Genomic DNA, 570621 nt, shown 5'->3' on the forward strand with positions numbered 1-570621 from the left:
TGGGTAGCCAAATTAGGCTTTGATCCTCTGTATAAACACAAACAGACCCTTTGCCCACACTTTGATCTGCCCTTTATACCACTGTGTAGAACTCATTGGAGGTCACCACACAGGAACTGCTTTTTTTTTTTTTTTGAGAGAAAGGAATATTATCAGAAAAGTGTACCTCCATAGCTGATTATCTGACACCCTTGAAGTGATCAAAGTTAAGGATATTTAAAGCATGCATTAATCGTTGATTTACAGTTAGTTTTATCCTATCATGGAGTGATCCCCCTTTTCTTTCTTCTTTTTTTTTTTTGTTACCTTTAATCTACACTTACATGAAGAATATTATGTTTACTAGGCTCTCCCCTATACCAGGTCTCCCCTATAAAACCCTTTACAGTCACTGTCCATCAGCATAGCTAAATGTTGTAGAATCACTACTTGTCTTCTCTGTGTTGTACAGCCCTCCCCTTTCTCCCACCCCCGCTATGCATGCTGATCTTAATACCCCCCTTCTTCCTCCCCCCACTTATCCCTCCCTACCCACCCATCCTCCCCAGTCCCTTTCCCTTTGGTACCTGTTAGTCCATTCTTGGGTTCTGTGATTCCGCTGCTGTTTTGTTCCTTCAGTTTTTCCTTTGTTCTTATACTCCACAGATGAGTGAAATCATTTGGTATTTCTCTTTCTCCACTTGGCTTGTTTCACTGAGCATAATACCCTCCAGCTCCATCCATGTTGCTGCAAATGGTAGGATTTGCCCTCTTCTTATGGCTGAGTAGTATTCCATTGTGTATATGTACCATATCTTCTTTATCCATTCATCTACCGATGGACATTTAGGTTGCTTCCAATTCTTGGCTATTGTAAATAGTGCTGCGATAAACATAGGGGTGCATTGGTCTTTCTCAAACTTGATTGCTGCGTTCTTAGGGTAAATTCCTAGGAGTGGAATTCCTGGGTCAAATGGTAAGTCTGTTTTGAGCATTTTGATGTACCTCCATACTGCTTTCCACAATGGTTGAACTAGTTTACATTCCCACCAGCAGTGTAGGAGGGTTCCCCTTTCTCCACAGCCTCACCAACATTTGTTGTTGTTTGTCTTTTGGATGGCAGCTATCCTTACTGGTGTGAGGTGATACCTCATTGTATTTTTAATTAGCATTTCTCTGATAATTAGTGATGTGGAGCGTCTTTTCATGTGTCTGTTGGCCATCTGCATTTCTTTTTTGGAGAACTGTCTGTTCAGTTCCTCTGCCCATTTTTTAATTGGATTATTTGATTTTTGTTTGTTGAGGTGTGTGAGCTCTTTGTATATTTTGGATGTCAAGCCTTTATCGGATCTGTCATTTACAAATATATTCTCCCTACTGTAGGGTTCCTTTTTGTTCCATTGATGGTGCCTTTTGCTGTACAGAAGCTTTTCAGCTTAATATAGTCCCACTTGTTCATTTTTGCTATTGTTTTCCTTGCCCGGGGAGATATGTTCAAGAAGAGGTCGCTCATGTTTATGTCTAGGAGGTTTTTGCCTATGTTTTCTGCCACGAGTTTAATGGTTTCATGGCTTACATTCAGGTCTTTGATCCATTTTGAATTTACTTTTGTATATGGGGTTAGACAATGGTCCAGTTTCATTCTCCTACATGTAGCTGTCCAGTTTTGCCAGCACCATCTGTTGAAGAGACTGTCATTTTGCCATTGTATGTCCATGGCTCCTTTATCAAATACTAATTGACCATATATGTTTGGGTTAATATCTGGAGTCTCTAGTCTGTTCCACTGGTCTGTGGCTCTGTTCTTGTGCCAGTACCAAATTGTCTTGATTACTATGGCTTTATAGTAGAGCTTGAAATTGGGGAGTGAGATCCCCCCTACTTTATTCTTCTTTCTCAGGATTGCTTTGGCTATTTGGGGTCTTTGGTGTGTCCATATGAATTTTTGAATTATTTGTTCCAGTTCATTGAAGAATGTTGCTGGTAATTTGATAGGGATTGCATCAAATCTGTATATTGCTTTGGGCAGGATGGCCATTTTGACGATATTAATTCTTCCTGGCCACAAGCATGGGATGAGTTTCCATTTGTTAGTGTCCCCTTTAATTTCTCTTAAGAGTGACTTGTAGTTTTCAGAGTATAGGTCATTCACTTCTTTGGTTAGACTTATTCATAGGTATTTTATTCTTTTTGATGCAATTGTGAATGGAATTGTTTTCCTGATTTCTCTTTCTATTGGTTCATTGTTAGTGTATAGGAAAGCTACAGATTTCTGTTTGTTAGTTTTGTATCCTGCAACTTTGCTGTATTCCAATATCAGTTCTAGTAGTTTTGGAGTGGAGTCTTTAGGGTTTTTTATGTACAATATCATGTCATCTGCAAATAGTGACAGTTTAACTTCTTCTTTACCAATCTGGATTCCTTGTATTTCTTTGTTTTGTCTGATTGCCGTGGCTAGGACCTCCAGTACTATGTTAAATAACAGTGGGGAGAGTGGGCATCCCTGTCTAGTTCCCGATCTCAGAGGAAAAGCTTTCAGCTTCTCGCTGTTTAGTATAATGTTGGCTGTGGGTTTATGATATATGGCCTTTATTATGTTGAGGTACTTGCCCTCTATTCCCATTTTGCTGAGAGTTTTATCATGAATGGATGTTGAATTTTGTCAAATGGTTTTTCAGCATCTATGGAGATGATCATGTAGTTTTTGTCTTTCTTTTTGTTGATGTGGTGGATGATGTTGATCGATTTTCGAATGTTGTACCATCCTTGCATCCCTGGGATGAATCCCACTTGGTCATGGTGTATGATCCTTTTGATATACTTTTGTATTTGGTTTGCTAATATTTTATTAAGTATTTTTGCATCTACATTCATCAGGGATATTGGTCTGTAATTTTCTTTTCTGGTGGGGTCTTTGCCTGGTTTTGGTATTAGGGTGATGTTGGCTTCATAGAATGAGTTTGGGAGTATTCCCTCCTCTTCTATTTTTTGGAAAACTTTAAGGAGAATGGGTATTATGTCTTCTCTGTGTGTCTGATAAAATTCTGAGGTAAATCCGTCCGGCCCGGGTGTTTTGTTCTTGGGTAGTTTTTTGATTACCGTTTCAATTTCTTTGCTCGTAATTGGTTTGTTTAACTTTAGTGTTTCTTCCTTGGTCAGTCTTGGAAGGTTGTATTTTTCTAGGAAGTTGTCCATTTCTTCTAGGTTTTCCAGCTTGTTGGCATATAGGTTTTCATAGTAGTCTTTAATAATTCTTTGTATTTCTGTGGAGTCTGTCGTGATTTTTCCATTCTCATTTGTGATTCTGTTGATTTGTGTTGATTCTCCTTTTCTCTTAATAAGTTTGGCTAGAGGCTTATCTATTTTGTTTATTTTCTCAAAGAACCAGCTCTTGGTTTCATTGATTTTTGCTATTGTTTTATTCTTCTCAATTTTGTTTATTTCTTCTCTAATCTTTATTATGTCCCTCCTTCTGCTGACTTTAGGCCTCATTTGTTCTTCTTTTTCCAATTTCAATAATTGTGATGTTAGACTATTCATTTGGGATTGTTCTTGCTTCTTCAAGTGTGCCTGGATTGCTATATACTTTCCTCTTAAGACTGCTTTCGCTGCGTCCCACAGAAGTTGGGGCTCTGTGTTATTGTTGTCATTTGTTTCTATATATTCCTTGATCTCTATTTTAATTTGTTCATTGATCCATTGATTATTTAGGAGCATGTTGTTAAGCCTCCATGTGTTTGTGAGCCTCTTTGCTTTCTTTGTAGAATTTATTTCTAGTTTTATAACTTTGTGGTCTGAAAAGTTGGTTGGAAGAATTTCAATATTTTGGACTTTGCTGAGGCTCTTTTTGTGGGCTAGTATGTGGTCTATTCTGGAGAATGTTCCATGTGCACTTGAGAAGAATGTATATCCTGTTGCTTTTGGATGTAGAGTTCTATAGATGTCTATTAGGTTCATCTGCTCTACTGTGTTGTTCAGTGCTTCTGTGTCCTTACTTATTTTCTGCCCAGTGGATCTATCCTTTGGGGTGAGTGGTGTGTTTAAGTCTCCTAGAATGAATGCATTGCAGTCTATTTCCCCCTTTAGTTCTGTTAGTATTTATTTCACATATGCTGGTGCTCCTGTGTTGGGTGCATATATATTTAGAATGGTTATATCCTCTTGTTGGACTGAGCCCTTTATCATTATGTAGTGTCCTTCTTTAGCTCTTGTTACTTTCTTTGTTTTGAAGTCTATTTTGTCTGATATTAGTACTGCAACCCCTGCTTTCTTCTCGCTGTTGTTTGCCTGAAATATGTTTTTCCATCCCTTGACTTTTAGTCTGTACATGTCTTTGGGTTTGAGGTGAGTTTCTTGTAAGCATCATATAGATGGGTCTTGCTTTTTTATCCATTCTATTACTCTGTGTCTTTTGATTGGTGCATTCAGTCCATTAACATTTAGGGTGCTCCCTGCAGCCCAGGGGATTAGAGTGCCCAGAGATCCCCGGATTCCCTACCTCTGGATTAAGTGCCCCGCCCTGCCCCTTTAAGACTTCCAAAAAGCACCTGCCAAAACAAAACAACGACCACAAAAAAAAAATTTTTTAATAAATAAATAAATAAATAATGGCCGCTCTTTTTTCTTTATTCTCCAGCGCCAGCCTCAGGCATCTGCTCACCGGTCTTGCTGCCCTGTTTCCCTAGTATTGGTGTCCCTATCCCTTTAAGACTTACAAAAAGCGCTCGCCAAAACAAAACAACAACAAAAAATAGCCTCTCGCTTTTCTTATGTCCTCCGGTGCCAGGCCTCTAGTACCCGCTCACCGGTCTTGCTGCCCTGTTTCCCTAGTATTGGGTTCCCTGTCCCTTTAAGACTTCCAAAAAGCACTCACCTCAACAAAACAACAACAACAACAACAACAACAAAATGGCCGCTCGCTTTTCTTACGTCCTCCCTCCTGCGCCAGGCCTCCGGTACCCACTCACCGCTCTTGCTGCCCTGTTTTCCCAGTATTGAGGGCCCTGCACTCTGGCCCGGATGGCTGGGGCTGGGTCTTCGGCAGCCCTGGGCTCCGTCTCCCTCCCGCTCTGCCTGCTCTTCTCCCGCCGGGAGCTGGGGGGAGGGGCGCTCGGGTCCCGCAGGGCCGCGGCTTGTATCTTACCCCCTTCGCGAGGCGCTGGGTTCTCTCAGGTGCGGATGTGGTCTGGATATTGCCCTGTGTCCTCTGGTCTTTATTCTAGGAAGAGTTGTCTTTGTTATATGTTCATAGATACATGTGGTTTTGGGAGGAGATTTCCGCTGCTCTACTCACGCCGCCATCTTGGCTCCGCCTCTATAGTTCATTTATTTTGACTGCAGTATGTCTTGCCAATGGGTTTCAGCCCCAGGCAAGTTCACTATGGATTCAATGTGACCAAAGAGATGACAGCAAAACATTCTTGGGGCAAAAGGGTTATACCCAACTTTATTTACGGTGGCAGGTCAGTCATGAAAATCCCGTTCACTCAGAGCGAGTCTGCAGGCAGCAAGCTGGTCTCTGCCTCTGGGCCTCTTGGCCCACACAGCCGTCCTCTGAGCCTCTGTCCTCATCACTGCCACCACTCCAGCCTCTGCTCTGCTCTCCTGCAGCCTTGCAGCCATGCCAGTGTCACCCAGAGTACTGGGTGGAGCTCTTTATACAGAGTCAATAGCAACGCATTGCCCACATGTGTGTAGTGAGCTAGCCAACCAGGGCCACGTGAGAATTCTGGCCACAGGAACTTTCATTTTATCCACAGTGCTTCTGTCAGTTATGTGCCAAGGAGTGGAATTGTTCGCCATAGGTTAGGCATATGTTCAACATTAGTAGATGCCACCAAATAGCTTTCCAAAGTGATTGTACGAATTGACACTCCTACCAGCATCCGATGCCAGCTGCTCCACATCCTCCCCAGTTTGGTATTATCTTCCTTTCTTATTTTATCCATTCTAGTGGGTGTGTGCTGGTATCACATTATAGTTTTAATTTATTTTCATTTCCCTGAGGCTTAGTGTAGCTGAGTATTCTGAGCATCATTTTATATGTTTACTGGACATTTGGGTATCTACTTTGATGGAGGGCCTGTTCAAGTCTTTTGCCTATTTTTCTATGGGGTTATTTATCTTTCTGTTACTGATTTTTAGATGTTCTTTATATTAATTCAGAATCTGTGTCCTTTGTCAGGCATTTATATTATAGATATCTTCTCTCATTCTGAGGACATGCTTTTTCATTCCTTTATGGGCTCATTTGAGGGCCTAATACTCCCTTTTGAAGGTGAACTAGTGTGAACTCTAATCGAGCAGATGCGATTCAGCCAAGCCAGCAGATGACCAAGAATTAGATGCACTGTGTGGCCCTGGGAATCACTAGACCTCCCTGGAAACTCCGGGGCCAGTTTCCACAGCTGTAAATGAGGTTCACTTTGATTCTTTCTTTGGCTTTTCAGTTCTTAATCTCCTTTATCTGTGGCCTGGGGATGACAACCTGAGATGGTGCATTCCTGCAGGTGAGAAGCAGAGGTGCGTGGGAGGGTGAGAGCATGCCGTGAAGGGTCAAAACAACAAGATGGAAGAGTGAATTAAGAGGGCAAGCTTTGGGGCAAGAAGATCGAGTGACCTTGAGCAAACCACCTGGCCTCTCTGAGCCCATCTCCTTGTGAGAGCCCATCTCCCTCTTAGTTTTGCAGTTCATTCAATTCATTCACAAATATTTATTGTGCACCTACTATGCCAGGCACTGCCACAGTAACCACAGGTGAGGGCCCCTGGCCTAAGAAGATCCGTAATAAATAATAAGTGGTATTTATTTAATAGTATTATCATTGTTTTGTAGCATAAGATAGTAGGTGAATCCATTTAGGAATATTTGGAAGAAAATGTTTTTGGAATGAAGGTACAATAGAATGACAATTTCCAAAGCAGGTGTATTACTTTGCTAGGGCTGCTGAAACAAATTACCATTGTGTGCGGCTGAAACAACAGAAATTAATTTTCTGACAATGATACCTAGAAATTCAACATCAAGGTGTTGGCACATTGTTTTTTTCCTGCTTGGCCTGTAGATGGCTGTCTTGTCTCTGTGTCTTCACATGCTCTCTCTCTGCTGTGTCCTAATCTCTTTTTATGAGGACACTATTCGGATTAGATTAGGAGCCACCCTAATGAAGGCATTTTAACTTAATTACCTACTTAAAGACACCATGTCCTAATATACCCTAATTCCAAACAGAATGTCACATTCTGAGGTAATGAGGGTGAGGACTTCAGCAGATGAATTTGGGGAGGGACACAATTCAGCCCATAACAGTAGGATATACTAAGAAAATATTAGGACTTCTACTAATAGTCATTCCTTAAAAAGCTAAAACTTCAACTTCATTAATGTGTAATAAATGGATTCATAGTTTAATATGTCATAGTTGAAATGAACATACTTTTGGGATATATGCTCAGAATTGTTCCTGCTAGAGGGACATAATTAAAGAAGTTTGGAGACCACTAACCTAAGGCCTCAGGCTACAGCAGACAGCAGGGAATAGTTAGCAAAGACAGAATGCACCTGAGTGTTGACATTGAGCAGGTATCATCAGATCCCATCTGAAACTAAAGTGAGGTGGCACAGGGCTGGTGTGGAGATTAGAGCGAAGCAGCAGTGGAAGGGGAGAGTGGCTGAGTGGATGAAATGAATGGGCAACGGTCAGAGAGCGTGGACATGATAACTCCCCTGGGGAAACCTTCAGAATGCTGGAAGGGGAGGTTGCAACATTCTTCTCCCTGAATTATCGCTGCTCTGTAAACCCAGGCCAACCAAGAGACTTGCTGTGACAACGTGTGCGCAGCGGGGATGCCTGCCACTAGGAGCAGCACCTCCCCAGGCAGCCCTCAGGCCACCATGCCCTTTCTGTCCCCTCTCTGTTCATGAGGAGTCAGGCTGCTCCATGAGCCGGGTCCCAGCGTGGGGAAGATACGGGGCACAGCCACGTAGTGCGAGTGGCAAATACATCTTTGCTATTGTCAACCACCAAGACCCTAGAGTAGAGTCATTTGTTTCTGCAACTAACCCATGCTGTCTGATATTGTGTTATTATTTTCATATAAACAGAACTGATAAATTATTTAATAATTACTATACAGCATGGAAATCCATCAGCCAGTAAGAAGAAATGCCAGCTGGAGGCCCCTGCTGTGCCGTGAGTTGCCTCTCAGTGGTTGGATCTTAGGGCTGGGGTTCCAGGGAAGGGGCCGGGGTAGCCAGGACCGGGAGGAAGAGGGGCTCAGAGCAACATCATTACCAGATGGTATTTCAGCCCCACTGTGCCCATGCTTCCCAGCTGACAGCAGACCTAAGTACAGACAGCTCTCAGCTAATTTTGTTAGCTTGTATCTCAGCATAGGACTCTCACTTTATGTATGTGTCGGCCACAAGTTTCTCTTCTTTCCCATTACAACATTACACTCCTCAGGCTTGAGTGTTTCGGCTTGTCATCTGTCATCACCGTCATCACACTGTCATTACTAAGATTGACTTACCATGACTCCACAGTGGATCTCAGTAACACACTCCAAGGCACAGGCAAAGGAAGAAAAACTCCCACACCCACAGGATTGGACTGAGATGGAAGAGGGCTTCAGACCATCAACAACACTGTGAGACCAGACTGTGGTTGTCGGAGTTATGTATTGAGGTGACATGATTATGATTATAGATGCACACTTGCTAAATAAAGGCAGCAGCAGCACCTATCACTATTTCTACAGTCTGTATTTAAGAGAATTGACTCAAAGAAGAAAGCATACAACATCTGCCAACCTATGGCTAACCCCCACAATGGAAAAAAACCCAATATTCACTCCACTGACTTACTGCACAGAAACAACATTATTCTAAAATATGGCTGTTAGATTTATGAGCAGCTATGAGTCAGTGTGTTCATAGGCCAGTACTTCTGATGGACATTCATTCTTGGCAGATCAGGGGTGCTGGAAATGGCAGCTAGTGAACTGTCAAATGCCATAGTGACTTTAAATTCCTTAGCCTTACAGAGTGTACACCAATTGGGCAGAATACCATACCCTATTATTGAGGTCTGCCAAGCACTTCAATATCACTGATCACAGAGAATTCAAATCTTCCTATTTATTGATAATTCGTTTTTAAAAACTCTCCGTGGAGACCATAGCTTAGTCAACTTTGTAGCTTCAGCTCTAGCTCATGGGCTGATGCAAGAGTGCTCGATGCATTGTGTTGAATAGGTGAACAAACATCTGAAAATAGACCAATTTATCCATTTCTAGGGCAGACTCCACATGCCATATGCCACGATCATTTAGCGAATGTTCTTTGATAGTTGAAATTGGACTGTGGTACCCAAATGCATATAAGTTAAAGTCATATACAATTTTTTAAAATTCACATTTACATGTTTTCTGTTGATTTATACACATGCCAGTGATTTTCAGTTATAATGTAACTTAAAGTCTCTGCCTTCCCGACGCACTATCCCAGAAGCCATTCAGGACACTCATTTGAATTAGAAAGTTCCTAAAAAGCTGTGGAGCAATTTATAAAAGATGTTCCAAACCCCGCAGTCTTCCATTGCACATGTTCACTCAGAACCTGTTCACTCTTGCTTTGCACATAATCCTAACACACTTAGCTAGTGGTCAACTCTTCCCGGGGGATGGAAAGTGGGTTTTAGCAACCGGGCTTTGGAGAGGTAAGAAGTGACAACTTGACTTCCAGGGCGTGGTAAAACCAGAAAAAGCAACCCCCAAAGTCAGAGGTCTTAGCCTCAGAGTACATGCAAACAGGTGCACATACCCCAGTCTACCTTGGAAATCACTGTCCCCAAGGCTTGTGCAATTACGAATTTTCATAAAGACCCCTGTATACAAATCACATCACTCAGGTTAAGACAGCCAGGAATTGTGCAGCATTTTACAAAATAGTTCATCCAGAATGTTTTTTTTAATGTTGCTTAAAGAAAAAAAAATCTCATTTATATGGAAAACGTAACCCCAAAGAAGGGTCTCTGTCGGAGCTAAAATTCCCTAATTCTGGATCCCCAGGGGGAGTGTAATCAATATCCCCCACCTCCCATCCTGTTCAGAAATCACTGTATGATTTGTTACGAGGAATCCGAGACCATTTTAACGTTCCAATTAATCCAAGCAGTACAAACTTGAGGGAGGGACCAGGACGACTCTCCCCCTCCGGGACCGGGTTTTGCGGCTTGTTTTAGCTACTGCAGCCCCGGGAGCTGCAGGGCTCCTCCGGCGGGTTCCCACGGAGACCATCTCCCTGACCCCGGAGGAGGAACTAAGCCCGAGTGCCACCCGCCGCCGCGCAGGTCCCGAAGCCGAGGCCCACGCCGAGCCGGGCGGGGGCGGGGCCCTGGAGAGGGCGGGGCCGGAGCGGAGGCGGGGCCTGAGTGCGCTTGCGCAGTGCGCTCTACTCCTGGCGGCCCAGGCAACGCGCCGGAGGGAAGATGGAAGACTTTCAGGCTGCAGAGGAGGTAACCGCCGGGTCGGCGACGGGAGGGCTGCACCGCGAGAGCCCCCGGAGCGGGTGCGCGGCCGCAGCCCAGGGTGTGTGTAGGCGGTCGGGCTGCGTCCGAGCGAGGGCGGGGGCCGTAACCGGCGCAGGCTGGCGGCGCCCCCCGGCCCGGCCTCCTTGGGGCGTTGTCACCCTACCCGGGGGGCGGGGCGTGAAAGGGCCCCCCGCGCGGCGACGCGCGCCCATCTTTCCTCCGGGCGGGGCCTCGCAGCCCGGGACGTCTCCCCACTGCGGCCAGGCCGGGGGCACCACGCCGCGCCTCCCGGTGCCCGCTCAATGCCGGCCTGACCCCTGGCCCCAGATCCCGCCGCCCCGCACCCTGGAGAAGGTGCTCCACGTCTAGGAGTGGCGAAGACTGCCTCGTCTGCTGATATTTTAACTCTAGTCTCCAGAGTGACAGGCGTTTCACGCACTTATGGTGACATCTCAAGTCTCTTCAGGCTGCCTGCAAAATGCAGAAGTGCACAATAGGAGGACCTGCCTTTGTCTTCCGTCCCACACCTTGATCTGCAGGGCGGTGCTCACGCGCACAGTGGCCACCGTCACTTAAATTTCATTTCAGTTTGAGATGTCAGTAAATAGCTCATATTTGTTGGAAAAAGTTAATCTCATTGCTTCAGTGAAGCAGTAGGTAAAGCACACAATTCTTTGCCAAGCAGAAGACATTTATTGTGATAGTGTGCTGTTAAGATGGCTTGCCTTCAAGCTAGCAAGCATTCAGGGAATATAGGTGATGGATGCTGCTATTACAGAAGAATAGTTCCAATTTATTTCTTGCTAAATACTTTTTGTTGAAATTCAAGTAAATTGAATCCTAAGTATTATTCAGCCACGGAAACCACCTCCCGGTGGTTATAAATAAAATTTATGAATTTTGCAAGGATATTTCAACAGTTTTGAAATTTAGTTTAAGCAAGAGTTTTTTGAGGGAAAAAAAATCTAAGGCTTAACGACTGATCCTAGAGTTTCAGTTTTCATCTAATTTCCTAACTAGCCTAAGTTTTCTGTGACAGTGTCACCCTCAGTGTTTAAAGGCTGGTAGCAATCAAGTGAATAATATAGAGAAGATGTGGTTTAGGAGCAGCTAGCACCTGAAAAGCTTTTCCCTGTTAACTTTTTACTAATATAATATTGGAAAAGCTTATATTATAGGAATATTGAGTAAAACTTTAAAAAAGGAAATGGCAATGTAAGAGAAAGCTCTTAATACTGCCATTCTGATTCTGGTTCTAACCAGTGAGGTGGCTGAGTGACTTCATTATTCCAGATTGCAACTGCATGTCTGTGAAATGAAGGGTCTGAACTTAATGGTCTGTTTTACACCAGGGAAAGCCAGGGAGGGTGAGATCATGACTATCTTCCTTCTACTAGGCAGGCCTTAGGTATTTACTAATCCATGCCAGTGCTGACAGCCTCTGAACGAAGCCATTTCTGCATAGCCTCTAATCATGTAGCTAGCTGGACCTTTATAACTCTCAACTTATTTTCATCTTTTCTGTAGAAGTTGAAACTGCCCAGTGGGTTCTGTACAACTGCTCTACTTTCCACTAAGTCCACTGAAATGCCCCACAATTTCTTACACATTTTAACCACCTGGAAAGTCATACAGGGATTTTCCTGTATGGTTTAGGATAATTGGAAGTCCCTAGGTAGGATCCTTTAAACTCCAAGAAATAATTTAATCTCTAAGATACTAAAAATTTTTCATTAACTTGGTGAGCTGGCTTTGTCTCCAAGTATGACTTCTGAGTACAGCAAGTGAGAGGGTTTCAGGCAGGCAGCTTTTGGTCCTCCAGGAAAGCAGGAGTACTGCTGGGAAAGGGCCACAGGGCCCAGCACCCTGGCACATAGGAAAACACTGCCAAAGCGGGGCTCTCAGCCTTTATTCCAGCAGGGTGCACACCGAGGGCCCAGGGCTGCCCTCTGGAAGCTATGTCGAGTGCTAAGTACTGTTCCCAGACCTCAGAATCTTGTACCCATTCCAGTGTACCGTATGTAAAAAGAAAGAGAAAATAAAGCCATTTGGGAACACTGGCACTAAATGATGCTGGCAGACCACCCCCAGCTCATCCTGACACTGGTGAAGACCAGGTGTGCTGGCCACTGGTTGTGTGGCCTTGAAGTAGGTCAGCATTGAGAAAGAAAAATAATTATCAGGAAATAGCTGAATCATTGTAAATTTTACCACTAATGGTGGTACTAAAAAAAGAGAAAAAACCCAGAACACATTAAGTTTCAAGCTGCCTGATCAGTTTACTTCAGGGAAAGTATCAGTTAATTCACACAAAAGGCAGGGAACTCACATTTGTTAATGGTCCTCGTGGCCAGTAGAAATGGAGAGCTGAAGTCTAAAGTGAAGACAGTCTTTTGGATCATAGCTGTTTAAAACAAAAACAAACCACAAAACCTTTAAATTATGTATATGTATTCTAGTTTCCTGCCTGCCATTCACCAGCTCTGTGATCCTCAGAGAGCCACTTAATGTTTCTGAGTGTCTGATATTTTCCTGGGAGAAATGAGCAGTCTGGTTAGAGTATTTCTAAGGTCTTCATTCTAAATAATTTGTGCATTACCTAAATTTGCACTGATCAGTGCAGCAGAAATGTACGTTTTCAATCAAATGTAACTAATTTTCTTCTCAACTAATTTTCTTCTTATAGACTGCTTTTGTTGTTGATGAAGTGAGCAACATTGTGAAAGAGGTAAGAGGAGAAATGCTTACTTTATAAATGTTTAATGCTTATGAGTGAAAATAGTGTTTTAAATACTGTCTTGGAATTGTTTCAGCTGAGCTGTGTTAGCATTTCAAATAACAGTTTTTACTTAAGAGAAAAGAATTATTCCCATATTATGTAATCAGATAGGAAATTTTGCATACTAGATTATTGTTACTAAGGCTTGATTCTATAACCTTTTAGCATAAATGACTTATAGTATACAAATGTTTCCGGTGTTTAATGAAGAAAGAATGAATATATAAAATACTGAACAACTTCTAGTTACCCAAGACCTGGTAATCTATTTGAGGCTTATTTGTTTCTTTATTTCTCTTACATTCCTAAGTTACCCACTTTATCATTATTGACCCATGATACCTCCCTTGGATGATGAGAATGGGAGACAAAGGTATTTGTCCTCCATTTGTTCATTTGTTCAGAAAGTACATATCGATCGGGCATACAGGGGACTGATGCTCCAGGAGTTTACAGCACAGGGGAAGGCAGACATTTCTCAGATAACCACACTGGAAAATGTAAACTTGGATTCCTTGTGTGATAACTGCTGAGAAGTGGTGGTGTGAGAGACTGACCTGCCTAGTGAGTTCTGAGCTAGAATCTGGAGAATGAGGAGTAGCATTAACTCAGTAAAAACGGGAGCAGACCTGCCAGGCTGTGGACAATATGTGCAATGGCCCTGTGGTAGGAGCGTGACGGTGTGTTTGAGGGGGCAGACAAGGCTGGAGTAGTGCAGGGAGGTGGGAGAGCCTGGAGAGGAATGAGGCAGAAAGGTTTTCCTAGTCAGCTTCCCCTCCTATGGGAACAGAGCACAGTCATGCCTTTGGCCAAAAGAAAGTCAACAGATGATCTAAATTTAATAGGACCATTTGAGGTTATATAGGTAATTTGGAGTTGATTCTAATGCAAATTACCGAGTAATGCCAGAGTGATAAAAGAACAATACCTATTTTTGTGACCAAAAAGCAAAATGATTTTGTTCTACCATACACATCATTCAACATCAGGCATGATTTTCTAGTTGCTTTGCAGGATCTGTAACAGTTTGCTTTCATTGCTTTTCTAAATTTAGTGTTTTTATGGAACATGGAGTGGGGATGTGCAGGAAGGTGGCTGAATTACACTAGCACTGTGAGCAGTGGAGCTGTTTGGTTGAAGTCTTTTTTGGCCTCACTTGTTTTCTGTATTGTCTTTGACCGGTTACCAGGCAGCGAGTTGAATGGAGACCGTCCCAGACTCCATGGAAGCATGAAGTATTGTGGTGTTAACTTTCACATGATCACTGACCTCTAACAGCCTTTTTGTCTCTGGCAGTAGGTTAATTCTGCCCTTGAGTTATTTTAACTATTGGGTAGTAGTAAGTTTGGATGGGCCCAGAACTGTGTGAGAGGGTTTGTTCTTCCTAAAAAATAGAGAATTCCGAAGTGTGTATGGAGGGTATGTGTTCCCAGACTTAGAGGTTTAGCTTGTTTGAGTGAAGCCCCCACTTCTTTGACCAGTGGTCTCTTTAAACCAGGAGCTCCTTATCCCTCCAGCCCCATTTTATGACCTGAGCTTGGCAGGGAGGGCAGGATGCCAGATAATGTGTGTTTAGCACGACTGCCTGCTGAGAGTCAGGATAAATAGTAATCCTATATGTATAAGTCATGGTGTGACTGTAGGTAGCTCTTTGTTCCTCAAAAGGAAGGTAACCAGGCTCACACCCAGGTAGTAGACCCCATTGTCTCCCGTGTGCACACCTCGGTCCCGGGACTGTTTTTCCCTGCAAGTCTGAGGACAGAATTTGGTCATCGTTGAATGTTTTTATTTTAGGTCCAAAATGGCATAAAAATTCAGTTTTCTGATTTCTAGCAGAGCAGGTTAGAGAGGGGGTAGAGAATAAAGCTGTGCAAAGCAAGAACATTGGCATTAGCATAAAGGCCCCCAGAATCATAAAGTAGGAATATCCTAACTATAAACTGGAGCAAGAATAGGGGCAGGAAGCCATGCGCATTCCCCTGTGTGCATCCTTACCAGAGTCCAGCACAGACGGCAAGGAGTTCCATAATACAGAATGAAGTTCATCATAAATGTAAAGTAAGTTTTGGAATGTATGGGGCTAGCCTTTCATTATCAAAAAAATGTACCTATGTGGTAACATTGCCAGAAAATGCTGGATGAAGGAAATTACTTTGGAATACACAATTATTTGGATAGGTTTGAATATTGTCAGCTGTAAAACCAGTAAACATTCCTACCACTATACTTAAGGAATAGGCAAAAAGACATATTTTCTAGTCTCAGGAGGAAAGAAATGTGGGTTATGTCCAGTAGTAACTGTAGGAGTGAACACTAGATTCAATCAAAATGTAAAAATCTGACAGACCATAGCTAATATGGAAATATAAAACTTAAATGAAATACAACACTTAAGCAAAAGGTACACTTAAAAAGGAGTTTTCATGGTTACAAAGAGCTTACGTTATATGCGTATTTTATTTCAGCATTTCTTCTGGTGATAAACTTCAGTGCTCGCTGCAGAGTTTTTGGGTGTCGTAACAGTGACCTCTGTGCTTTGTCTTCTAGGCGATAGAAAGTGCAATTGGGGGCAACGCCTACCAGCATAGCAAAGTGAATCAGTGGACCACAAATGTAGTGGAACAAACTTTAAGCCAACTCACGAAACTTGGAAAACCATTTAAATACATTGGTAATGGCTTTTTGCTTCTCACATAATACGGGTGGTGGTTCTGATCAGAGAGGGCATATCTGGTGTCAGAAGAGAGTAAGGGTGGCAGTGTGGCACCCCCCTGCAAAGAGAGTTGCTGGTAGATAGGCCTAGGTCACTTGTGAGGTACACATGACCACCCACTTCGCCTGTCTGGCTGCTGGAACAGTCGCAGGACCCCGCGGCATGATCAGCAGCCTCTGGAGTCAGTGCGGTGGAGAAAAGGGAGGCGTGTCAGTGTCGCAGGGCCAGGCAGTCTGCCCAGGTAACTTTCATCACGAACATCAACCGCAGTCTGCACACACAGGCCTGAAGTGAAAGGAAAGCTGTGTTGCCAAGGAGATTTCTCTGATAAAAGTTTGTTTTAATTCAAGTGACCTGTGTAATCATGCAGAAGAATGGCGCGGGCTTACACACAGCCAGTTCTTGCTTCTGGGACAGCTCGACTGACGGTATGGTTCTCGTGCACTATGCGAGGGCTCTGGGCGCCCCGGCTTGACAGTGCCCGGGCCGGGCTGGGACCTTGGTCACTCACAGCACTGCTGTGGATGTTTCGTGTCTCTGAATGCATGTTTATTAGAGTCACTTTCTGAAACATCTTACAGAAAGAGATTTGCCTTTTTATTTGTGGACCATTAAGAGGTCAGAACTTGAGTGTTTTGGTCTAACTGTAAGAAATCAGAATTTCAGGTGCCCATTTCCCCGAACTGCCTCCCTGCCCACAGGGAGCTGCACCGTGCGGTGGGAGAACAAGACCATGTACTGCATCGTCAACACCTTCGGACTGTCCATCTGACGTCCATCTGCCCAGGACCGTCGTCCTCCTGCCGAACTGCTCATCCATCTTCTAACCACCAGCTGTGTATTCAGGGAACACCTTTCTCTTCAGTGTGTTTTTTGCGGCAGGCTACAAGTAGGAAAAAACGAGACGGCTGCACTGTTGTATGAACTGCGCCCCCTAAGTCAGAGGCGCACACCTCCACTTGTCTTAACTCGGAATAGCTCTTTTCAGAGGTGCTCAAAACTGAAATTCACGAGTGTGAAACTTTCTCTACTCTCTGAAATGATTGAAATACACTGATTTTCCATACTTTAACTTTGTACTTTGATTAGAGTAATAAATTATTCCGACCTAAAGTTTGTGTTTTTCTCCACAGTCTCATATCACAAATGAATTCTTCATATTTGGTTAGTAGATTCTCAGAATCTGTAAAACTGAAAACCAGCTAACAGAAAGAAAGGCTGCAGGCCCGCTGCGGTCCTCTCCGGTACAGGGCCTTGCCAAGTCTGCCCCCGCAACCAGGATCCTGACAGCTGTGCTCTCTTCTGGGTCGATCCTCACCCCGGCATTACAGTCTTCATTCTCAAGTTCCCCCTGTACGGGGTGGCAAGCAGGCAAGCTGACGTCTGGTCTTTTAACCAGAGCACTGTAACACACTTGGCCCAAATCTGCAGCACTACCACTTCCACACTCATGTTTTTTTTCAGTAGTTATCACCAAAAATAAGTTTGGTATGTAGGGCTTACAACATGCCTTCACATTCATTCATTTTGGGTCCACAACAATTAGACCATTATTTAAAAACCAGAAAACATGTCTGGAGATCATCTGAAGGAAAGCCACATCCAGGGAAGTGGGGAGGTGGGCCTCAAACCCCAATCTGTGACCTCATCTTCAGTTGCTCATCCACAGGCCACATTAACATCATAATGAAGATGCACTGCTGTGTCAGCTTGCTGAAACGAAAAAAGGCCCTGCTCTTGTCCCTAAAGCACTCATGTCTGAACGGTCAGTTTAACACATGCAAAGAGCAAACAACATACACAAGGACTGAATATTAAATATTTATTAACGTTTACCAGCACAGTAGTCTGAAAATAAAGCCATTCCCAAAGTGTAAGCTTCGCGTAAATAATCACTTTTATTGGTTCCAAAGCTCATTCTGTGACCAGGTGTGACTGCTTACTGACACAGTTCCAAGATCTAATACATAGTTCTCTTTCCTTTGGAGCTTAAAGTTTAGTTATTTTATTTTACAAACATTTATAGTCTTTTTGTAAAAAGGCAGTTTCCAGTAGCAGAAAATCCTGCATTTAGTGTATGTATTATAGTTACCAGAATACCTAAAACACTTCAAGTCAAGATAACCAGGGTAACAAGATGTCACAGACTAAAGCAACTTCTCTTGGGCCTGGGGAAAGATCTGTATCTTTTTTTTCAAAAGTCTATAATTTCTAAGGCAACTGGTTTCTAAAACCCTCAAAATATATAAGTATACTTCAGTGCTTTAAGTCTAGTTTTGATGTCCCTTTTAATTATCTTTTCTATAAGCTGCTCTTTTTCCCTGTGAAAAGGACTCCAGGATACAAGTTACCACATTATGACCCATTTAACATAACTACTTTCAGTAAATAGTTCACAAAATCCTTAGTTTGGTGACACCCTTCTTGCAACCTGCCCAGTTAATAGGCTGCATTTACACACAGTATCTAAGCTCTTAACTGCCACCTGATTATGTACAGGAACAATCTTACAAACCTTCAATATATTTTATATGTCCCCTTCTCTAGCCTTTCAAATGGAGCTTGAGAGAAAACTGCATCACTTCACTGCTGTAATGACTTAACGATAAATCAAGCAGACCTCCTACCCACAAGGATAATGAAGCTCTCCCTGGGGAGGCTGAAATGGTTTCCTATGGTCATCTTCCAGGTCCCCTAGATGGGACCAGTATAAAAAATTATCCCAAAGATGACTTTATTCAAGCTGTTACCATGGAAGAAATAAAGTCAGCTCTTTGAATTTAAGTTTGCAAAACTGATACCAAGAAAAAAAATATTTCTTACTACTTTCTAAAGTTTCTGGCGGACTTTAGTGTTTCAACCTAATACCTATGAACACATAGGAAATAACATGCTAACTGCTATACACCATAAGCAAATTTTTACATAGATTATGTAGTATGTTCATATATATGATACACCAGAGAAGAGAAATGGGGAAAACGGTTGTCATGCCTTTTCAGTAAGTACTTCCTTTTGTAATTTGTTTCAAACTTAAGTTACAAAAAGTAAATAGTCCTATGTTTTTCATTTCACTGACATCATCAAGGATCAAGATATGAAGATGTCATCAGTTTATAATTTACACTATAGGACAATGACAAGTTTTAAAAAGTTCTAACATGTGAGGCTAAATGCCTCAAATATTTTATATTTACTGATAAATAACATTCCAAATTATGGACAATTATTTTATAATGATTAAAACTTATAAACTATCACATACTAGAATACCTTAACACAAGTAGGTTTGTCAATTTACATAAAATTATAGTTAGTCTTAATAGAATTAAATTTGGTAACAAAAATTTTTTCAATACCTCTGAGTACACAATCAAAAAAAGTAATCACACCATTGAAAATGTATAAAAACCATGTAAATTAGAGTCATCTTTGCAATACAGTTGTTTTAAACATATTTACAAGGTTTTAAAAACAAATATAAATGGAATCCATATTAAAGGTACATTATCATTAGTTTAAATTAAAAAGATATGAAATCATAATGAACAGTATCTCATGAATCGCTATAAAATCCCAGTACTACCTAACATGGAATGTAATATTTAGCTATGAATGGTAATTTGAGAGTTAATGCATAGATGAAGAAAACATAAGTACTGTCTGCAGAGCCCAACAATCACATGCTCTCCCTCTGCCAGGAAGTGCAATCATCACTATGATAACAGCCAAGAGTCACTACCGTGCATATGCCAAGAAAAACCAGGGAGGTATCCACTGGCCTTCTGTACTTAGTCTCAGACAAAAAGAACCTGGGAGCTCTCCAGGGTCGTCTAGGATGCCACAGACTCAGCAGCTGCAGACTTTTCCTTTCCTCCTTAGACACTGAGGGCAGGTAATGATCCCCAAAGGTTACCTTCTACCTGAGAGGTTCTTCCATAAACCATCTAAAATGTTTTACTCTCTCATCTAGTTTCCAAGTGTGAAACTGAAAAGCTTTCTGGCAATAAAGAATCTCTAGTGTTGTATCAATAAACTGTTTAGCTTTTATTTAAAAAAAAAAAAGAAGCTCTGTGAGGTGTCATCTTTAACAGAAGCCACTGCTTACTGCAACTGGCATGGATACCCTCTTCCCCACCCCAACCACAGGGACATCTGTTCACACTCTTGTCTGTAGCGCCGTGTGTACACACAGGCCCTTGGAAAACAACGGCAGCAACCCCTTCCCACTGGCACTTCTCAGTTACGTCACCCTCTCCTCGTGTGCCGCCTCAGCCTCCCTCCGAACTCCACGGCTAGCGCTGCTGTAGGGGTAGTGAGGGGCCAGCTCCTGCCCACCCACCGCTTCCCTAATGGGCATTTCACAACAACCAGGAGGGGTTACTTAGAGAATTGGCTATCTAGAGCTAGGCTACTCAGTGGGCAAGACTGCCACAAAATCAGGCTTCCCTTGGAGCTAAAAGGCCCACACCGCGGTGGGCAGGGAGGAAGAAGAAAGCAGAGGAAGGCCCGCATGCTGTGGGCCTTGCTCAGAGGGCTTTCCGTGAATTTGGAATTAGTAAACTGCTTTTTAAAATTCACAATTCTACTAAAAACCGGAGTAATTTCCTCCTCACCATGAAAACAAGCTACTTCTCATCTGGAATCTTGAAAAGGGATTTTGTGTTTGAACTTTTTATCACCATCTCTCTTCCCAAATAACTGTAACCACTCTAACAATAAATTTGGCCCATTGTTTAAATTTGTCCTCAGTTTTGGTTTTCCTTTCAAAAATATGTAAACAAATAAGGACGAGGAATTCTCTGCTTATAAGACAAGTCCGAACATCAAGGCCAGGGAGGACCAGGCAGTGGCCGCTGCAGAACGCCAGGCTCCCGGGTCCTGCTGGCCCGCCAGAGCTCAGTCACTCTCAGGGCCCTCCTTGTACTGGGCTCGAATGGCCTGGCCGTTCTGCAGGGGCATTTCTTCATAGTCACTCCTGTTATAAAAGAGACCTTTGATACCATTCAGCTTCTGACAACCCTTCATTTCTCCTTCTCTTCCATGCTGACACACCATTTTAATAGGAATGCACTTCATAGCTTCACGCTCCCAATTTCTATCGCCACCTGATACCGCTCACTCCATCCCCACCCACCACAGGGCCCATCACCAGAAAGAACTGTCCTTCTGGGGGCCACCACTCACTATTGGTGCTCAACAAAAAGGAACACCTTTTAGTTAGATCTGAGTAACATGCAAACAGAAAACCACAGAATCACATAACACCTCCAGGTAAAATAATACCTTGAAAATAATTTAGGATGATTAACAACCTGTTCAGAAACTGCAGAACCAGGCTGAATGCTCAGCATGGACAGCCTTGAAAAGGGACAGTCTCTTACCCGTAGATCACATCATCGTCAGAGTCATTCAGCATGGAGAATGCAGGGTTGTCTTTCAGCTGGGACTCTGTAAACCAACAGGAGCACATTATGCTAGCAGCCTGGAGGCAGGATGCTGTCCTAGTAGGACAGCAGGCAGAAAGAGCTGGGTTCAAACCCCAGCTTCCACCATTTATTATCTATGTGCCCTGAACAAATCATTGTCTCTGGGAGTGTGTTTTCCCATCTACAAGCCAGGGGCAGCATTGGGTCTTGGCAGGCTGCTGGGAAGATTGAGGGGCAGCAGCAAGAGGACAGAGCAGGCCCTGGGAGGAGCCCTCAGGAGAGAGTTGCCTTCCAAACAGGGAGCAAGGTGCAAACACCGGAGACCAAGGCCCGCCTGCCCTGCTCCCTCCTGCTGCTGGGCCTGCAGCAAGAGGGCCACTTAAGTTTCTTCCTCTGTGAATGTGAGTAACTGTACTTTCATTATAAAGGTGCTGTGAAGCTCAAATGAGACACTTTTCACGAGGCTGCTTTGAGGATTCACACAGTCTAAGTCCAGCGGGGGTCCTGAAATGCTACATGCAGGCCCAGGTTCCCAGTTCTCACCCTCTTCACTCCCTGCTGGAGAGGGCTGTTTGGGAGCTGTGTTTGGTGGTGGGAGGAAGGTGCATTTTGACTTTCTTCTGAATGGTCATGGCACTATATTTATGAACAGATTTAATTTCATAAGGGTGATGGGCATAATGCTTGTGCTAGGGCCTACTGACAATAAAATCTTCCATCTTGTGCTATAAGGACACACATGCTGTTTTCTAATGAAAACTCAAAGCTCACTATTTAAACTTACCTTGTCTTCCTCTGCTAAAGAGAAGGCGCTGTGAATTATGGCACCCAGCACTACTGGGAAGCCCAGAAAGTGGGTCCTGGACTTCAGTTGAAGCTATCAGGCCAGCAACCCGGGCCCCAGGGTGGCTTACCATACAGGGCGTTCTTCGATGGAGAATACACGAAGGCCAGAGTGTAGAGGTAAAAGTTCAACAAGCCATAGAAAGATAAGAATTCAGCAGGTGATACTGGTCAAGGGAATAAGCAGTTCCAGCACACTACGTACTTGGCTGTGTCAGTCAGCATCTTCACCCCTTCCCACCACTAGTCCTTTCTACCACTGACCACCAACTAGTACCTCGGGCTCCGTGACCCAGCTGTTAAGGCACTGGAGGTGAGCCCTCAGCCGGAAGCTACAGCCACGTTCCAAGGACGCCTGTAGGAGGTGCACCCGCTCTCCTATCCACAGAGACCTCTGGGGGCGGGAGGACCTGATGTGACCGAGTCACACGAGAGGGCCACAGGCACCTGAGCGAATCAAGCACGACATGAAGAACTGGAAATGGCTATCAAACCGGTCATTCTTAACTGGTTTACAGACCCCCTTTGAGAATCTTTTTTCCTGGTTTACAGACCCCTTTGAGAGTATGATGAAAGCTTAGTGTGAAATTCAGTCACACAATTTTGAAAAACTGTGCCCTAATTATAAGGATGTAAGAGGCACCAAGGAAAGAACCCAAAATGTAAAGGATTAACCCCAAAGCATCCCGACAGATGCCGCCACTGATAGGGGAGTGGAAAACACACACTGACCCTCTCATGCACTGAGAGGAACTTGCTGCCCCGCCGGGCCTGGTCCACGGCCTCGGACATGGGGCACTAGGAGGAGGTCCACTGTCCTTCGAGCCCTTCCCAGAGACAGGCTTCAACTGCCCCAGTTAGCACAACCCTGTGGACAATGCTGAACACAAGTAACCAGCTAATCAGGACACGTCGGGCGATGGTGAGAGCGCCACCTGGAGAGAGGGCCCTCTAATCAGGCTGCGGCACCCTCCTCAGCACCGAAATGGGCAGCCCCAGACTGACACCAGGCTGGGGCTCGGGACGGAAACTGGATTCCTTTAGTGCCCACCCCGCGGGGCACGGGCAGAGTGGGGAGCAGTGGCTGCAGACGCTTGAATCCCTTGGCACCTGGCCTCAGGACGCTGCTTCATCCACCGATGGGAACACTCACACTGGGTGCAGGCAGGCCAGGCTGCCAGGTGCCGTGGTGCCGTGGTGCCGGGACCTGCCCCTTCTTCACACTCACAGACCTGAACGCTAACCCCTCCACATGAAGCATCCCTGAAGCCTGCGGCTCCCATTAAAAGGATATAATTCTGGTAGTGAGTTGACAGTTCAGCCACGAAATTGTCTTGTAACACCTGTGCTCCAAACCTCAAATAAAGGATGACGATGCTGGGAGAAAGGGGAAAAAGTGTAAAAGTACTTGAAGAAAAGGCACATGCTCCGTAACTGGTTACAGCCACCCTGCTAATACCTGCAGTCTATTTTCCATGATTTCTGCATGGAGACCATACATGTATGCACACACAACCCTGCCACGGGGCTTTTTGTCTCAGATCCCAGAGGGCCAGCTACTGGGACAGAATCAGCTGCCTGACATGGACCAGGTGGGCCTCGAATCAGGAGCTCTGACACAGCCCCTCGGCGTGTCCTCCTTCCCTTCTCCCACGGCCTAAGATTATGTTTTCAGGACCAACTCCCACACTAGATCACCAACCACCCTGAGGGAAGCCCACTTCTAGTCCTACTGCCCCTCCTGAGGCACGGGGACTTACGGTGAGGGGCAATATGCCTCTGTTCAAACACCTGCCTGTGACACCCGTGGTAAGAGAGGGTCTGCTAACACGGAGCCCTCGGCCCCCAGCTGGCCCTCACTGCCAGCTCCTCTCCCCAGGGTCCATCTCCACATGCAGCCAGTGATTGCCCATAAAAATATAATCAGACCCCTTCCCCTCACGGCTCAAATCCCTCCGAAGGGCTCCCATCATAAAACAAAGCCCAGACTCCTCCACAGTGACCTGCAGGCCAGCCTGACCTCTCCGGAAGCCACCCTCCCTCACATCCTCACCTCCAATGACAATGCTGTCCCTCCTACTCCCCAAGCCACATGCCCTCCCCGCTGTTTGCCTGACCAGCCCTGTATATTTTTAGGGCTCCTTCTTCAGCCCAAGGCCAAATGGCACCTCCTCAGAGAGATGGTCCCTGCCCACCCCAAATAAGGCAGCCATGTCCGGCCTCCCATTGTCATATGTCTGTTTTAGTTTCACTGAAGGGCTGATGTCATTTATTTACTTATTTATCACCATCTTCCTCCACTGGAATATAAATGCCATGACACAGAGGGAGCCCTCTCCCTGTTTACCAGGTGGGCCGGCAGTGACTATCTGTTAGGTAAGGACCGAACCCCACTGAAACACATGCAGAAAGATGACAGAAGCCTACAGCCCCTAAGGCAGGCCACACAGAGGTGCTACAAGGGGACAGTAGCTCCCGACTGCAGACTGGGGAGCAGGGACGGGGGGAACGCGGGAGGGCCCTGAGGAGGTGTGCGTGAGAAGTGGGGCGTGCGCACCAGCGCTGGAGGGAGGGGCTCAGCAACACACCATTTTCAGGTGCATTAGAAACATTTCAAAGTCCCTGCTGAGTCCACAGACGATGAGCAGTGCCGGGCACTCCTGCAGAGGTGGAGAACGAAGCTGGACGCCGGCCTGGAAAACCAGCCTCTCAGAGTCCCTGTATGACTCACACCAAGGAAAAGGGCTGACAGCCATTTATTTGCCATCCAAACAACCAAGAAAAAAATGCAAACAACTCAAGTTCTTTTCTCTGTGGGTTTTGATTTCAGGTGAAAGAGACAAACTATGAACAACCAAACAACGATCTGGAATTCATTCAGAGAAACAACTTCCTGGGCATGCTCAGCAACACCCCCACCAGGCACCTTGGCAGCCCCGGGGCCCTAGCCTGCTCCCGCAGACGCCTTCAGGCCCAGCCTCCCTCGCTGCGCAGCCCTCCTGCCCCATGGGGCACAAGCATGTGTGGGTCAGCAACATGTGTTGTCTGAATTTCCACAAAAGCACCTCCTGCTGAGAGTCCTGCCCTTGGAGCATCAAAAGGATCCCAGGTGCCAAGGGCACTGTGAGGCACTCCAGTCGTGTTTGACTGTGGCTGCCACACCTTCATAGCAAATGTCAGAGCAGGTAATGAGCCAGCACTGGGATGTGTGCTTTTAGTTCATGCTTTTCGTTCCCCTGGCTATTTACACCAAAACATGTGCCCTCGGCCACCGTGCGCACTGGGAAGAGGCACTCTAACCCAATGAACGGATTTGGCTAAAAGTACCCCCATATTAACTCTGCAAGAGGGGAAAAAAGATGTTCATGATAGTAAAATAAAAATTCACAGCATTGCTTCTTTCAAGAAATAAAGTCTTCTTACCTAATCACGAGCACTACAAAAGTCAATGCAGTCAAAAATTTTAACCTGAGATCTGAAAAGGAAATAAATATTCCCATTAAACCACCTTGAAAGTAAATTCCACTCTCATTTCAGAGATCTTAAAAATAAAGTAAAAAATTAAGCAAAACTTCCTGAATCAAACCCCTCTTCCCTCTGGACTTGACACATGTTCATACCTGAAGCTGCTTCTCCTCCACAGAGCCCAGGCGGGTTCCCAGCAAGGCCATGGCCATTACCACTTGGTAGTGACAGACTGGGTTAACTTTGGACCCCATAAGATCAGGTGACGTGTCCTGACACAAACTAGAAAACCCCCTTGGCTGGCTCCTCTGCAGGGGGTGATTCTGAAAGGATCCAGGCAGGTCCCATGGCACAGGGGCACCCAGGGCCCCAGCCGGTTTCCCCGCGAGGCCTCCCTCCAGTGCTGGCCCAAGGCACTGTCCAAATGGCCCGGAGCAACCCACTCAGCCCTGCGTGGCTCCTCCAGGCCGAAGGTGCTGGTCCCCAGCCTGAGGGAATGGGGCGAGCCCCTGGTCTTCCCTGCCCAGGCCAGGCCACTTGCTTGGTGGGCTCCAGCCACTCCTCCCGCCATGTGAAGTCCACTCCTGGCCCACCCTGCCCCGGGTGTCTGTGAAGGGGAGCTCACCTATGTAAGGCATGTGGCGGAGCTCGGAGCAGGCCCGCACTATCAGGAACAGGAGGTACAAGATGTATACAGCTGCCACCACCATGAAGAAAACCTTTATCCCCTAGAATGGAACAGGGTGGGAGGCTAAGGACGAGCAGGCCTCAGAGCTGTGTCTCCTTCCAGCACCAGCCTCAGCAGGAACAGCAGCCTTCCGAACAGGACACAGAACCCCAAAGGCCGCTCCCCTGCCCAGAACAAGAGCTCTCCCAGTGCTCCCTCTCTGCCTCCCCGGGCCCAACCTCCTGCGCTCTCCACGGCACACCCGGGAGACCCACCCCAGCCCCTGCCTATCAGATAAGCAGGAACACAGACTCCTCTGGTGACAGTAAGGCTCCGAGCCCAGGCCAGGACAGGGCAGGAGGCCAGGAATGGCGGGGCTGTCCTGTGTCCTCCCCCCACAGCTGGGGCCCGGCCTGCCCTGCTCAAGAACGGTGGCATGTGTCAAAGAGGACGCTGGACTGGACCCACAGAAAGCCTCAGGGAGGTCTCGGCCTTTCTGGACCTCGGTGTCCTTATCTGGGAACTGAGGGGACTGACCTAGACCCTCTAGAAGGCACTGCATGATTCCCAAGTTTGATCACAGGAAAAACAAGCGGACTTTCCTCCGAGGTGAGAAGCCAGGACACAGAAGGCAGGTGACAGCCAGGCTCCACAGGGGGAGAGGAGTGCCTGCCCCACCCCTCCCAGCCCTTCTCTCTCCTGCAGAGCCAGGATGCCCTGTGACCGAAGGACGGAGTGCTGACCGCTGGCCACGGAGCTGGGAGCCAGCTCTTGCCTCGTCAGGACCTGTGCTTTCCTCAGGGTAGAATAAAGGGTTTTCACTACCTCCGCCAGGGGCCCTAGCCTGCCTCAGCTTCCTGCAAGTCTCTCATTTCAGTGTTGCCTTTAGGAACAGACGGAAGCTGTGGGGGCTGAGAGGCTTCCCGTCCCACATGGCTGGCTTCCCACCACCTGACTGAGAAGGGACAGGCGGCCACAGCCAGGGTGACGGCTGCCTGGCCGAGTCCCCAGAGCTGGCCCTGCCCAAGTGCTGCCGGCTCCTTGTCTCAAGCCTGTTCTCCACAGAGGGACCCATCATTACCCCCATTTTGCAGATGAAAAAGAAAGGATGGGGGCGGGAGCAGACCCGCACTAGCTCAGGCCTGCAGAGACTGGGGCACTAGCCTGTGCCTCTGAACTCCTGGGGCAAGACCCCCCCACCCGCAGCCCCTCAGTTTCCTCGAGTGAAAAATGAGGGGATGGTACCGGACAAAAGCTCCCATAACAGTAGAGTGGATGAATTTCTATTATTTTATCCAAACCGGGTAATTACACTCCACCGACAGCCTCCCATGTGATCTGTCACCAGCTCTTCCCTGAGAAGGTGAGAGCAGTTCCTCCCCCTCCCTCCCTTCAGGGCCCAACCCCAGAAGCCTCCTGAGGAGGCCCTGTGGCGTCCAGACGTCCTCTGGAGCTCAGCACCGCCCGCTCCTCCTGATGGGGCTCTCTTGCTCCGCACCTCTTGGCAAGGGGGTCTCCGCCCCAACCTGGAACGCCCCTCGCCCTTCTCCACAGTGTAAGGTGCAACACCGCGCCCCCAGAAATAATTAGGGCATCAGAAGACTAGTGGGAAAGGACAAAACACAAACAGATGCCACCTTCCCCTGCTTAGGCCCAGAGCCCACAGGACACGCTGGTGCTGCCCTTGGGACACTGGTCTTGGCCCTCTGGGCTCCCCACCCTAACCCCCCCCCCCCCCCCCCCCCGGGCCCCCGCGAGGTCACATGGTCCTTGAGGGCCAAGGCCAGGGCGTGCTGCTCACAGGGCACACATCCACAACTCCTCACAGAAGCAATGGGAAGCTGCGGCACTCCCCTGCCGGCAGGATTTCCGCTAAGAACCAGGCACTGACACTGTCTCCTGGGGCACACACAGTCTCAACGCAAGCGAAACATCTTCCCAACAAATCATCACTCACCAGAGTTCCCTCTTTCTCAGAGGCCATTCCCACAAAGAACCAGATTTTACTACTTCACCAGAAACTCTGCAAAGTGACACACAGAAATGCCGGATGTCATCCAAGGACAGGACTCAACTTTGTGCCTTCGGGACTGCCCAGCACTGAGAACATGGCCCCAGCGGGCCCCTCTGCTCCTGGGCACGCAGCCCACCCATGCAGAGCCCAGGAGCGAGCTGCGCAGGGAGGGACCTGATAAACCTGGTGAGTCAGGAGAAAGCCACGCTCAGGGCCCACTGCCATGTGTGGGCCTCTGTGCAAAATGCAAATGCTGTACCCTTGTCAAAAAGTGCATAATGTTAGGATGGCGATAGCAGAGCATCACCCAGGCACCAGACCCTGTGCTAAGGGCTGACAGGCCCCTGAAGCCAGCCCTGTCCCTATCACTCATTCACTGGACACTTAACTGCTATAGAGAATCAAACAAACAAAAATGTTTTCATTGTTGTTCTATGATGTTCCTAAAATTTGATACACCCTCTGTGCCCTGGCACTTCACCCATAAACTAAGGACTGGCAGCAGCAACATAGCTTTGAAAAGTTTATTTTTCACACTACTCAAATACATTTTCCTAAATTTTCCTCCCATAAACTTTCTACTAGTCTTTCCCAAATAGCCAGTTACTATAAGCTTATCAACAGCACAATTTAGGTTACACAATTCAGTATATTTTTTAAAACAGCATTAAAAAAAACAACTTCAGGCATCATTAATAACACTTACCTGAAAATTTCCTGTGTCAACTCGATATTGGTACGTTGGATCGTGTAATTCATTAACCCTAAAAATGGGATGTTAGTAAAAAATTAGAGATTAATAACTAGTTTCCTTTTTATTTTATACTTTCATTTGGATTTTTTTCAAGTTATTGACATAAACTACTTGCTAAACAACAATAAAAGATTTTTAATAAGTAATCCTAAATTTAAGAGAAATCCTAAATCTCACATAGAAAACCCACACAATACCACTAACTTAACTGTCCTGGTCATCAGTATTGTGAAGTTGCTGTATCTTCATTATGAAAATCCCTTTCCTATTTTTCTTGTAATTTTAAGAGCTCTTTCCAGGCACCTTTTCAATGGCACACATGGGCACTGGAAATAGATGAATTCACAAAGAAAGCTATAAAAGTAAACTGCAAACTTCCACAAAACTCACTCTAAATGAAACTAGGTGGCTGAGAGATGGGCAGGCAGGGAGAGGGAAGTGGAGGAGATGTAACCTAAGTCCTATCATTGCTGTGCCAGGAAACCAGGCGTGCAGGTGCCAGAATCACATCCCTGAAATGGAACTCAGTTCTGCAGAGAATCTTAGTTGAGTGAATCAGGCTGCTACTACATCAGGCTTCTGCAGCGGCACCATTTTATAGAAGGACAAAAACACTAATAAAGAAGAGCCTAGGGAGCAGGTGTAAGGATGGGAAATTTATAGATAGAAGCCAAAGGAGAAACTCAAAACAGCCGGTGGGCAGCAGTGAGCTAGGAGCCGGCCTGAGCATCATTCCTACAAAGGCAGCCTTCACCTCTCTGAAGAAAAAATCTACGTGACACAGTCTTTTTCATTTTCCATCTTAGACTAGAAGAATTGTGTATGTATATCTATACATGCCATTGAAAAAAAAAAAAGAATCCTCAGTATAATTTACACTACCAAGTCCTAAAACACTGGGTGACAGATTCCTTTCTGGATGGTTCACGAAACTACAGTTAAGACTGGAACTGTTGACCTTTGTCAAAAACTTTCCATCAGAAAAAGTTTCACACACAATAAAATTACTCACGTCTGCCATATTCCTAGTGTAACAGAAGCCAACCACAGCAGTCCAACAATTAAGAATTTAGGCAAATAGAAAGTCAAACACTTCCTTTCTCCCTAAAACACAAAAAGTAAGAAACAGAGAAATTAGGAATTCCAGCAAATCATTAACCCCTAATAGACCACACAGATACTTAAATCACTTCTACACAGCATATACTCTCCTGCTGACCATGACGCTGAAGCAGTTCTCAAGGACACATTCACCTTAAGGATTGTCAGACCCGTTTGAAACTGCAGGATCATGCAGGACCGAGTCTGATCCCCACGGTGGTGCGGAGGGCTCACCTGAACCCGTATCCCGTGGTACACACACAGCCAGAAGAGCAGCAAGGCGCACAGGAACACAGACTGAAAGAGGTCGTCCAGCATGCCTGGGAACCAGCTGTTCACCAGAAAGGAGAGGGGGAAGAACGGGTCTGGAAAGACAAGGCAGAAGGGCCTGATGGGAGGCAGCCCGTCCCCTCGGCGGGGAAGAGAGCTCATGATCGCTGTCTCCCTGCTCAGAGCCAAAGGCAGGGCAGTGAACTAAAGGCTATTTTGTTTTTCAGAAAGCCTAAAAGCCCGTGAACAGATTGCTCCAGTGATCGTTACAGAGTGCCGTCTGCTCCCACCGCCCGCTCCTCTCGGCAGGCCTGGGAATCCCAATGCCGCGGCTCTGGAAGCAAATGCTTTCTGGAGTGGTGGAGAGAAACAGACGGCAGTGTTTGCCACCTGCAGCCAAGTTCCAAGTCGGCTGAGTGGGCAACCCTTCCAGGTTTTAGCTACCAAAGCATCACTTACTCACTTACATGTGAGAGCTGCCAGCCATCTGCCGCATCCCCATGCAGCCCACTCATGCTGCGTGGGGCACGCCCACCTGTTCCTTCAGGGTCCCCAGCCTCTTCTGGAAACTGGGGCGAGGTCCCCTCCAGGGTGTCTTCCAGGTCTGAGTCTTAAAGGGGAAAGCTCCAGAGTAAAAATGGCACCTACCGTTGTAAAGTAGCAGCAGAGGCAACAGGATGGACATCCATTTCTGCTCAATCCCCCAGTCCCGCATGGAAAACTTCCGGAGGGAATGTGCGAACAGGCACTGCAAACCACACCAGGGCCTCAGTTACTGTCTCTGCTGGCACCCTGCTTGGTATTATGTTAAGTCTTCCCAAGTCGATAGTCTAGGTGCCACCACTGCCTCTGAGTTAACCCCTCATTGAGCTGACTGAGACCACCAGTGCCAACTGAGATGAGATGGTGAATTAGAGCAAAGGGTCAGATGGTCACAAGCTGCACTGACAGGGGCAGGAGGGGGCCAGGAATGTAAGGGCTAAAATCCCTGTACAAAAGGGAAAAGCACCCTCCTTCCCACCCCTCCTGGGCAGGCTGCCTGTCAGGCTGGCTCCCACAGAGCAGCCCAGAGCACAACCACCCTCCCTGGGGCACAGGCCATACACTCTCAGCAGTGCAACATTTACAGGCGGCACTGCTTCCAAGGAGGGCACCAGAGCTCCCAGAGGAAAAGCCGAAGGAATGAGGCTTATAACCAACCATGGTCAGAGGATGTGTTTATTTTCAAACACCCCCTGAAGTTTCTTTTAACTGCTTTCAAACCTTACACAATTTGTGGTTTTTAGGCCTAGAGTTTTTGTCTTTTGTTTTTCTGTAACTGAATATAAGCCAGTAAGTTTCTGGGCAATTTGGACTTCCTGGACTAATGGTCCATTTCTCTCAGCCTGATAGGTTTAGGCCCATTTCTCTTGTTTAAGAACATAGGGCCCTGAATGCCAGCTCTTTGGGTCTCAGAGTGCAGCACTCCAGGCACCTGTAACAGCAAGGGTTTCTGGCTGACCAAATATAAAAGGCAGTTCTCCCCTTGGCTTCAGCAAGTTACCCGGAGGAAGCCCTGACATGGCCTGAGACCTCCATCCCCAGCTCTCTGCATATGCTAGAGGCTGTGTCCCCACCCTCTGTCCACACCCAGGTCCCAGGTCACCGCCATCGGCCCTTCTCCCACGTCTCCCACAAACTCTCATCCTTCTGCATATGGTTAATCTGTGAAGCGCCAAGTGCCCTTGGGTGCAGGCAGAGTGGCCACTGCTGCAAATGTTTAGATGTTTCTCTTACATGTCACACCCTCTGCATCAGCGTGGGGTAAGCTAATGGACAGGACATCACCCTTCAGATAGTGTGAGTCACTAAGTCAGGCACACCTCCTCTTCCACCAATCTATAAATTCCCATCTTCACTGGTCCTCTTGGGGACTGTGCTTTAAGAGTGAGCATTTCCCCCAAAGTCACAGTGTGCTTGTGGGCACTGTGCCTGCATCCTGAATAAGCCAATGCCTGCACTTCCAAACGCACTCACCTGTGGCCTTCTTCCTGAAAAAGATCAAAGACTGATACAATTTTCCAAATGTAAAAACCCCAGAAAGTGCTGTAGGAACACTCAAAGAAAGTATCCCAACAAGGCAGAATTCCTTCCACACAGGCTACATGGAATTTGACAGTGATGGGAATTTACTTAAAAGTCAGTGATTTGTAATTTCTCTTAGACCATACAGGAGTCCTGACTAGAAGATAGCACATCATTCTTTGTGCACAGAAACATCCTAGCAGACAGGTGGAATAGGAAGTAAGATCAGGTCGGCCCACTGGATGGAGTGTCTCTGAGTTCAGATAAATCTCCCATGCAGCTCACACTTTGATAGTCATAATTCATAAACTAACCTTGTCCTTGTTAGGATTCTGACACAGTCTGGCAGGGGAATGGTACTCACGGTGACAATGAAGGTAAGCACCACAAAGACAAATCGGAACCAAATTTCCAACTGGGAAAATGCAGGGTCATAAGTCTTCCACTAAAATGGAAAGCAGGAAAACAATTTGAAAAAAAAATTCACCTAAACGAAAGTACAACCAATTATTAATAATAGTTATCTCTAACATTGAGACTACAGGTAATTTAAAATGTTTCTTACACTTTCTTACATGTTCTACAATTTTAACATTTAGTGTATTTCATTTTTATATTTAAGAACACACACTTTGAACATCTTAATTACCAAGAGTTGAAAATAGTTTTAAATGGTGTTCACTAATAATGAACCTGGAAGATATTCTATAATTGCAATAAGAACATTTGACTTTTAAATCTAATTATCAAAACTCAACACTGTCAATCTCTTTACTAGAAAAAGCCATATTTTCCATTAAAAGTAACAGATTTTTTTAAAGATGCAAAAATGCGAGTAGGTAGACTGTGTTAAAAAAAGATTAAGTGAATCATAGAAATATGGATCTGAGAGTAAAAATGTACAATGAATTAGAGTTGCCAGTTCTCATGCTGAGTAGGTTCACTTATATCAAGTCTACAACTGACAGAGTCAAGGACATGGGCACCCTGTGCTGATGGCAGGCAGAAGGCAGCGTGTCCAACCTCAGTCCCAAGCCGGATTCATCACCAGAGCCCGGAAAACTGTGCTACACTAGCCACGTGCCTCATCAGCTGAGCGCGCTGAGTTAAAATCATCTGAGCAATTTTAAAAATCCGCTTCAGAACAGATAGTTACAGACACTAGATTCACCTTACCTGCCTGAAACACTGAAGACAGACACACACACACAGTAAGACACTGGGCCATGAAGTATAATAACCTCTGGCTGATGGAAAGGAGATGCACTGCCCGGTTGCCCCCACCCATGGGGAAGCCCAGGAGGAGCGTCTTGGTCACCTGCATCGTGACACACGGCTGGGAGTCCCAGAAGACAATCCAGCCACATCACAGGGCAGCGTACCAGAAGAGCTGAACAGAGAGCACACTCCAACACCTGCCAAAGGTGGTCCCTCCTGTCTTCACCTGAACACTGATCAGAGAGTGAGTGTGACTAAACCGCCCCAGGCCAGGAAAAGAGGGCTGGCCACAATGCCCATTCCCACAGGCAGAAAAATACATGACCCCAGAGGCATTGGGTAGCATTCTCCATTTTTCCCTCAGGAGGGGGGAAAAAATAGCTTTAGACTTCATGCTGCTTGGGTCCCATCTAGCAAAGTTTTAAAAGCAAGGCCTAAAAAGATCAAACTGTTTCCAAGCAACTTTACAACATCCAAGAACAAAGTTCAAAAACACTTATAGGAATTCAAAATCTAACAATCAGTAATGTTTGGCATTGAATAAAAAATAACAGACATACAAAAAAGCAAGAAAATATGGACTACCCCATATGAAAGCCATACCCCACAGGGTTCATTTGAATTGGAGCTGGAGGTGAAAAGAACAGTAACAAAATGTCAGGCTTGTTTTTTCAGAGCCAATAGGAGTCAGGGAGCTGTGGGAAGCTGCAACTTCACCTGGAATCAGCCTAAACAAGACTGGAGACCTGCACAGAGATAGCCCCCAAGAGCCTCAAGTCACCTTTCCTTCATCACTTTATGAAGTCTCTGCCCTGGGCACGCTTAGCCACCGTTTTTTGAACATTCAGTGTATGCAGTAACATGTTAACATGCTACACAGGGGCCAGGCTCACAGGAGAAAGTCCTGTCTCAACTTTGTTAATTTCACGAACCCAGGCTAAATATGCATAAACCTTGTGTATATGCATTCTGTACTCCACCCGAGTTCTGAGAGACAGATTTGAGCTAGCCTCCCATCTCCTTGCTCAGCCACCTTGCAGTGAAAGCCTTTTTCTTTTGCAGAAGCCAGTGTCCTGTGTTTGGCTTACGGTACACATCAGGCAGTGGACCCTTATCCAGTAAAACCTTAAGGAGGAAAAAACTAATCAATCAAAACTGACCCAGAAACCACAGTTGACAGAAGTAGCACATAAGGATATCAAGAAGCTAGAGGAAAGCCTGATTATGTGAAGTAGAGATTCGGAAAGTACCAGCAGCACAGCACACATTAGTGGACATAAAGACACAGCAACAGAAACACTCTAAAGTGGCACAGAGAAAAAAAAATAAACAGAGCATCAGCAAGCTGTGAGGTAACTCCTAGTAGCCTAACAGATGTACATTTGGAGTTCTTGGATTTCTTGCGGGGGGCAGGGTGGGGACAGAGGAGGAGGAGAGGGAAAATATTTGAAGAAATAATGGCTAATATTTTTCCAAATTTGATGAAAACTATAAACTTATAAATCCAAGAGGCTCAATGAACCTTAAGTTCAAGAAATATGGAGAGAAGTACACCAAGGAACACCATAATCAAAGTGTTTAAATAAGAGAAAAATCTTAAAAAGTGGGGGTAGAGGAGGCAAGAAGGGAGGAGTAGCATTATAAATGACAAAGGATAGATTTGTTAGAAAAATGCAAGCCACAAGACATTTTCAAAGTATTGTAAATTAAAACCACAGTGCAATACCCCTACACACCTGTTAAAATGGCCAAAATTAAAAACACTGACCATACCAAGTGCTGACAAGGATGTGAAGCGACTAGAAGTCGCTGAGCAACTGACTTAACTTCATTAAACCTCAGATTTCTCATTGATAAAATGGGGATACTGTTACTTACTTTTAAACTATCATACTATTTATTTAAATAAGATGACACTTATAAAAAGCTTAGCACAGTGCCTGGCAAACCGCTAAAGTTCAGCAAATAAAGCTGCTATTATAAATCCAAAACATAATACAATTATTATGATTATTGCTATAGTATTTAAATTTTATGACTGTATCATTTGCTATTACAAATGAAGAGTAATTGGTGAGAGCCTCAATGGGAGAGTGTTGATTTGAACACAGTATTCAAATAGACAAAACCAGAATACATATCTTAGTTGAAAAAAAGATTCTAAGGCCTAATCAAGAAAAGAAAAAAAGTCATTAGAAAAAAATTCACAAAATATGTTTAAAGTAACAGTGAATTAAGTATATATTTTTTTACCCTCAAGGGACTATAACTCTTAAGAAAATAACCATGGACTCCCATGGGGGAGAGGGATTCTGGTTAAGATTCTGTCATAGCAGTGTGAAACAACACACTCACTTAAAAATTACCACTAGGAAACAATGTTTTATTCAATAAACTAGAGCTAAACCTAAAACTTGTCTTTTATTTCTACAATGTGAGTTAATGGGAGGGAGGAGGAGAAAGATAATGCTGAGTTATGGCTTTCAGAATTGGGCCGCAAGTGCTGAGCTGACAACTGATGCACACAGGCACTCAAGACCTCATCCCGTGCAGCCCAGGCTTCCCCGCCTCCTCTTGCACCTGCCTGCCTGTCCTGATCCAGGGGAGCCGTCTGCACACATGACTTCTCTCTGTGACACTGCCTTTGTTAGAGTAGCTAAGAATCACCGTTGTGTTCCTGAGGCTCAGTCTGGCATTCACTTCTGTCAAGGGCTTGAAAACTGTCTTTTCCCTTGAGTAAGCCCGAGAAGGATGTGCAAAGCTTGGAGAACAGGGCCTCAGCCCCTCCATGATAGACAGCAGCCTTCGGGCACCATGGCTCCAGTGATGCTAGCGCTGGAGGAGCAAGGGCCACAGGGATGCTGTCAAACAGCTGGCTGGTGCCTGGGCCAGCACCAGCACCATAATTAGCACAGAGGCCACTGTATGCACCAACATCTATGGGAAAGGAGTTCTTATTTATGCATTTATTTTTAAGTGCCAGAAAGCAAACTTGAAATTAAAAAGTAGAAGTAAATAGCTTTTGTTGCTGAAATTAAAATGTAAAAGGAAACAGATTAAAATTCCAGTAAACATTCAGGCTTTAAACGTTTATTGTGAACTTTTAAGAGCTACCAACCCATTCACTAGCTCTTACATCAAGGTCCTTTGGCTTTCACAAAGCCGCCTCTGTCCTTTCAGAGACAGGCCCCTGCCATACCAGGAATTGACATTTGGGACACCCTGGGCCATTTCTTTCTGGTTAAAATCAACAGGGTTTGATGCAGTTCTTCATTCATTCACTCAACATTTGTTAGGCACCTACTCTGGCTATCTGCAAGCAAACATGACGTCAAATCCTGTGCAAGCATGAACTGAACTGAAAATAAAATCAGAAAAAATGTCTCCAGGAGTGGACTAATTTTTTGGTGGAGAACAAATGTTCTATGACATCCTCAGAGTCCTCTAAATAAGAAAGCCATGGGAACACACAGGGTGGGGTGTCAGTGTGCAGGCTGCTCAGTCAGCACTGCTCGCGGCACCCCGGGCAGGAACAAGCAACCCCAGGGAACTGGGTCCCCAGCTAGGTTCCCAAGACTGGAAAACCAACGTGAAAGCTACTGTACAGAAATATCTGCGGGGGGAAGAGCCTGACCTGTGTGCCTGCATTTGCTCTATGAGAAAAATCGATCAGGGATGATCTGAGAAGCTGCTCGGCACTTCACCGCCTGCCAGCCTTCTCCATTCGCTGGGGGGCCAGAGGACGCCCCCAGGTGGAAAACAGAAGGATGAGGGACATGGGCTGTTGTTTAATCTCAGCCCCCAGGGAAAGGTTGTGGCTGAGGGAGAAATAGGAAGAAATGAAATGTGAATAGCCTGGCTACAGAGTGTCACTCAAGAATCGACCTGAGGAGCCCTTACAAAGAAAAATGCCCAGGTCAGCCCTGAGCACACACAGGGAGCTGATGAGATGTGTACAGAAAAGGTGCTCGCAATGCTCAGGAGAAAATGACAGTAAAAAGGAACCTGCAGTGTCTAAAGTCTACACTGCACTGCATATGCACATCAGAGACAGCAACGGAGCAAGTGACTGAGTGCGTGTCCTGGGTGTACACAGCTCAGTGAACCGCCACCAACCCAGCGCACTGGTAAACAGCATTATGATCAAGAAACTACAGGGGGGAGGGGCGGAAGATGGCGGCGTGAGTAGAGCAGCGGAAATCTCCTCCCAAAACAACATATATCTATGAAAATATAACAAAGACAACCCTTCCTAGAATAAAGACCAGAGGACACAGGACAATATCCGGACCACATCCGCACCTGAGAGAACCCAGCAACTCGCGAAGGGGGTAAGATACAAGCCCCGGCCGGGCGGGAGCTGAGCGCCCATCCCCCCAACTCCGGTCGGAGAAGAATAGGCAGAGCGGGAGGGAGACGGAGCCCAGGACTGCTAAACACCCAGCCCCAGCCATCCGGGCCAGAGTGCAGGGCCCTCGATACTAGGAAAACAGGGCAGCAAGAACAGTGAGCAGGCACTGGAGGCTGGGCAACAGAGGGCATAAGAAAAGCGCGTGACCATTTTCTTTTTTTTTTTGCTTTTTTGCTCTTTTGTTTTGGGAGCACTTTTTGGAAGTCTTAAAGGGATAGGGACCCCAATACTAGGGAAACAGGGCAGCAAGACCGGTGAGCAGAGGCCCGAGGCTGGCACCGGAGAATAAAGAAAAACGAGCGACCACCTTTTTTTTTTTAATTAAAAAAAAATTTTTTATTTTTATTTTTTTGGTGGTCGTTGTTTTGTTTTGGCGGGTGCTTTTTGGAAGTCTTAAAGGGGCAGGGCGGGACACTTAATCCAGAGGTAGGGAATCCGGGGATCTCTGGGCACCCTAACCCCTGGGCTGCAGGGAGCAGGGAGGCCCCTTACGGAGATAAATAGCCTCCCAGCCGCTCCTGCTCCAACGCGACTCCACCACTTTGGAGTAGCTGCCCGAGCCAGGCCACGCCCACAGCAACAGCGGAGATTAACTCCATAGCAGCCGGGCAGGAAGCAGAAACCCTGTCTGCGCGCAATTACCCAGCACAAGCCACTATAGGTCGCTGTTCTCCCAGGAGAGGAGGGCCACAAACCAACAAGAAAGGAAGTCCTTCCAGCCGTCACTCGTCCCAGCTCTGCAAACTATTCCTATCACCATGAAAAGGCAAAGCTACAGGTAGACAAAGAGCACAGAGACAACACCAGAGAAGGAGACAGACCTAACCAGTCTTCCTGAAAAAGAATTCAAAATAAGAATCATAAACATACTGACAGAGATGCAGAGAAATACGCAAGAGAAATGGGATGAAGTCCAGAGGGAGATCACAGATGCCAGAAAGGAGATCGCAGAAATGAAACAAACTCTGGAAGGGTTTATAAGCAGAATGGATAGAATGCAAGAGGCCATTGATGGAACTGAAATCAGAGAACAGGAACGCATAGAAGCTGACATAGAGAGAGACAAAAGGATCTCCAGGAATGAAACAATATTAAGAGAACTGTGTGACCAATCCAAAAGGAACAATATCCGTATTATAGGGGTCCCAGAAGAAGAAGAGAGAGGAAAAGAGATAGAAAGTACCTTAGAAGAAATAATTCCTGAAAACTTCCCCAAACTGGGGGAGGAAATAATCGAACAGACCACGGAAATACACAGAACCCCCAACAGAAAGGATCCAAGAAGGACAACACCAAGACACATAATAATTAAAATGGCAAAGATCAAGGACAAGGAAAGAATGTTAAAGGCAGCTAGAGAGAAAAAGGTCACCTATAAAGGGAAACCCATCAGGCTAACATCAGATTTCTCAACAGAAACCCTACAGACCAGAAGAGAATGGCATGATATATTTAATACAATGAAACAGAAGGGCCTTGAACCAAGGATACTGTATCCAGCACGACTATCATTCAAATATGACGGTGGGATTAAACAATTCCCAGACAAACAAAAACTGAGGGAATTTGCTTTCCACAAACCACCTCTACAGAACATCTTACAGGGACTGCTCTAGATGGGAGCACTCCTAGAAAGAGCACAGCACAAAACACCCAACATACGAAGAATCGAGGAGGAGGAACAAGAAGGGAGAGAAGAAAAGAATCTCCAGACAGTGTATATAACAGCTCAATAAGCGAGCTAAGTTAGGCAGTAAGATACTAAAGAGGCTAAACTTGAACCTTTGGTAACCACGAATTTAAAGCCTGCAATAGCAATAAGTACATACCTTTCAATAGTCACCCTAAATGTTAATGGGTTGAATGCACCAATCAAAAGACACAGAGTAACAGAATGGATAAAAAAGCAAGACCCATCTATATGCTGCTTACAAGAAACTCGCCTCAAACCCAAAGACATGTACAGACTAAAAGTCAAGGGATGGAAAAACATATTTCAGGCAAACAACAGCGAGAAGAAAGCAGGGGTTGCAGTACTAATATCAGACAAAATAGACTTCAAAACAAAGAAAGTAACAAGAGCTAAAGAAGGACACTAAATAATGATAAAGGGCTCAGTCCAACAAGAGGATATAACCATTCTAAATATATATGCACCCAACACAGGAGCACAAGCATATGTGAAACAAATACTAACAGAACTAAAGGGGGAAATAGACTGCAATGCATTCATTCTAGGAGACTTCAACACACCACTCACCCCAAAGGATAGATCCACCGGGCAGAAAATAAGTAAGGACACAGAAGCACTGAACAACACAGTAGAGCAGATGAACCTAATAGACATCTATAGAACTCTACATCCAAAAGCAACAGGATATACATTCTTCTCAAGTGCACATGGAACATTCTCCAGAATAGACCACATACTAGCCCACAAAAAGAGCCTCAGCAAAGTCCAAAAGATTGAAATCCTACCAACCAACTTTTCAGACCACAAAGGCATAAGAATTGAAACAAACTGTACAAAGAAAGCAAAGAGGCTCACAAACACATGGATGCTTAACAACACGCTCCTAAATAATGAATGGATCAATCACCAAATCAAAATGGAGATCCAGCAATATATGGAAACAAATGACAACAACAACACTAAGCCCCAACTTCTGTGGGACGCAGCAAAAGCAGTCTTAAGAGGAAAGTATAGAGCAATCCAAGCATATTTAAAAAAGGAAGAGAAATCCCAAATGAATGGTCTAACGTCACAATTATCGAAATTGGAAAAAGAAGAACAGATGAGGCCTAAGGTCAGCAGAAGGAGGGACATAATAAAGATCAGAGAAGAAATAAATAAAATTGAGAAGAAAAAACCAATAGCAAAAATCAATGAAACCAAGAGCTGGTTCTTCGAGAAAATAAACAAAATAGACAAGCCTCTAGCCAGACTTATTAAGAAGAAAAGAGAGTCAACACAAATCAACAGTATCAGAAACGAGAAAGGAAAAATTACGACGGACCCCACAGAAATACAAAGAATTATTAGAGAATACTATGAAAACCTATATGCTAACAAGCTGGGAAACCTAGGAGAAATGGACAACTTCCTAGAAAAATACAACCTTCCAAGATTGACCCAGGAAGAAACAGAAAATCTAAACAGACCAATCACCAGCAACGAAATTGAAGCGGTAATCAAAAAACTACCAAAGAACAAAACCCCCGGGCCAGATGGATTTACCTCGGAATTTTATCAGACATACAGGGAAGACATAATACCCATTCTCCTTAAAGTTTTCCAAAAAATAGAGGAGGAGGGGATACTCCCAAACTCATTCTATGAAGCTAACATCACCCTAATACCAAAACCAGGCAAAGAGCCCACCAAAAAAGAAAACTACAGACCAATATCCCTGATGAACATAGATGCAAAAATACTCAACAAAATATTAGCAAACCGAATTCAAAAATACATCAAAAGGATCATACACCATGACCAAGTGGGATTCATTCCAGGGATGCAAGGATGGTACAACATTCGAAAGTCCATCAACATCATCCACCACATCAACAAAAAGAAAGACAAAAACCACATGATCATCTCCATAGATGCTGAAAAAGCATTTGACAAAGTTCAACGTCCATTCATGATAAAAACTCTCAGCAAAATGGGAATAGAGGGCAAGTACCTCAACATAATAAAGGCCATCTATGATAAACCCACAGCCAACATCATATTGAACAGCGAGAAGCTGAAAGCATTTCCTCTGAGATCGGGAACTAGACAGGGATGCCCACTCTCTCCACTGTTATTTAACATAGTACTGGAGGTCCTAGCCACGGCAATCAGACAAAACAAAGAAATACAAGGAATCCAGATTGGTAAAGAAGAAGTTAAACTGTCACTACTTGGAGATGACATGATACTGTACATAAAAAACCCTAAAGACTCCACCCCAAAACTACTAGAACTGATATCGGAATACAGCAAAGTTGCAGGATACAAAATCAACACACAGAAATCTGTGGCTTTCCTATATACTAACAATGAACCAACAGAAAGAGAAATCAGGAAAACAACTCCATTCACAATTGCATCAAAAAAAATAAAATACCTAGGAATAAACCTAACCAAAGAAGTGAAAGACTTATACTCTGAAAACTACAAGTCACTCTTAAGATAAATTAAAGGGGACACTAACAGATGGAAACTCATCCCATGCTCGTGGCTAGGAAGAATTAATTATCGTCAAAATGGCCATCCTGCCCAAAGCAATATACAGATTTGATGCAATCCCTATGAAACTACCAGCAACATTCTTCAATGAACTGGAACAAATAATTCAAAAATTCATATGGAACCACCAAAGACCCCGAATAGCCAAAGCAATCCTGAGAAAGAAGAATAAAGTAGGGGGCATCTCACTCCCCAACTTCAACCTCTACTATAAAGCCATAGTAATCAAGACAATTTGGTACTGGCACAAGAGCAGAGCCACAGACCAATGGAACAGACTAGAGAATCCAGACATTAACCCAGACATATATGGTCAATTAATATTTGATAAAGGAGCCATGGACATACAATGGCAAAATGACAGTCTCTTCAACAGATGGTGCTGGCAAAACTGGACAGCTACATGTAGGAGAATGAAACTGGACCATTGTCTAACCCCATATACAAAAGTAAACTCAAAATGGATCAAAGACCTGAATGTAAGTCATGAAACCATTAAACTCTTGGAAGAAAACATAGGCAAGAACCTCTTAGACATAAACATGAGTGACCTCTTCTTGAACATATCTCCCCGGGCAAGGAAAACAACAGCAAAAATGAGTACGTGGGACTACATTAAGCTGAAAAGCTTCTGTACAGCAAAAGACACCATCAATAGAACTAAAAGTATCCCTACAGTATGGGAGAATATATTTGAAAATGACACATCCGATAAAGGCTTGACGTCCAGAATATATAAAGAGCTCACACGCCTCAACAAACAAAAAACAAATAACCCAATTAAAAAATGGGCAGAGGAACTGAACAGACAGTTCTCCAAAAAAGAAATACAGATGGCCAACAGACACATGAAAAGATGCTCCACATCGCTAATTATCAGAGAAATGCAAATTAAAACTACAATGAGGTATCACCTCACACCAGTAAGGATGGCTGCCATCCAAAAGACAAACAACAACAAATGTTAGCGAGTCTGTGGAGAAAGGGGACCCCTCCTACGCTGCTGGTGGGAATGTAAGTTAGTTCAACCATTGTGGAAAGCAGTATGGAGGTACATCAAAATGCTCAAAACAGACTTACCATTTGACCCAGGAATTGCACTCCTAGGAATTTACCCTAAGAATGCAGCAATCAAGTATGAGAAAGATCAGTGCACCCCTATGTTTATCACAGCACTATTTATAATCGCCAAGAATTGGAAGCAACCTAAATATCCATCGATAGATGAATGGATAAAGAAGATGTGGTACATATACACAATGGAATACTACTCAGCCATAAGAAAAGGGCAAATCCAACCATTTGCAGCAACATGGATGGAGCTGGAGGGTATTATGCTCAGTGAAACAAGCCAAGCGGAGAAAGAGAAATACCAAATGATTTCACTTATCTGTGGAATATAAGAACAAAGGAAAAACTGAAGGAACAAAACAGCACCAGAATCACAGAACTCAACAATGGACTAACAGGTACCAAAGGGAAAGGGACTGGGGAGGATGGGTGGGTAGGGAGGGATAAGGGGGGGAGAAGTAGGGGGGTATTAAGATTAGCATGCATGGGGAGGTAGAGAAAAGGGAGGGCTGTACAACACAGAGAAGGCAAGTAGTCATTCTACAACATTTTGCTATGCTGATGGACAGTGACTGTAAAGGGGTTTATAGGGGAGACCTGATATAGGGGAGAGCCTAGTAAACATAATATTCTTCATGTAAGTGTAGATTAGTGATACCAAAAACAAAACAAAACAAAGCAAAACAAACAAACAAACAAAAAGGACAGTTCCTGTGTGGTAACCTCCAATGAGTTCTACACAAGGGTATAAAGGGCATATACAAGTGTAGGCAAACGGTCTGTTTGCGTTTATACAGAAGATCAAAGCCTAATTGGGCTACCCCGAAAATGAACTAAGATACGATATGAAAGAGAACTTCCAACATCTGCACTCTCTGGAAGTCTCATGCCAGAAGATGATCATCAAGAAACCCCAACAAAGATCCATGCACTGCTACAGCTGTAGATGCACTCATCCCACCAGTTCCTGGACTTGCCATGGGAATGAAGGAGATATCTAAGCTGGCCTGTGCATACAGTAAAACAACAAATTTGACTGGATCTATACTGTTGGAACTCAACCAAGAATTAGGAGAAGTACAAGTTCTAGCGCTCCAAAATCTTACAACTACAGACTATTCACTGTTAAAAGAACATAAGGGATGTGAACATTCCCCAGGAATGGGTTGTTTTAATTTGTCTGATTTCTCTCAGACTGTTCAAGTTCAGTTGGACAATATCCACCATATCATAGATAAGTTTTCAGAAATGCCTAAGGTGCCTAACTGGTTTTCTTGGTTTCACTGGAGATGGCTGGTAATTACAGATATGCTTTGGTTATGTAACTATACTCCTATTATGTTAATGTGTGTGCGCAATTTAAGTAGTAGCTTAAAACCTATACATGCTGAAGTTACTCTACAAGAAGATATGTCAAAGAAATAATCAATCTTCCCATGTTTTCTTCCGCCTGCTACTTCTATAGCTTTTCTTCTTCCTTCCTAATTACAACCCTTAAATAGAATTCGTGCCTCATATCAAATTTACCGAGTATCATAATTCTTCCAAGTGGTAAAGATACCTCAAGACAAATGCTGGGCATAGAAGCTACAGGGCATAAATATGCAAAGAAATAAAAAGCTAACCATTTCAAACAATAAGGCTTCTCTCTCACTTACCAACTTTACATTTCCCTGTATGGCCCCGGAAGATGACTGGTTAGCCAGAGACGGGTAAGATTCCTCAAGGGAGGAACAACCTAAGACAGGCACAGTCGCAGCGGGGCCATCAGGTGAGAAAATGGGGATCAACAGAGGTGAGGCTTAGAACCTCACCCCCCCGTTCTGAGAGAAATCTTCTGCATACGTGGATGTTTTATTGCCCTTGTCTAGCTTGGATTAACACATAGTCTACAGGCACACACCTGATCATCTACATTTGCTCTCTTACAACACTAAACTATGTTTTCTACCTTTATCTTGTATCTACCTACCACTTCAGCATTTTATTACAAATAAGAATAATAGAGAAATGTATCCACATATAAATCAAGTATAAAAACCAAATGAGTATTCATATTTGAACTGACTGTTTAGAGTTCATAATGCATGAGCAAAACCGAAAGTTTCTGTGATGACTGCCCTTGTACTGTTCACTATGTAACTTATTCATTATGTAAGAATTTGTTCTCCATGTAAGAACTTGTTTGTTATGCCTCAGAAGATTGGAGACTGATGAAAATTAGGCTTGGGGTGGATTAATGATTGTGCATTGAGCATTGACCCCCCTATACAGAATTTTATTGTCGTTAACAACCATTTGATCAATAAATATGAGAGATGCCCTCAAAAAAAAAAAAAAAAAAAAAAAAAAGGACAGACTTCCAATGGTAAAATAAATAAGTAACTGGGATGTAATGTATAGCATAAGGAATATAGTCAAGATATTGTAACAGCTTGGTAGGGTGATAGCTGGAACCTAGAATTATGTATATAAATGTTTTATCACTGTGTTGTACACTTGAAACTAATGTAATGTAATACTGTGCGTCAACTACCCTTCAATAAAAAATAATTATCTTAAAAAAAAAAAAACTACAGGACAGCACCCCAGAAGCCCCTCCATGCCCCCTTCAAGTCCCTAACCTGCCCAAGAGTTAACAACTAATCCTGACTTGACAGCACAAACCCATTTTGCCCATTTTTGTAATGTAAATGGAATCATACACTATGTTCTATTTTTTATTTGGCTTATTTCATTTGATATTATGCTTCTGAGGCCACCCTTAATGTTGCACGCACATAGCTGTAATTGGTCATTCTCAGTGCACATAATATGCCACTGAAGGAATACGATCCAATTTGTGCATTCACTCTACTGCTGATGGGTAGTCCACAGTTTGTAGCTTATTAAGAATTGTGCTGCTATGATATGAACATTTGAATGCATGTCTTTTAGTCAATACATGTGTATGTCTATTGCACCAATTTACACGTTCACTAATAGGGTGCAAGAACTCTGGTTGCCCGACATCCTTGCCAACTTTGCCTTTTAAAATTTTTTCATATAGTCATTCTGGCAGTTGTGTAGCAGTATTACCAAAATATTTCTTAAATATATTTTATTCATTATACTTTGTTTGCTTCTAAAAAGAAATGAAGGCAGCCTATAATAAGTGAGATTAGTTAGAAAGATTTTAAAGGTTTTTAAAAATGAGAATTGTAAAGAGGGTAATTACAGCAGAATTCTTTACCGGAATGTTAGTAGTACCAGAATGTTAGTAATTACTACAATTCAGCATAAAACTTATTTCTGAAATTTCCAGCAGCTCATACCAAGAGACATGTGTTAAGTTATATAGCTTTGATTGTCTAATAAAAGGAGTTATAATGATGGTCAAAAGGAACTTTGTTTGGAGGTTTAGATCAGAGTTCACAACATAATAGATACTGCCTTCAATGGCAATTTTATAAAAGACACAGAAACGCTTTGCGTAAGGTTCTAATTTCTTAAGGCATCTCTACACAAGCTGTAGATATATGCTATATTATGATTCACTGAGGTAGCTCTTCAATAAATGAAATTCTCAGAGAAAATGGCTTCTTGGACTTCCCTTTAAAAATATGTTGTCTTGGAAAAAATAATTTTCTGATTATAAAGGTAATAAATGTTGATTATGAAAAGTATAAATTAAAAAGAAATTGAACATTAAGCCCACCACTCAGAGATAGCCTTTTAGACAGGTTTCCTGATATTACATTTTAGTTATATACTTTCTCCTTCTTTTTTAAATCAATATGTGGTTTGTGCTACCTATCCTATTTTGTGAATAGTTTATTTTAAGAGCTAAAGAACTAATTTATTTATTTAATCAGAACTCTACTAATGAAATAGATTGCTCCTAACTTCCTGCTATGGAGACCACGTTTGAACATAAATATTTGTGTACATTTCTAATTATTTCATTATAATAAATACCTAGAAATAAAATTATTAGGTCAAAAATAATATGCCCATGGGGGATTTGGTATACTGCCAAACTGTCCCCACAGTCTAACTCGATTTACACCCTCGTTAACCTGCATGAAAGGACTTGTGCTATTGAATTTCACCAACCTCAGATGTTGTCTCAGATTTTTACCATTTGCCAGTTTGATAGGTTTAAAAAAAGATATTCCTTCTTGCATTCTCTAATTCTTTGGTTTATAATTGAGATAAACATCATTTCCTAAGTCTGTTGGCTACCTGAATTTCTGAATTTGTGAAGTGCTATGGTGTTCTTCAGTTCAACTAGTAAGTATTTATCACAAACCTAATAGCCAGGACTGTGCTGGGTACTGCAACATAGGAATGTACGAAAAACATAGGAAAATCATCGGTGATATTCCCTCAAAAGTTGCCAGGGCCTTATGCATTAGCTCTCTGGATGCTGGAGAACGCTACTGAAAATGCAGCTCCGGCTATTGGCAGAATTCGAGGGGAGCTGTTCATATGGTGGCTTCCTCGTTGAGTCCTACAGTGAGGTCACATCACCTGCCTTCTACTAGCAATGGTGGAATGACATGTACCAAGTTTGTCTGAAGTATGTATCCAATTATTTAGGAGTAAGTTTAAGAGGAAATGTAAACAGAGACAAGAAATGGAAGGAGAGAACCATAACTAAAACCAAATCAAACAGGGGCCCAAACCCAGGTCACAGGGTCAGGGTGAGCCAAAGCCTGTGGGGAAACTAATGGGAACTTTGATTCAAGGCTTTTAGGGGATGATGTTCCAATAAAGATGACAGAAAGAGAGGTCCTTTGTTCGAGAAACATGGTGCTCTTTCCTTTCTGCATTCTTGATTCTGAACGATTCTGCAATAGCAAGTCTAAAGCACAGATGGCTAGCACAGGGCAGGACACTGTGCCTAAGCTTAAGGCATCTGTCCCAGGCCCTACCAGCATTCAACCTCTGCATCATGAACGTGAGGACACTGGCAGGACGCTGATCAGAGTTTCTGAGGACAAATCTTTAGGAAATCACTCACAAAAGAACAGAATCCAGATTCAGACTCAAAAGATCAGGACAGGATGGAGCAAGAAGCCAAAACCACTTTGAAGAAATTCAAGAGCAAAGTGTAATATCTGAGCATTGTTTACAAATTGTTAGAAACCAACCACAGAAGCAGAGAATGAAAAGAACCCAGACTTAACAGCAGTCATGGAGGAAAAAGTCCAAGTGGTCTTTACCAGTTGGCAGAACACAGCCGAGAGGTGACAAGGCTGCCAGAGGACCGGCTGTCTGGCTCCACTAACACCTGGAGGGCCGCTAGCTAGCTCCTTCCACACGGGAGCCCCCGCCCCACTGGATAGGCTGCCTTGGGGGGGCCAGGAAGCAAGCCTGGAGCTCGAGGGGTACGCAAGTCACAGCCAGGGCTATGTGAAGGAAAGGATAAACCTTGAAGGGGATGAGACAGCCATCTTCAACTCTCTGTAGGGCTGTCAGGTAGATAAAGAATGAAATTCATTTTGGGTAGTCTAGAGACAAAACATGGGGGAAAATGTGGTCCTAATGTAACAAAAGGTGCCACGTGTTGAGGGAGAAAGGGTGCCTACATGCCAAAGCTCTCCGCAAACTGTACTGGTAAGTCCAGATAAAACCTGTACGTGAATGTTCATAGCATCATTACTTAGAGAAACTAAAAAAATGGAAACAACCCAAATGCCCATTAACTAATGAACTGATACACAAAATGTAGGATACCCATCAGTGAAACTGAATTTTTAGCAAAAGAATGAAGTACCGAGGCCCCCAACAGCAAAGGTTTGAAAACACTATGCTTAGTCAAAGAAGTCATCTGCCCAAGACCACATATTTGTGTCATTCCATTCATATGAAATGTCTCTATTAGACAAATCCACAGACAGAAAGATCAACCTCCTTGTTGATTTCAGATGGACACGCCAGGGGCGTCTAACACTTAGAGTCACACAACTCTGCAGGCTGTCCAAGAGCAGCACCAGCACCTCCCCAGGGGTTCTGGCAAGGTCTAGACATCACTCATAGGGGTTGGAGAAGGGGGTTCTGCCCACCTAGGAGGGTACACTGGGTAACCTCTTAATTTTCTCCAGCTGGAGGGCTATTCTGCTCTCTGCTGCAAATCTCAGAACACCATGGAGATGTTCGAACTACATGCTGTTCCTTTAAGCTGTTCTTGGTTCCATGTACTTAAAAAATGGTGGTTTTCCTCTAATTGTCTTCCACTGTCCAAAATAACAATATTTCAATTCTGTTATTTATTTCAATCATTCAACAGAAGAATGGGAGCTAAATAAAAGAGCCATAGAAATAATCTGAGGTCAACTGGTATACTTACTGTGAAGTTCATTTCCTTAATGGGCCGTTCCAGGCGTTCAAATCCCACGATCACCGTGTACTGAGTGTAATTCAAGTAGCCAAGGTGGGCCACAATAATTTCTGCACACTTCTGCAAATACACATAGTATATGTCTTTAAAACAAGATTCACTGTCCCACCAATGGACCCATGAAGCAACACATTTCAACAACAGATGATCAGAACTGACCATCTCCAGAGAACATACCAGAAGCCCAGAAAATTCAGACGCCAACCAGAAAAAGTTCTTGGAAAAAAAGAGCCAGACGGGTATTTTTGGAAATAAGTAATAAATGATTTACAGTCATCATAACCTTTCTACTTTGGATGATTCAAAATAACTATCTTATGCAGTTGATATGTTAATAATGCAACACAATCCGGCCATTTCCACAAATACATATGTGCACAGGGACATGTAAGCTAAAGCACAACAAATCAGACCCCTCAGCCTAACTTTCCTCCCCCGCCCTCTTCTGCTATTGCTCTAAGTGATACCACGAGGGGAAGATGTTTTCCTTTCCCTGTCAGCCTTGCATCCCTACACAGAGGCCCTGCAGTCTCTGATAGGAGGCAGGTCCACAGTCAAACAGCCAGTGTGATCAGAGATGTGCACACTCATTTGTCTGCCAAAAGCCCTTTTATCTGTCCCTCAGAATTAAGGGTTGGGTCCCTCAGGTCTCCTCTAGTTCAAGGTGGCCAGGGGCCTGAAGGCCTCACCACTGCAGATGTGGACGTGGCCTTGGTGGCCAGGCAGGCTGCTTAGGGTAGACAAGTTGTCTTCTTTACATCAAAAGAAAGGTAGCATCAACGGGTGGCCAATGTCTCATAAAATTCTGTCTTTTTTAGTCAGGGAAAAAAGCTCCTTGCAGGGTTTGGGTGAGCCTTGAGCAGAGCGCAAACAACAGAAAAGAGGTGACACAATTAAACTTTGGTAGGGGAACCAGTGGGAGAGGGGAGACACCACGGCACACATGGAGAGCCCCCCGGTCAAGAGGCACAGGATGGCGGGTGCTCTGAGGAGCAACAGTGAAGACATGTGGCCTTACCAGCTGCCTGGGTGTATTCAAAGGACAGGGTCCAGGCAGGGCGACCAACTTATCCCAGTTGGCCTGAGATTTCCACGGTTTAAAACAGAAAGTCTCGCATCCTGGAAAACCCCTGTGTCTGGCCAAACCAGGAAAATGAGTCACGCCAGCCTTAGGATAAGGTCATTGACCACCTGTCCACCACCTGCTCAGTCTGAGAAACAGCAATACCAGGTACTGACCCTCCAGCCAAGGCTGGCTTCCAGGCCCAGTCTGCCTGGGAATGGGGAGAAGGCTACTGCTTGTACAGTGGTCCTTCCAGACCCCCACACCTATCGCCCCTCCTGATCATTCAGCAGGCACGGTGGGGTCACCCATCTGCCTCCTGTGCACTGACAGCACCAGCTCTCACCCCCATTATTCAGCCTGCTCCCCACAGCCAGGGCAGGCATAACCCCCTGCACAGATGGGGAAACGCATGTTAGGAACAGCTCTGCTCACAGAGGTGCTACATGGAGGCAGCAGAACGGAGCCCAGTCCCTCGGGGCACCCGCCCGAGGGCACAGTGGGGGGCAGATACAGCTCTGCTGGGAGGCAGACATGCTGTTGGCACTCCTCGGCAATAACCCGTCCCTGTCAGGCTGCAGTTCTGCCCCTTTCCAGTAGCTTCTAGTGGTTGTCAGAAGAGAATGACTGAGGACGGTGGCCAGCCATTGAACAGGAACGCATTCCAATCTGAATTCTTCCTTGCCGGGATAAACAGGCCTGCATTTCACTGTCCCTAACTAGACTGTGTGTGGGGGTCCCAAGGGCACAGCATTGGAATAAAAGAGCCTCGGCAAAAATCCTGGATCTTCATTCTCCACCTGTGTCACCTTGGGGAAGTGCTCTGGACTCTCTCAGCCTCGGTTTCTTCTTGGTAAAAAGATTATAATGAAGCTCCTGCTCCGTGGGCCTGACTGGATGAGATGATGTATGCAAAGTCCTGACATGCAGTCCATCAGGGAAACTAGTTCCTCTAGGCAAATGCATGCTCTTGTAGATGGCTCCCCTGGTAGCCCATTTAGTCATGATGGGGCCTCCTCCCTATGGCAGAGACCTCTTCCAATTCTCTAGATCCTGCCGGAATAACAGTGCCAACAAAGCTGAGAACGAACGGGCTCCTTCCTCTCTCGAAGCCACCAGGCCCCCATCCACGGCCACACACTGCATCTGGAAGCAGAAGCTCAAAAAAGCAGACCACTCTTTCTAAACCCTGGGTCTCAGCTTCCTGACACAGATCGGGGTGTTTATCACATGCTGGCAATAACCCAAAGCCCTGGCAATTCAGAATGACCATGGAACAGCGGCCAAGCTTGTGTGTGACAGGCAACCCATAAACAGTCATAGGCACACACTGGGCAAACAAACAGGAAAAACAGGTATCAGGCATGCTGAGGGTGTGTGCATATGTGTGTTAGAGCATGTGCACATATGTGCATGCATGTGTGTGCATGTACGTGTGTAAATCTGTTTAGAATTTATAAAGGTAGCAGTGTATAAAGGTAAACAAATTTTCCATGCTATAATTGGTATGACTTAATTTTTTTACTTAAGAAAGCAGATATGCAATCGTGTAACATGAATAATCACAGATCATTCAAAGGCACTCACCCCTGCACACGTGAGGGTCCTTGTCCGATTGTGGACTTTGTTATGAATGAACGTGGTGGTTCCATCTTGAGCCACACCATCGACCTTAACAGTCATGAGAAACTTTATCTGAATAGACATTTCTGTGAAAGAAAGAAATTCAGTGTCAGAGATCACATCAGGCCTGTCACACCTGCCCAGGTGCCTGCCTGGGTCTGTGATGGCCCAGGGGGGTCCTCTGACCATGTCAGCCTCAACGTATTTGACAAGCTTACAGTTGACAGCAAAGTAAAGCCTACCCATTAGGTTCTACTTCCAACCTGCTATCTGGGGGCCTGTGTAAAACCTACATTTCAGATCTGATTATACACTGCTTGTTAAAAAAATTAGGGAACAAAAGATATAAAGATCACATTAATAAAAATAAAAACACAAAAATTCTTTTAAAAAGACGGCATTAAATACTTAAAATCCTACTACGTAGAAAGAACCATAATTAACATGTTTGTGTCCATCTTTCCAGACCATTTTCTAGACATACAACTACATCGTGATATCAAATTTATGCTTCCTAAGAAGTTACAAAAAAGGAGTTAATATTTTTGTAGTAAGCATTTTTTTCACTTAATTTACTGTGGTCATGAGGTTATCTTTTCAAGTTCTTTCTCAACCAAAGCACTTCGTCTGAATCAGAGCACAGAAGATTATGTGGGTGGCCATCTTCTCAGTTCTCCCAGGGGTGCACTTAACTAGGGCCACTCTTGGCGAACGGCACTAGTTCACGGTAACTGGGTGCTGGGGCAGCACTAGTAGTTTGAGGCCAGACCATTCTTTCAGGGGGCTTTCCTGTGCACTGCAGGATGTCTAGTGGCCCTGGCCTCCACCCCCACCTCCCTATGTGACACACAAAATGTCACCATGTCTCTAGAAATCACCAAGTGTCCCTGGGGGACAGAACCACTGCCTTATGGCATCTGGACTTAACTGTCTCCCGGTGCCCCCGCTGTGCAGCCACTGAGCCCGCTGACCTGCCCTAGTGCTACACTGCCCCCTCTGAGGTCACTGAAGGACATCTACCAGCCTTTCAAGTTGTCAGTAAATGATTATGGTGATCCCTGTAATCCATCTTTAAGCATTTGTTCAAAGACTTTAAAACTGTTTCAGCAAAATGGTGAATGTACAAACTATGGTGTATTGTACAAAAAAAACTCTAAAATGTCAGGCTTCGTACCTTTTGATTGCTCAAACTCAACAACACATGTCAGCCATAGTTGCTGATTATACGTAGACAGTGGATTTGAAAGTATTTGAATTGGCTTTAGCTGAAGAAAAAGAAAAAAAAAGTTAAGTAATCCATGTGACCTTTTCATGGAGTTTACCAATAACCCACCTTAACATACAAAATTTACATTTAGCAGAAAAGGTTTCAGTGTTAGCTCTGAAACAGAAAATGTGTCATTTTTTTTTTGATAATCTAAGTGAAATTCTGCCTTCCAGGAAAAGAAAGGACTAACTTTCTGCTGCAGTGCACTTCTGTCTCCCACGAATACCTCTAAGCAGGCAGTTTCCACACCTGCAGCCTTCAGGCAATGTATGTACTTAAATACCAAGAGAAGACCATCTTGGCAAAAAAAATTAAAAGCACACATACTGAGACATAACAAGATAATAAAGAACACCAAAGTCTTTTCATATTCATGAGGGTCATTCCTTTAGTACCAATATACCAGAGGTCATTTGCAGTTTCAGAAAAGCCTTCAGGTCCCTGGAGAGAAAAATCAGAGGGGCCATGTTGCCAATGATATGTCTACTGCGTCTGATGAAAAACACGGTGAGACACAGAGGAAGCTGTTTAGGGGCCCCATTCATGGCCCCACAGAAAAGCATTATGTGAATGCAGAGTCTGGACATGTTGTGTGGTTTTCTGATTTAATACTCAATGAAAAGTCCCCGTGGCTAGACTTGCCCAAAAGCCATCGAGGGCAGGAAACCTATCAGAAGATGATCTATAATCTCTCAGAAGTTGAGGAGGATCCTTTGGGAGCAAGGAAAGTTCTGTGCAGGCTGCTATTTTCAGTGTCAAGAAAAGGCTTCCATCCTGAGAGACAGAAATTTTAAAAGAACAAACTATGACCAAGGAACCCCATGGCGCTACCTCTTCAAATCTGATCCTCTGTCCAAATTAAAGAAAATGAATTCAAACAAATGTGACAATGGACTAAACAGAGGGCTCTTACAAGCTAGCAGTACAAAAAGGGGAATTAAAAAGCTAAGTTTTAGGACATTTTTCTCCTTTTGCCCTTTTGAAATTTCTAAGGGTAGAAACCTACCAGGGAGCTGGGAGAACAGAGACAAGGGGGTACCGGGTCAAATGACCATATTTAAACATTCTACTGTGCCATGAGAATGCAGGAAAACTACATTCAGTTTATAGATAAAAATATTATGTCTGATACCCAGAAAAGTAAAAGGCTGTAGTTGTTGGGGCTCTCCCAAGTTAGCATTCAGTAAGGAATGCCAAAATGCTCTAATTGAAAGGACCTTTGTTTCTCTCTAAAGATGGTGAAGTATCAAGTCTGATTAAAAAAAGAAAATGGATTTTTTATGTAAACTGAGTTCATGCAAGGCATACCAAACAATCATTAGAACGGACTGTCACTGTTACAAACCTGACATAGAGACCACGTCTTAACTTGGGCAAACATAGTAAGAAAGGTTCAGATACCTAAGTGAGCACTGTTAGAACTTATAATCTAATAAGACTTGTAGACATAAGGAATCAGGATGAGTTAACCAACCTTTGGAAATGAATTGCTGTTCTCTAAGAGGTAACGCTATACCATCCCTTCTCAGTACTAAGGTACTTATTACAGCAGAAAAGGTCATTTTAGCAGACAAGAGCCCAAAGACAAGCAGCTGACAGTAAGCTAAGAAATGTGTGTTGCCTGAGAAACAAGCTGCAGGGTAAGGGTGGCCTTCCTTAAAGACTATACGCAGGACCACTTCTTAGTAACCCAGAAGTTTATAGGATCCCCACCAGCTACCACTTAGATGCAGGCTTACCTTTTTGCTACTATTTAGTGAAAAATTAGCTGCAGAAGTCTGGATCACTTTGGGTCCTAAAGTATAACAGAAAAGGGACAAAAAAAGCAGGTTACATCTATACTGATAATTAATTAATTATTTTTTTCAAATGCCAAGAATCAGACTTAGACATTATACAGAGATAGTCTTAACTTTGTGGTCTGTCTTTAGAGGTTATAGATATACATAAAACATATAACCATACAGACACACAATACCGATCCTGCTGCACTTCCTGACTTGCCAATGCAGGTGAATGAAATGGATGAGATTTCTCAACTGGGCCATGGGGTGCCCAGGTGCTTGGCTAAACGTTATTCCGGGTGTGTCTACAGAGTGTTTCTGGATAAGATTAACATTTGAATCAGTAGACTGAGTAAAGCAGATTGCCCTCCCTGCTGTGGGCGGACCTCATCCAAATCGTTGTAGCCTGAGTGGAACAAAAGGCTGAGCTGAGAATTTGCGCTCACTGCCTAGGCACGCTCTCTGTCTTCAGGCAGGCCCATCTGTTTTCAGTCACCTTCGGACGCAAACTGGAACTTATTCTATCAGCTCTCCTGGGTCTCCAACTGGCCAACTGCAGATCTGGAACTTCTCAGCCTCCATGACCATGTGAGCCAATTCCTTATAATAAATCTCTCTCTCTCCCCCCTCCTCCCCACCCCTCACCCTGTTCTCTTTCTATATACATATATATATCTCCTATTGATTCAGCTTCTCTGGAGAACCCAGACTAATGCAGAATTTGGTACTGAGAGTGGTTCTAGAGGAAAAGAATGTTAAGGGTGAGTCTTCCATAACAGCTCTGAGGTGTCTAGAATTGGTTCTCTAATCTGATTGGATTTTAAAATGCTAATGACTGCATGTCCAGTACAAAAGAGAGCATGGACAGTCCATGAAAATATGCAAAATACCTCCATTGGATATTCCTAATAACCACTTACAAGAAGCCAGCTAGTGCGTTTATGACACATTAGAACATCTCTGAAAAACTAACAAATATAATGAGGTTACCTAGTTGGCCCCCCAGAGACTGCTGCATGCAAGGGAACGCTGATTTTCCTCAGGACCCAACCCCACCCCTCTCTGCTTCTAGAACTATAACCAGACTCAAGTCCAGACAGGCCCCTAGAGGTGAGAGACCAAGTGGGCCCCGAGAGGGGATGCACTACACTCCAGAAGAGCTGACTTCTCTGACTCAGCAGGCCAGAACTCCGGGGACACGTGGGATTGGATCCTAAGGATGTGGGTCACAGTGGCGGCAACATGCAGTGGACCAGGCTGACTTTACAGACATGGGCTTCCTGGGCAGAAGCTCTGCACTGAATGTCATTGCTCAGGGAGTCAGGAAGGTCTCCAACGGTTTGGTTAGTTGGCAAGACATGGACCAAAAGGTGAGCCCCAGTAATCAAACGAGAAACGTGGCACTGGCTTAGTTTCCTGTAGAGGAAGGGAGTCAGAGGTTTAGGGAGACTGGAACAGAGGGGGGATTTGTCATTTAAGACCTACTGGGAGATCCCCGAAGACATCCCTTTCACCACTACTGTGAAAAACACATTTGTGAGGGGCGCCGAGCATCCCTGAGGAGCTCTATGTATGTCCTTCTCTTAAAGTGAGAACTGATAACTGAATTGGGAAAACAAAATGCAGTGGGAGTAATTGGATCCCAGGGAGGCAGGAGCCAGTTACGGCACTCAACAGCCACAGGCGAGGGTGTGGGTATCTTCATGGACGGTAGAGGCAAAGCAGCACCCAGACAGTCTGGTTCACACAGGCCAGCTGATCATGGTGTTCCTACAAATACATAGGAAGCCTACTAAATTCTTTCCTGATCTGTGTAAGCAGAAAAGCTCTAAGGCAAGAGAAGAAAAGTCCAACATGAACCATAAAAACAGAGTCACAGCCCGTCAATAGCTTCCAGATTTGAACCAGTTTACAAACCCAATGCCCTCTGAATGAAGGGGAGGGAGGTGGGCCCCCTTAAGCAAGTACCCCAGCACACCGCCAGAAATGTATACTGTTACTGTTCTCCAAAGGAACCTATGGCCTTTTACCAGGATAACTGTACACCAAGTAAAAGGAAATAATCTGACATTTCAGGCTGGACACTGGCTCTGAACCAACACTAATTCCAAGAGACCCAAAAATGTCACTTTGGCTTCAGAGTAGGGACTTCTGGCAGCCTATCATTGCAGTTTTAGCTCAGGTACCTGAGCTAATGGGCCCAGTGGGTTCCCAGTGCCGCCTTTGGTTAATTCCCCAGTTCCAGAACACATACTTGAAAAAGACATATTCAATAGTTGGCAGAATCCCCACAATGGTTCCCTAACTTGTGGAGTGAAGGCTATTATGGCGGGAAGGGCTAAAGAGAAACCACTAGAATTGCCTCTACCTAGAACATAGTAAACCAAAAACAGTATCGGATTCTTGAGGGGACTGCTGACATGAATGCTATCATCAAGGACTTGAAAAACTTGTGGGCTCAGCCTGTGCAGAAGGCAGATGGATCTAGGAGAGTGACAGTAGATTGTCGTAGTCTGGCCAGGTGGGGATTCCAGCTGCAGCTGCTGGACCAGATAGGGATTTGCTGCTTGAGCAAATTCACACGTCCTCTACTATGTGTTACGCAGCTACAGAACTGGCAAATAATTTTTTCTCCATCCCTGACAAAAGGCTCAACAGAAGCCATCTGCTTTCAGCTGGCAAGACCAGCAATACACCTGCACTGCCTCGAAGGTATAGCAACTCAGCAGCCCCTCCAGAAACCGTGATCACCCTTCCTTCCACAAGCAGTCACACAGTCCATTACATTAAAGACATTATGCTGACTGGACTCAGTGAGGAAGAAGTAGCTAGCAACTACTCACAACTTACTAGTAAGACATTTGCATGTCAGAGAATGGGAAATAAATCCAATAAAAACTCAAAGGCCTTCCACCTCAGTGCAGTTTCCAGGGGTTCAGTGGTGTGCTGGTAGAGCTATCCCTTCCAAGATGAAAGAGAAGTTGCTGCATGTGGACCCTCCGACAACCAGAGCAGAGGCACAACACGAGTGGACTGCTGTGGACTTTGGAAGCAACATGTTCCCCATGCAGCTGTGATACTCTAGCCTATTTACCTAGTGACCTGAAAAGCTATTAGTTTTGATTGGAGCCCAGAACAAGAGAAGGCTCTGCAGCAGATCAAGGCTGCTGTGCATGCAGCCGGCTTCTGGGCCAGGTGATCCGGCAGATCCAGCAGCCCTTGAGGTGTTGGGGGCAGATAGGGATGCCGTGCAGAGCCTTCAGCAGGGCCCTAGACGTAAATACCAGGGCAGGCCCTTAGGACTTTGGAGCGAAGCCCTCCCCTCCACTGAAAACTACTCTCCTTTTGAGCAACAGCTCGTGGCCTGCCGCTGGGCCTTAGTAGACTGACAGCTTACCCAGGGGTCCCCAAGTGACCACGTGACCTGGGCTGCCCATCACGGACTGGGTGTTACCTGATCCACCACTCCAAGAAGCTGGGTGTGCATGGCAGCAGCCATCGTCAGGTGGGAGTGGTGCAGAGGGCCCCGGCCCGGGCAGGCCTAAAGGCCCAAGTAATTCATGAGGCAGTGGCACAGGTGCCCAGGGTCCCCACTCCTGCTTCAGCACCTCCTGCAGCCGGAGCCTCACAGGGCATTCCCACCATCAGCCGACAGGAGAGGAGATGCAGCCCGGTTTACAGATGGTCCTGAGGAGGCACAGGTACCTCCCGAGGGACAGCTCACACACAGCCCCTCCCTGGGGCGCCCCTGAAGGACGCGGCCAAGGGAACCCCTCCCAGCGGGCAGAACTTCAGGCAGGGCATCTGGATGTTCACTTTGCCTGGACTGAGAAACCGCCTGACCGCCGAGGGACACTGACTGCTGTCCAACCTGGAGGCTGGGAGGAGAACATCTAAGGAGGTCACTTAGGGCATCTCGGTATCACCACCCTGGGATTATAGTCAGTGGAAAACCACACAAGCAATCCCGGCAGGCCTACCAATGACCTGATGCTTCAGTAACGAAGGTCTGGGTCATCCCAGAGCAGGGCACGAACCACAACCGACTGAGCTGCTTGCTGAGGGTAAAGGGAACGTGGACTGGGCAGTGGAATAAAGTAGTTAGAAATATGTTATAACCACAGGACAACTTACAGAAATGAGGACTTTAACTGTGACAAGTACTTCCTCCTGATTTTGTCATAAATATACTTGTGTGTATGTGTGTATAAACATATATAACAAGCAAGTATCTTTTTATTCCCTCTTATTCCCTTATCAAATAACATCAGATGTATTACTGATTTGATATTATAGTATTTAATATTGCTAAATTATGCCACATTAAGTCACAGGATATGAAAGAGAAGTGTAAACATCACTCAAGGACTTTACCTCCTCTTCTGGGAAGGGATAGTGAGTTTTTGGTTGTGCACAGGTTAGTGATACCATGTCAAGTGAAATTATGACCCTTTATTGTCTGTTTGTGGAGATTTAGTATGGTTTAAGGAGATGCCAAGTTGACCAGGAGTGGACTGGTGATGATTAATTTTATGTATCAACTGGACTGGGCCACAGGGTGCAAGATATTTGGCTAAACATTATTCTAAGTGTGTCGGAGGGTGTTTCTGGATGAGCTGAACATTTGAATGGGCAGATGAGTAAAGCAGATCACCATCCCCAATATGCATGGGCCTCATCCAATGCACTGAAGGAAAAGGCTGAGTAAGAGGGAATTTGCTCCCTTTGCCTGACTGTGTTCAAGCTGGAACCCTCATCTTCACCTGCCTTCAGACTTGGACTCAGACTAGAACTTACACTACTGGCAATCCTGCCTCCCAGGCCCTGGGACTCAGACTGGAACTATATCACCCCATTGCTTCCTAGTCTCCAGCTTGCTGAGTGCAGATCTGGGGACCCCTTCGCCTCCATAATCATCTGAGCCAATTCCTTACAATAAATCTTCATGTCTGCATCTACATATCCTATTAATTCCATTTCATACATATACTATTTCTCTAGAGAACTCTAGAGAAATAGTATATGTATTTCTCTAGAGAAGTCTACTACTACTAGTATTCTATGGGAAGAATGAAAGAGATATAGAAATCCTGACACCATTTTTCTTACATCTGCCTTGGTGTATCACTTTTCATTTCTGCCACAGTAGAGAAGGTTGAATATAATCATGGATGTTTGTGATAGTGGCTTATGGAAACAAGAGTTGGCTGAGGCTCCATGAGACGAGAGAGATCATGAGAATATTAATGCCTCCTCTACCAATCCTAAAAGACAGCTGTGAAAATCAAGCGGGATAAACGCTATGTCTTCTGCTGTGTTAATGGAGTTGATGTTCCTTGGTGACTTCATGGCAAGGAAATGAGGAGGCTGCTGTGGTGCTATGGTCACCATCATCCTCTTTAGCAGCAGCAGGCAGGTGTCATCTAAATAACCACCCACTCCCCCAGCTTCGTTCACCAACCCAGGTTTCCCTTTAGGCTCAGAAACTAGCCTTTTGAGGCACAACTGCCTCTGGACCAGAGTAAGCCTAACTGTCATTCACACTTTAATGTTAAGTACTTTAATTAAATTAATGCCTACCAGAAACCACCCTCAGTGGAAAATATATTTAAGGGGAGAAGAAGAAACAGCCTGTTGCGGGTCCCTTCCCCTTGGACTGAAAAGACCGGGCCCTGGAGCCTTATGAAAACCAGCCAGATCAGAAATGAGAAAGGAAAAATCACTATGGACACCACAGAAATACAAAGAATTATGAGAGAATACTATGAAAAATTATATACTAACAAACTGGATCACCTAGAAGAAACGGACAACTTTCTAGAAAAATACAACCTTCCAAGGCTGACCCAGAAAGAAACAGAAAATCTGAACAGACCAATTACCAGCAATGAAACTGAATTGGTAATCAAAAAGCTACCTAAGAATAAAATGCCTGGACCAGATGACTTCACCACTGAATTTTATCAAACATTTAGTGAAGACCTAATACCCGTCCTCCTTAAAGTTTTGCAAAATGTAGAAGAGGAGGCAATAGTCCCAAACTCATTCTATGAGGCCAGCATCACTCTAATACCAAAACCAGGCAAAAACACCACAAAAAAAGGAAATTACAGACCAATATCCCTGACGAACATAGATGCAAAAATACTCAACAAAATATTAGCAAACCAAATTCAAAAATAAATCAAAGAGATCATCCGTCATGATCAAGTAGGATTTATTCCAGGGATGCAAGGATGGTACAATATTAGAAAATCCATCAACATCATCCACCACATCAACAAAAAGAAGGACAAAAACCACATGATCATCTCCATAGATGATGAAAAAGCATTTGACAAAATTCAACATCCATTTATGATAAAAACTCTCCACAAAATGCGTATAGAGGGCAAATACCTCAACAAAATAAAGGCCATATATGACAAACCCATAGCCAACATCATACTTAACAGCGAGAATCCAAAAGCTTCTCCTTTAAGATTGGGAACAAGACAAGGATGCCCACTCTCCCCACTTTTATTCAACATACTTCTGGAGGTCCTAGCCACGGCAATCAGACAACACAAAGAAATAAAAGGCATCCAGATTGGTAAAGAAGAAGTTAAACTGTCACTGTTTGCAGATGACATGATATTGTACATAAAAAACCCTAAAGAATCCACTCCAAAACTACTAGATATAATATCTGAATTCAGCAAAGTTGCAGGATACAAAATGTACAGAAATCTGTTGCATTCCTATACAGTAACGAATAAAGCTGCTTTGCTATACATTAACGAATAAGAATAAAGCTGGGGGGATTATGCTCCCCAACACCAAGCTCTACTACAAAGCCACAGTAATCAAGACAATTTGGTACTGGCACAAGAAAAGACCCATAGACCAATGGAACAGACTAGAGAGCCCAGATATAAAACCAAGCACATATGGTCAATTAATATATGATAAAGGAGCCATGGATACACAATGGGGAAATGACAGCCTCTTCAACAACTGGTGTTGGCAAAACTGGACAGCTACATGTAGGAGAATGAAACTGGATTATTGTCTAACCCCATATACAAAAGTAAATTCAAAATGGATCAAAGACCTGAATGTAAGTCATGAAACCATAAAACTCTCAGAAGAAAACATAGCCAAAAATCTCCTGAATATAAACATGAGCAACTTTTTCCTGAATGCATCTCCTCAGGCAAAGGAAACAAAAGCAAAAATGAACACATGAGACCACATCAAACTAAAAAAGCTTCTGTATAGCAAAGGACACCATCAGTAGAATAAAAAGGCATCCTACAGTATAGGAGAATATATTTGTAAACGACCTATCTGACAAGGAGTTAACATCCAAAATATATAAAGAACTCACATGCCTCAACACCCAAAAGCAAATAAATAACATGATCAAAAAATGGGTGGTGTATATGAACAGACAATTCTCCAAAGAAAAAATTCAGATAGCCAACAGGCACATGAAAAGATGCTCCACATCACTAATTATCAGGGAAATGCAAATTAAAATGACAATGAGGTATCTCCTCACAACAGTAAGGAAGGCCAGCATTGAAAAGACTAGGAACAACAAATGCTGGCGAGGATGTGGAGAAAGGAGAACCCTCCTACACCACTGGTGGGAATGTAAACTAGTTCAGCCATTGTGGAAAGCATTATGGAGGTTCCCCAAAAAACTAAAAACAGAACTACCATTTGGCCCAGGAATCCACTCCTAGGAATTTACCCAAAGAATACAACTTCTCAGATTCAGAAAAACATGTGTACCCCTATGTTTATTGCATCACTAATTGCAATAGCCAAGATATGGAAGCCACCTAAGTGTCCATCAGTAGATGAATGGATAAAGAAGATGTGGTACATATACACAATGGAATACTATTTAGCCATAAGAAACAAACAAATCCTACCATTTGCAACAACATGGATGGAGCTAGAGGTTATTATGCTCAGTGAAATAAGTCAGGCAGAGAAAGACAAGTACCAAATGATTTCCCTCATTTGTGGAGTATAACAACAAAGCGAAAGTGAAGGAACAAAATAGCAGTAGACTCACAGACTCCAAGAAGGGACTAGTGGTTACCAAAGGGGTGTGTGTGGGAGGGCGGGTGGGGAGGGAGAGGGTGATTGAGGGGTACTATGGTTAGTACACATGGTGTGGGGGGGACCACAGGGAAGACAGTGTAGCACAGAAAAGACAAGTAATGACTCTGTGGCATCTTACTACACTGATGGACAGTGACTGTAATGGGGTGTGGGGGGGACTCAATAATATGGATAAATGTAGTAACCACAGTTTTTCATGTGAAACCTTCATAGGAGCGTGTATGAATAATACCTTAATTTAAAAAAATTGTATCAAAAAAAAAAAAAAAAAGAAGAGAAAACCAACCAACTTCTCTGCTTCTGCTGCCCATCTGAAAGGGAGTTAGGATAGATGATTTCAAAGGCATTTTCGAAATTAAAATCCGTATGGCAAGCTGAGTGCTGTGGAACCACAGGGCACCTGGGGCCCCAAAGACAAGGCGAAGGCAGATCTGCAGGCTCCCTCCTGCCAAGCACTCAGGACTCCCCCCTCCCGGCTCCCCTGCAGCCATCCCTGCCCGAGCACACACCCATCTCACACTCTCCCCAGAATCTGCTGCACTGGAGCTATCCACACAGCCTGTCTTCCCCACCAGCCCACGTGCTCTGCATCCCCGGAGCCAGGTGAGACCCTGAGGCACAAAAGGCTTTCCAGAAATGACCATCCAATGTACCTGGTCAAGGCCACCTAGTGCCACCAAGCTGAACTCGGGCCTTGGCGGCAGGACCCAGAGGGTTCAGAGAGGCAGTGCTGAGCCAAGTTAACTGTAAAGGACGCACAAGAAAAACCACCTTACCTCGGATCCCAACGAAGACGGTCAGGCCAAAACAGACGAAGAAGACGACGAACACGAGGACAAAGTGGCGCTTGGAGAGAGTGTACAGCCGCATGGGCGCCAGCCTGCAGAACAGAAGCCAGTGAGGGGCAGGCATGTGGCTGCATCCACAGGGGTCCCACCCCAACCTGGCAACACCCACAGGCTGTGTGGGACCACTCACTCTGCACCTGCAAGCCGTCACCTCAGAATGGTCTGCTCTGAAGCCAGGGGACCCCGCCTGAAAAAATTACCATGGTGACCACTGCAGGGGGCAAGTGACATCCCAGTATGTTCTGGGTCAAGGCTCTGTGGAGAGGGTCCCTGCCATCCTGGTCTGCATTGGGTCAGCCAAACTGCCCCTTGGCAGAATGTACTGGGGCACGCTGCACACACCACATCAGTGGTGGGTGAGCCCCCTGCTCTCCCCATCAGCCGCCAGAGCAGAGCTTAACTGCAGGGCGGACCCGAGCTCACCCACACAGGCAACGTTAACTCTCAGCCGCCCCAGTGTGGCCACGCTGGGCAGTGCAAGTGCTGCCAGCACCACGTTGTCCCATCAGGTCCTGGCTAGCCCAACTTTCCCTGTCCACAGTCCCCCACAACCTAAGACCCCTTGTTTATGTCACCCCATCATGGTGATGCTCAGCCTGACTGCTGTGTGCTCTGGTCTTGATACAGCTAAGCAAGTTGCCACAGTTTCCTGAGATGTACAACAATATGGAAAGCAGACCAGAGGGTCCACCCTAATGCTCTCCCTACTGGGCTCCCCCATTCACCCCTCCTTCATCCTTTGGTCAGGAGAAAATGGCAGTGGGGCAGGCATCATTTTTCTTTCAGAACTCCGTATACCAGTTCTTTCAGAACTCCCTATCCCTGTTTGTGTGTATACCAGCAAACAAAAGAAGGACCAGCAACAAGTATGTGCGGCCTGGCAGGCCATGCAGTCTCATCTCCAGTCCTCGGTGAGGCCTCCCTGGGCAGCCCCAGGCATGATGTAGGCACAGGTGCGTGGCTAGGCTCCAGCTCACCCCTGCTACACAGAGGTGGCAGGCCAGGCTGGGCCCCCAGGAGGCAGCTCCGACCCTATAACCTAAAGAGGGGATCCATAAACCCAAGGAGCAGGGAGGAAGCAGGGTTTTTGTTGTGTCTGGTTTTTACATTATTTTTATTCCCCTAGCATTTCCTGGCCTGGGGAGGTGAGACAGCCAGAGGCATTTCGCACACCTCTCCATGGACAGGCAGCAATACACACATCCCGTCAAGGAGGAGAAATAGGCTTGGAACCAGAAACAGAGGGAAAGGTTATCTGCTTCCGTGGTCTGAAGCTCCCAAGGCTATGTGCACACACACCCTTTCCCCTACAGAGATGAAGAGTCCAGTTCGTGATCAGGAAATCAGCAGATGGTATCTCAGGGCAAAGGGGCAGCCAGGCCAGTAAGCTAACCTGACATGGCTTTGCTGAGACTGAGTCAGCTCCTGCCAACAGGACCCACCACGCCTCCTGGCCAGCGAACTTCCGATCAGTGTCACTGTGTTTCCCTGAATGACGGGACTAGTGAAGAAATAAAGCGGTGGGAGTCTCTGTTTTTAACTCTGGGACTCAGATTCAAAGGCTGAGCCACAACGACACTGCTGTGAGTGACAAGAGAGAGCCAGCGAAGCAAGTGGCCTGATCCCAACTCAGGATTGAACCCAAAGACTAAGAGGCCTGAGAGCCTTAAAATATGAGAGCTAGAAATTACCTCAGCAAGAAGTTCAATGTCTTCGATTTGCACGTGGGGAAACTGGGGTCTAGAGACAGCCGGACATTGACCAAGATGTCACAGCTCTGTCCCTTGGCAGTAGCTGCCGCATGCGCCCCAGGAAGGAGGCTCTGGGAGGCAGGAGGAGCGGGGGACCCACCTCCATGAATGGCCTTCTGGGGAAAGCCTGGGGCATGGGGGGCTGGTGTAAGAACAAGGTCGCCTTTGTCACTTCTCTGCTATTCCTGGGCGTCAAGGATATTAAGCAATGTTTAATTCATTTCTAACACTCGACAGAAGGGAGATTTCTATGCAGCTCCACAGGGCATTTTCATGAAAAAAAAGTCACACACAGCGAAAAGGTCTAGATGCCAGGGAAACGCCTGTGAGGTCTGTAGTCATCACACCACCCCAAGGCTGACCAGTCAATTTTGATACACGTGCCATGGTTCTGAGACACTGACACGAGGGGAAGCTGGGTGAAGGGTATGCAGAAACACTGTTATCTCTGCTACCCTTTTGAAAATCTATGAACTCTATATAATCTATAAAAAGTCACAACCCCATTCTGCTGCTCTCCGAGCAACCTGGCCCCGGGTGACAACGGCTCTGGGGAGCATGCAGGGCTCCCCAGCAGGGAAAAAGGCACAGAAGAGATTACTTGGAAGCAGAGGAAAACAGAATTATATTTAAATTTCTGATATTTAAAGCACATAATCAATAAAACACAGTTATCACTAACTTACTATAAAAGCAGTTATTTAAAAGGTGAGTGACAGCAAAAGATCTGTAAGATCAAATTTCTGCAGCTTACAACCCACCCAGGATATTTTTCCATTTTCTCATTGAAGGCTCAATAAAATTGTATACTTTCTTTTTCCTTCAAACTTCAGTTTTTTAGTAATTTTCCTGGTTCAGCAATCAAGCCTCGTCCAGCTGGATGGAAAACAGACACAGAAAGCAAACAACCCGTCTGTGTTCAAGCAAATGTCATGGCCCGACTGCCCCCCGACAGAGGCCTGCTGGGGACAGGGTGGGCAACAAGCCTGATCCCCGCTCTGTCCTCAGCTTCCCGACAGGCAGTAAACCTTGCCAGGCACCCTCACTCCGGGAAGTGTGCGGTCTGGAGACCCCCTCCAGCCACATGGTGTCAGGGCTGGGGAGTCAGGGGGCAGCACAAACAGCAGGCTTGGGGCACATGACAATGCCTCCCTGTCCACGGATCTTCCTGCACTCAGCTTCTCCTTTAAAAGCCTTGAAACAGTCACCAAAAAACTACAGGCTTCTGAAACCTCAGGAATGCCGCCCTATTGCAGGGAATCACAGTTCTATCCTGCTGTCCAGCCATTAACACCAAAACACTGAGGTACCAAGGTAAAGAGGGCAGCTGCAGGGAGGAGCGAGGGCCACAGCTGAGAGACCCACCTAGGACGCACACTCCCCAGCCTGTCTCCCAGCCGCCTCCCAGTCCGCTTCCCGCTTGACCCAGGCACCCAGCGATTTCTCTGCCCACTTCCCATTTCACCTTCCAGTCAAAATGCCGCTGTGTCTCTGGTAATCAAGTAGAGAGCTCTGTGGTCAGGCCACCAACAGGAGGAAAATCTCTGTAAACACTCAAAAGGCAAGACTGTGATGCAGAAAATACACATGGCCTGCCACGGAGAGGCCTCTGGGCCAGAGGTCAGCAAGTTTAAAATGGAATGTATTAAAAAACAAAATAACATAAATTAAAACCTGCTTCCACTACCCATTTCCTGTGTCTACCCTTTCTCCATACTGAAGCCTTGCAGTCACCTCTAACGCCCGTCTCTCATTCAACCCCGCACATCCAGCCAGCCAGGAAGAGGTGACACCTTCCTAACTTCTCATTCCCAGCACACCAGTCTCGCAGTCCAGGCCCTTGACACCGCTCACCACGATTACTGCAATGGCCTCCCAGACACATCTTCCTCTGATGAAGAACTGCCACCCCGCCCCCCGCTCCTGTCATCACAACTACCACCCGAGGTAGGTGCTATTGGTTTCCCCATGTCAGAAATGAGCGTGCTCAGGCTTACAGAGGGACGTGACTTGCCTTAGCTCACAGAGCTAGTAAGTGGCAGAAGCAGCATTCAAACGCAAGCATCAGACTCCAGGGCTTATATTCTCTAACACCTCCTGACATGGGCAGCCCATTCATACACTACTCTCCTGATGTGAAATGCTCTCTCTTCTCCCCACCAAACATCTAAATCTGACCCAGCATGGCTCTCCTGTATATCCCACCCTCTCCATGAAGCTTTCTATATTTCATATCTCATGGCTGCCCATGTTTGTAAACCATTACAATAGATGTGGGCTGCACTACATAGCTCAGTGCCTTAGGACAAAGTTATCAGTCTATCTGCATAGACACAAGATACATTGTAGGCATTCAGAAATCATCTCAACTCAGCTTTCATTCAGTTATCTCAAAGATGTTCATGTAGTTCCCTCAAATTGGTGGTAAGATGCCAGGGCACCAGGAAAGGGCTCTCCATTTCCCCATACACCTAGCCAAGCTGAAGAAATCTTCTAGATTTCTACCTAGATAGCCAGGGCAGGAAGACTTCCTACAAACCCTGCCAGCTCATGAAGGGTGTCTCTCCTCTTCCTTTTCTTAATGGACACAGATGTCAGTCTTCATCCCAGGTCCGTTGTCTTTTCACACTCAGGCATCTAATATACAAACTCTATGAACAATTCTGGCCTCATTGCAGCCCCCAATCCCTTGGAGAAGCCTTCAGACACAGTGGAACAGAGTATCCCCTTAGCACCAGCGTGGACTCTTTAGGTCCCTTCTAAATTTATTTTGGTTTCATGGGTGATTCAAAATATCACAGACATATTTCCTAGAGAAACTAAAAAGAAACTAGAAGCCAGTCCCTAAAATCGCAGCCATAATCCCGATCGCTGTAGCCCTCCCTTTTCTTCATTATGCACATTCACAACCACCTTCCAAGGGGCCGCCCCCAAGTAAGGCGAAGACTGTGCAGACGTCAATCCCCACAAGAACACAGCTGGAAAGGCGCTCTGCTCGCAGGGCTCTCTCAGCCGACTCTCACTATCTTCCCGGGACACATTTGCATAATGCTGCTCTTAGCCGCCTTCCCTTCTTACTTCTCACTCCCTTGGATCTCATAGGTCAGACTCGGAAGACAATGCGCCGGCAAACCATTCCACGTTCCTATCTCAGCCCAGCTGAGCTCCAGATTTCCAAGAAACGCCTGCTTGAGTCTTCACTTGGATATCTAATAGGCATCTGGACTAAAACCAGAGCGCAGATGTGCCACAGACCTGTCCTGCTGTGCCCCCACCTCAGGAACTGGCAACTACAGCCTTCTAGGTGCTAAGGCCAAAAACTACAGAGTCACCTCCGACACCCGTCTTTTCCTCACTCCCCACACCTGACGCATCAACAAAGCCTCCAAAATGTACTGAGCCTCGGCCCTTCTCGCCTGGGAGGCGCCTCTGCCATCTGTCACTGGATTGCAGTGGCCTCCCCTGGCATTAGCACTCCCTACCCTGTTCTCTACCCAGCCACTCCAATGAAAGCCAGATGTGTGTGTCCTCAGTTCAAAACCCTCTGGTGGCTTCCCTATCCTCATAGTGACAGCCAACCATAATGGTATGCCAGCTACATGGTTCTGGTGTTTGGACACAACTCTGCCACCATCACCCCACTTCACTCTAAAGCAGGAACGGGTGCCCCAGGACACGAAGGGCCTCTCTTCAGGACATGGTAGACACCCCACCTGCTCTCCATCCAGGGCCATTTTCTGCTGCCCTCCCACCCTTAGCCCCAGCCAGCAAGACCAGCCTCCTGGAACAGACGCTGAAAATGGCAGACCCTTGCCTCCCAGCCTCCTCCCACTAGGGCGCAGAACCTGAGGGGAACTCAGCCAGGGGCCATTAGAAGGGTTTCCCTGCCTGATGAAGAGACAGCTGAGAGGAAAAACCTCCTGTCTTCATATGTAAGCGCTGCCAAGTGGACAATGCCAACAGGCCCAGGACATAGAGCCGGGAGATGGCAGCCACCCAGGTCACCAGAGACATGAAGATGGTACGCTCAGCTCAACTTCTGCACAGCCTTGTTGTTTCAGCCACTTTTCATGAGCTGTGCTATTAGAACCAAAGTGTCCCATCAATCGTATATGCAGAAAATAAACCAAATTAAAAATTAAACTCAAGATACTAAGTCACACGGGCATGGACACCTCCTAGTTCAAGGCCTCTGGAAGGTCCTTCAGAAGGCGAGACCGTCCCCATCATCCCTGTTACCCAGGCTCTGCCCTTCCTACTTCCACTGATGATCAGTCCCTGGGTCCTTCCCTCCCTCCAACCCCCACACACCCATCCTTCCAGGCGGCTGAGGTCTGCCTCTTGGGAGGCCGCCCCACCACTCTGAGAAAGCAACTGTCCCAGAGCCTGCAGGACAGGAGGCACACGCCTATTTGGATTTCATCCTGGGTGACAAGTTATTCATACATTTCCACACCTCCCCCACCTGGAGCCCCCCTCCGGCCTCTCTGTGCCCAATGCTGTGCCTTACAAATGGCAGGCATTCAGTATCTACTGATTCCTTCCAGTTCTACACACTCTTCCCTGGTTTTACTCTGGTCACCTCCATGTTCTAGTATTTTCCCTGCTATGACAAGTTATCGATCCCTGGATTACAAAACTTATATAACTTTTTTCTCCCAATTTTGTCTTTTGATGTTTTTGTGGCTTTGGGCTCCAAGGCCCTCTATGTCTGTGATCTAGCCAGGGCGGCTCCAAGCAAGTGCCTTCCTGTGCCAAGCAGTCCTCCAGGCCACGTGTCCTCAGCCAGATGCCCCCTCCTCCCTGCCCAGCCAGCCAGAAAGTCAGTTTCCCCAGTGGGGCTGCTGATGGCTCCAGAACCGCTGCCCACATTACATGCCCACTAAACACTTCTCCCTCCCACACAAACTTGTAAGAGTTAATAAAACAGCCCTAGAAAGAGAAATCATGGGGATGGCAGGTACTCAGTGAGCCTTCTCTGGGCCTGAAGCACAATGACTACAAAATGGACAGAACCTGGGTGAGCACACAAGAAGGTGCTGTCCTCGGGCACTGTGGATGGAGACGGGAGGAAACTCGAGCACCAGCAAGCCCTGCCTTTACAGAATCCAGTGCCAACCAGCACCTAGGAGGCTGGAGGGGTTTTGAGAAGACATACACTATATACAGTACATAGATAAGGCTGGAACTATTTCAGTATAAAAAATGTTGCTACTTGTTCAACTCATACCCAAATTTTACACTTAGAACTAAAAACTGAGAACCTGGGAGTGGAAAGAGACTTTTGATCTCTCAGTCCATTCTCACATTCTAGTTAAGATTTTATTTTTCCCAAAATCTGTACCAACAAAGTCTCTTCTGCCCTCCATACCTGGGCAGAAGACCGTGAGCAAGCTACAAAACTCTCAGGGCTCAGTGTCCGTGTCTGCAGCCGGAGACATGCAGAATCCTAAAGGGTTGTTGAAGGCACAAACGAAGTAATGAAGTGCTTAGCAAAGGGGAGAAAGCATACAGGAAGAACCCAATCATGTTAGCTACAGTCGTAATAGTTGTGCTTTTCCCCTCCCCCTGCTTTTTCTTTTAATAAAAATCTCAGTTTTCATCCTACCAATATCGCTGAAGACCCACTGTATAAAATCTCCCCTCATCCACATCAGAACCCAACTGAAGGAAGGAAAGGGCCAGAAAAGCTGGCATTCTGGTACCAAGCCAGGACCCTCTGAGGTCCCAGTCAGCCTGAGGTGGAGGTGGCATTTGAACCCACAAGGTCAGGGGCAGAAAAGAGGGCCACCACTCCCTCACTCTTTGGCCCCCACACCAAAATCTTTCCTTTTCAAATCTTCCATCTAGTGGGTTTTGAGAAGAAATTCCGAGGGTGAGAACAGGAACTCTGAAATTTCAATCAATCAACTGGAATATATTAGAAAAAATTTACCTGTAGCTATGCAGAGAAGCCATTATGCAAACATTCAAGGCCCAAAACCTCAAAATGTGTTTTAATGAACACTGGTCTCAGCTACTCAAGGAGCCGTGACTTCGTGTGTATCCTTGCCAGGCTGCGAGGCCAGCGACTCACACACAGGAGCGTGCACGTCAGGCCATCATATACCCTTCCCAGGGCCAACAGGGCAGTGAAGCAGGCCACACGCGGGTCAGCACAGGCAGTGTGCTGGTGAGGGGCGGTACCGCCTGGCAGTGGTTAAGAACTAGGAATCTGGAGGCCAACTGCGTGGGTTGGAAGGCCCCTCCCCTACCAGCCACAGGGACCACTCACCTCTAGGGACCTCTGGCTCCTGAACCATAAATTTCACCCCCTAGGGTTGCTGTGCCAATTAAATGAGTTATTACCTGCACGCCATTGCTGAGCGCTCTGTCATTGCCAGCTGTTACTGACAGACAGTAGAACATATGTCAAAAGTGTGGCTCTGTAGCCAACCACCCAGGTTTCAGTTTCTGTTCTGTGACTTAACTAGCTGCAACCTTGAGGAACTCCCTCAACTTCTCTGCACCTCAGTCTCCTCATTTTGTGAAATGGGGATGACAAGAAACTTCATGGGAGGGCAGCTGTGAGGATTACATGAAATGATGTATATAAAGTGTTCTGGTACAGAGCAAACACTGTTATCTTTTATTAGCTCTTGAGATAGTTTCAGAAAAAAAAATTATTCTGAGAGATGCAATCCTAAATAACCCTAGAGTTGCAGGAACGGGATACTGACCTAGGCCTGGTGTCCCTTCCAGCAGTGGGTCACTCAGAAGAGCTGGGACACAAACCACTGCAGGGCTCCACTGTGCTAATGTGTGCCACCCCTTCACTGCTGGCAGAAGAGGAGTCTAACTAATACAATTCTACACTTAAATGCAGCCAGGATGAAAAAGGCATTGTAAAGTGCACTCTTTAAGGTTGAAAATACCAAGCAAGACACACACACACCACCACCCTTATTTAAATTTGCAGAGAATGCTACAGTAAGAGCACAGCAACAAATGAACGCGAGAAACTTCAACTCTTGTGTAGCCCTGCAGCTCAAACAGGAAGTCACGTTAACAAGTGTTAGAGACATGCCCTACTGTCCCTCCTCCTGAACTCCAGGAATCTCTCACTTTGTTGTCCTTATCAGAAAAGGAACGGAATTCGCAGGAAACCTGAGTAACGCTTTAGGAACTTGGAGCTCTGTACTCCAACTGGTTTTGATGGCAATTTCTCCTGCCCTTTGAAAAAGAGTAGGCTGGGCAGCAGGTGAGCAGGGAGGCCACAGTGCCAGGATCTGCAGGGCAACAGATCTCGTGCTGGGCTCCTCCGGCCTGCTCTGCTCTCTTCCATTCTTCCAAGCTCTTCTTTCCCCAACTTTTCTCCTTGTTCCTGTCACTTCTCACCTTTCTGACAATGGGGCTCTGTCACATCTGCCAACAAGAACACTTTGACCCTACTTGGCACCTAAGTCCTATACATGCTTCAAATCTTCAGGCTTGTTTTCTTCTAGAATTTTTATGTGCTGCTGAAGACTTTTTCCGACTCCCAGGTCCATGCCATTCTGAATGCTGGACGACAGTGGGTGGCTGGCTGACATCCAGATAACTACATCCCACTGCCCAGGGCTTGTTCCACAGAGCCTGCAGCACCGCTTCCTGGAGGGCATCTGTGCTGCCCACAACTCCTGGAGAAATGCAAATACACCACTAAAATCCTTCGTTCAAACTGTGGTTTTAAAACTCCTCCTCTACCTATGAGCTCGGCTTGGTCCAGTTCCCTGTCCTGGAACAGACAGCACAGGATTCCTGCCGGAGACCCAGACTGCAGTCCTGGCTAACGCTCACACTTCCTCTCTAAGTTCCTGGTAACAGGGAAAACACCAGCACACACCACCTGGGGCTGCTGTGCTGTGCGGACCCCCGCTGACTCTGTATGTGAGGGAACCTCCTAGAACATGCTCGTTGTCACTGCTACAGGGTCACCACTTTGCACAACTCCAGAAGGTACCTCCATGCGGAAATCCAAGGGTGCTGTTCACATATACAGCAAATGAATGATGCCCCCAGAGTTGTACAGAGGCAGTACTGCTAACCCCCTCGGCATGGGGATTAATTAAAAGAAAGACCCTTAACATCCACCTTGGACTCACAATTTATGCTAGTCTGGTTTCTTATGCTGTGCTAAAGTGATCAACCAAAATCAGAAACTTCTGAAGAAGCAGGAGGAAAAACTTCCCTTCCGTCATATGTTTGCATTCAGACACCACCACCCGGAACTTACGTCTCTATGTCCACAGCCAGGGAATTCAGCAGAGGTCTAATGTAAATCCCTTCCACCTCTAAAACCCCAAAAACACAGAGAAGCTCACACAGCCCTGTCTCAAGGCTGCCTGCAATTGTGGAAGTCTGCTCTCCAAGCTCCTGCCCCAGACTTCAGGCGTTTCTTTTCCCTGACTTTGCAACTCAAGGGCTAAACTTGATTCTTTCTTCTTTTGCAGATGCCCGCTGGGGGAACACCCAGGTGACTCTACTGCGTCAAAAGCAAGCTTTAGGGATGGCGTCCATGGGGTGGTGGACACGCTTTTCCTCATTAAAACCCTTCACTTCACAGAGTAATAAGGCCCAAAGTCAGCAGATTGTAAAACTCATAAAACGCAGTATCCCAGAGATCTAAAGAGGCTGTGGCAGGCTTCCAACGTGCCAACATAATCAAAACGCAGGGCTAGATCCCCAAAAGCTGAGTGGGGCGCTCTGGGTTTTAATAGAGGTGATGAAGAGGGTCACCGCCTTCCCAGCGAGGAGGCCGGGCCGGGGCTGCCCCAGGGAGGGCGGCGAGAGGGGTCCGGGAGGGGCAGACCCCTGAGCCAAGCCGCCAGAGCTGCCCTGGGGAGGGACGGGGATGCCCCGGTTCTCCCGTTGAGCAGGGCCAGAGCTGACCTCCTGGGTGCGCTCCGGAAACGGCCGGTCCGGGAAGCCCGACCCGCCTCCACTGCTCACTCCCGCCCGCGGGCAGGCCGGTGGGGCCCCTGCGCCGAGCCAGCGCACCGAGCCTCCGGGTCCCCCGAGCCCCGAGGGGGCGGAGGGCCCACCTCCAGGACCCGAGCCCCGGGGACCCCCGCCGCCCCCGCCGCCCGGCACTCACGGTTCCATCGCGGCGCCCGGCGCGTGCCCCGAGCCTGCCCGGCGTCCACAGCACCGCTGCAGCCACAGCCGCAGCCGCAAGCCGAGCGACAGCGGAGCTGCCGGGCCCGCGAACTCGTCAGAGCGCAACGCGCCGCCGCCGCCGTCACGTGCGCGGAAGCGGCCTGCGCGGCGGGGGAGGGGCGGCGGGCCGGGGGCTGGGGGCGCGCGGGACGGGAGCGGCGTGCTGGCCCGGAGACTGGGGGCGCGCGGGGAGCGGCGAGGGGCGCGGCCCCGCCGGGCCCGGATTCCTGCCGGGTGGGGGCGACCCCGCGGCGCTCCAACGCTCCTGCGCCCCTGGAGCACAGAGGCCGGCCCTCAGGGGGCTGGAGGGGTTCAGCCAAGGAGTCATAATAGAACGAATGAATGAACCCTTACTCCTTGTCCCTAGCCAAGGCGACGGCGCATTCATTCATTCACCTCCTGGCTCCAGGGCGTCTTAATCCTGCCACAAAACGGGCCCTGGGAGTCTATAAACACCCTGCACTTGTCTGAAAGACACTGGGTGTTTGCATTTTTCTGGATCTGTATTCCCAAAAAGGCTTCTGACAGGTGAGCTTCCCCAGCTCTTTCTGGTAGCTTCTCCTGCAAACCTTTTCTAGAGTCACCAAAGCAGGTAGGTCTTGCATCCCTAGTACAAGCTCCGTCTGTCCAGAAAGATGCAGGTGAGGACCCCACATCCCACATCCCATAGAGGTGAAAGTGTAACTGATGGCAGGTCCTGGTTCTGCTAAGGTGCTGCGACAGGAGTGTCGGGCTAGTTGTTTCTACACAGTGGAGAGCAGCTGACCAACTGCATTTTCTTGATTTAGGATCCTGGCTGACAGTTCTACATTTTTGTACTCAAGAGCAGATGAGAGCTGCAGTTAAGATATTTCCAAGATTCTCTCTGGAGCATATGTCAATTGTCAATATGTCCCCTGTCCCCATGTTGTTGTGAGCTTAAAGTCAATGTGAATGAGGAAAATGAAAGACTCAAGTTCCCTTCCTAATGTATCCTTATGCATGCCCTTAGCTGTCAACAAGCGCGCGGCATTGGCCATAAGATACCAACATGAATACAGTAAGGTTCCTGCCCTCTCAAAATTAAGTTACCAAAAGGAAGTGTGACAAGCACAGATTGCTCCAGCGGCCGTGAGGAAGGGCAGCTAACTCACCTGGGAGGGGGTTCGGGGTAGGGAGAGAGAAGTAGGATGTTTGGGCTGATCTGGAGAGCGAGGGGACTTAGGAAGTTGGAGGGAGGGGAAATACGGAGTAATTATGACAAGAAATTCCATCAGCACTCAATCCTAAACCGCTACTCTTACAGGAATGATAATAAACGATTATCGAATTCTTTGCATAGACGCTTGGAGGGAAAGGGCTCTTCATGGCACAAGACCAGACACCATAACCACCAGGGATGCAGGGAGGTACAGGGAACTGGAGAGGGGGCACGCGCTCAGAGGGTTAGCACTCTAAAAGAGTCAGACTTCAAATAGGACTTTCATGTGATACCTCCCGATTCTAAAATGTTGGAAACTAACTCAAAACAACACTTTCAGCTCTGAGAGGAACTAAACACGTTTCCAGAGGCAGCCAGTTCTCCCCTCTGATCTGTAGTAGCTCGTCTGGTGCAGAAATGCCTGCTGCCAGGCCTCTGCTAAGACACCTTCCAGGCCCCTGGCTGTTTTCATGTGACTCTGGGTTTTAACAAGAGTTGACATCTCTCAGGCCCACGCTGCCTCCTGGTAACTTCTCCCCAAGGCCCTCCCTTGATCTATTGTCCAGCATCTTAAGATCTGCCTTTTTCTCATTTGTCTGTTTTACCAACATGCTGAGCACCCCTCTCAGCTCTGGAGACACAATGTAAAAACACAGACAAGTCCCCATCCTCTGGGGACTCACCTTCTACTGACGAGCATAGCCCCCAAATAGTAACCAAATAATGACATAGTTAAAACTGCGATGGAAAAGGACATGGAAGGGCTCTCCTAGCCCTAATTATCAATATATCACTAGCAGTGACAGTGTATATGACAAAGGGCTCTGAGAAAGCTTGTCTAAATCAGTCAGCAATTCCTCATGTGAGACTCCAGGTCCCCTCCAGGCTCCTACCTCTGAGCATGCTTGTGTTTGGCAAGTTTCCTCTTTAAGCTCAGGATGGAATGCATTTCAGAGGAGGTCTGTATCAGCCTGAGAATAAGTTCTTATTTTGTTAGCTTCAGCCCATTTGGCCTATTATGCCATTGTCTTGACACCTCCTGGGCTCCCTGCTCAGAGTCACGCTATCCAGTGAGCATTAACCAGCAGTTACTGAGCCCCTGTAAAGCCTAAGGCCTTAACCCTGGATTTCTCTTAACAATGGGATGCATTATCAGTGGCCTTTATCCTTACCTTATAGACAGGAAACTGAGGCCTTAGAGTGGTTAAGTGACTGTCTCAGGGTAAGACTACTGATAAGAACCCAGGACCACCGACCCCAAGCCCGTGCTCTTCTAAAGTTCGTGTCCCAAGCTTTGAAGAATATGATGGGGTCGTGACCAGCAGAGGCTGAGTAAAACAGGCCACCAGTTGCAGTCTTTCTAATCTCAAAGGCACATTTATCAATTATGTGTTTATTTTAAAACCTTCCAAAATCCATATATACCAGTAATGCCATTTAATTGGCAATTCTGACCCATGGGTGACTGTGTAAGTGTTTGAAACCCCACCTTGTTTCAAAAAGAATCAAGATGTCAGAAATTAGATTGATCTCATACCACCTATTCTTAAAAAAACCCTACTCATACCTAATGTTCATTTTCTAAGGGCCAACAAATCATCCTTTTATATAATTTCCTTCTGGAATAGGAACAAAGTCAAGTCCACAGGCTGTAGTTTGCTGACTCCCACTCACCACTATTTTTCAAAGTTGACAGAAACATTTGCCGAGGCCCGTCTGCAAACGCTCGTGGTAGCCTAGGAAATCAGATGTCATTGCGAAGGGCTCAGGACCACTTCCCAGTGGAACAGCTAACGCTTGCCTGGCATGTTGTGGATACACTTGTGTGATCTCCTCACCTATCTTATCAATAATCAATAACGGCTAACACTGATTACAAATGCTCTATTGGGCACTGAGTTACAAGAAATGAAACAGAACGGTTTATTCCAATTTCGCTACTGCATTGTGTCAGCTTGGACTGCCATAACACAATACCATAGACCGAGTGGCTTACACACAAAAAATCTATTTTCTCACAGTTCTAGAGGCCAGAAGTCCAAAATGAAGATGCTGTTCAATTCAGTTTCCGGCGAGAGCTCTCTCCCCGGCTCACAGCGGCCTCTCTCTGTGAGCTCACATGGACCTTCTGTGGCACAGGGATGAAAGAAAAGAGCTTGAGCTCCTGGTGTCTCATCTCACAAGGCATTCATCGTAGCAGATGAGGAACCCATCCTTATGACCTCATTAAACCTTAATTATTTCCTTACTCCAAATACAGCCCCCTGAGTGTTAGGGCTTCAACATATGGATGGAGAGTGGGGAAACACAAACATTCAGTCCATAACACCCCTAAGTGGAAGATTTCTTAAAAAAGAAAACTGACATACATATTCAGGGCAGAGAATATAAAAGAATTCAGTACCAGTAAGGCTAATTGGCTATTCTCTGTTCCAAGGCAGGAAAATCCCACAGTCCTGACTCCCCCTTAAGCAGGATGATAGTTGGTGACAGTCGATGTTAGCAACACGTCTTGGCTTGGGTTTTGACAGCTCTTGGATATACCCATCTTCAGCTGACTCATCCCCTCCCCAGTAAGCAGAGCATGAACTGAGCTACTTCCATCAGGGACTCAGTTCTCTCACCATGCTGCCCTCCCCCAAGCCCCCTCCTATCATTCGAATGAAGACTTGGGACTTTTCTGGCCACCTTGTTGCATCAAATATGGAAATTTACTTTGCATTGTCTTCTTGTTAGCTGATCATTAGAAGCCAGGGTCCAAATGCTTTATCTTGCTTATCAAGTTTAGTAATGCTAGGAACACAGACATTCCATTCAGCAGTTGCTGACAGTATAAGGCTGTTGTTTTCATTTTCTTACCATTGTACCTGCTCCCATTATTTATTGTTGCATAACAAGCTACCCCCACATGCAGTAGCTGTATTAGTTATCTGCTGTACATAACAAATTCATCCAGAACCTGTTGGTTTGAAACAACATTTACGATCTTGCAGTTTCTGAGGGTCAGGCATCTGGACACAGCTGCCTGGGTCCCTTGGCTCAGGCTCTCTCACAGGCTCCAGGCCGGGTGTCAGCCCCGGCTGAAGTTACCTAGAGGGGAATGGTCTGCCTCCGAGCTCATGCACATGGTTGTTGGCAGAATCTGGTGCCTTGTGGCTTGTTGAGGGGAGACCACTCTCAGTTCCTTGCCTTGGGCTCTCCATAGGGCAGCTTCTGACATGGAGCTTTGCTTCATCCAAATGAGTACGTGAGAAGAACCAGAGAAAATGACAGCAAGATAGAAACCACTTTCCATCACTTCCAAAAGCAGTAGCCTATCTTTTTCTGTGTTATTTCTTTAGAAGCAAATTGCAGGTCCACCCAACACTCGAGAGGTTGGGATCATGCAAGGGCATGAATACCAGGAGATGGGGGTCGCTGGGAGCCATCTTGGGCACTTACCATGGTGGCTTGAAAGAACAGTTTACTGTCTCTCATGGTTCTGTGTGTTGACTGAGCCCAGCTGGGTGGTTCTTGCTGGGGACTCCCTGTGAATGCAGGGACATGACCTGTGGGGCTGCAGCCATCTGCAGGCTCGACCTTGCTTGACATCCGAAACAGCATCCTCACTCACATCTGCTACCTGAGTGGCAATGGCTGGGAGGCTGGGGGCTGGCTGGGCATCTTTCTCTGTGTGGCTTCTCCACCCAGCTAGCTTGGGGTTCCTCACAGGTCTCAGGAAGATGGACCTCAAACATGCTCTAAGACACCTGAGCAGAAGCTGCAGGGCTTCTTAAAACCTAATTCACGTGTCACTCAGCATCGTACTCCTCATACTGTCAGTAAGAACACGGAGCCAGCCCAGCTCCAAGGGCAAGGGACAACACAAGAGTATGGCCCTGGGAGGGGTGGTTATTTGAAGGCTGGCTACACGTTTGCTTCCTCTGTGCTGTCTGAAAGCAAAATAACTACACACACAGCTCCCAGACTCACTTTAAAGTTTACGGCCGTGCTAAGGAGTTTACATAAATGATCTCGTTCTATGCTCTCAGCACCATTAAAAGGCCCTCTTTTTTTGTTGTGCCTGTTGGTTTCTGGTACTTGCAGTAGTGAAGCCCAGTGAGTAGACGCTGGTGCACCTGCCCCGGCTCTCCCACCCCTGTGCCCACCCCCAGCCCTCCCACGCTCTCCCATGGCACAGCCCTTACTCACAGGCCCCTATGCTTCTCCACTATTAGGAACTAATGCCCAGCACACCGTGCCCTTCACCTCTTTGCCTTTGGTAGTTTAGGGGTTTTTAAGTATCTGTCCCAATGTATTTGACTGAAACATGCCTTTTATTTTATTCTTGGCATGTGAACAGGGCACTGCCACCACCATCCCCTATGCCCTTGCCACACTGGCCTTCATTTGTCTTCATCTTTCCAGGGCCTGGGACCTGGCCTGGTACAGAAAGACACCTGAAGCGTCTGTAGCGAATGAATGACAGTGGGATTGGTTAGGTGACTGGTAATATACTGTGTTTTCTAAGAGTTTAGAGACTGGGGAATACCTCCCCATGGAAGAGAAGGGAATGGGGCTGAGGGGCAGCCAGTGTCTCATCCAGAGGCAGGTAGCTGAGCGTGCGCCTGCCTTCTGGCTAGAGAGGTATAGTCCGGGCTCTCCTGAGGCTTTTCTGGTTTCAACCCAGGAAGTCCCACATCCTGGGACCCCGAGTCCCAGGCAAACCAGGACAGTTGGTCGCCCTATATCTGGCCTGTATATTTCCTATGAATTACTGGGCAAAATTGTCTTGATGTGTGTGTAACATCTTAGCTTGGCTCCCTGGAAAACCGAACCTGAGACCAAAGTTTCCTTGTTCCCTTGATGGGGAACAGGGATGGTCTCTGGGAAACAAGAGACTAAAGAGGATGAAGTGCGGCTGGGACTCAGGAGAGGAAGTTCCAGGGAGCACAAGCTGCCCACATCTTCCCGACCAACAACCCACAGAGCTGGGCGCTAGGGTCTTGCAGGACAGCTCCAGAGATGGACAGAAACAACCATGTCTGCAAACAGGCTGGGGGCTCTGTCCTGCCATCTGCCTCTCACGGCTCAGAGTCTGACCTGCACATGCGGGTTGTGTCCTGGCCCCTGCCAGCAGCCTGGGGAACTATGGGTACCAGTCCAGCAGGGGTGGGATGAACAAGCCTCCCTGTCAGCCAGTAGCAGGGCCTCCTGGGTCTCTGGGGCAGAGGCGGCAGAGCCCGGGAACTATGAGAACCTTCATGAGGCTAACACAGGTGACGAAACAAGGCAGAGGCACATGGGGGTGGGATGGGTGGATGCGGGCAGGGCACAGAGGGTATAGGGGCCTGTCAACTGGACCCAGTACAGAGAAATGGAGAAGTTTTAAAATTATTGCGAATCTGGGAAATGAATGGCCCAGGAAGACCTAGCAGGATTTCCGGGCTTCGTTGAGGCCCCAGAACTGAGGTCCATCATCTCACATTAAGGACGACTTCCACTGGTACCTGCCTGGTGGCGACTTCCTCCTGCACCCAAGCAGCATAGAGCACAGAGGAGAGTGCTGGTATTGATCAAAGACTGGGGGCACCCGGGCAGCGGAGACAAAGAACTGAGGAACAAATCAGTTTAGGACAATAGGTCTCATGTTTGTTGAATTTAGAATCATTTGGAGAGCTATCCTAAGCCCCAGTGTCCAAGCTGAACCCCAAACCAATTAAATCAGTAGGGCTTTGGGATCCGTCATTTTCAAAGCTCTCTAAAGGATTCCAGTGTGCAACCAATGTGATAACCAGTGCTTTGGGGCATGGTAAGAGAGCTTAACAAGATGGACCTGTGGAATCTGTGCTGAGCCCATTCCAGCTCCTTTCTGAGGCCCAGTGGCATTTTTGCCCTTCACTTCTGTCAATGACCCCTGTATCTTTATAATAAATTCCTTCTTTTTGGTTGAAATTAACACTTGCAACCAATGTTCTTAAATGCTGTCACACCATATCTCTACAGTGACAATCAATGCCCTAACATTGCTTTCAACAAAAACCACAGCAAAGTCACCATTCCTACTGCAACCCGAAGGAACGGTGTTTAATTTTGCATTCCATCCTACAGGAAGCTGAGATGGACAGCCGTCAGAAGAGGCCAGGGGTGGAGTTCCTGGGCCATTCACCACTGGGCAGCGGGCGTGCTTGCCCTTTCCAAATTGACTTTCAAATAATCTTTGTTGGCCTGAATCCAAAAGTGAGGTCTCTCTTCACTCAAAAGCAGGGGGTTATGCATCGGAAGTGCCAGACAGATAAACTGAGGTAAGTGGTAATCATCTTCCCATAGAAACAGAACCCCTTCTTCAGGGCCTCACAGGGCGTGGTGGTTGGACATCAACGTGACTTTGTTAGAGCACTGCCCCGTGAGCAAATACAGCAAAAGGAACTTAAAGTGTGTTAAAAGGAACTGAAGGAGCACAGCTGTCCTCAGGTCATGGCGTTCTTCCTGAGTTAGTTTGGCTTCCTCATTCGCTAGGAGACAGAGCAGGCAGGCCGGTGCCCCCGCCCGCCTGTGGTCCCCCAATCCATAGGCAGCACATGCTGGGGTCTGGTCGGCTCACCCAGGGCCGGCCTCTCAGCTTCAGAGCTCGCCTCCAGCGGGGGTTCAGCCCTCCACCCAAGCCACTTTCTATACAGCAAACCAAGCTGCACAAATATGATCCACATTTTTCCATAAATGGCCAAGAGCTCAGTCAGGGCTGCAGCTGAACGATGACCGGCCCCGGAGAGCAGAGGGTTGAGTGCTTTTACCTGCTCTTCTTGCCAGGAAATGAATCTCTTTATATTTCCCTCTCCATTCAGAGCAAGAAGTAGCTTTAGAGAGAAAAGAATTAAACAACTGCTGCACGGCCCATAGCTCTGCCTACACTGAGGTACACATAAAACTCATCATGATTGGGTGAACCACCACGAAGAGCCCCAATAAGTGCAGAGCCCCTCTGTTGTTTGAAATCCAAGTGCAATACAGATACTACGGGCCAGTTCAAAGCATTGTGGATATCCCTTAAGCACAGAGTTGTGCAACCTGGAAACACCAAATGACAAATGAAACAAAGCACCATGAAATGGGTCTGGTGGGCGCTGCGGGTCCCGGAAGGCTACCACTCCCCTGGGGAGGTATGGTTCAAGTCTGAGCCTAAGTGTACTTTCATCAAGCCTCAGTGATGGGGACCGAGTAGACAGCTGCTCAGCAGAGAAGCCCCAGCTAAGAAAGTAGCAAGTAACAGCCATGGTGCACATACGCATACAGAAGCAGGAGAAAGCCTCACTCCACCCTGCAGGCTACCCTCTCTCAGGCCTCCTGGGCTTGAACTCAAAGCACCTGATGGACACATGCATTCTGAAAAAAAGCAGCAGTTATCTGGTATTTTTAAAGTGGGGGCTTAGCTCTGCAGCTAAGAAGGTGACCATATGTGTTTAGAATCCTTCACCAAGGAGCAGAGCATTAGAGCAGTGACATGGCACAGGGGGACATCTCCCATGGTGGGCCAAGGAGGCGCCGGAGTTGGTGCTGCTGCGTGAGCAATTGGAATCAACCAAGGTGACTGCTGACAGTGGCCACTGAGCTTGTGTGGTGGACAGGGAGTCTTGACTAGACTTCCAATACCCCTGTCCCTACGACAAGTCCACCCCACTGAGAGGGTGCACTGGGCTCTCAGCCTGGTACTTGCTGACATCCCACTCACCCCTCAGGGTTCTGCATCCTGGCGGAGGTCCAATACAGGTCAATTAAATCAGAATCCTTGAGGGTGGGACATGGGCATCTGCATTTTTAAAAGCTCCCCACAAGTGATTCTGATGTATGCACAGCACTGAGAAACCCTGACCTAACTAATCCTCCTAGCTCTGATGTCATTCATGCCCCTATCTGTCTTCTCATGGATCTACACCAGACAATTCAATAAACTGGCATTCTGCTTCTGTACATCAGTCCAGTGTCTGATTAATCTGAAGCCTGCACTGAACACAGGTTCTTCTCTTGCTGTGCTGGCTAAATTAGACCAGCAAGACTGAGGGCCAGTCCCCAGGCCCTGAAAAATTCACCAAGGTGATTAAACATTGCTTCCAAAAGCCTCTTGAGTGAGGGCACCCCTAAGCATCACTCCACTGGCCAAGAAAACTCAAGCCCTCATTTTACTGAAGTAAAGCAACACAGGAAACAAAGTATAGATCAACAAAATAGCCAGCCTCAAAGTCTCTGAGAGTTGAGCTCTAAAGGAGCATGTGTCTACATTTCATTAGCCCTTCGCCATTTATGTCATGGACACAGTTGATTGCCTACCCAGTATCTATTCCCCACATCGTTTTCCTAACAGCACCCCACTCTGGTTCGGCTATCTACCCCTCCTCCCTAGAAGACGTAGGCCTCCTGGGAAACTGACTCCACCCTCTGCTCCTGGGGCGCTCTGATTTGCCTAAGTGTAATTCCATCCCCCTGGGGGTAAGTGCTTAAGAAAGACCAAATGCCCTGATACCATCAATGAGACACAGGAGTTCTTTTACTTTTAATTTTTTAATTGTTGTGTAGTTGACACATGATATTATATATATGTATACACACACACACACACACACACACACACACACACACACACACATACATTACGAAGCTATCACCACAATAAATCTAGCTTCCACCTGTCACCATACAAATTGTTACAATATTATTAACTATATTCCCTATGCCGTACTTTGCATCTCCACGTCTTATCTATTTTATTACTGAAAGTTTATATCCTTTACGCCCCTTCACCTCTTTTGCCCATCCCTTCACCCTCTCCCGTCTGGCAACCACCAGGCGTTCTCTGTGTTTATGAATCTGTTTCTGTTTTTTTGGTTCATTTGTTTTGTTTTTTAGGTTCCACATATAAGTGAAATCATACATTATTCATTTAGCATAATGGCCCCTAAGCCCATCCATGTCTTCACAAAAAGATTTCATTCTTTTTGAACTGAGTAATACTCGTGTGTGTGTGTGTGTGTGTGTGTATGTGTGTGTGTGTGTGTGTCTCACACTTTCTTTATCCATTCATGTATGAATGGACCCTTAGGTTGCTTCCACATCTTGGCTATTGTACAGTGAACATAGGGATGCATATATCATTTTGAATTAGGGTTTTCATTTTCTTAGGGTAATACCCAGAAACAGAATTGCTGGATCATATGGTAGTCTGGGTTTTAATTTTTTAGGACCCTCCATACATTTTCCATAGTGGCTACACCATTTTGCCTTCTCTTTTAAGCTTTTTAATGAAGCATCATACATATGCAGAAAAGTTACACACATCACGTGTATAGCTTGCTAAACATTCACAAACTGAAAATACCTGTGTAACCAACATACAAATCAGGAAGGAAAATTTTACCAGCAGCCAGAAAAATCTCTCCTGCCCCCTTCTATTCGCTGTCCCCTTAAGAGTAAACACTATCCTGACTTCCAACAGTGTAGAGTCATTTTGCCTGTTTCAATTTTCTGTATAAGTGAAATCAAACAGTATGTACTCTTTGTGTCTGGCTTCTTTTGATCAGATTATATATGTATGAGACTTATCTTTATTGTTCTGTGTACTTATATGTTGTTTATTTTTATTGCTGAATATTATTCTGTTGTGCAATAAGCCAAATTTATACGTTCCCTTGTTGATGAGTATCTGGTTAATTTCCAGTTTAAGAATATTAAAAATTGTGCTACTATGAATATTTTAGTCCCTGTCTGCTCATGGACATATATATGCATTTCTGTAGGGTATATACCTAAGAGGAATTGATGGGACAAAGGGAATATGTATGTTCAATTTTAGGAGATAACTGCCAAAAAGTTTTCCACAGTGATTGTACCAGTTTACTTTCTGATCTGCAGTGTATGAAAGTTCCATGTCCTTAAGAACACATGTCTGTCTTCTTCATTATCACCATTTTAGTGGGGTATAGGGGGGATTCAAGCAGTTCTCCTATGGGCCTCAAGTTATTCCTTCTCTTTTAGAGAGTATAGAAAGCCAGCCAGTTCTGATGAATGTAAATGGGAAACAAGAGTCCACATGATTATTAGTGGCCAATTGCTACCAAGTAAAAAGAAAGGACATGATGACATCATTAAGCTGCTGGATCAACAGCTTGACATTATCTTATTGTTCTGGCAGGTTTCTTTGCTTTTTCTGTTATCTCTATCAGAAAGCATCTCCAGTGTTACCTTCATAAAACACTTGAGCCTCACAACATGCTTGCTTCATTTTTTTGCTATTGAAACTGATCCTCAGTGAAATACAATGATTTGCCCAAGGCCCAGGAGTGAGCAAAGGGTAGAGTGGAGACTAGGACCCAGAATTTCACAAGCCAAGCCCACCACTTTTCCACCACCGCATGCCAACACCCCCTTTCCTAGCAGGCAGTACAACTGTCATGTCTCAGTTTGTGAAAATGACTGTGAGTCCTTTGATCACATAACTGCCACTTTTTTTTCAGTGATGCTAAATTCTGTAGCTAATATGCAAATAGCTGTGCCAACGAAGGGAGGGGCCAGCTCTCTTTTGTAAACAGAGCATCAGCAGCTGCTTCCGCCTGTGCCTCACTAATAGGGAACTGTCAGCCACATGAGGCGGTCCCGTCCTCCAAGGAAAAAAGATTCGCGCCTTTTAGTCATACATCACTAATGAGGAAATGAAGATGGTGAGAACACAGGAATGAAAGTTATAGTAGCAAGTTCATCTTCTAGCTAAACAAATGCAGGAGCTGTAACTATCAGCTTCCCAACTTGGAAACCCAAGAGCATTTCACCTAGTTTTGCAAAAGTACTACCCATTGGTACAAAAATTCAATGGAGCAGAAGACAGTTCAAGTGACCTAAAACATCTCCCTATAAAACAGTCTTTATGATTCATCCTAAATGCTCTGCCGACACACAGTAACGCATTCTGCAGACTACTTGTTCCCACGGTGGTGGCAGAACTCATCACTATCCCCTTCTAACCATGATGAATTCATGGTCTTCAAGATCCAACCCATTAATGAAGTTGCTTCTAGAGCAAAAATTCAAATGCTTGCTGCTGGACAGGCAGTCAAACTGCTCATGTCCTTTCTCCCACTTAAAACTCTCCAATGGCTTCACACTGGAATTCTAATGAAATCCATATACCTTAGTCTAGCCTTCAAGGCTCCATATGACCATTATGCTCCAGACTTGCTGGTGTTCTGTCTGCTCCTTGAACATACAGTAGTCTCCCCTTATTGGCAGTTTCATTTTTCAGGGTTTCAGTTACCTGTGGTCAACTGTAATCCAGAAGCAGATGATCCTCCCTCTGACATATGGTCAGAAGGTCAGAAGTAGCCAAACACTACCTCACGGTGCCCCATTACTCACTGCCTACGTCATTCCCTCACTTCATCTCATCACATGGGCATTTTATCATCCTACATCATCACAAGAAGGGTGAGTACCTTCCTGAGTGACAAAATATGATATTCTGAGAGAAAACACATTCACATAACATTTATTATACTGTTATAATTCTATTTTTAGTTATTGTTATTAATCTCTTTATGCCTAGTTTATAAATCAAACCTTAGCACAGGTATATATGAATAGGAAAAAACATAGTATATATAGGGTTCAGTACTACCTATGGTGAGGTATCCTCTGGGGACCTTGGAACACATCCCCTGCAGATACTGGAGACTACTGCACCACGTTTTTATGGCCTCAGGGACTTTGCACTTGTCCTTTCTCTTCTGAAACTTTTCTCCCCATATCTTTGTCTAGTGAACAACTCATTTGTCAGTTCTCAGTCAAATGTCAGCTTCTCAAAGAGCCTTCCCTGGCCACTTTTTCTGAAGTAGCACCCCTATCGCTCTTTGTCATGTCACCTGGTTTGTTACCTTCCCCGCATTCACTGCAATATGAAATCACTTGTTTATTACCTATAAACCCCATGACATCAGGAACCCTGTGCCCCCTAGAATGATAGCAGGAACATAGGAGGTGCTCAATAACTACTGATTGAATAAAGGGGGGTACAGTTGTGGATTAATCAGTGACGTGGCTTTGTTCTCTTCTCTGCTGCTTGAATTAAGACCATTGAGCTATTCACTAGTTCCTTTGCCAAATAAATAGTCCCAAGAAAAATAATATATGGAAAAAAACAGCTGGGGGAAAAATAATGGGAAAGGAGATTGGAATATATGATTTTAATAAGGTTTGAAACTATCTGTGGTTTGTTGTTTTGTTCGACCATACTGCCAGGTCTTCCAGGAGGATGCACTAGACAGATTGTGGGACTCCTTCAAAAGCTATGCCTAGAATCTTGGGACTCGATTGCTTTTTAAATGGCTCTTTCACTCAGTAATTTTGTGAGCAATATATTAGTCAGCAATATATTGTTGATTAGTCCGTGGGAAGCCATGGGGCTTTTGCAAAGAACTGATCAGTGTGATACATGTTCTTCTAAACACATACGATTATGAGCACAGAGTGGGTTGTACAAAAATGACTACCACCATTTCAATGACAACTGTGTCACCACACACCTGCATCCCTAACACAGAGTGAGTAAACCAGTGCTCGCCATCAGAAACCTCACCTTCCACAGACCTTTTCACTCAAGCTTCCCTTTTTACACATGAGGAAGCTTGAAGCGCAGGGTTAGCAGGTAACCTTCTAAGGGTCACCAAGCTTATCAGTGACAAAATTAATCTCGGCTCCCTCCTGACTCCTGGTGGGATCCTTTCATTACTCCACATCAGGTGACTCCAGCCATTGGCAATCGACACACTTCCCATCACAGCAGCCAAGCCCAGGGAGGAGGGGACGGGTGCCCTGAGGCAGGGTCTCCAGGTCCCCATAGCTCTCACTTCGGCCACAGGAGAGGGACAGAGATGAACACAGAAAAGCCCAGACCAAGAGCTCCTTGGGGTACTGACGCATGGCTTCCCGTAACATCTCCACCAAGGGGCCCCCCAGCCCTGAGGGCCATTTGCCTCCAACTCTCAGCAGCAACCCAGCTTCAGAGATTTCCACAGAAGCCCAGGGGCCGGAGCACCTCAGAGGAGAGGCCAGCACCCCGCCCGCCTGACGCTCGAGGAGTGATCGTCTCCCCAACCAGGGCTCGGCAAGGCCCGAGAGGGCCCGCGGGGCGGCAGGCAGGCGTGAGCGGGGGACTGGCAGCAAAAGAGGGGGAAACGGAGGGGCAAAGCAGCGACGACGCAGGCCCGTGGGTCCCTTTCCGGGATTGGAGGATCTCAGCTCAGGTTTCTGGGGAATGGAAAATAGCTCTTCAACCCAGCTCCCTGTATTTGCCCTCGACCCTCGGAAGGCTAACCGGCAGCTAACACCCAAGAAACATCCCCTCCACCCCTGCCGCCCCGAGCCCGGGCTCGACACCCGCTGGTACGAGCGGGCGACCCCGCGGCGAGACCCCGCCAAGCCCGGGGGCGCAGCCGGGTCCCGGGCGGCGGCGGCGGCGGGGTGCGGCCCAAGCCCGGGATCTGCGCCTCTCCCAGCGGCCCGCGCCTCCCCTACCTGTAGTAGCGGTCATCTTTGAAAGGCGTGAGGTCCTCCTTCAGCTCTCGGTACGCCTCCTGCAGCCGCCGGCACAGGTGCTTGAGCTCGCTGCAGAGCGGAGGCTCCAACGCAGGGTACTCAGCGTCCATGCCCGCGCCGCGCCCGCCCGCCCGCGCCGAGCACGGCGCCCCCTCCTCCCGCCGCTCCGCCCTTTGTGTTGCTTGGCGCGCCCCCCCCTTCTCCTCCAGCCGCGGGGATCAGGGGCCGCCGGCGCGCCGGGCGGGGCCGAGGAGGGGGGCGGGGCAGGTGGCGGGCGAGGAGGAGGAAGGGGGTCGGGGGCGCTCTGGGCGCCGAGGAGAGACACGGGCCGCGGCCCGGGGATGGGGTGGAGTCCCGGCCCCTCCGCGCCCTGGGGACCATCAGCCTCCGCCCTGGGGAGGGAAAAGCAGCGGGGGAGTCCAACCCAAGGTCATCCGCAGCCTAGGACAGAGATAAAACGAGCCACCATCACTACTACTCGTACTAGGAAAGGGGAAGAAACTGGGAGTGACAGAAGGAAAACGGGGTCTGGGACAGACTGAGAGCCCTTTCTTGCCGGGAAGGTCAAAGGCTGGAGCAGCTCCCGAGTTCAGCACCACGGAAAGCTCCAGGGCCGATTTCCACAACCCACCCCCACCCCCTCCCACCCACTTGCTTCCAATAGCCTAATGCAAAAACATCTAAAACCAAGTCCATTACGTCTGTGTCATAATAATTATTTTTTAGCAATAGAGGAACCAGCGTCTTAATGATACCTCCTTCCATAGATTCTATAACCACGCGGGGTGGGGGAGCGGGTGGACATGTAGTCAGCGCAAGGGAGTTTCTCATCCTGTACCGGCTCTGCCGAGTAGTGAGTAAAATAAAAACTTACAAATCAGCATGTTTCCATGGGACTACTTACCGAAGATGGTGATGGTGTCATCTCCTCCTGTGAATTTTTCCAGTAATTTGGACAGACAATTGTTTCTGATGATTGCAGTGTGGTTTCACCTGAATCCAGGACAGGTTCCATGCAAGGTTCATCTTGTATGCATTAGAGGAAACTTTGTTACAAATATATTTTGGGGGGGCTCAGGTTACACTATTGAATCTAAATTATAGAATAAGAGTACCAGGAATCTGTATTTGTCAAAGCTCCCCAGGTGAATCTAATAATCACGTTTAGATATTCTCAGAATTCCCATGTTTTATCTATGCTCTAATATCACCCAGCCTATCTTGCTCTTTATGGTTATATTCATGTTTATTTCCTCCCTCCCCTTACATTTTGGAACAACATTTTTTTTCTGCTAGCCAAGCTGTCCTGTGAAGTCTTGCAAATATTCCCATAACTTCTGATCACCCTGTACTCTGCACAGTTATATTTTAGCCTTAAACATTCATTAATGTGAGCACTTATATTCGATCACCTCAAGAGGACAAAGAATGGAGCTCAAACTGGCTATACCCAAAATATAGCGCAGAGAAAGGAAGAAGTCTTTCAGAAAACACATATGCCAACTTGCTTTCTGAAAGGAGAGAGACTGTGAGACCAACATCAGCTATATTTCAAATATTTTATGATTGGCTACAGAGAGCTTATCAGGTACATGTACATTATCTTTAGGGGAAATATTAATCAGTCAATCTCAAAGATATACAGAACACTTAATCCTCTGGGAGGCCTTCCTTCCTTCTCCAGCCTAAGCTTTTTTTTCCCATTGACCTACAACAGCCCCAAGTAGATAATGCAAGTCTTCTGGCTCCAGCATGCAGGTTACTAAATCTATTTTGTTACCTCTTTAACCACAAAGAGCTAAAAATGCTAGATAAAATATCACATGTACATCTGCACATACATATATGACTGCAAATATTTTGCACAGCTGAGCCATATAGTATAATTATTTTTCCTTTTCTGTACATTTCCTCTAGAATTAATGTCATTTTTATTGCTTAGTTTCTATGTATTGGTCATTAATTCAACCTCAGATTTCCCATCAATTGCCTAATTCCTCTCTTAAGAAATTCATACACATGATGCATTCTACCATTTTCTTGTTTGTAGAATCTCTTCATGGCCTTCTGACCACCTGTGGAATGGATGCCCTATGCCTGGTGCATGGCTGTCATCTAACAATCTCTCCACCATCGCCCTGGGGTTTCTCTCCTGTTCTGTGTGGATCCCATGTCTTTCTCTTTATTGGTGGAACATCTTACTGGAGGCTTCTGAGAAAAGGGTGCATGTAATACAAATTTTTTGAGGTCTTAAATGTAGGAAAATGCCATTATTTTACCCTTACTTTATTGCTAGTATGGCAAGGAATAGAACCCTGGGCTGCAGATAATTTTACCTCTAAATTTTGAAGACATATCTCCATTGTCTCAGTTTCTAGTGTTGCTGTTGTGAAATCCAAAGCCATTATCAATTCTGATCCTTTTTATACAGATCAATTTTTTTTTCTCTCTGAAGCATGCAGGTGTTTCATTTTTTCCGCCAAGTGATGACATTTCAAAATCATACAGAACTGTTCTCATCCATTGAACTTGAATTTTGGAGTAGGGTTTTTTTTTTTCCTGGCAATCAAACTACTTCAATATGGGGGATTTTTCTTTATTTTTTTCCTTGATAATGTCTTTCCTTCTGTTATTTCTTCCTGGAACTCTTATTAATTGGAAGTTGCTCATCCTGAACTGGTCCTCTAATTTCTTTACTAGTTTTCATTTCTTTGTCTATTTACTTTACTTTTATTCATTATCTTCTAGTCTTTCTGTTAAGATTTTTCTTTCTACTATTGTGTTTTTAGTTTCCCAGAGCTTTGATTAGTTCACAGAATGTTCCTTCTTACAGAAATCCTGTTCTTGTTTCATAGATGCAACTATTCTGATTCTGTAGAGAAGGACCAACTGCCAAACACACAAGTAAGGCCATCCTGAATGTTCCAGCTCCTGCCCTGCTCTCCCCTGGAGGCAGCCACATAAGTAACACTAGTAACCCTGTACATAGCAGAAGAAATGCCCACCTAACCTCAGCATACTGACAGAATCATGATATTGTTGATGTTTTAAGCTATCCGATTTTGAGACAATACGTTTTGCCACAACAGAAAACTAACACAACTACTCTGATTCTGTAGAGGACTTTTCATTTCTTACTAGAAGGTAAAGGACTGCTTGCCAGCATTCTGGAAACAGAATGGTGGAAGAAGGATGGAAAGGTCCTTATATGTACTTCATATTCACCTCATCCCCCTTGTTTTGGCTATCTATTGCGGTGTTGCAAAACATATTTTAAAATCACAATCATATATTTACTCATTCACAGTTTGAACTAGGCTTAGCAAACCCAGCTTGTTTATTCCATATGATATAAGCTGGGGTGGCTCAGCTAGAGCTGAAGGATCCAGTTCTGTGATGGCTCGCTCACATGGCTGACAATTTGATGCTGGGAGCTCAGCTGGGCTGTTGGGTCTTTCTTCTGAGACTGCTCTTTCCAAACAGCCTCTCTTCAGTGTAGGCCTCTCCATGCAGCTGTGTGGGCTTCCTCACAGAATGGCAGTTCATTCTCAGGAAACAATGGAAGCTGACAGCTCTTCCTAATGCTAATGCCAGTGCTTAGAAGTCCCAGGACATCACTTTCTCTGTATCCTATAAGTCAAAGCAGTATAGGTCCAGCCCAGATTCAATGGAGTTAATATTACTCCATTGGGAGTAGCATCATAACCATATAGGGAAGAGCAGAATTGTTTGGGGCTATCTTCGAAAGTTATCTTCTATACTAATTTCAGCACGATTTTCCAGCCCATGATCATGGCCAGTATGTCCCAGACCAGATACCCTCTACTTTAAAATCTCTAGGGAGTCACCCTCCAGTTTCCTGCCAGTGTTAGGGAAGGGAAATTGCCTAGTTGTACAGAGTAGAAAAAGATTTGGAAATGTAATGACGTCTTAGACTTTCAATCTACCCTCCTGCTTTTTAAAAAGGGATCATTATCTTACAGCAATGCTCTTACATAACTGTGAGAAAGCAAGCAAGCAAGCACATGTGCTGGGTTGTGGCTAAGAGGACAGGTTCTAACCAGAAAGATGAGGGACGCTGCCACTTCTTTAGCACCGTGAGCTAAGCCGAATACTCAATTATCTCTAAATTTTGGTTCCTTTCATATGTAAAGTGGGAATGGTAATACTGGCTGCACCATGGGTTTGTGGGGAAGATTGTGTAGAGCACTTACTACACTGCCTGGTCCATAGTGAGTGCTCATTAACGATTAACTTCCACAGGGGCATTTACATATTTCTTCCCCCATGGTTACTGATACCCATTCTTTCTCATTAGAGAAACTTACATAACACAGAGAAGCTTAGGCAAGAGAATGAAAATCATTCATACATCCACCACTGAGAGAGAATCACTGTTAACATTATGAAGTATTTTTCTTATAATATGTGTAATCCATTATATTATAGTCTGAGTCCCTTTAGTGATTGGTTGAGATCTCTCCATATCTTATAGACTAATTGGAAAGGTACAAACTCAAGCCATCTTAACAGGTTTACTAGAGAAACCCTCCCTGCCAACATTAATAACCAGCACCTCACTGCAATGTGATAGCAGAAACAAACTTCTCTACAGCCTGGACACAGGTAGGTTTAGAATTGGTGATTTCCGTTCAAAGAATTCATTAGTCCTGCAATCTCCTTATAATTTATGCAGATGTCAGCAACCTGGTCAACTCTCACTTGCCACTCTGTTTATTCAACTTCTTGTTTAAGAATAAGACAGAACAAAAGTTCACCTTGGAGCTGGGGCAGAGTGTGTGGAAGTGGCCTCCTCATTCTGTGCCCAGTCCTTGTGCACCTTTCCTTAGAAGCCACACCCAGAGCTTTCTGTTGTTTCCTAAACTCTGTTTCCCTCAGTCTTTAATGTTTTATACACTTGGAAAAATATTCATATAAACTACTTGGAATCCAGCTTATTCACTCATGAATGGAAGTGAAACATCATTATACAAAGCCTTCTTAAGTATCATTTTTAATGTTGCATAGTGTTCTAGCTCAGGAGTATACTGCAATGCACTAAATCATTTCCCCTATTATTGGCCATTTTGTTCTTTTGGTTCTTTCCCTATTTATTATAAATAATGCTACAATGAATATCTTCATGCACAAATATTTGAGTTTCAGATTATATCCTTAGGATCAAAAGTGAAATTACTGGGTCAAAAGAGTGTAAACATTAAGGAAAAAACATTTTTAACATGAAAAACTTCAAACATATAAAGAGAAGAGTTAATGAATCCTCTGTGACTATCAACTAGCTCCAAGTTGCAATTTGCATTTTAAAGAGGATGCTTGTTAAATCAAAATAATGAATCTCTAATGGTGGAACAGCTACTGATTTAATATTTTTTTGTAGCAGAGGGACCTTCCTATTAATGTCTATCAAATCATACAAAGCAGATAGCCAGTTGCTCTACCCAAAAGGCTGCCTCTTCGTTCTTGAAAATAGTGTCAGCCACAAAGCAGGTGTTCAACAAATACTGCTGACTGACTGAATAACTTAACATTCCTTGAACTTTACCTAGAAACAGACATACAGCCAGGGATAAGGGAGATGAAAGGAATTAAGCAAATAGTAATGAAAATTAGTCTGTGGGCTACAAAATCAAATAGGTAAGTGCTCACCCATTATATTATTCATATCTAACGTGTAATGTGATTACAGTGAACCCAAGTCCACTTCAGGTAGTGAAGTGAGCATAGAGGCATGTAAGTTGTACAAGGTCATATGTTTTCTTTCCACCCGGATAGCACTCAAGCATTATGTTGGAGACAGGCAATCAAGCAATAGGTCTGAGCCACTACAGCAGACTAACAAATTTGCATAATCCTATCAGTCAAATGCTGTCTTGAGGATTCTTGGGAAGTTCTGGGTTCCTTTCCTGATTTAGTTCAATCTGGTGAAAATATCCTATTATACTTGCAGGGCAGACTTCTAGACTTAATCAAACCCTTGGGGTCTGTATACACATGTATTTCCTGCTAGTCTGTGAACTCCTGCAAGGCAGGAACTGATTTTTACTCCATTTAAAAATTTCTGTGCTTAATATTGTCTGGGACATAATGGGAAGTTAATGTGTATTAAGTTTAAAATAACATGAAAGTGCCCACTTCTGCCCCAATGTTCAATTAAAAATTAAGATCATGTTTTGAAAAATATTTAAGACCAGCAACTTTTATACATTGTCTAAGTGAGACACATTGTCCATTCAAATGAAAATTAACTGAATATATAGTTTGTAAATCTTTTATCATTTTATGCATCTTTAAATGTGTTGGTAGCAAAGAAGACACGCTACTGACAATTAATCCTTTGCTTCCCTGTCTTTTTGAAATATGAAATCCTCAGAGACCTCAGAGAGATATTCATTTACATTCCAGAGACCTTCCCTAAGGTTACTGGCTGGTTTATTTGTTGATTAGATTTTAAAGGGCATTTTTCCTTCTGAGAACATAAGGGACTTTGCAAGGAATCACCAAATCAAAAATACTCTTCAGATTATTTTCATCCTCCAAGAGGGATAAAATAAAGGAAAGTCATAAGAAAATCTAATTAGAAGATAAGGGCAATGAATATGGCTGGTATAACGTATTGTGGCTGAATTACAGCCACACACACAATCCTTCCTCATCCCTTCCCAGAAGCCATGCAATGTGTTCCTTCTTCTTCTGGCTTTGGACTCCCTGGATATACACTATTAATGGTAATTTTACTATCAACAATTATACTTGATCCATTTTATTGAGCACCTACTGTGTGCTAGACACTGTGATAAGCACTTGCATTATACTTAGTACTCTCAACAGTTTTATAAGGTGGTATATTAGTCAGGCTCTCCAGAGAAACAGAAATAATAGGAACCAATAGAAGATAGATAAATATATAGATATTTTTATAGGGAACAGGCTCACTTGATTACAGCAGCTGAGAAGTCCCACTGTCTGCCTTCTGCACACTGGAGACCCAGGATAGCCAGTGGTATTGTTTAGTCCAAGTCTGAAGGCCTAAGAACCAAAAAAACTGATGTAAGTCCCAGTCTTTGAGCCAGAGAAGAAAAGGTTTTCCAGCTCAAACAGTGCGGCAGGAAAAAAGGGGCAAATAACCACTTCCTCTGGCTTTTGTTCTATTCAGGCCCTCCACAGACTGGATGATGCCCACCCACACTGGGGAGGGCAGTCTACTTTACTGAGACCACCAATTCAAATGCCGATGTCACCCAGAGACAACCTCACAGACACACCTAGAAATAATGTTTAATTTCCCCATGGCCAGTTTGACATATAAAGTAACCACCACAGATGGCTACTACTGTTATCACCATTTTGAAATAATTGAAGCTTAGAGGGCTTGACTATCTGCTTATAATTCCATTTGATTCCAATGCTACTGTGTCTGAGTTCAGAGAATTGACTTTTACTCAATATCCAGTACAGCCTCTATGAGGCACCCCGTTAAAAACCAATTGTGTACGGACACTGAGGTATTCCATTAAGAAACAGTTCTGTTTTCCTGATTTCATGTAGCATCACAAGACCCATTGAAGACTTTCCCTGTGTTTAAGGACAAGTGAGGTTAAGATTTCTAGAGTCCTATTACAGTTGTAATAGTAATATTTATGCAAATGTATTCAAGAATGGTAGTATTCATGTCTTCCAGCTTGCCAATCTCATGGCACTGCCTCCTATTGACCAAAACTGGCAGGAAGGAAGCCAGGGATCCAGGGAGCCATGGTGGTATAGTCCATAGGTGTCAGCCTGTTGGGACACAGAACTAGATGGAGGAGGAGGAACAGGGATCTGGGGAAGGAGGCAACAAGAGAATAACCAGCACACCCCGCTCATGGCATCTTCCTCTGGTGTCAGCAAGTCTATGAGATTTGCTGCTTGATGGTAGAGAGTAGACACGACTTAAGAGAAAAAAATCCAGCCCCAGGCATAGCTTTGGGTCCAAGGGAAGGTGTTATCTGAGCCAGGGCAGCACTGAAGGCCAAGGTGAGCTATTGCCCAATTTCACAGATTTGTGCTAGAGAGTTTGAAGAAAAGTCTCAGAAGCTATCAAATGCAAGGCTAGAAGATCAGCTCTGTGAAGGACAAGGAGGCTGAGGCCCACCACGGCAAGGCGGCTGAATAAGACAGTGCAGCGGGCAGCACAGACCCAGTCCTCCTGACTCTTGATGCAGGGTCATTGCTCATCTTCTTCTAAAAAGGACTCGACACAGATCTGGTCCCATAAGCCTTCACATTCTTCTTCACCATCAACAACCACTTCTGGAAATTTCACAGAAAGCCACATGTTTTCCTAAAGTTTCCCTCACATTTAATTTTAACACATTTCAGCCACAAGCAACATAAAAATGACACTCTGTGTCTTATAATGAATTAACAGTGATGCTTTGTGATAAATTAACCAGGTTAGGGAAATTTTGCCTAACCATGTTTTATAGAAGGACTAACTCTTTGGTTCATAGACGGAATCACCGAGACACCGGCAGGCAAGGAGGTGATAAGGGAATCACCATCGCACACTCAGCTCTCCAGGGGAGCTCTGTGGCTGCCTTGCGGCAGGAAAGGGCCGGCTTCTGATATAAGTGCGTAGTGCTGAGATGATGTGTCACTGAAAGCAGACAAAGATGAAGAAAATAGCCTTTGTATAGCTATGCTTTAATTGATCATTTGTAAGTAACAATTTTGAAATAGAGCGATAAAGATGTTCTTCCACCCATTTAATTTAAATGCCATTGAGCTAATTTGTCCTTACACAGCTGAGACTCAGAGATTGATTCATGCCACCATCAGCTAAGACGTCACTCAGCAAGACCAGACGCTCTGATTTCACCATATTCGTTAAGTGAGATTCTGGGCTCAGAGATGAATCACATAAAACAGATGAAGCGCCCTGGCTTCATGGTTTACTGATCATTTCTCATCAGCCATTGCCAACTGTCTACTGCTCTCTCTCCCATGTTGAAACACCCTAGCCACTCATCAGAATCCACAGGCGGCTGCACCAATGACATTGGGACTTTGTTGCTTGATCTTCATTGGGGCAGAACCAGGCGCTTTAATTTCATCTTAATATTAATAAACATTAAATACCCATTTGTCCAAGACAATATGAGAAGCAAGATATTTGAAATAGAGTAGGAGTCACTCCCTGACCACTAGGATTCATAGTCTGGTGGCTATGAATCTGATTCATGTAAACAGATCCAAGCCAGGTGATTAAGTCTGTAGGACATTAAGTCCAGCATACAAAGGAGTAGATGCGGGTGTTGAGAAATGAAGAATGGTGAGTTCACTAAATAGATAAGGGGAGGAGAAATTCGAAGGGAAGGGGAGCAGTATGTGTAACAAAGCTCATGTGAGGGTGCTGTGTTTAGGAACTAGTAATAACCCACCACAGGAGGCTGCCAGGTTTGCTTGGGAGTGGCAACTGATGACTGATCAAGTAGGCAGAGGACAGAGCACGGGGCACTTCTGGGTTCCTATAAGGAGTTTGGACCTTACCCCAAATGCAGTAGGAGCCATGTAAGGGCTTTGGGCAGGAGAGTGACTGATTAAATGAGTTTAGAAAGAAGCTTCAGGGAGCAGGAGAATAGAGGTAAGGAGCCGAGTTACGAGGCTGTTAGAAGCGATGACAGCTAGAGCCAGTGCACAGTGGCAGAGGGAGGGAGGGAATGCAGGAAGACAATTAGAAGGTGGAATTTACAAGCTTGGAATCTGGGCCGGAACGGAGCAGAAAAGTCTTGGGTGATTCAATTCCATGGCTTGGGTGGCTGACAGCGCAGGGCTAGGTGTTGGGGCAGGGCTAGGTGTTGGGGATGATGGTGACTTGAGCTTTGGACACCACAGGCTAGCACATGGGTACCAAACGAGACAAGGACCAAATCAAAAAGGAAATTACAAGCCACCTCACTTAAGAAATGCCAGGCACATTTTCATTTAATTTACCTTTCTCCTTCCCTCTAGGAAATTGCTATTTCAAGAGACTTTACTCATACATTAATGCCCTAAGCCATTTCTTTGCTTAATTGGTTAATCATTTTGAAATATTGGGGGAAAATTTCCCTTATTTTTTGTGCTGTTCTTGATGCAATGGCAATAGGTATGACATACTTTTTAATTTAAACTGCATTATTAACATCGTCTCCATCACTTCCTTAAATCTAGAGCCTAGACTTGAAACGATCAACAAAGCTAAATCAACCCAGGATTTATGGCTTTTGTTGATTTCCATGGTGTAAATATTCCCACCAGAGCCAATTTCAAGCAACCAACATAATGAATATTCTATAAGTATAGATAGATCACTGCTTCACCTACAGTGCCAGGCCATGCTGCCTGAGAGCGGATCTCAGTAAGAAATTAGTAACACAGTTCCACCACCATGATTCAGCCCATGAGGCTGCCCACCTCTGGTGTGGCTGATGTTTGTATAAAACAGGAGGGATAAGTTACTTAAAAGTTGATGGCACTCATCAGTAAAACCATTTGGCTTGGTATTTTCTTCATAGGAATATTTTCTAATAATGATTATATTTCTAAGTTTTCACATCTAATGGCATACAATTGTTGATAGCGTTCTTACTCTTAGCTTTAAAAAAAATCTCTAAATGAAGTTATGTCCCATTTTCATTCCTAATATCATCTATTTGTGCTTTCTCTTTTTTCTTCATATATCATTCCCAGATATGTCAAATTCATGAATCTTTCCCAAAAATGAACTTCTGATTATCATGGGCTCTCCTGAGTGTATTTTTGGCTTTTATGTTGATTAAATTCTTTTTATATTTGTTTCCTTCTCCTTTTAAAAAAATTATTCTGCTGCTACTTTTCCAATGCCTGAAGATGTATAGTTCACTTATTTTCAGTTTTTGCTTTTATGTGAAAACAAGCATTTATGGCTATATATTTATCACCAAGTGCTATTTTCATGGCATTTCACAAGTTTTGATTATCCTATTATACATTTCTTCTTTGACCTATGGGTTATTAGACTGCCTTTCAAACTTTCAATAATTTAGATATTTCTACTTGTCCTGTTATTATTTATACCTTAATTGCAATGTGTTCCACGAACAGTCTATATGGTACAGATTCTTTGAACTTTGTTGATACTCTATGGCTTCATATATGATCAATTTTTATAAATGTTTCATGTGTGTTTCAAAAGATTTTGTATTCTCTAGTTGTTGGGTGCCAAGTTTTATTTATGTCTATGAAATTAGTTTTGATTGTTAGATCTATCTATAATTGAAAGAAGTATGTTCTAAGATCCCACCAGTATGTGAATTTGTCAATAAATTCCTATAGCTCTATCAATTTTGATTTATATATTTTGAGGCTATTTAAAAACTTTTGTTATGGAAATGTTCATATATACTCAGAAACAGCTTCTCATAAGATGAATTCCCTCACCCATGTATCCATCATCTCTCACCCAGCTTCAATTATTAACCTGTTGTCATTCTTGTTTCACCTATTCCTCCTACCATTTTGTTATTGGGAGATTTTAAAGGAAATCCCAGATATAATACTTTACTCCAATACTTTAGTATGTGTCCCTAATAGGTAAGGACTTAAAACATATATAAAGAAAATATGTTGAGGAGGACTTAAAACATATATAAAGAAAATATGTTGAGGTCACTACGTGAAGTGCCTGCAAGTGAGGAATTGCTCAGTCTAATGAGTTGAACATCCATGGTTTTGTAGACTTTTGGGAAGTTGACCCCTACCTGGATCAGCCTTTTCTGGCAGAACAGAGTCAAGGTGTGTGAAGCAGCTGCTAGGATCCCCTGTATCCAGTGGGTGCTCAGGAAGCGTTTGTGATAACAACTACCTAAGCCCTGGAATCTTTAGGCATGGCCTTGGGAAGTCAAGCTTGCTCAACAGCTAGCAGCCTTGTAGGGTAAATACCCTGACCGGGCCCAGTCTTGATACTGTCCTTGTTCTTTTCCTGCCATGCTGAGCACTTGGCAGAGACTAAGCACAGCCCTGTGGCCATGTTGGGAAGTGGGAGTAACAAGGGAAGAGTTGATGCCAAATACTACCTTTGGTCAAATCCACGCATATAGCCAAACTTTCTAATTCATACCAGAATTTGCTGAATGAGACATTGCTTGTGACAAGTGGTATCTCAGATGGGTGTTAGATAAACCTTATTTGTTATAGAGATTTTCTACATACTGAGGCCTTTTCATGGAGTCCACAGTGTAGACAGGACATGAACTGTATGTATTCATCCTAATTAATGCCTGAGCACAATGGGGAATGTGCTCTGACCAAATGTAATGAAAGACTGGATCTAGATTGGGGCAAGGGAAGGCTTTCCTGTAGACATGGTCTTGAAGGGGCTCTGAAGGATGAGTTGAGTTCAAAGGTGAAGCAGGCTGAGAAATGAGATGAGCTTGGGCAAGGACCAGTGAGGTGAGGCCCTTGCCAAGAGGGGCTGCGTTCTGGAACATGGGGCAGGTGGGTGAGCGTTGACAGCCAAGGCTGGGACAGCAGGCAGGAGCAGATAATGGCCTCCACCCAGGTGATGATTAGTATGAAAACACACCATTCTGAGCACTCACGTAGGCAGCTCACTCAGTCCTCAGAAGTGCCCGATTTAATGGGCACTTGGTGCCCTCCCTCTGCAGAGGGCAGACAGACACAGAGCTGCCGCAAGTCACCTGCTAGTGAGCAACACGCCCGCACAGGCAGGATCTGGGGTGTTGCCTCTTATCACTATGCTTGATTGCCATTAAAGAGTTTTAAGTTGAGGAATGATATGCAAACATGTTTGCTGGTTTTCTTAATTAAAAAAGAAAATCACCCTTGTTGCTGGGTAGAGTGAACTTGGGGAAGAGGGAGCAGGAAGACCCACTGGGGGGCTCCTGAAGAAGTCTAGGTGAGAGATGATGAGGGCTGGTACCAGGGTCCAGGCAGCAGGGGTGGAGAGTGGGAGGGCTTGAGAGCTCTGGCAGGAGAAGTGGATGGCTTGGTGGTGAGCAGCTGTGGAAAAGGCAGGGGAGGGAGTGCCAAGGCGGCTCCTCATTGTCTGGCACAGCTCTGAGCATTTCCCCTGGGTTCCAGAACATTCTGCGGTGAGTGGAGGGGTACGCTGACCTGGGGGAGAAGGGATTCAGCAGTCTACAGACAGAGCACTAGCTGGGAGCACACAGTCCTCGAGGCAGGGCTGTGTCTCCTATTCACCATGGGATTACCAGTGATTGGCATGCAGTAGGCACTCCATACACATTTGCAGAATTAAAGGAAGAGCAATAAAATCTCTGTGTCCTGAACCATCAGCTGAGTAACTTCGGGTGAAGCACCCAGCCCACCTAGATTAAACAGTCCCCCCACTGCTGTCCAGTCTAAGCCTGGACTAGCTCTGTGTTCCGAGAAAGACACAGCCAGTGTTATGCTGGAGGCGGTTCATGCTGCTCATGACAACCTGTGCTTAAATTTTCAGGAACCTTGAGAGCTGATTGTTAGTCACTATTACACATTAAAATGCTACTTACTGCCATCTCTTTCCAGCTCCCCATGCAGTGACATTATGAAAGTTGCTTGAAATTGGCTCTGGTGGTAATATCTACACCATGGAAATCAGCAAAAGCCATAAATCCAGGGTTGATTAAGCTTTGTTTATTGTTCCAAGTCTAGGCTCTAGACTTAAGGAAGTGATGCAGACAATGTTAATAATACCATATAAATTAAAAAGTGTGTCATGCCCATCCACAGCCATTATATGGAGAACAGCACAAAAAAATCAGGGAAAATTTTTCCCAGTATTTGAAAACAATCAACCAATTTAGCAAAGAAATGCTCATGGCATTAACGTATGAGGAAAGCTCTGATGCATCTTTGTTGTCTGGCTTTTGTCTTCTTCAAAACATTGGCTGTAAGAAGTCAGAATAAAGAGTATTGTATATTTTATTATTCATAACTGTGCTACATATCCTTTATGTCATTACAATTTATAATGCTCATGTATGTATACTTATACACTCAGGGTTTTGTCTGCCTGGAGAGCTGGCTGTTAAGCCAGCACACCACTGCATGTAACCCTTACCTGAAAGAATGGTTCTTGTGAGAGTAGCATGAGGGAGACCGTGCCCAAGCAGAGATCTCTGCTTACGCAGACGTGGAGAGATCAATCATGTTTCTCCAGCAGCATGGAAGTGGGCAGGCTGAATTACTTAAATGAAGTCAGAGTTCTGATACAGTCTTGCCCCGCCCCTACTTCCTTCTGAGAGGCTTGAGGTTCAGTGACTGGAGCAAAAGAGAATTAAATGCCCCATGAATTTCTGAGAACATGTTGGTTTTGCTATTGCTGCGCTGCTAAGGTCTCTCAAAGTAGTTAGGCCACCACTCCCCATTCCCACAGTGGGATTCAGAATTCATTTTCCTCCGCAGGATGGTTTTACTATTTAGAAGTGGGAGAATTATTTACACATTTCAAAAGCAAGCAACCTGGTAACTGAGGGCATAGCCCTGGTACAGGGTAAGCATGATTTCCCTGAATTCATCTCTATCAGTGAAGAGAACCACTGTTCCAGCTCTACTACAGGAGATCTGAAGCTTTCAAGAATTCACCACGAGCCCTGCAGGAGCTGTTCTGTGCTCCCTGGGGACAAGCTTAAGCTACAGACTGAAAATTAGGTTTGTGATAAAATATTACGGTAACTAGAGCATGATCTACAGAGTATTTCCTAATTATCCTTCTCCCATCCCTTCTAGTGCCTCCTAAAATGCTTTTTTCCCTTGGGATGGTTTGCAAATATGCATACAGTTCAGCATGCCCTTTCCATTTTTGCAAGGTCAAATTAGAAACTGGGGTAAAATGCATGTTTTCTGGACAGCATTTGTTACTTCTTGTGTATTTATAATTTACAGTTGTAAGATATCCCTACTAATGTCAATTTATGGTACATTAGGGATAGGTTGGTTTCATTATGATAAAACCCAGGAAAATTAGAAATTTGCTTATTTAAACTGAGAGACCAAATATACAAATGTACAATGGCTAGAACCACACAATCCTTGACCTACAATGTGTAGTGACTATATGAGAAGCCAGCCTGTGCTAAGTCAGACTTGCAAGAAGTCAGACTGCAATCTAGCAACAATCCAGGAAAGAAAAAATAACCTATGTAACAATTAGCCCCAAAGGGCCAGGACTTAATTGAAAACTGACAGCTTCCCCAATTTAGTCCCCACTTCCAACTTACTACTAACCAGAGAGGGCTGAATATGCACCTCTAAGCCATCACATGAATGCCCCCTTCTAGTTGGCCACCTCCAGCTTCCCCGTGCCTACAGCCCCCATGGGGCAACCTGACACCGTTCCTTTCCTTACTACAAAGCTCCCCCACCCCCCTGCCTGCCTTTGGGTCTCCGCCAAGTGATGGGGGCTGACTCCCTTGCTACAGGAGCTCTGAAGAGAGAGCCTTTGCTGTCGTAATTTGGTTGCTCTTTGTTTATTGCCATTAAAGTGAAGCAAAAAAGAACCTCCAGATCATCTTGAGGCAACCCTGACCCCCAGGGCTGACTCTCTGGAGCCAAAAGGCACAGGTCAGAATCTCTCCAGCAGCACCTTTAGGACCCTCAGCCCCAGGCCTTTCCCAGGGAGTCCTCACCAGAGCCTTGGGAACCTCCCAGGAAAACACGGTGGAGCCTAGACCCCTTCAGTTAGGCAGTCCTCAGGTGCCTACCAGCTTTTAGGGACTCCCAAAGGACATTATTTGCAATCTGACTTTCTGGTCATATGAATACTCTCAGCATTTGAGTATTTTTGGCAACTGAAATGACAAGAAATCTTTTGCCAGAGCTCAGAAGAGACACTTACTTTTATGAGTGACCTCCCCAGCCAGTTGGAGGTCTATTTATGGCCACATTTCTGGCTATGAACTCCCAAGCCCTGGAGGGCACAAACCTCAGCATTGCACCCAGTGTCACCTACAGGCTTCAACCCAGGCAAATGCTTGGTTAACCCTAAGTGGTTCCTTCTCTAAACTAAGTGAAAGGTGATGTCTAGGGCCCCCAATTAAAAGGGAAGCAGAAATCTCAAAGTGTTAATTAGGAACAGAAGATGAGTGCAGTCAGAGTCTGGCATCCTCAGCCTCAGTTGTCTTGGAAAGACAGCTGAGTTGCAATTGCAAACTGAACAAGCTAAATACTTGTCCCTTGGTTGGTTCTAATGGACCAGAACTCACTTCTGTTTCAGTCAGCTTGGCTTTGTGAGAAAGCGTTCTGTAAAAACAAAACAACACAGCTTTACAGCTCAGCAAACATACTTCAGAGTTGAGCAAGGGTCACTTGCCTACAGAGGAGCTGAAGCAAAGTAGATCTTTTATTGCAGCAGGAGGGGGAAGAAACCTGCCCGAGGCTTTCCATAAAATTCACAGAAGGACAGAATTCAGAAGTTGGGAAGAATTTGGAGAGCCGAAGTTTTATTTCCCAAAGCTACTGATTCCTTTAGTCATTGGTCCTACAAGACCCTTAAAATAGGATTCTGAGGGCACAGCATTTGGGTCACACTGCACTGCGTTTTTTCCCGGTCACCAGGTTCAGCGTATTAGCCTGTTGAAGTAAAGGAAGCCTGCTTTAATGAGTCTGCATGACTACTGGGGAAGTCTGGAATATGTCCTGGGAAATATTTAGTCCAATCTCACTGTGGTTGTGCAACATGAAGCCCAGAGTTGAGTGGCCTCCCAAGGTTGCACAGTTTTTGGTGACAGATCTAGGACATGCTCCCTGATCTCTAGCTTTCAGCATACGCTGGGCTGCCTTTCCATGATCCGTGGCCAGTGACTAACCAAGCAGCTCCCGCTGATCCAGAGTCCTTCTACATGGTTAATGCAGTGTTGTCACACTTGCTGAAAGAGGGCCTTTGACCAGCCTTCCCATTCAAGTCTAGTGTCAGTTATAATTCTACCTCCAATGGCACACACTAGGCAGATCGTGCAGATAGCATCAGGTTTGTTAAGGAGATACATAAATACTTCATACATTTTTAATGAAATCTTAACTGTTTCCAAGAAAAGTGCCTGGGTGCTAATGCCTACATCCTTATTTTGCCCTGTGCCTACCTGTAACCTTGAAGTTCCAAAGATGAACAGCACGGAGTGTCTCCCAGTGGAGACAGGCAGGCTTACCCTAGCACCAGGTCTGAGCCAGGCTGAGCCTTTAGGATCCCGGACCCCAGCAGAGGCTTTCCCCCTTCTGGGAGACGGAGAAGTCTGGAATACTCCATGCATAAAGCGGCCTGAAGGGGGCCTCAGTGCAGGAAGGGCTCCAAGCCCCTTGGCTCTGTCCCTTGCAGCTCTTTGCCCCACCCATGTGGAAGTTTTGGGAATCGACTCTTTCCTTCCCTTCGGAGGGTGGCTAGTGTGGGACGCCCTGGGGACACTGCCCTCCTACCTGTGCTCTTCCCGGCTGCTGTATGCGATCTCCCTTTCCCCCGCGGCCAGGCAGGTCCCTCTTGAGGCAGCTCAGGCTCTCTCCTCTCTGACTCACTGAGGTTCTGTTCACCGCTGAGCCAGCCATGTCAGGAGTCTGGAAAGGACCCTGTCTTTGGAACATCAAATCCCTCGGGGGAAGCCTGCTGTGAAGGAGAGGAAGCTGAAGGCAGCCGTCTGGATGCTCACAGCCTCACCCTGGGCGCTGGGCTGGGGCCCGCTTCCTTGACAGCAGGTTCCCAGGGGCAGGGGTGGGGCTGGGGTCCGCTCACGGGGAGGCGGAGCTTGTCCTCTCTCATTTCTGATGCTTCACAGAAGCCCCTTTCCAAAGAGCAGCTGTGGTGGCCGATCTCAGATTTGCTCCTGGGTCTCTCACCTCCGTCTGGCATCCAGCAGTCTCAGGATTTTCTGCCTCAGATTTCCCCATCTCTAAACTGGGACCGAACATCCCCAAGGAGGGCTGGTGAAGAGGGATTTATAACATCACAAGAGCCTATCTTTTTCACAGTGGTTTGAGGAATTTGCTGTTATTATGGGGTTGGGCTGTTGGTCTCACTCTGACCTTTGCTTTATTTCTGGATTTTACACACAGAGCCATACACGCTGTGTTGTGACATTTACAAAGGAGAAGACCTGAGTAATTACTTTTTCACTGTGTCTGTAGTGTGTGTAGGGGTGGGCAAGAGGGAGGTGCAAAAAGTACCAGGCTCATATAAGTCTCTTGGTACAGATGCACTGTACCGAAGTACACCTGGCTGGTGTTAAAAAAGATTAATGTTTTCAAGTACAAGTTTACTAGTTCTTTATTCCAGAAAAATAAATCACACTTCACAAGAACAATCTCAAGTGAGAGGTGGGTCATAGAAGATCCTGAAGGCGACCTCTGGGGAGGCAGGAAACAGAGTTAATGCACAGTAAAGGAGAAACCACAGACCACCCAAGTGAGCTGGAGGCCAAACCTAAAGGAGGCATGGTAGGCCTGGGATCCCTGCACACAATGGGGAATGGTGTCGGGACTGGCCATTTCCTTTCTATCCTAGAGGAGAGTGGAAAGAGTAGCATGAGGTTCTCTCCACATCCCAGTGGTAGAAGGAAGTGGCAAATGGCTGGCATGACTATGAGAAGGCCACCTGATCAGTAGCTTGAAACCCTGCTATGCGGCCAGCCTGTCACCCAAGCTCCCCGCGTCTTTTTCAGGCTTAAGGAGCTGCATTTCTGCCTGCAGTGCAAATGCTGCATAACCACTGAGCTCAGAAGTGCCTGGACTAGAGCAAGAACTGACGACAACAGACCATCTGACTTTCTGACTACATCGGTTTGGGGAAAGGCACAGGCCTTTATATGGCAAAGAGAAAAATGCATCGTAAGGTGTTTGGAGAACGTCCTGAGAAATTTATAATAAATTTATCAGACTCATGTCTCCTTAAGATAGTAATTTCTCTCCTAACTTTTATAATTTCCTGAAGAACTCTTGCCTCAACAGCTTTCAAGGACTGAGTCTTGAAACTGCATTGAAGGCTCCCATCCCCTTTCGAGAGAAGTATCTGGAGAGGTGGCTATTCCCTCGCCTGATCATCTAAAGCCCTGAGAACCCGCTCCCTGTAGAGGAAGTGATGGGAAGAACAGAAAACCAACCCAGAACAAGGAAAGCAACAGGCATGCAGTAGAACTATTTTTCACATCTGATACCCAGTTTCCTGCTGGGGTACTGCTTCTAGGCTGGTGCACCTTCTATGATTGAAGCTATCATTCTGACAGGATCTTTAAGCAAATTTAAGAAATAAGCCTATTCTTCTGTGCAATGAGCAACTGTTCTAAGATACTCAGATAAGCAAATCCACACAGACCTGTTCCTTTGTGACAGCCGGTAATAGAGCCTGTGAGACATACGTGCAATCTTCTGACAACTCAAGAATGAGCCCTCACTCAGTGGTGCAGAGGGTGGCCCCTCCGATTGCCTCTTTTCCTGGGAGATGACTAAGTAGCTCATAGCTCATTATAGGCAAATCATTACAGAACACCAGTGAGAAGCTGGGCGTAAACTAGGTCTGTTCATTAATGTGACCCAGAAATCTAAGATTCAATTTTCAGGATTGTTTTTTGCTTATGGAATCCAGACATCATTTCAAACACAAAATGCTTCGATTTTCTTCTGAAAGGAAAGGAAGGCAGAAGGTTATCTATGTTACATAGGAGTTTGGAGATTTAGCTCTGCATTCTTGGAACACTGCAATACAATCTCCATGTGGCAGTCATTTCTCTTCTACTGTGAGTTTTTGGGGCTAGGGTATTAGAGCTAAGTTGATTCTTTTTTTTAAAGCTGCAGGAAAAGGACATTGAACACTACAATAACAATAGGTTGCATCCTTTCCAAAATAATTTTGCAGAAGGAAAGGGATTTACTATGTTTTCTTACCAGGCTTCACAAATTAATCACTTATGGAGACACTGAAGCACACTGAATGGCCCCCAAGCTGACTGTGGGGCTGGTGGGTAAAGCAGTGCTACACATGGGTCCTCAGCACAGACCCAGACACAGCCTTGCCCTTACGGTTTTGGTCCCTTGTTTTTTTTTGGTGGGGAGAGAAATGTTTGTTTTCAACCAGGTCTCTTTGCTACTTGCTTTTAAGTGATGAAGATACAATGAATATTAACTTGAAGTTCACAAACTTTCATAATAAAATGAGATATATTTTGATTCTTACACAAAATTCAGGTCAGTTAGCCTTGGATGACTACTACTATATAAAGCACAGATTTTAAAAATATCATTAATATACAGTTACATGAGTGACATTGTGGTTACTGGATTCCCCCCATTATCAAGTCCCCACAATATACCCCATTATAGTCACTGTCCATCAGCGTAGTAAGATGCTATAGAATCACTACTTGTCTTCTCTGTGTTGTACTGCCTTCCCCATGCCCCCCAACTATATTATGTGTAAAGCACAGATTTATAGTCCTGATTGTCTTAAAACTTAATGCACGATTAGAATTTGTTAGCGTTCACAGTGGTTTTTGGTTGTCTCCTAAAACCTAAGTGATCACATGTCTATTTTTACCTCTGAAAAAACCAAAAGGGGGTTCTGTAAATGTGCATGTGAACCCCAGTATCTACAGATGAGCCTCCTGTGATGCCCAAATCTCTGCCTCCCTCCCATGGTCACAGAGACTCCAGGGCAGAGCACAGAACAGCACCAAGACTCATTAGTCATAACAGCCATTGACAGTTATATCAGCACTTACAATGGAATTGCTCAAAATCTTTATTATGTCTCCTTCGAAGTAACAAAGGTGTCATGTATTTAGCACCTCTAATCTTGTAGGTGCTATGACAGATGATACATCGTGAATGGGGTCCTCTTTAAAAAAACAAGAAAAAGCAGAAACAAACATGAACTCAAACCAGCTCATCAAGAAGACAGCATAACCTCTTTTGCAAGTAGCAAAGAGACCTGGTTGAAAACAAACATTTCTTCCCCTTCCAAAAAAAGAACAATGGCGATAAGGATCTCAGGGTGTCCAGTAACTACTGGAAGTACCCCAGTGATCAGAGAAGCAGCTGGAGAACATTGGGTCATTTGACAGCGAGGAGTGCTTTCTTCTCAAAGGACTCATTCCGACACCTGAATTCTGTACACAAACCGGTTTTTGATCTGCAAAATTTTATTAAGCAATAGCTGGACAACTCTTACAACTTGAAATCATCAAGAAAAAAATAAGGAGCTTAATCCTTCTCAATAATAAAGACAGAAAATAATTTAGACAAACCACATCATTTTGAATGCAAACCATTAATGCCTTCTAGAATACCTCCTGCACAATCTAATACACAAAATACAGAAGAAGAGAGGCAAATAAGGGTGAGCTCGTTAGAATGCAACTGGGAATCTGAACAGATCTTGCTTGGAAAGTAACACATAGTTGGATGCTGAGTTGAAAAACAAACAAACCAACATTAGAGAGACTGAGGCGTGCAGAGTGGCGCGCGCCATTCCCAAGGTTTGGACAAGAACATGCTGGTGGTCTGGTTTGGTCTGGGACCTGTGCACCTGCATTGTGCACTTCCAATTAAAAAAGAAAAAGAAAAAAAGAAAATGCCAGTAGTAATAAACTCAGAAATTATGTCCAAATTTACAGTACCAAAATAATGCATTTATAAACAAATGCAAAAACAATACCCCTTTGGTAAATAATACAGTGCCTTTTTCAGTCAAACGCATAACCCATGCTTTTCTACAACATGAAAAAAAATTATCTACAATAAACAACAAGATCTTAGAACCCTCCCCTCCCCTTTAAAAGAACTTGTAAACAGAAAATATAGGTACAAGTAAAGTTACAATAAAATTGCACGAAGCCAAAGAAACAAAAACAAAATAAGCCACAACCCTTCAGAATTTTATCAGCCGTGGATAATACAAATGGTGAAGAGTTTTGAGTTGTGTGCTGTTACCAAATCCCAGGAACTCAACGTTTTTGACACATTTTGTCTCAACTTTGTTCATAACCACTGACTTGGCCAAGAGATAGATTGCCCCCGCAGGGACACAAAGGGGTTCCTTTTCAAGAAATCTTTTGAACTTGAAGGTGTGACACTGCAGAGCACACCCCAAAATTCAAGCCAATCTAGGCAGATATTCCTTTGTTCTTTTTTCAACCCACTCTACAGTCTTTGGGGTAAGTGGTGACTTATTTTAGGGCTGTTCTCAAGGGTGTCCACCGAGCAGGGCACGCGCCTGGGGAAGCCCTTCTGTCTTACCTGGAAATGGTGCTTTTGTGTAATTTAATAAAAACAAAGATGATTCCAAATGCATTTGCTTCTAAAGGTGAACCTGCTAAAGATACGATTTTAAATGCACTGGTTTACATTCAGTAGATGATAGCTCATTACCATAGGAAAATACTTCTTTACAAAAAGGTAGTATCTTGAAACATACCTTCCAAGTTTGTAATATGGAATGAAGAAGCTGTCACATTTTGAGCCCTCAGGCTGCTAGAGTGGGACAGGAGTTTAGATGATTAACCAGGCCACCTCTTTCATTTTATAGATGGGTAAGAATAGGCCCAAGGACCTCCTCCAACTCTTTGGAAGAGCAGGCTTGAACCTGGGTCCCCCTGACTTTCTGCTATGACATCATGGACGTATGTGTTTGGATAAAGTACTAATCTGCAAAATCTTGACTTCTACTGTCATTAAGAGCTTTGACATTTTCTTGCTTCCTTGGTACCAATTTTTCTTTGGACATACATTCAATGGGTATACTGTACACCAATCTATGCCTTTGGTTTGATGAGGTTAGAGTTAAAACAAATTTAAAATTGGGTTTATGCCTCATTAATATACCACTTCCCTCAAAAAAGCATGGATTCTTTAATTAGTTGACTAGTGGACTAATGTTTTTAAGTTTAGAGATACAATAAGGTATCTTAATACTCATAAATTGCTATTAATAAACATGAAGTACCTAGAATTCTGCTGTTTAAAGAATTCTGCTGACTTTATTAGCGTTTAATAGATTGGGACTGACTGAATGAAAACAATTTTTAGAATAAGTAAAACCATCACCATTAACTTAAAAGACCTCATTACAACTCCCGCCGACTTCTGCAGAAGAGCCCTGGGCCGAGGGGCCCCGCCCCCAGCCCTCCTGTGGGCGGGATGAGTGGAGGCGGGCAGGGCAGCTCCCTCAGAGGCCACGCCCCAGAATGTAAAACAGCCGAGACTGCAGCGTTTGTCTCCCTCCACAGGAGAAAAGGCCTTTGGGGGAGTGAGCTAAATTTAGCTAGTTGATGATTTGTTTCAAATACTCACTTTTTCTTCACACATTTATTTGTAGTTTTTATTCCAACTATTTCCACCTATATTTATTCTTACTCTAAAAAATTCTAAAATGTACCCTTTTACGGTCTTTATATCTCAAAAACCAATCAGAACTGTAACAACTGAAGCTGATTACTAGTAATCCCTTGCTTGGCTCCTCTCCTAATAAGCCTGCCCTCTTCATTTCATATCACCTTTTATTTTTGATTAAAAATAAAATTTTCAAAAGGGGTAATATTATTTTAGGATATGCTATCTCAAATCTTCTTCTTTGTATATAATCAATACCACAAAATGCAAAAAAAGAATTATTTTTAAAGGATTACTAGGAATTTTTTTCCCAATCAGAAAAAGTTACAAATTGTCCAGCAAAAAAACCTCCTGTCATATTCTCTTTATTTCTTGCGGCAAAACATACTGCTACCAAATAAGTCGTTACAAACATACTATTTTTCTAAATAAATAATAAAATGGGCATAACTCACCAGCACATAGTAACAAAATAATTCCTAAGAATAGTATTAAAGCAAGATAAATAATTACCTCTTGGACAATAAAACAAAGGAATTGCATTTAAATTATTTTAGAAATAGGCCATAACCATTATTGCACAACTAAAAGTAAGCATGGAAACATCACATCAAGCTACAGAAACTCATATAAAAGACTTACATAAATCTGAATGCATTGCTAAATTCTTTCTGGAAGAATTTACCCACCAAAGAATCAGGTTCAATATTTTAAAATATAAAATGGGAAACTCTGGTTTGGGAGATGTCTTTCATCATATTTAAAAACACTGTGTTTCTTTGGGGTCTAGAAAGAATGGTGAGTGACATCGTCTTGCTCTGGCAAAGGAAGGGGCCAGATTCTTTTCTAATTTTTAAACCCAAACAGGAAATTTTAAAAATACATATTTTGAAAATACTTTTCTGCAATTATCTTCCACTTGTCTGTTCTCAAACAAAATCCGAATTTTGGACCCTAAGCCAGTAGCCAGTTATTGTGCTCCTGCCCTAAGCAACATCAGAGATATAAAGAAAGAAAGAAAGAAAGAAAGAAAGAAACGAGCTGGGTCTGGTCACCAGGACTGCATACTGCCCGACAAGGTGGCACCGCACGAGGGGAGGTGGGAAAAGATCCTCTTAGTGGCTTTTTTTTTTCCTGCAATTTATATAGAGTAGTCAACCAACTACCGTAAGTACTACAATTTAAATAATGTTTTCCCAGTGGCTTATCTCCTCAGTAAACAGTCTATACAATTAATAAACAACTTTTTTTCCTAGAGAAGACTGTGGGGCTTTTGTCAAAGAATTATGTAGGATGATAACTCTCTTTGAATACCCTGGCAAATGTTTAAAAATTTTGGGTTACATTTCTAATCTATTGGAAAACATCTCTAATCAACTGAATTTTGATGTAGCCGAGAAGAGGAAAGGAGTGTTTTCAAATTGGTATCATCAGCATTGGGAAGAGAAAGTGTAGAACACTGGCATCTAACGGGAAAGATAATGTCCACTATCAACATTTCCCAGATTAAACAATAGAAGGGGGGAGGGAATAAAGGCTGCTTCTCAGCAAGTGGGTGGGTATCCAGTGACTTACCACTGCACTGGGTGAGAAACGCGCCACCCACCACACTCTGGGGTCGTCCCACTCTTGGCTTGTACCTTCTCCTGAAGGCAGTCACACTGAACCTATGGAATTTGGACATGTTACAAAACTAGTGGATTCTTCAATGTAAACATCCCCCTGCAGAGGAGCATAGCCCTTGGACTATTTCAAGTCATACTGCACGACCCCCGCAAGCACATGTGCAGGAGGGCCTCCTCCCCAGCAGCCCTCCCCGACTTCAACGGGAGCAGGGCGTCTTCACACATGGTAATAGCACCCCCATCAAAAGCCTACTTTTATTAGTCAAACACAGTGCATTTGCCAAAATACCCTTCATTAATCAAGTCACCTTTGGGAGAGTAACATAGTATGTATGAATTAAACATTTTCCTCCCCAAGAGAACCTGTACCTTCAGGATTTTTGGTTGTCTTTTAAAGAAGTTTTTTACACTAGTGGTGATATTGGAGGAGTAATAAAAGTTGGATGTTGTGTAGAATGAAAATAACACCTACTCCCTGGTATGAAAGAACTGCGGGCCATGAGGCAGTCGGTCCATCTTCCTTCTGAAGGGCCCCTTGACCCAGTAGCAGACACTGCAAGCCCAGACGGACGTTATCGATCACACTTCCTAGAACACCAGGTGCCTTGCACCCTTACCTCCCAAATACCACTCTCCTGCATTTTGTTTTTGTTTACAAAGAAAGAAGAAAGAAAGACAATAAAGGATAATAAAAGTCCAAATGAATGACAAGGATTACAGATCAATGCCCTCTCCTGGGCCGGACAGACTTTCCCAGTTTGGCTCTTGTCTTCTGATCTCCAGGCACCGGAGCCCGTGAGGGCTCCCCTGGTATCTCCAATCAGACCTCTTGGAAAGGGCTCCTTTGCCTCTCTTTCTCCTCCCCATCTGGCCTCTTCATTTCAGGCGCTGAGTCACATTGGCCAGGGCGACTGCGAAGGCCTGCACAGCTGAGAAGGGGTACTGGAAGTCCAGAATGTACGCATTGCCATCGATCCTTCCAAACTGCATCACCTGGGGGGAGGAGGGGGTGGTGAAGCAAAGACATTACAGGAAGACAAGGTGGAAACAGGGCAACCAGGTCTGAGCAGCTCTGGAGGGAAGCAGACCACACTGTCTTGGAGAGAGATTTGCCGACAAAAGGACTATGATCAAGCTATGCTCTTGATCCAACTATGAGTCTGTTGGGAACAAAGGAACAAAGGAACAGAGGGACGAGTTAAATAGTGTAGTGAGGAGACAAGGAGCGACATTCACAGCATGAAAAGCTCCAGAGGGCAAATGAAGACGCTTCCTCACCAAGGACACAGAAAGGAGAAAGAAAAGGAGAAAGATGCTCTACAGGCTAAAAGATGCTTAAGGGAAACTTCAACTATAATTGTCAAATATCTCTGCTCAGAGAGGGAGAAACACAGGACACCTCTTTTCCATCAAGCTCCACCTCCCCAGCCTGCTCCCCTCTATCATTTCAGTACTGTGACCACATCGTATTGTATGTATTTGTTAATGGTCTTTCTTTCATTTTTGTGAACTCCATGAGGACAGGAACTTTCTCTGTTTCCCTCACTGATATTATTTTAGCGCTTGGAGCAGCAGTTGGCAAAATCTCTGTAAAGGGCTGATAATGAGTATTTAAGGCTTGTAGTCACTTGTCCTTTAACATAGCTACTTAATTCTGCTGCTGCAGGGCAAAAGCAGCCACAGATAATACTTAAGTATATGGGTGTGGCTGTGTTCCAATAAAACTTTATTTATAAAAAGCAGCAGCAGGCCAGACTGGTCCTCAGGCCACTGTTTGCCAACTCTCAGCTCAGGCATAAGGAAGATGCTCCATAAATATTTTTTGAGAGTGAATTAATGAAAATGAGATTTAAACAGGAAAGGAAATTCCCGGGATGGTAGATAAAGGTAGTCCCAGAATAGCCATGCAGCAGGGCCAAGAGCAGCCATACCCCACAGGGGCAGGAAGAACTGACAGATTACCCAGTGTGTTGAACTGTACCAAGAGGAGACTTAAACTTTGCCAGCAAACCCAGGAGTGACTTAATAGCAAATCCACAGAGAAATAAGCAGATAAACAAACAAAAACTGGGTGATTATTGTCTAGGGAAAAAACTATAGGCTAAAAAAAGTAAATGTAATGAAGCCCTAATACATGGCTCAGCTGCGAAATGGTATTAATTGGCATAACGAGGTAACCAGTGAGTACTGATTTAACTGAGAAGAGGGGAAGGGGAAGCTCATGTGTGCACTGATGGGGGTGGGGGAGAAGAAAATCAACCCTCATGTAACTTGGGAAGAAGTCAGCACATGATGCCCCTAACTGAAAACCAGTGAGTAGAAGTAGGACCATGTGTTCCTTACAAATACGGTGTCAAATACCAAAAAAGCAAACAGTCGGGAGAATATGCCTCTGCGAAAGCAGGTTTTGGGAGTGGACAGGGGCTGGGAAGGGGCCTGCTGGTTTTCCTCATGGGCCTCCTGTAATCATTTGACTTAAAAAAATCAGTACATGTGTTACTTTGATGGGAAAAAATGAAAGCCAGCCATAGGCATACTACAGACTACAACCCCGACCAGCCCCCCAGAGGAGGTATCACTGATTTCCACATTTTCCCATTTGGCCTTTCGAAGAATGTTCCCAGACACCACGGCACTGATACACTTCACTGGGTTTTTAAAAACCCACAGGGACCTGTCAAGATGAGAAAGTAGTGATCCTGGCCATGCCCAGGGGCATGCTCTCACCTGCCGCCCCTCCAGCTCGATCTGGAAGTTCTTTGCCGACTCCTGGGTCACCCGCCCCCCAAAGTCCAGCTGGTACACCTGCGTGGCCTCATTCCACAGCGGCTGCTTGTTGGCCATGACATACACGAAGCCTTGGCTGCCCAGCCGTCCGTCCTCCTTCTCGCTGGCTTTCCGGCACTTGAACTCCTCCAGCTCACTGGCGGTGCGCAGGTTCCTCTTGCTCTTCCAGCCCTTCTTGCTGCCCTGGCTCTGATTCATCAGCTCGTCCCCGCTGATGAACAGTTCTGGCTCGCTCTCCGAGCTGTCCTGGAACTCACTCGTCTTACTCAGCTTCTTGGACTTGAGCTGGTCTTTCTGACTCTTCACTTTCTTCTTCTCTCTCCCCAGGCGGGGGCTGGAGATCAGGGAATTGAAGTCACTCAGAGTCCGAGCCTCTTTCTTCACTTTGCCCTCAGTGATGGCCTGAACATTCCCTTCCTCCGCTCTGCTGTCCAGGCGCTTCCGGTTCTTCTTCCCGAATTTCTCTGTCCGCTGGGGGACTGGGCTTTCCGTCAGGGAGAGGACTTCCTGGAAGTTGTCTGCAGTCTCTACCATCACCTCTGTACCCAGGTGGCTTTGCAGGTCGGTGGGCGGCGGGGACACGAGGGGCTTCTCCACCACCAAGTGTGCCTTGGCAGGGAGAGTGCTCTGGGGGTTCTGCACGGGCGGGCACGCGCTGTAGGAATTCCAGGGGTGCAAGGCGATAGGTGGCAGCTGTAAACTCGAGCAGGTGCTGCTTCCTGGGTACATGGGGGGCAAGGTACAGTAGGAGAGGCTGGGCGGGTAGGCCGGCTGAAGAACCACGGCGGACTCCTGTTGTGCAAACTGTGTTGGGGACAGGGCGTCCTTTGGGGTGCAGGGAGCCTGCACTCCCGGCAAAGGGGGGGTGTTATAGCTGGATCCAGGGTAGGGCACTCCCATCCCATAGCCTGTTTGGAAAGTGGCAGTAGGGCTGGAGGGAGGTTTGGGGGAGACGAAGGGCACTCGGGACACATCCAGGTGCTGCTGGCTCTGCCCGACCATCAGAGTGGGCAGTTTCAGGGGGTTGGGCACTGCAGGCTGTGCTGTCCTTTCCTGAGGAACCCAGACGTCCTCCCCGAGCACAGGGTCCCACTGGTACGGGGGTAGCCGTTTCGCAGGCACAGCAGCTTCGCCAAGCGCAGGGTGCCTCAGGGGCTTCTCCACCTGGCAGTGCTGGGCCAGCGCCTCGTCCTCGGTGAAGGCCGAGTTGACGTAGTCGGCGCGCTCGCGAGCGCCGTCGGGCGGGCTCAGGAGGCTGTAGGACGACTGGGAGGCCAGCGGGGAGGCGCTGGCTTGCGCGCCCCCCGCACCCGGCTCCTGCCGGCCCGCTGCGCCGCCGCTACACTGGCTGCAGGTGTACAGCGCGGTCGGGGGCCGCGCGGGGAACGGTGCCGCGCCCTTCGGCTTGGCCGGGTGCTGCGGCAGGGTGCGCGGGGACTCGGCCAGCTGCGCTGCCTTGAGTGCCACCTCGCGGTTGTTCCTGCGCAGCGTGGCGTGGATGAGGCTGTCGGGCCTCTGCGCTGTGCCCCGGCAGGAGGCCAGAGGGCCTGCGATGTCGGGGTATGGGGGAGGGTCCCCCGTGGGGATGGAGTAGCGCGGGATGGTCAGGCGGTTCAGGGTCGCACTGGTGCAGGGCTGGGGGACCTTCTTCTCAGTGGCAGTGAGCCTCAGGGTGGCTGAGCTGCCGGGGCCGGGGAGGGTGTAGGTGTTCTGGGCGCAGAGCATCCGGGTCCGGGGCCGGCACACCTCCTCCACGTTGCCGCTGCTGTCGAAGGTGGTGATCCTCTCGTAGCCCAGGGGTGTCTGGAAGTGCGCCGCCGTGGGGTACAGTGAGAAGTCGCCCTTCTTCAGGCACACATCCACTGGGGGTTGTGGGGGAGGCAGCGGGGGTGGGGGTGCCGCGGTGGTGGGGGCGGCAGGGATGGTTCCTGGGTAGGGCGGTGGGGGGTTCATCTTTGCCACCTGGACCTCCTGAGGGGCACTGAACACCACGGCGTCCCCCTCGGCAGCCAGCTGCGGCACTGGCCGCAGGGCCTTGGCTGATTTCTGCAGATGGTCGTGGTCCCGGTCTCCATGGTCCACCACCGACAGCTGGATGGCCCCCTGTGAGGGCGGTGGCAGGGACAACTGCGGGGGTGTCGGGATGATGCGGCCCATCTCCACACCCCCGAAGATCACCTGTCCAGGGCTGGAGTAGCGGTTGGAGATTGGGTACTGGGTGGCATTGTCACTTGCGTGCTCAGCTGTCCCCACTGCCGTCGTCTGATTAGTCAGGACATCCAGCTGCACGTTCTGATTGGCCAGCAGAGACTGCACCAGTCCTATGCTCTGCGTGGGGGACATAGCTTGAGCAGAGCTGTGGATGGGTGCGATGGGGATGTTCACGGTACAAGGGGGGTTGTTCTCAGGTACACCAGAGGCTCCCGTCACTGTCAGGAAATAAGAGAAACCAACTGCTTACAAAACAGTGTCATGAAACCGGGTCAAAATAAATACATCTCAACTCACCCACTTCTTTTGCCTACAGAATGCATCTGCTGTAGATGGAGATGTGCTTACTGGTGAAAAGCTGAACCATTCACACAAGTTATATGAAATTTCTCTAATTTTCTAGGACACAGGCAATTGGGTTCTGCAGTGTGTGGTCCCACTAGCTAAGGGAACTGTCAAAACTTTTCAACACACTTACCAACCTTCTGAATTTGGTTCCGTGTACCAAATACTTAATTTGATTCTTAAAAATGCTGTTTACTCATGATATTAATAAAAAAGCTCACTCTTTCATGCAAGAGGGCAATGGTACAGCATGAAATTCCACTACAGACTCATAATGCCAAGGCTTCCATGAATGTTTATCCACAGTTATGTTTTGGTTAATGTGAGAAGTATCATGCAGCAGATGTGTATTTGAATTTTGCACATAAATTAATAGAACTATAAATAGAACCATGTAAAATGTACCAGATAAACCTATGAATAGAATCATCCAGCAAATTTGCTACTTTTAGCATTTCAAACAATATGTATGGTAGAGCCACAATACACAAAACCCTGTAAATATATCCTGTTTGTACACAGCAGGAATTGAACGGAGCACACATTTCAGCAATGATCTACAGATCCCATGCAGATGCTCAGAGCCACTGCTCTGTATTGCACTGTCTAAAGTGCCCATAGAGCACTGGCAAATTTGCTTATCTGGGCCTATTTAAGTGCCGTGCAGCAGCTGGTACGAAAGCAGGAAATAGGACTTAACAGGCTAACTGTAAAGGCTGGGTAAGCTTTCACCAGAACTACCCAATGAAGCCAGCTAGTTTGTCCAAGGCTAAGGTACCCTTCGTGCCTGTAACACTACCCTTCTCTACGGTTCTCTAGTGAAAGGTAACTATCTCCTGGCTGTAGGAATCTGGGTCCTGTTTCAAGTTTTCTGTTATTCCTGTTTAGAGAGAGGTCTTACCTATTTGGAATACTGCAGGCAGGGGTCTTCCCCGCCAAAGAAGAGTCTCTGCTGCGTCACCAGCATTAAGTGTGAGCCCTGAGACAAAATATTCTCTCCCCTCCCAGGGAACCACAAACAATAAGGACACAAAAGCAACAGCTGAGCATTAGTGAGAGCTCTATTAGTCACCTGCTGGGAGAATGGGGGGTGTGAAAGGGAACTAACTGCAAAAGACACTGCTAAACCCAAGGACGCTGAAATAGCAGGGGATGCACTATATAAAGCTCAGCTGTGAGGCTCCATCAAATCCCAGGTTTATGTGGTTGCAAAACCTCACCCACAGTGCCAAGTTAGTCCAGAACATCTGCTTCACCCATGGAAGAGATGTACATCAGAGAACCAAAGACTGCTACAGCCAGAAGTCCAGTACAAATAACTCTACAGGTAAAATTGGGCCAAGAGGAGGTAAACAACATTCCTCAAGTGCAGAACAGGGACCAGGCTGCACATCCTTCCCTGCTCCGTGGCAAGGACCAGAGGGAGCCTCTCTGTGCCACAACGGCCAAATTCAGCAGTGAAGTGGCCCTCTCCTCTGGTTCAGAGACCAGGGCCTTTCAGACTTGCTGGGCTGTAAGAAGAAGAGTCTTCGTATTTATAAAATTGCAGGCGGACTTTCTTGAGAATAGTTACATACAAATAATTGGCAGATTAATTTGAAGTCTTTCTAAAATCTATTAATCAAAAGAGGATACCCCACTAGAGAAACACTTAAATTAAGATGCTGCAGATATTTGAAAATTTATAAACTGGGATTTTAAAAACTTGTACCCGATTTTACCTTTGACTCAGACCAGGCATTTATGCACTGGATCACACATTGCATGTTGGGAGAGAGATGTTCAAAAGTCAAGGCACTCTGTCCTGGAGACGAGGCAGGTTGGTGGAGACGGGCTGCGGGTGCCACAGGGGCATCTGAGCGATGCCATCTCCTAAGCAGGGACTGAAAGGACAATGGCTAGCCTAGGGTCAGAGTGACTGGGTTTCAGTTCTGGTTTTATTGCGTCCCCATTAGTACTTATAAGTTCTCTTTATCCAGGCACATGGCTAAGAAGATTACTGCTAGGATAAAACAAGACGACAGAAGCACTCTTGTGAACACCAGGTGTCATGACCACCTTAACTGTCCTTGCTCTGGAGCTTTCCTTCTCTGCAGACCAGTGACCATATGCGACCCTTCTCCTGTGACATGCCACCACACCTACCAACCTTACTGAGGGAGTTGTACCTTTCCCAAAGAGAGGCAGCAGGCATGTGACATGCTATAATCCTCAACTACTTACCTCCCTGTCCCCCTGCAGAACTCTCTGAGAGGCCTCATGACAAACCAAATGATATGTGGGAACACACCTGGTAAATCATCTTCATCTTCACTGAAAACATTTGGGTTGAAGACAGGTAAATTCACATAGTCCATGGAAATCTTCCGAACCTCTGGGAGATAGATGGTCATCTGCCGCGGCTGGAGATGCAGGAGGCTGGTTTTATAGATTACTGGTGGGGAGGGGGAAAGCGCAGTTAACAGAGACACCCCTGAGAAGAGCAGAGGTGCCAAGAAAGTCACAGGAAGAAAAATGAGGCTACAGTGTCCCTGCTGTCAGAAGATCTGCACAGGCAGGGCTGAGGGTCTGAGAGTAACCTCTTCCCCTCTCCCTGGCACACGATGGACCACCCCAGACACAGTTTGGATTCAATTTTCAGTTTAGCTCAGCCACTTTGTCAATGTTTTATCTACAGAACCACACATTTCAAATGTTAAAAACCTATCTTAGTCTTAAAATAAGTCTAAAAAACTCATCTGCAATCAGAAGGATAATTTAGTGAAAACAGTTGTGATAACCAGAGTGCTAGGCTCAGGGCAATCTGGGCAATCAAGGTGCTATCTGAAGGCAACTATGAGATAAAGAGTGATGTGGATCAAGTAGGAATAAAATGCTGCCTTTATTCAGGACTGGATTCTTATCTGCTGGCTTGCAATTTTAATTTCATAATCAGGATAGAGATTTATAGGGAACATCCACATGGTTTCTTTAAATGCTAAGATTTAATCTGATTAAACGTGGCATTTAAGAGAAAGCCTAGAGGGCAACTGAAATATTTAGAGAGAAAATAAGTTAAAAATAATGAATCTGAATTTAGGTTTCACAGGAAGTTAAAACCAGGGTGAAACTGCTCTATTGGCTTTCTTTTAAGTTTAATACTCCTTCCTGTGAGGCATATAGAGGTCCTTGTGTCATTTTTATTTTTTGTTAAGATAAGCCAGAGTCTGTCTCCACAGCTGCCCCCTCGAAGACCCGGCAGCTGATGGGCCAGCTTTCGCACAGCACAGGAAGCCTTCTTTCCTGAGGCACCTCCGTCAGGCTGCTGCTTGGGTCGGCATGTGCCAACATGCCTTTCCAACCCAGCAGTCATTACGCGTCTTATTCATGTGTTTGTCGCTCCTGCCCACAAAAGAGAATATGAATTTTGGCCTGAAAGTTCTGGATGGTGCTATATAGCTTAAGAATCAACATGTTAAAGTGCTATTCTTTGTTGTTCAGAATGACAGAAATAAAATTTCTAAATCTCAGGAGGGATTAAAAAATGACATTAGTTTTCTCCAGGGAAAGAAAAGGCTATGTGGCTAAGGGGAGAGGATAAGAGTGATTTTTACTGTGTATGGCCTTAAATTTTTTGGATTTTGAATTTATTCCATACCTTAAAAATTAAGAAACAAAAAATTTTTTTAAACTTCATGGGCCAGATCATTCTAATGGAAGGAAACAAATTATCCAATATAATTATCCAATTACCCAATATAAACAATCCAACAGCACTCACTTTTTGTATCCACTAGAGAGAGTGTCAAAGACTATTTAATAGGGTGCCATATGTCACAAACCTTCCAAAATACAAGAATTAATTTCTTGTAAAAAAATCAAGTGGGAAATTCACTTAGCTTGACAATGAACAGAAATAGCTAAACCACTCTTTTTAACTAGATCATCACCAGGACAATAATGCACCGCCAACATTCAGAAAGCTTTTGTCTTGCCCACTCGGACTCCTCACGCTGGAGCAGCACGAGCCTCAAGGGCACTCAGTGCCTACATCCTTAGGTCCTATCCTAGTTGACTTATTGTGGATCTACTCAACGTCCAAGAAATAAAGGCAGAATGAAAAGAGCCATTAGGTAAATTCCGATTCCCCTCTTCTTTTCGATGTTTACTATAGGCAGTTGGCTAAGTTCTCAGCTTCCTGATGTGGAGACAGTTGTGACACCCACACAGTGGTTATTAGAACCACCTACACATTGGTAGGGTGCTGCTCAATTACTGAGGAACAGGCTTTTGTGGTCAGCAGAGGGTTTCCGGGTGGTTGAAAATGCTGTAAGAGATCTCTTTGCATCATGTACACAGTCTATAGTTATTTCCTAAGTCAGTTTTATGTTTAACTTTATTCTTCTTTTTCTTTGAGCTGAGAAAACTCAAAATGAAAAATCCAGATGCAGCACAGTTAAGGTGCACGTCTGAAGACGCACATATAGCAATAGGTCTTTTCACCTTCTGCTTTGCAAGAATCATTTATTTTAAAGGATCTGTGTCTGAGACAACTCTAATAGGCAGATTCAGAAATTTTTAAAAATCACTTTTGTAGGTTACACAGCACATTCAAGATGGGGTCCCAAGCACAGGTGAAGCCTCCCCCAACCAAGCTGGCCTTCCAGAGATCTGTGCATGTTAAGTAAGTAGGCGGCCTTGCAAGGTGGGGGTCAACACAACTTCTTAGCCTACACAGGGATGTGCCCATCAGGATGAAGCTGCTTTGAAATGGCCCTTCAGTCATTTACTCCATCACTGTCCCTGAGTAAACATGATAGAGTAGCACCACTCAGTACAGAAGAGAATGAAAATTCTGGGTTTTGGCCCAGCTCTGAACTCCTGGGTTCCAGTCTCCTCAGTGTCTCAAACTTCTCATCAGGAACTTGTCTGGTACTTAGGAATGAGATCTATGCAGATTTACCACTAAGAACTGTACTAACAGTCAGCCAAAGAAGTAGCCAAACTATCATCTTTAATGTTTTCTCCTCAATTTTCTTCAGTTTCTTTTGACTCGAGAACCTGAAGACACCAGCACGAGTATCTGCCCCTCAGGGAAAAGCCAGAAATCAAATCAACCAGAAACCAATGAGCAAGCACGCTGACAAAGAGCTTGGCTATCTCTGTCATTTTCAGAAGTCAGGGCTTAGATAAAAAAATTAAGGCATCACTGGCAAAAATCCAATTTGAGTGATGATTCTAATTTCTGTGAAATCACAGTGGCTATAACAGTCTTTTGGGAGGTAAAATACATGCTATTCTTTTGGTGTCATATGAATTCATTTTCTGCTTGGCCACCGAAGTTGAAATTATCTTTTCAGTCTGAGTTCCAACTGGGATAGAGGGCAAAGAACAGGACATGATTTTTACCTGCACCAAGGTTGGTTGGCAGGAAAGCAGCCAAGCCCACAATCTTAAATTTGGTTCCCCAGATATTAGACGTGACCTGAGCAAGATAGTTGTGCTGTGGGAAAAAAAAGGAAGAAAAATCACAATCTATTTCCATATTTTCTACTGATCACTTAAGAAGCAAGTACATTAACACTGTCCTTAAAAAGCCATAGATGGGTACTGCCAGAAATATTCATTCTGAATATGATTATACCACTGTTAAGACCAGAAGCTAATAAGAACATTGTCAGAACCTGATTTCAGCAGCGGCTCACAGAGCTGTGAGTCTCGGGGTGAGAGTGAGTGGCAGATGTGTCCCAGTTTGTCCACATGTGTGTATGTTAAAAAGGCCACAAAAGTGATTTGGGTACATTTTTTTTACCTCTCCTTTCCCCCAGTCACTGAACTAAAAGTAGGTGCCTGGCTGTCATTTTTTATCTTTGATATTTCTCCTGGAAACATGAGCTCCATTGATACCTGTATGTCCTGAAACTACCCAGTTATCTATTTTCTTATTCAATTAAATTTTTTAAAAACCTTAGTTATCACTGTGTGTGTGTGTGTGTGTGTGTGCACGTGCACATGCAAGGACAAAAATAAAGATGAATAAAATACGGCTCCTCAAAGAGCTTATAACCTAACGGAGGAGACAAAGCTTGTAGATTTGCATACAAAGAGTCACTGAGAAATGTCTAGGGAATTATCAGTAAGACGCTTGGGATTACTGTGGCTGAGCCAGAGAAGGAAGCCTTCCCAGTACAGGTAAAGCTGTGTCTGGAAGCATGAAGGCAGAAACAAGGGAGAGGACATGGAGCAGGTGAGCCCACTGCCCTCAGTGACCCAGGCAGAGCAAAGGCACAAAGGCGGGGAGAGGCTGGTCAGCAGGGAGGCTGTGGCCTCTGGGGGTAGTGGGAGCATCACGGGCACCAGGAGGGAAGACAGACAGGGTCAGACTGTGGGGCTTCAACCAGAGATGGGCTCCCGTGGATACTGGAGTCACCGAAGGATCAGGGTGGCTGGAGGGTGGTGGACGTGGGGAGTGTGGATAGTCCCAAGCAGAGGTACCTATGCGCAGGTTCACCTGGCAATGGGTTACACTTGCGGAGGGGCGGGGAGGAGGCGAACGGGGCTCTGGCTAGGAACTCTGTGTCTGGCACACCGGGGGTTCAGCCAGCATCAAGCACACACCCAGGAGGGGAGAGAAGTGCAGCGGAGCCCCCCTAGGCGGCAGGCCTGGCCCTACCTGAGTGATGTCTTCAAAGGGAAACTCTCTTCGCGTCAGGCTGGGCGAGCCAATGGAGGGCTTGCGCATCGGCAACCGAGGAGACCTGGATATCTCCTGCGCGGCCCGGGACAGCTTGGGAGACTTCCGAGCCTCAATGTTGATTCTGTGGAGACATGGCCAGGAGGGTCAGACGCCTGTGGGGAGGCCCAAGCTGCCCCTGTCCCAGGGTGCCCACAGCCCGGTACCCCGCACTTTCTGGTGGTCTGCGGATGCTGTATTCTCCGGGGCCAGGCCCCTTAATTTACCCAAGTCCTTCCTGCCTGTTTTTGCCTTATGAACATGAGGAAAGAAGGACAGAATTGTTTACTGAATAACATATATTAAAAAATATAGTGAGATTAGATCAAGAGACTATTTGTAAGGAACTTAGAGACTTTACTTTTCCACTTTCCTCTGACTAACAGTAAGTTTAGAAATGTCCACATGCTTTCTGCCAAGGGCTGGCAAAATTAGTCCTGGGGAAAATGGCAGGTGGGGAGAGTCAGTTCTTTGGTACAAGGCGACATACATGTTTCATGCCAGTCCACCCCAAACTGTACCCAATATTCATCATAAAAATAAATATGGCAAGGTCGATGGCATTCTAAGAAAGAAAAGCATTAAACCTCACATACACTGTTTGAGGGCTTGATGAGATACGTAGGGCTCCCAAGGTCTGGGAGGACAGGGGACTCAGCTGGCTAAAGCTCTGCACGAGGACAGTTACTTGGCTGCTGCGTGAAAGGGGATTCAATGCAGGGCAGGGCGGAAGGAAGGAGGATCAGCTCCGGAGACCGCGAGGTCCAGGAAGTTCAAGAGGACTTCATGGTGAAGGACTGGATGTTATGTGTTGAACATCCTCTCTGCTTAAGTAATGGGAAAAGCTGAAATACTGCAGAAGTGTAGGAAAACTCATAATTCCATGCGTAATTTTAATAAGCTTAGAAAATAAATGAAATAAATCAGATGACTAGAACAACTGGATATCTATGAGACAATGAATGTTTATCCCTAACTTATACCATACACAAAAGTTAATCTGAGGTGTAAAAATCTGAGATCTAAGTGTGAAAGCTGAAACTATAAAGCTTCTGGAAGAGAATAGAAGACTGTCTTTTTGACCTTAATGGAGACAAAGATTTCCTAAATAGGATAATAAAAGCACTAATCACAAAAGAAGAAATTCATAAGTATTAGACATATATGGCAATTTACATATCTGCCAATGAACTCATAGCTAGAATACATAAAGAAACTTATAACTCAGTAAGACAAGAACAAGTCAGTAAAAAATGGGCAAAAGACCTGAACAGACACATCACAAAGGAAGATATCCAAAGGGCCAATAAACATATAAAAAACTACTTAGCTTCATGAATCATTTGAAACATTAGGATTAAAAACACTGAGATACCACTACACACTCCCCAGAACGGATAAAATTATTTTTAAAAAGTTACAACAGCAGGTGAGAATGTAAACAACTAGAACTTTCATGCACTGTTGGTGGGAATCCACATGGTACAGGGACCTTGGACGACAGTGTGGCACTTTCCAATAACATTAAACATTTATGTGTACCCAGGGCCCTGCCAATAAAGTTAAACAGATGTGTACATAGAAGCCCTTGCACTCCTGTCTCCTACGTACATACCTGAGATAAACGAGTGCGTATGCCCCAAAAAAAGTCTTGTACAGAATGTCTACAATGGTTTTTATTCATACATTCAAACTGGAAGTTTTCAAATATAAATTAATTAGTAAATGGGATAAACAAATTGTAGTACATGCATTACAGTGGAATTCCATAGAGTTAAAAAGAAAAACAAACTACCGATACATACAACAACATGAATGAATCTCAAAGTCATTATGTTGAGCAGAACAGCCAAATAAAAAGGAGGACATGTTGTCTGACACCATGAATGAGCAAAACAACACCCTAGGGACAGCAGCTGGCCGAGTGATCACTCTAGGGAGTGGGGGGTCGGATACAAAGGGGCTCAAGGGAACCTTCTGGGTGATGGAAATGTTCTGTATCTTCAACTGAGTGGTGAAGACACTGGTTTATCAGCTGCACAATGAATTACATGTTGAGGATACGGGCAGGGAGCATCTGTACACAAATTACACCTTGGTTTGGCACAGCACCACGGAACGTTAGGGCTTAGCAGGGTCTTAGAGATCTCATTTACCCTTTAACTTCCACAGATAAGGAGGAGGCTCTTTAGGAGAAACCTTTAGGATCTATTTTTTTTTTTCTTGGTTTACTATGTTTTCCCAGTTGCAGTATTTCAGGCATTTAATTTGACATTCTCTTCAACATATTACAGATACTGTAAAACATTTTTCTTACTTTTCTCAACCTGGAAGGAAAAATAACTCAGCCAGGAAGCTATGGCTGCCCAATGCTACCCACTAACAGTGCTGACCCCTAGAATTTCTGAGGGGTTAGCCAGCTTCCTACTGGGTATCCTTTTCTATTCTGAAGGCAGGAATGAAGGAAAGTTGTAATTACTGCCAGCAGATCTTCCAGATGAAAGGCAGGGATGTCCCCTGCTGTGCTCTCCTGGTGTTGGTTTCAATGGGATGCTGCTGTGGGCAGAGAACCGACACACCTCCAGAGGCACCGAGAAGGAAACACCTCTAAAGACTGAGATTACCTTGGGAGTTTGGGTGATTTGCTAGCTCGGGAGATTTTGGGAGATTTCTTGGCAGCCCAGTCGTCACTCAGTTCGATGTCACTGGAATCTGAGCAGTTGCAGCTGTCAATCATGGTAGAAATCAAGCTGTTTCCATAGATTTCATCTGGTAAGACACCAACCAGCAAATTTTAGGGAAGTGACATCAATTAGACCCTAACAACAATCATTTTAGAAACTATAGGACAGACTGACGCTATAGGCCATTGTTCTAAGTCTAGAGGTTGAAACAGAAAGGAGCAGAGCATAGTTTTCCTTTTACATTTTTATGCTATTACATGTTCTAAGCAAAAGGAGGCAATCACTTCTACTGTAACCAAAGTGGGCATGAAATCTTAATGTGTCTGGAATGAACAGTCTGGCACTGCTTCCTGTGTCCAAAGCTGGAACCAAAACAAAACGGCTGCACTCTTGTGCCTCACAACACAGGTCCTGGGTTCACACAGGCTTGCGGGCACCCTGGGAACCCTGAGCAAGGTGCTCGCTAACTCCCCAACTCCTGAAACAACCTGCTCTGACTCAGGACCTGTGAAGGCCCTTGTCAGTTTCAGGCCTGCTCTGGACCAGAGGCCTGACAGTTGGGTCATTTCAGGCGCCCCCAGAAGTCTGTGACAGGCCTGCCCGAACAGCCTCCCGGCCCAGCCACAGGCTGCCTGTGGAGGCTGGGCTATTCCCCGACTCCCCACCCCTGGAGCCTTGCCTGCTTTGAGCCCCAGCTGGGGGGATGGCCAGCGCAGTAGGCCTTCCGGTGGTAGCTTCGGGTTCTGCTGGAAGCATCTATATACAAGCCACTCTGATAACTTTGCCAACTGGCCACTAGGTAGAAGGCAGGAGTCCGAGGACAATGTGCACAGCAGCAGAGCCATCACAAAACTGCAGAGCAGCTTAAGGTCATGTCTGATATCCTCCTCGAATCCCCTTCTCCTTGGGCCCTTCCTCATGCCCCTCACACCCCTTCACTACCCACAGCCCTGCTCTGCAGCCTGGTGGGCCTGCCCTGGGAGTACCACATTCTTCCAATTCACTTTGGCTGGCTGACTAAAGGCCCACTCTCTCAAGGCTCCAAGAGCCTCTCCAGGTAATAGGAAAGCTGAATCATTCAATCATATGGAATTTAAATTCCTAATATAGTTTATGAGTGACTTTATCATTCAAAAGAGCTGTTCACATTTGAAAGGACTGATTTGTTAATGCGAACTAATCTCTAAGTTTCTGAACAGATGGAGTAGACATCTGAGGGCCTACTCAGAAGGAGGCTGGCTGAAGCCCAATCTGTGTCACTATGTCACCCCCTTCTTAAACTACTCCCAAAATCAGAAGGCTTGACTCGTGGATCCAACAACTGGACTGTGGTGCACCAAGTCTGCTCAAATAAAAAGGCTTACTTCACATGTCCTGACCAATGCTTTGTATTATTTAATTTAGGAGTCCCTGGATCAAAAGAAGTTTGGCCATGATTCAAACACACATGTAAACACACAGAATGCTTCCATGTGTTCGTGAGGAAATTCAGTAATGCATGTCCACTTGACTCCTGACCCACTTATCAGTACCAGGATTTCCCAATTGCTGCATGTCATGCCATTTGCTTTTTTCCTTTAGCCATGTCTTAGTCTGTTCAGGCTACGTAACAAAATACCATGGCCTGGGTGGCTTATAAACATCAGGGATTCACGTGTGGCAGTTCTGGAGGCTGGAAGCCAACCCAGGGCGCCTTCCCTGTCGTGGCCCTCTTTATGGCTACAGACTGCTCACTTCCGGCTGCTGGGTCCTCAAATGGCAGAAGGCGGCAGTGATACTGCGGAGCCTCTTTCATGTGGCACTCATCTCACGATTATAAAGGCCCCACCTTCTAATTCCATCCCATTGAGTATTAGGATTTCAACATGTGAATGGGGGCGCATAAACATTTGTAACTATTTTTTATTAGTTAAATTAATAAAGTTAAATTTTATTAACTAGTACGTTAACTCCAGGAGCGAACGAGAGTCACCAGTCTCAGCTCCTGCTGTAAACCTAGAGCCCAGCACAATCTGGGACTTGATAAATACTTCCTGAACAAAAAATGAGGTCTTTTCCTGCAACCTGGCTACATGCCAGGCCAACTGCAACAGAAACCTGGGAAATGGGGCAGAGGCACTGATGATTTTTAAAGCCCCAGGGTGATCCCCCTGGTGAAGCCAGGGATGAAAACCACTCACCTAGGAGAAGGAGGACCTCCCCACAGAATGGATCTAAAAAGGGTGGGGTTGGGGTGACAAAAAGAAAGCTGCTTTCTGAGTACACACCTCGACTCCTGCTTGTTCAGTGTTATGATTACAAGTGTGTAAGCTCTGCCAATCGTCTGCCTGTCCTCAGCACAACTAGAGATTCAGTGTACTGATCATATCAGACCAACACTTGGGGTGCTAGAGATTCTGTCATCAATTTATCATGGAAATTCTGGAACAAACATTCAAGTTGTAGAAAGTTGTATAAATGGGGATTGCTCTTTGAGAACCAAAGGCTTCACTATAATGTCTGGGGTTTCACATCCTAATTCTGTCTGTTTTCAAGATATGCTTATCTCATCTGTGTTGAAGGCTCTTCAAAATATGCAGCCTGAATCAGGTACCTTTTTAGAATTAAAAAAAAATCTTCTTTAAGTGCAGTTTTAATAGCTTTTAAATGTAAGTTCTATCTTAGTCTTCTCAGGCTGTCATAACAAAATACAATGGACTGGGAGGCTTCAACAGCAGAAATGAATTTTCCCATGTTCAGGGGGCTAGCGGTCCGAGGTCAGGGAGCGAGCACAGTCGGACCCTAGGAAGGGCTCTCTTCCTGGCTGGCAGATGGCCGCCCTCTCACTGTCCTCACATGGCCTTTCCTCAGTGCACATGTGGAGAGAGAGAGATTTCTGCATTTCTTACAAGGCCACCAACCCTATTGGATTAGGACCCTGCCATTATAGCTTCATTTGACCTTCCCGGTCATGGCCCTGAAAGCCACACTCCCTAAAAGCCCCATCTCCAAATATAGTCTTACTGAGGGTTATAGCTTCAACATCTGGATTTGGGGGGATACAACCCAGTCCACGAGATTCCACCCTGGCTCCCCCTCAAATCATGTCCTCCTTCCATGCAAAATACACTCATCCCAGCAGCCTCAAAAGTCTTAGCTCATCATTCCAGCATCAATACTAGCACCTCAAGTCCCAAACTCTCACTTAACTCAGAGATGGACAAGACTCAAGGTACAATTCACACAGAGGCAAAAATTCCTTTCCAGCTATGAACTTTTGAAATCAAACAAGTTATGTGCTTCCACAATACAGCAGTGGGGCAGGTATCAGACAGACAGACATCCTATTTCAAAAGGGAAAAACAGAAAAGAAGAAAAAAGTTCCAAACCTAAAAGGCAAATTCCACTGGATCTCAAGGCTCGAGAATAATCCTCTTCGGTCTAATACTCTGCCTTCCAGGCCCTCTGGGGCTGCAGATGTCAGCCCCACAGCTTGAGGCAGGGGTCCCCAGGGATCTGCTGGGCTGGGGTCTTGTCCTGTCTGTCCTCTTGAAATTGGGCAATGGCCCTGAGGAGCTCTGAGCTTTGGGTTGTTTTTACTCTTGAAGAATAGTGCATGTTCCTAGCTGGTCAAATCCCACCCTATCAAGTCCAAGAAGTTCCACAACCTTCTTCTATCTCATCTTGTGCAGACAGGCTGAGATTTTTCCAAATCTTCAAGTTCTGGTTCCTTTTGGCTTAACAATTGCTCCTCCAATTAGTCTCCCTCCTTCCTCACTTTACTACAGGCAGTCAGGTAGAAGGCAGCCCCTCCTGCACGCATCGCCTCAGTTACACATCTGATCTCACTGGCCTGCCGGCTTTATCTTCCACAGAACACTCGGGCGCAGCTCAGCCAAGTTGTCACTTTATAGCAGATCACTTCCCTCCAGTTTCCAATGAACGCTCCCCATTTCTAACCGAGTCCTCACCAGAAACTGCCCTGCCACCCCTATTTCTAACATACTTTAACACTCTCCCAGCCTCTACCCAGGACCCGACTCCAAAGCTGCTTCCACACAGTTAGATATTTGTTACATCACCCCACCTCTCAGTATTGAAATCTGTGTCAGTCAGAGTTCTCCAGAGAAACGGCCAAGAGGAGACAGACACACACTCTCTCTCTCACTCTCTCTCACTCTCTGCTGGGTTCCTGGCTCTCAGATGCACACCTCCCCGCTATGTGCTCACACCCTTTCCTTGGTGTATGCATGTGGTGGGGGGTAGAGGAGTGGGGGGTGGCGGTTGAGAGATCTTCCTTTTCCTCTTCTTAGAAGGCCATCAATCCTATTGGATTAGGAGCCCACCTTATGACCTCATTTAACCTCAACTACCTGCTAAATGTCCTACCTCCAAATACAGTCACACTGGGGGGTAAGGGCCTTCACACATGTGAATTCAGGCGGGGACATGATTCAGTCCACAGCAAGCTCTGACCACATTCCTTCTGAAAACTGGTCGAGTTCTGCTTAAAAAAAATTACTGGGACTCATGCTCTCTATTATAAAAACACATACTGATAATTCTGAAGAACATATTTGTTAAGCTGTGTGGAGTACACTGCAATAGGGGATCACAAACTAAATGCAGAGTGCAGCCACCACCTGGGGCACCCGTTATGTTGCTGATTTCTGGGCTTCACCCCAAACCTGCTAAGTCAGTCTAACAGGCAGACTTAGGAACCTGAATTTACATAAACATCCCTGGGGATTTGCAGGAAGGTGGCCCATGGACCACATTTTGAGAAACAAGGATGTGAAGGCCTGAATGATCATCAGCAGCTTCTCACAATGACAAATTCCTGGCTTCTCAAAGTCAGGAATCTTTCCTCCTCTGAACCAGTTCACACATGCTCTTCACTTGGCAATTAGTCATATTCTGCTTTGTGACACATCTCCTATTTTTGTCTTGATGTATTTAAATCTTGACTTTTTCTACTGAACTTTTCAAGTGTTAAATTTTCTTATCACCCAAAAGGGATTTTACACTCCTGGAAAGCAGAGACTCCTGGCATGCTTCGCACCACAGGGGCCCCGGGGACTGAGGCCAAAGGGGACACTGAATACATCCTGTTGATTTGCTTTGTTTCCTGACTTAATTCTTCAGTTACGAAAATCAAGCACCTCGTTCCCCACAGAACTATTAGTGGTTGAGTCGGTCTGATACATGTGAACCTGAAGGAGGGGCGGGCACTGGGAGGACAGGTCAGGGTCTGGGCGATCACGACCTGCAGGAGGCTGCAGCCATGCACCCTGTGGCATGCTCCCACCTGCCCGCTGTTCCCATGTCCTCTACAGACGGAAATTCATGCACCTGTGGCGACATAAGCAAGCTTGTCACATAAGTTCCCTTCAGCATTTCACCGAGTGTAAACTTAGTAACACTGTGCGCATGGTGGGCCTTGGGGACAGTGGCATCAGTGAGAAGACATGGTGTGCTCTGGGTCGGGACCTCTCACACATCCCCCCTTCAGTCATCTCCAATCATCAGAGGCTCATCTTCCTTCCCCTGAACCTGTGTTTTCCTCCACGCTGACATCCACAGCCCTCCCATGCTCTGCGCTTCGCCTCTTCCCTCCTGCACCTCCCCCTCTCCAATTCTTCCACTCACTCCTCCTGCTTTTGGCACTAGTTCATCACATGAGTCAAAAGACAAAGAAACTGACTAATATCCAACTGTTTAAAGTACAGTTTTACTGCTTTCAATTATATACAGTAACACTGACAGCAAAATGCTGCCACAGATGCCGAGCAAACAAAGGCAGGCAGACCCGTGTCAAACACTGGAGCGGGCAAGCAGGCCACGTGGGAAAGACCACTGCACGGTGACACTAGTCATGCCACACGTCACCGCAGCTTCAGGGAACATGAAGGGCAGGGGCCAGTCTGACGGGCAGGAGAGTGAATGGGATGTGGGAAGTGGACAGAACAAGTAGGAATGAAAAGAAAGCTAGCTCAACTCCTACTGTTTTAAGGTCAGGTGATTGCCAGGATTCGGGGGGCAGACAGAGCCCCAGAACCTCAACTACTGTGTGCTCCAGGAGATCCGAGCAGCCTGACAGGCGACCGGCACAGGGTTGTGCCGCTCACTGTGCTGTGGTGACGGGGGTGGTAACACCTGTGAGCTGCAGGGCTGCGGACAGGTGGGCGGGCCTCAAGTCACTCACCAAGGACACAGGGCAAGCACATGCGGTACAAACAAAGACTAAGTCCCTTCCTGCTGGAGGCTCACGGTCCAGGAACGTGGCAGAGAGAGGTATGCAGTGAGCGCCCCGAGGGGGCAACGGAGTCATGAAGATCAGTAAAGGAGAGAGTTTTTAGAAGCCCAAATCTTTCTGGATGAGAAGGAATTCCCCTTGGTAATCAGCTAAAAAGCAGTTGCTGGTGGACTAGTGAGGAACAGGAGCAAGATTCCACAGGAAGCTGAGGAGGAGGCTGAAGATGTTTAATTCTATCATTCACTCTGGGGTTGGCAGGGAGACAGCCCCTCACTGCTACTGTCAGGCTGTCTCAGTAGTGCGTGAAGGCCCTCAGTGAGCACCTGACAGGTGACTGAGCAGAATCTGTCACTCCTGGAACCAGAGCCAGCCTCTCCTCAACTGGCAGCCATCGTTCTTCTCTCTGTCCCCAGCCCCAACCACAGGAAGCCTTACAGAAGGCTGTTAAAAACCCATCAGAAAGTTCATTTAGAGAATCGCTAACTTTGATAGGAATTTGGGAAGTGGAGTACCTCCACGGATGTCCCATGCCAGCCAGAATCCAGGCTCACATTTCACAGACAGGCATTATCTTGGCACGCGTTGTCAGGAATGCCACTCGGCAGCCACACCTGCGAACAAGGTCTCCCGTCCCTCTGGGGAGGGGGCCCACCTGATTTGCTATCTGTCCGGGGATCCATGATGACAAACTCGGGCCGCAGCTTGCTGATGCGCCGCCCCTTGAGGATGGGCACGAGCCCGCCCAGGTACTCCAGGTAGAGTGTGTAGCAAGGGCCGCCCACCTCCGGGTCGTCCTCTGTGCGCTTCATGGTGCAGTGCAGACGCTCGTTGCCCGCTGACGGGTAGCTGACAAAATCTCGCATGTTGTTGGGGTCTGGAATTGGGGGCTAGAGGCAGGACACGGGGAGAAATGAGTGTGGATGTCACGGATCACTCTGAAAGAGCCTGGTAGGGTTACCTGCATGGTGTAGCACAGTGATTCACAACTCTCGGTGCAGTCACAATCTCCTGGGAGCTTTTAAAAGATACCTAAGTAGGATCTCACCTCAGACCATGAAACTGGAATCTCTGGGGCAGCGGGTGAGCCAGGGCAGTTTCTAATGACTCTCCAGGTGATTTTACTGTGCAGCCAGGGTTGAAAATCACTAGTGCAGAACCAAGATTATAAAGCAACTTGACAAAAATCACAACAGATTCTAAAACTCTGATATTTTAAGGAAAAGTAACCTTGAGCAAGTCAACCTGATACTTAGAAGCAGAGACAGAACACAGAAGAGCCTCAGGTGCGGAGGGCTGGAGGGCACAAAGGAGCCCACGCTTGAGCGTATCCCACACACTACCAACGAAAACACTAGTTTTCGAGTTGCAATTAGAATAAAGGATAGCTGACAGTGAGTGAAGGGCGGGGGTCAGGAAAGCAGGCCCTAGGGTTGGACAGGGTTCAACCGTGACCCCTCCTGTAACTAGCTTTAGAGCAAGTTACTCAACACCTATGAACAGGTTTCTTGCTTTCCTCAAGTACGAATAATGGCAGAATCTGCCAGGAAGTCAGGATTGAACAAGACAGACTGATCATGAGGATGACACAGCAGCGAGCCTGGAATACTGCTTCTACCATGAGAAAGCTAATGCCCACAGCACAAGGTGCCTCCCTCGTGGACACAAACACTGCCGGGGCAGATGCCCGTGTGGGAGGCTGAGATGGAACCTCCAGCACCCAGACAGTCATGCTGCCTTCCGGGCTTCTGCTCTGGGGGTCCTGTCTGTATTCTCTGTCTCTGCCCTCCCCACAGTGAGCCATTCGGGAGCAGGCAGCCCGCACGGGTGAGGCAGGAGGAGAGGGAAGGGCGGAAGGGCTTTACCTTGATGGTGGGGATGAAGGCAGTGGAGAGGTAGGAGCAAAGGCGTGGGGGCAGCGTCAGCTTGCTGACGTCCTTGTCTTCTCGCAGGGCGCTGGCAATGGCCTGCTGGCAGAGCAGCTGCAGGCTGGACACCCGGTGCTCCACGCGGACCACGTACAGGGCGGGTCCTGAGGCCATCAGCAGCCGCGAGTCCCGGTGTCCCCAGCAGATGGAGATGATAGGGCGCTGCCGGGAAGTGAAGCGAGACTTTGCTTTTGAGCTAAGCAAGGGGAGACCGCGTGCGTGTGCACCACGTAAATTAACTGACCTACGGTTTCTGAGAATATGGTTTTAAAAAGCACAAAAGAGGATGTCAAATACTGCATATAGAAATTTTGTATTTTCACTGGAAAGTAGTTAAGAGAGCCCCAGGTCAGAACACAGCACCAGAACAATTTCACAAAGTTCCTTACATGTATTACCTCATTTTATTTGGGGCCATAAAGCCTAACTTAGCTTGGAACAATGACATTTCTACCAGGAGATGCAATCAGCTTGGGGTATAGTAACCTGTATTCAGTACTGAAGCTTCAGGCTACCTGGATCCCCTAGGAACTGGGTAGTTCCATGGCTTGGGGAGGCGGTGAGGGGGGTAGACCAGATGGCCCTTCCCTCCAGTCTTTCCAAGGAGCATTTTAGAGTCAAATCCACACTAGATTTGGGGTCATAACTGGTTAGACTATTATCTAACCCCTGGACATCTCCTACTTTCTCATGAGTAAAATGGGAGCTGTGATGATTAAAGGAGATGAAAAATGCCTAAGTGCTCTGGGACCTATCACAGGTTGTAACCTGTAGATACTGTCACTAGTATTTTCATCCATCCTTGAGCTGATGGAGCAGAGAAAGGAAATAGAAAGCCATCTGGAAAAGGAGAGAGGAGGGGACACAGTTCCTAGGGGGCCACTCTGGGGGTCTGTGGCCAACACATGCTTTGAAAAGGTAGGCTGGAATCCAAATAGGCAAGTTAGGAACTAGCTGTCCAGAAAAAAATCCAAAGCCCAGGGGCGCCATTTACATAAGATCAGCGGAAGAAAAAGCAAGAGGCGGGGGTTTTGATGGGGATGCAGCAGGAAAATTTGCTCCTTCCAATGCAAACAGACGGAATTCTAATTTAATGAGGTTTTGAGGGGTTTCAAAGATCAGAAATGGGGACACCACATCTTTTATATAAATGGCAGACGGGAACAGAATTTTCCCAACACTTTCATGAAAAGCATCAAGATAAAAAGAACACATGAAGACACTTGCTTAAAATAGTCTCCAGGGTCAGTTAATCCTGGTTTCAACTTCAAAACAAAATGCTAAGGCTGAAGACAACTCATTTTTCATTTCCATCACAGTGAGGCTGGGTGGGCTCACAGCCTCCACCCTCAGGAGGAAGACCATGGAGCCTGGGACTCAAGCTTGGGGTTTCTAGAGAGCTTCCATAATGGGCCTCGTTATAAGTGGATCCCACGCAGAGCAGACCCCATAGCAGGCCTATTAATTTAAAGCAAGGCACTGTCCCTGCTGAGGATGGGACAAGCAACAAATAAAAACTCGACAACAAAATTTTGGTATCACCAACCCCCCCGTAAGTGTAGGTTAAGAACGAAGTTTGTTAATACCAAAATCATGCTTAATCTTAAAATATATGGCCTACCCACCACCCCTGAGCCTCGTAGGATAACACTTGCAACCTAGAGCTCACATAACTAACAGTTTTCCATTAGCACAATCTGACTGGTTGGAATTGGGTGCAGAAATACCAGACTTATTTTGTCCAATGTCCCACTGCTTTTGAGTCGACCTGTCTGGCCTGCCAGATACAGGGCAAGATGTACCGGCTGTCCCCTCTCCTTCTAGTTCTGCTTTTCACAGTAACCGTCTCTGTGTAACAGTTGATTACACACTTTGGGAGGGTCTCATACACAATTATCATTATGATAAGTATGTATCTCTGATATCTTTGTACAAAGGAACTTAAACCACTTACACAAACTTGCAAACTGGAAAAAAACCCACTTATAACCATAATCACTGCCTGTCATAACAAAAATAACAAGTCTTAAAAACTTCCTACCCACCAATAGCACATTAGGTTACCTTAATAAGCACACATATTATCTCATTTAATCCTCTGACCTCTACCACAAGTATCATTATTCCCACTTAAATCCAAGAGACTAAGTAACTGGGTCACAGTTTGTGCACAGGACAGCTACAACTGTCACCAATCACTTCCCCATAACCCCAAAGCCTGTGCTGATCTCACCACAAGGTGCTGCCTCTCTTAAGTGGCAATATATTGATACAACCACCTAAAGAATGTGCAATGTTCCACTAAAAAAATTTAATTATCTATCAATCACATTTAAGGTAACGAACCTAAATTCTCCCATTTTCTCCTTAAGCCATTTGGTCAAGGCTAACATACTCAGAAACAAAGTGAATACCACGTCTGTAGGAAAGGTAACAGATAACAGGGGAAACACACTGCATAAACAGCTAACCGGCAATGACTGGAACAATTCGTTACGGCAGAAAGGAATCCACAGTGGGTAAGTGAGCCATGCAGCACTGCTAGGTGAGAAGGACGCAGCAGCAGGAGGGCATGGCGGCAGGGAAGGACCCCGCTGCTCCGCGGTGTGCACTGCATCAGTGAGGAGAACTTGCAATTCTCAACAAGGGGCAGGGAGTCTTGAAAGGACTGAGAAGTAGGACCCAGGAAAAAAGGGCTGAAATTATTCTGCCTGGAGAAGTGACCTCAGGGTCTCAAAGAAGTTAAGTGTTACCTGGAGCAAGGTTTCCAGGAAATCCCCTCTAAGAGCAGGACAAGCACACCAACAGGAATTCACGGTCTAGTGGCCTGGAGTGCAGCATTCATGCGCTGGCCCAAGTCAGTGACAGTTTATTTCCACAGAGTGGGGGAGACCTGCTCATGTAATTTATTTTTATAGCATATAATCCATGTAAGATGATAAAGCAGCAAAATAAATACTGGTACTTTTGCCCTAATAACTTTTAAGGCAGTATTAGAAAAATAAGGAAGAATTTACAAACAGTGAGAGCTGACCTTCTTGTCTGAAGACTCTGAGTTATCACTGATGTCGGGAACTTGACATTGTAACTACCACTGAGACAGAGGTGGTAGGGCCACAACCTTTAAGGACCTTTTAAGTTCTGGGTATCCTACAAACTCCTTTTATGTGGGATTTAACACATAGTATGGTGGCTATACATAGCAATACTGTGCTATATACACGGAAGTTGCTAAGAAAGTAAATCCTAAGTATCTCACCGCAAAAAGAAATGGTAATTATGTGGTGTGGTGGCGGTAGAAGTCCTGCAGTATAGAAGTGTATCATATCCACACATCGTACACTCTAAACATGCACAGTGTTCATGTCAACTGTATCTCAATAAAGCTGGATGTAAATAAATAAATAATAAATGAATACAGAATATTTTTGTACCTTTTTTATACTTTTCTGAAATGGCATCTTACTTATTACAGGTCTCACTTCCTGTGCTGCTGGCGAGAGCTCTGGCCTACAAGGCCCTCGCTACCCGTGTACTGTTGCTTCAGAAAGGACAAGAGTCAAAGTGGGGGCAGGTGCACATGCCTGCAGACAGGGGGTACGTCTCGGTTTAGCTGTAGCCATTTCCACTACTCCACCACTCCATCCCCTAGGACCTGTGGTGCTGGAGTCGCCCCCAAAGGCCACCCCAAGTGCTGTTTCCCCGGCAACTTCCTGCCCACCAGGGTTAGTCTGGCACAAGAGACACTGCCAAATATTTAGTGCTAACAAACCTGGGCACAGACAGGAGCACAGGCAAACACGACTCGCACAGATTAATGTTTGTTTGAACAGCTGCCAACTGGTAGGGAAAAATTCAGTTGTAAATCTGTGGACTTAGTATCTTTTTCACATCACGCAAAATGACTATATTTAGAACTGATGGCTAGAACTGTGAAGATGGTAACAATCAAATCTTATTTTGTGTGGGGAAGTTCACATAATTTGCATGCCAAAGGGCAAGCAAATGAGCTACATGTCTGGGAGCATCCGTGGTGGATACCCAGTGCTTGGGCAAGTTCCTCCAGCAGTGAGAGGTGTTCTCAGCAGGAGAGGTGGCCCCTCCCTCAGAGGGCAGAGGACTGGTTAAGCACAGTCCAGCCGTCCTCTCAACTGCCGCCCTCTCTTATGTGTGATGCTGAGCCGCCGAACAGGAATGCAGGGCCATTCACTCACTTTACTTCCCCTGCTCCAGCATTATGGAACGTGCTAGTTAACAGCCAGTTTCAACCCCTATTGGCCTCTGAAGACACACAAAATACGTCATAACCTGCCACCACATGGCGCACGCCAGGCTTCTGCCCAGCCATGTCCTCACCAACTGAGCTGTCAACCACCACTCAGTAAATACTGTGACATGTATACAAGAGGCCGGACACATTCTAGGTGCATGGGGTGGCCCCTGAATAACACATCCTCTGCCTTGATGGAACAGACATTCAGGGGGGGACTAGCTGACAATATCTGGCACTGAAAGGCCATGAACAAAAAACAGGGAGGGAAAGGGCTGCTGGAGGTGCTGGAGAGGGAGCGAGGGGGCCGCTGCAGGCCAAGGGGGCCAAGAAGGCTTCTCCAAGGAGGTCATTGCAGCAGAGGCCCGACTAAGATAAGGGAGTTCCCTTTATTCTTTTCATCAGAATTGAAAGTGTCCTCACTATACCACTACTTAGCACACAGCCGTGGCATAGAGTCCTCTAAAAATTTAAGAGGACTAAAAAGGGTGTTCTTTCCCTATATTAAAGATAAGTTGTTCAAGCAGGAGTAAAGTTAACAGGCAACAAAATGGCCAAAACCAGTCACCCTGGTGCAAGAAAGGGAAAATGAGGCCATCCAAGCCCACGGTTTGTGGCTCTGGGGCTCTGGGTGAGGCCTGGCCACATGGCCCTGGAGGCGTCAATCCCTGCGGAAGCTTCCCACAACCACTGCAGCCCTTTCTCTCTGGGCTGCACCGCCCCCCCACCCCAAAGAAGGTGGGGATCTGTCTTAGAGGAAATCTCTGTCTCAGAGGGAAATCTCCGTCTTAGAGGAGAGACACTTTGAATATTCCACAGTCCCTGGTAGAAGGGGATGTTTAATGGTTGTACAAACATGTCCGAAGAAGGAGAGCCTTCTAGAGCAGTTCACTTTTAAATAGACCAAGTTGGTGATTGGTCATCATCAAATAGTGCTGGCCGGAAGCACAGTTTTGGATATTAAGTTACAATGACCAGGCCATCAACTCAGTTTCAGTAATAAGAGAGGGCTCAGGATTCAGTCACCCAAATCTCAGTTTTAAAATACACTCTTCTTGTATTTCGAAAGCAGACAACCCCAAGGACTTTCTCAGCTATTTACAGCAAACAACAGGAAAAGCATACCTTCAGCAGCTTTGTGAGAGCACAGAGTTCATTCTCAGTGAAAGGGGGTAAATGTATTTTTGCTAAAGGAGTCCCCTTCAGGAGCACAGAAGTCTGTGGCCCTAAGTGCAATCTCTGATTTGATTTTTCACTTTCCACACTTCCTTTCTTCTTCCTTCTCTTTTCATTTTTTACCCAAATATTTTATATCAATAAGTGACCCTTATGGAATATAAGATGACTTCTCCAACTTACCTGTAATGCAAAAAAAAAAAAAAAGTTCATAAAGCTAAAGCAAAACAAAACAAAAATCTAGCCCCCATTACTAAAGCCTGTAAACTTCAGTCAGTGACACTACTCTAAAAATCTGTTGTCAGATTATCAAATATGCAATTATAGATAGATGGTCACAGATAAATGCTAATGAGATAAATTACAACTGCTAATAATTTTAAATTATAATGGGTAGGAAGGAAAGGAAAATAAATTATAGTATACTTCCTTACAAAAGCTTCAGCCCCTGGCATTGCTGTTATTTGAGTAAATCAGGAGAATCAATTTTAAGCTGAGGGTGCTGCCAGTCTGTGCCGGGCAGCAGCTCTGAACACAATAACCTACATTCTCATTAACGTGGAGATAAATTATCCAATCTAAACTGCATTTAGTTATTTTTATAAACAATCCAATAAATTGCCTAACTTCCTTCCTGCTATAAAAATGTCCGTCTTTAGACAACTTAAATAGCACAGCACAGATTAGATGAGTCAGAATCATTTCAGACAGGAGTTAAGCTGGTACTACATGTAAATAATATTGTACTTGATTTTTAATAGCATCGTCATTACTTAACTTTACATTTGAGGCAATTTTTCTAAATGACTGGAACAGAATCTCAAATAAAAAAGAATCACTCAACAATTTATTAAAATGCTGAGACACTGTACAGATATGTTTCTGCAAAGGAAAATCAGCCAAGCTCCTTTCTTATCCCTGAGCCCCAAATAGTAAATTCAGGACCTATGATAGTTTCATGTGATAGTTGATGAGAATGTTTGCAATGATTAAGGCTGTTGAGAAGAGGTGTTGCAATCACTGGGCAGATTTACAAAAGATGTGATTGTGTTGGCATTAAGAGGACAGATTTCCCTGAGCAGAGATGGCAGGGAAGGACATTCCCTGTAGAGGGAACAGAATGGCAGCAAGAAAGAGGCCCTGAATCAGACAGAAAAGTGCACAAAGCTGAGTGAGTTCAGCACTTCAGGTCACAAATATCCTAATGACTATAAAAGCCTTATTAACTCATAAAAGAGCTGAAAATCTCCATGTTCTGCTTGTCTTCAAGGTAGGCTAGGAATAGAAAGCTAGCCTGAGATTTGATTAAGAACATATCCTACTAGTTCAAACAATACCGAAAGAACTGAAGAAAGCATATGCTGACACCTGGTCCATCCACCAATTCACTGAAAAAATATTTACTGAGCACCTACTGTGTTCTAGGCAATACACTGGCAGTGGGGTCACAATAGTAAAAAAGGTCCTCTCTCCTTCAACCCCAAATCCACAGGGACTCCAATATCCAAGTTTATTTTTTGACACACCTTGGCCACATACTGATGGCCTCAAATATATTCCACTTCAGCTTCCCCTGGGTTCACCTCATCACTTAGAACTATTTCACTTCCAGTACAGGAATCTTAATTTCCTATCCTACCACAACTTCCCATCCGCATTTCTTGTTTCTTGAACATGCTTCATTATAATGACTTTACACTTCCCAGTCCCAGGCCGCAAAGCACCTACCACCAGAATCCATGGATGCCCATTTCTGCAACATCCTTAATAGTTCCTTAAATTCCTTCTATTTTTAGCTTTTCAGTCACATTAATTAGCAAATCTGTACCACTCTGCCCCAGGGATTGTAGAAAAGGCCTGGAAAGCATTTACTCTCTCTTTAAAATCATACTACCCAGCTTTGGCTGGGACTTACTGTCAGTCTATTCTCTTGAATGGCTCCTGAATCATATGCCTCCTACTAGTGCTGAGTTAGAAGCTCAGTGCCAGCCACAAAGTAGCCCCTCAAAATGTTTGCTGGATGCTTGAACAAATATGCTTATTTGACCACAGAAGATGTAACACTTGACAATAAAAAAACAAATAACCCAGTTAAAAAATGGGCAAGGGTCTTCAATAGACATTTCTCCAAAGAAGACAAACAAATCCAGTAAACACATGAAAATATGCTCAATATAACTAATCATCAGGGAAGTACAAATGCAAACCATCATGAGATACCACCTTACACCCATTAGGATGGTTACTATCAAAAAACCAGAAAAATGACAGGTGTTGGCAAGGATGTAGGGAAGCTGAAATTTTGTGCACTGTTAGTAGGAATGTAAAATGGTGTAGGAACTGTGGAAAATAGTACGGCAGTTCCTCAAAAAAATTAGAAATAGAATTACCATATGATCTAGCAATTCTACTTCTAGGTAATTATCAAAAGAATTGAAAACAGCATCTCAAAGAGATATTTGCATGCCCCTCTTCACAGCAGCATTATTACACATAATAGCCAAAAAGTAGAAGGAACCCAATGTCCACTGACAGATGAATGGATAAGCAAAATGTGGTATATGCATACAATGGCATATTACTCAGCCTTAAAAAGGAAGTAAATTCTGACACATCCTAAGATGTGGATAAACCTTGAGGACATTATGCTAAGTGAAATTAGCCTGTCACAGAAAGACAAACACTGATTCCACTTACATGAAGTATGTAGAGGAGTCAAATTCACAGAGACAGAAAGGTACAGAGTTTCAATTTTGCAAGATGAAAATGTTCTGGAGATTGGTTACACAATAAAGTAATACATTTAACATTACTGAACTATACACTTAAAAATGGTTATGAGTAAATCTTATGTACATTTTATCACAATTAAAAGAAAAGATACATTTACATAATTAATACTTGCATCTAATTACAAATTCCCCCACATCTGGTATACCTGCCTTTCTGATGTGCTGGGTCAGGTTAGGACCTACATTCCTAGTTTATTATCACCCCCATCAATCATCAGCTCACACCCAGACCTGTTCCCACCACACTCCACTAAGAATTTTGTCCTCCACCATTACTGATCCAGGTCAGAAGTGAGCTAGATTTCTAGGAAAGAAAAACAAATAGAAACGGGCCCACCTGTGCATAGTTTCTTCAACACCCTTAAACTTTTTATTTATTGTACAGCAATAATTTAGTTGAAATGTGAAAGTACATTACTGGCATAGCACACACAAAGTCACAGTGAATAAATGAAGATTCTGTGTTTCTTTTGCAGGTCTCTGATTTCTACTGCACAGCGATGACAAATGCCAGCTCATTCTGCTTACTCTCTGTTCACTGATTTGGGGAATGGAGTAAACTATTCCAGTTAAAAGGCAAAACTTCTTCTTCTCTTGTTTCTTCTGGTTTATACCCCATAATTTAATAAAGATCAATTTGAGATTAAAATCTGTCAAAGATAATACAGTGAGTATAAAGAATTAATGAGTGTTTAATGGAGATTGGGGCATACTAACAGTGGCACCACAGCAAGGGTCTGACACCTGCCCTTACTTGCACAAGTGTGTCCAGTGTGAAGATGTGCTCCCCTCGAACATTGTAGAACTTGACCATGGCACTCTTCAGAAGAGGGCCGTTGGGAAGGTCACTGAGCTGGGTCTGCCGTTCCATACCAGCAACTGCCAGGAGGTCTCCCTGTGTGCACCACTGAGCCACCACCTCTGAAATCACAAAGAAAATGGTCAGCATGAGGACAGGAGCATTCCTGAACTTTCACTCAGGTAGTTTACAAAACAGAACCACTGAGCGAATCCAGCGGCAGCTCTTCCCCTTTCTCCTATGAAGACAGTAGGTTCCCCATTTCTCTTAAGACAGTAGAGACTCTACTTCAGAACAGGTGTTTGTTATATGGATGGGGACTGCAGCTCCTGAAACAACTAAATCAGGCAAAAGCCACATATGAAAGGCTGGCGTGTGAAATATCTAACACCAGCACCAGTGTCTCCATAAAGGGCCCCATGGGACTCTGACAGAGCAATAAGGTAAGAAAACTGTGACTGTACATCCCAAGTGCTTTCCCACTCTGCCCCCCACGCCCACAGATGATGCAAAGCATTTACAAACACTAAAAGGAAAAAGTAAATCAAGGGCAAAGCCTAAATTTATATTCACTTGATTTTTATGCATCACTGGGCAGATGAAGTTCAGATAAAGGACAGGGCTGCATATGAAGGCCTTGATATCTATTCAACATTGGGATGCTGTGGGGCTTAGAAAAGAAGATAAATACTTTTGTGGGTTGGTAGTGTTGTCAGAGAAATTTTCACACAAGAGATGTGATGCCTACCTAGAAACCACTTAGTACCTATAAGAAATGGCTGCTAAATGGTTTGTCTAATCCCAATATGAGCAACTTATTCTTGCTGGTAAAATAAGCTATTAGTACTAAGATTTATGGCATAGTTTTCCTCCCTCAAGACCCTAACATCGTATCTGGCTTATACAGAGTTCCCTGGACTCCACAACTCAGTGGCCTGTTTTGTAGAGACGCCAGGTGGATCTAAAAAGGGCTCTGCTAGGACAGGGGCATGGTTCAGACCCAGGTCTAGAATTCAGCAGCTCCTGAGCTCTGTCAGGTCCTGTGTAATCACAGCATCCCTCTCTTACTCATGTGCACTAGAGATTCTGACATTAATACCACCACAATCTGAGGTCACAAGTATTCCTTAACTTGCCTTGAAGACTGGACAGAGATCCCTGGGAGAACATGGCTCTCCTGACCTCCGAACTGAGAGCTTGCTTATCAAGTTAGCCACAGACAGAAATGAAGAGACAGAGGTAGCAGAGGGCTACATGAAGTAGTTATAGACAAACACAAAATGAAAAAAAACTCTAAATCTGAGATAGTGAAAGCACCAATAAAAGTAGTTTTTTCCCTTTTTCTTACAAAAAGATGTGAATAAGAAACAGGACTAACAAGAAAGGAGATGAAAAATCACTTAAAAGAATCAAATAAGTATCCTGGAGGATGAGAGTTCAAATGGCTGAGGATTTTGTGCATATACTCAAAAGCACTTAGGACGTCCACACAGCTCTGTCATGCTGGAGAAATGCCTGGTCTTGACGATGAGACTGAAATGACCTTCTCTGGATGGAGCTTTGGAAACACAAGTCAAAAAGAGGGGCAACTAACACTACATGTGAAGGTAACAAGAAGACGGAGCCCACCCACACTGTTAGGATGGCAACATCGCTGTGATACTGCAGAAACACAGATAACAGCACTGAGTTCCCAAGGCCCCTCTCCTGCTCGACTGTGGTCAGGCAGGTGAGTGAATACTTGCACCATTCCTTTTGTTATTTATTTTAATAAGGTTCTTTGAATTTTATCAACCTTTAGTTTTCCCCAACAGAAAGGTGGGGTATTGCCCCAGCAGGGCTGACCTACAGATACTGTCCATTCAGAGTCTGCTCAAAGACCAACACGGCGAGCCCTGAGCACTCACGGGGGCTGTGTACCAGAAGGGTGCTATCTGCCGGAGGTAAGAATGAGCCCAAATACATCAGGGATTTCTTCAGTGCAGTAGTAAGGTTATACAGAGATGGCTGTCACCCACAAAGGTACGTCATTCTTTAAAAAAGAGTAAGTTCCATATGAATAATGTCATTTCTTGTTCTGACGATTATACAACTAATAGCCTTGAAGGACACAGCAACATGTGTGGGCCCTTTGATATGTAGCATGAAACAGGCCTGATCCATGGGACGGGCACACCAGACATCAGGGAAACAGGTTCCCTCATAAAACCCTGACACAGTAAATTCAGGAGTGAGACTAATGAAGAAAAGCCTTGGACTATTCAGTGTCAACCAGGGGTCTGTGAGTGCCCTCCAGAATTAAACCCCTAGGATTGGAGTTTAAAATCCTCATAAATTACTATAGAATGAAAGAAAAATAAAATATTTATTCAATTTCTAGATGTCACTACAATGAAGCAAGGATATGGAAGCCTAGACGGGGTCAGGATAGAACCAGTTCCATCTCCGAGTTTTTTTGTAAGCTATGCCCATCTTACTTTAGGAAATAATCTCCAGTATCTTTGCCCAATGTTCTACTAATAATTTCATTTATTTGAATCTCTAAAAAAATTGTTTTAAAATATAGTCTAGAAAAAGAACTAATGCTTTACTCAGTAAGCCTCTTTCCACTTTTCCTGCAGCTCTCAGGACAGTCCCTAGTGGCGTGGGGAGCTCTAACACCTAGAATGGGCCCTTTCACCTGAAGCACTAATTTTTCTTGATGATTTTGAGGTGGGTGTGGATTTTGGTCTCTTACACTGTTTTACACAAAGAAAATCAGAATCACATTATTCTATTTTAGTCAATCTTCTGCATACTTTTTGGTAAAAGCCTGGAGGGTCAAAATTTTACATGTAGTCAAGGTGAGAAAATTTGGTTCTTTTGGTTAACAACTGTCCCCTGTGTGGCATTAGAGCTGGGTCACAAAGAGGCAGCCAAGCATTAGTGGAGAAAGAACAGTGCTCTTACCTGTTGGGAGTCTGAGGTTCACAGAGGCCTTGTCCCCTAGATGTACATGCTAATTACTGGTTTTACTAGTCATTAGATACATGTGTGTATGTGTGTCCAGACAGAGAGAACACAGGATGAAGACACAAATTAAGTAGCAAAGTATGTGATGGTAAAGTTAACAGGTACATTTTTTTCCTTTAATAATAGTACTTCTGGTGAACACAGTAAGGACTAAGAAAAAAATCAGCATGTATTCAGTGAGGACAACGGGTACAATCCTTGCAGGTCCAAAAGGGTACAAATCTCAGCCCAGGCTGCAGGAACAGCTTTGTGGACCAAAACTACTCTGCCTCCAAACCCCCTCCTGATTCTCTCAGTGTGCTCAATGAAATGATAAAAAGAGGAAATTTTGCAAGACAAAGAAACAAGCCTAAGGATTTGAATTCTTTTAAGATGAAATGTGAGGTGAGATGAGAAGCGCCTTTGGAAGCCTGCTTTACTGCAAGAGGCACACTGGCTTGATCAGTGGATTTATGAACTCAGGACTGAATTATTTTTCCTTGAAGGGTAGCAGAACATGCCACACCAAAATATGCCATGTTGGTATAAGGATTCTTTTGAGTGGAAGGCAACTGAGAAGCAGCAGACACAAGAAAAGTTCTCTCCTTTTCCCCTTTTGCCTAAAAGCAGGACATAAATTTTTGAAAATGTCTCCCCAGACCCCACCAGAAAGTACAGAAATTAATCCCTGGAACCAACTCTACACCCCATCAACCCTCAGATGGCATCAGAAGAATCTACATCACAAACCTCACCAATTAGCCCTTTAGTTCCCCATATGTTTACCTTCCCACAATTTGCTGCACTAGAAACTTAAAGTCCCTTTCCTCTGTCTTGCCATTCCTCTAAAAATGTATCGTTCTTTTGTTAGGATGCTATGTGAGCCCAAGTTCTACCCCGCCTTGAGCTGCTCCTCTGAGTGCTTCCACAAGTAAATGCGATGCACGTAAATAAACCATTTTTGTTTTCACTTGGCATCTGTTTTTTTGTCAGTCTAATTTCCACGGCCCCAGTTTGAGAATCTAAAATGGGCAGAGAGAAAGCAGTCTTCCTCCCCCACATACTCAAGGAAGGTAAAGGTACCACAAAGGGTAAAAACCCCAAAAAGGTGGGCCAACTTATGGTTCACTGTGTGACAAACAGAAGTCCCCAAAGTTAGGATTCTCAGATTTTTTTCTTCAAGGCAGAACTTCCTCAGCAAACATCTGCAAAGCAAAATCACTCCCTCCCGCCACAATATGCATGTGCAATGAAAATACATCAGAAAAGAGAGGTGATCAAGGGACTATGGGTTATTTGGCATTCTAAGTTCTTTTTTAAGTGACATGAATTATGGTGTTGGTGATAAGCTAGACAATATCATGAATCACCTTTCTTCACTGGAAAAGTTCTCTGATGACATTTCTTTGAGACAGGAACAGAGAAAGACTAGACCCTTCAGTCTACCTGATGAGACCAGTACTGATCATGATGGGACAGATTATCCGTCGATGGTAAAAGTGGCTGTGTGCCTCCTTTGACAGTAAGCTGGTTATCTCTTTCCAGTATCTACCAATGCAACCCATAAAGTAGTGGACAAAAAGTAAATTTTTCAAAAAACTCTTGCTATTTGTACCATGCATAAGACTGACTCTTTAGAGTATTCTGATCACAAGACATCAAAGGCAAATTGCCTACATGCAGCACCTACTGGGTGACACCAGTTCACTAAATCTCATTCAACTTCCTGAAATTAGGGAGAGTCAGTGCAGAAGCATCTCCTCCTATGAAAGTGCAAATGACTGAAAACACTTTTAGATCAGACTTAGGTTTCTAGTCAAGTAATGAAAAGAATGCTAAATCTGCCTGTATTTTGAAGATAAAACTCAGAAGTTTTCACACTTAGGGGGGCTACTTTGGGTCACCTCCCCCAGTCACTTCATCCATGTTCCTAATTCTCTACCGCACATTTGGGGGGAGTGTATGAGAAGTGCTGCTGCAATGCCATCTAGGATGACAGAAAACAAGACAATACATCCAAGGAGTAAGAAAATAAAGTTGCCATGGGTACGCATGATGATGAAAAATTAGAAAAATTCACCCTTTAGAGATACAAGGGGACCAAATGGTAATGATGTTATTTTCAGTTCTGATCACATACTTGGCAGAAAACAAAGTTCAGGCCTCCAGAACTAGAGTTGGGTTGTGATGGAATAAATAAAACTTCACTGAAAAGTTTAAAAATAGGATTCTTAAAGAAAAGGAATAGAGCTTGGATTACTAAATATATATGAGAATTTATGATGGCCATTCCCTACAGTTTAGCTCCATAAAAGACAGAACATTCAGAAAAGAACTTACAGAAAAGCCCAAGGAATTTTTTTTTTAATTAAGATAACATTGATATACAATCTTAATGGAGGTTTCACATGAGCAACAGTGTAGAAAAGCCCAAGGAATTTAAGTTCATCATCACCACAAAAAAATACTTAACTCCTAAGAGGGCCCATTTGTGGTATAAAGCAGGATTTCTACATAGTTCATGTCCCTTAGGAGTTTATAGGATAAATAACTCCTTACAATTATAGTTCTGAAACAGTAAAATGGGACATCCAAAAAAGGGAGTGTAACTTGCTCCTAAAAATATTCTAATAGTTTTAAAATAGAGTTATTGAGTGCTTCAGGATTTGCAGGCAGGTATGATGCATGCCAGCCAATAAATAGTTAAGTAGTGGACTTGATTCTCTATATCCCAGTGACTCCTGAATAATTCAGACAAGAAGCACGTGGCCATAACTCTCTGGTCTGATGGCCAATTTTGACTGACAGAAGCAAGATGAACTGAAGGTTCTGGTCTGCCCCCGACCTCCCAGGCAGAGGACCCGAGGCAGGTCAGGAAGTTCTACATTGCACCCATCAACCTTACAGAGACAGAACTGTGTTTCTAAAGAACCCATCAAGGTCACAACGTCAGCAGTATTCTCGAACTGCGAAATTCAGAACACTCCGAATGCCTACAGCCACTGCTTTTCTCTTGAGATGATAGCATTCAAAAGGCATCAGCCTTTCAGGAAGGCATCGGTGTGTGACTGCTGGCCTTCATGTCAATGCTCAGACTGGCAATTGTGGACCCTCCACAAGTCTGTCAAGGTAACTTTGTTGCATAAGGGCCAGTTCTTTATAAGCCTTAAAATGATAGGGGCTTGTGTGTAAACAGTCTGTGTACTGTCTGCTGCCTCAGGAATGGCAGGGGCTGCCACCCGATACTGCGCAGACACAGTGGCAGTCGGCCTGCGGCCGTCAGACTGTGCACCCCAGGGAGGGGCGCTCTTGTTGTGGTGGGGAAAGAGCAGGTGAAGAGGAAGACTGACTGTCAGGAATTCCTCCTCAAGGTAAGACAAGGTATGGGCTCGTCAGATAAGCAGAGGAGCGAAAGGAAATGACTTTTATTAACAGACTCCAATAAGCCCAGAAGAGGTCACTACAGTGAACAGGAATCAGTAAGTTTTGGGTGCACAACACACAGCATAGAAGGCAAACATGCACAGGGCTATCTGTGGGCCTGGCTCACACGCAGCCTTCCGTACCTTTCAGCCCTGAGCGGATGACGGTAGGAGACAAGTCATCATAGTTGTTCATTAAGCTGATGTCCCCCGAGGTGAAGCTGACGGTCAGTAGCGGCTTGATGTTCTGCACCGGGATGGGATATGCTGCTGGACCATCTGCAGGGACATTAGAACTGCGTGAAAAAGAGGCAATGGACTCATGGCCCAGGCCCAGGTGCACAGTGCTACCATCTTGTGGAGGGCCTGGAAAACTGCCTGATGGTACAGATCAGACTCCGGACTGGGATGTTACCAAAGAAGCCAGCATTCTATACCACTCAAGGACCACACAAGGCCACCAGGAGGGTGCTTACAGAGAACCATGCATCGGAAGCAGGTTGGGCCCAGACAGCCTGGAGGCACTGAGAGGGGCTCCTCGGGCTCTGTTACATGGGGGTGAGAATGTGTGTGAAAAATTTGACCTGTATATGATGTGTTTAGTGACTTCTGTATAATGTTTCTAATACCATGTAAATGTGAATTATTTTAGTGTCATATAATGGGTAAGGATGGTGGGAAGAGGGATAAAAACATTTTCTTAATCCTGGTCCCCTGCAGAGAAGAAAGTTGCTTTTGACACTAGATGCTCTTTCATCAAGTATCACAGGAAATGAGCAGCCACATCAGCTACTATCAGTTCTTCAAGCTTTTACCATAAGCGTCCCCAAACCTGGAGAGAAGGCCAAGGTAGGGTGTGGCTCATAAAGAATTTTGCTCCATCTTCTGTGCATAGCCAGCATAAAGAAAATCCTGCTTTGTAAGTTCAAGGAATATTTGGGGATGTTAAGGGAAGGGCCACGAAGGCTCATGTTCTGGATTCTTCCATGTGTCGTTTCAAAAAGGTAAAGCTCATCTCTGGCAGCCATTCACAGTGGGCCAGCCTGACATCTGCTTGCGCACCTGACTCAGCCCCGCCTGTGGAGGACCCCCGGTCATTAGTCTCCTTTGCTTCACTTTAAGATGCTGCAGGTACCTACCTACCTTTGTGCTCCAACTCCCTAGGCCACCAGAAAAACCCTGCACTATCTGAAAGGCAGACCCCAGCCATCCTCCAAATTGTGCCAACCCTACTGAGAACAGTAACTTGTTAGAGCAGCAGCCAGGACTAAACTCTATTCTTAGACTTGCTCTGGACTTGCTTTATAAACTTGGTCTCTGGATCTTATTTCTTACAATAATAAATGGGGATAAATAAATCTGCATTCAATTTAATGAAGTTCTGATGTAAAAATATGCTGGTCCAATGTTTTCCCTGACTTTATTACTATGAGGCTGGAAAAATGACCAACACTCAAGGCTGGGGTCCTCCTAGGAAAGGGTATGGTTACCTCCCAAATGGATGTATGGGAGCTAGAACACTCTTGTCTCCCAAGACCCATGGATCCTGAGACACTACACTGATCTAACTTTTTTTTTTCTGTGTGAATATCATCTTCTACTTAAATAACAAATGAATATGTATATGTCTCTGGAAACATAACATATTGTCATGTCTGGGACAGAGTAGCAGACAAAACAAGAACACTCAAGTACCAATGGGAGCAGATGCTGATGGGGGAGAAAATTAAAAATCCTTTCCCTGGACCAGGGACCCACGCGCCCACAGCCACAGGACAGGGTGCTGAGCACGCGTAGGAACACAGGTGAGGAAAGCAGTCCGGCCAGCTTGTGGCACATCTGGGGGGAGTCTTTCCCTTTCACTGTTTAACTGCTTATTTGCCTTTTAAATCAAGAGGCTGGTGCAGGGGGTGGGAAGAGCCCAGGCCAGGGGGCCCGCGCCAAATGCTGCTATTGGAGACAGCTGCCTCAGCTCACATCAAAGGCATCTTTGCAGGGTGGGGTCTCTTTCACATTGGAGGGAAAAACACACTGCAAGGGGTGAAGGGGACTGGAAGCTGAAATCATCCCCACCGAGGCTGACACAATTTTCCATTACTGGTCCAAATGTTAAAAAGCTCTGATGTCAGCTCATCTAAGCCAGCATCACTGAGAGACTGAGGGGGGAGGTGGGTTCTTCTGAACTGGGAAAGGGAAGGGCTTCTGCCTGAGATAGGAAGGCGGGGACGGGGATGGGATATCAGCCCAAGGACTGGCCTTCATCACCAGCAGAACTGATTTTCTCACACAGCGGAAGCTACGGGCTGCTGAGGTGCGGTAACAATGCAGCTAAGCCCCCCAACACCCCAGGGACATGGAAAGGGTCATAGGTCCCATTTTATATGAGGAAACCCTAAGCCAATGGAGCTTTGCCAACCTGACCTGTACGCTGAGAAAAGGGATAGCGGAGAGAAGACAGTCAATCCAAGGGTAGAGATCAGGCAGGTCCTGCCCTGCGTCTCTGCTGAGTCGGGGCACCGCACAGTGCAGGCCCTCTGCTGGGCACAGGCTCATCCCCTCAGGCTGCAGGGCCTTGCGGGGTGGGCTACCTTGGGGTGGGGAGTAGTCATCCGAGTCGGTGTCGCTCTCGCTGCTGTCCTCCACCAGGAAGGCAGGGTAGTTCCAGGACATGCTGAGGATGCCGTCGGACTCGTGCAGGAGAACATGGGCCAGCATCCGGCCGTGGCAGTCCATGACGATCACCTGCCCATCAGCCGTGCCAAACAGCACCTGCAACCAAGGGCGGGACTCCTGATGGCAGGGAAGAGAGGGCAGCCATTTCCCCACCCTCTCCATAGGTATGTACTAAGGGGACACACACAGTATGAAGTCGTAGAAACTGAGCTGGTTATTACTGAGAGAATTTGAGTCCTTGAACACTGAAGCGGGACTGACAGCATAATAAATATATTCCTTATGGTGCATGGGCATTTTCAAATGATATCTGGCAAAATCACTTTCACCTGGTGTGGGCTGTTTTGTTTGCTAGCTTTGATCTTTTGGTTGGAGAAGGAGGATTAAGAAGAGGATAATATTCATTAATTTTTCTTCAAAAAAAGAAACAGTAGAGGTTTGTTGTTAAGAATTTCTCAAATTAAAACTTCAGGTGTATGTTTGACCAAAGGGCGAATACATTTGGTTATGTAAGCATGTTATTTAACCACATTTGGAAAAGAAGATGCTCCTGAAATAGTTTGTCCAACATTTCACTTCACTGAGAACAGTAATGGTACGCATGTAATAATTAAAGAGTTGATGTTATAACGTGTGAATGGCTCTGGTACACTCGCTGGGTGCTTACTTTGTGCTGAGCAAGATACCAACAGCACCTAACAGAGCTTTGGGTAGAGTGGACACTGAGTAAGCATTACTAATTAATTAATAATTAGTAAGTATTAATTGTTACATGAATGAATTAAAGTCAGTGACAAAAGCTTTTTAGGACACAAATCCTGATGATTAAGATAGATTAATTTCAAGGAAAGATGTATTTCATTTAAGTACTAATAAGCTCACAGAATTTACAGAGTTGTTTTAGAATAAATCCATTGTCCATCAAATATTCTTTTAAACATGACCTACATTTTAATGACTGAAAACTAAATACAAGGCTCAAATAGCTTTCCCTCGGCATAGTGAGGAATTTATTATTGCCTGCCACTTAAAGGAAAAGCAGACAAAACTACTAGAAACACAGAGAAAATCCTTTTAGAAAAAGTTGACATTTTGGCTGCCAACAGAGAAAATAAGCTTTCATGGGCATGTCCACAAAGACCTCCTGTGACGTGGGCTCAGGGGCTGAGACAGTGGAGCAGGGATGCCCTGGAAGGCACAGACGCTCAGCATGCTGGGCGCACAGCGTTCAGGGATGTGACTGTGGGACATGACTTCTGGTAACCTTATGTACAATTTACACACATTTTGAAACAATTTGTGTGGGAACCCTGCCATCAGGCCACTGTTGTGGGTGGTGTCCCCAGGAGGCGGGCTTTTGTCCTCCTCTCCACAATCCCACACATTTCTTCAAGCTGTTTTGAAGAGCATCTATGTACCTTGGTTCCAAGTGAAGAGGTTATTTTATGCCTTTATGGCTTTCGCTTCTAATACATATAGATCATTAGCATGCGGCAGACTGCTCTTCCTCCCACGGCCCCAGGATCAGTACGTATCGGGCCCCTATCAGGCCCTCTGCCGCTGTGGGTCCTCACACCACCTGCTGTCTCCTGCCGGTGCGCCAGCGCTATTCTCCCCCGTCACTGTGTGATGATTGGATTTCTGTGACTCCCATGCCAGACTGCAGCTTTTGAGGACATGGGCCAAGTCTGTTCTGCTCACTACTGTCTCCCCAGGGCTGTCACAGAGAGTGACACATGGCAGTATTTGTGAAGGGAAGGAGGAAATGCCTCTGCATTGAGGCATCTTTTGAGTAACACACATTTATCCATTTTAGAGAAGAACAGAGAGAAGACAATATAATCGACATCTAATTCCTAAATAAAGAGGCTGGTGATTTAAGGAGCAATCAGTGTTCAAAATCACACTAAAGCAAAATAGGACAAAATAAAACAGCCCCCAAACTCCCTACCATTAATCAGTTCCAGCGGCTGCTCTGTTGGGAAGGTAATGCACTATTAAGATCAGAGGGAAGGAGAAAAGCAGCCTAACAGTCTAGCTGTCAAGCAAGGATGGAGGAGGGTATGTTACCCTGCTTGGGAACAAGTAAGCCACAGATAACTGAAGAACACTGATACGCTGAAATCAGGTTTTTAAAAATCTCTATTTCAAGTTCTTTTCATTCCTAATCACTTCCAATGAAAAAAGTTTATGTGAGCTAAGGACTTCAAGAGAACAAGGCAGAAAAGTCTCATGATAATGAATACACATAGAGGAAATGAGTCGATCTCTGCCACTTCTATTCCCTGATTCTGATGCTCTAGATAGACTGATGCTGGCTCCTCTAGCCCAGGCACTGTCTTTTCTTCTAGGCTTGGCTCTAGGCTCTCTTCTCTCTCTAGATCACAATCATGTCTGTGGCCTTGAAGACCCCATCTGGGGCTGGTTCCCTGCCTAGGCCTCTTCCTTAAGCTGCAGACTCAACCATCTAGTGGCCTACCTGCCACCAAACCCTCAGTGTGTCAGAGGCCCTTAGGGAACACGTCCGAGATGAGATGCATGATCTTGTCCTTTCCCCGACCAATACACACACAGCCATGTTCTTTTCAAGCAAAGACTGTAGCTTGTGTCTCATCTCCAATGTCCACTACAGAGTCTGGCACATAACAAATGCTCAGACATCATGTGTGAAAGCTCTTGGAACCCACTGCACAAAACTCATCTCTAACCATGGCGCCTACAGCTTTCTGAGCTTTGCTATTTTTGCATGTCTGTCTTTTCCATTAAACCATGAGCCTCTTGAGGGCAGGCCTACACCCCCAGGTTCTCACATGCTGCCTGTCATAAGTAGATGCTCAGTGACTATTAGTAAGTGAATTTCTGCCCAGAGCTTTGGCCTTTGCCCAACTTTTCCTACAAATAAGCAACAACTTCTTTTCTTCTTTAAACTTATAAGCCAATGCACAAATCCTCACATAAAATGGGCCTCTAAAACATTTTCAACTATGGGTGATGTAAATTTATCTCTCTTTTCCCTGCTTTTTCTGCTTTTCCATGCAAGGGCAGGGGCAGGGACAATGCTTCCTCTGTAATGTGAACACCAAAAACCAAACAAACTGGGAGAAACCTGCTGGTCCTTAGGCCTTACCAGTTCAATGGCTATCGCTCACTGCAGGGCCATGTTTAATATCAATGCAATTGTAAAATATTTATGGTGTCCATATGATTATAATCTCTTCATTTCAATGTACTGCACTCTAAACTACTTTTAGATGGAATTATTTAAAAATATAACACAATTATTACCAGTAGTTTAAAATGAACCAAGTCACAAAACAAAGGGAGTAGGAAGAAGATGTGAAATCATTCAAAAGATTTATGTTCTGGAAACCATGATACCTCATCAGCACCTTTATCTTTAGTGAATGGCAGTTATCTAAATTCTTGAATAAAGACCCTACAGGAAATTTCAGCTACAAAAATAGATCTGCTATAAATGTTCACTTCTTTCAAACTAGAGTTTAGTAGCACTGAGCTAGTTGCCAGAGTTGACTTTTTTCCCATTTATTTGCTTTTGTGATTTAAAGCTACAGAAAACAAAGTGACTATAAATTCCTACTAGTAACTTCAGCCCCATCCACAGCAAACATCTAAACGTGCCACGACGGAGAGAGGAATGAAGGGACAAGCCGTAATTCCCCGTGCTCTTTAGAAGGAAACTTCTGTTCCAGATGCGACTGAGTAAACTTTCTTTTGCAGGACTTCTCTGTTGGGTTTCAGAACACTAGCTTTCAAATGTGCTTCAAGGACAGATTTAAACATATTACAACTAAAGAAACAGTCACTCAAATCAGACAGTTGTAACTGACAGAATTGTTCAATTAACAGAATATTTCCTGCTGAAAAAAAAAAAAGCTCAAATGTAATTTCACGGTCGACTGTAACAATCATTTCTAAAACATTTTAAGCTTAATTTCTGGTAAACATGGGAAAGAAATCTCACCCAAAATATCTATAACAAAAAAATCCATATCTTTGGGCTAAATGATTTTTTGAAGTCATTCTCTCTCTTCACTGCAGAATAACCACTTATAAACTGCCCCATAATGATGAGACGCTATCTTATGTTTCAAGATTTCCAGATAAAGTGATATTCTATCTGCTTGAGGCATCAAATTTAATGCTAAGTAATCCCCATAGCTAGAACATTCTTCTCCAAATCTTTCAGGCTCCACTGTTAAGTTTATTCACCTCGATGTCTGAGCATAGAAGGGAATGGTCTGACTACAGGACTAATCAAAAAGCTCATTTAACTAGGGTATCTCTAGAAGGACACACAAGTAACTGGAAATACCAATTTTCTCTGGGAAACAGAACTGAGTGGCTTTTGGATAGTGGCAGAAACGGGCCCTTCCATCATTTACCCTGTTGAACATTTAACATTTCACATTATACTATTAAAAATATTTTAAAGAATGTACTGAATGAGGTAGAAAATGTTTCAAGAATACAGCTCTATACTAGGTCTTTAGGCAGGATGAAAACACCCAGGGTAGCACTCACTACACGGTCCTTGGGGATAAATGCACTCCTCTAATTTGGGAAAAGGCTCAGTGACACTGGAATCTGGTTAGCCTGTTTGGTGTAGACATTCCAAATCTTTTGGGGAAACATCCTTTCCTCTGCAAAGGACTTGGGTCTAGGAGTTGGCTAGCCTGGGATCTGGTTCCACTTTGACGCCTAACTACGTACGTGACTTTGAATTGGTCACTTACCCCCCTGCATGTTTGGTCTCCTCTGTCAGTTAAAAAAGTTATATTCGATGAACTCTCAGAATCCTTTCCTGGTCCAAAATGCTCCAAATCTTTAAAATATATGTAAATATATTTCTCAATATATGAAAACAGTAATTTCTTCCTGTGGCTACTAATACACTTCTTCAACAAAACAAAAGGCCTAAGAAGAAATGATTTCCTGGTTGGAGTAAAAGTATTCTGAGTCTCTAGGAGCTGCCAGAGTATACATACAGTGATGGGAACAGGTCCAACAGCACTGTAACTGGTGTCAGAGATAAATAATGCTGGGTCATAGATATGGAGGTAAGGACAGATTTTAACCAGTAATAACTACTGCAATAGGGAAGAGAGTCCAGTGTGGACCGAATGCAACTCCCACTTGTGCAGAGGGAGTAGGGCAGGGAGAGGGAGGGGCTAGGGAAGTGGAAATTTACAAAAGTGGGAGTGGTGTTTGTCGATGTGATTAGGCCATGTGGGTTTGCTAAGTGGTGCTTGGGGAAATTAGAGCCCCACCCACCCAGAGACTATTGTCAGGTGTTGTCTGGAACAACTAGTAAATTATTTGCACAGCTTTGAGCTTTCTGAGGCAAGAATTTAAGGGGGCTGGAGTTCCATTTATGGTGACACACACTTGAGTCGATAGAAACTAGCTAGTGTTTGTCCCACCCAGTCCCTTAGACTGCTTTGTCCCACCCAGTCCCTTAGATTGCATGTGGGTATATGAAATCATTTGTGATGAGAATCTATCTAGTTTTATAGGCCAAGGTTGAGGTGTAGTTAAGAAGAGGATTCAGTGGGGTATGCCAAAATTATTCAGGAGAGTGTCTGTCACTGATAGTGGCACAGAGATCACTTCCCTCCAACATGACACAGGATGCCAATGGTTGGGTTGTCAGGGCAGCAATGTGTTTGTGGTTTAGGAATGTCACAGGAAACCGTGGGAAGTTCAATTTTGTAGTTTGGCTATCTGAACAAACACTGGGGTTCATACGAGGGCTCTGCATCAAAAACAAGGCCATTATCATGCTGTGGTATTAATAAAAGCACATGAAGAAAATATAACACTAAATTAACAAGAAACTAACTTCGATCCCTCCATACATTATTTCTTTTTACTGTGTGTGGTAAGAACACTTAATATTAGATCTGCACTCAAATCATTAAGTGTACTGTATTGTTAACAATAGGCACAAAGCTGCACAGCAGATCTCTAGAACTTAATCATCTTGAATAATTGAAACTTATTCCCACTGAACAATAACTCCGTTTTCCCTGCCGCCCAGCCCTGGGCAACCACCATTCTACTCCCTGCTTCTATGAATGTATTTTAGATACCTCATATAAGTGAGATCATATAATATTTAGCCTTTAGTAACTAGATTACTTCATTTTGCACAGTATCCTCAAGGTTTATCCATGTATTACTCAGCCTTCCTTATTAAGGCAGAATAATAATCCATTGTATGTATGTACATTTTCTTTCTTCATTTGTAATGATGTGAGTAATGAACGGTTATGTAAATATCTTTCCAAGACCCTGCTTTCAATTCTTTTGGATAAATACCCACAAGTGGGATTGCTGGGTCATACAGTAGTCCTATTTTTAATTTTTGAGCAACTTCATATTGTTTTCTGTAATTGCAAAACTTTACATTCTCACCAATAGTATACAAGGGTTCCAATTTCTCCATATCCTTGCCAACACTTATTTTATTTTAAAACAAAAAACAACCTTTTTATTTTATCATAGCCATCCTAAAGTGTGAGATGATATTTGATTGTGATTTTGATTTGCATTTCCCTGATGATTAGTGATGCTGAGCATCTTTCGTATACTTATTGGTCACTGGTGTGTCTTCTTTGCAGAAATGTTTATTCAAGTCCTTTGCCTTTTTTAAAAATCAGGTTCTTTTTTTGTGTTTATTTTTAAATATTTTAAAATCTTTTGTTACTAACTTGAAGGAGCTTTTTATATCTTTTGAATATTAACTGCTTATCACATACATGGTCTACAAATATTTTCATCTGTTCCAGAGGTTGCCTTCACTCTGTAAATTGTTTTCTATATGGTATAAAAACTTTTGTTTGATATAGTCCTATTTGTCTAATTTTGCTTTGTTGCCTTTGCTTTTGATGTCATACCCAAAAAATCATGCAAGACCAATGTTTCCTGTTTTCTTCTAGGCATTCTATAGTTTCAGTTCTCACATTTAATCTTTAATCCATTTTGTGTTGATTCTTGTGTATGGTGTAAATCAAGGATCCAATTCCATTCTTTCGCATGTGAATATCCAGTTTTCCTAGAACCTTTTGTTGAAAAGACTATCCTTTCACCACTGTATTTTTTTGGCATCCTTGTTGAAAATAAACTGACCATCTATGTGTGGGTTAATCTGTGGCCTCTCTATTCTGTTTCATACTGTTTTACTTAATGTAACTTTGTAGCATATTTTGAAATTAGGAAATGTGATTCCTTCAGCTTTGTTCTTCTTTCCTTGATTGTTTTGAATATTCCAGGTCTTTTGTGGTTTCATTTGAATTTTAGGATTGTAAAAAATGCCATTGGGGTTTTGATATATATTGCACTGAATCTGTAGATCACTTTGAGTAAGCAGTACAGTCGGTTTAACAATATAAAGTCTTTCAGTCCATAAGCATGGGATGTCTTTCCATTTACTTGTATCTTCTTTAATTTCTTTCATCAATGTTTTGTAGATTTCAGCATACAAGTATTTCACCTCCTTGATTAAGTTTCTTCCTAAATATTTTTATTCTTTTTGATGCTATTGTAAATGGGATTGTTCTCTTAATTTCCTTTTGATAGTTCATTGCTATTGTACAGAAATGTAACTGATTTTCGCATATTGATTTTGTACCCTGCAACTTTATTGCATTCACTTATTCTAAGATTGTGTGTGTATGTAATTAGAGTTTTCTACATATAAAGTTATATCATTTATAAACAGAGAGTTTTGCTTCTTCCTTTTCCTATTTAGATGATTTTTAACTCTTTTTCTTGTGGCATTGCTCTAAGACTTCCAGTACTATGCTGAATAGAAGTGGAGAGAGTGCGCATCCTCATCTTCTTCCTGATCATAGAGTAAAAACTTTCAGTTTTTCACTGCTGAGTATACTACTAGCTGTGGAACTTTCATATATGGCCTTATTAGAAATAACAGAAATAATTTCCTTCTATTTGAGGTACCTTTTTTTTAAATCATGGAAGGGTATGGAATTATGTCAAATACTTTTTCTGCATTTTTTGAAATGGTCATGTGGTTCTTATCCTGTATTTTGTTAATGTGGTGCATCATATTGATTGATTTTCATATGTTGAGCATCCTTGCATCCCAGGGATAAATCCCACTTGATTATTGTACATGATCCTTTTAATATGCTTTCTGAAGCTAGTATTTCAGTTTACTAGTATTCTGTTAAGGATTTTTGCATATATGTTCATCAAGGATATTGGTCTGTCATTTTTAAAATTTTATCTTTGTCTAACTTTGGTATCAGGGTAACACTAGCCTCATAAAATGAGTTTGAAAGTGTTTCCTCCTCTTCAAGTTTCTGGAAGAGATTGGGAAGGAATGGTGTTAATCCTTCTTTAAATACTAGGCCAAGTGCACTACTGAAGTCATCTGATCCAGGCATTTTCTGTTGTGATATTTGATTACTGATTCAATCTCCTTATTAGTTACAGATCTGTTCAGATCTTCTATTTCTTCATGATTTAGTCTTGTAAGATTGTATATTCCAGGAGTTTATCCATTTCTTCTAAGTTATCCAATTTATTGGCATATAATTGCTCATAGTAATCTCTAATAATTCATTTTGTTTCTGTGATTTGTTGTAATGTGTTCTCTTTCACTTTTTTTTTTAGTTAGTCTTTTTTTTTAGTTAGTCTAACTAAATCACCTTTTATTTTAGTTAGTCTAACTAAAGGTTTGTCAATTTTGCTGATATTTTAAAAAATCCAATTCTTAGTTTTCTATTGTTTTTCTATTTTCCACTTCATTTTATTTCTGCTCTAATCTTTATTCCTTCCTTTTGTAACTTTGGGTTTAGTTTGTTCTTCTTTTTCCAGTTCCTTGAGGTATAAAATTGAGATCTTTCTTCTTTTAACTGTAGGTATTTATTGCAATAAACTTCTCCCTCAGTTCTTCGCTGTCTCTCATAATTTTTGGTATGTTGTGTTCTCATTTTTATTTGTTTCAAGGTATTTTCTAAATACCTTTTGATTTTTTCCTTGACACACTAATCATGGGTGTGCTCTTTAATTTCCATGTATTTGAGAATTTTCCAGAATTGTTATTCATTTCTAGTTTCACCCATGGTGATCAAAGAAGATACTTGATATAATTTCAATCTTCTTAAATTTGTTGACACTTGTTTTGTGATTCAACATGTGATCTATCCTGGACAATGTTTCTTCTGTGCTTGAGAAAAATGTATGTTCTGTTTCTACTGCACAGAATGTTCTGTATGTATCTGTTAGGTTCACTAACAGGTCTAGTGTGTTGTTAAAGTCCACTGTTTTTTTATGGATTTTATGTCTGGATATTCTATGCAGTCTTGAAAATGGAGTAGCAAGTCTCCTACAATTACTGTACTGCTGTCTATTTTCCTTTTAGTTAGGCCAACGTTTTTGTATTTTTTTGCTTTATCTATTTAGTGTTTTATATGTTTAGGTATTCTGATATTGCATGCATAGGTGTTTATAACTGCTATATCTTCCTGGTGAATTGAGCCTTTCACCATTATATGATGTCTTTGTCTCTTGTGGCAGTTTTTAACTTAAAGTTCACTTTGTCTAATATATAGTCACCTTTGCTCTGTTATCTTTTGCAAGGAATCTCTTCCCGTCCCTCCACTTTCAGCCTATATATGATCTTAAATCTAAAGTGACTCTCCAATAGGCAGCATACTGAAGCTTGTTTTTAATCCACTCAGTCACTCAGTTGTCCTTTTATTGAGGAATTTAATCCATTTACATTTAAAGTAATTGTTGATAGGGAGGGAATTAACTACTGCTATTTTGTGTTTTGTCAGTCTTACAGTTCTTTGGTCCCTCTTTTCCTCTCTTGCTGTCTTCCCATGTGTTTCATTGATTTTTTTTTTGTATTCATATACTTTGAATCTTTTCTATTTTTCTTTCCTGTATCCCTATAGGCATTTTCTTTGTGGTTACATGGATCTTACATAACAACTTATAGTTATGCCAGGCTGTTTTAAATTCATCACAACTTCAGTTACATTCAAAAACTCTATTTTACTTCTCTCTCTCTCTCACTTTGTTGCTGATGTCACAATTTATATTTTTTTATATTGTGCATTTATTGGCATATTTTTATAACTATAGTTATTTCTAATAGTCTCATCTTTTAACTTTTATATTAGAATTAAAGTGATTTACCCATTACAGTAACAAGTGATCACTGTCACCGTAATAAAGCATTCTGCTTTGGCTATGTATTTACCTTTATCAGAAAGTTCTGCACTTTCATATGCTTTCATATTGTTGTTTAGCATCCTTTCATTTCAACTTAAAGAACTCCTTTTAGCATTTCTTGTAAGGCAGATATAGTAGTGATGAACTACTTCAACTTCTGTGTGTCTAGGAAAATCTCCTTCATTTTTGAATGACAGTTATTCTGGGTATAGCATTCTTGGTTGGCAGTTTTTGTTTTCCATTCAACATTTTGAATATATAGTTATACCCCCTTCTGAGCTGCAAGGTGTCTGTTGAAAAATATGCTTATAGTGTTATGGGGGTTCCCTTGTATGAGATAAGTTGATTTCCTTCTGATTTCAAATTTCTCTACCTTTGCCTTTTGACAATTTGATTATAAGGTATCTCAGTGTGGATCTGAGTTCATCTTATTTTGTGGATCTGTTGGGATTCCTGGATCTGAAGGTCCATTTTCTTCTCCCAGTTTGGTCAAGTTTTCAGCTATTTCTTTGAATAAGCTTTCTGCCCCCTTTTTCTCTCCTCCTCTGGGACTCTCATGAATATATTGTCCACTTCATAGTGTCCTACAAGTCCCTTAAGCTTTCCTCACTCTACCTCATTTTTTCCTTCTTGCTCCTCTAAGCAACTGGATAATTTTAAGCCACTGGATAATTTCCAGTCTTCCAGTTTGCTGATTCTTTCTTCTACATTATCTAATCTGCTGAAATACCCTCGTGAATTTTCATTTCAGTTAAATTATTCTTTAGCTCTGTAGTTTCTGAGTTTTAAAAAATATTTTCTCTTTGTTTAGTGTTACTTTGTTCATGCATTTTTCTCCTGACCTCACTGAGCATCTTTATGACTGCTATTTGGAATTCTCTGTCAGGTAATTATATACCTCTATTTCACAGGGGTCAGTTTCTGGTGATTTATCTTGTACTTTTGTTTGAGACATATTAACCTGTTTCTTCATTTCCATCGACTCTCTCTGTTGGTGCCTGTACATTAGACAGAACAGACACCTCTCCGAGTCTTCATGGACTAGCCTTGTATAAAAGATGACCCTCACCAATTAGCCTGTTAAGATTCTGGAGGCCTCCCAAACCATCATACTAGTCCAAACCACCATCTTTTTTCTTAGTGGTCCCAAGGTGTCTAGAGTATGCTGGTCCTATTGGTGCTCCAAGACAGAATCCAGTCTCTCAGATAGCCCTCTGAAAATATGGAACATTAGATTCATAATCCAACTCTTTCCCTTTCTAGGTAGAAGCTGGGTTCTGTTTTTTTTTCTTTCTTTTTTTAATAAGTTCATTCTGTTTTGGTCCAGGGAAGGGACTGTGGTCACTGCTACCACAAACTGTCATTTTTGTTCTCAGTGGCCCCCAGACATGCTACCAGCACTTTGAGACAGGTGAGCCAGAATGGCCTTAGGCCATACACAGAAAAAAATCAGAACATTGGACATCAGTTCTCTCCTCTTCTTCCCAGAAAGCAGGTGGGAGCTGGGAGTTTTCTCCCCATCACATTGTACTTTTTTTCATAAGGGTAGTAATTATGGAAAGGGGGTATCTCAAATTTTCCTATTGGCATCCATGTGACTGGTTTTATGCTCATCAGAGGTGCAGGAGACTCTCAAATAGTTTCTGGGTTTCTCAAAAAGGCAATTGGTCTGTGTTTTGTTGATCTGGTGTGTCTGTTGGAGAAAGGAGGGTCCAGGGCTGGTATTCTGCCATCTTGATGATGTCACTCCTCCTCAACCTATTTAGAAGGCATGTACTAACAGCCAGTGTATATGAATAACAGCCTCCCATCTTTCATTCTTAACCTAAATCATTAATGTAAATTTCAAGATTTTATTTAGCATATTTTATAATTTATCTATATTGAGTATTCTGTTAGGAATTCATCAATGATTTGAGTCCAGAGATAACAAAAAGCAATTTAATTTTTAAATGTCTTCATTATCACTGATAGTAAACTAGAATAGCATCAACAAAAGAAATTGAAAGAAAATGCAAACACAATAGATGTACCTGTTTTTGCTAAAGAAATCTATTTTTGGCCAGGCAGAGCCAACATGGTGGCGTGAGTAGGACAGTAGGAATCTCCTCCCAAAAACATATATATTTTTGAAAATACAACAAATACAACTAATCCTAAAAGAGAGACCAGAAGACACAGGACAACAGCCAGACTACATCCACACGTGCGAGAGCCCAGCGCCTGGTGACAGGGGTAAGATACAACCCCCGGCCCGGCGGGACATGAGCACACCTCCCCCCAGCTCCTGGCGGGAGGGAGAGGGAGCCCAGGACTGCTAAACACCCAGCCCCAGCTACCCGCACCAGAGCACAGACACAGTGCATGCGTGGAGGGCTAGAAACTAGGGAAATAGGGCAGCAAGACCTCTGAGCGGGTTCCGAAGCTGATGCCCCTGTGACAAAGAAAAGCGAGTGCTTTCTGAAAGTCTTAAAGAGACAGGGACTTAACAGCTTGACGGAAATAACACAGGCCACAGCCCAGTGGCTGGAAACTACAGGGAAAACCGGGCGCACTAACCCCCTGGGCAACAGCTCTGAGACCCCTCACGGAGGTAAACAACCAAACAGCACCCCCCGTCCATTACCCCTTCAGGCACTGCGAAAGCAGAGAAACTGCCTAAGGCAAACCACGCCCACAGAAAGGGAGATACCTGCACTCCGGCAGGGCAAGACACAAAGACCCAGTCTACACGCAATTACCCAACACAAGCCACTAGGGGTCGCAGTTGTCCCAGTAAAGAAAGGCCAGTAGCAAGTGAAAAGGTTGGCCCTCCCAGCTGACAGTCAATAGCACCTGTCAACATGAAAAGGCAAAAAAATATGATCCAGACAAGACTAACCCAGACAGCTTCGGCATCTGCTACATCTTCCCCAGAGAAGGAACCTGGGGAGATAGATTTAATCAGTCTTCCTGAAAAAGAATTCAAAACAAAAGTCATAACCATGCTGATGGACTTGCAGAGAAATATGCAAGAACTAAGGAAGAAGAATACAGAAATAAAACAAGCTCTGGAAGGACTTCAAAACAGAATGGACAAGATGCAAGAGACCATTAATGGACTAGAAAACAGAGAACAGGAACGCAGAGAAGCTGATGCAGAGAGAGATAAAAGGATCTCCAGGAACGAAACAATTTTAAGTGAGCTGAGTGACCAATCGAAACGGAACAATATTCGCATTATAGGGGTACCAGAAGAAGAAGAAGAGAGAAAAAGGGATAGAAAGTGTCTTTGAAGAAATAATTGCCGAAAACTTCCCCAAACTAGGGGAAGAAATGGCCTCTCAGACCACAGAGGAACACAGAACTCCCATGACAAGGAATCCAAGGAGGGCAACACCAAGACACCTAATAATTAAAATGGCAAAGATCAAAGAGAAGGACAAAGTATTAAAGGCAGCCAGAGAGAAAAAAAAGGTTACCTACAAAGGAAAACCCATCAGGCTATCATCAGACTTCTCAACAGAAACCCTACAGGCCAGAAGAGAATGGCATGATATACTTAATGCAATGAAAGAGGAGGGCCTCAAACCAAGACTACTGTATCCAGCACGAATATCATTTAAATACGAAGGAGGGATTAAACAATTAACAGACAAGCAAAAGTTGAGGGAATTTGCCTCCCACAAAACACCTCTACAGGGCATCCTACAGGGACTGCTGTAGATGGGAGAACTCCTAAAAAGAGCACAGAACAAAACACCCAACATATGAAGAAGGGAGGAGGAGGAATAAGAAGGGAGAGAAATAAAGAATCATCAGACCGTGTTTATAAAAGCTCAACAAGCGAGTTAAGTTAGACAGTAAGACAGTAAAGAAGCTAACCCTGAACTTTTGGTAACCACAAACTTAAAGCCTGCAATGGCAATAACTTCATACCTTTCAATAATCACCCTAAATGTAAATGGACTGAATGCATCAATCAAAAGACACAGAGTAAAAGAATGGATAAAAAAGGAAGATCCATCCATATGCTGCTTACAAGAGAATCACCTCAAACCCAAAGACATCCACAGACTTAAAGTCAAGGGATGGAAAAAGATATTTCATGCAAACAACAGAGAGAAGAAAGCAGGTGTTGCAATTCTGGTATCAGACAAAAAAAGACTTCAAAATAAAGAAAGTAACAAAAGACAAAGAAGGACATTACATAATGATAAAGGGCTCAGTCCAACAAGAGGATATAACCATTATAAATATATGTGCACCCAATACAAGAGCACCAACATTCCTGAAACAAATACTAACAGAACTAAAGGAGGAAATAGAATGCAATGCATTCATTCAAGGAGACTTCAACACACCACTCACTCCAAAGAACAGATCCACCAGACAGAAAATAAGTAAGGACACAGAGGCACGAACAACACACTAGAACAGATGGACCTAACAGACATCTACAGAACTCTACATCCAAAAGCAACAGGACACACATTCTTCTCAAGTGCACATGGAACATTCTCCAGAATAGACCACATACTAGGCCACAAAAAGAGCCTCAGTAAATTCCAAAAGATTGAAATCCTACCAACCAACTTTTCAGACCACAAAGGCATAAAACTAGAAATAAACTGTACAAAGAAAGCAAAAAGGCTCACAAACACATGGAGGCTTAACAACACGCTCCTAAATAATCAATGGATCAATGACCAAATCAAAATGGAGATCCAGCAATATATGGAAACAAACGACAACAACGACACTAAGCCCCAACTTCTGTGGGACACAGCAAAAGCAGTCTTAGAGAAAAGTATATAGCAATCCAAGCATATTTAAAAAAGGAAGAACAATCTCAAATGAACGGTCTAATGTCACAATTATCGAAATTGGAAAAAGAAGAACAAATGAGGCCTGAGGTCAGCAGAAGGAGGGACATAATAAAGATCAGAGAAAAAATGAAAAAATTGAGAAGAATAAAACAATAGCAAAAATCAATGAAACCAAGAGCTGGTTCTTCGAGAAAATAAACAAAATAGATAAGCCTCTAGCCAGACTTATTAAGAGGAAAAGAGAGTCAACACAAATCAACAGTATCAGAGACGAGAAAGGAAAAATCATGACGGACCCCACGGAAATACAAAGAATTATTAGAGAATACTATGAAAACCTATATGCTAATAAGCTGGGAAACCTAGGAGAAATGGACAACTTCCTAGAAAAATACAACCTTCCAAGACTGACCCAGAAAGAAACAGAAAATCTAAACAGACCAATCACCAGCAACGAAATTGAAGCGGTAATCAAAAAACTACCAAAGAACAAAACCCCCGGGCCAGATGGATTTACCTCGGAATTTTATCAGACATACAGGGAAGACATAATACCCATTCTCCTTAAAGTTTTCCAAAAAATAGAGGAGGAGGGGATACTCCCAAACTCATTCTATGAAGCCAACATCACCCTAATACCAAAACCAGGCAAAGACCCCACCAAAAAAGAAAACTACAGACCAATATCCCTGATGAACGTAGATGCAAAAATACTCAACAAAATATTAGCAAACCGAATTCAAAAATACATCAAAAGGATCATACTCCATGACCATGTGGGATTCATCCCAGGGATGCAAGGATGGTACAACATTCGTAAGTCCATCAACATCATCCACCACATCAACAAAAAGAAAGACAAAAACCACATGATCATCTCCATAGATGCTGAAAAAGCATTTGACAAAGTTCAACACCCATTCATGATAAAAACTCTCAGCAAAATGGGAATAGAGGGCAAGTACCTCAACATAATAAAGGCCATCTATGATAAACCCACAGCCAACATTATACTGAACAGCGAGAAGCTGAAAGCTTTTCCTCTGAGATTGGGAACTAGACAGGGATGCCCACTCTCCCCACTGTTATTTAACATAGTACTGGAGGTCCTAGCCACAGCAATCAGACAAAACAAAAAAAATACAAGGAATCCAGATTGGTAAAGAAGAAGTTAAACTGTCACTACTTGCAGATGACATGATACTGTACATAAAAAACCCTAAAGACTCCACCCCAAAACTACTAGAACTGATATCAGAATACAGCAAAGTTGCAGGATACAAAATCAGCACACAGAAATCGGTGGCTTTCCTATACACTAATAATGAACCAACAGAAGGAGAAATCAGGAAAACAACTCCATTCACAATTGCATCAAAAAAAATAAAATACCTAGGAATAAACCTAACCAAAGAAGTGAAAGACTTATACTCTGAAAACTACAAGTCACTCTTAAGAGAAATTAAAGGGGACACCAACAGATTGAAACTCATCCCATGCTCGTGGCTTGGAAGAATTAATATCGTCAAAATGGCCATCCTGCCCAAAGCAATATACAGATTTGATGCAATCCCTATGAAACTACCAGCAACATTCTTCAATGAACAGGAACAAATAATTCAAAAATTCATATGGAAAAACCAAAAACCCCAAATAGCCAAAGCAATCCTGAGAAAGAAGAATAAAGTAGGGGGGATCTCACTCCCCAACTTCAAGCTCTACTATAAAGCCATAGTAATCAAGACAATTTGGTACTGGCACAAGAACAGAGCCACAGACCAATGGAACAGACTAGACAATCCAGACATTAACCCAGACATATATGGTCAATTAGTATTTGACAAAGGAGCCATGGACATACAATGGCAAAATGACAGTCTCTTCAACAGATGGTGCTGGCAAAACTGGACAGCTACATGTAGGAGAATGAAACTGGACCATCGTCTAGCCCCATATACAAAAGAAAACTCAAAATGGATCAAAGACCTGAATATAAGTCAAGAAACCATTAAACTCTTGGAAAAAAACATAGGCAAAAACCTCTTAGACATAAACATGAGTGACCTCTTCTTGAACATATCTCCCCGGGCAAGGAAAACAACAGCAAAAATGAACAAGTGGGACTATATTAAGCTGAAAAGCTTCTGTACAGCAAAAGACACCATCAATAGAACAAAAAGGAACCCTACAGTATGGGAGAATATATTTGAAAATGACAGATCCGATAAAGGCTTGACGTCCAGAATATATAAAGAGCTCACATGCCTCAGCAAACAAAAAACAAATAACCCAATTAAAAAATGGGCAGAGGAACTGAACAGACAGTTCTCCAAAAAAGAAATACAGATGGCCAACAGACACATGAAAAGATGCTCCACATCGCTAATTATCAGAGAAATGCAAATTAAAACTACAATGAGGTATCACCTCACACCAGTAAGGATGGCTGCCATCCAAAAGACAAACAACAACAAATGTTGGCGAGGCTGTGGAGAAAGGGGAACCCTCCTACGCTGCTGGTGGGAATGTAAGTTAGTTCAACCATTGTGGAAAGCAGTATGGAGGTACATCAAAATGCTCAAAACAGACTTAGCATTTGACCCAGGAATTCCACTCCTAGGAATTTACCCTAAGAATGCAGCAATCAAGTTTGAGAAAGACCAATGCACCCCTATGTTTATCGCAGCACTATTTACAATAGCCAAGAATTGGAAGCAACCTAAATGTCCATCGATAGATGAATGGATAAAGAAGATGTGGTACATATACATAATGGAATACTACTCAGCCATAAGAAAAGGGCAAACCCTACCATTTGTAGCAACATGGATGGAGCTGGAGGGTATTATGCTCAGTGAAACAAGCCAAGTGGAGAAAGAGAAATACCAAATGATTTCACTCATCTGTGGAGTATAAGAACAAAGGAAAAACTGAAGGAACAAAACAGCAGCAGAATCACAGAACTCAAGAATGGACTAACAGGTACCAAAGGGAAAGGGACTGGGGAGGATGGGTGGGTAGGGAGGGATAAAGGGGGGAAAAAGAAGGGGGGTATTAAGATTAGCATGCATGGCGGGATGGGAGAAAGGGGAGGGCTATACAACACAGAGAAGACAAGTAGTGATTCTACAACATTTTGCTATGCTGATGGACAGTGAGAGTAAAGGGGTTTATAGGGGGGACCGGGTATAAGGGAGAGCCTAGTAAACATAATATTCATCATGTAAGTATAGATAAATGATAACAAAAAAAAAAAAAAAGCAGTTCCTTTGTGGTGACCTCCAATGAGTTCTACACAATGGTATAAAGGGCATATAAAAGTGTAGGCAAAGGGTCTGTTTGTGTTTATACAGAGGATCAAAGCCTAATTTGGCTACCCCAAAAATGAACTAAGATACGATATGAAAAAGAACTTCCAACATCAGCACTCTCTGGAAGACTCATGCCAGAAGATGATCATCAAAAAACCCCAACAAAGATCTGCGCACTGCTACAGCTGTAGATGCACTCATCCCACCAGCTCCTGGACTTGCCATGGGAATGAAGGAGATAGCTAAGCTGGCCTGTGCATACAGTAAAACAACAAATTTGACTGGATCTATACTGTTGGAACTCAACCAAGAATTAGGAGAAGTGCAAATTGTAGCGCTCCAAAATCCTACAACTACAGACTATTTACTGTTAAAAGAACATATGGGATGTGAACAGTCCCCAGGAATGGGTTGTTTTAATTTGTCTGATTTCTCTCAGACTGTTCAAGTTCAGTGGGACAATATCCACCATATCATAGATAAGTTTTCACAAATGCCTAAGTTGTCTAACTGGTTTTCTTGGTTTCACTGGAGATGGCTGGTAATTACAGGTATGCTTTGGTTACGTAACTGTACTCCTATTATGTTAATGTGTGTGCGCAATTTAATTAGTAGTTTAAAACGTATACATGCTGAAGCTACTCTACAAGAAGATATGTCAAAGAAACAATCAATCTTCCCATGTTTTCTTCCGCCTGCTACTTCTATAGCTTTTCTTCTTCCTTCCTAATTACAACCCTTAAATAGAATTCATGCCTCATATTAAATTTACCGAGTATCATAATTCTTCCAAGTGGTAAAGATTCCTCAAGACAAATGCTGGGCATAGAAGCCTCAGGGCATTAATATGCAAACAAGTAAAAAGCTAACCTTTTCAAACAATAAGGCTTCTCTCTCACTTACGAACTTTACATTTCCCTGTATAGCCCCAGAAGATGACTGGTTAGCCAGAGACGGGTAAGATTCCTCAAGGGAGGAACAACCTAAGACAGGCACAGTCGCAGGGGGGCCATCAGGTGAGAAATTGGGGATCAACAGAGATGAGGCTTAGAACCTCACCCGCCCTGTTCTGAGAGAAATCTTCTGCATACGTGGATGTTTTATTGCCCCTTTCTAGCTTGGATTAACACATAGTCTACAGGCACACACCTGATCATATATGTTTGCTCTATTACAACACTAAACTATGTTTTCTACCTTTATCTTGTATCTACCTACAACTTCAGCATTTTATTAAGAACAATAATAACAAAGAGAGAAATGTGGTATCCACATATAAATCAAGTATAAAAATCAAATGAGTATTCATATTTGAACTGTTTGTAGTTCATAATGCATGAGCAAAACTGAAAGTTTCTGTGATGACTGCCCTTGTACTGTTCACCATGTAACTTATTCACTATGTAAGAATTTGTTCTCCATGTTAGAACTTGTTCGTTATGTCTTACAAGATGGGAGACTGACGAAAATTAGGCTTGGGGTGGATTAATGATTGTGCATTGAGCACTGACTCCCCTATACAGAATTTTATTGTTGTTAACAACCATTTGATCAATAAATATGAGAGATGCCCTCACAAAAAAAAAAAAAAAATTACACATTTCCAATTGTAAAATAAATATGTAACCGGGATGTAATGTATAGCGTAAGGAATATAGTCAAAATATTGTAACAACTTGGTATGGTGGTAGCTGATAGAATTATCATGTATATAAATGTTGAATCACTGTGTTGTACACCTGAAACTAATGTAATACTGTGTGTCAACTATCCTTCAATAAAAAATAATTATCTACAAAAAAAAAAGAAAAAAAAAATCTATTTTTGCCCATGAAGGGCTCAAAAGAATTCCCAGAATACACACAGAAAAGAAAAATCGTAAAAAACTAAGCAGTATCAATAGTTGTATAAGGGTGGCCATGAAGGGTGGGACGCCATCTCCTAACTTCCTTTACTGAGAGTTAAGTTTCCTTTATTTTCCTCAATTGTCACTCATGTCTTCCTTGCCTATTTTGGAAAAAGCCATTCTTAATATAGGTTTAGTTCAGGTCTTGAAATAAAGATGGTCTTACCTTCAATAATACATGCACTACTAAAAAGTCATGGGAAAATTTAATGGGGAGAGAAAGAGAATCATGCTTTCCATTGCTCTCGAGTAAATCTAATTTCAAAGCTGTGTCCCACAAGCCACTAGGCAGCAGCTCTGCTTCATAGGTCCATTAACCTACTTAGAGTTCATGCACCATTGGGAGTCTGGTCTTTAGCATAAGAATAGATCCACTGAGGTGTTACTCTAGTGAGTTTGTGGATTAACTAATAATAATAAGTAATTTGAATATAACAGCTTGTGTGAGAGATTTCCATGTTGTTTTCTTGTGTTGAGCACAATGGCTTTTAACCAGGGATGCTGAAACCCACACAGTACCTACAGTTACTACCGGAAAGCAGGCTCCCTGAAAGAGGTGAGAGCAGCACTGTGGGGGGCAGCCAGCTGAGTCCCTCCAAAAATCAGAACCTAAGGGCCAGCAGTGGGAAATATTTTCTTACAGTGAATAAAAACTCTTCTTCACAAATAACAAATCATGACTTTTTAAAATTTGGTTTTGTTAAGTTTGATTTTCTCTTTACCAGAGTGGGTCTCATCTACAATGTAGTCAAATATCAGCAAATTACTTTTCATTTATAAACTGTGGTGGCAACACCACATTGTTGACTGAGAAAGCAAAGATCTACATTACTTTCTTAAGTTTCCCTGATAAATCATTTCCAACCTTATAGTGTAAGACAAAGAAAAACTTCAGAGCGAATACCCATGTCCTCTGATGCAACAGTGTTCTCCTTTAGATCCACAGGGTAATCCAAGTCCCAGACAAATTGTTTAATCTGACCAGAACCTTCTTCAAAGTAAAAAGGAGGCAGTGTGATAAAGGCACTGTGGTGATGTATGGAAACACCACATTTTGAAGAGATTTATATAATGAAAATGAAGTACAGGTGAAAAGACATGCTATCTGGGATTTGCTTTAAATATAGCAAAGAGCAAAAGAATAGTGGTAAAAATGCAAATGTGGCAAAAACACGGGGTTTTTTTCATGCCACAACCTCAAGATGCACTCTACCAAAATGAGGGGACAAACTACAGAAATAAAGATGCATGATCTGGGAAACAGGCTCCTGCCCCAGGGGACAGCTGCACTGCAGGGCCAACAGGCCAGCAGGTTCAGGATGCAACAGGGGGTCGAGGGCTCTGGGAGGGACAGAGCCAGGAAACAAAGGAATCTGATACATCACCTGGAGATGCAGAACACATTCAGAGGAGATTTTCAATTTCTTGGAGGGTATAGGGATTAATTTGTGATTGGTACACAGACAGTTAAGCAAATATGAGGAAGGCAATGTAATCGTGGTTCTGTGTGCAAGCTGTCTGTGAATCGTGCTGAAAGTATGCAAGATTGATCACCAAATATGGAGACAGGAGCACAAGGGGTGGGAGGTGGGAGAGAAGGCGGGCATGTGGGGCGGGCATTCTGAGAGTGCTGAGTCCTCATCTTCCAGGAGGAGTCAGTCGAGAATCCCCAAGTCTGAAAAACCGAGCTCTGGCAGAACTCAGTTGACAAATACAAGGAAAACTCGGAGTTAAAAGTGGTTGCTGCAGGGAGCAGGAATCTGGCAGCTGGAGGGACTGAACAGGGAGCTGAAAGGTGCCTCTGCGCTTTTTTTAACTTTCATTATAGGCCTAGTAGTACTATTTGACTTTTAAAAGCTACAGCTCTGCAATTTAATACAAATTAGTAAAAATACCTAGGAAATTGAGAAGGACTAAGCTGTGTAGGGAAGGACCAGACTCATATACTGAGAGTTTACCTTGTAGGTTTTCCCTCAAAACAAAAGCCAAGTCACAATCCCAGTATCACATCTGGAACAGACAGAAGTGGAGCCCCCGGGAGCTTGTCTGCTGCTCTGGGCCCTCCCCGAGCACCCTCCTCCTGAAGCAGCCTCCTGCTCTAGGATGGCAGCTCCATGGAATTAATCCTGGGAGGAACACGGCTTACAAGCCACTGCTAGAGGCAAAAGGAAGTCTTTGCAAAACTGCAAAGATTTGAAGTGCCTCTCACTCCCTCACTGGACATGAACCAAGAAACCAGCAGCCCAGTGTGGCAGAAGCAGCACTGGACATGACAGAAGAACCCTGGGAATGACACTGGGAAGAACTTGCAGGTCACCAAAGCCAGCAGCCGGACTGCAGAATCCCAGGTGTGTGAGACCTTACATACTTGCCTTCAAGCTAGTCTGAGCATAATCACTTTTAACTCTTAAATATAAATAAATAATCCCTGATAATAAAACAGTTAGGAAGTAGAAGAGTAGGATGTGGTGACTAAGTGGAAGGTGAAGATAAGAAGAGGGAAAGTCAAGTATAATTCCCTATATTTGGTGTAAATCATCAGCAAGAGAGGAGTGTAGGGATGGGGCCCTGCTGTGAATGAGTGACTCCAGGCTGCTGGCCACTAGGCAGCCAGCCCTCAAGTTGGAGGGGGAGAGGGGAGCACAGCAGAGTGCTGGGAGTGTGTGATACACAGGTGGAGGCGGATCAGCCGAGGCAGTGGAAGAAATCACTCCAAGGAGAGAAGAGGGAGCAAAGGCCAGGGCTGGAACCCTAGGACAGTGGACCAGCCAGTAAGTAGGAACAAGGGGAGGAGCCTGAGGTGGAAGTGCAGCAAAGGTGGCTGCTGGGCCAGGCACAGGTGAGGGCGGCAAAGGGAAGGCCCCAGACGGCCACAGGCAGGGGCTGAGGTCGGTGAAAAGCGATGCTGCTGGCGGGAGGAAGCTGCAGACCAAACGTGCCAGGCCTCACCCAGGCCTGCCAATTCCACGAATGTGCACAGCTTCGATGCCTTGAGAGCCCCTTCAGATGAATCCAAAACGGTTCAGGCACCCACGCTATGTGCCGCACTGCAGGGACTATGGCAGAGAAGGGGTATCAAGGAAGAGCAAAGACATGGGCACCAGCCTGGGAAGCAGTTCCTTTAACTCATCCCCATGGCCGAGGAATGTTCTGGGTCCTTTCTTCTTGACACTTTCCCAGGAAGGGCGACAACTAAGGAGTTTTCCTTCCGTACTGATTTAGGCATGCTCTTTCACTTGGGAACAGAAACCACAAAATTCTTCCTCATTCAACCTGACTTCCACAGACGGGAGTGGAAGCTTTTCCTTCTGTCCTGCCCTCCAGGTACCCAGCTCCACCAGCTCTCACGGACCTCCTGGGAGAGCCACGCTCATTCCTGGAACACACTGGATCACGTGCCAGCATCTTTACCTTTCCTGGTGGAAATCCATCTCTAATTCTCAGCAGCCCTCTCCACTTGAAAGGTTCTCAAAGTGAACTGATATTCAGCTAAAAGTCAAAGCATGCTGGATGGCTGCTTGTAAATGTAGGTGTCTCAAAGTGCTCTCCTATGTCAAGAGGCACGGTATTCTCCCAGACCCCTGAAGAACGCAGAGGAACCGTGTATTCTCCTCCCACACACTGTGTGATGCTGGGTGACTCCTGGTAATCACTGTTGCATTGCTCTCGATCAACTTGGACCCATAGATTTTTTTTTCCCCAGTCATATTCATCTTTACTTATTTGACATTTTCTATTTACATCATTTGGTTTTTCTTCCAAACACTATAAATACCATTCTATTTATAAATACATGCCAAGTTTATCAAGCTGAGTTTATGTAACTGTCTCTTCTGTGAATTTTCTATTCTTCTAAATATTTTTATGAATCTCTTATACACTGTTTCCCCTCAAAATTCATATGTTGACACCTTACGCCTAATGCAACAGTATTTGGAGATAGGTCCCATGAAGAGGTAATTAAGGTTGAATGTGGTCATGAGGGTGGGGCCCTAATCCAATAGGACTGGTGACCTCATGTGAAAAGGAAGACATGCCAGGAATGGGTGCAAAGAGGACAGGCCACGTGAGGACAGAGAGAGAAGGCAGCTGCCTGCAAGCCAAGGAGGGAGACCTCAAAAAAAACCCCATACCTGAGCATTTATAATGTAGGTAACTGTTGAATCACTACGTTGTACACTTGAAACCAATATTCTATATCAACTATACTTCAACAAAAAATATAAGAAGAAAAAAAGAAATCAAACCTGCTAACACCTGACCTTGAGCTTCCAGCACCCAGAACAATGAGAAATAATGTCTATTGTTTAAGCTTCCCAGCCTGTGGAATTCTGTCATGGAAGCCCATGCAGACTAAGACAGAGTCCACACCTACTATATAAACCTACTATATAAATGGAATAGGTAGGATTACATTCCTTTCCTGTCATTTAACAGAAGAAAAATTTAAGCCTGAAATGAAACACATCACTTGAAAAAATTACCTGTATATCTGAAATTAAGAATATGATATGAAAAATAATTTTATTTCTACAAAAGTTCCATCAAACTCAGCAACCCTCACAGTGGGATAACATGATATTATACACCTTTTATGTGGCTCAGTATGAATAATAGGATGTCACATATATTATTACCAAATTGTTTAATCCAACTCTAATCTAAATTCCAGTAGGAAATACAGGGACGAGTAGAAGTTAAATGAAACTATAAGTAAACACTCAGACAAATCCAGGTATGGAATATTCTACAATGAATACTACTAAATATTGAACCACGTTGGAAAGGCCATGTCATTAAAATTTAGGGGAAAAAAAAGCTTTTCTAGACTAAAGACATAACAACCAATTATTGTACATGAACTAAACTGTATCCTGATTCCAAATATCCAAAAAAGAAAAAGTCCATAGAACACATTCTTGTAGCAGTTAGGGAAATATGAAGATAGCCTGGATCCTAGACAGTGTCACTGCTACTTTCATAGGTGGGATAACGTAGGAGAATGACCTGATGCTCAGAACAAGCATGTTGAAATATGTAGGAGTGATGTGTCATAATGTCTACAACTTACTTTCAAAAATAGTACTACAAAAAGTGTGTGTACATGTGAAGAGAGAGGGAAGGAGGAAAGCCAGCAGGGGAAGGAGAGAAGACACAAATATGGTCAAGTATTCGCGGTTGAGTTTAAGGAGTATTCATTGATGAATTTAATATACTCTTTCATTTTTTTAATGATTGAACATGTGCATGACCGAAAGTTGGGGATGATTACCTCTAAACTATCTAGATCAATATCTTAGGAGGAGAATCCATGGTTGGAATCCCATGAGCTCTCAGAATTCTATGCAAAGTGATACATGTAATCTTGCATGTATTTATGTACATTTTTCCAGGGAAACGGTTCCTGATTTCCACCTGATATTCAAAGTAGTCTACAATCCCCAAAAGGATATAGAAATCACCACCCTAAAATGAAGAAAACATGACAAATAGGAAAAATAGTTGGTCTCCAAACTTACTGCTTGTAAAACAGTACTGCTTGTATTTTTTTAAAGTAACAGGAAGCAGCCTGAAGTCCTATTATGACCAGAACTGTCTCAAGATAGGAAGAGGTGGTTTCATCCTGGAGGCCAGTTCCCTCTGCATTAAGGGCCTGAGGCTCTCTGTGAGGAGGGGACACGCAGCTGGCCTCTCAAAGGCCACATGCTGAGACAGAGGAGGCACTGCTTTAAACATCTCAGGGCATACACTACAAACATTAGGCTGTCTTCACATTCTCTTTTCTTTAAGTTTTCAAACCAAACAAAAGATAGGAAAGAATGACAGAAACAGAGAAAAGAAGGAATATTGTATTTTCACATCTCTCAACATGACCAACAAGTCTCCACCCATTTCTTCTCTCTGTGAAGATCTTCCAAGATCCTCATGGCTTCAGTGTCTACAATCATTTTGTAAAGGCAGTGAAGCACTGTCCTTGAACAAAATCCTACCCTGTAGCCCTAAATTCAGATGTAGTAAAAGCACTCCTCGGGATAGAGGCTGGGGGCTGGAAGCCCAACCACCTGCCAGTGCTGCTCTCGGTCCTGCCAATGGGTCCACAGAGCCAAGTCCAAGCATCTCACCCCCGCTTTGAAGCCACAGCCCATCTCCACTGTGGCATGCCTTCGACACATGCTGGCTGCCATGGCAGCAACTGGACTGCGATGCAGCACAGGGTGCTTGCAGGGCTGCCTCCGCCCAGCCCCCAGCCCGTCAAAGGCAAGCACTGAGCTTTACTCCCTGTGTCCCCAGCAATTCTGTGTCCTATGCCTGTCATACTCTAGCTGTGCAGTCTGTTGGGGAACCAGCTGGTGGACTGATATGTGCCTCACCGGTCCCATCACTGTAGGCGAAGGAAGAATAGGAAGCCAAGACTGCTGCTTGCGTATGTGTAAGTGCCTTCCCATCTGTGCCTTCACGTGGTCATTACAAAAGCCACGGGCACTAGGCAGGAACGGATTCACACCCCTTGTCACAGAGCAGGAGCCTGATGCGGGGAGCCTAGAGCCTGTATGAGGTCACTCAGTGGCTGCAGCAGGCCACCTTACACAGGATGTAGGGACAGAAAAACTACAAAAACAAGCTGTAATCATGAACAAGTCTAAATGCTTCAGAACAATACACGCAGCTGCAGGTGGATCATCAGAAGCCTTAGCGGGAGGGCGAGGGCAGAAGCCTGCAGTTGACACGTTCTAAGTCTCATAACACTAATTTGAAGAAGAGAGAGAAAAAATATTGGCTACTTTTACTTGAAAAAAATGGTAACATGGAACATATACCGCCTAGAGGGAAGCAATTCAGTGAAAAAAAAAAAAAAGATAAGATAAAGATCCCAAAGTAGGAGTTGGGGTGCCAAATTAAGATGCTTGCTTTTACAACAGTGAACTGAAATCTCTGGTGGGAAAATGTCCTGGTATTTTATGGGTTCTGCTATACTGGAAAACACAAGCTCTGTATTTTACAAAAGTTCTAACTAGTCAACCCTTATATTTAAAAAATGAATTATTAATACATAATTTTATCATGTTATTATGCATTATTTTGTCATGAAAGTAAAACAGGAACACTAAAGAAAATTTTGAAATTAAGTTTTGGAAAATGACCCAGAGAGACTCATCACCACAAAATAACAACCTATCACGGCATTTTGGTTCATTTACACCCACTTATGTGGGTGAGTTTCTTTTGGTTGTTTTATGATGTGGTAATCATATCACACATACCATTTTGTATCCTGATTTTTTCCCTTGACATTGTATCATAAGAGCTCTTCCAGATTATTACATCTTCACAAGCACAACTGGTAACTATAGTCCAATAGTGGTTATACCACAGTTTACTTAACCATTCTAGTTTCAGACAAATAGGCTGTTGTCATATTTTTACTATTACAAATAATGCTTTAATGAGTATAACTTTTATTTTCTTCCCTTTTGTTTATTTTAGATAGATTCCAAAAGTACATTACCAGGTCAAAGTGGATGATAATTATTAGGACTTTGCCAAACTGCTTCCCCAAAGGTCTAACATACATTATTACCAGCAAAGAATGAGAAAGGTTATTTGATTGAACTCTCAAAGTTAATCAGTAAATTATTTGTATAATTTTATTGCTATTTTTTTGCTAATAAGTAAAACTTCATCTCACTATGCTATTTTTCATTTCTCTCTGAGAATGCATACTTTTCCATCACATGATTACTAAGTGAACTTCTTTTTGTGAATTATTATTTATGTCCAAAATCCACTTATCAATCAGCTATTTATGTAGGCTTAAAAAAAGCAAATTTGTGTGAATATTTTCGTAACTCAAATGTTATCTCAATGTTCACCACTTTGGTGAGAAGTATTTCTCCAGTTTATGGTTCATTTAAAATATTTAAAACATTTTACCTGGACAAGTTCATTGCTCTTTACCTCAGTGATTCTTTTTTTTTTTTTTACCAGCAAAAACAGGTTTATTCTGAACTGCAATCCAGGACATGCAAGCTACAGCAGAACCAAAGGCATGTCCCACCTTTGAGGTTTCTGAACCACCACCCTCCCTCCCTCACCACTTCATTCCCACGGGATAGGACTTAACTCATATCCTCCTTAGCTTACAAGGTTTTGATATTACACACCTATATTCAAGAGGCTTTACCTGTTGGTCATCGGGAGTCCATATGCCACATGTGATCTGACTTTCCAAGTTGATCTCAGATGACCAATGTCTCTGCCCACTGACAGAGCCAACCAGGACAAACCCATCTCGATATGAAATAAGCGCTTGTGTTCCATCGTGGCTCCATGTGAAATCACTCACCTTTGAGACACACACAGAGAAAAGGAGCCAATCATTAGTCGGACAGGAAAAGTAACTTATCCTTGGTCACACAGAGCTGGGAGTGACAGAGCCAAGGATGATCCAGGGTTGTATGGCTCTAGCATTCTTGCTTTTAGCCGCAGTTCTATGGCATCCCGCTTCCAGTGAGTAATGGATTCTCCATCAGTGACTCTGGGTCACTTATCAAAGTAATAAAGCTCTCAGCTTCTGATGATATATCTTTCTCAGTCCTGCTAACAATATTCCCTCAGACAAAGTGAAAAAAAAATTAACTGGAAAACATTACTTATACGCAGGTGTTGATTTTTATCAAATGCATTTACTGCATTTATTCAAATGACCACATACTCTTTCTCTTTTAATTATTGCAGTGAATTACTTCTATGGATTTCCCATTATTATACAATACTTGCACACCTAGAAGAGACCCAACTTGGAAGTGAAGTACTACTTTTTATACACACAGTTAAAATCAATTTGCTAATATATTTAGAATTTCTACATCTGTACTCTTGAATGAAACAAACTTATTGATTTCCTTTTGTATAATGTCTTTGTCTTTACCAGGGTTAATGTTGCTCTCTTGGGATGAGCTGGAGAGCAGTCCTTCTTTTTCTACTGCCTGGAAGAATGTGCATAAACTGAGATGACCTGTTACTTGGAAGTTTGGTATAACATATCTGTAAAACCATATGGATCTGAATTTTGTGGTAAGATTTTTAGCCATTGTTTCAATTTACTTAATAGTTTTAGTACCAGTCAAGCTTTCAAGCTTTTTATTTCTTTTTCAGTCAGTTCTATTAAATTATTTTTTTAGGAATTTGTCCAGTTCATGTAAGTTTTCAAAATTGTTGATAATTAGTTATTCATAGCATTTATTATACTTTGAAAAATCAACTTCATTGGGGTATAATTTACATACAACAAAATAAAGTCAATCCCATACCTTTACCCTTGGTCTGAGGCAAACAGCAATCTAATTTCAATCACTAGTTTCTTATTCTAGAATTCCACAGGAAGAGACCATATAGTGTGTTCACTTCTGTTATGGCTGTTTTTACTTAGTATAATGGTTTTGAAAGTACTCTACATTCTTATGTATATCAGTAGTTCGTTCCTTTTCATAGGTGAGTAAGATTCCATTGCATAAATATACCACAATTTTTTTATCTACCCAAATTGCTGGGCATTTGGGTTGTTTGAATATTTGGCTATTCTGAAATTACTATGAACATTCACATGCAGGACTTTCTGTAGACACATGGTTTCATTTCTCGTGAGTAAATACCTATGAATGGAATTAATTACTGTGTCATATGGTAAGCTTATTTTCTTTACAGCATTGGGTACTTAGTTCCCAATTGCATAAGAAATTACCAAACTGTTTTCCAAAGTAGTAACTCCCATCAGCAGGGTATGAGAGAACTAGTAGGTCCATACCTCACCAATGCTGGTCTTGTCAGTCTCTTTTATTTTAGCTATTCTAATAGGTATGTACTGGTATGACATTGTACTTTTAGTGTGTATTTCCCTAATGACTAATATGTTGAGCATCATTTCATGTATATCTGTACATTTTAGGATATGTCTGTTCATATCCCTTGCCATTTGTATCTTTTCATATATCCATTCACATTCATTTATTCATATACATACATATAGATATATATATATATGCATACACATATATTATGAGTTTTTTACCTTCTTATTGTGATGCAAAAATTCTAATTTTCATCAGATTCTAATCCTTTATCAGATATGTAACCTGCAAATGATTTCTTCCATTCTGTGGCTTGCCTTTTCATTTTCTTAATGTTATCATTCAAAGAGTAGAAGTTTTAAATTTTGAGAAGGCCAATATCAATTTCCTTTCTTTCATGGCTCATGTTTTTTGTCTAATCGAAGGATCTTTACCTAACCCAAAGCTTCTAGAAGAAATTTAGTTTATACATCTATGTCCCTGATTCATTTAGAATTACTTTTTGTGGAGGGCATGAATTAATCAAGGTTCTTTTTTCTTTTATATATACACACACACACACACACAGATATTTAGTTATTTCAGCACCACTAAAAAACTATTCCTCAGAAATTAACTAGATTTGCTATGGTGATCATTTCACAATATATGCAATATTGAATCATTATATTGTATACGTGAATGTAATGTTATATGTCACTATACCCCAATTAAAGAAAACTATTCTTCCTCACCCCCACCAGTGAATCACCAAGGCATCTTTTAATTACCTTTGATTACCTTGTAATTTCTACTTCATTAATAGTTATGCCTAATTTTTCATTCATAAAATTGCTTTAGTTGCTTATATTTGGAAATGTTCAAACTTTAAAATTTGACATTACTGAATATATACCAGATTTCAGATAGTATAATATAATAAAATAAGCAAATACCAAAAAGATAGGAACTTTTTTCTTTTTTCCCAGCAGAGGTTATGGGTTTATGCTGAGTGATCACATGTCCCCATCATGACAATAGCACAGATTTGTGAGAGAGCTGTTGAACAGCTGGTCTGAGGTTACTGAAAATAATTGTTTGCTTAGGTAAACTCAGCCCCTCAGTTTACTGACCGCATGCTTCAACCATTTATAATATCCAGTTTTACTCAGGAACTTAAACCATTTTTTAGAGACAACACATTAATTCTGCAACAAAATTTATAAGTCCTTTCATTTTGCAAAGAGAATGCTACTGATTTACATGCATTCTAACTCATTTATCTTGGAAAAGATTTGTACCAAAAGGAAAAACATCTTACTAGAGGGCTAAAGCATATAGCCAGCGCCAAGAAGCTTCTCAGCAACACCACCAATCATACAGTCACAAAAATGTAATATGGGATGTCTGCAAGAAGCAACAGAACTTACTAGATTAGGTCAGGATGGAGTGGTAAGAACATGTTTTCACAGTTGGAAAAACAAAAACAGGGGAACTAAGTACCCAATGCTGTAAAGAAAACAAGCAACAAGGCCCCTTGGTCTCACTGCCTTTCAGTTGCAGAGGGCTGCTGTGCTCCTGTGTCACTGAGAGTGTTCCCAGATGTGGATTAACAAGCTGAGTGGCAGCCCGAATGGCCCCCTGACCACAGCACCTTATCTTCACACTGTCCCGTGCCTGTGTCTGGCACAGCCGTCCTTGGTAACCATACTATAAAATAATGCATGCACTGTTCCAGACTCACTTTTGAAATAGAGGACTCATAATCATTTCCTGAAAAAGAAACTGTTAAAGCATCACTTAGCTACTGCCGAATGTTTTGATTACTTTGTGACAATGAAAGGTAGGCTATATAACAAGGATCACCCATCATTTCTTCTAAATGGTATTATTTTTCTCTGAGATTTCCAGGATGTTCCTCCTCTAAGCCACACAACTCTCCCTCCTCCCACCAGACACCGTTTCAGGTGCACAAAGCCACCCCTCCTTCAACGAGGGAGACACTATCACCAGGGCACATGCTTTCCTTACTCACACGGTATCTGTGTCTGACACAATTAAGAGCAACCAAACCAACAAAACAGCAGCAGACTCACAAAGTCCAAGAAGGGACTGGTGGTTACCAAAGGGGAGGGGTAGAGGGGATGGGGGGGTGGGAGAGAAAGGAATTGCGGGGTACCATGATTGGTGCACATGGTGTGCGTGGGGTCACGGGGAAGACAGTGTAGCTCAGAGAAGACAAATAGGGACTCTGTGGCATCTTACTACACTGATGGGCAGTGGCTGCAGTGGGGTATGCGGGGGGGGGGTACTCGATAATAAGGGTGAATGTTAATAACCACATTGTTTTTCTTGTGAAACCTTCATGAGAGTGTATATCAATGATACCGTAATAAAATAGATAAATATTTCCCCCAAAAAAGTGTTTAATAATGACAGCTGCTCAGTGGGTTCCAAGGTTTGCAGAATCAGAGTTCCAAACTGCAAAATTATAAAAAATTCTGCATCAGGTAACAAGAAAGAGCTACCACTTTGGTAAACCTGACAGGCACAGGCATGTGGGAGATTCTAGGTGCTTCCAGGCACTCTCTGGTCCATGTAAGTGAGCTCCTTCACCTCTGTGTCTTAAGTTCTCTTCCTTTTTTGTTTCTAACATGCTTTTTTGTGCCAAACTCTCAAAGAAAAGAAAAGCTGAGGGCCACAGTGGTGGCGGACACCACACAGCTGCTCTGCGGAGGAGACAGAAGCTCACTCCCAGGAGGGGCTGCACTCTGGAGCAAGCAGGGTGGAGACAGGGCGGCGCTCTCTAGCAGCAGCGAAGGCTGAGCTCTGTGGACATGCCAGGAATACACGCGTTTCTGTTCTAAGAGAAAAGTTTGTTGACTGGGAACAAGATGGTGTGACAAATTTAGCATTCTGGACTCAAACCTGGGTCAAATTCTGGTTTTACCATTCACAAACTTCCTTCTGCAACTACTTCCTGATGTGGGTTTTTTCCTTCCATTAACTGAGAATAAAAACACCTTCTGAATAGGGATCCCACGGAGACTGAGAGCTAACACGTGAAAAAGCCAGGCACTTGATAGGCTTCTGTCCTAACTCATCTTTGCTGTCTTCTCTGAGTAATGATTCAAAGACCTCCTGTCACCCGAAGTCTGAAGACATGTCTCACCTGATCACTGGGCCCTTCTAGGGAAAAACGTTCACACTTGGGGGTCGGGAGAATTATGGCATTTTAGGAACACTTGGGAGAATTCAGGTAAGTGTCTACAGAAAGCTGTGACAAGCTGCTGCCTCAAGGCCAGAGCTGGTCTTCGGTGATGACATTATGGCTACGGTTTAAGGGCGGGCACTCCCGTACCTGTGGCAGGGGCCCCAAGGCAATACCCCAAGGCAGTACCATACGATATTAACGATACTCTTAACAATATGTGCTGAAAGCTATCCCGGGCACACTGTGTTATAAGCACTTCCCATGTCTAATCTTACTTAATCGCCCCTCGTGATCCTCTGGGGCAGGTACCATTACAATCCCTATGTTACAGATGCAGAAGGTGGGGTGCCCAGCAGCTAGGTGTCTCTTGCTAAGAAGTCTCAGAAGGTGACTGTTGGCCATGTAGTCTGACTCCAGCACTCAGACTTAGGCCACAGTGGCTGCCCTCCAGACGACATGAACTTACATGGTCATGGAGATTCCCACAACTCTGGCTCTATTTCAAGAAGGCTAGTTAGTATCGGGGGGCCCACTGTGCCTCTTCCTTCCTCCCTCATGTATACAGGAAACTGACAAGGCCTTTTCCAAGTCAGTCAGAATGATTCCATTTACCCTAAAACAAACCAGTTCACAAAAAGAGAATGTTCTGTTTTTACCCAGAGGTAAGTTTGTCTTCTGTGATAACATCTTGCAAAGATCCTCAGCCTAAGAGTAGCTGCTAATAATATCTTCATTCCTTGCACTTTTATGCCTCTTCACTGGTCTATATCTTTCAAACTTGGGGAGCTTGTAGCTTATTTAAGCAACAGATGGGAGAAAAGAGGTTGAGAATCCATTTCCTTAGAAATGTATAGAAAGGCAGTCACAGGAAACCATCTGTGGAGAGTTTAAACAGCCTAAGAAAACCCTCATCGATAAAGGTTCCCTGAGGACTTGGTTCTGAGGCCATAGTTCTGTCAAATGCCTAGGATGGGACGTGTGTCCTTAGGTGCCAGAGAAGAGCAGCTCCACACAGCCTACCCTCCCATGGGAGGGAGAGCTAGGGAGAGCTAGGGCTGTGCAGAACCAGAAGAATCTACGGAGCGGTTTTAAAATAGCACAGCTCAGCAGGGAGTCCCTGAAGCAATGGTTTCCCTCAGAACAGAGACAAATTTGTGTTAGAAAGGAAGAGCTGGCGGATGACAACAGGTGGCCACGCTAATTGAAACCTGATAGAAGAGAGTGTTAAAGACTCAGCTTGGTGAGCAGGCTGTGAGCACAGTCGTGTGGGGCTCCCTGGAGAGAACTATGGAGGCTCCAACACAGGGAAATACCTTTTCAAAGGGAGCAAGAAGCATGTGCTGTAAGCACTTCAGAAAATCCAAATTTAACATGAAATCACACACTGAATAGTAAAAAATAATATCACAGATTTAATTAAAACTTAAAACTCGGCGAGTTCTCACAACAGCAGCACAGTTGAAGAGAAGGAATTATGATCTTTCTCTTCTCATCAAGTGAGACAGTCAAGAGCAAAAAAAAGCAGGAGTACAGCTTTGTCGTTCTCCTGCACGCATTTCTGGAGAGCCTTCAGGGGCTGGGAATCATGGGCTGCAGGCTCGCTCTCCAGCGATCTTTCTGGAAGGGGTTCCCACCCACTTACCTGAGCCCCACGGTCGTTGACCAGTTCCACAGACCACCTCCCTTCATACTGAATCCATACAAATATCCCTCCGTCTGCGTCGCATGTGGCCAGCTTCTGGTATGGCTCATTCCACCTCACCAGCACAACCTATGAAACAACCAAGAGGATATTCACCACAGGGAGTGAACCAGTGGGCCAGGATTACGTCTGTGAAGAGATGGGACTTCAGAACTAAATAGAAGGCATGGTCCAAGGGAATGACTGGGGCAGATACGGGTTAGCACAAGGGATAGGGCACAGCCCACGCATGGCAGCGTCACAGGAACCAGACCCCCAAGACACAGCTTCCTGACAAACAGCGGACACCCAAGCAAACAATAAACTATGGCATGAAAATGTTCATGACTATAAAAACAGGGAGGGCCCAGAGCCCACCTGGACCAAGCCCTGCCTCTCACAAGTGCCGTGATCTCCCATCTGACAGTCCAACGTTGTGGGGAAATGATTTTCACAAACTAATTGTGCATTTATATCAGAGTATTATATATTAACTACAGAAATAGGAAAGGGTAGGGCCTATTTAATTTAATTTACTTCCAAAGTGAAATTTTCTATCTTTTCTGCACTATTTTAGTTTTGAATAGTTCAGGATCTAAACATGACCAATTTGAGAAAAAAATACACAGTTGAAATATCTAAATTGTTTAGGATTTATCCCAGAGGAAATATGGATCAATCAAACAAGGACTGCACCAACACAGAAACCCCATCACCTCTCAAAGCTGTACCATGGGCACAACTGATTTTAGGTCTGTAAGTCTGTTTTCAGGACTCCAGAGAGCCAAGAGAAAACCCCAGCCTTGGTCTGCCATATGGTGGTATGGGAATCAGTACTTGTTGCAAGATGCATAATAAAATCCTCACATTTTCTAAGAGGAAATTATTACCCACTTAAAATATAAGCATACTGTAGCTTTTTAAAAAAAAACCTGCAAAAATCAAAGAGAGCTATGAGGTTGCCATCTTTTGCAACCTGGCAATCACTAGACCAATCTCACCTAGTTGCCAGCCCCCCCGCCAAAGCCCACCTCCAGGGATGTGAATGTCAACAATGCAGCCGAGCACAGCTCTGCACAAGTGGCACGTACGCCACCCACTGTAACTACTGGTTCATGTGCTCTGGTCCCCAGTGAGCTGTACCACTTGGGGAAAGGGACAGAGGCACGCTCATCTTTGAACACTGACAATGTAACCTTAACTGTATTATACCAAACATGAAGAACTTATGATCCTTATTCAATTATACCTTGAACTATAATAAAACAATGTCCAAATACATTTTAACAACAGTCAATACTGCCTGCCTGCCTGACGTAAACTCTTGGTACTGAGGGTAGAGATTATGGCAGCTTTGTCCCTGGGTTCAGTTCACTCACTGAGCAGCGTAACTCAGTGCCCCATGTACAGTCACAGAGTGGTGGACACACACAGGAGGTGCCTCAACAGACGTGGACAAGGGGGAACAACTTCAGATTTATTTTTTTTTAATCTCTTATTTAAATGACTGATCTAATACAAAATAGCAAAATTAACACAAGTCTTTAAATGACATGGGATATGTCATAAAATTTAAAATTTCTAAGTGGCCCATAAAAGCCAACTTCATAAGCTTCTTTCAGATCCAGTAGTGACTTGACCTGGACACTGCAATCCACGAATGTGCACACTGCTACAACTTGGCCTCCGGAGACACACAATCAGTAATGTACAGAGTGGATGCCATAGAACGGGATACAACCAGACCATGATTTTCATGATGATCAGATTTTGAAGTATTTCCTTAAGTTAACACGGTGGCCATTCATCTACTATGGCCTTCCTTATAAAATATTTGATGACAAGCTGTCATGTTTCAGAGAATAGAGGTCAGTTACATTTTCTATACTTTTGCCTTTAACATCCACTGCCATGTATGGCTGCATATTTGGTTAACAACAATAACAAAGCCCCTTTGCTTCATGAAAACAGCCTGAATAGTCAAGGCATGACACACACACACAAGAGCAAAAATTAACGTTATTTCTAATGTTAAGGATTTCTTGGACGTATGGTAACACAGTAGTAATGGTTGGGTAAACAAAATTCGCAGACTCAATTTCACCTTTTTGAAATTCTTGATCGTAGAGATACAGCAGCACATGGAAACGTAGTCCCCATTCAGACAGTTTTGCTGTCAGTTCTAACCCACATAACTGAATAAGGGGGTAGCTCCCTTAAATTAGAGAAAGAACTCTTTCCAATGATTCCTGGTTTATAGTTAAACTGCTAGCGCTGTTTCCCTAGATTAGTATTCTCATTTCCTCTCTCATCTATATTCATAGCTGCCCACCTTATCTCTCCCAGCAGCTTATTTCAGGCTCACCAAATCCTTCAGGTTTCTTCAGCAATGCTAGGACATACCAGGTTGTTGAGGAATTACCAAAGGGGGTAGTGGGGGTGCCCAGCTGGGTTCTCAGACCCAGATCATGTGGCAGGATGCTAAGCGTCTGCCCAGGCATTCTAAGACAGAGCTTCCCTCCCCCTTTAAAGTAAAATGGGGCTCCTGTTTACTCTGGACACAAAAGAACGCCAGCACTTAGGGTGTTGGCTGTAGGATATTCTCTTCCACTAAAAAGACAGAGGATGAACTAACTTCTGACTAATGTCTTTGATTATTTTTAAAAAATCAGCCTGATACCTTCTCCAATGTAAGATATTATCATTTTTAGTAATTGTCAATAAATATTTATTGAGGACTATTAAAGGCAGTGAAATTTACACTAAAAAATACAGGACAGATAGCTTGAGAGAGATTAAAGATGGCGGCATGAGAGGTGAGACAGAGAATTCCTCCCAAAACCACATGTAATACAAAAATATAGTTAAAACAGCTAATCCTAAAAGAGCAACAGGAAAGAAGTCTGCACCAGACTGCATACACCTGGAGAACAGAGCAGACCTCACAAAACAGGGTAACGTACCAAAGCCTTGATCCAGCTGAACACCCAGTCCTGGAGATCTGCTGTGGGAGCATGAACCTACATTGCATGGTGCTCTGCAGATTAGTGGGGTTGGAAAGCTGTGACAAGCAGAACATTTGGAGAGACTGAGATTACAGCCATTTGTGAAGGAAAGGGAACCACACCCAGCTGCCCTGGGACAAAGAAAAGGTGGGGAGTCTGAGAGGCTTCCTAGCACCGAGAGGGCTGCTGAAGGGGCAGGGATTGAACAAAGATTGCTACTCGGGAGAAGGGGTAGGTGGACAAGGTTGTCTGGGCGCACTCTGCCCATCAGGTTGGGAACTTTCACAAGCTTCAGGGGCGCTTCATCCCCCTGGTTGGCAACTCAGCCAAGAGGCCCCCCACTGTGATACACAGCCTGCTGCGCCTTGGAACTGGCTCGCAAATCAGCAGTCCCTGCCCTGGTGTCAGGCCAGCCAGAGGGAGGCCCCACCTATGGCAGCTACAGATGCAAACCACAGAGGCTTACACCTGTTGCTCAGCCCACTGGTTCTGACAGTGGAGACAGGCACTGCACCGGGAAGCAGAAAACAGCTCTTTCCTCCCCCCAGGCAACAGCGCTGCTCCCCCTGAGATCCGTGACATCACTCCAGGGGCTGAACAGCTCCAAAGACTGGAGCTTCTGGGCACTAGAGGGCGCCAAATACAAATATGAAACATCAAAGGAATCTGGTTCAAACTAGAATCTCACAAACACCAGAAAAAGGCCTAAGTGAAACTGAACTCACCAGTCTTCCTGAAAGAGATTTCAAAATAAAAATCATAAACATGCTCATGGAGATACAGAAAAATATTAAAGAACTCAGGGATGAATTTAGGACAGGGATTCAATCATTAAGAAATTCCATATCTGAAATGAAACATACAATGGAGGGACTTAAAAGCAGATTAGATGTAGTAGAAGACATGGTAAATGGAATAGAAATTAGAGAAGAGGAATACAAGGAAGCTGAGGCACAGAGAGAAAAAAGGCTCTTAAGGAATTAAAGAATATTGAGAGAACTGTGTGACCAATACAAACAGAACAATATTCACATAATAGCGGAACCAGAAGAAGAACAAGAAAAAAAAAGGGATAGAAAGTGTCTTTGAGGAGGTAATTGCTGAAAACTTCCCCAATCTGGGGAATGAGATAGTCTCTCAGGCCATGGAGGTGCACAGATCTCCCAACACACAGGAACCAAGGAAGACAACACCAAGACATAATAATTAAAAAGGCAAAGATCAAGGATAAGGACAGACTGTTAAAAGCAGCTAGAGAGAGAAAAAAGATCACATACAAAGGAAAACCCATCAGGCTATCATCAGACTTCTCAACAGAAACCTTATAGGCCAGAAGGGAGTGGCATGATATATTTAATGCAGTGAAACAGAAGGGCCTTGAACCAAGAATACTCTACATGGCAAGGTTTATCATTTAAATCTGAAGGACGGATTAAACAATTTTCAGATAAGCAAAAGCTGAGAAAATTTACCTCCCACAAACCACCTCTACAGTCCATATAGGGTCTCCTATAGATGGAAGTATTCCTAAGGCTGAATAGCTGTCACCAGGGGAAATAAAACCACAGACAAAGTAAAACAATTAATTACTAAGCAGATGCATCAAATCAACTACTGCCAAAGTCAATCAAGGGATAGACAAACAGTACAGAATATGATACCTAATATATAAAGAATGGAGGGGGAAGAAAAAGGAGGAAAAAGAAAAAAGAACATTTAGGTTGTGTTTGTAATAGCACACTAAGTGAGTTAAATTAGACTGTTAGATAGCAAGGGAATTACCCTTGAACCTTTGGTAACAACAAATCTAAAGCCTGCAATGGCAGTAAGTACATACGTATCAATAATCACCCTAAATGTAGATGGTCTGAATATACCTTTCAAAAGACACAAAATCACTGAATGGATAAAAAAACAAGACCCATCTATATGCTGCCTACAAGAGACTCACTTCAAACCCAAAGATATACACAAACTGAAAGTGAAGAGATGGAAAAAAATCTCATGCAACTAATAGGGAGAAAAAAGCAGGAGTTGCAGTACTTGTTTCGGACAAAATAGACTTCAAAACAAAGAAAGTAACAAGAGATAAAGAAGGACATTACATAATGATACAGGGGTCAGTCCAACAAAAGGATATAACCATTATAAATATCTATGCCCCCACAAATACTAACAGAATTAAAGGGGGAAATAGAATGCAATACATTCATTTTAGGAGACTTCAACACACCACTCACTCCAAAGGACAGATCAACCAGACAGAAAATGAGTAAAGAGACAGAGGCACTGAACAATGTATTACAACAGATGGACCTAATGGACATCCACAAAACATTCCATCCAAAAGCAACAGGATACACAATCTTCTCAAGTGCACATGGAACATTTTCAAGAATAGATTATACACTAGGCCACAAAAAGGGCTTCAGTAAATTCAAAAAGATTGAAATTGTACCAACCAGCTTCCCACATAACAAAGGTATGAAATTAGAAATAAATAAATTACACAAAGAAAATAAAAAATCCCACAAACACAAGGAGGCTTACTAACATGCTCCTAAACAATCAACAGATCAATGATGAAATAAAAACAGAGATCAAAAAAGATGGCAGGGTGAGAGGAGAGACAGAGGCTTCCTCCTAAAACTGGATACAATTAGAAAATTTAATTGGTGCAACTGATCCTGAGAGAGCAACAGGAAAGAGGATGGGTCAGACTGCACACACCTGGAGAAAAGAGCAGACCTCAGAGAACCGGACAATGTACCAGAGCTGTGGCTCTGCGGGACTTGAGCCCCTCCCCCACCCCAGCTCACCGGCGGTAGGAAGAGAAACGGAGCAGGGAGGGAGTAGAAGGCTTGGGACTGCTGAATACCTAGCTCCGGAGAACTGCACTGGGAGCACAAACCTACATTTCATGGTGCTTTCATGAGACTCGCGTGACTACTGGGTTGGAAAGTTAATACAGGCAGAGTTCCTGGGGAGACTGGGATTCCGGCTGCTTGTGGAAAGCAGGGATCCATATCTGGCTGCTCTGGGACAAAAACTTATACCTCTGTGACCGGCCCACTGGCTCAGGCAGTGGAGACAGGCACAGCAGCCAGGAGGCGGGGAACAGCTCTTTCCTACCCCCAGGCATCAGTAGCGCTCGCCTGCAACCCCCGACATTGCTTCAGGGGCTCAGCAGCTCCGGAATAGAGCTTCTGGACACTAGAGAGCACCATATACAAACATGAAACACCAAAGGAACCTTGTCCAGAGTAAAATTGTTAATACAACTCCCGAGAAAGATTTAAATGATATGGACCTCGTGACTCTTCCTGAAAGGGAGTTCAAAATAAAAATAATCAACATCCTAATAGAGGTACAGAAAGACATCCAAGAACTCAGGAATGAATTCAGGTCAGAGATCCAATCGTTAAAGAACACGATGGAGGGTATTAAAAGCAGGTTGGATACAGTGGAGGAGACAATAAATGAAATAGAAACTAGAGAAGAGGAATACAAAGAAGCTGAGGCACAGAGAGAAAAAAGGATCTCTAAAAATGAAAGAATATTTAGAGAACTGTGTGACCAATCCAAGCGGAACAATATTCGCATTATAGGGATACCAGAAGAAGAAGAGAGAGAGAAAGGGATAGAAAGTGTCTTTGAGGAGGTAGTTGCTGAAAAGTTCCCCAATCTGGGGAAGGAGATAGTCTCTCAGGCCATGGAGATCCACAGATCCCCCTCCACAAGGGACCCAAGGAAGACAACAGCAAGACACATAGTAATTAAAATGGAAAGATCAAGGATAAGGACAGGCTGTTAAAAGCAGCCAGAGGCACAAATAAGATAACATACAAAGGAAAGCCCATCAGACTAACATCAGACTTCTCAGCAGAAACCTTGCAGGCCAGAAGGGAGTGGCATGATTTATTAAATGCCATGAAGCAGAAGGGCCTGGAACCAAGATTACTTTAGCTGGCAAGATTATCATTTAAACTTGAAGGAGGGATTAAACAATTTCCAGATAAGCAAAAGCTGAGAGAGTTTACCTCCCACAAACCATCTCTGCAGTCTATTTTGGAGGGACTGCTATAGATGGAAGTGTTCCTCGGGTTGGATAGCTGTCACCAAAGGTAGTAAAATCACAGTAGGGAGGGTGGAGCACCTGATTGCAAGGCAAATGCAAAATTAAATTGACTATCCCCAAAGTCAATCAAGATATAGACAAAAAGTACAGAATTTGATACCTAATACATAAAGAATGAAGGAGGAAGAAAAAGGAGGAGAAATAGAAAAGAACCTTTAGATTGTGTTTGTAACAGCATACTAAGTGAGTTAAGTTAGACTCTTAGATAGTAAGGAAAGTAATCTGGAACCTTTGGTAACCATGAATCTAAAGCCTGAAATGGCAGTAAGTACATACTTATCGATAATCACCCTAAATGTAAATGGACTGAATGCACCAATCAAAAGACATAGAGTATAGAATGGATAAAAAAACAAGACCCATCTATGTGCTGCTTACAAGAGACTCACCTCAAACCCAAAGACATGCACAGACTAAAAGTCAAGGGATGGAAAAAGATATTTCATGCAAACAATAGGGAGAAAAAAGCAGGTGTTGCAGTATCAGACAAAATAGACCTCAAAACAAAGAAAGTAACAAGAGATAAAGAAGGACATTACATAATGATAAAGGGCTCAGTCCAACAAGAGGATATAACTGTTATAAATATATATGCACCCAACACAGGAGCACCAGCATATGTGAAACAAATACTAACAGAACTAAAGGAGGAAATATACTGCAATGCATTCATTTTAGGAGACTTCAACACACCATTCACTCCAAAGGACAGATCCACCAGACAGAAAATAAGTAAGGACACAGAGGCACTGAACAACACACTAGAACAGATGGACCTAATAGACATCTATAGAACTCTACAACCAAAAGCAACAGGATACACATTCTTCTCAAGTGCACATGGAACATTCTCCAGAATAGACCACACACTAGGCCACAAAAAGAGCCTCAGTAAATTCAAAAAGATAGAAATTCTACCAACTAACTTTTCAGATGACAAAGGTGTAAAACTAGAAATAAATTGTACAAAGAAAGCAAAAAGGCTCACAAACACATGAAGGCTTAACAACATGCTTCTAAATAGTCAATGGATCAATGACCAAATTAAAATGGAGATCCAGCAATATATGGAAATAAATGACAACAACAACACAAAGACCCAACTTCTGTGGGACGCAGCGAAAGCAGTCTTAAGAGGAAACTATATAGCAATCCAAGCATATTTAAACAAGGAAGAACAAACCCAAATGAACAGTCTAACGTAACAGTTATCAAAATTGTAAAAAGAAGAACAAATGAGGCCTAAAGGCAGCAGAAAGAGGGACATAATAAAGATCAGAGAAGAGATAAACAAAATTGAGGAGAATAAAACAATAGAAAAAAAATCAATGAAACCAAGAGCTGGTTCTTGGAGAAAATAAACAAAATAGATAAGCCTCTAGCCAGACTTATTAAGAGAAAAAGAGAACCAACACACATCAACAGAATCAGAAATGAGAAAGGAAACATCACGACGGACCCAACAGAAATACAAAGAATTATTAGAGTCTACTATGAAAACCTATATGCTAAGAAGCTGGAAAACCTAGAAGAAATGGACAACTTCCTAGAAAAATACAACCTTCCAAGACTGACCAAGGAAGAAACACAAAATCTAAACAAACCAATTACCAGCAAAGAAATTGAAGCGGTATTCAAAAAACTACCCAAGAAAAAAACACCCGGGACAGATGGATTTACCTCAGAATTTTATTAGACATACAGAGAAGATATAATACCCATTCTCCTTAAAGTTTTCCAAAAAACAGAAGAGGAGGGAATACTCCCAAACTCATTCTATGAAGCCAACATCACCCTAATACCAAACCAGGCAAGACCCCACCAAAAAAGAAAATTACAGACCAATATCCCTGATGAATGTAGATGCAAAAATACTCAATAAAATATTAGCAAACCAAATTCAAAAATATATCAAAAGGATATACACCACAACCAAGTAGGATTCATCCCAGGGATGCAAGGATGGTACAACATTCGAAAATCCATCAACATCATCCACCACATCAACAAAAAGAAAGACAAAAACCACATGATCATCTCCATAGATGCTGAAAAAGCATTCAACAAAATTCCACATCCATTCATGATAAAACCTCTCAGCAAAATGGGTATAGAGGGCAAGTACCTCAACATAATAAAGGCGGTATATGATAAACCCACAGCCAACATCATACTGAACAGCCAGAGGCTGAAAGCTTTTCCTCTGAGATCGGGAACTAGACAGGGATGCCCACTCTCCCCACTGTTATTTAACATAGTACTGGAGGTCCTAGCCATGACAATTAGACAAAACAAAGAAATACAAGGAATCCAGATTGGTAAAGAAGAAGTTAAACTGTCACTATTTCCAGATGACATGATATTGTACATAAAAAACCCTAAAGACTCCACTCCAAAACTACTAGAACTGATATCGGAATACAGTAAAGTTGTAGGATACAAAATTAACACACAGAAATCTGTGGCTTTCCTCTACACTAACAATGAGCCAATAGAAAGAGAAATCAGGAAAACAATTCCATTCACAATTGCATAAAAAAGAATAAAATACCTAGGAATAAACCTAACCAAAGAAGTGAAAGACCTATACCTGAAAACTATAAGACACTCTTAAGAGAAATAAAAGAGGACACTAACAAATAGAAACTCATCCCATGCTCTTGGCTAGGAAGAATTAATATTGTCAAAATGGCCATCCTGCCTAAAGCAATCTATACAAATTCAGTGCAATCCCTATCAAAATACCAACAACATTCTTCAATGAACTGGAACAAATAGTTCAAAAATTCATTTGGGAACCACCAAAGACCCGAATAGCCAAAGCAATCCTGAGAAGGAAGAATAAAGTGGGGGGATCTCGCTCCCCAACTTCAAGCTCTACTACAAAGCCATAGTAATCAAGACAATTTGGTACTGGCACAAGAACAGAGCCACAGACCAGTGGAACAGATTAGAGACTCCAGACATTAACCCAAACATACATGGTCAATTAATATTGGATAAAGGAGCCATGGACATACAATGGGGAAATGACAGTCTCTTCAACAGATGGTGCTGGCAAAACTGGACAGCTACATGTAAGAGAATGAAACTGGATCACTGTCTAACCCCGTACAGAAAAGTAAATTAGAAATGGATCAAAAACCTGAATGTAAGTCATGAAACCATAAAACTCTTAGAAAAAAAACATAGGCAAAAATCTGTTGGACATAAACATGAGCAACCTCTTCATGAACTTATCTCCCCAGGCAAGGGAAACAAAAGCAAAAATGAACAAGTGGGACTATATCAAGCTGAAAAGCTTCTGTACAGCAAAGGACACCATCAATAGAACAAAAAGGTACCCTACAGTATGGGAGAATATATTCGTAAATGACAGATCCAATAAAGGCTTGACATCCACAATATATAAAGAGCTCACACACCTCAACAAACAAAAAGCAAATAATCCGATTAAAAAATGGGCAGAGGAGCTGAACAGACAGTTCTCCAAAGAAGAAATTCAGATGGCCAACAGACACATGAAAAGATGCTCCACAGTGCTAGTCATCAGAGAAATGCAAATTAAAACCACAATGAGATATCACCTCACACCAGTAAGGATGGCCACCATCCAAAAGACAAACAACAACAAATGTTGGTGAGGTTGTGGAGAAAGGGGAACCTCCTACACTGCTGGTGGGAATGTAAATTAGTTCAACCATTGTGGAAAGCAGTATGGAGATTCCTCAAAATGCTCAAAATAGACTTACCATTTGACCCAGGAATTCCACTTCTAGGCATTTACCCTAAGGATGCAGCAGCCCAGTTTGAAAAAGACAGATGCACCCCTATGTTTATCGCTGCACAATTTACAATAGCCAAGAAATGGAAGCAACCTAAGTGTCCATCAGTAGATGAATGGATAAAGAAGATGTGGTACATATACACAATGGAATAGTATTCAGCCATAAGAAGAAAACAAATCCTACCATTTGCAACAACATGGATGAAGTTAGAGGGTATTATGCTCAGTGAAATAAGCTATGCAGAGAAAGACAAATACCAAATGATTTCACTCATCTGTGGAGTATAAGAACAAAAGAAAAACTGAAGGAACAAAACAGCAGCAGAATCACAGAACCCAAGACTGGACTAACAGTTACCAAAGGGAAAGAGACTGGGGAGAATGGGTGGGTAGAGAGGGATGGGGGGGGGGAAAAAAGGGGGTAGTATGATTAGCATGTATAATGTGGGGGGTGGGGGAAAGGGGAGGGCTTTGCAACAAAGAGAAGACAAGTAGTGATTCTACAACATCTTACTATGCTGATGGACAGTGACTGTAATGGGGTTTGTGGGGGGGACTTGGTATAGGTGAGAGCCTAGTAAACATAATGTTCTTCATGTAATTGTAGATTAATGATAACAAAATAAAATTTTTTAAAAATTGCATATAAAATAAAAATTTAAAAAAACAGAGATCAAACAATATATGGAGACAAATGACAATAATAATTCAACACCAGAAAATCTGTGGTATGCAGCAAAGGCCGTGCTAAGAGGGAAACATATTGAAATACAAGTGTACCTCAGCAAAGAAGAACAATCCCACATGAACAGTCTAAACACAATTAATGGAATAGAAAAAGAAGAAGAAATGAGGCCCAAAGTCAGTAGAAGGAGGGACATAATAAAGATTAGAGCATAAATACATAAAACCAAGAGGAATAACACAATACAAAGAATCAATGAAAGCAGGAGCTGGTTCTTCGAGAAAATAAACAAAATAGATAACGCCCTAGCCAGACTTATTAAGAAAAAAAAAAGAGCATACACACATAAAGAGAATCAGAAATGAGAAAGGACACCACAGAAATACAAAGAATTATGAGAGAATTTTATGAAAAATTCTATGCCAACAAACTGGATAACCTAGAAGAAATGGACAACTTTCTAGAAAAATACAACCTTACAAGGCTGACCCAGGAAAGAAACAGAAAATCTGAATAGACCAATTACCAGCAACAAGACTTAATTGGTAATAAAAAAACTACCTAAGAACAAAATCCCTGGACCAGATGGCTTCACCGCTGAGAAACATTTCGTGAAGACCTAATACCCGTCCTCCTTGAAGTTTTCCAAAAAGTAGAAGAGGAAGAAATACTCCCAAACTCATTCTATGAGGCCAGCATCACTCTAATACCAAACCCAGGCAAAGACACCACAAAAAAAGAAAATTACAGACCAACATTCCTGATAAACAAAAATGCAAAAATACTCAACAAAATATTAGCAAACCAAATTCAAAAATCAATCAAAAAGATCATCCATCATGATCAAGTAGGATTCATCTCAGGGATGCAAGGATGGTACAACATTCAAAAATCCATCAACATCATCCACCACATCAACAAAAAGAAGGACAAAAACCACTTGATCATCTCCAGAGATGTTGAAAAAGCATTCGACAAAATTCAACATCCATTCATGATAAAAACTCTCAACAAAATGGGTATAGAGGGCAAGTACCTCAACATAATAAAGGCCATATACGACAAACACACAGCCAACATCATATTTAACAGCAAGAAGCTGAAAACTTTTCCTTTAAGATTGGGAACAAGACAAGGATGCCCACTCTCCCCACTTCTATTCAACATACTTCTGGAGGTCCTAGCCATGGCAATCAGACAACACAAAGAAATAAAAGGCATCCAGATTGGTAAAGAAGAAGTTAAATTATCACTGTTTACAGATGACATGATATTGTACATAAAAAACCCTAAAGAATCCACTCCAAAACTACTAGATCTAATATCTGAATTCAGCAACGTTGCAGGATACAAAATTAATACACAGAAATCTGTTACTTTCCTATACACTAATGATGAACTAGCAGAAACAGAAGTCAGGAAAACAATTCCATTCATAGTTGCATCAAAAAGAATAAAATACCTAGGAGTAAACCTAACCAAGGAAGTGAAAGACCTATACTCTAAAAACTACAAGACACTTATGAGAGAAATTAAAGAAGATTCCAGTAGATGTAAACACATCCCGTGCTCATGGATAGGAAGAATTAATATTGTCAAAATGGCAATCCTGTCTAAAGCAATCTACAGATTCAATGCAATCCCTATCAAAATACCAACAGCATTCTTCAATGAACTGAGCAAATAGTTCTAAAATTCATATGGAACCACAAAAGACCCCAAATAGCCAAAGCAATCCTGAGAAGGAAGAATAAAGCAGGGGGGGAGAGGATTATGCTCCCTGACTTCAAGCTCTACTACAAAGCCACAGTAATCAAGACAATTTGGTACTGCCACAAGAACAGACCCATAGACCAATGGAACAGACTAGAGAGCCCAGATATAAACCCAAGCATATATGGTCAATTAATATATGATAAAGGAGCCGTGGATATACAATGGGGAAATGACAGCCTTGGCAAAACTGGACAGCTACATGGAAGAGAATGAAACTGGATTATTGTCTAACCACATACATAAAAGTAAACTCAAAATGGATCAAAGACCTGAATGTAAGTCATGAAATCATAAAACTCTCAGAAGAAAATATAGGCAAAAATCTCTTGACTATAAACATGAGCAACTTTTTCCTGAACGCATCTCCTCTGGCAAGAGAAACAAAATAAAAAGTGAACAAATGGGACTACATCATGCTAAAAAGCTTCTGTATAGCAAAGGACACCATCAGCAGAACAAAAAAGGCATCCTACATTATGGGAGAATATATTTGTAAATGACATGTCCAACAAGGGGTTAACATCCAAAATATATAAAGAACTCACATGCCTCAACACCCAAAAAGCAAATAACCCTATTAAAAAATGGGTGGAGGATATGAACAGACACTTGTCCAAAGAAGAAATTCAGATGGCCAACAGACACATGAAAAGATGCTTCACATCGCTAATCATCAGGGAAATGCAAATTAAAACCACAATGAGATATCACCTCACACCAGTTAGGATGGCCAACATAGAAAAGACTAGGAACAACAAATGTTGGTGAGGATATGGAGAAAGGGGAATCCTCCTATACTGCTGGTGGCCATGTAAGCTAGTTCAACCATTGTGGAAAGCAATATGGAGGTTCCTCAAAAATCTACAAATAGCAATACCATTTGACCCAGTAATTCCACTTCTAGGAATTTACTCAAAGAAAACAACTTCTCAGATTCAAAAAGATATATGCAGCCCTATGTTTACTGAAACACTTTTTACAATAGCCAAGATACGGAAGCAACCTAAGTGTCCATCAGTAGATGAATGGATAAAGAAGACGTGGTACATATACACAATGGAATATTCTTCAGCCATAAGAAAGAAACAAATCCTACCATTTGCAACAACATGGATGGAGCTGGAGAATATTATGCTCAGTGAAGTAAGTCAGGCAGAGAAAGACAAGTACCAAATGATTTTCCTCATTTGTGGAGTAAAACAATGAAGCAAAATTGAAGGAACAAAATAGCAGCAGACTCACAGACTCCAAGAAGGGACTAGTGGTTACCAAAGGGGAGGGGTGGGCAGGGGTGGGCAAGGGCAAGTGGGAGGGAGGGAGATGCACATGGTGTGGGGGGTGTCATGGGGAAGACAGTATAGCTTAGAGGAGACAAATAGGGACTCTGTGACATCTTACTACACTGATGGATAGTGACTGCAATGGGGTATAGAGGGGGGATTCGATAAGGGTGAATTAATAACCACATTGTTTTTCTTGTGAAACCTTCATGAGAGTGTATATCAATGATACCTTGATAAAAAAAAAAAAAAACACAGGGCATGTCTGCTAAAAGCGTATTTGGGCTGTAATCTAATGCCCTAAATAAACTGCTGCACTTCCTATACCTAGGACTACTTTTGAGGAGAACAAAATCAGTTAACCCATCTCAAGGATGTTTGTCTTTTCAAGTCGGAACCCTTCAAATGGTTTTGAGAGGTATAAGTATAATTATATTTTATAGGAATATATAGCAAACTATCTCAGTGAACAACCACTATCACCAATGTTTGGAAATATTTCCCTCAACTTATAAAGAATGCAATTTGAACACTAAATACCAGTAGCTCAAGTAATAAACCCCTGTAAGTGATTAATATCACTCAGTTCTTCTTATTCCATTATTTTCTTAAATGAAACAGCAATAACTTCAATTGTACAAGAATAAAATGAGTGCCAGTTTAATTTTAGTACTTCGTCATTCTAATGAACCAAAAGCAGCCTGAAATAGAGGCTGGAAGAATTCACCTTGAACAATGGTTTTCCAGACTGATGCCCACCAGCACGAAGTCCCATGAGGGGCGGTGCTGGGAGTGCAGGCGCGGGATCACCGAGGCAGCCTGCTGGCCGCTCAGTGGCCCTTTCCTGAGTATGCCAGTGGGGGTGATGACAGCACATCCTCGTGGAGCTGCGAGGAGTAGGTGGAGGAAGGACTGACAGTGTCGCCAGGTATATAGCGAACATTTAGTCAAGGAGGGCTCTCTGCTATGAAACTGTGAGCTAAACTTTCACAACATTAAGCCTGGTGCAGCGTAGTATTTACATGTATCATTTTCTCTTCTGTGATAAAAGATAAAGTTTGAAAGTTAGTCCGTCTTTCCAGGCCCACCTCCTGCCACTTGCACCCCCCAAGTAATTCTGTACCTTAAATCCACACCACCACATGCTTCCTGGCTCCTTCAGCCTGGAATACTGCTCTGCCCTTGACACTGGTGGTGACACCTTCCATGACACGCCATCACAAAGGCACCTTCTCTGCAGTTCTGGTGTGTGCGTTCGTACCCTGCACTGCCTCCCTCAACGTCTCGTCCCTCACCAGCCTGGAACTTCTTTGCTTTTGTGTCCCTGGAGCCCAGCACTGCAGCAAGCATATAGTATGTATTCCACAAATATTTCTAAGCTGAACTATTTCCAAAGGACAATTAACCATATTTCTGTCGAATTTAATTACTATTCTCTCTCAGCAGTAAGATATTAGAACATCTTCACCAAACCTCCAATACTCTCCTCAGGCCTAAGCAATCACTAATCTTCTTTCTGTCCTTGTGAATTTGTCTGTCTGGACATTTAATATAAATGAAGTCACACTACATGTGGCCTTTTTTGCCTGGCTTTTTCCACCCAGCATAATGTTTTCAAGGTTTACCTATGTTATTAGCTATATCTGTACTTCCTTTACACAGCCAAATAATATTCCATTGTATGGATATACCATTTTTGTTTATCCATTCAGTTGACTATTTGCCTCTTTTGGTTACTATAAATAATACTGCTGTGAACATTTATGTATAAGTTTTCGTAAGTACATATGTTTTCATTTTCTTGTGTATAGGCCTAGGAGTGGACTTGCTGGGTCAAATTCTGTTTAACTTTTTGAGGAACTGCCAGACTGTTTCCCAAAGTGGGTGTGCCAATTTACATCCCCAGCAGCAATGTATGAAGGTTTTGATTTCTCCACAGTGTTTCCAATACTGGCTATTATCTTTTTGATTGCAGCCATCCTAGTGGGCGTGAAGTGGTTTTGATTTTGTGTTTTCTTGACAGCTAATGATGTTGAGCATCTTTTCAAGTGCTTGTTGGACATTTATATACCTTTTATGAGGAAATATCTTTTCAGATCCTTAGCCCCTCTTTCATTGGTTTACCTTTCTTTATCATTGAATTGGAGGAGTTTCTCTTTAGTCCTCTGCAACAATGACTACATCTGAGGAAGATTTTAGTATTTCCATGTAATCCATTTTGTTTCTCATTTAAATATTCACAAACCCAATCTTCATTCATTCATTCAGTTCAATTTGTTGGCAAGCAACTCCAATAAGGAAACAGAGACAATAAAGGAATTCAGAAAACACAGGTCTATAGCCAGAGACCTGGGATCAGGGACCATGGTGCCTCTAAATGGTTTTGAACATATAGGGAATGACTTTCTCAGTCCCAGCTTCTCTAGGAGACTTCCTAGGAAGCTCATAACTCACACATTCCTTCCTGATGTTTTCCAAACCTTTTTATTGGAAAATAATACATCTTCCTCTTGGATGGAGTTTATTAGGTAGGGCTGAGTTTGGAAAAAAGAACTCTACTAAATCTCCTGATATGAATGCAGAATTACCATTCCTAGCCTTATCTACTGTTAGCAAAATCTTCCACTAAAATAATATATAAAATGCTTGGAATAGCTACATTAAAAATACAGTCTAGAACAAAGCTGGAGATATCATGTGCCCTGATTTCAAACTATACTACAGAGCTACACTTAAAGGGCCTTTCCTTGCTCCTCAATAACCCTATTTGGTGACTTCAGGTGGATTCCCTAGAAGCAGAGCCTGAGACTGGGATTCTTGTGCCCTTGAGTGGTTTATTGTAGTTTCTCCTGAGTGCTCTCAGCAGAAAGGCAGTAAGGGAAGCAGGACAGGCCTGGGGAAAGCAGGAAGGCAGGGTGTGTGTCGGCTGAAGACCAGCTTACTCAGGCTGAGCCCACAGAGGGCTCTAGCATGTGAACTGTACCAGAGCTGGTCCCACTTCGGGCAACAAGTTGTTGCTCCCCTGTGTCAGTCATTGGCTGCTGGCTACTTGGCAAGAATGGGGTTGGGGGTCGGAAAGGGGACCAGGTGGCAGCTGTGAGCCTTAGCAGTCATCACAGCATTCCCTCCAGGTGGCCTCCAATACTTCTCAGGCTTCCCTTTGCAAGGAACACTAAGTGCTGGACACCTCTTACTCAGTTGTGACCCTTCTCTTCATTCTACCTCATTTCCTAGTGATTTGATCTAGTCTCATCTTTAAATCCAAGGTTTAACCACCTAAACACTGAGGACTTCCAATTTCTCATCTTCAATCCCTCACTTCATATCCTATCTCCTCCTTCTGCTTGGATGCCTGACACTGCACACTAGGCACACCTCTAACAGTTGTCTGGACCTGCCTACCTGGAGGCTGCTCCTCCCAGTGCTCTCCACCCATGATAAAGACACCAACTGCTGCACGAGTCCTGTAGAGAGCAAAGCAGACTTCTCTCCCTGCCTCTAGGCCATCAGCTGGGGGTGGGGGTGGGGGGAGCTGTCTGTCAGGGACATGGTGCTGCTCCCAGGCTAAGGCAAAGCTGGTCATGTGCCCTTTGTGGTGGTTAAGGAATAAACATGAAAAACTCAGCCAGTGCAAGATTCCTTGCTTTTTACCACCCCAATTTCTCTGTGTTAACAGTAGTACTAGTTCCTGTATGGTTTCTTAGATGTAAGTTTAATGTTCAAAAAAAGTAATTTTCTCGCCTAACTAGAAACTAGAAGAGAAACTCAAAAAGAGGAACTATAAATGTGAAGATACTGATGCACTATATAAATATTAGCTCTTGGAATTACTGCCAAAGGGTAAACAACTTCCTAGATTTCTAATAAACCTTAAATTTTAGAACAGTTCTAGATTTACAGGAAGATCACAGATAGCACAGAGGTCCCATATGCCTGACACCTAGTTCCCTGTTTTAGCACCTTAGCATCTATTTGTCACAATTAATAAACCAATATGCATCTATTATTATTGACGAAAGTCCATGATTCATTGCAGCTCAGCTCCCTCTGCTGTCACCTAGGGCCCTTTATCCGGCCCGGGGTCCCACCGAGGGCCCCACACTTGGTTGTCGTGTCTCCTTAGACTCCTCGTGGGGACAGTCTCTCCTGTTTCTGGTGCCCTGGACAGTTTTGAGGACTCATGAGATGATCTGTTGAGCCTCTCAGGCGGGTCTGCCTGATGTTCTCCTCATCATAGGCTGGACTCAAGGGTTTTGTGAGGACATCGAAGGAGGTAAAGTGCCTGTCACCTCACGCCACATCAGCAAGGCTTAGCGCCGATTTTTTACTTTCACTCACCTAACTGAGAGTGTCTGCCAGGCTCCTCACTATAAAGCTACTCTCTCTTCCCCATTTGCACACTGGGCTCTAAGGAAGGAAGTGGCTAGGGGGAGCCCCACACCTCAGAAGTGGGGAACTATGCTCCACCTCCCGGAGGGAGGCATGTCTATGTCAGTTACTCATAACTCTTCTGCTGGGGAGATTTGCCTATTCTCCTCCATTTACTTACTTATTTTATCAGTATGGACACATAGATATTTACTTTAAGTTTGGGTTATAACCCAATACTACTTCATTTATCTTGCTGCTCAACTTGTTACAGCTCTGGCCACTGGGAGCTCTTCCAGCTGGCTCCTGTCTCCCTCTGACATACCCTCAATATTGTGTGTGTTTATTTTGGTTTTGAGCATCACCTAACTTTCTGACATTACAAGGTCCTCCAGACTCATCAGGACTAATTCTTGCTCCAGTCCTTGAATTAGACATTTCTCCAAGGAGCCCTGGTTCTTTGTATTGGAAAACGGTATGAGAACCCAGTTCTGTGTGTGCTCATTGCTACCAGGGCAAGCAAATGCTATAATATAAAAATTAACATGTTAATGACATCTTGTTATTCCAGAAGGCAAGACAAATATCAAAAGGCCTTGGGAATCAACTTGAAGGGGTTTTTGCTGACCAAGGATGGGACAATTTGAGCATCAGAAAGAATCAGTGTAAGGCATCAAGACAAATATGCTAAAATCCAGGTATGCTCAAAGTCATGAGTTCATGGTGATCCTAAAATAAAGTCCTCTAGAATGGTAGAGAACATACTACTCTGAAGAATGGTAAACAAAGGGGAAAAAAATGAAGCCTATGCTTATCCTGCCATTACTTACAAACAGTACTCCATAACAATCAATAGTTGATGAGGTAAAGTTTTTCTTGGTATAAGTATTCCAGCTGATAAATAAGGAATGACAAAATTAGGATATCACCACTTTGCAACTACTAGTGAAAACAACAGCCCTAGGCAATGACTGTCAATGGCTGCTAAATCATCAGGCTGAAGGCTGAGGTGACTGTAGTATGAAAACATCAGACTGACATGCCGTAATTACCCCATCAATTTTAACACCACAAAAAGGGCAGACAAGCATACATTACATACCTTCCCATGGAGTGCATGATATGATACTGCTCATTATGTATTACCAAAACAATACCCCCCCAAAATAATCAAACTTGAAATCTCTAGACCTAAACAACTTTTACAAAAGATACAGAAAAGAGAAAAACATATTAAACAACATCCTGGGGGTATAACTAGGAAAATCCATTTATTGCCCAGAATTTCTCATGTACTGGATTTTCCTAATGCAAGGAAAACAATAAAGAGATAAGGAATCTACAGATAAAGATTTAAAACACATGTCAACCTAATGCAATGTATATAATGGACCTTATTTGGATCTACTACAACTCAAAAATAAGAACAATCCAATCTGTTCTAAGAGGTAGAAGATTTTAACAGAACTTTCACCAAAGAAGATGTAACTATGGCAAATGAGCACATGTAAATATGCTCCATGTCACTAGTCATTAGGAAATGCTAACTAAAAAAGAGTACAGGAAGACAACTATATACCTCTTAGATAAGCTAACACTGACTTTTGAGAATATTTAGCACTTCTGTATTCAGGTCTCAGCTTTTCTTAGTTGATCTTTGTATTCCTCTCATACAAACAAAGGAAATATAATGCCTATTCTATTGCTGTAAATTTCATTAAGTGTAAGTCAGGTCCAACATTGTCTGCCAACAGAAAGGGTAAACGTCTGGGATCTTATCCTGTTGGTAAATGGAAAGCCACTTAAGGCTGTTTTTCTTTTTAAAAATATGTATCTATTATATAGATAGCAGATAATTGTGACATATTATATACAGAGTATTAAGAGCATTCTTTTTGAGGTTTGAGGTTATTTTTAGATAGCGCCCATTCAATCATAAAATAATTACCAGACAGTGCATCTCGAAGAGGGACAGAAGACCATATCATAATCATAAGATTTAGAGGCAGAGGGAAGGATGAAGGGATTATAAACATCTTATATTAAGTGTAATTGCTTTGATTTGCTTTTTTAAAAACTTGTTACCGAGCATAATACATACACTTTCATTGATCCTTAGTCATTTCCTTTTAAATTTCAAATAATAATAAAGGAGGATGTAAGCATTTTATCAAAAAAAGACATGGGTTTAAAGAAACACTGACTGCCATATAGAACACTAAATGTACCTTGTGAAACATGATTCATATATATACAAAAAAAACTCAAAGCAGGGAGACAGCTCAAGATGGAGGTGTGAGTAGGGTGGCAGAAATCTCCTCCAAAAACCATATATATTTTTGAAAATACGACAAACACAACTATTCCTAAAAGAGAGACCAGAAGATACAGTACAACAGCCAGGCTACATCTACATCTGTGAGAACTCAGCATCTCACGAAAAGGGTAAGATACAAAGCCGTGACCTGGTGAGACCCGAGCACTCCCCCAACGCCAGCTCACTGTGGGGAGGGAAAGAATCAGAGTGGGGAGGGAGTAGAAGCACAGGACTGCTAAATAACCAGCCCTAGTAATCAGCACCAGGTACACAGACACACATTGCATGGTGTGCTGGATATCAGAGGAATGGAAAAGTAAAATCAGAGATCAAGACTGCAACTGAGTCCCCACAGCCAGCTCCCCTGGGACAAAAGAAAAGCAGGCGCTTTTTAAAAGTTTTAAAGGGCCACAGTAATCAAGACAATTTGGTACTGGCAAAAGAACAGAACTACAGAACAGTGGAATAGTATAGAGAGTCCAGATATTAACCCAAACATATATGGTCAATTAATATATGATAAAGGAGCCATAGACATACAATAGGGAAATGACAGCCTCTTGAACAGCTGGTGTTGGCAAAACTGGACAGCTACATGTAAGAGAATGAAACTGGATCACTATCTAACCCTGTACAGAAAAGTAAATTCAAAATGGATCAAAAACTTGAATGTAAGTCATGAAACCATAAAACCCTTAGAAAAAAACATAGGCAAAAATCTCTTGGACATAAACACGAGCGACTTCTTCATGAACATATTTTCCCAGGCAAGGGAAACAAAAGCAAAAATGAACAAGTGGGACTATATCAAGCTGAAAAGCTTCTGTACAGCAAAGGACACCACCAATAGAACAAAAAGGCATCCTACAGTATGGGAGAATATATTCATAAATGACAGATCCAATAAAGGGTTGACATTCAAAATATATAAAGGGATCATGCACCTCAACAAACAAAAAGCAAATAATTCAATTAAAAAATGGGCAGAGGAGCTGAACAGACAGTTCTCCAAAGAAGAAATTCAGATGGCCAACAGACACATGAAAAGATGCTCCACATCGCTAGTTATCAGAGAAATGCAAATTAAAACCACAATGAGATATCACCTCACACCAGTAAGGATGGCCACCATTCAAAAGACAAACAACAACAAATGTTGGCGAGGTTGTGGAGAAAGGGGAACCCTCCTACACTGCTGGTGGGAATGTAAATTAGTTCAACCATTGTGGAAAGCAGTATGGAAGTTCCTCAAAAAGTTCAAAATAGAAATACCATTTGACCCAGGAATTCCACTCCTAGGAATTTACCCTAAGAATGCAGCAGCCCAGTTTGAAAAAGACAGATGCACCCCTATGTTTATCGCTGCACAATTTACAATAGCCAAGAAATGGAAGCAACCTAAGTGTCCATCAGTAGATGAATGGATAAAGAAGATGTGGTACATATACACAATGGAATAGTATTCAGCCATAAGAAGAAAACAAATCCTACCATTTGCAACAACATGGATGAAGTTAGAGGGTATTATGCTCAGTGAAATAAGCCAGGCGGAGAAAGACAAGTATCAAATGATTTCACTCATGTGGAGTATAAGAACAAAGAAAAAACTGAAGGAACAAAACAGCAGCAGAATCACAGAACCCAAGAATGGACTAACAGTTACCAAAGGGAAAGGGACTGGGGAGGATGGGTGGGTAGGGAGGGATAAGGGGGAAAAAGGGGCATTACGATTAGCAGAGATAATGTACAGCGGGGCATGGAGAGGGCAGTATAACACAAAGAAGACAAGTAGTGATTCTCTAGCATCTTACTACACTGATGGACAGTGACTGTAATGGGGTATGTGGTGGGGACTTGATGATGGGGGGAGTCTAGTAACCATAATGTTGCTCATGTAACTGTAGATTAATGATACCAAAAAAAAAAGGTCAGAGCCATGTCACATGTACCAATTTCAATTAAAACACGTATTACTATTTCCTTTTACTCATATTTACTTCTCTCCAAAAAAACCCACAATTGTGAGACAATCCAACTGCATACCTTGGAATTAATTTCTCAATAAGTAATACATTTCCAGTTGGCAAGATGGATGAAGAGATGCTTTTTTTCCCTTTGTATTAGGGTTGATTCTAATTTGTAGCAGGAACTCAACTCCAGATCTTCACATAGATCTACACCACAGCTATGTAGTGTTAATTTAAGCCAACAAACATGTTAGATTCTACAATATACCTTATATATCTGAATGATTGATTCTTGAATTTCCTAAACTCTCTTACCAATCTCTGTAATACAGAAAAGCATAAATTCAATTGTCAACCCGCTATGTTCATGAGGTTTCAAGACATCACCTGCTTTTTATCATTATACCTTAGGATCTAAGCTCCTGCTAAATCAAATCTATGATTCAAAATGTCACATTCTAAAACAAGGGAGTCAACCTCCTAAACTTGTAAGGAAATGGATAAACTATGAAAGGATCTGATGCTCAAAAAGCACAGTAGCCGGAACACGTATTATCATCTTCAATTTACAGAAAAGGAAACTGGGGTTCAGCCAGGGCCAGGAACCAGGTACTTCCATTCCTGGTCCAGTGTATTTTTCTACTTACAAAATAAAGTAGGGCAAAATCATTTGATCTATTGTTTGGTAAGACCTAGTCATCCTGGGAAAACTATTGTTTTTTGTGAGGAATGCTCACATTCTTTAAATTAGAAAAATGTAATAATTTAGTCTGGAACTTCTGATCATCCAAAATGAGCTACAAAAAATGTTCAGAAAAAATCTTGGGGCAGAACTGGGAGACATAAGCACAAACTATAAGAAGCTTGATGTTTACTATGAAAGAGAACTTTCTAACAAGGAGTGTTGTCTATCAGTGTGGGGCTCACCTCCATAGGAACCTGGACACTGGAAGGGAGCTGAGTATAGTCCTAACGGCCAACTACTAGAGGTGCCTGGAAGCGACTCTTCTAACTGGGGGTCTGCTGGCTCAGAACTGGAGGACCTCCACACTCCCACCCAGCTCCAAGACTATCCATCAAAATTCAATGTGCTCTTGACATCAGTGATGTTATGGCCTCAAGAAAAAAAAAGACTTATCTTAAGCAACTGCCTACTGCTACATCTCCTCTAAATCTGCTAAAGAGAAATGCCAATTATTAAAGTTAACTTGGCTATTTCAATTAAAATTTTATATTTTGAACTTTCTAATAATAATCTTGTCAACCAAGTGCATACTTCAGTCATCATCTACATATCATCTGCTATACTGATTTTCAAGATGTTCCTCTTCAGTCCTCAGAGCAGTAAAGACAGCAGGAATTTCACCAAGCTGCTATTCAAAATCCCCCCCTCCTAGCCCGGCACATTAGAATTTGGTCAGGAAACGGTACCAAACACACAGCCGCCACCTCTGATCTGGACCCAAATTTGTGTGGCGACCAACTGAAGACAGAACCTTCCTTCATCCTCCGACAACCCAGCTCCCACCCTGGCCCAGAACACACCCTCGGCTCTGAGGGAACAGGGCAAAGCCAGGACGGGGAAACTGGCCCCAGCTGACAACAGCAGACCTGAGTTGGAGCCCAGGCTTTAGCGCTCGGCTTCTTTGTTTTGTCTGAAAAATTAAGTTGGCCTCAATAATTTCTAAGGATCCTTCTAGCTTTTGTGCTCTTTTGTGCCTTCTAGCTCTTTGATGCACTGGGTTCTATTTGGCAAGCACTGAGCAAATTCAACACACCCATTCCTAAGATAATACCACAAAATCATTCACCCAAGAAAAAAATCAAGCACATGGATCATGACATACCACCTGGCAGGAGGGTAAGGAGATGATGGCAGAGGGGAGAGATCAGTGAATATTAAAATAATATTTCAATTCCAAGTTAGGAGCTGAATATAAAAGTTTCCTCCTTAACATTAATAATCTTAAAAAGATCAGAGATCTTAGTTTTTAAATAGTTGGTTCAAGAGTTACATATATTGAGTTTCTACACATACCACAATGACTGAGATAGTTAATTTTATGTGTCAAATTGACTTGGTTCCATTGATTTTGGAGGAAACATGTTCCTCATGTGGATGTGATACTCTGGCCTATTTACCTAGTGACCCAAAAAGCTCCTAGTTTTGAATGGGGCCCAGAATAAGATAAGGCTCTGCAACAGGTCCAGGCTGCCGGGCAAGCTGCTCTATTGCTGGGGCCAGATGATCCAGCAGATTTAATGGTGCCTGAAATGTTAGCGGCAGATAGGGATGCCGTGCGGAGCCCTTGGCAGGGCCCTAGACATAAATACCAGGGCAGGCCCTTAGGACTTTGGAGCGAAGCCCTCCATCCTCCACTGAAAACTACTCTCCTCTTGAGCAACAGCTCGTGGCCTGCCGCTGGGCCTTAGTAGACTGACTGCTTACCCAGGGGCCCCCAAGGAACCACGTGACCTGGGCTGCCCATCACGGACTGGGTGTTACCTTATCCACCATGTCATGAAGCTGGGTGTGCGCGACAGCAGCCATCATCAGGTGGGAGTGGTGCATGGGCCCCGCCCGGGCAGGCCTGAAGGCCCGAGTAATTCATGAAGCAGTGGCCCAGGTGCCCAGGGTCCCCACTCCTGCTTCAGCACCTCCTGCAGCCGGAGCCTCACGGGGCTGAATTCCCACCATCAGCCAACAGGAGAGGAGATGCAGCCCAGTTTACAGATGGTCCTGAGGAGGCACAGGTACCTCCCAAGGGACAGCTGCACACACAGCCCCTCCCTGGGGCGCCCCTGAAGGACGCGACCAAGGGAACTCCTCCCAGTGGGCAGAACTTTGGGCAGGACACCTAGTGGCCTGATGTGTGGCCATACACCAGTTCTTGGGCTGTGGCCAGTGGTTGCTGGATAGTCAGATACTTGGAAGAACGTGACTGGAAACTGGTGACAAAGAAATCTAGGGATGATGTATGTGGATAGACCTCTATGCGTGAGCAAAAACTCAAAGGTATTTGTTTCCCACTTGAATGCTCAACACAGTAGAAGAGGATCTTAATAATCAGTGGACAGAATCAGCCTCTTTCTCCAGCCACCGGGGTGGGGAGGTGATGTACGGGCTCAGCAACGTGGATGCCCACTCACCAAGGCTGACCTGGCGTGGCCACTGCCAAGTGCCCAACCTGCCGCAGCAGAGGCCAACACTGAGCGCCCCACATGGCGCCATTCTCCAGGACGATCAACTAGCACCTGGTGGCAGGCTGATGACAATGGACCACTTCGACCTTGGAAGGGCAGCGTTTTGTCCCTACTGTGGTAGACACCTACTCTGGTACAGACTTGCCTTCTGTGTACCCAGTGCTTCTGTCACAACTACAGCTCATGGACTCACCGAATGCCTTACCTATAGTTGTGGCATTTCACATGGCACCGCTTCTGACCAAGGAACTCACTTCACAGCGCAGTGTGGCAGCGGGCCCCTGACCATGGGGGTTGCTGATCTCGCCACGTTCCCACCATCCTGAGGCAGCTGGCTGGATGCAACAGGGCAGTGGCCCTTTGAAGACTCAGTTACAGACTCAGCCAGCTGGCAATACCTTGCAGAGCTGGGGCAGGGTTCTCCAGGACACTGTCTGGGCTCTCAGTCAGCATCCAGTCAATGGTGTTGATTTTCCCACAGCCAATGTACATGGGGGTCCAGGGGTCAAGGGGTGGAAATGGAAGTGATACCCCTCACTGTTACCCCGTGTGACCCACTAGCAAAGTACTGCTTCCTGTTCCTGAGGTCTCGTGTTCTGCTGTCCTAGGCGTCATATTTCCATAGGGAGGAATGTTTCCACCAGGAATCACAACAATGACTGCACTGAATGAAAGTTAACGCTGCCACCCAGCCACTCTGGGCTCCTCATGTCTGGAATCAACAGGCGCAGCAGAGAGCTCCCGAGCTGGCTAGGGCCACTCATCCCAACCGCGAGGGACACTGGCTGCTACCCACCCTGGAGGCAGAAGAGTACGTCCTACTGGTTTTGTTTCTCTGGAGAACCAATACATTGCCTAACATAGGATTACAAAGATACTTTGTTGTAAATTTCTGACCACTCCCCATTTGGCTCAACATTTAAGCTTGAAGTTCAAATATCTTAAAATTTTTGTCAAATATTCCTTTAATTTTCCCCCTGTAATCTCTTTTCTCTAATAATGAAAGTAGTAAATATACTCTAAGTAAAATTCAAACATCACCAAAATACATAAATAGAAAACGAACCTTCCTTGATCCCAAAACAACTGCCTTAACTATTCGACACATTCCTCCAGATTCACATTTTCCGTTCCCATTTGAACAGGCAATAATGACACCTTAATACAAAAGAAAGTGTATTCCCCCTCTTCTAAGTTCCCCTCCCAATGACTGCATTTCTTGTGATCATCTTTGCACAAACTAATATCTTGCTTTCAAATCAATTCATATTTCTTCATATTCTATTTAAACACAAACTCATAGGCAGAGGAAACACCCTTCTCCCTCCTCTCCCCACATCACAAGCCCACAATGCCTGGGAAGAGCAGCTCCTTAATAAAGCTCTCACAAACCAAGGAGATTTTCTTAAAGAGACTGACAGGAGCCCTCCCCTGATGACACCACTGAGTGACCTTTAGTAGAGGCCTTGGGCAGTTTTCCTCCACCAGAGAGCTCCTCCAGGCTCCTAGAACCCGCACAGCTTTCTGTTAGATGAGGGACCAAGAGAGAGCCTCCTGACTTCTCAACTAGCAGCAGTGTGCACAGCAAGTTGCTGCTGGCTGCTGGCACAGAGGTAACAGAGCACATGCAGAGGTAAGTGAGCAAGGTTGGTGCCCTCCCAACAGAAAGGTTTCCTGCCCCATGCCCTAGTTCTTCGCCCCTGCTTTCTCAGTTACCCCTCTAGCCTCGCTGAGCTCCCAGGGCAGCAGATACCACCATGTGCCATGACCTTTGGTATCTGCAGCACTTGGCCCAGTCCCTGCAGCTAGGGCAGTGCCCAGGCATCTGAAATGAACAGGGTGGGAAAGAGTGAGCACACGACGCAGTCATGGATTCGTCCTTTCCTTATTCACTGGCAGTTAGTGTTGACCATGGCTATTGTTTCAAAATTATTTGTAACACAAAAATTGAGAGAAGTAAAGAGTGGATGCCTGTGAGAAAACAGAAATGAAGACAGTATAGTTCTGTAAAGAAAAATTAGTCATATTAAAATTAACTGAACTATCTTTCACTTCCCAGTTAAAGGGGTAGAAACTTTGGCATTTAAAAAATTATTGTTTGGAGGATCCTTGACATACTTTAAAAGCACTATGCACTTGGTTGCATTTCAGTTTTAAAGATGTGGTTATTAGAAAGATAGCACCATATGGAAAGTATGAACCATCTACGGGAGGTTAGCTGAGAACGAGGGTTTATGCGATGTTTATGCTTCTGTAGCTTAAAGCAGCTCAAAAGGATTTTACCTAATTTGTCCTTATAATATCCATGGGAACCTCCATAACTTTCTCATGAGTCAGGGATCATTCTGCATATAAGACAAAGTTCTGCATATAACACACCAAAGTTCTATCTAAGACCTTCCCATGACTTCATCTGTAGAGCTAGCACTAAGATTCAGGCTCCTAAAAATCAGTCCAGAATATTAAGCTGCTTTTGAGTGATTAACTTACAACACACTGAGATACAGATTGAGACACTTTTACAAAAACCAGATGGTCACGTGTAATTATAGAGAAGGCCTATATATCTAAAAAAAGAAATGAACAAAAAGAACAGAGTGTGGAAGTGAAGTCTCTACCGGCCAGGGTAACTCCAACTTAGTGAAACTAGAAGGCAAGCACTTGAAATGAAACCAATCTGGCCTGGCGCAGGTGAGCTACAGACTAGAGTTTTGAGTCTCAGTCATCGAGAGCTGACCAGCTGCCCAGCGCTGGGAAGGCCTTCCCCACACCTGCACCCTAGCTGCACAGCTTCACTCCACATAGGTCCCCTGGAGTACCTCCAAAGAAGGAGGCCCCGCACAGCTCTGCCTCAATCACTCAGCACTGTCTAGTATTTATTTTTTATTTCCTGAGACACTTTACACTTACGACCCAGGGCATGTTCAACAGACGAAAGTACAAAGTGTGGGCACACACATTATGTTTTATGCAGTACTTATTAGTTTCCAGGGAAAGACCGGTAACTTAGACCCACCTGCAGGTTTTCCCTTCTCAATTAAGACGACTGAGACCTTATTTTCTGCTTACTACAATACACAGCCTAGAACCCCATATTGTCCCATTAATAGTTCTGTGTTAGGAACTGCAACATCACCATTCTTTTCTTAACTTACACAATACACAGAAATACACAAAATAAATACAAACTATGAGGCAAAACACCCCAGATGCGTTTCTTATCAAATTCAATAACGATTCTTTCATACTTTGAAAGGCTAGGAATGAAATTCTGCATTATCAAAACTATTACAATGGTGACGTAAGTCATTTCTACCAATGCAGTTATTTATATAAAGCACTGGGTCAGCCCAACTATAGAACTAATAAGTCAAATGACACTGGGCTACACCCCAATTAAAATGTATACAAGATACTGGAGGAGCCTAAGGTACTTCTTACATTTATTGGGCATTCATCCCATGCCAGCCACCATGCTGGAGCGAGAGGGACAGCTCATATGGCACTTGGCTCACACACCCAAGCAGTGCTCAGGACAGGGAGACAGGCAAGTAAGTAATTAATACAGCTGTGAGCTCAGCTTGATGCTAAGGAATACACGAGAGTGCTCTGGAGGCAGTGCAGACAGAAAGTGTGGGGAGGCTTCCTCAGCCACATGTCGCTGCAAGGAAGGCACTTTCAGATGTCCCCAAACACCCAGAGCCAGGGAACTTGAGTGCTTCCTGCTGAAACACTAATTATCTAGAATTCTTTAAATAGGCAAGAGATTTATTTTCTGCCCAGCACTCCCTTTTAGAGTGAAAACTGGGATGGGCTTATTAACAGCTGCAAACAAAATTATAATTACATATTCCCTAACATATTTAACACTTAGGATTTCCCCCCTCAAAATATTTCTTAATGTTTAATTTTCTGTGTATATGTGCTTCTGCAGTATAACAACATTGGTTCTCAGTTAATAACTAGAATTACCTGAAACATATTTGGAATTCTTTTTTAACCTGAATTCCATTTTAGTAACTTTGTATTTGCATTTAGTTACATGTTACCACTTATTAAAGCTCACCTTTTTTCCCACTTTGCCAAAGGATTCATTACTCTACACATATCTGCATCCTGCTGACAGATACAAACATAACATTCTTTTTGAAGGGAATTATTAAAGGTGGCTTGGATGGTCCAAGAATTCAGCCACCTCTAAACTGTAAAAACAAGAGTCAATTCTATGCTATCATGAGTACTGTTAATCAAAAATGGGACCCACAACTTGCTGGCTGTGTGACTCCAGGTTAGTTACACACCTCTCTGGGTCTCAGTTTCCTCATCTGTAAATCAGGGGGACCAGCATCTGACTGCTAAAGAGACTGAATAACTGCCATTCATTCTGAACTTACCATTACTATGTTCCTTACACATATCATCTCATGTAATCCTCATCTCAAAAAATTCACTAGGGTGCAATCAGGACTATCCCCATTGTAAAAATGAGGGAACTGCAGTTCAGAAGTGTCATCAATTTAGCCTAAATTTCTCAGCAAGTAGAGACAGAGCCAGGGATGACTTTGGTCTGTCAGAGCCCAAAGCCTGTCTTTCACGATACACAAAAATTAACTTAAATGGATTAAAGACTTGAATGTAGGACCTGAAACCATAAAACTCCTAGAAGAAAACACAGGCAGTAAGCTCCTTCACATCAGTTTTCGTGTTGATTTTTTGGACCTGACTCCAAAAGCAAAACTAAACAAGTGGGACCAGATCAAACTAAAAAGCTCCTGCACAGCAAAGGACAGCACCAACAAATGAAAAGGCAACCTCTGAATGGGAGAACATATTTACAAATCATATATTTAATAAAGAGCTAATATCCAAAATATATAAAGAACTTATACAACTCAACAGAAAAAAAAATCCAGTTTAAAAATGTGCAGAGGATCTGAAGACACATTTTTCCAAAGAGAACATAACAGATGGCCAACAGGCTCCGGAAATGATGCTCAGCATCACTAATCATCAGGGAAATGCAACTCAAAACCACACTAAGGTATTACCACACACCAGTTACAATGGCTAGTATCAGAAAGACAAGAAACATCAAGTACTGGCAAGGATGTGAAGACAAGGGAACCCTCGTGCACTGTCAGTGGGAATGTAAATTGGTGCAGTCACCATGGAAAACAGTATGGACATTCCTCAAAAAATTAAAACTGGAACTACCATATGATCAAGCAATTCCACTTGAGGGGGTTTATCCCAATAAAAAGAAAACACTTATTGGAAAAGATATACGCACTCCTATGTTCAATGCAGCATTATCTACAATAATGAAGATACGGGAACAACTTAAGTGTCCAACAGATGAATGGATAAACAAGGTCTGATGAATATATACAGTGGAATACTATTCAGCCATTAAAAAAAAGAATGAAATCCTTCCATTTGTGACAACATGGATGCACCCAAGGACATTATGCTAAGTGAAATAACTTACAGAAGGACAAATACCATATGATTTCACTTATATATGGAATTAAAAACAACAAGAACCAAGCTCTATAGATGCACAGAACAGACTGGTAGCTGTTAGAGGCAAGGAGTAAAGGGGAGGGCAAAATGGATGACGGGGGTCAAAAGGCACAAACTTCCAGTTACAAAATACATAAGTCCTGGGATATTATATAAAGCATGTTTACTATAATTAATAAGACTGTACTGCATATTTGAAAGTTGCTAAGAGAGTAGATCTTAGAAGTCCTCATCACAAGAAAAAAAATTTTTTTAACTATGTGTGGTGGCAGATGTTAACTAGAATTATTGTAGTGATCATTTCACAGTATATACAAATAGCCAATTATGTCACACACCTGAAACTAATATAATGCTATATATCAATTATCCCTCAATAAAAGAAATACCTTATATTAATTCATTTCAGTAAATTTTTAAAGTTTCATAAAATTCTTTAATAAACTTTATCAAAATGGTAATTCTCAGTAAATTGGTAACATAGCTCAATTTAATGCTTATTAGTAAACACTATCTTATTAAATGTCATTTGTATTATAGAATGCTGAGGTTACCATACTGTTGGGCAACAGCTACAAAGTGCTTGAGGACTGGAATCTGGAAAGCCTGGCTAGAATTACCCCTAGTGTCATGGCTGACTGCCAGCCAGACACAGAGAGGATGAAGACTCTGCCCACTGTGGACTGTCCTTTCATCAAATCCACATGCATGCTAAAGAGCTGAGGACAGTTAAGGACTCCAGGCTCAGCCTCTGAAGTCAAACACATAAGAATGCTGGCTGCAGAATATATGAACTTGAAGTCCCATTGAAACATAGAGAGCTTTTGAGGAATACATTTTTAAAAACAACATAAAATAGAAAAGAAGGACCTGGCACACACAGAAAGATCTGAATCAACACTGTGTTTGATTATCTCTTATCTACAGGAATGCTCCTGAAGCAGCAGCCAGCCTCCCAGAGCAGGATGTGACGCACGCTCTCAAGCAAGCTGCTTTCAGGCCAGCATTTGACTCAACTCCAGTACTCGGCAGTACATCTCACCGATTCCAGTCGAGCAAGTGTGGTCCTTTTCCAGCACCAGGGGCATCCCGAGAGCTTGTAAAATGCAGAATATCATCTTACAGTGAATGATCATCTGCAAGTCCACAGGTATTTCTTACATGTGTTTATGTCCAGAAGCTGTGTACTACAGTGAACTCAAAGTCCACACCACTGGCTGTCATGTCACACAAAATGCTGGAACAGCTCTGCTGAGGACAGAAGGCAGCGCATCCTTCCATGGGTGGTGTATTACCTACTCAGCATCTGTAAAATCACGCAGATGAAAGCTGCATGGGAAGCAGAGTTATGCCCACAAGTGCATTCCCTGCAAAGCATCAGTCCTTCTTGTCTTTTACCTTTCCTCCTGTTACTTTGTAAGGCGTTGAACAAACTGCTGACATTTCAGATTTCCAACCAACTAGGCTTACCCTGTAGAGCTACAAAACAGAGGCAGAAGAAAACATTTATTTCAAAACAAACAACAATGCTTTGAGAGGAAGATGCTGGCAATGTACACACCTGCACGCACACCTGCACGAGCATCCCTAGGGTGCATGCCTGACAACGAGAAGGTGGAAAGTGCTTGAGCCTCAGACTGATACACTGGCTTGCCTCTTACCAGTTCACTGAGAGGTCACATGGGCTCTGTAATGTCGTTAAGGCATTTAAAAATAAGAAAACTTAGTATCAGAATGTCCTAATGGAAAATGGTTTTATTGAGTCTATTCATGTGGTTTCCTAGCAAAACTGTTGCTTGTTTTGAGGAGGCAGCAACATTGGATGACTGACCACGAGTTGATCACGACTGCCCTCAGGCAAGGTACCATCCACGTAAGAAGGGGGAGCAGCATTTGAAGATAAGCTCGCCTGTGTTATGGGAACACCCTCTAGCCTCATTGTAAAGGGGTAGCCTTCAAATCCTCAGTGGACAGCACCAGGCCGATGACCCGCCAGTACTGGTAAGGCCTGGCGCTCTGCCCCAGTGGTCATGCGTGGCTGAGGGGCAGGAGATGTCTGGTAAGCCGGCCAATAGGGAGCCTGCCCATGAAGAGCGTGACCTAGAGAAATGGGGAAACCTTGCCTGGCACACAGCACTTACCAGGGATGATTTGTTGACTTTGCAGAGACTGACTGAAGACTGCAAGATCCGGAAGTACCAGCTCTAGTATCCAGTGAAGGAGGCAGGAGGCCTCTCCCGAGTGGGTCAGGGACACTGGGTACCTGTGAACTCATCACCCAAGGGGGTTCAGGGCACACTACCCCACAATATGACACACACTGGCATACTGAATATTTTAAACGGAAGGAATTTGAGAAATGACAGGTGCAGCAGGACTCTGACTTCCTCCCCATCCCTCTCCCTGAATCAGATCATAAGACCCTTATGGGAGGGGCACCCTTCCTGCACCCAGAGGAAAGGGGCACCCTTACCTCTGAAGCTGGAGGGACACAGAGGAATCTGAGTAGACAGGCCTTGTAAGTACACTTAGCCCTGGTCCTGTCCCATTTCCACAGTGCCCACGCCCCATCACACCTGGCACCAACAGTCAGGCTTGGCCCTGAAGAGGTCTCATTTCCTTATGAAGGCTCCCGTGTCATGTAACACTTAACATTAATAGAGCTTACATTCCTTTCTCTTGTGAATCTGACTGTTGTTAAGAGACCCAGCTGAGAACTTAAGCCAGATGAGGAAAAACACTTTTTCTCCCCTACAAGCTGCTCCCCACAGGGCCTGAGGAAGCAAGGCCCAGCACACACCTAAGGCTGGACAGTTTTCAGGGACTGGATATGCCTTCACTGCCCTGCAGAACATCTATAACTATCTTTTTGACTTTTAGAATCCTGACTTTCACATTTTCATGATATATGAAAAAAATAGGAGGCCATCAGTACTGAATGCAGTAACAAAAAATGTACCAAGTCTCAGAGGCTTACAATAGCACAGCTGACTTCCTGACTGTGCTTCATACCCTGTGGGTGAGCCTGGGGCTCCGTTCCCTATTATACTCCCTCGGGGACACGGCCTGATGGAGCCTCTATCTGTACCACCTTCACCTGCAGTGCAGGGAGCAGGGTATAGAAAATCAGGCAGAGCTTTTCAAGGTTTTGCACATATTTCATTGGACAAAGTGAGTTAACTGAACACTAACTAATGGGACTCACTGTGCTCCTGGATGGAGATCTGGAACAGCTGGTGTACCAGCGCAGTGACCACACCGCCGCTCTTGCCTGGGTTCCAGCAGGCCCCTCCGGCCCTGGCCTGGGCTCACCCGCACCCCTCAGGGCGACTCGCAGATGCAAATGCACACATTCCAGGCAATTCCCGTAAAGGATGTCAAATGAACAGCACCCTTCCCCTGGGCTGCTTCCCACACTGCTTGCCCTGAGTCCCTCTAGTTGCTCTTCACGTGGGTGTCAGTTCCCACCTAAAATTCATCTTATTGTTGAAGGTCTCTCTCCTGCTGAGCAAACACACTCTCACTTTTCATAATCACATCAGCTATTGAATCCCATCAGGATCCACTTTCCTCAGGCCCTAGGTTAACATAGTGTAAAAACAATGCGGCCTGAAGCCTCACCACTTCCCCGGTGCTCCCATCAGACTGCGGACAGAAAGCAGGCTCCGACAATTTATGCAGGGTTCTGAATGCCTGTGCTTAAGAATGACGCATGTCCATCTCTTGTTGGGAAGTCAGAACAAATACATTTTTTGGAAGCTTTTCCTACTTGTGACTAAATGAAACATCTTAAGTACTTAACATCACAGTGTATGTGTATGTGTGTAGAGGTGAGCAGTCTGCAAGGGGACCCCCAATGTAAACAACAGTTAGCTCTAGGAGATGGCATTACAAATGATTTTTATATTCTTCCTGATGTACATTTTTACAAAATAAATACATTATATAATTTCAGATATACAAGATTATGTAAAAATTAGAAAAGCTATGTGAAATTTGATCCCTTTAGTACATATTCTGAGGATCAATACCACAAAACTGAATTCCTTTTGTATGTGTTACTTCTTTCATTCTACCTTTTCCTTTTTTTTGGTATCATTAATCTACAATTACATGAGGAACACTGTATTTACTAGACTCCCCCTGTCACCAAGTCCCCCCAACAAACCCCATTACAGTCACTGTCCATCAGCATAGTAAGATGCTGTAGAATCACTACTTGTCTTCTCTGTGCTGCACAGCCCTCCCTGTACCCCACCCTACATTATACATGCTAATCATAATGCCCCCTTTCTTTCCCCCACCCCCTTATCCCTTCCTTCCCACCCATCCTCCCCAGTCCCTTTCCCTTTGGTAACTGTTAGTCCATTCTTGGGTTCTGTGAGTCTGCTGCTGTTTTGTTCCTTCAGTTTTTTGCTTTGTTCTTATACTCCACATGAGTGAAATCATTTGGTATTTGTCTTTTTCTGCCTGCCTTATTTCACTGAGCATAATACCCTCTAGCTCCATCCCCTGTTGTTGCAAATGGTAGGATTTGTTTTCTTCTTATGGCTGAATAATATTCCATTGTGTATATGTACCACATCTTCTTTATCCATTCATCTACTGATGGACACTTAGGTTGCTTCCATTTCTTGGCTATTGTAAATTGTGCTGCGATAAACATAGGGGTGCATCTGTCTTTTTCAAACTGGAATGCTGCAACCTTAGGGTAAATTCCTAGAAGTGGAATTTCTGGGTCAAATGATATTTCTATTTTGAGTTTTTTGAGGAACCTCCATACTGCTTTCCACAATAGTTGAACTAGTTTACATTCCCACCAGCACTGTAGGAGGGTTCCCCTTTCTCCACAACCTCGCCAAGATTTGTTGTCTTTTGGATGGTGGCCATCCTTACTGGTGTGAGGTGATATCTCATTGTGGTTTTAATTTGCATTTCTCCCATGATTAGCGATGTGGAGCATCTTTTCATGTGTCTGTTGGCCATCTGAATTTCTTCTTTGGGGAACTGTCTGTTCAGCTCCTCTGCCCATTTTTTAATTGGATTATTTGCTTTTTGTTTGTTGAGGTGTGTGAGCTCTTTATATATTTTGGATGTCAAGCCTTTATTGGATCTGTCATTTACGAATATATTCTCCCATACTGTAGGGTACCTTTTTGTTCTATTGATGGTGTCCTTTGCTGTACAGAAGCTTTTCAGCTTGATATAGTCCCACTTGTTCATTTTTGCTTTTGTTTCCCTTGCCTGGGGAGATAAGTTCATGAAGAGGTTGCTCATGTTTATGTCCAACAGATTTTTGCCTATGTTTTTTTTCTAAGAGTTTTATGGTTTCATGACTTACATTCAGGTTTTTGATCCATTTCTAATTTACTTTTCTGTACGGGGTTAGACAGTGATCCAGTTTCATTCTCTTACATGTAGCTGTCCAGTTTTGCCAGCACCATCTGTTGAAGAGACTTTCATTTCCCCATTGTATGTCCATGGCTCCTTTATCCAATATTAATTGACCATGTATGTTTGGGTTAATGTCTGGAGTCTCTAATCTGTTCCACTGGTCTGTGGCTCTGTTCTTGTGCCAGTACCAAATTGTTTTGATTACTATGGCTTTGTAATAGAGCTTGAAGTTGGGGAGCGAGATCTCCCCCACTTTATTCTTCCTTCTCAGGATTGCTTTGGCTATTCGGGGTCTTTGGTGGCTCCCAAATGAATTTTTGAACTATTTGTTCCAGTTCATTGAAGAATGTTGTTGGTATTTTGATAGGGATTGCACTGAATTTGTAGACTGCTTTAGGCAGGATGGCCATTTTGACAATATTAATTCTTCCTAGCCAAGAGCATGCGATGAGTTTCCGTTTGTTAGTGTCTTCTTTAATTTTTCTTAAGAGTGTCTTGTAGTTTTCAAGGTATAGGTCTTTCACTTCCTTGGTTAGGTTTATTCCTAGGTATTTTATTCTTTTTGATGCAATTGTGAATGGAATTGTTTTCCTTATTTCTCTTTCTGCTAGTTCATTGTTAGTGTATAGGAAAGCAACAGATTTCTGTGTATTAATTTTGTATCCTGCAACTTTGCTGAATTCAGATATTAGTTCTAGTAGTTTTGTAGTGGAGTCTTTAGGGTTTTTTATGTACAATATCATGTCATCTGCAAATAGTGACAGTTTGACTTCTTCTTTACCAATCCGGATGCTTTGTATTTCTTTGTTTTGTCTGATTGCCATGGCTAGGACCTCCAGTACTATGTTGAATAACAGTGGGGAGAGTGGGTATCCCTGTCTTGATCCCAATTTTAGAGGAAAAGCTTTCAGTTTCTCACTGTTAAGTATGATGTTGGCTGTGTGTTTGTCATATATGGCCTTTATTATGTTGAGGTACTTGCCCTCTATACCCATTTTGTGGGCGCGGTCACTCTCAGGCTGCTCCCCTGCTGTGGTGTGGCCACGCCAGAGAGGGAATAGACGGGAGGCTGTTTATCGCCATGAGGGGCTTCAGAACTGCGTTGCCTCCCAGGGGGCTGGGGTGCCTAAAATTTCCCGGGATTCCCAGCTGCTGGGCTGAGTGTGCCGGGACGGTTCCATCCAGCTGTGGAGTCCCTGTCCCTTTAAGACTTTCAAAAAGCACTCACTTTTCTTTTGTCCCAGGGGCATCAGCTGTGGGGGTCCGCTTGCAGATTTTACTGTTCTGCTTCTCTAGTATCCAGCACCCCATGCACTGTGTGTCTGTGCCCCGGTGTGGATGGCTAGGGCTGGGTATTTAGCAGTCCTGGGCTGCCTCTCCCTCCCCGCTCCGACTCCTTTCCTCCCGCCGGAGAGCTGGGGTGGGGGGTGCCTGGGTCTCGCCGGGCAGCAGCTTGTATTTTACCCCCTTTGTGAGGTGCTGAGTTCTCGCAGGTGTAGATGTAGCCTGACCGTTTTACTGTATCTTCTGGTCTCTCTTTCAGGAATAGTTGTATCTGTTGTATTTTCAAAAATATATATGGTTTTGGGAAGAGATTTCCACTGCTCTACTCACGCCGCCATCTTGGCTCCTCCCCACTGATTCTACCTTTTTATCCCAATTGATGTAAAGAAAGCAGAAGTTGATTATCACGGTACTTTCCTAATCTGTAAAATCAGACCTCTGCATGCAGAGTTAAGATTTCTGTAAATGTTCTTTAATCATGTGACTGAAATGACTAAAAGCAAGGATGATTCCTGACAAGAATATGACAGAGGTAAGTCAGCGTTAGAGCAAAGACAAAAGGGCAGAGAGAGCCAGGGCTCCGCTCCTTGCACGCAGACATGCTGGGGTGGGTGCAGGGTGAGGGAAGCCAGGAGCAACGATAGCAGCAGCAGCAGCAGCTGATGTGCACAGGGGCCGACACCCTGCTAACAGCACCACAGGCATTTTCTATGAGGATTACCCTGCTGGCGAGAACTAGTGTTACCCCTGCTTCAGTGATGAGAAGACAGTGGCCCAGGAAGATCTCCTAACCGGCCAAGGTCTCAGAGCTGCTGCGGGTTGGGGGCATGCTGCGAAGCAGGCGTCAAGACTCATGGCTCATGAGTCTGAGTCAAGAGCCAGCCCAGAATACCTCACTCACCTCACATTTCAGATCAACTCCAGGAAGACTTAGCAAAGTATAGAACAGCAAACCACAGCACATCCAGTTATAACAGAACTGCACAGGTGCAGCATCTCTGAAAACTGGCAACTTTCTGCGCTTTAAGACAACAGCAGAAAAACAACAGATTCAACTACAGAAGCACATGCAGGCCCCTGCGCAGGTCTGTAGTGGATACCCCTGTTCTCTGTGACCAGCACTCTGCTTTCCACAAGGCAGGGAGTGACTCCTCGTCTCTGCCATGTGCTGGAGCCAGCACAGCCCATCAATGTCTCCCACAGGGGCCATGACCCAGGCTGGCCAGCCAGGCCTTCCACGGATGCTGACAGTGACTGCTCCTGGCAGGATCTGACATGTCAGCCCTGGGGGACAGGGGGTCTACTTTTTCCCTGCCACTCTGAGCTGTTGGGGTCAAAGCAGCCTGGGGTGATCAAAAACCACCTCTTATGAAGACACTGACAAGAAAAGACATCAACACATGAAGCAGAGCTGAGTGTGTGGACCAAAACGTGCCCAAAGCCAGACTTACACAGGGTGTTTCAGGTACAAGAGGCAGTAAATTCCCTATTGTTGGTTAAGTTAGTCAGATTTATGTAACTTGAAACCAGAAGAGATATAGCTAATGCAAACTGCAATTGCTAAATTTGTAAATTTAAAATGTCAAAACAAACTAGAAAAAATGTGTCTATCAAATATGACAAAGGATTAAGAAGAGAAAATGCTAAATAAGGGGGAAAGCTTGGTTTCCCTAGTGAGCACAGAAATACAAATTTAAACAAACAGGTTCAATGGCCGTGTAGGATGGTGGGTGGCACACACATCATCCAGCCCCAACAATGTTCCCTCCTCATCCGCCTCTGCTGGTTTCCAAGCCCCCCTCTCCACCACCACACTCCCACACACACGCCCGCGCACATAGTCATGACTGACCGTGTGACATTATTCTGTCCCATAAGATGTGAACAGAATCCACCCAACCACCCCATGCTCTTGCCTTAAACTCTAATGTACTGGGGAGAGCTACAGCAACTACCTTGCAGCCTGTGGGTAAAATTGCGACATTTTCAGAGCATCTGCACCTGGCTTTAGTACATCTGCATATCAACAGGCGCTCAAGGGCGGAGAGAAGTATGGTTTTAGTGCATTTGCATCACTCCTCAGGGGTGGAGAGAAGTTCATCTCCATATCAATGGGTAATTACCTGGGCCAGGAGGGCTCATAAGTACCCAAGAGGAGAGAGGAGGGCCAGTTCTGCTACTGCGGGAGCAGGAGAGAGAGTCGGTCCAGTTTTGCTCCGGGATTTCCTCTCCCCAGACTTACACAGCCAATTAAGAAAAGGCCAAGAGAATTGCCGAAACGCTGGCCTCAGGCTTCTGAAACATGGGAGCAGCCACTTGGGTCTGGGCTTCCTATTATGTGTTTCAGATTTCTGTTTGCATGAGCCACAGTTAGACAGATACTGTTCTTTCATTCAACAGGCATTTACTGCCACATTCCAGGCAACTATTCGGAACTCTTGGAATACAGAGTGAGCAAACAGAAGAGGCCTGCTCTGGGCGCTCCTTAGACACAAAGGAAAGGACCCCAGCCACTGCAGAAAACATTTAGTATCGATTCATAAGCAGAACTCACAATAACTACTACAAAGTAGTAGTTTGTAAAATATACCATCCACTGTAAAATATACCATCCAGTACTGGCAAAGACATGATAAAACTGCTCTTCTCAAACACAGCAGTGTACACTGGAAATCAAGCAGGCCACATGTATCAAAAGAGCCCATTCTCACTCTCAATTCATTGTCTTTTATCCAGGAATTCTGCATCTTTTACACCAGGTATGGAAACACATTTGGAGACCCATCAGTCAGTATTTCTCATTTATTTTAAATTCTTAACTAAGGAACAACATGTTGCTAAGAGGAAAATACTTCTAAAAATACTGAAATTTTCCTTTCATGTTTCAATCTCCTGAGAATCTCATAAAGTATAGCTGATTCTAAACCACTGCTAATGATTATGTGGCTTAAGCCACAGCTCCTTGTAATCCTCTCCCGTGGACATGTACTTCATACATGCAATTACTAAAAGGAAACGGAATAATAGCTAACAACCTTGATGTAAGCAAGGGCTGCACTTGCTCTTCAATTTTTCAAGATAACTCTATTTCATAATAAAATACTTTCTTATGATTTTTATTTTAAATTTTACAAAAGGAAATAGTAACACTCTCATCTCCTACCTGCCATCAAACATAAACACACACACAAACACTACATTAAGAAATCCTTACAACATTAAGCTGTGTCCATGCTTTTATTTCAATATTTCTAATTTATTCCTGTTTTCAAACATAGTACCCATGAAAAATAAAATAAAATAAATGTGCTAATTGAATGACATTCTTCACTCTAGAGTTTTCAGTTCCATAAATAGTATGCTCATTTCCTACTATCTGACTTTTCAATTACTTGATACACAGGCTGTGATCTTAGCATTCTGTCTGCTCCTTTTCCTGCTGTGATTTGATTCTTCCCATCTACTGGGCATAGTAATGAATTTTCCTTATCTAGGAAACTGTCACATAAACCCCACCCTATAGATGGTCTCTGGAACACTTCCAGTTACAAACATATTTGATGAAATAAAGTATGAAGATTGATAGTTAGGCCCATCTTATGGGGGCCAACCCTCTGTTCAAATGAAGCATGAACACGTTGCTGCACAGAGTTGGCTTGAAAAGGTCACAGTGCAGCAACACAGCTATCTGAAGACACCACTCCCCAGCTAAGCGCACCTTGCCATACTGCAGTACCTGACAAAACAAGTGAGAATTCAGGTCATTATTTTTTTTAAGTTGAAGATGCTAACAAGTCAGGAGAGACAAAATAAAACATCTACCAATACCCAGCTGAATAATAATTTGTTTGAATAACACCCATTCATTTGAGTAAGAATCTTTTTATCTTTTTTTCTTTTTCTTTTTGTAAGTGTGATAACAAAGGTATTATATACAGAGAAAAAAGCAAGCACTGATCAGGTATACCATGACTCAATTTTTATAAGCAGCTGTGCTCATTTCTATGCATGTTATGTGTCTTTCTGCCTGTTCTAGTGTACACAAAAAGGTCATAAGCAATGCAGACTGTCATCAATGGCTGCTTCTCCAGGTACTGGAGAGTGTATTTCACTTCACATACTTCTTTACTTCTCACTGTGCACATGAACAACATGTAATTAAACAAGGTTTAACACTATTAAAACCAAATAAAATTACCTAGCCTAACTGCTGGTCCACATGCACATCAATTTTGGTTCAAGAGATCTGAACGAGGCTATATTCTCCAACAGATACTCTAACCTTAAACCAAAGAGGTATCACTGGGCTCTGGCCATCTCTGGCCAAGTCAGTACTGATAAGCAGCAATCTTGTCAAACGCATTGTTAGCCAACTCCAAGGAATGAGGCACACCACACGATTCATATAGCCTTTTATAGCATTTTACAATTAATTACATTAATTAAAACCTAAGAAATAATTTGTATAAAATCCCCCAAACCTACTTCTATTGATCACCACATCAATACATGCATTTTTGCATATAAGATAAGAAATACAAGGAAAAAATATGCTCCTTCTCTTTTAACTCAGAGAAAAGTTGCCTTTCATTGATTTTAGTGGCCAGATTTGGTGAGAAATCCATAGCCTACTAAGTAAGGTAATTTCAGCAAAAACATATCATAGCTGACAAAATTATGGAATTGTTTATGTCACTCTCATGTATCTTTTGAAACTACAGATCAGCAAACCACATCTTGAGTTTGGACATTCCTTTTCAAATATCAGATAAGGGATCAGAGATACAATTGGACAGAGTGACAACAGGCCTATGTTCCTGGTAGTAAGTACTGGTGTCCTGCACTGACACTGCTCTGTGGCAGGAAGTGTCACTTCGTTGTCCCCCAGAGCTCTCAGATGAACTGTGTTCCAGTCTCATCTAGTCTGTGCTATATAGTTCCTTAATAAGATTTCAATTTTGATGCAAAGTAACCATAATTTGCTGAGTTAATTTATGTTGAGGACTTCTGAAAGCTATTTTTGTAAGCAGGAAATTTTACTTTTCAGGAGGCTGTTTTGTTTAACAATAATATAACTATACCTGTGCAGAAAACCTGTATCTGTGATCAGGGCTTTGTTTGATTCATTATAAAATTAGTATATTATTTTTCTCTAAGCATCTTCTATGATAGGTAAGTCCAATTATTACCAGTCTTCTATCTAAACAAAACATCAAGGCTAATTATTTGCTAGTTAAGCATAGAAATTACTAAATTCTATAATGTATGAGTAGGACAGAATTTGGCAATTTGCTATGTAACAGATAGAAAACAGAAAAGATGTGATTATCCATATTTATATCTAAACCATTTTAGATACTCTGTAATCTCTTAAAGCAAGATTTCTCTCCAAGTAACTATGTTAACATGTAGTAAATAAGACAGCAGAACTGACTATAGAATTCATTTGTGGAGGAATGATTTTGAGTTGTTTAAATGCACATTCAGGAATGTGAATTTAACAATGAAAATTAAGTTAAATTTGCAAAGACTCAATAAAGGCAGGTCATTAAACAATTTCAGTTGAGACTCCTAAGATGGTGGTGTAAGAGGTGAGAGAGACAAATCCTCCCAAAACCACATATATTATGAAAATACAATTAATACAACTAATCCTGAAAGAGCAACAGGAAAGAAGGCTGCACCAGACAGCATACACCTGGAGAACAGAGCAGACCTCACGAAATGGGGTACCATACCAGAGCCTTGATCTGGCGGAACCCAAGCCCATCCCCCAACTCAGCTCATCAGCAGGAGGAAAAGAAACAGAGCAGGGAGGGGGTGGAAGCCTAGGACTGCTGAACACCCAGCCCTGGAGATATGCTATGGGAGCACAAACCTATGCTGCATGGTGCTCTGGAGATTACTGGAGTTGGAAAGCTAAGACAGGTGGAATACTTGGGGAGACTGAGATTCCAGCTGTTTGTAGAGGACAGGGATCCACGTCCGGACACTCTGGGACAAAGGAAAGGCGGGCAGGCTTCCTAGCACCGAGAGGGCTGCTGAAGGGGCGGGTTTTGCATGGAGCTTGCTGCGGGGGAGAAGGGGTAGGTGGACAAGGTTGTCTAGGTGCGCTTTGCCCAGCAGGTTGGGAACTTCCAGCAGCTTCAGGTGCTTCATCCCCCTGGCTGGCTACTCAGCTCAGAGGCCCCTCACTGTGATACACAGCCTGATGCACCTTCCTCCTGGCCTGTCAGTACCTGCTCGCAAAACCAGCAGTCTCTGCTCTGGCATCAGGCCATCTAGAGGGAAGCCCTGCCTGTAACACCTACAGAAGCACAGAGCCTTACACCTGTGTGCTCAGCCCACTGCTTCTGACAGTGGAGACAGGCGCTGCAGCCAGGAAGCAGGAAAAGTTCTTTCCTCCCCCCAGGCACCAGTGTTGCTCCCGAGACCCCCGACATCACTCCAGGGGCTGGGCACCTCCAGAGACTAGAGCTTCTGGGCACTAGAGGGCGCCATATACAAATGTGAAGTGTCAAAGGAACCTGGTTCAGATCAAAATCTCATAAACACCAGAAATAGGCCCAAATGAAACTGAACTCACTAATCTTAGTGAAGATGAGTTCAAAATAAAAATCATAAACATGCTCATACAGAAAAACATTCAAGATATCAGGGACAAATTTAGGATGGAGATTCAATCAATAAGAAATTCCATACCTGAAATAAAACATACAATGGAGGGATCTAAAAGCAGATTAGATGTAGACGAGATGGTAAATGGAATAGAAATTAGAGAAGAGGAATACAAAGAAGCTGAGGCATTCTTTGTATTCACATTATAGGAGTACCAGAAGAAGAAGAGAGAGAAAAAGGGATAGAAAGTGCCTTTGAGGAGGTAATTGCTGAAAACGTACCCAATCTGGGGAAGGAGGTAGTCTCTCAGGCCATGGAGGTGCACAGATCTCCCAATACACAGGAACCATGGAAGACACCACCAAGACATATAATAATTAAAATGGCAAAGATCAAGGATGAGAACAGACTTTTAAAACCAGCTAGAGAGAGAAAAAAAGATCACATACAAAGGAAAACCCATAGGGCTATCATCAGACTTCTCAACAGAAATCTTACAGGCCAGAGGGGAGTGGCATGATATATTTAATGCAATGAAACAGAAGGGCCTCAAACCAAGAATACTCGACCTGGCAAGGTTATCATTTAAATTTGAAGGATGGATTAAACAATTTTCAGATAAGCAAAAGCTGAGAAAATTTAGCTCCTACAAATGACCTCTACAGTGCATTTTGGAGGGACTGCTATAAATGGAAGTATTCCTAAGGCTAAATAGCTGTCACCAGGGGAAATAAAACCACAGCAAAGTAAAACAATTAATTACTAAGCAGATGCAAAATCAAATCAACTACCCCCAAAGTCAATCAAGGGACAGACAAACAATACAGAATATGATACCTAATATGTAAAGAATGGAGGAGGAAGAAAAAAGAAGGAAAAAAAAAAGAATGTTTAGGTTGTGCTTGTAATAGCATACTAAGTGAGTTAAGTTAGACTGCTAGATAGTAAGGAAGTTACCTTTGAACCTTTGGTAACCACGAATCTAAAGTTTGCAATGGCAGTAAGTATATACCTATCGATAATCACCCTAAATTTAAATGGTCTGAATGCATCAATCAAGACATAGAGTCACTGAATGGATTAAAAAACAAGACCCGTCTATATGCTGCCTATAACAGACCCATGTTCAAACCCAAAGACATACACAGACTGAAAGTAAAGGGATGGAAAAAGATATTTCATGCAATTAATAAGGAGAAAAAAGCAGGAGTTACAGATTTCAGTTGAATTTTATGAGGGTGATCCAACTGTCAAAAATTAGAATAATCTAGAGAGAGTGTACACTATTAGCCTGCCTTTCCAAGTGACTTGAGAGTCCTGTGTGTAATAAATGGCTATAACCATTCAATTGTACATGAAAACATCATGGTATCCATCTAGTGAACATATGGAAAAACTATTTCCTGGTTAACCTTTGCCTGACCCCTATATGGGGTTGTGCCCTGCTGGCACAAGCACATGCCACCAGCATGTGGCCAGCCTACACTCCACCCCACCACTACAGCCTTTCCAACTCCACCCACAACAGACATTTTATGTTTAATTATATTCAGTAACATTATTTTTTCCCCTATTATTCTGTCTTCTTAAATGTAGTATAAGTTCTCATTCATGGAGAGCTCAACAAATGCCTACATTGTATGTGTTTACTCCTTACCAGAAAGGGAGAGAAACTGTTACCAGTCCCTGCTGAATGAAACAGAACATCCTGTGTTTAAGAGTCCGTGTCTCTTAACAACTCCTTCACCATACTGCTAGCCTTCTCTTGACTACGCAGGGACGGTTTGTGTATTCTTCCTCTCCAAAACTCAGGTCAAACCCAACTTTCCCTGTAAATTCTTCCCTGATGAGGCCCTCCCATCCCCAGAGAGGGTGGGCCTCTCACACTGCTCCACTGCCTTTGGCACCTGCACAACCCCCTTTTAGTTGTCCCCTTATACTGGACTTGGGTGTGCCTGTCTCCTCACCAAACAACTTTGTTATTGAGGGAAGGACTACATTTTATTCAGCTCTATATTCCCAGCACCAAATGCTGATACATGGTAGGCACTCAACAAACATTTGATGAGTGGAGGAAAAGGAACACGGACCAAATTGTCAACAACTGACAAAAATTAAAATCCTAAATTAAAAAAACTCCTATTTAATTGTATAAGTTATGACTGGGAACCTGCCTTCTTTAACGTTACTCACTTTTTTTTTTCTTTTACAGTCCAGAGGTCTTTTATTTTTTTTTAATATCTATGAAGTCATGAATTAGTAGGTTATGGGCTCCAGCAGCTCAGGCCCTTTGCCATTTGTTCTCACAAAGTGTGCCTCTCCGAGGCTGGTGCTTCAGCTGAACCCAAGTACCTTCCTTCTGCTTCTGATCATTTTCCTTCACACACTTCAGGAAGCTATCTCGGCTCTCTCAGTGCTTAACATGCACAATACGTACATTAATTCTCTTTGCAAGAACCTTGCCCTTTACTTGTTTACAACAATGCCAGCAGCATGCTGGCTGCACTGCAGCCACTTCCGGTTTGGCCATGGTAACATCTGTGGGACATTCCTTTTTGAACAGTGCCCATTCCCTTCATGTCTATTACATCACCTTTCTTGTAGATTCGCATGTAAGTGGCCAAAGGAACAATTCCATGTTTTCTAAAAGGTCTAGAAAACCTATGGAGGCGCGCCTCTCCTCTTTCCCTTTGTGTTGGTCATTTTGGTGAATTACTGGAAGATGGTGGGTCTGCCTGAAACTTACTTTCGGTAAGCAGAGCAAGGCCACACTTTTAAAGACAGAAATAGTACCCCAATAACTATATAACACACCAAAAAAAATCCTTAAAAAGCTACTTTAGGAAAATGTTACATATCAGACCTGCTTTAAAACAAAAATATAATGAGCCTTAGGAGATAAGTGCCATGAATGGAGCTGAAAATAGAAACTCTTACATAACAATAGCTGGTACAGCATGACTGGGTTGTGTTAGTGTTGTCAGAAAGGGCAATGCACCTATAAACAAGTGTGACCACTCCTTAGAAATTAAAACTGTGAACATCTGGAATTACATGGAGAACTTACAGGACAGGCAGCTCTGTTGCCTGTGTCAGTTGCAGGCTGAAAGCAAAATTGCTGACCTTGGCCTGTGGGACAGCTCTCCTCTCCCACCTGCCGGAGCTCCCGCCATAGAATCCAAAACTGGGGGCAGGATCTTAGAAGACTAAAAAGGAGTTTTCCTCTTTGAATTTCAAAACTCTTTCTCAGTTTCTTTCCATTTCTGGAAATTCATGATAACCCACAAAACACTGCTCATAGCTGTAATCTACCTACACTACCAGGTAATTCCTAGAAAATATCTGCTTTGTACTTCCAATCAGTGCCTGAACCTACGCAGGCCTCCACACTGCTGTTATTAGAAGTCCTAGGGGCACCATTAAAAACATGTCCAGAAGCAGTCTGTACAATGATGTTCCCCAAGAGCAGGATGTGGAACATAGAGATTTAGTTTCCTAGTTTGATATAGCTTACAAAATAAAGGAAAATAAGCCTTTCTCACGCTCATCTCTGAACAACTGCATGGGCTGTTCCCATTTAGTAAGATCTCCTGGTTTCTCTGCCCACATGGAACCTACCTAGTCGCCAAGGACCAATCTGGCCCTAAGTGCTTACCTTCAATGCCTGGAACACAGAAGAGCCTCAAAAAACACCTGTTGAACATATCGACATGAAAAATAACTAAAAACATACCACATTATAAGGCAGTTGGTTAATAATAAGCAAATGTCCTAAGGAAAAGTCCATGTGGTCTGAGGAGGCCATTCAGACACCCAGGGTACCATAATCCTTGAAAAACATTAATTTTATTTAGACAGTATTACCATGTGGAGATAAACTCCATAACTGGGAGTGGAACTGAACAAACTGTTTTTCAAGAATTTCCCATATTACCAGTCTTGGTGTGGCATTCAAGGCTACTCCAGGCACAAAGCCACTGCGACAACGAAGGTGTGCGCTGCACTCCAGCTGTTCACTCAGTCCCCACGGCAGCAGCTCGCCTCTCCTCCACTACCTTACCCTGCAGCTCATCAAAGGAACGCTCCCCCTGGGAGGCAGAACAGGCAGAGGGGAGGAGTGCCAGCACCCTGGCTCCCCACTTTCTGCCTGGATGCCTTACCGTCCTGTGCCTCGGCTCCCTGCACAACGGGGTGGTCACTAGACCTGCCCCTAAGGTGCTGCTGTGAGGATCCCCAGGTTGGCAGGTGCTCAGCGCTCAGTGCGCCGCCTGGCACACAGTGAGCACCACGGGGCACCAGCCAGTACTGCTGCTGCGACTCCTCTCACCCACCATCATCAGGCCCCACACTTTCTATCAAAGAACTTTCTCCCTAAGAACCATTTACTTACACTTAAGTTCCCACCCTACTCACTACCTGTTTGGATGTTCAGAGCCTTCCTATCTGAGCAGTGTCAACCTGGCCAGACCTTGTTCCATATGAGTGGTACATAATCCAAATATCAGCTTGATTTCCTAGTTTTCATATTTATGCCTCATGTTTTCTAATTCATTTGCTACAGCGTGTGCTTTTTCAGAATGGGAAAGTAATAAAGCAGCAAAAACAAAAACAGAACCTTATATTGTATATTATACTTGGTAATAAAAAAAAACACACTTAAGAAATGTGATATCTGGGATGAGATAATCATAAAAAGTTCTAAGGGGAAAAAAGTGAAGATTATGGCAAATGGGGGCCATGAGCTCCATGTGCATTAGAAGCATTTTTATTTTAAAAACCAGGTTAGCTGAAATGGATAAAATGCTTGTCATTTCTGAGTTCAATTTCTATTATTAAGAACAATGATTCTCAACAATTACTGAAGCACTCCAGGGCCTTTCCAATTATCTCACACTACTCAGATTCCCAAAATACAAACTGATTTTTAATTCAATTTTATCTTTAAAAAGTATGCCACACTGCACTTTGAGGAGAGTGTCGAGATGTCAGAAAACCAACGATATTTCTGCTATTATGTAATACAATGGCTGCTGTGGTTCCATGTTAACAGCCATAAAAAAATTAAAAATTTCCATCTCTATAGTTGCTTGCTTTTCTGGTTTTTCTGCCTTGGAAAAGCTGGAGAGGGGTGATCAAAATGATCACGTAGTCTTAAGGTGCTGCCTTCTGAAGGCCTGATCAGTCCTTGCCTGTTTTGTTACTTACTGTTGAGCTTCTGGTTTTTGTTGTTTTAAAGCCACCCAACAAGGCTTCTTTTTAATTAGAAGATAGAATGGAATTGTATTTTTTTAATTAGAAAATATGATGAGATTTAAATCGACTCTGGAATCTGAGTGGAAATAGTTGGAGTTGTTTTTTTAATTAGAAAATATTAGGAGGGGGCTCTCTTGTCCCCTCCTGGCCTAAGCCAGGAGATCTGTCCTCTCATTTTCTCTCGAAATAAAACCCTTTGCCCAGTGACTGTAATGGGGTGTGTGGTAGGGACTTGATAATGGGGGGAGTCTAGTACCCATAATGTTGCTCATGTAATTGTACATTAATGATACCAAAATAAAATAATAAAATAAAATAAAAGCCTCTGCCGTGCTCTCCTAAAAAAAAAAAAAGAAAGAAAATATTAGGAGATTTAAATCAACTCTGGAATCTGAGCAGAAATAGTGTTCCTTGGCTGTAATATACCATAGAGACTTTTACCTTAGCAAAGTATTTGGCTTTGAAATAGAAGTAGGTTGTTATTTGTCAGGCAGAGGAACTAAACACTGTGTTATAAATTCTCCTGCAGCTTCTACTTCACCTTAGAGCAAGTCATTAGTAAAATATGAGGTGGAGCATCTAAATACTTTTTAAATTACCACTGCACGCTTTCTGCGTGCCATGCACCACACTTTACAGACACACATCCCTTAATGATCCAGTAATCCTAAAGTTGAAATGCTATTCCCTAGACCAGCTGGCATATTGTTTCCTGACATACATGACAAGAAACTAAACCCAAAAAGTGAATTTATTGGCTCACGTAGGTGAGGAGATGAGTCACGGCCAGCAGCAGAACAAGCTTCAGGTGCAGCCTGAGTCCAGGTCCTATCAATGTCACTCCAGGCTCTGGTTCTTCTCCATTCTGGCTTTTTTTCTGGTTTCTAGGCTTAGTATGAGGATGACTGCCCTTCCAAACCTTACATCATCCTTCTCATTCAAGTCCAGTGGGAAAGAACAAGAATTTTGTTCTTAGATATACTAACCAAAGTTATGACTATTCCTGAGCCAGCTGCTGTTGGCCAGGGAACTGCAGAGCCTGGCCTAGCACACTGGACCACTCATGGCTGCACAGCACCCTAGCAGGGGCCCCAGCAGGCCGGGGTAGGGAGGGCTGGCATGAAGGGTGGATGGATACAGGACGTCAAAAACAACAGATGACTACCACATTTTCCGTTTGCTAGAAGAGAGAACCAAGATCTCAAGAGACTTTAAATAAACTGCCTAAGGTCAGAGCTACTGACTCCATCAATATGTTGTTACCACTGTACAATTCACCACAATCAGAGGCAACCGCAGTTACCTGTTCCTTGCATATTCTCCTGGAGACAGTCTATGCATATAGAAGCATACATGTATGATTTTCCAAAACCAAATGGCAGCATCACCTGTTCTATGTTTTAAAAACATACTAGAAACTCAGCTCCCACCCTTAGAGTCTCAAGTGAAGCTGTCTTGATGAAACATAACAAGGTTATCTACTCAGAACACCTTATGTCTCAGCATCCCATTCCTGTCCAGGCCTCCTCCTCTGGCAGAGGCTAACTTAAAACCTCTTAATACTCAAATGCCCTCCCTTGTAAAATGACATTCATCACAAGTAATCATACCAAAATAAAAGCTGCCCTGAGGTTAAAATCATGGCCTTTCAATGAAAATCTATTTGTACTTTAAAATTTTATTTCAATAAGATATAAAGAGAGATGCTTCTTGCAATCTCATACTGTATTTCCTACACTGGCTCTTCAGCACTATAAAATAAAATAACTCGAACAGCTTCCTTCAAAGCAGATTTACATCATGGCACATTCTTCTGCAAGGTTATACAGTCACACAGGGACCTAGAACCACATAAGATTCTCTGTACCATACTGAATGAACAAATAATCTGCTAAATACTGTACAAATACTGCAAAGATAAATTATTTAAAATTTAACTCTGCCTGTTGTAACAGAGGCAACTATATGATTTTTATGTACTTAAGAGTGTGTACGTATGTGTATTTTAAGACAATGGTACTGACCTACACATCATGCCCCAGTCACCCATCCTGAAGCTGTTATTGTAACAGCAATGTGAGGTTCCGCTCCTCTTCCAGGACGGAGACTCTATGCTCAGCAAACTGGAAGAAATTAACTGGCTGACCCAGGGGCTGAAGCAATACTCTGCTCTCTTCAACAGTGTTTTATTGGACTGAGCTAATTAAGCCCAATTCACAAAAGCCCTCAAAGACTATTAGGGATGAGCTCCTGATATGCTTTAAACATGACAAAAGGCATTTCAGATGCTGTTGAAAGGGCTGAAAACATGACCTGAATCAAGCAGTTAAACTGAAGAGAACTCAATTCTGTTTTAAATCATTTTAGCATTAACAATCAATTTTTCATGCAAAAAATTCTCATCATTTTATAGTCTTACTATTTTCCAGACAAACCAATCAACAGGCAACAAAATCATCAAAAGGAAATTCCTGAATCAGCTCAAACTTCCACTTGAGATTTGAATATATTCCTTCTGATGTTGGTTTTGAGGGCCTAACATTCTGAACACCAGGTAGGACCTGGTATGCCAGAGCCCAGGGCCACAGTCAGAGGGCAGACACAGGCATGCGGGTCCAGGCAACACCATCTCCTCCACCAGGGTTCCACTAAGGAACCCAACTTTCCCTCCATTATCACCTCCTGGCCTCCCTTCCTAATGCTAGGCCCTCACCCACCTCTTCTCTAGTAGCACCTGGTTCCCTAAAAACTGGAGTTATCTACAATTCCTTCTTCTACTTAGAAGGTTAACAATAGAAGAATCTCTGAGAACCACCATCCTGAAATCAAATTCATATTTCCTCAAAATTTCTGCTTGTCAAATTTAATAAGCTATTTGTAAAAGTCTTAAATCCTTAGGTGTAATTTTAAAATTCAAGCATGAATGGTAAATATTATTTTTATTAAAATGGAGTGGGTGTTTCAATTTGTGTTCAGTCTTTTTGTAGGTCTATTTTTTAAAATAGACTGCACCTCCAGTTTTAAACAGATACCATATGGCTGCTTCCTTGCTAAGTTATTTATTTTTCAAAAAATGTTAACTGCAATTTTGGCAGTTCTTCATTAAATATTATTCATAAAACATAAACAGCTCTAGCGACCATCCATGAAGAGTCTTCAGAAGCTTGTAAGAAAAGTAAATTCCACCTCCCTCTGACAATGACCCATCTCTATTCCTTCTCAAGTCCCCTTTGAGCCATGCTGAGATAGTCAGATTGCTGGAAAATCTATTATTACTTCCTCGTAGAAAATGAAAACGACTCCTCAATTCTTAAGAAGCTGTTTCTGGAAGATCCATGTCTCTGGTGTCATGTGGAGGAAAGAGGATGTATTCAGGGAAAGAAAAGGAGACAGTGGCCAGCTCCATTCCACAGCTATGTGGTCTGCAAGGCATTAGTCCTATGGTTTAGAGAAGTTATTTTTTTCTACAAAAACAAAATCCAGTGTTGGAAAATAACAACTGAAAAGGCAAACAATAACTGGAAAAGCTTATGCAGAGGCCACAACACTGTGGACATCTTTTAAGATCAGTAATTCATGAGCTTGTTTAGGCCAGATCCGTAAGGACTGGAAAGTGATTGGCTGATTGTAACGTGCCAAACACCAGACGCCAGATAGCTTCTCTTGTTGCCTGTTGTATACGGGGAAGTCAGAATTTTTGGAGCTAGAAGGGACCTTCGAGATCACTTAGTAAAGATGAAGAAACTAAGACAGAACTTCTGGGCACAATGCCTTGTGAATTCAGGTTTTAAACACCAATCACTCCTGCAAAGGACATCAATGACAGATAAACTGTTTCAAGGAAGAAAGGGAGGGAGGGCAGAAGTCATGTTTACAAACAAGGAAACAAGACACATAAAATGAAATGCAGGCTGACAACAGGAGCTGAAGCCACAACTAAACAGGCAGAGGCCTGGAGTAGAACCAGTGGCCCAAGGCCCATACTCATGGTTAGCTAGGGTAGAAGGGAGGCACACAGTTCAGAACAGGAGTCACTGCGTTAAAACACATGGGCTGGACGAAGCACATTTGCCTGGGGAAAGAAAGCAAAAAGTCTCCTGTGACTACTGCTGGGGGCGATGGCTGAGAGAAAGTCAACCTTGTGAGCAGCAGGAGGAGGCACAGAGACCTTTGCAACCAAAACCTGGCCACAGGGACAGTCCTGCCTTTTTCTCACTACCAAGGAGGACAAGCCAGAGCCTCCAGTTAAGATCTGGTTTTAAGCTAGATGCCTGGGTGGGGTTGAGACAAGGCAAAACCCCTACACAGGAAGCCCTGAGTGTACACAGAGGGACACAGCAGCCCAGTAAGACAGACTTCTAAACTGAAAGCCCAATGCACGGAGGGGAACTGACTTCAAGAAAGACCGATAGTCAACAATCAGATAAAGTCACACCTGGTGAAATGAAAAAGCAGCAAACTGAAAACAACTTTAATACAGATGTGTTAAAACCTTCAAAGAGATATGAAAGAAAAATAACACCCTCCAAAATTTTTGAAACAATATCAGTCAGATAATGAATCAAGGGGTAGATTTAGAAACAAAAATCTATTTGAAATCCTGGGAATAAAAAATCTGGTCACTGATTAAAAACTCAATAGACAGGAGAAACTCAACACCAGGCACAAAAAGAAAACTAGTACACAGAAGCTCACTCACAGTTGGAAAAAGATATAAAATATATACAGAAAAGTTAAGAACATAATCAGTAGACAGAAGAAACAAACATGTAAATATTATTTCCAAAAATGAAGCTACAAGGAATGGAAGGAATAATATTAGAACTAATGCTAAACATTTTGTAGAATTGAAGACATGGTTCTTAATACTGAACGTTCACAGTGAGCACCAAGCAGACTGTATAAAAATGAATGCCCTCCTAGACAGATTATGTGACACTGGAAAACCTCAAGGATGAAGAGAAAATCTTGAAAGACTTCAAAAGGTGAAAAAAAAAGAGTTAAAAGTGAATGATAATCAGACTGGCAGCAGACTTCTCAGTAACAATAATGAATACTAGAAAACAATAAAATCATCTCTTCGAAGCTTTCAGGGGAAACCCCTTGTCGCCCTAGAATCCCATCCCCAGGGAGAGTGAGCATAACAAGCAAAGCCCCTTCCTGACACATGTGACCAAGCCTATCTCCCAAGGCCAGCCTCCACAAGAACCACTAACGACATACACTTCCACAAAAGTAATTTAAAAAACCCAAGGGAAGCAAACGGATGCAAGAAGCTGACAGAGAATAAAAGGCTTATTTTCTGACTCCCGCTTTGGGATTCTTTTCTCTAAACTAACTCTCTGCCTCTTTGTTTTTAATATCACATTTTGATATTTTAACTTCCAGGGAAGATATAAAAACCACAAATTGAAAAACATCAAAATACTGTTCGTGACATTCATTTGTGAATTACTTCCAAATTTCTCCTTCCTAAACTTAAAAGCTTTCCTGTACTGTGATATACTGAGGAAGAATTCCAAAAAGTTATTTGGTAGTCATTTCATTTACTGTACATTTCCTTGGTCAAATTAGCTGGCCTTCGGCAATGTGTTTCATTTCTTCTATATTTAATACAAAATCCTGATATTTTTAATCCATTTTAAAAGATGTTTTGATAAGTAATTCATAATTACCTTTGATTTGTCCCTAAATGAAGAGAAACCCTCTGCATTAAACAAAGCTGCATTTTTCTCTTAATGTGACATTATTTAACTTTTAATATGCATTCATTAAAGTATGACTTTGCAAATACCAACTGTGTACTGACTTAATAAAAACAAAATACATGTGACTATCTTATCTTTAAACTCAAATGGAAATAGGAGTTAAAATACAACATACAAAGGTCTAGCTGGCTTCCAAGTGAATAAAAAATAGGTGCCCACAAAGATGCAACAGTGATTCATAAACCAATATTTGTTCCTTTGCACAATCTGCAATACATTAACATATTGCCTAAGAAGGTCATCTCAGAATCTCAACATCTTGATCCCAGAGCAATGACCTGCCTATTTTTAGGCCCTGTAGATTACTGTAGCCTTGCACATACAGCAAGCAAGGGGAGAGTCTATCGTTTTTCATGTGATAAAAGAGGTCATAAAAGGAATGTTAATTATAACGGCGTATAGCAGGAAAACACACCCTGGCCCCAAATACAGAAACTGTGACTTTGTATCTGACTCTTCAAGTCAGATCTACTACACAACAACAACTTTTGTGTATGGGTTAGTGCAGATGTAGACAATCTACAACTCCAGGCACCAAAGATCTTAGAGAAGTATAAATACATTTACGAAACTCCCTCAGTGTTGGCAAGTCAGACCTGGACAGACACCAAGCGCAGTCTGTCTGTTGTGCTGTCGGGGACTACAACAGTATCAGACTTCACTGGAACAAGCATGGTGTTTTCTATAAAGGATCACTTGGCAGGACATACTGGAAGCCAGTCTGTGGTCAGTCAGTACAATAACCAGAAGAGTGTGGGTTCATATCCCTGGGCAAGAGCTGATGCTGCTCAACTGTTATTTTTAGACAGAACAGTTATGCAACAGAGCTATTTCAATGATGCTATGGGACCTTCTGTGTAGAATCCAATAAGAATCATCTCAAATCAGCCTTTTAACTACTAAAGAAATTCTGAAAGCTGCAGAGCTTGAATATTCTTGAGGCAAAATGAATAATCCACCTAAAATTTCTAGGTTGATGACTGGGAAAAATTCTAAGCCACAAGAAGTAAACAGAAAAGACAGACTCATCTATAAGATAACCTCTAACATCAGGAGGAAACTGGCATAATTTAGAGGAGTATATACTCTATTAGAAAGAAAAGATGCAATAAACATGAAAGTGGCAAGACAGCGGCTCCAGTATGCCAAGAGACTTCCCTAACTTCCGGGAGGAGCAATCACATTGTAGTCTGTACATTTTTGTAGAGGTCTCATCTTTACAAGGAAAATGTATATGTATTATTTTTAAATACAAAATTGGCAGCTTGCATCTCTAGAAGAGGAAAACACTTAAAATGTCAACTGATTTGAAGAACAAGTTATAAAATAGGGATTCACGGTTGATTAAGTGAAATACAATACTAATCTACCAATTAAGGAGAAACGAATGAAAAGCCAGATGGTCTGGAACACTGTAAATGGGCTTTGAGGTTCTCTTTCTGGGCCTAATGCACATCTCTTTGAATGCTAAAAGGCAACACCATGCTATTTTTAAACTGTGAAAAAGACTCTACTCAATTTTTAAAAATTTTATTTAAACTATAATTAAATACTACTCTATTCAAATAATCAATGGACCTGGTGGCACTGTTAACAGCAATAGCTACTCTTGATTGTCTGCTGCTCACACCCTCCAAACAGTCCCAATCTCCCTCTAAGTAAAGGCGAGATCCTGGGGTAACAGTACTATGGATTAGAAGAGGGGATAAGTGGAACTATACTGCTTCAGGGCTCCTGTATTTTACCATAAGTGATTCAGTATTAACTTAAAATATACTGTGATAAACACAAGATAAATGCTACAGTCCTTAGAGCAATCACTAAAAAAAAAAAGAGAGCATAGAAACAGAACTCATCACATAATTAAACAAAAATGGAAACCTTTCATGCCGAGGTCTGTTTTACCTGAGAAGAGAGGATAAATTCTGGTCATTAAAAAAATTTTAATTTGCAAGTTAGAAATCATATTATCTGCCTTTGATATATGTTCCTAGGAAGGAATAAAGCAGTAATTACCAAAGAAAGATTTTTCCTTTTAGAAAAGAGGGAGTGTCTCCCCCAAGCTCCACCTGCACACACCACTGCCAACCATGAGATCACCATTTTCTCTGAGTTTAGCACTAGGTAAATGAGGGGACGGGAGGGTGGATGGGCACAGACATATACACAAATAAAAACAATAAATTAGAGGCAGAACCTTCCTATGAAAAGCTACCTTTTAACAAAAACATATCATCTTACTCCTTATTTAATATCAGAGAATCTGTACTGAGGAGAAATGTGCTTGAAATGAATGTAGCTGACTGCTGTCTACCACGAAAAGCTTGGGAACCTTAGATGAGCACTGGCTTTGGAGACCCGCCCTGCTGCCTCCAACCCTCCTCCCAGGCCCTGCCCACCAGCTGCTTGCCTTCTCACATCCCTGCCAAGTGCCCGGGCTGGCCTCACTCGTTCCCCATTCTTTGGCTAGAGAACTCATCACCTCTCAAGAGCCAATTCAAATGTACTGCTTTTGAAGAGTGTTCTCTGACATCATCAGAGATGATACCTAAATTATCACAGTGCTTCAGGCATTCATTTACTGTAGGATTTTTCTTGATCTATTTTACTGACCTATAAATGTGTCTCCCACCTTCAAGTAAGACCCCTTTGAGTACAGAACCATTTTTCACAGGTCTTTTTATACCCAATGCTAAGGACATGTGATTATCACAGTGCTTCAGGCATTCATTTACTGTAGGATTTTTCTTGATCTATTTTACTGACCTATAAATGTGTCTCCCACCTTCAAGTAAGACCCCTTTGAGTACAGAACCATTTTTCACAGGTCTTTTTATACCCAATGCTAAGGACATGTGACAAGCCTATCAAGGATACTTCTAATGCAGGAACCAACAGATCAGTTTGTTATTATCTCATTACCCAAAAGGACACTGAGAAATGCCCATCCTGGAGTTGTCTTTGCAAAACAGGTGCTAACTACCTAAGCAAGGCATGAATCCATGTACATCAGTAAGTTTTTTCCAAATAGACCAATTCAATTAAATAAAGTCTTCCCTCCCACCCCCTGCCTTCCCCCCACACAAATACACATTACCATGAGGATTGATAAGTTTGTTTAAATAAATGACATACCTTAGTAGGGCCAGGGTAGAGTGTTCTGAGCCAAACTAAAAATCTGACACAAACAATACAAAGCACACTTAAAATATACACAACAGAATTACTTTTGCCTCTAAAAAAGAGTTCATATAGCTATATCATTACAAAGTCTACTTAAAACAATTCTCAAAGTTTCTCAGGTCCTATTGCTCTCTCTCCCCTTCCCCACCCACACCCCCATGTAGTTTTACAGAGAAAATTCTGAGAACAGATCTTTGGGTGGCATGGGAAGGGTTCAAAGGCTGAAAATCAGGATCGTCTCTGGACTTACAATATTAAAACAACTTATATTTGCATGATGCTTTAAAATTTTCAGAGCTTTGATTAAACCCTCTTATTTAATGCCCAGGTCATTCAACAGCGGTAGGTATGATAGTCTTCATCATGATCTAGTTCCCAGAAGTGAACCGAAGGTTAAGTGATATGCCCAAGCTCATCCCCAACTTAATAAATGCTGTAACTGGAACTCCAACCCCGATGGACCTTCAGAGAGCCATGAATAACTGCGATCCTAAGTTTTACAAAGAAACAGATCAAGAGGTCATAGAGTTCAGTAAGCAGCAAAGATGGACATGAAAGCTTTCACCTTGCTTGGCCAATCAACCCAGCAACTTCAAAGAGCCTGGCACGCGGGAGTCCTGGTAAGTCCGGGCCCTGCGGCGCCCACGGCGGGGTGGGGCAGGGCAACATGAGGCTTCCGGCACAGGAATGGTTTAGGTTCCAGGAGACATTTCCTTTTCTGGGACAGGATCACAGCAAAAGGTGTAGCTCTTCTGGCCAATAAAAACAATAGCGGAAACCACAGCTCCTTCTCCACTATTCTACTGGAATTCCTGGCATCTCGGGTCTGGTGAGCTTATTGTGGTCATTACGTCTTCAGACATGCTTTGTATACCAAGAGGGATTCCTGGGAAAGAGACTGTTTTAGTAGTCCTTCAGCTGGAAGGTAAGGCTTATATTTCAATTGCCTATAGGAAGTAGGACCACAAACAAATGACTCTCGCCTAATTGCTGGGATTTAAGCCTTACAGCCCTCTGCCCATCTCTGCTGCGTAACACTAACTGCTAATGCTGTCATGTTTTTTCATTAAAGAAAGCATCTCTCTTGAACACAAATTTTTAAGTATCAACTTTATTAAGGTACAGTTTACATATATAAAAGGCACATCTTAAAAGTCTACTTTTCAGTGAATTTTTATCACAATCAAGATTCCATCACCCAAAATAATCCTAATGCACCTACGCCCACTCAATCCCCCCAGACAATCATTGATCTGCTGACACAATGGATCAGATTTATCTTTTCTAGAATGGAATCATATATTGTGTATGAAATCATCTGTGTCTCCTTTCACTATGTCCTTGAGATTCATCCATGTTGTATGTATGAATTTGAACCTTAATTTTTAGTAGGTATCCTACCTGATCTTGAAATGCAACATGTCCCAAAGTGAAGTCTACATTCTTTACCTTTGTCAATCACATCCAGTCCATAAATTTGGGAGTTTTCCTGAGTTCCTCCTTACCTGCCATCCACATCAAACCCGCCAGCAATCCCATACTCTGACCTCCTCTGAATCTTTCAAATTTGCCCTTTTCATTCCCATTGTCATGGCCTGAGCCCACCATCAGCATGGATTCCTACAAAAGCCCAAAGTCCAAGCTCCCAGTCCCTCTTCTCCTTCACCTCAAAACCTACACATGCACAAGAGCTTCTGTAAGTGCAAATACATTGGGGTCACCCCCTGCTTCTGCTCCTTCAGCTGCTTCCCATCGTCCCAGGACAACACAGTCCCTTGGCTGGTTCACAAGGCCCCACCTACTCACCAGCTTCCTCCCCGACTGCGCTGATGCTTGGACAACCAATCTCCTCACAAACTTCTATTCACCCTTCAAAACTGTTTATAACCCAACTGGCCTGACCCACACACGGAAAAATTCCCCTCACTAGGCTTCTGGAACATATGTGCGGACCTCTGCCCAGCTGCAGCTTCACTTCATCGCGTCTTTCCTCATACCTTGGAGACAAGCATCCTGAGGACAAATGTTTTATCCTTTATTCACATTTGTCAACAAGTGACCTCTATAAGTATTTGGCGTTTGTTTTTTTTTGAAACAAGAGAAAACTGACACTTTGCTGTCTACTTATTACACACATTCCAAGTTTGTCCAAGAAGACAGTTTTCTTTGTTCCAGTGATACCAGCCAGCAAATTCGGTGATGTCACATGGAAAATGTTGGCCGGTTGGTACACAAGAATATGCCCCCAACTCATTCACTCTGTAATGACATCCTGCAGTTGGACACTCTCCAAATACCTTAGAGATGAACTAGAAGTTAAAACACATGAAGTTACTCACACTTCAGCTTCTTTCCTCACTACTTCACTCTTTCTGTCAACTTACAATAATTAAATACTTTTCTCCAAGAAGAGCAAACACTGGGGAAAATAAAGATGTAATAATATGCTAGTAAAATCCCTAAGGTACAGTGGTTTTATAACTACCCTAAAAATTCCAGAGGTGCTCCTTTGCAAACAGTGGTGGTGGAGAACCCCGAAGACCTTCTGGGTAAGGACACAGCACCCCCTGGGTCAAAGGGAGAGCTCCCTGAAAGATTCTGCATCCCATTTCCACAGCAACCACTGTGGATGACTCAGAGAGGAAGTCGGTCTCTGATGCAGGCAACAACTGCCCACATAAAATAAAACCACTTCAGAGAATCTCAAAGTCAAAGGTTTTGTGTAGAGGAGTTTTATTGTTGGAGAATTCATTGTTTCAATCTCCAGAAAAGGAGGAATTTTTGTGCTTGTAAGGACTTTAAGAACAATCTATTCTCAGGGGTCTAAAATTTAAAGACAGAAAATAGAAGTACCACTGATTTGAACATGTCAACTGATGAGCAATTCAGCATTTTAACACTCACTATCTGAATCTCCACAAACACCATGAAATAATAAGATGTTGAACTAATTAAAGAAGCTATAAATTCATAGCTGGAAGTTGAAAAGGTGTTTTCTCGTAGAGTAGAAATGAGAATGCATTTGGAATTTTACTAAGCACACTGCTTTCAATTTATAAAGTATTAAAATTTATATACATACTGAATATGTTTGTTCTATGGGTTCAAATTTTTTAGAAAATTACAGATAGCTACAGGAACTGGAAATGAAATTGTAGGACAATCACATTTGCAATAAGAGTAATTAAGGTAGGATATAAGCAATCCATTTAAAGAAAAATTATAGAACCCTAATGAGAGATAAAGAAATGGAAAGACACGTGAAGATTCTTTCTGGACTAACAAATATAGCAATGGAGACATGTGCCCAGTTAATACGTAGGTCTGAAGCATTATAAAACTCTCGGTAGAAAGCTTTTGGTAGAGTCACTAGAGGCAGGGACCGGGGAAGCCAACCCGTTACCGGAGCTAGTCTTGGGAGGCCGACTGGCCACCTGCCACAGATTCCCACCACTCCCATGCAGAGATTTCTTGCTAGCTCACCCATCCTTGGGGCCCAGATTTTCTCATAGCTAGAACCTGCTGTTCCCGTAGCCCTGGCTATTAGGAGTAAAAAAAGATAGTAAAATTTATCAGCAAAATTAAGTAGGCACAAATACCAAAGAATATTTTGAAGGAAAAAGAAAACTTATTTGCCTTCCCTTTACTATTTAAGTCTTTAAGTCATAATACAAATTTAGAATAAAGAGGTTTATGTATTTAACTGTCATAAAAGCTAAATGTGATTGTTAGAAATATGGAGGGTGTGATTAAAGATAAAACAGGATTTAAAAAAATTTTTTAACCCATTATTTTAATGGGTGGAGAAAACATGATATAATATAAAATCTTCTATATTCCAAAAGTTGAAGAACTAGTACCAGTCCCTACAGGTGACAAACTGAGATTTAAAAATTTCAACCTAATTAGTAAATGAAGAAATACAAACAAAACCATAATATACTACTTTATACCCCTAATTAGGCAGAAAAACCCCATTTAGACTTCTTATGATCTAGAACTTCTAGACTCCAGAGGTCTTCAAAAAAATCTGGTGGTTATCATTTTGCCAATCCTCTTGGGAAAATATCTGGAAATATGCAACAACCATTTCAAATTACTCAAATCATTAATCCTATTATTCCCACTTTTGAGAATGTAGCTCTAAAAAATAACCCCAAAGGAATCTATATGAAGAGTAACACTATTTACTCTTAAAAAAACTTGAAAAAACTTTTTAAATGCCCCCAACACTTAAACAAACAATGATACAGCTGTATGAAAAAACGCTACTTAATCATTAAAAATGACAAATTCAGCTTTGTCAATGCAAATGGTCCCTGGACTGCACAGGGTAGCCAGGTCTGCAAGTGCACAAGCACCACAGTAATCTACCGTCATAAAATGGAGCACATCTAGCAAGAGCTCTTCCCAGGAAATGCCACCAGGGCTTCTTCATCTCTAAGAACACAACATGTTAACCGAAACTGTAAATGAAACAGTAACATTTTAAGATGATGGCAAGCCTTACTCTCAACTGTTGCTAATTTGCTTAAGCAGGTGGCTGAGCCTCCTCCGCTGAGGAGCAACCCTCAAAGTCTTGCTCAGCTTCACCGTCAAGAACAGACCCGCACAGAGCTGCTGAAGCAAGACACAAATGCCATCGTGAGGACACAAGGCTGAGGGAGGGAGGGGGACTCTGAGAACCGGCTTAACCAAGCGTCCAGTTTTCACCTTGCTCCGGTTTCTCATCGAGGAGCCTGTGTAAGCGAGAGCATGTGTGACTCAGTGCCACACAACTCAGGACCATCTGATGTAGGTGGAAATACAAGTACAAAAGACAAGTTCACACCCACCTGAGCTCCGTAAAAGCACACACAAACACAGGAAGTCCACAACATACAATCAGACATACAGTCAGCATTTGGGGTTTATGACATTTGTCTGTTTAGGGTGATGCTGTTTAAATGACTAAATGTTAGAAACAGAATCTCAGGAAGGAAAGGGGCTCCAGGCACACCATGTAGAACATAAATGCTCAAATGACAGAGTAAATCAAGAAAAAATCCAAGGAGGGGTTTTTGCAGCTGATGAGATTAATAGTTTAGAAAACCCTTCTAGAATCTTAACCAGAGAGTAATACAATCCAAATATTACTTCAAAAAAAAAAAGAAATCTAATTATGATAGGCAAAAAAGCTGGAGATGGGATAACTCATGGCATAGTCAGAAAAGGCCTCTCTTAGGCAGCAACCTTAAAAAAGGCAGCATCTAAGTGCTAGAAGGCATCAACCGGGCACAGGGAACAGAGGTCAGGACCTCAGGCCCTATAAGGTCAGTGCACAGGACTGCATCTTGGTGAGGGGCAGAAGGAAGTCAGAGGCACTGGCAGGTCAGGAGCTGATCAAGTCGGGGGCAAGGGAAACTCCTAACGCTTGGAAATGTTAGGCGGCCACTATGTAGACTAAAGGGAGTCCAGACGTGAAGCAAGTGACTGGTTAGGTAGTGCACTAACACCAACCAGAGATGCTGCTGCCTCAGACTGGGGTGAGCAACAGAATGGGAAGAAGTGATTAGATCAGGAAGGCACGCATATATTTTATATTTCTATATTTATAATTTTATGTGTGTTAATGGGTCATGTATATGTAAACGAGAAAGTTCTATATATGATACATACAAATATTATACAATGCAATATAAGGCAATGAACTAAACTACTTGAGATAATCTTTAACGATTCAGAAGACTTTGGAATATTGTGAGGGCTTCAGATTTTATTAACATCAATTACCCTTGCAGTGCAAGAAAACAAGAATTTCCAATTCACTGAAAACTACACAAATGATATTTTATTGCAATGAGTTACTTTAGAAAAAAGTGCAACAAAAAGTTACTTGCCCAAAGAAATCTAAAACAGACAAAAAAACCTACCTGATATTTCTGCATTCTAAGATTTCATAATGACTTTATCTTGCACGTTTGACCTAGCTATGCTCATATTATACATCAAAATTTGGGAAAAAATATACATACATATTAAGTCCAATGCCAAATTAGCATCTAGCAAAGATCAAGGAATTATGGAACCATAACTATCCCAGTCATGAGGAAAGGATAGACATATAAGCCCTATTTAAATTTTAGGAAGGAAAAAGGAAAAGGAAAAACCAAAGGGTTTTGCTTCAGCAAATGCCGAAAGTCTAGACCAGCATTAAATCCTTAAGTTAATTAATTACTCTGCCTAAATGAATCTTCACACAAAATACTGGACCTTTTATACTAAAAGAAGCCCATACAGACTCTTTTTATATTTGATAAGCTAGATAGAATGAAATAATTCACATACTTCATTTTACTAATATTTTTTCCATGTACTTCATTTTAATAGTTCTTTCATTTTAAGTCAAATTATTTGTCCTGACAGATATTTTTTTAAAAGCCAGTGAAGAGCCTATAGTCTTTTCCTCATCATGCCCCACTCCCAGCATTAACCTGAGTTGTGTTTTTTTTGGTAAGAAACACAAAAAAAGAAAAAGCATACCAACAATGATTTAACCAGGCACAATTTGGAGAGGCTAAATTGTAACATTGCTCTGGACCCTGTTTCACCCAGAATCTGAGTTCTAGTCCTGTTTCACTCGTTGACAGGAACAGGGCAAATTTCACTTTGAGAGTCAGAGCTCCTTCCCTTTGCAGATAAAAACACAGACAAAGCCCAGACTCACTCACAAGCAGCTCCAAGCTCAGCACATCTATGCAAGCACAGTTTATGCAAAATGTCTATCCCTCCTGGGGTCAGCTGTTTATGACCTCAGGCCCCCTGAACAGGCCATCACCAAACACCCTGCGGCAGGGGTCCATCTTCCCCATCACCTGGAGCTGCGCTGCAGGGGTCCAACTTCACCTATTACCTGGGGCTTGCGCTGGTAGAGCAGTCCTGGAGGAAGCAGGCCTGGCAGCAGACACAGTGCTACGTATATGACAGCAAAACACTAATTTGATGATTTTACTGGATGATAACTGTGAATAAGTATCCCCAAATTTAGAAGTTTTGGCTCCAACACATATTGTTTATTTTTAATCTCACTGCTCACTATACAGGAAGCCTACCAGTTATGATTTACAGAGCATCTTCTCACGGTCAAACACTGTATCAGATACTTCAAATATAAGATAATTATACATTATCCTATTTCATCCTCACAACTGCCCTACATGATTTTACAATCCCTGCCTCAAAGCTAAGGAACAGTGTTGAATATGAGACAGCTAGTAAGTGACAGAACCAAGAGTGGCTACAGGGCCCGTGTGACCCCAAGCCCTATGTTCTTTACACTACAGTGTCTTTAAACAGCTCTTTCAAAAGGTCACTCATATGGATAACTGAGCACATGATCTTGCACTTACACCTGAAAGTATCAAATATGAAATCTAAAACACATACTATATAATTTATTGTTTCATTATTCTTGGACCCTTACATGCTAAAGATACCAAGTTAGCTATGCAATTACTCCCCTGTATGGATCAGCCATATGGAGATATTTTCCCTCCAGAGACAACACAGGCTATAGAAACAAAACACTAGTTTTCAGGATTCATATCTAAAGTGTGTACAAATGAACAACAAAGTTAAGAAGTGACTCATGATGACAAATAATACAAGCTTATGTAAAGCAATCGTTTTAAAGTGCAGCAGTTTCTTAAACGTGTGCAAAATAAAGGCAGCCTTAACATGTGACTAACTCGTCAGTCTTACTTCCTCTGTGCCATCTCTAGCAGCTCGGCAGTCCCTCAAAGGCTCTAACTCAAGTAACACAGACAAGAGAAGGATGATGTGCAGACACCCCACAGAATAACAGAAGCCAATGAGCTCTATGCCCAGAAGTGGTACAGACAACAGGTGATGGATGCCTGACAGCAGAGTCACAGCTGCTAAGGTGGGAAGGCCCTCAGGGACCCTCCGAGACTTGGCCAGTGCTTCAGAGAAAAGGCAAGAGTAGGCGGAGTCCCAAAAACTGACACCATTTGTCCCAGTGTATAAAAGCAACAGCTCCACCTGAGGAGGGAGGGCCCGCAGGTAGGTCAGGCAAAGCGGTGGGGAGCTAGACAGGGCTCACAGAAAGTGCAGGGCCCCAGGCGGTTGGGTGGGCAGATGTTTCAGGGAATGAGTGCAGGCTGCTTTGTGGAACCAGCTCACTCCTCTAAGAGGGATTAACACCAGCAAAGTCATTCCCATGTGACTCCGTGTGTGCATGCCCTACCCTGACCCCATGCTCCCCACAGGCACACACACAGGAGCACAGGAGGGGGCACATGCGGGGTAGTGGGGAAGGACAGTCCCTTAAGACAAACTTAAGAAAATAAAACTATTAATGAAGACTTAATTCAGTAAAATGATTTGCAGTCAACAGTTAGGAGTGGCCCTATAAACTGAATATCTACACTACTGTTTGACGTTTGCTGAGTCTAGTAGCTAACTAAATACAAAACAATTCTGATAAACTTCCTTCCCAGAAAAATGCATTTTCACTATCACCAAACTACTACTGTACACTCCCCCAAATGAAACGACAGATCTCTGAACATGCCTGCTAATGGCCACTGCAGTTTCAGCAGCATGTTGGGGCCACCATCAGAGGACGAGCAACACCCCCAGGTCCAGGTCAGACCGCACTCCTGCTTCTGTCCTCATGCGAGAGCCATCTGGTGCCCAGGAGCACGTCGGCCTCAACTGAACTCACCTGGCCACTGGGCTAATGTTCCCTGAGCCTGGGACGCCTCTCGGTTAGTCCTCACAGCTGGGTGTGGGCATGCTCACTCACCGCGGAGAGCTGTGCCCCACGGCAGAAGAGGAGTCCTAGGGACTCCCAAGAGGGGAGGTCACAGACTGAGTGAGGCAGGGCTCCCCTAGCCAGGAGGAACCTTGTCACAGCCGAGGCCTATCCCAGAAGCCACACTGTCCAGGAAACATTCTGTGATCACCCCTGCACATGCAAAGCCCCTCTTGCATCTCTGATCCCTCCAGGGTCCTGGCTCTGCCTCAGAGCAGGCACTGGGGTCTTGTGCAGCCCACCCGCCTCTCACCCCAACAGAGACGAACTTAAGGTACTGACTCAGTGTTGCAATATTGAACCAGCCTAAGGCTAGGAATTCCAGTGCCCCAGGGGATATGCAGATGCAACATCACTGCCCTGGGCCTCAGCGAACTCACAGGGCAGTCAGTTCTCTTCCTGCACAGACCAACCCAGAAGAGCTGACAGGTGCTGATCAATGTGTTTGCTGCCCAAGAATGTCCAAAATAAAGTTAAATGGCAAGCTCCTTCACCAAAGTATGTTTCCTTTAAATACGTAATTATACGTTTCTCTTTTTGATAATTACTCGTTAGACTTTAATGATTCGTACTGAAATGCTCCTGCCCCTACAGTGCCCATATTTTCTCCATCACAGCAGCCTTTACCATTATTGCTGCTGAAACTTCACCTTCCTCCACTGGGCTGTGGACTGCTGAGGGCAGGGGCTGTTAAGGCAGACTTCATTCATTCCCTGCTTCCAGGGCAGAGCCTCAACTTTCCCCCTGGACCACCATCCCTCATCTCAACCTACCTACTAGAAGGAATGACTCCATCCACCTTGCTGAGGCCTGGCCAGCCAGATCCTCTGGACACAGTGACTGGTACAAGTTTGGGCACATGACTATCCCCACTGAGGAAACGTCAAGCCCAGCACTTTGACTGGGAAAGAGCAGTCTCTCTTTTTCACTGGAGTGAGATGGGCGGTTGCCAAGGGCAACCATGCTGCACAAGCCTGCCTGTGAAGCCAACACTGACAGAGGGGGAGATGACAAGAGGCCAGGTCCCATGAGCTCAGCTATAGCTCAAACCGGATATCCCTCAGATGCTTTTAGTCCATGAGCCAATATGTTCCTTTTACTAATTGCTTAAGCTGATACGAGTAGGTTTTCTGTGCTTGTAACAAAATTGTACCATAATTAATAAAATGTGTGCTCCTTTTATTCACCTCTATAACCACAGCACATGGCATGTAGCTAGCACACAGAAGACGCTTAGTATTTTTCAAAAGAGTTAAATGAAAATTTAGGGTCAAAATATTTTACATACTGGTATTTTTATTTTTTTAAATGTCAACAGTAAAGCAATTGCTGCAAGTTCATCCTCACTAGGAAAAAATATGAAAGGTTGACTTGCCAGGTATAAATCTATTCTAGAAAAGAAGCCTTCTATTTATAGTAGATATTGTAAATCCATGGAACTTAAATGAATTTCATCCTACATGAAAGTCCTGGCATTTCTTCCAAATTAAACTAAATCTATTATAACCATTGACTGTTATATGGTTTTGTACTTTTGATCATTAAAAAAGGGATGTGAGCTACCCATCTGGTTATGGTTCACAACTTTGAAACTTTAATTGACTCTTTTTCCACATGAAAAAATAAGATAGCTGCTTAACAACAGGGCCAAATGTTTCTAATAAATGTTATACTAGCTGAGAATGGATTTTCTTATTAATAATTAAAGTCTCCATTCTTTGGACATGAAGGAAATCCCATTATACAAGTGAAACAGCAGAACATAAGCTGGGGGGCTGATACTGAATGTGGTTTCAGTTATGAATTCATTACCATATTTTGAGCTGTTTTACAAGTTGCTGGGATGGATCTGTAAGGATCAAGCCACTCTTTCACCTAATCCTTCCTACGTCCAACAATGAATCTTCATGACCTCTGGCCATAATTATGGAAGGGTATAATTTAGGATCATGAAACAAGTTGAAGTTACTGTTCTATATGGTAGTAAACCTTAAATATTAAGGCACAATATTATCTCAATGTCACTAAGCCCCTAGAATTGACTTCCCCTCCTAGAACTAAGCCACACCAAGAAATACACTTCTTAACCATTTATTTTAATGTGCGGAAGTCAAGTCTGATCCTATGTATCTTACACTCAAACAGAAATGAAAAAACATCATGTACTAACCAACTTATCTAAGAAAGTTAAAAAAAAAAGTTTTAGAAGGAAGTGAATGTTTGGTTAAAAAATAGACGAAATCTCAAAAGTGCCTAGCAGTTTGGAAATGTAACAAATATATTAAAAGTAGGAAATAAAAAACTAGAGTTTAGAACCCTATGCTGAAAAAGGTCTTGGGGACCACCTTGTATTTTAAGATAAAGAAAATGAAAGGTCAGAAAGCAGCCGGTGGATGTCCCACGTCCAGTGACTATGAGAGCTTGAAGAGAACCTAGGGCTCTTTCCCACTAGCTCTGGTCCCTCATCACATGGCGGTTTTAGAGATGATGGCTCAGCATTAACTCACTGCTCCCTGGTCCCCATCTTCGTTTTTCACTGTATGAAAATGAATCACAACATTATTTCCCCTTCTTCAGTAACAGAGGGGAACCTGCTCCCTCCCAGCCTTTGGACTGCTAAATTCATTAGCAAAGAGGGCCTTTCATACAAATCTCTGCAGAGAAACAGAGGTGAGAACTTATTTCTAAGTCTCCTGCGTGCTCCGCACGTCTGTCATCACAATCTGAAGTCTCTCCTCAGGGTCGTGGAGAGCAGGCTAAGGAACTGGAACCTTTCCATATAACCCTGACCCTGCAGTAAAACAGCCAGAGCTCTGAGACATAGGTGAGACTTGGCAAAATGTTTTAAGAAATGAGGAAGAAAACCCCTTAAACAAAAGTGCCCAGTTAAAAAACAAGAATCCCAGAAAGGGTGTGTAGTCTTAGGGACTCAAAATAGATGAAGAAATCAATTGTCTTTTTTTTTTTTTTAATGAGTTATAGTGTCAATTCTGGCACTGATAAAATTCTAACTTTATCTGAATGGTGATCTCTCTGTTCTTTAGTTTCTCTATTTTCAGGAGGTAAAAACTAAACTGGCTGCCATCTAGGAGTGCTTAATTACCATCTATCCTGTTGTAAGGAAGCCATGGATAAGAGATTTCGTAACAAGTACAAAGTATACATTGATTTTTTTACTAGCAGTAACTTGATATGAATCTTTTCTGAACCTAAAGAAAATAAGGGTGAATTCCTGAGTAACTGAAGTATATATAGGAAAAGGCTTTCTAATTAAGACTCAAAATCCAGATACAATTTAAAAAACTGATAAATTTGATAGGTAAAAAATTTTAAGTATTTAAAAGATGTATTAGCAAAGTCCAAAGATAAATAACAAACAGGCAGAAAATATTCTCAACACATACCACTAATAAAAGATACATACTAAAAGATACAAACTCATAACATACAGGGAGGAAATATTCTCAGTACATACCCCCAATAAACAAAGAACTTTTAAAATTTGAAGAAGGCAAAGTGATTTAAAATCCTATAGAAAAGTGGACAATGTGACTAGACAACTCAGAAGACATAAAAAGGGCCCTTAAATATTTGAAAACATGTCAACTTCACTTATAATACAAGATATCCAAATTAAATATAGTGGGGTGCCATTTCTCATCTAGCAGTCTGGCAAAAGTTTAAAAGCTTGATAATACACTCTGTTAGTGAAGCTGTAGGAGAAAAAGGCATTTTCATACATTGCTGGTGGGAATGCAAAATGGTTCAATCATTATGGCAGAGAGTTTGGCAACATAGAACAAAACTGCATATGTCTTCACATTTCAAGGCAGCAATCCTACTTTTAAGAACCTGAAGAAACACCTCCAACAATACAAAAATACATATGCACAAGGTATTCAGTGCAGCATTATTTATAATTATAAACTACAGGAAACTCCCTAAATGTTCAAACTTGGAGCCTAAATAAACTCTGGTACATGAACACAATGGAGAGAGAGAGAGACAGACAGAGAGAGAGAAAGAGAGAGAGAGAGTGTGTGTGTGTGTGTGTGTGTGTGTGTGTGTATGCTTAAAACTAATACATTATATGCTAACCTAACCATATCTCAATAAAATAAGCAAAAAAAATCTATACATTATGTTCTCCTTTGTCAAAGAAAGAAGAGGAAATAAGAAAACACTACACACACATGCACGCTTATTTTTTCAGAAGACAGTAGAAAAAATAAATCTGAAAGTAATGAAGTATCTATAAAGTGAGTGGAGAGGGTAGGAATGTCAGTTTTCTGGGTGTATCTCTTTATGTGGTTTTTTACTTTTGAATGGATGTTAATGTTCTACATATTCAAAACATAAACAAGAATAGAAAGAAGAAAAATACAAAACTAAAAGGAACCTCAAACAAATAAACCCAACTGTATTTCAAATGACTTCCTTAACTACACTGAAGGAAGAATGGAGGGGGATTAATACAAGCAATTTAGGAACAACAGTACTTGACCATGTGCACCTAGTGTGGGGAGTGCGAGGGGTGGGGGGGCATGTGGGAAGGACTGCAGGGAGATTCTGAACTCTTTTGTCTTAGCTCCGCTGCTGTAACAAACTATCACAGATTAGGTGGCTTAAACAACCAGAATTTCATTTCTCACAGTTCTGGTGGTTGGAAGGCCAAGATCAAGGTGTCACAAGGTAGGTTTCATAATAAGGTCTCTTCTTACAACAGCAGCAATGCCAACATGAAGGCCTCACCCTCATGACTTCATCTAATCATAATTACCTCCCACAGGCCCTATCTCTAAATGCCATCACATTGGGGGTTATGGCTTCAACATAGGAATTTTGGGGAGATACAAACATTCAGTTCATAACACCTTTTTAGTAGTTTTTTTGTATTAGTATAGATGAAGAAATTTTGCAATTATTCTAGATGTATTATGACACTGAGCAAACAATGGAGGAAAAAATACAAATCTGAAATGCAGGAAGCCATTGGAAATGTTAGTGTAAACTCATGAATGCTAAAATATACATGTATATGTGCAGTATACATGTGTGTCAGTTTATCACCTCTCAGCTCTAAACATACCCTTCAATGTCTGATTCTGTAATGAACAAGGGAATCCCATTAAGCATGTCTCCTCTGTTGTGAGCATGATGGGAAGCCTTCTCAGTGGGGAGTACTGGAGGAACACTGTAGGAGGAAGAGGTTTCATAAAGTTTCTAGGGTCTTTGGAGGTGGGGTACTATGTGAGTGTGAAGAAATCCAGTAGAATGTGCCCTAGTCACTGGTCCACGACACAGTCCTTCTTGTGACCTCGCAGTCTTAGGCTGGTAGCAACCTTTTTGCAGTTCTGCACAGAAACCAGAGCCCCTGCCACCTGTCTGTACTCCCAGCTGCCTATGGTCCAGGAAGTCTCATGGCCATTCTTTCTGCAAGCCCCTTCCTCCCAGCCCCTGCATGGCCCATTTGCTGTGACAGCCTCCTACTCCCAGACTGCCCCCCCATGCCACCAGCTAGTGATCACCTAGATGTATTATGAGATCTGTTGGGATGAAACACACCTCTGCCAGTGAGATCTGAACCCCTTCCAAGTCTGTCCTTCCTTGGACTGTCTCCCTCAGCCCTTGGGCACGATATAGTTTCCTTATAACTTATAGTTACTCTTTTATCAGTTGATAATTCCCTATATTCAACTCTCCCTGTTTAACCCACTGTGTGGTGTCTGCTTCCTGACTAGGCCCAGACTTTTACAGTACATGTGTTATGTATATTTGTGGGTATGTATCCACTAAAAGGGCCTAGTAGCAACGACACCCCAGTAGCAATGAGCACATCTAGAATCCAGATCTGGGTTTCTAATTCCATGCCACTCTAATCTCCAAAAGCAAGATTTCTCCTCAGAGAAATGACTGGTGGTTTCCAGACCTGGGCAAGGTGAGAATAAGACAAGACTCAAACATCTTGTTATGTCAGGAAGTAAAGGGGAGTGCATCAAAAGGGCATGTCAGACTGAGGGGCTTTCACAGTGGTGAAATATGGATCAATTTGAGCAAAACTGGGTATAAATAAAGTTCAATGAGCATTGAAGAAAAAAAATTGAAATCCATGTGCTCATCCTGGTAATAGGTAAGTGGACGGATAGGTGGATAGGTAGATGGGTAGATGGTGGGTGGATGAATAGTGCAGAATGGGGAGCTCTGGCCATAGAATATATCCACTGGTAACATTCTGTGGAGGAGGTACTGAAGTTGAAAACCACCATTTTTGCAACCACTGTAGTAAAGACCAGTTCAAGCAAGAATCATCAATGGATGATAAATGCAGGGAGGAAATTCTGATAAGAAACACAAAATTTGCATGGTTTTAAAGTATTCTCCAATCAAATAGAAGGGGAAAACACAGTACTACACAGCAGGGAAATCAGACAACATTTTGGCCACGCAATCAAAATTAACATCAACAACAAGGGGAAGAGAGAAACTGTGTGCCTCCACACGTGAGACCCTGAGAAAGGGACAACACCGACATCACTTACAGAACATTCAGCCGGGGATGATTAACCTGAGTTTAATAATAATAAAAGTCAGACAAACCCTACATGCAGAACATTCTATTAAAGAAGGGGAGGAGTATTCTTCTAAACTGCCAATGTCATGAAAGACAAAGAAAACTGAAGAACTGTTCCAGATTAAAGACAGTTAAAGATCCATAACTAAATGCAATATGTGATCCTAAACTGGATCCTGTACTAAAGGAAGGAAATATAAAGAAGGTGGAATATGGCCAGTACATAAAAAATACTGAATCAACATTAAAATTCCTCAAGTTGGTAAGTATACTATTGTGGTTATATGAGAGAATGTCCTTATTCTTAGGAAATTATACACTTCAGTATTTCTGGGTAAAAGATCAAGACGCATATTCTCAAATGGTTCTGCAGGGTGATACATAGATATGCATATCTATATATGTATATGCATATTCAAATTGAAATGTTCCAGATTTCAAAGACTTAATAGGAAAAAAAGAGTATAAGTTATCTCATTTTTATATTGATTATAAGTTGAAACAGTATTTTAGATACTCTGGGTAATATGAAATGTATTATTCAAATTAATCTCATCTTTTTACTTTTTTTTCTTTTTTTTTAAATAATTATTTTTTATTGAAGGGTAGTTGACACACAGTATTACATTACATGAGTTTCAAGTATACAACACAGTGGTAGAACATTTATATACATAATTCTAGGTTCCAGCTATCACCCTACCAGGCTGTTTCAATATCTTGACTATATTCCTTATGCTATACATTACATCCCGGTTACTAATTTATTTTACCATTGGAAGTCTGTCCTTTTTTTTTTTTTTTTTTTTTTTTTTTTTTGTGAGGGCATCTCTCATATTTATTGATCAAATGGTTGTTAACGACAATAAAATTCTGTATAGGGGAGTCAATGCTCAATGCACAATCATTAATCCACCCAAAGCCTAATTTTCGTCAGTCTCCAATCTTCTGAGGCATAACAAACAAGTTCTTACATGGAGAACAAATTCTTACATAATGAATAAGTTACATAGTGAACAGTACAAGGGCAGTCATCACAGAAACTTTCGGTTTTGCTCATGCATTATGAACTCTAAACAGTCAGTTCAAATATGAATACTCATTTGGTTTTTATACTTGATTTATATGTGGATACCACATTTCTCTATTTATTATTATTATTTTTAATAAAATGCTGAAGTGGTAGGTAGATACAAGATAAAGGTAGAAAACATAGTTTAGTGTTGTAAGAGAGCAAATGTAGATGATCAGGTGTGTGCCTGTAGACTATGTGTTAATCCAAGCTAGACAAGGGCAATAAAACATAGACGTATGCAGAAGATTTCTCTCTGAACAGGGGGGGTGAGGTTCTAAGCCTCACCTCTGTTGATCCCCAATTTCTCACCTGATGGCCCCCCTGCGACTGTGCCTGTCTTAGGTTGTTCCTCCCTTGAGGAATCTTACCCGTCTCTGGCTAACCAGTCATCTTCCGGGGCCATACAGGGAAATGTGAAGTTGGTAAGTGAGACGGAAGCCTTATTGTTTGAAAAGGTTAGCTTTTTACTTCTTTGCATATTTATGCCCTGTGGCTTCTATGCCAGCATTTGTCTTGAGGTATCTTTACCACTTGGAAGAATTATGATACTCGGTAAATTTGATATGAGGCACGAATTCTATTTAAGGGTTGTAATTAGGAAGGAAGAAGAAAAGCTATAGAAGTAGCAGGCGGAAGAAAACATGGGAAGATTGATTATTTCTTTGACATATCTTCTGTAGAGTAACTTCAGCATATATAGGTTTTAAGCTACTACTTAAATTGCGCACACACATTAACATAATAGGAGTATAGTTACATAACCAAGGCATATCTGTATTTACCAACCATTTCCAGTGAAACCAAGAAAACCAGTTAGGCACCTTAGGCATTTGTGAAAACTTATCTATGATATGGTGGATATTGTCCAACAGAACTTGAACAGTCTGAGAGAAATCAGACAAATTAAAACAACCCATTCCGGGGGACTGTTCACATGCCATATGTTCTTTTAACAGTAAATAGTCTGTAGTTGTAAGACTTTGGAGTGCTACAATTTGCACTTCTCCAAATTCTTGGTTGAGTTCCAACAGTATAGATCCAGTCAAATTTGTTGTTTTACTGTATGCACAGGCCAGCTTAGATATCTCCTTCCTCATTCCCATGGCAAGTCCAGGAACGGGTGGGATGAGTGCATCTACAGCTGTAGCAGTGCGTGGATCTTTGTTGGGGTTTTTTGATGATCAACTTCTGGCATGAGTCTTCCAGAGAGTGCATATGTTGGAAGTTCTTTTTCATATCGTATCTTAGTTCATTTTCGGGGTAGCCCAATTAGGCTTTGATCCTCTGTATAAACACAAACAGACCCTTTGCCTACACTTTTATATGCCCTTTATACCCTTGTGTAGAACTCGTTGGAGGTTACCACACAGGAACTGCCCTTTTTTTTTTTTTTTTTTTGCTTTGTTTTTGGTATCACTAATCTATACTTACATGACGAATATTATGTTTACTAGGCTCTCCCCTATACCAGGTCTCCCCTATAAACCCCTTTACAGTCACTGTCCATCAGCATAGCAAAATGTTGTAGAATCACTTCTTGCCTTCTCTGTGTTGTACAGCCCTCCCTTTTCTCCTACGCCCCCATGAATGTTAATCTTAATACCCCCCTACTTCTCCCCCCCTTATCCCTCCCTACCCACCCATCCTCCCCAGTCCCTTTCCCTTTGGTACCTGTTAGTCCATTCTTGAGTTCTGTGATTCTGCTGCTGTTTTGTTCCTTCAGTTTTTCCTTTGTTCTTATATTCCACAGATAAGTGAAATCATTTGGTATTTCTCTTTCTCCACTTGGCTTGTTTCACTGAGCATAATACCCTCCAGCTCCATCCATGTTGCTGCAAATGATTGGATTTGCCCTTTTCTTATGGCTGAGTAGTATTCCATTGTGTATATGTACCACATCTTCTTTATCCATTCATCTATGGATGGACATTTAGGTTGCTTCCAAATCTTGGCTATTGTAAATAGTGCTGCAATAAACATAGGGGTGCATCTGTCTTTCTCAAACTTGATTGCTGCGTTCTTAGGGTAAATTCCTAGGAGTGGAATTCCTGGGTCAAATGGTAAGTCTGTTTTGAGCATTTTGATGTACCTCCATACTGCTTTCCACAATGGTTGAACTAACTTACATTCCCACCAGCAGTGTAGGAGGGTTCCCCTTTCTCCACAGCCTCGCCAACATTTGTTGTTGTTTGTCTTTTGGATGGCAGCCATCCTTACTGGTGTGAGGTGATACCTCATTGTAGTTTTAATTTGCATTTCTCTGATAATTAGCAATGTGGAGCATCTTTTCATGTGTCTGTTGGCCATCTGTATTTCTTTTTTGGAGAACCGTCTGTTCAGTTCCTCTGCCCATTTTTTAATTGGGTTATTTGTTTTTTGTTTGTTGAGGCGTGTGAGCTCCTTATATATTCTGGACGTCAAGCCTTTATCGGATGTGTCATTTTCAAATATATTCTCCCATACTGTAGGGATCCTTCTTGTTCTATTGATGGTGTCTTTTGCTGTACAGAAGCTTTTCAGCTTAATATAGTCCCACTTACTCATTTTTGCTGTTGTTTTCCTTGCCCGGGGAGATATGTTCAAGAAGAGGTCACTCATGTTTATGTCTAAGAGGTTTTTGCCTATATTTTCTTCCAATAGTTTAATGGTTTCATGGCTTACATTCAGGTCTTTGATCCATTTTGAGTTTACTTTTGTATATGGGGTTAGACAATGGTCCAGTTTCATTCTCCTACATGTAGCTGTCCAGTTTTGCCAGCACCACCTGTTGAAGAGACTGTCATTTCGCCATTGTATGTCCATGGCTCCTTTATCAAATATTAATTGACCATATATGTCTGGGTTAATGTCTGGATTCTCTAGTCTGTTCCATTGGTCTGTGGCTCTGCTCTTGTGCCAGTACCAAATTGTCTTGATTACTATGGCTTTATAGTAGAGCTTGAAGTTGGGGAGTGAGATCCCCCCTACTTTATTCTTCTTTCTCAGGATTGCTTTGGCTATTCGGGGTCTTTTGTGTTTCCATATGAATTTTTGAATTATTTGTTCCAGTTCATTGAAGAATGTTGCTGGTAGTTTCATAGGGATTGCATCAAATCTGTATATTGCTTTGGGCAGGATGGCCATTTTGACGATATTAATTCTTCCTAGCCACGAGCATGGGATGAGTTTCCATCTGTTAGTGTCCCCTTTAATTTCTCTTAAGAGTGACTTGTAGTTTTCAGAGTATAAGTCTTTCACTTCTTTTGTTAGGTTTATTCCTAGGTATTTCATTTTTTTTGATGCAATTGTGAATGGAGTTGTTTTCCTGATTTCTCTTTCTGTTGGTTCATTGTTAGTATACAGGAAAGCCACAGATTTCTGTGTGTTGATTTTGTATCCTGCAACTTTGCTGTATTCCGATATCAGTTCTAGTAGTTTTGGGGTGGAGTCTTTAGGGTTTTTTATGTACAGTATCATGTCATCTGCAAATAGTGACAGTTTAACTTCTTCTTTACCAATCTGGATTCCTTGTATTTCTTTATTTTGTCTGATTGCCGTGGCTAGGACCTCCAGTACTATGTTAAATAACAGTGGAGAGAGTGGGCATCCCTGTCTAGTTCCCGATCTCAGAGGAAATGCTTTCAGCTTCTCGCTGTTCAATATAATGTTGGCTGTGGGTTTATCATAGATGGCCTTTATTATGTTGAGGTACTTGCCCTCTATTCCCATTTTGCTGAGAGTTTTTAACATGAATGGATGTTGAACTTTGTCAAATGCTTTTTCAGCATCTATGGAGATGATCATGTGGTTTTTGTCTTTCTTTTTGTTGATGTGGTGGATGATGTTGATGGACTTTCGAATGTTGTACCATCCTTGCATCCCTGGGATGAATCCCACTTGGTCATGGTGTATGATCCTTTTGATGTATTTTTGAATTCGGTTTGCTAATATTTTGTTGAGTATTTTTGCATCTACGTTCATCAGGGATATTGGTCTGTAGTTTTCTTTTTTGGTGGGGTCTTTGCCTGGTTTTGGTATTAGGGTGATGTTAGCTTCATAGAATGAGTTTGGGAGTATCCCCTCCTCCTCCATTTTTTGGAAAACTCTAAGGAGAATGGGTATTATGTCTTCCCTGTATGTCTGATAAAATTCCGAGGTAAATCCATCTGGCCCGGGAGTTTTGTTCTTTGGTAGTTTTTTGATTACCGCTTCAATTTCGTTGCTGGTAATTGGTCTGTTTAGATTTTCTGTTTCTTCCTGGGTCAATCTTGGAAGGTTATATTTTTCTAGGAAGTTGTCCATTTCTCCTAGGTTTCCCAGCTTGTTAGCATATAGGTTTTCATAGTATTCTCCAATAATTCTTTGCATTTCCGTGGGGTCCGTCGTGATTTTTCCTTTCTCGTTTCTGACACTGTTGATTTGTGTTGACTCTCTTTTCTTCTTAATAAGTCTGGCTAGAGGCTTATCTATTTTGTTTATTTTCTCGAAGAACCAGCTCTTGGTTTCATTGATTTTTGCTATTGTTTTATTCTTCTCAATTTTATTTATTTCTTCTCTGATCTTTATTATGTCCCTCCTTCTGCTGACCTTAGGCCTCATCTGTTCTTCTTTTTCCAATTTCGATAATTGTGACATTAGACCATTCATTTGGGATTGCTGTTCCTTTCTTAAATATGCTTGGATTGCTATATACTTTCCTCTTAAGACTGCTTTTGCTGCGTCCCACAGAAGTTGGGGCTTAGTGTTGTTGTTGTCATTTGTTTCCATATATTGCTGGATCTCCATTTTGATTTGGTCATTGATCCATTGATTATTTAGGAGCGTGTTGTTAAGCCTCCATGTGTTTGTGAGCCTCTTTGCTTTCTTTGTACAGTTTATTTCTAGTTTTATGCCTTTGTGGTCTGAAAAGTTGGTTGGTAGGATTTCAATCTTTTGGAATTTTCTGAGGTTCTTTTTGTGGCCTAGTATGTGGTCTATTCTGGAGAATGTTCCATGTGCACTTGAGAAGAATGTATATCCCGCTGCTTTTGGATGTAGAGTTCTATAGATGTCTATTAGGTCCATCTGCTCTACTGTGTTGTTCAGTGCTTCCGTGTCCTTACTTATTTTCTGCCCAGTGGATCTATCCTTTGGGGTGAGTGGTGTGTTGAAGTCTCCTAGAATGAATGCATTGCAGTCTATATCCCCCTTTAGTTCTGTTAGTATTTGTTTCACATATGCTGGTGCTCCTGTGTTGGGTGCATATATATTTAGAATGGTTATATCCTCTTGTTGGACTGAGCCCTTTATCATTATGTAGTGTCCTTCTTTATCTCTTGTTACTTTCCTTGTTTTGAAGTCTATTTTGTCTGATATTAGTACTGCAACCCCTGCTTTCTTCTCACTGTTGTTTGGTTGAAATATGTTTTTCCATCCCTTGACTTTTAGTCTGTACATGTCTTTGGGTTTGAGGTGAGTTTCTTGTAAGCAGCATATAGATGGGTCTTGCTTTTTTATCCATTCTGTTACTCTGTGTCTTTTGATTGGTGCATTCAACCCGTTAACATTTAGGGTGACTATTGAAAGATATGTACTTATTGCCATTGCAGGCTTTAAATTCGTGGTTACCAAAGGTTCAAGGTTAGCGTCTTTAGTATCTTACTGCCTAACTTAGCTCACTTATTGAGCTGTTATATACACTGTCTGGAGATTCTTTTCTTCTCTCCCTTCTTTTTCCTCCTCCTCGATTCTTCATATGTTGGGTGTTTTGTGCTGTGCTCTTTCTAGGAGTGCTCCCATCTAGAGCAGTCCCTATAAGATGTTCTGTAGAGGTGGTTTGTGGAAAGCAAATTCCCTCAGCTTTTGTTTGTCTGGGAATTGTTTAATCCCACCGTCATATTTGAATGATAGTCGTGCTGGATACAGTATCCTTGGTTCAAGGCCCTTCTGTTTCATTGTATTAAATACATCATGCCATTCTCTTCTGGCCTGTAGGGTTTCTGTTGAGAAATCTGACGTTAGCCTGATGGGTTTCCCTTTATAGGTGACCTTTTTCTCTCTAGCTGCCTTTAACACTCTTTCCTTGTCCTTGATCTTTGCCATTTTAATTATTATGTGTCTTGGTGTTGCCCTTCTTGGATCCTTTCTGTTGGGGGTTCTGTGTATTTCCGTGGTCTGTTCGATTACTTCCTCCCCCAGTGTGGGGAAGTTTTCAGCAATTATTTCTTCTAAGATACTTTCCATCTCTTTTCCTCTCTCTTCTTCTTCTGGGACCCCTATAATACGGATATTATTCCTTTTGGATTGGTCACACAGTTCTCTTAATATTGTTTCATTCCTGGAGATCCTTTTGTCTCTCTCTATGTCAGCTTCTATGCGTTCCTGTTCTCTGATTTCAATTTCATCAATGGCCTCTTGCATTCTATCCATTCTGCTTATAAACCCTTCCAGAGTTTGTTTCATTTCTGCGATCTCCTTTCTGGCATCTGTGATCTCCTTCCGGACTTCATCCCATTTCTCTTGCGTATTTCTCTGCATCTCTGTCAGCATGTTTATGATTCTTATTTTGAATTCTTTTTCAGGAAGACTGGTTAGGTCTGTCTCCTTCTCTGGTGTTGTCTCTGTGATCTTTGTCTGCCTGTAGCTTTGCCTTTTCATGGTGATAGGAATAGTCTGCAGAACTGGGACGAGTGACGGCTGGAAGGACTTCCTTTCTTGTTGGTTTGTGGCCCTCCTCTCCTGGGAGAACAGCGACCTCTAGTGGCTTGTGCTGCGCAGCTGCGCGCAGACAGGGTTTCTGCTTCCTGCCCGGCTGCTATGGAGTTAATCTCCGCTGTTGCTGTGGGCGTGGCCTGGCTCGGGCAGCTACTCCAAAATGGTGGAGTCGCGTTGGAGCAGGAGCTGCTGGGAGGCTATTTATCTCTGTAAGGGGCCTGCCTGCTCCCTGCAGCCCAGGGGTTAGGGTCCCTAGAGATCCCGGATTCCCTACCTCTGGATTAAGTGACCTGCCCTGCCCCTTTAAGACTTCCAAAAAGCACCCGCCAAAACAAAATAACGCCCATCAAAAAAAAAAAAAAAAAAAAAATTTTTTTTAATTAAAAAAAAAAAATGGTGGTCGTTCGTTTTTCTTTATTCTCCGGTGCCAGCCTCAGGCCTCTGCTCACCGGTCTTTCTGCCCTGTTTCCCTAGTATTGGGTTCCCTATCCCTTTAAGACTTCCAAAAAGCGCTCGCCAAAACAAAACAGCAAAAAAGCAAAAAAAAAATGGTCGCGCGCTTTTCTTATGTCCTCTGTCGCCCAGCCTCCAGTGCCTGCTCACTGTTCTTGCTGCCCTGTTTTCCTAGTATCGAGCACCCTGCACTCTGGCCCGGATGGCTGGGGCTGGGTGTTCGGCAGCCCTGGGCTCCGTCTCCCTCCCGCTCTGCCTGCTCTTCTCCCGCCGGGAGCTGGGGGGAGGGGCGCTCGGCTCCCGCGGGGCCGGGGCTTGTATCTTACCCCCTTCGCGAGTTGCTGGGTTCTCTCAGGTGCGGATGTGGTCTGGATATTGTCCTGTGTCCTCTGGTCTTTATTCTAGGAAGGGTTGTCTTTGTTATATTTTCATAGATATATGTGGTTTTGGGAGGAGATTTCCGCTGCTCTACTCACGCCGCCATCTTCCGCCCCTCCTCCTTTTTACTTTTTAATGTAGCTACTAAAAAACTTATAATTACATATGGCTCATATTAAGTTTCTATTAGACAGTGCCGATCTAAAACATAATGCTTTTTTTTAAGAGGTGTTGAAATCGTAAACAAGTATTTTTTTTATTATTAGGGAAAAATGTCAATTTACGTTACAGATCCTGACTCCCCAGAAGTGATTTCAATGTTGAAATAAAGTAGATAATTAGGTTTTTTAGTGAAGAGAGAAGAAAAATTTGAGAGCTAGGAGACAAGGAAGAACCCTTTGGTCATGTTGCTTGCATAATACTCCCTACTTAGCCACAAATGCCATCTGTAGAAAATTTCCTGGAGAGGGGGAAAAAAAAATCTAAAATTGTGAAAATATCAAATAAGCAATCAATGATTTTCATTTTTGCTCTCAAACTGTTTAAATAAAATGAATAAAATCAACTTCCCAAGTCCTAAACATTAACTTACGGTTTCTTATAAACAAAGCCATTAAGCATTTAGTTTGCTACCAAGGAATTTACAAAATAGATTTTACTGACAACGATGTTATTTTCAAGGTTGATTATTTTTCTATTTTAAGGCTCTAACAAACAATTCCTTAAAACTTTAAAATTTTAAGCAAAGAAAGCTTAGAGCTAAGACAGCCAAAACTGGGTTTTGCCTTGAGCATTGTTACAGGTTCACACAGAGCATGGAGAAGAGGTCAGAGGTGAGCTTGAACAGGAGGGTTACTCCAGGACAAAAAAAGGCCCCTGGGGCACAGACAGTTTCCTCTGCATTTAGTAGACCACATCTAACTAGGCCAAGTGGAAAAAACAACAAATGCCAGTAAGAATTCCATAAAACATCAACAATGAGGAAGAGAAACCAAATGTAGGTTGCCAGAAGGTACAATAAAAACACCCAGCAGCATAATCTTGGGCAAAACGCACAGGCGTGTTTGTTTTGGAAGTTCAGAGTCAAGCATGTGGGTGGACCCAATTAGAAATACCAAACTGCTGCACAGCAGATTCTCACAGTCTCCCCCTTACCACATCCTCCCCACCCAATCCCAGACCATATCCCAGAGAGATGACTTTAATCAAGTTTAGACCAAAGCCCATTAGAATATGACACCCACTGCACTAGAGATCCATTTCTGCATCACGCCTAACAGCCTCCCTGCTGAAGAATCAGTAGATAGCTCCATGCCACGAAGCAGGTTCCGTGGACTCCAATAGAAGTAGTATGAGGAAGCTCTGCTTATGTGGTTAAGAATGCCTTGCAGGTAAGGAAGCAACATAGGTGAGGTGCCTGAAGTCCCTTAATCCCGAACTTGTAATAAAACTGGTGTCACAAACCCAGCCTGCCTCCTGGTTAGGGCGCCTCCCACCCTTCCCTGCTCTAATCCCTTACCAGCCTCCTGCCTCACATTCCATTCCCATATTTTGTGACCTTGAGGCAGGCCACTTCTCAGAAGAGAGGCCACAGCTTCACTGTTTCAGCCTTAGAAGTAAATGCAGATGCGTGAAACACCAAAGGATGACAGTGAGTCTCATAATAATTAAATAAAACTAAGACTTACTGAGCTCCTTTGCACACACTGTCTCTGGGTTACATCTTCGGTTGCCACCACCCCTTTAGGAGGTAAGGTGTTACTGCTCCCATACCGATAATGCAACCACAACACAGAGAAGTACCTTGTCCCAAATCACACAGAAAGGGGCTCATCTCAAACCCAAGCAGGCTGGCTCAAGAATCCATAGGTTCACCTATTAATAAATCATGAATACAGAGTCCACAGTTAGGGAAATATTTATTTGCTAAGGACTTCAGTAACCTCGTTCACTCTCATTCTGACATGCTGTAGCTTGAAGCTGCTGCTTCGCTCGAAGGCTATTACCAAAGAAATTACTGCCTTGTACCCATTTCTCTTGCTCAATCTCTTGGGCAAAAATATACCCAAGAGACTGTTTTCCATGTGGCTAAGTTACTTTCAGACATGAGCATTTATTTCCATTAAGAGAAAAAAAATGAAACAAAAAAATTGCTAAGGGAAAAAAATGAACAATGCCATTATCTTGACAAATTTTATTTTCTTAATAAAATATAATTCTATTATATTCTGGGTTTTGTTCAGGAAAAACAAATCTACATTTAATGCATTTAAGAACCTTTAAAAATATTTTAAGAGGAAATTTCTGATTTAAAATGTCGAAGTAAAGATGATGCTAATCCTTCTCTTAGAATCACCGCACAAGGAGGAGCATGAAAACAGACACAAAAAAAAAGCCCTCCTCAGAGGAGGCCTGACCACAGCATGGAGACAGAAAATGGATGAGTGCCAACTGGGTCCACGGAACAGGCCAGGCCCAAAAGTGCCTGCAGAGAGGTGCCCAGGGACCTGGGCCTGCGGGGGCTCAGGGAGGAGGCTGCAGGTTCTAGCGGGAGAGGTGCTGGCTGGCTGCACGGTCACACCCAGAACAGGTCAGCCAGGCAGCCTTGCCTTCAGGGCCACCAAAGACGCCACAGGGCAGCTCTTCTCCCCAGGTGTCATACTGGTGGCTCATTCCCCTGGCAGAGTGAACCTCAGAAACTAGTCTTTAGTACACTGGGCACAGCTAAAATGCTGCTGAGGAGGACTGAAAACAGGGGTGATTTTCCCAGAGGTTAAGAGTATAAAACCTGAGGAATTCAGTGTTAATTAGGGGAGATGTGTTATGTTGGCAAGCTTGGTACCTCAGTTTCCTTCTCTGTAAAAAGATGACAATAAAAGGTTCAAAGCCATAAAGCTGGTGTCAGGAATGAGTTAAAGCTCTTAGAAGGGTGTCTAACACAAGCACTAAAAAGGTCTAACACAGTTAAGTATTCCACAATATTTAGCTCCTCCCCCTCGCCCCAGCACTTGCGCACACACCTTAGTCTCAGGATGCTGGCAGCAGGAGTAAATTTGCAGATACGTGACTGGAAAAGCCTTATCTGCAGAAACTGAACAACCCCAGAAAAATATGCTTGGATGCTGACATTGGCGATCAGCAACAAAACAGTTGATTCTCCCCCAGATCATTCCACACTGAAGCCCATCAAATGAACTGCCTCCATACATACATACACAAAGGTGCCAAACATGATTTCTTTTAAATTTCAGAATATCTAGGATAAACAGCAGATGTCAAAACTTTTAAAAAATTTTAAAAGGTCACATATAAAGGATTTTGAAAAATAGTCACTGTAGCCAATTTTATAAAGCCCTCATGATGAACCAGGCACTGTTCTAATGCTTTACATTCAGAAACTCATTTCATCTTTACAACAAACCCTGTAGGAGTAAAGTACTATTTATAAACCCATTTCACAAATAATGAGATTATAGTACAGAGAAATTAAGAAATATAATTAAAGCTAGGATTCAAATGAAGTCTAGCTTTAGGGCCTGAACTCTTAACTACTATGCCTCTCAAGATAACTCTGCAAAGTTTGAAGACTATGGAAAAATGCCTTCCAAATTTTGAAGAAACCAATCTAGAAACCCATACCTTGACAAACTATCAATCAAGAGTGATGGAAGGATTAAGACATTTTTAGACATACATGCCTTAAAATTCACAACTTACAAATTATTTTTTAGGAAGATACTGGAGATTATGCTCAACAAAAAGGAATTAAACCAAGACAGACAATGATGCCAGATCCAAGTAACAAAGGATCCTAAAGAAGTAGGGGGCGAATAGAATTCCCAAGCTGATGGAAAAAGGAAGTTCAGGAAGTCAGGTGGGCAGCAGGCCCACTGAGCAGCCAACGCTGAGAGCCGCGGGAGGGTGGAGAATTCCCAGATGGAGGCCTCCAGGAAACAAAAGGGAAAAAAGAACTGGTAAATCACTGTATTGGTTTGAATGTGTAAAGCCATATTGAAGATGTAGGAAGATTCACAATAGGTAAAGAAACTAAACTACTGAAAAAAGAATTTTTATCATGAGGGGGAAAAAAAGCTAAACAATTAAGGAAATATAATAGTGCTAGTACCCTACTTGGCCCATCTGGTCAAAATATTGGCACAGTTCAAATAATGTAAACACTGAATAATGAGTTAACTCATTATTATGATAGAGCAATAGTGGGATAATTAGGTAGCAGGGAAAAGCCGGGTTGAGTGCCAGAAAGAGAAAAGCTAAATCTCTACCTACTAAGATAGGAAAGAAGTCAATAGACAAAATCCCCAAACTGATTAACCAAAAACACAATAATGTAAGCCTCTGGTGAACAACCAGGACAAGAAGAAGGTGAGAAGGACACAGGAGTTAGAACACTGCTATTTTTCATTACTAAGCATTTACTCACATGTAAGTATTACAATGATAAAAATTAACTCACACTACTGAGCTTTGGTATAAAAATAGATCAGCCAGAAACAAATTTCTGACCTTAATATGCAGCAATAGTCCTATTTCTGCCTCTCTACTAGAACAGTTCCCTGTTCAAAATAATTCTTAAAACACATTTAAAACAGCTAATTCTCAAATACACCTTCCGTCTATAGTAACTGGCTACACTCTTGTCTCAAGAGATTAACTTGGTGCACTCATGCACAATCATAGTATCATGGTGACTGATGCTTACTTAGAGGCTACTTCTTGAAAACTATTACTTCCATAATATATTAAATATAGCCAATGCTGTCACTTCTCAGTTATCCACATTGGTGGATTACATGCACTGAACTGAATAATAATTTTTCACATTTGACTTTTTCAACACTTCTATTTGAATATAACAGTTTCCTAATGCAACCCAAACCAAAAGCTCTGCCTTCTTTCATCCTACCAACATTGATTACCGTTGTCTTTATTACAACTATCAGGATAAAAAGTGAACTGCTGGAAGATGGCGGCGTGAGTAGAGCAGCGGAAATCTCCTCCCAAAACAACATATATCTATGAAAATATAACAAAGACAACCCTTCCTAGAATAAAGACCAGAGGACACAGGACAATATCCAGACCACATCCGCACCTGAGAGAACCCAGCGCCTCGCGAACGGGGTAAGATACAAGCCCCGGCCCCGCGGGAGCCGAGCGCCCCTCCCCCCAGCTCCCGGCGAGAGAAGAGCAGGCAGAGCGGGAGGGAGACGGAGACCAGGACTGTGGAACACCCAGCCCCAGCCATCCGGGACAGAGTGCAGGGCGCTTGATACTAGGAAAACAGGGCAGCAAGAACAGTGAGCAGGCACTGGAGGCTGGGCGCCAGAGGACATAAGAAAAGCGCGCAACCATTTTTTTTTTTTTGCTTTTTTGCTGCTTTGTTTTGGCGAGCGCTTTTTGGAAGTCTTAAAGGGACAGGGACCCCAATATTAGGGAAACAGGGCAGAAAGACCGGTGAGCAGAGGCCTGAGGCTGGCACCGGAGAATAAAGAAAAACGAACGACCACCCCTTTTTTTTTTTTTTTTAACTTTTTTTTTTTTTTAATTAAAAATTTTTTTTTTCTTATTTTATTTTTTGGTGGTCGTTGTTTTGTTTTGGCGAGTGCTTTTTGGAAGTCTTAAAGGGGCAGGGCGGGTCACTTAATCCAGAGGTAGGGAATCCGGGATCTCTGGGCACCCTAAACCCTGGGCTGCAGGGAGCAGGCAGGCCCCTTACGGAGATAAATAGCCTCCCAGCAGCTCCTGCTCCAACGCGACTCCACCATTTTGGAGTAGCTGCCCGAGCTAGGCTACGCCCACAGCAACAGCGGAGATTAACTCCATAGCAGCCGGGCAGGAAGCAGAAACCCTGTCTGCGCGCAGCTGCGCAGCACAAGCCACTAGAGGTCGCTGTTCTCCCAGGAGAGGAGGGCCACAAACCAACAAGAAAGGAAGTCCTTCCAGCCGTCACTCGTCTCAGTTCTGCAGACTATTCCTATCACCATGAAAAGGCAAAGCTACAGGCAGACAAAGATCACAGAGACAACACCAGAGAAGGAGACAGACCTAACCAGTCTTCCTGAAAAAGAATTCAAAATAAGAATCATAAACATGCTGACAGACATGCAGAGAAATACGCAAGAGAAATGGGATGAAGTCCGGAAGGAGATCACAGATGCCAGAAAGGAGATCGCAGAAATGAAACAAACTCTGGAAGGGTTTATAAGCAGAATGGATAGAATGCAAGAGGCCATTGATGAAATTGAAATCAGAGAACAGGAACGCATAGAAGCTGGCATAGAGAGAGACAAAAGGATCTCCAGGAATGAAACAATATTAAGAGAACTGTGTGACCAATCCAAAAGGAACAATATCCGTATTATAGGGGTCCCAGAAGAAGAAGAGAGAGGAAAAGAGATGGAAAGTATCTTAGAAGAAATAATTGCTGAAAACTTCCCCACACTGGGGGAGGAAGTAATCGAACAGACCACGGAAATACATAGAACCCCAACAGAAAGGATCCAAGAAGGACAACACCAAGACACATAATAATTAAAATGGCAAAGATCAAGGACAAGGAAAGAGTGTTAAAGGCAGCTAGAGAGAAAAAGGTCACCTATAAAGGGAAACCCATCAGGCTAACGTCAGATTTCTCAACAGAAACCCTACAGGCCAGAAGAGAATGGCATGATATATTTAATACAATGAAACAGAAGGGCCTTGAACCAAGGATACTGTATCCAGCACGACTATCATTCAAATATGACGGTGGGATTAAACAATTCCCAGACAAACAAAAGCTGAGGGAATTTGCTTTCCACAAACCACCTCTACAGAACATCTTACAGGGACTGCTCTAGATGGGAGCACTCCTAGAAAGAGCACAGCACAAAACACCCAACATATGAAGAATCGAGGAGGAGGAAAAAGAAGGGAGAGAAGAAAAGAATCTCCAGACAGTGTATATAACAGCTCAATAAGTGAGCTAAGTTAGGCAGTAAGATACTAAAGACGCTAACCTTGAACCTTTGGTAACCACGAATTTAAAGCCTGCAATGGCAATAAGTACATATCTTTCAATAGTCACCCTAAATGTTAACGGGTTGAATGCACCAATCAAAAGACACAGAGTAACAGAATGGATAAAAAAGCAAGACCCATCTATATGCTGCTTACAAGAAACTCACCTCAAACCCAAAGACATGTACAGACTAAAAGTCAAGGGATGGAAAAACATATTTCAACCAAACAACAGTGAGAAGAAAGCAGGGGTTGCAGTACTAATATCAGACAAAATAGACTTCAAAACAAAGAAAGTAACAAGAGATAAAGAAGGACACTACATAATGATAAAGGGCTCAGTCCAACAAGAGGATATAACCATTCTAAATATATATGCACCCAACACAGGAGCACCAGCATATGTGAAACAAATACTAACAGAACTAAAGGGGGATATAGACTGCAATGCATTCATTCTAGGAGACTTCAACACACCACTCACCCCAAAGGATAGATCCACTGGGCAGAAAATAAGTAAGGACACGGAAGCACTGAACAACACAGTAGAGCAGATGGACCTAATAGACATCTATAGAACTCTACATCCAAAAGCGACAGGACACACATTCTTCTCAAGTGCACATGGAACATTCTCCAGAATAGACCACATACTAGGCCACAAAAAGAGCCTCAGAAAATTCCAAAAGATTGAAATCCTACCAACCAACTTTTCAGACCACAAAGGCATAAAACTAGAAATAAACTGTACAAAGAAAGCAAAGAGGCTCACAAACACATGGAGGCTTAACAACACGCTCCTAAATAATCAATGGATCAATGACCAAATCAAAATGGAGATCCAGCAATATATGGAAACAAATGACAACAACAACACTAAGCCCCAACTTCTGTGGGACGCAGCAAAAGCAGTCTTAAGAGGAAAGTATATAGCAATCCAAGCATATTTAAAAAAGGAAGAGCAATCCCAAATGAATGGTCTAATGTCACAATTATCGAAATTGGAAAAAGAAGAACAGATGAGGCCTAAGGTCAGCAGAAGGAGGGACATAATAAAGATCAGAGAAGAAATAAATAAAATTGAGAAGAATAAAACAATAGCAAAAATCAATGAAACCAAGAGCTGGTTCTTTGAGAAAATAAACAAAATAGATAAGCCTCTAGCCAGACTTATTAAGAAGAAAAGAGAGTCAACACAAATCAACAGTATCAGAAACGAGAAAGGAAAAATCACGACGGACCCCACGGAAATGCAAAGAATTATTGGAGAATACTATGAAAACCTATATGCTAACAAGCTGGGAAACCTAGGAGAAATGGACAACTTCCTAGAAAAATACAACCTTCCAAGATTGACCCAGGCAGAAACAGAAAATCTAAACAGACCAATTACCAGCAACGAAATTGAAGCGGTAATCAAAAAACTACCAAAGAACAAAACTCCCGGGCCAGATGGATTTACCTCGGAATTTTATCAGACATACAGGGAAGACATAATACCCATTCTCCTTAGAGTTTTCCAAAAAATGGAGGAGGAGGGGATACTCCCAAACTCATTCTATGAAGCTAACATCACCCTAATACCAAAACCAGGCAAAGACCCCACCAAAAAAGAAAACTACAGACCAATATCCCTGATGAACGTAGATGCAAAAATACTCAACAAAATATTAGCAAACCGAATTCAAAAATACATCAAAAGGATCATACACCATGACCAAGTGGGATTCATCCCAGGGATGCAAGGATGGTACAACATTCGAAAGTCCATCAACATCATCCACCACATCAACAAAAAGAAAGACAAAAACCACATGATCATCTCCATAGATGCTGAAAAAGCATTTGACAAAGTTCAACATCCATTCATGTTAAAAACTCTCAGCAAAATGGGAATAGAGGGCAAGTACCTCAACATAATAAAGGCCATCTATGATAAACCCACAGCCAACATTATATTGAACAGCGAGAAGCTGAAAGCATTTCCTCTGAGATCGGGAACTAGACAGGGATGCCCACTCTCTCCACTGTTATTTAACATAGTACTGGAGGTCCTAGCCACGGCAATCAGACAAAATAAAGAAATACAAGGAATCCAGATTGGTAAAGAAGAAGTTAAACTGTCACTATTTGCAGATGACATGATACTGTACATAAAAAACCCTAAAGACTCCACCCCAAAACTACTAGAACTGATATCGGAATACAGCAAAGTTGCAGGATACAAAATCAACACACAGAAATCTGTGGCTTTCCTGTATACTAACAATGAACCAACAGAAAGAGAAATCAGGAAAACAACTCCATTCACAATTGCATCAAAAAAAATAAAATACCTAGGAATAAACCTAACAAAAGAAGTGAAAGACTTATACTCTGAAAACTACAAGTCACTCTTAAGAGAAATTAAAGGGGACACTAACAGATGGAAACTCATCCCATGCTCGTGGCTAGGAAGAATTAATATCGTCAAAATGGCCATCCTGCCCAAAGCAATATACAGATTTGATGCAATCCCTATGAAACTACCAGCAACATTCTTCAATGAACTGGAACAAATAATTCAAAAATTCATATGGAAACACAAAAGACCCCGAATAGCCAAAGCAATCCTGAGAAAGAAGAATAAAGTAGGGGGGATCTCACTCCCCAACTTCAAGCTCTACTATAAAGCCATAGTAATCAAGACAATTTGGTACTGGCACAAGAGCAGAGCCACAGACCAATGGAACAGACTAGAGAATCCAGACATTAACCCAGACATATATGGTCAATTAATATTTGATAAAGGAGCCATGGACATACAATGGCGAAATGACAGTCTCTTCAACAGGTGGTGCTGGCAAAACTGGACAGCTACATGTAGGAGAATGAAACTGGACCATTGTCTAACCCCATATACAAAAGTAAACTCAAAATGGATCAAAGACCTGAATGTAAGCCATGAAACCATTAAACTATTGGAAGAAAACATAGGCAAAAACCTCTTAGACATAAACATGAGTGACCTCTTCTTGAACATATCTCCCCGGGCAAGGAAAACAACAGCAAAAATGAATAAGTGGGACTATATTAAGCTGAAAAGCTTCTGTACAGCAAAAGACACCATCAATAGAACAAGAAGGATCCCTACAGTATGGGAGAATATATTTGAAAATGACACATCCGATAAAGGCTTGACGTCCAGAATATATAAGGAGCTCACACGCCTCAACAAACAAAAAACAAATAACCCAATTAAAAAATGGGCAGAGGAACTGAACAGACAGTTCTCCAAAAAAGAAATACAGATGGCCAACAGACACATGAAAAGATGCTCCACATCGCTAATTATCAGAGAAATGCAAATTAAAACTACAATGAGGTATCACCTCACACCAGTAAGGATGGCTGCCATCCAAAAGACAAACAACAACAAATGTTGGCGAGGCTGTGGAGAAAGGGAAACCCTCCTACACTGCTGGTGGGAATGTAAGTTAGTTCAACCATTGTGGAAAGCAGTATGGAGGTACATCAAAATGCTCAAAACAGACTTACCATTTGACCCAGGAATTCCACTCCTAGGAATTTACCCTAAGAACGCAGCAATCAAGTTTGAGAAAGACAGATGCACCCCTATGTTTATTGCAGCACTATTTACAATAGCCAAGAATTGGAAGCAACCTAAATGTCCATCAATAGATGAATGGATAAAGAAGATGTGGTACATATACACAATGGAATACTACTCAGCCATAAGAAAAGGGCAAATCCAATCATTTGCAGCAACATGGATGGAGCTGGAGGGTATTATGCTCAGTGAAACAAGCCAAGCAGAGAAAGAGAAATACCAAATGATTTCACTTATCTGTGGAATATAAGAACAAAGGAAAAACTGAAGGAACAAAACAGCAGCAGAATCACAGAACTCAAGAATGGAGTAACAGGTACCAAAGGGAAAGGGACTGGGGAGGATGGGTGGGTAGGGAGGGATAAGGGGGGGAGAAGTAGGGGGGTATTAAGATTAGCATGCATAGGGGGTAGGAGAAAAGGGAGGGCTGTACAACACAGAGAAGGCAAGTAGTGATTCTACAACATTTTGCTATGCTGATGGACAATGACTGTAAAGGGGTTTATAGGGGAGACCTGGTATAGGGGAGAGCCTCGTAAGCATAATATTCGTCATGTAAGTGTAGATTAGTGATACCAAAAACAAGGAAAAAAAAAAAAAAAAAAAAGGGCAGTTCCTGTGTGGTAACCTCCAACGAGTTCTACACAAGGGTATAAAGGGCATATAAAAGTGTAGGCAAAGGGTCTGTTTGTGTTTATACAGAGGATCAAAGCCTAATTGGGCTACCCCGAAAATGAACTAAGATACGATATGAAAAAGAACTTCCAACATCTGCACTCTCTGGAAGACTCATGCCAGAAGATGATCATCAAAAAACCCCAACAAAGATCCACGCACTGCTACAGCTGTAGATGCACTCATCCCACCCGTTCCTGGACTTGCCATGGGAATGAGGAAGGAGATATCTAAGCTGGCCTGTGCATACAGTAAAACAACAAATTTGACTGGATCTATACTGTTGGAACTCAACCAAGAATTTGGAGAAGTGCAAATTGTAGCGCTCCAAAGTCTTACAACTACAGACTATTTACTGTTAAAAGAACATATGGCATGTGAACAGTCCCCCGGAATGGGTTGTTTTAATTTGTCTGATTTCTCTCAGACTGTTCAAGTTCAGTTGGACAATATCCACCATATCATAGATAAGTTTTCACAAATGCCTAAGGTGCCTAACTGGTTTTCTTGGTTTCACTGGAGATGGCTGCCAGCACCATCTGTTGAAGAGATTACAGGTATGCTTTGGTTATGTAACTATACTCCTATTATGTTAATGTTTGTGTGCAATTTAAGTAGTAGCTTATAACCTATACATGCTGAAGTTACTCTACAAGAAGATATGTCAAAGAAATAATCAATCTTCCCATGTTTTCTTCCGCCTGCTACTTCTATAGCTTTTCTTCTTCCTTCCTAATTACAACCCATAAATAGAATTCGTGCCTCATATCAAATTTACCGAGTATCATAATTCTTCCAAGTGGTAAAGATACCTCAAGACAAATGCTGGGCATAGAAGCCACAGGGCATAAATATGCAAAGATGTAAAAAGCTAACCTTTTCAAACAATAAGGCTTCTCTCTCACTTACCAACTTCACATTTCCCTGTATGGCCCCGGAAGATGACTGGTTAGCCAGAGACGGGTAAGATTCCTCAAGGGAGGAACAACCTAAGACAGGCACAGTCGCAGGGGGGCCATCAGGTGAGAAATTGGGGATCAACAGAGGTGAGGCTTAGAACCTCACCCCCCCTGTTCTGAGAGAAATCTTCTGCATACGTGGATGTTTTATTGCTCTGGTCTAGCTTGGATTAACACATAGTCTACAGGCACACACCTGATCATCTACATTTGCTCTCTTACAACACTAAACTATGTTTTCTACCTTTATCTTGTATCTACCTACCACTTCAGCATTTTATTAAAAATAATAACAATAAAGAGAGAAATGTGGTATCCACACATAAATCAAGTATAAAAACCAAATGAGTATTCATATTTGAACTGACTGTTTAGAGTTCATAATGCATGAGCAAAACTGAAAGTTTCTGTGATGACTGCCCTTGTACTGTTCACTATGTAACTTATTCATTATGTAAGAATTTGTTCTCCATGTAAGAACTTGTTTGTTATGCCTCAGAAGATTGGAGACTGACGAAAATTAGGCTTGGGGTGGATTAATGATTGTGCATTGAGCATTGACTCCCCTATACAGAATTTTATTGTCGTTAACAACCATTTGATCAATAAATATGAGAGATGCCCTCACAAAAAAAAAAAAAAAAAAAAAGGACAGACTTCCAATGGTAAAATAAATAAGTAACCGGGATGTAATGTATAGCATAAGGAATATAGTCAAGATATTGTAACAGCTTGGTAGGGTGATAGCTGGAACCTCGAATTATGTATATAAATGTTCTACCACTGTGTTGTACACTTGAAACTAATGTAATGTAATACTGTGCGTCAACTACCCTTCAATAAAAAATAATTATTTAAAATTAAAAAAAAAAAAAAAAAGTGAACTGCTTCGCCCCCATTACACCTGCAGCATGATCCCAAGGAGGATTTTCCTCCATTACTGCGGGCCCAGCACAGCAGACCCTGGGTTCGGCCTCTCTGAATTTGGTGTGCCTATGTGATACCACACCTAAAAGGCCTGCCTGGGATGGAAACAAGATAGGCATGGTAACCTAGCATGCTAAAATAAGCTCACACAAATAAATAGAGATGGCTGCTTTACCTCAAGAGCCACATAAAGTGAGTCATTAATGCCAAAATTACTAGCAAATAACCTTTAACTCAGCTAGGTCAGAACACATGAGTGTGCAGCTTGGCTGATATAGTAAGCACACAAACAGCCATATCTGAGTATTGCTTAAGTCAGATTATTAAGGATGTACCTTGGTTAAACCTTCAGCCATTGAAATTAAAGTACAGAATGTTCCAATGCACAGAATCCCTATTGGAAACCACAAATATTTCACAGCACAGTGTATGTAAAAGAGCAAAGATCATTAACTGCCTACCCAAAAGGGAGATTTTACCCCAGGGCAGGCAAAAGGTACATAGGTCCTTACCCTTGTCCAGCCAGATGTCAGGACCACCTTCCTGGGGGCACAGCTTATGTGCTGAGGTGTAAACAGCTCAGGCTGGAGCCAAGGGAAACACAAGGTCACAAGAAGACAGAAACTGTTTCTCTGAGGCCAGAATGTGGTTTGATCTTGCACCACTCAGAAAAAGACTATCTAAATTCTAACTATTTCTCAAGGTCCTGCTCAAAGATCATCTTCACAAAATCTTCGGGTGAACTTCACCCTTAATTACTTGAAGACCGAAAGCCTACATTTCATACTAAATAGAAATGCAAATGATGAAAGAGCTATCCAGGTATATAGCTCACTTTCACTGTGAGACTGGACTCCAAGAGGTGTAATTCTGACTTACCTTGCCCCACTGTGGCAAGCACACACAGCACCTGGCACATGACAGAGGTACAAAAATTAGCTGCTGACTGCACAGGTGTTTTCAAATTTTAACTGTGAAACAAAAATCAGAAAACAATTTCTCTGGCCTCATGAGTCCAATTAGTAATCAATTTAAGGGTATTAAGTAATATAAGGATTGAAAAAGTAAGAATACGGTTAGGTAAATAGGGTATGAGGTACTTAACATAACTTATTTATATGCATGACATTCACCATTTTCAAAACCCTTTCAACAAAATATATTCTCATAGATTCTCACAAGTAGAGGAACTATTATTTCAATGTAACCATGAGTAAACTAATGACTTAAATGACTTTGACAGGACCACACCAGCTAGGTAAGTGGTAGAGCTAGAACTTCTTGCAACGGAGATATGGAAAAACAGAGCAAAAAGGGAAACCACAAGAAATGAATAGTTACTGCTCACACCCATCACAACAATACTACAGTGGTTGATCACACACCTACCCAAAGCCACTTTTTATGAAGAATTTATAAGGAAAATACAAGATTTGCAGTGACTTTTCACTGGCTTCAATACAAAATTTTCTCACTAGAATTATTGCACAGATCTTTAAATGTTAAATCTTGTATAAATGTTTTTTAATCTAAAGTGTTTTTCAAATCTCTCCTAAGTGTAAGGAAGTTGATCATCACCATGAACAGTGGTGCAGAAACCGAATTAGGCTCGGCAGTCCCCAGTAAGAGGTCTTCCAGAACCAGGGAAAAGAGAGTGGAGGCTAAATCTAGGTTTATAGACCCACCACAGAGCACAACAGAAACCTAAGATTCACCTGCACAGAAGATCATTCTTATAATCTAGACATTCACATTGTTTTTGGAATTGTGATATATCTCATATAGTGTTTTTAGGAAAGAGAAAAGATAAAGCACATCAGATATAAACTGTTTTAGACTATTTTAAGAACACTTGAGAAACCAAATACGCACTTGTAAGCAGAGTCCTGCACAATGGGTCAAACAGCAGAGTTTAAGTCACAGGATCAGTGACGAGGCTGTACTAGGGCACTAATGAAAGCGGAGGGGAGAAGCAAGCATTTGTCAGATCTTATTTACAAGTCAAGCACACTGGGAGGCCTTGTTAATAACTGGATTTGGGAACAAGGAAAGAATGGGGAGATTTCTGCACTGTAGCCTGTAGGACTGCTGCTCTTGGGCCATCGACTAAGATGGAGAAGACAGTGGTGACCTAGTTTGGTGGCTGAAGGGGCAGCAGGGAAACGAGTTCTCTTTGGATGATGTATACTTTGAAGTGCTTAGTGACCGATGTCCAATTTTTTCTCTCTTATATCAAGTTAAAGAACGGAATCTGGAACTAGAGGCGATGGGAGATATAAACTTGGGAGTCTTCAGCACTGGTGGATTTAAAGCCAACTGAGAGAGGTTGTCTACAAAAGATGCATGCCTGGGGCCCTCCAACACATAAAAGATGAAGTGAACAGAGCAAGCAAAGAAGGGCGGAAAACAGAGGCCATAAAGGTAAGAGGAAAACCAGGAGAGCTTGGTGTCCTAGAAAACAAGAGAAAATAACATTCCAAACTCAACATTTCAACTGAAAGCTACCAAGACATCAAGTGCAATAAAGTGACACAGGAGTTGAGTCATGGGAGGTCGTCGGGGATATGACCATTTCAACAGAGCTGGGGAAAGAAGCCCTACTGAAGTGGGCTAAATGAAGGAAATTAAAAATAAATAAATGACATTTTCAACAATGGGAGGTGAGGAAGTTAAGACAACAAGAACAATCTTCCAGTAACTCTTACCAACCCACACAAACTGATAACCATAATAAACTATTACCACAGAAGTCTGTTCAGTGTACAGTAGGGGCGAGCTTCCCACAGGAGAAGTAGCCAAATCCAACAATCTAGATGAAACTCTTCCTATAGTGAAGGTGTCCCTATAATGAAACTAATTCCACCAAACAGGCAGGACTGCCTGTCGGCTCTCAAATGAAGAAAATCCCATTAAATGAAGAATGAGTACTAACCATGACTAACTTGCACGGCAGTAATAATATCTGTAAGAAGTTGTTTCCTAGAAGGAAAACACTCCTGAGTTTCTCTGTTGTAAAATCAGCAGATTACTAGACCCGAAATCTGCAATTTGGTTATGTCCTATGGCCAGAGATAGGGTTAGGATCTTGCAACAGTTCTTCACTTAAGAGTTTTCACGGTGGAGAGGGGTGGAGAGGGTAAGCGGTTTTTTTTGCTTGTTGTGATGGAAAGGGAGTGAAGATAACTAAGCAAGAGATGAGCCAATGTTATTCTTCCTGGAAAAAAGAAATAGAAAAAAAAAAGAAGATAAAACTCTTCAGAAGTTCCTTTCATGACTCTGTTAAACAAAGATACAGCACAATCTCTTAATCAAAATCCTTTCGGCCAGATAAGTTTCAAATTCAGTTTTGGAAATTTTAGAAAAGTAATACAAGGCAGACATATCAACTATATGACATCCCAGCAGGGTCTGGGCAGCACCATATGAAACACTGAACATTTCGGCAGCTGAAGTGATAGAATGACAATACATAGGTCCTCATCAGTTCAGGTCAGGTCCTACCATTAAATTCATTACACAAAAACTCTATTTTGAGAGGCCTTAGATTTCACAACTATGCACAAAGGACTGTGGACTTGCATGGAACATGAGTCTTAAGTAACTAAAGGTAAGTTGAAGGAGAATGATAAAGCCCTGGGGTCAAATTCCAGCTGTCCTCCATTCAAAGTGTATGAACTCATAGCCAAGCTAACTTTTAAAATGGGAATAATGGTATGTACCCCTAAGTCTCTGTGAAAAACCACATAAGTAATTGTGTTGGAAGGTGGCTGGCACCATGCTTGGCACTTGACACTAAGATAACTTGCCATCTCAGTTTGCCTGTGACATTCCCAGTTTTAGCACTGACAGTCCCACATCCTGGGAATACCCTACTTGGCAAAAGGTCAATAAATAGAGCTATTCAAATATTAAGAATAGAAATTAACTAGAAGTAAAAATGCAAAGTGCAAGAGCCACATGAAATAGTTTTAATAGTGAACTATCCATGCCACTGGGAATTGTAAGCTCCTCTTTTGTGGTACACAGAATTCTAAAATAGCACCCCCTGGCATGTACACCCTGTATAATCCCCTCCCTCCCCTGAAGTGTGGGTGGGCATGACCTAATCAGGTGAGCCCCTCTTCAGAGACAGAAAAATCAGAGAAATTCGAAGCTAGAGCTGATGCTCTCCTGCTGTTTTTGAAGAACAAACTGACATACTGTGGAGAGGGCCACATGGCAGGGAATGGTGGGCAGTCTCTAGGAGCTGAGGACCTCGGTCCTCACAGGTGCAAGGAACTGACTTCTGCTAACAATCTGACGAGACTACAGGAGTGCTCCAAGCTCCAGATGAGATCGCAGTTCCTGTGGACACCATGTTTCCCAGACCTGAGAGGCACCAAGCAGAGGACCCAGCTACACCAAGCCAGGACTTCAGAACCACAGAACTGTGAGACACGGTATTGCAAATCACTGAATTTATGGTAATTTGCTACACAGCACTAGAAAAATACCTTTTAAGAAAGTATCTACTTCAAAATCACAGAAATATATATGTGTATGTATTCATGCATATGCATATGTGTATGTATGCAGTTAAGTGTAGAAGTATTTGTAAAACAAAATTCCTTGCATAAAACCACTTTTTTACATAAAAATTTCAAATTCAAAAGACCCTCCTTACACAATTGTAACTGGTGGGGATATAAGTGGTACAATCACCCTGTAAAACTCTTTGGCAATTTCTACTAAACCTAAGTGTACGCCTCCCCTATGACTCAGAAGTTCCATTACAAGTGCACAGATCCACAAAAAGACATGTATGTGGATGTTCACAGCAGGAGTGGCCCTAACAGCCAAAAACTGGAAGCAATCCAAATGTCCATCAACAGAAGGATGGAAAAACTGTGACTTCTTCCTTGAATGGAAAATTAACATCAATTACAAAGGACAAACTAATAGTACACAGAACAGGGATGAATCTCACAGAGGTTATGTCGAGTGGAAGAAGCCAGACATGAAGAGTATGTAACAGTGATTCCGTTTACACGAAGCTGAAGCACACAGGCACAACTTATCCAGTGACAGAAGTCATTTTCTAGGTCACCTCTCAATGGAGCGCAGAGCCTGGGAAGGGCAGTGGGCACCTGCAAGGGGTGCAGGACATGCTCCTGATCTGACTGGAGGTTACACGGGTGACTGCGTGTGTAGATAATCATTGAGACATACACTCAAGACTGACACACTGCATTGTATGCTACACTTCAAAAATATTCTTCCTCCTTTCCAACAATTATTCAATAACCATCTAATGACACTTTAAGACGGATTCCTCATAAGAAAACACACAAATAAACTATACCAGTGAAGCCTGAACGCTGTTAACATGCTGTGCAAGTATACCTCTTCTTTTAAACCCAGTGCCTGACACGCATGTTCAATAAACATGGCTGAATGAATTTCACTGACAACAACAGTCTGTTTCAGAACCCCAGAGATCTATATGTATAAGTACATGGTACACAGAACAATGTAATAAAATATACACAAGAGATATGAAAAACTACAACTCTGGTCCAACTAGTTCCATTGTTCATATACCACAAAGTACAAGAACTACAAGCTAGGTGTGAAACCACCCCCAAATCAAGACAGATGCTACCCGTGTGGGGCGAAGACAACTGCACGACCACTGTTTCAGTCTGACATGGGGCAAGAACGCCCTGCTGTGGACAGAGGGTGACCACAAAGGCTCAGAGAATCACAGGTTGGTTGGGGTCATCTAATCCAATCCCCCAACCTGGTGGCCCTGCCGGTGGGAAAGGAGAGCAAGGGGTACCCAAAAGGATGGACACACTCAGGGAGGGGCATAGGCCCCAAGACCCCTGGCCGCCCCAACACTTCCCCCTGGAACACAGCAGACAGACTCATGGTATGAAAAGGCTCACCCGGCAGCAAATCTTAGGAAACTGAAGCAAGGTAGGTTCTGAGTCCCCAGAATCGGGGCTCAAACCTACCAGCAGAAATGACCAAAGTGAAACAAAACCCCCACTCACCTCGCTGTTGTGGCCCCGCAGATTGAAGTTTATTCTCTGGGGAGTGTTCCTGTCCCGGCGGCAATGGCTGGAGGTGAAAGTGACACCTACGACACCCCGGCCGTTGCCCGTGGCCAGCCAGCCCTCTTCGTAGTAGCGTCGCCTGCACACCGGCTTCTCCTTCTCACTCTTGGGAACACGTCCCTTCCAGGACAGGCAGAGGATGTTGGAGTCGCTGCAAAGGACAGGCCCATGTTCCACCGCTGCATACATACTTTTTCTCAATGAACTGTTTACTTAAAAAGTAATGCTGAATGCTGAAAAATGTAAACCGATTCCTTTCATTGACTGATCTAATTTTTGTGATTGGCTTGCCTTGTTTTCCCTGACCCCTTTTAATCAAGACTGAGCTGGACCTAATCAGAAGGTCAGAATTTTATAAAGATCCACCGAATGCATAGTGAAAAAATTCCTCTATAAAAGATGATGTTAGTCTGCTAAGAAAAGATAATGCTTAAAAAAAACATGGGGTCCATTTTTATTTTCAAGTCTTCAGAGGAAGAGCAGGCTGACCCTTTGGAGAAAGAGCATTGTTAATATGTGGTGATCAAGAAACTGAGTTTTCTTCTTTTAACTCAACTTGGTTATTCTCATTCAGCCTGAGATTCCAGTTTAGTGTAATATGATTCCAGAGACAAAGGGTTGCAAATACATAGATTTCAAGTAACTTAAGGCTTTAAGAATCCCTCGAGCTGGAGTTTTCTCTTCAAAAGTTCAGATGCAGAAACAGAGCCCATGGGATCATCTTCCTTCTGAAACCACCCTCTGGCATGTTTTCTCAACTAGACAAATTTCTGCTGCTAAAGCTGAAAAAGATTGCATAAATGGAAAAAAAGGCACACAAACTGTGCAAAACAGACCAGAGTTTGTGCAGACAACAGTCCAAGTTTAGGAAGAAAAAAAAGACTCTTTCTCCACCGTTCAGAACCAGACACTTTCTACCTCAGAGCCCAGCCCAGTTTGCCGGCAGGTCGCTGTGTCCCCAGGGAGAGCTGGGCTCCATCTGACTGTCCCTCTGCAAGCCAGCACACTGCTCAGTGCCATAGAGACACAGGGAAAGCCCCTCCACTCAGCAGAGCCAGAACATTCCAAAGCTCTTAAAGTGGGCTAAGCATTTGCTCTGGTGAATACTAAATCGCCATGCTGACCAAAATGGAACCTTCTTGCAGGATTCCGTCTCTTGCCACGTCTCCTTCCACCCTACCCTAGTCACCTCTCCTTTTTCTGCTCCTAAAGATCACATATTTTTCCATCTTGCATCTTGAAGGAAAAAAAAACAATCTCAGAATTAAGTCCATTAAGTAATCCTCCTATTATATGCAGGTCTTCTTGAACTCAACAGGGAAGAGAACCCCTTAAAACAAAAACACAGGCAAGAGCAGGGTTCTTCCCCAGTGTTTCCCTAAAAAGTTATCCTGTTTTGCTGATGAACACTTTCCTGTTCACATTCACAGACTGTTTCTAAATGTCACATGTATAGTACAAGGAAAAAGCTTTGCTTGGATGTTCCTTGATCCTTACTTCATTAATTATTGGTTTCAATTGCTACTTTAAGATATTATCCTATAGAAATACAGGAAAGGAAAGGGGATATAATAAATTAAAATTTCTTGAATACAGTTAACTGAAAAAGGCAAAGGAATCAGTTCATTGTTCAAACTTGTCCCATCACACCTGAACTTGCTTTTCCTCCAGTCATAACCATACAGGAAGAGCTACTTTTCAGTCCAGAATTTTAATGTCTGTTCAAATCACCAAACCCACTGAAAAATAAAGTGCAAAAGTCACTGCATGACCCCCAGCAATGCCTGAAATCACACTTCTCCCTCAGCCACCTTCTCACTTAGTTCCTGCTTTAAACCAGAGAGGTATTTTTGAGGCTTGATCTGTGCAAGTTTTTTTTTTCTTCTTTTTGCAAACTTTCTTTACCCGTGAAGACCATATGGAAAACTGGCCATTAGTGATGTATTTTTCTCCCTGGGCTCCTGAGCCCAGCGGTGTCAAGTTGCTCCATCTGATTCTTAAGTTAATTTTCATCAGTTGTGAAACTCTTCAAGTGTGCCAAGAATGAGCCCGTCTTCTCATGTAAACGTGTATGTATATAAAAATTGTAAATATGCACAGACATACAATCTTCAACTGTCATGCAAAATGTCTGTTTTCCCAATCATTTCAGGAACCATCTCATAATCACGACTTGAAGGCCCTGGAGTCTTACAAACCTGTAAAACAAAAAACAGGATATAAAAAGAACTTTAAAATACTGAAGAATAAAGGTTCTACAGAATAATCACTGTAATTGAAATTGGAGACCCATCTTTACCTTACATACATCAAATGGAAACACCAATTGGCAAAATTCAAATAGTAAAAAGGGTGCATACACCTGACCAACTTACAGACAACAAACAACAGTAGGAGTCTGAATGCCACGTACTACAAATTAATTTTGCCAGCAGCTGGGCATATGTTCATGAAGTCATTGACTCCATTCCCCACACTGTGCTCAGCAAAGACTCTGGGCCCTGCTGAGCAACTTTACTCCGCCAGAGGCCATCATCTAATTAAGTAAGCAAGCTCAGAAAGCAGACCGAAGAGGCTCAGGTCTGAATTGACTTCTTTCATTATTGGGAATGATGTTCCCTGAAGACACAAGGCAGCAATGGCTTTTAAAACCCTTCCATCCCTGACTGCTGGTAGGTCCCAGTGCAAACCACAGCTATTTTCTCAGCTTTTAAGTCATCTTCTAGCTATGAAGTCCCTGAGAATCTTCCTCCAGTATATCCAACCCATTCCTTGCTACTGCCTTTAGTCCAGGCTCACAACACATCCACAAAAGCAGAGGGGCCACTAGGTCCCCCAGTTCCCCACACCAACCCACCTTCCAGAGAGTTCTTAGAGCATCTTTCAAAAACCTTATAGCTGCTTGAAGAACCTGGATAATTCTCCCCTCCACCCAGAAGTACCCTGGATGAGAGAAACAGATAGCCTCCCCCACCCAAAATATCTGTCACTGAAAGTCTAGGGCCAGCCCAGGTGTTTGCATTTCTAACAAGAGATGCTAATATGCAAGTCTGGGGACTAGGCTCTAAGAGCCACTGGTTTACCAGATCAAATCCCAGCAAGACCCTTAATGATCTGATTTCAGCTTGTCCTCTTCTCCTTTCACAGCCTGCAAATCCAGCCTGAGTTACCACCACATCTGGCAACTCCCTGCCCCCCAAAGTAGTGTGTTCTTCCTTTCCTTCAGGTCTCCACTCCTGCTGCTCCCTAGCAGAGCCAGGCCCCAACACTTCCCTTACAACACACCTACCATAGCACCTGTCCTATGAGGCTCCCAGAGCACCTTGGACTAACTTCTGTGACTGTGTTCAGCACACTGCACTGTAACACTCTGCCCTGCACTCCTAGAAGCCAGGACGCTGTCTTTCTCACCCCTGGTGTAGAATACAGCATAAACTAGATATTCAATAAAAGTCTGCAGAAGGCAGGCTGGAGCGAGGCAGCAGCTACATGTAATTTCCTTGAGATGTTTTAATTCATGTGGGTCACAGGATGCATATTTTGTATGTGCCTATACACCAAAAGAACTAAATTCTCTCAGGAAGCACTTGTACCTGAGGAAAAAAAGTGAAAATAAAGGCTATAAAACTCAAACTAATGCAGTTCTTCTCCTAAAATGCTAACACCCTAGTCCCGATGCTGGCTTGAGACAGCATCACAGATGGGAAAAGCAGAAGCAACTTCTCAAGACCCAGCGAGAATATAGATACAGGGGTTTTAAACTACTTAAGAGCATCAGCCATGATTATTAAAGTATCTACATTAAATACAATATAATCTATCAGGTCCCAACAAACTCCCAAGGTATCCATAGGGTCAAAATTATTTTCATAATAATATTAAGACATTATCTGCCTTCTTCACTCTGTTGACAATTACATCAATGGTGTAAAAGCATCACCTATTTTGCCCATCCCCCAATCTCCCCACCCCTCTGGCAATGCATACATCAATTTTATCAGTGGTCAAACTCAGCTCTTTAACATCTGTGAAGGCACCGGAATCAAACTGTCCTAGTACTCATTGGATTTTTTTTTTATTAAAGTACGGTTAACATATTAGTTTCACGTAAATAGCATGGTGATCTGACATTTATATACATTACAAAATGCTCACCCCGATAAGTGTAGTTACTATCACCATACAAATTATTACAAGATTATTTACTATATTCCCTGTGCTATACTTTTCATCTCCGTAACTTACTTTATAACTTAAAGTTTGTATCTCTTAATCCTCTCCACCTATTTTGCCTATTTCCCCACTTCCCCCACCCCTCTGGCGACTACCAGTTTGTTCTCTGCATTTAAGTATTTAATAGGGTTTTTAAAAATGCCAGCTAAAGAATGTTCTTGACGCATCTGTAAAAATTATTAATTTTATTAAATCTCAACCATTGAGTACATGGACATTAAATATTCTGTGTTTAAAATAGCAAGTATACATAAGGCATTTCTGCTGACTACTGAAGTACAATGGTAATCTTGAGAAAAAGCATTTGTGCTACAGTTTAACTTGGAAGCTGAACAAATTGCTTTTTTCATGGAATACCATGTTTACTGGAAAGAATGAATGACAAATTATGGTAATTCAGGCTTGGGTCTTTGGCAGACATTTTCTTGAACATGAACAAAGGGAGTCTGTCACTTTAAGGAAAACAACTTGACAGTATTTGTTGCCCATAATAGAAGTTGAGCTTTCAAGTTAAAATCATAATTTTGGGAAAACCAGCATCTATCACTGTGAGCTTGATAGCTCCCCAAGATTTAAGGCCATTCTGCATGTGACTGGAGGTAATATAAATAAATGTGAATTTTTTATATTGATAATTCCTATTTCACAGCATGTGAGTATTTAGAAGATTCATGTAACCTGGTGAACTAATCTTTTCCAAATGACCAGCACATGATGATACAAATTACACTTGACTGAAGGAGCTCTTCAAGGGGCAAGACAAATGGAGATTAATATAACCAAGCATGAAAAAGCCACAGATATATTTAAATTTCCATATTAATATATCTTAAGAAACTACCACTTCTTAAGTTTTGATACAGTATCAAAGAAAAGTATCCATGATTATTTGAAAAGACTATTAAAATGCTCCTCCCTTTTTCAACTACCTATCTGTATGAGGTAAGATTTTCTATACACGTTTCAACAAAAAACAGTTTTGCAACAGACTGAATGCAGAAGCATTTAGAAGAATCCAGGTAACTTCACTAAGTCAGGCATTAAAGATATTTTACCAAAATGTAAAATAATACCACTCTTCTCCGTAAAATTTTTAGTTAGAAAATAGTTATTTTTCATAAAAGTGTATTATTTATAACATTTATCAGGTTTATTTTTTTTAAATAATTAGTAATTTTTTTCATTTCTCCATTTTAATTTCTAGTACTCTAAGTAACAAAAGCTAATACCCAAATAAATAGAAGCTCTTTTGGGTCTTCAATAATTTTTAAGAATATAAGGGGCCTGAGACCACAAAGTTTGAAAGTCACTGATGATATATGCTAAGTCTCCAAAATGTAATGTAATCCTTAAATAAATATTATACTAAAGTATGTAAGATAAATTTCCATGGGAATGGCACAGATCAAAGTGTTTCATTTTACATTGTTGTGCTTTTTTTAATTAAAATTTTTAAACTATAAAGCACCATAAATGCTAGACAAACATGGCAGATATTTTAAGAAAAAATGATGCTCTACTTAATTATGACTCAAATGAATAACAGATACAAAAATCTAACAAAAGCCACAATCACAGTATCCTAATTACTGAAAGGCTGCTGGCACCTATTTTAGTACTCCCACTAAATGAAGTGGGTGGTGTTGGACCCTTCACTTCTTCCTGTCTTATTTTCTCATGAGGATATAACTGATTAGTTTCTGAGGGAAGCTCCTTGACAAATCAGTATTAGGGGGCTTGGAATAGGAAGATTAAAAAGCAACTATTCAGTTAAAAGCAGGGGCTAAAACAGATATTGTATACCCACGTTCACAGCAGCATTATTCACACTAGCTAAGAAGTGGAAGCAACCTAAGTGTCCATAGACAGATGAATAGATAAACTGTGGTATATACACACCATGGAATATTATGTAGCCTTTAAAAAGAGGTAAAAGTCTGTCTGATACATGATATGATATGGATGAAGCTTGAAGACATTATGCTAAGTAAGCCAGACACATAAAGGCAAATACTGTATGATGCCAGTTACATAAAGTACCTAGAACAGTCAAATTCATAGAGGCAGAAAGTAGAATGATGCTTGCCAGGGGCTGAGGAGAGGGAGTAGGGGAGTCATTATTTAATGGGTACAGTTTCTATTTGGCATAATGAAAAAGTTGGGGTATGGATAATGGTAATGGTTACATAATAATGGAAATATAATTAAAGCTACTGAGTTGTACAAATGAAATTGTAAAAATGGTTAATTTTGTTATGTATATTTCACCTCAATTTTTAAAATGAGGTAAATTAGGAAAAGCAACTCTTTATACAAAATCTTTCAGTAACAGACTGAAAGTAAATACTCCCCAGTTTGTCATTATGTTTTTTACCCAAAACACTGTAATACAGGCCCATACACAATCCCTGGGCTTATCATTAGAAATAAATAATGATAACCCCTGAATTCTGACCCAAACTGGCTTCTGGTAATTACAGCTTATTTTCAGACTATTCCTAAAAACCCCCCAAAAAATCTCCTGCTTTTCAGGAGATTACAGTCTTAAATAATACATTGCCTTATTGAATTAATAACCTGATAGTAGTCTAGAAGTCAGTAAACTTAAAAGATGCTTCCCACTCTAACTTTCACATATTTCTAAGTTCTAATAGCAAATTAGAAGCCCCAGAATTTAAGAAAGTACAGTTTAGGGACAAAATGGTACACTGTTAAGAAAAGAAAATCCTATAGGAATTACAGACACTCCTGGATTAGTCAGTCAACAAATCTTAACTGAACATCTATAATGGAAAACACCCCTGTGCTGCATCCTCTGCCTCTCTTGTCCCCAGTTAGATGTTCTATTTTCTAACTGAAGTTATTTTCACTACAGTTTATTTTTTTATTAAGGTATCACTGATACACAATCTTATGAACATTTCACATGAGCAATACTGTGGCTACAATATTTCACCCATATTATCAAGTTACCCCCCAACATCGCATTGCAGTCACTGTCCATCTGCATAGTAAGATGTTACAGAGTCACTACTTGTCTTCTCTATGCTATACTGCCTTCCCTGTGACCAACCTACATTATGTGTGCTAATCATAATGTCCCTTAATCCTCTTCTCCCTCCCCTCCACTCACCCTCCCCAACTCCTTCCCTTTGGTAACCTCCAGTCCCTTCTTGGAGTCTGTGAGTCTGTTGCTATTTTGTACCTTCAGTTTTCCTTTGTTGTTATACTCCACAAATGACTGAAATCATTTGGTACTTGTCTTTCTCTGCCTGGCTTATTTCACTGAGCTTAAAAATACCCTCTAGCTCCATCCATGTTGTTGCAAATGGTAGGATTTGTTTTCTTCTTATGGCTGAATAACATTCCATTGTGTATATCACTACAGTTTATCTGATTCATACTTTCCACCAACATAAGTTCACTAATGGAAGGGAATAAAAATGCGTTTTTGGTCTGCTTTATTTTTTAAATCATTTGAGTTAATGTTAGAGATCAGATACAAAATAAATGAGGGAAGATATTTTCCATTTACACAATTTTGACAAAATAAACAATGTTAGATATTCATTAAAGGTTGTAAGAATGCAGTCACTGTGGAAAGCAATTTGGCCTCAGCTAGTACTGCTGAAGACATGACTGCTCTGCCTAGTCCCGAGTATGTGCAAGGGACACTCTTCACAACTACCCCAGGGGCAGATACACAGGCACTCACAGCAGCAGCATTGCTTACACTGGCCAGAAACTGAGACCAGCCTGGATGGATAAAGGGTGTGGCATATTCAAGCCACAGAATCCAATACAGCAATGAAATGACACTACATAGAATAGGACAGGTGAATTCCACAGACACAATGTTGAGCAAAGGGAACTTACGAAAAAAACACCTACAACATGAATCTACTTACACAAGTTCAAAAACAAGCCAAACTAATTTTATCAGTTAAGACTGCAGACATAGATAGTATGACTCACATTTTAAAATCAAGGAAATAATAACATAAAACAGTAGAATGGCTTCTAGGGTGGAGCCTGTGAGTGGGGCAGGGCACACACATTGCCCGTCCTGATCTGGGTGTGGTTATGGGGTGTTCATTCTGACCCAGATCAGGTGTGGTTATGGGGTGTTCATTCTGTAATTATTCTTAGCCACCTATATGTCTGAAATATTCTTCCACACATATATATATCTATAGTAAATAGGTTTAATCAGCTGTGAACTACATTAGGCACCAGTGTTCTGGAATTTTTAGAGAACTTAATTAAGGAAAAAGAATAACAAAACATTATACCCAACCTTAAAGAGTACTCTCCAAATCCAGAAAAACCCAAAAAAGTATCAAAAACATGATTTTAGTTCTCAAGCAATGAAAGTATCTACAAAGAAAATGCATATTAATAGTAACAAATGGAAATTAGAGAAAATTTCAGAATAAAGTTATATTTCTTTCTAACGGGTAAAAATTTAAGAGTGGTTAAGCAAAAGACTGAGACAGAAGCAAAAAGCAAATTTTGGGAAAAAATACAAAGATGTTAGATGAATGCAAAGCAGGAGAAAAACAGTAGAAACTTTTGAATAAACCATTCCCAACACCCTAAAGTTTAAACTTTTGATTACAGACTTGTCTGGGGGTTGGAGAGAAGAAAAGGAGAGGAAAATGAGTTTTGCTGACTGGTGATGTAAATTAAACACATCCCAATTTCAACCATAGGGACAGCAACTCTGTGGCCTTGACTGTCCACACAGCCAGTACAGGAAGGGTGCCTCTCCATCTCCTAGCCTCCCCACTGCTCCTTTCCGCAAACAGCACCAGATCCTGAACTCTGCATTTCTAACTTAAGTAACTACAATGACCTGCCTCTAATTACAGTCACTCCTTTCCCAGGGGCATTTTCCACAACCCACAAATATCCACCGAGTCCAAGGCAGCTCTAACTGGTTCCTAATTAGTTTCAATAGCTTAAATTTGCCTTCTAAGATTGCCTTTTAAGGTATGGATACTCTCAGCAATCACTTGACATGTGACTCCCTTCATTTGTAGGGAAACAACTACATATGTGAAAAATTTACACCACCACTGCAAAGATATTGGAGTTTAGTAGTGATTTAATATATTCATTGTTACCATTCTCTAGTTCTCAATTCTTTAATAACTAAAGATGTGTATGCATGGTTATGCCTGGACTTAGTCAAAAGGTGCATTCTTACTACAACTGGGTTAGTATCAAATCATTTTCCCATTGACTTGCTGTATATTTCAGAGATACATTTCACAGAAAACATTCTATCTCATTCAGAATAGTACCAGCTCCTTCATATGCATAGACTCCATGACAAAGGTCTTCTCTGCTTGGAGTAGAGCTATTTTTGTTTAATTCATCTCACCTACTAAAAAACAGTCTTAGACTCCAATTTTTATCTCACCTGGAGCACCCCAAGTACTTCCTTCAATGAGGTGCAACAAAGACTGAAAGAAATGATACTCCCCAGGGTGATAAAGGTTGTAGAGAAATGAGACCAACTGATGGCAGAATTCAAAAGCCATAAAATGTTGCAAAGCTTTTGACTCAGCAATTCTACTTCTAGAAATTTATCATAAGGAAATAATCTTCAATAATGCAAAGATTTAGCTCTAAATATTTCCATCACAGCATTTTTATAAGGGAAAAATCTGAAATGATCTTTATGTCCAAAATAGGATACTGGTTCAGTAAACACTCGTACAGACATAAAACAGAATACTATGTATCCACTAGTAATTATATTGTAGAGGACTAAGTAAAAAGTGAAATTCCTGGATATGTTTCCAGGATGCTCAAAAGGGCTTGCCTACTACTGTATAACTACATCTTAGTAAATGACAACAAATGTAATTTTTGCTGGACTTGCAGGAAAATATGAGAAATCTCCAAGGAAGGCACATACAAATAAGCATAAAAATTGTCTGGACAAATGCTGATATAAGCATTGCAATCAGAATTAGGGTGCCCAGACTATCCCAGTTTTAACACCCAAAGTCCCACATCCCACGAAACCCCTCAGTCCTGGGGAAACTAGACAGCTGGTCACCCTAACAGATATCCAAACTCTGGTCCGTCCTCAAGGTGGAGACACTGAGTCGCACACAATCAGCATGGCCCACAAGAAGGCTAAAGCTGTCCCAGATTTTTGTATTCCATGGTTCTACATCAGAGCAGATGCAAATCTTGTCTGCATGAAAATACTCCTTCCCAACCTAGGACCAAAGGAGTCCCACAGATGAGGCTCAACCAAAAATCAGCTCACAATCAAAACTACTAAACATACAAAGAAAGTAAGTCATCACAAGATGTCATTAGAAACAACAAATTTAGATCCAAGCCTTCAAAAATTGAAATGAACATAAACAGAATTAAAATAATTAGGTTTGAATTTCTGGGTTCCAGTCTGGTACATAAGAGGCCTAGGAAAGGCCAATCTGTCCTAAAAACAAGTAAAAAGCTGAACAAATGGATAATTCAACTCTTTTTAGAACTGTAAGAGAAGTGAGTCACAGGGCAAACCACTGCCCCCAACCTTAAAGACCAAAAGGCTAATACAAAGAATTCGACTTACCAGAGCAGAAACCAATGAACTAAAACTTCAGTGGGAACAGGCCCAAGGTAGGGAAACCTGAACTTTAATCAATGAATTGTCGGAGGCTCACTGTAGACAAGTCTGAGAGGAAAACTTCAGGGGATCCACCCATCAGGGCCCCTGGACTTTTGTGTATTTTACCTTCAGGAGCTCACCAGGTTATCACAGTAAATATCAAGAAACTTCCCTGTGCTTCCAGCAGAAGAACGGGAAAAGGATTAATTCTGAAATATACCAGAACATTCTGTTCTTAACAAATTCTGCCCTCAGGAAGAACTATTTAACCAGGGCTTTAACAATCAGGATTTTATCAGAGCACACCCGACTTGGGGAAGAAAAACCCAACTCCAGCCCACTTTAGCCATCCCATCCCACCTGAGGAGGAACTGGGCAAAGAGAGAAATATGTGAGGACGGTCCAGGGGCAAAGGCCCACTAAAAGACTGAGACCCTAAGTTCTGAGGATGTAATATACAGGATGGTGGTTACAGTTAACAACACTATTGCAAACGACAGTTGCTAAGAGAACTGTTCTCACTGCAGAAAAGAAATGGTAATTATGTGAGGTGGTAAAGGTGTTAAATAACCCTACTGTGGCAAGGTTTTGCAATCTTACATGAATCAAATAATTTCCTTATGCATCTTAAACTTATACAACCATTATACATCAATTCCATCTCAATAATGCTGAAGAAAAAACTCAGAGAAAAAAGGGAAGAAGGGGTAATAGGAAAATTTGGAGGGGATTCCATATTTCGATATGGTGGTGGTTACACAACTCTTTACATCTGTCAAAATGTGTTGAACTGTACACTAAAAGGCACATTTGTTATATATAACTTATATCTTAATTTTTAAAAGTCATGTCTGGCACACAGTAAATGCTATACAGTCTTAGTGATTACTACTAGTATTGTTGATTACCAGGCACTAAGCTGGGTGCTGAAAAGACAATGATAAGCAAATGCTAATACAGTACTACCTTTAAAAAGCAATGGTCTAGTGGTGCCAATCAGACATGAATCATATAATTACAGCAATGAAAAATGCCACAAAGATAGGTACCTGGTGTTTGGAAGGAAGAGTATGTCATATACATGAAGGAAGGCATGGTAGAGGCAAGGGAGGCATTCCAGACAAATGGAATACCATGTACAGAGATCATGGAAGAAGAGAACACAGTGTTTTGGAGAAGCTCAAAGGAATGCTAGAATAAGAACTGAGAACATATGTTTACACACAAAACACAGTAAGATATCACCTCACAGTCAACAGGATGATTAGTACCAAAAAAAAAAAAATGTTGGCAAGGATGGGAAGAAACTGCAACTGTTCTGTACTATTGTTAGGATTGCAAAATGGTATAACTGCAATGGACAAGTATGGAGGCTTCCTCAAATAAAAAAAAAAAAGAGAGAATTACTGTATGATCCAGCAATGCCACCTCTGGGTATCTCCCCAAAAGAACTGAAAGCAGACTCTTGAAGAGGTATGTGCACACTCATGTTCATTGCAGCACTACTTACAACACTGAGAGGGGAAAGCAGCCCATGTCCATCACCAGATGCTTGGATGAGCAAAATGGGGTATATACGCACAAGGGCACAGTGTTTGGCCTTAAAAGGAAGAAAATTTGCACACATGCTGCATGGCTGACCCTTGACATTATGCTCAGTGAAATAAGCCAATCACAGACAAATATTGTATGATTCCACTTCTATGAGGGACCCAGTTGAGTCAAACTCGTAGAAACAGAAAGCAGAAGGGTGGTTGCTAGGGAGAAGGAGAAAGGGGAGTTTTGTTGTTTAATGGGTATAGAGTTTCAGTTTTGCAAGATGAAAGAGTCCTGGAGGTTGCTTGTACAACAGTGTTAATGTATTTAGTATTACTAACTGTACAATTAGAAATGGTTAAAATGGTAAGTTTTATGTTACACATTTTCCACAATAAAAAAAGTACATTCTCACATACACACACAAAGACTTGAGAAAATCATAGGACTACAGAATGGTTCCCTGCCCCCAATGTTTTACCATATTACTAAAGGCCTATTTACAGTAGTTCTTTTTAACCAGTACATCATGTACCAACTGCTATCAAAAAAAAATTACAAGACATACTAAAAGGCAGAAAACACAGTTTGAAAAGACAGAACAAGCATCATATCTAGACTCAGAAATGGACAGGATGTGTGAATTATCAGACTGGGAATTTAAAACTGTGATTAACATGCTAAGGACGCTGATGGAAAATGTAGACAGCACTTAAGAAGAGATAAGCAATATAAGCAGAGCGATTAAGATTCTAAGAACCAAAGAAGAAATGCTACAGATCAAAAACCCTGTTACAAAAATGAAGAATGCCTTTGATGGGCTTATTAACAGACTGGACACAGCAGAGGAAAGAATCTCCAAGTTTGAGGAAATCTCAACAGAAATCTGAAAAACTGAAAAGCAAACAGAAAAAAGATTGAAAAATATCCAAGAACTGTTGAGACAACTACAAAAGGAATTAACATACATGTAACAGCAATACCAGGAGGAGAAGAAAGAGAGAAAGGAACGGAAGAAATATTTGAAACAATAATGACAGGATTTCCTCCAAATTAATGTCAGATACTGAGCACTGATCCAGGATGCTCAGAGAACACCAAGTAAGACAAATGACAAAAATCAGAAGAACAAAAAAACAAGAAAAACCACACCTAATCATCATTTTCAAGCTATAGAAAGTCAAATTAAAAGAAAAGAGAGGGGAAAAAGTCTTCTCTATAGAGAAAGATCATCACATCAGACTTCTCTGAAACCATGGAGCCAAAGGAGAGAAGGGAAATATTGAAAGTGTAGAGGGGAAAAAACACCGAAAGAGCAAGCCTCACACCCAGGTGCATTAACTGGTTAATTCTACCAAACATTTCAGGTAGAAATCTTACCAGTTTTTAAAAATCTCTTTTATCAGAAGACAGAAGCAAAGAGAATACCTCCTAACTCATTCTATGAGGCAAGAATTACTCTAATACCAAAACCAGAGACATTACAAGAAAACTACAGACCAATATCTCTCATGATTGCAGATGCAAAAATCCTCAACAAAATATAAGCAAACTGCATCCAACAATGTCTGAAGAGAATCATATACCACAACTACATGGAATTTATCTCCAGTATACAAAGCTGGTTCAACAGTCAGAAAAATCAATTAATGTAATCAATCACATCAATCATCTTTTTTAGAAGAAAAATCACATGCTCATATCAATATATGCAGGAAAAGAATTTGACAAAATCCAAAACCCATCTCAATGAACTAGGAAGAAGGGAACTTCCTCAGCTTGATAAAGAATATATACAAAGAACCTAACATCTTACTTAATGGTGAGAAACTCAAAACTTTCCTCATAAAATCAGAACAAGTCAAGGAGTCTCCTCTTACCACTGCTTTTCAACATTGTTCAACATTTCAACAGCAAGTCCTAGCTAATGTAATGAGATAAGAAAAGGAAATAAAAGGTATGCAGACTGGCAAGGAAGAAATAATATAATTAGGTTTGAAATGTTTAAAGGAATGAGAAAATAAGAAATAAGACATTATGTAAACTGACCTGAGAGAACCAAGTAAACCTTCCAGAAAAGGAAAACCAACCTAATCTCTAAAATAGAATGCAGTATATGAGATTGACATCAGCCAACAACGGAAGTAATGAAATGGATCTAATAGCTCAAGAAATATTCCATGAAATCTTTTGTAGCACAGTGGGACAAGGAGATAAAAATATAAAGGAGAGATTAAGATATGTAAAGGACAGGTTGAGGAGGAGATCTAATTAGAATTCCAAAAGGCTAGAACACAAAATTAAATAGAAATATCTTTGACATGAGGACAGAATTCACCAGAACTGTGAAAGTTCCACAGATACAAGAAGCATAACATATACCAAGCAGGATAAATAAAAAAGAAATTCATACCTGGGCACATTTTAGTGAAATGCAGAGAGAAGAGTGGAAAAGCAGCTAAAAATAACAGCCAGATATGTACAAAGGCATGACAGTCAGACTGATAGCAGCAGTCAGAAATCCATACCCTAGTATCTTCCGAGTACTGAGAGAAAAAAAACAGAATTATATTCCAGATGTATAACACAGAATTATATACCCAGAGAAATTGGCTTTTAAGAATTCAAGTTAAATAATAAGACAGTTAAAAAGGAACAAAAGCTAAATTTTAATCAACTGACCTCACAAAGTAACTTCTAAAGAATATTCTTCAGACAGGAGAATGACTCAAAAAGAAGGTCTAAGAAGAAACAATGAAAAAAAGAAATTGTTAAACATGTAGGTAAAATTAATGTCTTTTCAAAAGAGGGCAACAATAATTGCAAACACTTCTACAGCATTTCGTAACAGCTAGGCACAGTTCTAAACGCTGTATGGGTACTGCATTTCCCACTTAAAAGTCCTACCCTTATGAGAAAAGTCCTTTTATTGTCTATACTATAGATGAGGAAACTGAGGCACAGGGAATGTAAGCACTTTGCCCAACATTACTCATCTGGTAGGTGGCAGAGATGTCAGCTGCACTTGAACCACTAAGCTGTGTCTATTTGGAGGTAAAAACAGAAAACTAAAGAAAAAAAAAAAGGACAAGTTTGTTCAAAAGAAGGATGATCAGACCTCAAGTACTCTAAGTCCCATACACTGTTAAGGAGGGTGGTTAAAATACTGATTAACTTTACACTTGACTAGCTTAGGTAAGTAAGCATGGTGAAATTAAAAGAGCAATCACAAAAAGACCAGAAACAAAGTATACAAGTTCCAAATCACAGGCAAGAAAAATGGGGTGGGAGGGGACTAATGCCAGTCCCCGGAAAAGAGGAAACATAAAAGAGATGGTAGAAATGCAAACATGTCAGTAATCACAATACAGTAAGGATTAAAAAACCTACACTTGACAATTAAAAGAGTATCAAATTTAAAGAAAAAAAGTTAAATGCTCCCACAAAGGACATACCTAAAACCTAAGGTCATGTTAAGAATGAAAATTAAAGTATTTTAAAAAGAAGATATTCCATGTATACAGAAACCAAAAGAAAGCTGGGGTATCTATAATAATATTGAACAGAATACATTTTAAGGTAAATATGGAAATGTAGTTAATGTGGAATAAGAAAGGCAGTGATCAACAGTCCTATTCTCCTGGAATGCATGACAACTCTAACCTGAATAACCTCAAAATATACAAAGCAAAAATTTATAAGGAGAAATAAATTATCCACCATCAAAGTAGGAGATTTCAATCAGCTCTTCCAATTACCTACAGATCAAGTAGGAAGAAAAAGTAAGTATTTAGAAGACGTGACTATCACAATTAACAAACTTGGTCTTAATGAACATATACAGAATCTTGCATCCAACTCAGAGAATGCATATTCTTCTCAAGAACGCAAGAAATTAACAAATATCTACCACGTAAATATCAACATATTTCAGAGTGTCACAGAAACCTTATTATAAATAAAGCTATTAAGCTAAAAGCAATGATAAAAATACAAGTTATAAAACTCTGTTGGAAAATTTTTAACAAACAAACATATTTCTAAATAACTTGTGAAACAAAAAAATCATAATAAAAAGTTAAAAATACTGAATATTGATTAAAATACTACATATCAAAACTTGGCAGGTACAGTAAAAGCACACTTTGTGGGAAATATTTTTTTGTGTGTGGAAAATTTATTTCCTTAAATGCTTATAACAAAAAAGAAATGTTATAAATTAAGGAGCTAGATGTTTTATTAAAAAGTATAGCATAAACCAAAAGACAGCAGAGATAATAAAGATAAAAAAGGAAATATATAAAATAGAAAAAGTAACATCAGAGAGGCTAACAGAACCAAATGTTGACTCTTAAAAAAAAAAAAAAGGAATCAGAGACACAAACCTCTGGCAAGAAAAATGAAGAAAAGAGTCACACAAACAATACTGGGAATGAAGAAGTGTGGAGAACTATAGATACAATGACAATTAAAAAGATAAAAGAACAAGATGAAAAATTTAATGCTAAAAAATTTGATAACATGAAACAAATTCCTAGGAAACATATTTTAACAAAACTAAAGAAAGAAAAAGTCTAAATTGTGCCATAACCGTTAAAGAAAATGACTGAGTAGTTTAAAATCATCCCACAAAGAAAACAGCAGGTCCAGATATTTCACAGGTAAGTTCCACCAACATTCAAGAACAGCCCACTGCAGAACTACCAAAATTCATCAAGAGAACAGGCTTTCTGAACCCTTCACAGAATGGCCCAACACGGAACTTTCCAGCTCATCTTCCACCTCTGTCCTCTGTATAAACTATGCTCCTTTCAAGCATACTTTGTTTAAATACCAAGCCCTGAGCTTGTCTGTGGATCAAAAAAACTCATCCCAACCCCCTCCCTCCCAATTTTTAGCCCTATTCCTTTGCACCTTCAAAAAACTACCCCCTCCACACACGGCTGCCAGCCTCTCCCTACTGATTATAGATTTGTTTTCTTCAGTCTTCACAGTGTACTTTTCTGTCTTTACATTGCTCATTCAATTCTCCACCATATTATAGGTATTTGAGCCCCTAAATTCCCTACTAGCCTGGGAGTTACCTAAGGGTAGGTCTTTAAAGTGCCTGTTCATCAAGACATCTTGCATAGTATGTATACATTAGGTATTCAGTAAATGTACATTCAATTGAATAAAAGTGCTTTTACCTGTATATGGTGTTAAAATGTTTTCCCCTAGGAATAAATGATCCTTATACAGACACACACACACACACACACACAAGCAGAACTCTGGTTACTAAATGCTACAAAGAGTTTAATATAATACACTTCATTCACCCTATAATGTGAATCTAGATCTGTCTGAATTCCAAACCTGTCTTCCCTAAGACTTTTTGTCCTGGTTTATCTTATATTAAACTGAATCTTCTGAGAGCAGGAATATATGGTATGCCTTAGCCACTGAGCCTTCAGACCTAGCTAAGAACTCAGTATTTCCCAAATCAATGATAATTAAATAAAGGAAGAAGCAAACATCGCAAACATCCTTCCAATGGCATCATTGTGTGTCCTCACAAAAGAACAGAAATGACCCTGAATGGTAAATTACAGGTTCTATTCTATTCACTATCCTCTGATTAAGAAGTGAATGGCTTATTTTAGAAATTTTCCCATTAGCAGAGCTGAAAATTTGGGGCTCTTAAAAGGCTAAGTTCCAATCATCTAAAACACTGTAGTCTTAGATGACAGTAAATATATCAAATGTAATTGTATAATAAAACTGTTCTTGAAATACAAATAAATATCATTATAATACAGACTTCCAGGTAGCTAAAAATATCCCCATGCTCCTGCCAATGTCCCTTTTGCAGTGTTCAGGTGATATCACCACACTGAAATTTACTAGGAATACCAGTAACACAGGATCTTTTCACAGACACAGGCAACGCAGGAAATTCAAAGCAATTATGGTCTGGAAAATACACAAGAATAAACAAGTTCAGGTGTAGTGAAGAAACTGCCCTCTTTTTGGTCATGGCTACAGAAGAAATACATAAACAGTTTTTTTTACAAAAAAGAATACATAAAAATAACTGTCGGAGAAAAATAATGGATGGGGCCAAGCATCTGTGTATTGGGTCCCAGCACCATATGCCTTACTCCTGAAAATTACTACATGTGTACAAAACAGGAACAATGGATTATAGTAAATCTGAATTTTATTATGCCTTTTGGATTACTACTTAAAATCTTTAAAACTTATTTTTAATACTAACAGAAATTTCAATAGTTTTCTTTTACAGTGATGCACATGCAGAAATACCCAAGATATGTTTTCTTTTATGTATTTTTTTACTGAAGTATATTTGCATACAGAGTCATATTGGTTTCAAGTACACAACATAGTGATTCAACAATTAATATACATTAGCAAATCCTCACCCTAACCAGTGTAGTTTTTACGAACATAGGATGATACAGAAATATTGACTATATTCTCTATGCTGTGCTTTCATCCCTGTGACTAATTTATATTGATTGAGATTTTGTGCCTCTTTATCCCCTCCACCTATTTCACCTACTCACCTCAACCTGTTCCCCATGGTAACCACCAGTCATTTTTCACTGTCTATGAAATCTACTGGTTTGTTCATTTTTAGATTCCACCTTTAAATGAAATCATACAGTATTTGTCTCTCTCTGCCTGGCTTATTTTACTTAGTTTAGCATAATACCTTCTAAGTCCATCTGTTGTCACAAATGGCAGGATTTCTTTCCTTTTTAAGGCTGAACCATATTCCATTGTGTGTATATATAACATCTTCTTTATCCATTCATCTACTGATGGACACTTTGGTTGCTTCCGTATCTTGGCTACAGTAAATAATGCAGCAATAAGCATAGGGGTGCATATATCTTTTCAAATCAGAGATTGTGTTCTTCAGGTAAATTCCTGGAAGTGGAATTACTAAATATTCTTTTTAACTTACAACTTGAAGTTCTTTCAAAATAAACTGAATTAGCTTATAATCAATAATGGCAGTTTGTGACTTTTTTTTGTTGCTGTTGTTATTCTAATTCCCATTCTTACTGTTTTTCGATTTCCTTCGTTTTTTTTTTTTAGGTATCATTGATATACAATCTTATGAAAGTTTCACATGAGCAACATTGTGGTTACTACACTCCCCCTATTATCAAGTCCCCCCTGCCGCCCCACTGCAGTCACTGTCCATCAGCATAGTAAGATGCTATAGAGTCACTACTTGTCTTCTCTGTGCTATACTGCCTTCCCCATGACCCCCATACAATATGTGTGCCAATCATAATGCCCCTTAATCCCCTTCTCCCTCCTCCCCACCCTCCCTCCCCAACCCCTCCTCTTTGGTAACCGCTAGTCCCTTCTTGGGTTCTGTGAGTCTGCTGCTGTTTTGTTCCTTCCATTTTTGCTTTGTTGTTACACTCCACAGATGAGTGAAATCCAGTTTGTTACTTTTTGAAACTTTTTACAGCCAAGCATTTTCATGAATACCTATGTATTGTTAAATTGAAATAAACCAAAACACCCAATTTACATCATGATGAGTAAGTCTGTTTTCACATCTGCTGCCATCTTCTATACTTTGAAAATAATCTCCTGGTTCAAATGCAGAGGTGAAATGCAGCCAGCAACTGCACAGGAAACAGTCCTGGCTGTGGCCCAGCCTACACTGGGTTCTGTGGGAGGGCTAACCTCCAAGTGATTCCTTCTTGGTTCTGATGGTGAGCAGGAATGCCTGACCCTCGGCCAACTCATGGACAGGGCAGACAGAGAGCATGCTGACGTTCCATCAAGGCTGTGCACTGGGCAAGGGGCAGGGCAGGGAGGCAGGGGACCAGAGCTGACTGATCACCCAGTGCCCACACAAATAACACATTTCCAATTCTAAACATGTGCTTGGAGCTACAGAGAAATGGTACGGTGCGCAGAGTCAATAACTGCCCACAGAGTCCCAGCTTAGTGACCAGCGCTTACCAACATGCCTGGCACCAAACAAATGAGAAGAGTCCTGGGTTGTAAAGGAAGTATCAGCAGGAATCAGAGACAGAGAGAGCAGAACACAGATGTCTACATCATAACTAGCCACCAAAAATATTTTCTTACTTTGCCAAAACTCTCATATAATGACCATAATGTCTTTCTGGCACAGAAATATTTTAACTTCCTCATAAGAATGGCAAGAAAGAGATTGGAGCCAAGATGGCGGCGTGAGTAGAGCAGCGGAAATCTCCTCCCAAAACCACATATATCTATGAAAATATAACAAAGACAACTATTCCTAGAATAAACACCAGAGGACACAGGACCACATCCACACCTGCGAGAACCCAGTGCCTCGTAAAGAGGGTAAGATACAAGCTCCGATCCCGCGGGACCCGAGCGCCCCTCCCCCCAGCTACTGGCGGGAGAAGAATAGGCAGAGCGGGAGGGAGGAGCCCAGGACTGCTGAACACCCAGCCCCAGCCATCCGGGCCAGAACACAGACACAGTGCGTGCGCGGGGGGACCTGGATACTAGGGAAACAGGGCAGCAAGAACAGTGAGCGGGTACCAGAGGCCTGGCGCTGAAGGACATAAGAAGAGCTAGTGGCCATTTTTTTTTTGTTTTGTTTTGTTTCGGCAAGTGCTTTTTGGAACTCTTAAAGGGATAGGGACCCCAATACTAGGGAAACAGGGCAGCAAGACCGGTGAGCAGATGCCTGAGGCTGGCGCCGAAGAATAAAGAAAAACGAGCGGCCAATTTTTATTTTTATATTTATTTTTTTAATTTAAAATTTTTTGTTGTTGTTGTTTTTCTTTGTGGTCTTTGTTTTGTTTTGGCGGGTGCTTTTTGGAAGTCTTAAAGGGGCAGGGCGGGACACTTAATCCAGAGGTAGAGAATCCGGGGATCTCAGGGCACGCTAATCCCCTGGGCTGCAGGGAGGAGGGAGGCCCCTGGAGATAAATAGCCTCCAGGCCGCTCCTCCTCCAACACGACTCCACCATTTTGGAGCAGCACCCCAAGCCAGGCCACGCCCACAGCAAGAGCAGAGACAAACTCCATAGCAGCCGGGCAGGAAGCAGAAGCACTGTCAGCGCGCAGCTACCCAGCACAAGGCACTAGAGGTCGCTATTCTCCCAGGAGAGGAGGGCCACAAACCAACAAGAAGGGAAGTTCTTCCAGCTGTCACTCGTCCCAGCTCTGCAAACTATTCCTATCACCATGAAAAGGCAAAGCTACAGGCAGACAAAGATCACAGAGACAACACCAGAGAAGGAGACAGACCTAACCAGTCTTCCTGACAAAGAATTCAAAATAAAATCATAAACATGCTGACAGAGATGCAGAGAAATACGCAAGAGAAATGGGATGAAGTCCGGAAGGAGATCACAGATGCCAGAAAGGAGATCGCAGAAATGAAACAAACTCTGGAAGGGTTTATAAGCAGAATGGATAGGATGCAAGAGGCCATTGATGGAATTGAAACCAGAGAACAGGAACGCATAGAAGCTGACATAGAGAGAGATAAAAGGATCTCCAGTAATGAAACAACATTAAGAGAACTGTGTGACCAACCCAAAAGGAACAATATCCGTATCATAGGGGTACCAGAAGAAGAAGAGAGAGGAAAAGGGATGGAAAGTATCTTAGAAGAAATAATTCCTGAAAACTTCCCCAAACTGGGGGAGGAAATAATCGAACAGACCACGGAAATACACAGAACCCCAACAGAAAGGATCCAAGGAGGACAACACCAAGACACATAATAATTAAAATGGCAAAGATCAAGGACAAGGAAAGAGTTTTAAAGGCAGCTAGAGAGAAAAAGGTCACCTATAAAGGAAAACCCATCAGGCTAACGTCAGACTTCTCAACAGAAACCCTACAGACCAGAAGAGAATGGCATGATATATTTAATGCAATGAAACAGAAGGGCCTTGAACCAAGGATACTGTATCCAGCACGACTATCATTTAAATATGATGGCGGGATTAAACAATTCCCAGACAAACAAAAGCTGAGGGAATTTACTTCCCACAAACCACCTCTACAGGACATCTTACAGGGACTGCTCTAGATGGGAGCACTCCTAGAAAGAGCACAGAACAAAACACCCAACATATGAAGAATGGAGAAGGAGGAATAAGAAGGGAAAGAAGAAAAGAATCTCCAAACAGTGTATATAACAGCTCAATAAGCGAGCTAAGTGAGGCAGTAAGATACTAAAGACGCTAACCTTGAACCTTTGGTAACCACGAATTTAAAGCCTGCAAAGGCAATAAGTACATATCTTTCAATAGTCACCCTAAATGTTAATGGACTGAATGCACCAATCAAAAGACACAGAGTAATAGAATGGATAAAAAAGCAAGACCCATCTATATGCTGCTTACATGAAACTCACCTCAAACCCAAAGACATGTACAGACTAAAAGTCAAAGGGTGGAAAAACATTTCAGGCAAACAACAGCGAGACGAAAGCAGGGGTTGCAGTACTAATATCAGACAAAATAGACTTCAAAACAAAGAGAGTAACAAGAGCTAAAGAAGGACACTACATAATGATAAAGGGCTCAGTCCAACAAGAGGATATAACCATTCTAAATATATATGCACCCAAAACAGGAGCACCAGCATATGTGAAACAAATACTAACAGAACTAAAGGGGGATATAGACTGCAATGCATTCATTCTAGGAGACTTCAACACACCACTCACCCCAAAGGATAGATCCACCTGGCAGAAAATAAGTAAGGACACGGAAGCACTGAACAACACAGTAGAGCAGATGGACCTAATAGACATCTATAGAACTCTACATCCAAAAGCAACAGGATATACATTCTTCTCAAGTGCACATGGAACATTCTCCAGAATAGACCACATACTAGGCCTCAAAAAGAGCCTCAGTAAATTCCAAAAGATTGAAATACTACCAACCAACTTTTCAGACCACAAAGGCATAAAACTAGAAATAAACTCTACAAAGAAAGCAAAGAGGCTCACAAACACATGGAGGCTTAAGAACACACTCCTAAATAATCAATGGATCAATGACCAAATCAAAATGGAGATCCAGCAATATATGGAAACAAATGACAACAACACTAAGCCCCAACTTCTGTGGGACACAGCAAAAGCAGTCTTAAGAGGAAAGTATATAGCAATCCAAGCATATTTTAAAAAGGAAGAACAATCCCAAATGAACGGTCTAACGTCACAATTATCGAAATTGGAAAAAGAAGAACAAATGAGGCCTAAGGTCAGCAGAAGGAGGGACATAATAAAGATCAGAGAAGAAATAAATAAAATTGAGAAGAATAAAACAATAGCAAAAATCAATGAAAACAAGAGCTGGTTCTTGGAGAAAATAAACAAAATAGATAAGCCTCTAGTCAGACTTATTAAGAGGAAAAGAGAGTCAAGACAAATCAACAGTATCAGAAACGAGAAAGGAAAAATCACGACGGACCCCACAGAAATACAAAGAATTATTAGAGAATACTATGAAAATCTATATGCTAACAAGCTGGGAAACCTAGGAGAAATGGACAACTTCCTAGAAAAATACAACCTTCCAAGACTGACCCAGAAAGAAACAGAAAATCTAAACAGACCAATTACCAGCAATGAAATTGAAGCGGTAATCAAAAAACTACCAAAGAACAAAACCCCTGGGCCACATGGATTTACCTCGGGATTTTATCAGACATACTGGGAAGACATAATACCCATTCTCCTTAAAGTTTTCCAAAAAATAAAGGAGGAGGGCATACTCCCAAACTCATTCTATGAAGCTAACATCACCCTAATACCAAAACCAGGCAAAGACCCCACCAAAAAAGAAAACTACAGACCAATATCCCTGATGAACGTAGATGCAAAAATACTCAACAAAATATTAGCAAACCGAATTCAAAAATACATCAAAAGGATCGTACACCATGATCAAGTAGGATTCATCCCAGGGATGCAAGGATGGTACAACATTAGAAAGTCCATCAACATCATCCACCACATCAACAAAAAGAAAGACAAAAACCACATGATCATCTCCATAGATGCTGAAAAAGCATTTGACAAAGTTCAACATCCATTCATGATAAAAACTCTCAGCAAAATGGGAATAGAGGGCAAGTACCTCAACATAATAAAGGCCATCTATGATAAACCCACAGCCAACATTATATTGAACAGCGAGAAGCTGAAAGCATTTCCTCTGAGATCGGGAACTAGACAGGGATGCCCACTCTCTCCACTGTTATTTAACATAGTACTGGAGGTCCTAGCCACGGCAATCAGACAAAACAAAAAAAATACAAGGAATCCAGATTGGTAAAGAAGAAGTTAAACTGTCACTATTTGCAGATGACATGATACTGTACATAAAAAACCCTCAAGACTCCACCCCAAAACTACTAGAACTGATATCGGAATACAGCAAAGTTGCAGGATACAAAATCAACACACAGAAATCTGTGGCTTTCCTATATACTAACAATGAACCAACAGAAAGAGAAATCAGGAAAACAACTCCATTCACAATTGCATCAAAAAATATAAAATACCTAGGAATAAACCTAACAAAAGAAGTGAAAGACTTATACTCTGAAAACTACAAGTCACTCTTAAGAGAAATTAAAGGGGACACTAACAGATGGAAACTCATCCCATGCTCGTGGCTAGGAAGAATTAATATCGTCAAAATGGCCATCCTGCCCAAAGCAATATACAGATTTGATGCAATCCCTATGAAACTACCAGCAACATTCTTCAATGAACTGGAACAAATAATTCAAAAATTCATATGGAAACACAAAAGACCCCGAATAGCCAAAGCAATCCTGAGAAAGAAGAATAAAGTAGGGGGGATCTCACTCCCCAACTTCAAGCTCTACTATAAAGCCATAGTAATCAAGACAATTTGGTACTGGCACAAGAACAGAGCCACAGACCAATGGAACAGACTAGAGAATCCAGACATTAACCCAGCCATATATGGTCAATTAATATTTGATAAAGGAGCCATGGACATACAATGGCGAAATGACAGTCTCTTCAACAGATGGTGCTGGCAAAACTGGACAGCTACATGTAGGAGAATGAAACTGGACCATTGTCTAACCCCATATACAAAAGTAAACTCAAAATGGATCAAAGACCTGAATGTAAGTCATGAAACCATTAAACTCTTGGAAGAAAACATAGGCAAAAACCTCTTAGACATAAACATGAGTGACCTCTTCTTGAACATATCTCCCCGGGCAAGGAAAACAACAGCAAAAATGAACAAGTGGGACTATATTAAGCTGAAAGCTTCTGTACAGCAAAAGACACCATCAATAGAACTAAAAGGAACCCTACAGTATGGGAGAATATATTTGAAAATGACACATCCGATAAAGGCTTGATATCCAGAATATATAAAGAGCTCACACGCCTCAACAAACAAAAAACAAATAACCCAATTAAAAAATGGGCAGAGGAACTGAACTGACAGTTCTCCAAAAAAGAAATACAGATGGCCAACAGACACATGAAAAGATGCTCCACATTGCTAATTATCAGAGAAATGCAAATTAAAACTACAATGAGGTATCACCTCACACCAGTAAGGATGGCTGCCATCTAAAAGACAAACAACAACAAATGTTGGTGAGGCTGTGGAGAAAGGGGAACCCTCCTACACTGCTAGTGGGAATGTAAATTAATTCAACCATTGTGGAAAGCAGTATGGAGGTACATCAAAATGCTCAAAACAGACTTACCATTTGACCCAGGAATTGCACTCCTAGGAATTTACCCTAAGAATGCAGCAATCAAGTTTGAGAAAGACCAATGCACCCCTATGTTTATCGCAGCACTACTTACAATAGCCAAGAATTGGAAACAACATAAATATCCATCGATAGATGAATGGATAAAGAAGATGTGGTACATATACACAATGGAATACTACTCAGCCATAAGAAAAGGGCAAGTCCTACCATTTGCAGCAACATGGATGGAGCTGGAGGGTATTATGCTCAGTGAAACAAGCCAAGCGGAGAAAGAGAAATACCAAATGATTTCACTCATCTGTGGAGTATAAGAACAAAGGAAAAATTGAAGGAACAAAACAGCAGCAGAATCACAGAACTCAAGAATGGACTAACAGGTACCAAAGGGAAAGGGACTGGGGAGGATGGGTGGGTAGGGAGGGATAAGGGGGGGGAGAAAAAAGGGGGTAGTAAGATTAGCATGCATGGGGGGTGGGAGAAAGGGGAGGGCTGTACAACACAGAGAAGGCAAGTAGTGATTCTACAACATTTGCTATGCTGATGGACAGTGACTGTAAAGGGGTTTATAGGGGGGACCTGGTATAGGGGAGAGCCTAGTAAACATAATATTCGTCATGTAAGTGTAGATTAATGATACCAAAAAAAAAAAAAGGCAATTCCTGTGTGGAGACCTCCAATGAGTCCTACACAAGGGTATAAAGGGCATATAAAAGTGTAGGCAAAGGGTCTGTTTGTGTTTATACAGAGGATCAAAGCCTAATTGCGCTATCCCGAAAATGAACTAAGATACGATATGAAAAAGAACTTCCAACATCAGCACTCTCTGGAAGACTCATGCCAGAAGATGATCATCAAAAAACCCCAACAAAGATCCACGCACTGCTACAGCTGTAGATGCACTCATCCCACCAGTTCCTGGACTTGCCATGGGAATGAAGAAGGAGATATCTAAGCTGGCCTGTGCATACAGTAAAACAACAAATTTGACTGGATCTATACTGTTGGAACTCAAACAAGAATTAGGAGAAGTGCAAATTGTAGCGCTCCAAAATCTTACAAGTACAGACTATTTACTGTTAGAAGAACACATGGGATGTGAACAGTCCCCAGGAATGGGTTGTTTTAATTTGTCTGATTTCTCTCAGACTGTTCAAGCTCAGTTGGACAATATCCACCATATCATAGATAAGTTTTCACAAATGTCTAAGGTGCCTAACTGGTTTTCTTGGTTTCACTGGAGATGGCTGGTAATTACAGGTATGCTTTGGTTATGTAACTCTACTCCTATTATGCTAATGTGTGTGTGCAATTTAATTAGTAGTTTAAAACCTATACATGCTGAAGTTACTCTACAAGAAGATATGTCAAAGAAATAATCAATCTTCCCATGTTTTCTTCCGCCTGCTACTTCTATAGCTTTTCTTCTTCCTTCCTAATTACAACCCTTAAATAGAATTCGTGTCTCATATCAAATTTACCAAGTATCATAATTCTTCCAAGTGGTAAAGATACCTCAAGACAAATGCTGGGCATAGAAGCCACAGGGCATAAATATGCAAAGAAGTAAAAAGCTAACCTTTTCAAACAATAAGGCTTCTCTCTCACTTACCAACTTTACATTTCCCTGTGTGGCTCCGGAAGATGACTGGTTAGCCAGAGATGGGTAAGTTTCCTCAAGGGAGGAACAACCTAAGACAGGCACAGTTGCAGGGGGGCCATCAGGTGAGAAATTGGGGATCAACAGAGGTGAGGCTTAGAACCTCACCCCCCCTGTTCTGAGAGAAATCTTCTGCATACGTGGATGTTTTATTGCTCTGGTCTAGCTTGGATTAACACATAGTCTACAGGCACCCACCTGATCATCTACGTTTGCTCTATTACAACACTAAACTATGTTTTCTACCTTTATCTTGTATCTACCTACCACTTCAGCATTTTATTAAAAATAATAATAATAAAGAGAGAAATGTGGTATCCACATATAAATCAAGTATAAAAATCAAATGAGTATTCATATTTGAACTGATTGTTTATAGTTCATAATGCATGAGCAAAACTGAAAGTTTCTGTGACGACTGCCCTTGTACTGTTCACCATGTAACTTAGTCACTATGTAAGAATTTGTTCTCCATGTAAGAACTTGTTCGTTATGCTTCAGAAGATTGGAGACTGACGAAAATTAGGCTTGGGGTGGATTAATGATTGTGCATTGAGCATTGACTCCCCTATACAGAATTTTATTGTTATTAACAACCATTTGATCAATAAATATGAGAGATGCCCTCACAACAACAACAACAAAAAAAGTACACACTTCTAATTGTAAAATAAATAAGTAACCGGGATGTAATGTATAGCATGAGGAATATAGTCAAAATATTGTTAACAACTTGGTATGGTGATAGCTGGTACCTAGAATTATCATGTATATAAATGTTGAATCACTGTGTTGTACACCTGAAACTAATGTAATGTAATACTGTGTGTCAACTACCCTTCAATAACAAATAATTATCTACAAAAAAAAAAAAAGAATGACAAGAAATGCTTAATCAAGCAACAATAAGTGAATATGATAAAACATCTACCAAGTTACCAGCCCAAGACCAGATAATATAAAGTAAATATAAAAACACAAGCTCTGGGCCCTGAACTTAAATAGTTCACAATCTATCTATCGAAGCAAAATCACAAACATCAAATAATCAGAGAACAATTAAGGGTGAAAGTGTGGGGCTCTGTATGGACTTGAACAATCAAAGATTTCATGGAGTAACCGGCACCAGAAAAGCATTTCGCCTGCACATCGGGAGAACTAAGTCTGTCCTGTCTGTGACGATGTGGAAGGAGAATACGCTCATTTGTGGTCCATGATGTGCTGGTTAACCTTCATCTTCACCACCCTTTCAAGGAGTTAGTATCCCCAGTCTGCAGACAAGAAAACTGAGGTTCACACCTGGGCAGGTTACTTAACCACTGTGGTCTCAGTCTTTTCATTTGTAAAATAAAGGAACTGGCATAAATCAGCGGTTTTTAAGCCAGGACCACCAGAGTTTTCTGGCCATGACTCCAAGCCCTCAATGGGCAGGGCCCTGAACCAAAATAAACCAAATCCTCTGGCCAACTGCCCAACACCCATGTCACCACAGAACGTTTTGCTGTTACAACCCCAGCACCAGTGATGGAGTGCTGGATATCCAGTGAGTGGTGGGTAAGTCTGAGGGATGGATGGGAGGATGGGTGGACCAGTGGTACACCACGGTCAACCTGAACGTAAATCTCATTCATGGTAGAGTATCTCCTTATATGTCTAGTAGTGTTTTTGTCATTTGCTTATTTTTCAAAACTGTTCACCAGTGGGCTGACGCTGGCATTCTTCCAGAGAGGATTGTTTACTTCTGCCAAGCCCTTGGGTGCTTTCAGCCCAGAAGCACTGAGATGAGTTTCTCACCCTAAGGTTTTCCAGTCCACACAGGCAGCGTAAACTCTAATCCCAAACCTGACAGATTCCAGAGACTTCTTTTAAGCTAAGCAGCAGCCTCCTCCCTTTGCTGATGGGTGATCTCTCTGCACCGCCAGCCAAGCTCTTCAAAGGGGTTTCACATGAAAATTGGCTCCCTGATACCGGCTCCCCCATATCTCTTCCCACTGTGGTTTTAGACCTCCTTCTCTTTCTCAGGAATGCTCACTACTCTTTCTCTTTTTCCCCACTTTTGGGTTTCTTACTTTCTTGTAAGAGGATTACAAAAGGGTGTTATCTTCTCCAGGATTTCTACTAACAGTGTTTATAGCAGGTGGGTTTTCCAGAATACCTGGTCAGCCTCATTTCCAGGAGGGGTCCATAATCTACCACCTATCATCCTCAGTGTGGGTTGAGAGATCATTCCCAAGGTGAGCAAGAGCTGAAAGCAGGTGAGCAGTCAAAGTAGGAGATGCCCAGCGTGGGTGAGGCACACATAAGAAGCCAGCATGGAAGCGAGGCCAGGACTGGCTGCGGAGGACAGCCCTGAGGGTGGTGAGGAATGACCTGCAGGAGCAGAGGGCAAAAGGTAGGGCTTTACTTCATGATGATAAGGAGACCAATCTGAACTTCAGAAATTCATTCTGAAGGATGGCTGGAAAGTAAAGAACACAACACTTACCTTCACTGGTACTTCCACCAGTTAAAGAGGGTAGTTTAGGAATACAGTGCTAGCAATTGTGTTATATAGCTTACTAAAAAATTTCACAAGTACAGATCCAAAGTTAAGTGACATTCAAGTAGGAGACAGGGCACAGGAAACCCCACGTACAGGAAGTGAGATGAATGAACTGGATGCTCCATTTGGAAACAAAGGATCAGTCGTGCTGAGCTACTGTGAAATCATAAGATTCAGAGCACAAGCTAAACCCTGTTGCATTCTACATCAAGTAGCTGTTTCACACAGGAATTTGGTTATACAGATTGGGGAAAAAGTGGACCATCACCAAGGGCTTGGAAACATTTACTGTTTTGAGTCAATGCTATTCAATATAGGACAAACATGATGTTTTGAGCTTTTTTTTATTACCTCTTTTTTTGTAACAATAATCACAGTGAAAGATAGTTACAAATTAACAAAATAAATCTCAAAAAAGTTGGATAAGGACCCATAGTCATATCACTACATCTTAGCACTTAGAGATGCGCATTTCTGTAGATTTTCATGTAATAGACTGTTATGTGTATGAAATAGTTAAAAGAATTCAAAACTAAGAAAGGGTTGACATGAAATGGGGCTCATCAAGGAAGGTGTCTGTGTCCCTGCAGACACCAGATACCTGCTTCTCTCAGGTGTGGTTACAAGAACACTAACAAAAACTAAGTGTCAGGGAAAATTCAGTTAATAGTAGTACTGCTGAGTAAGTGCACGAATAAAATAGGAGAACATACACTGCAAAATTTAGATCTCCCCTGTGCCTCCATCTGATTGGTGGAGGAACCCTGCTTTCCAGAAAACAGTATTACCTAAACTAAAAGAGTAGACATTGGGTAGCAGGGAAGACAACGATTGTCCAAATCTTCGCTTCAACCACATTTCAATAAAGGGCTACAATCATAGCTGGAAATGATGAACATGAGCCTCGGGTTTAGGCAATGATTTTATCACCCAGCTTCTCAGAAGGGATTCATCGTCTGCTCTCAAAAGCTTAGCTTTTGGAAGAAACAAATCAGTTCTATTTTCTTCAACTTCTTATATCACAATCTTAAGATCTTAAATAAAATAATATCTGTACACCTAAATTTGGAGATACTCAGTGAGGCCCAGAACTAAGCAAGAAAGAAAAACTGGCTGGAGTTAGCAGATAAAGAAGGTTGTAGTATCAACAAGCACAAACTCAAAGCAGGTACATAATAAGTAATGGATATGTACTGTTTCTTTAATGAATCTACTGAAAACATGATTCTCTCCAGAAAGAATTTAAAGCACTCTATAAAAAGCACATTCAAAATAACATAAGATTATTTATCATCTTATAAAACAGTGTTTTTAAAGGAAAAACAGATAAGAAAAGAGAGAGCAAAAATGTTAACAACTAAACACAAAAAACTTGGCCTGAAGTAAGCTTGCAACCAAACCTGGGATGGCTTACCCACATCTTTATTACCAGAAATGAGGAAACTGTCTAGATACCCAGGGAAGATGTTTTCCCTACTGAATTCTGAAAAAAAAATTCAACATTGAAGCACTTCAGAAGGGCCATCAGATGATGGAAATGTCTGTAACAATCTCACACAAATGTAGTACAGGATTTACAATTACTTCCTATAGCAAACATGAACAAAATTTAACATTAATGGGTAATTCAGTAAAAGTAATTTTTTGAGGGCTAGGATAATGTGGTCCAAAATGTGCTATGGATGTGCCCTTCCCATTCTTCCTAAAAAGCATGACTCTCAGTCAGACTATTTAACAAACACTCCATCTCCGCGCCTCCTCTGTTTACCTCTGAAATGTTGCCAGCTGTCCCTGTCATCCCTTTGGGCTGCTGAGAAGATAAAAATCAGGAAAGGAAAAGACCTCACTATTTAGGCCGATTCTGTAAATCAGGAAATTATGGCAGGGACTCCAACCTGGGAGCCCAAAGTTTGAATGACCTCTCCCCAATACCAGTAAAATGCAAGGCAACAATTGAGATGCTTTTTATTTCTCCTTCTACCTTTTAAATATCCTCCCCAGAATATTCCTAAGCTGAGGCAGCTCAGCCTGGCCCCACGTGTTACCTATTCCCCTCCCAGTCACTGCCTAGAGAACTGTGGGAGCACAAAGGACTCAAAGCAGCTATTTTTTCGTCATATTTAACAGAAGATATCTGCTACTGCTTCTTTTTAAATGAAATATTTAAAAAATAAAATCCAACTTTATTTAACCATACATCTGTCCATCTAGTTGTTCCTGAACAAATGCCTCTGGGCTAAGCATTGGTAAAACTACAAATAAAACATAGCCTTGACTTTCTAATTTAGATGACAAATGACAGTGTTTCTCTCTCCCAATTTAAACAGTTAAAATGTGTACTGCACGGTAAGAGTGCACCTTTCAAATACCATTAGAACATGATTTCTTCCTGCAAACCTGAAGATGGTTCAGGGCCTCAAATATAAAATCATATCTCCAATCAATCACCCAAATATGGTCACCTTCCTAAGTACAGCTGGGCTTTCAGCTCTGTCCCTGCAGCCAGTGGGGACTGAGCCAACAGTTTTCACACCTACATGAGCACTGAGGCAGCCATTTAAGGGGGGATTCAAACTGTGCAGGGACCCCTCATGATCACAGATTTCTCCTTTGGCATGAAGTGGATTTTAATTTCACTTAAGAATTTCTATAATTTACCATCATAATAAAAACAAAATCTACATAATTTAGGCAGCCACTTAATCTAAAAAGCTAAGAAAATGGATTCCTGGTAAAGAAAACAAAGAAATGATGATTTTAAATAACCATGGATTTTAAGTAATAAGGTAATAAATGACCAGTGGAAAGTATCAAAAATAAAAAATCAATGCCCCCCAAAAAGAATGGCATAAATGCACATTCATTCTATTATTCATTTTATAATGTTAAGGTTTTCTTTCTTTAAATGTGTTCATATTACACTGGCCTTGTTACCACAAGATTAATGTTGCATTACAATGCTAATTAATATTCACAACACCAATATCTACCTTTCAACAACAAACATTCAAGTTGATAAATAAAAGGAAATCAAAATATGACATTTTCTCACTACTGAATTATCAATTTTGATTCCCCAGTTATTGAGAAAGCCCAACCCTTACATCTATCATGATGTGTTTCCTGTCTACCCCAATGATCCGCACCTCACATGCAGCCTGGTCGTGAGGTGGCATCACCCAATTTCACAATACCATTCTGAAATAACAGCCCTACCATGGTCTAGGGAATGACTTCCTAGGTAGAGAGGTTCACAAGCTAAATTCCAAACCAAGCAAGTATCACGTGCGCCCAGCTGTCTGCTGCACCTGAGAATCTCTTGGAGAGAATGAACAGGCCAGCTATATGTCTCCATAAGAACACAGGAACCCACAATTCTAGGGGTGGGGGAAGAAGACTGGTCAAGGATACGTCCCAGTTATGCTACTGCACAATGACTGAGCTGAGAGAGGGAGATTTTCCATTTTCTTTTCTTTTTAAACATAACTACCTGAAGTTAAACATTGACGAAGTCATTCGAGACTAATTTTTGCACAGTTTAAGCCATGTGTTAAAATTTTTCCTTAGAGTATCATATACTCAGGCTAGGAAGTATTTTACAAACATATTAATACCAAACTCGTTATTATTATATTCCCATGACATTAAGATCAGAATACAACAGAGAAGGGAAAAGAATACATCTTCCTATCATAACTGAGCTAAATCATGGATAAATATTAAAGCAGTTTATACGTATATTTAACAGTATCTTTTAAAAGTTGCAACTAGATGGAAGAAAACATTTGTAAGATTTAAACTCTGAACAATTATTAATTGCCTTACATTATCACAAACGATGCCCACTCTCCTAGAACTGCCTCCTCGCCAGAGTCAGTGTGAAGAAAGGCTGACCTCACCCATGACTTCCTGAAACCTGTAACTTAACTCTGAATCTCCTAACACAGTGCCCTGCAGGGAGCTAGCCCTCTGGAAGTATTTGTTCAATTAGATGTTTAAAAGGGAAAAAAAAAATCAGGATCAAATAAACACTTGCTGGAATCTATCAAAAAACAAAGTAAAGTAATAAAATAGGTAAAATGATCAAGAAGAAAAAAATGCCTAGTATTGTCAGAGCAACTGTCTTCTAAAGCCATAATAAAAAAATCTTCTCAAATTAAATCAGTGTTATCAAAGTAACATTTCCTTGTTTCCTAGGAAAGAGCTAAGTATATATCTTTAAAATTAAGCACTTCAATCAATTAAAGCCACACGAGCAAAAACACCATTTTTTAGTCCTAACAATTAAAAAACTTTTTGAAAAGTGCTAAATCATTTACATTTAAAGGGGCCAAAAAAATAATATTTTATTCTACATTTCCCTTCTAAATGCTCCAAAATTTATTATATAACTGAAGGCAAAGCCCAGGTGCTGGACTTGGGTCCTTCTTTACAAAGCTATATGGTCAGTATAGCTCCCGGTATTACCCACCAGGAGGGAACCTCGCAGTCTCAAAGGAGCTATGCAAATACACCTTGCCCTTCCCCACATCTAAGGCAAACACAGTGCAACCCACCTGACTGATGGTCAACAGATTTAAGGTTCTGGAAGTTCTATCACTGCACGCCTGAGAAGGTGTATTTAGCAAGAAAGGCAGGAGGCCCACACTGCCTCCACCGCTTGCCAAGAAGGCCCAACACAAACTCAGGCCCCGGCACCAAAGGAAGTAGAGAGAGCTCTGGGAATTAGGTGATGGAGGCTGAAAAGATGGTCTCTGAGGGAAAGAGGCAGAGCTCAAGCTTGAGATGGCCCAGAAAGACCACAAGGATTACTGTTTCCAGTAAAGAAAAGAAGGATACTTCTGGAACCCTCACACCTGGGACTGATGCAGGAAGGAGTGAGCAGTTTCAGGGCATCTGCACCACTGATCAGCCTGGGAATCAGCCTACGGTGTCCCGGAAGAAGATATGATATTCAGGCTGCAGAGCAACAGCTTCCACGCAAAAGCCTAAAGTCATTCTCCAGGCTCCAGAAAGTCAGAGTGACCAAGCTCAGCGTGATGCTAGAAACAAGACCCTGTGCCACCTGCGCTGAGCTCCCCAACAGGTGGAAGAGCACCAGAGGATGGCTGTGGGTCGGGGAGGTTTTGTTGTTCCAGCCACCATGGTCGGGCCAATCCCTCCTCTGGTGGCCCTAGTGTAAACTTCCCCAACTAATCCACACACTGTGTGGTTAAATGTCTTTGCAGATGGTTACAACTCCGACTAAATACGCCTCAAGAGGTACTGTGGCAGCATTATTACTGTATCCCTAACCCACCACACACTCGGTCTACAGCAGCACCACTATCCCCAGTACTCTTTATATCCCTCCCCGGTTGGCAGGTTATTAAAGGTGACACTCAGGACCAGGGAAGCCAGGCAAACGCCCACTTGTAGAGCCTATAACTTGGGCCTCTCTCTGCCTAACAAACACCTCAGCAAGCCTGCAGAGAAGAAAGGGAAGGGGATCCAGAGGCATGAGTGGGGCAGGTTGGGACCATCTTTACCGATTTACTGTTACCTGTCTACATTATGAGCTCAGGACAGAGAACTGTGGAAGCAGTCATTAATTAGGGTCATGTTTACCTTTCCACTGTCAACTAAGAACATGTTTCTGTTGCTTTAGAAGAAAGGTCTCCCTAGTTCATTAGAGTCGTTATTACTGTTCAGTAAGAGATAATGTGCTCCAGTTTGGAAAGTATGTGTGAACAGCACACTCCTGAATCTCACGGCAGGGGCCCACCCTCATCCAGCGCTTTAACAGAATGACAGATCTTTAGAAGTCGCAGGGTCTTTAATAAGCTGAACATTTATTGTCCTCCACAACAAACCACAAACAAGATCTTAATGAATTTGCTAACAGTTATAGCCTATTTTCTAAAATTAGCTCAAATTCCATCTTTCTGCTTTCTACAGGAATTCACATAAGGCACATTTATGCAGACGCCATCCTGAGAGAATCAGTTATTGCAGAAAGTAGAAGAAAAAGAACATGCCATTAAAGTAGTTGTACATCTAAGATGGTTCCAGAAGCCCAGAAACTAACCCACAGCCACAGACAGAGGGGGAGGCATCAAGAAAGCAACAAAGAAAGTCAAAACTGAGACTGTCCAGACTCAGTGCCACGTGTGTAACCCATGCCAGGGGAAACTGTTGGTGAGTCAGACTGGGGCCTTGAAGATCACCTTATCAGTGGCCTTTCACTGGGAGGGCCAGGGCCAGACACTCTCGGGCTCAGCCCGTATCGCTGGGGTTTTAAAGCAACTGTCTCCAAGCCCCAAGTTCTGCGGAGCATGGGCAGATGGGCAGGACTACGAGTCAAGTCATAAAAATCTAGACACAAACATCCTGGGACTCCTGCCATCTGTGTGTCCCAGGAGTGGCATACTGTCAAGCCTTCTACAACTGAATGTGGGCTTGAGTCCAGGCTGCAGAGGATTCAACTCTTCTAGAACTCACGACACATTTTCTAACTGGAAAAAGTTAGTGTTCTAATGCAACTTAAAATTTAATCTCCATTTCTTTCTTTCAACAAATAGTTATGAGCTCCAACCCTCGGGAAGCTTACATTCTAATGGGAGAACAATGACAAAAGGGAGAAAATAGACACAAAGGTCCTGCCACTGTGACAGGTGCCGCACGGAGAAGAAAGCCACTATCAGGCTACGGCAGGGACCTTCTATCAAGCTCTGTACCAGCAGGAAGCCACTGAACAGCTTTAAGCAGTAGACTGAAATGTTCTAGCCTTCATCTCAGGACCAGGACTGCTGCTCTGTGGAAGAGATCTGGAACGGGACGGAGTGAAAACCGAAAGGGCAGGAGGGGAGCCAACGCAGGCCTGAGCTCACATGCTCACCAGCGAGGGAGTAGGGGGGTGGCGGAGATGTGTTCTCGGGTTAGAACCAACAGAACTTCTGGTGACCTAGATGTAGGGGAAGCAATGTCTGCAAAAAGGGGAAGATCACAGCTGAATGCAGTGTTGGTGCAACGGGTACTCACAGACCCGCGCGGTCCCACACAGGACCGCACTCCCAGCTCCACCACTCACTAGCCAGGGGGCCTCGAGTGCTGTGGGAAGCAACTTAATCTCCCTGGGCCTCCGTTTCTGACGTTATCTGTCAGTCAGGGACAGTAATATTACCTACCTCATGGACACGCTGCCCTCAATGGGTTAGGATCCATAACTAAATTAAATTAAAACAGGGCCTGGTAATACTAGGAGCTGCATGATATATTCTTAGTACTGTTATCATCATCTACCTCAGGGTACTGCTGCTAGGACTAAATAGACTGAGTTAATTCATGTAATGCCTTTAAGGAAGTGCCTGGCACATAATATTATCAATAAATGTCAGCTCTTATTGGTCTCATGGTGAGTGATACCCAGTTGGCGGCAACAACAGGAGAAGAACAGGATGGGGAAGGGGGGCTGCTATGAAGAGGTCTAGAGGGCCTCTTTGACCTAAGGTTCCATTTGACCTAAGTCTGCAGTGTCTGCGGGACAGCCAAGTGTCAAGATCACGTAAGTAGTTGGACACATGGATCTGAACCTCATGGGAGAAGTCTGGACTAGAGCTGTTATCTGAAGAGTCATCCACATAAAGATGAGCTAACCACAGAAAATGGTGAGCTCAGTGAGGGAGAAGAACATGGAGGAGAAAACAGAGTCCAGGGAGAAACCCTGGCGAAGCCTGACATTCCTGGTCAGGCCAAGGTGGGGGAGCCGGCAGAAGAGCCTGAGAGAGGGTGGGCAGGGGGACGAGGAAAGCCAACCACGGGCGGAGCGTTAACAGCCAAGCAAGGAGAGGGCCAAGTTGGATGAGAACACAGGATGTGACTACATGGAGGTCATCAATCATCTCGATGAGGGCATTGTTAGCATCTTACATATTCGTTTCAACTCCACCTAATTTTCATTTACCACACTGTCTATAAAAGAACCTGTGTTTCAAGGGTGATGTGGGGCAAACTAACCCTGAAGTCAAGAGACCAAAGTCCAAGCTCCAGTGAGGTCCTGGATATGTCCCTCAATAGGGTGTCCAGTCTTCCACAGGTGAAAAGGACAAGGCTGGACCAGATTCTCAAACACAGGTCATGAGCCCCTATGTGTCTACCACCCATTCATCAAGGTCTGTAAGTATTGTTCAACATTTAAAACATGTACTGATAGCTGCTCAACCTGGCTAACATCAAGTGTAAAACACATACTGAGAAGTAGGCATCTGCCTAAGGTGAAGTTACACAAATTGAACTGTCACATTTCTTTGTTTTGGTTGACATTTCAACTGGGTGTGGTTAACACTTGTAAACTTGGGAAGCAGCAGTGTTTAAGAAAGGGCCCCTCTAGTCTGAATGCCTGACTTCAAATCCTAGCTACAGCTATGTTGTTCAACCACTCGAGGTCTCACTTTCCCTACCTGTAAAATGGGGATGTGACAGACCCTATGTCACAGAGCAGCTGAGGGTTTCAAGTGAGTTAATCCCTGTAAGACCTCAGCAGGAACTCCTCCTCCCCCGCACTGCTCTCTCTGCCTCCTTGGCCGGCCCCTCCACTTGACCCGACCTGGAACGCTGGGCTCCCACGGGGCTCGCACCAGGTGCGCTTCTCCTCCATCCTCTCCTCTCACTGAGCGTGTGATGAAGCATGTAATTAAGCACTGAACAAACAGGAGCTATTAATACCATTATCTTATACTGAAAAAAAAAAGCTCTTGGCTGTTAATAAGATTACAGTCATTTCTGAAGACAAAGAAGGAAAGTAATAAATAGAAGAATCTGATGGTGAAAATGTTGGTGACCACTGGTAACTCCAACCCAGAAGCTCTTCTGGATGCCCGGGGCACATCTGCCACCTGGCACATGAAACCCAGCCCCCTCGTTGACAACTAGTGGACAAGGCTTTGCTGCCTGCCAGACAGCACCTCCTGAGAGTGGCAGCCCCATCTGACAGCGTATGATCGGCAACTGGGAAACTAATCTCTTCCTACTTAACCTCCTTAACTCCTAAATTCCTAATTCAAAAATTAAAGGTTCGGAAGTGTTTCTGCAAATGCTTTTAAGTCTCCACTGCACAGTGCCCCAGGAAACCCTTTCTGCCACCACCCTTTGCCTCGCCTTCAGCACGATTCTACAGACTGCCGCAGGCGGCCTTCCAGGAGCTTCCCCAGTGCAGATTCATCCTCAGGGCCTCCTCACTTTAAAATCAATTTTCAGAGCATTTTATTTTACTTTGGGTGGACAGCCATATCTGAATCAAAGCCACCCTTTCAAAATACCTAAAGGGGAAAACAAAACAAAGCTCTCTGAGCTTAAAGAGAAAGCTTATGGAGTGGGACGGTTCTCTGCACTTCCTCCTCTTAGGTGACTCGTGACACAACCCTGAAGAAGCTGGACCAAAATAGCTGCCCGCCTGCCTAGTATTCAAATGCTTTCTTGATTACCACATGATAAGCAACAATTGATAACAAAATAGGACAGAGCAGAAACTACAAAAAAAATGGCTTATTTCAAAAAAACCAGTTACAGCTTATGTTTACAATAGGTTGGTATGTAACTGAGACAAAGCGAGAGCAGCCTTGAAAGCTGACACCTTTAAGCACCAGGGAGGCTGGGGTAAATCAGCTCTACTTCATCAGTGAAGGATCCAGAATTTCAGGAAATTTTGAAAGCTTAGGAAGGCTTTTAAAAAGGCAAGCATCATTAGAAAAAAACATAGGCAAAAATCTCTTGGACATAAACATTAGCAACTTCTTCATGAACATATCTCCCGGGCAAGGGAAACAAAAGCAAAAAATGAACAAGTGGGACTATATCAAGCTGAAAAGCTTCTGTACAGCAAAGGACACCACCAATAGAACAAAAAGGCATCCTACAGTATGGGAGAATATATTCGTAAATGACAGATCCAATAAAGGCTTGACATCCAAAATATATAAAGAGCTCACACACCTCAACAAACAAAAAGGAAATGATCCAATTAAAAAATGGGCAGAGGAGCTGAACAGACACTTCTCCAAAGAAGAAATTCAGATGGCCAACAGACACATGAAAAGATGCTCCACATCGCTAATCATGGGAGAAATGCAAATTAAAACCACAATGAGATATCACCTCACACCAGTAAGGATGGCTACCATCCAAAAGACAAACAACAACAAATGTTGGCGAGGTTGTGGAGAAAGGGGAACCCTCCTACACTGCTGGTGGGAATGTAAATTAGTTCAACCATTGTGGAAAGCAGTATGGAGGTTCCTCAAAAAACTCAAAATAGAAATACCATTTGACCCAGGAATTCCACTTCTAGGAATTTACCCTAGGAATGCAGCAGCCCAGTTTGGAAAAGACAGATGCACCCCTATGTTTATCACAGCACTATTTACAACTGCCAAAAAATGGAAGCAACCTAAGTGTCCATCAGTAGATGAATGGATAAAGAAGATGTGGTACATATACACAATGGAGTATTATTCAGCCATAAGAAAACAAATCCTACCATGTGCAGCAACATGGATGGAGCTGGAGAGTATTATGCTCAGTGAAATAAGCCAGGCAGAAAAAGACAAGTATCAAATGATTTCACTCATCTGTGGAGTATAAAAACAAATAAAAAACTGAAGGCACAAAAGAGCAGCAGACTCACAGAACCCAAGAATGGACTAACAGTTACCAAAGGGAAAGGGACTGGGGAGGATGGGTGGGAAGGGAGGGATAGGGGGAAAAAAAAAACGGGGCACTAGTATTAGCACACATAATGTAGTGGGGGGCACAGGGAGGGTTGTACAACACAGAGAAGACAAGTAGTGATTCTATAGCATCTTTGCTGATGGACAGTGACTGTAATGGGGTATGTGGGGGGGACTTGGTGATGGGGGGAGTCTAGTAAACATAATGTTCCTCATGTAATTGTAGATTAATGATACCAGGAAAAAAAAAAAAAAAGGCAACCATCAGATCAACAGATGATGTGCAGTAACTTTAGCTGCAAGAGTCCAAAGAGAAGTAGTGAAATGGAAAGCAGCTAAGGGACACTCTAGCAAGAAATGTTCACTGAGTTCCCCCTGCAAGCCCGGGACGAGGCTGGGGCTAACACTGGAAGTTCAGCAAAGTCCAGTCCCTGCACGAGGAGCTCCCCAAATAGTGAGAGAAGACAGGGAAACAGATAAACTTCTTTACAACCAGATGAATGCCGTAACCAACTGCCAACAAAGTGTTCTAGGGCAGAGCTGAGAGAATCTGACTGAATGCCTAGTGCCTGACAATGTAAGACCAGTGTAGGATCTCAGGAAGACAGTGCAATAGCAAAGCAAGAGTTCAAACTTGGGCCAAAGCAAGGAGAGTTTACTGACCAAAACTATACTGACAAGAATATCCAAATAATGACACAGAAGCAACCCAAGTGTTGAATGGGTAAGCAAAATGGGGCAGAGCCATACAATGGAATATCATTATCCTAAAAGAGAAATTCTGACCCCTACTACAACAAGGATGAACCCTGAGGACATCGTGCCAAGTAAAATAAGCCAGTCACAGAAAGACAAATATTGTATGATTCTACTTACATGAAATACTTAGAGTAGGTGAAACCGTAGAAACAGAAAGTAGAATGGTAGTTGACGGGCTGGGGGCAGGGTGGTGGTGGTGTTTAACGGGTACAGTTCCAGCTTTACAAATGAAAAGAGTTCCAGAGATGGATGATGGTGATAGTTGCGATACAACAGAAGGTTCAGATCTGGGTAGCAATTCCAAGGATAAATGAAATTATACTGCATCGGTATGGAAAAAGTCTTCTGGCTACAGATGAGAAGTAACATAGTCCATGGATATGAATGCTCTATATCTGACACTCGCTCTCTAATTAGCCCTTTAAAAAACCCAGATTTTTTTTTCTACACACACACACACACACACACACACACACACACACCAACAACACAATGGGCTTTAGGAATACAGAATAAAGGGGACGGACCCTCAAGACCACGACGGCAGTCGGGTCCAGCAGCACTCACAGCACAGCTCCAGAGCCAGATGGCCCCAGTGGGCAGCCACTGCCGCTGGCTGACCTTCCTGGGCCTAGTTTCCTATGAAGTAGAACTCTTGGGAAGATTAAATACATGAAGAGTATCTTAACTATCTGCCTGCCTAAACAGTTATAATTGCTCAAGAAATTATAGACACTGCTGTTATAATTTTATTTATATTTTACCCATTAAGCAATTTTTAAAACTGGGAACGAAGTAAGTTGTTAAAAGGATGTGTAAAAGCAGTTATCCTTCACTCTGATTCTAATTTGAAATTAAAATGGGACAAAGAACAGGGGGGAAAAAAAGCAAAACTTATCCCTGATTAAAACTGAAGTCTTCCAAAAGCGTCCACAATTCTTGCGGAATGGCCACTGGGAAAGCAGGATGGAGCAAAAACTAATGATTTCTGCATTACTAAGGGCCCGCTTTGCATCTTACTTCACATTCAGGTCTTCCTGGGAGATAATAAAATCCCTGTTTCGTAAATGATTAAATCAAGGCTCAAAGAATTTAAGCTTATCATAAATGACCAGGCTATAGGTGACAGAACTAAGATTTACTACCTGACTCTAAGGCCCATACTTTTTCCACCAATCTGTGTCACCAGAATTAACAGTAATTTCCACTTCACACCCGTGTTGCTTTGGAATAGGGAGGAAAGTTGTGTACAATTTTTTGACAACAAAACGATGTATGAAATAGGCAAACTCTGACTTCTCATGGACTCCAGAATTTCTAGAGGAAATGACAAATGGCAAAACCCAAATTTAATGTTAAATGGACAGAACCATAAATTAGGAAGGCCCTCCCAACACTTTGGTCACTCAACACTGGTAAGGAGGTGGGTGATGTACACACTCCAATTCTAGCCCATCTTTCCAGGAAGCAATCTGGCAATATGCAAAAAGCAATTAAAACCAACAGTGCTAAAAGCAGTCTGCTAAAGTGAGAATTAAGCCAAACATGTCCACCAATATTATTATTCAACATCACTCTCAAAATCCTAGTAAGTGCTTTATGACAGAAAAAAAAAAAAAGAGGTTGTATAAAAATGGAATGAGCTGCAAAAATCATCTTTATTTATAAATAATATTATTTGCCATCTGGAAAATCCAACAGAATTGAATGAAATTAGTACTATTAAGAGGCTTCAGTAAAATGGGAAAACATAATACACAAGAATAAATTCAAGATGATGAGTGGGCCTATCTGTTTACTGATTCCTTCTCCCAAACACCCTTAAAATGATCAAACAAATATAAAAGTACAAAAAACAATCTGCAGAAAGCAGTCAGGTACCACTGACAGGTCTTTGAGGAATTTCTAAAAGACCTGGAGCAGATGGGATTAGACTGACAAAGAGCAGCAAAGAGCCTTAATTCAGCCAGGCAAAGGCAAGCATGGCACCCTCCAACAAGCTGTAGGTACAGCTGGCACACTGGGCCAGGGAGGAAAATGGGGGCTTGACCTGGCTGGCCCTCTTGAATCACATCCCCGAGCAGGGGCACCACACTCCAGGTAACACCAGACTGCCACAGCAATGAGCTGACAAAGGCGAGACATTCCCCAATGGTCTGGAAGACTCACGGCCTCTAACACAAGGGCAGCTGAAGCAGGAAGGAGGGAGGGCAGGGAACCCAGATGAGGACCCTCTTCTGGAACCCTCTTAGGGCCTCCCTTCCCCTCAGTCTAACAGTGCTCTGAAAAGCAAGTGATGCCTGCTTCTGATTATTCTCTAAGAACCCAGGCTGGCTTCTCTTACCACCTAGTTGCTCTGGTTTTCTGTTTGATATGTTGGCTTGCCCACCTAGACTTCAGATCTTTGAGGGCAAGATTCACATCTTTCTCTCTCGCTCTGCATTCACAGACATGCCAGTGATTGATAACAATGAAAAAGGGAACAGATACACCAATTTTTTTCCCTACATAACCACTAAGTCTTGTAAAAATTATAGTTTCAGCACTGTATATGTTTCTATCTCAAAGATTACATAATCTTTTAATCAGCCAATAGATGATTCCTGAATATTGTCTTGAAATCAGTTCTTCAACTACTGCTGTGTCAGTCATTCTGACATGTATAAACCACTGTACTGCTCTCTCACTGAGGCAGCACCCTGCTGGGTAGGCTAAGAATTATTTAAATGGCCTTCCTCACTAAACCAAGGCTTGTTCAAATAAATGTAGAGTAATGCACTTTACTTATCACACACCTAAATTCTCTTCACCGAAGAGCTCAACCTAAACTCTATCTAAATCAGTAAACAGCAAACAAAACGTAACTATTTGTATAGTTCAAAAACAAAATCAGAAGCAACCCAAATACCCAATGATAGTGAAACACTGAAGTACTTTATGACTTAACTACTTGATGGAATATTATGCAGTCTTCAAAAAGTATCATTACCCAAGTGTCCACTGGCAGATGAATGGATCAAAAATATGGTGTATACATACTATGGAATATGACTCAGTCTTTAAAAGGCAGGAGATTCTGATGCGTGCTACAACACAGATGAACCTTGAAGACATCATGCCAGATGAAATGAGTTTGTCACAGAATGGCAAATACTGCATAATTTAACTTATGTGAGATGCCTAGTGCAGTTAAACTCATAGAGACAGAAAGTAGAAGGGTAGTTGCCAGCATGGGAGGGTGGGGGGTTGGGAATGGGCAATTACTGTTTAACAGGTACAGAGTTTCAGTTTGGGATGATCAAAATGTTCTGGAAATGAATGGTGGTAATGGTTGCACAACAATGTGAATGTCCTTAATCCAATAAACTGTACACTTTCAAATAACAAGTTGTATGTTGTATGTATTTTACTACAATAAAAACGTATAACTATGAAGACCACATAGAAACATGAAAAATGTTTATGCTATGTTAAATTTTTTAAAGTATACAAAGGTGTTTTTAGTCTTGATAATACCTACAAAAAATGTATTTGAGAAAATAATTCAAATGAATGCTGTGTTCAACAAAGTAATGGTAGGGACTATTGGTGAATTTCCTCATTAGAAATCTAGTGTAATATTTTGCTGCTTTTTTTTTTTTTTTTTTTTTTTTTTTTCATTTATCAAGCTGTGAGGGAAGCCAAGAGGAAGATTTGCATATTTTTTTTTTTGTTGTTGTTGTTATTTTTTTTTTTTTTTTTAATAATTATTTTTTATTGAAGGGTAGTTGACACACAGTATTACATTACATGAGTTTCAAGTGTACAACACAGTGGTAGAACATTTATATACATAATTCTAGGTTCCAGCTATCACCCTACCAGGCTGTTACAATATCTTGACTATATTCCTTATGCTATACATTACATCCCGGTTACTAATTTATTTTACCATTGGAAGTCTGTCCTTTTTTTTTTTTTTTTTTTTTTGTGAGGGCATCTCTCATATTTATTGATCAAATGGTTGTTAACGACAATAAAATTCTGTATAGGGGAGTCAATGCTCAATGCACAATCATTATTCCACCCCAAGCCTAACTTTTGTCAGTCTCCAATCTTCTGAGGCATAACAAACAAGTTTTTACATGTAGAACAAATTCTTACATAATGAATAAGTTACATAGTGAACAGTACAAGGGCAGTCATCACAGAAACTTTCGGATTTGCTCATGCATTATGAACTATAAACAGTCAGTTCAAATATGAATACTGATTTGGTTTTTATACTTGATTTATATGTGGATACCACATTTCTCTCTTTATTATTATTATTTTTAATAAAATGCTGAAGTGGTAGGTAGATACAAGATAAAGGTAGAAAACATAGTTTAGTGTTGTATGAGAGCACATGTAGATGATCAGGTGTGTGCCTGTAGACTATGTGTTAATCCAAGCTAGACCAGGGCAATAAAACATCCACGTATGCAGAAGATTTCTCTCAGAACGGGGGGGTGAGGTTCTAAGCCTCACCTCTGTTGATCCCCAATTTCTCACCTGATGGCCCCCCTGCGACTGTGCCTGTCTTAGGTTGTTCCTCCCTTGAGGAATCTTACCCGTCTCTGGCTAACCAGTCATCTTCCGGGGCCATACAGGGAAATGTGAAGTTGGTAAGTGAGAGAGAAGCCTTATTGTTTGAAAAAGTTAGCTTTTTACTTCTTTGCATATTTATGCCCTGTGGCTTCTATGCCCAGCATTTGTCCTGAGGTATCTTTACCACTTGGAAGAATTATGATACTCGGTAAATTTGATATGAGGCACGAATTCTATTTAAGGGTTGTAATTAGGAAGGAAGAAGAAAAGCTATAGAAGTAGCAGGCGGAAGAAAACATGGGAAGATTGATTATTTCTTTGATATATCTTCTTGTAGAGTAACTTCAGCATGTATAGGTTTTAAGCTACTACTTAAATTGCACACACACATTAACATAATAGGAGTATAGTTACATAACCAAAGCATATCTGTAATTACCAGCCCTCTGCAGTGAAACCAAGAAAACCAGTTAGGCACCTTAGGCATTTGTGAAAACTTATCTATGATATGGTGGATATTGTCCAAATGAACTTGAACAGTCTGAGAGAAATCAGACAAATTAAAACAACCCATTCCTGGGGACTGTTCACATGCCATATGTTCTTTTAACAATAAATAGTTTGTAGTTGTAAGACTTTGGAGCGCTACAATTTGCACTTCTCCAAATTCTTGGTTGAGTTCCAACAGTATAGATCCAGTCCAATTTTGTTGTTTTACTGTATGCACAGGCCAGCTTAGATATCTCCTTCCTCATTCCCATGGCAGGTCCAGGAACTGGTGGGATGAGTGCATCTACAGCTGTAGCAGTGCGTGGATCTTTGTTGGGGTTTTTTGATGATCATCTTCTGGCATGAGTCTTCCAGAGGGTGCAGATGTTGGAAGTTCTTTTTCATATCGTATCTTAGTTCATTTTCGGGGTAGCCCAATTAGGCTTTGATCCTCTGTATAAACACAAACAGACCCTTTGCCTACACTTTTATATGCCCTTTATACCCTTGTATAGAACTCGTTGGAGGTTACCACACAGGAACTGCCCTTTTTTTTTTTTTTTTTTTTTTTTTTTTGCTATCACTAATCTACACTTACATGACGAATATTATGTTTACTAGGCTCTCCCCTATACCAGGTCTCCCCTATAAACCCCTTTACAGTCACTGTCCATCAGCATAGCAAAATGTTGTAGAATCACTACTTGCCTTCTCTGTGTTGTACAGCCCTCCCTTTTCTCCTACCCCCCCATGCATGTCAATCTTAATACCCCCCTACTTCTCCCCCCCTTATCCCTCCCTACCCACCCATCCTCCCCAGTCCCTTTTCCTTTGGTACCTGTTAGTCCATTCTTGAGTTCTGTGATTCTGCTGCTGTTTTGTTCCTTCAGTTTTTCCTTTGTTCTTATATTCCACAGATAAGTGAAATCATTTGGTATTTCTCTTTCTCCGCTTGGCTTGTTTCACTGAGCATAATACCCTCCAGCTCCATCCATGTTGCTGCAAATGCTTGGATTTGCCCTTTTCTTATAGCTGAGTAGTATTCCATTGTGTATATGTACCACATCTTCTTTATCCATTCATCTATTGATGGACATTTAGGTTGCTTCCAATTCTTGGCTATTGTAAATAGTGCTGCAATAAACATAGGGGTGCATCTGTCTTTCTCAAACTTGATTGCTGCATTCTTAGGGTAAATTCCTAGGAGTGGAATTCCTGGGTCAAATGGTAAGTCTGTTTTGAGCATTTTGATGTACCTCCATACTGCTTTCCACAATGGTTGAACTAACTTACATTCCCACCAGCAGTGTAGGAGGGTTCCCCTTTCTCCACAGCCTCGCCAACATTTCTTGTTGTTTGTCTTTTGGATGGCAGCCATCCTTACTGGTGTGAGGTGATACCTCATTGTAGTTTTAATTTGCATTTCTCTGATAATTAGCGATGTGGAGCATCTTTTCATGTGTCTGTTGGCCATCTGTATTTCTTTTTTGGAGAACTGTCTGTTCAGTTCCTCTGCCCATTTTTTAATTGGGTTATTTGTTTTTTGTTTGTTGAGGCGTGAGAGCTCCTTATATATTCTGGACGTCAAGCCTTTATCGGATGTGTCATTTTCAAATATATTCTCCCATACTGTAGGGATCCTTCTTGTTCTATTGATGGTGTCTTTTGCTGTACAGAAGCTTTTCAGCTTAATATAGTCCCACTTACTCATTTTTGCTGTTGTTTTCCTTGCCCGGGGAGATATGTTCAAGAAGAGGTCACTCATGTTTATGTCTAAGAGGTTTTCGCCTATGTTTTCTTCCAGGAGTTTAATGGTTTCATGGCTTACATTCAGGTCTTTGATCCATTTTGAGTTTACTTTTGTATATGGGGTTAGACAATGGTCCAGTTTCATTCTCCTACATGTAGCTGTCCAGTTTTGCCAGCACCACCTGTTGAAGAGACTGTCATTTCCCCATTGTATGTCCATGGCTCCTTTATCAAATATTAATTGACCATATATGTCTGGGTTAATGTCTGGATTCTCTAGTCTGTTCCATTGGTCTGTGGCTCTGCTCTTGTGCCAGTACCAAATTGTCTTGATTACTATGGCTTTATAGTAGAGCTTGAAGTTGGGGAGTGAGATCCCCCCTACTTTATTCTTCTTTCTCAGGATTGCTTTGGCTATTCGGGGTCTTTGGTGTTTCCATATGAATTTTTGAATTGTTTGTTCCAGTTCATTGAAGAATGTTGCTGGTAGTTTCATAGGGATTGCATCAAATCTGTATATTGCTTTGGGCAGGATGGCCATTTTAACGATATTAATTCTTCCTAGCCACGAGCATGGGATGAGTTTCCATCTGTTAGTGTCCCCTTTAATTTCTCTTAAGAGTGACTTGTAGTTTTCAGAGTATAAGTCTTTCACTTCTTTGGTTAGGTTTATTCCTAGGTATTTTATTTTTTTTGATGCAATTGTGAATGGAGTTGTTTTCCTGATTTCTCTCTCTGTTGGTTCATTGTTAGTATATAGGAAAGCCACAGATTTCTGTGTGTTGATTTTGTATCCTGCAACTTTGCTGTATTCCGATATCAGTTCTAGTAGTTTTGGGGTGGAGTCTTTAGGGTTTTTTATGTACAGTATCATGTCATCTGCAAATAGTGACAGTTTAACTTCTTCTTTACCAATCTGGATTCCTTGTATTTCTTTATTTTGTCTGATTGCCGTGGCTAGGACCTCCAGTACTATGTTAAATAACAGTGGAGAGAGTGGGCACCCCTGTCTAGTTCCCGATCTCAGAGGAAATGCTTTCAGCTTCTCGCTGTTCAATATAATGTTGGCTGTGGGTTTATCATAGATGGCCTTTATTATGTTGAGGTACTTGCCCTCTATTCCCATTTTGCTGAGAGTTTTTAACATGAATGGATGTTGAACTTTGTCAAATGCTTTTTCAGCATCTATGGAGATGATCATGTGGTTTTTGTCTTTCTTTTTGTTGATGTGGTGGATGATGTTGATGGACTTTCGAATGTTGTACCATCCTTGCATCCCTGGGATGAATCCTACTTGATCATGGTGTACGATCCTTTTGATGTATTTTTGAATTCGGTTTGCTAATATTTTGTTGAGTATTTTTGCATCTACGTTCATCAGGGATATTGGTCTGTAGTTTTCTTTTTTGGTGGGGTCTTTGCCTGGTTTTGGTATTAGGGTGATGTTAGCTTCATAGAATGAGTTTGGGAGTATCCCCTCCTCCTCTATTTTTTGGAAAACTTTAAGGAGAATGGGTGTTATGTCTTCCCTGTATGTCTGATAAAATTCCGAGGTAAATCCATCTGGCCCGGGGGTTTTGTTCTTTGGTAGTTTTTTGATTACCTCTTCAATTTCGTTGCTGGTAATTGGTCTGTTTAGATTTTCTGTTTCTGCCTGGGTCAATCTTGGAAGGTTATATTTTTCTAGGAAGTTGTCCATTTCTCCTAGGTTTCCCAGCTTGTTAGCATATAGGTTTTCACAGTATTCTCCAATAATTCTTTGCATTTCCGTGGGGTCCGTCGTGATTTTTCCTTTCTCGTTTCTGATACTGTTGATTTGTGTTGACTCTCTTTTCTTCTTAATAAGTCTGGCTAGAGGCTTATCTATTTTGTTTATTTTCTCGAAGAACCAGCTCTTGGTTTCATTGATTTTTGCTATTGTTTTATTCTTCTCAATTTTATTTATTTCTTCTCTGATCTTTATTATGTCCCTCCTTCTGCTGACCTTAGGCCTCATCTGTTCTTCTTTTTCCAATTTATAATTGTGACATTAGACCATTCATTTGGGATTGCTCTTCCTTTTTTAAATATGCTTGGATTGCTATATACTTTCCTCTTAAGACTGCTTTTGCTGTGTCCCACAGAAGTTGGGGCTTAGTGTTGTTGTTGTCATTTGTTTCCATATATTGCTGGATCTCCATTTTGATTTGGTCATTGATCCATTGATTATTTAGGAGCGTGTTGTTAAGCCTCCATGTGTTCGTGAGCCTCTTTGCTTTCTTTGTACAGTTTATTTCTAGTTTTATGCCTTTGTGGTCTGAAAAGTTGGTTGGTAGGATTTCAATCTTTTGGAATTTTCTGAGGCTCTTTTTGTGGCCTAGTATGTGGTCTATTCTGGAGAATGTTCCATGTGCACTTGAGAAGAATGTATATCCCGCTGCTTTTGGATGTAGAGTTCTATAGATGTCTATTAGGTCCATCTGCTCTACTGTGTTGTTCAGTGCTTCCGTGTCCTTACTTATTTTCTGCCCAGTGGATCTATCCTTTGGGGTGAGTGGTGTGTTGAAGTCTCCTAGAATGAATGCATTGCAGTCTATATCCCCCTTTAGTTCTGTTAGTATTTGTTTCACATATGCTGGTGCTCCTGTGTTGGGTGCATATATATTTAGAATGGTTATATCCTCTTGTTTGACTGAGCCCTTTATCATTATGTAGTGTCCTTCTTTATCTCTTGTTACTTTCTTTGTTTTGAAGTCTATTTTGTCTGATATTAGTACTGCAACCCCTGCTTTCTTCTCACTGTTGTTTGGTTGAAATATGTTTTTCCATCCCTTGACTTTTAGTCTGTACATGTCTTTGGGTTTGAGGTGAGTTTCTTGTAAGCAGCATATAGATGGGTCTTGCTTTTTTATCCATTCTGTTACTCTGTGTCTTTTGATTGGTGCATTCAACCCATTAACATTTAGGGTGACTATTGAAAGATATGTACTTATTGCCATTGCAGGCTTTAAATTCGTGGTTACCAAAGGTTCAAGGTTAGCCTCTTTAGTATCTTACTGCCTAACTTAGCTCGCTTATTGAGCTGTTATATACACTGTCTGGAGATTCTTTTCTTCTCTCCCTTCTTGTTCCTCCTCCTCGATTCTTCATATGTTGGGTGTTTTGTTCTGTGCTCTTTCTAGGAGTGCTCCCATCTAGAGCAGTCCCTGTAAGATGTTCTGTAGAGGTGGTTTGTGGAAAGCAAATTCCCTCAGCTTTTGTTTGTCTGGGAATTGTTTAATCCCACCGTCATATTTGAATGATAGTCGTGCTGGATACAGTATCCTTGGTTCAAGGCCCTTCTGTTTCATTGTATTAAATATATCATGCCATTCTCTTCTGGCCTGTAGGGTTTCTGTTGAGAAATCTGACGTTAGCCTGATGGGTTTCCCTTTATAGGTGACCTTTTTCTCTCTAGCTGCCTTTAACACTCTTTCCTTGTCCTTGATCTTTGCCATTTTAATTATTATGTGTCTTGGTGTTGCCCTTCTTGGATCCTTTCTGTTGGGGGTTCTGTGTATTTCCGTGGTCTGTTTGATTACTTCCTCCCCCAGTGTGGGGAAGTTTTCAGCAATTATTTCTTCTAAGATACTTTCCATCTCTTTGCCTCTCTCTTCTTCTTCTGGGACCCCTATAATACGGATATTGCTCCTTTTAGATTGGTCACACAGTTCTCTTAATATTGTTTCATTCCTGGAGATCCTTTTGTCTCTCTCTATGTCAGCTTCCATGCGTTCCTGTTCTCTGATTTCAATTCCATCAATGGCCTCTTGCATTCTATCCATTCTGCTTATAAACCCTTCCAGAGTTTGTTTCATTTCTGCGATCTCCTTTCTGGCATCTGTGATCTCTTTCCGGACTTCATCCCATTTTTCTTGCGTATTTCTCTGCATCTCTGTCAGCATGTTTATGATTCTTATTTTGAATTCTTTGTCAGGAAGACTGGTTAGGTCTGTCTCCTTCTCTGGTGTTGTCTCTGTGATCTTTGTCTGCCTGTAGCTTTGCCTTTTCATGGTGATAGGAATAGTCTGCAGAACTGGGACGAGTGACGGCTGGAAGGACTTCCTTTCTTGTTGGTTTGTGGCCCTCCTCTCCTGGGAGAACAGCGGCCTCTAGTGGCTTGTGCTGCGCAGCTGCGCGCAGACAGGGTTTCTGCTTCCTGCCCGGCTGCTATGGAGTTAATCTCCGCTGTTGCTGTGGGCGTGGCCTGGCTCGGGCAGCTACTCCAAAATGGTGGAGTCGCGTTGGAGCAGGAGCTGCTGGGAGGCTATTTATCTCCGTAAGGGGCCTCCCTGCTCCCTGCAGCCCAGGGGTTAGGGTGCCCAGAGATCCCGGATTCCCTACCTCTGGATTAAGTGGCCCGCCCTGCCCCTTTAAGACTTCCAAAAAGCACCCGCCAAAACAAAACAACGACCACAAAAAAAAACAAGAAAAAAAAATTTTTTTAATTAAAAAAAAAAAAAATTTTTTTAATTAAAAAAAAAAAGGTGGTCGTTCGTTTTTCTTTATTCTCCGGTGCCAGCCTCAGGCCTCTGCTCACCGGTCTTTCTTCCCTGTTTCCCTAATATTGGGGTCCCTGTCCCTTTAAGACTTCCAAAAAGCGCTCGCCAAAACAAAGCAGCAAAAAAGCAAAAAAAAAAAAAAAATGGTCGCGCGCTTTTCTTATGTCCTCTGTCGCCCAGCCTCCAGTGCCTGCTCACTGTTCTTGCTGCCCTGTTTTCCCAGTATCGAGGGCCCTGCACTCTGGCCCGGATGGCTGGGGCTGGGTGTTCGGCAGCCCTGGGCTCCGTCTCCCTCCCGCTCTGCCTGTTCTTCTCCCGCCGGGAGCTGGGGGGAGGGGCGCTCGGCTCCCGCGGGGCCGGGGCTTGTATCTTACCCCCTTCACGAGGCGCTGGGTTCTCTCAGGTGTGGATGTGGTCTGGATATTGTCCTGTGTCCTCTGGTCTTTATTCTAGGAAGGGTTGTCTTTGTTTTATTTTCATAGATATATGTTGTTTTGGGAGGAGATTTCCGCTGCTCTACTCACGCAGCCATCTTCCGCCCCTCCCCCTATTTTGCTGCTTTTTATGCTTGAACTTATAAACTCATCAAAAACTGATGCACTAAGTATAAAGTTAAAAGAGCAAAGCTAAGGTGTCTGTAACCACAAGACCCCCTCACTCATTACTCCTTTCTCCATTCATACAATCCTAAACTGGGACCAAAAGAAAAAGGGTTACTTATTCTTAGTATTTTGGAACTATGCAATGAATGACCTGAGAACCAGTAGGGAGCTCTGGGTACATAAAGAGGATTTAATTTTAATCAAACCGTTTTCCTCATATCCTCATTTTCAAGGTTTAAAAAGAAATCAAGCTATTGGCCTTACTTAGGCCAAATTTTCTATCAACATAACTTGCTTCTTAGTCTTAACTTCTAAGCCACTTCAACTTTTACAGGAGAAGGCTGGGCTCTAAAGAAGTAAAAAAGTTATTGTCAGATAAAATTTATTTTAAAAAGGACATGCAGGGAAAGCAAAGCAGGATGAGAATTGGACCCGGGTCAGAAGTTGGGTTCTGGTCGGCTCCACTGCTTAAGGGCTGGGAGGCCTCTGCTGGCATGTGGCTTCTCCGAAACTCAGTTTTCCCTCTGTAAATGGAGACACTATTTGATCCATTCTTTACACTCTCATCAACAAACAAAGATCAGAGGTGACGTTTATAAAAATGTTCTCAAAAACAGAACATGCTTTAAAAACTAAAGGTAGTGCCTTGTCAAATTTACAATATGAGTATTTTTTGTGTTGTCACAAGGCATCACATGAAATTAGCCACCTCACATATAATTTTCTGCTTTTACATTATTATGTCTAACTTGCCTTTTGGAAGGCCGAGTCTCCCCAGTCCTCAGGGCTCCCCTGCTCTGCATTTTTGGTGAGAGGTGGGTTCAAGACATTCAATTGAAGACCTGATATTTCAGGGCATCCCCTAGGGTATGTAGAAAGAGGCCTGCAGAAGACAGAAAGGTCACATGGGATAAAGGGATTTCCGTGACCTACATGCAGCACTCCCAAGTTTCATTCAGTAGGAAGGCTCTTTCAGCACTGTATTAGAAGACACTGGCTTTTAAATTCTTTAAAGCAGTAATGTTTCCCACCCTTTTGAAAGTAGGAAATCTAGTAGAGTTAGACCACATTAGAGCAGCCGTCCACTGCAGCAGTGTTTGTTCAGAGACTAATGCCTGTCTCCTCTATCTCAGTAACAGGTCACACCTCCACACAATCCGCATGTTCAGAGGAGGCACAACTGTTTGAGATTTACTTTTAGATACACTAATAACTCAAATGGGTAATAAACCCCTCTACAACTTGTGCAAATGAAGTAGATCCTGCACATTTGAGAAGACAACAAACCAACACATTTATAAATTCTCTATAATTATAAAATTATAAACTGTAAGTGGCTTTAATTCCCAGAATTATCAGACCATTCTTTCTTTACCTTGTAACCACTAAGTGATACTTTCAAATCTCCTTCAATTATTGCAACAGGTTCACCATTCACAGTTTATTCAATCCCAACTTAATTCCAATTCAGAGAGGGTTGCCAAATTCATACAGGGACCTGTGTGTGTAACCAAACAACTAAAAGAGGAACAGCTATTTTTCATGACCTCAGAAATCAAAGGGGTGTGTGATCTGCCAGTGAACCGGTGACCCTGATGAGATAGTGACAGCAAGAAAGGACAACCCACTGGTACACCTTGATTTAAGTGAACATGATGGAGGAAGATTCAAATTTACAAAGTTAAATTAGTGGATATCAGAAAAAGACTTACAAAAGGATTCCTTCTGATAGCAAGCTCTCCCTGTGCACTTAAAATAAAATTTAATTTAAAATTATTTTATTTATTCTCAAATTGTCGGGAATATCTCTCTCATTTCTCCACCTTGCTTAATTAAACTTTGTCCAAAATTTCTCTGGGTTCAAACAATGCTGATATGAAAACAGGCTACAATTTATTTTACTAAAAAAGACATTTTAGAAAAAGTGATTCCAGAATTTGTTTAGCAGGTTCATATCAAAATACTGGATTTTTGTGTTGGTAGTGGTGGTAGTAGCATTTTGCTTTGGCTTAGTTTTGGGGTATGTTTTGTTTTGCTTTAATTTTTAATGCAAAGCTGAGATGCTTTCAGAGTCTAGGTCCTTTCATAATTGTTAATAATTATGGAGTGCCCCTCACAGTTTTTATAAACTATAGCAGGGATGCCCTTTCTGCTGAAACTCAATGGCCTCTTAAACTCCCATCCTCCCATGGTTTATCATGGGAGTCACCATATCCTAGGACTACTCATCAGCTCTCCCCAGGAGATTCTGGAATACAGAGAAAATAATCTCTTTCTAGACACCTGGGTCATAATATGGGAAACATGGGTGTCAGCAGCCACATGGAGCACGGAATCAAGGTTGCTGTAACAGAAAAGATAATTCAGAAGCACTGAGGAAAGCTAAGAGATGGGGAGAAAGAAAGAAGAGCTTCTCAAGCCCGTCTAGTCTCTGGGTACCAGCCTGAGACCCAGCTGTACCCCTGACAAGATTCCAGCGACAGCCTAGAATACTTCTAATAAACTGCCTTTTTTGTGTAAGTTAGTTCACTTTAGTCTCTTTCACTTGTAACCAAGAATCCCTCAATAGGGGGCTCTACAGTCCTTTCCATTGATTGATTTGAAAGCGGCAAGATAGAACCGTCCAGGTGCCAGGCCAAACCTGCTGGGTCTGCAAGCCAGGAGGCAGGCAGTCCTGCAGATCCTGCTTCTGTGGCAGGGTGGCAGACAATAACCCCAACCACACACATCCTCAGCGCCACAGGCCAACTCCTCTAGTTAACCCACCAAGGCCGCTAGTTTAAGGGGGGTGAGCTGTCCTCTATTCCACACCCCTGCTTGAGAGTATAAATCCAGAGAGACAGAGCAGCAAACCAAACCCAGAGAAATGCAGGCACAACACCTCCATTTCACCTAGCCAGCTCCCATATGGGAAGGAAGCAAATTCCAGCTTAAAAACCAAAGGGACTTCACATTAGACAGAGCTTGTGGATGAGTTTTTATACATATTTGGCACAGGGAGAAGAGGCATTACTAGTACTCGGTTAAAATATCACGATGGTTGCATGGTAATATGAATGTAGTTAACATCACTAAACTATACATTTTAAACATGGTTAAAATGGTCAGTTTTGTTAAGTACATCTTACAACAATTGAAAAAAACAACAAAATATATGACACATTAGAATTACAGAGACAGACTGAACCCCAGTAGCAAACACTATGCTTGGTGTTACATGTGACAGTCAGGAAAACAACATGTTCCCTTGCCACAGGAGGGCAGCTCAGTGCAGAACTGGGGCTGCCTTAAACGGTCAGTTTGGGTGGGCAGAAAAGAGCCATGATTTTTTGCTGGGTGGGGTGGGGAGTGCTGAATCCAAGCACTTCTGAAATTAGTAATAATGAAAACTCACTCCACACAGTCTATTTCCCCCCTCCTAATACCTGATCAGCACAGTCTTAACATTACCAATTCTTAAGTATTTCAACATAAACTCCTCAGAAGTCACTGCTGGTTTCCTACCAGCCATGAACAGATGGCAACCCAGAAGAGTCCTGTTCCCATTATGCCAACTTGGCGGGAGGCTCACCTGCCACCGCCTGGAACACCAATCCCTCCCACCTGTACACAGAAGGATCCCAAACACAACTAAAATCCTGCCTGGATGCCCACTGATCAGCATCCTTAAAAGCATGGGGGGAAGGAGCGTTACAACTCCACTAATTAATAAGCCTAGGGAGGGACCCCATTGCATCCTAATAAAATTACAGGAATACTGCAGCCTTCATTGCAGTTCCTCTCTACTGTTCAGGCAGGTTCCAAGCCTGATTACACTGGGATGCAATCCAGTTTTGCTAATATATCCATATGTACAAGAATTAGAGCACATCTTACTGCATTAAACCTAGAGAAAAACCTTTGTGAGATGTTAAAAGTTCAATTTCAATTTCAGCCACATTAATACATCCTTAAAATTTTATTTACAGTGAAACCATCTATCCTGTTTTATAACTCCAACAAGGACTTCTTGGCTGCAACTTTTTAACTTAAATGATCAAACACTAAGAATGACAGACTGCTCACAAATTATGCCTAAATTAGAAAACATGAAAGCTGCCTCTGTGTGTGTGTGTGTATGTGTACACTTAGATACACACGCACATACATATACTGGCAAAGAGGAAGAAAAAAATCTAATTGTTTATTTCATCAGATTCCAAGCAGAAATGTTCTCCTGTGCTTTCTGGATGTACCTGCTGATCAGTAGCACCTTAACCATGGACTGCCTGTCTGCTCAAATCAAACCTGACTCTTAGAATGTTAAGCCAAGGTTTTCTTTAGCAGTGGCAGCTTAACTATATAGCTCACTATCCTCCTGTCATACTCCATATTTAAACTCTTCAGTGGCCCTGCTCTTGCAATAAAGACCAAAATCCTTAAACGTGGAACACAAGACTCCATATGAAAAAGGACCTCTCACCAAGGCCTCTGCATGTCCTCAGGGAAGCCATCTCTGACCCTCTGACTAGACCAGATTCTACCATTATACCCTGTAGCTCTCCCTCAAGGTATGAATGAATGGATGAATGAATCTGCTAGCTGCTGCATAAGCAAATCATCAAAATACAAACTATGGAGAAAAGATTGATAGACTTGACTACATTGAACATTAAAACCTTCTTACATCAAAATATGTCCTGAACAGAGCTAGAGTTGAAGAAAACCAGCAAACTGGGAAACCATTTGTAACATTAACACAAGAAAAGGGGTTGGTATCCATAACATAGAAAACTTTTTATTTAAATAAAATAAAAGGCTACCTGCCTAGGAGCTCTATCTGCTACAACTGCTTTCACACATGTTGAATCTGTGACCTATCCAAACTCTAAATCAGAGTCTCCCTAAACCACATGTTTTTTCCCATTCCATCCTCTGCCTCCAGTTCCCCTACCCCTAGGGGGCTCTGCTAGAGAGAGCAGAGCTTCAGTGCAGTTGTCCCCAGAAGTAGCTAATTTCTGTTTAATTTGTCTGACCACTCCTAACCAGTCTCCTTCTAGAACCCAAACCTTCTCCTCTTTATGAGCTGAGTATGTTAAACTTAGCTATTTGAAAATAGGTCAAACCATAACCGGAAGTGGGAGTCCTGGGAAGACTAAGGTGTGCAAAGACTAGATTCAAATGTCAAAACTAGACTCAAATTTCTGTACCAGCCAATCAGGTGAACAGAAAAAAGAAAGCAGAAAAGCATTTGCCACAGGTGGGTGGTCACCTCCCGCCAGGAGCCCCATATATTTGTATTTCTAGAGACATATTCAAAGAAAAAGCATCTTTTTAAATAAAATAGCTCCATCTAACTCAGCAGTTTATATTAGAACCAACCTGTCTTAGTAATTTTGTGGTTGTTATTTTAAATTTAGAAGAGGACAAAGAATTTGGAGAAAGAATACACAGTAATCCCTCTTTATCCATGGGTGATATGTTCCAAGACCCCCAGTAGATGCCTTAAATCACATAGCAGCAAACCCTGTATATGCTAAGGTTTTTCCTACACACACATCCTTATGATAAAGTTTAACTTACAAACTGGGAACAGTAAGAGGTTTACAATTTTAACAATATATTGTAATAAAAGTTATGTGAATGTGCTCTCTCTTGCAAAATATCTTAGTGTGCTGAACTCACTGTCTTTTCTCCCTGTGATCATATCAGATGACAGTGACTCCATGACGAGATGAAATGAGGTGAATGACATAGGCACTGTGACCTACTGTTAGGCTACCACTGACCTTCTGACCCTAGATCATCTGCTTCCAGACTGTGGTTGACTGCAGGTAACTGAAACCACAGATAAGATGGAATTACCTTCTTCTTTCAAGATGTCCCCAGATACATACAGTTTACATTAAGTCAGAGTTGAAATCATATTAAGAATTAACATTAGTCATATTATCATATTTAAAATTGAGGAGCAGAAAATTGTGAATCTCATATGACACTGAAGTTCCACATAAAAAATAATACAGAGGCCAAACAAACAAAATATTTTTCACACAGAATAGAGTTGACCACGACTACAACTTCTAGACTATAAAAATTAGGTTGCTAAAAGTCTGTATCCTAGTTGATTAATTGTCTTCCAAAAAGCCTTAGGCAGACTTCTATGCCCTACTTATCTGGAGTTCCCTATGCTATAAGACAGTTCACTTCTCAAAATAACAGTATGTGGTAATGGTAGATAAGGCCAGGTAGATGCAAAATGAAGATAAGGAATTAAACTGAATATTAACTTCTCAAAGTTCATTCATGATCTGATTTGTAAATGCATCCACATCCCCAGCATACCTCCTTCTTCAGGTTTCTCACCTTGGGTCCACTTCACTGTTCATTAGCACCAAAGGAAGTTCGACTCAAACCAGTTTTGCTAGTTATTAACAATTTCCTAGAAGGTTTGATAATAACTGACTAAAATTAAACAGTTAAAGTAATTGGCTTGAACTGACCTCCAGAGATTATTGGGATCTTTCATGTGGCACTGCTTACCCTCTCTCCCACAAAAAGTTCTGGCTGTCCTGTATACACCAGAGAAATGGATCAACTCCCCAAAGCCAAGCACATGCCATCTTTTTGTGTCATGTGAGAGAACTTTACCACTTGAATGTAGATGAAGGACAGCCAAGGAGATTCCATTTCCATGAGATTTGTCAGCCAAGGAGTCCACAGTTCTTTGCAAAACACAGAATGCTAAGAAAGGGAAGATAAGTTGATATCCCAAGGCTCTCAGAATTAAAAACAATACTCTCCCCATTTCTGAACTATATGGTCAACCTTGAGACCACTATGTGTTTACAATGAAAGTATTAAATTCACAGAAAGCTGATTTCAAAGCACCGTATGAACATTATTGCTCCTATATATACCCTGTAAAGAAAAGCATTTGTAGCCTAGGAGGGACCTTCAATGGTACATAATATTTCTATATCCCATTTCTTGTACTTAAGTACACATAATTTACAAATCCTATTCACTACACGGTATCACAAAATTTTCCAAACCAACAGTAAATTGATAAAAAAACTTAGATAAATCTATTCCATATAGCAATGTAATTGTGCAGCTTGTTAACTGTCCAGAAAAGGTTTGGTAATGATTGGTTAAAAATTAAAGGCTGATGTAATTCAACAAAATCGAATTATGGTGATAATTTGTGGATGTCACATACCAGCACTTTGCTTTCCACTGATAACAGTCCCAGCTGTCATAGCCACTAGAATAGTGAGGAGGAGGGAGATGCAAAATCAAACACAAATAGGATGCCATAAATCCAAAAAGGCTGGAAATTGGTGCTCTAGGAAGCTATCGTGTATAGATTCTGGGCAGCACCCCAACCCACACTACTTAATTTATCAAGTCCCTTAGAATCAACGCTGGGTAAGGAGAGAAACAATATGTGTGCCACTTTCCTTCTCACATCTGTCCCAACATTAAAAATTATTACTAATGGGATAAGATAAGCAAACTGAGTTTTCTGTCTTTTGCTGAAAGTTGTGTTTTTATCCAAGCATTTCAAATATTACAGAATATATTTTATTACTCAGATATAAGAAAATTAATTCAAAAAGATAACTTCCTACACAGGGAGACAAGACTGGGTTTCTCACTTCATGGGAAAAGATGACAAGAACAAAAATGAAAAGGATTCAAACTACTTGTAAAGAAAATGTGACTTGAGTTTTAACCACATTTACCCACCTGGCTGTCCCCAAGATTCAACTTCCTTAAACTTCTTTTTCAGATAAGGTAAACCCAGGTATGACTTTTTGAAGGCATTTTCCTCTAATCTGACAAATATTAATACATAGTTCATCCTTCTGATTATTTAACGAGTCTCAACAATAACTCTGGCAGCCTAAAATGTCAGCTTTGGTCAACCAGAGTTTTCAAACAGCAAAAACGTAACTTCATGTTTTTATATTCTAGCCATTGGAGTTGAATTTGTCCATCTGGTTTTGTGGCTAAGAAGGTTGTCTGAAGCTTAGGAAACTGATTATGTGCAAAGATAAACCTGTATATTCTCAGCAAATGGTAACAATACTACTTACCAACTTTTCAGGAATATTAAAGCCGTCCCAGTACTAACAGCTCAACCTGTCACTTACTGAAAACCACAGACACTAGCATTTTTGTCATAGCAATGAATAACAATGCCCTCTGTTCCCCAGAGAGGCAACATATACTCTTAATAGCCAAACATGAAGGAAAAATACAATGCGGGATAAAAACTTAGTACTGAAAGAGTTTCCTACAAAAGATTCTTGATTTCCCTTCCAAGAGAGAAAATCATCCACACACACAAATCAGAGGTAATTGCCTCAGAAATTTAAACTAATCTTCCTTTTTTCCTTTGCAAGAAACTGGTGAAAGAAACATTCAGTAGGATGAAAAATTTCTGAAGCCAGTGATATCCATTACAACATTTAAGTGGCATCTGAAGACACTGAGCAACAGTTTTTGAAAGCAGATACAAAAGAACCTTTGGAACCTACCATTCCAACCAGTAACTAGCGGGATCAATAGCTGAGACTTAAAAATAAAGTATGAGACTTCTGTCATAAACTTTATTCATTAAAAAGGCCAACTTCTCAACTTTAACCAGACATGAAAAATCTGATACATCAAAAATGTTAACCCAGTAGCTCTACTGTGCCCATTCCAAACTGGGAGATGTTCAAGTGTTAAGACTATCAAAAGAATTAACGGCAGAAGTAATTGCAACAAGAAACACCTCATATGACACATCTCCAAATCCTTTCACATTCATTTAGGTTTAAATTGAGTCACCATGTTTTAAAAAGTGAGAAATTATTATCTTAAATTTTAGTATGTTATCTTTTTCAATGTTCTTTCACATCATTTGACTCTAATCATGTTTTTGATTAAAAATAATAGCAGTGAGAGAGGTGTTCAAATAAGTCTGTATTACCTGCACAGCACCACTGCACACGTAACAGAATAATTTTCTATGCACAACCTACTACGCTATTATTATTAGAGGCTGTCCATAATCACTACTTTTCTGTTCTATTCTTAAAATACTGTTTCACTCAAGAGTGGGTATCACTGACAGCACTCAAGTACAAAGATTTCAATCCATACTCACTGACTTCAGAGAAATATATTTGATTTTAAATTAATCAAATTTAAAGAGAAAAATAGCACAGTTTTTCAAATCCATAACTAACTCCAAATTTAAATTTTGACCCTTCATTGTCTATGACAGCAAGAAACCAAAAAGAGTTGACTGGTTGGGATGGGCCTAACATGTCAAAAAGGGATGTTAAAGGGAAAAGGAAGCCCAAGAGTACCAGAGTTTGCAGTCATTTATGGAGCTGTGGTAATTAATTCAATGTTTTTGAGCAAAAAAAAAAAACTGAATTTAAACTACATTGGTGGTGGGCATTTATTTCCTCGTCTTCTGCAATGTTTTCCTCCTTAGTTAAAAAGCACCCAAGTGTCCTTCTGACTCCTCCACCACTCCACGTGGTCTTCGTGGGAAGTCAGTTGGGAGCAATCCTACACACTGACATACACACACACACGCCAAAGAGTGGGCAAACCACCCAAACTAGGCCAATCAGATTCTCTATCCAAGAAAACTGAATCTTAGGACAGGAGAATGAAACCAGTTGGAGGAGTCTTTGAAACCACGGCGACCAAAACAGACTGTTCATTTGATGGTTCCCATGGCAACCACAACAGGCTGTCCACTTGATGGTTCCCAAAGCCTAGATCCTCACAGGCCTAGTTCTTGGTCTCCAAAGATAGATCCATATCATTATTTTCAATGCCTGCATGCAATGAAGGTACCACAATTTATTTAATTCCTCAATTAAGGTTATCTACTACATTACTATTCATAATAAATAGTTCTTTATTATATATATATATACCTCTTTTCTAGCTTTTCCTAATATTAGGAAAAATTTCTAAATATGGACTTGCTAGATTAAAGGTTATGCAAATTTTACACTTTGATACATAACTGCAGCTATCTAAAATGAGTGCATCAGCTTATACCTCTACTGAGACTGAGTACACATTTCCCTTCATCTTCACCAGCACTGGGAGTTACTATCATCTTTATTCCCATTCCAAACTGGAAGATGCCCAGATATTAAGACTACCAAGAGAAGAAACAGAAGATGTAATCATAATATAATACTTTATATTAAGCTTTACCAAATGATTTTATATCCAGTTAAGATCTAAATTGAGTCTAAATTACACTGTCAATAAATAATTGAAAAATGTTGTCTTAGTTGGCTCAAGCTATCACAAAAAGTTATTATAGACTGGGTGGCTTAAACAACAGAAGTTTATTTCACCTAATCCTGGAGGCTGAGAAGTCACAGACTAAGACGCCAGCAAGGCAGGTTTCATTCCGTGGCTTCACCCTTTGGCTTGTAGGTAGCTGCCATCTGGCTGTGTGCTCACATGACCTCTTTGTGCATGCCTCATGTGGGGGGTCACCAAGCCCTCTGGTGTCTCTTATTATAAGGGCACTAATCCTATCATGAGGGCTCCATCCCCACAACCTCACTTAACCCTAATCATCTCCCACAGGCCCCATCTACAAATACCACCACATTGGGGGTTAGGGCCTCAACACAGGAACATTAAGGAGACATATTGACACCATAACAAATTATCTTATTTTTGTTTTTAATTTCATTCGTTGATTATTAGTAAAATTAAGTATTTTAGTATGTTTACTGGTCACTCCTTTCTTCTTCTTTTAAAAATGGTCTGTTCTGATTCCAGATGCACAGGATGAGCCTGGAATATCTCATCATACCAGAAAGCAAGAATGCTACCACACATCAGGAGAGGCATGCCATGAGGACTGGGGCCAACTTGAATAAGCCCATCTGCCCAAAGATAAGGCAATTTGAGTGTCAAAAGGACAACAGCTGAAATGGACTGAAAAACACCATATATGCTAAAATAGAGGAGTTCACAAAGATCTGAAAGAAAAAAGGGAAACGGAGAGAGAGAGAGAAAGAGAGAAAAGGGGTGGGAGAAAGAGAGAAGGGGGGAGAGAGAGAAGTGGGGAGAGAAAGGGAGGAAGGGAGAAAGGAAGGAGGGAAGGAGGGAATGAGGGAAGGAAGGAAGGAGGGAGGGAAGGAGGAAGGAAAGGAAGGAAGGAAGGAAAAAGAAAAGGGAAGAAAAGACCCTCATCCATCATCACTGGAAGGTGCTAGCAAACTAACTCCTGGCTTTGGAAAGTGGTAAATAAAGGGAAATAGACATTTTCCCTGCCCCTTCCTATGCGATCTACATCTCAGGGTGAGCCCTACATACATTCTTCCATAGAGCAAAACATAACACCACTGTAACGTCAACCAGGAAAACAAAAACATCACCTGCATCGGCTGCCAGTGTCAGAAAGACGTACCATCTGTTACTATCCACATGGACAGGGCCTAGAAAGGACGTAACGAACATACTAGTTTTATCCCCCATGGGTCCTGTATTTTTAAAAGGTACTGTGCAATTGGAGAAGGCAAGTAATGACTGTATAGCATCTCACTACACTAATGGACAGTGACTGCGATGGGGTGGGGCGGAGGGACTTGATAATATGGGTGAATGTTGAAACCACAATGTAACTCATGTGAAAGCTTTATAAGATTGTGTATCAGTGATACCTTAATTTAAAAAAGGTACTGTACATTAAGTAATAACTAATTTGTTTTCCTGTTTTAAATAAACAGAGGGATTTATAATCTCTAGTGAGAGCTCCTGATCATGAGGTTAAAATTTAGAATATTTATAAGCAAAATTTATTTTAAAAATACAAGACCTAAAACTCATGAAAGCAGAAAAGAGAAGAGTGGCTGCCAGCTGAGGGAGGAAGAAATGGGGGGTTAGCGTTTAATGGGTACGAAGCTTCAGGGTAGAAAGATGAAAAGATCTGGTGAGGGATGGTGGTGATGGTGGCACACATGCCACTGAACTGTACATTTAAAAATGGTAAATTTTATGTTATGTGTATTTTGTCCCACAAAAAAATTTAGTATGTTTAGCATATTAAAATTCAGCAACTAAAAGAACATTATCCCAGGCAAATTAAAAGAAATTTGGCATTTTAATTACATATTCCCTGTAGTCTCAACAGTCTCACTAAGGGCAAACATACAATTTCAGGAAGGTAACACTGAACATACTTAGCAGAATCCTGAAGAGGGACCAATGCAGTAACTAAATCAAACTGTTACATAACAGAAGTTTTACTCAAAGTTTTAATGCGTTTTATGGATCACATATATAGTTGGGCCCCCCGATCTATTATCAGTCTTCCTCTGCCCCAGAAGAGAACAGGCATGAGACTGTAATTAACACTGTTTAAGTGCAGTAGAAGCAGATGAAGCACAATGTCCTAGCTTAGCCATGCTCATGGCACTCCATAAACCTTCTAGAACTCAGCTACTCAGGGAGTCACAGCAAAACCAAAGAAATCTCATACCCTACCTAGTGACAGTGCTGAAACTCAGCCTGAAGGAAGGCTCCCGGCTCTTTACCACTCTTTCATTCCTGGACCTTAGCATCAGTGTTGGATAGTTCGATGTAAAGCAGGTGTCATGTACCGTATATCCTTTCATGGGTTAAAAAATTTTTTTTCTATTTGAGTGTTAGTGGGGAAAAAAGTGTGAATAACCAAACAGCCACTCTTATAGGGCTATTTGAAAACTAGAAGTTCAATATGATACACCTATTTTCTAAATGAAGAAGTCATTGTTTTAAGATGTACAGTAGTAAATACATTATGTTATTCTTTCTTAGGCACTGGAAGCAATCCTGGCTTACTACTCTTCTCCCATCTGAAAGCTTCACTGGGTTAAAACTGTATGACTCCCTAATTCAGGACCACACACTTTCAACTCCAGAGGCCAACGGTCACCTCCCCCATCAGTTGAAAACAAGGCTACTTTCACAGCCCTTATCAAATTAGAGCACTTAAAATTCTTAAAGGAAATTCACATCCTCTTTCACACAAATTAAGTGCTATTCTTTAAATTGAGGACTAAAACACACTAGATTTGGCTATTCACAATTTATTCATATACTCATTTCCAAGACAGGAAACTATCAAGAAATCAGGCAGAGGATTGAGACCCTCCCAGTCTGACTGTGGCTATCATGGCACAATGCTGAGATCAGCTTCCAAACTGCCCCGCCAGCCCGCTCTTGCTCCCTGGACTGCAGCGTGGCTGTGTGCAAGGTGCCCTGTCACTTCACATCCATCACAGCCTCAAACCCCAGCAATCTGTGCTGCGGGACCTGATGAGCACTCTCCCGGCACACAGCACCATTCCCAGTGGCCTTGCCTGCAAGATCCTACCAAGAAACGGAAACCTGAGACAGAGGCACTAAGAAAGGGACCCCCGCTCCCATCCGGATTTTTACATTCTTCAAAAGCTTAGAAATAAATTACTTAACCTGTGCTTTTTTCTAAAACCTGCCTAGTGGGTATCCCTAAGATGCCGCTGAGCTGCAAAATACGAAGAGCCCCCAAACTGAGAAATACAGGCAACAGCCTCCTGCAAAAGGGAGTGCCTGAGCCCAAGGAGAGAAGCTTAGAAGGCTTTCTGATCGCCACAGCAATCTAGCAGGTAAGTCACATCCAGCCCCGGTAGGACTGTGTCACCCTCATTTCCTTCCACAAAGCGAGATGGCCTTCACATTGCCAACCCTGAAGTGGTGTGACAGGAAAAAGTAGACACCTCTCGCTACTTAACTGCCCAAGCGGGTCAAACTTCAGAACCTGCATCATGTACTCTGTTTTCAAACCCAGGGAAAAGACGAAGGGTTGGTATCCTAAGCGGAATCTTTGTGATTTGCCAGAGGAAACGGCACAGACCAGACAGCAGAAGCGCCAGCATTTCCATGCAGCTGCCACGACAGGTGACCGGGCCGCTTTGCAGACACCCGCTTGCTCGGGGGCTCCACGGCGGTGGGCGGGCAGGAAGGGGAAGAGGGACCCAGACCGAGACGAGAAGGTGGGCAGCCGCGGGGAGGGAAACCCACTCCATCCAGACGCAGGGGAGGAAGAGGAGGGGCGCGGCCCCGGCTCCCTGGGGAAACCGTTTTAAGGGATTTTCTGTCTCCACAATTAAGAAAAAAAAATGGCTCCAAGCCAAACGCCTCCTGATTTACACACACACTCACACACGCACGAACGCACGCACACACACAGCAAGCTCCTCTTTCGCCTCATTTTCTTATACGTGAAACAAAGGGCTAAAACGGCGAGCAGCAGCAAGCGCCGCCCGCAGCCCGGGTCCGCCGCCCGCTCCCCGCCGCGCCCTCGGGAGAGCCCGCCCGAGCCGCCCGCCCGCGCCCAGCAGAGGGGCCTGGCCGGGGCCGGGGGCCCGTGCGCCGCCTCGAGGGGACCGGCGCCTGGCCGGGCCGGGAGGGCGCTCCGGGCGGCGCTCGGCCCTTCGCCTCCCCGCGCGGGGCGGCGACGACAGCTCCCCGCGCCACTCACCTCCGGGCGCCGTGGCGGCGGCCCGCGCTCCTCCGCGCCGCTCCGCCTCCGCCTCCAGCAGCCCCGCGCCGCCGCCGTCGCCGCCGCCGCCGCCGCCTCCCCCCGCGTCTCCGCCGAGTCTCCGCCTCCCTCGGCCGCGGCCGCCGCCGGGCCCGGCTCCGCGCCACGTGACTGCGCCACGTGACCCGGCGCGGCTAGCAGGCACCTCCCCGGCCGGCCTCGCGCCCTCGCGCCCCGGAGACCCGCGCCCCGGCCGCTGACGCCCGCCTGTCCGCCAGCCCGCTCCGGGCCGGGGCCGGGCGCCGCCACCCTCGCCTGGCGCCCTGGCCCGGCCCGAGCTGCTGCCCAGCCGGCCACCTGCTCCCACTCGTGAAGCCCACCCAGCGGACGCTCCATCCCCTGCACACTCCGCGCGCACACGCGAGCGCACACTCGGCTCGCACATGCACGCGTGCACACGCTCATTCACACGCGCGCACACTCAGGTGCACACACGCGGGCACGCACGTCCCGCAGTCCTGGTCTCACGTCCCCATCTACACCGCCTGGGCAACAATGAAAACAAGCAATAACTGGCACAGTTTGAACCCCACTGACCTGAGAAATCCTCCCTACCCGAGAATCTAAGGGTTAGTGTGCTGCCTGCCTTAATTTGAGCCTGCAGTGGTTCTCACATTACGTCTTAAATGAAAGCCCCTAGAAAACACAGATTTGCTTGTACTATGAGCCAATGCAGCTCCCCATGACGCGTCTTTAATGGTGATTTCAAATAAAGTAGCTCTTTTCCAGTTGGTCTTAGGGAGAAAAGACCGACCGGGTAGTATTTTAACTCCGGCAGCCCCGCGCCGCCGCCGTCGCCGCCGCCGCCACCTCCCCCCGCGTCTGGAAAAGAATTCACCGCCTCTTTCCCCCTCTATTAAATTGATGTCCTGCTAGGAACGGAAACTTCGTGCATCCGTCCTTCATTTTCCATCATGTACAAAGAAATAGCACTCCTGATTGTGTGACTATTCACATATGTGTAGTTTTTAAGCATAGAAACGATCAGCATCCTTGCTTGATCTGAAGCGTAAGATACCCTGTATAGTTAAGTAAAGCAGCCACTTTTGCAAGGGTTCAGCACTTTTCTCTCTTTTGCCAATTTGCCAAAATTTTCAGATCAACTTTAAAGAATATCTACTTCTGTGAATTTCTGATTGTCAGAAAGAAAATAAGAGTTGGAGCAAGAGTCCTTAAATTCTGAAATTCCATGCTTGAGATTTCAGAAATGTTGGAAAGTGCTACCTTTACTTTTATTCTACAAAAGGTAATTTTTTAATGGTGATATTTGCCTCATGCATGTATGCCCATAAATATAATGCACTTAATAGACATATTAATATCAGCATTGTTTGGTAACAATATTTTATAAGTGCCCCTCAAATAAATTTTGAAACCTTTGAAAAATAAAACTGCATTTAGGTCTTAAGAGTACCTTAAACATAAAAGACAATCCTCCCTCAATTCAAGGTAATGAGTATTATGCTTCAGCTTAGGGCTCAATATTATGCTAACACTGTGGAGAAAACAAAGGAAATATACAACATGACCTTACCCCCCAAATTTACAACCTCTAAACACAGTTACTTTAAAATATATACTTAACATTTTTTAAACTCTTCCTTTCTCTCTCTCTCTCTCCCTCTCGCTCTTTCTTTCACACACACACACACACACACACACACACACAAACAGGGACCATCAAATTAAGAAAAATCTGACCCTTACTGTCAAGACTTTAAAGAGTTAACAAAAGAATTAAAGATGAAAATATGCAGTTGAAGAAATTCCTTGATGTAACAAATATGACTGAACAGATACCATCAAAACTGAACAACACAGATGCTCTTTCTTCTGCAAAATGAAGAAATATTAATCTTAAGATCACTCTTTCTTAATACTGTAGTTTTCCTTAAGACACATACATATAAATTCTTTTATTCAAGCACCATTGGGCACATGTACAGCCAACTGTCAGCAAAACTGTAAAGGCTCTTAAGTTTGTTTTCTGTCTCTATGGTTCCCCACAGTGTCGGTGGTGCCATGAATGCTCTTTGGAGCAAGCTTCTTCATTGAAGTTTTGTTTCTACCAAAATGAACAAGTGACAAGAACGGTGTGCCTCAGGCTGTTTCTGTAACCATACATTCAAAAAACACTATCTACCTCGCAGGACTGTTGAAAGAATTAAATGAAACACTTTATGTAAAGTACTTCATATAGCACCTGATACATAATAAGTACTCAATAAAAAATAATAGCTCAGGTGTATTACACGCTTACTTGCCATGGGCCAAGCACTGTGCCTTGCTGGTTCTTATTTTACTATTCTTCCTGTTCCCCGTCACTTTCCATCCCCACCCACTTAGGGATCTAGTCTCTCTCTGTGCTTTTCAGGATGAAATGGTCGCCTTAAGACATTTATACTTGAAGATTTATTTACAGCAATCTATGAAATCTATTAAATCTCTTGTGAACCTTCATTTTAGTCCTTTTTTTAAAAAAAAACTTTCTAATTATGAAGTGAAAATGATTGCTTCATATTTAAAAATCTGAGGCAACTGGGAGCCATTAGGAACAAGATTTGGCAATGCGGACCTTTCCACTGGCCTGTAAAATCCCATCGGTCCAATAAATCTCATTTTGTTGTGCTTAAAATACTTGTAAATATTAGAAAATATGGCAACACATTTGAAGAAATAAACTAACCCACAATAGTTAAATGATAATTCCTAGAAGAAAGTCTCTCATGTGACAGTCATCACTGGGACTCTGTTCTGGCCGTCCTTTAGCTCTAGGTTTAATTTTGAGAAAAACTTCTTACCAACCTGACAGAGCTCCCAAAAGTTCTGACAGATATGTGGTCTTTCTTTGAAAGTTATCCTATCCTTACATCCTCCTTGGGTCACACAATTAACTCAGAGCTCATATTGGATCTGATAGGCACCTTGGTAATAAATTGTGGCATAAATATTTTACACTCATCAACATTTGGCTATGCACCTATGAAGGAGTTGAGGGCTAACACAGCAGCCGGGCACCACTGTACTGCTCTAAGGCTGGGCCTGAACACAGGGATCAGGAATCACAGCCCAGCCAGGTACCCTTCTCTCTCCTCTCCTAACACCCCTCCCTTGTCATCACTTACTCTAAGACATCCAGATACTGAAGTTCCAGAAGCTCTTCTCTCGATACCTCTTTCCTGCCTCCCTATCACCCAGCATTTTTCCACCCTCTTGGCCATGACATCTTTCAAAGCACAAAGTTTCTGCTGAGTCAAGCCCTTCAGTCACCTAGACACTCAGCTTGGGAGACTGGATCCTGGATGTAGGGAGATGGAAGGTGTGCATAACGAAGGAGCTTGAGCTTTTCAAGAAGGAAGATTCAAGCCCTTTGTCTTTCAATATGTCCTGACAGCCAAAAATGCCAGCACAGCTTATGGTTTATTGCCATTGGGATAAGTGAGGAAATGCCTGTGGTCCTCTGTGCTCTGGGTAGACAGTCACATCCAGACAGTTTTTTCTCAGTTCTGGATACTACCACAGTCACATTTTAAGAAGGATGTTGATAACTTACAGCACAACCTACAATAGTTGTGAGGACTCTAGAAGCTGCATTATAATGTTATACAGTTTTATGAATAGCTGTTGAAGAAAATAGGACTGTTTAGCCTGAGGGAAACAGAAGACTATGCTGGTCAAACTTCATAAGTTTGAGAGTGATCATGTGGGAGTATCATTCCTTCTTATTTATTGAGCTCCTGCTTTGGATCAAGCACTGTCCAAACCAAGAGCCTGCGTGTGGGGGTTTATGGGAAGGGGATTTGGTTCTGATAAGGAAGAGCCTTGGAAAGGGGTGATCCGTCAGGGAAGTGGCAGCCCTGAGCCTCCCTCTACCTCTTCTTTTACTCTGCTGGGGTGGTCACACAGAAAACAACTGCAAAGTCCTCCTCATCTGTTAGTCCTAAAGCCTACAGCCTCTCCTCAGCTAACTTGCTTCCTCTTCTCCATCCTGCAGAGTGCCTCCAGAGCAGAACTAACACCTGGACCCAAAGTACTGCTCAGATCAGTCTGGAGAGGAAAAAATTGCTGGGAAACAGACGAAGATGGCTTTAGAGAGAGGGGGAAAGAGAGAGCGCACACCTGTGGTTGTTCTCCCCGCTGCCCCCACCAGAGTAAGAGGCGGTGAGCAGGCTGCCATCATTGGCCCCACAGTTGAAGCATCATTCTCTTTCTGCCCTATCCTTTCATTGCTGAGGTGGTCTTTTAGGCAGCCCCAAGTTCCAACCAGATGCTGTCTGAATAAGTAAATGTAGTTGGGTACAGTTTTTTCTTTAAGTGGAGCAGTGGTCTTCCAAAAAGCATGTAAGTTGCCTTAGCTAAGCAACTGCAAGTAGCACCATTGTCTTGGACAAATGGTTTTGCTGTATTTTTTTTTTCTGGCAATGTCCTAAAACTGCCTCAACTCTTGATATGCAGAGCTGGTCTCTGGGAAAGAGGAGGAGTGATTTGTAAAGATCAGTGACCCCACACCTTCCTCTCTGAGGCACAGTGTCAGTGGGCAGGTGCTGAGGCAGCAGAGCTGCAGAATCCCTGGCCTGCACCCGGGGCAGGGCTGCTCAGGGGGAGGCAGGGATAGGCCTTGGAGCTCTCATAGAACCAGGTCAAACCCAAACATCAGCAGCTGCCTGCCCTCTGGGAAGCTGGTGGGAATGACGGCCTTGGACTGGGTCGCTGAGTGAGGGCTGCAGCGTATTGGACTGAACATGGGAGGCAGTGAGGCTTGTAGCTGAAACATAATACAGAGGAACTGACGTCATTGAATATCAAATGCCTTAAGCACTTTGGTCTAACCTGTTATTCTGTTATATGTAACCTGTTGGTTATATTCAGTTTTTGCTTTTCTTTTGAAGAATTACTGCAGTCAGAACTTCTGATGAGCAGACACAGTCACAAGGCCCAGGTTATCACCCACATAGCACTTGGGGACTGGGTGAGCTGGGGCACATTACTCCATCCCTCAGGCCTTTGGTCCTCAGTCTGTAAAATGCGGAGGGGGTGTTGGTCCCTCGTCTTTCCAGCTCTAAAATTCTATTAGCTTTTTCCATGAAATCATTAATAGAAAGAAATACATAGAACCTTTTACTAACCTGTATCTTTATAGTTTGGAATATTTATACCAACCTACTGTAAGGAATACTTCATTATACTAAGCCCAGTGAAAGTAAAGAACAGGGTTAAATGCAATGGGGTGTGGGGCTTGGCTGCATGCAATTGTAGACCTCAGTAGACTTCTTAAAATATAAAGTGACAAAATGAGTTTGCAAAGGGGTAGATATCCCCAGTTATATTTAATTTCTCCACAGCAAATTCATCCAATTTACATTTACTGAGCTAGGAAGGTTGTAAAGGAGAGAAAGAAAGGACATTTAAAAATGAAATTTCTATTTCTATCCTATGTTCGCCTTTTCTGTTCCTCCTCTCACCCTCCCTTTTCTTCCCTTGACATGAATCCAAGATATACTTGGCAACCAGTAAAAAGTCACAAACAGGACCAATGTTCAAGTACTTCTATATTTTGAAAGAATCTACCATATATTTTCTGAGAATATAAGTACATCAAACACTATTGCTTGTACCAACAGCCATTTTCCCCTCTTGCTTGCTAATGAACCTCTATTTATTAAGCTATCCATGTCCTTCACATACCAGTGTACTCCAGGAAGCCTGGCCACCACCGTCCTTCCCTGCCTGGTCTGAGCCAGCGGTTCCCACAGTGCGTCCAGACCAGCAGGAGCACATGGGAATTGTTAGAAATGCACATTCTCAGGCTCCAACTTATTGAATCAGAAACCCTTGTGTTGGGGGTGAGCAATCTGTTTTAACATGCTCTACAGGTAAGTCTGACAAACAGGAAAGAACCAATGGTCAAAGGCCATCCTGCCAATTCTATTCTCTGTCCTTAAAAATAGGTAAGTCATCCCACCTAGTCAACTAGACATGAGAGTAGTCTGCTAGGAAAGCCTTTTGGAAACATACAGACCCCTTTGCAGCATCTGTGGAGTCTGTTTTCATGAAAATAGCAAGATGTCATTTACGTTACTCTCTCATTCTCTCCTGAATGTATACTGGTCTTTTCCAGAGATGCATGATGTGCAGTGGAGTGCAGAAGCACATAGAACCCACCTGTTCTCCATTAAGCCAAACATTACAGAGATTTGTAAAAAAGGTAATAAATGCCACTCTTCTCACTAGATTTATTTTGGAAAACAGAGTTTTGTTTGTTTTCATAAAAATGTATAATTTATGTGAACACAAAAGGTTTATTATTATTACAAATGAATAAAAAATACTTTTACATTTTCTCAGTTTTAATTTATAAAATGGTAAATTTTGATAGACATAACCCACATTAAAGGGACAAAAGCTCTTTAGGTTCCTTAATTTTTAAGAGCATAAAGATAAGAAATCCTGAGGAAGTCTGAGAGCAGTTCATCCCAGGAAGGATGCAGTGGCCGGGGCTACTGCTGCCATCTTGTGACCATGAGGAGGCAGCCCATACAGCAAGTACCATGGGACAGACAACTGGTCTGAGGCCTCTTTGACCCTCTGAAGATCCAACCCTGGTATGCTGAGTTAACTCTCAAACAATTCGGGGGTTTGAGGAGGCCACACCCTGCAGTTGAAAATCCGTGTGACTTTTGACTATGCCCCAAAATTTAACTACTAATAGCCTACTGTTGAGTGGAAACCTTACTAATAACATAAACAGTAGATTAACACATATTTTGTATTTTACATGAATTATGTATAGTATTCTTATAATAAAATAAGCTGGAAAAAAGAAAATGTTTTTTTAAATTGTTGCAAATCTCTGAAAAAAAATTTCCAATGTATTTATTGAAAAAAATCCATGTATAATCTGCACAGTTCAAACCCATGTTGGTCAAACTTCAAGGTATTCTATATACCTTCACTATCTTGTAACTTTTACTCTGAGATGATAAATCCCCTTCTTGTGTAAGCTATTTTAGGTTTGCAGATTCTGAGAATCAGACTCTGATTTGTCTAAATAAGACCGAAAGATAGAATAGGAAGTTGGCTTGGGGAAATAAGACAACAGGAAGTCTACAGATTGGGTAGCTTTTTTTTTGTTTGATTTTTATACTTGATTTATATGTGAATCCCACATTTCTCCCTTATTATTATTATTATTTTTAAATAAAATGATGAAGTGGTAGGTAGATGCAAGATAAAGGTAGAAAACATAATTTAGTGTTGTAAGAGGGTAAATGTAGATAGATGATCAGGTCTGTGCCTATAGACTAAGTATTAACCCAAGCTAGACAAGGGCAACAAAACATCCATGGATGCAGAAGATTTCTCTCAAAACAGGGGAGGTGAGGTTCTAAGCCTCACCTCTGTTGATCCCCAATTTCTCACCTGATGGCCCCCCTGCGACTGTGCCTGTCTTAGGTTGTTCCTCCCTTGAGGAATCTTACCAGATTGGGTAGCTTTTGTAGAAATGATTGTGTGTTATTGAGAGTGATGTTACCAATAAATCTAATGTATAGCAGTATCAAGTCATAACTATATAATTAAGTATTGTTTCAAAGAGAATCTTATTAGATATGCATTAACTTTTATTATATAAAATACTATGTAGAGGAAGAGAATCTCTGAAAGATTTAAGTATAATTTAAATATCAGCCTATAGAAGAGATCAATCTTAGCAATGATTTACCTACTCTGTAGTAATTTTACTCACAGCTACAAAATAAGGCAACAGTTTGGGAAATTGTTACAGAGATGGCTTATTGTTCACCCAAAGCCCCTCCATCTGATAGAGTTTTAAGTAGGAAGTCTCTGCCCAGCCAGGGATGACATTTCCCAGCCCTCTGCTCCACGTAGGTGGGGCCATGTGACTGTGAGAAGTAATATGTGTCACTTCTGGCCAAGGCACTACAGAAATGGGTATGCTTCTCCATCCTGTCTTCTCCCTGTCAGTCAGCTAGACACAAAGAACTTGAGACCTCAGGGAACAAAGCCACCAGATGGAAAGGGCTAGGATTTCTGAATCAGTTCCAATGGGGCACTGACCACCAACAAGGAAATGCCTACATGGGACTGCCAAAGGAGTACAAAATAGATTTCATTTTGTTAGGCCTCTGAAAACTGTAGCTAATGTTAACATAGATGCTAAACTATCTTGAAGTATTGTAGCTCTAAGTAGGCATCAGAAAAGTTTTGACCTTAGGAGAAAAAAAGCAAGTCTTATGTTTACTATTGTATCCCCACTTCTAGGACCTACAACAGTGACAGGTAGTTATTAAATATGTGATGACTGGTTGAATGAAGGAATAAACAAATCAACAGCTGGCTGGCTGGATGATAGGTGAATAAACTAAGTGTTCATGTGAAAGCTATAATAGTCTGGAATAAAAATAACACTAAACACTAAATATTTGTGGGAAAGGTCCACATGTTTAGTATTTACTTCTGGATATTTTAAGTAAAGGAAAAACTGGAGGTATTAGAGGATAAATAGACTGGACACTACTTGGCAGGAGTATGAGATACAATAAAGTTCAACTTGGAAAGGTGATTAGGCTATTTTTTTCTTGATATTCTTTGATCTTTTAAATGAAGATTAATTAGATATACTAGCTAAGGATTCTCTAGTTCCTTTAATAAAGAGTATTATTTCTAGATTTTTAAATTATTATTTTAAGAAGCAAAAATAAATGGGAAATCTGTGTCTGTGAATGGTTTTCAGAACATATACCAAAGTAATCATTATAAATTAAGTACATATAATTATAGGCAAGGTACTCTACAGGAAATCATCAACTTCTGGAGTTCTGCCCTTGCAACCCTAAAACACATACAGTAAAAAAAATACTTGTTTTTGATATTAGTTTTAAGAAAAGCTTCGATCTTATATGAAGAGTTTCAGATGAGAAAATATACATTGACATTCATTTCTCTAAAGCAGAATTCTAAATATTAATTTTATTTGTCTAAATAAGACTGAAAGACAGAATAGGAAGTTGGCTTGGAGAAATAAGACAACAGGAAGTCCACAGATTGGGTAGCTTTCCTAGAAATGAGTGTGTGTGTGTGTGTGTGTGTGTGTATGTCTTAAAAAGTATGTTGACCATCCTGTATCTCCTGAGCAATAGAAGAGCTATATGTGTGGTCCACATAATACGACATTGAGGTTGATTTGGGATTTTATTCTGGAATACTCTTTCCCTGTGATAATTAAACTTCTTTAAAATGGCTCTGGCAAAAGTAGCAACTATCTAAAGAGATGGATATGTTAATTAGCTCAAATGTGGTAACTTTTTCACAATGTCTATCAAGTCATCAAATTTTACACCTTAAATGTATGATTTTTAATTGTCAAATATACTTCAATAAAAACAAAACACACTTTTAAAGTCTATATAGATAAGGAAGGTCAAAAGAAAACAGGAAAAATGTTCTGAATTTAATAAAAGTGAAAACACAACAAAAATGGCCCTTGCTGAAAAGTACATGGCTCTTTTTTAACAGTGAAGGGAGTATGCAAGCATAAGGGTAAATTTGAGGTCTGAGGCCAAGAAAGTCCTTTTAAATCCTTTTATACAGTGGTCCCAAGAAGGAAAAAATATATAAAGACACTGTTTGTAATCTCAAAATGTAGATGTTCATGAAGTAGGAAATTATACTTTTTTTTGCCAATACAAGATGAATGCATTATTTCTCTGGTAGAAATTAGGTCTGAAACCCAAATCAAATTCATTTATTCCAATGTACTGTTTCTAAGGACAAAAAATATTGCTTGTGGCAGCATTTTATTTCACTGACCCAATACAGGGAGCAAAGGAAGGACAAATTCTAGGGCATGGAAGGTCTGGATCCCCAAACTGGAGACAATAGCTTGTCTGTGCTTTTAAAACACTTGGTCAGAGCTCCTCCTAATGGAATAACTTTCTCAGTACCGTGATGTCAGACTCCCGGTCAAGATGCACATTTTTAACAGATGTAACACAGTGTCGCATATTCAATAAGTCACAAATTTCTTTTTTGGGGTAGGGGAAAATTTACCCCTTGGATTTAAAAAAAATCTGTATCACAGCTTCCATTTGCCTTATAACTGATGTGTACATTGAGATGTTGGTTAGCATTTACATAGATAGGACTCATGACCTGCCTGGAAGAATTTAAGAGTTGATAAAACTATTCATTTAAACTTCACAAGTGAGGTTTATAAGGGAGGAACTGCTATCATCTTCATTCACTTCATGGGTACGGAAACTGAGATACATGTATGGATCTATTCCTTAAGTATTTGATATTTTTAATGCTATTTTAACAGTATTTCTAAAATTTCATTTTCTAATTTTTCATTGCTAATACACAGAAAAAACTGATTTTTGTTTATTGATCTATTATCCAATAAATTTGCTAAATTTAATTATTAGTTGTCTTTTTTTCACATTTCATAAGGTTTTCAGCATACACAATCGTGCTGTCTACGCACATGGAACAGTTTTACTTCTTCCTTTCCAATCTGCATGCCTGTTATTTCTTTTCTTAGACTTACTGTACTGGCTAGGACTTTCAGTACAATGTTGAATAGAAATGGTAAAAGTGGATATTCTTGCCTTGTTCCCAATTTTAGGGGGAAAGTATTCAGTTTTTTGCTATATATTAATTGTAGTTATCCCCATAGATATGCTTCCCATATTTTCCTAGTTTGTGGAGAGTTTTTATCATGAATGAGTATTAAATTTTGTTAACTACTTTTTCAGCATATATTTGATAGTCATATAGTTTTTCTCCTGTACTGTTAATATAGTGAGTTATCCACTGACCAGTTGTTTCCCCGTCTCTCTCCCTCTAAGAAGGGCCTCCCTATACTCTGAGACACAACAGTTTTGAAATGTAGCCCATAGTAACCATAGCTTCTAAGCGTTCAAGTGAAAGGATGAGTCTCATGTCTCTCACTTTAAATCAAAAGATAGGAATGACTAAGCTCAGTGTGGGAGGCATGACAAAAGCTGAGACAGGCCAAAAGGTGGTCTCTTGTGTTGAGCAATTTGCCAAGCTGGGAATGCAAAGGAAGAATTAGATGTTCCCACCTCTGTCACGCAGCATATTATAAATAGTTTTGTTTATGGTATCTAGCTTGTTGTCATCTCTTGCCTGCACTGGAATCTGAGCTCTGTAGCAGCAAGGATTTTGTTTTATCTCCCCAACCCTAATCAGTCCCTAATACAACCTGTTTTTTAGATATGAATGAAAGGAAGATATTCTGGTCTGTGTTCTGTGAAACTAGCACACTTAGACACTGTTGGTGGCATTTTCAGTTGGTACCATCATTTTGGAAAGAAACTTTAGAAACATATCAAGGACCATAAAAATATTGATATTCTTGAACCCAATGACTATATCTGGGAATCTTCCTTAAGTAAATAGTCCAAAATTTTGGTACAAGTTATTCATCACTGTATTATTTAGAAACTCAAAATACTAGAAACCACCTGAATTCCAGCAATAGGGAAATGGCTAACTAAATTATGACACGATATGAAGATACACTGCAGTCGTTAAAATCTGTGATTTTAAAGAAACTATTGGACAACACAGAACTGCATATAACACCATCGGATACAATGGTTCCCTGAGGGTTGCCCCAGGACCTTTGCTAAGACTAGGTCTGCTGCTGGGATTGTCTGTGGCAGGCAGAGTTAACAACTTAATTGTAAACCAGAATCCTTCAAGGGGAGTTGAAAGTCAGAAACCAGAGAAATCAGGCACAATTGCTAAAAAAAAAAAAGTTAAAAAAAACCACAACACAATCTTATAAAGGGGATCAGTGGTTGCAACAAAGGCAGAAAGGGTAAAAATGAAAGGACAGTTTGGCACTTGCTGTGAACACTGTTGGCCTCTGAAACTCCAAGGTGGAAATGATTTAATGCACAGTCAAGGCAAACAGCAGTCAAGTAAGATGATACACGCATAAGGGAAAAAGGACCCAAATTCCCTGTTCTGGGTTCAAAGCAGAAGGAATGGTTCTGGACTACACCATTTGGTGAAAGTAGGGTTCATAGTGAGCTGGGTTCTGGATTGAGCCAAGTGGGAACTTTCTCCCACGTCAACTGCCTGAATATGGGCTTTGGGAGAAAGCAAGTTCAGGGCTCAGGGGGAGAAAGTAAGTTGGCAACCAGGAGTTGGGTGGGGGTAGGGATGTCACAAGTCAGGACAGAAACTTACATTGTTGACTTACATATCACTACATTAAAAGAGCAGGAACAACGAGAAGTCACCACATGGAACAAAGTGGGAATGAGATGGGCAGAGCCTATATCAAGGTACAGAACGATTAAAGGCCAGTTTGGATTCATTTCTAGAATATGGTCAATCTTCCCTAAAGGCTTGGCTTGGGATGTTTCAGTGGGCCAGGGCATGTCCACAGAGCTGGACAGCACACCAGAGATTTGTAGGAACTACACCAAAATGCTAATTTGGCTGGGATAGGGTGGTAAGGTGTGGCTAGTGTTTTTCTTATTTTTATGCTTTGTGATTCATTGCCTTTAAGCAAGAAATTAACATTGAAAAATAAGTGTGCATCTACTGACTCTAGATGCAGTAACATGAGATAGACTGTCACAGTTGTCTAAGATTAGCAAGTCAAGTGGCTTCCCTTACCTGGCACAGCCTGAGGGAACTGGAGAGATCTGGTAGGCAGGAGTCAGTCCCCTTGCCATCCCATCACATGCTGTCATTTTCTTCTGTGGTTTCCAGGCCATGGTTTACAGCTGTACATGAGGGCATCCTACTGATGGGGTGAGCTGGGGCTGACGTCTTACGGAAGAAGGTGGCTCTTCTTTCTTCACCCAGAGGCAGACCTGCAAGGGCAGGCACCCGCCACCTTTTCCAAGTCACACAGAAGCACTGCAGAGGGAAGCTCTGTAAAGTGGGACACTTCAGAATACAAATCCTCTTCTGTAGTATCTTTTACTAATGTAACTTTGATACTCTTTTTTGGGTAGTCATGAGCCTGGCCTGGTAAATGTGTATTTGTTCCTTTCTGCACTGGCTGACACTATAAAGCATCTTCACAGCAACACATCACTTGTCTTTTATTTGCAGGTTTCTCCCCAGAATTGCAATGGGATCAGAAGGGAGAGTTTCAGGCCACATGCTTGAAAGGCACTAGGTTGACTAACAGCCACACAGTGAGTGTTGGGCAGACGCTCATGACCCTTTAATCTGCTACTCCTGTGGCCCAAGTGAGTTCTCAGATCCTCTGCTGGGTCCCAGTGGCTCCTTCATGGCATTTCCTCTCCCAACTTTAATGTGCCTCAGAATAACCTGGGCAACCGATTAAAATGTGATTCTGACCCAGTAAGTTTGGAATGAGCTCCCAGTGAGACCACTGTGTATGCACTCAACCACTGGTTTGTTTGGGCTCTATGGCCTTCCAGAGGCTGGAAAGGATCTGGGACTCCCAGACTGGAGGAAAAGGCTTCTTCAGTGGGCTCCTGTCAGGGCACCCTAGGAACTAGCGTAGCAGCCCCCAAAATTTAGCTTTCTGGGGAAGAGTCCTCTCCTGTGGGGAATCTGAGGCTGCCAGCTTCCCAAGGAGGAAGGTAGAGGGGAGGAGGGAAAGCATTCAGCTCATCAGATGGAGGTCATGGAGTCTGGGGGCTTCGGGAGTGCTGAGGATTCAGAAGAGCTGCTTGCCTGGGGACTGCAGGAGAGGACATGACCAGGCACTCCCTGTCCTTGAGGTGTAATTATTTCTAAATAACCTCAACTGGCTTAACTTCTTGTGCATCTGGAAGCCCTCCTACAGGGCTTTCCCACCTGGCAATGTGTGGACCTCAAGATTGCTGTTAGTACTAATTATTAAAAAAAAAACTTGAGGAGTTAATAAGTAAAGCTGCTTTTGTTCTTCCCAAATCGAAGTGTCATGTGAATAAATACCTCACTGTATTATTCTGGAATGGTGGTATAAAGAATCACAAAATAGAATCAACTTTTTTTTTTCTTACGAGCTTTATTAAGTACCCAACTGGACCAAATCTGTTTTAAAAGAACAAAAATCATTAAGATCTACAAACGGGTGGCGTTTTCCCCACATTACTTGGTCCTTGTACTTTTTCTCTCTAATTCAAATCTTCCAAGGATTCAACTTAGAAAATGTAGGCTATTCACTTCAGCAGAATTAGAATTCTAAACCTGTTGATCTTGCTGTGATCAGTTATTTCTGCTGGATCTCTGTATCATTGAATACTGCTCCTTCTGGCTTCTACCAGCCTTTTATTTTCATTTTAGAATTCACAGTACTGATCTAGAAATCAAAGTATGTTAGACAGGAAGAGCAAGTACCCCTCATAAAAACCTTACAACTTGTAAAATGTTGTATTATTATATATGAAGCTCTAAAATATTTTTTGTGAATGTGTTCTTTGTTAAGGACAGTTAATTTAACCAAATATTTGGGGTTAAATTAAATTTGGAGATTAAATTCAAGTTTTTGTGACTTGAAGATTCAATACTTATTAGATCCTTGCATGAACAAGTATGTCAAGACATTTATTACATATATGTTTCTTAACTATACACTAATCAATATATCAACTGATAGGTCAGTTGGTGTATTTGTGCATAGCCTATAATACAATTACAAAAAAAACCTGTTTTGAGTTTGACTTTTGGGGGGAGAGGGAGGGGTATGTATGCCATAAAGAAATCAGGTCAAGAAACATGAGAATCAAATACTTGATAATGATGAGGAAGATGATACTCATACTGACTTTTTACCTTTGAAAGGTAAACTATTCAGTTTTATTCCATTTAAATGTTGGAAGACAAATACATGTAACACATACATAATACAACCTATTTACATGGTCAATCCCTGCTTCATTAAAATATTTTAACTTTTACTATTTCTCTATTACACTAGTCATATGTTAATTACAGGAAATAGATAAAAATAAACCACCTGTACTCTCCCCCAAGGTGGAATTTTGGTTTTGTTTATAATTCCACGCTATTTTCTTTGCATAGATATATACATTCAAATTCACTGGTCTGAGTCAAAAGCATTTCAGTGAAATGTTAATCACTCTGGTAATCTGTATTAGACTTAACCCAGCAGTGGGACCCTGAAGGGAAAAGAGCCTTTGATGGAGAGAAGTGATGTCAGTATTTTTAGATACTAATAGATTACATACCTGTTAACAGTTGGCATTTTAATGAAGTTTAAGCACTTTAGCTACTAGGATTCCACCACAAATGCTGGTGCCAGCAAATGCTCCTTTGCCAGACACATGAGCTTCTTGGCTACAAAACTGAGGGTGAATAATGTCAGCTATTGTAAAAGGAATAAAACAGGGTATGAAAAGCTAATCCATTTCACTTGGGGATTATTTTACATTCAAAAAGGATGAGGCTGTACTACTTAACTTTCTCCATAAATTAGATATTTCTCAATCTATTTATAGACAAAAATCTCCAAAATTTATAGATTACAAATTTTCTTTTTACGTACCCACAGCACCCAAGCAGGTCTTCTCTGGTTCTAGCATAAAGCTGAACAAGAGGACAACCAGTTCTCTTCTGGGGACCAAATCCTAAGTCAGAGGGCTGCCTGATGGAAACAGGATCAAAATAAAGTGAATGTTCCCAAGGAACATCTGCAGGGAGACACAGCAGTATGAAGGCCTTCATTTTATTTTTTATCTACTTAACCTGACTGCATGCTTCTGAAATTAGGGTACGTACACTCCTGGGAAGTACCCTGTGAACAGGAGCTGGGAATCACAGGATGCACACAGCGCATCTTTCTTGGAGCATCAGTTTTTCTCGAAAGTTTTGGGAATGTTTGCACTTTGTCACAGGCACATGCAAGTAACTGAATTCTGCTTTGTACTGAGGATCAAACCTGTCTTGTTATATATATCCTGAGCCTGTTATGCATTGTCTGGCATTTAGGAGGTGTACAATTAAGTATCTGTTAAACGCCTGAAAGAAAAAATGCATTAACATTTTTATATAATTTGAAGAACATACTAATTTTCAAAGCTGATTGTAAATTAACTGTTTTTTCCCCTTTTTTATTGGCTGCCCATGTCCATTTACATGGTTACTCCAGTTATGCTTGAACAATGTAACTCTCTTTTTTTGGCCACAGTAGGCTGGCCAATGGGCCCTTCCTAGGAAATCAGGTATTCGGACCAAGAGACCTTAGTCCAGCAGGAATCTTGAATGGACAGATAGGAACCTTACAGCCAACACCAACCAAATTCCCTCTTGAATCCAAGCGCTGAAATGCAAAGGAAGCTGGTTCTTGGCTGGAAGAATGAAGATGTGCTTGCAGAGGCAGGAAGGTCTCCAGGTTTAGCTTGTATGTGAAGTTCAGCTGCATCCTCCTTGGGTTTTATGTGACACACCTTGATGACAAATTTCTCTTTTGCTTAATCTAACTAAAGTGTATTTCTGTTAATTAGAACAAGATACTAAATTTATGTGGTGAGGAAATTTTCAAATTGGTCAGTGCTTATGTGCTATATTCTGTAACAAAGTACACTATTTGCTTATTCAATCCTTAAAATGACCTCATGAGGTATGTTATTAACTGCATTTTACAGATAAAGAAATCAAGATTTAGAAAAGTTTAGTGATTTGCTCCAAATCACTATTACATAGCAAAACTGAGACTAAAACACAGATTTCTTGGTACTAATATCCATACTTTTATGCTACACTTTATTACTTACTCAAACAACTGTAGGCATATTATGTACCAGAATATTCAGATTTAAAAACTTACAATGTAGATCTCAAGGATATACAAAAGCAGGTAGAAAACTTGAACACCAACGACACAGCTTCAAGGTTTTTGTCAATCTTGGTTCCTCTAAATGTCCACTACACCTGCCCCTCAACTGTGGTCACCACCTTCTGCTCCTACATTAGCATGGCACGTTTGTCACAACTGAAAAACCAAGGCTGGTCCATTAACTGAACTGCACATTATACAGATTTTCTTAGTTTTTACCTAATATCCCTTTCCTGTTTCCAGATCTCTGGGAGACTGCTTCACATTTAGTTGTCATGTCTCCTTAATCTCTTCTGGTCTGTAAAATTTTCAGTCTTGCCTATTCATTACTGACAATTTTGAGGAAACTACCTTCAATTTTTGTCTGATGCTTTTCTCATGGTAAGACTGGGGTTATTATAGTTTTTTAGGAAGAAAGCCACAGTGGTGAGGAACACTTACCACATCTTTTTAGGGGTACATGATCTCAACATGACTTGTAATGTTAATCCTGATGAGCAGCTAAGGCAGTATTTTCCAGGTTTCTCCAATGTATAGTTACTTTTTCACCCTGTCCAAATTTATTCTTTGGAAGTAAGTCACTAAATGCAGCCCACACTCATGGCAGAGGATTAAGCTCTACATGAACTGGACAGTATCTACATTAATTATTTGGAATTCTTCTGTAAGAAAGACCCCCAGTGTCTTTAACAGTTGACAGTCACTGATCTAAGATGATAATAATGATTGCTCCATTCCTCTTTACCAGTAAGTGGTCTAGGGATGGGAACGTGTGAAGATTCTAGGGAAGATTTTTTTCCCTTGATAAAAAAGTTTTATCAGGACAAAGTTTTCCTTATTTTCTCTGCTAGCAAGCAGACCCCTCCATTCTCTTTGTTTAGGCTGCTGCTATGAGCATGTGATCCTTGGAGTGGCAGCCACCTCATTGTGACCATGAGGTAATAAGCCCGGGATGAAAAGTCAACATTATTAGGATAGCAGAGCAGAAGAGGGTTGCACCTCCTGGAACTATCTGCACCTCCAGACTTGTAGGACAATTAAACTTTACTGCTTAAGTCACTCATAGTTGATGTTCTGTTATTTGAAGTCAAAAGCATTTCTGATATAGGTGCCTTGCCCAACTTTTTTCCAACTATATCTATCCTCCACATCCAGGACACCACAGGCACTCCTTACTTTTTGAATTAATAAATGAAGAGCTGAATGAATTGAAGAAGCCATTAAGATAACCATAAAATACCAATAAAAATAGTGTCAGTGTATTTTGTTAACTAGATTCTGTACTTCCATCTCTTCTTTCGAATACAGTATACATTCTGCCACTGGAGAAAAAATTTAGTGTAACTGCTTGATAGTGGTAAAAATTTTTGATATATGTTTACCAAGTACCAATTGAGATTCAATATATTACAGTTACTTACTAATTTTTAGGATTTACTCATAATCCAAAATATCTCTGGTGTGGTTGAGGCAAACAATGGAATACCTACCACATAGCAGTGAGAATTAAAAAGCTGTTACATCATGCAACAGCATGGATGAATCTCACAGATATAATGCTAAGTAACAGATACTAGACACAAGAGTACATGCTGCATGACTCCACTGTTATAAAGTTAAAAAATAAGCAGAACTGACCTATGTTGTTTTAAGTCAGGAGAGTGTTCACCCGTGGGTGCATAGTGACAAGATGGCGTGCACTTTTCTGTGTATTTACACTTCAATTAAAAAGTTCGCTTAACCACAGGGCATAAATCTGCAAAAAAGTAAAAAGTTAACCTTTTCAAACAATATTGCTTCTCTCTCACTTGCCAACTTTACATTTCCCTGTATGGCCCTGGAAGATGACTGGTTAGCAAGAGACAGGTAAGATTCCTCAAGGGAGGAACAACCTAAGACAGGCACAGTTGCAGGGGGGCCATCAGGTGAGAAATTGGGGATCAACAGAGGTGAGGCTTAGAACCTCACCCCCTCTGTTTTGAGAGAAATCTTCTGCATCCATGGATGTTTTGTTGCCCTTGTCTAGCTTGGATTAATACTTAGTCTATAGGCACACACCTGATCATCTACATTTGCCCTCTTACAGCACTAAACTATGTTATCTACCTTTATCTTGCATCTACCTACCACTTCAGCATTTTATTAAAAAAAATAATAATAATAATAATAAGGGAGAAATGTGGGATTCACATATAAATCAAGTATAAAAATCAAACGAATAATCATAATTGACCTGATTGTTTATAGTTCATGATGCGTGATCAAAACCGAAAGTTTCTGTGATGACTACCCTTGCACTATTCACCATGTAAGAACTTACTCACTATGTAAGAACTTGTTCACCATGTAAAAACTTGTTCGTTATGCTTCAGAAGATTGGAGACTGTTGAGAATTAGGCTTGGGGTTGATTAATGATTGTGCATTGAGTCCCCTATACAGAATTTTATTGTTGTTAACAACCATATGATCAATAAATATGAGAGATGCCCTCTCAAAAAAAAAAATAAGAAGAAGAATATCAAATGATAGAAAGGACCAGGTGTTACAGAAACTCACAGCAGATGTGAGCATCAATTAACGAATCAATGTTTTAGAGAGTAGTTTGGCAGTGTATATCTAAAGCTGTAAAAATGTTTGGATTTACCAATTTTTTATTTAAGCACATATCCTAATGCAGAATAATAAACCCCTACCTAAAGATGTCCCCATCCTATATCCTGAAACCTGTGAAAATGTTACCATACGTGGAAATAAGGATTTGGTAGATATGATTGGGGGTCTTAAAAAGAAGAGATTATCCTGGATTATGCAGACAGACCCAGTGTAATTGCAAGAAGGATGGAGGAGGGTTAGAGTCAGAAAAGATGTTAGGAGGGAGGCAGAGGTCAGACAGAATGAATCAAAGATGCTGCATTTCCAGCTCTGAAAATGAAGGAAGGGGTCATGAGCAAGGTGACCTCCAGAAGCTAGAAAAGTCAAGGAAACAAATACCTCCTAGAGGCTCCACAAGGAACCCAGTCCTGGCAACACTGGTTTTAAGACTTCTGACCTCCAGAACTATAAGATAATAACTTTGTATTATTTTAAGCCATTAAGTTTGTGGTAATTTATTTCAGCAGCATCAGGAAACTAATAATAAGGCAATAATAGAGATGTGGAGAAAAGATTTATATAAAGGATAAATGCCCTTTTATTTATAATAGTTAAAAATTATAAGCAACCTAAACATCCAAAAATAGGTAATTGCTTTGAACAAGTACAACTTCCATGAAATGGAATACATCAGCAATGGGAATACATCAGCAACCATTAAAAACCAAGTTTACAAATATACTTAATAGTAAGGAAAAAAATTGAGATATTCTAACTGAAAAAAAGAAAGCTATATTTCAATGTTTGTGGACACATGTAGAATACAGATTGAAAAGATAAAATCTAAATCCTCAACTGTATTTATCCCTGCATGAGCATCATGTAGGATTTTTATTTTTTAATTTTCTTCTTCATTTGTGTAGCATCAGTATTTCCCAATAAACCATAATCTCTGAAGGAGAAAAAAAAAAAAGTTCGCTTAATTCAGCTTGCAAGTTTCTATCTTTAGCATCTTACTGATTAACTTTGGGAGATAAACCTCTTAAGCCATGCTTATTTACAAACAGCACAAAATGGTTTGCTATTTTTAGTAAAATTTAGACTGAGGAGAGGGGGAAACTAGCTTATTGTAGGAAGTCTCCAGTTTATGAATACAAATTGTGTTTGTATAATAGCTCATTTGCAAATCAGTTGTTATAAACTATATTTTCCCATAGGTTTTAGTGTTAGAATAATGGCTAGGGCAAAGGCCACCCCATAAAAATAATAATCAAGCTGAAATACTCTAAGTTCCCATTAAATAGGGCATATATTACCTCTGTAATACATATACCAGACTGAAACAGCTTTCAATAATAAACATAAGAAGATAAAAAACAGTTGGGATTATATTCCACTTTAAATTCATCATATTAGTAAAAATAAACTAACGGTAAGGATGTGGAGAAATAGGAAATTTCAAAAATTGCTGGTGTGGTGTTAACTGATTCAACTATTTTGGAGAATAATCTGACAAGATTTCTTGAAGTTAAAAATGTGCCTGACCTGTGATCCAGTAACTCCATTTCTGGGAAATAACTGAGAGGAACACCTGTACCAGTGCAGATTTAGATAAAGGTGTTTGCTGCAGTACTGTTCCTAACAATTGCAAACCACTTAAATGTCAAAAAGGAATAGACATGTACATTCAAAGTAAATAAAAGCTATAATGAATGAACGACATGTGTAACATGGATAGATCTCAAAAATAGTGTGAAAAGAATTATAGAATGATAGTTTACATAAAGATACCATTTATGTATCACTTATATTTAAAAACACACAATACTATGTATCTTTTATGGATATGTACTAACATAAGTAAAAAAATGTGGATGATGATACATCAACTTCACGGTAATACTTGGATCAGTAGAGTTAAAAAAAAAGAGGTCTGTGGGCAAGGAAGAACACAAAGGTAACTTAATTCTAAAAATTGTTTAATTTCAAAAAAATAATCAGAAACAAATACAAATGTTCATACTGAGTGGTACAGATGTTATGTGACTCAATTTATGTGTGGTTAGATGTTTCCATACAAAGAATAAAAGTAATGAGGAATTTGGAATGAAGGAAAAGGCAAGATATGAAATTAAAAGCCCATGGCTAAATTAACACACTGAAATGCATTTTCTAGGACCTATACAGTTCCTAGGAGCAGTCAACTAATTAGTTCCTTAGCAATGTCCACAAGATTATAAAATAAAATAAACAATAAAATAGTTTAGGAGAAATTGCTAAGTACTGAGGTTTCTCCCCAGTTCTGGGCCCTCAATTATTGTGCTAGCTTTGGTGTTCAAAGTGCAACCTGCCAAACAGCAGTGCAGACATCACTTGGGAGCCTGCTAGAAATGCAAAATGTCAGGCCTCAGCCCAGATCTGCTCAAGGAGAATTTGCATTTTAACAGTATTGCCAGATGGCACACTGAAGTTTGAAAAGTTCTAGCACAGAGGCAGTCCTCAACAGCATATCTGCTTAAATCATGACAAAAATAGTTTATTCTGGAAATTTTCCAGAGAAGCTTTTGAACCAGTCACCCAGTATAGCCATAATTAAAGGTTTAAACATTCACAGAACATTTACTTTTAAATAAGGTAGCTCCCACTAAAACTTGCAAGATGAATTGTAAATTGTAGCTGCAAATACCACATAGTTTAATGTCTTTCATAAGACCAAACAGCTCCTTCATTCCATGCCCTATGAGAAGTTCATCAAGATTTCTGTGAATTTTTCATGGCACTAAATGAATTTTGTTCACCCCTATCTCACAGTCCTGTCTGCTGTTTTTCTGAATGAGAAACTCAACTTCTCTTCTTGATTTAGCAGTATCATACACACCCAAAAACCTTACTGGGGGATGACTGAAATACAAGATTCAGTAACACTTCAGCATGGCTGCAAATTCTAAGGAAATGTTATTTTCCTATTCGACAAATTGAGTAACTGTAGGTATCAGTAACAATTATTTGTATTGTTATATGGTAACCAAAATTGTGTGGACTGACTTATATGGTGGGAAACAACGTAAATATATGCACCTAATTTTGGAAATTTCCAGCTTTAACAATGCATGTATAAGTGAGTGAAATGGTACCTGGGTGCTGTGAATAAATATACCATAGGAACAGTGACTGCAATGGGGTATGGGGTGGGGGGAACGACGCGATAATATGGGTGAATGTAGTAACTACATTGTTTTTTACGTGAAACCTTCATAAGAGTTTACATCAATAATACCTTAATAAAAAAAATTGCAAAAAAAAAAAAAACCGTAAGAAGACAAGTAACCTGGATTTGATATAATTCCACATAACATCACGACAGTTCTCTCTTTGGCAAAATTTCCATCAGGAGAACCCATCCTGGCAACACCAGCTTCAGAAAGGGAAGCAAAGCCCTTACTGGTGTTACTGTTTCTGCCTCCAATCAGTCACAGAGCTATAGGTGATATATTTTAGCCTAATCATATCACTTCCTGTCAGACTGACTTTGTTGTTTCTATCTGTTCTATCTATTGGTCCTGTCTTTCCTTCTTAGCTAAATTTAAGCAGGGATTCTCACAGGGAATTAGGCACAAGTGAAACTGATTTCCTAACAAAAGAACACTTGTCCTGGAGGGACAATGGTGACAACAAAGTGTGAACATGAAAACGTAAGGCTGCAAAGCAGCATGTACCTTCCCAACTGGTTGTTTCTAACCCTTTGCACTTTTGAAGAAGCTGTATTTTTAGAGAAATGTAAACTGTAGTTCACATTAATGTTAGATAGTTCTCTTCCCCATCTTCTTCACCAGTGGAGCTGGCTGGCATGTGTATCATTTGCAAGACATAAATGTTACCAAAGCTCCAACCTTGGCATATTTTCCGGGACAGTAAATCTGTGAAGTTTCTAATAGAAACAAAACAAACCACACCCACACTACAAGCACAATTATTAACAGGAACAAGCAAAATAAATACCTAGGTTAGAGGCATTGAAAATTTAAAAGCATATTCTATTACATTCTTACTGTATTAAATAAGAAAGCCACTTACATTTATATTTTAATAAAGGATAGTGAAAGCCAAACTACAGCCAACAGTTAGAGCTTTTTAAAAAAATTCTAGGGTACATGTACTGAAAAAAGAGGAAGAAAATCAGTGCAGGGGCTTTTTTCTGAACAAATGACACCAGTTTTTCCTTTAGCATGCTCCTTAGCAATTCTCTCATCAGTCACATAGGATATTGAATGGTGATATTTTCTCATGTTTGTTATTTGTGATTCCTAAGAGGTCATTATCTGATATTCTCACTTTTGGGTGAGAGAGAAAGCATTCTGGTCCATTAATTCACCTACTCGCTCCTGGAGGACATTAACCAACTCGGCTATTACGAAGACATGAGTGTCATCAATGTCTTGGATGATGAACTTCTTCCCCAGGGCATTTGACTCATCCAAGTGCAGCAGAAACTGCTTCATGGCAGGGTCGCTGCAGAGAGAAACACATGATGATGAGACACCTCAGTGTCAAATTATACCTGAGCGATTAGAATTGAGTACGCAGAATTTTAGAAAGTTCTACACTGTTACTCAATTCCTCACTCCCTTTCTGCCTCAAGTATTAATGATTTGTAGACATAGCTTCAATTTAGAAGTTAGTGGAAGTTTAAGAGAAAGAAGCCAATGGTAGGATGTTAAGAGTAATTTGTCACTGACAAGTGAAAAAGTAATGGTCAGAGCTTTGTAGTTAACAGGGCCTAGAAACATAGCTCCCTTAACTGATTTTTAAAAATGAATTTCCTTACTTGTCCATGACCATTATATTTAAGAAGCCAACAGACTTTCACTACCTTGACAGGTAAAATTAATTTACAAAGCAAGTTAAAACTTTAACTTTTAAATGTAAGGACCACACTGTAAAGGGCTGAGAAAGACTGGAGGGGTGGGGAGTGGAAGCAAAGGTAGAAACAGGGAAACCAATTAAAAGGTGATTGTGAAGAGGGGAGCCTAGTAAACAAAATGTTCTTCATATAATTGCAGATTAATGATACCAAAATAACAAACAAATAAATAAATAAATAAAAGGTGACTGTGGTAATCCAGGTGAGAGGGTAATGGTTCAGACCTAGGTGGCAATAGTCAAGATGATGGTAAGTGGTTGAATTCTAGATATGTTGAATGTAAAGTCCATATACTTTGCTGAGACTTGTGCTTTGAAAGAGAATAATTAAGGAGACTCCAAGGTTTCTGATTTGAGGCAAATGGAAGGATGGAGCTGCCTTTTGAGATGAGGATGAATGTGGGAAGAACAGGTTTGCTGGTAAGATCAAGAATTTGGTTTTAGGCATGTAACATTTGAGGCCCCTACTGGCACCAATGAAGAAGTTGAGTAGGATGCGGCATATACAATTCTGCATTTCAGCAGTGAAGTCCAGATGGAATAGTACATGTACTTTATCAATGTATAGATGGTAGTTAAAACCATGACAAGGAAGTAAGCATGGCTACAGAGAAGTCCAAGAACCAAGCCTTGGACACCCCATCAAATGGTTAGGAAGAAAAGGATGTAATAGCAAAGCAGACTAAAAAACAAGTGATGAGAGATAGGAAGAAAACCTGAAAAGTCTTGGAAGCTAAATGAACAAAGGATATTCAGGAAGAGGAAGTGATCAACTGTATAAAATGCTATTACCACGTAGAGTTAAGATGAGGACTGAGAATTAACTACTGGATTCAAAAAGTTACTTGAAGAATAGTTTTGGTGAAGTATTGGGAGTGAAAGCTCGACTGGAGTGGGTTAATCTCATATGAAGGAGAGAAATTAGAGAAAGTGAATATAGACAAGTCTTCTAAGAAATGTTGATACAAAGAGCAGAAAAATAGAGTGGGAGCTGGAAGGGCATGCTAGATTCAAGATTTTTTGCCCTTAATGGGGAAATTATAGCATGTCTGTCATGCTGATGAGAATGAACTAGTAGAGAAAGAAAAATTGATGGGGCTAGAAAGTCAAAGTGCTGAAAAGGTGTCTGAGGCAAGAGGGGATGGGATCCCGTTACCAAGTAGGGAAGCTGGCTTCTGACAGGAGAATGGACAGTTCACCCAGGGTAGGAGGAAAAGGTTAGAGGATATGGGTGCAGATCCATGTGATAAAGACTTGTGGATGGTCTCTTCTGACTGCTTTTATTTTCTCAGTGAAACAGCAAGCAAGCTAATCAGCTGGAAGTGAAGATAGGGAAGTTTGTTGAGGTAAAAGAGTTGAAGGTATGACTGTCCATATTTCATCCATTCAGAGCCTATTCCCCCCACATTTTAACATCTCTGAAACTGGGGAAGTCTTACAATCAATGCATGGTGTAACTGGCAGTGATTTTTTTTAGAACTATGTAATTTTAAAAATTGACGAAATCTTAAATTTATTAGGAAAGTGGGAGAATGTAGGAGTAGGAAATGTAGCAGGTTGGTTAGCAAAACTCAAGGGTCCAGTTGAGTTTAAGCAGTCATGAATTTAAAGCAAGCCCCATTAATACATTTGTCTGTTTTTCTCCAGCCATGCAGAGCCGTGGAGGAAAAGGTTCAGAGCAGGTGGAGAGCTAGACTTAAGCAGATTTGGCTGGTGTGAGGAAAGAGTGGCCAGGGAGTTGAGTGCCTTTAAGAGGACAAGTATGCTGATGGGCTGTGGAACTAAGCTGGTGAGGGGGAAAGGGAGGATGCTGGGATGGTGACAGGGAAAAGGTGGGAAAACCAACAGACTGGAGGTCTGGTGGAGCTCAGGTACAGAGGGAGAGAGCTGGGAAGACAAGGCGATCAGTAGATACCTGAAATAGAATTTGAAGGGATGGCAGTTGGTAGGGACAGACAGGTCTGACTATGTAAGTGAGAAGCTGTGACAAGGTGGAAGGGGAGGTCAGCGGACAGAAAGGGCTATCCACGCAGGTACTGACATTGCTAAGAATCTGAGAGGAGAGCTCCTGCAGAGTGACAGGTATCCTTTAAGGAAAGGCCTTCGAAGAAAGACTTGGGTGCTTGTAGATGATTACAAAGAGGAGGATTAGTAGGTTAGTAGTCTAGTCTTATGGCATGAGATTCAGAACTGGTGGTTTTTGTGGAAGTGGAAAGGAGAATCTCTGGAAGGGGCAAAGAAGAGTAAGGTAGATAACCTATCCCATTTTTTGGTCCAATGTTACAGGAGGTATTAAGAGAAACAAAAGGTCACACTTGATGTCTTGGGGGAGAAGCAGTGTGATCAGGAGAAAACCAGGTTTTGTTAATAGCAAAAAGGAAAAGGTGGCCGGGGAAGGAAAAGTTAAGAGAAGAGGCTGAGGATATGGGGGCCTCTGCTATTGACAGCTCACTAGCTTCTAGAGGGCAAAGTGGAAAGGACTCGGAGGAGAGGCAGTGAGAATGCAGATGTACAGAGCCTTAGATAATGAGTGTCAAAAGGATGATGGCCTGGGAGGCTGCAGCTCTTTGAGTAACTGAAAACAAGAAAAGTAGGTATAAGGGGTATGAAAATGAGGGTCTCAAGGCAGATGAAGACATGAGCCTGAAAGGCAACACTAGCCAGTAATGGATGGGAGAGAAAGGGGGGTCTTTTAAAAGCACAGATAATGTGGTGGTCACAGATCTAAGCAGATACAGATGATACATTTCATATTTTCAGCAATTCCCTAATACTAGTAATTACACAGAATTAAAAACTAAGGAATTTTTATAAAGCAGTAACACGCTACGCACTGAAAAATCTCATCAAGGAAAACAATTCATCAGTTATTGACAAAAAGCAGGTTGTGGAACGTAAAAAGACCTTAAAGAGCAATTCTAGAAGGAGCTAGAAGGAGCCTGGGGCAAGGAAGCAGGTTTAATAAGATTCTTTCAGATGATATTATAGAAATGGAAATGAGGCTATGGATGGGAATGAGGAAATGGAAATACTAGAGAAGTAGAAAAAGGACAGGGAAACCAAAGCTTCAGCTTCTTTAAAACTGTTTTTAAAAACTCAGTTGTTTGCCTACATTTTTCCTTGCCCATACACATATAAGGGGGTGGAGAATAAAAGAAAAGCAATTTAAGAGTGAACAGATGTGGGGGATACACAAAAATCTTCTGCTCTAGTGCTTTACACTAGGCCGCTTCCTCCTTTCCCTGCAGTTAAGGGACAGGGAGGGCTCATCTCCGTCTCCCACGTGGTGACCCTGGTGCCCACTTCATCTTCCAGGCCCTTTTTTGTCTGGGACTGAATGAGGCCCTACAAGAATTTCAGTATTTTTCTCAGTATTATCTTTTATATTTTCTATAAAAGTCACTTGGAGGCTTCTTAAAAGGTTATCACTTTACTCAATAGCAGAAACAACTGTTTTTTGTTAGCCCTTTAAAATAAATATCAGGTCCAGTAATGAGGACAAATATGGACATTATAAAAATTGCTGTCCAAATGTGATGTATTATCTTGTTACTGTTCGAGCTCCGTGCATTCACAGATGACACCAATTTACTCTAGTGATTAGATGCTGTAACAAGCATAGGAGATAGCAAGGGTTAAGTGGTGATGAAGACTAATACATCTTCAGAAATCTTTCATGTGAAATAAACTTGCATCATTTCAGTGAAGTAAAAGCTAAACAACTCAAACCCGAGTGTCAGGGCACTCACATCTTTGATTTGAATAACACCAGTGTTTTAAAAGTTTCTGCCTTTTATATACTATCCTTGCTATGTTTGTCATCTCTTTTAATACTTGCATATATATCAAAATGTTTTTCTTTAAAACTGCCTTTAAATCAACTTTTAAGTTTAACTTCCTCTGGTATGAATCACCAGTCATCTTATGTTTTATTTTTTTCTCAAACTGGTCAAATAAAAACTATTCTTGTGTTCTATCCCCCCCAAATTTGTGTTCTTTTACAAATCACCTTAAACACCATTGCAATGGTTCCCCCCATACCTGGGAAACACCACTGACTGACAAGTGAGATAACTCAGAAAGTGATGGGTCAGTGAAACACTGAAATAACTACAACTACCAATCACTTCAATCACACTTTTTGAAAGGAAACAGAAAACAGTCTAATTGAGTTCTCAAGCATGTGCCTGAAATATAATCTATAATGACCGAAAAAACATTCAACATTTCAAGGACATTTTGTTATAAAATGCTGAAGGCCTGGAATCTCTCTCCTGAACACAGCGCTATTCTACTCCTACATGTTGAGAGTGTCTCTGGGAGAACCTGCTGGCAAAACCAAGTGCCCATATACTTATACATACTTGAGTAAAAGTCCTGGAATCAGGGGTAGTGAGCAAGGAAAAAAATGTGTTTGCCCTGGAAATGTAAAGGGCAGGTATTCATCAACTCTCTCCTAAAGAACCTTACTTAGTATAGCTCCTATAAATGATTCTAAGAAGTATTACACCATGAGAGATCTACTAGGATGACGTAGTTAGCTGTAAACAGACCACAAAATTAATTGGTCAGTTGCAAAAAGATGTCAACACTCTTCATCCCATCAGAATGATAATCTTGGCTTAGTCAATGGTTAACTATCCTTCCTAATAATAATTAGCTAACAGATGCAATTACTAAAATTTTAAAAAAACATTGCTCCATAAATTCTGTATGTCCTTGGGAATAGGATGTTTCAGAAAATTGCTGCTGAAATGGTTTTGTTCATTTAAGTTTATTTCTCATTAATAAGGATTTCCCAAAGTTGTTATCTGAAATTGGGTTTGGTCCAGCTTGAAATGTGGGTCCCTATATTAGGGTCCAGTATACTGTAGATACTTAATAAATAGTTGTTAAATGAGGAGGATTTTAAGATAAAGGGTGGGCAACCACAGGGAACATTAAGTTAACCAGAACAGGTCACTCTCCCATACCACTTGAATGTTTTTAAGTATCTTAACAGCTGTATTATTTGATTATAAAAATGTCACAATCAATACTTTATTAGCATATTCAACTTTTTACATTTTTATCTGCAGTGTAGGATAAACTACTAGGAATGGAATTATTATGTTTAAGCATATAAAAACTCAAAAAATGATCTAGAAAATATTTTCTAGATCAGCCGCTTTTCAAGACTGCACTTTTGTCATCCATGTTGGCAGCTTGGTGACAGTTTTTTCTAAAAACTACAACTGGAAGACAACAGGCACTTCATTAAAAGCTATTTTGATGTAACTTGCAAAAAGAAGTCTAGTGTACAAACCTTTTTTGTACTGAAACTTGCATCAAAGTTATCAGAACCTATTCTTGTCTACTCTGATTTTCACCGTGGTAACACAGAAGCTCTAAAGGAACATTAACAACTGGGTATTCAGGCTGAGATTACACTCCTTGACTCAATTCTTAACAAAATGTATTCAGTAAACAAATATTTATTAAGCCCTCTTATATAGCTCAGGCACTATTCTGAGTGCCCAGGAAACTTCAGTGAATATGGCTCTGCTAAGAGGCAAAGGCTCACAAGAGAGATACAAATGCTTTCAAAGAACAGAACAATGGTAAGACTGGTTTTGCCTTAGTTCTTATTTGCTTCTCATACATAAGATTAGAAGACAAACTCTATAAGGATTAGCTGGTCTAATGATAACTGTTTCTCCAGATTCTTTGCTATGACGCTGTGAACTGGTTGGAATTTGTGCCTCTGCAACAAACCTTCCTTGCTGAAGCCCCCACCAAGCCGAGTGTGACAGCTGTCACACCAGAGGTCTGCTCTTGCACCTGGAATTGTACACAGATGTTTGCTGGCTGTATGCTGCTTGATACGGCTGTGGTTTGCCAGATCTGGGGAAATGCTTGGTGTGAGGCAGGCAGTTGATAATGGTGAATCCTACAAAGAAGAGGTTTTCACCAATCTCATTTTGACATAAAACTACAAATTTATAAATAAAAAACTTTAGCTTTAGATTCTGGAATTTGATAAGCCAGCCTTGGATGGAAAGAATCTCACCATAACCAAGTACCTTGAATTTTCAATTTGCCATTAGCTGGGCCTAAATGGCCACCATTATAATCTGGTTTATTTGCTTCTTTATCATAGACTCAAAACCACTTAAAAGGAACTGACAGATGTGGAATTTAAATATGGCAGTATGCTGAGCCACTCTAAGACAGGTGTTATATTGACTCCCTTCTTAAACTAGGCTATACATCTCTGAGAAGTATTCTGCTGGCTGCCTGGACCGAGTATGTGTAACAGCAGTATCTAGGCTACTACAGATGCCCCTGTATGACCATGTGACTGGAATTTGGAGAATCACTGAGACAATGGAAGTAGTGTTAGGGGATACCTGAGGGTTTGCCTGTTAATTCCAGATCTATCAAATTCTGTACTTCAATACATCTAAATACTTCACACAATCTATGGATATTATGAAGTAATAAACAGACTTATGCTGACACTATTACTAATGATCTTCTCTTTGGCATAAAAATATATATATATATATATATATATATATATATATATATAAAACAGTAACAATACTATACAGAGCAGTAATGGTAGTATACCTCCATTCAGGTTCCTGGACCCGATTCCAGTGTGTGTAAGTATATGAGATGGGGGCAACACCAAGATTCTCAAACACAAGCAGGGTGTTGGAGAACTCAACTCAATTCTGATGCTACCTGCCCAGAGAGAGCAGCAGATTCCCCAGGTTAAGGGCTCTGTCCTACAGGACTGCCCTCCACCCCCTACTCAGGACACTGGTTGCAAGCCCCAGGCTGTTACCTGTGCTTCTGACCTATGGATTACAGATTAGAGGTTACCACAACCTCTCCCTTGGGTTCAATTAATTTACTAGAGCAGCTCACAGAATTCAGGAAAACACTTATGGTTTACCAGCTTAATAAAGGATACCATAAAGGATATACGAAGAGATACATAATGTAAGGTCCCAAATAAAGGAGCTTCTATCCTTGTGGAGCTTGGGGCCTGGCTCGGTGCCACAGGGAGGTGTTCTTGTACCCCAAGCTTATAAGCTTGGTCTCTGACTGAGCAGAGAATGATAAGCTCTTCTCAGGAGTTTTGTGAGGGCTTCATTGCATAGTCATGATTGACTAAGTTACTGTCCATTGGCTGATTCAACCTCCAGCCCTGCCCTTGGGTCCAAAAGTCTCACTAACATGACAAAACACCCATTTCACCTTTAAGACTGCAGTTTTCAGGAACTATGGATGAAGACCAAATATACCTGGGAAATATATTTTGGTTATGAATGCCCTTTATGAATCTGGTATTTCTTAGGCCTGGAGTCTTTTTGGAGGATTTGTATCTTTTGGAGGACAGTTACCCTTTTGAAAAATTGTGTCAGCTACACTTTAGAATTCACTTTGAAGGGAAAAATTAAAGTTTTGCAAGGGTAGCATCTATCAGCAAAATAAAATTTAAGCAGTTCTGGTGCAAAACAATTCCCACTAGCAGAATTGATTATCAAACAGACTGATTAAGTGCTTCTCAACCTTTAAATGCATTTTAACAAGATCCATTGTATGCACAATTCTGATTTAGTAAATTTGGGGTGAGGTCTGAGATTCTGCATTTCTAACAGCTCCAGATGATGCCTTTGCTCCTAGTTTGGGAATTCGACAAAAGGGCAAGGCAGCAGAGGGCCATTAGAGGTCGGGCAAAATTCAGAGGCTTGGTTGGTACCACAACAGACCAGGCCGAGAGGTCACCCAATTAGGAAAGGAAACTAACACCTCAACTCCTCTTTGTCCTTAAGGCTAAACTGAAGGACTACTGCTGAGATTTTAATGAGTCTCCCAGTCTCCCAGAGTTTTGCCCTTTAAAATGTAGTCCAGCCATCATATTTTTTCAAATTAATGTACAGGTTTAATACAATCCCAACTACCACTCCAAATGACTATATTGAAAATAAAGTTATTCCAAGGTTTCCCAAATAGGTAACAATGGCAAAGAAAAAAAATGGATGTGGGATGGGGCTGTAGAATGGGAAGTGAAGCTATGTGATAAAGGCATCACATATCATTAGGAAAGAGAATAAATGGTGTTGGACAATTGTTCACCTGTTTGACACATACACAAAGAGCTAATTTAGACTCTACCTCACAATGTGCTCCTCCTCTCAATAAATTCTAGATGAATGAAACTTAAAACGTCAACAGAAACAAAAATAGGAAAACCCTACAAGAGAAGTGAATATCAAATTGGGAGGTAAGAGGATCAAATTTAGGAGAAATGGAAGAAACAGAGGGAAAAAAACAATAGCTCTGTGTGTGCATTCTCAGTGTTAAGAAATAATAATATTAGAAGAATCACCAGGAAATCTTTCTATTAATTATGACAGAGTAATAAGAAAAATAAAATACAAAAATTAGCCTGGAAGTATTTTCCAAAAGAAAACAGCACAGTGTGTTTAGAACTTACAGATCTAAATCCTGTCCTCTTTCCTTTCCCAAAACTTCTTTGGCAGTTTATTCTTATCAATATACATTCTAGTCTCTCACATTAAAACAAAAACAAGAACCAGAGTCCCTACCATATTTTTAATTCAGCTACCAATCCATTTCTCTATTCCTTTGCTCATTATCACAACAAAATTTCTCCAGTCTCCACTTCCTCTTCCCTTTCCCTTTTCAAATACTATAGCTCATCTGGCATCTATCCCACCTCTCTATTAAGACAGCTCTCATTAAAACAAAACACCCCCCCACCCCAACACACACACAAAAACCCAGTGACCTCCGGCCCATCTTCACCTTACTCCATCTCTCAACACACTTTGACACTGCCTACTCACCTTCATGAACCATTCCCCCTCTTAGCTTCCCTCCTACTTCCTGGATGTTCTCTTCTTAATTGCCTTTGTTGGTGTTTCCTCTACCCAAATTTTAAACCTACTCAATCCATAAAGCAGTCCACTAGTCACATGTCACTACCGAGCACTTCAAATGTGGCTGGTCTGTGAGATGTGCTGTAGGGGTAAAATTAGCTTTGCATTTGGAAACTTTGGTGTGAAAAAAGATTTAGTACAATTTTGAAGTCTTAGTATGGGCTTTGAAGACTCCGTACATGTTGAAGTACTTTGGTACATTGGGTTAAATACAGTAATCTCAGCTGTTTCACTGTACCTTCTTAATATTACTAGAAAATACAACACTGCATATGTGGCTCACACTGTATTTCTACTGAACGGTTTATACCAGGATACCAGGGGCACAGAAACATAGACAGTACTATTTGCAGACAATGGGAGTGTCCACAAGGTAGGATTCCCAGATGACACAGAATTACTGGTGGGGCAAACAAGCAAGTGGAGACTGAGAGAAATGGGTCAGCAGTTCAGTTTTCAGACTGCATGGCAACTAAGCCCTACATTAGCTTGCTTTGAGAAACTGTGCCCATTAAGGTTTCTAGTTTCTTTTAGAAACTAGTTTTTGTGTCTAACTTAAAAACCTTCGACGGACTCTCTTTTCTCTTTTTTAAAGACCATAGCTTGTGATGGCTAAGACACCAGCAGACCCCAATACTCTAGTCAATCCCTGTTGGTCTGAGAATACAAGCACTGTTCCTCTAAAGAGGGCATATGTAAAAGAGATGCGGCCCCACTGTTGGAAACAATGCCAGTTGTACCAACTGGACAGAGACACTGAAATCTGGCAAGAAACTCAGCAACAAAAGTGAAGTTGAGAAACCTCAAAGACTTGATTTGTTCAGACCTTAAAGCAAAATAAAAAATGGACAGGAGGTACACACATAAATCAACTTAGAATATTTAGACTTAAAACTCTTTAAGTATGAGAACTACTAACCATTCTATCAGCACTCCTTTCAAGACGTTGACCATCTCTTCCCAGGTGCAGATGACCTTAAAAATGCTAATAAAAGGGATAAGGTGACATAAAATTTAAAGGCATCAACTTCAATATACTTTGGTGATTCACCTCTGAAATGAGACAAAGTATTAAAAGTCAGTATTAAATATTTAATCTATGAGACATAAGACTAACATTAAAAAAGTTCAGATATTCTGACCTTTCACACAATTGAGTCTATTGGAATATTAATGCATAATTCTTAATTGCAAACAAATGAAAGCAAGTGTCTTAACGCTACACCAGTGTGCCCAACCCAAAACAGTAAAAATATTTCTCTTTCTACCCAGGAGTATGATAAAAGGTAAAATACTGAGAGGCACGAGTCACAAAATAGTTGCTCTGAAGGGAGCCTTAAAAATTATAAGGTGAGTCCAACCATCTCCTTTTACAGATGAGATTTACCAAGAAGAGTAAGCCGCAGCTCCTAGCCAAAAAAAAGGGTACAAACCAGGTCTTCAGATCCTGCGTTCCTTTACCAAATAAATCACGTTGCCCCAGGATCTGAGCTGAAAGGAAAAGAACCCAATCAGTGGACGCATACTTAAACTTAACTTGGGCGGTGGGCATGCAGCGCCTCCCCAAGGAAATCCACAGGTCATTACTACGGGACACCCTCCCGGCCTCGTCAGGAAGGGCCTGCAGAGGGCTCGGGACCCCGCCCTGCACCCCACCACCCGGAGGACAGGCTCCTGGGTCTTTCTTCCCTCTCCCCTCTTTCTTCGGGAACCCCTTCTCTTCACGCACCCCACTTTCCTTCTTGCTCGTGAGTCGACGCCCCGCGCCTCGGCGTTGCCGACAAAGTGCGCCTGCGCTGGCGACGCTCTCGCGCCGGCGACGCTCTTGTGGGTGGAACACGCCATCGGGAGGCGGGGCGCGGACTGGACAAAGGAGGCGTGGCGTGGGGGCGGGATCACGCGTCGCCTGTCGCCTGTCGCCTGTCACCGGGTAGAGGGCGCGGGCTGGGATCCTCCAAGAGGGTGGGCTCCCCGCCTACCGGGTCCGCGGTGAGCCGCTGGGGGCGGGCCGAGTCCGCGTGCCTGGCAGGTAGGAAGGGGAGGCCGGGCTCGTGGGCGCGGGCGTTGGCGAGTCCAGGCACGGCGGGAAGAAGGGAGGGCGGCGACGGGGCGCGGCCGGGGCGCCCCAGCGGGGACGCGACCCACTGACCCTCCGCCGGCGTGAGGACCTCCCTCCGATCCTCGGAGCCCGACTCTTCTTTCCCTGTCGCCGCCAGCCTCTAGTTCCTCCCCGAGGCCCAAAGGGCACCTGCCAGTGCCATTAAACCGGCCTGGTAGTCACGGAAAGATGATGACAAGAAGGAAACTGTCCTCATACAAGTCGGAACCTTCCAGAGCACAGTTTCTAGCACTGACCCTGGAGTTTGAATAGATTGAGTGCTGATAGGTCTTTAAGCCAGGTAACAGTCTTTAAAGTGATAGACCCCCAAAGGGTTCTAAAATTAATCCCTTCCCCAAATTCTGATGTGTAGTTTAATAGAGCTTTTTCTCTATTTTTTTTTTACCAGTGGAGATAGGAGGTTCTTGATTTCTGTTCCTTAGGTTAAATTTTACTTCCCCAATTAAGCTCTGCTGCAGATTTTTAGGTCGTGTGTGTATGTCATTTGTTTAACTCCTGCTGTCACTTAAATCCTTTCCCTCCTGTTGGTTTACATACTGTGCTCGCAGCGCTCTCTCTCTCTCTCTCTAATCTGTCCCAAAGTTCTTCCCAAAGTTATCTTTTCTTTGCTTTTTCTTGCATACATTTGCCTCCTTGACCATCTTATCAGATTCTGTGTTAACTTCCACTCTCCTGCTTCAGGTGCTGGCCTGAGGCCTAAACATTATGACCTGTGTGAGTAAACAGCTCCTCTCAGACTGAACCAGTTCTTATCTTGGGGTGTACCAGTGGGGAGATGAGGCACTAAAACCAGTTAACAAGAAGTATCAGACAGGGATGTGATAAAGAGTGATCGGAAGGGCTACTTTGGTTAGAGGGTGTCAAGAGAGGGCCTTCAGAGATCCCAAATCATGTAACTTAAGTAGGCAGTGGGGAGGAAACAGCTCTCCTGAGAAAATGATTGTAATATTTATCTGGAAAAGTCAACTAACAGCTAAGAAAAGTTTGATACAGAGGAGTAATGCTATCAAAATATACTATAAAACTACTGCATTTAAAACAGTATGATAGTAGTACAAGAGACAGATCAATGGAATAGACAGCCAAGAAACAAAAGAAAAATATGTATGTGTACATGTTTATGTACATGTGTATGCATACATATCGTGGATTTATAAAGAAAAAGATCACAAATCAGTGGGAAAAAAAAGGATTATTCAATAGTGGAAAAAAAATATGGCCTTCAGTTCAGGAAGATTTCTGAATAAAAAATTATTTCTATACACTAGCAATAACTAGGAATTTTAATAATAATAAAGGTGCTATTCATGATAATAATCAAAACTAAAAGTGTCTAGAAATACATCAAATTAAAGCTGTCCTTTAGAGAAACTATTATAATGCTCTATGGAAACACATAAAAGAAGACCCAGGTAACTGGAGAGATATACCATGTACATGGACGGCAAGACTCAATATCATAAAGGTGTTTTTCCCTGATTATATAAATTCAGTGCAATTCTAATTAAAATTGCTGTATTATTTCCCAGCTTGACATGCTGAACTTAAAATATATGTGGAAAGGCAAAGGACTAAGGATAGTTAAGTCAATTTTGAAGAAAATTAAAGTCCCGCCTTCCCTGATATCAACACTTAATATAAAGCTGTAATAATTAAGAGCACTGTCTTAATTACTGGTATAGGTTCAGTGACAGGAAAGAAGATTCATGGAACAGACTAGAAAGCCTGGGAACTCACCCACATCCACATGGGAGCTTAGCATAATGCTCAGTGGTATTACAGAGCAGGGGAAAAAGCATAGATTGTTCAATAAATGATGCTGAGATAATGGTTCCCAAATAGAATAAAGGCAAAATTAGATTTCTGCTTCATACCATTCATAACAACAATTTCCAGATGGATTAAAGATCTAATAGGAAAGACACATTTGTATAATATTTAGAAAAAAAATAGGAAGCTGTATTGTCTCTAGAAAAGATTTCATTTGTTTCATTGTGGTCAAATACACATAAAATTTACTATTTTTGCCACTTACTGGTGTACAATTAGGTGGTATTCGTGTTATTATGTTATTGTCACTACTGTCTATCTCCAAAACTTTTTCATCTCTCTTGGGAGGGATTATTTAAGTTACACAAAGCACCACTGAGGGATGCTATTGCATCCTTCAAATGAGAGAGGATGATGACTTGAACTGGAGTGGTAACAGTGAAGATGGAGAAAAGTAGATGGATTTAGATATATTTTGATGGCAGAGAACAGGAATTATGAATAATTCAATAGGGTATAAGGGGAAAACAAGGAATCAAGGTTAACATCTAGGATTTTTGCTTAAGCTACAAGGTGGATCACTTACCATTTATCATCAAAAACTATTTGCCATTTGTTTGGTGCAATGGGGAGGATGAGTGGAGGAAGAGGTTGCAGAGAAAAAAATAAAGAATTCTGTTTTGGACAGTTAAGTTTGAAAGGCCTGTTGGACCTCCAAGTGGAAATGTTCCAGTAGCTCTTGTAGAGATGAGTCTGAAAAGACTGTAGCTGGAGGTACAACTTTGGGATTATTGGCATATAGATATTTAAACTGTTGTGTGTTAGGATTAAATTTGGCTGCATTACATGGAACATATAAGACAGTAATGGCTTAAATACATACATGATTTCATAGGTAGGCAGGCAACTGTTGGTATGGCAGCAACTCCATAATCATCAGGGACTCAAATTCCTCTGTTTTGCTGTTCTGCCATCCTTAGTGTGTTGCTTCGCGGTTGAGATGGCTGCTTTAATTCCAGCTGCTACATGCTCATAGCAAGAGGGAAGAGGGAAGGATGAAGAAATGCATATATTCTTCTCTTTAAGGAATTCTCCTCAGAATTTGCATGGGACACACTGACTTATAGCCCATTAGCTAGTTCTTCGTGACCACACTTGACTGAAAGGAAAGATAGTTGATATGGTCTTCAGTTATTTGTATTTCCAGCTACAACTTGGGTTTTATTAAGAACGAAGAGAATGGATGTTTTGTTTCAGTTTCGTTTCTTCTCCAACCAGAGCAGTGAAGTTACCATATGAAGGCTCCAGTGACTTCCCTATTGTTAAATTTAGTGGAATCTTTGAATATTTGTTTCATTTGGCATTCATAATCTCTCCCTTTTTTAACTTTGTGTTCTTCTTATTCTCCTTTTCAGAATTTGGCCTTTGTTCTCTGCTTAAAGTTAGTGCTTCATGTTTAATGCAATCACAATCATAATCCCAAAGGCTGTATAAAGTAGGAATTGACATGCTGACTTTAAAATTAATGTGGAAGTGCCAAAGACCTAGAATAGTCAATCTTGAAAAGGAAGAACAAAACTAGAGAACTTATACTACGTAACTTTAAGATTTACTATAAAACTACAATAATCAAGACAGTGTGGTATTTACACAAGCACAGACAAACAAATCAATGAAATGAAATAGAGTCCAGAAAAGGCCTATACTTATATAGTCAATTGATTTATATAGTCAAGGCACAAAGTCAGTTCAGTAAGGAAAGTAATTTAACAAATGATACTGGAATTATTGGATATCCATATAGAGAAAAAAAAAATGAACCTCAATTCCTGTCTCGCCCAATACACAAAAACTAATATGAGATGGATCAAAGACCTAAAAGGAAAAGCTAAAACAAAAATGCATTTTAGACAAACTCATAGGAGAGTATCTGTGACTTTGAGGTAGGCAAAAATTTCTAAGGACACAGAATGCAACAACCATAAGATAAGAAATTTGATAAAAGAGACACTACAAAAATTAAAACTTCTTTTAATCAGAAAGTACCTTTAAGAAACTGATAGGCAAGTCACAAACTAGGAGAAGATATTTGCAGTGTATTTGTCCTTAAATCTAAGAAAGGATTTGTTTCTAGACCTGATAACTCATTTAAAAAACAATAACAATTTAAAAATGAGCAAAAGAACAGACATTTCACACAAAATAAATGTAAATGGCTAACATGAGTATGAAAAAGGGCTTAACATAATTAGTGTTCAGGGAATTGCAAAAATTAAACACAGTGAGATACTACCATGTTACCACTAAAACAGCTAAAATCAAATGAGCTGAGTGCATCAATTACTGGTGAGGATGTGAAGCGACTGGGACTCATACTCTGGCATTATCTGTGTAAGTGTAAAATGGTACAATCACATTGGAAGTATATCTGGCAGTGTCTTATAAAGTCAAACATATCTGCCCTATGACCCAGCAATTCCACAACTAGGTATTTACCTGAAAAGTGGAAACATGTCTACAGAGACGTGTATCAAAATGCTCACAGAGGTTTATATTAGGCAGAATACATCCCCTTATGCTGCAAAGATGTCCATTCCCAGATTCCTGGAATGTGTAAATATGTATGTTACATGGGAAAAAGGACTTTGCAGGTGGAATTAACGTTACAGATCTTAAGACAGGGAACTGTGTCAGATTATTCAGGAGAGCCTAATGTAATCACACAGACCCTCAAAAGTGGATGAGAAAAGCAGAAGAGTCAGAGATGTGGCACTGTGAGAAGGCTAAGATGTTGGTTCTGAGGTATAGGGGAGGCCTCTGTGAGCTAAGGGTGGCACCAGACAACTAGTAAGGAAACAAGGACCTCAGTCCTACAGTTGCACGGAACTGAACCTTTCAACAGCCTGAATGAACCTGAAGTGGATTCTCCCCCAGAACTTTCATTATGGAATACAGCTCTGCTAGCACCTTGGTTTCAGCCTTGTAGACTTAAAAGCACAGAAATTCAATATAAAATAGTGTCTAGGAGTCTGCATGACATTTTGAGAAACACTTTTATACACTGTTCTTCAATAACCTCACACAAGCCTATGGATTCAATTAATATAATATATGCTGATGACTTATAAATCTATATCTATAGCTTAGACTTCTTGGATGAATCCATATAGCTTAATGGACATCTTACATGAATATTTTATAAGAACTTTAATCTCAGCAGGTTGAGATTGGGAATTCATTCTTTCACTCAAATCCATTTTTCTTCCTTTATTTCCTTATTTTGGTAAATGCTATACTCGGCAGTCCAAACCAGAAACTGAGAACCATAATTGTCTCTTCCCTCTTATCCATTACCCTCCATCTCTCATCCAAGTGGTTGTCAGATTCTGTTCTCTTAATAGCTTCTTAAGTCTGTTTCTTTTTTATCATTCTCAGAGCCACTGCCGTAATTCAAGTATGTTTCTCCTTGATTATTGTCAAAAGCCTCCCTATTGGTTTTCCCTATTTCTATTTTAACTCTTTTCCAGTCTGTTTTCAATTTCATCAAGTTTTCTAAAAAGAAATTTTTTTACTGTGTTACTCCATTTCTTAAGGCAATCTCCCAACAACTTCCCATAACTCAGAGTTAGCTGCAAGATAAGCTTCACATTTGCCATCCCTGGACAAATGGGGAAGCATCAAGGTTGGTCAGGAGGTGGAATGGAGTGGGGGAAGCCATGGGCCAAAGCTTTTGTTATGGTTTTCATGGGAAGGAATGGATGACACAGGGTAAGCAAGCTAAATAAGTTGAGGGTTGGATAGTTTAAAGAATTTTGGCAGGCTCTGAGCTATAGGGCTGGTCCCTAGTTATCTGATATCGGCTCTGGGTTGATTTAGGGCAAGGGGAATATTGGCTTGGTGTGTGGTAGTTAGATAAAAGAGTATTTGGGAATGTGGACCAAGGAGGTTGGTTTCCATATAAAAGGTGTGCTCACAAGCAGTTTGTTTGCAGTTTGCAGTCTCTAGGAATTAGCTCACCCTGGGAGGACAGTCACTTTCCGGATTCTCAAGACCCCAATACAAGTTGTTGGTGGAGCTGGATTTTCAAGTAGGCAGTTTAGTCTGCAGATAACATTCTTAACCTCTTTACTATTATTTTGCCTACAAAGAAACAAAAATTAGACTTACACATATTTCTCATGAGCAATGAGAAATATCAGATAAAATATCAGTGGAAACATCATTAATGTGCTGAAGGAAACCTACTGTTAATCTAGAATTCTAAACCCAGCTATATTTTAGGAGGAGGGTGAAATACAACATTTTCAGAGATGCTAAGATTGAGAGTGCTAACTACACACAGGACTCCATGAAAGAACTACTGAAGGACATACCTTCACCAGAGATGATTTGAACCCAAGACAAAAGCCATAGATATAAGAACCAATAGGAAGGGAAGAAATTGACAAAAATATTGGTAAATATTTAGACTACTTTAAAAAATGGTCTCTTTTAGGATGTTTAGAAATAAAGTGGAATCGAAATGTTAGACAAAAATACCTAAAAAGATAGGAGAGATTGGATTTAAAGCATTTAACATTCTCATTCAGGAAGATAACAGTACTACTTAAATGTATACTTTATACAGCATGTTTAAAATACAGTTATTTTCTAAATGAATGGAAATAAATGGTATAACTTAAAACCTGTTAAAGGTTATGTTTAAGAAAACTTTATGTATCCAACATACAATAAATGTAAATGGACTAAACTTATCTATTAAGAGAAAGAATTTGGAATACAATATAAATGATACAAAACAGATAAGTATGATGGGGAAAGATATGATACTTATTAAAGCTGGCACGGAAATATTAATATCATATGAAAAAGAACTTAAGACAATACATGTTAACAGTGATAAAGAGGGATCATCTATGATGAAAACGGAACAGAGTACTAAGGTTCAAATAATCATGAGTTTGCATGCATCTAATGATATATCTTTCACATCATGACAAAAAAAAGTGATAGTATTTGTTTGGCACACAGACTGAGGAGTTTGCATTGGGGTGAGATCCATGAAGATAGGGACATACTTTTCATGTTCCTTGTTAGAACACTTCCTGGCTCATAGGGACTAAATAATTTAAGTAAAAAATGGACAGCTACAAGGGGAAGTTACTAAATGCACAAGCTCATACAAAAATCTTTTTAAAAACCTTTTTCAGGTACTGGTAGATTATGGAGACAAAAATTAGTAAGGCTATAGAGACTCCTAATAACACAGTTAACAAACTTGATATAATAGATATACTAAATTCTTCCCATAACAAGGAATACATTTTTATGACACATTTCTAAGTATTGACTGCAATTAGGTAATAAAGCAAGTCTCCACAGTTCTAAACAACTTATGTCTATATCCACAATAAAAAGGTAATCTTCAGAAATCATATGTTTGGAAACTAAAAACAATCATAAACTGTCCATGGATTAGGGGAAATCACAGTGGAAATATCAGGACTTGTGAAATTTAGGTAAAGTAAAACCTAGAGGGGAACTTATAGTCTTAAATGCATTTATGATAGAGCAAGAAATGCTCCTAATATATTAATTAAGCATTATTGAAGAAGTTAAGAAAAGGACAGGGTTGAATGCAGAGAAAAAAATAAGACCAGAAATAGAAAACAAAACAAAACCCATAGATGATAAAAAGTTAATTTTTTATATTCATAAAAGATTTTTAGAAGGCTGCCCAAAAGTGAAAAAGACAGGGTGTAAGTAAACAAAGCTAAGAACAAGAAAAATAGGCAATTGGAAAATATCTGGAAAAGCATGAACAACTTTAATGCTAATGATTTTCAAAACTTAAATGCTCATTTTCTTGAAAAATAGACACTATCAGGACTAATTCAAGAAGAAAGAAAATCTGAATAAACCAGTAAGTATAGAAATAAATGACTGAAAAGGATGCACATTAGCAACCAAATGCAATGTGTGGAACTCGCTTAGATCCTAATTCTAACAAACAAGAGTGTAAAAGTTTATGAAATAATTGAAACATTCATTGGATATTTGATGCTACTAGAAATTATAAACTTTTTGGACATATTGGTGGTTAATTTATTTTTTAGGAGATACATACAAAAATATTTACAGGTTAAATGGTAATGACATTTTGGATTTGCTTCTAAATAACAGAGTGTGGTGGTGGAAAAAATGTGGGTTTCGGTATAGATTGCACTGTTCACAACAGCTACTAGCCATATGTGGCTATTTTAATTAAAATTAAGATAAGATAACATTTTAGGTCTCAGTCACACTGTATTTCGCACTGTAGTACAGATACAGGAATTGTCTATCAGGCAGAAGTTCTGTTGGACAGAGCAGGTAAAGATGAAACAAGTTTGGCCACATGTTGATAATTTTTGAAGCTGAGTGATAAGGTTTCATTTTATTTCCCTCTCTATGTTTGTATACATTTGAAATTTTCCATAAAAGGAAGAAACAAAGGAAACACATGCATGACTTTGTTAAGAAAATTACAAAAGATTTGAAAGACTTGAAGCTGTACCTTTTCATGAATGGAGGGACTCCATGTGAGGGATTCCGTTCTCTCTAAATCTGTAAATTCAGTTCAGTTCCAATCAAAATCCTAATAGCCAAGACAATCCTGAAGAGATTGGGAGTGGGGGTTCTCACTCTAGAAGCTATCAAGGCTTATTTTGAAGGCATAGGAATTAAGAAAGATGTTACATCATTGATGTAAGGTTAGAATGGATCAGTGGAACAAAATTGTCCAGAAACAGACCCTTGGTGGATTAGGCCTTGGTGTATGGAGGAGTCTTCTCCACTCAATGGTCTAGTAATAAGTGATCTTGGGATGCTTGGTTTTAAGAGTATGAGGATTTGATTTTAGACATTCTGGGTTTTATGTGTTTATGTACATCAAAGTGGAAATGTACATAAGGCAGTTGAATATAGATGTCTGAAGCTTAGCAGAGAGCTAGGTTAGTTATAGAGACTTGGGAATCCTAAAGCTTATAGGTAAAGCTTTGTGAGGAAAAAACTGAAATTACTCAGCCAGAGAATGTAATGTGAAGAAAAGAGGACCACAGATGGAACCCACTGGAACACTAATATTTAAGGGCCAGCTGGAGGCAACAGAGCCTCCAGTAAGAGCAGGGGCCATGCTGTCTTATGCACATCTCAAGTTTCCATCACTGACAGATGCTTAGTAAATGTTCATGGAGTGAACAGTGGGATGGAGCTAGCAACGTGAGAATAAAACTAGAAGACAGGGTGTTGCAGCAGTGGGTGGACAGAGCAGTCAGATTTTCAAAAAAAGCAAGATAATGACTGTGAAGTGGATTCAGCAACAAAGACGTCACTTACTGGTGGCCTTAGGGAGTGCTATTTCAGTGCTGGGGAAAGAATCTTACCAGGGAGGTGAGGGAAGAGGCAGTAGCTAGGGGCTACTTGGACAAGGGAGGTTTTTCCCCAACCAATCACTTGGCATTTTATTTTTGTGTTGTTGTAGGAGAACATTGGACATTCTGTGTTTAGAGGGGAGGATTAGAAAGGGCTGAAAGCAGGGACAGTGTGATGATTAAGAAGACCAAGGCAGATAATTAATGAACCCAGGCCCCCACGGAAGGAAAGGAGATGAGACCTAGAATATAGATGGGGCGTTTCCTTTAGAGAAAGTGGTAAGATGTCTTCCTCAGAAACAGGAAATATTAATGCATATAAAGATCCATCTGGAAGTTGGAAAAGGCAGCATAAATGAACATATGTTTGCAGGCCACAGCAGATTTACCATGCAGTAGTGAAGCTTATGTTTTAGGACGCCTTACTAGCATTGGACCCCTTTGAGAGTGAGGGTTGCCAGGAGCTGTGCCATGCTAGGCAGGGAGGAAACACCAAACACATTTTTTTATAAGCAGTTCTGACAAACTGATTAATGAAATCTCTAAAGAAAAGTATCAACAGTTTTAAGACTGCAGTAATTTATTGTGATCTCTTCCTCATTCTAAATAGCTCATGGTGGTATCTAATTTGATAATCGTGATTTTCTGTTTTTTTTTAAAGCTCCCCTCCCCCTCCTTGAGTAAATGTTAAGCCCCTTAATACCTGATCCATCCTTGCTTGTGGGTATGGGGGCAGCAGGTGAGGGAGCTCTTAGTCTTAATTTTCTGAGTGAAATAGGAGACAAGACCCCTTGAGAGGCATGGAGGAGGGTGGGAGGCTTAGGAGGTGTATGGGTTGTTTAGAGCAGTCCTTCTCGGGGTGAGAAGAGAACTGATTAGGGACAGCAGAAATGATTCTGAGGGCCACTCCCAATTTGTCTTTTCTCCCCCCTCTCTCTTCTCCCCCATCCCATTTTGGCTGTCCAAGTGCAGGAACAGAGAAAACATGTTTCAGGGTTGGCTTGCAGGCTAGGAGAAGGAGGAGGGGTCCAGTAGAATGAGGGAGCAGGCAGAGAGGGGTTGATGTTAGGAGCCTCGCAGTCGAGGCTGGATGGAAAGGAAAACCAGGCGATGGGCTGTTTGCTTCCAGAAAAGCAAGGGTGGAGGGTTATTTGAGGCTGGTAAACAGAGAAAGAATCAAGACTCTGAGAGAGTTGAAAGTTCCAAGTGGAGCAGTTTGTTCTGGAGAAGATTGTAAGGGCCAATGATGTCATCTGAAGAAGTCCAGAAGGAATTAAGATGAAGAAGTATATTTCTAGAATACTCAGATTTATACCCTGCACATGGTGGGACGGAAGCCTGCTGGGAGGAAGTGCATTTCAGGTAGCACTGTGAGGGTTTTCAGGCCAGAGAAGTAATAGGAAAGAGTATGTATATAATGTTTTATAGTTGACTGCTTTCATAGTAGGTGCCAGGATGGAAAGAAGCAGTAGGTATTTTTGCTCTGCATTTTTGTTACAGTCAAGTTTTCTTTCTTTATTTTTTTTTGTGAGGGCATCTCTCATATTTATTGATCAAATGGTTGTTAACAAAAATAAGATTCTGTATAGGGGAGTCAATGCTCAATGCACAATCATTAATCCACCCCAAGCCTAATTTTCGTCAGTCTCCAATCTTCTGAGGCATAACAAACAAGTTCTTACATGGAGAACAAATTCTTACATAGTGAATAAGTTCTTACATGGTCAACAGTACAAGGGCAGCCATCACAGAAACCTTCGGTTTTTCTAATGCATTATGAACTATAAACAGTCAGTTCAAATAAGAATACTCATTTGATTTTTATACTTGATTTATATGTGGATACCACATTTCTCTCTTTATTATTATTATTTTTAATAAAATGCTGAAGTGGTAGGTAGATACAAGATAAAGGTAGAAAACATAGTTTAGTGTTGTAAGAGAGCAAATGTAGATGATCAGGTGTGTGCCTGTAGACTATGTGTTACTCCAAGCTAGACAAGGGCAATAAAACATCCACGTATGCGGAAGATTTCTCTCAGAACAGGGGGGGTGAGGTTCTAAGCCTCACCTCTGTTGATCCCCAATTTCTCACCTGATGGTCCCCCTGCGACTGTGCCTGTCTTAGGTTGTTCCTCCCTTGAGGAATCTTACCCGTCTCTGGCTAACCAGTCATCTTCCGGGGCCATACAGGGAAATGTAAAGTTGGTAAGTGAGAGAGAAGCCTTATTGTTTGAAATGGTTAGCTTTTTATTTCTTTGCATATTTATGCCCTGTGGCTTCTATGCCCAGCATTTGTCTTGAGGTATCTTTACCACTTGGAAGAATTATGATACTCAGTAAATTTGATATGAGGCACGAATTCTATTTATGGGTTGTAATTAGGAAGGAAGAAGAAAAGCTATAGAAGTAGCAGGCGGAAGAAAACATGGGAAGATTGATTATTTCTTTGACATATCTTCTTGTAGAGTAACTTCACCATGTATAGGTTATAAGCTACTACTTAAATTGCACACAAACATTAACATAATAGGAGTATAGTTACATAACCAAAGCATACCTGTAATCTCTTCAACAGATGGTGCTGGCAGCCATCTCCAGTGAAACCAAGAAAACCAGTTAGGCACCTTAGGCATTTGTGAAAACTTATCTATGATATGGTGGATATTGTCCAACTGAACTTGAACAGTCTGAGAGAAATCAGACAAATTAAAACAACCCATTCCTGGGGAATGTTCACATCCCTTATGTTCTTTTAACAGTAAATAGTCTGTAGTTGTAAGATTTTGGAGCGCTACAATTTGCACTTCTCCTAATTCTTGATTGAGTTCCAACAGTATAGATCCAGTCAAATTTGTTGTTTTACTGTATGCACAGGCCAGCTTAGATATCTCCTTCCTCATTCCCATGGCAAGTCCAGGAACTGGTGGGATGAGTGCATCTACAGCTGTAGCAGTGGGTGGATCTTCGTTGGGGTTTTTTGATGATCATCTTCTGGCATGAGTCTTCCAGAGAGTGCTGATGTTGGAAGTTCTTTTTCATACCGTATCTTAGTTCATTTTTGGGGTAGCCCAATTAGGCTTTGATCCTCTGTATAAACACAAACAGACCCTTTGCCTACACTTTTATATGCCCTTTATACTCTTGTGTAGAACTCATTGGAGGTTACCACACAGGAACTGCCCTATTTTTTTTTTTTTGGTATCACTAATCTACACTTACATGACGAATATTATGTTTACTAGGCTCTCCCCTATACCAGGTCCCCCCTATAAACCCCTTTACAGTCACTGTCCATCAGCATAGCAAAATGTTGTAGAATCACTACTTGCCTTCTCTGTGTTGTACAGCCCTCCCTTTTCTCCTACCCCCCCATGCATGCTAATCTTAATACCCCCCTACTTCTTCCCCCCCTTATCCCTCCCTACCCACCCATCCTCCCCAGTCCCTTTCCCTTTGGTACCTGTTAGTCCATTCTTGAGTTCTGTGATTCTGCTGCTGTTTTGTTCCATCAATTTTTCCTTTGTTCTTATATTCCACAGATGAGTGAAATCATTTGGTATTTCTCTTTCTCCGCTTGGCTTGTTTCACTGAACATAATACTCTCCAGCTCCATCCATGTTGCTACAAATGGTAGGATTTGCCCTTTTCTTATGGCTGAGTAGTATTCCATTGTGTATATGTACCACATCTTCTTTATCCATTCATCTATCGATAGACATTTAGGTTGCTTCCAATTCTTGGCTATTGTAAATAGTGCTGCGATAAACATAGGGGTGCATTGGTCTTTCTCAAACTTGATTGCTGCATTCTTAGGGTAAATTCCTAGGAGTGCAATTCCTGGGTCAAATGGTAAGTCTGTTTTGAGCATTTTGATGTACCTCCATACTGCTTTCCACAATGGCTGAACTAATTTACATTCCCACCAGCAGTGCAGGAAGGTTCCCCTTTCTCCACAGTCTCGCCAACATTTGTTGTTGTTTGTCTTTTGGATGGCAGCCATCCTTACTGGTGTGAGGTGATACCTCATTGTAGTTTTAATTTGCATTTCTCTGATAATTAGCGATGTGGAGCATCTTTTCATGTGTCTGTTGGCCATCTGTATTTCTTTTTTGGAGAACTGTCTGTTCAGTTCCTCTGCCCATTTTTTAATTGAGTTATTTGTTTTTTGTTTGTTGAGGCGTGTGAGCTCTTTATATATTCTGGACGTCAAGCCTTTATCGGATGTGTCATTTTCAAATATATTCTCCCATACTGTAGGGTTCCTTTTAGTTCTATTGATGGTGTCTTTTGCTGTACAGAAGCTTTTCAGCTTAATATAGTCCCACTTGTTCATTTTTGCTGTTGTTTTCCTTACCTGGGGAGATATGTTCAAGAAGAGGTCACTCATGTTTATATCTAAGAGGTTTTTGCCTATGTTTTCTTCCAAGAGTTTAATGGTTTCATGACTTACATTCAGGTCTTTGATCCATTTTGAGTTTATTTTTGTATATGGGGTTAGACAATGGTCCAGTTTCATTCTCCTACATGTAGCTATCCAGTTTTGCCAGCACCACCTGTTGAAGAGACTGTCATTTCGCCATTGTATGTCCATGGCTCCTTTATCAAATATTAATTGACCATATATATCTGGGTTAATGTCTGGATTCTCTAGTCTGTTCCATTGGTCTGTGGCTCTGTTCTTGTGCCAGTACCAAATTGTCTTGATTACTATGGCTTTATAGTAGAGCTTGAAGTTGGGGAGTGAGATCCCCCCTACTTTATTCTTCTTTCTCAGGATTGCTTTGGCTATTCGGGGTCTTTTGTGTTTCCATATGAATTTTTGAATTATTTGTTCCAGTTCATTGAAGAATGTTGCTGGTAGTTTCATAGGGATTGCATCAAATCTGTATATTGCTTTGGGCAGGATGGCCATTTTGACGATATTAATTCTTCCTAGCCATGAGCATGGGATGAGTTTCCATCTGTTAGTGTCCCCTTTAATTTCTCTTAAGAGTGACTTGTAGTTTTCAGAGTATAAGTCTTTCACTTCTTTTGTTAGGTTTATTCCTAGGTATTTTATATTTTTTGATGCAATTGTGAATGGAGTTGTTTTCCTGATTTCTCTTTCTGTTGGTTCATTGTTAGTGTTTAGGAAAGCCACAGATTTCTGTGTGTTGATTTTGTATCCTGCAACTTTGCTGTATTCCGATATCAGTTCTAGTAGTTTTGGGGTGGAGTCTTTAGGGTTTTTTATGTACAGTATCATGTCATCTGCAAATAGTGACAGTTTAACTTCTTCTTTACCAATCTGGATTCCTTGTATTTCTTTATTTTGTCTGATTGCCGTGGCTAGGACCTCCAGTACTATGTTAAATAACAGTGGAGAGAGTGGGCATCCCTGTCTAGTTCCCGATCTCAGAGGAAATGCTTTCAGCTTCTCGCTGTTCAATATAATGTTGGCTGTGGGTTTATCATAGATGGCCTTTATTATGTTGAGGTACTTGCCCTCTATTCCCATTTTGCTGAGAGTTTTTATCATGAATGGATGTTGAACTTTGTCAAATGCTTTTTCAGCATCTATGGAGATGATCATGTGGTTTTTGTCTTTCTTTTTGTTGATGTGGTGGATGATGTTGATGGACTTCCGAATGTTGTACCATCCTTGCATCCCTGGGATGAACCCACTTGGTCATGGTGTATGATCCTTTTGATGTATTTTTGAATTCAGTTTGCTAATATTTTGTTGAGTATTTTTGCATCTACGTTCATCAGGGATATTGGTCTGTAGTTTTCTTTTTTGGTGGGGTCTTTGCCTGGTTTTGGTATTAGGGTGATGTTAGCTTCATAGAATGAGTTTGGGAGTATCCCCTCCTCCTCTATTTTTTGGAAAACTCTAAGGAGAATGGGTATTATGTCTTCCCTGTATGTCTGATAAAATTCCGAGGTAAATCCATCTGGCCCGGGGGATTTGTTCTTTGGTAGTTTTTTGATTACCGCTTCAATTTAGTTGCTGGTAATTGGTCTGTTTAGATTTTCTGTTTCTTCCTGGGTCAATCTTGGAAGGTAATATTTTTCTAGGAAGTTGTCCATTTCTCCTAGGTTTCCCAGCTTGTTAGCATATAGGTTTTCATAGTATTCTCCAATAATTCTTTGCATTTCCGTGGGGTCCGTCGTGATTTTTCCTTTCTCGTTTCTGACACTGTTGATTTGTGTTGACTCTCTTTTCTTCTTAATAAGTCTGGCTAGAGGCTTATCTATTTTGTTTATTTTCTCGAAGAACCAGCTCTTGGTTTCATTGATTTTTGCTATTGTTTTATTCTTCTCAATTTTATTTATTTCTTCTCTGATCTTTATTATGTCCCTCCTTCTGCTGACCTTAGGCCTCATCTGTTCTTCTTTTTCCAATTTCGATAATTGTGACATTAGACCATTCATTTGGGATTGCTGTTCCTTTCTTAAATATGCTTGGATTGCTATATACTTTCCTCTTAAGACTGCTTTTGCTGTGTCCCACAGAAGTTGGGGCTTAGTGTTGTTGTTGTCATTTGTTTCCATATATTGCTGGATCTCCATTTTGATTTGGTCATTGATCCATTGATTATTTAGGAGCGTGTTGTTAAGCCTCCATGTGTTTGTGAGCCTCTTTGCTTTCTTTGTACAGTTTATTTCTAGTTTTATGCCTTTGTGGTCTGAAAAGTTGGTTGGTAGGATTTCAATCTTTTGGAATTTTCTGAGGCTCTTTTTGTGGCCTAGTATGTGGTCTATTCTGGAGAATGTTCCATGTGCACTTGAGAAGAATGTATATCCCGCTGCTTTTGGATGTAGAGTTCTATAGATGTCTATTAGGTCCATCTGCTCTACTGTGTTGTTCAGTGCTTCTGTGTCCTTACTTATTTTCTGCCCGGTGGATCTGTCCTTTGGGGTGAGTGGTGTGTTGAAGTCTCCTAGAATGAATGCATTGCAGTCTATTTCCCCCTTTAGTTCTGTTAGTATTTGTTTCACATATGCTGGTGCTCCTGTGTTGGGTGCATACATATTTAGAATGGTTATATCCTCTTGTTGGACTGAGCCCTTTATCATTATGTAGTGTCCTTCTTTATCTCTTGTTACTTTCTTTGTTTTGAAGTCTATTTTGTCTGATATTAGTACTGCAACTCCTGCTTTCGTCTCGCTGTTGTTTGCCTGAAATATGTTTTTCCATCCCTTGACTTTTAGTCTGTACATGTCTTTGGGTTTGAGGCGAGTTTCTTGTAAGCAGCATATAGATGGGTCTTGCTTTTTTATCCATTCTATTTCTCTGTGTCTTTTGATTGGTGCATTCAGTCCATTTACATTTAGGGTGACTATTGAAAGATATGTACTTATTGCCATTGCAGGCTTTAAATTCGTGGTTACCAAAGGTTCAAGGTTAGCCTCTTTAGTATCTTACTGTCTAACTTAGCTCGCTTATTGAGCTATTATATACACTGTCTGGAGATTCTTTTCTTCTCTCCCTTCTTGTTCCTCCTCCTCCATTCTTCATATGTTGGGTGTTTTGTTCTGTGCTCTTTCTAGGAGTGCTCCCATCGAGAGCAGTCCCTGTAAGATGTCCTGTAGAGGTGGTTTGTGGGAAGCAAATTCCCACAGCTTTTGTTTGTCTGGGAGTTGTTTAATCCCACCATCATATTTAAATGATAGTCGTGCTGGATACAGTATCCTTGGTTCAAGGCTCTTCTGTTTCATTGTATTAAATATATCATGCCATTCTCTTCTGGTCTGTAGGGTTTCTGTTGAGAAGTCTGACGTTAGCCTGATGGGTTTTCCTTTATAGGTGACCTTTTTCTCTCTAGCTGCCTTTAAAACTCTTTCCTCTCTTTGATCTTTGCCATTTTAATTATTATGTGTCTTGGTGTTGTCCTCCTTGGATCCTTTCTGTTGGGGGTTCTGTGTATTTCCGTGGTCAGTTTGATTATTTCCTCCCCCAGTTTGGGGATGTTTTCAGCAATTATTTCTTTCAAGATACTTTCCATCCCTTTTCCTCTCTCTTCTTCTTCTGGTACCCCTATAATACGGATATTGTTCCTTTTTGATTGGTCACACAGTTCTCTTAATATTGTTTCATTCCTGTAGATCCTTTTATCTCTCTCTATGTCAGCTTCTATGTGTTCCTGTTCTCTGGTTTCAATGCCATCAATGACCTCTTGCATCCTATCCATTCTGCTTATAAACCCTTCCAGAGTTTGTTTCATTTCTGTTATCTCCTTTCTGGCTTCTGTGATCTCTCTCCGGACTTCATCCCATATCTCTTGCGTATTTCTCTGCATCTCTGTCAGCATGTTTATGATTTTTATTTTGAATTATTTGTCAGGAAGACTGTTAGGTCTGTCTCCTTCTCTGGTGTTGTCTCTGTGATCTTTGTCTGCCTGTAGTTTTGCCTTTTCATGGTGATAGGAATAGTTTGCAGAGCTGGAACGAGTGACGGCTGGAAGAACTTCCCTTCTTGTTGGTTTGTGGCCCTCCTCTCCTGGGAGAACAGCGACCTCTAGTGGCTCGTGCTGCACAGCTGCGCGCAGACAGGGCTTCTGCTTCCTGCCCGGCTGCTATGGAGTTAATCTCCGCTGTTGCTGTGGGCGTGGCCTGGCTCAGGCTGCTGCTCCAAAGTGGTGGAGTCGCGTTGGAGGGGGAGCTGCTGGGAGGCTATTTATCTCCGTAAGGGGCCTCCCTGCTCCCTGCAGCCCAGGGGATTAGGGTGCCCAGAGATCCCCGGATTCCCTACCTCTGGATTAAGTGTCCCGCCCTGCCCCTTTAAGACTTCCGAAAAGCACCTGCCGAAACAAAACAACAACCACAAAAAAAAAAAAATTTTTTTAATAAATAAATAGATAAATAATGGCCGCTCGTTTTTCTTTATTCTCTGACGCCAGCCTCAGCCATCTGCTCACCGGTCTTGCTGCCCTGTTTCTCTAGTATTGGGTCCCTATCCCTTTAAGTCTTCCAAAAAGCACCCGCCAAAACAAAACGGCAAAAAAAAAAAAAAACAAAAATTGGCCGCTCACTTTTCTTTTGTTCTCCAGCGCCAGCCTCTGATACCCACTCGCCGGTCTTGCTGCCCTGTTTCCCTAGTATTGGGTTCCCTGTCCCTTTAAGACTTCCAAAAAGTGCTCGCCAAAACAAAACAGCAAAAAAAAAAAAAAAATTGCCGCTCGCTTTTCTTATGTCCTCTGGCGCCAGGCCTCTGGTACCCTCTCACTGTTCTTGCTGCCCTGTTTCCCTAGTATCCAGGGCCCCGCGCATGCACTGTGTCTGCGCTCTGGTCCGGATGGCTGGGGCTGGGTGTTCAGCAGTCCTGGGCTCCGTCTCCCTCCCGCTCTGCCTATTCTTCTCCCGCCGGGAGCTGGGGGAGGGGCGCTCGGGTCCCGCTGGGCTGGGGCTTGTATCTTACCCCCTTTACGAGGCACTGGGTTCTCGCAGGTGTGGATGTGGTCTGGATGTTGTCCTGTGTCCTCTGGTCTTTATTCTAGGAATAGTTGTCTTTGTTATATTTTCATAGATATATGTGGTTTTGGGAGGAGATTTCTGCTGCTCTACTCACACCGCCATCTTGGCTCCACCCCTATTTTGTGTTATTTCTAACATACTTCTTACATATATGTACCAAGTAATTTCCCCCAATCCCTCTAAAGCTTCTAGGTTTTTTTTTTTAGGTTTTTATAATATGAACCAAAGGACCATTTCTCACATGAGTCCCTCATGGTACCTTCCTTTGTTTTTCCCTTATAGCAGAAGAAAAAGAAGGGGAAAAAGATCTCTGTCTCAGGCACAGTCGCAGGGGGGTCATCAGGTGAGAAATTGGGGATCAACAGAGGTGAGGCTTAGAACCTCACCCCCCCGTTCTGAGAGAAATCTTCTGCATACGTGGATGTTTTATTGCCTGTGTCTAGCTTGGATTAACACATAGTCTACAGGCACACACCTGATCATCTACATTTGCTCTCTTACAACACTAAACTCTGTTTTCTACCTTTATCTTGTATCTACCTACCACTTCAGCATTTTATTAAAAATAATAATAATAAAGAGAGAAATGTGGTATCCACATATAAATCAAGTATAAAAACCAAATGAGTATTCATATTTGAACTGACTGTTTATAGTTCATAATGCATGAGCAAAACCAAAAGTTTCTGTGATGACTGCCCTTGTACTGTTCACTATGTAACTTATTCATTATGTAAGAATTTGTTCTCCATGTAAGAACTTGTTTGTTATGCCTCAGAAGATTGGAGACTGACGAAAATTAGGCTTGGGTGGATTAATGATTGTGCATTGAGCATTGACTCCCCTATACAGAATTTTATTGTTGTTAACAACCATTTGATCAATAAATATGAGAGATGCCCTCACAAAAAAAAAAAAAAAAAAAGTACAGACTTCCAATGGTAAAATAAATAAGTAACCGGGATGTAATGTATAGCATAAGGAATATAGTCAAGATATTGTAACAGCTTGGTAGGGTGATAGCTGGAACCTAGAATTGTCATGTATATAAATGTTTTATCACTGTGTTGTACACCTGAAACTAATGTAATGTAACACTGTGTGTCAACTACCCTTCAATAAAAAATAATTATCTACAAAAAAAAAAAAAGATCTCTGTCTCATCCAAAAACAATCTGACAGGTTCTAGAATACTGAGTTGTTCTAGAAACCGTTGCATCATATTTAGATCATCTTTATGCAGTTGATGAAATAGTTGAGCAGCAGTTTTCCTTCTTTGCTAGGATGCCAACAGTTAGCAATTAAATTTCAAAGATTTTAAACAATGTTGGACATCATTCTGAAGAAGCTAGAGAAAATCTAACTGCCTCCATGGTTTCTGGGTGTCATTCAGAGCTGCTGCTCATTTCTGTAGGGCCTTTAGTCATCAAATATAAGTATCTATATACACATGTTTTGAAAAATACATTTAAAAGTTTTTAAATTCCTATGTTGATATTCTGATTAATAATCTGTTTTCCTTTTCCTACTAATCACTGGTCACAATTGGATACAATCTGAAGAAGCATCCAAATACTATCAAAATAATATTCTAATAAGTCAGCTTTAAGTTTCTCAGGGAGAAATTTATTTTTAGTTGAAATTTTCTTTCTTGTCTTGTAAAATCTAACACTGTGACTGTGATGTGTTCTTGTAGTTATGTAAATGTTTTTAATTAGATGCTAAATTAAATTGGTTATAATTGTTCTAAACACACAGAATGTCCCTGGCTGCTTATTGTGTCATCTGTTGCAGAAGAATAGGAACCTCCACTCCACCAAAAACCAGCACATACTGGAGAGATTTCAGTGAGTACAGCTTAAACAACACTATTTTCTTATAGAAATAGTGATAGAATTATGGTTCAGTTTCTAGGGTGGTCCACAAAATCTTGTTTATCCCATAATAAATCTCAGATTTGTTTGTCTTTTCTATACGAAAGGTCCTCCCCAAATCTGTAGGCCAAGAGCCAACACTCCTTCTTCTTGGGAATCTTTTCCCTCCCCTATGTTTCCTGTCACATTTGTACTCATCCTTCTGAACTTGAGTTTCACTACACTCTCATTAAGCTCCTTAAAAACAAAGTGTCAGCAGCATGTATTAGGTTCTGGAAATACCATGATGAGCAAAGATGTGCTTGCCCTCCAAAGCTTAGGATCTTGTACTAGTCTACTGTCATTTTATTTGTAAATCTTTATTTACCTTCGTACTAATCTTTACTTATAAAATGAGATGATTGGCTTAGATCATCTTTTATTCATTTGGCAAATATTTATTTACCATCTATTATGTGTCAGGTACTATTCTAGGCCCTGAGGCAACAACACTGAATAAGGCAAAGTCCCTGTCCTCACGGAGCTTTCTTTTGGTCTTTAATACAAATCTGTTTTAGGATAAATCCTTTTGATCCAGAAAATTCTATGGTTCTGTATTTTAAATATAAAAAGAACTGAGGACAGAGAAGGGAGCTTTTCTTCTCTCATCATTCCTGCAGAACAAACTTAAAATAGTGAATATACTTCAAGGTAGGAGAGAGGGTTGTGAGGGCCCAGTGAAAAAGAAACATTTACTAAGGTGTTGCCAACACCTTGTTTTGCAGGAGCTTAATAAATAGCTACTCAGTGAGAGCATAGTAGTGACTCAAGTTGAGAAGTATAGGTACAAATCTGACAGGAAACGGGCGGGAAAGAAGTTATGAGTAGTAGCAGTTCAGAAGGAAGAAAACGGGCTGCTCCCGGAGAGGGTGGCGGGTGAGGAAGTCCAGGAAGCCATCCCAGTCCCTGAGGAGCTGCACGCTCAGGAAGCTCTGTCACGCTTCTGCTCTCAGACTGCCTGGGTTGTCTTCTTCCCAGTTCTGGAACCACTACTAAGGTCCTAGAGTTTGGGAAGAACAGCCATCTCCCTTGCCTGATGCATAGGGAGGTCGATCAAGGAGAGTTCCTTATCCCTCAAAGAGGAGAAATGAGTTCTTGGCAGCATAACTTGAAGCTCTGAACAAAGGGCTACCTCTGTACATACAATAAGTTGTAGGTAACATACATTTTTGTGGTCTGGCTGCAGTATCTAACCATCATAGGTAAGATACCAGTTGAGATTGTGTTCAGCACACATAACAGAGACTTGACAACAGTGGCTTAAATTAGTAAAGTTTTCATTTCTCTTACATAACAGGTCAGAATAGAGACAGTTCAGGGCAGGAATCACAGTTTAGTAATCCTCCTATCATCCTGCTCCATTATCTTTATTGTCCTCATGGTTACAAGGTGGTTGCTGAATCCCTGCACATCAAGAAGGCAGAAAGACTGAAACCTGTCTTAAAAAGTTGTGTCTTTTATTTGGGGAAGGATTCCCACCTGTAGCCTCCCGTCTATATCTGATTGGTGACAGCTGTGTTGGAGTCAGACTTAGATGCAGAGGAGTCTGAATTTGCATAATTTTAGATAGTAATCAGATTGTGTTAGAAAGGACTTAGAGACTTACGTGTATTGGATAGGCAACTAGCTGTGTCTGCCACTATGAGGTTTTTATTTAATATTAAAAAAAATGTTTTTCAAGTATCAAACAAAAAATTTATAAACTTGTAGAATGTAACCTATATTTTAGATGGGGCTGTGTAAATATGGCACTTAACCACCAATCATAACATCATTACTTTGGGAAGAGTCATTTTATGTCCTCACTTGACAAATGTAATCCCCTCGCTATAATGCTAGCAATGATGGGGAGAATTCTGGCATCCCATTTGTTTAATTGCTCGTGAACTAAAAGGAGTCTTTAGGTGAGTTAGCTTCCTGGATGGTACATTCAGTGGGAACACTGTAGTCTGGCAGTTATCAGAAGTGCAACAGGAACGGGGCTCTCTACTGACATGGTGGGTATGACAGAATAAGAGGTGGAGGAAGGGGACAATGGAGATGACATGAGAATAATGAGTATGAAGTACAGGTTGTATTGGTTTGTTTATTTGCATCTGGGGATAAAAAGCCATGTGTTTGTTGATAGCCACTGATTACATTAAAGGCAAAATATCAATAACTTCTTACCTGAATATATATGATAGGGGTAGAGCCTTACACTGTTGCCTGTTTTCTGTTACACTTTAAAAATGAAATTCATCATATTGACTTTTTCCTTTCTTTTGAAGGAAATATAATAAAGTTTACTGGATCACTTATTTTAGGGTAAGTGTCAACTATGAAATTCATTGAAATCTCAGTGGAAGTGATTGACAGGTAGCATGGGATAGTGAAAAGGACACAGATTTCAGTATTAGATAAGTGGATTAATCGCTGGTTCTAACACTTCAGTGTTGTCTTTATCCACTTACCTTTCCTCTTGAGGAGTGTTTTCTTCTGGGTCCAAGTGTACAGTGGGGATTCTGCACACCATGCCCGGGTCATCTGAGGAAGGTACTCGACACATCCAGAGCAGGCGCTTGCTAATTACCTTTCACACACCTACAAGCACATCTTGCGTCAGGTTTTAAAGTAAGTGAAGGAGGTAAAATCAACTACGGTCAAAATTATTTTTGAAAATCTCTTAAATCACATTAGAGCTCTCATGAAAGGAAATTGAGGCTGACCGAGGAAGCCAGCAGATGACATCTACCATCTTATGCTCTTTCAGGAACACGTGCTTAATGAATGGAGTGACCATCTTTTTGGCAGGGGTTGTATATGTTAAATGAATGTCTAGTACTGTTCTACTGTGTTTGCTAATAATACTATTTTTCTCTAGTATAAATATAAAACCAATTCTTAGATGCTAAAATGACAAAGGAGATATATTTGGCATTTTATCTAAATACATACATTTCTCCATGACATTGTAATGTAAGGCAAAACATAGTTAGATGGTGTTTCCTTTTGAATCATTCCAGACAAAAGACAAATGTATATTTTTTTCTATTATGCACTTTCTTTGTCTATATCACAATTATATATAGCGACACAGGAAAAATTAGTGGAATATAGTGAAATATTCACACTCAGGAATATAGTGAAAATCACACAATTTCTAGTAAAGAATTTTGTCTTTCACGGAAAGCATGATAAAAATACTGAAAACATTTGCATTTTTGGCTGCTCAGATAGATGCCCAAGAGAGGAGAGGATTCTCTAGAGCCTCTTCTCTATTTCTCTGGTGCTGGACAGTGGCTTTTCTATTTTACTGTGTCCGCTGTAAGACAGAAACCAAAGGTCAAGATAAGGCTTAATATAACTGATGTTACTAAGCTCGGAATCCAGACAGTGCATCCTTTGTGTCTGGACTTAGGGAGTATGTTGGTCAATACAGTCAGGAAGAAAACGTTTCATTTTGGGTACATGACAGACAACATTGTATTTCACATTTAAAAGTTGACTTTAGGAATGTTACTGAGGGGGGCAGAAACTTTCATGTGCTGGTGAGGGAAGTACAAATTGACTAATGTTTGTGAAAAAACAGTTGGGCTCTATCTACTAGGGCTGAACAATGTGTTTACTGTCAGAATGTCTGTAATTCTCCTTCCAGATATGTACCCAGAGGAACATATACACGTGTATATAGCATAGATGTGTAGAATGTGTAACAGTGTCTTTTTATAATAGACCCAAACTAGAAATGTTTGGTCTAAAAAAACTAAGTGCCCATCTGTGGTAGAATGGGGAAATCACTGGTGGTATATCCATACAATGGCTGAATCACATACCATATGAAAATATAAATAAATGCGTGAATTAAAGATACATGCGACAATGTGGATAACTCTCACAAATAGAAGGCTGAGCAAAAGAATGCAATGCTTCTATTTCTAAGAAGTTCAAAGACTAAGCTCTGTTGTTTAAGGATGCATTCAGAAGTGGTGAACTATAAAGAGAAGCAACATTATAATAAAAGGTAGAATAACAGAGAGGTGAGAGAAAAGGTCAGGATCAAGGAGGGACACACTGTGGGTTTCTGGGGTACTATTCTGTTTTCTGCCTGGATAAGGTAATGTAGCTATTATTTGTTAAGTTGAAATGTGTATGTATACATTTATACATAGGTACATAAATATAATACATGTTATACACATATTACTATATATATATATTGTTTCCCAATGAAAGAGAAGGAAAAATTTCACTATGAAAAGCTTAATAAAAAAGAATGGTTCAATCAACATAGTAAGTGTTGAGGAAATTTCTGTTCATTATGGGGTACATGTCAATACTATATGTAAAAGCTTTCTTTCTAAAAAAATATTTCACTTAATGTTTATTAAGCGCTTCTTTTCTTATCCATTTCGAGAAATTCTACCCTTTAACCTTTTTCCACCACTTTTAGGAAATATTCTCAATCTATAGGTTCAAGACTTTGGCTGTTGTACAGATTGGGCCATTCAATTTATGTGATTCTCAATAATTTGATGAGCTCCATAATCAATAAAATTCTGTTATAGTCATGTAAAAAAAAAAGAGTGGCTTTTATGTTACTTTTAGATTGTGTATTTATGATTAACTTTTTGCTTGTTTTTAAGAGGTTCTTTATTTCTTACCTATGAAGTCCTGGCCTTGAAGAAATCTTTGACATTAGATACTCAAGTAGCAGAAAGAGAAAAAATGAAGTCATATATATATGTGCACAAAGTTTCTTCAGATAAAAGAGAAAATCATGGTAAGTTTATGCTGAAGTAATTCTGTGAAAAATGGAAGCTAATTTGGAATTTTAAAATGAGAATTTAAAACATCATATTAACAAGAGAGGTTCGGCTACTTCTAAGACTCACCAAACCCTGTGTGAACCAAATTCCTAAAGAATTCCTTGAAGGCCAAATTTTGGACTTTCACTCTCCCATAATGAAGTGAAGTGAAGACTAGTCAGTTGTTTTAGTCTAAACTGACAATTCCGTTTCTTTGTGGGGGGCCATCAGTTCAGAGGCTGGCTCTCAGGGTGGCAACTAGAAAAGCATGATTTTGTCTCTGCTCAGAGATCTCTGCTTTTAGAGATTTATTCATGCAAACAAAACTCATGAAATGGATCCATGAATATGAATACCAACTGGCTTGTTTACAGAGAGAAAAACCTGTCACAAAGCCTGGAAAAACCTGTCCTTACCAGTCAGAACATTCCCCTTTGCCAAATTTAGGTCACAGGGAAACCTAATACCTAATTAGTAATCAGACAGTTGCTTGGTGAATGTGAAATTTTAGGGCAGAGGAGTATCTTTTTTTTTTTTTTTTCAGTATCATTAATCTACAATTACATGAGGAACATTATGTTTACCAGACTACCCCCATCACAAGTCCCCCCCACAAACCCCATTACAGTCACTGTCCATCAGCATAGTAAGATGCTGTAGAACAGAGGAGTATCTTTTTATCAAGATACAGGTAGCCCAGTGACTGAAGCTGCCTGTTCCTCCCTTGTCAGCCAGAATAACCATGCCGTTAGCACGTTATGTTCCCTGAGAGGAACTGCTCCCTGGCTCTGAGCTGTATCTATCACACTCTGTCCTGTTTGTTTTAATTATTATTCTACTTCCCTGTTTTTCAGCGTGCTTTTATGGTGTGCTAAAATTTCAATTACACAGATAACTTTTATGGCTTATAATTTACCTATGTAGTGAAGTTTCATCTCATTAGTAAGGTATCTCCAAATTTCAGTTTGAGGAGGGCTATTTTTAAGGGATATTTTCCTGAATGTAGTTAATCCTATGTCACATATGAAGATTTGTGTTGGCTTTAGAAAGAGAGAGTTTTTTGTTTTTTTGTTTTTTCTTTCTTTACTTTTTCCCTGACTTGGAGAGCATTCTCATTTTGGAACCTGGAGTTCTGTGTACCCTTAATGGTCTTAGTTGCTTTAATAGTGACAATAAAAAGTGAAAAATGCTATTTTATGTTTTCTTTTTGAATAAATTTGGAGTTTAGTTTATATATTTTTCTTTGAAATATTGGAGTATAGCATTAAGAGTACATACTTAGTTTAATTTAAATTTGTTATCATTTTAGGACTCACCTACCAGGCAAGAAAAGAGCTTCACAAAGCAGTAAGAAAGGTGTTGGCAACATCAGCCAAGATATTGAGGGGTCCCTTTGCTGGTAAGTGTCAAATATTTAACTTGGAATCCTTGTCAGGAGTCTGACAATCATTTGATGATCAACCTGAGATTTTTTTCCATTTTTTATACTAATATTCATTATAGATATTGAAAATTGAGTAACACTAAATTTAAGAGCTTGATGCCTTGGACAGTTTTCTTCCATCCTTGGGGAAGGATGGTTGTCTTGTTACATGGTTATAAGTAATTATTGAAACTTAATACACCTTCTTCTCTTGATGAGCATTTCAAAATCTATAATTTGTTAGGAAAGCACTCCCATGCTTTCTTAGAATATTGCATCACAAATGTAGATTTCACTGCCAGGTAAATCTATAAAGTGGAGCTAGCTGTGAAAGAGCTTTGAAAAGTTCCATCATGAAAGAGAAAATGAGGGGAAAATTCTAGAATTAAAAGATGCTAAGGAGACTTAAATCTTGGTTTTAAAAAATAGCTCTATGATTGGAGAAATCTATATATGGAATTAGGCTGGATTTTAGATGATTTTGGAAGATTTTCACTAATGTTCTTGGGTGTTATGATGGCATTGTGGTTATATAGGAGAATGCAGACTGGACTATAAAAAGTAAAATGTTATTATGCCTGCAACTTCCTTTCATATAGTTCATAAAAAAATATACATGCATATAGATTAAGCAAATATGGCAAAATAATATCCCTTATTAAATCTAATTGTGGTAAGCATATGGGTGTTCATATATTCCTTTAATTCTTCCATATGTTTGCTATTTTTCACTGTAAATTTTTTAGGGAAAAAGAGCCAAAAAAGACCACATTGTGAAAGCAATATAGTATATAAAACAAAAGCACATACTGTAATATGCATAATAAATTAAATAATAAGACAACCCTAAGAACAAAGCTGTCAGTCATTATCAATACCTGGAAGTGGATTTAACTCCCCTGTTACAGATTTCAAATATGTATAAATTACCTTCTTAAATGTGAGGATAAAGATGTGGTTTTAACTGTTCACACTGTTCACAGTGTTTTGTTTTTGATTTTGTTCTTCCTTTTGCAGATACTTTCAGTACAGTTGATGTGGAAGATCATGAATGTGCCGTGTGGCTGCTCCTGAGGAAGAGTAAGTCGGAAGACAGGACAGCGCGCTTGCAGGCTGTGCAGGAAATGTCAGAGGCCCATCACTGGCTCGGTAAGACACCATCTGAACACATCGCACATTACCCGCTGGTTCTGCCTTTCTCATATAAAAGGGGAAGGAGATTTGATGGAAGGAAAATAATTCAGGAAACCTTAATATATGTAAAAAATATTTTCAAAAACTTTAGGAAGAAACTCTAGTGGTAAAGTACAAAATCTGCTGGCTTGGTTGCCAAATGAATTTGGTAAGAACAGCCTCCACACTGAGGTTGATATATTTGTGTAACTGTCCACCAGAATAGTTTTACTTGATTGGAGAAATTTCTTGATTCTGATAGTTTAGGCCTAATGTTGTGTTTGCATTTTCTTTTGGTTCCTACTTAATGAAGCATATTTTAATTGCTTGCTACTCCATAAATTATCTTTGCTTTCATTTTGATATCTATTTGGCTCTAATACTAATAACTAGTCAAATGTAACTGATTTGTGTGTGTATCATAATTTAAGGAAGATTTAAAGTATTTAATTTTATTTAAAAACCACAAGTTGTACAATAAATGTGTATGAGCAAGGGCTTAGATCTGTTCTGATTATAGTACAGGGACTAAAGTAGACTTTGTTAGTAGAGTCATAAAAATGGGTAAACAAAAACATATAATGTTTTCAAAGAAAAGTTCAGAATAAGATCTCTGCTTCCATACAATTAGTTGATTGAGTGGTGACTGTATTTATAATTTATAAATAAAAGCTTATGTAAGGTAAGTGGAGACTTAGAATAAAAAACCTTTCTCAAAATGTGCCTTCCAGGACTCCATTTCAGACTTACTGTATCAGAAAAGTCTGAGTTGGAGCACTGCCATGTAGATTTTGAAAAAGTTCCCCACTTGATCTGGAGAACTTATCTATGTTATGAATTGCTATTATTAAAAGTAATGTCTGCTTCAGTGGTTGCAGTTTGTTTTTGATACATGTCTTAGTCGAATTGGGCTGCTATAACAAAATACCATAGCTGGGGGCCGTATAAACACCAGAAATTTATTTCTCATAGTTCTGGAGGCTAGAAAATACAAGATCAGGGTGCAGGGAGATTTGGTTTCTGGTGAGGACCTGCTTCCTGGTTTCATAGAGGCTAGAAAATACAAGATCAGGGTGCAGGGAGATTTGGTTTCTGGTGAGGACCTGCTTCCTGGTTCATAGAGGGCTGACTTTTCACTGTGTCCTCACATGGAAGAAGGGACAAGGGAGTTCTCTGGGGTCTCTTTCATAAGGGCACTGTTCTCAGTTATGGGGGCTCCACCATCATGACCCAATCACCTTCCTAATGCGTCACATTGGGGATTAAGTTTCAACATGGGAATTTGGGGGAGAGGAGACAAAACATTAAGTCTACAGCCATACATAAAGAATGGAATGGTTAAATTATGAAGGTAAAACAAAGCACCACCATCCGGAACCTCAGATTGTTCACAGGTACTGGGAAATGCCAAAGCCCCAAACTGTTACCAGGGGGCACTAGATCTAAATGGAACCTCAGGTTTTTTGAGTAGTGATCAGAACACCTTTTGAATACTGGAATTATTTTTTTGCAAAAGGAGAAGGTGTTAAATTAGTTCTGACCTGTCAGTTTTCATATTTGAGTTTCATTTTTTCAAAAAGTTTAGACTGTGATATTCCTAGACATATATTGAGAACTGCGAGATCAGTCATGGAAATGTTGGGTATTTAGCTTATTGGAATTATAAATGAGTTTTAGTTGTGGAAAAAGCTTAAGGGATTTTGAACTATAAACTTATAGTTTAAAAATCCAGTCATTCATTTAATCCTTTAAAACAACATATATCTTTACAACAGATTACCAGTATAGGATAATTGCTCAAGCCTGTGACCTGAGAACTCTCATTGGTTTGGCACGAAGCAAAGAGAGTGATCTTCGCTTTTTTCTCCCACCGCCTCCTTTGCCATCTTTAAAAGAAGTAAGTAAATAAAATAATCCATTGAGTGAAAAGTAGTTTAATATAGTGTCTCCACTTTGGGTATAGAATAACCATCCAAAAGCAGTTTCTTGGTTACTTTTCACAAGCTTTTTAAACAAGAATGTAAACCTGAAATTGTCATTTCCATACAAAGATATCTTGATTCCTCTTATATTATTTTCCCCTTTTGGGGATTGAGCGTCTCCATTACTCCAGAGGGTAACTTCATAGGATATCAATGCCTGTGAATTGGTCCCTTGTTCTGAGGTTGCCGTAGATCAGTTTTTCTCAACCTCAACACTAAAGACATTTTGGGCCAAATAACTCTTTGTTGCTGGGGGCTGTTCTGCACATATTAGGGTGTTTAGCAGGATCCCTGACATCTACTCCCTCCCCATTTGTAACAACTAAAAATGTCTCCAGATACTGCTGAATGTTTCCTGGGGTGCAAAACAGCCCCTGGAGAACCATGACTTGGATATTAGTGTATTACTCAACAGAGGGTAACTAACCCCTACATTTAGATACTAATGTATTACCCTATATGTATAGTAATTAACCACTACATACAGGTACTACCTCCTGAGTACCTCTTGTACCTCTGTTACTCCACATAAATAATAGTTACTAACCACTACTACAGATATAAGGGCATTTTTCTTGAGCTTTTCTAGAAAATGAAAATCTGAAACTTGGAATCTGTTTTTGAAAAATAGAAAAATGAATATACGAGACCTAAATTATTAAATAAAATCAGGCAGTAGCAAGTTTTGGATTTTAAAAGCTAGCTTTAGTTAGAAAGAGTATAATAATTCATTTTTCAGTCAACATGTGAAGTAGCCTATGAGCTGAAAATCTAGAGCTGTACTTTGCAATAGGTCTTTCAGATTGAGGTAGCAGACATGAAAGTATAGTATTAAAAATTAAATGATTTGCTATTTACCTGGGTGGATGACTGTTTCCAAGGCTAATAGCACTAATTTATCTCTGCTGGTTTGTTTTGGGTTTTTCTGCTTTAATTCTTCAAGTACTGCTTGTTGTACTCAGTTGTTGAGCTCAATAATGAATTTCTTTTCTCTTATTTCAGGATTCTTCCATTGAAGAAGAGCTCAGACAGCTGCTGGCTTCTTTACCTCAAACGGAGCTAGATGAGTGTATCCAGTATTTTACATCTTTGGCTCTGAGCGAAAGCAGTCAAAGTCTAGCTGCTCAAAAGGCAAGTTCATTTATTCATTTAGTAAATATTTTCATGTGCCCTCTTTTTCTAAGATACTGTGCCAGGGGTTAGCACTAGCCAGGGGCTAGAACCTTCAAATAGTCATTCATCCATAACTGAATAAGCATACTGACTCCTGGCCATGTGTCACACACTGGGGTAGGTGTTGGAGATATAGATCCGAAAATAAAGGAGTATATAGGAGAGGTACAAGTCACACTGTGAACCCTTCACTCTGCTTAAGTTGCAGCTTGAAGAATGAAGAGAGTAATTTATAAGGTTTTAAATATCACCTGTGTGCTGCCAGCAGAAATTGATACCTGTAGTCCTGTGTTCTAACCTAAGCTCCAGATGTGAATATTTAGCCTCCTACTTGATATCCTTACTTGGATGTGTAGTAGCCGTCCCAGATTTAACATGTCCAACTCGCCCTCCCTCCACAAAGCTCTTCCTCCTCTGGTCTTTTTCATCTCAGTAAATGGCATGACATTCACCTAGTTGCTTAAGCTAAAGATTAGGAACTCTTCCTGATTCCTTTCTTCCCTATTCAGCTAATTAGCAGTTGCTGTAAGCTGTCCCTTCAAACATACCTCGAATCCATTTGTCTCACCATTGTCACTGTAGCCACCTACTCCTGGCCACCATCATCTCTTTTTCATAATATCCTATTCTTTCATCTTGGCCTCTACTCTTTCTTTCATTTTAAAATAACTTGAAAGTCTCTTGCAGAGTCTTCTACCGTTTTGGTGTGTTACTGGGGGGTTAGTTCCAGTTTGTGCTGCTATTGACTGCCTTATGTGAGACTGTAGATTAACATGGGTTACGCGTTTCACAGTGGGCGTATCTCTAGTTGAACTGATGATTGTCTATGGGGGTCTCACACACCCTGGATTGTATGTTTGTCCCTACAGAACAATTTTTGTGTTTGCTTCTTTTGGATACCCCAGGAGTTTCACTGTTATCATAGTAGGTTTTTTTACTTACATTCTCTAGTTTGGAATTTCTATAGCACATAGTATAAAATCAGATATATCTGTAGATGACATATTCTTAGAATTGTGTTTTCTCATGCAGAGCCCCAGGCAGAAACAGAGAAGCTTTCTTGTTGAGTTTTTCTAGGTCTTTTTACAGAGGGGAGGCAATCCTTCCAGAGCCCTGCCTTTATCTGAGGATCTCAAATCTAGTTCCCATAGAGTAGGAGCCAAACCCATTTCTCCTGCACCGAACAAGTATTACAATCCCACCCCAACGGACCTGTAGGCATTTTACATCATCAGCTGTGTGCTCACCACTTCTGCTGAATGTTCTGTTTTTAATTCCAGCACCCAGCTATGTTTTAAAATAGCTTTTCTTGTATTTTATCAAACATTTTTACCTGTGTGTAGTGAAAGGAGGTCAGTAGAAGCCGAGGTCACCACCACCCCACTGGATCCAGAAAGTATCCTCATCATGTCTCTATATGGAGCTACCACAGCCAGCGCCTTACTTGTGTCTCCAGTTCCATGTCCTCACAGCAGCCAGAGTGATTCTTTAAAAACATGAATGAGATCCAGTCATGCTCCTGCTTAAAGCCTTCCAAATGGCTTCGCATTATGTGTTAAACCTGTGCCCCTTCCCTTTTATGACCGAGGCATGGACTGGCCCTTGTTTATCAGAGTAACTTCCCGTAAGGATGGTGGTGAGATTGACAGGAAGGTGCCAGTGGGCCTGGTTAGAGGATGTGAAGTTTGTTGAGTGGCAAATGGGTGTGACACCCGCAGGAGACCACAGCACAGGTCAGGAGGCCCAGCTTGCCCTGCAGTCGGCGCCGTCTCCGAGCTCTCAGTGCCCAGCATGCTCCTCTTGGAGGAAGACTGCCTTCAGATGTGGAAGGCCATTCTGACAGAGCGGTTTATGTTCTCTCCCCCATACCCCATTCTACTGCTGCTTCAGCTACAGGCCCATTCACTAGATGCAAATAACTGGCAGAAAAACTACCCCCACACAGGGCAGAGAGCTTCCTGCAAGTGAACGAAAGCTCAGTGTCCTGAACAGACTCCAGCTCTGGTCCACGCGAGGGAAGTCACTGAATCCCAGTATTCTTGTGGTTATCAGCTCAGCAAGTTTTTGTTTTCATAAAATGTCTCATATCTCTGAGAAAAATCAAAAGAAATTACCGCCACTGTTACTACAGTAACTCTATAATCTACTTAGTAAGGGGAAAGCATTTTATCAGTACAACCAATCATAGTATTCTATATTCTTTAAGCAATTAGTGCTTTGTCTTTTTCTCATTTCCCTTTTCATGAGAAATTAGGAACTCATCAGTAGATAAGACTTCTCTCCATTCCTAGAAATTGCCAAGTGTTGTATCTACTTGTGTTCCCCTGCCTGGAGTGTTTTGCCACCAGCTTGTCACACAGCTGCCTCCTTGTCCTTCAGGTCTTGGCCTGTCAGCTCCTCAGAGAGAATGTTCTCTATACTCATATGTTTATTGCATTTGTTGCCTTTCATAGCATTTATTCCATTCTGTTATTGTTTTATACATTTTCCTGCTTACTCCTTTTATTCTCTTCCAGTAGTCTCTAATCTCCCCAGTACCTTTTACAGCATCTCATACACAATATGCTCACAGGAAGTATTGAATAATGAATGGATGAATCATAGCATTGCTGAAAGAGCCAGCTTTGCACAAACTTATACATACTTAAATTTTAACTGGCATATTTTTGTTATGAATCAAAGTTATTTTTGTATGACAGATAAAAACAGAGGTAACTCTAAGGGTTTTGTTTAATTGGTATGTAGACTATATGGTAAGAAAATATTCATTATGTATTAAATCATTTTGTTGGAATCAAATGTTGAAATGCATTTGAAAATACTATGTTAACTCATAGTAATGTTGGACCTCAATTCGCCTAACATAATAAAAAATTATACATAAAATGCTTTGTTATACATCTATAATTAATATATAATATGTATATAAGTTCTTTAGTAACTTGATTAGTCGACATTTCTTATGCTTTATTATTGCCTTTTTAATTTTTATAATTTACCCTTTACTATTGTTTTTAACATTGTCACTGTCCCCCCCTTTTACTATGTGCTTTTTTGACCCTTCAGAAATTGTTTTTTAGTTGGACTTACGGAATTTGATGTATGGCATTTCTTAAATCTTTATGAATTTATTTGATCTTGCTATATCTTAATCCAGTGATAAAGCAGCAGTAACCTATGTATATATATATTTTTGTCAGAAGTTAGAATATAATGCATACAACCACACCATGAGTTTATACCTTTATATTCACTCCTTTTTGCTTGTGCTTCTTATGCCACACAATCTGCCAGGTCAGAAATTATTCAAAACTTTTCTAACAATGAGGATGGAATTGGAACTGCACTCTTATATCCCACCTGAGAAATGATCAAGCAAAATGAAAACTAAATCATTTTTCCTCTTCCTTCTCCCCATTTTTTCATGGAGAATTTAGGTTAGAAAGAGGTCAGGTGATTTGCCCATGAGAGGTGGGAAGAGGGATTTGGGGGAGGCAGGTTGTGGTAGTAGACATTGAAGAAAAATTCCCTTCCCCCAAAGCCTACCAGTCCACTATTTACCTTATCTGTGCTAGAAGGGGGAGTGGCTTTCAATGAGTTAGTCCCTTCCCAGTTCTCCATTTAAATAGTGAGACTCTTGAGATTCAAGCATGTTTAAAATTGGAAAAACAGAATGTTATATCAGAAAGGATGGCATGAATAAGAATTATGAAGTGGATAACCATTTAGAACATCTGCTTCATTTACTGAACCATGGACCCTATAAATAAACCTAAAATGCAGAAATTTCTGGACTGTGTTTTCTACAGGAAACCCTGGGCTTTATATATGTATGTTTGAAAGACATCACCTTGCAGTTGTCCCCTTTTGCCAGCAGGTGGTCTGTATGCACACAGTTGTGACCCCTAGTTGAAAAGGAGCTACATTAATAAGTCTTCCTTCCATCCCTTCCATGTCCCCTGCCCTGACTCACCACACACACACACACACACACACACACACACGTAGTTATACAAACTTTTTACCAAATAGTAGCCTGTGGTGCACATTCTCCTGCCCCTTCCATTGCTCATTTAAAGGTTTATCTTGGAGATTGATATCTGTCAATATGTGAAGAGACTCAAAACTTTTTATACTCACATAACATTTCATTGTACAGCGATATCATCATTAAACCAACCCCAAATGATGGATAGTAGGTAGTTTCAATCTTTTTTTAAAATTAAAGTATTATTGATATACAATCTTAAGAAGGTTTCACATGAACAACATTAAAGGTTTAAACATTCACCCATATTATCAAGTCCTTCTGCTCCACTGCAGTCACTGTCTATGAGCATAGTAAGATGCTATAGAGTCATGACTTGTCTTCTCCATGCTGTACTGTCTTCCCCGTGGCCAGTAATTTCAATCTTTTGCTGTAACAAACAATGCTGTAGTAAACAAACATGTACCTATGTCCCTGCCTGTGTGTGAGTGGCTCTAAATTGCTGAAGGGCATGGCACCTGTAATCTTGACAGCTGTCACTACATTGTCCTCCAGAGAAGTAGCCTCACTGATACCACAAGCAGCAGGGTGGGGATAATGCCCATTTTTCTGCCTGTTTGATAGATGCAAAATGTCCTTTCTCAGAGGAGCCTCTCTCATGCATGCCTCTCATATGGGCCATGTTGGGTGTCATTTCACACATTTTACAAGCATTGTATTTCTTCCTAAGAACTTTATGTGTAGGATTGTTGCTAATTTTTCCACAGCACTGTTGGCATATTTTTCTCACTGGTATGTAGGAGATTATTGCCTATTTGTGACATTAGCCCTCGATCTCTGATAAGAGTTGAAGTGTTCTTTCCTTCTCAGTTTATTCTTACTTTTTGGTATCTGTTTAGGGCTAGCCCCTACTATTCTTCTGTTTCATAATTTTCTTAATCATTTGTTTATTCTTCCATATGAACTTGAATTTCAATTTAGGATGAATTAAAAACTCTCTGATCATTGTCATTGTTGTATTTTAAAATTTTCCAGTAATGTCTTTTCTCTTTTTTATTATTTTGGTGAACAAGCTTTAAATAGACTCTGCTAGCATAATGCAACACTAGAAACTCTAACCAGTCCTGCATTTTTCTTCCTGGATGAAGAATTGTGTTAGTCTTCATTCTTGCAGATAAGAGGACACAGAAGAATTGAGAGAGACTCAAAGATTGTCCTCATCTATCATCTAGAATAATTCCTTCTGTGTCCTATTCTAGTAGGCAACAGTTTGCATAACTAAAGTTCCCTTTATGGTTCCAAAATATGTTTTATATAACAGAGAGATACTTTTGTCAAACAGAAAATATTAGTCACTTTTTTCAGTAAAAATTTTAATTCTCTAACTTTCAGGGTGGCCTGTGGTGTTTTGGAGGAAATGGACTTCCTTATGCTGAGAGTTTTGGAGAAGTTCCTTCAGCTACAGTGGAAATGTTCTGTTTAGAAGCTTTAGTAAAACATTCTGAGGTAACTTACATTTTCAAAATATGATTTACTCTTTGTGATCACATTGAAAAAAATCATACAAATTGATTCACACAAGGGAAATAATTCTTATTTTTGTAAAAGTTTTTTGCTTGTTTTAAAACTTCTGCTTTTCCCCCATCTAATTGTTAGAACTGAAAACCATGATTTAGCACCAGTGCATGAATTTTATTTTCATCAAGTATTTTGAAAAATGTATTTAATCTTAATTTGCATAAGAAAGCAACCTGTTGTCTAATTATGGAATTTACCTTGTGAGTTACATTGTCCCTGGTATCTTTCTCAGATTATTACCAGGTAGTTAATTTCCAGTAAAACATCTGCCAAAGATGTAGCAAGGAAGAAAAGAAAGTAAATATTTGGATAACCATACCCTTGAATTTTAACTATAGCATATATCAATGATTTGTTAGCATTATGACAACTTTTCTATCATGATCATAGTTTGATTTTTTAAAGAAAAAAGCAATAAACTTTGTGGTGCTCAAACATCTGTGCATAAAAATTACCCAGGAAGCATGTTAAATTTTTAACATTTCTTGCTCACCTCTAGCAATTTTACTTAGTAGGTGGGGAGTTCAGGAATTTACATCTGTAACAGGCTCATAAGTGTGCCATCCTACATCATGAGAAACACCATCCTAGAGATTTTAAATTGTCCAGTTTAATTTTGGGAGCCTTAAGACATGGTCCAAAAGCATGCTGGGCTCTAGTCATCTTTAGTTCCCCCTGGTGGCATTAGGATTCAGGCACTGAGCAGTTACTAGTGTTGTAGTTCAAAAGGGAACATGGGAAAATGAGCTTGAGTTTTTGTGACTTATGACTAGTTTCTGAAGCAATAGGTACATTTTCGTAGAAAGTACAGTACATGGAATTCAATAGTTGCCTTTCTAGAAACCTCTCAAGGTAACATATCTCACTTGATGTATGTCTAAAAGGCATACTTTTACATGCATGTAAAATGTGATAAAATTTAATTGTTTGGAGAATGAAAATTATTGCATATATGTGATAAATTAGTGATGGGAAGAGGCAAGGCCGGGTAGACTATAAGGATGTGTTGATCATTCTGTCACCTTAATATTACATTGCATTCTTTGACTTTCTTTTATTCTCCATTCAGCACTCACACACCCCTTTTTTTTTCTTTTTACTTGTTTTTTCTCTTTAAAACAATTTTCCAACTCCTCAGTTTTAGGATAACCCCACAGATGCTACTTATTTCTACCTGGGAGTTCTTGAGTACAGACAAAAATCTACCTCTTGTACAGGGGGTTAATTCCTGCTCAGATGGCAGGTTTTTCAAGGATAGAGAACCATTTTTAGCTAGTTTCAAGCCAATCAAAGTATCACTATAAACTGAAACTGTTCTGCAATAATGATACTGTCAGGTTACCTCCAACCTTGAGCTAAGCAGAGTAACTTTAAGGATAAAAATGTGAGCAGTCCTGATGAGACATACCTTAATTTCTTCAGTGTTTGGAAACACTCTCAGGTAGACAGGGCTGCTTATTTAAGCAGAGGTGAGAGTTTCGGGTGGTCTCTTTGGGTCTCTGTTCTTGAGCGGAAGCCACCTGGCTGCCCCACCAGCATGCTGTGTCACCTGGTTAGTGAATTTGTACAACAAAGTGAGCTGTCATTAATTTATTGTGCTAGATACCCACACATTGTGATCAAATTGAAGCAAATGGAGGCTTACAACTACTTCAGAGGCTGTACCAACTTCACAAGGACTGTCCTAAAATACAGAGAAATATAATGCGTACCATTGGAAATATGGCTTTGAATGAACATCTTCATTCTACTATAGTTCGCTCAGGTAATGACTTTCTATACTGAGTATATTGGATCCAGTCCTTTGTTCCTCCCCCACCTCCACCTCCATGATACATTAATTTTTCAATAGGTTTAAGACTTTGCTTAGGGTTAGTTAGGGGTCCTTAGAGCATGTCATTTTAGTAGGGGCAAAGACATGTGGATAATCCATACCTCAGATAATTGGTGGGTGGACAGTTAAGGAGAGCAGTTTTTGCCACAGTGACCATCTAATTGTTCATATCATCTTTGATATGATATGGTTGGTTACCCAAGAAGCATAGTCAAACTAAAAAGAGGTCCATTGTATAATAAGTGGCCTTCTCCCTTGCAACTAATAAATCATCTATAGGGAGATGCTTGAGACCATGGAAATATCCTGCTCCTCATCTGCTGAGAATTCCTGCCTGACCCAGGCTTTATCATGATGTTTACACAGGGGTGATTTCCCACCTGCAGCCCGCCCTGCTCATTTCATGGTGCAGTGACGTTTGGCATTCTGCTGTAGGAAGAGCCCTTTCTTCCCTCTGCCCCCCTCCTCTCCCTCCTCTCTACCTTATCGGTATGGACATATGGATCCCTATCTTTTAATGGTTTATAACTTACTACTGTCCTTAATAATTTAATGCCAGATTGTCTCAGCCTGTTAGTGGGAGCCTGGCAAACTGGCTCCCGTGTCTCTGTGATATGCCCACATCATTTTGGGAGGCATTCCTTACTGTCCAGTGTAACAGGACGTTCCAGGTGCATTTCTCTGAGAAATCCTGTTTCCTTTTAGTGGGGGTTGATTATCTCCTAGGTGTGCTTATTGCACCTGGGGTATCTTTCCTTCTTGACTCTTTCAGTGGAAAAAGCAAGGTGACATATATAAGCATATGTACATATACATACAAATAAATATACATACATATGTGCATATGCACAAAGCTGGGTCCAAAGAAGAGAGCCAGGTATGAGCCCTTTGGCCTGTTATAATCAAGCACTGGAAGTAATTTCTGCTGTAATCTTTTGGTTAGAAGCTAGTCACTAAGGCTAGATTGTTATTCAGGGAAGGGAATTTAGAACAAATGTAGACTTATCACCTCTTGATGAGAACAGTATCAAAGAATTTTAATGAAGACATGTTTTAAAATCACTACAATTACTTTCTAATGTAGGTATTTAATGCTGTAAGTTGCTTCTAACTTACATTAGAGGCATTCTGCAAATTGTAAATATATTGTATTTTCATCATTATTCAGTTTGAAATATTTTCTTATTTCCTTTGTGATCTCTTGTCTCATGGGTTACCTAAAAGAGTACTGTGTGTTTTACAAATATTAAGGATTTTCTAGATACCATGTGTTTCTGATTTCTAATTTAATATTCCATGTATTCAGAGAACATACCTTGTAAGATTTTAGTCTCTGGAAGTTTATTGAGACTTATCTGATGGCCCATTTTATGATCTATCTTGGTGAATGTTCTTTGTGTTCTTGAAAAGATGAGCATTCTATAGTTGTTGGGTGAAGTGTTCTCCATATGACAGTTAAACCAAATTGCCCCGATAGCACTGCTTAAATCTTCTCTAGATGTACACTGCGCCTTGTCTAGTTCTGTGCGTCCCTGAGAGGCAGGTTCAGTTCTTCAGCTCTGATTGTGCATTTGTCAGTTTCTCCCTTTAGCTCTGTTAGCTTTTCCTTCCTGGTGAATTCTTCATTTTTTCTTATTAAGTGGTGTCTCTATCCCTGGTAGTGCTCCTTTCATTTAAGTCTACTCTGGTGTTAAACTGGCCACATTTGCTTTTCCTTAGGCTGCTGTTGGCATTGCAGATTTTATCCTTTTCCCTTCTTCTGCTTTCATTTTTCTGTGACTTTAAGGATAAGTTCATCTTTTGTGGACACCATATAGTTACATCATTTTTAAAAAGCCCAGTTGGAGAACCCTTGAGCTGAAGGGTTTCATCTCTTCACCTCTAACATGTTGTTGATCTTGCTTGGTTTTGTCTAACGTCTTCCTCCCTTTTTGTCTCCTGTTTCTTCTTTGTTTTCTCCTTTACTGATATTTTTGGGCTACATGAATACTTTTTACATTCTATTCTTTCTCTTATGGTTTTTCATACAATGCTTTTTGTGTATTTTTTCATGGTTGTATCTTTATCACAGTCTATCTTGAATTGATATTATACCACTTGGTATAGACTGTGAAGTTCTTACAACAGTCAATTCAGCTCATGCTCCCTGCCATCCTTTGCAGTATTGTCATCGTGTACTTTACACCTACATGTTATAGTATTTAAAACATATTGCTATTTTTAACTGGCAGGTGATTTTTAAAGAATATAAGAAAAAAAAGTCTTTTCCATTTACATATTTGTAATCTCCAGTGCCCTTCTTTACTGTGTGTCTACATTTACATCTGATAACATTTCCCTTCAGCCTAAGACCCTGGTCTGCTGGCAACAAATTATCTCACTTTCCTTTTTCTGAAAGTGTCTTTACTTTGCCTTTATTTTATTATCTAGGAAAATATGTTTTCCGTGGATTAAAATTATTCGTTGACAGTGTTATTTTTTCTGTCAACACTTTAAAACTGTGATTCCATTCTCTCCTGACATTCGATGTCTGATGAAAAGTCTCTTCTTATTCCCACCTTGGTTCTCCTATATGTTATATGTCTTTTTTTTCTTTAAGACTTTTGTGTTTGATTTTCAGTGGTTTGTCTATGAAGTGCTTGGATGTCTTTTTTATGTTAACCTGCTCAGGGGCCATTGAGCTGACTGAATCTGTGGGTTGATGTTTTTGACCCAATTTGGTAACTTCCCAGCTGGCATATCTTCAAATACTTTTTCTGTCCCCTTTTATCTCTTCTGTTTTTCTGGGACTTCGATTATGTATATTAGGTCTTAGTCCTGTTCCACAGTTCATTGAGAATCAGTTCATTTCTTTTCAAATTGCTTTTCTCTGTGCTTTACTTTAGATGTCAAGGCCTGAAACCACTTCACTTTAAAAACCAGTAGTTCCACTTCTCTGAGCATGTCCTCCTCTCATTCAAGCTTGTTTTTACATCTACTCCCACAATGACTGGTTTTCTTGTCTACCAGAATCTTCTACCCACCAACCCCTTTATTTTCTCCCTGTCCATCACAGTCTCTTTATAATCACTTCCCTCCTGATTGAGCATATGTTCCATGATCCATCATTTCAATAATATTCTTTCCCCTTCTATCCTAGCACACCCTTGGTCAAGATCCCAATGCTAAATAAAACCTACTGCCCTTCTTCTGTGGCTGAACATCCACTATCTGCAGGTTGGCTGTCAGTGTGCTTATGAGGTCAGCAAACAAAAGGACCTTCAGCATTGCTCAGCAGTCGTGTTTCTCCAGCCAACATGACTTCACATTCTTAATGATGACCGTTAAAACCTTCTCTACTTTCCTCAAGCCTTGCACAGATTCCCTTTCTCTCGGCAGATGACCATGACCTCTCCTCCTACTTCAGTGTGATAACTGAACAGAAATTAGAGGAAGATACCAAAAATGAAAACCTGAAGTCGCCCCACATCCTCCTGAATTTCCAGCCTCTCTCTCTCCTCCATTTTATAGCTAAATTTTTGAAAGACTTAACTGTATTTTCTTTTTGCTCAGCTCCCATTCATTACTCCTGAATACTCCAATTTGAATTCTGCCACCTAACCCTGTTTTATTTTTTTCCTCAGGCATCCTGTGTCTTTACCTGTTTACATATATATATTTTTATTAATCTTAATGGTATCAAGTCTGTAACTCTTTGCCATTCAGATTACAGAAGCTAAAAAACTAATAATAATATCCACTATTGGTGAAAGTGTGTGAAAACTGGCCCTCTCATGCACTCTTGGTGGGGATGTAAACTGAATTCATTTTTTTGACAGGCACTTAGTAGTATCATGGTATATACAAGAACGTATATACCATTTGACCTAGTAATAATACTGCGGGAATATTGCCTACCTAAATAGTCATAGGGGTTCTTAAAGATTTGTGTATAAATCTTCTATGATAATATAATATGTCAACATTATGTGTGTGTGTGTGTGTGTGTGTGTGTGTGTGTGTGTATATATATATATATATATATAAATACTAAAGAAAGATACAAGTTTTCCAAGGGGTATTTGATGTTACATAAATGGTAAAGCATCTCTGACATTATGAAAATATTTTGTCATCTGAAAAATACCAAATGGTTTGTGCCATGCTTTCTCTTTTGCTTCCTTCCTTGTGACTCTATTAAAAATAGTCGTATTTTTTAACATACCAGTTATATACTTGTATATTTGTATTGGTAGAATTAGAAAGCATTATCTTATTATGGTAAAGCATTCTTTAATAACTTTGGAGAGGAATTTTCTGCTGTTACGCATTTGAATATTAAAGAACTGTTGGATCTGAAACTTCCTTTGGAATATTAAACAATGGCCTCCTGCCCCCACAATGATTCTCAAGGCCTTTGCTGCAAAGACGGGGAGGAGGGCATGGGAACAGCTGCTCTCTGTGGAGCACCTACAGGCGTGGTAAAAGGTAGTTTTTATAGATTAATTCATTAGAACCTTCTTGCAGCTCAGAGGAGCCAAGAAACTTGACTGAGGTTCCACAGCAGGTAAGTGGGGGACAGAAATTTGAGCCCAAGTCTCTCTGACCACAGGTCATGTTCTATTTTATTTTAAATTACATAAATAACACACTGCAAATACTTCAGAGAACATACTCATAGGATAAAAGTTAAACTCACCCTTTTACAGAGCTCTTCCTAACTCCCCCCAAGAGGTAATGACCATTTCTTAGTTTGGTGCCTCTTCCCAGCGTGTGTGTGTGTGTGTGTGTGTGTGTGTGTGTGTGTGTGTGTGTGTGTACTACATGCATATTTATGCACATAAATACATTGTTTTAAACAAAAAATAAGTGAAATCATATGCATATATGTATTGTTTTGTCTCCCTGTAAAAAATAATTTTTCCTTCCTGACTCCTAGGTTTACAGATTTTTGTCTATCAAGCAGGCTCATTAAGAAATAATTTCCTCATGTCTATTAAGTGATGTGAATGTGAGTGCCAATCAAGGTGGAATATCTAGTATTAACTCACTGAGTCTAATAATTCTTGCTAAGAGCAAAATATCTTTTCTTACTGTTTATAGACTCACCTCTAGTAATTGCAACTTCTGTTTAAATGTTTCTTTGGATATGACATATTTTTAAAAATTATAGACAGTATATTATTTGCAAGCTATTTATAGCTTACACACAATTATGTAACATGTAAAATACACTGCCATATTGTTTTATTTATGAATTGGGATTAAATAGGCAATCCAAATTCAAATTTAAAGGTTTTTTTACAAAATGTTTAAAAATGTTTGGTCAAATGTTAAACCTTGTTAATTTCCCAAGTAAAGAAAATGGCTCTTGAACCCCTCCTGCCTTCTTTGAGACCCTATGGGGTACCTGGCCGGGGACATCATGGTATTGTACTGTGGGACCCAGAGGACTAGGGAAGAATGAATTGGTAGGGCTTTCTATGAGGACAGATGCTGGAGTTTGCCTTCCTCCCATCATTTTCAGTTTGAAACCTTTGAACAAGCTGAGATGGAGAGTCAGTATTTAATGGGTATGTTCTTTTCACCAGGCTGGGTTTCCATTCTGGCAGAAGCAATGAAGTCTCACCACATTATGAAGGCCTCACATGCTGCCAGAACCCTGGCTAACCTAGACCGAGAGACAATGCAAGAAAAATACCAGGATGGCGTGTACGTGCTGCACCCGCAGTACCGCACAAGGTAAGAAAGCAGAGCAGTCGCGTTGTCCCCTGGGGACATAAAGCCTAGAGGGCTTAACATTTTATTTCTGCATAACTCAGATAAGTTAAATCTGATACTTTATACTGACACAATTTGTCCAGAATAATCTTGGAAGAATTGTAGACTGTTGTGAGAGTATGGAACCAGCTAGATCATCAGGGCTGTCTTACACCCAGGGCTTACCTTCAGAAAGGTTGCATTCACCTTTTATGTGGCCCACTTAGCCTCTGTAATGCATAGTTGGGCTTTGTTTCATTACATTTTTCATGTAGATCTGAGTTAATAACTGACTTAGATTGTAGAGGTCGGTATGGATGGAAAGAACATAGGACATTTATATTACAAGCAGGCAGCTGTATTATCCTACAACTTAAGGGACTGAAGAAAGTTTGTACCACGTATAAAAGCATGCACCAGAAAGAATAAGTTGAAATAAATTTTAATTATGCTCCTTCTCATGGTTATTTCTGCTCATTATTTCCAATTTTATCATTGGTGAGACAATAAATCTAGAAAAGAACCACAATGAAAAAATTATGTAATTTCTTAGATTTTTGTCTGGAACTTTAATACCTCAGAAAATAGAGACTACTTTTTTACTTGAAAAATAGATTGCCTGGTTAATCCCAATTTGTAAATAAAACAATACAATAATGTATTTTATAAGAGTTGCATAATTAAAACTTGCAAGTAATATACTATCTACAATTTTTTTAATGTCATATCCAAAGAAAAAAGTTACTTTAAAATTTCATTTGCTCTGTTTCTGATAAACATTTTCCTTGATAAATTTTTAAAACTCCCTCATGCATAGTGAAACCATTCTATTGTATTTATATTTAAATTGACTTGTGGAATATTCCCATGGAGTTCTTTGGAGTTAATCTAATGACACTTATCACTTCACTGAGCACAAAACTCACTACAGTTGATTTTGGTTGGGCCGCTGGCAGCTATGTCCCTGTTTTGACAGAGTGTGCCGGGCGCACACTCCGGTGTCTTCACCTAAACTCCTCTTAGGGCTCCCCAGCAAGCCTGCGTTTACAAAGCGTGCCTTAAGGAAGTTCTGCTTTATGTCATGAAAACCTGCTAGGCATTGTCCACGAAGAGTGAGTGTATATACCTCTCCAAGCAATAACGCATTTGTTCAGCTCCTTTTCTCCCTCTCTCCCCTCTTAGTGAGCCCATTAAAGCAGATGTCCTTTTCATTCACGGCCTTATGGGAGCAGCGTTTAAGACGTGGCGCCAGCAGGACAGCGAGCGGATTTTGCCCGAAAAGATTTCAGAAGATGAGGCCAGGTATACAACATGCTGGCCCAAGGTAAGGAAGCAGCTTACTCTGTCTGGGAGGCCACCTTTCTCTGGCACTGCAGCAGCCCTAGCTGCCGACACCCTCACTGTGAACTGCTTATTATTACTATCTTTTTCACTGGGGTTTTTTCCATGTAGTTTTTTTGTCCCTCAAGGACACATAATAAATTAGATGATACAGTATGTTACAGGGTGCAATCTATAACTCTGAAAGAATATTCTATTAAGTAAAAATAGGGCAAGGCCCAGTGTTTGTTCACTCCCCTTAAAAGTAGAATACAACAAATAGCATATTCATAATGGTTTAATAATTATAAAAATACTTTGAAGAAATAATTCTGCTTTGGATTTCCTTGATTTAATTTCTTAGCCTTAACTCTGGCATGAATTCACTGAAAGGAATTTAAACTGTGAAAATTGATGCTGCATATATGTGTAGTTTCCGGGGTTTTGTCCCACTGTTGCTTATTCACCTTCACAAAGGCTTATCAGGCAGAAAGAATGGTTTTCACTTTTTGGTGGCCCTGAAGTATGGAGGTGACAAGAGACCCTGGGACCACAGAGACAGAGCTGTGACTAACTGTAATTAGTATCTGAGTTCTCAGGTCGAATCTCTAACCAACAGACTATACTGTCTGCCCTCATAACTTTCTATTAAATGCTTTCAAAAAGTGAATTTGATCTAGACTCTAAAAACTCTTTGCTTTTGGCTACAGATTAAAACTGAGAATATTCTCATCAAACTTGCTTTGGCCTTATGCTATATTGATACCACCTTGTGACCAGAGACATTAAAAGATAAAATGCTGGAATTGATTTTCTAGTCACCTTTAAACTTTATTCCAGTGCAATCTTTAGCCATCAATATTGCAAGAAGCTTATAGTTACAAATTTCAGTTACTAGGAAATGACTGGGACACTGGAAATTCATGTATGTCGTTTTGTACCTTTTATTTACATAGACGTGGTTAGCAAGAGATTGTCCTGCTCTCCGAATTATATCTGTGGAGTATGACACCAGCCTTAGTGACTGGAGAGCAAGGTGCCCGGTGGAAAGGTAACGGGAAACTGGGTGGGGAGGAAGGGGGAGGCTCCAGGCCGCAAGCAGACCCCCTGAGCTAGAAGGGACTTTTGTCTTTTGATGCCACAGACAGGATTTTTCTTAAGAAAACTAGCCCAACCTTCTTTCTTTTCTTCCTAAGTGGAGTTAGCAACAAACAATGAACTAGTCCAAGGCCTAAGTATAGTGTTAATGTTGGGCTTCTAACATAGCTTCTTCCAGCTGTTCTAATAGTTAACAATCATTTTCTTTGACAAAATGTCCTTTACTCCGGGACATAAGCTTGAGGCTCTTTGCCTCTGTGTTCACAAGCATACTGGCTAAAGGAAGCAAAGGAGAAGATGCTGAGCAATGTAGGTTCCCTGTGCCACTTGTCTGTCATGTGTGTCAACTGTATATAGAGGAAGGACCTTGTCCTTAGCCGATTCTACCTTTGACTCGCTGTGCAATCATAGACAAGTCATTTAACTTACTGGGAAGTGTGGTCTGTCAATGGAGAGAGTTGGTCTGAGTCAGTGTTAGCCAGCTGAGTGTCATCATCTCTGGCTGGCCCCCACATAGTGCCAGAGGAGGGGTGTTGAGGGCTTTGGGGCAAGACCCCAAGACTCTCTCCCATTTCACCCAGAGGAGCTCTGACAAACCTTTACAGGCAAGCCTTATTTTACTGTGCTCTGCTTTACTGTACTTAGCATGCTACTGCATTTTTTGTTTTTTTTACAGATTGTAGGCTTGTGGCAACACTGTATGAGAGAGCAAGTCGGTCAATGCCATTTTTCCAACAGCATTTGCTCACTTTGTGTCTCTGTGCCACATTTTGGTAACCCCACAATAAGGTTGACACCTGAACAATGTGGAGGGGAGGACCACCAGTCCCCCATGCGTTTGAAAATCCACATGCAGCTTTTGACTCCACAAAACCTTAATTACTGAGAGACTGCTGTTGACCACAAGCTGACCTTACTGATAGCTGTCGATTAACACATATTTTGTTCTTCTTATAATAAAGTAAGCTAGAGAAAATGTTTTTTCAACTTCTCACAAACCTCCAAAACTTTTCCAATATGTTTATTGAATAAAATCCACGTATGAGTGGACCACAGTTCAAGCCCATGTTGTTTAAGGGTCAACTGTGCTTCAGACTTTTTCATTATTATTTGTAAAGTTGATCTGTGATCAGTGATTATGTGACTTGCTGAATGCTCAGATGATGGTTAGCATTTTTTAGCAATGAAGTAGTTTTCGATTAAGATATGGTACATTGTTTTTCAGATATAATGCTAATGCACACTTAACAGACTACAGTGTAGTGTAAACATGGCTTTTATATATACTGGGAATCAAAAAGTTCACTTGCTGTGCTTTACTGTGGCGGTTTCGAACCAACCCTGCAAGGGCACTGAGGTGCGCCTACATTTTGAAGAAAGGATTCTACAGATAAATAGTTTGAACTATCAGACTAGATTGTTTTGAAGTTCCCTTTTAGTTTTAAAAATACTTCTTTTGAATTCTCTATTTCTAATAGCTTTCTGGTATTTCTAAATAAACCAAGATGATGAAAGCTTACTGTTTGCAGCATTAATACAAGTAGAATTAAGTAGTGGTGACAACTGATTTCACATAGGGGAACTCACAAGAGACATGGTTTCACTGTCAGTCCATGTAATGAGCAAGGACACACGTCCTGAGTGGTGGGGGCAGTTGGTGTGAGACCCAAGTGTGATCTGCAAAAATTGCCAGACATATACTAGATGCTCAAACACTGCTTATTTAGTAAATGAATGGCTCATTCAAGGCCTTGATATTCCTGATTATGCTAGCGTGACTAAGTTAGCAATAGGGAACAAGCAGTTACAGACATCTAGCAGAGAGAATAGGGGTATATCTGACTCCAAAATGTAGTATGTAGCATTGGTCCAATAAACAAAAGTTCTTGCCTTAAGAAACTGGATAGCAAAATTTGCAGGGAGTGGGGATCAATAGCCTCCTGTCATGCCTGCTGTTTTCATTTTGTTCAGAAAGTCCATTGCATTCAGGAGCAACGAACTTCTGAGGAAGCTCAGAGCTGCTGGTGTTGGAGATAGGCCAATGGTTTGGGTATCACATAGCATGGGAGGTAAGTGTGTTTCATTTTTGTGAAGTGAGCATTGTTGAGAGTATTGTCAGCTAGCAGGGCTAACCTAAGTTACTGCAGGTCTGTTTTACTTAATAGCTCCCCACTAAATTAATGTTTTTGGCAATGACTAGGAGTTTTAAATTACTGTTCTCCCTCCATGCTACTTGTTTTTCTAGGAGATAACCAGCAGCAAACTGTGTGTATGATAACTTCATGCTTTCACGCAGTGATAACAAACAAGCAGCAGAAGCCGCTGGGGCTTATATAAGCCTGATTTGCAGATATCCTCAGCAGCCCTGGCTGGTCCCCACCTCCCTCTCTTCTGCATCAGCACCCACAGCCCAGCCTGCAGAGGCGCAGGCATTATCCCATGTTTCCGTTTCTCAGATCCCAGTGCTTGCTTGCAAGCACATCTGCTCCTCCCAGACCATGCCCCAGCTCCAGTTCTGAATTTTCACCACCCACCTTACAGAGGGCCTTTCTGCAACCTCTGGCCTAGGTTATCTGATGACACACTCAGGATTGCTGACTCGGAGTCGGGGCTTATTGCTGAAAGGTGGATGTCGCCTTTTGTGGCCTCAGAGATCCACGGTCACCATCTACATGAGCTTTGTGTGTGACTCTGAGCTCCAGGCCTGGGCTGGGGGATGGAAGAGGCGGTGCTTTTCCTAAGTGCACTTTCCCACAGGAGCTTTGTTTTCCATCGGGGATAAGCTCTATGGGACTCCGTGTTTTTAGGTGTTAGTACTGGCCTATGCAGTGGTCAGTAGCGGGCCACTGTGGGCAGGATGGGAGACTAGCAGCTGAACAGTCACTGCATTGATGGACACCCGACATGGCACAGCCTCACATTCCTTCTGTGGGACAGTGCGGCCTGGTACCAGACCTGCCTTACAAATGAACTTCTAGAATCTTACCTGCTTGTAGGCTTGTCTGTATATTCTAGAGGATCAGCAGTATTATCAAGTGTTACTACTTTAAGGCCATGTGCATTGGACTATAGATAATTATTGTTCAAAATTTTTTTAAAGAAAGCATTCTTCTGTATATCTTGTTTTACTTTTTTTTTTATAATGGAGGGGAGGAAGATAGCTATGCATTGTTTTTCTTTCTTCTCTGTGGCTAGGTCTTCTTGTCAAAAAGATGCTGTTGGAAGCCTCTAAGAAGCCAGAAATGAATACTGTTATAAACAATACCAGAGGAATAGTGTTCTACAGTGTCCCTCATCATGGGTCCCGTCTGGCTGAATACTCTGTTAATATTCGTTATCTTCTCTTCCCCTCTTTGGAAGTCAAAGAACTCAGCAAGGGTAATACTTTTATGAACATTGGTTGCACAGGAGAAAGAGAAAAAGACCATTTCATGTTATCTCATTCTATTATTTGTGCCTGAATTTATCGTGGAAAATTTTTATTTTGGGCTTGATTTTTCTTTGGTGTCTTCCCTTTTTGTTCTTAAGCCACTATTTGCTCAATAACAATTCTAATACTGTCTTAAGTAGTATTCCAAATTACTAATAACTGCTTTTTCCATGAGTTTGGAAAATGAATGGTTAAAATGTAAATGACATTTTAAGATTTTCAGGATATTAATTATAAATCACTGTATTTGTCTGATTAATAAGCATTTTCTCTTCTTCTGGAACACTTGTTAATCAGAGTTTGGAGCCCCTGGCTTAAACCTTAATATGCCAGTTGTCCTTTTGCTCAGATTTTCTTTTTTCTGCTTTATAGACAGTTACTTGACTTTATTTTTTTGCAAATTTTATTTTCCACAAGCTCTTTCTTCTCTGATCCATTATCTTTGAAATCACTCTAAAGATACTAATCAGAGGTTTCTCTTCAAGTTGCTGTTCCTTCACTGCGCTCTTTCTTCTGTGCTTGGGTGTTGTTTGCTCGCGGGGTCTGTCTCTTGCAGTCCTTAGGCCTCTTGTTGCCATCTGGTGCTCCTTGGTTGCCCTTCCTCTTGGAGGCCGGGGGACAGGACAGGCTGGGAGCCCTGTGCTTACAGACAGGCTTCTTGAAGGGAGAGTAAGTGTGGGGGTGGGTGCCAGCACACTGGGGGACCCCTGAGTCCCACACACTGCCCTGCCCTAGGTAGTGGGGGGAAGCGCTCCCTCTGACAGCTGCCTGTCCACTCTGGGTTGGTTCCAGCTTTGGTGGTTTCTTTACTCTCATCTTCATGGCTCCTTAGGAAGGAGAGAAGCCACTGTCTTGAATCAGAACCCTAATGTCCTCTCTAAGTTTGGAAGGTTTAATGTATTTTATTATGAATTGGGTATGCAAAACTTGTCACAATGGTGTTTCCTAAAATTTTGCAGATTCCCCTGCACTTAAAACACTACAGGATGACTTTCTGGAGTTTGCTAAAGACAAAAACTTCCAGGTGCTGAATTTTGTAGAAACACTACCAACACACATCGGTAGCATGATTAAACTCCATGTGGTGCCCGTGGAATCAGCAGGTATTCATTTACTCTTCTGAAACTTGTTGGCAATTCAATGAGATGTCTAATTGGTGGTATCTAGCATTTAATTGTAAACATTTTTTTTATATCCAGTTTCTTAGTTTTATGAAGAACTAGATTCTATTACTCTTTTCAGCCATAGATTAGAATTCTCTGCCAACATATAACCTTGCCATTTATCCCTCTCCTCCTTTTTTAACTGACTAGATGACAGAGATTAGTTTGAACTTTTAAAGCTTAACAGTGAACACTCTTGCAATAAGGGAAGAATACAAAGCCCTCTGTCAGCTGGGCTGAAAGGGGCATTTCGTTTAACAGATGGATAACTGCACATAGAAACCTTAAAAATATCAACTAGAGGTATGGACACTTTAATAAATGGGAGATATATGGGGAATATTCAAGCAACCAAGATGCCAATCAGAAAAACTAGCATTAAAGTAGTCCCTTCATGATCCTGGGGTAGAGAAATGACCACTACCTGTTACCATGGTAACACAGTACACCATAGGGTATTATAAGGCATTATGGACTTTCTGAGCATAGGGCCCAAGTCCTGCTTCTGTGTCTAGCCTCCTGTTACTCTGTGCACAGCAGAAAACCCACACGCTCCACTCCCTGAAATGCCCTCTCTCGCCTGGCTATTGCCTCAGCTTGCTCTTCGGAGCACCACTGAGGCTGGGTTCCGCGATGTCCCTGGTGGCACCTGACCACTCTGAGAGCTCCTTGCAGCTGGAGATGGTGTGTATCTGGAGAGTGTCCCAGAAGGTTCTTGTCTGCACAACAAATTGTGTCCTAATTTCATTATATATTATCTAAATGAAATGAAAAAGATGTAATACTCTTTAGTGGAACCTACAGAGGCTTTATCTCAAAGAAATCTGCTGTAGAGGAGGAGTTCCTGCTGAGTAGGTGAACCTGAAGCGTTCAAACAACAGCTGCTAGATGTTTTGTTGTGTTTTTTAAAAGGGAGACTTTGGAAGCTAAAGTAAAGTTACTGTTGGGGACCAGCTGGTTAGAGGGACATAGCCTGATCATAATTCTGTCCACCCCTCTCATTTCACCAGGAGACTTGCCCTCCTTCATAACCACCATCTGCATTCCTCAGCTAGTCAGCTCACTAGTCCCTCCTGTCACTTCTGTCTGGGTGGACTTTGTTAGGCTGAAACCTCAGCTCAAGCACTAAATCATCTACCCTAGTGGGGGTGACCCTGGGATTCAGATGTAGTGTGGGTCCAATGTGACACACTCCCATTCTTTTCATCTGGAAAAGGGAGCTCATAATGAAGTAAAATATAAACCCTAGAAAAAGAAGCAGTTAGAGGAAGTGTGGAATAATGTAGTAACAGCCTGCAAGGGTACAATGAAGGTTTTGAGATGACAGTGCTAATGCTCTGCTACTCCTAAACTAGGAAGTGGGCCAGGACACTTACAAAGAGTTTACAATAAGCATAAAATTGTACCTACTGAGAATCCACTCCCACATGATTAGTTACGTGAGTTATGTTACATCATGTAGTTTAGCTATGGTCAGACTGCACATTCCTTTGAGTCCCTTATCACAACCAAACCATTTACAACTACCCAACTATACTGACATTTTTGTTTTCTTCAGATTTAGGCATTGGGGATCTAATTCCTGTGGAGGTTAACCATCTGAACATTTGTAAACCAAAGAAAAAGGATGCTTTTTTGTACCAACGTACCTTACAATTCATCCGTGAAACTTTAGCCAAAGACCTTGAAAACTGACCGTTGTCTTCTGTTTTTCGTATGTGAACACAGCGCGGGAACCTTGGTGTTTGCTGTCTCCCTGTGCGTGCTAAGCAATCATGCAAACATAGTCACTGTGGCATCTTGAGTATATTGCAGGCAATAGAATATTTTGTCAATTCATGCTGTAAAGTACAAACACAGAGGTGGCATCAGAGAATGAAGGGCTAGACTGGAGTCTGGATTTAAAGGAAATGCCATGTGTGCCGGTTTACATTTTGCAGTGTTGTCTCTGGTGATGGGGAGCAAGCTCCTCTAGATGGAGACTGCTGTATGTCACCTGTGGCTGTACCCAGCTGGTGCTAGGAGGAGCACTAATGGCTTCCGCAAGGAGAGCGGTCATCAACGTACCATAAAAATGCCATTTGGGGAGCACCTCGGATGGAGAGAATGAACTAGTATAAAAGGCTCTGCTTTCATTCTGGGTTTCATGTGCTGTAAGATTTTGAAAACGTCAGTTGAAATCTTTGTCTAATATGCTAATTTTGCAAGACCTGTTGACATCCATGGACCAGTTCTTCTAAATTTTTATTTTCATATTGCTGAGAACAAATATTTCTCTTTTTAAAAAAATTCTAGCCTATGGTAATTCTTTCCAGATTGTAGCTACCTATCCTTGTAATTTTTTCCGGCTAAGAATAAAGTAGCTAGTCCATTACTGATCAGAGTGTGAAGTAAACTATTCTAAGCCATTATGTCTATTAGCACTACTTAGTATCAAGATTCTCAGATTCTCTTTAGCTAAGTATACCTTTTTTTCTTGCTCATTTGGAAATGGTATTAATTGACCTCCAGAATGTGATAAATCAGGAAATCATGTTGATAATGAGTCTTTTAAAAAATAATAGCATTATTGAGATCTAATTCCCATATCATAAAATTAGCCCTTTTAAATATACAGCTCATTGATTTTTAATATATTTACAAAGTGGTGCAACCATCACCACTATCTGATTTCCAAACATTTCATCATCCTAATAACCCCATACCCATTAGCAGTCACTCCTCACCCACCTCAACTCCCAGCCCCTTGCAAATACTAATTTCTGTCTCTCTGGATTTGACTATTATAGACATTTCATATAAATGGGATCATATGTGTGGCCTTCTGTGTCTGGCTTCTTTCTCTTAATGTAATATTTTCAAGGTTCATTCATCATGTAGCATGTATCAGTGCTTCCCTCCTTTCATGGCCAAATAATATTCCATTGTATGGATGAACCATGTTTGTTTATAAATCTATCAGTTGATAGGATATTTAGGTGCTTTCCATTTTTTTGGCTGTTCTGAATCATGCAGCTCAACACATTCATGTACAGGTTTTTGTGTACATATGCATGTATTTTCCATTCTCCTGGGTACACACTAGGAGTGGAACTGCTGGGTCATGTTAAGCTTATGTTCACTATTTTGAAGGTGGTAAACATGTAGGATGGGATATTCAAAGCTAAAACCGGAATACGGCATCTGAAGGTAAACTGGGATCACCAGTTAACCCTGTTCACATCTCATTGTTAAATTACGCAACAACCTAATATAGGACTTAACCACTTGTTTTATGTAGATACAGTGAATGTGATGGTTAGCCAACAACAGTAAATTAGCTAACAATAAAAGCCAGCTAATGGGGTGACATAGGGAGAAGGGGTAGATATGTTTGATTCACTTTCTTTTTGTTATTTTTATGAACCATAGCAAATCATGGTTGAAACAACTGTTCATTAACTTAGAGTAATGGAATGAAACTTCATTCCTTAAAATCTCAATATAGGCATTATAGCTGTGTTTTAAAAATAAGGTCTGGGAGAGAGATCCAATGTATTATTAAATTAGTGTCGTTTTTCAGGCAAATCACTTAACATTTCTTTTTATTCTATGAAATGGATATGATGTACACAGATTCACACCATCTGTGAATGTTTTGTGAAATTTAAGTCAATAATGTTTTTAAAATCATCACCACCTGAAAAACAGTTTAAGAACACAAACTATGAGAAGATATGTATTTGAAATAGTTTTAAATTTAGATCATCAATAAAATGGTTCTCCTGGTTCAATCAGTCTTGTTTAAATATCCTTTCTGGAAAAAAAACTCAAAAGCTCCATAGTTACCTTTCCCCTCCTCTGAAAAGTCACTTTTTTTAATGATCTTGTTTGAGAGGGAAGTAAACAGAATATAGATGTTTCAGGGCAAAGCACTGAAAGCAAGCTGTAAATAAGACCAGGATGAAAATGAGAAAGCAGTTACCCTGATTTATAACCTGTTCACTTCTTTATTATTACATTTCCCCAAAACCTGCTCAATTACAACCCTAAAATTCAAGGGCACTGACTCCCCCTTTACCTCAGTGTTTAAACTAATTGCCACCAGAGAGACAGACTACAAAATGGGAGGATCATGATACCTTTCTTGACAATATTTCATTAACTCAAGGTTATACCAACAGCCAGAATATGACGGAGGATGCCGGCCTCTGCCCAATGAGAGTGCCTGAGGGTAGTGGGCACCAGCATTTATTTCCTATTGAGAAAAACACAGTAATACAGTAATGTGTATTTCTCTTTTGAACTTAGTTCATAATTTACAATGCCCCTCAAATTATTTCTAATTTCTGAAATTTGAGTTTTAGGCATATCCTCCTGAAGTTTCATCCCTTTTTGATATTAAATACATTGTATGATTTGGTTTTTATTGACATTGGGTATAAAAATTCTACCCATGAAAAAAAAAAGTTCAATAAATGTTAAAGGACTTGATATAACTTATTATGCCCTTATACTGGTTGGTGAACACTCCCAAAAGCTAATTCGAAATTTGCTTTATTAAATGTGACATTTTATTATAAACTACTTTAATAAAGCAGAAGACATAAGACAGTGTGATAAGAATTTCCAAATTAAGAACAAACCATTCTTGTAAAAATTCCAGTTCTTAACCTGCTTTCAGCTTGGCCCTGGAGTTTAGGAACAGTGTCACGGAGTTCAACATTTGGTCCAAGAGTTTGGAAACACTAATCTTATAAGGACCTTTGATTTTTAGTTTAATTAAAACTTTATTTCAGGATTGTTAAGGCTAATTTGTAATGAAAACCAAATATGCAAATTCCTAGGACCATTAGTATCTAGATGTGAATGTAATCTCCAAGCACAAAAAGGTTTTGTCATATATACATCTATAATTTAGATGTTGGAATATCTTGGCATGTGGGATTATTAGATTAGAACATTTTAAAGAGTCCTAGTCTGAGATGGTGACATAGGGGCTCTTGGACTCACCTGTTCCCATGGATACTGAACCTATAGATACACATGGAACAACTTCGGAAAGAAATTGAGAGAATAGCTAAGCAACTCCTACACGTTGAGTAAATGAGAAAATGCCCACATCAAAACAGGGAAGGCTGGGACACACTCTGGCCATAAACCCCACCCTGAGCACAGTGAGATGCAACTGGGAGGGAACACAAAACTCCTTGAGGAAGGAAGGGTTTGGATTCAATATCTAGCACCCCAACTTTTAAGACTCCCACTGGAAGGATGGGCCCCCACAGCTCAGAAAGCCAACAGGGCTTGTATCCATGAGGTCCACAAGACTACAGCAAAGAAAAACGGTTCTTAATGTGCTCATGAGGACTCACTGTGGCTATCTCCTCTGGGGCTCAGAGCAGCGGCAGCAGACAGAAATGCTCATCTCTCAGTCTTTATTTCCCTGACGGGGGCCTATTTGTACATTTTAAAGGCTGCAACCTAAGGGTCAGGCATCTAATTTAGCATATATCTAGAAGTTGACTGTGATCCTCCCTCGAGCAGCCAGTGGGTGCTATCTCCGCATTCTCCCTCTGGCCCACTCCAGGTTGCTGGTGTTTTCCTGGAAGGAGTTTGTACACATGTCATGCCCTGGCTTTGTGTGGGTGCTGCCCAGGGAACAAACTCCTTGGCTGCCTGGCTCTAGTGGCCAATGGGGTTTGTGTTTGTGGTCCTCGAGGACTGTAGGAAATAAACAATTCTCAACCTGCTATCCACCCAGGTCTCAGTGCAGAAGGAAAAGGCAGAAATGCCTATCTCCTCATGTTTCCTTAGGGGATTCAATATCTAGCACCGCAACTCCTCGTCTTTCCTTGAAAGAAGTCTGTTTGCATATTTAGAAGCTGCTGCTGAAGAGTCCATCTTGCTGTCAGGCTGCATCTAGGTGCTGACTGAGATCCTCCCCTTTGGAATACTGATACGTCTTGACAGAGCCTTAACTACTGGGAGAAAATAAGTACAAAGAAGACACCACGGACAATCCCAAAGGCCAATCACATCATGGACAATCACAAAAACCAAGAGCTCAGCAGGCTGAATGACAAGGTCTATTTCCTATACAAGAACACTCTGTCAGGACTGGGAGAAGTGGCTGTTTTATACACAGAAAGTACACAGAGAACAAAGAAACAGAGGAATATGTTCCAAACAAAGCACAAGATAAAACTCCAGAAAGAGACCTTAATGAAGCAGAGATAAATGAATCATGTGACAAAGACTTCAAATTAATGAAGATGATCACCAAGGTCAGGAGAGTAATGCATGCCTGAACAAAGTGAGAATTTCAACAAAGACAGAAAATATAAGAAAATACTAAACAGAAATCATAGAGCTGAAGAATACAGCAACTGTTCAACCAATGGGCTCAATGGCAGACTAAATCATGTGGAAGAAAGGATCAGCAAGCTCAAAGACAGAGCAGTAGAATTCAATCAGAAGAGCAACAAGAAAAAAGAAATGAAGGTAGCTTAAGAGACTTCGGAGATACCATCAAGCCAACTAATATTTGCATTGTTGGGGCCCCAGAAAGAAAAGAGAGAGAGAAATGGGCATAAAGCTTATTCAAAGAATAGCTGAAATCTTCCCTAGCCAGGAAATCCAGAGAATTACAAATATAACTCCAAAAAGACCCGCACCAAGATCCATTATAATTAAACTGCCAAAAGTTAAAGACAAGGAGAGAATCTTAAAAGCAAGAAGAAAAATAACATGTTACATACAAGATACCCCATAAGGGGCGGGGCGGAAGATGGCGGCGTGAGTAGAGCAGCGGAAATCTCCTCCCAAAACAACATATATCTATGAAAATATAACAAAGACAACCCTTCCTAGAATAAAGACCAGAGGACACAGGACAATATCCAGACCACATCCACACCTGAGAGAACCCAGCGCCTCGCGAAGGGGGTAAGATACAAGCCCCGGCCCCGCGGGAGCCGAGCGCCCCTCCCCCCAGCTCCCGGGGGGAGAAGAGCAGGCAGAGCGGGAGGGAGACGGAGCCCAGGACTGCCGAACACCCAGCCCCAGCCATCCGGGCCAGAGTGCAGGGCGCTCGATACTAGGAAAACAGGGCAGCAAGAACAGTGAGCAGGCACTGGAGGCTGGGCGACAGAGGGCATAAGAAAAGCGCGCGACCATTTTTTTTTTTTTTGCTTTTTTGCTGCTTTGTTTTGGCGAGCGCTTTTTGGAAGTCTTAAAGGGACAGGGACCCCAATATTAGGGAAACAGGGCAGAAAGACCGGTGAGCAGAGGCCTGAGGCTGGCACCAGAGAATAAAGAAAAACGAACGACCACCTTTTTTTTTTTTTTTTTTTTAATTAAAAAAATTTTTTTTTTTTTTTTAATTAAAAAAATTTTTTTTTTTCTTGTTTTTTTTTGTGGTCGTTGTTTTGTTTTGGCGGGTGCTTTTTGGAAGTCTTAAAGGGGCAGGGCGGGCCACTTAATCCAGAGGTAGGGAATCCGGGATCTCTGGGCACCCTAACCCCTGGGCTGCAGGGAGCAGGGAGGCCCCTTACGGAGATAAATAGCCTCCCAGCAGCTCCTGCTCCAACGCGACTCCACCATTTTGGAGTAGCTGCCCGAGCCAGGCCACGCCCACAGCAACAGCGGAGATTAACTCCATAGCAGCCGGGCAGGAAGCAGAAACCCTGTCTGCGCGCAGCTGCGCAGCACAAGCCACTAGAGGCCGCTGTTCTCCCAGGAGAGGAGGGCCACAAACCAACAAGAAAGGAAGTCCTTCCAGCCGTCACTCGTCCCAGTTCTGCAGACTATTCCTATCACCATGAAAAGGCAAAGCTACAGGCAGACAAAGATCACAGAGACAACACCAGAGAAGGAGACAGACCTAACCAGTCTTCCTGACAAAGAATTCAAAATAAGAATCATAAACATGCTGACAGAGATGCAGAGAAATACGCAAGAAAAATGGGATGAAGTCCGGAAAGAGATCACAGATGCCAGAAAGGAGATCGCAGAAATGAAACAAACTCTGGAAGGGTTTATAAGCAGAATGGATAGAATGCAAGAGGCCATTGATGGAATTGAAATCAGAGAACAGGAACGCATAGAAGCTGACATAGAGAGAGACAAAAGGATCTCCAGGAATGAAACAATATTAAGAGAACTGTGTGACCAATCTAAAAGGAGCAATATCCGTATTATAGGGGTCCCAGAAGAAGAAGAGAGAGGCAAAGAGATGGAAAGTATCTTAGAAGAAATAATTGCTGAAAACTTCCCCACACTGGGGGAGGAAGTAATCAAACAGACCACGGAAATACACAGAACCCCCAACAGAAAGGATCCAAGAAGGGCAACACCAAGACACATAATAATTAAAATGGCAAAGATCAAGGACAAGGAAAGAGTGTTAAAGGCAGCTAGAGAGAAAAAGGTCACCTATAAAGGGAAACCCATCAGGCTAACGTCAGATTTCTCAACAGAAACCCTACAGGCCAGAAGAGAATGGCATGATATATTTAATACAATGAAACAGAAGGGCCTTGAACCAAGGATACTGTATCCAGCACGACTATCATTCAAATATGACGGTGGGATTAAACAATTCCCAGACAAACAAAAGCTGAGGGAATTTGCTTTCCACAAACCACCTCTACAGAACATCTTACAGGGACTGCTCTAGATGGGAGCACTCCTAGAAAGAGCACAGCACAAAACACCCAACATATGAAGAATCGAGGAGGAGGAACAAGAAGGGAGAGAAGAAAAGAATCTCCAGACAGTGTATATAACAGCTCAATAAGCGAGCTAAGTTAGGCAGTAAGATACTAAAGAGGCTAACCTTGAACCTTTGGTAACCACGAATTTAAAGCCTGCAATGGCAATAAGTACATATCTTTCAATAGTCACCCTAAATGTTAATGGGTTGAATGCACCAATCAAAAGACACAGAGTAACAGAATGGATGAAAAAGCAAGACCCATCTATATGCTGCTTACAAGAAACTCACCTCAAACCCAAAGACATGTACAGACTAAAAGTCAAGGGATGGAAAAACATATTTCAAGCAAACAACAGTGAGAAGAAAGCAGGGGTTGCAGTACTAATATCAGACAAAATAGACTTCAAAACAAAGAAAGTAACAAGAGATAAAGAAGGACACTACATAATGATAAAGGGCTCAGTCAAACAAGAGGATATAACCATTCTAAATATATATGCACCCAACACAGGAGCACCAGCATATGTGAAACAAATACTAACAGAACTAAAGGGGGATATAGACTGCAATGCATTCATTCTAGGAGACTTCAACACACCACTCACCCCAAAGGATAGATCCACTGGGCAGAAAATAAGTAAGGACACGGAAGCACTGAACAACACAGTAGAGCAGATGGACCTAATAGACATCTATAGAACTCTACATCCAAAAGCAGCGGGATATACATTCTTCTCAAGTGCACATGGAACATTCTCCAGAATAGACCACATACTAGGCCACAAAAAGAGCCTCAGAAAATTCCAAAAGATTGAAATCCTACCAACCAACTTTTCAGACCACAAAGGCATAAAACTAGAAATAAACTGTACAAAGAAAGCAAAGAGGCTCACGAACACATGGAGGCTTAACAACACGCTCCTAAATAATCAATGGATCAATGACCAAATCAAAATGGAGATCCAGCAATATATGGAAACAAATGACAACAACAACACTAAGCCCCAACTTCTGTGGGACACAGCAAAAGCAGTCTTAAGAGGAAAGTATATAGCAATCCAAGCATATTTAAAAAAGGAAGAGCAATCCCAAATGAATGGTCTAATGTCACAATTATCGAAATTGGAAAAAGAAGAACAGATGAGGCCTAAGGTCAGCAGAAGGAGGGACATAATAAAGATCAGAGAAGAAATAAATAAAATTGAGAAGAATAAAACAATAGCAAAAATCAATGAAACCAAGAGCTGGTTCTTCGAGAAAATAAACAAAATAGATAAGCCTCTAGCCAGACTTATTAAGAAGAAAAGAGAGTCAACACAAATCAACAGTATCAGAAACGAGAAAGGAAAAATCACGACGGACCCCACGGAAATGCAAAGAATTATTGGAGAATAGTATGAAAACCTATATGCTAACAAGCTGGGAAACCTAGGAGAAATGGACAACTTCCTAGAAAAATATAACCTTCCAAGATTGACCCAGGAAGAAACAGAAAATCTAAACAGACCAATTACCAGCAACGAAATTGAAGAGGTAATCAAAAAACTACCAAAGAACAAAACCCCCGGGCCAGATGGATTTACCTCGGAATTTTATCAGACATACAGGGAAGACATAATACCCATTCTCCTTAAAGTTTTCCAAAAAATAGAGGAGGAGGGGATACTCCCAAACTCATTCTATGAAGCTAACATCACCCTAATACCAAAACCAGGCAAAGACCCCACCAAAAAAGAAAACTACAGACCAATATCCCTGATGAACGTAGATGCAAAAATACTCAATAAAATATTAGCAAACCGAATTCAAAAATACATCAAAAGGATCATACACCATGACCAAGTGGGATTCATTCCAGGGATGCAAGGGTGGTACAACATTCGAAAGTCCATCAACATCATCCACCACATCAACAAAAAGAAAGACAAAAACCACATGATCATCTCCATAGATGCTGAAAAAGCATTTGACAAAGTTCAACATCCATTCATGTTAAAAACTCTCAGCAAAATGGGAATAGAGGGCAAGTACCTCAACATAATAAAGGCCATCTATGATAAACCCACAGCCAACATTATATTGAACAGCGAGAAGCTGAAAGCATTTCCTCTGAGATCGGGAACTAGACAGGGATGCCCACTCTCTCCACTGTTATTTAACATAGTACTGGAGGTCCTAGCCACGGCAATCAGACAAAATAAAGAAATACAAGGAATCCAGATTGGTAAAGAAGAAGTTAAACTGTCACTATTTGCAGATGACATGATACTGTACATAAAAAACCCTAAAGACTCCACCCCAAAACTACTAGAACTGATATCGGAATACAGCAAAGTTGCAGGATACAAAATCAACACACAGAAATCTGTGGCTTTCCTATATACTAACAATGAACCAACAGAGAGAGAAATCAGGAAAACAACTCCATTCACAATTGCATCAAAAAAAATAAAATACCTAGGAATAAACCTAACCAAAGAAGTGAAAGACTTATACTCTGAAAACTACAAGTCACTCTTAAGAGAAATTAAAGGGGACACTAACAGATGGAAACTCATCCCATGCTCGTGGCTAGGAAGAATTAATATCGTCAAAATGGCCATCCTGCCCAAAGCAATATACAGATTTGATGCAATCCCTATGAAACTACCAGCAACATTCTTCAATGAACTGGAACAAATAATTCAAAAATTCATATGGAAACACCAAAGACCCCGAATAGCCAAAGCAATCCTGAGAAAGAAGAATAAAGTAGGGGGGATCTCACTCCCCAACTTCAAGCTCTACTATAAAGCCACAGTAATCAAGACAATTTGGTACTGGCACAAGAGCAGAGCCACAGACCAATGGAACAGACTAGAGAATCCAGACATTAACCCAGACATATATGGTCAATTAATATTTGATAAAGGAGCCATGGACATACAATGGCGAAATGACAGTCTCTTCAACAGGTGGTGCTGGCAAAACTGGACAGCTACATGTAGGAGTATGAAACTGGACCATTGTCTAACCCCATATACAAAAGTAAACTCAAAATGGATCAAAGACCTGAATGTAAGCCATGAAACCATTAAACTCTTGGAAGAAAACATAGGCGAAAACCTCTTAGACATAAACATGAGTGACCTCTTCTTGAACATATCTCCCCGGGCAAGGAAAACAACAGCAAAAATGAGTAAGTGGGACTATATTAAGCTGAAAAGCTTCTGTACAGCAAAAGACACCATCAATAGAACAAGAAGGATCCCTACAGTATGGGAGAATATATTTGAAAATGACACATCCGATAAAGGCTTGACGTCCAGAATATATAAGGAGCTCTCACGCCTCAACAAACAAAAAACAAATAACCCAATTAAAAAATGGGCAGAGGAACTGAACAGACAGTTCTCCAAAAAAGAAATACAGATGGCCAACAGACACATGAAAAGATGCTCCACATCGCTAATTATCAGAGAAATGCAAATTAAAACTACAATGAGGTATCACCTCACACCAGTAAGGATGGCTGCCATCCAAAAGACAAACAACAACAAATGTTGGCGAGGCTGTGGAGAAAGGGGAACCCTCCTACACTGCTGGTGGGAATGTAAGTTAGTTCAACCATTGTGGAAAGCAGTATGGAGGTACATCAAAATGCTCAAAACAGACTTACCATTTGACCCAGGAATTCCACTCCTAGGAATTTACCCTAAGAATGCAGCAATCAAGTTTGAGAAAGACAGATGCACCCCTATGTTTATTGCAGCACTATTTACAATAGCCAAGAATTGGAAGCAACCTAAATGTCCATCAATAGATGAATGGATAAAGAAGATGTGGTACATATACACAATGGAATACTACTCAGCTATAAGAAAAGGGCAAATCCAATCATTTGCAGCAACATGGATGGAGCTGGAGGGTATTATGCTCAGTGAAACAAGCCAAGCGGAGAAAGAGAAATACCAAATGATTTCACTTATCTGTGGAATATAAGAACAAAGGAAAAACTGAAGGAACAAAACAGCAGCAGAATCACAGAACTCAAGAATGGACTAACAGGTACCAAAGGGAAAGGGACTGGGGAGGATGGGTGGGTAGGGAGGGATAAGGGGGGGAGAAGTAGGGGGGTATTAAGATTAACATGCATGGGGGGGTAGGAGAAAAGGGAGGGCTGTACAACACAGAGAAGGCAAGTAGTGATACTACAACATTTTGCTATGCTGATGGACAGTGACTGTAAAGGGGTTTATAGGGGAGACCTGGTATAGGGGAGAGCCTAGTAAACATAATATTCGTCATGTAAGTGTAGATTAGTGATAGCAAAAAAAAAAAAAAGGGCAGTTCCTGTGTGGTAACCTCCAACGAGTTCTACACAAGGGTATAAAGGGCATATAAAAGTGTAGGCAAAGGGTCTGTTTGTGTTTATACAGAGGATCAAAGCCTAATTGGGCTACCCCGAAAATGAACTAAGATACGATATGAAAAAGAACTTCCAACATCTGCACCCTCTGGAAGACTCATGCCAGAAGATGATCATCAAAAAACCCCAACAAAGATCCACGCACTGCTACAGCTGTAGATGCACTCATCCCACCAGTTCCTGGACCTGCCATGGGAATGAGGAAGGAGATATCTAAGCTGGCCTGTGCATACAGTAAAACAACAAAATTGGACTGGATCTATACTGTTGGAACTCAACCAAGAATTTGGAGAAGTGCAAATTGTAGCGCTCCAAAGTCTTACAACTACAAACTATTTATTGTTAAAAGAACATATGGCATGTGAACAGTCCCCAGGAATGGGTTGTTTTAATTTGTCTGATTTCTCTCAGACTGTTCAAGTTCATTTGGACAATATCCACCATATCATAGATAAGTTTTCACAAATGCCTAAGGTGCCTAACTGGTTTTCTTGGTTTCACTGCAGATGGCTGGTAATTACAGATATGCTTTGGTTATGTAACTATACTCCTATTATGTTAATGTGTGTGTGCAATTTAAGTAGTAGCTTAAAACCTATACATGCTGAAGTTACTCTACAAGAAGATATATCAAAGAAATAATCAATCTTCCCATGTTTTCTTCCGCCTGCTACTTCTATAGCTTTTCTTCTTCCTTCCTAATTACAACCCTTAAATAGAATTCGTGCCTCATATCAAATTTACCGAGTATCATAACTCCTCCAAGTGGTAAAGATACCTCAAGACAAATGCTGGGCATAGAAGCCACAGGGCATAAATATGCAAAGAAGTAAAAAGCTAACTTTTTCAAACAATAAGGCTTCTCTCTCACTTACCAACTTCACATTTCCCTGTATGGCCCCGGAAGATGACTGGTTAGCCAGAGACGGGTAAGATTCCTCAAGGGAGGAACAACCTAAGACAGGCACAGTCGCAGGGGGGCCATCAGGTGAGAAATTGGGGATCAACAGAGGTGAGGCTTAGAACCTCACCCCCCCGTTCTGAGAGAAATCTTCTGCATACGTGGATGTTTTATTGCCCTGGTCTAGCTTGGATTAACACATAGTCTACAGGCACACACCTGATCATCTACATGTGCTCTCTTACAACACTAAACTATGTTTTCTACCTTTATCTTGTATCTACCTACCACTTCAGCATTTTATTAAAAATAATAATAATAAAGAGAGATATGTGGTATCCACATATAAATCAAGTATAAAAACCAAATGAGTATTCATATTTGAACTGACTGTTTATAGTTCATAATGCATGAGCAAAACCGAAAGTTTCTGTGATGACTGCCCTTGTACTGTTCACTATGTAACTTATTCATTATGTAAGAATTTGTTCTACATGTAAAAACTTGTTTGTTATGCCTCAGAAGATTGGAGACTGACAAAAATTAGGCTTGGGGTGGAATAATGATTGTGCATTGAGCATTGACTCCCCTATACAGAATTTTATTGTCGTTAACAACCATTTGATCAATAAATATGAGAGATGCCCTCACAAAAAAAAAAAGGACAGACTTCCAATGGTAAAATAAATTAGTAACCGGGATGTAATGTATAGCATAAGGAATATAGTCAAGATATTGTAACAGCCTGGTAGGGTGATAGCTGGAACCTAGAATTATGTATATAAATGTTCTACCACTGTGTTGTACACTTGAAACTCATGTAATGTAATACTGTGTGTCAACTACCCTTCAATAAAAAATAATAATTAAAAAAAAAAAAAAAATAAATAAATAAATAAAAGTCAAGGGATGGAAAAACATATTTCAAGCAAACAACAGTGAGAAGAAAGCAGGGGTTGCAGTACTAATATCAGACAAAATAGACTTCAAAACAAAGAAAGTAACAAGAGATAAAGAAGGACACTACATAATGATAAAGGGCTCAGTCAAACAAGAGGATATAACCATTCTAAATATATATGCACCCAACACAGGAGCACCAGCATATGTGAAACAAATACTAACAGAACTAAAGGGGGATATAGACTGCAATGCATTCATTCTAGGAGACTTCAACACACCACTCACCCCAAAGGATAGATCCACTGGGCAGAAAATAAGTAAGGACACGGAAGCACTGAACAACACAGTAGAGCAGATGGACCTAATAGACATCTATAGAACTCTACATCCAAAAGCAGCGGGATATACATTCTTCTCAAGTGCACATGGAACATTCTCCAGAATAGACCACATACTAGGCCACAAAAAGAGCCTCAGAAAATTCCAAAAGATTGAAATCCTACCAACCAACTTTTCAGACCACAAAGGCATAAAACTAGAAATAAACTGTACAAAGAAAGCAAAGAGGCTCACGAACACATGGAGGCTTAACAACACGCTCCTAAATAATCAATGGATCAATGACCAAATCAAAATGGAGATCCAGCAATATATGGAAACAAATGACAACAACAACACTAAGCCCCAACTTCTGTGGGACACAGCAAAAGCAGTCTTAAGAGGAAAGTATATAGCAATCCAAGCATATTTAAAAAAGGAAGAGCAATCCCAAATGAATGGTCTAATGTCACAATTATCGAAATTGGAAAAAGAAGAACAGATGAGGCCTAAGGTCAGCAGAAGGAGGGACATAATAAAGATCAGAGAAGAAATAAATAAAATTGAGAAGAATAAAACAATAGCAAAAATCAATGAAACCAAGAGCTGGTTCTTCGAGAAAATAAACAAAATAGATAAGCCTCTAGCCAGACTTATTAAGAAGAAAAGAGAGTCAACACAAATCAACAGTATCAGAAACGAGAAAGGAAAAATCACGACGGACCCCACGGAAATGCAAAGAATTATTGGAGAATAGTATGAAAACCTATATGCTAACAAGCTGGGAAACCTAGGAGAAATGGACAACTTCCTAGAAAAATATAACCTTCCAAGATTGACCCAGGAAGAAACAGAAAATCTAAACAGACCAATTACCAGCAACGAAATTGAAGAGGTAATCAAAAAACTACCAAAGAACAAAACCCCCGGGCCAGATGGATTTACCTCGGAATTTTATCAGACATACAGGGAAGACATAATACCCATTCTCCTTAAAGTTTTCCAAAAAATAGAGGAGGAGGGGATACTCCCAAACTCATTCTATGAAGCTAACATCACCCTAATACCAAAACCAGGCAAAGACCCCACCAAAAAAGAAAACTACAGACCAATATCCCTGATGAACGTAGATGCAAAAATACTCAATAAAATATTAGCAAACCGAATTCAAAAATACATCAAAAGGATCATACACCATGACCAAGTGGGATTCATTCCAGGGATGCAAGGGTGGTACAACATTCGAAAGTCCATCAACATCATCCACCACATCAACAAAAAGAAAGACAAAAACCACATGATCATCTCCATAGATGCTGAAAAAGCATTTGACAAAGTTCAACATCCATTCATGTTAAAAACTCTCAGCAAAATGGGAATAGAGGGCAAGTACCTCAACATAATAAAGGCCATCTATGATAAACCCACAGCCAACATTATATTGAACAGCGAGAAGCTGAAAGCATTTCCTCTGAGATCGGGAACTAGACAGGGATGCCCACTCTCTCCACTGTTATTTAACATAGTACTGGAGGTCCTAGCCACGGCAATCAGACAAAATAAAGAAATACAAGGAATCCAGATTGGTAAAGAAGAAGTTAAACTGTCACTATTTGCAGATGACATGATACTGTACATAAAAAACCCTAAAGACTCCACCCCAAAACTACTAGAACTGATATCGGAATACAGCAAAGTTGCAGGATACAAAATCAACACACAGAAATCTGTGGCTTTCCTATATACTAACAATGAACCAACAGAGAGAGAAATCAGGAAAACAACTCCATTCACAATTGCATCAAAAAAAATAAAATACCTAGGAATAAACCTAACCAAAGAAGTGAAAGACTTATACTCTGAAAACTACAAGTCACTCTTAAGAGAAATTAAAGGGGACACTAACAGATGGAAACTCATCCCATGCTCGTGGCTAGGAAGAATTAATATCGTCAAAATGGCCATCCTGCCCAAAGCAATATACAGATTTGATGCAATCCCTATGAAACTACCAGCAACATTCTTCAATGAACTGGAACAAATAATTCAAAAATTCATATGGAAACACCAAAGACCCCGAATAGCCAAAGCAATCCTGAGAAAGAAGAATAAAGTAGGGGGGATCTCACTCCCCAACTTCAAGCTCTACTATAAAGCCACAGTAATCAAGACAATTTGGTACTGGCACAAGAGCAGAGCCACAGACCAATGGAACAGACTAGAGAATCCAGACATTAACCCAGACATATATGGTCAATTAATATTTGATAAAGGAGCCATGGACATACAATGGCGAAATGACAGTCTCTTCAACAGGTGGTGCTGGCAAAACTGGACAGCTACATGTAGGAGTATGAAACTGGACCATTGTCTAACCCCATATACAAAAGTAAACTCAAAATGGATCAAAGACCTGAATGTAAGCCATGAAACCATTAAACTCTTGGAAGAAAACATAGGCGAAAACCTCTTAGACATAAACATGAGTGACCTCTTCTTGAACATATCTCCCCGGGCAAGGAAAACAACAGCAAAAATGAGTAAGTGGGACTATATTAAGCTGAAAAGCTTCTGTACAGCAAAAGACACCATCAATAGAACAAGAAGGATCCCTACAGTATGGGAGAATATATTTGAAAATGACACATCCGATAAAGGCTTGACGTCCAGAATATATAAGGAGCTCTCACGCCTCAACAAACAAAAAACAAATAACCCAATTAAAAAATGGGCAGAGGAACTGAACAGACAGTTCTCCAAAAAAGAAATACAGATGGCCAACAGACACATGAAAAGATGCTCCACATCGCTAATTATCAGAGAAATGCAAATTAAAACTACAATGAGGTATCACCTCACACCAGTAAGGATGGCTGCCATCCAAAAGACAAACAACAACAAATGTTGGCGAGGCTGTGGAGAAAGGGGAACCCTCCTACACTGCTGGTGGGAATGTAAGTTAGTTCAACCATTGTGGAAAGCAGTATGGAGGTACATCAAAATGCTCAAAACAGACTTACCATTTGACCCAGGAATTCCACTCCTAGGAATTTACCCTAAGAATGCAGCAATCAAGTTTGAGAAAGACAGATGCACCCCTATGTTTATTGCAGCACTATTTACAATAGCCAAGAATTGGAAGCAACCTAAATGTCCATCAATAGATGAATGGATAAAGAAGATGTGGTACATATACACAATGGAATACTACTCAGCCATAAGAAAAGGGCAAATCCAATCATTTGCAGCAACATGGATGGAGCTGGAGGGTATTATGCTCAGTGAAACAAGCCAAGCGGAGAAAGAGAAATACCAAATGATTTCACTTATCTGTGGAATATAAGAACAAAGGAAAAACTGAAGGAACAAAACAGCAGCAGAATTACAGAACTCAAGAATGGACTAACAGGTACCAAAGGGAAAGGGACTGGGGAGGATGGGTGGGTAGGGAGGGATAAGGGGGGGAGAAGTAGGGGGGTATTAAGATTAACATGCATGGGGGGGTAGGAGAAAAGGGAGGGCTGTACAACACAGAGAAGGCAAGTAGTGATTCTACAACATTTTGCTATGCTGATGGACAGTGACTGTAAAGGGGTTTATAGGGGAGACCTGGTATAGGGGAGAGCCTAGTAAACATAATATTCGTCATGTAAGTGTAGATTAGTGATAGCAAAAAAAAAAAAAAAAAAAAAAAAAGGGCAGTTCCTGTGTGGTAACCTCCAACGAGTTCTACACAAGGGTATAAAGGGCATATAAAAGTGTAGGCAAAGGGTCTGTTTGTGTTTATACAGAGGATCAAAGCCTAATTGGGCTACCCCGAAAATGAACTAAGATACGATATGAAAAAGAACTTCCAACATCTGCACCCTCTGGAAGACTCATGCCAGAAGATGATCATCAAAAAACCCCAACGAAGATCCACGCACTGCTACAGCTGTAGATGCACTCATCCCACCAGTTCCTGGACCTGCCATGGGAATGAGGAAGGAGATATCTAAGCTGGCCTGTGCATACAGTAAAACAACAAAATTGGACTGGATCTATACTGTTGGAACTCAACCAAGAATTTGGAGAAGTGCAAATTGTAGCGCTCCAAAGTCTTACAACTACAAACTATTTATTGTTAAAAGAACATATGGCATGTGAACAGTCCCCAGGAATGGGTTGTTTTAATTTGTCTGATTTCTCTCAGACTGTTCAAGTTCATTTGGACAATATCCACCATATCATAGATAAGTTTTCACAAATGCCTAAGGTGCCTAACTGGTTTTCTTGGTTTCACTGCAGATGGCTGGTAATTACAGATATGCTTTGGTTATGTAACTATACTCCTATTATGTTAATGTGTGTGTGCAATTTAAGTAGTAGCTTAAAACCTATACATGCTGAAGTTACTCTACAAGAAGATATATCAAAGAAATAATCAATCTTCCCATGTTTTCCTCCACCTGCTACTTCTATAGCTTTTCTTCTTCCTTCCTAATTACAACCCTTAAATAGAATTCGTGCCTCATATCAAATTTACCGAGTATCATAATTCTTCCAAGTGGTAAAGTTACCTCAAGACAAATGCTGGGCATAGAAGCCACAGGGCATAAATATGCAAAGAAGTAAAAAGCTAATTTTTTCAAACAATAAGGCTTCTCTCTCACTTACCAACTTCACATTTCCCTGTATGGCCCCGGAAGATGACTGGTTAGCCAGAGACGGGTAAGATTCCTCAAGGGAGGAACAACCTAAGACAGGCACAGTCGCAGGGGGGCCATCAGGTGAGAAATTGGGGATCAACAGAGGTGAGGCTTAGAACCTCACCCCCCCCCCGTTCTGAGAGAAATCTTCTGCATACGTGAATGTTTTATTGCCCTGGTCTAGCTTGGATTAACACATAGTCTACAGGCACACACCTGATCATCTACATGTGCTCTCTTACAACACTAAACTATGTTTTCTACCTTTATCTTGTATCTACCTACCACTTCAGCATTTTATTAAAAATAATAATAATAAAGAGAGAAATGTGGTATCCACATATAAATCAAGTATAAAAACCAAATGAGTATTCATATTTGAACTGACTGTTTAGAGTTCATAATGCATGAGCAAAACCGAAAGTTTCTGTGATGACTGCCCTTGTACTGTTCACTATGTAACTTATTCATTATGTAAGAATTTGTTCTACATGTAAAAACTTGTTTGTTATGCCTCAGAAGATTGGAGACTGACAAAAATTAGGCTTGGAGTGGAATAATGATTGTGCATTGAGCATTGACTCCCCTATACAGAATTTTATTGTCGTTAACAACCATTTGATCAATAAATATGAGAGAAGCCCTCACAAAAAAAAAAAAAAAAAAAAAAAAAAAAAGGACAGACTTCCAATGGTAAAATAAATTAGTAACCGGGATGTAAGGTATAGCATAAGGAATATAGTCAAGATATTGTAACAGCCTGGTAGGGTGATAGCTGGAACCTAGAATTATGTATATAAATGTTTTACCACTGTGTTGTACACTTGAAACTCATGTAATGTAATACTGTGTGTCAACTACCCTTCAATAAAAAATAATTATTAAAAAAAAAAAAAAAAAAAAAGATACCCCATAAGACAGTTTGCATATTTTTCAACAGAAATTTTGCAGGCCAGAAGGGGGTGGCACAATATATTAAAAGTGCTGGAAGAAAAAAAATTAACTACCCAGAATACTCTACCCAGCAAAGTTGTTCTTCAGAATTGAAGAGATAATGAGTTTTCTAGACAAGCAAAACCTGAAGGAGTTCATCATCACTACACTAGCCTTAGAAGAAATATTAAAGGAACTTTTTCAAGCTGCAATAAAAGGATGTTAATTAGTAACAAGAAAACATGAAAATATAAATCTCACTGACAAAGGTAAATACATAGTTAAATTCAGAATATGCTAATGTAATGGTAGTGGGTAAGTCACTAATAAATCCAGTATAAAGGTTAAAAGACAAATAGTAAAATTAATTAAAATAGTAATTTGTTAATGGATATACAAAGTAAAAAGATGTAAATTGTGACATCAAAAAACATAAAATATGGGGAGTAAATATATAGAGCTTTTGAACTTAAGTTATCAGTTTAACATAAACTGTTAGAAATATGTTTTAGGTAAGCCTCATGGTAACCTCAAAGCAAAAATCTATAAACACATGAAAGATAAAGAGAAAGGAATCTAAGCATCACCACTACAGAAAATCATGAGATCACAAAGAAAGAGAGCAAGAGAAGAAGAAAGAATTACAAAACAGAAAACAATTAAAATAGCAATAGTAAGTCCATATATATCAATATTTACTTTAAATGTTAATAAGCTAAATTCCACAGTCAAAAGACATACAGTGGCTGAATGGATGAAAGAGAGAAGGAGAGGGAGAGGGAGAGAGGAAACAACTTATTATGCACATAAGATACTTCTGCTTTAAGGACATATACAGACTTAAAATCAAAGACGGGAAAAGATAGTCCAAGCTGATGGAAACCAAAAAAAAAGCAGGGGTAGTTATACTTATGTCAGCCAAAATAGACTTTAAGCCAAAGACTACTGTAAGAAACCCAAGAACGTCATTATATAATGATAAATGGGGTCAATCAATACAACAGAAGGACACATTTGTAAACAGTTATGCACCCAACATAGTAGCATCTAATATATAAAACAAAAATTAACAAACCTTAAGGGTGATAGTAGTGGACTTCAAAACCTTACTTTCAACAATGGCTAGGGCATCCAGACAATATTAATAAGGAAGCATTGTAATTACATGACTCATTAGACTAGATGAACTTAATGGATATTTACAGAACTTTCTATCCAACAGCAGCAGAACATACATTCTCAAGTGCACATGGAACATTCTCTAGCATAGATCATAAGTTAGGCCATAAGAAAGTTTTAATACATTTAAGAAGATTAAATTAATACAAAGCATCTTTTCCAACCACAATGATAAACAACTAGAAATCAATACAAGAAAAACCTGGAAAATTCATAAATATATGGAGATTAAATAACATGAGACTGAATAACCAATGGATCAAAGAAGAAATCAAAAGAGAATTTTAAAAATATCTTGAGACAAGTGAAAATGGAAATAATAACATACCAAAACTTATGGGTTATAGGGAAGTGAATAGTGATAAATTCCTACACTAAGAAAAAAGTCTCAAATAAAATAATAGCTCAAGGAATTAGAAAAAGAACACACTAAAGCCCAAAGTTAGTAGAAGCAAGAAAATTTAAAAAGTCAGAGTAGAAATCAATTAAAGAGAGACTAAAAAGACAAGAGAAAAGATCAATGAAACTAAGAGCTGGCTTTTGAAAAGATAAAATATATAAGCCTTTAGCTACTCTTACCAAGATAAACAAAAGAGAATTCACATAAATAAAATTAGAAGTGAAAGAGAAGACATTACAACTAATAAAACAGGAATAATAAATCCAGGACCAGATCCTTTCACTGGTGAATTCTACCAAGCATTTAGAGAAGAAGTAATACTGATGATCCTTCTCAAACCCTTCCAAAAAGTAGACGGGAGGGAATACTTCCAAAATCATTTTATGCAGCCAGTATTATCCTGAAACAAAGAAGAGCAAGGCTTTGTTTTTTGAAGCTCTCATGGGAATAAGATACAATCACTCTAAGTGAAGTAAACCCTAGCATGGGCCATTTAACTAAAGTTCAAAAAGGGAGGAGAGGCCAGATCTTCTAACAAAGTAGTATAAGGCTTGCCCCACCTATGCTGTAGAGGCAACTCGTGCCCCCTCCTGCCTTCAGATTAAAAAAAGAAAATGAGTTCCAAGAAAATGAGTACTGGACTTATTATTCGTGTTTTATTAGTTGTAATGTCTTCTCTTTCGTTTCTAATTTTATTTATGTGGACAAGAAGCAGCCTCAGATAATGGGGAGGGGAGTCAGGGAAGTTCACCCTCCACTGATCAGGGCAAACGTGTCTGAAGTTTATTATACTCAAGCAAGATGAAAAGAAATTGCATGACACTTAACATAATAAAGTGAAATGAAAGAAGTATATAATGATGGCTGAGGTCTCAATTCTAAAACAAAATATAATCCCTAAACAACAGCAGCAAAAGTGGTGAACAGGGTAAAAGGTAGAGATAGGGAAATAAATTGAAAACCAAACAGCACAATGACAGAATAAAGTAGGAACCACATTAAAGAATGGAGACATAGATTAAAATATCCTCTTAACAGAGCGATGGCTTGGTGGATGCAGAACCACAGTGGATGCAGAGGGAAAATATTTTAAAATAAAGTGATTAGAAGATAATAGAAAAAAAAACACACCACAAAAAAAGAAAATTATAGGCCACTATCCCTGATGAACCTAGATGCAAAAATGCTCAACAAAGTATTAGCCACTGGAATTCAACAGTACATTAAAAGGATCATACCCCATCATCAAGTGGGATTTATTCCAGAGATTCAAGGATGGTTCAACACCCACAAATCAATTAATGCGATATATCACATTTAAAAAATGGAGAAAAATCACATGATCATCTCATTAATGGATATGTTAAAGGATATACTTCAGGTAAAAGGTAAATAAGTGATCCAGCCTGAGATGCTGATATTCAAGAAAAAATGCCCAGTGAAAAAAGAGGCAACCAGGATGAACTAAGTAAAAATTGATTGTATAAAACAATAATAATGTCTTGAGTGTTAAAATATTTGAAATTAAAATACACAGCAATTATAGTTGGTATGGAGCTAATGCATCTCAATGTCATTGCATTATTCAAGAGGAAGGGAAAGTAATGATTAACATTAGACTTTGAGAACTTGATGACACATGTAATTTTTAAGATAACTGATAAAAATGTGACCTATTTCAGTCACATTCTAAGTTAGGAAAGAGAGGAATGATAAAAATCCATAAGAAGGCATGAAAGGAGGGGAAAGACACAAAGAGAAAGCACAAGATAATATGGTAAATTTAAACCCCAATAAAGCAATTATTACATTAATGTAAATGGACTAAGTACATAATATAAATATGTCTGTCAGGCTAGATAAGAAAACAACACTTAATTATATGCTATTTGTAAGAGACCCATCTGAAGCATGAGGGCACAGAGAGGTTCAAAGTAAAAAAGACAGAAAATGACAAGTCATGCAAAATACCAAAAGCAAGCTGGTGTAGCTATATCAGATAAAATATATTTTAGGGTAAGAAGAATTATTAGAGATAAAGGGGTCACCTACTAATGATAAAAGAGTAAATTCATCAAGAAAATAGTAAATTTTAATTGTATATGAATGTGAATATATGGCTTAAAATTATATAATGCAAAAATGGAGAATGTTACAAGAAGAAATAGACACCATAGGAGATTTTAATGTATGTTTCTTGGTATTGGCTGGACAGCAGACCAAGAATAAGGATGTAAATCAAAGAGAAGTTGAAGTTAATGAAAAATGTTTTAAAAACTGACAAAATAAAAATCCGAGTTATTTGAAAATGTCAATAAAATTGAATAATCCCTTGAAAAACCTAATAAAGGAAGGAAGAGAAATGGTTTCTTACTTAATAAATGGTATAACTATCCCTCAGGAAGATGATATCGGAACCCCTGCCTCACACCATTTACTTCATTGAGATACAAGTTATCATATGGGTACAGTTTGCCTTGTATGAGTTTCAAACCTCATTGCCATCACCTAAGAAAAGGAAGTTATTGAAACTAGCCATTCCCTTCCTCCCCATCGACATCCCAGGGCTGTGCATTCATATTAAATGATTTAATTTAGTACTTACCAGTCAGGAAGAACTAACCATCTTTATTATCATCATCAGGGAACACTTATGACCTATACTTTGTGAATTCATTAGCTAAAAACAAAACTAGACAGAACTTGGAGGTTTACACCCTTCTCCTGACTCTATGCAGTAATATGCTCAAACCAATCGAGCAGTAAGATTTCAAAAGTTTCCTATGACATCCCACAGAAAATGAATTTAAGCATCTCTCAAGTCTTACAGATACCCTAGCAGAAAGTTATTATATATGGTATCACCGTGGTCCCTGCTGGTAGCATTCAAGTCATAAATTGTTAACCAAATTATTACTTTTATGCCTTTTTAGTTTAGTTGGTTGGTTGAAGAAGAACCAAAACAAAAATTCAGAGGAATAACTAGTAATCACATTTCAGCTGGAATAGAAGGCGAGCCAAAGAAGATATTTCAAGGTTCTCTTCATAACTGAAAAAATAAGCCAAATTTAAAAAAAAGACAAAACATTTAATAGGCATTTTTTAAACAATTTCAGTACAAATTACCACTTCAAATAAACATTACAGGGATTTTACTAATTGCTAGTCACCCAATAAATAATTTTTGCAGTTTTCCTTCCTGATGAAATTATTTCATTATGAAGCAGATTTTTAGCACATTACTTTGTTTGATACACATGTCAGGAGGATTTTAAGTGTCGTGACTTTCAGCATCTTAAAACTTTTCTTCTTTCACTGGAACAAATCTTTAAAATGGGCAAGAAGTTGGAGAAGATTCTGTCGTAGAAGGGAGTATAATCGGGCCATAGAGACAGTGTTGATTGTAAAGTACTGTGCCTAAGACACCCTGCAGTGAACTGTAACATCTTACAGACCAGGGATGAAAAAAGACTACAAGGGCACAATAAAAAGGCCTGCGTGGGAGCATCAAAGGAAGACTAAAAATTAAAAAAAAACCACAGAATGAAATCCCCAGGAGGGCAGCTGCCGTCAAGATTATTCAACTCTGCTGCTAACCTAGGAAACCTACCATTAAGCATTGATTTGAAAATAAATCAGGTGATTCCAATTGTCCCTTTTTTGAGAATGTTGGTGTGAGACCCTTGCATGTTATCAACCCAAAAAATCCACACTATGTTGTTCATTAAACTCAAACATTCATGATCAAATAGTATTTGTTCAGTTCTTCACGTTAGACTACTCGTACATTTTCTTGTGACCTGCCTCCCAAAGTCAACACAGTTCTGCTCGCTAATACTTATAATCTGATCCTTAAGAGCTACTTGTGTGATGAGCACCAAGCTTAACTGAAATTCTGCTCTGTCTCCTGTTCATGAGCTACTTGCTATCTGGAACAAAGATGATCTCGAAAATCAGGCCTGTTCCCAGCACTGGAAACACCTGCAGTGGTACTTCCATTCCCCTTGCCTTTCTGGCTGGTCATTACGTGTATCTGCTTTCATATTCACCTTTGTGGTGGGAAGAGAGGTTATAGAGAATACAGCATTTGGATTAGGAAATATTCGATCCCATTCCCAACTGTATCCTATTAGTAGCTAAGTGAATCCTCACAAATCATTTGACTTCTCTAAGCCTATCACCCATCTTGCTATACTTTCAAGGATTGTGTGTTTACTTGCATTTGTCAGGTAAAAATGATTTACAACACTTACACAATACAGCCAGTGTTCTAAACAGATAAGGCCAGAAACACCATCTTTTACGGCTGGTCAACTACCTGTACCATATGTTGATAGTGCTGGGTCACTAATACCTTTTTATCAGTTCTCAGATGAAATAATTTTAGTTTATTTGAGTGCCAGATTTAAATAATCTGCAGTGTATCTTGATAGAGGCAATGAGAAATAAGTCTGGAATCAGAGGTGTCACTGGTAAAAAGAGCAAGGTATCCCACAGGCAAGATGATTACTCATCCAACCATTAGCAACTCGTACAGGAAGTCGCCAGTCACATTAGGGATAACACAGAATCACTGCTGTAGGACTCTGACATGAACGTGAAAGACTCCTAAACATGGTAGGTGGCACCCTAAGATTTCAACAGTGTGCTTATTAGCAAAAATATGCTATCTGCTCCAACTGGATTCTAGGCCTTACAATATTTTTAAAATGTATAACTATGTATTGCTGATCTCTTTTTAAGTGTTTGAATAGGCAAGAAGTGGTGTTGGGAAATGTATGGGAAAAATGTTGAGGCAAGAAATAAACTGAAATAAACACAGGTAAACCAGAAATGCTGCCCTGAGCTTTCTTATATATAGGGTCATGCAGTATTTTCCTTCCTAAAGCTGCAGCCGGGCAGAGAGGCTGAAACAAACATTCTTCACGTTATAACAATGCAAATCAATATATTATGTGCCAGTATGACTTTTCACATTTTGTGCTTTTACCAGGTGTGGGTGTAAGGGGAAAAAAATTCATTGAGGAGTCCTTTAATAGGGAATAGAGAGTGTCTAAAAACTGGTTTAAATAACACACTAGTGTTCAGGACGGTCACAATTTATGGGGCAAGTCCGCCAGACATAGTTCAGGAGTCTTTAGCCAGTTTAAGCTCAGGTTAAGCTCATGGTATATGCTTCAGAACCAAAACAGTGTATACGACACTGTCTCCCACCTGATCAAGGCTAATACACATGAACACAAATAAACACAAGAGCTCACAGGAAGGTGCAGGCTATCATTTGGCTGACTTATTTGCTGCTCCCAGCTCTCATTTAAAAAAAAAAAAATCAGGTGTCAGTGGGCCAGGTACTGGTCTTAAGGGTCTCAACCACCCTTTAATGTGATCTTACTTTATGCATTCACCTCCAGGTGGTTCACCAAAAAGTTATTCCAAATCTGTAAAATGCAAACAAAAATTTAAAAACACCACATACACACATAATTGAAGAATCACTTAAAATTCAGTGGGAGGGAATTCCTTGGGCATTATCAGCTGTATTCCCTTTCCTAAAATCCATACACTGAATCTAACAAGGGGTTTCCCATACCCCTGAGAGGAAACTTAAAATCCACAAGTCTGGAATAAAACATGTCTTGGTGGCTGAATAATACTCTTATTGAAAAAAGAGACACTTTTTTTGTAAACTACACAGGAGTGAGGGAAGTACCAATGGTTTTCAGTGCGCCTTTAAATAGATGTCTCTTTCCACTGGGGTTCTGAGGCCGCGTAGGGGCTTCTCCCTGTACAGTGAGGCCAGGAGAGGGACGCACACCGTCTGTGAGAGTGGCCGTCCAAGCTCCCCCCTCATGTTTTTGCCAGTGGGTCAAACACCTGCAGCACCGTCCTCTTGTCCTGGTCACTGATGGTCACCCAGTGACCAAGATCTTTTTGGCTGTGCTCTGGCAGTGGCTGCTGGGCATCTGAGGCCCTGACTTGCACTGGGACCATATGGGTCCTCGCAGGGCCCCCAGTCCCTGAGCCCAAGGGGTCAGAGCTCTTGGAAAGCCAGGCATTGTTCAACAGGTTGGGGTGGTGCAGAAGGCTCCAGAATGGATCCTGATATTCGCCAGGGAGGGAGGCCGCCTCTGGCTTTGTCTCCTCTGTGCCATCACCCCACTCTGGGCTCACGGCGGGTGATGTGCCAAGAAATGTAGGTTGCGGAAAGAGGGCGCCCCTGTCGGGCTGGTGTGCCGGGGGCCAGTCGCTGCTGCCGTGGCCACTGCAAACCAGGTCCTGGAGAAGCTGGCTGTCGCTTTGCAGAACCTGCAGGTGGAAGGCCGCTGGGGCTGACTTCTTCCTCCTCGGGGGGGCCTGGGGCACCAGAGGCCGCACCCCCGGAGGGGGTGGTGTGGAGGCTCCGGCCTCAGGAGGGGTGTCGCCCGGCGCTGGCTTTCCACCGTTCGGCCTCCTCTCCACCGTCTTCCCAGGCTGAAGTGTTCTTGGTTTGGGAACTGGGGGGGCTGTCGCTGGAAGAAGGGTTTCAAGGCTTGTCTCCGGGGGCCCGACTGTAAAATGGACCATCTGCTGCCCAAACGGTTCTTCTGGTGACTCGGGCTGAGAAAAGGCACAGCAAAGAGTAAATAAGAAGCCGGCCGGGGCAGCTGGGACTCAGGTGCACTCAGACAGTGGCAGCGGGGGGCTAGTGCCGCGACATTCCAGCAAAGTCGGGATTTGCGAATGTCCCAGGCGCAGAAATGCGACGAGGTGCGAAAGAGCACAGGAGAAACACACATTTATCAGGGGTACCAGCGGGTCCAAGGAAATATGTATGAAAGCTGTAAAACCAGGGCCACAATGAATAACTTGAAACAAGTTTTCTTCTGTTCCCTTAGGCAATGCGGCTATGCTCTTTCTTTATTAAAAGCAGATCTCTCTTAATTTGACACCTATCTTTTTCTGAGGCTGCGCTTCAGCTAGGCTGAAGTAATGTATGTTACAGCATTAAGCTAATTGAAGGACTAACAAATCTATTTGCTCCTTGAATCTCTGATATTTAATGGAAGGCCTCTTATGTCACTTCCTTGGTTCTGATTCAAAATTCTCACCAAGAAACAAACACAAAGCGCAAAAGCAGGCTACCAGCTGTGTAAGCATAAGCATCTCAGTATTTCCTTTGGCTCTTTGGAAAATGAACTGAAAAACAATCCCTCCTCCAGTAGCCTTTCACTGTAGCTCCTGTGCAGCATGCTGGGAAAATGGATCCATTTCTGCCCTGGCTTTTACAAGAAGAAACAAGGTGAGTACAGGGAGAAAGAGGAAGACAGAGGTCTGTTCTGCAAGGTGGCATGGGAAACGCACAGATGCAACAAGCAGAAATGGGACACGCCAACCTGGGAAGCACAAAGCAAGGTCTTCCAGAATGAAGCACCCAGCCAAGGCTCACACTCTGTACAGGCGGAAAGGCACCGGCCATTCTGCAATGACTGGTCAAGGGATTACCGGGCATCCTGTTACTAGAACACTGAGATCAAACGGAGGATCCAGATGTCTCTATAGGCGCCAGTCTTTGAGCTGCTACTGTCCTGACAAACTCATGTCTTTGAAGCAGCAAGCAAGGCTGAGAGGCTCGAGGGCGAGAGCAAAAAACAATCTGCAAGAAAAGTGGCAGAAAAGCAGTGCAAGCTCCAGTCTGAGGCCACACGAGAACTCGTCGACATCGCTCATCTAGGAACTGGCTGTAGTTGTTCGAATGCCAGTAAGTAAGATCTGTCCTCATGAAACCATGTGCACAGGACCCAGACCATACACAAAATGGAAATAATGGAACTCTTGGAGAAAAGTACCCCCCAGGGGTTCCATCCAGGGACTCAAAGAGAACATTTAGGAATCGTGATGCCTCCAAACTGTGCCTGTCACAGTGAGAAACTCTGGTTTTTCCTGCTCAGCTAGTGCCCAGATGCAGTAGGCATAGAGAGGAGAAGGCAACCACCAAGCACTCCTCTCAAAGATGGGCTGTGTCCGGGGCTCAGGAATGTGCACTGAGACAAGACTCACGTGAGACGTAATTCTTATCTAACAAGACATTCCACGGTTTGGAGGCTCACGCTACCGGGTCCTTACCTTTCCTGTCCTCCTCAAGGCTGGCTTCTTGATGGCAGGAACTCTGGGTGCAGGCCGACGGGGCAGGAGCGGGGCCACCCCCACTGTGGGCTCTGGTTTGGAAGGCCCTTGGTCCCTCGGGGTTGTGGTATTTAGGGCTTCTCCTGGGGTCCCTAAAATATACAATAGCATGGCTGAAGTGTCTAGGATGAGGTGATTCGCTACAAGGTTTAATCTTTAGGCAGTCTACATTCTAAGAGTGATTTACTAATGCAATGAATTGCCTTTACACTAAAAGAAAAAAAAACCTCTGAGGGTTGTCCCCAACCAGCCAGGCTCAGCCGCTAGCTTCTGCTTGCTTTCTCAGCAGGGATGGTGCTCTGGGGTCCGAGGATGGCCTTGGTGGGATCAGCAGTGCCCTGATGGCACATGCAGAGCTGTATGTGTGGGTGCATTTCTCTGGGGAGATGATCCAAAACTCCTCAAAATCTCTGCAGGGCCCATGACCGTGAAAATGTTAAGTTAGGAGTCTGGGAAGATTTCAAACCTCAATTCTCTCCTTACCTCTCTATCCACAAAATCTTTTATAAAAAAGGTTTTTTCGAGATATAATTCACATACCACAAAATTCACCCTTTTTAAGGAAACAATTCAGTGGTTTTTAGTATATTCACAAAGTTGTGCAACAATTACCATTAATTTCAGGACATTTTATCACCTCAAAAAGAAACTCCATACCCATTAGAAGATACTCCCTATCCCATCCTTTCTTCAGCCCCCTGAAACCACAGATAACTTTCTGTCTCCATGGATTGCCTATTCTGGACACTTTATATAATGGAATCACATAATACATGGCCTTTTGTATTTAGCTGCTGTCACTTAGCATATTTTTAAGAATCATCCATATATAGTGTATGTTCATACTTCATTCTTTTTTTGGGGCTGAGTAATATTCTACCGTATGGTACCACCATGTTTTATCCACTCATTAGTTGATGGATACTTGGATCATTACATTCATGTAATTTTAATTGTTTCTCTTTTTAATAAAAGAAACCACTTGTGATGGTGTTATCCTATCATCAACCTACTGTTGGTTGGATAACACCAACCACAGTGTTTCTCAGTCTCTTAATTCATGCCCTCCTTAAATGTTATTTGGGAATTCCAAGTAAGTTAGATACCCTGACTGGAAGCAAACTGACAAGAGTAATTGCATGCAGCTTTTCAGTGAGCATGATGCCCCCCTCTCCAGAAAATATTCCAGTACAAAAGAAAACAAAAAGCCAAAACATGTTAGTGCCTAGGGATTTTGAATGCATGGGGGAAATTCCAGGCTAGAATGTGATTAACATGGGTTAAGGGAAGTAACAGCAACAAGAGATTAGCAGGCAGCATGCCAGAGAGGTCCCTGTGTGACAAGAACCCACATTTGCTGCTGATTTATGTTGGGAGCAAACCTGTGGGCCTTTAGGCAGGCTTGGTTACGAAAGCCCCACCCTTAAAACCTCCCTCCCAAGGGCCCCCACCCACAAGATGGCAAACTCCCTGCTTCTCTTCCGGGTCCTCTGCTCCCGCCGGCGCCAGCCAAGGCTCAATCACCCCTCTGTACCTTCCCGCCGGCACCAGCCAAGGCCCAATCACCTTCTGACCCACCCCTTCCTCGCTACCTGTATAAATTGAGCCTGCAAACAATAAACTGTCAGCTTGATCAGACATCCTGTCTTGCTCTCCGTTCTTTGTGTCCCTTGCCCCTTCATTCTCTCCTCCAGGTTGTCGACCCCCGTTGATAGTCCCGCGGGTCGGCACAGATTTACATGAAAGCAGATTTTGTGCCTGCAAGCAGGATACATACCTAACTATCTCTTTTTACAGAGCTAGCAGAATAAGTTAGTGCCCCGAGTGTTAACTGTTTCTAAAACTTTTGCATTTATTTTGGTCTCTCCCTTAAGTGCTGCTTAATAATTCTGAGATTATTTTTATGTACTTAACTGAATTTTTACATGGGTGACAAATCCTAGTTGCAGAATTTTATAAAATGTTGCTAAAGGGTGCTTTCATTTAATGCTGCCTCCAAAAAAATAAAAAGTTATATTCCCTTCTAGGCCCCTTTTAATAGGAGGATTAAAAGAAAAGGAGAATCAGCTTTTCTCTTCAGCAGGGGACGGGAACCCAGGGGGTCACCCACCTCCTCTGGCTTCCAGGAGAAATCGGATGGCTGCCTCTGCCTCCTGAGCATTGGTCGTTTTGATCTGCTTGACGTTATAAGGTTTACTTATCCCAGTCCTTGCTTTGGGCTTGAGGACAGAATCAAGAGGAAAAGCATATTAACACAAGTGCAACATCAGCCTCACCAGGCGCGCTCACTGCCTACTCCCCTGCACACAAGGGTGAGACGTACAGACCCCACCACATGGTGAGTAAAACACAAACTCCCATCTCTCATGCTGAGAAGAGAAATGCAATATTTAGAGTTGAAAACTGGGTGGTCATAGATTTTTTGCAATGTGGATAAACCATCCTCTATCTTAGTTTCTATAACAGATAAAAGCTGGAATGCATCAACAGAAGCCACCCCTTCCGCCTGTGTTAATTAAAACACCTTCCAGGTATATGTGTGCTCAAAAGGGCTTGTTCTACCTCTTCCCCTTGCTACCTCTGAACCCAAACCTCTGGGTCACCTTTGATGACCCGCCTTCCCTCCAGTAAACCACCGAGGCTGGCTGACTCCTCCTCTGCTGTGGATGCATCAGCCCCTGGCCCAGCTCTCGGCTGCACCCTCTGGGACACACGAATGTCTACCCAGCACCTGGCCTCACCGCCCTCCTCCCTCACCTCTGTCCTGCTGACCTTCACCTTCCCTTCCTTGCAGTTCACTGCCATCCTCTGTGACTCTCCACCTCTAAACTCCTACATGACTGTTACTATTACTAGTGTTCCCCTTATTTAGGCCGTTTGATCTCTTTTGAGCCTCTTCTCCTAAGATGACTGATCTGAATTTCTCCTATTTTCCCTTCTACCAAGCACTGCTCTATCCCGCAAGGTCAAAGGTGAGCCCCTGAAGAGCAGAGCGGCAGATGAGTCTGGAAACCAATAATCCTGCCACGCGGAGACACTTGGGATTTTTCATCACAGGGGTTTTGGAAGAGCTGGTGAACAGGTAGAGGGTTAAGGGATATAAATCTCTATATCTCTGAACAGAGGTGATCCCACATAATGTTGGGGCTGAGGATGAACCATGGGGCAAAACCCTTGGGTAGGAAAGCCCGGCCCGTTTCACTTTGAGCTGAACACAGGAGAACTCACTGCTTGCTGAGGCGCTCCTGGCAGCAGCTTGGCTGTCTGCAAGATCGAATACTGCCCGTTGGTGCCGGAGGAGATGGACACATCTGAAGCCGACTTTTTCACCATTAAACCAGCTGTGAAAACCAAGAAGGACAGCAACACAGTCTCAGTGAAACGCCTGGCTGTGGCAAGGCAAAGGCCCAGCCAGGCGGGAGCAAGGCTGACCCCAGACGCCATCAGGGTCCACATGGTCTGTGGGCGTTCAGAGCCTCCGCCAAGTTCCTCCCTGGGTTCTCTAACAGCTTGTGCCCATGAATGTATTTTCTCTGTAGAAGCATTATTTGAATGCCAATTTTAATATCACATCCTGGGGGTGGGGGTGGGGGTGTAGGGCTCAAATCTGATATTAAAGTCCATTCATTTTTAAGTGGTTTAAAACATACTACTGTTTTTAGGACCAAATTTTAAAAATGGTCTGTGGGCAAAATCTAAAACTGCCAAAGCAGGGGAATAAACTATATTAAATTATACTTGCAGCCATTAACAGATCATGTCTTAGAACAACATTTAATGACCAAACATTAGATGAAATTAGACCAAACAAAATGAATACCAATTTTGTAAAAATAGTAATAAAATGTGTGTGTGTAAAACTGGGAGAAGCCTGAAGTCTCTGGTTAACAATTATCTCTAGGTAGTCAAGTGCATTTCAGAATCACATTTCTTTATTTATTTTTGTAAATTTTCACAATAATGACAAATTTTATTTTTTCTTTAATGTTTCCTTTTACTTTGCTGAAAAGTACAACTCTGAAAAGTAAAAAATATGCTTCAAAGTCACATGCTTCTTATGGCCCTGCTGTCGATTACAATTGGGACGTAGGCCAAGATGAACCCCGTTCTACAAGGAAAGCCCTTGGAAACTAACCTGAATGTCTGACTCACATTTTTTTTTAGCCAGTAGCAGGAAAAGGAAACAGTACAGGTGAAATAGAAACTGCTCAATAGCACGTCACAAACTTATTTTCAGGCTATTAGGGAAAATTTGGTGGGCAAAAACCATTGGGTTTTGAGAGCCAGGAAGATAGACACTATCCTCTCGGACCCTCCAGGGAGGGCCTGCTCCCAGGGCCGCACGTGTGGTTCAGAGGAAGGACCCCCGGGGTGCACTCGCTTCATGCCTTAAAGCACCAGGGCCAGGAAGAAGCTACCAAAGTCCCTTGCTTGGCTGTGGGCCCACTTTTCCATTCTCTTAGGTTCAAACTGAAAGCAGCTTAAAGCAAAAACCCAGCTATAGGAGGATGAAGAAAAAGTTTATAAGGGACTCACTCAAAATGCCATGAGAAATGCAACTATTCTGATAGTACGACAAAAAAGGAGCCCAGGAAGGAGAAAGGCACTGTGGTCAGTCCAAGGCCAGGAGCAGCTAACTTAGAGCCATTTGTGCAGTTGTAGGAAACAGGCGATTATTCCCAGCAGGCATCGAGGTAAGCCAAAAGCAAGCAAAGTCTTACTTGGAGGGGGGGGTCTCTGCGGTGGGTGAGGTGGCCGAGGCCTACTGGGAACCGACAGAGACCTACTTGGAGAACGGTGACGGAAATCCCCAACTGCTTCCAGCTCCTGCTTTAGCTCCACCAGGTCGGCATCATCTGGAGGACATGGTGGAATGTGAGTGAGGTGAGTCAGGGGTCACTCAGGTCTGCACAGAGCCAACCGTGGCAGGAGGACCCCCTGCAGGACAGCTTAAGCGTGTCCCTCTGCTGGCACGGGGAGAGGGACGGGGCACTCAATGCCTGCTTGGAATGTTCAATGGAATCGTGGACAAGGTTTGCTGTCCAGACAGGACAGACACTGAAATATTTCAGTGTAGGCATGTTTCCTACTGAAAAAAAAATCAGAGACTTCCACACAGAGAAGGAAGCTGATAATCAGAGGCCCTCCCTTTTAATTCCTTAACTCTAAAACACAACTGCTGGGAAGCTGAGAACATCTCCCTTCTGCCAGCAGGCAGCCTGCCGTCCCAGGGCAAGCTCCTAGTGTGGAGTGTCCGTGCTCACTCATCCCGCCCCAGGTACTGCAGCCCACGGGCAGCTACTTCATGAGCTGTCCTGCAAACCCAAGGCGAAGCTTGGCATGAGGCAGTGACCACTTCTGTTTTATTACACGTACATTTGTTATTACTTGTACATAAATTCAGGACAATTCTAGATCTTCCCTTCCATGCCACAATGCACAATGCACAATTCATTTCTGGCTGAGATACCCCATTCTGCACCCCAACAGCTCAACTCCATGTGTCTTTGAAGCTGGAGCTGGGGATGAGCTGGATTTCTCCTAACGGGGATGCCTGTGGCCCCAAAGCCTCAAGGAGATGGCCTCTCAATGCCTGCTAGGGGGCAAGGCCACCCACCCTGCTTGTGTTGCTCTATTAATTCTTCATTCGATGAGGCATTTGTGCTCACACCTGCCCTCCCCTTGAGAAGCTGCCTGAATGATGGCCACCCCTGAAAAAAGAGGGAGCCACTGTCTTCAGCTACTTCCGCCCCAGTGCAGGGCACTGTGGACGTGAATGCACAGAACCACTGTGGCATATGCTGGAGAAGGCTGCTGCTCCTGCATCGGGCAGCAGGCTCCAAACTTCGCCCTGCCCAGTCCCCTGGGGGAGCTTCATGGAAGGCCGGACTTTCAGGGCCACAGCCCACCCCTGCCAAATCCACATCACTAGGATCAAGCTCAGCAACCTGTATGTTTAAAAGCTCCTGAGGCTTCAGTGCAGCTAGGCTACTGACCAGCTTCTGGACCGCAATACAAAAGCCTTGGGCAGGGCGTGCGGTCTTTGCACCTCTTCCTGAAAATCACCTTCCTGGGAAGCATCTTAGCTCACTTCCACCCTGTTCTCTGTTCTCAGCCTCAGTTCAAAGGCTCCAGACACAGGGCTAGGCTCCTGGACCTGCTGGTTTTAGCTCTCCCCCAATGGGGGAGACACAGTGACCAAGAGCCGGAAGGCACTCATGGCTGCGGATAAAATTGTGCCATAGGAGTCTGACGCTGAAATGCGAGCTACCCTGCCTTCCAGCTCATGTAATCTCAGGGTGCTTTTAAATTTATTCAAAAGGGTCATTATGCAAAATAACCCAGGGACTTACATTTCCATCTGTATGACCTTCAGTCTCTCTTTACCTAAAATGATATAATGATGCGAATGTAGACTGTTACTCTGCAATAATGTAATGCTGTATGGAAGTAACGACACCCCAGCAACTCAGGACTCAGGCACTGAATGTCTCTTATGGGACTGAATCAGAAAAGGTTTGAAGAGGAAAAAAAAAATCACAAATGTAAAACCGGTTCAGAGCTGTGGCCATTTACATGTAGAGAGAGGGAACAGGAGCTATCATGAGTCAGTGTGGACCGGACCAGCTGTAAATAAATAAAAATCACTGGAGAAAGTCATGTAGCGGTACTGCATTCCCGCCCAGGGCCCAGCCTCCACCACTTGCTACGACCCGTTGTTCTAGCCCTTCGGTGGGGCCTGTGCACCTGCATTATGTGATGTGCCCCTGCTGAGACAGTGCACTCAGTGCCAGAGGCTGTTCAGGAAAGGAAGGGCCAAGCTACCTTTGTAGGTTGGACGTTGCTTCTTTTTGGTGAGTGCAGGTGACTTGCTGGGAGGGGCCACTGCGGAGGGGCTGGGCACATCAGGAAGGCCGTCTCCCCCCAGTTCACTGTCCGAGACCGCAGGCTGACTTAGCTCATTCCCCAAATCGTCTTCATCATCCTCGAGAATATCCCCTTGAAGATGGACATCACAGCACACGATTAGTGTGGAAAGGCTATAGCCTTTCCTTGGTGGGCCTGTTTCAACACCAAGCCCTGTGGCTCGTGTCAGAACACCTGCGGCACAGCCGCCAGCAGCCCAGGGCATCCACACGTCAGCAGGTATGGGGCCCAGTTCCGTTCACTCCTGAGACAGGCCGCCCGACATCCTCAAAGCCACTGTCACTTAGGATGCCTCCGGGCCTTCACTGCTGTTTCATGCACTATCCCTACGCGTGGAAACCACCCGACTGACAGCCCAGAAGGTAATGCTTGCCCTTCGAGCACCTGCTGTAACCTTTTTGGGGTCGGGTTGTACAAGGGATCTTAATAATCTCAGGCCCATTGCAGGGAGAACGTGCCTACCCACCTCGCCAAACGGACCACGAGGTCTTCACAGGGTTACTCACCTTCTGACTCATAGTCTAAACTTGTGAAGTCAAAGTTTTCCTCCAGCAAAAAGGAACTGGCAGTGGGGGACATGGAGATCATGCTGTCCCGCTTCCGAATGATCTCCTCTTGCAGACCTTTCAGCCAGTCCTTGGTCTTCGGCCTGATCTTCACTGCTCTGCCCTTCACCTGTGAGCAGAGGGCGGCCACCCAGGAATGAATGCAGAAGCCGGAACAACCACCTCTGATCCCAAAGTGCACCTCACTCGAATTCACGCAGGGGGAGCAAAGCCAATCTTTACATTCTGACAGGAAAAATTGAGGGTCTACACCACATGCAGGCTCAGCATAGCTCACGTTTGGTCTAAGTAAAAGCTGAATGATCATCTCCAGGTTCTCATTCCATGTAAATTTGAAACCAGGATATTATAAAAATAGAGATTTCCTATAAACTGCATATTCCAAATTACATACTGTAAAGGGAATGACAGCAACACACTTCCACATGGAGGCGTGAGCACAGACAGACCCAGTCAGTCAGTGGGAACTGTTCTGTGCAATTTGCTCTTTCTCCCAAATTCTGCAAGTAGCTAGGGCAGGACACCAGATACTTCAATGAAGATACCAGAATTAGATACTGGAATGAAGGGTCCTAGCTCCTGCCCTCTCATGGTGCCTATGCCTAAGACACGGATGAGGAGAGGGATGCACAGCCACGCAAAAGCCAGGAATGCCAGGGGGGTTAGGCAGCACCCACTCCACAGGTGACCACGCATGACTCACCTTCATACCGTCCACATCCAGGACGCTGAGAGCTGAGTGGCTGTCTGCAAAAGTCACCAGCATCTGCCCTCGGTTGATCCTGGAATAAATGAGAGATGTTAAGTCAACCACAATGGTAGCCCCACAGCTCTTCTGGGCTCTTGCTGACGTGTACAGGGGGGACCACACCAGCTGGGCAGCAGTCACCTGACAAGAACAATTGTCCCATAATTCTCCAAGGTCTGCATGAGTTCAGTGCGCACGTCCTCAGGAAATTCATTTTTGTCTTCTAGGTTTGGTGACTGCAGGTTGACTATGACAGTGGCATCCAAGGGGCCCTGGAAAGAGGACACTTCCTCGAACACTCTGTCTCGAGCACACACATCAACTTCTTGTACTTCCACCTCCACAATCGCCAGCACGGGTCTGTGTCAGATACAAAGGGAAGATGGGGACAGTTAACGGGGATAAGCCAGCTACCCAACCCCAGCCTCAGTCCCAAGCTCTGCTATAAACAGTAAACATCAACCGCTTGTTAGTGTGGCCCCAGCACAGCACCTGCAGGCTTCTGGCCCGTCCTAGAGTTTCTGTCTTTATTGTTCCCCAGCTTTAGCGTTAGCTTGGCATTTTTATAGAAAGATGATTTGAGAGAAAACAATACCAGCCATTAGCAAAGATTCTCTGCATGGCAATCGCCAGTACTGCCCAAGATGGAGAGAAGTGCAAATCCCCCTTTGCTAGGGGTTCAAGCTTTTCAGAGGGCTATTTGGCAATTTATGTTAAGAATCTTAAAAATGTTCATCTCTTTTGACCTCCTAATCTCGACCCTAGGACTTTGTTCTAAGAAAATGACCAGAAAATCAAGACAAAGATTCATACCCAAGGTTGATCATTCTGGCCTGTTGATGGGAGGGTGAAAAAGGGATAAAATAGGGAAAGAGGTTATGCAGCCGTTTGATACTATGCTATGCAGTCCTGAAGAATAACGTAGAAATCTACTGGACAAACAGGAAAATAGATCAGAAGATGTAAATTATTGTAATTTTGATATAGGGATGAGCTTACTCTACAAAAATATAGGAAATTCTTTATTATGAAGATTATGTCACCTTGAAGATATTTACAGTATCAAGTAGAAACAAAACATACGACACAATAGTATATATTGGTGGCAACCTTCAAAACTAGGGAACATTCAAAAATTAGGAGAGATGGGTGATAATATCAGTATTATCCTCCCCCCCCCCCAAGTTTATGTTATTATTGTAAGATTTTTTTTTTTATTGCATCTAGAAGCAACAAAGATGCAAAGAATCTGGCCCAGTGCTATGCACTGAGTGTTTAAAATTTGGGGGAGATTCTTCAGACAAGCCCGTGTGTTGGAGAAAAGTGAAGATTTCTGATGGAAGCAGGTGTGGGCAGAGCAGCGCTGCACAGACTGACACAGCGAGTGACTGGGCACTTCTCCAGGGAATCAAATGTCTGAGAAAGGCCAATTCTCCAATTCTGATTCCATTCACGTAAAATGTCGAAAGGGAGAAGAGACTAGTGGTTGGTGGGGGCGGGGGCAGCTAGGGAGCAGGGCAACGGGCATGGCCGTAAGGAGGCGACACCAGGTGCCGTCGGGGTGCTGGACATATGCCGTGTGCTGACCCTACGTTGTCATCTCCTGGACATTGTGCTACGGATTGACAGGATCTCACCACTGGGGGGACTGGGTCAAGGGTGTACAGGAGCTCCATGTTATTCCTTGCTACTGCATGTGAATCTACAATTACCTCAAATTTTAAAGTGTAATTTAAAAATATTAATGCAGGAAGTTAAAAAAGCAAATGATAACAATTCGTATCATATAATCCTAATTTTCTAATATACGTTAATACATCTATAAGCATATTGCTACATATATTTTCCCTAACTGTCAATAGTCAAGATGTCCTGCTTTTATAATTAGCAAAAAAGATCAATAAATGTCTAAGATGCATCTTGAACCACTATGTTCAGATCTGTACCCCCCGCCCCCCATCTCCCCAGCTGAGTAAGTGCTACTCCATCCTTCCAGTTGCTCAGGCTGAAAACCCCCGTCATCCTCAAACCCTCCCTCTCACGCCCCACACTCACTCCGTCAGCCAGTTTTGGGGACTCGTTTTGAAGTCTGACTACTTCTCGCCACAGTGACCCACGGCCTGGTCCAAAGCCGGCACCCCTTCTTGCCTACCACACTGGCTCCTGCCCGCTCCCTCCCTCCGCCCTGGCCCCACCGGGGCTTCCACTGGTTCTGTCAACACCTAGTGAGGAGATGCCACTCCTCAGCTCCGAGTAAAGCCCCGCGGTTCTCACAGCCCACAGGCTTCCCTGATCTGCACTGCTTACCCACCTCCCTCTCCTCCTCATGACACTCACTCCTCTTGCTCTCCAGATGCCCAGATGTTCCTGCCACGGTCCCCGCTCTGGAATGCTCTTCCCCTGACATCCACATGGCTGACACACTCATTTCCTTCAGGTCTCAGCTCCAAGGTCATCTTATCAGAGAGGCCTTCCATGAAGTTGGGTTAGAAAATAGCACCAACCTCTTTGCCTGACCCTTACCACTACTCTTTCCCCCTATACAGCACTTGTTTCTTTTCTGTCTGCCTTCACTAGAAAATTCCATGAGAGCATGGTCTTGTCTATTTTGTTAACTGCTTATCCTCGGTGCCAGGAACAGGGCCTAGGATATCAGCCTCCTCATTAAATATTGGTTAAATGAATGCTTTTAAGTCCACTCACTGAACTGGCAAACCTGAATATCATGTATCTGAAAATTTCCCAATTTCCAAGTATGTATTTACAACCACAGGTTTCTAAAGAATTTGTAAGAATCTCAAGATTCAGACCTATTGGCTGACCAACCACTCACCATCAACCTTGTAAAATTTGAATCTGACATTCTAGTATTGGTAGCAGCTGTGGGAAGAACAAACTCTTCCTACTAAACCCTCTAATGCCATCCTGTCTCCTTAAAGATGTTCCACAAGACGAGCCTCCTCCTGTGACCAGTCCTTGTGCACGCTGAGTTGACCGACTTCTGCTGCTTCTGTTCCACCTTTAACAATGCCCAAGGCCAAGCCCACAGCTCAGAGCATTAAAAACCTGAATCCAACACTTGAATACCCTATGGTGTTTGTAATAATGAAATATCAGAAAAAATACTCATCAAATATTCATCAGTAGGTGAATGGGTAAATTCCATAGATATGTTTAGTGGAATACTGAACAGCAGTTACAAATGAATGAGCCAGATCTATAATACTGATGAGCTTGTATCTCAAAAATATTAAGTAACAAAAAAAGCAAGTTGCACAATGACATCATTTATGAGAATTTCAAAAACACAAAATACTGTAGGTTGTGTTTGAAATTTTCATAAATGATATCACTTATGATATGGAGCAATGACAAAATGCTAGCACTGATTAATTCCTGGTGGACGTGTGGGTGCACAGCTACTTGTTGTACTAGTGTCTGTTTTTTCCTGCACTTCACACATGCACACAGGCATCCTGAGGGGACAGCATGTCGGCCCTCTGTGGGGAGCAGCAGACGCTGCCTCTCTCCGCTGAGAAGAACATGCTCTGGAAGTAGGACCATACCTGTGATCAGATGCTTGTAGCTCTGCTCGGCCGTAGTACTTGAGGGTCCCAGGAGACCAGCTATGTTTGACTCTGGCGTCAGCATCTAGATCGCTCTCCAGAAGGTTGAGTTCTCCAGCTACTCAGATTCCAATCAAGACACCCACATACAACACAAATTGTATCAATATGCATGAGTGCCGATTAAAGAACTTCCACAACAGGGATCTACATCACTCACCACCCAGCCCCTGTGCTCCAAGCCACGCCAAGGTGGCTCTGGGCTGGCATAAACAACAAACAACTCCTCTGTGTAGATTATCCACAATAGTGAGACCAGAGCTGCCTACTCCTCCCCAGCGGGCACACACAAATTGCTGTGGGAGGGGTCCCGGAGGGGTCCCACCCCAGGGCCCACGGGGACGCAGGAGAACAACAGCCCTTTGTACAGTAGGAGATGCAGAGGCTAAGAAAACAGTGTCCCTGCCTCTCAGTGCCTGGGCCACGCAGGGGTCCACACACTGATTAAGCTGCGATTTCCTGGCCCTGACATCTCAGTGTACGTCGTCTCACCAGAAAAACTTAGTTGTTTGTGTGTTGGTGTTCTAATTTTAAATTAACCGCACTTACTAGCTGGTACCAATAAGCATTCAAAACATACTTGACAACTAAATTGGTAAAAAAAAACAAAGCTTATCTTTCCTGTGTCTTGTTCATATTCAGTTTGGCGCTGGGGCTTTAAGCAGTTAAGAGTTTGGTTGAACAAAACGGGCATGAGGGCAGAGGCCTTGAGGGAAGAGCCGGGGCTTCTCCCCTTGTTCTGACCAGGGCAAAAGGCAGATGGGACAGGGGGCAGTGCAGGGACAGGGGGTGCGGGATGGGAGGGCCAGGAGCAGGACCATGTGAAGATCACGGCCTCCAGGAGGCAGCCAGAGGGGAGCACCCCCAAAGCACAACTTCCAAGCTTAGGGACTAACATCTGGGAAGACTTTTGTGTGGTTTGGGGTTACCAAGAAAACTGTTATTTATTCAGCAAGAAGCACTGGGCTGAATAAACGTGGGTTTTCCCTCTGTGGTATCGATCACTCGCCCCCAGCCCCCAGCTCCGAGAGTGCCCTCTTCTCACACACCTGTTCTGTCAAAAGGATGCCTATTCCTCCACCATAGGACCCTGTCTGTCCAGGCGGGGGTGCGACACTTGTCGCTAGTGTCGTAGGCGGCAGAGCCAACATCATACTTGTAGGTGGGTCCAAAATTAATGGCACCTTCATGAAAGTCTTTAAAAATCTGTCGGGAGAAAAAGAAACCACAATAGCATCTTAGTTTTTAGATTCTGCAGGTTATGTGCAAAAACAAAAAATAAAAAGCACACTCCAGAGTGCACTATTCCTAAAAAGAAACCACTTCTACTATATTTGCAAATATATCTAAAACTGGACATGAGCATGCCATTTCATTAGTAAAAGAGTGGTGACCTTCCATTTGTTCCACTGAATTACACGCCACCATCGGGTGTCCTACCCACATCCAGTACTCGACCTCTCACCTTCTGCTCCTCAGTGCCCAGGAGACAGCGAAAGGCATGAGGTGAGGATCATACATGCCCATCTGTGCAGTTCCAGGCCCAGTGCAACGCCTGGTCCATACCTCCTAACAAGGCCTTAAGCGATGTTTGTTACACTAAACAGAAGCCCGGAGCTGAACCTGAACTGAACACTTCTCTGACTCCGTGTAGCTCTGGACCCGGCCTCAGCGACGTGGGCAGAGCCCAGACGGACACTCACTCAGCCCCCCAGTGGATCAGTGGGAGGGTGCAGAGAATATTGCGAGGGGGAACAAAGAAAAATCTGTATGGGAAGGTATGGTGCAGTGGCTTTCCATCTGCCACCCGCTGTGATCTACGTCACCAGCAATGTGGAGCAGGAAAGGGACAGAAAACCTCAAAGGACATCCAAATTGCACTGCAGGGGAGACCTTAACTTCCTTGTCCTCACACATTTAACCAGCTGCATCTTCAAAAGGTAAACGGGATTTAGCTCAGCTCAGTGCAGCCCACTAGGATGCTAACGGGCACTGAAACAAGCAAACAGAATTGTTAGAGAAGAAAACTTTCGGGTCGTCTGAAGGCTGGCCAGTGTGACTTTGAAGAACTGAGGACAGATCCTGTACCTGAATCTTTCCTATTATGTCATGGCCTAAGGAGTCACTAAAAAACTGCCCACGGGTCATGTAGGCAGAAGATACGAGCTCTGTAGCTTGGTAGTGTCACGGTTCTGTGTACTGACTGTGTGACCTTGGCCTCAGTTTTCTAGTCTATAAAATGGGTATGACACCCAATGTGTAGGACAGTTTTGGGGATCATCGGTATCAACTGGTGTGTAAAGTCTAATAGATATGGTTATAATTTGTTACATGTTCACCAATGAGAAAGAGAGAGAGCACCAAAATACACCATCATAAGCAGCCTACTATACTACTTGGTGCTTTATTGTATCTGAGGCACAGCAGCCCCTGCAAGGCTTGTACATGAGGGCAGCGTGGGGCGACTCGTGTCATCAGCATTCCCCATCCTCACGTGACAGTATGAGTCTGAAGAAGCAGGGCCAGCACACCTAGTCTAACCGCAGAGCAGGCTCTGGCGCAGGCGGAGGCTTCCGCCACCATGGGCTCCCGCAGCGGGCTTACAGGAAAGTAAGCCTCTTGCTCCTTTCACACAGCAGTGGCCTCTCTGGCGTGAGAGGACGCACAGACCCCAAAAGCAGCCTATCCGAGGAGGAACGGGAAGTGGGTGTGCATGAACGCTGGCGTTTCTCAAACATACACCATACGTATTCTACAGCGTTAGAGTCACTGTTAAAAACACTCATGGAAATCAATTCGCCAAACAACAGCACGCACATTTAGCAGATGTATTTCCAGTGAGGCAGCTGCCAGCAAGTACTTTAAAAGCACAACTTACTTTTCCACTTGATTTCTGTAGCTGTAGCTGATCAAATTCCAGAAGTTTCTTCCAGTCTTGGCGTTTAACAAAATAGAAGACTTCTTCATAAGTGAGGTCAATGCGGTAGTTGAAATCACCACACCAGAACACATAATCATGAGAAAAAATGTTTCTTCCCTAAGTAGTAAAGAAAATCAGGATAGCTCTGGCTCATCTTGCAGGAGAGGAGGGATGGGGAGAAAAACTCACCATGCAGATGACGAGATGAGTTTTTCTTGAAATGTTAAAAAAAAGTCGAGAGCACCTCATTTTTCATTAATGCCATATGCCTCCCGAGAAATTTTAACACGGTTCACATTTTTATTTTAATAGTGGTCTGGAGACAGCTCCACTCTAACTGGGGAGGTGTCGCTGCCCTGTCTACTCTGACCCCATCTCGGGGCATCAGGCTGTGTTCTCACTTTTATGTCTACATCCTAAGAATGAGCCAAGTGTTCAGGGTTGTGAGGGTGAGGTTTAAGGAAATAAGCAGACGTGCATCTTCATTAATTTTACACATTTTCGTGCTGTGATCTTCCGTCTCATGCCTGCCCCCGCCTTGCCCAGTCCCTCTGAGCCCGGGGTCCACCAGCGCAGCCCTGGAGAACCCAGGACCCTTGCTCTTCCTTCTGCCACCAACCACCCAGTGACAGCCATGACCCAGCCATCTGTGTCACAGAAACTGTTGCTAGAAGAGCTGAGGTCTCCCCTCACTGTTTGGAAATGGGTAGCTTGCACCAGGCTAAGGTGCGCACGTGATCTTTGCACGGGAAGGACGTTCAAGCCTGTTTGGAAAGGTGGGGGCTGCAGAACGGAAAACTCTGACAACACTAGGGGGCGGCAAGACGCGTGTCACTGGTGACCTGGAGCCCAGAAGAGATGGCCCCGGGTCTCTTTGGATTTCAAAAATGGTCATTCTTATCTGAGGCACAGCAGAATTTAAGTGTGAAGACTGTGAATCTCAAGAAAGCCAAATCTCATACTGCTTGGATTCAAGTGTTCTTCACCAACCCGTACAAAACACGAACACACTGGCTTTCGTTTTTCCCCTTTCCACTCACTTGAACTGAACTGGAAAAATGCATATTCAGGAAACATACAGAAATAAGGGGCCCAGGGCCCTCCAGGGCCGGGCTCCCCACGGGCAGGACCCTCCCGCGGTCCCATCCCACAGGCGCAGCGCAGGCAGCGCAGACAGCCGCGGGGCTGGGCGGAGCAGTGAGCGCGCGCACGCGCCCAGCGGCCGTACCGGCGGCCCCGCCCCCAGCGCCGCGCCGCTCACCGTGGGGAAAGTAAGCTTCTGGGCGATCTCACGGTAGTCCTCGTTCCGTTCCCTCACCTGGGACTGCCCAGCCGTCAGGTGGCTGCAGATGAAGCAGAGGCTCGTGCTGTGGAACTGAAAGCGGATGCCCACGGCACCCTTGTTCCCCGCCTTTCCGCCCATGCCCGTCTTCACTGTGTCCATAGCCACGTCCCTGGAACAGAGAATGTGCACACGTGGGTGGCTCCTTAGCAGCTCCGAAGGAAAAGCGTAAACCTGCTTTGCGAAGGAGGAGAGCCGGCAGCATGAGTCTTGTGGCTCTGAGAACCCCAAAACCAGTGGCTCAGGGTCTGTTTAATCGCATCTCATCAGCCAAGCCACACAGTGACCCGTGGGACTGACGCCCACACCACCGTCCCCCTGGCCTGCTTCCTCTCCCTGCCGGCCGGCTGCCTTGTGGACTTTGGAGGATTAGCTCCACGCACGCCGCCAACTCAAGTGTTCTGCACTCACAAAAGTACCCCACAGCACCCGGGAAGCCGAGTCACCTCCACCCCCGCTTTCTGTGTTCTCTTCTTGTTGCCGGCAGAGACGCCACCATTCCCACCTCCGCCCCCCAAACCCCCAGTTTCCCGGCAAAGCACAGGAGGTGTCATCAAGTTATCAGCACATTTCAAGAAACAGAAAACGTCTAGTTGTTTATACCGCGCTGCGTGGGTGGTTTGATGCAGACTCCCGCTCACATTAAAATGCCAACTTACATGCACATAGTGAGTGCACGGTCCACAGGACCATGGGCTACAGCGCAGACTGAGGCCCACACCTGCTCCCTGGGACCATCACTCAGACAAGGGGACAGGCCAACAGGCATTCAAGCTAAACAAGCTCGAGGACAAAGGTGCAGAAGCCAAGGACACAGGTGTCAGGACCTTAGGTGGCCCCCAGGAGATCTGGAGCTCATCAGCATGGCTCCCGTTCTCTCATCCACCTCTAACCTTTACCCTGACCCAACCTTTAACCTTTACTGACCTTTACTCATTCACATTGGACACTGCCAGGCTGCCATAATAAACCATTGGGGGACATGGACTTAAGCATTTTCCAGAAGTCACAGAAAAGCATCATGAGCACAAAGCCTAGTTTTACTCTCCAAGAGCAGACATGTGCACACCTGTGGTCCTTTAACTATATGCAGAGGTGTTCAGCCAGGTAGGAGGAAAGGCTAGCTCAATACCTGGCATCAGAAATGAGCCTAGGTAACGATTGAGACAGTTGAGGGGAAGAGTGAGTTCCTCTCAAACCTTAAAACACACACACACACACACACCCTTGTTCCTCTCAAACCTTAACACACACACACACACACACACACACACACACACACACACACACCTTTCACACTAGCTCAATACCTGGCATCAGAAATGAGCCTAGGTAACAATTGAGACAGTTGAGGGGAAGAGTGAGTTCCTCTCAAACCTTAAAACACACACACATACACACACACACACACACACACACACACACACACACACACACACACACACACCCTTTCACACTTCACTCAAACCTTAAAACACACACACACACACACACACACACCCTTTCACACTTCCTAGTTTCCCTTCCTGATATTTACAGACCTGTCACTTTGGAGACACCATAATGGGGTGACAGTGGCAGAGGCTTTCTGTGCACACATCTTATTTAAAAATCTTTTTAAAAGGGGCAAAATAATGGGCATTTCCTAATGAGTTAGTTACTCAGCTGTTGGTCAGAGGCTTCCTGTATAAAACTTTAAATCCCTTTCTTTGTGCAAAGCTGAGCTTGGGTGACAACAATTATGAAACACTCTTTGTAAAAGAGTTCAGCTTCCTGAGCTAGAAGGTTCCCACTGCGGATTTTAATTGCTAGACAATATTCTATTCAGCCTGGATTTTCCTTGGAGTTTTGACACATTTATCTAGGATAATGGCAAGTCCTGATTCCTGTTGCAAGAGGGGAAGAGGAAGAAAAAGAACAAAACACCAGAACAATCCCATGTTCCCCCAGATGTTTGTAAACTAAATGTTCTTACCTGATAAATGGGACATGGTACGGACGTACAAAGATATATAGACAGACGCCCACCAGCTGTGCCGAAGTCAAGAGAATGTACCTATGAGAGCGTGAGATGGCTTTCTGAAGCTGCTCACCCCACACCTTCCTGTTGGTGGTACTAGAGGAGAAAAGAACGATGCCGTTGACAGTGAGCTGAAGTGGGCTCTGCTACCTACACACTCCTCCAGCCCCTAGTTTATTCTTTCTTATACACCTGATGTCATACTGCCCAAATTCCTGTATTAGCATCATGCCTTAAATCCTGCAGCAGACCACCCATAGATTTCTGGTGGTGTCACATGCATCTCAGCACATACCTGCCCACACACACCACCTGAAAACCAGCACAGGGCCTTGTTCATAAGAGAGCCACAGAATCAGATTTTATTATCTGTTTAGAAAAATTCTGTGAAATGGAAGTAGAAAAGAAAAGGACTGGTCGACTGTCTACCCAATGCTGTGCAGTGCTTCTCTTCCCTTTGCCCCTGGTGGAGAGGAAAGGAGCCCCTCCTCCCCACTCATGCTTTGTCACCCTCCCCAGGAAAGGTGAATCAGCGCTGCAGCCGCCCAGGCCCACGCCCTGCAGGTGCACACCCAGCTCCAGCATGAATCAGCCCCCAGCTCACAGAGCAGTGATGACCACCCTCCTAGGTCCTGCCCAGAAGAGAGGGATGAACCGGGAGGCATGTCTGCACCTGGGGAAGCTGCAGAGCGTAACATCCAGGGTCAGTTAGAGGATTCAGAAGCAGATGGCACTACCCCGCCAGGCTCTGGCCTCAGGAAAACCTGGGGGTGAGTTTCACTGTCCTACACCCCTGGTGACTGGGTGCTCACCTGGCATTGACGATATTCCCGGCACTCAGTTCCACCATCTCTTCAAACCCCACGGCAAATATGTCGGCTGGGCTGCTGTCGGCTGGGGGACAGGGCAGGAAGCAGAGGAGCTCAGACCCCGAGAGGCCTGTGGCAGCTGACTCAGGGTGCCACGGCGGCCTCTCTGAGCCCAGGTGTCCCACTGCCCCGGTGTGCTCACCCTGGCGACTCGGGGAGGCTCCCACGGAGCCCCACCTTCCCACCAGCTCCCTGTGCACACAGCCATCCCTGCCTGCCTCCTGAGGCACATTACCGACCTCCCTAGACCTGTTTGTCCCTCTGCAACAGACACATCAGTCACCACGGCATGGTCGTGAGGGGTCAGGCGCCCTGTGTAGAGCACCCACCCAGCCTGGCACCTGGTAAGAGCACAAGCCTGCCGTCCTTCTTCCCTCCTGGTAAGTGCCCCGTGCATCAGTACGTGAGGGCAATGCCATCTCACATGTGTTTGTGCCCCTCGAGTACTTTTCATGGTGCTGGGCCCAGCCTTGCCCCATTAATGAGTGACTGCTGGGGTCCTGCCCAGGGGACTGCCATCTAGGTGGTCCAAACAGGGAAAACCCAAAAGGAGGGGAGGGAACTGTCTTCAGCTGAGGTTGCACCAGTGTCCTCAGCATTTATAGGGCCTGCTCTGGGGGTACTCAGAATGGGCACCCTTGACAAAGAACCCCAGTGACTCAGAAACAAGGACTTGAGCCGCCCTGCCCCCAGGCTGCAAGGAGGGCACACACAGTGCCTGGGACAGTGGGGTGGGGCCCGGGCACCAGCCGGGCAGATGCTGGGAATGAGAGGCTCCTGCACACCACCGGGCAGAGAACCAGGTCATGGTCTCTTCCAGAATCCAAGGAAGCCAGAAAAAGCCAGGCTCCTGGAGAAAAACCATTTCTTCCTCAATCCTGCATTTTGGGGCCATTAGAGTTTACCTTGAATGATGTCAGAGATGAGTGCCAAGTTTGGAATTATTTTTCTTAAAATGTACACAAATTCTCTGGTGACTACTTAGAGCAGATGAGTATAGTTAAAGAGTGAGTTTGTGAAAAGACAGAACAGACATTCCTGGTCAGTAGCTACAGGAAGCCAGCACCTGGCTCCAGCCCAGCTCTGCAGGCTCACGCGGTTCCCTATCTTCCTCCTTACAACAAGGCTCTAATGATCAAAGCCTAAACTGCAGGATCTCTATGTGAAGAGAAAAGAGAGATTCACAGCTTTGAAAGCACTTTCAAACATTTGGAAAAGAGGAGGTGTCAAATAGTTAACTCGCTAGGTATGTTCTGGGAAGTTAGGCCATGACACTTTCTAAACATTCTGAAAAGGATGCCAAATGCCAAATTTTGCAAGGCAATGGCTATGGGAAAGGCAAACCCAGGGGTCGATGGAACCTGTCCTTTGTCACCAAAACAGCCGCACTCACCTGGGGACTCCACAACGCCGGAGAGCGTGGGTGAGTCAAGCAGCCAGTTGGCCAGCTCAGCTGTCCCAAGCAGGTTGCTCCTGAACTGCTTCCCTCCATTCACGTTCCAGGTTCCCATGGCAACACAGATCGGTTTGAAATTTGTAAATTCTGACTGGCGCTCCGACATAGCTCTCAGGATCCTGGGAGTCACTGGAAGGGGGCATAAAAGGGGCATGTTTGTCTAAATTCCAAAAGTACATCAGGAGAGATGGACACACGAGCCTACAGATATGGGCCAGGGTGTGCTCCTTAAGAAGACAGGAGGCTAAAACCCACCACAGCTGGACACTGCCTGATGGCATTTCTGCCACAAACTCTTGAAAACACAGGACCCAATATTTCCCCTCCAGAAAATATGGCCTGCCCCCAACCAGACCCACAGAGGCTGTGACATCAGACCAACAGGAAGGAATCTCATCCTCCACATTCACTCCATGACCCAGTGGGAATTTAAGCCAGGGGGACACTGCAAGTTAGCATATTTTAAATATCTATATACAATTTTAAACATCTCATACCTATCTTTGAGTTTTCTACCTTGCATCCACATGCCTGGAATGTTTTGTTTTACCTCAAACTCAGCTTTTAAAAAATCATTACTCTGAGCCATGTCTATCCTCTAGGTGGCCAAAATATATTCCACTTTTTAGTGACTTAACCCAAATCTAAGTCGTATCTACCTTGCTACAAATAACACTCACTGTATTCTGTATCACTCAGCCCTCCCTTCAGCTTCTGCTGAGTTGGCCATATTTCCAGGGTAGACACAAATATCACTGCGGCTATTAGAAGCCAAATGACAGCTTCCGCATTGAAGGAATGAATCCAGAAAATGGCTGTGAAACCATTTTAAACATGGGCAAACTGATTTTTCAAAAGCAACTGTATTGCATATTTGAATGTTGCTAAGAGAGTAGATCTTAAAGTTCTCATCACAAGAAAAATCTTCTGTAATATGTGTGGCAACAGATGTTAACTAGACTTACTGTGGTGATCATTTCCCAATGTATACAAATATGGAATCATACACCTGAAACTAATACAATGTTATATGTCAGTTATACTCCAATTTTAAAAAAAAAAAAAGGGAAAGAAACCTCTAGTTATTGATGGGATCATGCCAGGCTTGCCCCAGAAAGCAGCAGGAGATGACCAAGAATTCTTCTTTTCCCCTACCTCCATGGGGCCCTGGGGCCACCCGCATGGAGACCCCCTGGGACAGATGCTACCTGGCAATGGGGCCAAGAATGCACTCAGGGTGAGAACAGGTTTCTGGTGTGAGCAAGCATTCAAAGAAAGCAACACTTTTAGAATAGTGCGCCCACTCCTACAGAGGCCTCATTTTTCCCCTCCTCTGGACTTGGAAAAATAATCCAACTAAGAAAGTATGAGAGTGGGCTCCCGTCCAGGGCAGAAAACACAGGCTCCTGGGAAACACAGAGACGGCTGGTATCGTATATCTGTTTTTACTTTCTATATGTTATGATGCTTGATATCTTCCTGGCTGGGGAGACACTGCCTGTCCTGGGTCGGGTTGGCCGATCCTTGACTCAGCAAAGCACTAACGAAAACCCAGGGTCACAACAGCGTCCTCAGGCCGCATACCAAGAGGCGGTATTCCTCTGCCTCACCCACACCAGGACCAGGTACCATTAGCCACAGCCGATCCCACCGGAATTATTCAGGCTGTTCACCCGTGCTGCCTTTCCCGAGGAACCCTAACAAAGAAAACCCCAGCAAAGGCTGTGGCCAGAGCACCCGTGCCCCCTGCCTGGGGCTTCTCCATGTGTGGTAGGCAGCATGCTGTGTCTCTTCCTCCCCCAGCTCTAGAACCTGTGAGTTAAATAAACTTTTTAAAAAATTGATATAAAATTAGCATATAACATTATGTAGCTTGCAGGTATACATTATAATTTGACATCTGTTGCACTACAAAGTAATCACCACTAAAAATCTAGATACCATCCATCACCAAACAGTGGCACCCCTCACCCATTACGCCACCTCCACACACGTCCCCTCTGGTAACCGCCAATCTGTTCTCTGTATCTATGAGTTTGCTTTTATTTTGCTCATTTATTTGTTTGATTCTACATGTGAGTGAAATCATATGGTATAACTCCTGGGGCAGAAGTGTGTTCCCAGCCCTGGGCAAATAAACCTATGAAGCTATAATCAGTCAAGGGGAAATAACCTTTATTTGGAGTCCTGGCTCCGTGTCCACCTTTCTCTCTGGCGCCTCTCTTGCTTGCCTCTCTCTCCGTCTCTCGACTCTCTCTCCAACCCGAGCTCACCTCTCCACCCACCCCTAGTAAGCACCTACTGATGTGGAGATGGACTAAGGAGAGAACAGGTTCTCTCTACCCCTTGTAAACACCTATTGATGTGGAAATGGACTAAGGCCAAGCGAGAGTTTCTGGAAATATTGCAATTTTAACTACATATGGTATTTGTCTCTCTCCTTCTGACTTATTTCATTTAGCATAATACCCTCAAGGACTATCCATGCTATCACAAATGGCAAGATTTCATTCTTTTTATGTCTGTATAGTATTCCATTGTGCATGTGTACCACATCTTCTTTATTCATTTATCCATGGATGGGCACTTAGGTCATTTCCATTTCTTGGCTATTGTAAATACTGCTGCAGTGAACATAAGTGTGAGGCAAAAAGACAGCTAAGAGTGGGATGCAAAGAGGGTGAGGCTCACCAAGAACTCAAGGAGTTAATCAGATTAAGCCAGGCATCCAGAGAGGACTCACGCCCTTTGCAGTGTGAGTTCATTCCACATGCTCTGAATCTGGGCTGACCTAGAGACTTGATCCAGCTAATGCAGGTGAGATAGGGCAGAGACAAGGGGCAAGCATAGTGATTCATTTTCCTAAAAATTGATGAGATTAGTATAATAAGAACAGGAGAGACTTACCTTAAGGCTAAGATTTTACTTTTGAAAGAGAATCGAGAAATTAGATTCAGCCAATGACTTAAGTCAAGGCAGTCTTAGCTGATGTGTTCAATACTTGAGAGTGGCCACTGTCTTAGAAACAAAAGGTTTGTCCTACAGAATCGCCTGGAGGACTGGCTATAGACCGTGGCATATTGTCTCCCACCAGAGATAGAATCATGAGATGAGGCCGCCTGACAAGCCTATGCCCCAGACCTGTTACCTTTTCCCCATTCTTGAAAGCCTTAAAAGACAGAATCTCAGTTTCTGGGTGCACCTCCTCCTCTCCGAGGTTGCCCGCACTACCCTTTTTTGGAGTGTATTTTCAAGACTTTTTACTGCTCAACTTACTACACTTTGTCTCTGTGCTCTTCCAGTGGGTTTTTGTCACTTTATTCCATTCCATTTTCCAGACTTTAAGCATAAGTCATCACCCTCTCTGTCCTACTCCAGATAAGCAAGTAAACCTGCGTTTATCTACCCTGATTGTAGCCCGTTCCTCCCTTAGAGTATATTCAAATGAAACTTTCCTTCTGCTTCACTACTGTGTCTCTGCCCTTCTTTGCTATGGCGGGGACAAGAACCGAGGAGAGCACCCTCATCACCCCCAACAATAAGGGTGCATACACCTCTTCAAATATGCGTCTTTCCATTCTTTACGTGAATCCCAGAAGTGGAATAGGTGGATCATATGGTAGTTCTATTCTTAATGTTTTGAGGAACCTCCATGCTGCTTTCCATAGTGGCCGCACCAATTTACATTCCTACCAACAGTGCAGGAGGGTTCCGTTTTCTCCACATCCTCTCCAACACTTGTTTTACATTGTGGTTTTGATCTGCATTTCCCTAATCATTAGTGATACTGAACATCGTTTCATGTGCCTGCTAGCCATCTACATGTCTTTTTTATCAGGCTGTCCGTTTTCTGTTGTTGAGTTGTATGAGTTTTCTAATTTATATTTTAGATATGAATCCCTTGATGTAGAGATGATTTGCAAAAATTTCTCTCCTTCACTACATTGCCTTTCGATCTTGATGGTGGTTTCTTTTACTCTGCAGAAGCTTTTCAGTGTGAGTTGGATGTAATCCCATTTACTTACATTTGCTTTTTTTCCTTAGCCTTTGGAGTCAGAGCCACAAAAATACACTAAGCCTATGTCCAGGAGCTTATTGCCTAGGTTTTCTTCTAAGAAATTTATGGCTTCAGGTTTTCAAGTCTTTAATCTATCTTGAGATAATTCTGGTATAGTGTAAGTTTCATTCTTTTGCATGTGGCTGTCCAGTTTTCCCAGCACCATTTACTAAAGGGACTGTCCTTTCTCCATATTCTTAGCTCATTTGTTGTAAACTAATTGTTCATATAGGTGTGGGTTTAACTCACACTTTAACGGTGGCCTCTCGATTCTGTTGGCATATTACTGTTGACAGTAATCTGTTATGGTCCTTTGTATTTCTGTGGTGCCCACTGTCATTTCTTCTTCCATTTCTCCTTTTGTTTACTTGAAGCCTCTTTGTTCTTGGTTAGTCTAGCTAAAGGTTTGTTTATCTTTTCAAAGAAACAGCTCTTAGTTTTATTGTTCTTTTCTATTGCTGTTTTTCATCTCGATTTCATTTATTTTTGCTCTGATCTTTAATATTTCCTTCCTCCTACTGTCTTTGGGCTTCCTTTGTTCTTTTTCTACCATCTTTAGGTATAAAGTTAGTTTGATATTTCTCTTCTTTCTTGAGGTAGGCCCCTAGTGCTACGATCATCCCTCTTAGAACATTTTTGCCATATTCCAGAGATCTTGGTATGTTGTATTTGTTTTCATTTGTCTGTAGATAGTTTTTGACTTCTTCGATGACCCACTGGTTGTTCAGTAGCATGTTGTTTAATCCCCACATTTTGTGGGTTTTTTTCCAGGTTTCTCCTTGTAATTATTTCTAGTTTCATGCCATTGTGTTCAGAGAAGATTCTTGATATGAATTGATTGAGGTTTGTGTCAAACATGTGATCTATCCTGGCAAATGTCCCAAGGGCACTTGAGAACAATGTGTACCCTGTTACTTCAGGATGGAATGTTCTGTGTATATCTATTAAGTCCATCTGGTATAATGTGTCATTTAAGGGCAATGTTTCCTTATTAATTTTCTGTTCAGATGATCAGTCCACTGATGTTAGTGGGGTGTTAAAGTCCCCTACTGTCATTGTATTGCTGTCAATTTCTCTCTTTAGGTCCCTGAATATTTGCTTTCTATATCTTGGTGCTCCTTTGTTGGCTGCATATTTATTAATGTTATGTCTTCTAATAGGATTAGCCCTTGTCTATTATTATAGTCTATTTTGAAGTCTATTTCATCTGCTCTGAGTTTAGCTACACCAATTTTCTTTTCGTTTCTACTTGCATGGAATATCTTTCTCCATCCCTTTGCTTTCAGTCTGTGTGTGTCCCTGCTTAGGAAGAATAAACTGTTTTTTTCTGAGTCTTTCTTCTACCTCTTCTTATGGTCACACATGACTGATGATCTCACAAGAGAATACAAAACACAGCTGCAAGCTGCTTAGGCTGACTGGTCAAGCTGAAGTCATGGGCCAGGAGTCAAGACCACAGAAGCTCCCTTCCCTCTGCCCTACAGCTTGGGGGAGTCTGCCACACACAGTCTAGGATTCATGTGGGGGTGGGTCGGGCTGGCGAGCATCACTCCCCCAAAATCTATGTTCTCCGGGAGGCAGGGCAGCCGGACACCCACAGAAGTGGAACAGGAGCCCCTTACCCAGCAGGGCCGTGTTGTCCAGGAGCATCCTTCCTTTGTCTGCAGACTCCTCGGCGTAGACGTCCCCAACCAGCAGCAGCTTGATGGCCTCCTGCTTCACGCCGTCAAAGAAGTTGGACTGGATAGTGCGCGATACGGACCGGGCCCCGTCCTTCAGCTTCCCCACCTGCCGCAAGCCAGGCCGCAGGCTGTGAGAGAGGGTCTGTGCAGCCCCCACGCCCCGCCCACCCTGCAGCCCGCTCCTACCTTCGCTTTCCCTTCCAGGGCCCGGCTGCCCGTGAACATCTTGCTCAGGCTGTGCCCATTCAGAGACCACATGGCTTTGAAGGACTCCACAAAGCGCTCGGCAATGGGCTTTGAATTCAGCCCGAGGCTCTCGAGCTGCAGGTGAAGGACCTGGGTGAGAAGGAAGAGACAGCTGTCCTGGGGAAGCCGCCCTGGGAGAGCATCACCAGGCGCCATCCCAGGGGGCTGCTTATTTGGCCAACTGTGGATCGCTCTGGGCCCCTCCAGAGGAAAATGGGCTTCCCACCACAGCTCACCTCAACTTTACCTAATGCTATCATTCCATCCAGCCCTCTTCTTACCCCCTCACTCTGACCCAGGCGTAGCCGGCAGGTAGCATTGACCCCACCCCTCCTCCCAGGAGTGAGTCGGCAGAAGTCAACCAGGAATGTCTGGGATGCATTCCAAAAAGCCTGTGAGGAAGTGTGCCTGTTACAGCACACTGTGGGGTGTGCAAGCCAGCCACCCAGGACAACTCTCTAGAAGCCCAGCACATCCCTGTCCCACCTCCCCAGAGTTAGAACATTAGCCAGTGTCACCAATCAAGGTGTTCAGACAAGTCTGTCCCCACTGAAATCACAGAAATGACACAGGTGGCCCAAGGGACCATGGCAGGGACAAGGACAGACCTCGAGTGCAATGAAGCCCTGCACTGTGTTGGTTCGGTCCAGGCAGTCAAGGCAGTTCATTCGCAAAGTGCCTTTCTGAAAACTTGGGAAACAAGAAATGCAAACAGTTACGTATTATGTTCAAAGAAGCAGTAGCTGTAGCACAATGGCCTATGTTTGACTACAGACACGGGAGGAAAACACATACCAAACCTTGCCCCCTCCCTAGCAGCCCACCAGAACCCCCCAGTACATCCCAATGGGCCCGGCTCTGTAGGAGTATTAGCAGGCCCCAGAGCACACCCCCAACAGCCCGAGCAGCTGAGCTGCCGTAAAGCACAGTCATGCTTGTTATGTGCCGTGGTTATATTCTAGGGAGTTGCTGGGAACAATCAGTTTATTGAACTATTACCAAATTACCAAATGCTGAACCATTGCTCTTAGGGGAAATCCAGGGTTAGGCTCCTGTGAGTCTCTGGTCACACATTTTCATCAACTAATCAACACATAGCTTTGTCTTACATGTATTTCTGTTTAAAGATGCTTTAATATATACTGTTGATTCATTAACACTTAACTCACGGCCAACAGGTCTGTAACTCGTACCTGAACAAAGCCTCTCGCACACACCCATTTTCCTCGTTAAGGCACAGCACAGCCTTCTTGAGCTTAGGAACACTAGACGGCACTTAGCTCTACACTTGGGAGCCATTTTAAACAGTGAAACCACCAACAAAATGCACAAAAACATGAAGACACGGCACTAAGTAGATTGTGAAAAGGACACTTGTTTATAGTAGGAATGCTGAGACAGGAAGGCAGAGTTGTTCTGCCTCGTTCCTCCTTCGGCAACTCAAAGTTTTCACAGTTGTGAGCCTGTCTGTGAATGACCTTGAAAGTGCCCTAAGTATTGATTTGGGGGTTACAAATACATCTTAGTGAGTGGGCAAATTTGCAAATACAGAAAGTGATAATGCAGATTGACTGTTTAGCTGACTCTTAAACTGGGTGGGTCCACTTTTATGTGGATGCTTTCAATACTTCCAATACAAAGACTTTTTTCAATTGTCAATACAAAAGTTTTTCAAAATTTTTGCAAGTATTTCAATTGTATTTTCTCCTCCTTAGAATTTTCTTAATAACATTTCCTTTTCTCTCTAGTTTACTCTAAGAACATAGTATATAATGCACATACAAAATATATGTTAATTGACAATTTATGTTTTTGGTAATGTTTCCCCGACAACAGTACGCTATCTGTAGTTAAATTGGGGGCGAATCAAAAGTTATATGTGGTTTTTCAACTGTGTAGGGAGTCAGCACCCCTAACACCCACATTGTTCAAGGGTCAGCTGTGTTGTGATTTGAAGTAACTGGACATTTTCTCTGTAGCTCTAAGCAGGGAAATGCACACCCCAAGTTCCTTGGGCAGTGGGGTCACACCAGCTGTGCCCCTTCACTCTCACAGGCTTTCATCATAGTTTGGACAATAAGTTATCTGGTCCCCATGGCTCCATTATAACTAGTTCCCTTTATTAAATTTATTTTGTCAGGAAACCATGCTTTATCATCTACTGCAAAATTCAGAAGCATGTTCTGATGGCACCAAGGGAAAGGAGAAGGCTGGAACCCTGGGTCCCCCAAACCACCACGCCAGTGGCCCAGGAAACTGCTAGCACAGCCAAGCAGCAGGAAGGCACCCAACCCAGGAGAGCCCCTGCCACTCAGGCATCTCTCCCGGCAGGAGGACGGAGACGCAGGCGGACTCACCATGGACTTACATTCTCGCCCTTGGTGTACACGCCAAAGTCATCCCAATGGAGCTTTAGCTGGGGCCTCAACAGGTTCTCCAATTTCTCTAGCTTTCCACCTTTGGCGAACTGATGGAAGTCAAAGTTTATCATAGGCGTGTCACCGGCGTGGCAGGAAGCCCAGAGCAGCTTCTGGAAGGGGAAAGGGAGTGGGCTGCAGGGCAGAGGAAAGAGGAAGGCAGTGACCGGAAACTTCCTCCCGCAGCTGGGATCCGCGGGGCCAACCACGTCACTCACTAGAGCTCGTGGTTAGTTTCAAAGCTCATGGGTGACTGAGCGGTTGATCAGTCCTGACCCTGAAAGAGAAGCACAGCCCAGGGACAAAACCACAAAGAGCATCTCGCCTGCAGAAGGGCAGAAGGTCCACCTTGGGCAAAAGACAGTCAGAGCCAGTGCAGCCCCCAGGGCAGGCCCAGCCCTGCACGGACCCCACCTCTCGCAGGGCTCTCGGAGGCCACAGAAGAGGGAAGGGCTGGTTTGTTTTTCAGGGGCCAATGGCCACCAGCCCGTCAGGGACAGGGCAGTGCACCAGGCTGTGGGGCTCACAATCCAGCTCACCGGTGCTCTGCGACCAGTTCCACCCTACCAAGGGCAAGCCTCTCGGGGGGTCTGCTCAGAAGTGGCCAAGCCTCCCATTGAGGTCTTTTGGGTCCCGAGGAGGGGAGAGGCAGGAAGCACAGGCCACTGACACGTCATGGGGGACACGGGCGACAGGGCCAGTGGGCCTAGCCTGGCACACGAACCAGAGTGGAGGAGGGACCAGAGGTGGGAGGCCCAGCAGGTGGGCGCCAGGCAGCTGGGTGCTTTGGGCAGAGGCCTCCCTCGCACAGGAGGCAGTTGCATGGTAAAGGATAAATCTTCCCAGGGCACCCGGCCCCAGGCCTCCCCAACCCAGCACCGTCCCGCGTGGCTTCACTTCAGGCTTGTCTAGAGGTCCAACGACCTGGAAGGACCAGAAGGACTTGGGGCTGTCTGGTCCCTACAACTCAAGGTATCCATCCTACTGTGAATCAGAATGCGAAACAGGGCATGGGGAAGCAAAGAAAGTCTTGCTTTGAAGACGTTGGTGAACTGAATAGTATACTCATGGGCCTTACACCCTGGAGCAAGGCCCTGTCCAGCTGCGGCCTCAGAATGGCCAGGGGCAGGCCAGCTGCCAGCACATGGACCTCAGCATGGCAGAGCTGATGTGTAAGGGAGCCGAGGCTCCATGTGACACCTCCAGGCGGAGTGTCCACCTCTTACCTCCTACCTGCCCAGAAGCTGGTCCTCCCCGACCTGGGCCATGGGAACACTGCCATCTCCTGCCCTTCTTGTGACATAAGAGCGTCAGTGCAGGGGGCATATCCACCAGCTGACGGGGGGTCCCGAGAACATCCTCTCCCCATAACTCAAGATAAAGGGAAAAGAGATTCTCTGGGTTTTTTTTCCTTCTTGTCCCTTAAAATAAGCTGCCAACATTACTGCCAAGATGGGTGGGAGGGGAGATACTGTAGGAGCTTGTTGCCAATAGCAGCAAACCAAACAGGAATAGCAGGTCTGGCCAAGTGAGACTGGCCACCAGAAAACCTGCTCCAAGCTTTTCTAGGCAGAGTGTAACAAGCACCCAGCTGGATTTAGCTGCCAGGGAGGCAGTGAACCCTGTTCCCTGGGAGAGGAGGCCTGACTTCTAACTCTCACCATAATGGGCTTCCTCAGCCCTGGAACAACCAGAGGGCTTTTCTCCTGGTTTTTCTCTCTCCTTTTTAAACAGAGAGACCTGGGTGACTCAGGAAGGAATGTGGAGGCACCCACAGCTGTTTCTGGAGCTTTTCATTAGTAGCAGACTGATATACGCAGGAGGTCAGAAACTGGGAGAGACCCAGGCTGGGCGGGGGGAGCCCCTTGCTCCCTGCTTCCTCCCCTGTCCAGGTTTCTCCCGACACCCCTGCATGTGCACTGGGGAGCCCCAGGGAGCCAGGCACAGGAAGCAGCTTTCAGGGTCAGCTCAAACAGGGATGAAGATCTCCTAGTCAGCAGGAGGAAGTTAGGGAAGATTCTGTGCTTTAAACCGAGCAGGGGCTCTAAAGGCCCTGCCAGGCACACAAGCCCTGCAGGCGTGTGTTTGGGCTGACCTGGAGGTGCCACCAGCAGCCAAGCCAGACCCAGGAATGGGAGGGCAAGCCGGGGCTCCCTGAGGTCAGGGATGCGGTGGGCCAAGCCCAAACGTGTGTGTATATGAGTGTGTGTGTCCAAGAAAGCCCGGGAAAGGCCTGGCCATCCTGAGTCCTCGGAGCCCCACTAGGAGCTCAGGAGGAAATGCAGATGGAGCAGACGCTTTGTTGTGACTTTGAGCAAATTCTCCAGCCATCAGTTCATAAAAATGAAACTTCATGTGTCAGGAGCTCGAACCACCTAATGCTTGAGAGCTGGTGGAAGAGGAACTCCCCCAACATGGTGAGAGCGGTGAGAACAGCCTCCCAGCGGCCCTGCCCCCCTCCTGTCCTTGGGGGATGTGTTACCTTGAAGGCTCTGTTGAGCACCTCCTCTCCGCCTCGGCTCCCCAGCAGGTTCACCACCGCTTGCTTCCCGTACTGCTCCTTCAGAAGCACCATATGCCTGCAACGGAGCAGGGCGGCACATGACCCATCCCCCTGGGACTCAGGCTGACGTTCCACCCTTGAGGGGAGAGTAGAGCAGGGCCCTCCTTGGCACTAGAGGCCCAGGATGAGTTGTTCCCCAGGACCTAAAATGGGGGTGCAGAAAACCAGTCTCCCCCCACCACCATGGCTGCCAGGGACTTACTGTCAGGGGCAAGCACGTGAATGGTCTGTTTGCATGAAGGCTTGGACCCTAATATTATACAAAGGATGCTCTACACTTTCTATAAAGTACCATTAAGTCTAGAATAGCTAAGTTGGCCTCATGAGCAGAGCCTTCCAAATGCAATGAGCATGTCTCTGCAATTAATCTCTTATTTCACTTGGTACCTTCCTTCTCAAAACTAGAAAAACTGGCAGGAGAGCTGTCAACCTCAGTGTCCCAACTTTTCTCTGAAGTTGCAGTTCATTACAACTAACCCAAACTGGAAGGGAGGCCAGAGTTTCGGCTTTAGGAAAATACTTGCATATCAAGGACCTGCATTCAGGCCTTCCTCCCCGCTGGCCCATCTGTCACTGTTTCGTGGAGTGGCTCGGGAAGTTGCAGGAGGTGGGGACATTGAGGAGTCAGATTTGTACATGGCAGCCTCCTCCTCATATTCAGGGCATAACTGAGGGGCCAATGGTTAAACACATCCTGAAGGCCACACCCGAATTCTGGACACAGGCAGCTGCAGGCTGGGGGAGGAGGGAGGAGCAGACATGTGACCCCGTAGGGCCCCAGTGCAAACGCCAAAGGGCCCAGCCCAAGGCCTGCTCAGCCCTGCCCTCCACACCTGGCAGAGAGGTGACAGGCAGTAGTGAAGCCAGAGTTCAGCACTGCCAATAACAGAAGAGTACTCCGGTGGCATTCAAACAACCCACAGGAAGGGTTTTGTCCAGGGTGGTGGGGGACGGCTTTACTCTGGTCCAAACGCATCTAAGAACTGAGAAATTCCTAAGAGGCTGGTGATGTCCCAGAGATCTGGGGCACCCTAGAGGGTGATGCAGTCTGCTCCTCAGTGCCCCTCCACGGTAGAGAAAGCGTTACCCCCAAACATCACTGAAACGAAAGCCAGGTTGGCACCCAGCATGAGGGTTGCCCCTTCCACCAGCGTGAGAACACAGAATCAGTCCAGCTTCAGTTAGAAAGCATGAAAAAGGGAACTTCCTGTAAGCCCAATTTTAAGCAGTTAACTGCCTGTAAAAGGACTTACGTCTCAGAAAGTTGTTCAGTGACTCACAGAAGAGATTAAGTTTACCTCTAGACTTAGGGGAGGGGTACATGAGAGGAAAGAGAGGGTTTATTCCCTTTGGTGTACACACACACACACACACACACACACACCATACATATATACACAGACATACACTAAAAGGATTTAAAAATTTTAAGTCTACGTAAATGTTCTTAAAAAATTTTTTTTAAAAGCCCGTAAACACATGGATAAGATAAGTAATTGCAAAGTGGTACCTGAGTCTTTATGAATTAACTTTCAGGAACCAGAGAGCAAGTGAAAACCCCATTCCCTTCTGCATAAAGGACCAAAGTAAAAGGCAAATTTCGATCCCAGGCTGGGGCCTCCCCCTCCAGCTGCCCCTGTCGCCTGTGCCGGTGTCTGAAGGCAGGAAGACTCCTGAGCACAACAGGCTTAGGATGGGGTCACACCTTACCTGTCAAAAGCAGGGGCGTTGGCTTCCAGGCCTCTATTGAGTCTCAGATGATGGGAGCCAACCTGGAGCGAAGAGAAACACCACCAATGATTCTTCCTGCTCTGAACCCAGAACTGAGGGTTTCCATGCCCCCTCCCACCACCAGCCCACCCCCACAGGACAGCCAGGCAGCCCCTTGGGGACCCATTCGCGGCTCAGGATGGCCAGGCCCTGAACTCAGAGCCAGACATCTGAGCGTAGCTCTGCTGTGGCTGGGTCCCAACTGCAGCATGGAGCTTGCTGGCTGGAGCTCCTCCACAGACAGAAGGGAAATTGCAGGGTGAGAGGTGAGGCCCGCAGCAGATCTGCAGACCCTTCCAAGCGCAGAGGTGCAGCAGAGAGAGAGGTCCAACCAGAGAGAGAGAAGCCACCGCTCAGCCTCCCCTGCAACCCCAGAGACCTTGGCCCTGCAACCTGAGTTATAACTGCCTGCAAACTTTGAATTTTTAATCTTGTTCCTTAGAACTACCTATTTCACATTGGAAGTTCAAAAAACAAACTTAAAACTACATAGCATTATTGGAGCCCACTTGAAGGAGCCTTCTCTGGACAAATCTGGGACAATCTGAGCAAGGACAATCGTGGATAAAGCCTGAGGAACAAAACAGGAACCCATGAATCTACACACATGAAACCTGGCTAGACAGGTGGAGGAGTGGACAGATGGATGGGTGGGTGGGCAGGTGGACAAGTGAGTGGATGGGTGGGTGGGCGGGTGGGCAGGAAGGCGAGGAGGCTCTTCTTTGTGGTAGAATACCGTGTGGGGAGTGGTGGAAAATCATTGTATAATATCATAGTAAAGAACTGTTCAGCAAAAACCACCTGTTGGGCATAAATGTTAAGGAAGAGTTAGCCGAGGAGCAGGATGCTAGCGTGGTCTCCAAGAGTCTCCCGTAGTTTGCTTATTAATTGAAAAAGAAAACAAAATAATGATAAGTGAAGAGACTGACTAGCTCCTTGCCCAGATGCCCAAAATTACTAATGAGGGGCCGATGGACACTGTGGGCTTCCAGACGGGACACACTGAGGAGGACTTGGAGGCAGGGATCCACACCCTGGACCTGATGGTAACAAACACCAGGAAACACCAAAATGGCAGGCCCCTTGGAGTCTGTTCCAAGAGTCAGGGCTAGGGTTAGGGTTCGGTGTTTGGGAACGTGTATGGGGCTGATAGGGTTTCGGTTAGAGATGTAGAGAAAAAGTCTACCTTCTCCAAAAACGACAATGTCACAAGAGACAGAAAGATGGAGGAATCGATCCAGATCAAGAGAGACTAGCAATGTGACCCCAAGTACAGGAAATGCTCCTGGCCTGAGGGAAGAAGGCACCCTGAGGGCATTACTGAGTCAATGGGTGGTCTGGAGCAGGGCCTGTGCACTGAAGCCCTGAGCCAACCTTATGGTCCCTGGCAGTGTGCCTGCGCTGTGAGGATGGATGGGGGTGTAGCTGCTCTTAGGAAAACATCCTGACCTGTGAAGAGGAGACACAATGAAGGCAACCCACTCTCCCGTGGTTCAGAAAATCAGTACCAGCCGGTGCATGTGTGACAAGAGGCTTGCATTTAGCGAATCTGGGTAAAGGATATAAGGGCTCTCTTTACTGATCTTACGGCTGCTCTGTAGGCCTGGAATTATTCATGATAACAAGTTTCTTTAAATGTGCTATTTAAATTTGTCTGTTGTTGGGCCTTGTATGTAAAAGTGGAGTCATTAGATTCACCCATACCATCACTAATTCACCATTAGTGAATATATACGACGTGTTATTTTACAACTCTTAACACCAAGGTAATAATACCTATTCATACTTAAGGAAAGTGCCCATCTGGAAAACTGGTTTCTTAGCATTAGATTTAGAAAGTACTGGGGTTAGGTTTGTCCATCTCATTGATTCTTCAGATAAAGTCCCAAGTCCATTTTGGTCCCAAGGAACCTCGGGAATCCTAAGGGAGGGTCAACCAGGACGCCTCCATTTTGCTGCTGTGTTTGTTCTGCTCTCCTTTTCCCAGCAGCCAACAACCCCTGGCTGAGGAAATGTGATGCTTAATTCCTCGAACTTCCACAAGCCCTGGGTTCTGAGCAGGCTGCTCTGTCCTGCAGACAGGCCAAGTCAGCTCCAGTCCTCCTTCCCAGCTTACAGGAAGGCGCTGGTGGACAGCGGGCCTGCGGTCCTCCGCGCTACCTCCTGAGATCGCTGAGGCCTGAAGCCCGACAGGAGGAGCTGCTTGCCCAGGGTCACCGTGTCAGTCACAGCAAGAAATCTCCCCTGGCTTCAGAGATAAGCTGCAGCTGTTTTTAGAATTGTTCCCATAGGAACACAGTCAAGAGTGTGCAGAAAAGCATCGGTTCAGGGCACAGATGCCTGGTTTTTAGTTGTGCTAAGTTCTAGGACTCATGTCAATCTGTCTGTCCCTGAGTTATAACCCAAAGTTTCTTCTTCTGAACAGGTAGAAATTTCAGTCACAGGTGACTAGACTCAGGAATGTCCAACATCTAGGTTCTAATTCCTCCCATTATGAAAATTATCTTAGTTCCATTACAAATTGCATGACCAGTCAGGGCTGAGTTAGTGAGCACACCCTGACCCCTGCGTCAGCACAGCATCCGGGACCATAAAGACGGGAAACAGACGGAGACCCCAATTTCTCTGCCCTGGATGATTCCCACCCAACCAGGATCACTGTGGAAAGACCTAGAAACACACTCCAAGGTTTTTATGACATCTGCATAACAAGTGCACCTTAGTTTGATGGAAATGGCCTCTAGGAACTGAGAACAAGCAGAGTAACAGGGCTGCAGGCCCTCAACTGCCTCAGCAGGACTCAGGGAAGGTGGGGACCAGAAGGGAAGCAGCCGCCCGTGGCAGGAAACGGCACAGGCCACGGCAGCAGAGCACATCCCTCCCAAGCCTCTGCCTTGTCTCTCTCACCGACTTTGCTGACCATCCATGTGGCTGGGGCTAGCCAGGCTGTGCTGGGCATGCTTCCAGCCCCTACAGCAGTTAGTCCAATGTCACTGCTGATGACAAACCCACCTGGGAACACTAAGAGGTCAAGAGCACCAGCCACAGCGAAGGACCAGGGCAGTAAATGTGCAGAAAAGACCCCTGATCCTAATGGTTCTCAAAGTGTGGTCCCTGGACCAGCAGCATCAGCCTCCCCCAGAAAGCTCTGACTGACTGAATGGAAATTCCGGGGGTGGGGCCAAGGACCTGTGTTTTAACAAGCTCTCCAGGTGATTCCTGCATGTGTGTGTGTGCGCATGTTTACACACATGCACACACGCATACATGCTAAAGTTTGAGAAGCTCTGATTTTGACTTGATCATCTTCCTCTATCCTTTTGCTCAGGTTGCAGATGCCTGTGGGGGATGAGGCCATGGAAACGAGATGCTCAGTCCCAGCACAGCCACAGGGCTCTCTCCCTCCTGGCATCATGGCCTCAGGCTGCCTCCCCCACCTCCCAATGTTGACAGCGCCTGGGGGTTCTCTCCTTAGGCCACCCTTCCTCTACCTCCCCTTCCCCTGGTGGCCTCAGACCTCATGTTCTGCCTCCCCCAGCCTGGGCCCTGCCTCCACCATTGTCCCGCATCTTTCCTCTCTGGTGTTACCTTGTCCCGAGGCCACCGTGTTAGGGCCTCAAGCAGGCGCTTCCTTCAGGGGCTGGAAAGAAAGCACCATTGGCAATGGCACACTGAACAACAGTCCCCTCCTTCCCCTGCAGCCACCACCCCCGCTCCTGGCCGGGTGGACACTTGGCCATTCTCTCCTTTCTGGTCCCTGAAGTCATCAGTTCAATCCTACAGACCAGGCCTGGGGGACTAACCAAGGTCTCATGAACGCTGGGCCGCATGGAACAGAACCCACACAGCACTGAGAGCCCCCCCACCCAATGCCCGTAATCACCAGTGGCATCTCCCAGTCTCCCCTGTGTCCGCCCCCTCCCCTAGATAAGGCTGCCCAAGGCTCTCACTGAGAATTCTGCAACAGTTCCACCTGGTGGCTTTACCTTCCACCTTCTCTCTCCAAACTAACACCTGGGAGCCCGCAGGGCCGTGCTCCAGTGTGCGCTGGAGCATCCCGGGGCTCACAAGCTGATTGTGTATGCATCTCTTCCCAGTTCCAAGTTCCCTGACATAAGTTGGTAGCTTGAAATTGGCCACGATGGGAGTGTTTACACACAGGAATGGGCAACTGCTGCAAATTAAAACCTCCCCCTCCTGGCCCTACGAAAACCAGTTTATCAGCATATCACTGAGTGGTTCCCACCTTCCTGCACACGGAGTTATCTGAGGGTCTTCAAAAAGCACTGGGGCTTGGCCGTCACCCTGACATTGTGATTTAGTTGGCACAGCATACAAGCTGGGTATCAGTTTTACACGCAGCCCAGGTGATTCTAACGTGCAAAGCTTGGGCACCACTCCTTTAACGGCTCCTGGGGTGAACTGTGAGGTCCTTGGCACAGCATACACGGCCCGCCTTGTCTGGCCCCAGCCAGCTCTCCAGTCTCCCCATGCCCCACGTCTGGGTCTGCAGCGGGCAGGCCAGTGGAGTTCCCTGGTTGTGCCCTGGTCTTGGGGGTTGGAACACTGCCTCTGTGGTTCTCTCTCCAAGGGCTGCCATCCCTGTGGGGGTCTGCCCAGCCATCCCAGGTCCATTCGGCCTGGTGAGCCGGCCCTCCCCAGAGCCGCCACAGGGCTCTCAGCCCCCCTCTCTCGCAGGAGTTATTCACATGACACTGTCATGTCCGGTCCCCTCCTCCCTGAAGCCAGGGGCTCTGTCTGACTTTCACTACCATTCAGTGAGTGTCTGTGGGACAAATAAGTGGCCTACTCAGGGGTGTCAGTGAGAGCTGGGCCTCGTGCTGTGTGAGGACACTGTCACTACACCTCACACTGTCCTTACGGAGACTTGGAGGAAAATCTTACCTGCTCCCAGGGCACACAGAGCCATACTTCGCCTAATGCAACTTATGTTTCTGTCTCCTAGATGTTACCATTAATGCATTAATAATATTAACAATTACTGCTCTTAGTGTTTTCTTGGTTCTAAATACTAAATTCTAAGGTACATTATGATATTTAATCTTCTCCGTAACCCTATGAGGTTGGTATTATTAACCCCATTTTACAGTAGAGTAAACTAAGGCTTAGCAAAAATAAGACCTTCTCAAAAAGGATCATACACCATGACCAAGTGGGATTCATCCCAGGGATGCAAGGATGGTACAACATTCGAAAGTCCATCAACATCATCCACCACATCAACAAAAAGAAAGACAAAAACCACATGATCATCTCCATAGATGCTGAAAAAGCATTTGACAAAGTTCAACATCCATTCATGTTAAAAACTCTCAGCAAAATGGGAATAGAGGGCAAGTACCTCAACATAATAAAGGCCATCTATGATAAACCCACAGCCAACATTATATTGAACAGCGAGAAGCTGAAAGCATTTCCTCTGAGATCGGGAACTAGACAGGGATGCCCACTCTCTCCACTGTTATTTAACATAGTACTGGAGGTCCTAGCCACGGCAATCAGACAAAATAAAGAAATACAAGGAATCCAGATTGGTAAAGAAGAAGTTAAACTGTCACTATTTGCAGATGACATGATACTGTACATAAAAAACCCTAAAGACTCCACCCCAAAACTACTAGAACTGATATCGGAATACAGCAAAGTTGCAGGATACAAAATCAACACACAGAAATCTGTGGCTTTCCTATATACTAACAATGAACCAACAGAGAGAGAAATCAGGAAAACAACTCCATTCACAATTGCATCAAAAAAAATAAAATACCTAGGAATAAACCTAACCAAAGAAGTGAAAGACTTATACTCTGAAAACTACAAGTCACTCTTAAGAGAAATTAAAGGGGACACTAACAGATGGAAACTCATCCCATGCTCGTGGCTAGGAAGAATTAATATCGTCAAAATGGCCATCCTGCCCAAAGCAATATACAGATTTGATGCAATCCCTATGAAACTACCAGCAACATTCTTCAATGAACTGGAACAAATAATTCAAAAATTCATATGGAAACACCAAAGACCCCGAATAGCCAAAGCAATCCTGAGAAAGAAGAATAAAGTAGGGGGGATCTCACTCCCCAACTTCAAGCTCTACTATAAAGCCATAGTAATCAAGACAATTTGGTACTGGCACAAGAGCAGAGCCACAGACCAATGGAACAGACTAGAGAATCCAGACATTAACCCAGACATATATGGTCAATTAATATTTGATAAAGGAGCCATGGACATACAATGGCGAAATGACAGTCTCTTCAACAGATGGTGCTGGCAAAACTGGACAGCTACATGTAGGAGAATGAAACTGGACCATTGTCTAACCCCATATACAAAAGTAAACTCAAAATGGATCAAAGACCTGAATGTAAGCCATGAAACCATTAAACTCCTGGAAGAAAACATAGGCGAAAACCTCTTAGACATAAACATGAGTGACCTCTTCTTGAACATATCTCCCCGGGCAAGGAAAACAACAGCAAAAATGAGTAAGTGGGACTATATTAAGCTGAAAAGCTTCTGTACAGCAAAAGACACCATCAATAGAACAAGAAGGATCCCTACAGTATGGGAGAATATATTTGAAAATGACACATCCGATAAAGGCTTGACGTCCAGAATATATAAGGAGCTCTCACGCCTCAACAAACAAAAAACAAATAACCCAATTAAAAAATGGGCAGAGGAACTGAACAGACAGTTCTCCAAAAAAGAAATACAGATGGCCAACAGACACATGAAAAGATGCTCCACATCGCTAATTATCAGAGAAATGCAAATTAAAACTACAATGAGGTATCACCTCACACCAGTAAGGATGGCTGCCATCCAAAAGACAAACAACAACAAATGTTGGCGAGGCTGTGGAGAAAGGGGAACCCTCCTACACTGCTGGTGGGAATGTAAGTTAGTTCAACCATTGTGGAAAGCAGTATGGAGGTACATCAAAATGCTCAAAACAGACTTACCATTTGACCCAGGAATTCCACTCCTAGGAATTTACCCTAAGAATGCAGCAATCAAGTTTGAGAAAGACAGATGCACCCCTATGTTTATTGCAGCACTATTTACAATAGCCAAGAATTGGAAGCAACCTAAATGTCCATCAATAGATGAATGGATAAAGAAGATGTGGTACATATACACAATGGAATACTACTCAGCTATAAGAAAAGGGCAAATCCAATCATTTGCAGCAACATGGATGGAGCTGGAGGGTATTATGCTCAGTGAAACAAGCCAAGCGGAGAAAGAGAAATACCAAATGATTTCACTTATCTGTGGAATATAAGAACGAAGGAACAAAACAGCAGCAGAATCACAGAACTCAAGAATGGACTAACAGGTACCAAAGGGAAAGGGACTGGGGAGGATGGGTGTGTAGGGAGGGATAAGGGGGGGAGAAGTAGGGGGGTATTAAGATTAACATGCATGGGGGGGTAGGAGAAAAGGGAGGGCTGTATAACACAGAGAAGGCAAGTAGTGATTCTACAACATTTTGCTATGCTGATGGACAGTGACTGTAAAGGGGTTTATAGGGGAGACCTGGTATAGGGGAGAGCCTAGTAAACATAATATTCGTCATGTAAGTGTAGATTAGTGATAGCAAAAAAAAAAAAAAAAAAAAAAAAAAAAGGGCAGTTCCTGTGTGGTAACCTCCAACGAGTTCTACACAAGGGTATAAAGGGCATATAAAAGTGTAGGCAAAGGGTCTGTTTGTGTTTATACAGAGGATCAAAGCCTAATTGGGCTACCCCGAAAATGAACTAAGATACGATATGAAAAAGAACTTCCAACATCTGCACCCTCTGGAAGACTCATGCCAGAAGATGATCATCAAAAAACCCCAACAAAGATCCACGCACTGCTACAGCTGTAGATGCACTCATCCCACCAGTTCCTGGACTTGCCATGGGAATGAGGAAGGAGATATCTAAGCTGGCCTGTGCATACAGTAAAACAACAAAATTGGACTGGATCTATACTGTTGGAACTCAACCAAGAATTTGGAGAAGTGCAAATTGTAGCGCTCCAAAGTCTTACAACTACAAACTATTTATTGTTAAAAGAACATATGGCATGTGAACAGTCCCCAGGAATGGGTTGTTTTAATTTGTCTGATTTCTCTCAGACTGTTCAAGTTCATTTGGACAATATCCACCATATCATAGATAAGTTTTCACAAATGCCTAAGGTGCCTAACTGGTTTTCTTGGTTTCACTGCAGATGGCTGGTAATTACAGATATGCTTTGGTTATGTAACTATACTCCTATTATGTTAATGTGTGTGTGCAATTTAAGTAGTAGCTTAAAACCTATACATGCTGAAGTTACTCTACAAGAAGATATATCAAAGAAATAATCAATCTTCCCATGTTTTCTTCCGCCTGCTACTTCTATAGCTTTTCTTCTTCCTTCCTAATTACAACCCTTAAATAGAATTCGTACCTCATATCAAATTTACCGAGTATCATAATTCTTCCAAGTGGTAAAGATACCTCAAGACAAATGCTGGGCATAGAAGCCACAGGGCATAAATATGCAAAGAAGTAAAAAGCTAACTTTTTCAAACAATAAGGCTTCTCTCTCACTTACCAACTTCACATTTCCCTGTATGGCCCCGGAAGATGACTGGTTAGCCAGAGACGGGTAAGATTCCTCAAGGGAGGAACAACCTAAGACAGGCACAGTCGCAGGGGGGCCATCAGGTGAGAAATTGGGGATCAACAGAGGTGAGGCTTAGAACCTCACCCCCCCGTTCTGAGAGAAATCTTCTGCATACGTGGATGTTTTATTGCCCTGGTCTAGCTTGGATTAACACATAGTCTACAGGCACACACCTGATCATCTACATGTGCTCTCTTACAACACTAAACTATGTTTTCTACCTTTATCTTGTATCTACCTACCACTTCAGCATTTTATTAAAAATAATAATAATAAAGAGAGAAATGTGGTATCCACATATAAATCAAGTATAAAAACCAAATGAGTATTCATATTTGAACTGACTGTTTATAGTTCATAATGCATGAGCAAAACCGAAAGTTTCTGTGATGACTGCCCTTGTACTGTTCACTATGTAACTTATTCATTATGTAAGAATTTGTTCTACATGTAAAAACTTGTTTGTTATGCCTCAGAAGATTGGAGACTGACAAAAATTAGGCTTGGGGTGGAATAATGATTGTGCATTGAGCATTGACTCCCCTATACAGAATTTTATTGTCGTTAACAACCATTTGATCAATAAATATGAGAGATGCCCTCACAAAAAAAAAAAAAAAAAAAAAAAAAAGGACAGACTTCCAATGGTAAAATAAATTAGTAACCGGGATGTAATGTATAGCATAAGGAATATAGTCAAGATATTGTAACAGCCTGGTAGGGTGATAGCTGGAACCTAGAATTATGTATATAAATGTTCTACCACTGTGTTGTACACTTGAAACTCATGTAATGTAATACTGTGTGTCAACTACCCTTCAATAAAAAATAATTATTAAAAAAAAAAAAAAAAAAAAAAAAAAAAGACCTTCTCAGCTCTTTTGGAGGTAAGAACTTCCTAAAAGTGGTTCCTGAGTGGGAGCCAGACTAGAGCCCAGGCCTGTATAACTTCAAAGCCGATGAACTGAATCACACAAGGAGCTGGCTGCCATCTTCTTTCTCAGGGTGAGGCTGCCCGTGAGCACAGGGGCTGCAGGCAGGTGGGCGGGGCCCACCGCGGTGGAGAGCAACGCTACGCTGGCTTCAGTTCATGTCACCAGAAGGAGTTTTCCCTCCCCCTAACCTCATCACCGGTGTTGAGACTGCTGCACTCCATTTCACCTGCTTTCCAGAACAAAGACCACGACAACCACACACTCGAACAGGGACAAGCATCCCAGAGCCCAGTGGGCCGTCGGCGGAGGCAGAGGCAGAGCGGGCGCAGACAGCGTGGGAGCAGCAGAGGGCCCCAGTGCTTGGCATCCTCCTCCCACTGGCTGAGTTGTGTGATGCCTCAAAACCCAGGCCTGTGCCAGATACATGTCTATAAATGCACGTCACAGGGAGGGAGATTCTCTACCGACACGGGAAGCAAAATCTTCAACAGTGAATAAGAGATATACTCTGTAACTATACTGGGACAGCATTAGCTCTAAGGGTAAAATTCCAGTGTGGCTATTTATAAACTGCAAACCTATTTACATAGTAAAGATGAAATTGCTAAAGGTACATGGTTGCTGGAAACGGTGTCAGGATCCAGGAGTTCGTGATGAAGGTACATCCCCATGAAAACGAGCAGACCAATCATCGTCCCACCCGCAGTCCCATGGCCTGGCCCCATCCTGGTGGGGCTCCTTGGTGCCCCGGGGCATCCCCAAGAGGGTGCAACATCACAACTTAAAACGGAAGCTATTCACCCCAAATCTTGGCACTTTTCACCTAATCTAAGTGAAGGAGGAAGGGAAAAAGTTGAAAATGGAGAAAAACAACCAGAATTGATCCTCAGGCTTGCTAGCGGTAGTTCAGGGAGGACGACAGAGCCCCACCCCCACCCCGTCTCCCACCCTCCCCCAAAGCTGTCCTCCTGGTCCCCAGTGGAGGGACGCAATCTCTTTGATGATGGGTGATGGTTAGAGGATAAACACGGGGATCAGACCCAAAGGTCGGCAAATCTGTCATAGATTAATGAACACCCAAGTCTTTGAAAGCTTATTTTGAAGAGACCATGGAGGCACTGGAGAAGCACAGGTGCTGTCACCAAAGGTGCGATAGCTGCCCAAACCCCAGCCACTGAGCCCCGCTGACACTGCCCGTGGCACAATGAGGGGCAGTGGTCGCACGGCGGGCCGGGCTGCATCAGAGCATGAGTGGGCCGGGCTGGAGAGCAAAGTTAGAGGGGGTGATGACAAACAAGTTTTGCTTTGTTTTTAGAAGAGGGGAAATAGAACACGGGGAGTCCTAGAAAGCTGACAGAAGATGGCCAAGGAGCAGGAAGGCCCTGCAGAGGACAAAACAGGGAGAGGGAGAAACCCGAGAGTCCTCCTTGACGGTCTTGGAACTCAGGCTTATTCCAGTCCCTCCCCTGGAGCGCCCTGCAGACATGGACAGTGTGCAGGGCTGGAACTCGCCCATCATTGCAGACAGAGCCTCAAGGTCAGTGTCCACAGGTCAGCCTCCCACAGATCCTGGGAGAAGGACCCTGAGCTGGGTGTGAGGGTGAAATGGGTGAATTTCAGAGGGTCCTTCCCAAATCCCAAGACTCTGTCATGGTCATCCCATTTCGGGATTTCTTACAAATCTCTACATGAAATGTAATGTGGTCTCCCTCCTCCCTTCTTGTCCTTGACTCATTTGATCTTTGCTTTTTATTTTTCTAATACAAACCTTCAGAAGTTCCAGAAGAAAAACTAAAGAAAGTCAAGTTTCAAAAACTCTTTTGGAATGTCCAAAATAGGCAAGTCTAAAGACAGAAAGACTAAGAGTTGCTTTGGCCTCGGGGGGAGCTGGAGGGACCAGGGAGGGCCTGCTAGGGGGTACAGGGATTTTTAGTGTGATGGAAGTGTTGCAAAATTAGAGAAGGTGATGGTGACACAGGTCTGTAAATGCACACAAACCACTGAACTGTACACTTTACACAGGTGAAGTGTAAGCTATGTAAATTACATCTCAATAAAGCTGCTTTTAAAAAAGCCAACTCTTTTGGGATGAGCCCCAGAGGAATTTCCCACACGCTGATCACCTTCAGGCAAACTTCTCCATGCCACCACCTACTGCCACCAGGTGTCCTTACATTTGAGTTGTTCCTTTCTAATGGAAAGCCTGAGTGCTAATCAAGCTCCTCTTTCTCCCTGAGAAGTCAGACCCCAGACAAGACACTCATCCTGCTGTCTCCCTACTCTGTCAACCGCTGCACGGTGACAGCCCCGAGGACAAAGTGCCTTACTGCTGATACAGGGTCAAGTCCAGGATGAGGTAAGATCAGACCATGCCAGACACCCTCAAGAACCTGGCAGACGGCTCTGAGCCTCTGCGGCCACAGGCTGATGAGCCGGCTGCACCACACGGAACTCGGGAGGGGAGCCGAAGCTGCACCGCGCTCCTCAGGCCAGGGAGGGGGACCTGGGATTGGTGCTGAGGGATCCCAAGCCCACTGGCGCTCCTGGGTGGGAACCCACTGAATGAGGCAGTTCTGCTGATGACAGACGTGTTCTTGGAACTTGGCATACCCTGAACTCTGCCCAGGAGACAGAATGCCAAATACCTCTGGCACTGGCTACAGCCCTGTTTTGGACAAGGAGTATTTTTAGAAATCATGGAAAAGCTGTGTGAATTCTCACATGGCCCCACAAGGCACCTCCAAATGCCAGACCTGCTCATGGCCACTAAGCCCAGAGACCTTTCAGAGCCCGCCAGGCTCATCCCAACTCAAAACCATCCTTCCCACATACCAAACTTGGTGTCTAACTTAAGGTAATTCTCCTCAGTTACACTATGTGGTCCACATATCAGCAAGGACCTTCCTACCTCACCTGTGTCAACAGTAAGCAAGTGATACGTCCACACAAGCTATGCTCCTGTACACAGACACTGCCCACAAATGTGCACCCTTAGACAGCTCCACTCAATCCAGATGGACAGAGGACAAGGACCAGAAACTGTGCCATGAAAGAAACATGGTTAAAAGAAAGGAACCACAGCTGTTGAGAGGAAAAAGTCATGGGGAACATACACAGGTAGCCATAGTTTTGATTACCTACCTGTAGCCCTGGCTGCTCCCAAAACAGTGGAACAGAGCCTCTGATCTGGACAAAGGACGACACTCCATCATCCATGTAGATCGTCTGCACCACAAGGAAACATAAAGGGAAAGGTATTCTTCAATGAAACCGAATGTCCTGAGGCCGGGTAACGGGATCCGGCCACCTGAGACCTGACACCAGCCAGAATGAAGGGCAGACAGCGGACTCCAGCGCCCTCTGTCCTCCCGGATGGCAGCTCGGCCCCCTGACCCACAGGCCAGGCCAGCACGTTCACAGGCAGGCTGGCTGTGACCCACCAGCCAGGGAGTCTGCAGTGGGCACAGGGCCTCCCAGGTCTGCTGCAGCCAGCGGAGAATTTACAACCTTACCGAGCCCCATGAAAAGCCGAGCAATGCGACCCCCCCACCCTCACCCCACTTGAGGAACAGAAGTAAATGTGCACTGGGATTTAGCTAAGACCTTCCTTAGAACCCTCTATTTCCACTTTGTCAATAGCTAAGTAGCAGAGAGCGACTGGAGGAGGACTGAATGAAATGAAATGAACCAGCTGTGGCCAAAGGTCCAGCTGACCACACAGTCATTCCTATACTTGAGGACACAAGTCAAGACTCGACTTGAACTTGTAGCTGGTCCTGGCCCCATGCCACTGTGTTCTGAAACATGCCATTATGTCAACATGCACAACACAGCTTGTACAAACATCTGGTGTGTTTGCACCTTCATAGAAACAGATGATACCCACACGTTAAAAGCTGTATCTCCATCCCCCACCCCAGGCCACCACCCCTACAGTTACATCAGTGTGCCAAGTCCTCATCTGCCTGCAGTCTCCCACTGACATGGTGGCACAAGGGACTTTTAACAGGACAAAAATTACAGTCGTGAGCATCACAAGGGGGAGACTGTGGCAGTTACTAGGTGCACCGTCCTTTATCTGAGTAACTCTACCCTGGCCTGGCAGGGCTGGCCTGGGCAAGGGTGCTAGTCCTTTCCATTTCTCACCAGCCTGCTCCCTTACAGGGTAGCTTTCCATGCGGCTAGATCATGCTCAGATCACACATGCATTAGTAATTCTGCAGTGGAGGACCTGAACCTGAGACCTGCAGGTTCCCTGCAGGAATTACACAAGCCTGGTAGCTGTATTGTTGAGCTGGAATTCTATCCCTTAATCTCCAAAGGGGAAAAGCACTGGGTTAAGGACTTGTTTTCTGTTTTGATAGTGACTACCAGCAAATGTGTTACCCCCTTTATTCTACTGACAAAGACAGAAGACAGCAGGTTGTTTAAACCACCTGGCTGCAGTGAGATCAAGTGCACACAGCTGAGTGGCAGGTGACATGCACTAGTCCAGATTGCTCAGAAAGAAACCAGCTCAGCCAACATTCCTCTACACCGACAACCCAGTGCCCAGGACCTGATTTAAGCTAAGGAACAATTATTTGTCCTTTTAATTAACATGGGTGAACAGTCCTACCTCCAGCTCTAGACCGTGCTCCTCTTAAGCTGGGACTTGCAGAACCAGCCTCAGGAAACACTGACCGGGAGCCTCAGTGCTCCGGGCCTGATCCTGGGCCAAGAAGAAAAGATGCCTCCACATTTCTCCACTCTTCCCTCCCATAAGATATATTCCAGTTCTGTGTCCCAGCCTAGCATCAGGGCCACCTTCCCTGTTCCCAAAGTGACAGGACAAACCTGATCATCAAATGCTAGAGCTGGATTTACATGCTTTCCTTTCTGGGCTAATAGGTTCGAACACGAGTGGGAGATTCTCATCTCACCTCACGGATGTAGTTTTAGCTGAGGGCACCTGGTCCCTGGGGGAGGTCGAGCGGCAGCAAATTGGAAGGTGGGCTCTGGGATCCCCCCCCATCAACCTGGGTCCAACGGCCACTTTGCTAACTCCCAAAATGCCCAGCAGGCTGACCCTGCGTAGGTGCCTTCATCACTTCCAGCCTCAGCTCCCCTCTCTGCCAACAGGGTCACTGTCACTTGGTCACGGAGGAGGAGTACATGAGGGGCCAGGAGGGAGCGGGTCCCGGTGTGGGGCACTGGCCCTTTGTCTTCAGGCTGGGCCAGCGCTGCCTGGGAGTGTGGGCGAGGCCCCTGCGGAGAGGGACAGGGCAGGGCTCGGGACATCCAAGCGGCTCAGGCCGGAGAGAGGGAATCTAGGGCAGGGCAGACAAGAGGCAGGAGCCCACCGCCCTGAGGCCGGGTCGGGCCTGGGGGCCCCTGGGCTTGGCAGTTCTGAGGGTCCTTTTGAAGAGTGGTGGGGACAGAAGCCCAATGACCATAAAGAGAAAGGGACAATGCCATGTGTAGGTACATTTTTACCTACAAGGTTTTCTGTTGAACCTCTATTTACAGTTGAGATGTTTGCAAACCAATTCTTTCCAGGTCTGCATTCTTGGGGTCACCCGGTCATCTTAACCTCCTGGACCAATCAGTGGCCTTCTCTTCAATAGCCAAATAGACATCTTTTATCTTTTTGTTTTCCTTTTGGTAGACCAAGGGGACTTCTTTGGTTTTGTTTTTCTGTGTGGTGAGTCACAGATGCAGAGCAAGCCTCCTGGGTGTGACTCATGGCAGAGCCCAAAGGACTCGAGGCTTCCAGAGGGACTGAGGTGCCATCTACATGGGCGCACATGTGAACATGCACAACACTAATGCATAAACCACACACACAAATGCACGTGTGTGCACAAAGCACCCCCTACACACACACACACACACACACACACACACACACACACACACACATGCATGTGCACAAGTGCAGAAAGGGTGAGGAAGACAGACCATTCACTCCTCTTATGGAGGACTTGAAGCAGAGTGGGCGGCGCTGAAAGTCCTCCATTGTCTGGCTACCTGAGCATATAAGTCAGGGAAGCCCAGCTGCCTCCCAGGAGTCCCCACATCAGGGAACCAGCTGCTCTGTCTGGTCCCATCATTCGTCAGTCACTGTCATGCACTTACTAAAGGGCTTACTCCCAAATGGCTAAAGGCTGGGGCTGAGTCTTATTTATACAACAGGTGCCAGGCCGTGGGTGACCCGCCAGCAACCACCGAGAGGGCCCAGCTGCCCCACTGAGGCCCCTCCAGCAGCGCACTCAGCACCAATGTCCTCAAAGATGTGGCCTGCCACCCTTGGGTGAGGAGACTGAGTTTCAAAGGCTGCCATTTCTTCAAATCAGGTCACAGAGCAAGCACCGCCCTGCCATCTAAGAGAAAAAAACCCACTCTGCCTACTGAGCCACTTTCACCTGAAGGCCTTGGGATTCGATGCACAATCTGCTGTTTCACAATAAGCACAGCCACCAGGAATGCACATCAAGGACACGCTTGCCGCCATGGCATCACTCTGATCCGGAGCCTCACAATCATGGCTCTGCAAACTCAAGGGAGCAGGACACGCTGGGCTCCGGGAGCGACTCTTCTGGGGTCCCACCCCATCACCGCCGTCCTAGACGGCAGGTTCCACCGTGCTCACCGTGCGTCCACCCTCCCCCAGCCCAGCAAGCGCTCTCCAGGCCCCGCCCCATCCCTGGCTTGGAAGGATGCCACCAGCGGCTTCAGGAGGGGAGCAAGGCACAGCTTCCATTTGGTAGGAACTTTGTTAAGTACAAATGCCATATTCCACTTAGGAAAAGACTTTTGTGATGAAAAAACAACTTAGATTAGCTACAAGGTGCCTCAGAACCACCCCATGATTCCAGGGACAGAGAGCAAATGGCTTTTGTACAAACAGGAGCAGCACAGTTTTGTGTCCCTTCCTTTCTCCATCAGGGCGTCCCCCAGCAGGACGCGGCCCGAAGACGACCATGCCCTCGCTGCTCTCCTTGGCTGCCTCCTCTTCCCATGTGACCTCAGCTTCCCCCTACCGCAGGGCCCTCTCCCCACAGGCCTCCCCCTGCCCTCACCTGCTCTGCTGTCTTGCCCGTCTCCCTCTTTCCCTCTCTCCAGGCAGGAGTCCCACAGCCCTGGCCATGGGAAACACGCTTAGGGGGCTGAAGTCACGTGTCTGGACGGCCAGCTCATCTGTGTCGTTCCTGCTGCTTCCCCATCCAGCAGGCTCACAGTTGAACTCAGCTCAGGGGCTCAGCGTTTGCCTCCACGTTGTCAATGAGGACACACCTGAAATCAGCTTTGGGGACTGACCCCTGCCCCACTCTCAGCACACCACGGGGGTCACACCGTCTGGGGGCTCTCTGATGGCAGGAACCATGCTGGGCTCCACCTCTCATGGCAGAGAGCACATGACCCTTTCGGAGTACCCTGAAATGTATTTGCCCCCCAAAGAAGAGCTTCGAGTGCAATGCCATGGCCCTCCTGCCTTGTTACTGTCTGGGGAAGACAGAATCACCAAGGGGCCAAGTTGCCGTCAGCTGGTCCCCAGTGGGAGCCTCCTTTGCCGCCCCTGGCCGTCTCTGGGTGGACAGCAGACGGAGGACGTCCTGGGAGCAAGGTCGGGACGAGGGCTCGTGGAGAGAGCGGCACTATCTGACCAAGACCCCAGAGGACAGGGAGGGAAAGCACAAACGAGGAAGACCACGAAGGCAGGGGAGGCAAGAAGCCCCTCCCGATAAGGGAGGCGGGCAGAGGCCGTTTACGTGGCACAGGGCTGCAGGCCCCAGAGCCGGAAGGGCAGCCCCATGGTGTCTCTGCAGCCCTGTGGGGCTGGCCTTAGAGGGGCAGGTGAAGCAGGGGACGAGGTCCCTGCCTCTGAGCCCAAGCAAGTGACCTGGGCACCCAGGAGACAGACACAAGTGGGCACATGCAGTATGATAGTTGGAATGCCGGCCCGATGCTCATCTGCAGTGAACTGAGAAAAGGGAAGACAAGAGGGCGCTTTCCGTAAAGCTAAACATACTCCACCTAAAGCAGGTAACACTGAGTTTTACTTTACTTGAACATCAGATTATGTCCTGGTTATAGGGTGAATTGTGTCCCCAAAAAAGATATGTCTAAGTCTAACCCCCAGCACCTCATAATGTGAAGATGTTTGGGGTGGGGGTCACTGCAGACGCTATTAATCAAGATGTAGGGGGACCCCTAACCCAATCATTGGAAGCCACACGGCAATGAGGCGGACTCCAGGGACAGCACAGTCCTGGCCACACCGTGCTTTTGGACATCTGGCCTCCAGGACTGTGAGACAGTGCGTTTCAGCTGTTTTAAGTCACACCCTTTGTGGTACTTCGTTACACCAGCCTGAGGCGGCTAATTCCTGTCTCCTAGGAATGGTGATGTGGAGGGCAGTTGATTTCCAGTGACGTACTTGGTAAGACACACAAGACGAAATCTCAACTTTTAAAAAACCAGTTGAAATCCAAGGAGATGAGGAGCACCAAACAAGAGGTCCGAATGAGGCCCTATCTGCCCTGGGCTGGATGGAAAAGGGGCAAAGGCCTCACTCTGGCTGCCCAGTGAAGACCCCCCAATCAGGCCTCATTACCACCCATGGCCTTTGGTATTTTGATTTGTAGAAAAATCCTTGGCACCTTTGGCCCCTAGTTCCCAGCACAGCACCCAGCCCTTGACAGACAAGTAAAATATAAAGATTTGTTGCATGAACTGAATGATTTGAAAGCTAATATCGTAAGGATGAAAGTTGGGAAGGAAAGTGGCCGTGAAGGTGGGGCATGAGAACAAAAGGGAGTAATTTCTGTCGTACAGAAAAAAGAAAAAAAAAAGAAAACAGCTTCCATTTGGGGCCACATCTTCTCTATATTTTTAAACAGATACGTATTTACCAGCTTCATCAATATCCTGGAAAGGAGACAGTGTGAACAGAAGTCGTGGGCAGGAAACTGCCCTGCTGCTCACCTTCAGTTCCTGTTCCAGCGCCGGACTCCACGCGGACTTGCACCTTTGTGCCTCTGAAAGCCCCAGCACAGGGCGGCTCACACACCGCGGGCAGGCACTTAAATCTGTGCTAAAGGGGCTAGAGTCCTGCCGGGAAACGCCTCTCACACACAGCGCCAGTGTAAGGAGGGGACTCAAGCCACATCGGCCCTCGATAATCACAGGCTGTTTGCAGCTTGACTCTGCAGTGAGTCTGCACCTGAGGCCTTGCGTGGGGCTCGCCTTGTTTATCATTTATTCCACCTGTTCATCTACATGGTGGCATTATCAACAGATGACAAGTTAGACAAAAAAATTAAAAAACAGCTGTAAGACAGCATCTCTGGGAATAAGAACAGGAGAAAAAAAAATCAATGAGAAATGAGGCAGATGGTTCTATTCCATGGACACTGAAAGCAACTGTCGTGTAACTGGCAGATTTCACAACTGCCAGGTGCTAAGCCTTGCTCCTAGGATGAAGCTTCAGTTGAGAATAAAAAGTAATTGTTTCTTCTCTCATCCTCCCCTTATTGATCTATTTACTTTTGCTTTAAAAAGATCTTCAAACTGTGTTGGTTCATCCATCAGCTGCTCTTTAAATCACTACCACCCTTCCCGATCATAGCACAAATTCCAGCTTCCTTCTAGCTGGCAATACCTCTCTGGTCAGCAGTATTTTCCCAGCGTGAGAAGCGTACCATAAGAGATACACCACGCAAATCAGAGGCCACGTTGCAGGCCAGAGCCCCAGTTACTCATTCCATTCTGCAATGAGAGTCAGGAGCCATGCTCACCAGAAACTGCCCCAGGTAAGTCTGGGCCTCTTCTGCCCCAAATGGAAACACATTTGCACGGCTGCATCCACCCTGAACCACTGGAGTCCACGGCCCAGCCCAAGCACTGACCTGCTCTGTCTCCACGAAGTTGGACACGTGGCCATCATCGTTCACACCTCGGGTGTAGAAGCGAGCACCGGCGCGCTCGCAGCTGATGCGAGAGATGAGGCAGGCCTTGGCCTGCTTGTGTGAGGCGTACACCGTGCGGATGGCCACAACCCCGCAAATGACCTTCAGTAGCCAGTCACAGCAGCTCACCTGGTGTTGCCTCAGGGGCACATGCAGCAGCTGGTTCCTGCAAAATGGAGCAATTCAGATCACCTCATATCCTCCCGGAAACCCTGAACCCAAAGCAAGCAGGCACGGGGCACCTGTGGGCCCACATTCCCTCCCTGGATGAGGCGAATGAGCACAGCTCCCGGAAACCCGGCACTGGGAACATGTAGCTCGGGATGTTCTCAAGCTTCTGCGAGACTCTGAACAGCAGGGCCCCCGGGCAGCTAAGGTGGAGTCCTTTCCCCAAGCCCCCAGCACCCTCAGTCAGCCCATGCAGCCCAGCAGGAGTGTGAGCCAACCACACACCTTTCAGGGAATTTCAGAAGAGCCTCTGTTCAGACCCTTGATCTCCATATTTTTTAATCCTAAGACCCATCAGTAAAAAATTTCATCATGCTTGTGATTAGAATCACAAATAATTATGTGATGGTAAGTGGTAAAAGGATTCATATTAAATATATGCATGCTTAAAACCGAAAGTTTCTGTGATGACTGCCCTTGTACTGTTCACTATGTAACTTATTCATTATGTAAGAATTTGTTCTCCATGTAAGAACTTGTTTGTTATGCCTCAGAAGATTGGAGACTGATGAAAATTAGGCTTGGGGTGGATTAATGATTGTGCATTGAGCACTGACTCCCCTATACAGAATTTTATTGTCGTTAACAACCATTTGATCAATAAATATGAGAGATGCCCTCACAAAAAAAAAAAAAAAAAAGTACACACTTCCAATGGTAAAATAAATAAGTAACCGGGATGTAATGTATAGCATAAGGAATATAGTCAAGATATTGTAACAGCTTGGTAGGGTGATAGCTGGAACCTAGAATTATGTATATAAATGTTCTACCACTGTGTTGTACACTTGAAACTAATGTAATGTAATACTGTGCGTCAACTACCCTTCAATAAAAAATAATTATTAAAAAAAAAATATATATATATATATATGCATGCTTAAATGATGTGCATATCCCATGAGGTGAAGATGACAGCACTACACAGCAATCCAAGTAAGGAAAATAAAACAACCCAAGTTCCAGGATCGCCTAATGCCGGTGGATCACTGGGCTCCAGAGAACCCCAGTGTCCGTGATGTTAATTGTGGGGTAACAGCTGCTGTTTATCAAATGCACCAAGCACCACTCCAGGCAATGCATTTCATCCTCGAAACAACACTGTGGGAAAGGTATTACCATTCACTCCACTTTATGGATAGAGAAACCGAGTCACAGAAAGGGAAGCCCTTGCCCAAGGTCACTGAGCCTCTGCTCCTCACTCACGCCTCTCCTGATGACGGCCTGCAGTTCCAGCAGCCCCCGTGCCCGGCCACATCCTCCTCTCATCTCCCCCTTGCTCAGCCTTTCCCACACCCACCCAGCTAACCGAGTAGAGCCGGTGGCCGCTCTGAGAAGCGAGGCCCCAGAGCAGGGGCTGCATGGGCACCCGGACACGGTGGGCTGCTGCCGGGCTGCACAGACGTGTGCCTGGGGTACCTGAGCAGGGCGGTTCTGAGGCCCTACCACACTCCAGGGAGGCAGGAACCCTCACGGGAGACTCTCTTCCAGGGTATTAAGCAAATCTAGATCACAGTGCCCTATTTGTTTAAAAAAAGCGGCACTATCCCTGCCAGTAAGCCTTCCTCAAAGATGGCATTCTCTCACTTATGAAGAAGCGTGCTGTAAGCTCAGACATCACAGGTGGCTTTCCTAAACGGCAAGCAGCAGCCACTCCCAGCTCTTAGGCCGGGCTCCCCCTTCGGTCAGGCGCTGAGACACCCCCTCGGGGACTGGCCACAGGGCAGGGCGCTTCTGACCTCTCAGCCACAGTGCTGCCCAAAAAATGCAATCATAAAACACTACTTTATAAAAACATAATTCCCTCTGCTGAATCACTCTTTAAAATACAGATGATAAACCAGCTCTAGTAACAAATGCATTAAATCTGCACATGGCATCAAAGCAAAGCCTCCAGAAAATCTGAGTCTTCCAGCCAGCCAGCAACAGCTGCCATTAGACACCAAGGGTCAGGAGGGGGAGCCTTCTGCCAAATGGACAACTCTGAGTAGTCCCTGCTTGTAGTCACACTGGCCTCACCCTCTGTGGGAGGACCCTGAATCCTCAGATGAAGAGACCCAGATCTATAAAGGAAAACAGCTGGGCGCTTCCTCCCAGGCCTTGATTATACTGGGTAGCGATTACCAGTGGGGTCAACAATCAGCCCAGAAAAGTGATTTCTCCCTGCCCAACACGCTCCCTCAACCACCAGTCACATGAAGTGTCGGCCCTATGTGACTCCAGATGTGGGTCCAGACCTGGAACGCAAGCACCCCAAATGGAGTGTGGAGGCAATCAAGCCCATGACCACTCAGCCAGGGCTGACTCAACTGTGGTCAGTCCTGTGGGTACCGCCCTGGGCCCAAACACCACGCCCTGGAATGTGGTCCGACCCGGCCTTCTGGCACCCTACAGCATGGCCACCACATCTCAACTAGCACAGTGGCTGTGTCCACTCGGGGTGCCCTTTCCCAAGCACCTTGCAGCCTCTTCACGAATCTCCACTTTGTCTCACTGCGGTTTGTGTGCCTCGGGTTTCCACCACATTGCTGGCAGAAGGAGGCCTGAGGAAGGCAGTTACAGTGGTGGGGGGCCATCCAGACTCGCAGGCATCCCCTGGAGTCCTTGGATGCTTCCAAGGAATGTCACAGTCTCTGACACAGCACCTCCGCTAACCCAATCATACTGGCTGAAATGGCTCCGTGGCTTTACACAAACACCCCCATAACCCACGGCCCTGGCACTGCTAAGCCTGGCTGCCTTCAGGGCACATGCACCAGCTGGTCCCTGCAAAGAGGATTCACAAACCACCACCACCTGGACCTGGTACTCAGAGTGTGGTCCTCACATGAGCAGCATAGATCATACCATCATCACCTTGCTAGAAACGCTGTCTCAGGCCCCAGCCTGGACCTGTTGAATCAGAACCCACATTTTAACAAGACTGGCCGGCAGTTCACTTGCGTTTTAAAGTTTGAGCACATTACGTCCCCTAAAGCTCAACAAAACCTGAGGACCTAAGAGGACCTGGGGGTGGAGAGCGCCAGGACACACCAAGGATATGGTGAGGCCCCCTTTCTCCAGACAGAAGTCAGGAATTCCCTCGTGGGGGCTCCAAAGCAGTGAGGAAGAACACTTACCCAGTGGTGACTATGCTGTCCTCTGACTGGGCAAAGGGAAGGAGCCATGCATAAAGGGCATAAGCCCACCTCCCAACCCTGTCTTCGGGCTGGGGAACTGGCATAGCCCCAAAAGGGAGCCCTAAGAACATCCCAATCCATGAGGGGCAGTGGGATTTTCTATAGCAGGATTTTCACCACTTCTGCTTTTGATGCACTTCTCACACATCTGGAAAATCTGAGGTGAACAGCATCCCTGGACACCACCATATGTAACTTGCTGACCCCCAGGCCCCAGAAAGGGCAACAAATAAGTTACATACTTATAGGGTCATCCACACCTGGCTGGCTGTGCAGGAGGACCCCGACTGGCCCTAAACACACAGACATCCAGCCGCCTCCGTCTGGGCTTTGAGACGTGTCCTAGCACCCTGCTGCACGTCACCTTGGCAGGATTGCTTCCCCCTGGTTGGGCGGTTTGGCTTTGTGACTAACAACACGGGATCTGGAGCCACGATGCCTGGGTTCAAATTCCCTCTCTTGTTCAAGCCTCCGTCTCCTGTAAAACGGGGATAACAGATCCTCCCTCCTAGATTCCTATGAGGATTCTGTTATTATCCACAGGGAACTAGAACAGTGCCCAGAGCATGAGTGCTTTATAAATGTCAGCAGTAAATGCCTGGGCACCGGAGAGTAACCAGGCTTGCTGAGCTGAGCACAGCCGTGCTGAGCATGGGCCCAGCCCTTAGACGGCACCTGGTGCATGTTGGCTCTGACGCTCTTTATTTATGGGGCAGATTTCGTTTACTAATGTGCATTAGACCACTCTGAACACCTTCCCTGATCCCAGGGATGGGGAATGTTGGTGCAGTTTTCTTCTCTTTGCATTGAGAGCAAGGACCGAAGCTTCAGAGGTAACCCAGGGCTCTGGGCACCATGCAAAGCAGAGGTCAAGGACGCAGATGCCAATCAGAGCCACCCTCCATGTAACCTGGGGAGGAGCCGCAGGGCCGTGTGCCCTCACCAAAAGAAGGAGCTCCCCCATTCGTAGCTGTCATCGCCCTGCTTCTGTGCCCGGACGGTGAGGTCAAAGTGAGACCCTTCGTTGGGCCACGAGAAGTAGAAGACCCCCGAGGAGAGGATTTTCCGCAGGGCTGCAAGGCGGTCCTCCTCCTTGGCCTCCTCCTGAAGGGGGTAAAAATCCGTGGCAGTGATTTTGTAGATTTCTGCCTCTGGGATTCTGCCCACAGACACACAGCCAGTCACCAAAACCAGGAAGCTCAGGGACGCGCCACCTGCAAGAGAACCAGACAGGAAGGCTTAGATCTGTCGCATGCTGCAGAAGAGCATACAGGGAAGCAGGGTGTGGACAGCGCAGGGCTTGGGATTGACAGCCAGGCCTCCGGCTCACTTCTCGCAGCCCTGGCACCTCCCACCCCCAAACTCAATCCCCATTGCCTGCCCACAGCAGCACCCCCTGGCAGCCCGTGAGAAATGCAACTCTCTGTGCATCCAGAGCTCTGGGTGTGGGGCCTGCAATCCGCCTCAACAATCCCCCGGGAGGTTTGCAGCCACCAGACCCGGAGGGTCAGTGGCCTGGAGCCTTCCCACCCCACACCTCTCCCTGGGTCTGCCACAAAAGCCTCTCCAGGCTACGGTCCCCACAAATCCTCCCTGCAGCCTGGCTCAGGGCACCAGCCGGGCTCAGCCCTGCAAGCTGCTGCTGCAGTGGCCTCCCAGGCCCTCCTAACGGAGACCTCTCACAGGTCCTCTGTAGCTCCTCAAAGTGCCCTGTGCCCTCACACCCCTGGGCCTTTGCCCAAACCACTGCCTCTTCCCCAGATCCCACCACCACCTGCCCAGCTACTCCTCCGTCTGGAACAGCACGAGCCTTCCAGTGCGCTCAGGACCAGCCTGCCTCTGCCCCTTGTCCAGAACTCCTCTCCAGCCTTCAGGGGTCAAGTTGGCAGCACCTTGCCCAAGGAGCCTTCCCTGCTCTCCCAGAACTGTTAGGTGCCCACTCTTGAGGCCTACAGCATCCCTGTTAGCAAGCTAACGACCTCCTTCCCCACCCAAGCGCCCCATAGATCGAAGCATCTTTAGGGGCCGGGCTGTTTCTGTGTTATATCCCCCTCTGTACACGGTGAGTGTTGGATGAATACTTTCTAAATAAGCCCATGAGAGAGCAGCTCAAGGCCTCTGCGCCCCCAGGGAGGGGTCGCCCAAACCACTGTGAGCCCACTTCCAGGAGAACGAGACACCCCTCTACAGGGACCCCACCATGCTGGCCACACCCCCACTGCGCAGCAGGCTCTGGTGCACAAAAGTGCTGACAAACCCGTGCCAAGTGCGTCTGGGGCGCATGGCAATGCTCTGCTCTGGGGACAGTGGGACGGCGCCCTGTGTCCTCTACGTCAGGAGAGGGCCCAGGAGACTGCCTTGGGTGACTGACTGGCCTTCAGGGGCTGGCACAGCTCTGGTCCAGAGGACACTCTTCCCACCTGCTGAGGTTAAAGACACGTTCCCAGCCAGATCTACTCCGATGGTCAGTGGTCATTATCTGGAGCCATGGCAGTCTGTGTTCTTAGACCTCTGGACACTCTGATAAAAGACCCTCAAGAACACCACGTCCACTGCCCACCACCCTCCTCACACCTGCCGGGGCAGGTGGCCTCTGGTTTCTCGCAAAATGACTTCATTCAATAAATAGGCCACCACTTGTACCAGGCCTACGGAGGGCAGGGGGCCATCGGGGCAGCTACAGGGGCTCGTATCCCACCTCCCCAGTCAGATCACCGGGACCTACTTTACAACAACCTAAGAAGAGGGCATTATGCAATGGGAGTGACAGGTGGCAGGGGCAGAGTGCCTTAGGTAGGGCAAGTGTCACTTCTGGAAGATAGGCGGGGTTTATGTGGGGTTGATGTCCTCGAATTACAGCCTCATGAATGCAAATATCCCCACACCCTGGGGAGACCCAAGGCCCAGCATCCCACCTGCATCTTCTGATGGGCTCAGGGCAGGGAAGCCCCATTCGGAAAGGTCAGAGCAGTGGCACGGATGGCCCGTGGCCTGGTCTGCGAGCCAGGCCTGGACTCTAGCCAGTGCGATCTGGGAGAGGCATGGAAAATTTTACTTTAAGCTCTCTACCCGAGTTGTGAAGCTGATTTCTAGCATGGCTTCCTCAACAGCCTCTGCGTGGGGTGACCAAGTCCCTGGCAGGAGGCCCAGGCTGCTTTGAAGACAGTCGGCATTTGCTGTGCAGGGCAGCAGCCCGGGGGAGGCTCAGGATGTGCGTGCTGCAGCAGACATGAAAAGGCTCTTGAATAAATTGAGAATTTGGGCTCCTGGAATGAGAGGCTCAGGAGAGAATACAGGCGAATACAAGCCACCACATAGGAGAGCGTTGGAATCAGGCACATTAATGACAGCCAGTCCTCAGGGCAGGGCTCACCATGCAACAGGCACTGCTCCACAAACTTGCAACAACTCTGTGGGGAAGTACCATTTTTAGCCCCATTTTATAGGAAGGGAGATGGAGGTACAGAGAAGCTAAGCAGCCTGCTCAAGGAGACACTGCAGGAGCTGGGGATATGAATCCACTTTTTAGCTATACCAGCTGGGCAAGAACTCCAGCCACATCTGGGTCCAGAGCTGGTGCTCTTAACTACATCCTTGCGAACTTGCTTAATAACACTGCCATTCTACACAAAGGACTGTTTCCCAGGGGAGCTGACTCATCCGCCCAAGTGCACAGCTAGTCTGATGTGGACCCAAGATGCAAACACGGGTCTCTCCCTGGCAAGGCTCTGTCTGTCCTTCGGCCCAGCAGCCTTCAATCAAAATTTGGCTTGCTGTCTTGCTGAGGGTGTGGTTGACCAATATATCCCTTGCTCATTTTTAAACTGATACCAAATGTTTTCATCTAATTTAAATGGTTCTGAATATACATGTTTTAGCATATGCTAAATATTGACATGTAAAATAAAACTGTGATAGGTTTCTTTACCAGTATCCAAGGGAATCTAGACAGTGATTTGATACTCATCACCATCTATTATTTAAAGGAATCCATGAACAAGTTCTTTAATAACAGATGGGATTTTTCTCATATTTCCACTCCACTTTCTCCACATACTCTCATCCCACTGTAACATAACTTGTTTCCATGTCTTGTACTGATCACCCTCTCATCCTGTGCAGCAATCTGATCTCAAAGTTGAGTGTTTAAAAAGAGTTTCTTCAGTTTGAGTTAGCACTGCAATGATTTTTCTTATGTAACTGGTCAATGTAAACAAAACATTTTTGCTAAATAATCATTTAACATAAAAAGTAAAGATCTGATGAAAAGGCATTTCTTAATGAAATAGATGGGACTTCTAGTTCATATATCATGGCTAAAAATTATTTATTGGTGGGATGAAACTAGATTCTATACCAATTCTGGTTCTATTTTCATTTTGATCAATGTAAACACCAAGAAACCTTGTTCACATTCATAGATGGGAATAGAATGAGCTTCATTATAGAAATGACCATTTTTCTTCACTGTTCTTCTGAGTTACTTGCAAAACAAATTACAGTGATCTATCCACAGAATTATTGTTAATGCTGTGAGCCCCAGGCAAGGTCTCCCTCAATTTTATAGAAAGCAAATAGCTGGGTTTATCACCTGACTTACAAATAAATTTGTTACCTAGTCACTGAGGAGACTTACTTCATGGACACTCCTGACAATATTTTAATTGTCCCTTTGTTTGGCATCCTAGAGGTATTTATTTCCCGGAGCAACACACCAGTGTAAGATCCTGGATGGGAGAAAGGGGAGGTGGGAGAAGGGTGACTGTAGGGGGGCGAAGAGAAAGAGAAACTGGCCCCTCGTCACAGGCCCGTTCTTAAGGAAACCGACTGTAGGACAGTACTGAGGACCTGGGGGACCCCGAAGACCTGCATTAGGCCATGGCCTCCTTAGGAGGGGTCCACACAGCCCTACTCTGCTCAGCACGTGGCTTCTTGCTACTCCAGGACCACATGATCCTGTCCACCCAGTTTTGTTTAACACCTTCATGTGCTCTTCACATGCTACAGGTTTTAGAGACAGGGTCCTGGTTCAAGCCTAGCACCAGGCTGTGAGAGGGGTCACTGTCCCCCCTGGCCAATCTGAAAGGGTGGTGTTGGCCCCAAGATCCCCACAGCGAAGGTGTGCAGGGGAAAGAAGCGAGACTGGTGGGACCAGCCTGCCCCAGGTGCAAGGTCCCCTCTGGTGCTCACCCTGACCACAGGATACAGACTTTGTTTTCCGTACGGCAGGACCAGTTTCCTCATGGCCAAGAAGTAAACCAGGCCTAGGGAGGGTCTCAGAAGTTGTTAGTTGAGGGTGGACCCAGGGACTTGAACCCATTAAGGATCTTGTAGCAAGGGAAGACAGAACTCCAACTTGCCTCGGCCTCAGGAGAGGGGGCTCTGGGCTCTGCACACCTCCAATGGCCTCTGGGCCTCAGGTAACTGTCCTACCCTCTCTGGGCCTCAGAGGAGAGCGCACCAGGTGGGATCCATGTCCCTTCCAGCTTGAACACTCTGGATCCAGGGCTCTGGCCAAAGTCAGACCAGGCCCTGGCTAGAGGCTGTGGCCAAGCAGGCGAGCTGATGGCGAGGGCAAGCAATAGGTCACGGGCCAAAAGACATACGAGAACTAGACGGGGACACACACACGTGCACATGCACACAGGTATACAGACATACGTGCACACACACATACACACACCCCTCCACAGGGGCTCCCGGTCCAGACAATTCCTGGACAATTCCTCCTGCAGCCTGAACAAGCAGGGTAGAGAAATGGAACATAACCACCTCAATATATTAGTGGGTACAGGGTTTCAGTTTGGGAGGATGAAAAACATTCTGAAGACAGATGGTAGTGACGGTTGCCTGACAGTGAATGTCTTTAATGCCACTGAACCACAACTTAAAATTGGTTAAGATGGTAAATTTTATCTTCTGTAGTTTTTAAAAAAACAAAAACTCTGAAACCTCAATGTCAAATTAGAAATTCTCTCCCTCAAAAGGGCTGCCTTCCAAACTCAAGTGTGCATCACACCCACCATTGCCATGCCCGCTGCCTCCGCAGTCACAGGGTCTCCATCTTATCCCCCTGTGGCCATTTGTCATCTGGCCGGGGAGGCCTGGCACTGGAATCGCAGTGAGTCACATAGACACAATGCCATGTATTCAGGGACAATGCTGGGTGTGTTCTGGCTGCTGGGCCTCCTGCTTCCCCTGCACCAGCATTTCTGTGTTTGCTCAACCTTGAGTTCTCCCCCAGGCCGGGTTTGTACCCATCTCAACCCTGCAGTGCCCACAGGGCATCTTATCCTTCTGCTCAGACAGGATACTCTCACACTTAAATTTATGAACAAAGGACTTAGGAGCTCTGTGCTTTCCACCCTGAAGTGAGGAGCTTTGCCCAGAGATCCCTGAGGTGCTCCCCCAACACCAACAAGCTCAGAATTCTAAATACTGGTGTCCACGTGGCTTGGGCGCCTCTTCACCTTCCTTTCCTGGCACATGGACGTGGTGCAGACAGCAGCATGCTGGCAGCCCACCCCAGCGCCTGAGAGCCAGCCCACTGTACACATCTTTTCCCAACTCTGCATCAGCAGCCAGAAATCAGCCAGGGTCGGTGTATTTGTACTATGGAAATTGGCAAACACTGTATATTAGGGCTTTTCCCCATGGAGAGCTGGGTGGCAAATATTTACCAGTGCACCATTGGGTATAGGAGTGAAAATAAATTATTCTAAGACTGATGGAAGCCATTCCATTTCAAGACTTGCTAGATATCACTGCTTGCCCTGAATCGCAAAACACTCAATAATGTAAGGCTGCCCTCTCCAGAGACTTTTCCTTGTGTAGCCAGTGTCCGCAGAACCGCGCACAGCTAGCCCAGGCAGGAGTCAGTGACCCGAAGGCACCCAGCCTGAGCTTTCCCCTGCACACGCCTAGTTCTCCCAGAGGGTCCCCTCTGCAGGCCAGCCCCCTCCCACCCAGTACCCATGTCCAGCACCATGTTCATTTTCTGATGTGAATCTCTTAAGTACTATGTAAGAGAGAGATGAGGCCGTTTTCCTGGTTTTACAGGTGGGAAAACAGCGCTAGAGAGATTAAGTGAATGCAGAAGGTCAGGGTGCTGAGAAGCTGAAGGGTCCAGGAGGATCTAGAATCTAGGAGGGCCATCTGGTGGAAAGTTTATAGGGCTGTCATGTACAGCTCACAGGCTGTGCACTGCACAACTAGAGGATACAGAATTCATTGCAGACCTCAATTTATTCAACCCTTGAGGCTATGAAGCAGGGAGGCCTTGAGACCTTAGGTTAAAAGGGAGTTAAATCCCTATAATCATTGGGGATAAATTCTTTTTACTGCGAGCCTCTCACCTTCTGTGCTTTGTATTGTGTATACATCAGGAAGGCCAACTCCCTGGCTAATTGTGAGGACTCCGCCCTCTTCCTGCTGGCATTTCAGGAGGTAGGAGGGATTTGGGGCTCTCCATGAAAACCTAGGAATCTAGGATAAAGCTTTTATGCAACATTTGTGCATGTTTCTTAATTTCTAACATAAAACTTTATTTTCAGCTGACAAGTTTGAAATGGACCAACTTGCCCCAAGTTAAGAGCCCAAAGGAAAGTCTCTTTGTACAGAGACCCTCAGCCTCAAAAAGTCAAGGGAGGTCCACCCCCCACCCAGGCTGGTCATTTTGGTGGCAACTGAACATTGGGATTTCGCTCTGTGCTTCCCAACACGCTCCGCAGGCGAGAAGAAAACTGATCATAGCACAGGGCTGGGGATTTGCAGGGGAAAGGAAAATCAAGTCGAAGCACAAACACTCCTTTGGGGAACAAAAGGGGATTTGAAAACTCGACAGTAAGCCCCGATGCTTCCATCCTTCAGATCTCCCAGGACGTGTGCAGGAGTGGGCAAAAAGTAGGCCAAATCATCCTGACATCCCCAAAACCAAACTCATGCCCCCAACGCTCAGACAGCCTTCACAGCCCATCCGGAGGGTGACTGGCAGGTGCGGCCGGGGGTGCTCAGAGGACATTGGAAATGGGGGCTGGGGACCTGACAGCCCTTCGTGCCAGGGACTGGTCTCGCACTCCTCAGGAGAAGGCAGGGGAAGGGGGTCAGTGGCTGCAGGGAGGAGGGCCTGGCCAGGGCAGCCCTGAGAGCTGGTGGCCTCCCACCACACTCCCTGCCCCGGGGTTGATTTGCTGAAGCCCGCCCTGGGCCAGATGCCCTGCAGACACCCGGGCTGGCTCTGATAATCTCTCTCTGGGGGCTGCTGCCCCTCCCAGTTAGGAACAATTCCTTATAGCTGACTTTAGACCAGAGCCCAGGAAACTGCTTTCCCCTGGCATGGGGAAAGGTCCTGCTCTTCGTGACCTTGGAAGTCAGCTTTCCTGCCCTTTCAGGACAAAACAGCCTGGTGGTTGAAAGCAGCCCTCGGTGGCAGAAGGCATGAGTTTAAAGCCCAGATCACCACCTGAGAACTGCCTGACCTTGGGCAAGCTAGGGTGCTATACTGAATCCAGGTATGGATCATTAACCCATGTAATCATTAACTTATGTAAAAAAAAAGTTGTCAATTATAACTGTAACATGTCCTGAGTGCCAAAGAGGTTACAATATTAAAAAGAAGTCACAGAATAGATGAAATACAGCACTGAATTGAAGTTTTCTGAGCTTCTCTTTCCTTGTATGTAAAGCAGAATTGTAACAGCACCCAGTTAATACTGTTGGAAGGTCCTAGTTAATAAATTTAAATACTTAAAAGGATGTCTGGCAGTCAACACTGCCTAAGGCTGGCTGTCATCCACACACCATCACGACTGAGGCAAGGGCCACAGGACTTTATCCACAGAAAAACCACCGCAGGGGGGAAAATCCCACAGAAAACCCTTGGCAAGCAGCACGTTTTCATGGAAAAAGCAAGTGTTTGAAGGCAACTAGATGTGGGTGTGAATCCTCGCTAAGCTTCTTACTTTAGGCAAGTCACTTCAACCCTCTGAACCTGTTACCTTTACTTTAAAGGAGGGAAAAAAATACAGTGTCATATCGGCTTATTTTTAGGATTAAATACATTAATATATATCTAGCCCTTGGCATAAAACAGACATTTGATAAATGCATTTTGTCATGTGGGTACCGAATGTTTTCCTTAAACACTGTTTGGAAATGACTGATGTAATCATCCTAATTCAGGGAAAATCATCCATGAAAGAAAAAAACCAGAAAAATAATGGCAAACAACAGTGCTGCTCTGTGGGCTTTAAAAATCCTCAGTCTATGAAAACAGCAGCTGTGGGGACACAAAGCTCGGCTCAGGAAAAGCCACAGTGCCTGGATTTTACTTACAGCCACTCCCACTTTGACCAAGCAGGACACATAAGAAATGTCACCTGTCCTCTGGTCTTGACCCCATAAGTCACTGGAGACACTGGGTGGGGCCAACGTAAAATAGGTGGCAGAGACAGGAGGAAGGAAATGGTGGCTACAGACCCAGAAGTGTGGCTCCCGTGAGGTCCAGGGGCGCAGAGGTGATGTGGTGGCCCCACCGGGAGGCTGCAACCCGTAACAGCAGCCGGGCGAAGGCTCAGCCCCGCGAGTCTCATACTGAGCAGGGATGCCCTTCCTTTCCAAGTCAGACTGCATGGCCCACTGCTCAACCTGTGAGCCTCGCCCTCATGCCCTGCTACCTGGTGTGTGCCAGCAGGTGCCAGGGCTTCCACGTCCCACATCCACCCCTTCTAGAGTGCAGATCCCTTGTAAATGACAACCCCCTGGGCAGAACCCCCAAACCAGGCTTTGGTAAAATGCAGGTCCTGGGGGGCAGATGATAAAGGTGAGCTTCCTTCGCAGCCAGGGCTGGAGGCACTATCTCCTCCACCAGCCCAGACAGGGGAGACCCAAGGCTGCGCTCACCTTGACTTCCCCGGCATGAGGACCGACTCAGCAAAATAAAGAAACACTGAAAAAGCTCAGAACACTTCAAATAAAATGCCTAAAATCCAGCAGTCTGTCCAAACTAACACAAGGGGCTCTGCCTTTGCCTCAGAAGTCTAGCATCATGCGTCCGGCCAGCTGCCGCCCATCTGAATGGTACTTACCTGATTTTAACCTGAGCTCCCCCAAGCAGCCATAAGCATCGGTGAGCTTCCCATACTGGCCTTTAATGACCTCCTTTTCTTCCGGAGCTGGGGGAGAAACACATCGTAGACATCAGCGGAAGTCTGCTGCTAGAGTTCATTCACTGCAGCCTTCCATCTGTCCCCACCCACTGGGGAAAGAAAATGCAGAGACAATAGCTCGGCACCAAGTGAAATGTGTGGCAGCTTTATGATTAGTGAATCACCGAGCTGCAGGCATTTAGACCTTCCCACGAAAAGCTTGCTCTCTAGAAGCGCCCACAGCTTCCCAGGCACTGGAGAGGGTGAGGGGAGTCCCAGCTGGCAGGAGGCACTGGGTCTGAGCTGGCGGCAGGTGCCTTGAGCCTGGCCCTCGGTCACCACACCACAGCCTGCATGCTCGGAACAGGAATGAGTCATCAGTACCTGATAGGGGGAGCCTTCCTTCCCAAGTACTGTCCACAAGAGGCTTTGTCCTGTCAATGCCGGTCTGCCCCAAGGGATCTGCTAACACACAGGGGAGGCTGAGCCGACAGTCCGGTGTCCCAGGTCTGGGACATGGCCAGAGCCCCCTGGGTCTTCAGCAGTCACATTAACACCCAGGGCAAACTGCAGCCCAGGGTAAAGGCAAAAGTGACAGAGGGAAGGACAGAGGGACAGACCCTCCGGAGCAGGGAGCGCTTAACCTTTACAGCAATGCCACAGACCCATTTGGCATTACAGGGTCAGGCCTTGGGACTGGTTCCCAGGAGAATGTTTCCAAATGCACAGGACGAAATACAAAACATGGATGAATCCTCCAATAAGAATGTGGTGAATACCATTTGGGAGACTGATTAGGAAAGCCGTCGCCCAGCCTCAGTTGAATTGAAGTAATAGAAGGGCTCTTAGTCTAGGGTGAGGGAGGAAGGCCCTGCAGATTCGGGAGCTTCACAGGATAGCTTTTGGGGGAATCTGTGGAATCTGATTTTTGTATGTATATTTTTATGGGGCTGGGATCCATAGAATTCATCAGAATCTCCAAGGAGTTGGTGACAATGGAAAGGTTAAGAAGGAATTTAATGAAGTTAAATTTTCCACTAATACTCACATGAATTTTTCTGATTGATTAGTTTTTTCGCGGGGAGAGGCGTACAAAGGAACCTAAAGATAATTATGAAAATGGCTAGAAGGCCACAGGCCCTCGGACATGGGGCTGGGAGAGGTGCGGAATGATTTTTAGCCTCCTACTGCTCCTGTAACAACGGACCACAGACTCAGCGGCCCAAAACAATACACGTTCATGACCTTGGACTTCGGCAGGTCCAAAGTCTCTGAAATAGATTTCACTGGATAAAATCAAGGTGTGGGCAGGACTGTGATCTCTGGAAGCTCACAGAATCCATGTCCTGGCCTTTTCCAGCTTTTAGGAGCCACCTGCATTCCTCAGCCCCGGACCCTTCGCTCCCTCTCAAAGCTCTGACTCTGCTCTCATCTGCAAATCTCACTCTCTCTCCTCTCCTGCCCCACCTTGCATCCTCTGAGCATCCTTGTGAGCACCCTGGGTCCACCCAGACCACCCAGGACAGCCTCCCCAGGTCCTGTGCTTTGGCATATCTGCTGAAGGATGGGCACTGTGCCATGTGCCTGCAGAGTGTCCCTAGAAATGGGCCTGCCCCCTGCTCTAGCTCAGGCAAGCCCTGGGACGTCCCAATCTCACAGGAGAAGGGAGGGTCCCTCCTGCAGGCCATGTGCATGGCCGGACGTGGGGTTTCCATCTGTGGGTGCTGCAGGCAGAACCAGGGTTAGGCAAACTGGACAGCTCCTAGTTCCCACCTTGGGAGACAAGTTTATAAATGCAAGGGAATAACCCTGACACAAAATGTGCACGTCAACCTTCTGGGTTTTGCAAAGGCCTCAAACAGAACCCTTAAGCCATAATATCATCAGCTCGCATTTGCTGGCCATAAACAAGGAGCTCTTTGTGTGTTCATCCACCTCTGCAAATAATACCAACCCAATAAAACAAAATATCAGGAAACTGCTAAAGTGTCTAGTGGTCAAACCCCCACTTCAGAGGCGGGACTGTGACCACACGGCAAAGCTGAGGAAACACAATGGCCTCTTTGCCCTGCTGGGTCACAGATGACAAGCGCATGTCACGTCATCTGTCACGAGGAAAACTGAACCTACGCAAATAAAAAATGCTTTTCACCCTCATATTTAAGAGGCAAACCTTTTAAATATAAATACATACTAATAAATATTAATATAAATATAAAAAGCACAATATAACCGGGCTCCCTTGTCCCATCGAATCCTGTCGATTACTGACTTTGTAATACAAACATTCTGCCTTTATACATGAGAACCTCACCACAGCCAGCCACCACCTTAGCGGGTGGACAGTCCTGTGACAAAATGCTGGTCTTCCATCACAAGCAGACTAACTGTAAACAAACTGGATGGCTTAAGACAACAAAACTCTAGCATCTCACAGTTCTGGAGGCCAGAAGTCTGAAAGCCAGGGGACAGCGGGGCCACGCTCACTGTGAAGGTTCCAGGGGAGGCTCCGCCCCTGTCCCCTGCCGGCTTCTGCTGGCGGCCCTTGGTCCTCAGCCTGCCGCCGCATCCCTCCAATCTCTGCCTCCCTCAGCTGATGGCCTTCTTTTCCTGTGCCTATGAGCCTCTCTCCTCTTCTTATAAAGGTATTCGTCGTGTTGGATTCAGGATCCACCCTCTTATAGGATGACCTCACCTCATGTCAGCTAATTACCTGCAGTGACCCTTTCTCCAAATAAGGTCACAGTCTGACCTGCTGGGAGTCAGGACTGCAGCGTACCTTTCTGAGGGACACGTTAACACTCGGTGACCTTTTCATTAGGTGAGCCAGTCCTTCGACACCCAGCGTCCCCTGCAAACTGCCTCTCCAGTCAGCTTCCTCTCCGGCTCCCTGTGAGCCCTGAATGTATGAGGGGCGGCGTCCCACCCGTGATGCAGGGTGCCCTTGCTGCCCTGCTCCCAGCACTCCCAGAGCCTGGCCTCCCAGCAGCCTGTTCCAAAACCACCTGATGCCCCGGCTTGCCCCAGACAACTGTACTTCCTTAGCCAGGTCTGAAGGAAGAAGAAATCCATTTTGCTCTTTCAAAGGAGCTCACAAATCACATGTCTACAAGCACCAGACAAGTGACAAATGGATGAAGTTGCCGGAAGGGGCCATGGATGGCCAGAGGACATACACCCCTCTATCGAATAGATGGTCAGTTCCAGCCAGCAGTCCTAGGTGGGCGCGCCAGCCCGGTGCTGCGAGTCTCCAGCTTTTTGAAAGAAATAGAACATTCCTGATTTTCCCCTGTTGGCAACCAATCCACATTTATTTTAAGCATTATGTAGGCTGATCACACACCTCTACAGACTGCATTTGGCCTGCCCATTTGCAACTTCCGTCCTTTACTTAATGTCTCAAAATAGACTGCTCCTGTCTTCCACACTTTTGCTGCATTTCCTGTGGTTTTTCCATGTCAGAATGTTTTGTTTTTCCTCCCACTGGCCATGATTTTCAGCCTGTGCAAGCAAGTCCCCTCATTTACTGTACCCCTCTTTTCTGGTCCACCTCTTGCCCCTGGGATTCAGCCATTCATTCTGTGAATGTGGAGTTGAGATCCTCCTATGGCTGGCACTGTTCTAGGTATGAGGACAAGCAGTGAGCCAGACAGGCAGAAAATGTGCTCAGCAGGGTTGGCCAAGGACGGGCCTTGGCAGCGGCAAGGGGGCGTGTGTCACGAATGGATGAGTAGTGACAGTGGAGGCCACCTTGGGTGGGAATTGGGGCCAAGGGCAATGGTACCCCGAGGCACATCCCCAAAGGCGGTGGAGTGGTGGGGCTGACACAGTGCCAGGCATCACACAAGCTCCCTGCCGAGGGGGTTGGACAAGATCAATAAGCACACTATAGACAGTGATGTGAGCCAAAGAGAAAAAGTGAGCCAGGAAGGGGAGTATGAGGCAGGGTGGTGGGTGTGTGCAATTCTACACAGTGTTGTCTGAGAAAGCCTCACCCCCAGGGCAAGTTTTGAATGCAGATTTGAAGGAAGTGAGAGGGACTGCTGAATGAGGGGCAGGGGAGCACAGTGGGTCCAGAAGCACGTGCCAAGGTCCTGAGGCAGAAGCATCCAGGCATGGCCAAGGGCCAGTGAGGAGGTCAGCGTGTCTGACAGAGGAAGTGGAGTAGGGGACACATGGTAAAGAGCTTTCTGGCTCAAAAATGATTTGGAGTTTCATCCTAAGTGAGAGGGAGCCATAGCCGGGTGTTGAGGATCACTGTGGCTGCTCTGCTGAGAACAGATCCCAGGGAGGCAGGGGAGGCACTAGGATGATCCAGGCAGGGGACGATGCTAGCTTAGACCAGGGCAGTGGCAGCGGAAGCACTAAGAACAGTCACAGATTCTGGAGACACAAACACAGACACACACACACACACACACACACACACTTTTTCACTATGGAAATTTCCAATGAAAAGAAGTGTAATAAACCCTATGTACCCACATTACCATGTGCCCACCAGGCCCAACTGCTGTCAACTATGCTCAACCCTGCTCCATTCACACCCTACACCCCCACATCTTAGATCAGTGGGTCTCATAATATGGTCCTCAGACAATGAGCAACAACCAGCATTAGAAACAGAAATTACTGGGCCCCACCCCAGACCTACTGAATCAGAAACTCTGAGCTTGAGACCCAGAAATCTGTTTTAACGAGTCCTCCAGGTAAAAGTTACTGCCCTAGATTATTCTGAGTAAACCCCAGATTTCATATCATTTTATCTATAAATATTTCAGTAAGAATCTCTAAAAGATATGGGTACTTTAAAAAAAATGAGACCACAATGCCATTATCACATCTAAAAAAACTTAATGATAATTTCTTCACATCATCAAATATCTGCATATATTTTGAAGGAAGAGCCAAAGGATCTGTGGACATATCGGATGTGGGGCCGGAGAGGCAGCAAGGATTCGAGGCTGATGTCCAACTGTCCTGCACAACTGAAAGGACGGAGCGGCCAGTACCTGTGATGGTGAAGATAGGTCAGGGTGGGGCATCAGGAGCTTGGGTCGGACAGGCCAAGCCCGACATGCCCGCGGGTGCCCAGGTGGAGATAGTGAGGCCAGAGCCGCACCAGTCTGGAGCCCAGCAGAGCAGTCTGGCTCAAGAAGCAAACTGGGGCATCCCCAGCAAACAGAAGGTATTTAAAATCAGGAGGTTGGAGATGACCCCGGTAGTGATGCTGGGGACAGTGTGTTTGTGGGGACAGGCTGGGGAGACTGGAGCATAACCAGAAGGGCACAGTGTCCTGGAAACAGAGAAGTGCTTCAAGGAGGCAAGAGTGACCAGAGAGTCCAGATGCTGCACTATGTCCTCTAACTCAAGGCCCAAGCAGTGGTCACTTTTATTAGGCAGCAATGAGCCAGGAGAAAGCAGTTTCAGTGAAGTCGAGGGTGAGGCTGGAATGGAGAAGGAGAGGGAAGGGAGACAGCAAATAGAGACGGTTCTGAGAAAGTGTGCATGTGTGCGTGTGTGTGTATGTGCGTGTGCATGTGTGTGTGTGTGTGCATGCGCTCAACAGAGAACTGGGGAGAGCGTGGAGAGGGAAGCGGGGCCAGAAGATCCTCTGCGATGGGGCCTGACACCCAGTCTGCCGGCGGGTAGAAATGATCCATCAATCAGAGAGTCAAGCTGATGGGGAGCCGCAGAGCGGCGCCCACGAGGGCAGGATCCAGTGGGAGGCCACGTGGTTAAGGGGAGAGGTGGGGCGAGTCTCCTGACTGCTTCCGTTTCTCAGTGGGCAGGAGGGGCCGATGTCAGCTGGCGCGGGTGGGCGGAACAGAAGTAGCTGCAGACCGGCATGGATGGAGAGCACAGAGGGGCCAGTCAGCCTGTGGGTCGTCTGCGGAGACTTCCAGCTGCACAGAGCAGGAGGAGAGGACCAGATAGGGGCTACACAGTGGTCTCTGCAGGTGAGCAGGACCCAGCCAGAGGGGGTGGGAGCAGAGGGAAAGCATGGCCGGTGAGTGACCCAGAGGGGTGGGCAGTGAGGAGAGGGGTGGGGGCCAAGGGACTGCGAGGAGGTGGCGGGTTCAAGGGATCACCATCCCGGTAGGATCAAGGTCACTGGACTTGGGGAACTGAGGAATGAGCTAAAAAGACAGGGGTGAAAGATGCAGAGGGGGAAGGTCTGACACGGATGGTGGGAGGGAGCCGCTGAGCTGCAGGACACACTCGTCAGAGGAGGGAGGTGGGTGAACCGAGGCCAGGGTCCTCAGAAGGATCGACATGGCCCCTGAGGCTGCCAAGGAGGAGGGCAAGACTCTGGATGGGAGAAAATGGAGCAGGTGCAATCACCATGGAGCCAGGCGGTGTCACGGAGGGCAGGGGGTGGCCTGGCGCCTTGGAGCGTGTGGGCAAGGGCTAAGCCAGCCACAGGAGAATCTGACCTGAGGTTCACTTGCTGCTCCTGTTTCCCTGGTAACGTGATAAAAGTTGTCTATGGTTACTAGACACCATGGATCATGTTAAAAATAGTCCCAAATGGTGAAGCATCAGGACTAGAAGGAACCACAGGGAAACTGTAGTGGTGACCAGCAATGTGGACACCCTTGGAATGAGCCTCTCCTTTCAGAGCCCCTGGAAGCTCAGCCACCAACCAGGATTCTGCAGAGAGCAAGGCTTCCCAGCAAGCAGCCCAGCACCATGCCGGGTGAGACACCCCTGGGGGTCTCCCGGCGGTGATGGAGCGTGGCTGGGGGGCTGACTCCAGAGGAGGGGGACACCCCAAGCTGCCCCACACTCAAGCTCCATTCCTGGCCCGGATCCCAAGCTCGACCTTGGCAGTCTGGATGCCTTGGTGGGCCTAGGAAGACCTCCTGCGAGGGGTTGTGAGATCCCAAGTTCAATGCTTTTATGGAGGAGGGAAGCAGAGCGTCTGGAAGTGGCAAAGAGGAGCCTGGGGGACATGCATCCCGCCCCGGGGGCCAGCGGGCCAAGCAGAGTGGAAGAGAAATAGCCACCACTTGAGAGGCCTGGAGGGGAGATAGTGGGTGTCTGGCCCAAAGCAAGGCAGACTCGGCCCATGGTTCTGGCCCCCAGGACAGAGACCTGTGGGTCAAATGTCCCAGGCCTGGGCTGGTCTCACTGGGACTGCCAGTTACCACTGTAGCCAGAATCTGCTCTGCTTCTTTACAAAAGGCAGCCTGTGTTCCTGGTCAGCAGACAGCCAGTTGGATCAATAATCAAAGCAACCACAGTGGTTCTTCCCTTCATAATATTTTCCACAAAAACACACCATAAGGAAATTCCAGCAAAGTCCAGCCTACGGTCAGAAAAATAAGTAGGTCAGTGTAATAATGCGGATGGCCCAAAGCTGAGGTACCGTGTGGGGCTGTGTCCTCGTGCACAGTATTAAACCATCTTGTATTTCAGGGCCTCAAGGGGACAGAATCATCTAGATCCAGGTCAGTGTCTACTTCATGCGCTAATTCTGAACTCAGTTCATCCTGGCTTGTGCTGTTACTTCCAGAGTTATCAGTTTGGCACTAGAGCAGCTCTTCAGGAAGACAACGGTTTTCCTAGGGGGGACAGAGGCTGCATGAGGGTTGCTAGGCAAAGTGGAAATCAAAACATCAGTCTGAAACAGAAGCTCGAGAACCAAGACAAAAACCAGCTGGGCAGACACACGTCAGCCCGCTAAGAAACTGCCCTCCACTGCCCACTGCCTCTCCCCCTCATCAAGAAGTTCAGGCCACACGAAAGAGCCAGTGGCACGAGGGGTGGGGGTGGGGGGGCATCAAAAAGACATTGTCTAGGCCAATGCACTGTCTCCTGCCAAAACTGGGCAAGCCAGCCACAGAAAATAAGAGAAGAATTTATCATCTCCTGTGGCCACAGCTGGGAAGCATCTGCAGGGCAGGGGTGGGCCCCTCAGCACTCCCCTCCTGCCACTGAGATCTGCAGCAGCCACGGTGACCAGGCTGGGAGAGGAGGAAGCCAGCTCCTCGGAAAGGAGGGCTTGAGAGCAGGGCTGGACACGGAGACTGTAGAGTTGAGTCTTTCCTGGAAAATCAGGAATCCAGGCCTTAGAACACTGACATAATGCTGAAAATGCAGCTGACAGAGCCACGGAATGGGGCCTGATCACCAGTTCCTTATACCTTAGGTCAGTACAGTATGGGGAGGGTCCTCTCCCAACAGGGAACAAGGATGATGCATAAAAATACCTGCTTCTCTACAAAATGTGCATGTTCTCAGTAGACATGGGGGCAGGGGCAAGACTCTTGGGGCACTGTTCATGGCCTGACCGCAGATCCCACTTGTGGCTTCAGGCTCTCCCCTTCTCCCAAGGGGCTCCTCCTGGAGCAAGTCCTCAGGTGTCACTTCCTCATGCAACAAACCCGTGGTCAGTCTGCTTCCTGTGACCAACAAGTCAGGTCCCTGGCTGTCGGGGGGTACACTCTCAGCTACTTTTCCAGCTTCTCCACTTCAGCCAGATCAGTTCCTCTGTGTGTCCCCCCCTCGTCTTCTGCACCAATCATCCCTCCACCTGAACTCCCCTCTCAGCCCTGCTACAAACACCCCTCAGTGCCTCCTCCCTCCTCCTATGGTCCTACACACACACAAACACATTTAGAAGCCATGTAGTGTGAGCCATATATATCTTCTTATGCTATGTGAGATGCAGGGAGGGAGCCACAGAGAAGGGGAAAGCTACGCCCTCTCACACTTCAGTTCCCTCTCTCACCAAGGACGCTGCCTGCCTGCTGCCCTCCAGGTGTTGCTCTAGGCACTGGGGCAAACAGCGGCGAGCAAGGCACATGACCAGGAGAAGCAGCATCCATCACTAGAGGAAGGTGTGATTGCCTGGGTGACGCTGTGCATGGAGGGCTGAGATGTGCGGGGGACTGCACGGGGCACATCTCTGGGGACCTTGCTGAAGAGCTTCAGAGGAGTGGTGGGTACCAAACCTGGTGTCCAGGGAGGATGGGAGGAGGCAGGGCGGAGACAGCCTGCGTGGACAAGCCCTCCACACGGGGAGATGGAGAAAGAAGCAGGATGTCAGGTCAAGAGAGGATTTCTTAACATGAAAGATGACAGTCTGCTGGTTTAACGGTGGAAATGACCTAGCTAGGAAAGAAAGGGGGAAACTGGGAGCAATGTCTTCAATGTGAGGGGACAGGACCCACAGGCACGATGGAAGAGCAGGAGCACAGAGGTCATCCACTGGGGACAGGGGGTGCATGCTGGCACAGAGCAAGCAGATTAGGTCATTGGGTTTATATAAGTTCTCTTTTTAATTCCTCTCACTTCCCCAATGAAATAGGAAGCAAAACCATTAGCTGACAGGGACAAGGCGTTGAAGGCTTGAGATGTGAAATAGTCACCTCTGAGAGCAGAAGAGAAATCTGACAAGAAAATGAAAAAAAATTTACTGAACTACACCAAAAATGCTTTATGAAGCTGCCATGAGCTCACCTGGGATGGGGACAGGAGTAGCGCTGGAGGAACCCGTCGGGCCCGGAGCCCAGCTCTCCAGTGAAGGGAGAGAGCGGCCAGGAGGGATTTCAGATTTCAGCAAGGAGGTGCGTTCTTCCTCAGGAGCAGCCTTTCTAAGGAGCAAGAAGGAACCCGGGCCTCGGAGCAGCAGTGGGGGACAAAGGGATCTAGCCCACCTCCAGCAAGGCCCAGTTTGGGGGAGGGCGTGAGGGTGAGGCAGTGTTTCTAAGAAAAGGCTGCCAATCTGAAGACATGTATCGAGGACAAGACACAGACTAAAAGTGGATTGCTACTCTATATTTCAGTCCAGAAAACAGGCCATAATTAATTTCTCAAGTTTCTTGGCTTTTTAAAAATTGTTGTTTTTTGGTGAGAAAATTATCGCTGGAGATCTTTTAGGCCAGTCTGGTCACCCGTTGGGGGCTCACAGACTGCCACGGAGCCGCAGCAGGTGCTGATCCCTGGCAATGGGCAGCCAGGCCCGGGAGAGGTGAAGGAATCAGACACGTTGATTTGCTTTCTTGGTCACGACCCCACCCACCAGTAGCGTGTGGGGTGCACTGTGACCAGTTTGGTCTCTTCTCCATATGTGCCTGCTAAGTCAACACGCTGGCTGATTCAACAAGGCCCCACACAACATCAGGGAAAACATTCACACTATTTTTACAAAAGGACGGAAGAAACCTTCTCAAAGGACTCTGTACCACCATTTCATTGGTTTAGAAACTACCTCCTCCAACTTCTGTCTGGCCAAAGGCCTTCTGTGCGGGAAATTAGCTTCAGCCTTGGAAACAGAAATGTCTGAGACCAGGGCAGACCTGCCTTAGAATCGTATCACTTCCCAGCAGGGACGCCCCAGCTGCACCCCCAGGAGCACTGGTGTACCTCAAGGTGTTGGTGGGGGGCTATATGAACAAAAGGCCACTGTGCTTGGGGAACACTGGGCTAGCTGAGCAGGTGTATTTACTGCAGGGCCTGGAAATCCTTCCTGTGCTAACTCGAGCTGCGGGGAGCCACGGCCAGACTCCCGCAGGGAAATACTTCTGTTCCAGGAGCCTCTCTCTGGGGAACCTTGCCTTTCAGAATGAATACCTGGCTGCTTCTCATGCCTGTCCCATACTCCTTCCCAGGGGCCTATGTTGTGGTCCCCAACCTGGCCTTTTTGGAAAGGATGCCAGACCTACAGCCTGCCCAGACCCCTGCATGGCAGCCCCGCCTACCTCCTGCCCCTCCTGAGGGGCCCGGGGGAAGGGTAATCCAGAGTGGAGCGCACTGCGCCTCCCAGGGCCTCTGTGCCTGAATCACAGGAGGGAGACATGGAGCAGCGGAGAGAGGCAGCCCTCATCCACCGGCGGATCAAAGCACAAGACAGAGGCAGCGGTGCCGGCTCCATTGCCTGGGCCATTTGTATTTTTCCTTTTGAGACTCACTCAGTATATCCTTGGTCCATTTTTCTGTTGAACTATTTGTCCTTCTTCTTTGTGATCTATAGGCACTGTTTTATATATGATGACTATCAATCTTCAACCCTTTTCTATGTTGCAAAGGTTGCACATAGTTTCTTTCCAGGCTGTTGTCTTTCAACTGTATTTATGGACATTTGATATACTACTTATGCAGTCAGATCCATCAGTCTGACACAGGGTGAAGGCAGGGCGGGGGTCCGAGGGAGCTGGCTGCCCACACTCTACGTCCAGATCTCACACTGGTTACAGAGGTGTGTGGCCTGTGAAAATTCATGGAGCTGTACACTTAGGATTTGTTCATTTTTCCATATATGTTATACTATAACAATAAATATTTTTTAAATCAGGTTTTTTCCTTTATGACTTCTGAGTTTCATGCTTTACTTTGAAAGGCTTTCTATACCATAAAATTGTGAGAGTTTCTCCTATATTTTCTCCTAATACTTTAAAAGTTGGATTTCTTTACATTTAACCTCAACTACCTCTGAAATGTATTTTAATATATGATACAACATAGGACTCCAACATAATTAGCATTGGCATAGGCCAACCGAAACCTTTTTTCCCTTCTGGATGAGAACTGGACATTGAACTCTCTAGCTCTGATACCCTGGGAATCCCATAAAGGTAAAACATCAGCTTTGTTACCAGATGACACTGCCCATGGTAGAAATGACCTTAACTGACAAACTGTTTCTGGATTGGGAAGAGCCATAAATTAATTATAAAATCACCAGTGGGGATGCCAGGCTTGGGGTTCAGGTAAACCCTGGAATCCATAGCTGGGGGTTTATAAGGGATGCTGGGTGCTGGGGGGCATAAGGCTTTTGGTTGGGGGAGAAGCTAGTCACTAGATGGACGGCAGCGTGAGCATACCTTCATGACTTGCTGCAAAGACCACCCCTCCCCAGGAGAGGCACAGCAGGCACTGTCCTGCGGGCGAGCTGAGGCTCCCACCCGTGTCCTTCCTGACCAGGCAGCCGAGGGAACCTGGTCTGAGTATCTGGCCGAATAAAGGAAGCACTCCACTGGGCACGGAGCTGGTCAACGGCGCCAACACCATTTATCGAGCATCCACCTTTCCCCCAGCTGGTTTGAATAGTCACCTTTATAATGAACTGAATTCCTCTATTTACGTGAGTCTGTCTGAGACCTCTCCTCTACTCTGTTGACCTTTTCCTATTCTGCTACCGTCATGGCTTTCTAGTAGACCGAGTCTGTCCTCACGGATTCTGCCAAAGCCTTCTTGGCTGTTTTGGGTGCTCTGCCCTCGTTCCTCAGTCTTTCCCGGGCCTCTCCTCACCCAGCAGTGCCAAACAAGACAGACGACATCCCTTGTATTAGGCTCCTGGGGCTGGTAACAACGTACCACAAACGGGGGGGCTTCCAACAACTGCACTTTGTTCTCTCACAGTCTGGAGACCAGACCCCAGGTGGGCGGGGCTGTGCTCTCCGAAGACTCTGGGGGGGATCCCTCGGGGGGATCCCTCCCTGCCTCTTGCAGCCCCTCGAGGTCCCAGGTGTTGCCCGGCTGGGGGCAGCATCACGCCAGTTTTCACCTCTATCTTCAAAGGTCGTCTTCCCTCTGTGTGTCTGTGCCTTCACGTGACACTCTCTTCTCCGTGTGCATCTCTGTGTCTCCTCTTGTAAGGATGAGAAGGGCCCACCCTACTCCAGTGTGAACTCATCTTAATTTACATCCTAATTCTGGCTGCAAAGACCCTATTTCCAAAGACGGTCCCATTCCCTTGCCAGGGATTAAGTCTTGCATGTATCTTTTGGAGGACAAAGCGCAGGGCCCAACATCCTGCCCCCACAGAGCCTGCATTCTTACTGCCAACAACAGGCCATGTGCATGCAAGCAAAGAAATAAGCTGCTTTTGGTGATAAGTGCTGGGAAGAAAAGAAAACAGGCGATGGAACAAAGACAGCTGGGGTGTGGAAGCCATGGGCTCATTCTGCCAGTGTGTTCAGGAAAGCCTCACCCAAGTCACTGTGTTAGCCCTGAATGGGGAGGGGGCAGCCCGGCAGAGCACTGCGGCAGAAGTCACAGCAGATGCAAAGGTGCTGGGGCAGGGACCAGTCAGGGCTGGTCGAGGGGAGTAAGCTGGGGAAGTGGCAGATGAGGCTGGAGAAAGAGCCAGGGCAGAGGACAGAGGCATCTCAGGCTTAATCAGGCTGCTGTGTGGGGGTGGGGTGCCCAGGGAGTGGCGACCACCAGGTGGAGTGAGAGAGGGCAGTGGGTAGGCGAGCCGGAGAGGGGACTGGCAGGATTCAGACATAGTCTGGCCCAGCTGGCAGACTGGATGAGGTGAGGAAAACAGTGGGGTGGGGACGACTCACAGGTTTTTGTCCTGAGCATCTGCACCGTCCCTGTGGGGCTGCCATGAACCAAAGTGGGAGGAGTGAGATGAGAATAAGTTTAAACATGGGAGGGTCCCAGATACACTTTAAAATCAGCCTGCTACATTTTACATTGAAGTCCTGTTGGAATTTAATTGGATTTTACTCACAGATAAGTGGATTTACAGATGAACTGGAGGACTAACATCTTTACAATGTTGGTGTTCCCAGCCCAAGAATACACTGTATCTTTCCAAGCATGTGGTGCTTCAGTGCAGTTTGGTGCCTTTCTTCTTGATGGCCTTACATATTTTATTATTCTCAAAAACCATTGTCACTGGGAGTGGAATCTGTTTTTCCCTATTACATCCTCTAATTGACTAATGATGGAATATAGAAAAGCCATCAGTGTTTACTCGGCTGAGCTTGAAAAGCAGCCAGCTTATTCACTCACTAAGTCTAATGAACCACAACATTTCTGCCACCCAGCTGCAACACTTACCCACATATTCCCAGTCGCATTTCACTTGTTTTCCCTGCTCCCCTTGTGCACCTGTGTGCATGTGTCCCATCATCTATCTCCCGGAACCCTGCCAAACAAATCCCAGACATGATATTTTGCTAACGGATACTTTAGGATCTGTCTCCTGGGTCTTCTAAGTGTACAATCTCATCATCTGCACCCAAAAGGCTGGAGTGTTCAGGAAAGAAGAAGACAGAAGCTACAAAACTCAGGCCTTCCTAGAAGGCCCAGGAGAAAGTGGTAGCAAACTGAAGTCACAAAGGCCATCTTGGTAAGCTCACCAACTTTTCTGGTGGGATCACTCCTCAAGTCTTCATTCTGGGTCGATTTTCTCTTTTAAGACAAAATTCTAATTAGCTTGGTAACCTAGTTTTTCTAATAGCAAACTGAATTAGAAACATAAAAGGGGGAGGAATCTGCTAAAGGCAGACCCTTTCCCCCCAAATCCCCAAGTCTGGAGCCATTTGTATGTAGGCAACAGAATCTCATCATTATTTTTCACTTCATATATGTGGTCATATGTAATCCAAGCCTACCTTGAAGGCGTAAGGTACAAATACAGGTCCCACAGTTGATTACAAATGTAACACTTTCACACAAGTTAGACGAAGGCCTTTCCCAGTCAGCCTCAAGTCCACATGGTACCTTTCTGTAAATTTAGAAAAACATGTCCCCTCTGGACAGATTCCAACATACACACTCACAGCATGGAGAGCAGGGGTGGCGGGGGAGGGACTGGGAGTTCAGCCGCCCAGCCTGACCCACGCTAGAACCTGGCACCAAGGCCTGGACCTTTCCTTGTTCCCAGCTCAGGCTCCTGGGGCCCTCTGAACTGTGTTCATAACCTCCTAATGGAAATCATACCTCTTCCTCTGTCAACAAACAGCAAAACTTAAAATAATAACAATAATAAAGTTGTGCTACTTTTGGGAAAATCAATTTATACTACCAGGTAAAATTTCTCAGTCCTCACCCCAAAACACTGTTTATATAGTGAGTTTGGTGAAAGAGGGAAGTCGCCCTCTGAAATGAAAAATGTAAGATTCTGTTCGTCCACTCTAGAGGCAAAATTTCAACATGGAATTTCATTCTTGCAGCTCCATTTCTGGCCCTCCCATGTCACCCCTGCAGAAGCGGTCTGACCACGGCTCCTCCCTTCTGGGTTCTCAGGCTCCTCCCACCTAGCCCAGGGGCTCCTCCCCACTGGTCTGAGGCTCCTCCCCCTCTGGCCCACAGGCTCCTCCCCTCCCAGTGTCCTGGTTAAAAGAGAAACAGATACCACTGTCCAGATGGACCCCATTACAAGGGCCTGGCTCAGTTATTTCCAACCCACATTTTCCAATATTTCATGTTTTATCCACACCATTTAAATAAAAACAAACAAGCCCATGCTGAAACATGCCCTGATGTGTGTGCCCCTATTCTGCTGTGTCGGAGCACATGGACTGCCACACACCTGACAACATTCTGTCACTCCTCTCTGCCACTGCATCCATTTTGACCCCACCAGACCCCACGTTTGCTTAATCAGGAAGCAGGAGCTGGAAAGAAAGGAGCTGTCTCCTTTGCCAAAGAGTTTTTCCAACATACAGTATTTATCAGTCACGGATCAGATCCATGGGGAAGCTCAGTTCATATACCATCTAACCAGTAAAAACAGACAGATGAAACAATTCCACACAGCCCACACATTCCCAGACATGCAGACTTCCCTTCCAGTCCAGATTATCACAGAGGAATGACACTCAGTGTGATGCAAAGGTCTGACTTTCAGAATGTCAGCGGATATTTATAAGAATCTGCAAAAGGCGCTACTGAATTAGCATAGTTTAGGATATTTTAGTAAACACCTTATTTTGTGTTCCTAATTTAAGCTTAAATTGATTTTGCTTTAAAATTTTCTTTTGCTGATTATAGGAAAGGGGCAGAATCAAGGAAAGAATCTCATGAACTTTAATTAATTCATAAGTTTCCCATATAAAATGTAGAGCATCGGATTCCTAGGTTGAGCTCATTTCACTTGTTTGCCCTACTTGTTTGTTTGAGCCATCTTAGATTTTACATGGCCAGATCATTTCTCTTAAGGTTGAAATTTCTGGCTACTTTATAATTTTAACTAGGTGTGTAAAGTAAGGGTGTTGCTTATTTGCTTATGCTTAGTATTTAGCTTTTTTTTTTTTAAACCTGTGGAACCTCAGAGTAGGAAAGGTAATATAAGCTGTTACTGATTTGTTTTCAGATTAGGATTCTGAGGCCTGGAGGGATTAGCTTAATTCCCTCAGGTAAGGAATCACCTGAGGAGCTGGGGATAGAAGTCAAACAGGTGAAGGGTTTGGTGGAGGTATCACTAGAATATTCTAGAGTCAGACCTGAGGAAAGGGAAGTAGTTTGCTTTTTTCTGAGTAGAGATCACTACCACCAACAGCAATAACTCTATACAGACTGAATACAAAAAGGCAGCCAGCCAGCAGAGATAAGAGAGCGTGCATCATGCTCAACTAAAATCTGGCTGTTTTCCTAGATCTTGTCAGGTGACTGGACTATCCCAGGCCTATGCAGGGTCTCAGCATCAGCTGAGGACACCCTGCCTTCCCCAGCTCACCCCCCAAATCCCACATCAACAGTGAAACTAGGAGAGCATTTGGTGGCCCAAGTTCTGTTCTGGGAGACCTCACACTGCTCGAAAGGGCACGGGGCAGTCCCTCTCCACTTCTTAGCACATTTTGCCCTCAGCATGCCTCCTCATCAAGGAGCCAAAGCCCAGAAGATGAAGCCCTTGTTTTCAGGGGGCGTACGGGCTCACTGAAGCACCCAAGAGTCAGAGCACAGCAGCAGGTCGTCAGGCTGGACAGGGGTTCCAGGAGGTGAGGGAGGTGAGGGAGGCGGCTCCGCCACGCCCCAGCCCCAGGGAAGGGAAGGGTAGGCCAGATGTGGGCACAGATGCCGGGTCAGAATGAAGTATCAGATCCCGTGGTATTGCAGAAGCCTCTCTGGATGAGTCCCACATCCCACAAAATGGCCTAAAAATTAAGTTCCGACTTTCATGTTTGCTTTGGAATCAGACTTAGGAATCGCTCCCAGGACCTGGGCCACGGGAAGGAGCTGCCCTACGTGCCCTCCAAAGCTAATATGCTCAGAGTGGATCCTCCCACCAGGAGTTGTTTTCTGAACCAGGAAGCTTTACAAGCAAATGGCAACCTGCCAGCTTCATAGGGCACGAGTGCAGACAGCAACCTAGCACAGAACAGGCCATGTGTCCAGCCCTCCCAGCCCAGCCTCTGCAAAGCACCAGGCCCACAACAGGCACCCAGTGCCCACCTTGGGTGCAAAGCACAGTTCTGTCCAGCCACTCGGCAGTGCTGCCCCAGCCCCCCTAGAACAGGCAAAGAGAGGACAGGAAGATACGTTTCTGCAGAGGACCCAGGAACCTCCTGCCTTCAACATGGAGGAGCTCTGTGGGAAGACACCAGTCCAATGTATCATCTGTGAGGCAGCCCTGACATTCAGAAGCATGTCCTCAGGGAGCCTGGGGTCTCACTGCTGCCTCTGTGCTGAGAAACCTAGCACTTTCTTTACAGCCCTGGGTCCTACTCAGGCTCTGTTCTAGGTGCCAGAGGGACCCACACCGAAGGGTAAGATGCAGCCAAGCCTCAGCTCTGCGGAGCCCAGGACTGAAGTCCACACACTTCTCGTGAAAAATGTTCCCTTTGGAGTATCACACACGCTGCTCAGAGAATGGGGAGCTGCTCCCCAGGCCTGAATGCTCCTCTATAAGAAAGTGCCAGATGAAAATCCCATGGCAGATGGGATGTGCACTGACACCTAGACTCACCAGCAATCCTTACCTCCCTGACAACCCGTGTACTTTGGAACCCAAGATAAGCAGAGAGACAACAGGACACAGCTAGTCTTTTTCATATCACATTGCACTTTCTCTTTTTCTAAGAATGAGATTTTACTGAACATACCGATCTCTGGAGCCTCCTAGCCTTGTTCAAATCACAGCCCTGCCACTGGAGGTGGAATCTCATATAAATTCTTACACTTCTCTGTGCTTCAGTTTCTCCAAATGTAAACTGGAGATTATTAGTATCAGCCTCATTGTAAGGATTAAATAAATCAATGCACGTAAACCCCTTAGAACAGTGTCTGGTACACGATAAACACTCCATAAATGCTCGCTGTTATTATCAAGTTGAACCAAAGTATTACTAACCAGCTAAAAATTCAAAACAGCTTGTAATGAACATCATTGATGCAAAATGCACTCATGATGTGTGACTATTTCCTGGGATAAATTTCTACCCATAGAACACTGGATCAAGGACATGCATGTTTTTTAAGGTTTTCATCAAATCATCCTCAAAAATGACTTACATTTACATAGTAGTGCCTGAAGGCTCCTTCCAGCAGTCCTTGAAAACAGGAAGCAATGATAAATGGGCTGTTTTGTGCCTTCCTGAGGGTGGCCCTGGGCCTGCCTGCACAGAGTCCCTCATCCACCAGCGCGTGGGTAACTGTCTGCAGCAACCACTGCCTGGAAATGCTGGCACGGCCATGGGGCCTTTGCTTCCAAGCCTTCAGCTTGGTCAGGTGCAGACCTCATCTGCCTGCTCTGACTGTTCTTATTTTCCCCTCAAGGTGGGCTGGCCACCCCACCCCCAGCCCTTCATGGAACACTTAGGGACACCAATCTAATTCCCAAATCTGAGCCTGGCGCACTTTCCCAGAGCTTTAGGGACATTTCAAGTGGAAGAAGAAAAACCAGAAAATAATCCCCTTCCTCAAGTGGAAAGTTGCCTAGTCCGGCAACAGAAACTGAGAAGCCAAAAATCACGAAGGGGAACCAGGATGCCCAGGGAGCTCCCCAGGGGAGAGGCCCAGAATGACTCCAGTGCCCAGAGCAGGCCTGCTCAAGCCTGTGTGCCAGGGCACCAGTGGAGCCCTGTGCCCCTCAGGCCCAACTATTTTGAAGTTTTAAAATCAAGCTAACAAACCGTTAAACAAAATATGTTCTGTCCTCTTCGCTTGAGAAGCACACCTCCGTGGCCAAGCTCAAAGGCCGGTTGAGAATGTGGCCAGTGGGGGAGACACGGTACTCGGCCTCCTTCTCTCTCCACCACCACCCTCTTCTCTCGGCTTCCCACCACTCGGCTGGGGTCCTCAGGCACACACCTGAGGACACCCCGGCCAGCGTGTGTCCTGTTCCACCTGCACCATGTGCCCTTGTTGCAGCCCCTTCCCTGGGGCCTGTAGAGGACACCCACTGTGCAGTCTGTCAGGGGCCCTGGGAAGAGATCTGAGCAGGACAGAAGCAGACTGGGCACCATGTGTGTAGGAGAGTCTGGGGTCCCGAGAGGGGGCACCAACGGCAGGCTGACATGGCCCCGTGGCCCAATTCCTCATGCTAGTGAGAGGCACAGGGCCAGGTGTCCTCTGGCCACTGTCTAGGGACAGTGCTACCAATGGACTCATCCCAAGATTGGGACACCCTGCACTTCCAGGCTGTAGTTTACCCTTCCCATGTGATCCCTCTGCTTTTCAAAATGTATCTTGGCTAGAATCTCAGAATCAACTCACACTGCCATTTTTCTGTTGTTGGTCACATTTAAGTCCATCAAGTAAATTTTGAACTTACACAAACACACACAAATGCCAGACAGGAGAACAAAAAGAAAGTCATAAATTAAAATCTTGCTCAGCATTGAACCTGCTAAATTTCAGGAGATTCATTTTTCACAAAAAATATAGGGACAGGTGACACAGAATTGAAATATGTTAACTACCAAGTGAGTGACGGGTACAGAGGATTCATTTTTTCCTTCCACTCTTATGTACATTTGAAAATTTTTACAACTAAAGGTTAAAGGAAAAGGTTTTGAGCCACACAACCCACAAAAGGAGACTGGTAACCTTTGAAATCATATTCCTACCAGTGATGTACTAAATGGACAGGCGGACGCACCTCTCATGCACTGTCCATTTTTGTAAATATTATGCTGAGCAAACCCGCAGTGAGATAGGATCGTGCAGGAGCCACAGAGGCCACCTGGCTGCTGTGGCCCCAGGCTGCTACCCAGGTTTCCCAAGTCAGGAGCCTGGAGCCCTGACCTGCCCCACCTGGACTTGTATCTTTACTACCAGAATTGATTAAAAGGCTGCTCATTGATTCTCTCAGATGTTCTTAAGCAGGTTAAACTTCAAGTCAATGACCAGATAAATCCGGGACACAAAACCAGAGAAAGTGACCAAGGCAGTTTGTCAGACAAAGCCTGCTTGGCTCTGTGGCCATTTCTCCAAATCAAACAAAGCAGGCACTGTGGCCTCTACGTAAACATAGCAGCTGGGAGAATCCAGGCCTGATGTTGACATGGAACCTTTGTCCCAGAAGCTTAAAGTAATTGAGGAAGACTCATTAATTAACTCAGTTAAGTCTCCCAAGCCTCTTCACACTCAGCCCGCACCATTTGCAATAACAAGCATGGCCAGGAGAGAGAGACAGGGCAGCTCCCACTCATAAACACACACGCAAACACACGGATGCACGCAGGCCGGCCTTCCTGGAGCTGCTGGGGGGACACTGAACTCTGGACCACTGGTGCTCACTCTGAAAATGGAGAAAATGCACAAACATCAGGCATATTCCCCTTCATCCGGTCCACACTTAGTCTAAAAGAGACAAAGGGCAAGACCCAAGGTGCATACAGGAGATAATCTGTGTGCTAATTTGGGATTGTGGACCAAGGGGAATCGTTACCTGCTATGGCCTTTCCCTGTACTAGAGAAGCCTCCTACTACTCAATCAGGTCACCAAGAAAACCTTATAAAAACCTTTGAACTTGGTGCCAATATGCTGGCTTTTCTGCCTCTGAAATTCCTGCTCCCATGGATCCACAGTAAAGACAGACTCTCAACCCAATTATTTTAGAAGCAGGGATTTGGAGGTCTTCCTTCAGCAACCCTCCTGCCAGCAGGCTCGAGGGCCTGGTGTGAAAACCGTCTTCAGAGTCGTGTTGGAACAAAAGGACTGGACACAACAATTAACCAACCAAGGAGAATCGGGTTTTCCTACACTCACAACCCCATCAAGCCCCCGCCTGTCTCTGAGCACTGCCTGAAAACGCTAGGCAGTGGTGAGCCCCTCCTGGCGAGAAGCCTTTTCAAGCTAGGATCCTTGTAGGGTAAAATGTGCCCCGAAGGGCTCTCCCACTGTTCCCTGTCAAAGCAGCTGCCGAGCATCTGCCACAGAGCTGGACAGCATTTAGGACCGCTCAGTGGCCAGGGAGAAACCACTAGCACAAGGGCCTAAACCCTCCACTTAAGTCTCCTGGCCTCTCATTCCTCGTTGGGGAGACATCACAGGAAACCACACCAAGGTGAAAAGGAAGCTGCCTCCAACCTTGAACCTCATGGAAAGGGTGAATGGTCAGGATTCGGCCATCAGCAGTGCCAGCTGCCACAGACGTACCGTCCCCCACAAAAGGAGAGTGGAACCTTTTGGGAAAAAGTGAGAGCACTCTCACCTTGTCAAGGACAGGAAGGCTAGCCCTCTGGAGCACAGATGGGAATTTCAGCGTCAGAGTCGTTCTAGCCAACTGTGGAGTGTTTAGGATACTTGAAAAGTTTGAAACGACAACGTCCTAGTAATAGAAGGTGCTCACAGTTCTTCTCTGGGCCAGCAACACCACCAAATGCTACAGCTGCTTTTTAAAAATGGTTTCACTTAATAATTTAAGAAAAACAGACTTTAAAAATGCAGCATTCAGCCCAAGGTCTACTGAAAAATGAATGTTAGGTTAAGTGACAAATGTGGACTGCACGTGAGTTGGGGACATGCCGAGTCCTTTCATTACACCCCCTGCTCTAGAATTCGGCATGCTATAATCACCAAAGTGAAGTATATGCACCTCAGCCCATACTTAACTTTCAAATGGAAAATATGCTTTATATTACCTTTATTAATCATTTTTCAAGTCCTCACTTTTGAAAAAACAGCCGTTTTCTCCAAATGGTTTCAAAAGAACTCTTAAATGTGCATAAACTCTTTAATGATGTTGTAATCCAGCTGAAAGATGTTTTAGTCTCTTTGATGAAGCAGTAGTTTTGTACCATGACATTATCAGCTCATTCATCTCAGCTCAGATAAATGTGGTATGAAGCAGACATCTAAAATGGAATGGAAATTTCTGTGGTTTTAAGACCTTAGCAAATGACCAAACTTGGACTTTTCGAGACAGAGCACAAATCGGAATAATCTGATAATAGTTTAATCCATGACTTGCTGCACATTTCTGGTGCTGACAATACTGGACATTGTTTCAGTAACCAAGTGACTGACAACAAACCAGATAACCGTGTGCTAATGAGATGATTGAGGAAAAGAGAAAAAGAGGTGGTCCTTCCAACCTGTATCTTAACTGAAGAATCAATGCATACAAATGTGGCAGGAAGACTAGAGACCTTTGTAAAGTGTTGTGAGAGTGAGCGCATCCGCCATCCGCCACCTCACGGACAAGTGACCTCCTGTGTGCTCTGTTTAGCTACGAACAAGGGGAGATGGCACAGCTGGACACCAGCAGTAAGCCTGCTCTCCATGTTTACGTTTAAAGTTCTGATAATCCAACCTGGTCTTGCTCACTTGGGCGTTACCTAGAGCTTATTCATGAATGTGCCACAAAACCAGGGGTGGGGTGGTTTGTGGTTCCAGGGAGCCATACATCCTGTGGCATTACAGAAACAGTCATCTAGGGTTCAAGTGGAGCTGGGTCTCCTTGGGCAAGCAAGTTTCTGGGGCTCTTCAGGCCCCCATTTATTCACCTCTAACACTGGGGTGATAATAGCTCTTTTGTACAACCGTGAAAATTAAATGAGGTTGTCTCTGATGTTCTTGGCACAACGCCAGCCTCAGGTCTTCCTGAGGCTCAGATGCGAAATACATGGGCTTGGCATCTGGCTAACTTCAAAGTCACCCAGCGTAAAGGCAGAGTCACCGGGGACTGACTACACGTGCTTCTGAGTTCTACAGTTGGCGGTACTGACGCTCCTCCGCCAAATATTTACCGGGAGGCAAAGCGGTTTCCCCGGAGTCTCCCTAAGAGTGATTTTGCCCCGATCCCCTGCTGGGTTGACTCCAGTAACACAAACCAACGGGCATCAACAGATGCGAAAGGAGGTCAGGGCACATGGCAGGGCCGGTTCCGGAGCCAACCCGCTCGGATTAGTAGTGAATCTGTAACGTGCCCGGAGGGGCCCGGGGCAGCAAAGCCCGGAGTCGGCTCTCCACGAGCGCAGCCCCCGGGCGGCGCGCCGCCCGGAGACCCCCGAGGAGGCCCGGCAGAAGTGCCCTCGGCGTCCCCGGCGTCCCCTCATTCAAACCAGCCGCCGGCCCCACCCCGCGCCCCGGCCGTCTCCGCGCCCCCGGACTGGCCACCCGGGAAGGGAGGTGCCCGCTCTCCGAAGTCCCAGCGAGACGGGCGCCCTCCCGTCCAGGCGCCGCCGCCCCGGGGCAGGACACGAGGCCCCGCGGCACCAGCCCTCGCCCGCGGCGCCGCACTCACCGAGCGTGGCCACCGTGCCGGCCTCGAAGAGCAGGCAGTCCCCGCGGCCGCGCGCCTCCAGCAGGACGCTGCTCTCCGCCCCGGCCTCCAGCCGCCCGAGCAGCCGCAGCCCCTTGCTCAGGGCCATGGGCGCCGCGGCCGCGTCCCGCCCGAGGGCGCGCAGCCCGCCGCGGCTCCCGCAACCTCAGGAGTTCCGCTCTGCGCCCGCGCTCCGGGCCGCCCGCCGCCTCCCCGGCCGGCCCTCCGCCTCCGGCTCCTCCCCGCGCGGCCGCGCCGCCGGCCCAGGTGAGCGCGCGGCCGCCTCCGCCTCCGCCTCCGCTCCGCGCGCCGCGCTCCCCCCAGCGGCCAGGCCGGGGCCGGGGGCTAAGCCGGGGCGCCGGGGCGGCGGCCTGGGAGGTGGATGCCGCACATTCCCGGGCGCAGAGGAGGATGCAGCCCGCGGGGGGCCCCACCGCGCCGACAGCGCCCAGACGCCTTATATGGGCCCCTCCACGCTGCCCAGCCCTCCCCATCCCGACCGGGCGCTGCGCCGCCCTGCCTCGTTTGCGGCGACCCTGGAGTCTTGCCAACCCTCTGTGCCGCAGCTGCCCCGCGGGTAAAGTGGGATGAGTAACTGCAGGCACGTACCGCAGAAGGTTGCAGTGAGGACCCCGTTAATTCGCCTAGAGGGCTTAGTGAGGGCCTGGCGAGTGCCAGGTGTTGGGTAAATGTTGCCTTTTGCTTGCACTTGCTACCTGTATGGGAGGGCAGGGCAGGCCACTGTCCACACCAGGCGGAATTTGGGGGGCAATCAAAGATGGGTTTTTTTGGAACGCTGAGACCATGATCTCTAGACCTGCCACTTCGCACGTGACCTTGCTTTCTCTGAGAGCGCTTTCCTGACCTGTCATTTGGTAACAGTACCTGGCCCACCAGCTTCCAAGTAGCAAGCAGGGCAACTGAAAGGTGCTCAAGGGGGGCTCTTCCCCTCCCCCTGCCTGTGCGCTTTCTCTCGAACTTGCAATCCCTATCCCCACTCTGTTGAGTATAGTCCTGGACTTAAGGGCAGGTGCCACACCAGCCAGTCTGTACTTAGGGCATACGGACACCGGCACATATCTGCATGTCCTCAACTGGGAGCATGTGACCCATATGAAGATGACCTAAGTAAGCAGCTAAGCAATGGGAGGTAGGACACATCCTGGAGTGGGCGGGGGATGTCAGGACACTTCTGCCCCAGAGAGAGGGCTTACCTGGGGTTGC

The 570621-nt window shown here is 43.0% G+C and overlaps 6 protein-coding genes, 1 long non-coding RNA gene and 1 pseudogene across 25 annotated transcripts; 3 read left to right on the top strand and 5 right to left on the bottom strand.

Annotated features, from left to right (window-relative positions):
- The first annotated feature begins 10384 nt into the window (after positions 1 to 10384).
- Positions 10385 to 17116, top strand: DYNLT1 (dynein light chain Tctex-type 1). The gene is made up of 5 exons (XM_036886806.2): positions 10385 to 10496; positions 13198 to 13239; positions 15838 to 15961; positions 16354 to 16431; positions 16705 to 17116. The coding sequence occupies exons 1-5, from the start codon at positions 10470 to 10472 to the stop codon at positions 16773 to 16775; spliced, it is 342 nt and encodes a 113-aa protein (XP_036742701.1). The 5' UTR covers positions 10385 to 10469; the 3' UTR covers positions 16776 to 17116.
- Positions 17117 to 17811: 695 nt separating this feature from the next.
- Positions 17812 to 90432, bottom strand: TMEM181 (transmembrane protein 181). 5 transcript variants are annotated; one of them, XM_036886801.2, is made up of 17 exons: positions 90274 to 90432; positions 64561 to 64664; positions 55622 to 55677; positions 53790 to 53880; positions 52580 to 52701; positions 49879 to 49989; positions 32975 to 33055; positions 31195 to 31294; positions 30511 to 30641; positions 30188 to 30279; positions 29128 to 29185; positions 26366 to 26468; positions 25699 to 25750; positions 23570 to 23652; positions 22347 to 22436; positions 21388 to 21454; positions 17812 to 20981 (listed from the first exon to the last, which is right to left on the bottom strand). In XM_036886801.2, exons 1-17 carry the CDS (start codon positions 90402 to 90404, stop codon positions 20903 to 20905), a joined length of 1551 nt encoding a protein of 516 aa, XP_036742696.2. In that variant the 5' UTR covers positions 90405 to 90432; the 3' UTR covers positions 17812 to 20902. The 5 variants fall into 5 exon arrangements, with proteins under 5 accessions (XP_036742696.2, XP_036742698.2, XP_036742697.2 ...); XM_036886803.2 differs by lacking the exon at positions 90274 to 90432 and adding an exon at positions 75499 to 75645; XM_036886802.2 differs by lacking the exon at positions 90274 to 90432 and adding an exon at positions 75499 to 75645 and having other exon boundaries at positions 64561 to 64727.
- Positions 90433 to 111437: 21005 nt separating this feature from the next.
- Positions 111438 to 362511, bottom strand: TULP4 (TUB like protein 4). 4 transcript variants are annotated; one of them, XM_036886750.2, is made up of 16 exons: positions 362367 to 362455; positions 354470 to 354562; positions 294005 to 296265; positions 191226 to 191354; positions 184725 to 184886; positions 156206 to 156386; positions 153762 to 153896; positions 147160 to 147326; positions 138105 to 138329; positions 136895 to 137129; positions 129948 to 130092; positions 127264 to 127408; positions 126000 to 126093; positions 122902 to 123045; positions 117996 to 120484; positions 111438 to 116261 (listed from the first exon to the last, which is right to left on the bottom strand). In XM_036886750.2, exons 3-16 carry the CDS (start codon positions 294254 to 294256, stop codon positions 116145 to 116147), a joined length of 4620 nt encoding a protein of 1539 aa, XP_036742645.1. In that variant the 5' UTR covers positions 294257 to 296265; positions 354470 to 354562; positions 362367 to 362455; the 3' UTR covers positions 111438 to 116144. The 4 variants fall into 4 exon arrangements, with proteins under 4 accessions (XP_036742645.1, XP_057345053.1, XP_036742644.1 ...); XM_057489070.1 differs by lacking the exon at positions 354470 to 354562 and adding an exon at positions 359242 to 359301 and having other exon boundaries at positions 362367 to 362415; XM_036886749.2 differs by lacking the exon at positions 354470 to 354562 and having other exon boundaries at positions 362367 to 362511.
- LOC118913040 (60S ribosomal protein L21-like) lies at positions 238852 to 241997 on the bottom strand (annotated as a pseudogene).
- A 23397-nt stretch (positions 362512 to 385908) lies between the features above and the next one.
- Positions 385909 to 397499, bottom strand: GTF2H5 (general transcription factor IIH subunit 5). The gene is made up of 4 exons (XM_057489074.1): positions 397445 to 397499; positions 397149 to 397206; positions 396635 to 396700; positions 385909 to 386347 (listed from the first exon to the last, which is right to left on the bottom strand). The coding sequence occupies exons 3-4, from the start codon at positions 396667 to 396669 to the stop codon at positions 386167 to 386169; spliced, it is 216 nt and encodes a 71-aa protein (XP_057345057.1). The 5' UTR covers positions 396670 to 396700; positions 397149 to 397206; positions 397445 to 397499; the 3' UTR covers positions 385909 to 386166.
- A 43-nt stretch (positions 397500 to 397542) lies between these two features.
- SERAC1 (serine active site containing 1) lies at positions 397543 to 452849 on the top strand. Of its 4 annotated transcripts, XM_057489072.1 has the most exons (18): positions 397543 to 397744; positions 416758 to 416818; positions 418234 to 418322; positions 420659 to 420695; positions 423014 to 423150; positions 424485 to 424574; positions 425616 to 425747; positions 427547 to 427668; positions 428756 to 428884; positions 434307 to 434420; positions 436095 to 436257; positions 441897 to 442047; positions 443248 to 443389; positions 444342 to 444436; positions 446455 to 446552; positions 447679 to 447861; positions 448873 to 449016; positions 450635 to 452849. In XM_057489072.1, exons 3-18 carry the CDS (start codon positions 418235 to 418237, stop codon positions 450769 to 450771), a joined length of 1962 nt encoding a protein of 653 aa, XP_057345055.1. In that variant the 5' UTR covers positions 397543 to 397744; positions 416758 to 416818; position 418234; the 3' UTR covers positions 450772 to 452849. The 4 variants fall into 4 exon arrangements, with proteins under 4 accessions (XP_057345055.1, XP_036742646.1, XP_036742648.1 ...); XM_036886751.2 differs by lacking the exon at positions 416758 to 416818 and having other exon boundaries at positions 397544 to 397744; XM_036886753.2 differs by lacking the exons at positions 416758 to 416818; positions 420659 to 420695 and having other exon boundaries at positions 397545 to 397744.
- A 21431-nt stretch (positions 452850 to 474280) lies between these two features.
- On the bottom strand, positions 474281 to 569634 carry SYNJ2 (synaptojanin 2). Of its 9 annotated transcripts, none has more exons than XM_036886694.2 (28): positions 569380 to 569518; positions 567776 to 567988; positions 545942 to 546028; positions 536800 to 537070; positions 532390 to 532615; positions 525641 to 525724; positions 512817 to 512878; positions 511026 to 511122; positions 508484 to 508656; positions 506735 to 506816; positions 506067 to 506216; positions 505821 to 505986; positions 500079 to 500270; positions 498629 to 498710; positions 497772 to 497912; positions 495716 to 495908; positions 494413 to 494571; positions 492584 to 492740; positions 491475 to 491592; positions 488050 to 488268; positions 487864 to 487942; positions 487101 to 487269; positions 486493 to 486666; positions 484389 to 484523; positions 482896 to 483008; positions 481778 to 481886; positions 479608 to 479759; positions 474281 to 478101 (listed from the first exon to the last, which is right to left on the bottom strand). In XM_036886694.2, exons 2-28 carry the CDS (start codon positions 567786 to 567788, stop codon positions 477352 to 477354), a joined length of 4353 nt encoding a protein of 1450 aa, XP_036742589.2. In that variant the 5' UTR covers positions 567789 to 567988; positions 569380 to 569518; the 3' UTR covers positions 474281 to 477351. The 9 variants fall into 9 exon arrangements, with proteins under 9 accessions (XP_036742589.2, XP_036742588.2, XP_036742584.2 ...); XM_036886699.2 differs by lacking the exon at positions 567776 to 567988 and adding an exon at positions 478987 to 479137 and having other exon boundaries at positions 477986 to 478101; positions 569380 to 569634; XM_036886693.2 differs by lacking the exon at positions 567776 to 567988 and having other exon boundaries at positions 495716 to 495797; positions 569380 to 569634.
- LOC118913034 (uncharacterized) lies at positions 497919 to 500057 on the top strand. Its single transcript, XR_005025051.2, has 3 exons — positions 497919 to 498586; positions 498956 to 499065; positions 499506 to 500057. It is a non-coding gene; the product is annotated as an uncharacterized LOC118913034 (long non-coding RNA).
- Positions 569635 to 570621: the final 987 nt, after the last annotated feature.

Source organism: Manis pentadactyla, chromosome 12 (genome assembly GCF_030020395.1).
Source record: "Manis pentadactyla isolate mManPen7 chromosome 12, mManPen7.hap1, whole genome shotgun sequence".
Classification (NCBI taxonomy): domain Eukaryota; kingdom Metazoa; phylum Chordata; class Mammalia; order Pholidota; family Manidae; genus Manis; species Manis pentadactyla.

What these genes read in the sequence shown, in the direction of transcription:
- DYNLT1 (XM_036886806.2), top strand. Translation starts at nt 10,470, where the DNA reads ATGGAAGACTTTCAGGCTGCAGAGGAG. An exon ending in TGAGCAACATTGTGAAAGAG is followed by an intron (nt 13,240 to 15,837) that starts GTAAGAGGAGAA and finishes TTTGTCTTCTAG; the next exon opens with GCGATAGAAAGTGCAATTGG. An exon ending in AAAACCATTTAAATACATTG is followed by an intron (nt 15,962 to 16,353) that starts GTAATGGCTTTT and finishes TTTTAATTCAAG; the next exon opens with TGACCTGTGTAATCATGCAG.
- TMEM181 (XM_036886801.2), bottom strand. Translation starts at nt 90,404, where the DNA reads ATGGACGCTGAGTACCCTGCGTTGGAGCCTCCGCTCTGCAGCGAGCTC. An exon ending in TTGACACAGGAAATTTTCAG is followed by an intron (nt 26,469 to 29,127) that starts GTAAGTGTTATT and finishes GTTCCATTCTAG; the next exon opens with GGGATAAAGGTTTTCTTCAT. An exon ending in GACGATGATGTGATCTACGG is followed by an intron (nt 20,982 to 21,387) that starts GTAAGAGACTGT and finishes CTTTTATAACAG; the next exon opens with GAGTGACTATGAAGAAATGC.
- TULP4 (XM_036886749.2), bottom strand. Translation starts at nt 294,256, where the DNA reads ATGTATGCAGCGGTGGAACATGGGCCTGTCCTTTGCAGCGACTCCAAC. An exon ending in GGACTCCCGATGACCAACAG is followed by an intron (nt 156,387 to 184,724) that starts GTAAAGCCTCTT and finishes CCTTGGTTGCAG; the next exon opens with GTGCTGTTTGGCACGGCTGA. An exon ending in CACTGGACACACTTGTGCAA is followed by an intron (nt 138,330 to 147,159) that starts GTAAGGGCAGGT and finishes ACTTCCCGGCAG; the next exon opens with CGCCCTATCATCTCCATCTG.
- GTF2H5 (XM_057489074.1), bottom strand. Translation starts at nt 396,669, where the DNA reads ATGGTCAACGTCTTGAAAGGAGTGCTGATAGAATG. An exon ending in AAAGGAGTGCTGATAGAATG is followed by an intron (nt 386,348 to 396,634) that starts GTTAGTAGTTCT and finishes TTCTCTCTGCAG; the next exon opens with CGACCCTGCCATGAAGCAGT.
- SERAC1 (XM_057489072.1), top strand. Translation starts at nt 418,235, where the DNA reads ATGTCCCTGGCTGCTTATTGTGTCATCTGTTGCAGAAGAATAGGAACC. An exon ending in ATTGAGGGGTCCCTTTGCTG is followed by an intron (nt 424,575 to 425,615) that starts GTAAGTGTCAAA and finishes TTCCTTTTGCAG; the next exon opens with ATACTTTCAGTACAGTTGAT. An exon ending in AGAGGCCCATCACTGGCTCG is followed by an intron (nt 425,748 to 427,546) that starts GTAAGACACCAT and finishes TCTTTACAACAG; the next exon opens with ATTACCAGTATAGGATAATT.
- SYNJ2 (XM_036886689.2), bottom strand. Translation starts at nt 569,506, where the DNA reads ATGGCCCTGAGCAAGGGGCTGCGGCTGCTCGGGCGGCTGGAGGCCGGG. An exon ending in AACGCCCCTGCTTTTGACAG is followed by an intron (nt 511,123 to 512,816) that starts GTAAGGTGTGAC and finishes GCTCCGTTGCAG; the next exon opens with GCATATGGTGCTTCTGAAGG. An exon ending in CAGGAGCGCCTCAGCAAGCA is followed by an intron (nt 481,887 to 482,895) that starts GTGAGTTCTCCT and finishes TCTGTCCTCAAG; the next exon opens with CCCAAAGCAAGGACTGGGAT.